Here is a 550,482-nt window from a genome sequence, read left to right on the forward strand (position 1 = left end):
AAGGGAAAGCAGGATTCGATTACGATTGTGGGGGGCCATAATCAGTTAATATTGGTTGCCTTTTACAGTTACACACAATTAATTTTAAACCAGTGATCCCAGATACAACAATAAATTAAAATATGCCACACATTATTAATAAAGGAAGAAAGAACCGTGTAAATAATAGTGTTTTAAATGAGTTACAATTTATCATATCACCATTAAATACAGATACAAATGATAATGTTTTAAAAGCAAGCCACTGTGATCTGGACAGAAGGCCTTACACGCCTGGAATGGCAATAAATTAAGAATTGTTTAAAGTTCACTGCAACTTACAAATTGCAGGTATTGAAATGTTAAAGGCAAATCGCCACAAACACAGAAGACGACATCAGGCGCCAGGAATGGTAGTAAATAAGGTTTTAAAGGCTTACTGTGTAAATACAAATACCAAATTTTAAGGCAACTAACCACAATCACGGCTGAAGGCCTTACACGCCAGAAACGGCAATAATATAAAAAAATTTTGAAAGCTGCTGTAAAACAGCAAAAATCAATAGCAAAAGTTAATTAAAAAAACAAGCAACTGATCCAGACGGTGCTCCAGGAATCGACCTCTGATAAGGTCCGGCAACCAAAGCTTTCGCAAGTGATGAGATAACCAGCCAAGAGTTGTATTCACTTCACAAGATGGTAACTCAGACTAGTGGCAGGCTATCGAATGACTAATGATAATCTTGCTGAAGTTACCTGATCTCCGATAAACCAAATACACCGATGGAACAATATGCCAAAGCCGGAACCAGCGGTCTGCACTATGTCCAGAATACTGTATTTAGAGCGCATGGAACAAGAATGGAATCACTGCCACCAGAGTAGAAGAATCACCAACCGGTCTACAATCAAGAAAGCTGTGAAAATTACACGCCTTACCTGAGAGCAACGGCAAGGCGAGAAAATGTACACTGCCGCTACATACACTAACCCCCAGGGCAGGTAACTGGGGCGTTAGCGGCTACCAGGCAAGAAAAATTACATCTGGTTGAACTTAACAAATTGTAGCAAGTGAACACAGTAAATAGCAATAAGAAGTCGAGGGAAGCTAATCATATCCACCTTCCCCAAGCACTCCACTCGCTGCTCTCCACCTCGGTGACACTATGAGCAGCAACACGACCCCAAGTCACTGGAGAATCACGAGATATCACAATGGTGTAGGTTTCTCTACTTCTATTGAAATGCACTCATCTTAAAGGTTGCTGGATCCGGTTTACGATGAGGTCGTACATTCTCGTGACAACAGCCCTTCCGTGCGGCAGTTCACGCGTACCGCGAGCGGTCCCTGCGTGTTCTCACACTGCACGGACCTGGCTTCTCCTCAGTCCTTAACCGAACTCGCCCACTAACACGACCTGGAAAATCAACGACGTCGCCCCAAAGATAGGGCAACAATTACTACATATCGATAACCACCACTGCTGCCACTAGCGGACAGGCAACGCTTGCAAAACCGAGTGGCGCCAGTAAACACGAGAAGAAAACAAACAACCGCAACCATATCAACTAAACAATACCGTCTGGCCCCAAACAGAGGGCGCAAACCTTCAAACAGCACCAAAGCGAGCCGCAGAACGGCTCACTTTCCTCTACCTTGGAAGTATAGTCATGACTACATGAGGCGCTGAGGAGTACGTCCATAGGCGCATCTGCAAAGCAAATGGTGCGTTTGTACAACTGTACCCTGTCTGGAGGAATAGGGACATCTCAAAGAGGACCAAACTCTGGCTTTTCAATAGCAATGTGAAGGCTGTTCTGTTATATAGTTGCGAAACTCGGAAGGCAACTAACCACATCAAAAACCAGCTCCAAGATTTTATCAACCACCGTCTCTGGCGTATTTTAAATGTGAGATGGCCAGATATAATGACAAATGAAGATCTTTGGAGGGAGACAAATCAGCAACCAATCAATATACAACTCAAGGAAAAAAATGGAACTGGATTGGGCATACATTGAGGAAACCAGATGAGGCTGTTGAAATGGTGGCTTTTTAACTGGAACCCTCAAGGAGTTAGAAAACGTGGTCGTCCCAAACAGACCTGGAAAAGGACGATCGAGAGAGAAGCTGCAGAGGACGGGAGAGAGACTTGCTAGAAATCATACCAGGTGGAAGAATTTCGTCACCACCCTATGTTCCACAGTGAACGACAGGAGCCAAGTCAATTAAGTTACTGTTGTTTTTAAACTGATCCATACCATTGAGAACAAATTTCATTACTCAATAAATGTACTGTGAGGCTGTTGTAAGAATTCGTAACCTTTAACAGATGCCTACAAGATGTGCGACTATGAGCTGCACACATTATTCTAAGCCCTTTCTTTTGAGCAGTGAATACTTTTTGCCTAAGTGTTGAGTTACCCCAAAATATTATTCCGTTCGACATCAGACACTGAAAGTAAGCAAAGTATGTCAGCTTGCTAATTTCTGTATCTTTAAAATTAGCAATAATTCTAACTGCAAAAGTTGCTGAACCTAGTCGCATTAGGAGATCCAAAAAATGATTTTTCCAATTAAGATTTTCATCCATATGTACACCCAAAACTTAGTATGCTCTGCCCTGGCTACTGACTTCTGTTGATGTCTTATATTTATTGAAGGAACTGTACTCCTCGCAGTAGAAAATTAGATGTACTGTGTTTTTTTCCAAAGTTCAGAGCAAGCCCATTCGCAGAAAACCGATCAATAACTTTTCCAAAGACATTATCTGTATAATTTTCTATTGGAGTTTCTTTTACTGAATTGATAATGATGCTTGTATCATCAGCAAACAGTGTCAGTTTAGTTTCTTGTTTCAGATAAGAAGGGAGGCCATTCACGTACACTCCTGGAAATGGAAAAAAGAACACATTGACACCGGTGTGTCAGACCCACCATACTTGCTCCGGACACTGCGAGAGGGCTGTACAAGCAATGATCACATGCACGGCACAGCGGACACACCAGGAACCGCGGCGTTGGCCGTCGAATGGGGCTAGCTGCGCAGCATTTGTGCACCGCCGCCATCAGTGTCAGCCAGTTTGCCGTGGCATACGGAGCTCCATCGCAGTCTTTAACACTGGTAGCATGCCGCGACAGCGTGGACGTGAACCGTATGTGCAGTTGACGGACTTTGAGCGAGGGCGTATAGTGGGCATGCGGGAGGCCGGGTGGACGTACCGCCGAATTGCTCAACACGTGGGGCGTGAGGTCTCCACAGTACATCGATGTTGTCGCCAGTGGTTGGCGGAAGGTGCACGTGCCCGTCGACCTGGGACCGGACCGCAGCGACGCACGGATGCACGCCAAGACCGTAGGATCCTACGCAGTGCCGTAGGGGCCCGCACCGCCACTTCCCAGCAAATTAGGGACACTGTTGCTCCTGGCGTATCGGCGAGGACCATTCGCAACCGCCGTCTCCATGAAGCTGGGCTACGGTCCCGCACACCGTTAGGCCGTCTTCCGCTCACGCCCCAATCGTGCAGCCCGCCTCCAGTGGTGTCGCGACAGGCGTGAATGGAGGGACGAATGGAGACGTGTCGTCTTCAGCGATGAGAGTCGCTTCTGCCTTGGTGCCAATGATGGTCGTATGCGTGTTTGGCGCCGTGCAGGTGAGCGCCACAATCAGGACTGCATACGACCGAGGCACACAGGGCCAACACCCGGCATCATGGTGTGGGGAGCGATCTCCTACACTGGCCGTACACCACTGGTGATCGTCGAGGGGACACTGAATAGTGCACGGTACATCCAAACCGTCATCGAACCCATCGTTCTACCATTCCTAGACCGGCAAGGGAACTTGCTGTTCCAACAGGACAATGCACGTCCGCATGTATCCAGTGCCACCCAACGTGCTCTAGAAGGTGTAAGTCAACTACCCTGGCCAGCAAGATCTCCGCATCTGTCCCCCATTGAGCATGTTTGGGACTGGATGAAGCGTCGTCTCACGCGGTCTGCACGTCCAGCACGAACGCTGGTCCAACTGAGGCGCCAGGTGGAAATGGCATGGCAAGCCGTTCCACAGGACTACATCCAACATCTCTACGATCGTCTCCATGGGAGAATAGCAGCCTGCATTGCTGCGAAAGGTGGATATACACTGTACTAGTGCCGACATTGTGCATGCTCTGTTGCCTGTGTCTATGTGCCTGTGGTTCTGTCAGTGTGATCATGTGATGTATCTGACCCCAGGAATGTGTCAATAAAGTTTCCCCTTCCTGGGACAATGAATTCACGGTGTTCTTATTTCAATTTCCAGGAGTGTATATCAAGAACAGATTGAGTAAAGATTGGTTTGCAGTTGTGGATTTTTGCTTTTAGCTGTTAGAGATTCAGTTACCTGGCTTGGGCCAATAGTGACAGGCTCCTGATTTTGCAAAATACTTGTGTTTTTCCGCCATTTTTATGAGAGCTGTTGCTTGCTGCATATGCTGAACTTTCATCTTTATCACTTATGTTCATTCTGTCTTCCTCAGGCGATTCTGGAGATCAGATTGATAAGTGTTTGTTCAGTTGCCTTCATGCATTGATAGAGTGTTTGTATGCTATTGGCAGAGTCATCAGAATTTTCGTAACAACCATATGCTTAGCTATTTGTTCACCTAGAATCTACAAGTGATGTGCAAGATCTTCAGTTCTAGCAATATGTGTCACTGTATCATCTGTTGGTTTCTTTTGCAAACTATATCACTGCTACAGTAACATGTAAACATTGGTTCCAGATTTTTGTTCATAATTATACACTTACTTGTCTCACATTTGTTGAGATGTGTTACAGTTCGTAATATTCAGCATAGTTTTTTCTTCAACTGATGTGACAATAATTCGTTGAGCTGTTGTGTCCAGTATGTCAAGGCAGCAATCATTTTGTTGTATGCAGCATTATTATATTTCTTCAGGCAGTTAATATGAACCATCAACAACAATACAAGCATTGTTTTATTTCAACACTATGCATTCTTGAAACTTCCAAGAGTTCCAATTTTCGGCACCTTTGAGATTATTTATGTGGACGACCTCATTTTCAATCTTGAGGTTAAATTATATTTCTCTTAAAGCGTGGTCGAAAAACTTATCTCATATCACACAATCGTATTTCTATTATCGTTTCGGGTGTGATACGAACTTTTCACAAAAATATTATTTGTCTTGCGTTCCTGGGCCCATAACCTGTTGGAAATTATTCTTTCTTCATTAACAAGTAATACATTGAAGGTGATTATCTTGGATTTTATTTTCTAACACACACACACACACACACAATACATTGGAAGAAAACTGAATAGCGAATACTTGTTACAGAAGTCCAAAGAAAACACATACAGCAAGGAGTGATGTTAAACAAAGAAAATAAATGTAGCACTCCAGAACATATATAACAAATAAATTTGTCCTTCTTACTCATTTCAACATGTTAGATGGTTTATTTTACACGGTAATGAATATCTGGTCAACTCACAAGACTGATGGTTTTATGATAGGTGTTGATGTTTCTACAGTAATTTGTAAGTTGAAGGTTGAAAGGATGATCAGTAAATGTGTTTTTTGTTTAGATTCCTTTGCAAAGTCTATAGTGAAATCACCATATACACTCCTGGAAATTGAAATAAGAACACCGTGAATTCATTGTCCCAGGAAGGGGAAACTTTATTGACACATTCCTGGGGTCAGATACATCACATGATCACACTGACAGAACCACAGGCACATAGACACAGGCAACAGAGCATGCACAATGTCGGCACTAGTACAGGGTATATCCACCTTTCGCAGCAATGCAGGCTGCTATTCTCCCATGGAGACGATCGTAGAGATGCTGGATGTAGTCCTGTGGAACGGCTTGCCATGCCATTTCCACCTGGCGCCTCAGTTGGACCAGCGTTCGTGCTGGACGGGCAGACCGCGTGAGACGACGCTTCATCCAGTCCCAAACATGCTCAATGGGGGACAGATCCGGAGATCCTGCTGGCCAGGGTAGTTGACTTACACCTTCTAGAGCACGTCGGGTGGCACGGGATACATGCGGACGTGCATTGTCCTGTTGGAACAGCAAGTTCACTTGCCGGTCTAGGAATAGTAGAACGATGGGTTCGATGACGGTTTGGATGTACCGTGCACTATTCAGTGTCCCCTCGACGATCACCAGTGGTGTACGGCCAGTGTAGGAGATCGCTCCCCACACCATGATGCCGGGTGTTGGCCCTGTGTGCCTCGGTCGTATGCAGTCCTGATTGTGGCGCTCACCTGCACGGCGCCAAACACGCATACGACCATCATTGGCACCAAGGCAGAAGCGACTCTCATCGCTGAAGACGACACGTCTCCATTCGTCCCTCCATTCACGCCTGTCGCGACACCACTGGAGGCGGGCTGCACGATGTTGGGGCGTGAGCGGAAGACGGCCTAACGGTGTGCGGGACCGTAGCCCAGCTTCATGGAGACGGTTGCGAATGGTCCTCGCCGATACCCCAGGAGCAACAGTGTCCCTAATTTGCTGGGAAGTGGCGGTGCGGTCCCCTACGGCACTGCGTAGGATCCTACGGTCTTGGCGTGCATCCGTGCGTCGCTGCGGTCCGGTCCCAGGTCGACGGGCACGTGCACCTTCCGCCAACCACTGGCGACAACATCGATGTAGTGTGGAGACCTCACGCCCCACGTGTTGAGCAATTCGGCGGTACGTCCACCCGGCCTCCCGCATGCCCACTATACGCCCTCGCTCAAAGTCCCTCAACTGCACATACGGTTCACGTCCACGCTGTCGCGGCATGCTACCAGTGTTAAAGACTGCGATGGAGCTCCGTATGCCACGGCAAACTGGCTGACACTGACGGCGGCGGTGCACAAATACTGCGCAGCTAGCGCCATTCGACGGCCAACACCGCGGTTCCTGGTGTGTCCGCTGTGCCGTGCGTGTGATCATTGCTTGTACAGCCCTCTCGCAGTGTCCGGAGCAAGTATGGTGGGTCTGACACACCGGTGTCAATGTGTTCTTTTTTCCATTTCCAGGAGTGTAGAATGTCTCTTATATTACAATGCATTAGTTTGTTGAGCAGCCATTCTAAGCTTTTTTGAAAGTTTATAATATCAACAGTTGGTGTCCTGTACAAACAAACTACAACTATTCTTACATCTAATATTTTAACTTATGATATCTCTGCGTCTTTATCTTTAACTATTTCTTTAGGGAAAGGTATTTTTCACAATTAAATAGCCCATGTTTTGCAATGGACGTGCTATGTGGTGTAACATACAAAAACAGCAGCAAAATGATTATCCATAATTACATACAGCGTAATTTTTTGGTTGAATTCAGGCCACATGTCACGAATCCAGTTAGTTAAAAAAAGAATTGTTAGAAAAATATGTACTCCGCTTTCAAGAACATCCTGTCATCCATTATTCAAAGACCTGAAAATATTACCTATCCCTGCATTTTACATCTTTGAGACTATCATCTTTTTACTAACTAATCCTGAAACAACTGAAGAAAACCATTTAAAACAAATGTACAACAGTAGATACCAAGAAAGTTATACACTCCTGGAAATGGAAAAAAGAACACATTGACACCGGTGTGTCAGACCCACCATACTTGCTCCGGACACTGCGAGAGGGCTGTACAAGCAATGATCACACGCACGGCACAGCGGACACACCAGGAACCGCGGTGTTGGCCGTCGAATGGCGCTAGCTGCGCAGCATTTGTGCACCGCCGCCATCAGTGTCAGCCAGTTTGCCATGGCATACAGAGCTCCATCGCAGTCTTTAACACTGGTAGCATGCCGCGACAGCGTGGACGTGAACCGTATGTGCAGTTGACGGACTTTGAGCGAGGGCGTATAGTGGGCACGCGGGAGGCCGGGTGGACGTACCGCCGAATTGCTCAACACGTGGGGCGTGAGGTCTCCACAATACATCAATGTTGTCGCCAATGGTCGGCGGAAGGTGCATGTGCCCGTCGACCTGGGACCGGACCGCAGCGACGCACGGATGCACGCCAAGACCGTAGGATCCTACGCAGTGCCGTAGGGGACCGCACCGCCACTTCCCAGCAAATTAGGGACACTGTTGCTCCTGGGGTATCGGCGAGGATCATTCGCAACCGTCTCCATGAAGCTGGGCTACGGTCCCGCACACCGTTAGGCCGTCTTCCGCTCACGCCCCAACATCGTGCAGCCCGCCTCCAGTGGTGTCGCGACAGGCGTGAATGGAGGGACAAATGGAGACGTGTCGTCTTCAGCGATGAGAGTCGCTTCTGCCTTGGTGCCAATGATGGTCGTATGCGTGCTTGGCGTCGTGCAGGTGAGCGCCACAATCAGGACTGCATACGACCGAGGCACACAGGGCCAACACCCGGCATCATGGTGTGGGGAGCGATCTCCTACACTGGCCGTACACCACTGGTGATCGTCGAGGGGACACTGAATAGTGCACGGTACATCCAAACCGTCATCGAACCCATCGTTCTACCATTCCTAGACCGGCAAGGGAACTTGCTGTTCCAACAGGACAATGCACGTCCGCATGTATCCCGTGCCACCCAACGTGCTCTAGAAGGTGTAAGTCAACTACCCTGGCCAGCAAGATCTCCGGATCTGTCCCCCATTTAGCATGTTTGGGACTGGATGAAGCGTCGTCTCACGCGGTCTGCACGTCCAGCACGAACGCTGGTCCAACTGAGGCGCCAGGTGGAAATGGCATGGCAAGCCATTCCACAGGACTACATCCAGCATCTCTACGATCGTCTCCATGGGAGAATAGCAGCCTGCATTGCTGCGAAAGGTGGATATGCACTGTACTAGTGCCGACATTGTGCATGCTCTGTTGCCTGTGTCTATGTGCCTGTGGTTCTGTCAGTGTGATCATGTGATGTATCTGACCCCAGGAATGTGTCAATAAAGTTTCCCCTTCCTGGAACAATGAATTCACGGTGTTCTTATTTCAATTTCCAGGAGTGTAGTTTCCAACAAATCACTTAAAACTCCATGAAAAGACGCCCTAGTACATAGGATTGATAATATACAATAAACTCAAGGGTAAAGATGTATTGACCATGGAGATAGAATCACACAAATGAAAACTACATGATCTCCTGATGAAAAAAATGCTACTACTCAGTTGAGGAACTTGTGAATAATGTCATGATCATTTGAACAGTGTGACTATTTTATATCATCATGTTGTGTGTAGTACTGTATTTATAAAATATTGTCTGGAAAAATTGAACACTAAGTACTGCTAGACAACAGGAAAAACAATTCAATAATATTATTGTGTTCAACATAGATCCATGCTGGTAAAAGTAATATTAGAGAATTATATAATTATGTATAAGGCAAAAAGTAACATGTCTCCTGTGCAGCACAATCAGATAATCTGCGAAATATATGTTATGAGATGAAAAAGTACTTATACATAACATTAATAACAGCTGATATGATTCAAATGACTTGCAAAACCAAATGAAAAAATTATGAAATTGAAATAATAAATAATTTCAAGCTGCTAGCAATGGGCGAGTTAGGGGCCAGACAAGCCAAAACAAAAATCAAATGCTCATCAACAAGAAGTGTTTCAAAGATTCTAAACAAGACAAAATGCTTGTGAAATGAATCGTTAAATATGAAAAATAAGAAATGTGCATATTTTCCGATAGCCATATGCTTAGCAGGACATACAGCAGTGATGCAAATAAAGTACGAAGTAAATGGCATTACCAAGCCAGGCACCCCTCTATGTGGAGTACTAAAAGACTGTGTATCATTAATAAATATGAGATTCAAAATGTGTTATTATTGGCAGAGGAAATGACATCTACAGGAATGAAAGTAGCCATGCAATCATGGGGCTCAAAGACATTTTAGAAGGAAATCATGTGCTTTTGTCGTAAGCATTTCACAGAGGTATGACCTGACTGAAGCCACATGTGTAAATAAAGAAATTATGAGCACAAACAGAAAATTCAAGAAGATATGTAGCTATTTTCAAAATGTCACATTTATTGAAACTACAAGCTCAGTGGGAGAATATTTTACGAAACGTGGACTGCACAGAAACAATTTTAGAAAAACGTTTATGTGAAGAGAAATACTGGAAATTAGCAACTACTCAAGACAAGAAAAAAGAAGATCAAGTCCACTATCAACAGGAAGGGAAAGAAGAAACATAAGGACCATCCGAGTTAAAATTTCATAGAGTGGCTATAGGTCCGCCATGTTTGAAGCAAATTGAAGTTCTGTCCGCCATGTTTTCTTTAGTTAAGGCATTCGTCTGCTGTGTCCCGCCCCCTTGTAACTGCGTTTGACTTACTTGAAATAGCCCATACTAGCTTTATTGTTTCTAAAACAAGCAATAGACAGAAGTGATTTCAGTGTACACTGACAGCAAAAGGGATGTTTTTGTCGAAATATGCCTAAACTTTTCGATGTAGATAACACTACTAGACAACTCAAATTAGTCTGTCCATCCACTATAGCGTTACTTGTTGCCCATAAATTAATGCAATTAGAGCAGGTACCACCAGAATATTACGGCGAAACTTCTAAACATGCTGTGGTTAACTATTAGAAACAGTAACGGGCGCTATTTCGAAGTAAACAGTCAAAGCCTCAAAAACCAGTACACTGTGAACGAGAATATTATTGAAATATGTGTTACAAGTAGTTAACACAAGCATAGTAATTCAATAATAATCTACAAGAAAAGTAAAATAATTTATTTACATTTAATTTTTACAATGTTTTAACTGACATTCATATTTTTTCAGTCTTTTCACTGACCTTTAAATAAAATAAGCTTCATGTATAGTTGTCTCACAACTTTACCTCTCTGCTCAGATGATTTTGATTTGCATAATCGATTTATTCGACATACATAAAAATGTTTGAGCAGCAGTTTTATCAGTTTAACATAATGAGTTTCTTCACCAAATTCAGTTTCTGTAAAAAGATGTTCATTGTTTATAAATAAGGAGCCTCTCACCAATTGCAACACTTCTGTCTGGAACCTCAACAAAACGTTTTTCTGACATTTCAGGATTATGTCCTCATTATTTCTGAAAACCTTCTCAGCAACATTACAAAGTTTAACAACATCATTAGCTGGATGGATTAAACTGGTTTTCACATCTTTCACTGCAATCAATCCAGTTCTTTTAGCCTCAATACAAGCAAAAATAACTTCTAAGCAGTCAGTACAGTTAATTTTGTTTGTCACCTGTCTCACTATACTTCCAGCTATGTACTCAATGACATATTCTGAGTATATACTCAGTGAGGCATAATCTGGCACATAATCATGGTCTACAGCTGCAGGGCTTACCTTAGCAAAAGGAAGTGATGGAACGGTAGCAGGAGGTAGCATACCAGTATTTGATTCTTGGCAATTGCCATTTTGAGAACCTTCTATCTGTGCAATTACGCATTTCCTGTATGCTGATCTAAACTGCACAGCATTTGGGTTATTTCTGTTTCCTTCTCTACTACGAATGCTGGAGAAAAATAATTCCAAGTTATCTTGACTTGTTCTACGGGTCAAAATATAATTGAGCTCTGCATTTTCTTTCCAAACATACAATTCTGAAATTTGCCTTATGCTCAATAAATTCAGCATAAGTCCATACAACGGCATTTTTCTCTTAGACAGAATAACAGGACTTCCATCAGAAAGCTTTAAAGACTTGAAATACTTAATGTATTCATTGATCCTTTTACAGACTGTGTCTCTGTTCCCTCTGAAAATTGGTGCCTTAGTGCCCTTGCCCATTGTGTGACAAGAATTTAATAACTGAAAGGCACTGTCTAACATTTTGATATATTTAACTGTTGCCTCACACCCATAAAATTCTTTAATGCCTAAATCTTTGCAGAACAACATGGCATTTGCAACAGAATTGCTAAGGGTTTGTGCTGCCAAAGCCACTTTCATTTTTTGAGTATGGTACAGAATGTGCTGCCTCCTAAGTTTGTTTGCAGTATGCAAACCTTCCCTTTCATGCAAGTCCACAAACTTTTTAAAATATTCCCATTTAATTATGTTATCACTGCCTGAAATGGTACCATCTAACAAAAAATTCTTTTCTGCAAGTAAATTACGTGCCAGCTTCAGCATGTGAGCTGTGTCAAACATGCAAAATACCCTCATATCATTATTTAAAGGGTGGGGAAACCAACACTGTGCTTCCTGTTCATCTCATCTGATCCCTAAATTTGCCATTAAAGATCTATTTGTGGCAATACCATCGCAAACCACAGCTACTATAGTAACACCAGTGTCTTCAAGTTTTCAGATATACTGTTGTACCAAATTTACCTTTACAGTAGAAGATAAGGAGTGAACTAAACAATAACCCACAGGAATTTTCCAATTTCTGTTTAGCACTGTGACCATGAACACAAGAGACTCTTTTGCTGCCTCACTATCATCACTTTCTATGCCACCCTTCCCAAAATCAACATAGCCTTGTATTTTTTCCCCATCCCAAATAAGGTCCTTCTTAATAACCATCTCATCAAACATCAATGTTGCAAAAATTTGGGTTGTGCTATTCTCAACTTCAGAGGCAATTTTAGTGAAACCCTCCTCAGTAAAACCTGGATGGCCACCCACTGACATTGCCCAACGGCAAAGCGTTCTTGGGTGGAGTAATTTCACAAATTTTTGTAAGTAGCTGTATGCCTTGGCAGAATAAAAGTGTAGGGTCAGGGCAAATTTCCTTATTTGCTGAGAATAATGGCATACTTTAGCACTGCACTGAAGTTTCAATAGCTCCTTCAACAAACCAACTACATGTTCACTGTTTAACATATCAGAAACTGAACTACATAGCCTTCTTCTCAAACCAGCAACTAAAGTCTGTAACTGCACTATTCTTCTTTTCTGTCGTACACTAAGTTGCTTCATTTGCTTTATCCGCTTCTTTAGTCGCACATTCTCTGCTTGTACTCTGTTATATTGCGTTTTCAACTTCTTAGGGCTTGGTAGACAGTAATTGTCGTCAGCAGAAACAGATGTGGGTCCGACAGGCACTGAAAGAATGCAGTTACATCATAAGGTTATAAGAGTTACACCATAAGATTATAATAGAAAGTAAGTAATTCAAAGTAATAAGAACACCGAGTAAAATTAAATTATTGACTTACTTTGTGCTAATGATGTCACTGTAACAGCACTATCTTGCAAATTGTCGAAAGATCGCTTTCTGGCTTGTGGTCGTAATACTTTATCTTGCTTTTGTAAATATGGTGGAAAGTTAAAAATAGTAGGTACTGCTTTTGACAAAAGTCGCCTCTGGACATTTGTGTGGTACATATATTTCTCTTCAAAATGAGCTGAACAGAGGTAACTGGCTGTAGTAGGAAACCAGTTTCTCGCTTCATATTTATAACCCATCTTTTTGTAATTTCCTTATCTTTTAAAGGAAATCTGTAATCAACGATAAATAAATTACTTTCCTGCATTTGTCTTAAGGATAATTACAGTTACAATGCAAATGACTCTTTAATAAACATTAAAAAACGTGTGTCATATTTCGGTACTAATATACTTATAATATGAAATATTTGTTGTTTTATCGCTGCGATTTGTGCAGTTGAACGCTGAACACACTGAAGGCATGTTGACTTTATATTTTGTAACAAAAAAGTCAACTAGAAAAGTTAAATATTGCAGTAATATCACAACAGCTGACACACTTCGAACACAAACAACAGTAACGCTTTCCTAATGTTTTGACTAAGGAGAACATGGCGGCCGAGTTAGCGTTGGTTGCCGCTAGGAGCGCTGTAACTAGTATCTCAGCCATTCTATTAGTGGTGGGCAGGAAATCGCGTATCTGTTAGAAATCACAGTGATTGAGAAGTCACAGATATCACAATAACAACTTTACAAAATCTAACTGCGATTTCAGTCACAGTTAGCAGTCGCAAGTAGCATTTCACATTCAACGCCATGAGCCATCTGTTGGCCGAATTCCGTACTGCTTTCTGCGATTTCAGTGACAAATCGCGGCTAGAAGTCGCAAGTAGCAACTAAAAAGCGCAGTTAACAGTGCCATCTGTTGGCCAAAGTTCGTACTACGCTCATCTCTGCGACACGCTATCGAGTCTAACTGCGATTTCCGTGACAAGTCACAACTAAGAGTCGCAAGTAGCAACTAAAAAGCGCAGTTTTCCTAGTGCCATCTGTTGACCGACGTACGTACTTCGTTACGAGAGCCTTGTGCCTCACGAGATCGACGTGCTGTGTGTCACAGTGTGCATAATACTGAATATGAAGGGCTTAATTCAATAGTGGTACAAGTCCACTTTTGTTCATTTTGAGATACAGACGCATAAAGTTAAATGAGTGTTGAAAAATCTGCAGTTGAGATACCAGAAATATTCAAGCATATGGCTTCTTGCTAGAGATGAACCTTTATTTATGTTTGTTTGGATCATTAATTTCAGAAGCATTATAGACAAAAAAGTGGAGGTAATGGACTTGTACCACTATTGAAATAAGCCCTTCATATTATATGACGACACGCACATTCAGCATCAGTTATGGTAGGTCAAACACAGCTGTGACTCTGAATGTATTATATTAATAAGAAGCAACATTGCCTTTTTCTCCTGAAAATATCAAGTAACGTAACAAAATGTGTTTGATTCTGCTTCCAATATGACAACTTTGGTTAATACTCCACATGCCTACAGGACTTTGCAATGTTAACACAGCAGAACTCAGACACCTGTATAAGTGAAGTGAAACAAAAACAGTATTATTGTGTCATATGAATGCCTCACTTTTGTTCCGACACAGTTCAAGACTCGGGAGAAAAATTTTACACCTGGTGTTCTACATGGCAACTTCACACAAAACAACTTTTTGCCGACACTACTACCACCTACATAAGTAAGCTTTTCCTGTGTTACTTTCAAGCAATTCACTTAAGCTATTCCTGATTTAACTGTAAGATCTGTACTTCCCACTTTCGTATCAACAGCCTCAAAATGCATATTGTAGACTTTGGGATATGTTACAGGTCAGTGTCACACCAAGATTGTGAAGAAAGAGGTGGGGGGGGGGGGGGCGGCATGTCACTCTCCAACAAGTGTTTACCAATAAATATGTGGCGGAAAATTACGGGTATAGGACGGTTTAACATGTGGAAAATGAGATTTTCATTATTCGCTCACTGTATTTAACATTTATTATTCCTTTAAAATCGCACAACAACTTCAATAAAACACAGTTTAATCACTCATCTGCACACTTATTTCGCAATAATGTCACTTTTGAACTGCAAATCCTCTAAGAGCTCTCTTGAATCTTCATGAGTCTCTCCCAACAGCCTTGACGTGGATAGATACATACAGCAATCAGAACTGTGTCTGCAAAATCACAAGAATTATTAAACAATTTTTGCTGTCACTAATCACAAGCAATATAATTGACAGAGTAGATTGCTAATATTTGCTGTAATGAAAGCCACTCAATGGGGTATATTTCACATTTGCAAGAACGATCTCACTTAAGTAATTAAGTCCATCGAAACACTTAGAAACTAACCTCTCATCTGACGAAAACGGTCTAAAGACGCAGTGGCAATTTCTCCAGATCTGCTGACAATGATATTTTGAGTTATCACTTTACTGAGTGACTGAAATGTAGTACGGGTACCTGAGAACATAACAATATGTTAGAATTCATTTTCTAAACACGAACTATTACGGTACTGTATGGCTACTTACATATTAACTACACTATTAATATTTTCACAGTTGTTTCTTTAACGCAAGATTAAAGCCAACGGAAGAACAAACGTAAAACATACTTACCAATGACAGGTTTGTTGAGATGCAATTTTCTGTGTGGACAGTTGTAGCTTTTTCATACGGTGGTAAGTCGCAGAAATCGCAGGAGTCACAGAAATCGCAGAAGCAGCAGAAGTCACAGAAATCGCAGAAGTAGCAGAAGTCACAGAAATCGCAGAAATAGCAGAAGTCACAGAAGTCGCAGAAATCGCGGAAGTAGCAGAAATCGCAGACATAGCAGTGGCGGAGGGATACGCGACTTAGGTTTCTTAACTGCGACTCTTAACTGCGACAAATCACAGTTAAGAATAACAGATACTGAAAAGTAGCATTCACAGAAATCACTGATATCAGAAAATCGCAGTTTAGTCCAACACTATACTCTAGGAAATTTTAACTCGTTGGGACCATCAGAGGCTCAGCACAGGGAACAAGAAGGAGAAGAAACGTCACTTTCGTCTCCAGAGAAAGAAGCGGCATCGGTCTCGCCTGGAAAACGAAGACTGCTACAAACTTCGGATAAAAGAAAAGAAAAAATACAGCTCTGCCCTTCAGAAGCAGACACATCACTGATCTCACCAGAAGAAGAAGCCTTATCACCAACAGAGAAGCCATGAGTAAAATTGGGGAGAGGAGGAAGAACCAACAAACACAAACTCCAGAAAGACCAGGATTTTTTATACCAGCAGCTGGGGAAAAAGGTGAAATAAAAAATTTAGATTGAAATATAAATGCTTATCTATATGTACATACAGTGTGTATCAAGTAAATTAGTTGAGATAAAAGAACTAGTAGCAGCAGAACATGAAATTAGTTTTTAAAATGTACAAGACTATAAAAAGGTGGCTTAATTCTCGAGATGTCAACGTAGAGGTGGAGGAGTTGAAGTATGTGCACACTATGAAATGGATTGCATTCCATGAACAGTGGACAGCTGTATAGAACTGCTATTTGAACCGGCAGCAATACAGACAACATTCAGAGGAGAAAGTGTTCGATATTATGACATATAGATCACCAAACAGTCAGCTAAATGATTTTCTAAAGGAGCTAAAAGTTTTGTTAGACAAAGCTATTAGGCAGTTCCCATACATCATAGTAGCAGATGATCCAAATATTAATACACTAACTTTTATACAACGATTCAATGATCTAATCCATCTTTATACAATGATTCAATGATCTAATCCACACTTATAATCTACATCTGTAAGTAGTCCCACAAGGTGCAGTAAAGATACAGAGACATTAATAGATCATGTAATTACCAATATACCCTAACACAGACAAAGAGTACATGTCCTAAAACACAGCTACTGCTGACTACTATGTGGTATTAATAGAGGTATCAGATAAGGTAACACTGACAGAAAAAATCTTTAGAGAGTTGCCTCAAACAAAGCAAGGAAACCTACAAAACCTATGAAGACTAATGCATTGAAAAGACTGGAGTGATATATATGTAACAGAGAACTTATGGGAAGGGGGTAATTCAACAAAACATTATCCTGTTACACAGATCTCACATATCCATTGGTATGTTGGAATACAATGATGATTGCAATAAAAATTTAGTCACAGCAGATATAAAAAGGAAGAGGGTGGAGCTATAAGCTATTTATGAACAATCTCAGATAAATCTGAAACAAACAAACTGTGATTCTATAGGGACAAGAAGAAGCCATATGAGAAATTTATAAAAGAAACTAAATCCACAAACAAAATTAAAGCTTCTAATAATATCACAAAGCCAACATGGTCACACATAACGAAATAGAAGGAAGATGATTAATTGAATGTTGCCTGCAGTGGGTGGTGAAACCTCTGACTTTTCTCATAAACTTAGGATAGAAGAAGGAATGTTCCTGACATGTTTAAAAAACAGTAAAGTGATCCCTATTGTCAAGAGAGACAACAAGGAAGATTTAGGAAATTACTGACCAATAACTATTACACCTCTAAAAAATAGAAAGTGTAATTATAGACAGAATCGTAAATTTCACTAGATTAACAAAAGAAAGTTTGTGGTATGTTTCTTAACCTTTCAAAAGCCTTTGATTGTGTATGCTATAAAATATTATTAGAAAAGCTTAAAAGTTGTGATGTAAGAGGGAAAGCAGTCAATATCATAAAAATATTAATGGAAAATAGAGAACAACGTGTAGAAATAAAACAAAATTTGAAAAATACTATTACAAACACCTATTCAAATACTGAATATGCTAAATATGGAGTGCCTCAGATTTCAGTGCTTGGCCACTATTTATTTTCTATGTGTATGATGTGCCCAAAAGTACACTGATTAGCCAAAACATTATGGCGGGCCCAAGTGGCCGTGCGGTTCTAGGTGCTACAGTCTGGAGCCGAGCGACTGCTACGGTCACAGGTTCGAATCCTGCCTCGGGCGTGGATGTGTGTGATGTCCTGAGGTTAGTTAGGTTTAATTAGTTCTAAGTTCTAGGTGACTGATGACCTTAGAAGCTAAATCGCATAGTGCTCAGAGCCATTTGAACCATTTGAACCAAAACATTATGACCTCTGACCTGCCATCAATATAAACCTGTCCAGGCAAGAGCAGTGTCACCGAGCAAGGAGTGATTGCTAGTCAGACACGCATGGTGCATGTAATATCAGTGAGCATGCTGTGTGAGTGTAGAATGGGGAAGGAATGCGATCTGTCTTAGTTTCACCAAGGGCAGATTTTCATGTCCGGGAGGTTTGGCACAAGCATTTTGGAAACTGCATGACTTATGGGACATTCGGGAAATGCCGTGGGGAGTGTATCCAACACTTGGTAAAACAAAGGTGAAACCACGTCCAGACATTGTGCGATTGGGCAGCCACACTTCATTACAGATATCGGACCTCGTAGGTTAGGCAGACTGGTAAAACAGGACAGGTGGTGAACAGTGGCGGAAGTAACATCAGATTTTAATGCTGGGAAGAGCATGAATGTATCTGAACATACAGTTCACCAAATATTGCTAACAATGGGCCTCTGCAACTGACAAACTAGAGACGTGCCAACGTTAAAACGACAACATAGGCAACGAAAGCTGAAATGGCCATGTGACCATTGGCACTGTACATTGGCACAGCAGCAGAGTGTTGCATAGTCTGATGAATCCCAATATCTTCACCATCATGCCAACGAGAGGACGGGGGAGGGGGGGATGAGGAATCCGTCGTTTTCCAGGGGAATACTCCTTGACACTTATACTGCTGGACGTAGACAAGCTGCCGACATCTCTATTATGCTCTGGAAAACATTCACATAGGTATCCATGGGTCCATTGCAAGGCACCATGACCGCTAAGGAGTATCATACCCTAGTTGCAGACTACGTACACCTCTTCATGACAATCATGTTTTCCATTGGCAGCGGCAGGTTTCAACAAGAGAACGCGCCATGTCACAAGGCCAGGAGTGTGATGGAGTGGTTCAAAGAACCCAGTGGCGAGTTCCAACTGACGTGCTGGCCCCCAACTCGCCAGATCTGAACCAAATCAAACACATTTGGGATGTGATTGAATGTAGAGTCAGAGCTCTTCGACCCCTCCCCAGAATTTAGGGGAATTACGTTACTTGTGTGTGTGTGCAGATGTGGTGCCAACTACCTCCAACGACCTACCAAGGCCTCTTTGCTTCTATGCCACGATGCGCTGCTGCTATTATCCATGCCATAGGTAGTCATACTGGTTATTAATGTTCTAGCTGATCAGTGAAGTAGGTGGGAACACTGTTATGCATTCAAAAAAACTTCATTTGCTATAAGTAATATTTCAACAGACGACTTACAAAAGTAAGCTTCTGTAAAGATGGAAAATGGAAAAATTTATTTAAGAGGAAATACTGAAATGTTTTTATAAATGTAAGCAAAACAACATATATGCAAATACATGCAGACAAAACACATGACTTGAACAGTATTACTGTCAGGCTTGGAGAACCTGGATCTAAAAGAGACAGAAACTTACGAATTACTGGGCTTGACAATGGGTAGATACTTAACAAGGAAATTCATATCTACAATATTTGTCGTAAAGTGAGTTCAAGTACATTTCTAATGAGAAAAATGTCTAGGATAATAAGCACAGAAACACTGATAACTATGTACAATGGGCTAGACCATCCAAATATCATATGGCATACTGGTCTGGAAAAGTTCTGCAAATGTGCACATATAAAGAGAACTAAAGCTGCGAAAGAAGGCTATACTGTGGGTAACAAAATTATTTCCTAGAGATCCCTTCAAAAATAAATTTAAGGATCTAAATATATTAACAGTAAAACAACTATGCGAAGTGCTAGGGTGGAGAAGAGTTTGTACCTCTTTAATTCTGGTGAATTTGCATGAGAACTAGACATGCACTTGACACCTCCTTACCTACCACCCAGTTAATTATGTGCACAATGGTAATGAAACGAACTGAATGGACCCTACTAGTTGCTAAAATAAGGAGTGTACACTCACAATAATTTAATAAAAAATCGTAATCTAGACAGTAAAAAAAGTGAATTCTATCATAATAAACGAAAGGAAATCGGATTTTGCATCTATCTGCGAAATGGTATATGGATTAAATATAACTACGAGATTTATTATAAATCAGAACACAAAGGTACTTGATTGTCGATACAAACCATAGGCTAAAGGACAGGGTATACTGAACTATTATGAGAATAAGAATTGGCTCTAGAGCAAGGGGCTCCTACTTTCTGTGATGCAATAAATTGTCAATAACACTGGAGGTACTAATGATCAAATATTACTCCCCCGATTATAATGCAGTATCACGATTAGCAATGAGAGGTGAAATGGGAATATATGGAGAAACAAACAAGGTGGCCTTGTAGAAAAGTGAGCGCACCTGCTTCTGAGGCCTTCAATATAAAAATTATAGGTCCTACAGTGCTGGAGCCGCAAAATACTTTACCAGTCCTGAAACCTGCAGCACGCCATTGGTAGTCACCATTCTGATGGTGTAGGCGCCGACTCCTGCTGTTTCGAGCCACGGCCTTGAATGTTCACCGGGAATTCTAAGTTCTGCTCGTGTGGCCGAAGCACAGAAACTCCTGGTAGCATGACGATGTATCTCCAGGAAGAAATACGGCAAAATCGCTTAAACTCACCCTGTCGGTACAGATGTGAAAATGCAGAGTCGGAATCTGGGTCTTAAGTCGCAGAATGAAACTGCAGTATGGCTGAAGTCATGCTCCACAACGATTCCGAAAACGTGCTACTAAGTAGCAAGACCAGCCGATTCTGACGAAGATCAGACCCCCAATGCCACACGTCCCTGCAACGTTATTCAACTTCCCACTATCCCCCAAAAGCCGCGAATCAGCTTTCACTGCTGATTCCAAAATTCCACCACACTATCTCGAAACATCATTCGCGCCAATAGCGACGGTTCTCTCCAATTTCGTGCGGGGCTTTATGACGTCAACTGGCCTCAGTGTAAGTTGACCAATCATGCCACTGTTATTTAGCTGGGGGCACTGAACTTGCTATCTGACCGATTATGAAAACAGCAACACCACCGGCCATCCGGTGCCAGACAGTCGCACCCAGCAGGGCACCGTATACAAGAATTATCAGAATCGTGAAGACAATACAGTCAGACGGCTCCAGCAGTCTTCGTTTCAGACGCAGCGGAATGATAAACACATGAACTGTGGCGACACTCAGACGGCTCACAGGTCGTTTCGTCCTCAATACAATAGGCGAAACTTGACTGAGTTCGGTCGTCCTGCCAGGCACTTTTTTTGGTAGTGGTTGACTCGCTTGACAATGGTAGTGCATCAATGACCCAAAAAGATTCTCCCTAAACAGGTTTCAAAATATCCAAAAATCTGCCAGATTAAATTGGAAGCTGATGATAAACAGAATGGAGAAATTTTTCTTATGACTTTGCCAACATCTTACTCTCATTGACGAATAAGTTACACGCAACACAGTTTCACCCTCAGGGAACTCACTGTCATTCATGGGCATACTTGCACATGTTGAACACATGCCAGAAGGCGAAGTGCGAAGGTGCAGTAAAATGTTAACCTATTGGCCTTGCAAGCTTCTCATTATGGTAACATTTAAGAATTAACAACTGGTGCCCAACTCAATCACACACGTACTTCTGCATGAAGCCAAAAAAGACAAACAATATTTCTACACTTCATGGTTGAAACATGGCGCTCAAGCCCATAGTGTACGACCCTTTCCATGTTCACGGAAGTGCAGACTCCCCACGAAAACGCAGTGTGTCGCATCCTCTGGTGCTCGCCTTGCAACAAGCCAGACAGGGAAGTAAAGAGAAAACTAAAAGCAAGACCGTGTACAGTTCCCAACAAGTATAGAAATCAAGTGAAAAGTAATTTCGGCTCTCAGTACAAATACTCTCATCAGAATAACCTTATTCGGCCCGTTAACACAGTGAAATGATATTAAAAAAATAGTAAGATTGATGAAAAAGAGAGACGATATGCAAAAAAGGTGTGGAACCTCTCCTCTATAAATACATGATTTAAGTAAAAAGGAAGCTTCCTGCATCATTAAATAGAGGTATCCTTAATTATAAATTCAGGAAATAAGAAGGATTATCACACTGAAGGAAATCAACTCAAATCAACTATAAATACATGATTTAAGTGAAAAGGAAGCTTCCTGCATCATTAAATAGAGGTATCCTTAATTATAAATTCAGGAAATAAGAAGGATTATCACATTGAAGGAAATCAACTCAAATCAACTAACAGATGGCCTGTGAAAGCAGGATGCCTTCTATGCAAAAGTTTTCCAAACTATACAATGATAATGGAGAACATGTATGTTTTCAAAAATAAATTAAAACGCCACTTGATTAAAATTTGTCTGTATGTTGTTGAATAATACCTTGAAGCTAAAAATTAATATTATGTTTCATATGTATCTGTACAAATATGCAAAATATTTCAGAAAGCATAAAGTGACTTTACTCTTTGGTAATTATGTATGTATATCAATGTTTTCTTCCTAGATGCATGCAGGTTAGTTTTGAAGAAATCAGTCATTTTACTAATACGAACAGTTGTATCATTTTGAAACTTGTACTTGTGCAGGTTTTCAAAATTGTTGTAAAACTGATTTGTCCAATACTGTTGTACAGTATGAATAAAAATACATAAATACTAAATATTGGAAACTCAGTAGCACTGTGTAACATTCTGTGTGAATGGTAACTACACTCCTGGAAATTGAAATAAGAACACCATGAATTCATTGTCCCAGGAAGGGGAAACTTTATTGACACATTCCTGGGGTCAGATAATCACATGATCACACTGACAGAACCACAGGCACATAGACACAGGCAACAGAGCATGCACAATGTTGGCACTAGTACAGTGTATATCCACCTTTCGCAGCAATGCAGGCTGCTATTCTCCCATGGAGACGATCGTAGAGATGCTGGATGTAGTCCTGTGGAACGGCTTGCCATGCCATTTCCACCTGGCGCCTCAGTTGGACCAACGTTCGTGCTGGACGTGCAGACCGCGTGAGACGACGCTTCATCCAGTCCCAAACATGCTCAATGGGGGACAGATCCGGAGATCTTGCTGGCCAGGGTAGTTGACTTACACCTTCTAGAGCACGTTGGGTGGCACAGGATACATGCGGACGTGCATTGTCCTGTTGGAACAGCAAGTTCCCTTGCCGGTCTAGGAATGGTAGAACGATGGGTTCGATGACGGTTTGGATGTACCGTGCACTATTCAGCGTCCCCTCGACGATCACCAGTGGTGTATGGCCAGTGTAGGAGATCGCTCCCCACACCATGATGCCGGGTGTTGGCCCTGTGTGCCTCGGTCGTATGCAGTCCTGATTGTGGCGCTCACCTGCACGGCGCGAAACACGCATACGACCATCATTGGCACCAAGGCAGAAGCGACTCTCATCGCTGAAGACGACACGTCTCCATTCGTCCCTCCATTCACGCCTGTCGCGACACCACTGGAGGCGGGCTGCACGATGTTGGGGCGTGAGCGGAAGACGGCCTAACGGTGTGCGGGACCGTAGCCCAGCTTCATGGAGACGGTTGCGAATGGTCCTCGCCAATACCCCAGGAGCAACAGTGTCCCTAATTTGCTGGGAGGTGGCGGTGCGGTCCTCTACGGCACTGCGTAGGATCCTACGGTCTTGGCGTGCATCCGTGCGTCGCTGCGGTCCGGTCCCAGGGCGACGGGCACGTGCACCTTCCGCCGACCACTGGCGACAACATCGATGTACTGTGGAGACCTCACGCCCCACGTGTTGAGCAATTCGGCAGTACGTCCACCCGGCCTCCCGCATGCCCACTATACGCCCTCGCTCAAAGTCCGTCAACTGCACATACGGTTCACGTCCACGCTGTCGCGGCATGCTACCAGTGTTAAAGACTGCGATGGAGCTCCGTATGCCACGGCAAACTGGCTGACACTGACGGCGGCGGTGCACAAATGCTGCGCAGCTAGCGCCATTCGACGGCCAACACCGCGGTTCCTGGTGTGTCCGCTGTGCCGTGCGTGTGATCATTGCTTGTACAGCCCTCTCGCAGTGTCCGGAGCAAGTATGGTGGGTCTGACACATCGGTGTCAATGTGTTCTTTTTTCCATTTCCAGGAGTGTATATTACATTAATACTTGTTCTAGAGATCATGAATACGACATTTCGTAATGATGTGGAAACTGTGGCTTCACTTTTGTTGCAAGTGTGAACTCAACTTCATCCTACCGATTGTGTGTAAGCTGGAACACGTTGTAGTTTGTCCATAAATCGATTTGAAAATTACTGTTGATGCTTGTCGTAGTGGTTCCAAAGCGAAAAATGTGCGAAGTGTTATCCATACGAAATTTGTAATGGCAGGTAAACAATTAATTGAAGAACAGACGTTACAAGGGGACAAAGAAAAAATAACGTCAATGACATGAGGGTGGCAATATAAAGACTGGTTTTACTATAACTAAACTGTTCGATTGTTGCGGTTATAGCATTAACCGGATACTAAATGTGTGCTGTAGAAAAGGCGAAAGTAATGAGAAGATAATAGCGCCCTAAAAATTTTTAAATCAGATGTATGGCAATAATATTTTGCCCCTATTGACATGAGAACCTTTAGATGACCTTGGTGTCAACAGGAGTTGAATGTGCTCAAACCTGGAAGCTGGACTTGAAGATTTGTGTGTGGACACAAGATGGCAACACTGTGACGAGTGAAACTTGACTGAGTCAGCTGTTTACTCAGTCTACTGTTTGTTGTCTACATCTACATGGTGAAATTTAAAATGCTTGATCCACGTCGGTTCTTTAGGGGCACTGTACACTGGGGAATTTATTGAAATATATAGATGTCACATATGTTTTTGGAAAGTTAATACAAAGGATTACAGCAATCGAGAAAAGTAAGCAGCAGCTTATTAGTCTTTAATATAGTGGCAGTTGCCTCTACAACAATCAGAGAAACCGTAATTTTTTTTAAAAAGAGAGTCATTGCGAACTTAAACAAAAATACATCTACTGAATATTGTCCTACAGTATAATCTTTTGCGACAGTGTGGATAAAATAAAAATAAAAGTAGATCAAGTTATTCTACGGAAGTGTGCAGTCACAACAGTGTGTTATGCTGATAAATCAATATCTAGCAGCTGGATCTTTATAGCATAAAATTTCCTGTACTTGTGCTTAAATACATTTACTCCCTAATGCGATATATGGTTCATAATATGTGTGAATTAAAGGTAAATTGTACAGTTCACTCCCACAATATTAAACGTAAAACCTTACAGTAGACTATGAAGCCATACCTGAAATTTAGAGTGGAATTTTAAATTCTGGGGCAAAAGTTTGTAACAGGTTGAGCATAGTCTTCACACATAGGTTTAATAAACCCCATATACTGGTACTCTGAAAGGCAATAAAAGAAACTTCGATGGCCACACCTTTATAGACTTCAATAAACATCTAAAAATGTATAAATTAGGTTTATAATTCATGCAAATCTTATATTATATACTGGTAGTGGACATATTTCACTTGCCTTAATGAAATCGTTCTTCAGGATTGTGTATATAGCTTAGAATGCATCAAGTGTCAGTTCGCTCAGTGATTATTTTACACTAATGTCGAAAAATCTAGATTTTTGTAAATTCTTCCCTATCACCAGGAACTCTTTGTCGCTTTCAGTTGTTCATTTTACTCTCCTAATACTCTTTTATTGCCGTGTAATATGAGGAGCTCCGAGCATCAATAGATATTTATATGCCTCCGTGAACATTCGTGAAACTCTTGCAAATCGTCGCGTTCGCGCTGTAACTCGTGAAGTAAATTAATTTGTGAAATCTGCCGTCGCTTAAGGAGCCACTATCCAGGTCATTTAAACCGATCTCTCCGCCACAGACACTTCGTTAATATTTTTTAAGAATAGTTGTAAACGCAGAATATCTGGTCTCATATTTATTTGTTATATAGCGGCCGGGTAGCCCAGTGATCTCGGGTAGCCACTTGCCGCTGAATGTTCTTCCGTAGGCAGAGAGTAGAGGTGGGCCAAACGGTTATTCTGGAGTAACCGTTATCACAGTTCCAGTTATTCTTTGATAACCGTTATCGTTAACGGTTATTAATAACTGCCAAGTTATTTTTCGCTAGCGAATACCGATAACTCCGACAGTTAAATAACGACATAGTTGGAATCCATCAGTTTAGTTATCAGTATAACTGCGAGTTGTGTGAAATAGCAGGAATGTCGTATGAATCGTGTCATAACCTCAGCTTATTAACTCCGGGTACATTTTAGTTGATGTTAGAACGATTATTAGTGTTTCAGATTATATGTTTGTAGGTTATCGGTCGCTATTAGAAATATTATCTTCGCAGCTGCGACAGAAAGTACGCGGAACTTCGCCAAAGCACTGTTTAAGTAAAATGTTAACAACGTGCGTTTTTAAGTATGAAGTAATATGTAAACTGAGTACTGTAGTATAAATTCGAAGCTTAATTTCTTGTGCTGCTCACATAATAGAATAAAGTGTACAGCCTTGTAATACAACAAAAAATATGCGTAATGTGACAGATTCGTTTACTCTTGTGCTGCAAAAACTAGTCCTATTGGGGAAAGTTTTATGTCAGATTTGGAAACTGCTCGATTTCTCCAGCGACAGCATGTTTTTAACATATGAAGACACGCAGATCGAAAAGGTTGACAGTGTTACATTTCTGGGACTACAACTCGATAATAAATTCAGTTGGGAAGGGCATACCACATTTTTTTAATTCTATTATTTCATAAGGGAGCATATTCTCTGGTAACTTATCAAACATAGCAAAAGTTTTTCGCATGTAAAAGCGTGTAATAAAAATCGTTTGTGATATCAATTCAAGAACATCATGTAGGAACCTGTTCAAGGAACTTTGTATTCTAACTACTGCTTCCTAGTATATTTATTCCTTAATGAAATTTGTTACAAGTATTTCCAACCAATAGCTTAATACATAATATCAGATAATATTCAGATAGTGAAGGGAGACGAAAATTTAATAGTCATGGGTGACTGGAATTCGAGTGTAGGAAAAGGGAGAGAAGGAAACGTAGTAGGTGAATACGGATTGGGGCTAAGAAATGAAACAGGAAGCTGCCTGATAGAATTTTGCACAGAGCACAACTTAATCATAGCTAACACTTGGTTTAAGAATCATGATAGAAGGTTGTATACATGGAAGAACCCTGGAGATACTAAAAGGTATCAGATAGATTACATAATGGTAAGACAGAGATTTAGGAACCAAGTTTTAAATTGTAAGACTTTTCCAGGGGCAGACGTGGACCCTGACCACAATCCATTGGTTATGAACTGTAGATTAAAACTGAAGAAACTGCAAAAAGGTGGGAATTTAAGGAGATGGGACCTGGATAAACTGATTAAACCGGAGGTTGTACAGAGTTTCAGGGAGAGCATAGGGGAACAATTGACAAGAATGAGGGAAAGAAATACAGTAGACAAAGAATGGGTAGCTTTGAGGGATGCAGTAGTGCAGGTAGCAGAGGATCAAATAGGTAAGAAGACAAGGGCTAGTAGAAATCCGTGAGTGACGTAAGAAATATTGAATTTAATTGACAAAAGGAGAAAACATAAAAATGCAGTAAATGAAGCAGGCAAAAAGGAATACAAACGTCTCAAAAATGAGATCGACAGGAAGTGCAAAATGGCTAAGCAGGGATGGCTAGAGGACAAATGTAAGGATGTAGAGGCTTATCTCACTAGGGGTAAGATAGATACTGCCTACAGGAAAATTAAAGAGACCTTTGGAGATAAGAGAACCACATGTATGAACATCAAGAGCTCAGATGGAAACCCAGTTCTAACCAAAGAAGGGAAAGCAGAAAGGTGGAAGGAGTATATAGAGGGTCCATACAAGGGCGATGCACTTGAGGACAATATTATGGAAATGGAAGAGGATGTAGATGAAGATGAAATGGGAGATACGATACTGTGTGAAGAGTTTGACAGAGCACTGAAAGACCTGAGTCGAAACAAGGCCCCTGGAGTAGACAACATTCCATTGGAACTACTGACGGCCTTGGGAGAGCCAGTCCTGACAAAACTCTACCATCTGGTGAGCAAGATGTATGAGACAGGCGAAATACCCTCATACTTCAAGAAGAATATAATAATTCCAATCCCAAAGAAAGCAGGTGTTGACAGATGTGAAAATTACTGAACAATCAGTTTAATAAGCCACAGCTGCAAAGTACTAACACGAATTCTTTACAGACGAATGGAAAAACTAGTAGAAGCCGACCTCGGGGACGATCAGTTTGGATTCCGTAGAAATACTGGAACATGTGAGGCAATACTGACCTTACGACTTATCTTAGAAGAAAGATTAAGGAAAGGCAAACCTACGTTCCTAGCATTTGTAGACTTAGAGAAAGCTTTTGACAATGTTGACTGGAATACTCTCTTTCAAATTCTAAAGGTGGCAGGGGTAAATTACAGGGAGCGAAAGGCTATTTACAACTTGTACAGAAACCAGATGGCAGTTACAAGAGTTGACGGACATGAAAGGGAAGCAGTGGTTGGGAAGGGAGTAAGACACGGTTGTAGCCTCTCCCCGATGTTATTCAATCTCTATATTGAGCAAGCAGTAGAGGAAACAAAAGAAAAATTTGGAGTAGGTATTAAAATCCACGGAGAAGAAATAAAAACTTTGAGGTTAGCCGATGACATTGTAATTCTGTCAGAGACAGCAAAGGACTTGGAAGAGCAGTTGAACGGAATGGACAGTGTCTTGAAGGGAGGATATAAGATGAACATCAACAAAAGCAAAACGAGGATAATGGAATGTAGTCGAATTAAGTCGGGTGATGCTGAGGGTATTAGATTAGGAAATGAGACACTTAAAGTAGTAAAGGAGTTTTGCTATTTGGGGAGCAAAATAACTGATGATGGACGAATTAGAGAGGATATAAAATGTAGACTGGCAATGGCAAGGAAAGCGTTTCTGAAGAAGAGAAATTTGTTAACATCGAGTATAGATTTAAGTGTCAGGAAGTTATTTCTGAAAGTATTTGTATGGAGTGTAGCCATGTATGGAAGTGAAACATGGACGGTAAATAGTTTGGACAAGAAGAGAATAGAAGCTTTCGAAATGTGGTGCTACAGAAGAATGCTGAAGATTGGATGGGTAGATCACATAACTAATGAGGAAGTATTGAATAGGATTGGGGAGAAGAGAAGTTTGTGGCACGACTTGACCAGAAGAAGGGATCGGTTGGTGGGACATGTTCTGAGGCATCAAGGAATCACCAATTTAGTATTGGAGGGCAGCGTGGAGGGAAAAAATCATAGGGGGAGACCAAGAGATGAATACACTAAGCAGATTCAGAAGGATGTAGGTTGCAGTAGGTACTGGGAGATGAAGCAGCTTGCACAGGATAGAGTAGCATGGAGAGCTGCATCAAACCAGTCTCAGGACTGAAGACCACAACAACAACAACAATACCAGTACTAGAAATGGGAACAGCAATCTACATAAAGACCTAAAATCACTTACCTTGGTCCAAAAGGGGTCCAATATTCAGGAACATGCATTTTCAATAAACTGCCAGCAAGTCAGCAACCATTAAAAACTTGGTTTCAGATAAAGCACGGTTTACAGTGTGTTTGAAAGACTATTTTATACAGAAGTGTCTGATTCCACCCGTCATCAATATGCCGGAAATAGCTATTTTAAGTGTGTCTATGACGTTACTACATACACATGGCAACAAACACGAAGATACATATAAATAATACAATAACATTTCCCACCAAAAATACAATCAAACCAACGGGACAACTACCGGAAGTTGGGGATTTTAGAGTGAGGACAAGCTAGTAAAAAAAACACACCATGATCCCAAAACACAAAATGAAGAACAAAAAGAAAAAAAAATACAGCATTCTGCTACACCAACAAAAATCTGCAGGAATCGGACACTTCCCTTGAACAATATAGGTCAACCATAGGTGACCATACCAAAACACCAATACCCACAACGAAAAGTACGAAAATTGGAATCGGACATTTTCCTTGACCTACATAGGTCAACCTCAGATCACGATACTAAAACATCAGCACATACAACTATGAAAATGGGAATCAGTCATTTCCGGTGACCTATATAGGTCCACCACAGCTACTGATGCCAAAAAACCAACACCTACAACTGCGAAAAGTAAAACCACAATCCCAAAAGTCCACAAATCAATCATCCCTACATAAATTAAATCACATTCAATACTTCATAAATACTCAAAACATCACAGCTAGAAAAAAAAAAATAATTACCACCAGCAAATTCCGGCACTGTAACCTAGATTGACACACACAAAAACCAACTCATAAACACCGTGCCGTAATGACATTCACACACCACAACACCTTTACGTTGAAGCAGACGAGTGGAATCAGACGCTTCCATTGACCACTCCCTCTACTCTGTAGATGAATATCGTAACAGAGATTGATAGACCAACTTAGGTAAAAATTCTGCTATATTTCAGTTTTGACAGCACTTGGTTGCAACAGTCAAGATCGGGTATTCTGTGTATTATAAATTTATTGAAAGTGCGTATCTGTGTTTTATTCTGACAGTATCAATTCTGTAAATATTAGCAGTTACTGTGATATATTCACATATTTGGACAATCTCCTGACAAATGATGAGGATAATAATTATTATATTCCACTGTATTATGTTACACGTTCTGACATGTTATTTGTCATTCGCGACGGCCAGCGGCTATTTCCGATGAAGTACATAAATATTTGTTCGCTCCAGTAACTATCGTCTCTGTAATATCACCGGGGTCTAAGACTGGAGTCACTGTATCAGGAACACAGACACACAGTTATTCCGTTACCAACTTCCAGGTTACTTGTAATGGTAGTCCGATAACACAGGCGTCTAAAGCTAGCGAAATGAGGGATGCTCAACTACCGGAACTACCGATAGATGGCTCTAGCGCGTGCCGGCCAAAGTTCATATCATTGAGTGTCCGCCAGAGATCACTGGTGTGCGCCATATCTGAATTTGGCAAGACCAAGTGTCAAAACACGGATGAAAATGTTTTTCGTTCTGCGCCCTCATAAGTCTTTTATATTGGATGTTCTAGATATCTACACATCAACATAATGAAGTGTCTCTAATCTAGCGAGAAAAAACAGTGACAGTTCTGCTATGAAATTTGTTTTGGAAGTTTGACAAGCTGACCTATAAATCGTTTAATATTAATTTTATGAGTGCTTTACTTATTTGCCCGTTTTAAAACACTATTTAAGATTCAATGGAGCTCAACAAATTACCTTACTTGCCAAAGCTTTTAACTACAGGTATAATTCGGAAAATCAAGTGTGGAAAACAGTGAAGACGTCTCTTGAAAAAAAAAAAAGTTGACATCGTTTGCGTTTGCTTAGGGGTATCTTTACTGACAACAGAAATTACAACTGAACTGTTAAAGTATTACTTACGTATAAACGGAAAAATTTATTATTTTTCTTTATCTGAAGTGATGCATTACCGATCTGCACATATGCTGACACTGTAATTGCAACATGCACTTACGAATTTGGCTCTCTCTTTGATCAGAAATTTAAATGCCATGATTTTATTAACGGCTGTATGTGCATGGTGTATTTTAACTGAGTAATAAGGTAGAAGCACCAGTTTTTGACAGTGCTTCAGTCTTTGATACGAGACAAGAGATACATTTAAATGAGACAAACACAAAGGCCAACGTTAAGGCTCCTCTTAAATGCATGACTTGGGTCATTTGGAAGTTAAGTCTAGTACTAATATTATATTGGACTGATCCATGAGGATGTAGGAAGTGAAGGAACTTGCTGAAAATAACATCAATCACAGCAGTTAATTTTATGGTTGGGGTGTCTTAAAACTGTAATTTTCCAGTCTGACACCCAAACAATGACTGGTACCATGATTTTACACTCCTGGAAATGGAAAAAAGAACACATTGACACCGGTGTGTCAGACCCACCATACTTGCTCCGGACACTGCGAGAGGGCTGTACAAGCAATGATCACACGCACGGCACAGCGGACACACCAGGAACCGCGGTGTTGGCCGTCGAATGGCGCTAGCTGCGCAGCATTTGTGCACCGCCGCCGTCAGTGTCAGCCAGTTTGCCGTGGCATACGGAGCTCCATCGCAGTCTTTAACACTGGTAGCATGCCGCGACAGCGTGGACGTGAACCGTATGTGCAGTTGACGGACTTTGAGCGAGGGAGTATAGTGGGCATGCGGGAGGCCGGGTGGACGTACCGCCGAATTGCTCAACACGTGGGGCGTGAGGTCTCCACACTACATCGATGTTGTCGCCAGTGGTCGGCGGAAGGTGCACGTGCCCGTCGACCTGGGACCGGACCGCAGCGACGCACGGATGCACGCCAAGACCGTAGGATCCTACGCAGTGCCTTAGGGGACCGCACCGCCACTTCCCAGCAAATTAGGGACACTGTTGCTCCTGGGGTACCGGCGAGGACCATTCGCAACCGTCTCCATGAAGCTGGGCTATGGTCCCGCACACCGTTAGGCCGTCTTCCGCTCACGCCCCAACATCGTGCAGCCCGCCTCCAGTGGTGTCGCGACAGGCGTGAATGGAGGGACGAATGGAGACGTGTCGTCTTCAGCGATGAGAGTCGCTTCTGCCTTGGTGCCAATGATGGTCGTATGCGTGTTTCGCGCCGTGCAGGTGAGCGCCACAATCAGGACTGCATACGACCGAGGCACACAGGGCCAACACCCGGCATCATGGTGTGGGGAGCGATCTCCTACACTGGCTGTACACCACTGGTGATCGTCGAGGGGACACTGAATAGTGCACAGTACATCCAAACCGTCATCGAACCCATCGTTCTACCATTCCTAGACCGGCAAGGGAACTTGCTGTTCCAACAGGACAATGCACGTCCGCATGTATCCCGTGCCACCCAACGTGCTCTAGAAGGTGTAAGTCAACTACCCTGGCCAGCAAGATCTCCGGATCTGTCCCCCATTGAGCATGTTTGGGACTGGATGAAGCGTCGTCTCACGCGGTCTGCACATCCAGCACGAACGCTGGTCCAACTGAGGCGCCAGGTGGAAATGGCATGGCAAGCCGTTCCACAGGACTACATCCAGCATCTCTACGATCGTCTCCATGGGAGAATAGCAGCCTGCATTGCTGCGAAAGGTGGATATACACTGTACTAGTGCCGATATTGTGCGTGCTCTGTTGCCTGTGTCTATGTGCCTGTGGTTCTGTCAGTGTGATCATGTGATGTATCTGACCCCAGGAATGTGTCAATAAAGTTTCCCCTTCCTGGGACAATGAATTCACGGTGTTCTTATTTCAATTTCCAGGAGTGTATTTTAAAATTGAATTCAAAACATGTCAGTGTGCAAAATTAATTACACTATGAATTATAACCATGGAATTTTATTTCTGTGAGTCTTGGTTCCAGTGTTTGAGATGGTGTCTGTCACTGGAATGACTGGTTGTCAGTATAGGGCCCAAGCAAAAACCAAACCTGATACTGAAAGCTGCAGAAGCTGGCCAGACAGGCACCCCAATGGCTGCTACAATCTGTGTGAGATAAGGGTGTCATTATATTGCAAATTTAGTGTAGAAAGTTCCATATTGTCTGAATTTGTTCTATACTGACAGGACATTCTAGTCCAGCCGAGTTTCTTATCTGCAAAAGTACACTAGCCAATACCAGTGGCACAAAGGTAGTGCCAAATTACAAACTATCCGGTAACAACAGAAGTATTGCTGGACAATGTACAGTAAATAATATGTAATAACCTGAGGAATTCAGAATTGGTTTGAAGAAATAGAACAGTATCTGGAAAGAGGGAAATACAGAAGCGTCCGATCCTACCCGTCGGCTTTGACCCATGACGTCACAAATATGGCGGAAACGACCATAAACGACAATTCCAATATGGCGGATATAAAAACATCGCATACGTATCATAAACACGAAAATACATAGAAAAACAACACACACACAGGTTTCACAAAAAGCCTAATGACTCTAACGGGACAAGCGTGGGAAATTGGGGGTTCTTGGGTGGGGAGAAACTAAATATACACAAATTTAGCCACCGACCGCCATACAAAACCACGCAAAACGACGAAAAAAATCGACATCACAAAACTCACCAAATACCACAAAACAAATTCTTATCCGGAATCAGACACTTCCCTTGACCTATATAGATCTACAGTAGCTCCCGATCCCATAAATTGGGATCGAACACTTCCCTTGACCTATATAGCTCAACAGAATCTCCCGATCCCATCCCCCAATACAAAAATCAAAAAACACCACAAACCATAGCAAACAAACACTTCCCTTAACCTACATACATCTACAGCAGCTCCCGATCCCATAAATTGGGATCGAACACTTCCCTTGACCTATATAGCTCAACAGCATCTCCCGATCCCATCCCCCAATACAAAAATCAAAATACACCGCAAACCATTGCGAACAAACACTTCCCTTCACCTACATATATCTACAGCAGCTCCCGATCCCATAAATTGGGATCGAACACTTCCCTTGACCTATATAGCTCAACAGCAACTCCCGGTCCCATCTCCCATTACAAAAATCAACATACTCCACCAAACATTGAGATTGAACACTTCCCTCCAACTACACTCCTGGAAATTGAAATAAGAACACCGTGAATTCATTTTCCCAGGAAGGGGAAACTTTATTGACACATTCCTGGGGTCAGATACATCACATGATCACACTGACAGAACCACAGGCACATAGACACAGGCAACAGAGCATGCACAATGTCAGCACTAGTACAGTGTATATCCACCTCTCGCAGCAATGCAGGCTGCTATTCTCCCATGGAGACGATCGTAGAGATGCTGGATGTAGTCCTGTGGAACGGCTTGCCATGCCATTTCCATCTGGCGCCTCAGTTGGACCAGCGTTCGTGCTGGACGTGCAGACCGCGTGAGACGACGCTTCATCCAGTCCCAAACATGCTCAATGGGGGACAGATCCGGAGATCTTGCTGGCCAGGGTAGTTGACTTACACCTTCTAGAGCACGTTGGGTGGCACGGGATACATGCGGACGTGCATTGTCCTGTTGGAACAGCAAGTTCCCTTGCCGGTCTAGGAATGGTAGAACGATGGGTTCGATGACGGTTTGGATGTACCGTGCACTATTCAGTGTCCCCTCGACGATCACCAGTGGTGTACGGCCAGTGTAGGAGATCGCTCCCCACACCATGATGCCGGGTGTTGGCCCTGTGTGCCTCGGTCGTATGCAGTCCTGATTGTGGCGCTCACCTGCACGGCGCCAAACACGCATACGACCATCATTGGCACCAAGGCAGAAGCGACTCTCATCGCTGAAGACGACACGTCTCCATTCGTCCCTCCATTCACGCCTGTCGCGACACCACTGGAGGCGGGCTGCACGATATTGGGGCGTGAGCGGAAGACGGCCTAACAGTGTGCGGGACCGTAGCCCAGCTTCATGGAGACGGTTGCGAATGGTCCTCGCCGATACCCCAGGAGCAACAGTGTCCCTAATTTGCTGGGAAGTGGCGGTGCGGTCCCCTACGGCACTGCGTAGGATCCTACGGTCTTGGCGTGCATCCGTGCGTCGCTGCGGTCCGGTCCCAGGTCGACGGGCACGTGCACCTTCCGCCGACCACTGGCGACAACATCGATGTACTGTGGAGACCTCACGCCCCACGTGTTGAGCAATTCGGCGGTACGTCCAGCCGGCCTCCCGCATGCCCACTATACGCCCTCGCTCAAAGTCCGTCAACTGCACATACGGTTCACGTCCACGCTGTCGCGGCATGCTACCAGTGTTAAAGACTTCGATGGAGCTCCGTATGCCACGGCAAACTGGCTGACACTGACGGCGGCGGTGCACAAATGCTGCGCAGCTACCGCCATTCGACGGCCAACACCACGGTTCCTGGTGTGTCCGCTGTGCCGTGCGTGTGATCATTGCTTGTACAGCCCTCTCGCAGTGTCCGGAGCAAGTATGGTGGGTCTGACACACCGGTGTCAATGTGTTCTTTTTTCCATTTCCAGAAGTGTATATAGCTCAACAGCAGCTACCAATCCCATAACTTAGGATCGACCACTACCCATGACCTATGAACTCAAACACATCTCCCAATACGAATACCAATACCAACCTTCACAGCCACAAATCTCAATGAAACACTTCCCTATACCCAATACACAACACATACGCCAAAAACAAAAAAAAAGGAACTTACCACAAAAAAGTTCCAGCCCCACGGCCACCACAATCACAATGTCTCTCTCTCTCACTCACTCACTCACCCTCTCACCCCCCCCCCCTCTCTCTCTCTCTCTCTCTCTCTCTCTCTCTGACACACACACACACACACACACACACACACACACACACACACACACACACACACACACACACACTCCCCCACCTTAACAAACACTATACAACAAAATAAACCACCCACCCCACCCTGAACCACAACCACCCACCCACCTACCCAGCCCACCCTAACTAACCACTTTCGGCCTATACATTTTACCCACAGCCCTTAAAAAACCCGAACAATGCAATAGCCCTCTGGGACACTCTTCCGCCAACAGTACTCATCTAAATGAGACTGAAGGTTGGAAGAGCACCTCTTCCCCCTCCCAAGAACTGACTTAACCGCCCCCCACATCCCCTCTATTGTGTTAGTACAAGCCCCTGTATCATAATTCTTAAACTCTAAACTATGGTTCACTACTAAATGATTAAATACCCTCTCACCCAACCCCCTATAAGAAGAAAAAGCATCAGAAACTACTGTGGACCCCGGCTCTATATATTCCTCAATTAACCCCACTAATTGAGCCTTCGACCTCCCTTCCACAACCCTAAAAACACATTCGGAACCCCCACCCCCCAGAACAACAGCCCCCCACACCCAAAGACCAGCCACAGACTTCCCCCTCCCATACTTCCTTTTCCCAAACTGTGACTCGTCCACCTCCACAACCACCCCATGCCCGCCCAACTTACCCCTGTACTTAATAAATTCCGAACACACTTCACGACAAAAGGAATACCAGTCTAAAACAGTCCTCTCACTCACACCAGTCTCATGCGCGCAAAAACTCTGTGGGGATCTATAACAAAAATAATATGTAACAAGCACAATCTCACGCATGCCCAATCTAGACTTCTCGAACCAGGTACCACGCCGTATGGAACGCCATACGTCATCTTTCCTACAGCGCCACATGTAACCGTACCTGGTCTGAGAGGCCGGAACTTTAACCAATTTCATTTGCTCACGGCACAGACCGCACTTCACGACTTTGGCAATTAAGCCAAATAGCTGAAGAAATTTGATCAGCTCTAAAGGTGTCTCGCCCATCATAGCCCTCAACCGAGCACTATTAATCCGGTATTTCATATCCATTCCTGAACAAAAAACCACAACCGAATACACTTAATAACAAACTCACCCGACGTACAGCAATCATCATTACATTAACCATCACACAAAACCGTTAACTCACTAATACAAATTCCGCTTCAAAACCACGCACGCAGCACTCACCACTGAGCAACAGCAAACTGACCCCAACACACCAAACAAACGAAAACCATGAACACACCACCAGAGGGCACAACAAACAACAACACGACATCTACAAACACGCCACAATCACAAACCAAACTCCGCGCCGTAATGACGTCACACACCACAACACGCTTACGTCACGGGTCAAAGCCGACGTGTGAGATCGGATGTTTCTGTTGACCCGGAAAGAGAGTAACATTCTCTCTCTCCCTCCCTCCCTCCTCCATGTTTAGAGTATTCCTGTAATAAATAGCTAATAGCATACCAAGAACATAAGGGTGTCACAGTGGAGATTTGTTTTCTGGTACAAGACATCTGATACAACTATTCCACAGCAAAACTTACTTTCAATAGGTGTGGTACCAGTGCACTCCCATAGGATAACAGAATATTATGTCCTCCAGGAATCACATTGAATACACCACTTAAAGCATTAACTGTACAGCAACTACAATGTTCTGTGAGCAAGTAATACCAGTCAGTATCTTTAATTTTAACATAACTCTTTACTCCCATAATTACCTGCTTCTACGTGTGCTTGTACTACAGGTTATTGGTAAAGCAAATACTAATTGAATAGGTCTTCACACTTTTAATACTTACCAGAAATTCTGAAAAAGTAAATTGTTTTATTACTGTATCACCTGTATGGTAAATTAAGAGGTGCTGACTGGTTTCTTTGAACATTTAATAGAAGCCTTCTTTTTACCTGCTATTGATAAAGAGCCATTCCAATTCTGTACAGAACAATCTCTCCCATTTTTCATGAGGTTTGTTATTCTGTACACTAATATTGCTTCTTCTAAATGGTAAACAATGCATTCAGACATTGTTGGTATTAAAGGTAATTCATGAAATAAATTATATTTAAACCAGAAAATTAAAGGTTCCACATGGCACTTGAAAAGTACTTTGCTACACACATGTATGTACAGATTCCAAATTGTCTGTGAATTTGAGTTACAAACTTTTATAAATAGAAATATGAAGAGCACAATACTTTGGGCCTGCAACAACTCAAACGTAAAATACTTTAGTTCCCTATGGGTAACTTTGTTCTACACGTGACTCGTGCAACTGCTTTCACTCTTAATGGAAAACTAAATGGTTTATGTTAACGTTAACTAACAAAAAGTGTAACCATTGTTACATAATTTCTGTGAAGTAAGATTCCTTAATGTTAATTCCTTCCTTTATCGTCATAACTTCAGTTCCATGTGGGACATATGAACTAACAAAATTAAATGCTTTTATTACCATGAACAACAAAATATTTTTAACATTTAGTACACAGTTCAAATCAAATCAGCAAAAAGTGCAATCGTATAATTAAGGTAAATGATGAAAATTAGGCATGTAACAAGTACTGAAATGTCCTAAATTGCCAAGTGCAACTGCAAACACTGTATTCTGTACTTTGTAGTGCTAGAAAGATAATTCTATATGATTATTTGCATTCTCTTCCCCTCCCCCCCCCCTCCAACACAGGAAAATATAATAGAAAGACCTCCTCGCAAAATAAAGACAAAATTCAGAGAATTAGGTTTCGCCTGACTCAGGCTCCCTTATTCTAGAATGGTTCTGAAGTAAAAAGAATGCTTACGATCAATTGGAACATTGTGTTCATTCTAGGAAATATTAAAACAAGAATTGACAGAGTAACAATTTTATTGCTCTTATGTTGCAGAGTATCCAGAAACATTACTGTTTTAAACATAGGGCCACTGCATACTCCATTAGATCAAATTCATGTTAACATAGTTATTGAGGGAAATACTTTCTCACACTGAAAGCCATCTGTCAAATAAGTCTCAGAACTTTTTGTTCCATTAATTTCACACAAATCACCTGTTTTTAATGCAAGTGCATATTTTGTAACACCAAACATCTTAAAATAAGCTTATATAATAAACAATTAGAATTTTGTTCCAATATCTACACAGGATGTAAGGAGTTAATTTTACTTCAATGTGATTCATCCTTTGAAGTGCATCATTACACAACAACAAATCTATGGACAAAGTAGTTTTAAAAAAGCTGTCAAAATGTCACACCCATCTGCATGGAATGTTCCATTACATAATCTTTTCCAATTTGAGCACTATACATGATTAAACAATATGAGTTTATTTAACTTCTGTTTTATACTTGATTTGTTGTTTAAAATTTTCTCAGCAGATATTTTTTTTTCCCATATGTTTTTAAGCGTATGCAGGAGTACAGGGATGCAATCTTACAAACAAGTTGAGTCCGATGTAAGTCCTCAATCCCAATTTCATAATGGTAATCATGACCAAGAGCAGGAAATGGGTAATCTACAAAATTATTTTTAACAGAATGCAAAATCTTGGCCTGTATATATTTCCGTCGCATATCCCCAGCAATCACAAACATCTGAACAGTTTATCTGAGTATTCTACAACAGAGTATACGCAGCCACTTGTTTTAACCAGTTCTCCCTGGTTAACAAAATTTACAAATGCATTTTTACTGGCCATATTGGGAAAAGCATAGAGAGCATCACATTCTAATGCAGATTTAACTATTGGTGGCTTCAGTATGTGAAGGCAGTCTTTGCATGTGATCTGCCTTGTGTAACGGAACATATTAAAGGCTTTACTGTACCGAAGTATGCGATACCCTCCAAATTCAACCAGTTTAACGAGTATTTATGATTATAGAAAAGTTATTGTGTATGTTAACAATGATTGCATAACATGTCTGCATAAACAGTCAACCCATTAAATTATACTGAGTAACTGACCCACACAAACATTTATATCACTTGATCATTGATACAGCAAATGTCATCATGTAAAAACACTAAGTTCATCTTAAATAATTAATATGAAGTACGAAAAATAGTGGCCAACTTAGGTATTTTGGATCTCCTTAAATAAAAATCACCCAGTGAAACCTATTTGTTCACTAGGAGCGTTTTCACTCAGTATTCACGAAATCAATCCTATTTTAAACGAAAACCAATGTAATTCTTAATAATTCATGTTATGTACTTATTTATGCAAATTAGAGAAGTCAATTGACAAACTTCTAAAAAACGGCCTTTTTGTAACAAAGAATTATTCTGTCAAGTCAACAAATCTGTCTGTCATTTTAATAACATGTTAAATTATGTCACTCGATGCAAATTAATAACTTTTCTGCACAAATTATGATAACGATGTACATGTGACTTGTAAACTATATCTCTTTTTAGTAGTTCTTTGACAATGTTATAAATACAAGCAGCAAGAACGGTCGAGAAGCAGTCGGAATGTCACTTTGGTAAAGTGTGTTTGTGTGTTATTGTTTGAGGTGGATAAACAATGCAAAGAACATGTAACGGAAGTACTACTTTGTGTTGAGTCATGGTCTTTGGTGGACAGTGGAATTAAGATGGCCACCAGAATAATAAATATTTGAAGTTTACATATTTGTTGGTTTCGTTCGTTCTTTATCATCAAAAGCACATAAAAAACACGGGACCTCATGTTTTTAACCCTAGACAACCAGATGTAGAGCCAGCATCAGCATCGATCCAGCAAGCAGCAGCTATTACTACAACACAATGCATTTTAATGGCGCCAACCTAACATCAAGTGCTAACAAGCTCCGTAAATGGGAGTGAAATAGTGCGATTATAGCAATTACCAATATCTATGACCAGGCGACCATTACACTTGACAACAGCAATGACACATACACTGCAGTATAATAGACTATGTTTTGCTTGTAAAATGAGAACTTAATCTTATCATCAAGAAGTGCACACCACTTCTCTATTTCATTTTCTGCAGCACTTTCATCACTTTCTACTACATGCTTTCTTGCATGAAAATCATAAACAGGTGGCAAACAACACATACTAAAATTTGAGCAATTCTCATTCATTACAGTGACACTGTAACCGAAGAGCAACTTTCTCATGGCGCATTTGAAATGGTATGCATTTGGATTGTTGTTCCAACCACCTCTGGGCTGAATGCAGGAAAAAAAGCCCTAAGTGATCTTGTGACAGTTTATATGTCAGCAAATACTTCAGAGGAGATTCAACACGAAGCATACTTGACAGAGCTATGTGCCTGACTGATTGCATATCGAAAATTATCCCAAAAGCAAAGGTACTTCTTGCATGGAGCAGCAACGGAACACCAATAATTTTTAAGCTTTTGATATAATTTTTAGTGTATGAAAATACCAAGCCAATAAGATTTGTTGTCAAGTCTCAGGGGGCTCTTATACCCTTTACCTAATGGATTTCTGGAGGTCAGAATATCAAAAATCCTATCAATATAATACAAAAATTCTACTATTGCTTCACTTCCTTTAAAATTTAGATCACCAACCCTCCTCAAAAACTCTATACTATCTGCCACACTAGAATTCAAATAATGAAACATTTATTTTTCTATTTACATAACTTATATGTTGTCCTGATAGTTTGTTGGCAAATGTCATACCTTCTTCTTGTTGTACCTTCTTCAATTGCTCAATGAAATGCCATCTAACAGTGCCAGTTGGAGACTCAATAGATACTTCTGCTACAGCATTTATGGCTAACTTAATCATATGACACATGTCAAAGATACATTAAACATTGTATTTTTCCACAGGATGAGGAAAGTGGCTTTTAAAATCACCCTTGGAAAATTTAAAGTACAGCCAAGTGCTTATAGTTACCTTGCAGCCATCACATGTAACACACCAAACCCTAATGCCAGAACTATGCAGCCTCTCAAAGCAGATTTTATCAGTGTGTCCTGATTATTTGCCTGTACACTGTTGATAAAGAAATATGCAATCGGGCATTTAAATTTGCCTTTAATAGAGACAAGCATGAAAGTCAGAGCCTCAGATGCCTCTATTACTTCTTTTGACTGAGAAACTTCCCCACCAAAGTCTAAAAAAAAAAAATACCTGTGTATTGCTTAGTTCCTCGGTCCCAAACTACTTGCTTCCTAATTGCCATACTGTCTACAATTAGACATGAATCGCTGAACTGCTCCCTTACAATTGGGTTCAAATCAATGTACTTAAAAAAATCTTTTAAGAAGCCGAGTTCACAGTCTACACTTGCCACCCATTTGGAAATCAATGATTTATGGGGCAGAGGCATTAATTTTTGCTGGTGAATAAAAGTACACAGTCATCACAAACATTTTCACATTTGTTGTGTATCTATTACCCTTTGACGAGAGAGAGTTGTTCACTAAATTGCACACTAATTCCACTTGTGTTCCTTTCTGATGATTGAGGAAATTATGTAACTTCTTAGGAAGATGCTTCTCCTTCAGTGAACTTATGATGTCATCCATGGAAAATACTTTCTTCGCTCTTCTTCGAAGTTTTTCACAGACGCACTTCAGTTTACGTTTTAATTCGTGCACAATGTCTGATTAAAAATTGCAAGTTTCGGTCGCCTTGTCTTCCACTTCTACTTTCGACTGTATACCACAATCAATTACTGAAGAACCAACTGTACTCTGAAACAAAGAAATAATTTCGTTATATATGATTGAAATAACTCAAGGCCTGATGAAAAAATATTATAAGAAAACTTTGGCCGTGTGAAAACATCCTTATACTAACGTTTTTGACACAATTCGCAGCTTCTGCATTGGATAATTGGGACATGCTTTCCACGAAAGAATTCTCATTGACAACATTCTCCACGCAATCAGTAGGTTCTGCAGCGGGCAAATCGAGCACAGATTCTATGACAGAACGATAAAAACAAAAAAAATGGACCTGTATTACAACATTGCTTAGACCTATGTAGCCCATTTGTGTTCGTACGAAATAAATTCACAAAAGTAAAAAGCACACACATAGCAACGAAATTAATTAGCTACCTCAAATGGAGAAGCATTCGTTGTCACTCAAAATCCTAACAACATGTCATCGTGGCTGTTTATTTGGTGGCATCAAATGAGTCGGAAAGTCAAAAACTGATGGCACTGCTTCGGGTTTGAAACGTTTCTTCCACATTCCAGGGCTCACTTGTCGGAAATGGTTTCCGCAAAGAGAACTGCAAGACGTAGGATTAAAACCTTTCCGCTTCACGGAAGTAATACACTTCTTTAGCATCTCTGGGTGCTTTAGAAGGAACCTGTTCAAAAACATCGAATTAGCAAACGCACTAAGTCTGTATTTTTATCGTATTGTATCGGTAGTCCTATTACATGTTAAATGGTAAGTCACTTTCCTTACTCCATCGCTTCGTACAATTGAAAGCGGAACAAGAAATCACCATTTCGATAATACTTAATTCCTTATACACCGTACAGACCGAGAGAAACTTCTTGCCAAATTCGAATATGGCGGTCAATACAGACGACAGTAATCACTAATCAGCTGGTAGAGCCATCTATCGATAAGTCCGGTAGTTGAGCATCCCTCATTTCGCTAGCTTTAGACGCCTGTTCCGATAACAGCCAGAGAGCGAGAACTGTGAGCCAATAACGATAACTGCCAGAGGAAAATACCTATCTCTGACAGTTATTTCCATAGTCGCTCGAATTCCTTATGGTACCTCTCTTTATACAACCCGTCCAAGCTAAATTGACACATGAGGCGGTGGCTTAAGGGAACGACCGTACTTGTTAATGCCTGTACTGCAGCTCCTATCAGCCACCGCTCGGACATTAATCTTATTTAATTGTTTGTGCTAAAAGTAACGAAGGCGCACGATATAGTACACAGTTCTTATCAACAGATGGCGCGCAGTCTCGCAGTTATTCCCATGGCCTATAGAACGCCTTCCAAATGGTCTATCCTCTCCATAGTTCCTAGGCAGTTCTCCGATGAGTTGACGGGAAAGCGTAGTACGATCTTCGGTCAACAGATGGCGCGAGGCACTGTTGACATTAGACAGTTATTGAAATAACTGCCTGTATCAGAGGAACGGTTATCGCAGTAACCGTTAGTTTTCAGTAACCGGTTATTTCTATCAGTTACGTTATTTTTTGTCACCTCTAGCAGAGAGTCTGTGATATTCTTATTGAGTGTACAATCATTGCTGCGCGGCTTGATACAAACAAGAATCAAATTTTAAGGCTTAATTGTAGATAAGAAGTGGGTTGGTATATGTTGTTTGTGGAGCGTGTTGTGTGTGTAGTATACAAGTCGCAAATTGGTTAAAATATGTTTGAATGGGATTAATGATCGTAAAATACAGGTGGGTACGCGAATTGTAACTTCATTTTGTTTAAAATTTGATTTTTGTTATGGTTGTTTGACTTATTCTTCCGCCGTTGGGAATTACATAGACATCGAATTTTCCCTTTGTTTCTCTTCGTTTATCTCGTTGGAAAGGTGCAGTTGCATTTGTATTTAGTTAATACGCGCCCAACGTTTGTTACAATGCATTTATCTCGCTGAAAATGTGCAATAATTTTTATTTAATGATGATATGTGCAATGCAGGTCACCCATGAAACTACTTCGTGAATCGTAGCAATATTGATGATACGTAGGGTAGGTCATCCCTGGTTTCTGAGCGAAGGCTGTAAGAAATTTCGCTTTTTGGAGCAGTTTTTATAAGAAAACTATTCTCTGATTTACGTATTAACCAATATTCTCGACTATTCCTTTTAAATGAACTTTTACTCACTGAGAGGGTAAAGCTTGCTATAGTGAAACCACTTTGGTAACAAAACTAATTTACCCAGTTGCCGTCCAGCTAATTTGCTTCTAGCAAATATTAATGGAACTAATGTGTAAAAGTATTAGAACACCTCAACAGTTACTAGTTTGATATTTTTTAATAAAAAAGAGGGATGGGTTTGACAGAGCAGGCAATTTTCACTCACAATGTAATTCTAGTATCAGTAAATACCAAAATCTCATATTGGAATCTTCTGTGAAGTTTCAAAGGCGTTTGACTGGATAAATCACACTTGTCAGGAAGACTGGTTATTGTGGAGTGATGATAGCAATGGTGGATGGAGTGTTTTATATCTGCAGAAAGCAGAAAATGGTATCTGTGCCTGTCGATCTATGATAACCAAAATGTGCATAGTATTTCCACTCTCTCTACTTTTCATATGCACCTCATACGATCAAGACTATTTCATTGGTATAAGAACCCCGAACTCGTATAAGATAGATGAGGAAGAGTAATTCATTGATATAATAAACTAGTCAGTGATTGGATTAGCATAAAGCTGGAGTAAAGGTATGTTCAGATATACATGCTGTGAACATCTGTGTGTAATTCTGCCAGAATTTTTTTTTTATTAAGGAACCAGTTTTAGTGCCTGATTGCCATCATGCGCGTCGAATAAACAGAAGTACACGAGGGATTACAGAAGTGTCAGATTCCACCCGTCTGCTTTGGCCTATGGCGGAAATGACTATTCTAAGCGGCTCCAATATTGCGCGTATGACGTCATTACATACACCAAAATTCATATAAGACAATAACATCCCCCTCCAAAAATAAAATCAAATTAACGGGACAACCGCGGGAAATTGGGGGTTTTAGGGTGAGGACAATTCAAATATATTAGTAAAAAACCACCACTATCCCAAAGTATAAAATAATAAAGAAAAACAAAAAATTACAAAACCCAACAAAATCTGCACTTCCCTTGACGTATATAGGTCTACCATAGGTAACGATACCAAAACACCAAAACCTACAAATGAAACTACGCAAATTGGAATCGGACGATTCCCTTGACCTATATAGATCAACCTCAGATGACGATATCAAAACACCAACACGTACAACTACGATAATGGGAATCGGTATTTCTGGTGACCTACAACGGTCAACCACAACTATTGATACCAAAGACCAACATCTGCAACTACGAAAAATAAAATCAAAAATCCACAAATCAAACATCTCTACATAAATTAAAACACATTCAGTACACCGTCAATACATAAAACATCACAACTCGAGAATAATAGACAGAATTACTGACCAACAAATTCTGGTGCTGCAAACTAGGTCGGCCAGCCCTCCCCTCATATGCACAAATTAAACCTTTTACCACACTACAAACAACAAACCAGTGACACCTAATGAAAACGCCAAACACATGAACAAGAAAATTGATAACTCATTGAAAAAACTTCCAAACCTTACGTTTGGAATTAGAATCACTGCCAACAACTTCACACATCCAACACCAAGGCTCAAATGAACCCAATTCAACACATCATACTCGGCGGGTGCGCACCTGCCCCCCCACACATACACACCACCAGAGGGCACCATGAAACACAAGAAGACATCAACAAACACAACCACCTCATAAACACCGTGCCCTAATTACGTCGCACACCACAATACCTTTACGTCACATGTCATAGCAGATGGGTGGAATGGGACGCTTCCATTGTATCTGTTTCAGTATAGCTATATGGTACCTGTTTTATGTGCAACGGTGTTTGGATGTCTCCATTTGTTTTTTTGCATAGGGGATTGAAGATGACAGTTATCAAGTGTTGCAACGGGTTGTTTAAATAATAAAATGTCAGAGCCAGTACCTGGAATAAAATAAAGTACATAGCACTCAGTATTCTACCACCAAACAGGTAAAACAGGTAGTGCATAGGGAAATACGGAAGCGTCCGATCCAACCCGTCGGCTTTGACCCATGACGTCACAAATATGGCGGAAACGACCATAAACGACAATTCCAATATGGCGGATATAAAAACGTTGCATACGTATCACAAAGTCGAAAACATAGAAAAACAACACACACAAAGGTTTCACAAGAACAATCTGCTAACATTGATAGCAAACAAAGATAATAATAAACAAGTGGTACTCAAGGCCAGGCAGGGGGGGGGGGCTGCGCCCCCCCCCCCTGGCCCCCCCCCCCCCCCCCCCCGCCAAAAAAAAACTCCCAACCTAACCTCGTGTTCAGGACTACGCTACAGATCAATGTGTAGGTTAATCAAAAGATAAAAAAAAGAAACAAATAAAAAAAAAAAGTAAAAAACAATATTGATTCATTAGACATAACGAGTAGCGACAAAACATATAGACCACAAAGATTGAACAATCTAATGGCAAACTGATAAAAGCCTCATAGACGACGTTAAAACAAAAAGTACAGTAAAAAGGTAAACTATATATTACAGGCCCTAAAACTCCTACTAAGGTAACGTCAATGAGGCAACATCTACAAACACGCCACACTCACAAACCAAACTCCGCGCCGTAATGACGTCACACACCACAACACCCTTACGTCACGGGTCAAAGCCGACGCGTGAGATCGGATGTTTCTGTTGACCCGTGCATAGAACAGTAATGAATACTTAATACAGTATATCAGTCACTTGGAGATACTTGTACGAAGTCAAATGATACTGTGTTTGCATAATCTTCATATAGAGATAGAGAAATGATAGTGAATGTTACATATCTGCAACAGTAATATATCATTGTGGAGTAAAATGAAGAAAAGTGTTGTAAAATAAGACTTTGTACACTCTTCATCTTGATACAGTAGAGAGCCTGCATCCTGCTTGGCAGTGTGCATGAAACTGAGATACAATAAAAACTAATTTAAATAAGGGAAAGGCAACCACTTACCTACAGTGGGCCAGTGCTTGGGGCATAGTAACACAGAGAAAACAGCATCCACACTAATTTTCGAGCACTAGCTCGTTTTCCAGCAATAGTATGCACTCGCTGTCTCCACAAGTGTGTGCGTTTGGATGTCTGTGTGAATGTATTTGTTAATGTGCATACAGTGGTTGGAAAAAGAGCTAGTGCTCAAAAGCTAGTGTGAGTTCTGTAAGAGTAATAATAAAATTTTATTGTCATTCAGCTCATTACTGCAATGAAGTCGGAAGCATACATTTCTCAGTGTTCTTCAGTTTGCATGAAATGGGTAAAAGTAAAAACCAACAGAAAACAGTACTTTCATCTTCCAAAAATTCATCATCATTCGTCACATCATAGAAGATAGACTATTTAACTGTCTGAATCTCTTCGGATCTTTGAGGAGTTATATGTTCATGTGCGGAAACTAAACATGTCTTTATAAACTCTCCTTCAGTGAAACTGTACTTAGTTGATTGTTCTTCTTGAAAACAAAATATTCATTGTGAAAATGTTGGGGAAAACTTCCATTCAAACATTAGATGCAGAATTCAAGACATAGCATACATTTGATGAAGGATAATGGCTCTTGCAAAACAATAATTGCTGTATTTTCTTTGAATGAGAGCACAAATGTCTCTAATGTTACTTAGCTAGTAATTTACATTGTATGGATCAAGATATATTTTCATTTCATGCACCAACAGGTACATAGTTTTTACTGTTTACTGTTTAACAAAAATATAATTTGTTACAAAATTATTCTAGGACTATTGCTTATTAGATTAGATTTTGTACAATTTTTCTTTTGATACAATAATGGGGTCGACAGAAGCGTCCGATCCCACGCTTCGGCTTTGACCTGTGACGTAAGGGTGTTGTCGTGTGTGACGTCATGACGGCGCGTAGTTTGGTTTGAGTGTGGCTGTCTCCAGTTCTGTTTTATCTTATTTTATTTACTTTTCTGATCTGTTCTAACAGAAAACTTATTACGGTGTTAATGAATTTATGTACACTACAGTTCGAAGCAATTGCAATTGCAATACCATTATTGGCAAATACGGAAACGTCCGATCTCGCCCGTCTGCTTTGACCCATGACGTCACAAATATGGCGGAAACAAAAACAAACACACACACTTTCCACAAGAAGCCTAATGACACTAACGGGACAAACGCGGGAAATGGGGTGTTTTGGGTGGGGGGGGGGGGCAAACTAAATATAAACAAATTTAGACGCCTTGCGTAGCTACAACGTGTAAGTGAAGACAGCCATGCATGAATACCCACCCACCTCCCCAGGGGTCGTAACCCCTGCAACCCATAGAAGATAAAGATGCTTCAATAGCTGATTAGTGTTTTTTGTCTTTTTTTAAAAAAAATCTCACGGGATAGAACATAAAATGTCCTGTTCCACACCATTACAAATGATCCATGTAACATGAAACTAACTAACTTGGAGAAATTAGCTGTCTACTGCACAAAGAGTGTTTCATCTTAAACTCCAGAATGCAGTCATGCATTTCCGAAATTGACGTGTTTTATCCTGCAATGTAAAATTCAAGACATCCACAGAGGAAGGTCAGTTTGCGATTCACCATTAATTTTTTGTTTCTTCTGCTGGTAAACACTCATGGTCGTCATCATCGTCATCATAACACTCATATCATATCCATAAATATGTTAACTTCCCCACGAAATTTAAAAAAATCTCACAAGGACTTTACCTCAACTCAGCCAGCGTATATCACCATAAATGTTTGCCAGGTCCTCCAAAAAGGCTTGGAACTGGTGATGTTTGAGAATGTGACTGTGGATGAAATTTGTTGTTTGAGTCGCCACACTCACCACTTCCTTTATGTTCACACTCTTAGTACTTAAATTTTCTTGGTGGAGAATGCAGTGCGAAAATTTCATATGGAATTAGAGCATCGATTTTAGCAAGTGCCATGAAACCGATATTTTGGCCAATCATAGCCAGTGTGCTGTCTACCAATGAAGTGAGATTCTTCCAATGTAGACCCATATTGTCAATACTCTCCTGCCTAAACATGAGAATATCTGCCCGTGTAGTAGGGTCTCCTGTGATGATGATACCACTACCTACTGCGGGAATGTAAATACTACCCCATAGTAAAATTCCATATGTCATAATGCTTTGGAAGAAAGCAAAATATGCTGATCTGACATAGTTATCCAGAACATATATTTTTAAATTTCTAATTAGACAAATTTATTTATTTTTATTTATTTATTTATCCTTTGGCAAAGTACATTGTATGTATTCAGATGTTTAGTGCTGCTTCCATATGATGAATACTTAATAGAGTCGTGTTGCTTAACAGTGCTTTCTTTAATTCTTGCTCCTCTGCTTCTCTCTATTCATCTTGCAAGTGTCCATAATCATTTGGCCAGAAGATATTGTAATGTCCTTAGTAATTCAATTTTTTCACTGAGTTCAGAGGCTTGAAGCACAAGACACCATTGCATACCATAAACTACAGTGCAATGTCTGGCCCTGATTTAACACTGCTGTGGGCCATGCGAACACAAGAGGTGAGCAGGCCGCTGTTGACTGAAAATGAAATCTCATATGAGTGCAGTACCTGCTGCTAGAATGGGGAGATAGCAATATACTACATGTGGCCTACACCTGTGGTTGTATGGACAAAAAAGAGAACATTCTCTGGGATATTCTCAGAGTTAAAGAAGATTCTCTGAGAAAATTCTCATTTGTGTATGAATAAAAAATTTGAATCATATTCTATGCCAAGGGTTCCTTCTCACTATCTCCCCTCTTTCTTGAGAAGGTTCTCAGTGTGTGTCATCTGCTGAATTTGACACAGGACACATGCATAATCTTAAGTTTCACGCAACTCGGTCAAACAAACATTTAGCCTACAAATGTGGATTTGGCATCAGTATGTTCTTGAAGAGTTGCATGACATTTTAGTTTTATATGCGACAGCAAATTATTGAACTGTATACTGACAGTTTACAAAAATGCGTTTTCTGATGATTTCACCAAATTTTTGACATGCTGGAAACTTTTTTTGTTTTTATTTTTTTTTATTGAAGTTAGATGGACACATGGTGTGAGAGAAGAATACATCACATTTCATCTACTCTAAACCTGACAAGTTTTCTAACATGAAATAAAAGATTGGTTAAATATGACTCCAAATGATCCGCTGCTGGGTCATGTACTTAACAGTCACCTGTGTAGTTTCGTTCCTCCCTCCCTCTCCACCCTTGCCGCCCCACCCATGAACCACGGACCTTGCCGTTGGTGGGGTGGCTTGCGTGTCTCAGCTATACAGATAGCCGTACCGTAGGTGCAACCACAACGGAGAGGTATCTGTTGAGAGGCCAGACAAACATGTGGTTCCTGAAGAGGGGCAGCAGCCTTTTCAGTAGTTGCAGGGGCAACAGTCTGGATGATTGACTGGTCTGACCTTGTAACACTAACCAAAACTGCCTTGCTGTGCTGGTACTGCGAACAGCTGAAAGCAATGGGAAACTATGGCCATAATTTTTCCCGAGGGTATGCAGCTGTACTGTATGGTTAAATGATAATGGCATCCTCTTGGGTAAAATATTCCGGATCTCCGGGCGGGGACTACTCAGGAGAAAAACTGGTATTCTACGGATCGGAGTGTGGAATATCAGATCCCTTTATTGGGCAGGTAAGCTAGAAAATTTAAAAAGGGAAATGGATAGGTTAAAGTTAGATATAGTGGGAATTAGTGAAGTTCGGTGGCAGGAGCAATAAGACTTCTGGTCAGGTGAGTACAGGGTTATAAATACAAAATCAAATAGGGGTAATGCAGGAGTAGGTTTAATAATGAATAGGAAAATAGGAATGCAAGTAGGCTACTACAAACAGCATAGTGAACACATTACTGTGGCCAAGATAGACACGAAGCCCACGCCTACTACAGTAGTAAAAGTTTATATGCCAACTAGCTCCGCAGGTGACGAAGAGATTGATGAAATGTATGAGGAGATAAAAGACATTATTCAGATAGTGAAGGGAGATGAAAATTTAGTAGTCATGGGTGACTGGAACATGATAGTAAGGAAAGGAAGAGAAGGAAACGTAGTGGGTGAATATGGAATGGGAGTAAGGAATGAAAGAGGAAGCCACCCGGTAGAATTTTGCACAGAGCATAACTTAATCATAGCTAGCGCGTGGTTCAAGAATCATGAAAGAAGGTTCTGTACATGGAAGAAGCCTGGAGATACTGGAAAAACTGGTAGAAGCCAACCTCGGGGAGGAGCAGTTTGGATTCCGTAGAAATGTTGGAACACGTGAGGCAATATTGACCCTACGACTTATCTTAGAAAATAGATTAAGGAAAGGCAAATCTAAGTTTCTAGCATTTGTAGACTTAGAGAAAGCTTCTGACAATGTTGACTGGAATACTCTCTTTCAAATTCTGAAGGTGGCAGGGGTAAAATGCAGGGAGCGAAAGGCTATTTACAATTTGTACAGAAACCAGATGGCAGTTGCAAGAGTTGAGGGGCATGAAAGGGAAGCAGTAGTTGGGAAGGGAGTGAGACAGGGTTGTAGCCTCTCCCCGATGTTATTCAATCTGTATATTGAACAAGCAGTAAAGGAAACAAAAGAAAAATTCGGAGTAGGTATTAAAATCCATGGAGAAGAAATAGAAACTTTGAGGTTAGCCGATGACATTGTAATTCTGTGAGAGACAGCAAAGGACCTGGAAGAGCAGCTGAACGGAATGGACAGAGTCTTGAAAGGAGGATATAAGATGAACATCAACAAAAGCAAAACGAGGATAACGGAATGTAGTTGAATTAAATCGGGTGATGCTGCGAGAGTTAGATTAGGAAATGAGACACTTAAAGTAGCAAAGGAGTTTTGCTATTTGGGGAGCAAAACAACTTCTGAAGAAGAGAAATTTGTTAACATCGAGTATAGATTTAAGTGTCAGTAAGTCGTTTCTGAATGTATTTGTATGGAGTGTAGAAGAGAATAGAAGCTTTCAAAATGTGGTGCTATAGAAGAATGCTGAAGATTAGATGGGCAGATCACATAACTAATGAGGAGGTATTGAATAGAATTGGAGAGAGGAGAGATTTGTGGCACAACTTGACTAGAAGAAGGGATCGGTTTGTAGGGCATATTCTGAGGCATCAAGGGATCACCAGTTTAGTATTGGAGGGCAGTGTGGAGGGTAAAAATCGTAGAGGGAGACCAAGATATGAATACACTAAACAGATGCAGAAGGAAGTAGGTTTCTGTAGGTACTGGTAGATGAAGCAGCTTGCACAGGATAGAGCAGCATGGAGAGCTGCATCAAACCAGTCTCTGGACTGAAGACCGCAACAACGTGTGGTTTCGTTGCGAGAAACTGATGGCTGGGTTTGAATAAACGATCACGTACTTCAGATACCATTTGAATAGTAAAAATGGCAGCATTATTAAGCCTTTGAACAAGATCCTGAATGTGGGCTTTGCATGACAGTTTACTATCTATCTGAACACCTAGATATTTGAATAGGTCAGTTTCACTAATCATATGCCCATTCTCTGAATGGGTTTTGTTGGATTCTATGTTACAAACTGTAAAGACCGAGTGTTAATGTGATTTAGCATTAGTTTATTTTCTACAAGCCATGAACTTATGTTGAACTGCACTATTTGAAACAGAGCCAATGTTGCACCAAGCTAGTGTCAGCAGCAGACAGAAATATTTTACAATTACCTGTAATACTAGAGGGCATATCATTTATACAAATAAGGAACAGGAGTGGCCCCAACACTAATACCTGAACCCCCCCCCCCCCCCTTTTTCACCATGCCCCACTCAGACCCACATCAGAGCCATTCTCAACACTGTGAATAATGACCTTTCGCTGTCTGTTGTTAAATTGAGAGGTGAACCAGTTGTGAGTTACTCCCCATATTCCATGATGGTCCAACCTATGGAACAATATTTTGTGATAAATACAAACACGTTGTTGTGGTGGTCTTCAGTCCTGAGACTGGTTTGATGCAGCTCTCCATAGCTGTTCAAAACCTTTTGTTTAATCCATCCAGTACCTCACAGAGAAAAGAGAACATAACATTTTCAGTTGTTAAACCAGTTCTAGGGCCCCCTATGTATTCCACCTGTAGGGATTGTGGAGACGAGCTCAGGCTAATTATAACATGCACAGAGGCATTTAAGCTGTCATTTTTACTGCGTTCTATATGCAGTTGGAACGGGAAGAAACCCATTTTTACTGCGATTTATATGCAGTTGGAACGGGAAGAAACCCTAGTGTGTGGAACCGTGCTAATTGCTGTCTGCTATGCACATAAATGATTCGCAGAATATGTGTGCAGATGTAGATGTAGAAGGAAGGTCAGCTGTGTGTGGTGCTGGCTGCTGTGCATTTACAGAGAAAATATGGAAATCCAAGAGCAGGGTGCAATAGAATTTTGTCTATATCCTTGTAGATGTCAGGGAAGAGGGATGTGACATTGATAGAGAGTAGCTACTGCACTGTGAAGGAATTTCTATCAAACACACACACACACACACACACACACACACACACACACACACACACACTCACCCGAGAGAGAGAGAGAGAGAGAGAGAGAGAGAGAGAGAGATACTAGTTTCAGACAAAAGCAGGCAACTTCAGAACAGATGGAACATTATGGTTAGAATCTCAGATTTGTTTTATCTCATGACAATGTTGGCAGTACATCATTAGAGGACAGGGTATTGACATAGAATGCAGACTTGTCTCAGTCAGCAGTAAACTCCTGTAATGCTGTGTTGAAGTGGGTCTTACAAATTAAAAACAAATCAAAATTGTTTGTGAAGATGTTGTGATTAATTGTACAAATATGTACAAAAGTGCTGTCATAAGTGTAAACCTAGCAGAACAAATGTTCATGGTGAACAAAGAAGTGGGGATATATCGATTGTGACTGACGAGATGGTGAAGATGATCGAAGAAATGATCCGTGGTGACTGTCGATTGACTGTGTATGAGGTGAACACAATGTTTCCAGAAATTTCCATATCTGTTTAGTACGAAAGCATTATTTAAACATGCGGTTTTTGAAAATCGTGAGTTAGGTAGTTCCTTGACTCTGATGTGACTGTCGCACTACACCCCTGAGATGAAGAGACAATCTGTGCAGTGGCCACATGGACCAATCCATACCAAGTGGTTCAACACTGGTCGCTTGACCATCTTGAGGGGGGGGGGGGGGAGATGATATTTGCTGGGTGAATTCCCTCATGTTTGGGGGATTCAAAAATATTTCTTTAATGGTTATCATTTAGAAACAGTGGCCATTTTTGTTCCAGGCTACAAACATTCTTTTGCATTTACAAGCATGTGCAGTTTTTTAAACTATTTGGTAATGGGTTGCCCCATACCTTTCAAGCAAGCAGCATTTAGTTAGCACACACTGAACTACAAATTCAAACCATCATCCTAGCCAAATGTGTGTCTTAATATATTTGTAATGCCTCAAAGTTATTGGTCATAAATTAAATAAACTCAATTTTTGCCCAGTATTCTTTCAAAGAACGAGTAATTTCTTAGCCTTAATATTTTTTGTGCTATTACACTACATAGTATAGTTTTTATAGTATCAATTGGTGAGAAGCTTACATTAGAAAAAGAACACTATTTAAAAAAGAAATTATTCAGATAGTGAAGGGAGACGAAAATTTAATGGTCATGGGTGACTGGAATTCGGTGGTAGGAAAAGGGAGAGAAGGAAACATAGTAGGTGAATATGGATTGGGGCTAGGAAATGAAAGAGGAAGCTGCCTGGTAGAATTTTGCACAGAGCACAACTTAATCATAGCTAACACTTGGTTCAAGAATCAGAAAAGAAGGTTGTATACATGGAAGAAGCCTGGAGATACTAAAAGGTATCAGATAGATTACATAATGGTAAGACAGAGATTTAGGAACCAGGTTTTAAATTGTAAGACATTTCCAGGGGCAGATGTGGACTCTGACCACAATCTATTGGTTATGAACTGTAGATTAAAACTGAAGAAACTGCAAAAAGGTGGTAATTTAAGGAGATGGGACCTGGATAAACTGACTAAACCAGAGGTTATACAGAGTTTCAGGGAGAGCATAAGGGAACAATTGACAGGAATGGGGGAAAGAAATACAGTAGAAGAAGAATGGGTAGCTCTGAGGGATGAAGTATTGAAGGCAGCAGAGGATCAAGTAGGTAAAAAGACGAGGGCTAGTAGAAATCCTTGGGTAGCAGAAGAAATATTGAATTTAATTGATGAAAGGAGAAAATATAAAAATGCAGTAAATGAAGCAGGCAAAAAGGAATACAAATGCCTCAAAAATGAGATCAACAGGAAGGGCAAAATGGCTAAGCAGGGATGGCTAGAGGACAAATGTAAGGATGTAGAGGCTTATCTCACTAGGGGTAAGATAGATACTGCCTACAGGAAAATTAAAGAGACCTTTGGAGAAAAGAGAACCACTTGTATGAATATCAAGAGCTCAGATGGAAACCCAGTTCTAAGCAAAGAAGGGAAAGCAGAAAGGTGGAAGGAGTATATAGAGGGTCTATACAAGGGCAATGTACTTGAGGACAATATTATGGAAATGGAAGAGGATGTAGATGAAGATGAAATGGGAGATATGATACTGCGTGAAGAGTTTGTCAGAGCACTGAAAGACCTGAGTCGAAACAGGGCCCTGGGAGTAGACAACATTCCATTAGAACTACTGACGGCCTTGGGAGAGCCAGTCCTGACAAAAAATTCTACCATCTGGTGACCAAAATGTATGAGACAGGCAAAATACCCTCAGACATCAAGAAGAATATAATAATTCCAATCCCAAAGAAAGCATGTGTTAACAGATGTGAAAATTACCAAACTATCAGTTTAATAAGTCACAGCTGCAAAATACTAACGTGAATTCTTTACAAGATGAATGGAAGAACTGGTAGAAACCGACCTCGGAGAAGATCAGTTCGGATTCCGTGGAAATATTGGAACACGTGAGGCAATACTGACCCTAAGACTTATTTTAGAAGCTAGATTAAGGAAAGGCAAACCTACGTTTCTAGCATTTGTAGACTTAGAGAAAGCTTCTGACAATGTTGACTGGAATACTCTCTTTCGAATTCTGAAGGTGGCAGGGGTAAAATACAGGGAGCGAAAGGCTATTTACAATTTGTACAGAAACCAGATGGCAGTTATACGAGTCGAGGGGCATGAAAGGGAAGCAGTGGTTGGGAAGGGAGTGAGGCAGGGTTGTAGCCTCTCCCCGATGTTATTCAATTTGTATATTGAGCAAGCAGTAAAGGAAATAAAAGAAAAATTCGGAGTAGGTATTAAAATCCATGGAGAAGAAATAGAAACTTTGAGGTTAGCCGATGACATTGTAATTCTGTGAGAGACAGCAAAGGACCTGGAAGAGCAGCTGAACGGAATGGACAGTGTCTTGAAAGGAGGATATGAGATGACCATCAACAAAAGCAAAACGAGGATAATGGACTGTAGTCGAATTAAGTCGGGCGATGCTGAGGGAATTAGATTAGGAAATGAGACGCTTAAAGTAGTAAAGGAGTTTTGCTATTTGGGGTGGAAAATTACTGATGATGGTCGAAGTAGAGAGGATATAAAATGTAGACTGGCAATGGCAAGGAAAGCGTTTCTGAAGAAGAGAAATTTGTTAACATTGAGTATAGATTTAAGTGTCAGGAAGTCTTATCTGAATGTATTTGTATGGAGTGTAGGCATGTATGGAAGTGAAACATGGACGATAAATTGTTTGGACAAGAAGAGAATAGAAGCTTTCGAAATGTGGTGCTACAGAAGAATGCTGAAGATCAGATGGGTAGATCACATAACTAATGAGGAGGTATTGACTAGAATTGAAGAGAAGAGAAATTTTGTGGTACAACTTGATTAGAAGAAGGGATCGGTTGGTAGGACATGTTCTGAGGCATCAAGGGATCACCAATTTGGTATTGGAGGGCAGCACGGAGGGTAAAAATCGTAGAGGGAGACCAAGAGATGAATACAGTAAACAGTTACAGAAGGATGTAGGTTGCAGTAGGTACTGGGAGATGAAGCAGCTTGCACAGGATAGAGTAGCATGGAGAGCTGCATCAAACCAGTCTCAGGACTGGAGACAACAACAACAACATTAAAAAAAAAAAAAAAAGGATGTTTAAATTTTTGTTTCATTCTGTGGCCCTCAATGTCTTTGTTAGTGGACAAAGTAAAAATCTGAAAATTGCGCACTTAATAGACCTTTGTGATACCAATCTTAAGAATAAATTTCAATTTTGAGGTTCAGTGGGAAGTTACAAATAAAACATCAATTTGAGTCAAAAATACATTTCTTAATATGTGCAATATCTGGACTAATGGGTAAAGTATATCAGTTACATATTTTAAATCTAGACCTATCTAAGACAACTTTTTTTAATGAGGCAACTAATTACTTGCCTTAATGAACATTGGCTTACATCTGACAATATTAAAATTCTTGATGAAATTGAAAATTTAGAATTAGCCAACAGTAGGCAAGAGAAGTAATATGGAAGCTCTTGCATACTTACTCATTCTGATATACAATATGAAATATGAAATGATTTTAATCAGTTGAATGCAGAGTGTGTATTTGAGAGCTGCTGTGTCAGGTTGTCTTGAACTGCGCGACCGCTACGGTCGCAGGTTCGAATCCTGCCACGGGCATGGATGTGTGTGATGTCCTTAGGTTAGTTAGGTTTAAGTAGTTCTACGTTCTAGGGGACTGATGACCTCAGATGTTAAGTCCCATAGTGCTCAGAGCTATTTGAACCATTTTTGTGTCAGGGTGAGAGACCTAAATGTTGTTGTGGTTTCTATTTATAGAGTACCTGAGAAAACTACAGTTCAAGCTTTTCTGATGAAATTTCATTGTCTGTTTGAAAAACGTAATAAAGGAAAAAGCTAGTAACAGCTGCTGATTTCAATACTAATATCGTAGTTGAAAACAGTGACATGTCCAAATTCATTGACTTAATAAAAAGCTTTGGCTTCAGAATAAACTTCATGCAACCCACTAGAGTTAATACACAGTCAGCTACCGGTGTTGATAATATCCTTAATATCCTAACAAATTATGTATTTGAAGAGGTTTACAAATTTTGCATGGATTTAGGAATCCAGACCAAACTTATATTATTCATTGAACTACCAAAAATTAAGAAAGAAATTTCGTGTAACAAAAGCCGTATGAAAAGGAACTTCGATGAAAAAATTCGGTTACATGTGGAAATAAGTTCAGAGAGGTTGAATGGCCTTACAACAGCTGTATTTTGAGTAAAAGTAGTTTTAATAATTTTTTTAAATTGCTTTCTTGAAATATTTAATGAAACTTTTCCACTTAGAACCTTATACAACAAAACGACTAATAAACTTAAATAGATAACACAGGGTATAAAAATTTCTAGTCCCAAGAAGAGGAAACTCCACAATGAACTGAAATATAATAAAAGCAGGCGTTTTACTGAGTATGTTTGCCATTATAAAGCTATATTTAAAAAAAGTTGTGAAGGCAGCAAAACAAATGACAAATAAGAAGTTCATTGCGCAACATAAAAGTAAAACAAAACCAATGTGGTCTGTTGTCAAATCAGAATTAGGTGTTGGTGTTAGTACTAATGAAATATCTAGGATTAAAGTAGATGAAAGCTTTATTGTAAGTTCGGCTCAAACATCAGTGTGTTTAAATGAATTCTTCATAAATGTGGCAAAGTCAGATGTTGACGTAACAGAGTATCAGAGTAAAGTAAATCCCTGTGGAATCCAACAAGAAGCTGAGTATCTTACAGATTTAAAAAAAAAAAAAAAAACACAGTAAAGGATGTGGAAAATGTTACATTATCATTAAAAAATGAAAGCTCTGCTGGGTGGGATGGGATACCCACTAAAGTGATTAAAACAATGTGCACATCCCCTAACTAAAATATTCAACCAGCCTTTTGAACAGGGATGCTTTCCTGTTGTTTCGAAGTATGTCGAAGTCATACCTCTGTTCAAGAAAGGGCTGAGGGAAGATATGGGAAACTGTCAGCCTATTTCTATTCTACCAGTTCTGTCAAACGTGTTAGAGAAAATAGCTGCAAATCAGATCAAAAACTTTATTGTAAAAAATATTATTATAAGTAACGAATTTGGACTTCAGCCAAGTAAGGACAATTAGGATGCAGTGAATAACTTTATTGAAAAGATAAGCAAATCATTAGATCATAGGAGTAAAGTTGCAGATATCTTCTGTGACCTCACAAAAGCATTTGACTCCGTGAACCATGACATGCTTATCTACAAATTAGACAAATATGGGGCTAAGGACAGTGCTCTGAATTGCCTAACCTCATGCTTACACAACAGAAAACAAAGGGTAACTTTCACCTCAGATGCAGTAAATTATTATTCTAAGTGGAGTACAGCATCACAGGGTGTACCTCAAGGCTCCATTTTGGGGCCAATCCTATTCCTATTCTACGTGAATGACTTGCCCATAAATATAAATTCCCCATCAGTTCTGTTTAAGAGATGATACTTCTGTTTTAACTGAAGATGACGATGCAGAAAAAATTCAGTTTCATAGCAAGCACACTGTATACCTTGGAAAACTGGTTCCGGTTAAATGGGTTGAAACTGAACATAGCAAAAACCCATATGGTGCATTTCAAAATCAAACATTCAAAGCTTGTGGCACTTATAACAATGAACCTATGAAAGAAGTTGACATGGTCAAATTCCTGGGACTAAATGTGAACAAGAACTTAAGCTGGAATACGCATATTGACTTCCTATCAAATAAACTAAGCAGTTTTGCATTTGCAATGCAAATACTAGCAAATTCCACTAAATGAAGTACACAAAAAATTGCTTATCTTAGTTATTATGAATCTGTCATTAGACATGGGATAATTTTCTGGCAAAGTTTATGTAGTGTATCTCGAATACTTAAACTGCAAAGGAAAATTGTCTGATATGTGTACTGCACAGCAATAAATCTTGTTGTCCATTATTTTGGAAACGACAAATCTTAACTGTTCCCTCCATATATTTAAGAAATTATAATCTTTGTACACAGCAGACAAAAACTATTAGAGGAGAATCATTTTAACCGTACGTATAACACCAGGAATAAAAATAATTCAATGCTACCCATACACCAGTTGAAATTATACTTAAGAGCCAAAGAAATTGTTACACCAGCCTAATATGGTGTAGGACCTCAGTGGGCACGCAGAAGCACCGCAGCACGACGTGGCATGGACTCGACTTATGTCTGAAGTATTGCTGGAGGAAATTGATACTATGAATGCTGTAGGGCTGTCCATAAATCTTACAAGAGTACAAAGGGGTGGGGATTTCTTCTGAACAGTATGTTGCAAGGCATCCCAGATATGCTCAATAATATGTGTGTCTGGGGAATTTGGTGGCCAGCGGAAGTGCTGATACTCAGAAGACTGTTTCTAGAGCCACTCTGTAGCAGCTCTGGACGCGAGGAGTGTCACGTTGTCCTGCTGGAATTGCCCAAGTCCTTCTGAATGCACAATGGACATGAATGGGTGCAGATGATCAGACAGGATGCTTACGTATGTATCACCTGTCAGTGTTGTATCTAGATGTATCAGTGGCCCCATATCACTCCAACTGCACATGCACCACACCATTACAGAGCCTCCACCAGCTTGAACAGTCCCCTATTGACATCCAGGGTCCATGGATTCGTGAGGTTGTGTCCGTACACATACACTTCCATCTGCTCAGTACAATTTGAAACTAGACTCTTCCAACCAGTCAACATGTTTCTAGTCATTGACAGTCCATTGTCAATGCTGACGGGCCGAGGTGAGGTGTAAAGATTTGTGTCATGCAGTCATCAAGGGTACATATGTGGGCCTTCAGCTCTGAAAGCCCATATTGATGATGTTTCTTTGGATGGTTTGCGCTCTGACACTTATTGATGGCCCAGCATTGAAATCTGGAGCAATTTGCGGAAGTGTTGCACTTGCGTCACGTTGGAACAATTCTCTTCATTCATCATTGGTCCCGTTCCTGCAGGATCTTTTTCTGGCTTCAGTGATGTGGGAGATTTGATGTTCCTGATATTCAGGCTGTACTCATGAAATGGTTGTACAGGAAAATCCCCACTTCATTGCTACCTCAGAGATGCTGTGTCACGTCTCTCATGCGTCGATAACGAGGGTGGTTTGAAAAGTTCTTGGAGTCAGGTCAGTGCTAGCCCAATTCATGTGATAGTCATTGGACTGTTACCTGTAAACATGTGCCACGTCAGTGCTCTTGGAAGAGGGCTGTGTTGGTGAGGTAGCTATGTTGTTCCCGCATTGTGATTTGCGTAGATGGAAAAAATCAAGACTTGAGCAGTGATTAAGTACTTTGTAAAGAAAGTTATGAAAGCAAAGAACATTCATGCCTATTTCCAGAATACACTGGGGGAATCTGCTTCTTCATATATTTGCCGAGTGGACAGATGAATTTAAATTTGATTGGGAGAGCTTAGATGAAACTTGGGTGCACTACTATACCCCAGAGACAAAACAACAGTCAAAGCATTGGAAATATGCTGATTCTCCGCCACCAAAGAAAGCTGAGACAATTCCTTTGGCGGGAAAGGTCACGGCATCAGTGTCCCGGGGTGCAAAGGGGATTCTGTTTGTATATTATCTCCCCACTGGGCAAACAGTTACTGGAGAATACTGTGCTAACCTCCTGGACAAATTGCAACAAAAGATACAGTTAAAAGGCCAGTTTTAGGAAGGAAGAAAGTCATCTTCCATCAAGACAATGTGCGCCCGCAAGGTACAAATTGTTGCCACACCTGCCTTATTCACCTGATATGGCTCCGTGAGACATCCATCTCTTCCCAAAACTGAAAATTTTTCTTAGTGCATGAAGATTCACTTCAGACGAAGAATTGGTAGCCGGAATGGACAACTATTTTGCAGGCCTGGAGGAATCTCATTTTCAAGATGGGATCAAGCCACTGGAACATCGTTGGACCAAGTGCATTTATCTACAAGGAGACTACACTGAAAAATAAAAAAAGTTTTAGTGATGTAAATACTTTTTCTCTATTATGTTCCAAGAACTTTAAACACCACCCTCGTATAACACCATGTTCAAACTCACTTAAATCTTGATAACCTGCTGTCATAGCAGTAGTAACTGATCTAACAACTGCGCCAGACACTTGTTGTCGTACATAGGCTTTGCCGACCGCAGTGCCAATATATCTCTGTATTGGAATATGCATGCCTATACTAGTTTGTTTGGTGCTTCATTTTATATGCACGAACTCCACAGTATGTTGGGATGACAATATACTTGAAGTTAATGGCAAAAAAATATTTAATATGAAGTCAGGAATTTTAAAAATGAAGCTACAGCAGATTCTGTGAGAGAAATGCTGCTGTTCAATAGAAGAATTCATAGAGGATGAAATAATTTGAGCAGGGTGTAATTAAGTTTAAGACTTTATTGAATGTGTGTACAACAAAATTGTGTTATTACTATGATGCTTTTTGTTAACATCAGCTGTTCTTTGTTTATGGTGAAATTTTACCACAATTTGACGTCCTGTACCCGAATCAAATGATTCAGATTATGTTTGTTATGAGACAGATAAACCACAAAAAAAAAGTTATCTTGTTCTCCCCTTAATTTTTTTTTACTATGTTGTTCATTGAACAACAGAGACATTTCTTCACTCTGTTTGGGCATTGAATTAAAAGTTTGCCCAGTCACAGTTGTAAATTCCAGGGCAGATACCTTCTTCATTACATCTTAATACCTCTTGACAGGCATCCAGATTTGATTCTTTCCAACTTTTTTGAAGAAGCTCCTTTATCAATTTCGGCAAGCCACCACTGTTTGCCATAAACATAGGCCACTGTGTCCTCATTTTGATGTGTTAGTGGTACAAGTTTTCCATATTGATGTTCACTATCGGGGGATGTGATGAGAACTCATACAAGAATATGTTGCTTGACTGAGATATAAAACAGTGGAAAGATCAGATACCTTTAATTTTTTGACTAGTGTGGAATCTTTTCTGCGACACACTGGTGTACAGTTCTTGTATTTCCTCACATTTTACAAAAACATAGGTAATCCCTTTACCTGTAGTTTAAAGAATTTGAACATTTCCTCAAATGTCAAGGTCTGGTTCTCATAGGTCCGCTGTAGACTAGCATTTGTGACAGCTCATTTTGTTGTGTCCCTGGCGCCATCACACACATCCTTCCCATGGCATAATGCAAAAAAGTGCAATTCTGCATAAAGTCCTTGGTCTTCTTTGCGAAAGCAGATGTTTAGTTTTTTCTGTTTTTATATTGACTTGCAGCACCATCAGAGATGTAGATCAGTTTTTTTATTGAAGGGGTGGTGCTGTTTTATGTAGTTTGTTTGTTAATTGCAGTTAAGAAGCGTGCACTGCTGTAGCATTACGTTGAAGGTAGTCACTTAGGACACAAAAACTATGACTCTTTCATTTATCTTGATCTTTATAATGGAAAGCAAATGGATGGCCTATGGCCTGTTTGTTCACCCAGCGGTGCCCTTGTACTTCATCCTCAACAACAAAGGAATAGTTTTCAGAAAAGTTGGCAGTGACTAAGCATTAATCAAATGCCAATGTTTGCTTTTTGTCTTTCAGAAATTTACCTTTAACTTCGGCATTAAAATGATGCATTTTGAGGTTTTCAAGGTTAGCAGCCAACAATTCAAAACACTCTTCTCGTGGTTTTGTAATTGTGATGGTTTCCGTTCTGTCTTGTGTCACCCATTATTTGTATTCTATGTTGTTAGGCATCAAATCGTCTTCCTCCGATTCTTCAAACGTGTCAAGTAAAGCCTGTTTGCCTGGACAGTCTTGACATCTTCCCATGATCATACAGTTGTAACAGTCAATATTGTAAACCAGAACTTCCAAAAGGTCTTTATATCAGCTGTAAGATTGACCCCATCTATCATCATCTTTACATTCTAGTGATACAAACAAACACAAACATTATGGGTGCTAGATGCCTCTGCAACAACACATAATTTCGGACTGAACTCGCAAAATTTTGACCTTCCAATTTTAATGTCAGGATTTGCATTTTTGAATTCAGTAAATAGTTCATTAAAATTGCACAGTATTAAAGATTTTTGTCTCTGAAACATAGTACCATTTTCATTTACAGAAAATGCTGTTATTGTTATCTTCATAAAACCTAATAATCTTTTTGATTGTTTTTTCATATTTGAAATTAGATGCATTTTTCTTTTGTAGTGTAGGTAATGTTCCCAGCTCTTACTAACTACCTTGCTAATGTAACCAAATTTTCTGACACATTAAATTAATCACAAACTTATGCTTAACTCCAAGAATTTGGTGGTAAACCAATAATTTCAACTTCATCCTCTTTGTTTGAAATATGACATTTAGTGTTTAGCTCTTCCATCAAATTATCATATTCGGTCTGAGAATTTTTAGAACTTCCATCCGGTTTAGTGCAACTTTCCTTTTAAAAGAAGCTTGCAAATTCATTTTGACTGTATTTGCCACCTTTGCAGTTTTTGCACCCAGTGCAAAAGTCTTCCTTCCGTAGAATAACATGTTGGGAACAATGATTTTCCAGGTATTATATTGATAAAAGGACTTTTCTATTTAGAATAATGATCAAACATTATTTATCTGAAACCTTTTGTTATAGTCTTCTTGCGTTTCTTAAAAGGGTCCAAGCATGACTGGCCAAGAAGGTGATGAATTTTTGTAAATATTTAATTCAACACAAACAGCCTTGCTGCAATGGTACACTGATTCCTGTCAGATTACCGAAGTTAAAAAAGTGCTGCCGGGCTTGGCTAGCACTTGGGTGGGTTGATGTCCGGGTCTCTGAAGGGGGAGTGGGTGGGGGGGGGGGATGCTAAAACCTTGTGTGACAAATTGAGAAGCTACTTGATTGAGAAATAGTGGCACCAGTCATGAAAACTACAATGGTCGGAAGAGCGTTGTACTGACTGCATGTCAATGTATCAGTGATGCCTAAGGACTGAGGACGACATGGCAGCGGGTTGATACTGTTGGGCCTTCATGGCCTGTTTGGGGGGTGTTTGTTTGTATTTAATTTTAGAATACTTACAACTTGAGTTAACCTCTGAGCTAACTCATAAGTGAAACAACACTTTTTCTTCTTCACAGTAATCTTCAGTTAAAGTAATGTCTTTCGGAAACCCTCCATACAACAGTTTTATAGCAAGCCTCATTAATAAGAACACTGAGACTCCATTGTTAAAGTGGACCCTTCATGAGCTTGTTGTTAACTGAGTGTGAATGTGCTGAAACTTTCTGCAGGTGATTGTTTTAGCAAATAATCGTTTGTTACTTTAATTTGATGTGTTTTTTGTATGTTTAAATTATATAATTGATATAATTTGTTCCATTATTCCAGATATTGCAGATATTAAGAAACTTGTTTTCGTTCATATTAGTAATTTTTTTTTCATAACTTCCCATTGAATTTCTAAGTTGAGATTTATACTGAAGTTTGATATCATAAAGGTCCATTAAGTGTGTAATTTTTCAGATTTCTGTCTGGTCCTGTAACAAAGATGTTGCAGGCCAAAGAATGAAAAAATTTAAGAAATCAATTTTTTAAAATAGTGTATCTCACCATTGATAATCTATAGAAACAACTATACTGTGTTGTCTAATAGCACAAAAAATATTAAGGCTGAGAAATTATTCCATCTTGGGAAAAATATTGTTCAAAAATTGCATTTATTTTTTTAATTTGCAATCAGTAACTTAAGCCATTAAAAATATATAAAGGGATACATTCAGCTAGACTCATGGTTTTAATTTATAGTCGAGCATGCTTCTTATTTGAAAGGTCTGGGGCAACCCTTATTGAATAATTTAAAAAAACTGCAGATGCTTGTAAATGCGAGAATCTGCTTGCAACCTGAAACAAAGATGGCCACTGTTTGTACATGATAACCAATAAAAAATTCTTAAAAAAATGGCTTTGAGACCACTAAACGTTAGGGAATTCACTCAGCAATTATAAATTTTTTTTTTCAGGTGATCGAGCAACCAATTATTTTTTTCCCAGACTACTTGGTATGGAGTGACCCACATCCTTTCTTATCATCAGTGAAAAAATTCAAAACAGTTGTTTTGGCCTGAAAAATCATGCCTGCTGTCTTTTGTGAATGTAGAGGGCTCTCATCATCACATTTTTGCCCCAGGGGAAAAACTTGATGCTGTGTGGTACTGTGAAACTCCTTAAACTACATAGAACAATACAGAAAAAGGAATGAGGTCAGTATGCTTGCTGATTGACAGTGCACATATTCACACAGCAACAAGGCAACTTTTGGATTGCATACTGGGGATTGACCTCTGATAGGTCTTAAGCCATAAAGTTTTCGGGATCTGGAACACTGAGTGGCACACCTTAAGTATACCAAATAAACTAAACGTTATCAAGGAGACAACAAATTTGTTGAGGTCATCCATGTGAGCCAACCACAGGGCTCCATTTCCTTTGTTGGCTCCGCATTGGCCATACTTGGCTGCCTTATTGTCACCTCCTGCGCTGCCAGAACTTGCCCATCACTGTGGCTCTCGAATAATAACAGTAGCCCACAGTTTGTTGGATTGTCACAATCTAGCCACCCTGAGGCTGTCTTTTTACCTTCCAAACACACTACTTGTGATATCTAGATTTACATTTCATTTGAGAGGGAGGTTTTTGCCACGCCTTCACCCTACCTAAATTTTAACTGTTCCTCGCTCCCTCCTGTGCTGCCTGTTTGGCTTCGTGTTCGTCTTTTTACTGTCTGTGTTTCTCTTTGCCTTCTGCTTTTAGGCTGGAGATTTTAATGTGTTGCAGAGTGGCTGGCTCATCCTTTTTTATCCTTGCTATCGGCCTGCCCAGGTCATCTGCTATATTCTTTTACCACCTTCTGTCACTTTTTCCCTTTCAGTTACTGTTTACACATTTACTCCTCCTTTCGCTTTCTCCTTCTATGTGGTTACGCAGTTCATTTTACAACTTTTGTTTGCTTCCCCAATTTTAAGTAATGTGATTCATTTGGGGTATGGTTTTCGTCTGAGACCTGTGTGTCCTCGGAAAAAGGGAATGATAAACCCAGCACTTCAGTCCCCAAACCGACCAAACCAACTCTTGGATTCATTTGGTTGGGCGTTATCAACTTACTCACTCACTGTCCTGATGTAGCACCATCAGGTTTTCATCTGATAACCTCTTCGGAGGTGTTTATGGGTGGGCCAAGGTTTCCTACTGATGGTGAGGTCCAGACTGCAATCAAACAACAGACCAAAGAAGCAATGGGAGACGTTTTTGAGAAGGTATTAGAAATATAAATTCTCGCTCACCAACCCATTGAGAACAAATGCGACAACTTTGAAAAATAGAGTGTGATGTATATATCTAGCTGTTTAAAGATTGTTGTACGTATATTACCTTCACAATTATGGATGTACTCTAATCGTTCTCATGACAGTAGTCATAATTTGTAAGCAAACGGAGAGTAGGGTTTGACAAACACTATCTCCTCTGTTTATTTATTATTATTTGTATCTTTTTTTCCCTGCCCCATTTCTACTTCTTGTTTACATTGGCATTATGTGATTAACTACTTGCAGCATGTCGTATTTTAAAGCATGACTACTCCATTTGCATGTAGTGTGATATAGCGAATGTCTTGCTGTGCACAGGCCAAACTGCCCCCTCGTGAAGGAGTGCTGCTGTAATAGCATTCTTGAGCCTGCTGTTTCTCTACGGATGTAAACTGCTGCTGCACAGCTGGAATATTGGAAGATACACTAACATCTAAACTGGAGGTACATATCAATTGAAGCTTGTTCTTCAGCTAAAATTTGTAAGCTGCTTGTGGTGTTGGTCAGTATTGTGCTTTTGCCGTAACAGCTTGTAGACACATAAGAATATTTAGGATTTCACATTGGCTGAATAGATATTGTTCTATGTTTCAAAGCATATTCTTAAGACACAGATTTTGAAGCCCTGTGACTAATGTTTCACAAGATGGTTTTACTCACCTCAGTAAGCTTCACACAGTCCACTGCCTGATCTAAGGTGAGACACATAGTTACTCAGCCAAGAAAAACTGAGTACATTGCATGTGTCCTTAAACTGCTTCATATTTGCTTTTAAATAGCTGAAAACTCATAAGTCTTTGGGGTTGGATTCTCAAATACTTGAAACAGGTAAATGATGTATATCCTTAAAAGTAGCAAATCTCAAAACTGCTTCCATGTACTTACTATAAAGGCAGCTGTTGGTCTCTGTAGCTCTGTGCAGTATATTCTATTTAAAAGTTCAGCTGTAATTTCATGTGCAACATTCACAACAATACTCTATAGTTAACTGAATTCAGTACTTCTGCTACTAAATCCCGATATAAACAGCCTGCGTTTTACTCTGTACTCAATATGTTACGTATGCCAAAAATGCCAAATAGTCTTTACTTAGCATATTAGTGACGTCTGTGTTGTAAGCCATAGTTACATCATGTTGTAAAAAAAGCCTTGTTTCATTTCATCAAGATAAAGAACTTACATTAAATTTGCATGTTTTGCAACATTTTATCAAAATTGCAGGAATTACTCCATGGTTAACCTTAAAGCACTGGTATTCCAATTACAATGTCTCGTTGTACCCCATACTGTACATCTCCCAGGTGCAGAATGTGAGAATGCACTCAGATTGGGGAATTTCAATGATGACCAGTGAGAGGTATACCTGTTCTCATATGACTATGAAGATCTCCTAACTGATCGATCAGTCACAATGCTTGAATGGAATTTATGTTAACTGGCAAAATCTTATTTCCAAAATACCAAATGAACTTCATATAACCTTAACTTTACTGGACCTCAAAAGTTCTCCTTTTCCGGTATAATTACCCGCTGTTTTCACAATTTTTCTTTCAATCAATTTGCTTGACTCACAAAATTTACAGCAGCTCAAAACAAAAATTGTTTGCATGTTATTAGAATTGTTGTAGAGTGAATAAAAAGGATATGTGAAGAACAAATATCAGATTTGTGAGCAATTAAGAATGGTTGAACTTTTGACATTATGTCATTTATTCACTCTACAACAGTTATAATAACATGCAAACAATTTTTGTTTTGAGCTGCTGTAAATTTTGTGAGTTAAGGATATTCCTGTAATTTCAAAATTTCAGAGGATACTGACTTGAAATTTATGTGGTAAAATCCTATATTTGTAATACTGAAAGTACAAAGTTTCATTAACGTGGATTAATGAAACTGGACAAAGGGGAGTCACAGTTTGCTGTACAGCTCTTCTTCTTACTACATGTTAGCACGCTGCAGTACTCGAGGTGACGTGTTGCATAGTGTGGGAACGAGCCCTCTGAGGTTCTCTCCCTACAGCATCTGCAGCGGCATAAAATTGCCTCTGAGACTAACTGTACTTTACTGTGCCACAATATGACTGATCGGAGCTGATGTTTCAAGTTAGCATGCGTGTTCTTAAAAATTATTTACTTTTTTAATGCTGGAGTATAGAACTTAGTACTGGACTTTGTACTGCCAGGTGAAGATTTTATCATTCACTCTTTGCATGTACACACATTACATTTCACTAAGTACAATTTCATACTGTGGAAGGAAAAAAAAGAAGTGAATTTATTTTGAGTGGTGGTTCTGTGTGCTCATTACAAATAAGAATTGTCTTCTATTTTCTTCACAACAACAGTCTTCCTGGTTGAATTTTTGACTCGATAGCAGATTGTGATTGTCGCATGTCGACTAGGGCTTTATAGAATATATTGATTTAAGAGAAGATTAAAAAGTCTGCCATTTTTACTGATACATTTGTGTCACATTTGTATCTCACTACTGTGAAACTGAAGTTGCATCAGTTTACTTGTTCTATCATGGAATAAGATTAGTTAATACACCATAGAATGGAAACTCATAACAGTTGTAATTTGTATGCATGCAATTCATTAAATCCAAGAATTTTACTATAAATATTTGTTGCACTGCATTAATATTGTTGTAATAATTTACTATGATCAAACAAAGATGAATATGTAAAATTATTCCACTGAAGAAGATTTTGAAGTCCATTTCCCTGTGTTCCATTTCCTATATTGTATAATAATGTAAGAAGTATTGTATTTGAAATGTACATGACCCTATCCAGAAAAATAGGTTATTTTTTTCCCAATATAATAAATTGTTTGCACTTTAATAGTACTAGATCTACAGTTGATAGAAAAGTGTGAATTTTGTCTATAGTCCGAATTTTATATTTCTAACAAGTAGAATACTTGTCATATTGATCTGTTTGGGATAATGATGATTATGATTTATGTAATTGTCAATACCATTATGAAATTCATATGCATGCTTGTTGGCTAGTAATCATTTGTTACATAACTGAACTTTTCCTAGTTACATTGTGAGTCATTTTTCCACACACTCGTGCAATGAAATTTTATTTTACTTCAACATTTAGTTTTGAAGGTAGTTGAATTAACCCTGTGTTGTTTACAAACTAGGTAAAGTGGCTCAAAAGTACTGCAAAAGGAGGTCAGCAATTTGAAAGGAGGCCTATACCACGGAAAAATATAATTGTGGTAGAAGAGTGCACTCTTCAGGACTACAATGAGCAACATTTTAACTTATTACGTCTTTTCCCTTGCAAGTACATTGCCTTTAGCCGTTAAACTGTGTCACTAAAATAATGTACTCAGTTTTATATAATAGTATGAAAACTACTGGGTTTTGTTCCAACAAAGCTGAACTTTCCTAATCAATGGTTTCATTTAAGTATTGCAGTCAGCATTGTACAGGGGCTTGAAATTGCACAAAGACAGCTAAACAGCATGGATCAGAGCAACAATGTAAATGTAAGGTGGAATAAGCATCAAGCTACTTTGATGTCTCTTTTTGGTGGTCTGTTCGACAGTGAGAGGTTAACAGACTGCACTATTAGTGCTGAGGGGCAGCATTTGAGAGTGCATAAAATAATTCTTTCGGCTTGTAGCCCATACTTAGAGGAACTGTTCACTAAAAACTCTGAGAAACATCCAGTCATTATCCTGCATGATGTAAAATATGATGTGCTTAAGGCTTTGATGGACTTCATGTACTATGGTGAAGTAAATGTACCGCAAAAGGAGTTTAGTGGTGTTCTGAAACTCTCTGAGTCCCTTCAGATAAGGGGCCTGTCTCGCAGTGGATGTATAGATGGTGTCAACATACAGAAAGGGAGTGGAAGAAATGCACTATCAGTACCTCTCGAAACGCTCCCATTTCTGTAGTACCTTCCGCCGCGGAAGTCGAACACGTGTCAGAAACAAATGGATGTGATCAGCCCATAGTGGGCACCGCCTCAGTGGCGGCTATTCCGCACAGCGGCTCTCGTGCAGCGAGGGCGCCACCGCTAAGCCACGTGCAGACAGCGGCTAATAGTCGCTCCCTTCGGTTTCGTATATAGGGACCTGCTCTGCCCTAGTCCAGTCAGTCTGGTACTCACTCTGGATTTCGTTTCTATCTCGGCGGTACTGCGTTCTGGTCGTTGCTCGTTGTTGACATTTGCCTGGCTCTAGTTCCGAGTGGATTTACATTTGGTGTTTGGTGTTGTGGTTTCCACAAGCCTCCGTTGTTTCTCTCTTCCTTGTTGTGTCGCTCATAGTCAGTTGTGGTCGGTTGTTGTCAGTCTGTCGTCCGACTCGTCCCGTGTTCACCCGGTGGTGCGTGCTCCACCGCCGGCAGCTTCCCCACCTGGCGGCTCCGATCCACAGCCCAAGGTGTTCCCGCTGTTGGTTGTGCTTACAACAATTTCAACCTGCATCTGTGTCGTGCTTTACCCCAGCTCAAAATGAAGCAGAAGAAAAGATGCAGCCATATAGTGAATGCTATCAAACTGTGTCGTCCCAGGAAAGAAGTTCTGTGGAAGTAGATTTGGTTCCTAATCCCTTTCGAAAGTACGTAAAAAATATTAATCACTGTGTTTCTGATCAGAGAGCAGGCCGAAATGTGTTCGAAGATGTCGTTACTCGTGACTGTGATAGTAATTGTCGACTTCCGTCTCGTCAGCAAATACTGTCTACATCAAAGAACCCTGCTGGTGGAGCAGCTTTCAGTCCAGTCCCCCATCATTCTGTGCGTAGTCAGTTGCAGATCTCCCGTGAAGAATTGACTTTTGATCTGATTGTTGCAGAAAAGGAACAGTTTTCAATTCCAGAAGCAGTAATAATTCATCAGAAACCAGCAAATTTGAATGCACATCCAGAAGAGATACCATTAGAAACAAAATCTGAGGTGCCTGATAGTCACATGGAAGTAGTGGAAGTACAGGACGACGATGATGATGATGATGATGATGATCAGGGTGATAATGGTGGTGGTGGTGGTGGTGGTGGTGGTGACAGTGCTCATGAAGACATTGTGGAGGGCAGGACAGTGAGTGAAGATGTTTCACATGGGGAGAATTTTCATACTGTAGGAATGAACAGTCTTCAGTCACTATTTGGCAGTGATTATATGCATAATGTGACATTGGCATCATCTCCCACTGCATTACACTGTCGATTTGTTTGTGACAATTGTGGGAAGTCTTATAAATATCATAGAGGCTAAAAAGACACTTGAAACACTATTGTGGCAAAGAACCTCAGTTTCAGTGCCCTCGCTGCAACAAACATTGTGCTAGGAGAGATGAATTAAAGGCACATATGCGTACTAGTCGTTGTCAGATGCAAGGAAAGTATTGCACTCTTTGAAGGCAATGGTTGTTAGCACAGAAAGGGAGTGAGTAATGTTGGGTCAATTGCTGGTCATCATTGAGCACTTTTTGGTGAGTTTTTACTTGATAAATGGCAGCTTTGTGTATAAATTACTTGAAGTGATGAAATCGAGCACAGTGAGAGTGTGAAAATGTCCCTGAAATACGTGAGAGGTGTTGCGGCAGTTGTAAATGTATTTGAAAATGATACAGAGACTTTACAAACTAATGACACTTGCAGATCAATTAATTAAGAAAATTGCTACTTGTTGTTGAACAACTCATGAGTTGTGGAATTGTGTTCACATTGATTATCCTTTTCATTATAATCATTTTTTAGGTAAGGACTTCAATTAATGTAGTGGTCATCCTCTGCTGTTGCTGTGAAAACAATAACAGAATCATGAGAGCTGGTATGTTCCCAGCTTGTTACTGTAGCATAATTTTAAATTCCAGAAATGTGAATGTTTACGCAGAACGTTGACACTTTATACCTTCTCATTGGAGGAAAAACGTTTGGATTACTGCTGTTTGGTTCTCATGTATAAACAAAAATCTCTTCACAGTTTTTGTAGTATTTCTTTCCACATAACAATGTCGGTGCTTTCCGTTTTACTGTATTTTCACATGTCACACCAGAAAGGAAATATGTATTACTACTGGAATTCAAGGAGTTAATAGGAACAGTCTGTTAAGATTTTATTTATGCACTGCTAACAAAAAAATTCTAAATGAGAAATTATCTTACAATGATAAGTCTCTGTTAATAGTTCTCAAATTTCAGTTCCAAAACGTCACTGTCCATACACACATTTGACACAAAAATAAAATAATTGCCTTCGAGGCAATCCAGTCTGGCAAGTCAGTCCACCATTGTACTGATCGGGCATGACTTACAGGATATAAGCACGTGTGTAAGATCCATCTGGTTCAATTTTGTGAAATATTTGACAAGTAATTAAAAACACAGGTAATAATTGTGCTAGACATCCCAAAAAGATTCATTATCAATCAATACATTGTAATGTAAATAAATACTAAGGGCCAGCGAGGTTTGTGATGTTTATATTTCGCCCGACAGATGTACCATGGGGCAGGTTTATGATAATCACATTTGGCCCAAATACTGGACCATGAGTCTGACACACAGTGGGGATTTAGGTTAAGAAAAATATTTTTCATATAATATTTAGCTTTTTTACTATATGTTTTCCTATGTAGACCTCTTAGGTATTCAACTGTCCTTATTTATGATGTTTATGTGTACAATATCTTATTGATATTAGAGTACTCTAATTACACCGTCAGACAGCTGTACGGCTGTCAGAGTATGTACTCAATAGATCCTACTGTCCCCACACCCTCCACCGTACAGTTTCTGCCCGATGTCCTGTCACAACCTCCCTTTTCATGTCCCCCTCCCTCATTGTGTACTGCCTGTCTTTCCTCGTCACTGCTTCTCTCCTCCTCTGGTCTCCATTTTATCTCCCACACCTCATCTCCGAATGCTGCACCTGGCAGTTTTTTCAAGCTGTGGTCTAGTCCCTGCATGCCCCACCAGGCATAACTCCTCTTTCCCCTCGCTCTTACCGTGTTATCCCTTCCCCTCCTCCTTCGTGGCCTACTTCAAATTGCTATACACGTGACAGTCGCGTACCCATCAGAGCAGCTAGTGGAAGCAGTATATATATATATATATATATATATATATATATATATATATGTGTGTGTGTGTGTGTGTGTGTGTGTGTGTGTTTGCTGAAAAAAGTTTTGGTCGAAAGCTATAATGTAACAGTCTTTTTAGTTGTGCCTGTCTGCATCTCATAGGGTCATCTTTGCGGTGAATGGAAGCCTATCCTTTTCCTAACATTGTTGATATTCCAACCTGGAGCTTCCATTGTTTAAATTACATCGGATGTTGCTGAGAAGTATGTGTAACTATTAAGTTTTAAGCATATTTTTATTTTGGATTTTTCCAGTATAATGCTTCAGTATCAACAACAGTAGTTCATTTGAGACCGCCTAACTACAGTTAACTGATTGATCTTTGTATTTGGCACTCTTAACTGAATTGAGACACTGGTACGAGTCTCTTTTTAGGTAAGGAATGTTTGACTCTGATCTGGCAACCAAATCCTAGTTGTTTCCAACAAATTGTTGCTATAGTTGCATTAATAAATAACAAAATGTTGTTTAATTTATGAAGCCAGCAATATGAAATTATTCTTAAGCATAGAAAAACTGGATGTCGGGTTTTTATGTAAAATGATGATAGTTTCACTTTCAATGACTTTGTCTACTTCAATTTTCCTGAAGCTGCAGCAATTTTGTTGGCAGTGTGCGTGGTCTTATCTTTATCTATTGTACCATATTAAACACATTAGGGCTACTATTGAGGAGGCGGCTTATTCCCCATGTTTAACCATGTTCTGCTACAAAATGTTAACTAAACAAAAACCTGTTTTTGATTGTACCAATTTTCTATTTTTCAATCCACTTCCTATTTCTTACAGGCTTCACTCTTACAAAATAAAATCTGGATGTGGTAGCTGGTGAAGCATGAAGTACAATTATACAAATATTTATTCTTAAAATGAATTAACATACAGTTACAAACAACTTGAAAATCAAACTAGTTAATTTTGCGATCACTGTTTACTATTTCATATGTCCCTAGATTTGTTCAGAAGTAATTCTGATTAGATATGTGACCTTAGTAACTCTCCCCCCTTCCCCCCTCTCTACCCCACCCTCCCCCATCCACCTCTCCCCCCTTCCCTTCTCCTCTATCCCCTCCCCCCTCTATCCCTCCCCTCTCTCTCCCTCCCCTCTCTCTCCCTCCCCTCTCTCCCTCCCCTCTCTCTCCCTCCCCCCTCTCCCTCTCCCGCCCCCACTACCATCTTTAGCCCCTCCCCCTCTCTCCCCTTCCCTGCTCCCCCTACCATCATCCCCACACCCTCCCCCCTATCCCCACCCCCACCCCCTATCCCCACCCCCTCCCCCTGTCCCACTCTATCCCCATCCCCTCCCCCTATCCCCACGCCCTCCCCCTATCCCCACGCCCTCCCCCTATCCCCACGCCCTCCCCCTATCCCCACCACCTCCCCCTATCCCCACCACCTCCCCCTATTCCCATCTCCTCCCCCTATCCCCACCTCCTCCCCCTATCCCCACCTCCTCCCCCTATCCCCACCACCTCCCCCTATCCCCACCCACTCCCCCTATCCCACCCACTCCCCCTATTCCCACCCACTCCCCATATCCCCACCTCCTCCCCCTATCCACTCTACCTCCCCCCTATTCCCCTCCCCCTATCCACTACCCCACCCCTCTATCCCCTACCCCTATCCCCACACCCTCCCCCATCCCCACCCCCTCACACCTCGCCACAGCTCCTCCCCCTCCCTCCCCTCCCCCTCCACCCTACCCCTCCCTCTCCTCCTATCCCCACCCCTCCCCTTATCCGCAACCCCTCCCCCTATCTGCACCCCCTCCCCCTATCTGTACCCCCTTCCCCTATCTGCACCCCCTCCCCCTATCTGCACCCCCTCCCCCTATCTGCACCCCCTCCCCCTATCTGCACCCCCTCCCCCTATCTGCACACCCTCCCCCTAACTGCACCCCCTCCCCCTATCTGCACACCCTCCCATCTGCAATCCCTCCCCCTATCTGCACCCCCTCCCCCTATCTGCACCCCCTCCCCCTATCTGCACCCCCTCCCCCTATCTGCACCCCCTCCCCCTATCTGCACCCCCTCCCCCTATCTGCACCCCCTCCCCCTATCTGCACCCCCTCCCCCTATCTGCAACCACTCCACCTATCTGCAACCCCTCCCCCTATCCGCACCCCCTCCCCCTACCCCTACCCCCACCCGCTCCCCCTACCCCCACCCGTTCCCTCTATCCGCAACACCTCCCCCTATCTGCACCCCCACCCGCTCCCCCTACCCCCACCCGCTCCCCCTACCCCCACCCGCTCCCCCTACCCCAACCCGCTCCCCCTACCCCCACCCGCTCCCCCTACCCCCACCCGCTCCCCCTACCCCCACCCGCTCTCCCTACCCCCACCCGCTCCCCCTACCCCCACCCGCTCCCCCTACCCCCACCCGCTCCCCCTACCCCCACCCGCTCCCCCTACCCCCACCCGCTCCCCCTACACCCACCCGCTCCCCCTACACCCACCCGCTCCCCCTACCCCCACCCGCTCCCCCTACCCCCACCCGCTCCCCCTACCCCCACCCGCTCCCCCAACCCCCACCCGCTCCCCCAACCCCACCCGCTCCCCCAACCCCACCCGCTCCCCCTACCCCTATCCCCTCCCCCCATCCCCACCCCCTCCGCCCATCCCCACCCCCTCCGCCCATCCCCACCCCCTCCACCCATTCCCACCCCCTCCACCCATCCCCACCCCCTCCCCTCCCCCTATCCCTCTATCCCCTCCCCCTATCCCCACCCCTCCCCCTATCCCCACCCCTCCCCCTATCCCCACCCCTCCCCCTATCCCCACCCCTCCCCCTATCCCCACCCCTCCCCCTATCCCCACCCCTCCCCCTATCCCAACCCCCTCCCCCTATCCCAACCCCCTCCCCCTAACCCCATGCTCTCCCCCTATCCCAACCCCCTCCCCCTATCCCAACCCCCTCCCCCTAACCCCATGCTCTCGCCCTATCCCCACCCACTCCCCCTATCATCACGCCCTCTCCTTAGCCCCTCCCCTATCCACACCCCCTCCCCCATCCCTCCCCCCATCCCTCCCCCCTCCCCTATCCCTACCCCCTCCCCCTATCCCCACCCCTCCCCACACCCTCCCCCATTCCCCACCCTTCCCCCATTCTGCACCCCATCCACCATTCCCCATTCTGCATCCCATCCCCCATTCCCCACTCCTTCCCCCATCTCCCCAGCCCCTCCCCCATCTCCCCACACCCTACCCCATCTCCCCAACCCTCTCCCCACACCTGCCCCCTCTCCCCACACCTGCCCCATGTCTTTAATCCCTCCTGCTCCGCCCTTGTCCATGCTGTAGTGTATGTAATAGTAATAAGTTTCAGGATTTAGGTATGTATATGACTCAGTGCAATGACTGCAGTAAACAGTACCCAGATCTAGCTGGCAGGAATTTTGAAACTTTGTTTAGGGAGCACACATAATCACAAAACTTCAGCTTGTATCAGGGGTGAGCATGCATCTGATTTATGGCTTATGAAAGACTACACAAAATAAAGTCACTAAACGTAAGCTGTATTCATTTGTAATGGAATGGTAGGCACTATCAAACATTAATTATAATTGGATGTCTTACACGTAGCTCAAAAGGAATGTTGGAACATCTCGAAAGTTAAAGGTACAGAAGACAGGATTCAATTTAATTGCAAATGAGCAGAGTGCATTAAATCACAATACCTGTTTTACCCTTTATGTACACTTACTGCGGTGACAATCATTGCTTACAGATGTCCAAGGTGATAAGAGGGGAGAGAATATGTAGTGGGACAGCTTGAACACGTATGCTGTTCCTGAAATCGGTGAAGACCCCTCATGCATGGTCCTGTGTCCACACTAGTGGTCAGCTAATGACTGTCAGGCTTGTGGCATAATGCCGAAGTGGTGACCACTAGCGAGCGTTTCTTGATGGAGACAGGCCTCTGGCAATGCCATGCACTGTCTGCCATTCAAATTATATATTTTCTTGATGTTTTTATAATGTTTCACTCCAGACAAATCACAGGCTTTAATTAAATGTTTCCAAAAACAGTATTCTCACCAAACAAAAAATATTTTTAATTTAGTTTGTAAATATAATGTTAGTTCATAAGTGACGTTTGTGCCAGATGCAAACTGCTGGTTAGTTTTCCTGCAGGCTATAAAAACCAAAAAAAAAAAAACAAAAAAAAAAAAAAACATCGTGGGTCCTACCAGATCACTGTTTTATCCTGTGATGATGTAGTATGTGAATTTTTCTGGTAAATACTCGGGTTACGCTTCTAAAGGATACAAATCAGATATGTTCTGGTACATAAGATTTTTGACATAGTGTAATAGCAAAGTTGCATAGCATAGTGTGTACTTTTATCTACAGGATCTATGTACAAAAGATCAGAGGAGGTTCACATGATACAAAACTGATGATTTAAAAAGAAAATTAAAGCATTATACGTGGACAATTAAAAGTCTACTTTTCAAAACAAGGCATTGCAGCTCTTATGACGACGTTGGCAGTTTTTGTGTAATTTTATTGACTGATAACATTTGCCTCAAGTGTGATGTTTTTGTTATTGCTTTATATGTCAGTGTAGCATGGGAAAATTTTGTCAATTTAGCCTTGACAGTTTACTAAAAGCTGCAATGTGTTTTACACATTTTTTTAATTACATGAAATAAATTGAAACTCGCATCAGAGGCAAGCATGCCATTGATTTATGGCACATAGAACACCACACAACATTACGTCTCTACACTTCCACTGAGCTTAATTTGTAGTGGAGTGGTTTGGGCTGTCAAAGGTACTTGCACTGCTACAATATTACCCTTAACACAAATTTTATTATATTTAACTTAGGTTGTGACACATATAGGGACAGGCTAAATTCGTATCGGAAATCACAGGAAAATGTACCACATAGTGTTTATTAAATGAAAAGTTCAATAAATTGCCAAGTGATTGTGTGATTAATAAAGCATCTCTATCAATTATGTTTAGCTAAGAACTACAATTTTACAGAATCACAAATGTTGATTCAGTTACCTAATTAGTTAGAATATTAGGATGAACAAAATCAAATGGTTCAAATTAACCTAAGGACATCACACACACCCATGCTTGAGGCAGGATTTGAACCTGCGACCGTAGCGGTCGCGCGGTTCCAGACTGTAGCGCCTAGAACGGTTCGGCCACTCCGGCTGGCTCTAGGATGAACAGTTCAAAGTAATACACCAAAGAGACAGAGAAAATGAGCAATTTAACTCTCTCAAAAAAAAAAAAATGTACTCTGAATACTAGGAAACCAGTTTTCCTATCAAGTATGGACTCCTGACACTGTCGAGTGATTTTTGCTGGAGTGGTAGCGTAGATACGTGCACATTTAGCCATCTTCATGCAACTTTGATCTCTTCAAAATCTGTTTTGGAGGAATAAATGTTGTTACTATTCTTGTTGGCACTCACATGAGTTATGGCACAGATAAGCGTACAGAATGGATGGATTTCCTCAAAATAGTGCGTTGCTGCAAACTGAATATGCATTGTTTAATTAAAAACAATTAGACTAGTAATGAAGATAAAACATCTATAATTTGAGTGTACTATCAGTCAAGTTCATGTGCAGTTTTTTTATACAGTAATTATGAGAATGAACATGAAATTAATGAGTTCTTAAAGCTCAGAATTTGGGAGCTGTTGAAATCTGATGTCTGGTGTACAGTAACAATATTCTGAACCATCAAATATAAGGTCCATTAACTTCCACGTTTCGTTCTTCAATCACTGTGTTTTTCCTCAATACATAAGCATGAGTTTCTGTTCTCTTGATACAGTCCACACTTTCTCAAACTGTTGCAGCCGTGGAAATCACCATTGTATTTTTTAGTATGTCATCGCTAACACAAGAATTGACTAACTGCCCTTGTTAACTTTGCTGTGTGGGGTACTGCAGTGAATACATGAATGCATTTCTCTCTCTCTCTCTCTCTCTCTCTCTCTCTCTCTCTCTCTCTCTCCCTCCCTCCCCCCCTTGCGTGACACACACACACACACACACACACACACACACACACACACACACACACACCCCTGCGGGTCCGGGGTAAGAATAGGCCCGAGGTATTCCTGCCTGTCGTACGAGGCGACTAAAAGGAGTTTCAACCGTTTCGGCCTTCCATGTGATGGTCCCCCTTGGGGTTTGACCTCCATTTTTCTAAATTTCTACAGAAGTACGAGCCTTTTGGGGAAGGACACCTTACGTGGTGTACCACTGGTCCTAAGTGCACTCAGACCTTGGCACTCAGCATTGCACCGGCGTTGTAACCATACCCACTATTACTCAAATTGGGCCTAAACGCCTTTTGGGTTGTCCCAGTTACGCCCATAGTGCGTCTCCATCTGCACCAGCGATCATGATGGACTTTCCATGGCACCAGAAATCCAGCACGGTAGCCAGCCCGTTGTGGTGGGGTCGTCATGTACCCTCTAGGTTGTAGCCCCCTGACAACACAGGGATCGTACTGCCGATACCTGAGCTGCACCCTCCCCACGTCGGCCAAGGAGTAGATGCCCGTCTCCTTGGGGCATCAGGACTCCCGGCAATGGTCATCATGCCAGGTGGCCCTTGCTGCGGCTGGGTGGCGCCCGTGGGGAGAGCCCCTGGTCGGAGTGGGTGGTATCGGGGCGGACGTTTCGTAGATGAAACGTCACCACGTATCGGGTCGCTCTGCAGCCGAGTCTTTCAAAAGAAAAGGTACCGTTTCTAGTTCTGGTTCTCCTGCCCCTTCCCCCTTGGCCACTCCATGGGAGGAGGGACAGGCCCGCCGGCTTGGAGCGAACTACTTCCCCCGCTATTTGGTCTGTTCTCGAACCGATGGGGGGACATTCGCCACCTCCAAGCCCATGTTCTTTGTTCAGCACATTGAGGACATCTTCGGGGAAATCGAGGCTCTCAGCAAGATGCGTTCAGGGTTCGTTCTTATCAAGACCACGTCCGCCACACAGTCGGCGGCGCTCTAGGCGTGCAACCGCCTAGGGGACATCCCAGTCTCCATTGTCCCACATCTGGCACTCAATAGGACGCAGGGGGTTATTTTTCATCGTGACCGCCTGCTACAATCTGATGAGGAGCTCAGGGCCAACCTGGAGCGCCGAGGCGTGCATTTCGTCCGGCGAGTCCAGCGCAGCCCCAAAGACCGTCGCATCGACACTGGGGCCTTTATCCTCGCCTTCGAGGGGGACGTTCTCCCGGAGAAGGTAAAGGTAATGTGCTACCGGTGTGACGTGCGACCCTACGTTCCGCCTCCTATGCGCTGTTTTAGGTGTTTGCGCTTTGGGCACATGTCGTCACGGTGTGAGGCTGAGCCCCTCTGTGGCGATTGTGGACGTCCTCTTCGTGAGGAACATACATGCACCCCACCACCTCGGTGCGTTAATTGTCCTGGCGTCCACTCGCCTAGATCCTCAGACTGCCCCGCATATCAGAAGGAGAAGAAGATACAAGAAATCAAAACTTTGGATCGGCTGTCTTATTCTGAGGCCAGGAAGAAGTACAACCGCCTCCATCCCGTGCCATTGACCACTTCGTTTGCCTCCGTTGTGTCCACTCCTTCCGCGGTATCCTCACCCCTCTCCTGTTCCCCCTCCGCCTCCTCCGCCCATCAGGGGGCTCTGCCTCCGCCTCCCAAATCCCTCCCTTCCAAATCCTCCTCCCCCGTGGTCCCCACCCCCTCTGCCCCAGGGGCCACCCTTCCTCCTCCTTCTCCCCACACGCCACCTGAGAAGCGATCCTCTTCTCAGGCGTCCATCGGGGAAACGTTCCGGACCCCGGCTTCCGAGGTCCGGCGTTCCAAAACGGACCCCGCGCGTGAGGACCTTCTTCGGGTCCAGCCCACCATCCCTGTGCCTCCTCGGCCTTCCAAGAAGGCCTCCAAGAAGAAGTCTCTATCCCCCTCTCCACCCCGGCGCGTTTCGACTGACGCTCCATCCGTGAGTCGCCGCTCCCGGCCGTCCTCAGTTTCGCCGGGACGCTCTGCTGCCAGGCGCTCAGCTGGCCTTTCATCGGCAAATGATGCTGCCCCTCCTACACAACCAGGGACAGCGGCCGCAGCTGGCGACCAGTCGATGGAACCGGATTCGCCTCCCGTCGGTTGTAGCGTTGTTCCCTCGCAACCTGGCCCTCCGCGGCCGTCGAGGTGACCAGCTCTTCCCCCGTCTCGTTCCCCCAACTTTTTGACTAGCGATGGCGTTGTTTCATTGGAACATAAGAGGTATTCGATCTCATTGGGAGGAATTACAACTGCTCCTCCGCCTGCACTGTCCGCTCGTCCTTGGACTCCAGGAAACCAAGTTGCGCCCGACTGACCGTATTGCCTTTACCCACTATACCTCGGAGCGGTATGACCTCACCCCTGTGGACGGTGTCCCAGCTCATGGTGGGGTCATGTTGCTCATTCGGGACGACGTCTATTACCATCCCATCCCATTGACCACCCCACTCCAAGCAATAGCTGTCCGCATTACTCTTTCTGCTTTTACTTTTTCAGTTTGTACCATCTACACTCCACCGTCGTCTGCTGTTAGTCGGGCTGACATGATGCACCTGATCGTTCAGCTTCCCCCGCCGTTTTTATTGTTTGGCGACTTCAATGCCCATCATCCCCTTTGGGGCTCTCCTGCATCCTGTCCAAGAGGCTCACTCTTGGCAGATGTCTTCAACCATCTCAATCTTGTCTGCCTCAATACCAGCGCCCCGACTTTCCTCTCGGACTCCACTCATACCTACTCCCACTTGGACCTCTCGGTATGTTCTACCACTCTTGCCCGTCGGTTCGAGTGGTATGTCCTTTCTGACACCTATTCGAGCGACCACTTTCCCTGTGTCGTTAGTCTCCTGCACCACACCCCATCCCCACGTCCTTCGAGCTGGAACATACTGAAAGCTGACTGGGGACTTTACTCATCCCTGGTGACCTTTCCGGACCACGATTTTCCCAGTTGTGACAGTCAGGTCGAATACCTCACGGCTGTTATCATCCATGCTGCTGAACGTTCCATTCCTCGTACTACTTCTTCACGTCGCGTTTCCGTCCCCTGGTGGAACGAGGCTTGTAGGGACGCTATCCGTGCTCGACGACGTGCTTTACGCACCTTTCACCGCCATCCTACGTTGGCGAATTGTATTGAATACAAACGACTCCGAGCGCAATGCCGTAGAGTCATCAAAGACAGCAAAAAAGCTTGTTGGGCCTCTTTCACCGGCTCCTTTAACAGTTTTACTCCCTCTTCCATCGTTTGGGGTAGCCTGCGCCGGCTGTCGGGCATTAAGGCCCACTCCTCGGTACCTGGCCTGTCCTCAGGTAATGCGGTCCTTCTTGATCCGGTGGCTGTCTCCAACGCCTTTGGCCGCTTTTTCGAGGAGGTTTCAAGCTCCGCCCATTACCATCCTGCCTTCCTTCCCAGGAAAGAGGCAGAAGAGGCTCGGCGACCTTCCTTCCACTCGCTGAATCTGGAAACCTATAATGCCCCCTTTACTATGCGGGAACTCGAATGTGCGCTTGCACTGTCCCGGTCCTCTGCTCCGGGGCCGGATGCCATTCACGTTCAGATGCTGGCACACCTTTCTCCGGCGGGCAAAAGCTTCCTTCTCCGCACCTACAATCGCGTCTGGACCGAAGGTCAAGTCCCCATGCGTTGGCGTGACGCCGTCGTTGTTCCTATACCCAAACCCGGGAAGGATAGACACCTTCCTTCTAGTTACCGCCCCATTTCTCTTACAAGCTGTGTCTGTAAGGTGATGGAGCACATGGTTAATGCTCGGTTAGTCTGGATTCTTGAATCTCGACGGCTACTTACTAATGTCCAATGCGGCTTTCGTCGCCGCCGCTCCGCTGTTGACCACCTCGTGACCTTGTCGACATTCATAATGAACAACTTTTTGCGAAGGCGCCAAACGGTAGCAGTGTTCTTCGACTTGGAGAAGGCTTATGACACCTGTTGGAGAGGAGGTATCCTCCGCACTATGCACAGGTGGGGCCTACGCGGTCGCCTGCCCCTTTTTATTGATTCCTTTTTAACGGATCGAAAGTTTAGGGTACGTGTGGGCTCCGTATTTTCCGACGTCTTCCTCTAGGAGAACGGAGTGCCTCAGGGCTCCGTCTTGAGCGTAGCCCTTTTTGCCATCGCGATCAATCCAATTATGGATTGCATTCCACCTAATGTCTCAGGCTCTCTCTTTGTCGATGACTTCGCGATCTACTGCAGTGCCCAGAGAACATGCCACCTGGAGCGCTGCCTTCAGCGTTGTCTAGACAGCCTCTACTCATGGAGCGTGGCAAATGGCTTCCGGTTCTCTGAAGAAAAGACGGTTTGTATCAACTTTTGGCGATATAAAGCGTTCCTTCCGCCATCCTTACATCTCGGTTCCATTGTTCTCCCATTCGTGGACACAACTAAGTTTCTAGGGCTCACGTTGGACAGGAAACTGTGTTGGTCTCCACATGTCTCTTATTTGGCAGCCCGTTGTACACGTTCCCTTAATGTCCTCAGAGTTCTTAGCGGTTCATCTTGGGGAGCGGATCGCACTGTCCTGCTTTGCTTGTGTCGGTCCATAGTCCGATCGAAGCTGGATTATGGGAGCTTCGTCTACTCGTCCGCTCGGCCGTCCCTCTTACGCCGGCTCAACTCCATCCACCATCGGGGGATACGTCTTGCGACCGGAGCCTTCTACACTAGTCCTGTCGAGAGTCTTTATGCTGAAGCTGCCGAGTTACCGTTGACCTACCGGCGCGACGTACTGCTGTGTCGGTATGCCTGCCGGCTGTCGTCTATGCCCGACCACCCCTCTTACAAGTCCTTCTTCGCCGATTCTCTCGACCGTCAGTACGGGTTGTATGTGTCTGCCCTGCTGCCCCCCGGAGTCCGCTTCCGTCGCCTGCTTCGACAACTGGATTTTGCCCTCCCTACCACCTTCAGAGAGGGTGAGAGCCCGACACCACCTTGGCTCCAGGCTCCGGTTCATATTTATCTCGACCTCAGCTCACTCCCGAAGGATGGTACTCCGGCTGCAATGTATTGCTCACGGTTTGCCGAACTTCGTGCTCGACTTGCCGGTCACACCTTTATTTACACTGATGGCTCCAAAACTGACGATGGTGTCGGCTGTGCCTTTGTCGTCGGGGCCGCCACATTTAAATACCGGCTCCTCGACCAATGTTCCAGCTTTACGGCCGAGCTTTTTGCTCTCCATCAGGCCGTTCAGTATGCCCGCCGCCACCACCATTCATCATATGTACTCTGCTCTGACTCACTCAGTGCTCTTCAGAGCCTTGGAGCTCCCTATCCGGTCCATCCCTTGATTCAACGGATACAGCAGTCCCTCCATTCTTTCGCTGATAACGGTGGTTCTGTCAGCTTTCTGTGGGTTCCCGGACATGTGGGAGTGCCTGGGAATGTGGCTGCGGATGCTGCAGCCAAGGCTGCAGCCCTCCTGCCTCGGCCAGCCTCCCATTGTGTCCCGTCATCCGACGTTCGTGGGGATGTCTGCAAGAGGCTTGTGTCGTTGTGGTGGGATGCTTGGTCATCCCTCCAAGGAAACAAGCTCCGGGCAGTAAAACCGCTACCAACTGCTTGGACAACATCCTCCTGACCATCTCGGCGCGAGGAGGTCCTTCTGACCAGGTTGCGGATTGGGCATTGCCGGTTTAGCCACCGCTACCTGCTCTCCGGTGACCCAGCCCCGCAGTGCCCTTGTGGTCAGGCATTAACAGTGCGCCATGTTTTATTGTCGTGTCCCCGTTTTAGTCAATTTCGTGTTGTCCTGTCCCTGCCATCTACTTTACCGGATGTTTTAGCTGATGACGCTCAAGCAGCTGCTCGTATTCTGCGTTTTATAACTTTAACTGGCTTGTCCAAAGACATTTAATCTTTTTACTTATTTTGTCTGCATCTTTGTCGGGTCCTTCTGGTGTCCCCTCCATCCCCTTGAGTTTTACCAGATTCCATGTGCTCTAACAACAGTGACTGGGCGCTAATGACCTCAGCAGTTGAGCGCCCTTAAACCCAACAAAAAAAAAAAAAAAAAAAACACACACACACACACACACACACACACACACACACACAGTTGCTATATTTAACAGGAGCAACAAGCTGTAATTTCACTGGGCATTTACTTCAGAATAGTGCATATTGTCTTCATATATTTCATTAAATGGCCAAGGGACTTGAAATGGATTGATGTGAAGAAATTGGGAACCTCATAAAATGGCGCAACAGCAACTTTGAAGACTTGGTCCAAAAGCTTCTCCACAGTGGAATACTTGTTTCATGATCCTTCGTAAATTCAAGAGCTTTCTCTTTAATAAAAAAAAAATCATTGTTAATTTTTGATATGTTTTGCTGTGATTTCTGTAACAAAAAAAATTTCCTTTATTAATGTGTGTCATAATGTAATTAATTAAATTACAATGATGTATGCGCCAAAATGTAATATCATAAAAATGTAATTATCGATGCCAATTCCAGTAAGTGGCATTTTTCGTATTGTACGTTCTGCTGTTTCACAAAAGAATGAATAAGTTGAAGTTTATTTCATTTAATTTATTGTAATACTGTAAATTGTCTGGGCAGAACCAATGCAGTTTTGCCAACCAATCTCAATACAACAACAGTGAGTAGGAAGGCTCCTGATCAGCAAGGTTCTGCCAATATGTTTTCCTACACTAAAGATTGTACATATTTGCTAAAAAATTCAACAACTATCATCCTATTTGGGTCACATTTCAACAACATTTATGTAAAATAATTATGCATTCTTCTTCATTTCTCATCATTTCTGGTCAGTTACGTAAATGGACATTGTACCGTACACTCATGCTTTGTAATAATTGTGTAACTTGTTCTTCCTGAAGGTAACTGGATTAACGTAAGATTGTTTACACACTAGGTCAGGCGCTCAGAATTTCTGGAACAACTGTATCTGCAATTTGGAGGAGAATCTTTGCCATGGATTGTCTGTTATTCACGAACGAGTGAAGATTCCGCTCTGCAGAACTTGGAGAAAGATTGCTTCTCTGCATGAAGATGATCAACTTGGAGATAATTCTTTTCCTGTTATTCAAAGGGAACTGAAATTTCCTTGTGTCTCTGAAGTAGTTCATCCAGTTTTATACAAGAGTTTAAAGTCTTGCGAAGACAGCTTGGCAGGATGAATGAAAACAACAATGTTCATTTGAGGTGGAATAAACATCAAGCTACTTTGGTGTCTGTTTTTGATTGTCTGTTGGACAGTGAGAAGTTAACAGACTGCACAATTAGTGCTGAGGGACATCATGTAAGAGCACACAAGATAATTCTTTCTGCATGTAGTCCATATTTTGAGGAACTGTTCTCTGAAAACTATGAGAAGCACCCAATTATTATTCTGCACGACGTAAAATACAATGTGGTGAAGGCTTTGATGGATTTTATGTACCGTGGTGAAGTGAATGTGCCACAAGAGGAGCTTAGTGGTATTCTTAAACTCTCTGAGTCCCTTCAAGTAAGGGGACTGTCTGGTAGTGGATGTGTGGAAGATGTTTACATGCAGAAAGGCAGTGGAAGAAATGCACAATCAGTACCTCCAGAAACACTCTCACCCCAACCTGCTTCTGTGTCATGTTTTACCTCAAATCAGAACAAGCCAGAAGAAAAGGTGCAGTCATTTAGAGAAAGCACTCCATGTGTGTCATCCCAGGAAGGAGGTTATGTGGAAATAGACTCCATTTCGAAATCCTTTCGAAAGTACAGAAAAAGTATTAATCACTCTGGTTCTGATCAGAGAACAGGCCAGAATGAGTTTGAAGAAGTCATTACACCTGATCTTGATAATGTGCATCAACTTCCATCTCAAAGGCAAGCACTGCCCACAATCTGTAACGCATCAGGTGGATCAGTTTTCAGTCAAATTCCACATCAGTCTGCATGTAGTGAGTTGCAGAGCTCCAGTGGGGAAATGACTGTTGCAGAAAATGAGCAGTTTCTAATACCAGAGACAGTATTACCTGACAAAAGGTCAGCAAATCTGAGTACACACCATCAAGAGGTAGCACTCGAAACAAAATCTGAGGTCCTGGAGAGTCACACGGAAATTGTAGAAGACCTTACTCTTGATGATGACGACGAAGATGACGACTACCCTGCTGCTGACGATTATCGTGAAGATTGTAACAGTGCTGAAGTTGGCATTGGGGAAGTTGGCAGAGCGGGTGAAGGTCTTACATACGAAGAATATTTTCGCGCTCGAGGAGTTAACAATCTGCATTCTTCGTTCGGTAGTGATTATTCGAATCACATGACTTCCACGACACCCCAGACGGTATTACATAAACGGTTTTGTTGTCAGTCATGTGGGAAGTCTTACAAGCATCCATCAGGGTTATGCAGACATGTGAAGCCTGAATGTGGTAAAGAACCACAGATTCAGTGTCCCCGCTGCAATTATCGGTGCTTTAGGAGTCATACTCTTAAGAAACATATGACTACTCGCCGATGTCAGATGCGAGAAAAGTGTGCACTTTTTGAAGGAGGGGTGTGACAGTATAAACCCAACAAAAAGAAAAGAAAATTTCCTGATCGTTGGTGAGGATTTTTTTCTTTATCACTGACAATATGTATGTGTAAGATGGATGAAGCACCGATTCTTTGCGCTGTGTGGGTACAAATTCATCTCTGTGTAAATTGTCTGCTGTGAACGTGTTTTAAATTGGTTGAAACTTGGCAGTCTCAATGTTTTTTTAGAGTAATTTTCCTTGAGAGGACTATTACTTTGTATTAAATGAAGTAATTATGTCAGTACAGATGTTGTGTTCTGATCTGTAATATATTCTGTTGTAAACAGAAAAGTAAGTATATCAGTATAAATAAAATAATGTTGAAAACCTTACTGAATTCTGACAGCTGTAATATCCCCTTGAATTTCTAGCTAATAATTATGCCATCTTAACGAATTCATCAGTGATAAACTATTTGTTTGTGTAGTGTCAGAGCGGTATAAGACGAATGGGCTCATAAACTTTTTGTGGGAAAGGCAGTTTCGTGGCTGAGAATTTTTCTGACTTTTTTTTTGTCATTTTTGCCATCAGAATGTAATTCAGCTTTCCTAGAATGAATGTGTAATATAATTGGATAGATAAAAAATTTGCTCACCAGGCAGAGGCAGGAGCGAATACATACAAAGGTTGAGGAAACGGGCAAACTTTCAGAACCAGTGACTTCTTCTGGCAAACTGATTGATGGGGAAGGAAGAGGAATGAAGGAAAAGAACTGGCAAGGTTTAGGAAATCGGCATAAGTACAAAAAATGCAGCCAACACTTTGGGTCAGGGGAGACTTAACTATACGGGATGAGAAGGAAAGACGTTTTCATCCACATTCGAAGTCACTGAGCTCTCCAGACCAGACCGGTTCAGTTTTCACGGCTTCTGTGCTACCAACACAGTACTAGTATGTGGTATCTCATTTCATACTGGTGAGTGTGTCACTTGTGACATCTAATTGTCAGTTCCACATTACATAGTGGTGTCCATCACTTCATATCAGGTAGTGTATATGTTTACAAAGAGACATTAGTGTGTGCCTAATATCCTCATATATTAACATTCTTGGCTAAGACTGACAACACTTTATTATTACGGGAATACTGGCTGGTCACTCTTTGTGTTAATGGATTTGCTGTTATGGTAATAATTGAATAAAGTTATTTTTTGTTGGCGAATGTTGCGTAGACACGTATACGTATAGCATCTCAACAATCTTCCTCAGCACAAACATTTTAGTAACAAATAAAGATTGTTGCAGCAAGGAAAAGTGCTGTTAAATCATACTTCATTGTATTTTGCTACTCAACTAGTCAATTAAAATTCTTTGGGGTGAATATGTTCACATATTCTGAGTTGACTTAGGCTGATTACTGTGCGTTTTTCTTACAAAAAGGAAACTACTTTTTTGAAGCTTTGGTTATGTAGCATATACGACTATAATTTTGATAAGATAGTGAATCACAATGTATCTGACGGTTTCTGTTCCATGTCAAATTAATCATTAAAAACATATTCACAATGAATATAAATCTTAATTTTTAATTTTCTGCAGAGTTAGTTGTTTATCGTTGAGGTGCCTTTTTATTTAGTACAAAATTTTAATTGAACCAAATACTGTTTTTGATTGGAACACTTTTGATTGGAACACTTTTGATTGGAACACTTTTGATTGGAACACTTTTGATTGGAACACTTTTGATTGGAACACTTTGTTCGATTGGAACACTTTTGATTGGAACACTTTTGATTTGCAACTCACATCTTAGTTCTTATGATCTTTGTTATTAAATACAAAATGTAGACCCAGTAATGTGCAGAATGTCCCATACAGTTTTGCAAATATACATTTGTAGCACAATTGGACATACAATTATGAACTCTTCTAAGTAGTAATTTATTTTATAGTCACTATTAACATTTTGTATGTCCTCATGTCTCTCCCCCTCGGTGTACGTGTCATTCAATGATGGCTGTGTACTTTGCAGGGAATTTCAGCACATTCCTGATCTTGTAGCTTTCTGGGAAACACTTCCTATTGTAGCATATTACAACTGATTTGATAATTTTGATATTCATGGTTTCATTCAGTCAATTGAAATATTGATTAGTTTGTCCTTAGTTTTAACGGTGAAGAATTTGGTAAATGTTCAATCACTTCACGGTAACCTTCATATGGTTAGGTAAGTCCAGTCTGTACCTTAAAACTCTGAAAAGACACATTATTTTCGTCTTTAAGAGATTTATAGATTAAAGAATTTTCTTTGACCTTGCGAGAATACTCTATATGTTTTACATGGTTCACCCTTTTCCCCAATACCATGATGTAAGTCAGAAGTCCCATTGTAGTATCAAGTTCATGGAATAAGTCCCCAGGTAACTTCAGTGAAGTACCATACAACATTTCTACTATCATAGTATTGCTTTCATTCTAGAAGGGCAATGAAAGCCAAGTAATATTGTGGGGTATTATATTACTTCATTTAACTGTAGCATAGACCTGTTTGGCACTGTCCTTTGTATATTGAAGCCTTCGAATTTTTCTCTTAACCTGTTCATGGTATGCAGTAGTTCTAATCACTTGGTAGCCACAAATCTTTGCTAAGGCTAAGGATATGTTACATGGAAACTGTGTTCCTTGATCTGTTGACTGTTGTGGTATTCCTAAACTGGTAACCCTGGAATTACTCTCTGTCTGATTCAGTGTTTCAAAGGGTCACCACTTCTGTCCAGCTATTGATTCAAATCAGAAAGTAAGTAAATCAGAGTGAGGTAGAGGACCCACTAGGTCAGTATCCCATCTTCTTTTGCAGCAGTGTCATGAGGACCAACCGTCTTGTGATTTATATAGCTGAATACATGTGCTGGAATTATTGCTTCACAGTATACAGTTTGTGTGGACCTAACCTATGAGGCCTGCAGAAGACTGGAAGGCTACTAGACATGTGGATCTAATGCATACTATCATGTTTTACTACTTTTGGCATGCCACTTGGTTTTCTAGAAAATTTCAGAAAATTTTGTGGAGATATGATAGGAATTAACTGTATCAATTGTTTCAGTACACATTAAATGCCCTTTCAGTTTCAACTGACTGCTGTCATGAGTTTGTTTGCTTTTGACATCGACCAGAAGGTGAGAATGATGAAGAAAATCAATGCTAAATATGCTTTTATGAAATCTCTGCAAAAATAAATGGCCATAGAAAGTTTCTTCTTAATCCAGGGTCAGTATGTAGCAATTGTGAGCAGTGTGTTGAAATTAGAGAACCACGAGTTGCAAACAGTTTATATTCAGCCCCTTTTGTGTTGTCAGTTGTGGGTGCTGGTAGGAAAGAGATGTGGGCTCCACTGTCTACCAGAAACTATCATGTTGAGTTGTAATGTTTGACAAAGGAGTGACATTGTGGCCTGTAGCAAGGTCTGAGGCAGATCATTTGTCCGTGCTGTCTCTGCCACTTCCAATTTCCCCAGTTTCGCCAGTCACAAGGCTGAACACATTTGTCTGGCTGGCGATCTGTGCCGAAACAAAAATGGCAGTAGCAGTACTTCACTTTTTTATATCATCTTGATTGTCTTCTGCTCCTGTTACAAGAATATTGTCATTTTTTAATTCTGTTTTGTTCTCAGCTGACTTCCTATTTTGTTGATTTGCAAGTGCAGTTCATGCAACTGTTATGTAGGATCTACAACTGGTGACAACTTTTGCGATGAACTAGATTAACTTCATTAACTGATAGCATTTCCTTCATTTGGTCTTCTTTGAGAGTCAATTTATGTACATCAACTTCAGAAATAGTTAAAATACATCTGATATTGCTGAGAAGTATGTCTGACTGGAAAGTTTCAAGAATCTTTATCTGTAGGATTGTCCTGCACAGTCTTTCATTTCCAATAATAGTCAGTTGGTTTCATATCGCCTGAGTGTTGTTAACTGACTGGTCTCTTTATTTGGCACTCTTAACTCAAACATGAAACACTGCCAAGTGTCTCTTTAGGTAAGGAATGTGTCTACCATATGCTAGTTGTTTCCAACAAATAGTGGCTACAGTTGCATTAGTAAATAACAAAATTTTGTTTAACTTATTAGCTAATAATATGAAATTGTTCTTGAGCTTAGTATAACCAAATATCAGGTTTTTTAAAATGTAAAATGGTGTTATTTCCGTACTGATTCCAGTGATCTTATCTATTTCAACTTTCCCTGAAGTTGTAGCAGTTTTGTTGGTAGTGCCCATAGTTTTTCCTTTTTATATTGTGCCTTATTGATCACTTCAGGGCTACTACTTGAGGGCAGTTATTCCTTGTGTGTAACCATCTTTTGGTACAAAATTTTGACTAAACAAAAACCTGTTTTTGATTGCAACACCTTCTATTTCTCAATCCACTTCCAGGTTCTTACAGGCTTTGCTCTTATTTAATAAAATGTAGATGCCGTAACATGCAAGGATTGTATGGTGTCTAGGAAGCCTGCATACTCGGTTCACTAGACACCACATCCAAACCAGCCGTATTAATGAGTTTTATTACAAAGAGAAAATTGCAATACTAAACTTTTCCAATTACACAGGTGTGTTGCAAGCAGAATGAGACACATGAAATAATAAATCGTCTTCAGTATAGACAATCGCAAGTCTGTGCTGCATAGCGCGCACAAGTGAAGTTTCTACTGTTGACACTGCTATTGAACTGGGCTGTCTCCAGTTGGTCGTGGCGCTTATGTCCTCTTCGTGTAGGGGCTGCTGCTGTCGCATTGCCATCCTAGAGAGGGGTTGGCCAGCGTGTGATTGGCTGACGTCTTCTCACAGCCATCTCTTCTCTATCGTTCCCGACTGGCGTGCCGGCACTTGACTTTGTGTCATAACAGAATGAAATAACAACTATTGAAATATTTAACCTTGAAACAAATGAACATACAAAACTTCATGGCAGATTAAAACTGTGTGCCAGATCGAGACTCAAACTCGGGACATTTGCCTTTCGCGGGCAAGTGCGAAGTTCCTGAGTTCGTGTCTCGGTCTGGCACACAGTTTTAATCTGCCAGGAAGTTTCATATCAGCATACACTCCACTGCAGAGTGAAAATCTCATTCTGGAAATGAACGTACAGTTGCGAAGTACTTGAAAGGAAAAAGATTAATTTTTAATCACTGCTTACTATTTTATATGTCTCTACAACTGTCCAGTGTCAATTCTGCAATGATATTAGATTTATAACCTTAACATGTGAATAAAATATAATTAAAGATTAGATCAAACAATGGAAAATTGAGGATGGAATAAGAACATTATTATGAAAAGTACTGATTGCTACTCACTCTATAGAGGAGGCACAACAAAAATACTGTTGTACATTTGAGCTTTCGTTCAAAAGGCCTACTTCTAAAGTAGGAAAAACACACACACACACACACACACACACATATATATATTCATGCAAGTACAACTCACAAACTCATGACTTCAGTCTCTGGCCACTGAGGTCAGACTGCTAGCAACTTTCTACATTTCCAGGACAGCCAACAAGCTGTCTGTTCGCATGAGTGGTTACTGACAAACTGTGGCCAGGAAACACCTGGGACACCCATTTGCTGAACATGCTGCCCAATCAACATTTTTGACTTCAGTGACTGTTTCACAGTCTGTGCCAGATGAATCCTACCTACCAACACTAGTTTTTCTGAATTGCACAAATGGGTAGTCTCCCTGCAATATGTCCTACATTTCCTAAACCCCCTTGGCCTTGACCTTCCCAGTCCCTGTCTTTCACACACCAATGTTGTTCCCTACTCCCACTCCAGCACTACACAGCCTTCTATTCCATCAGTGCACCCGCTACTCCCTTTCCCCACCTCCATTTCTCTCCATTCTCCCCCCCCCCCCCTCCCTTCCCCCTCCTCCTGCCCCCAATCAAACCTGCTGATTGCTCCTAGTGGCCCTATCCTGTCCTCTTCGTGCTTCCACAAGCAACAGTACATCCTCCCCCAATCCTACCTTCCTATCCCTCCCTGTGCCAGCCTCCTCCCCACACTCAGCACTCAGATTGCTTCTCCCATCATGTGCAGTTGCTTGCAGTTTCGACTCGTGGCCCAGACACAGTGGTCTCGTGTGTGTGCGAGTTCTACTTGCCTGAATGTGTGTGTTTCCTACTTCAGAAGAAGGCTTTTTGGCCAAAAGCTCAAATTTAAAACAGTATTCTTGTTGTGCCTCTCCGTAATTCGACATCTTCTCTATGTGCTGAGTAGCAATCTATCTTCTTTATAATATTGTAATTAAAGGTCAGCAAATTAATACATACGGACATTACTCAAAGATCTAGTCTCCAATGGATTTACATATATTGTACAGTGAAATTAGATAACAGCATGTCCACGACTATACAACTGCCTCGCATTTACCTTATTCTTGATTTCCCATTTGGCTGTGTGAAAATCTGAGCCAGTGTCCATCCGCAGTGGAAGGAGATGTTGAACTGAAGAAGATGAAATGATTTTAGTATTACCCACGATAAATCTTAAGCGTACAGTTTTACGGTAAAGGTGCATTGTACCGTGGAAGTATTCTGTAGATTGACAGAGGTGTTTTTATTATTTGTGTGTTACTTTTTTTCTTCACCCCAATAATGTGTGAAGTAAATAATCCTTTACTTAAGTACAGTATGTGTTATTTTGAGATGTGTTAGCTGCCTTTTAAAATAGTATTCTCCAGTTTCTTTTTTCAACTTATAATACAGTTTTACTGCTAGGTAGAGAGTATTGTTCTAATTTGCTAGTTATCTTAGACAATCTTCTGTTTCTTATTCTTCACAATATGTAACTTTCTGTTGTACAACTGATGGATGCAACTGATGCTTCATCAGTCCAGTTTCACAGTTCTCAAATAGCATCAGTCACTGCACCTTCACAATATGTAGCATTCTGGTGTAGAACTGATGCCTGTAACTGATGCTTCATCTGTTCAGTTTCACAATTCTCAAATAGCATCAGTCACTGCACCTTAAACTGGATACCCAAGAGCTTTTTGCTGAATCTGCAAGCTTGTCGGTTGGCTGGAGCAGATTTTTGTGTGCTGCACATTGATCATCTCATTACTGTTGATATAGTACGTTTCTGTGAAGGAATAGTGATGAGTGTATAAAATTATTTCACTGAAAAAGCTTTTGAACCAGATCTTTGTGTATTCCATTTATGATGGTAAGGTTGTGATAGATACTCAAACAGTTGAAAATCCAAGGTGGAGTAATAGTACAAATTAGGATAGATTGTTGTACACTGCATAGAGGTGGTGTTGAGCAGTAGACAGGTATATCTGTATTCCCCCATCCCTACCCACTTATCACTATCTATTTCCCTCCCACCCCCCGACCCTCCCCTTCCACACCCACACTTGCACTCTACTCAACCCAGTGAGATCACTGCTCACCCCAGTGTGATCTCAGTGCCTGCTGAAGACGGTAAGCTCTGTGAGTGAGTTGTGCATAAACAAATATGTATGCTGTTTCATACAATGTACAGCCCTTTTCGATAGTTTGTGACAGTTGACTTTTAAATGTGCCTGTCCGTTACTCGTCACTTCTTCTATGCGGTGAGTAGGTGAGAAGGAATCTGTTCTAATAGTGTAGTACAGTATGTAGTTAATGTAACACCACAGCATACAAAACACAGACGTAGAAGTTTGTTACGCTTTGTGGGGTACATTTTGCCACTCACTCACTCACTCACACACACACACACACACACACACACACAAACACACACACACACACACGTAATATATCCCTATATATCTCCAACAGGACCACACAGGAGGGTGTATTCACCTGTTTCAAGTGCAGCACATACTTTTAGCTGCCTCACCATGTAATCTCTCCCCTATTGTCTTGAACATCTGTTGGCGCAGTGGTTAGCACACTGGACTCGCATTCGGGAGGACGACGGTTCAATCCCGCGTCCGGCCATCCTGATTTAGGTTTTCCGTGATTTCCTTAGATCATTTCAGGCAAATGCCGGGATGGTTCCTTTCAAAGGGCACGACCGATTTCCTTCCCCATCCTTCCCTAATCCGAGCTTGTCCTCCGTCTCTAAATGACCTCGTTGTCGACAGGACGTTAAACACCAATCTCCTCCTCCTCCTTCTTGAACATCTGTAAGCAACAATTATCACCTTAGTAGTAATATTGTAATGGAATAGTATACATTAATAACATTGTTGCTCCACCAGCATGAAGTTGGACGGCAGCTGAGCATTTTAAATCAAGTGGTCAATGGCGGTGGGATCCTGATGAAAATGTGTAACAAGATGAAAAAAATACAAATGCAAATAAGTGGAGGTCATATCATAATCAGGAATAAGAATACATGACTATGACGTATGTAAGAGTTCTGACGAAATTGAGAGCCTCTTTCATAAAGCAGAGTTTTTTAAAAAGTATTCAATAGATCATGCTATGAAGTGTGCAATAGTAGGAATAAGTTTAAGGAGTGGGGCATGTATTAGATTAAGTGCAATGACTTAAGTAAACAGAACATAGGGCAAACAAGGAGCTTTTTGAAACTTTACAGGAAGCACACATAACGTCAAAACTTCAGCTTGCATCGGGTGCGGGTATGTATTTGATTTATAGCTCACGGAAGACTAAACAAAATAAAGTCACTACACTCGGTAGGGACTATCAAACATAGATCGTAACAGATCGTTTTACACAGAGCTCAAAAGGAATGTAAGACAACTCGAAATTTAAAGTTATAAAAAACAAAATTCAAATTAGTTGTTAATGTGCAGAGTGAAATAAAACATAATACCTGTTGTACTATTTATGTAGACTTACTGTGATGACGATTGTCGATAACGGATCTCCGAGATGATACAAGGGGAGAGAGTGTGCGGTGGGACACCACGAGCGTGTGTGCTGTGCTCGAAATCTGTGAAGGTCCCGTTGTTCCTGGCCCTCTGTCGATTACTGGGTCAGCAGACGACTGTTCGGCTCGTGGCAGAATGCTAACGCATTGACAACCGAGGGGAGCAATCCGTGATGGACACAGACCTGTGGCAATGCCAAATGCTGTCTACCATTCAGATTAGACACTTTCAAGTGTTTCTGAGAGCAGTATCTTCTAGAAACAAGATTTTATTATTAATTCAGTGTGAAAATGTTACTTTCATTCATATGTGGCAAATGTACCAGACACCACATGCTGGCATTTACCTTGTGGGCACAAATCATCACTTATAACACAATGCTACAACTTAGAATTACATGAAACTGCCAGTAGGTGATACAGAGTCTGTAGCATAACCACATGCAAGTCTCCAGTGATGCAGGATAATTAACAGTTAACAGTATGGCGTTGACTCGAGAGTGGGAATCTCACATCGGTGAAGATACGGATGAGCGTAAGTGTTACTGCCGTCGGTGTCACGACTTTTGAGTCTGTTCGCACTGCTGGTGTTGTAGACTTGTGCTGGAGGCCAACAGTGGAACCTCTGGTGTCAGTCCCCACATCCACAGTTAACCAGCCTTAGCTCAGTGTGTGGAGGAAGGTCTTGGTGTGCCGGCACGACAAGCTGCTCGTGCGATCGGCACAGTGTACTGATCTGGATAGAGGTGGACTGCGAAAGGTAGTGTTAACTGTGGGGTTTACTACAGAAGGCTGTACCGGATCAATATTTTATCTTCTGATGAACGTTTTGGTGATACATTGGAGGTTATCTTTGTAACTGATAGAGGTAACTTTATTCTGGTAAATCTGATTTTTGATATACACTCCTGGAAATTGAAATAAGAACACCGTGAATTCATTGTCCCAGGAAGGGGAAACTTTATTGACACATTCCTGGGGTCAGATACATCACATGATCACACTGACAGAACCACAGGCACATAGACACAAGCAACAGAGCATGCACAATGTCGGCACTAGTACAGTGTATATCCACCTTTCGCAGCAATGCAGGCTGCTATTCTCCCATGGAGACGATCGTAGAGATGCTGGATGTAGTCCTGTGGAACGGCTTGCCATGCCATTTCCACCTGGCGCCTCAGTTGGACCAGCGTTCGTGCTGGACGTGCAGACCGCGTGAGACGACGCTTCATCCAGTCCCAAACATGCTCAATGGGGGACAGATCCGGAGATCTTGCTGGCCAGGGTAGTTGACTTACACCTTCTAGAGCACGTTGGGTGGCACGGGATACATGCGGACGTGCATTGTCCTGTTGGAACAGCAAGTTCCCTTGCCGGTCTAGGAATGGTAGAGCGATGGGTTCGATGACGGTTTGGATGTACCGTGCACTATTCAGTGTCCCCTCGACGATCACCAGTGGTGTACGGCCAGTGTAGGAGATCGCTCCCCACACCATGATGCCGGGTGTTGGCCCTGTGTGCCTCGGTCGTATGCAGTCCTGATTGTGGCGCTCACCTGCACGGCGCGAAACACGCATACGACCATCATTGGCACCAAGGCAGAAGCGACTCTCATCGCTGAAGACGACACGTCTCCATTCGTCCCTCCATTCACGCCTGTCGCGACACCACTGGAGGCGGGCTGCACGATGTTGGGGCATGAGCGGAAGACGGCCTAACGGTGTGCGGGACCGTAGCCCAGCCTCATGGAGACGGTTGCGAATGGTCCTCGCCGATACCCCAGGATCAACAGTGTCCCTAATTTGCTGGGAAGTGGCGGTGCGGTCCCCTACGGTCTTGGCGTGCATCCGTGCGTCGCTGCGGTCCGATCCCAGGTCGACGGGCACGTGCACCTTCCGCCGACCACTGGCGACAACATCGATGTACTGTGGAGACCTCACGCCCCACGTGTTGAGCAATTCGGCGGTACGTCCACCCGGCCTCCCGCATGCCCACTATACGCCCTCGCTCAAAGTCCGTCAACTGCACATACGGTTCACATCCACGCTGTCGCGGCATGCTACCAGTGTTAAAGACTGCGATGGAGCTCCGTATGCCACGGCAAACTGGCTGACACTGACGGCGGCGGTGCACAAATGCTGCACAGCTAGCGCCATTCGACGGCCAACACCGCGGTTCCTGGTGTGTCAGCTGTGCCGTGCGTGTGATCATTGCTTGTACAGCCCTCTCGCAGTGTCCGGAGCAAGTATGGTGGGTCTGACACACCGGTGTCAATGTGTTCTTTTTTCCATTTCCAGGAGTGTAGTATGGTAGCATAGTTACATATCGTAGTCTGTGCTGTTATTTTACTTTCCTCTACATATCTTCAGGATTTTTCATGTGATACCAAAGCTGATCATTGAAAATGAAGCAGTCTGTATGGACTATTAAAAGTCTGTTTTACAAGTTATTGCAGGTCTTCCATGAGGACATTGTCAATTTTTGCTGAATTGTATTGTGTGGTTACATTTTTGTTGTTGCAGAGAGTGCTGGAGTGGTTCTGGAGGGAAATTTTGTTGATTCAGCCCAGACAATTTGCTAGGAGTTACAATGCATTTTGTACTTCTATACACTTTCTTTAATTGAGTGAAATAAATTTTACCTCGCATCAGGGGGTGAGCGTGCATTTGATTTATGGCACATAAAAGACTGCTCAAAATAACATCTCCACACTTGCACTGAATTTAATTTGTGATGGGGACTATGAAGGATAATTGTGGTGTTAAGCTATCACACTTATACAAATATTATATTTAACTTGTGACACCTCAGTCAGAGTAAATTTATAATTCAGAAACCACAAGTAATTGTACCGCATGTTATTACATATTATTTACTCGAGAAAAAGTTCAAGAAATCACAAAGTGTTTGTTTTGTTAAGAAAGCATCCCTATCAATCAGATTTAGCTAAAAAGTAAAATTTCAAATAGTCGTAAAAGCTTCCTCAGTTCTGCTCTGCAGTGGGAATACTTAGAATGAACAGTGCAAAATAGTAGACACAACAGATGAGCAATTTACTTTTTCCCTGAACGTATTCTTGCAGCATGACAAATCCAGTTTTCCTTTCCAAATTGAGCTCGTGACACTTTCGAGCAATGTCTGCCAGAAGGGTCATGTAGATGTGTGCACAATTTGCTACCTTTGTCCAACAGTGATCTCTCTATAATTCACACTGGACCACAAAATTAAAGGATAACTTTTTTGGAGACCCCCTAATTGTCTCCCATCGTGAAGCACAAGTTCAAAATTTGGCTCGAAGTTGCCTACAACTGTCCTCTGGTTCAGCGTAATTCCCTGCTACGTCACCCTTGGCCTTATGGCGAAGCTTCAGAGGGTGTTGATACAAATTGGGAAAAAATGTCCACAGCTCGGAAGTTGATGTGAGGTGTAAGGTGGGTAAACATTGTCACATTGGTGCTAAAGTTCACCATCATTCTGTCCCATGTTGTCATGGATGTCTCACACAACAGGGAGGTTTTCACACTCCCTCTTACCCACATTTCACCCCTTCTTTTGACGCCTCTGCAATGGAGAGTAGAACTGTGACACCCACGTTGAAATCACACGGTTTTTGTATGGGTGGCCGAGGAAAACACTTTGGACACACCGTCATTCAGATTCTACATGACATGGCAGAAAGAGCATCAGTGAAACAACACTTTTCCTTGGGGCATTGATTCCCACACATTTAATAGTTGAAAATGACAGTTCGCTGTGTTATGAGCAAACAGTCCGTAGTCTGGTGAGCAACAGGATGACATTCTTGACAGTGCTGGCAGGCAGCCCCAACTAGGGGCTCTGCATATCAGAACAAAAATTGCGGTCGCACTGTGCTCCAAAGGGGGTCAAATCATGTTCAGTGGCATTGCGGGCACACAGTGCAGTTAGAGTAGGACTGAATCATCAGCATTGTCTAACGTCGTCAGGAATGTCATCCTGTTGCTTATTCCACTGCAAACTGTCATTTTCGACCACGAAATGTGTTAGAATCAGTGTCCAAAGGGAAGGGCTGGTTTCATTGATGACCCTAATGTCAGCTCCTTAGTTCCTTTCATGTTGATGTGTCTGAAATGTTGGCCTCAGCCACACGCGAGAGTACCACGTGATTTCAATGCAGGGTGTCGAAATTCTGCCCTCCATCGCAGAGATGTGAAAAGAAGGGGTGGAATGTGTGTAGGAGAAGGTGTGACAACCTTTCTATCATGTGGCATGTCCACGATGGAGTTGGGAAGAATTGGTGTGACATTTGATGCCATTGTGACATCATTAACTCACCTTACACCTCACATGAACTTCGGACATTGTGGTGACGTTTGATGCCACTGTGACATCATTAACTCACCTTACACCTCGCATGAGCTTCGGAGCTGTGGCCTTTCTTTGACATTTATTTACGCCTTGCTGTCTGAAGCATCGTCGAGCCAGAGAGTGAGGTCAGAGGGCAGCACACTTTTGCACCATTACAAAGAAAGGCTGCAGGCAACTTTGAGCCATATTTCAAATGTGTGCTGACAACCAGGTGAGTGATGGCACTAATAAGATTATAAAATATCTGGGTTTCCTTACAATAAAGACTTACTTCAAACTAAATAGACAATGATAAATTAAAAAATAAAAATCAGCCAAATGCAAGTAGGACCCGTGTCCTGAGGTTCCATACAATCTTAGTTACGTGTATAGATAGTTATTCCGTCCTCATTTTGTGTTTGCGTGAAGTAATATTTTTCTATTATGCTTTTGGCGGATGACGAATGCAATGTATATTGTAATGGCAAAAAGATATTTTCTATGTGATACAATTAAAATTTAACAATTTTCAGATTTTTTTTCTCTTGTACTATGAAACTCTGCTTCTTGTCAAATTCCATGATTGTAGCGCAACGGGAAGTACTCTGTAGGTTTTGATGAGTGAGTTTCCAACTATAAAAATGTGACATAACTGGCAGTATATTTTGATTGATTTAACCTTGAGGTTTAAATTTTTTACACCGCAAATGTACTGTAGACCTCAGAATGTGAGATAAATTTCAACACCATATTTGTAACCATTCATGAGAGAAAGAGTTCTCAACAGTCAGACAGGCAGATGGGTGGACAGACTGCCAACAAAGCAATTTTGTAAATATTTACAAGGTTTTATAAAGGTTTTTACCGATAGAGGTATGCAATCTTTAGAAAATGGACTAGTAAATGAGAGGTTGGCATCTGCAGTTTGGGTAAAATTCATGTGCAGTTTTTTATATAGTTATTATTAGAAAGAAAGTAAAATAAACTATTACTTGAAGTTCAGAATTTGAGAACTGTTGAATTCTTTCCTGTGTTACACTGATCAGCCAGAACATTATGACCGCCGACCTACTGTCGATAGAAACCCATCCAGGCGATAGCTGCATCACCTGGTGAGGAATGATTGCTAGTCAGACATATGCGTGGTGCGTGTAATACCGGCGAGTGTGCTGTCCTTGGGGAAGGTGCACAGTCTATTAGAGTTTGACTGAGGTGAGATTGTGATGGCCCGGAGGCTCAGCACAAGTGTTTCGAAAACTACACGATTTGTCAGATGTTTGAGGATTGCTGTGGTGAATGCCTTCAGTATGTGGCGAAACCAAAGTGAAACCACGACCAGACCCTGTGGGTTTGGATGGCCACCCCTCATTACAGTTGTCGGACATCATAAACTGGGCAGACTGGTAAAACAGGACAGGTGGCGAATTGTGACGGAACTAACAGCTGACTTGAATGTTGGACAAAGTAAAAGTGTGTCTAAACATGCAGTGCACCACACACTCATAACGATGGGCCTCCACAGCCGACGATCTGTGCGTGTGCCAGTGGGCATGTGATCATCGGCACTAGACGTTGACAGAGTGGCAGTGTGTTGCATGGTCTGGTGAATCCCGATACTTTCATCGTGCCGATGGGACGGTACAACTCCGTCATCTTCCAGAACAACTCCTTGACACATGTACTGCGGAATGAAGACAAGCTGGTGGCTGCTCAATTTCGCACAGTGGAACATTTCACATGGGCATCCATGAGTCCAGTGGAGCTCGTGCAGGGCACCGTGATGGACAAGGAGCGTAGTACACTGGTTGCAGACCATGTACACTGCTTCATCACAATCATGTTTCCCTATGGGAGTGGCATTTTTCAACCTGATAATGCACCTTGTCAAGAGGACAGGGGTGTGATGGAATGGTTCAAGGAACACAGTGGTGGACTCCAATTGATGTGCTGGCCCCCAGTTCGCCAGATCTGAACCCAATTGAAAACATCTGGGACGTGTTTGAATTTGGGATCAGAGATCATCGTGACCAACCCCCTTCACCTCACCAGAATTTACAGAAATTAGGTGACTTGTGTGTGCAGATTTGGTGCCAATTAGTTCCAGGGACCTACAGAGGCCTCATTGCTACTACATCATGGTTTGTTGCCCCTGTTATTTATGCTTAAGGTAGACATACCGGTTATTAGGTAGGTGGTCGTAATGTACCGGCTGATCGTTGTATACAGTAAACCTTCGGAAATCAGTTCCATAGATTTCCACAGTTTTGCTTCACTCATTCATTTGTATTGTTCCTCAATATGTAAGCACAAGTTTCTGTCATTCTTTTGATGAAAATTTGCTGTTATTTATATACTGCAATATTTTATCTTATGCAAAATACATACAAAACTGCTGCTGGATGGGAGTGGCATGTCGGGGCCATAAACCACAGAAAATGCCATCTTGTTTCAATAGCACATCACAAAGTCCTATTCTTATTAGGAATTAGCAGCTTTTTAGCTCAACAGATTATCAGCAGGTTTAATTTAAAGTTACTTGTTCACTCCTTGTAGTACATTGCACCAGCGAAAATGCAGCCCCACTGTGAATGCTATTCTCAAACACAGGATGAGTTGGTTGATGTTCATAAGCAGCTGGAAATCACCCTGACTAGTGTCAAGCGATTAGCAGCTACTGCAAATCGGTGTGTTGAAAGAGTTCCCGAGAGTTATGTACCTGAGATACCTGTACCAGAGGTACCTCAGGTACTATCCTTTCTTGTCGATCCTGTTTCCTCTGGAGAAAGTATAGGATTTGTCATTACCTGTCCACTTGACCGCAAGTGGCATGTCAATGTTTGATCTAGGCATCCTGTACATGGTGGACGGGGACCATGGAGGACTCAGGGTGTTGTACTGATCCCCCTAACCAAAAAGTTTGAGCTTCTGTCTTTCACTGAAATGGAAACTGGGCCAGTGGGACTTACTTGACCTGTGTTGTGGAAAACTGTTTTGTCCGGTGTCAGGAGGGGTCTGTTAATCGTTGGCAGTGTAAATATGTGGTGAATGATGATACTCCTTAGGGAAATGGCAGCAAGGGACAGGAAAAGACACTAGGTGAACTTAGTGCGTATGCCTGGAGGCCTCATTCAGCTTGTTGAAGAGGATATTCCTGCAGACATTAAGGAAATGGCACACATTGGAACAAATGATGCCTGTCATTTGGACTCCAATGTCATTCTTGGGTCATTTCAGTGATTGGCAGAGAAGGTTAAGAAAACCAGCCTTACGCATTGAGTTTCAGCAAAGTTCACAATTTACAGCCTTGTCTCCAGAACTGATCGTGGCCCTTTGGTTCTGAGTCGAGTGGAAGGACTGAAACACAGACGTCGAAGGCTCTGTGACAAGTTAGGTTGCGACTTCCTGGACTTTTGCTATAGTGTTGAGAATTTTAGGGTCCCCTAAATACGTCAGGTGTGCACTACACATCAGAGGCTGTTACTCAGGTAGCTGACTGTGTGTGGGATGCACACAAGGTTTTTTTAGATTAGACGACTCTGCATCCAGTCCAGATAATGATACTTTTAGGAAACCAAGAAGTATCAGTGTAAGATCGAAAGAAATACCTCCCACAGGTGAGAGTATTAAAATAAAATGGTAAACTGCCGAAGCATTCACAACAAAATTCCAGAGTTTGAAGCACTTGTGAAAAACAGTGGAGTTCATATAATAGTATATACAGAAAGCAGTCCACCGAGATAGAAATTGAAGATGTATGTGAGATTCTTTAGGCAAGATTCAGTCTTAGGGGTGGGCATAAAATGATAATTGGATCCTTCTATCGCCCAGCGGACTTACCTCCTGATGTAATCAAATACTTTATACAAAACCTCAGTTCACTTGTACGTAAGTTCCCCATTTGCACTGTAATCATTGGTGGAGACTTTAATCATCCAACAATTAATTGGGAAAATTACAGTTTTGTTAGTGGTAGGGCCGTAGATGGGAGATGCCGAATGAAACGCGTTTGGCCGACAAGTGAACAATGCGTGATGCCTTCAGTGATCATTATAGGGAAATATGTTGAAATGATCTTTCACAGAACCAAAAGAAATTCTGGTCATATGTGAAGTTTGGTTGTTAGTGGCTCGAAAGTTAGCGTCCAGTCCCTATCGAATGAAACACGATCTGAAATTGTGAGTAGCAAAGCAAAAGCTGAAAAGCTCAGCTAAGTTTTCAAATGTTGCTTCACAAAAGAAAACCCATGAGAATTGCCCCCCCCCCCTCACATTACTGAAAAGGTGTATGAAATGTCAGTGGTGTTGAGGAAAAGCTAAAATTGTTAAAATTGAACAAAGCTCCAGAGTCCAGTGGAATCCCTGTCAGATTCTACGCTGATTTTGCAGCTGAGTTAGCGCCTCTTCTAACTATAATCTATTGTAAATCCATCAAACAAAAAACCGCACCCAGTTCTTGGGCAAAAGCTCAGTTGTCACCTGTCTATAAGAAGAGTAGTAGAAGTGATCCAAAAACTACCATCCTTGACATCGATTTGTTGTAAATCTTACAGTATATTCTGAGCTCAAACATAATGAAGTATCATGAAGAGAATGACCGCCTCTGTGCCAACCGGCATGGATTTCAAAAACATTGATCGTGTTGAACACAACTTGAACTTTTCTCACAAGACATACTGAAAGTTTGGATCAAGCCAACCATGCAGATGCAGAGTTCCTTGATTTCCAAAAAGCATTTGATTCAGTATTGCCCTTACGCTTATTGTCAAAAATACGGTCGTATGGCATATCAGTAAAATTTGTGACTGGATTGAGGACTTTTTGGTAGGAGGACACAGCATGTTACCGGGTATAGACTCGTCATCAGATGTGAAGTAACTTTGGGTGTGCCTCACGTAAGTGTATTGGGACCCTTGCTGTTCCTGTTGTATATTAATGGCCCTGCAGACAATATTGATCGTAAAATCGGGCATTTGTCAGCTGATGCAGGTATGTATAATGAAGTACTATGTGAGAGAAGCTGCATAAATATCTGGTCAGATCTCGATAAGATTTCAACGTGGTGCAAAGATTGGCAACTTACTGTAAGTGTTCGGAAGTGTGAAATTTTGCACTTCAGAAAACCAAAAAGATGTAGTGTCCAACGATTATTATACCAGTGAGATGGACCAATGACCAAGCAGTTTGGTCCCTTTCCCCCCTTTTAAACAAACCCACCAACCAGTGAGTCACTGTTGGAATTGGCCAACTCATACAAATACCTCGTTGTATCACTTTGTAAGGATATGAAATGAAATGATCACATAGATTGTCATGGGTAAAACAGGTGGTAGAATTCGGTTTATTGGTAGAATGCTGGGTAAGTGCAGTCAGTCTACAAAAGAGATAGCTCACAAATCACTTACGTGACCAGTTCTAGAATATTGCTCAAGTGTGTTGGACCTGTACCAGATTGGGACTAACGGGGGATATTGAATGTTTGCAGAGAATGACAGCACGGAATGGTCACATGTTTATTTAATCTGTGGGAGAGTGTCGCAGAGATAATTAAGGAACTGAACTGACAGACTCCTGAAGACAGACATAAACTATCTCCTGAGAAAGTATATTAACAAAGTTTCAAGAACTGGCTTTAAAATGATTGCTCTAGAAGTATACCACAATCCCTTGTGTATTGCTCACATAGGGATCATGAGGACAAGATTAGACTCTGCATGTACAGACACATTCAGTCATTCTTCCTGCAATCCATACATGAATGGAATAGGAAGAAACCAAAACAACTGGTACAGTGGTATGTACTCTCTGCCATGCACCTCACAGTGGTTTGCAGAGTGTAGATGTAGATGTTGATTCACAACTAAAGTTGCAGAAACACATGTATACCACTCTGTTGACATCTTGTGGCAGCTAACTGGAGCTGCAAAGCAGTGTGACCTGCTGTTTACCGATTAACTATAGAAATTCATTGTAATGGTTGTTCCACACCCCTAAATATTCCTCAATATGTAAGCATGAATTTGTGTGTTCTCGTGAATTCCTACTTTCTCGAGCTATTCCCATCATATTTGTAAGTACAAAATTACTAACAAAACCACCAGAAATGGAGAACTGCTGCTTACATTATGGACAGACTTGTCAGCTTGGCAGTGTGGAGTAATGCAGTGAGTACTCGGATGCATTCCACATGAACAGTTACAAGTTACAGCAGCTTCGGGCTTTAATTTCACTGGGCACCTGTTTCAAAATACTAGATATGGTCGTCATATATTTCATTAACAGAATGTGGAATATAAAATGGGATTTATTCAAAGAACTCAAAAACTTCATAAAAGGCACAAAAATAGAAAAAAGTTGCTGAATTATGGGTTAGAAAGCAGCTTTGAAGACTTCCTCCAAAAGCTTCTCCACAGTGGAATACCTGTTTCATTAACAATATAAATGCTTGGTAAATTCATAGCTTTTCTTTAATTAAAAAATCATTATAAGTGTTTGGTGTGTTTTCCTGTGATTTCCATAAGAAAAAATGCCCATTATTGATATGTGTCATAATGTAATTGATTTAAGTATATTAATATGCATGTTAAAGTTTAATATCTTAATAGTGTCATTATCTGTGTGAGTTCCAATAGGTGGCATTTTTCGTTCTGTGTATTGTGCTGTTCCACAAAATAACGTATAAGCTGGAGAATATGTCACTTAATATAAGACAGGTAAATGTACAAAATGTATTGTAATACTGTAAATTGTCTGGGCTGGCATAACCAGTGGAATTTTGCTACCCAACCTCAATGCCACTGCCATTGACAACAAAACCATCACTGTTACGGCAAATTTAATCCATGATTTGTAGGGACACACCTGATGACGGCAATGTTCTATCAGCACATTTTGCCAAACTAGACATTGATGTTAAAACAGGAACTAAACAAACATATAAGTTCTACAACAATCACGTCTGTGTGGGGTCAGTTTTCAACAACATTTATATGAAATACAGGGGTTGGAACTTAAATAGTGGCAACTATTTATTCACAACCGATACAAAAGAGTTAAATGTTCGCATCTGTTACTGTCCTACAAAGTAGTCACCAGTGTTGTGTAGAACGCGTTGCCAGCAATGAGGAAGACATAGTATACCGTTCGCAGAGCCTGTTCTGTTGATGGTGCGAATGGAGTGGTCTACTGCCTGTGAAATTTCTGGAAGAGTTCTGAACCGAATGCCACAAAGTGGTTACTTCATCTTCGGAATCAAATCAGTCACAAGGACATAAGTCCAGTGAGTATGGTTGATGGTGCAGTACTTCCCAGTCCCATCGACCGAACAGAGCAGCCACAGCTTGCGCTGTATGTGCCCACGCGTTGTCGTGCAAAATGATGGAAAACTTGTCGCAGGTGATGCTCCAAAAAGGAACAGTAATTCTGTGCATTATTGGTCTGCCGTGGAATGCATTAGGATAAAACCATCACAGTCGTACACGAGTATCACCGTAACTTTCACCATACTGCGGCTCTGACGCAGTTTACACTTTCACGGCGACCCATAATGACTCCATTTGTTGGATTGGCATTTCAGTTTTGGCTCGTACAATGTGGCCCATGTCTCATCCATTGTTACAATATGGTGTAAGAAAGCCTCTCCTTTGTGCTCATAGTGCGTCTGAGCAGTGTTGTAACGCATCCATTTCTGCATTCCCGTCAAGTCATGCAGAACCCATCGTGATGCAATTTTTCGCATGTCCAGGCGTTCCTTCAGGATGCGAAGCACAGTCGTATGCTCTAAGCAGTTTTCGTGGGCGAGCTCACGAATCGTATGGCGTCGATCACTGTCTACTAATGCGGCAACAGCATGCAATACCTCTTCAGAGATGCTAGGACGACCTGCCTGATGCATGTCTGCCACAGTTTGCCGACCTTTGTTGAAGGCTTTTATCCATCGTGCCACTGTTCTGTACGGAAATGCTGATTCCCCGCATGCCTCTTGAAGACCTTGATGACACTATTATGCTGTATGACCTCCGGCACATTCAATCTTGATCCAACTCCATTGTTACTGTTTAGTAAACATAGTGATGCAGTTACGTTAGACTGCTCACTCACAAGTGACTGTCTTTCCCACGATTGTGTGCAGGCCAGTGACACGGGACGGGCAAGTCCATTTGCTCAGAGGTAAGGTAGGTTTGTCAACAACATGTGCTATCAGCGACAATAGTAGATTCCATTGCATAGTGTTACCCCAGCAGTATTGCCACTATTTAAGTTCCAACCTACGTAATTGTGCATTCTTCTTAATTTCTCATCATTTCTGGTCAGTTACCTTAATGAATATAGTAGCCTCACTCATGCATTGTACCTAATTGTATAACTTATTCTTCCTGGAGATAATTGAATTAACATAAGATTGTTTACACACTAGGTCAGGAGCTCAAAATTTATGGAACAGCAGCTCTATCTGCAATTTGGAGGAGAATTTATCCTGTGGATTATCTGTTATTTCCAAACAAGTGAAGATCCCACTCTGCAGAACATGGAGGAACATTACTTTACTGCATGAAGATGATCGACTCAGAGATAAATATTTCCCAGTTGTTCCAGGGAAAGTGAACTCTCCTAGTCAACAGTATTACTGAAGTAGCTCGGCCAGTTTTATACAAGAGTGTCAAGTCTTGTGAAAACAGTTAGACAGGATGAATGAGAGCAACAATGTTTATTTGAGGTGGAGTAAGCATCAAGCTACTTTGGTGTCTGTTTTTGATGGTCTGTTGGGCAGTGAGAAGTTAACGGACTGCACAATTAGTGCTGAGGGGCATCATTTAAGAGCACATAAGATAATTCTTTCAGCATGTAGTCCATATTTTGAGGAGCTGTTCTCTGAAAACTATGAGAAGCACCCAATTATTATTCTGCATGATGTAAAATACAATGTGTTTAAGGCTTTGCTGGACTTTATGTACCGTGGTGAACTAAATGTACCGCAAGAGCAGCTTAGTGACGTTCTTAAGCTGTCAGAGTCCCTTCAGGTAAGGGGACTGTCTGGCAGCGGATGTGTGGATGACGCCAACACGCAGAAAGGCAGTGGAAAAAATGTTCGATCAGTATCTCTAGAAACTCTCCCAACCCAGCCTGCTTCTGTGTCATGCTTTACCTCAGACCAGAATGAGCCAGAAGAAAACATGCAGTCAATTAGAGACAGGCATCCGTGTGTGTTGTCTCAGGGAGGAGGTTCTGTGGAAGTAGACCCAATTTCTCGAAAGTCCAGAAAAAATATCAATCACTCTGATTCTGATAAGGGAACAGGTCAGAATGCATTTGAAGTTATTACTCCTGATCTTGATAGTGTGCATCAAAGGCAAGTACTGGCCACAAAACCTAACTCAACTGGTGGACCAGGTGACAGCTCAACTCAGATGCTAAATACCTTGCTGTCTGGTAGCCACACCACTGTATGTTCATTGTCATACACCCCAGTCCTTCATCAGTCTGCATGTAGTGAGTTGCAGAGTGACAGTGCGGAAATGACCATTGTGGAAAATGAACGATTTTTAATACCTGAAGTGGTATTACGTGACAAAAAGTCAGCAAGCCTAAGTGTACACAAGGAAGATGTATCACTAGAAACCGAACCTGAGGTCCTTGAAAATCACATGGAAATTGTAGAAGACCTTACTCTCGATGACGACGACGATTATCCTAGTGCCGATGATTATCGTGATGTTTGTAACAGTGCTGAAATTGACATTAGGGAAGTCAGGAGTATGAGTGAAAGCCTAACATACAAAGAGAATTTTTGCACTCAAGGGGTTAACAATATGCATGCAGCATTTGGCAGTGATTATATGAGAAACATGTCTTTGACAGCACCACAGACAGTATTATGTAAACGGTATAGTTGTCATTCTTGTGGGAAGTCTTACCGGCATCCACAAGGGCTGTGGAGACACATGAAGCATCAGTGTGGTAAAGACCCACAGTTTCAGTGTCCCCGCTGCAATTATCGGTGTGCTAGAAAGGATAATTTAAAAGTGCATATGGCTACTCGCCGTTGTATGATGCAGGAGAAGTGTGCACTTTTTGAAGGGAATGTGTGATGATATGGACCTAACAAAAAACGGATTTAGTGTAGTCAAATGAGTTCTTTATCATTAGTGAGGATTTATTTGTGACCCTTTAGTGGCAATGTATATGTGTAAGTTGATGTGTGGCTCCAAATTCATTCTTGTGTAAATTGTGTTTGCTGTGAGCGTATTTTAAATTTGTGACGAAGCTTGGTAATCTCATTGCATGTGAAGTAATTTCTCTTGAAAGAGAGATTATTTCGTATTAAATGAAGTAATTATGTCAGTAATGGTGTGTTGTGGTCAGTTATACACTTCATTGTAAACAGAATATTTTTCTTGTGGTGAAGACCTTAGGTATATTAGTGCAAATCAAGTAATGTTGAAAACCTTCCGTAAACGTGACAGCTGTAATATCGCCTTGATTACTAGTTGATTATTATGACAGCACCAAGAATTAATCAACCATAAAATATCTGTGTAGTACCAGAGTGATAAAAGGTGAACAGATTCATAAAACTTTCTTTAGGAACAGTAGTTTTGTGACAGATTTTTTCTTAAGTTTTTTTATCATATGTGTGAGCAGAATGTAATTCAGAATTCCCGAAAAGAATGTGTTGTTTTTCACTGTCATTTGGTTATTTGATTGATCCTGTTGGTCTAGTTGCATCCCTCATAGTTTCCATAATTCAGGGTGACCATAAAAGAATGTCCCATTTGTAAAATATAAGAGTACCAACTGTAAGCATTGTAGTGTGTTGATTCAAGGTCACAATACAGTAACTCAAACAGTCTTATGTAAGTTCATGCATTAGTACAGCTTCCATTTGCAGTGCTGCATATTCAAAATGGCGACTTTGGGGTGTAAAGCATTCTACAACTTGCTTAAAGTTAATCTGTAATTTTAATTCAAAGCTCATTTCGTTCAAAGTTTGTGATCCCCCATGTTGCAAAAACATCTGCTGAGGGTATAGTCAGTTCGGAATGGCTGGTTTTGTGTGTGTAAAGGGAAAAGTGTGGGAAGACCAAAAGTGTCTGAAGAGGATGTTGACGGTGTCAGAACATCTTCTCTTCAGTCCTAAGAAATCTGTTTGGAAAGCAAGTCTTGGACTTCCTGTGGCAAAGACAACAGTGTGGAAGGTTTTAAGAATATATTTACACATGTATCCATACCAGTTACAGTTGTTACATGCTTTATGGCCAGATGACTATGGTATGCGTTATAACTTGCAAGTGAACTGTTGCAGCAGGATTAGAACTTCTCTTCTAAGTAGGAAGGTAACTAACCATAATGTTCATATCTGATGATATACATTGTCAAAGAGGTTTCCCAAAATTAAATATTTTCTGCACTGTGTCTCGTTATGAAGAGTATGTTTTTTTCACTGAAGCTACCGTAACTTGGGTTGCATATCTGAATATGTTAAAAGAAAGTCTCTCTCCCTGTTTAGAAGGTGAACCTGAGAACTTCATTTGGCAACAGGATGGAGCCCCTCCCCATTGGAATATCTCTGTATGAGATTGGTTGAATGAATATACCTGACCGTTGGATTGGTCGTAGTTGTCCCACTGGGCTCCATGTTCACCTGACCTCATACCATGCGATTTTTTTTTCTTTGGGGCTATATAAGGCGCAGCCAAATAAAAAGTAGGCACATGGAAAAAGTAAGTAAACTGTTAATAAGTTTATCCCACTGTGAGACAAGACAATCAGTGCCATCATGGAAAAATGTTTGAAGTTGCCTACGGAATTCTTGATTGTTCCCATCATGTTCCAAAATTTTTGAGGTGGTGATTCTAGTGTAGTATCTCACGTTGGCAACAACAGTGCCCTCAGAAAATCATGGTTTGGGTTTCAGAAGAGTTGCTCTATTGAGAATGCGATTTACATGTTTGCTAACCAAATTTTACAAGCATTAAATAATAAAATAGTGCCAGTTGGTATTTTCCTCAACCTGTCTAAAGCATTTGACTGTATGAATCACAGTTTTCTCCTAGATAAATTGAAATTTTATAGGATTGATGGCGTAGCCAACCAATGCATGATATTGTATGTAGCCAGAGCAATACAGAAAGTTATATTGTTATTCTGACTGGGGAGAAATTGCATAGGGTGTTCCCCCAAGGCTCAGTCTTGGGTCGTATGGTGTTCGTCATATATGTAAACGGTCTTCCATCTAATATACAACAGGTGGAATTAGTTCTTTTTGCAGATGGCACTAGTATTGTTATCAGTCCAAGCATATCTTAGGAAACATACAAATGGTAAACAGTGTTTTCAAAAGCATGATTGACTGGTTTTCTGTGAATGGTCTTGCCCTCAATTTTATACACACACAACATATTCAGTTCTGCACAACTAGGGATACCACATCAGTGGTGAGTGTAAAACATTTGAGGAAACAATAAATAGGAATTTCAAAATGCTTAGTTGTCCATATTGATGGGAATTTAAATTGGAAAAAGACCATTTTAGAACCCATGAAGTAAATCAGTTGAGCCATATTTGCACTTCGAATCAGCAAATTTTTGGGAGAGACAAATTAATAAGTTGGCGTATTTTGTCTGTTTTCATTCAACAATGTCATATGGGAAAACATTCTGGGGTAGCAAATCTGTAAGAAAGTAAGCCTTCAAAGCTCAAAACTGGGCTGTAAGAATAGTATGTGGGGCTTACCAACAATCATCTGTTTGAGGAGTCGGGCATTCTGACTATTGCTTCACGGTATGTTTATTCTCTCATGAAGTTTGTTGTAAATAATCGACTACAGTTCAAAGGAACAATAATGTACAAGGGCTGCCCAGAAAGTAATGCACCACATTTTTTTTTTCTCAACCAAAAACTATGCTACGAAAGCGAAACGATATGTATGTATTATTTGAAGTTTCATGAGTGAGCGCGCCAAATTTCTGTCACTTCCGACAGATAGCATACTTGCAAGACAGTTTCAAAATTGTGTTTGTAAGTGATGTACATTACAAACAATGTGCCGTCATTGAATCTCTCATTATAGAGGAAAAAAACTGTGGTGAATATTCACAGATGCTTGTACAAAGTCTACGGAGCATCTGCTGTCGACAGAAGTACAGTTAGTCACTGGGCACGAAGGGTGAGGTCATCAGAAGGCAGTTTGCGGAGCTCCACAATTTACAGCAATCGGTGAGACTGTCCATGGCTGTCACACCTGACATGTCGCAGCGAGCTGATGTTGTCATTTGTGAGGATAGACGCATTATGACTGAGCAGTTGGTGCTGCATCTGTCAACCAGCAAAGGAAGTGTGGATGCAATTATCCACACTCTTGGATATTCAAAAGTGTGTGCAGGATGGGTCGCACTGTGTCTTTAATGTTGGATCACAAAACTCACAGAAAAGACATTTCTCTTGATTTGTTGCAACGTTTTGAAGCTGAGGAGGAGGCCTTCTTGTTCCGGATTGTGACAGGTGATGGGATGGTGCCATTCCTACTCCCCACAGAAGAAAAAATTCGAAGCAACTGCTTCCACTGGTAAGGTCTTGATCACCGTGTGCTGGGACTGTTAAGGTGTGATTTTCATTGATATGATGCCCAAGAGGCAGTACCATTAATTCAGAAGCATATTTCAACATGTTAACAAAACGCAAGACGCGCTTCCGGCGACTTTGGTGTCACAGCAACCCACGGGATATTCTGCTGCAACATGATAAAGCTTGGCCCGACACAAGTCTGAGGACTACTGAACACATCGCAAAACGGGATTGGACAGTGTTACCCCATCCACCTTACAGCCTTGACCCAGCCCCCTCGGACTTCCAATTGTTTGGGCCATTAAAGGATTCCATTTGTGGAAGACATTTTGAGGACAATGAGATGGTGATTCACATAGTGAAGCACTGGCTCCACCACCAGGAAAAGAATTGGTACCGACAGGGCATACATGCCCTTGTTTTGTACTGGAGGAAGGCCACAAAATGTGATGGCGATTACGTGGAAAAGTAGGGTGTGTAGATAAAACACCATTATTTCATGTGTGTAAGTCTTATTATGTTTAATAAAGAATTGTTGAAGAAAAAAAAATGTGGTGCATCACTTTCTGGGTGACCCTCGTTCATAATTACAATAGAAGATGGAAGAGTGACATTCATTACTCCACATTAAGGTTGTCGGCACAGGAAGGGTGCCCAATGCTACAACTAAATTTTCTGGTCACTTAACCACTGATATAGATTGTCATACCAGACAGCAAAACCTCGTGATTGTGGTAAGCTCAGGAATGTGGAATTCTTTTGTTTACCACATTCACGAGATTGCTGTCAATGGCAGTAGGTCATGTGGTATCTGGTAATTCACTATTAACAGTTTCTCTCTTGAGGCTGATTTTTACCATATAGTGATCTGAGTCATAATTGATCCTGTGTAGCTATGTGCCTCTATAGGCACAGTGGAGTGGTGGGCATTTGCTAAAATAAGGTTAATCTGGTTGGCTATTTTACTGACTGCTGACTTCCATGTACCACATAATATGTGGGAAGTATGTACACTCAATTATAATATTATTCCCTGCTGCAAATTGGCATAGTATATTTACATTCTTGTTGTTTTCTTTGTGCAATGAATATTTTCCAGAGAATCTCTGTTCATGTTACACAGATGATAGAGCATAGCAATTGGTCATCCTTTTATGCAGGTTTTATTTTGCAAACCCAGATTTTGGGCACAACGTGGCACCACACAAAACTGGCGCTAAAGCATAGGCACATAGGGAACACACATGACACAGGCCCCTGAGTCCACGGTATTGGTGATAAGTTGAGAAAACCATCCCGAAACACATGTGGTACAAAACCCTACTGTTTCCTGCGCATGTTCCCCAACATCAGTATGGGATAAGATCACCATGCACACGTACACAGGCCGCACAACAGGTTGGCATACTCTGGATCGGGTGGTCGAGCAGCTGCGGGGGTATAGCCTCCCATTCTTGCTTCAGTGCCTGTCGGTGCAACTGAAGTGCTGTAGGGGTTTGGAGACGTTCAGCAATACATCGACCGAGAGCATCCCAGACGTGCACGATGGGGTTTAGGTCTGGAGAACTGGCGGGCCACTCCATTCGCCTGATATCTTCTGTTTCAAGGTACTCCTCTACGATGGCAGCTCGGTGAGGCCGTGCATTGTCATCCATCAGGAGGAAGGTGGGACCCATTGCACCCCTGAAAAGGCAGTCATTCTGGTGCAAAATGACGTCCCGATACACCTGACCTGTTACAGTTCCTCTGTCAAAGACATGCAGTGGTGTACGTGCACCAATCATAATTCCACCCCACACCATCAAACCATGACCTCCATACAGGTCTCTTTCAAGGACATTAAGGGGTTGGTATCTGGTTCCTGGTTCACGCCAGATGAAAACTCGGTGAGAATCACTGTTCAGACTATACCTGGACTCGTCCGTGAACATAATCTGGGACCACTGGTCCAATGACAATGTACTGTGTTCTTGACACCAGGCTTTACGGGCTCTCCTGTGCCCAGGGGTCAGTGGACTGCACCTTGCAGGTCTCTGGGCGAATAAACCGTGTCTGTTCAGTCGTCTGGAGACAACTGTTCCAGTGGCTGCGGTAAGATCCCGAGCAAGACTACTTGCAGTACTTCGTGGCCGTCTGCGGGCACTGATGGGTGAGATATCGGTCTTCTTATTGTGATGTACACTGTGGACGTTCCGTACTGTAGCGCCTGCACACGTTTCCTGTCTGCTGGAATTGTTGCCTTAATCTTGAGATCACACTTAGTGGCACACGCAGGGCCCGTGCTGTGACCTGCTGTGTTTGCCCAGCCTCCAGTTGCCCTAGTATTCTACCCCTCACCATTAGCACATCTGAAAACGTCTGCGCAGTTACTCGCTGCTCCGTACTCTGACATGCACTGTCACACCTCTGCGTATGTGGACTGCTGCCAGTGCCACCGTGCGACGACTGCAGGTCAAATGCACTGCATGGTTACACTCAGAGGTGATTTAACCCACAAACCGCCCACCAGAGCGTTTTTTCACCATGTACAAGACTTAGCCTTAATTTATGAGTATGAGTGTATGTGGCCAGGTGATACTATAAAAACTCGTAGCATAACCTTAATGGCTTATACAATAGATTACATACCACTATTTTCTAGTTTCAATGTATGTCAGTTCCCTGTTGTTCGGGTGTCAGTCACAGTTCTTTGAATACTACTGTTTAATGAAGGTAGACTATGTGGGGAACACACAGTTGGCTGTATGGCGCCCTGTATATGAACTACGTAATATATAACACTTAAGGAAAGCAGTTATGGTCTCCAGTAAAAAAAACTTCAAATTTACCTAGGAATTACATAAAATAAAATATAAGTAAAATTATTTACATTGCTGTCTGACTTATTTCCACATTTTCCAGTAAACACAGAAAATATAAAAAAAAATTACAGGTTAACTCCTTGTGAGTCAGTTGGTTTGTTATTCTTTAAAACACACATGTAACATCAGATAGGTAAAACTTTTTTTAATGTATTTAGAAGACACAAGGAGGCACATGCTGCATGCTGCAACTATTAGAATTGATTTGATTTAAATATTTTAATCTTTCGTACTATTTTCTTCTTTATTTAAACATCATCACGGGTACGATGTTCCTCTCATTCACGGAATAGTTCATAAATGGCGGCAAATATCAGCAAGATGGATAGTTGGTGCGACTTGGCATTCTATTACAGATGTAGAGAGTACTAGTCTCTGTGCCACTTCAGATATTTAATTATAAATGCAATAAAACCAATATTCTGAATTGCTGTTATTAATGATGTACATGCATCTAAACTAACATACCATGGAGAAAGTTCTGTATGTTCAATGTTATAATCATCGTACTCCTACAGTATTATGTTAATGGTTGCTACATATTGGAAAGAAGGTAGGAACCACTTTGTTCCCCTTGAGTCAAACCTTACACCTTTTCCTAGCAATAAGTTTTCAAACTGTTCCCAGAACAGTGCATTTTCCATAATGACCTGATCATTAATCAGGTTGGAGTTGGCATTTATGTTTATACTCGGTCCTTGCAATTTTTATGTTAAAATTTTCTACAACTAACATTAAATCATAATTATGTATGTTCAGTATCTCCGTAGAACTGTTCTTATACTATATCCTCCTCTTCCTCTGTTGATGTATGTGGATTTGCTATTGATACGTTCCTAAATTTCTCTCCTATTCTAAGTCTGCACATTCTTTCATTAATGGATTCAAATTCTAATAAGGTTTCCCTAGCTTCTTTGCTTATTTCAAACGTTGTTCCAAATTGGCCTGTGCATTCCTCTTGCCCACTATGTATTAATGAGTACTTTTGTTCGTCAGTCTGCCCATTTCCTCTCCATCTTATTTCCGGTAGCCCTACATCACTATAATTAAATTTTAAGAGTTCATTGCCTAATTATTTCCTTTTTCCATGCTGAAGTGTTGTCCTCAGATTCCAGTTGCTATTTTCAAGTCCTTTTTTCTTTTTCTTTGTAAGGGTTGTGATATTTACTTTCCATCCAGTATCCAAGGCTTTTGTTGAGTTTTTGCTATTGCCATTTTTTACCGTATGGGGTTATTGAACCAATGACCAGCACCTAGTCTGAAGTACCAGGATTTTTATCAGGTTTACCCTTTTGGGGAAGCTGGTTTCACCTTGCCTCTAGAGCCCTCCTATGTTGTGGGACACAATTTGTCTGGTTCCTCTGTCAAAACCACCCCAGTTTTGGCGACCTTGCCAGTAGCTGTGCTACTGTCGGCCCAGCCACTGACCAAGGGGAGAGATGGTAGATGAACAATTAAATTCTTTCCTGAAAATATCATTGCATCACTCCTTTCCAGATAGGGCTCGTGCACTGTCGAGTGATTTCTGCCAGTTGGGTAATGTAGATATTTGCACACTTCACCACCTTTTGCCCAACTGTGATTGTTTAAAAATTTATTTTGGAGGAATAGATTATGTTGCAAAATGGCAGCTGACAGCCACACAAGTTACGGCACTAACAAGCTTCTGAAATAGCTGGTTTGGTTTTCTTCAGTGTGTCTGCAGTTTGGGTCCACCATTAGTTAAAATCATCTACAGGTTATTTGTACACTGATTTTGAGAATGAAAGTGAAAGAAAATGAAAGCTTAAAGTTCAGAAATTGGAAGCTGTTGAATTCTGCCCTTTGCTATACCGTAACAGTATTGTAAACCATGATACATATAAAATATATTGATTCAAGGAACTCAAATTCTTCATAAAAACGGCACAAAAGTGGAAATAAATTGCTGAATTATGAATTACAAAGCAGCTTTGAAGACTTCATCCAAAAGATTCCCTATAGTGGAATACCTGTTTCATTAACAATATAAATGCTTGGTAAATTCATGAGCCCCCCTTTTTTTGTTTTAATGAAAAAAATCATTATGAATCTCTTGTGTATTTTCCTGTAATTTCTGTAAGAAAAATCCCCTTTATTTACATGTATCATAATGTAAATGATTAAAGTATAGTAATTTGTGTGTTAAAGTGTTATTTTTATGCTAATTCCAGTAAGTGGTATTTTTTGTTTTGTGTATTGCTCTGTTCCAAAAAAGAATGTGTAAGTTGAAGTTTATTTTACTTAGCATAAGATAGATGAATGTACAAAATGTATTGGAGTGCAGTAAATTGTCTGGGCAGAATCAGTGAAAATTTGTTACCCAACTTTGCCACACCCATCGACAGCAAAACCATAGCTGGTTACACCAAATATAATCAAACAAAGTAATCTCTATGTAGTAGGAAGGCACATGTTGGTGGCAATGTTCTGCCAACACATTGTGCCAAACTAAATACTGATGTTAAAATGGAACTTAAACGTATGTGCTAAAAAATTCTACAGCAGTCATCCTGTATCTGTATGTGGGTCAGTTCTCAATAACATTTGCGTGAAATAAATATAAATTCTTCTTAATTTCTCATCATTTCTGGTCAATCGTCTTAATGGACATTGTACCCTACACTCATACTTTGTAAATATTTGTATAACTTGTTCTTCTTGAAGATATTTGGATTAACATAAGATTGTTTACACACTAGGTCAGGCGCTCAGAATTTCTGGAACAACAACTCTGTCTGCAATTTGGAGGAGATTCTTTACCACGGATTATCTGTTACTCAAAAACGAGTGAAGATTCCGCTGTGCAGACCTGGAGAAAGATTACTTCACTGCTTGAAGATGATCAACTTGGAGATAATTATTTCCCGTTTGTTCCAAGGAATCTGAATTTTTTAGTAAATTATATCACTGAAGTAGTTCGACCAGTTTTGTACATGAGTTTGAGGTCTTGTGAAGACAGCTAGGCAGGATGAATGAGAGCAACAATGTTTATTTGAGGTGGAGTAAGCATCAAGCTACTTTGGTGTCTGTTTTTGATGGTCTGTTGGACAGTGAGAAGTTAACAGACTGCACAGTTAGTGCTGAGGGGCATCATTTAAGAGCACACAAGATAATTCTCTCGGCCTGTAGTCCATATTTTGACGAACTGTTCTCTGAAAACTGTGAAAAGCACCCAATTATTATTTTGCATGATGTAAAATACAATGTGCTTAAGGCTTTGCTGGACTTTATGTACCGTGGTGAACTAAATGTACCGCAAGAGCAGCTTAATGATATTCTTAAACTCTCGGATTCCCTTCGGGTAAGGGGACTGTCTGGCAGTGGGTGTGTGAACAACGTCGACATGCAGAAAAGAAGTGAAAGAAATGCACGATCAGTGTCTCCAGGAACACACTCGTCGCAACCTGCATCTGTGTCATGCTTTACCTCGGTTCAGAATGAGCGAGGAGAACACGTGCAGTCATTTAGAGAAAGCCCTCCACGTGTGTCTTCCCAAGAAGGAGGTTCTGTGGAAGTGGACTCCATTTCTAAAGCTGTTCAAAAGTCCAGAAAAAATATCAATCACACTGGTGCTGATGAGGGAACAGCTCAAAATGCATTTGAAGTCATTACGCCTGATGTTGATAGTGTGGATAAACTTCCATCTCAAAAGAAAGTACTGGCCACAACCCATAACTCAACTGTTGGACCAGTTGACAGCTCATCTCAGGTGCTAAAAACCTTGCTGCCTGTAAGCAACACCACTGTATGTTCGTCATCATACACTCTGATTCCTCATCAGTCGTCAAGTAGGGAGTTGCAAAACTCTAGTGGGGAAATGACCATTGCGAAAAATGAACGGTTTTTAATACCGGAAGCAGTATTACCTGATGAAAGGTCAGAAAGTCTTAGTGCACACCAGGTTGAGGTATCTCTAGAAACAAAACCAGAGGCCCTTGAGACTAATGTGGAAATTGTAGAAGACCTTACTCTCGATGACGAAGATGATTATGCTGGTGCCGGTGATTATCGTGATGTTTGTAACAGTGTTGAAGTTGACATTGGGGAAGTCACGAGAGCGAGTGAAGATCTTACATACGAAGAGATTTTTTGCGCTCAGGAAGTTAATAATACGTGTTCACCATTTGGCAGTGTTGATTTGAGTAACGTGTCTCTGTCAGCATCTCAGATAGTATTACGTAATCGGTTTATTTGTCATTCTTGTGGGAAGTCTTACCAGCATCAATCAGGGCTGTGGAGACATGCGAAGTTCCAGTGTGGCAAAGAACCGCAGTTTCAGTGTCCTCGCTGCAATTATCGCTGTGCTAGGAGTGATCATTTAAAAAAACATATGGCTTCTCTTCGTTGCCAGATGCAGAAAAAATATGCTCTTTTTGGAGCGGATGTGTAATAAGAGCCTAACACAAAGAAGGGGCAAATGGTGTCAAGTGACTTCCTGGTCTTTAGTGAGGGCTTTTTGTGAGGGATTTGTGCCATCTGTGGAAGTGTGTAGTGTAAGTTGCATGAAGCATTGATTACTTTGCACTGTGTGGGCAGAAATTAATCCTTGTGTAAATTGTGGTTGCTATGAGTATATTTTAAATTTATGTGGAAACTTGGCAACATCAATGTCATTGAAGTCCTGGTTTGCTTTGCGAAACAGATGACTTGTGATGTAATGTAGTAATTGTGTCAGTGAAGGTCACCTATTGTCATCAGTTAGGTTGTTTGTCATGAACAGAAAATTGTTTGTGCGGTGAAGACCTTAATTATGTGAGTGCACATCAAGAAATGTTGATATGAGTGTATTACAGAATTCTAACAGTTGTAATATCCCCTTGAAGTACCAGCTGATAATTATGCCAACACCTATAATTTCTTGACTTATTCCTCCAGATTAATTCTGACTGTCCATTCTGTTTCTTCTCATTTCCTCCTTAAACTTCTCCAACTTTCCCACTTGTAACTGTGTTTAACACTCGATAGTCATGTTCATAATCCTCCTTTTCTTCCTTGTTTCATTGTGGTCTCTCTCAGCATATCCCTCTTGAATGTCCGAACAGGACTCATCATGCTGTCTATGCATCTATCAGTGTTGTGAAAGATAATGATCTCAGTTTGTATTTGTATGTGTTGCACTGTGTGATTAGCTGTTTTATTACTATTTATTTCACAGTATGTTGACATATGCCTAAATTTCAGTTTTAGAGAACCCTACTGTATTTTAAAGATTTTTACAGAAATAACGTATTGGGAAAACCTTAATGTCGTGGTCATAATACCAAAAATAAAATACAAGTGATATTTTATTTTAACAAGAGTACTGTATTTCAAGTAAACAGATAAACAAATTTTTTATTGTCTGGCTACACTATTGGCGATGAACACTAGGGACAGATATAATGGATACAATCACCTCAGGATGTGTGGAGCAGTTTATAATAGATGTACCACATAAAACTGATTGTGGATTAACGACGAGGGTGGGTGTGCTTGCCAGCCTGGATTTGATTTTAGCCAGTTTCCCTTGTTTTCACGTGGGACAACACTAGAAACAGCCAGATGGGGTCCTCCCATGTAGATAAATGATGTATGCTGGATTAACACATTGAAGATGAAGTGCAAGTGTAGCTGAGGCGAGAATGCTGTGTTCAAAACACCGAACCCTAGTATAGCACAAGCCACAACTTTCACGATGAGTTAGGAACCTGCCGCTCGAAAACTGGACTCGCTTCATAAGAGGGCAGTATACAGACATCTTGCTACCTATTCCTTGGCAGGTGCTGCCTTCTGTCAATTTGTAGAAATATTTAGAAAGAAATATTAGCTAATGTAACATCTGCTCTTGCAAATTTCTGAGCCAAAGTAACGGCAATAACTTAATTTCATGAGGTTTGAATTTCACTGTAATTCTGCTAGAAATATATCACATTTGCTGAATGAACAAGAAATTTTGGAAGCTCAAGAGGATGAAGTTGCTCAAACAATTTGTAATCTATCAAAGAAATAAAGGAAATATGAACAATAAATCTTCAAGTGTGGCAATTTTTAGTATGTATTGGTGTTTAAGGTATATCAATTATGTATGTACTAGTAACACTTTAAATAATGGCATAAGTGACCAGTTTTCCAGGCCTGACATTCTTCTGAGTGGGCCAGTCTCCAAAGTGTTAATGTGTCCTGTTGCATAAAATAAAAGCAGGAGTAATGTGGTATTTTAATAAAATCGAATATTTGCTAAGACTCGTATATACAACTACTTTCGGAATATATATATAAAGTCAACTCATACTACATTACTCATAATTTCATTTTGCAAATGCACTCGAGCAAATTGTCCTGCCAGATTAAACCTGTGTATTGTATCGGATCAGGGCTTGAACTTGAGACCTCTTCCTTTCACTGACACGTGCACTACCGAATAAGCTATCTGAGTACAACTCATGAAATGCTCTCTGCTTCACTTCTATCATTACCTCATTTCTCACCTTCAAGACTTCCCAGATTTATGACAGTTTAATCTGCCATGAAGGTTCAGATCAGCACGCTCCGTGCTGTAGAGTGGAAATTCATTGTGGAACTTTTTCTTCCTGCATTTACAGATGTTTCCTCACAGTCTCAATACTTTCTCAGACTTTCTTGATGTATTTTCTCATGCTCTTCTCACGAACCGTAGAGATTAACCCTCTCAGTTCCCGCCTCCTCTCCATTTACCAATTTTTCGTGGTGTTTCTTAAAGTTCTCCATGTAGTCCAGTACACTCCTTCAGTTTTTCCTTCTGTTTGTGACATCACATTGCCCGCCCCTCTTGTTCACTCTTACAGAAACTTATGCCTTGATGCTGCTACACATATTAGAAATTCGAAAGTACAATTAAATACATGAACATTGACATTATATTATTGGGTGGAGTCAGCACAGGGATTGGTCTTCTGTCTTTTGTTGCCACACTGTTACAATTGCTGTGATCTGATTCTTTTGAAAGGTGGAAGTAGAGGGTTGGGAGCATGAAAAATAGGCTTTGATTTAGTGGTGCGTGTTTTCCTTTGATTAATAAAATAAATTTGTTCGACTTTTGGCTATGTAGCAAACATTACTTCAATTTTTGACCAGTTAACACACCACACTGTATTTTTATTGTGCATAAAATACACCAATAAGGAGTATATTTAATAATGTAAGAACTCTTTGGTTTTCTGGAGAGAGAGTTATTTATTCAACCAATTACAATTTTAAAATTGGATTTGTACATATCAGCTTAATATAACAACAACATAGTATGGTTCGGTAAGGATATGCATTAACTGCCTTTTTAAATACACTGTTTTTAGTTGTCTGTTTAATTTCCTTGCACTGTTCAGTATACAGTTTGATTCCCTGGTAGAAAGTACTTTTATGATTTTTAAAAATCTTATTCCCTCTTCTTTTGTCTTTTCTTAACTGTAGCTGTAGTACATAATAGCAAGATAACGTTCTGGTGAATAATAATTGCCCTATAAATATAGCTTCAAAATTCAAGAATAACATCATTCATTACACATTTATGGAAATCCATGAGGTCTGTGGTGCATCTTCTTGTATGTCAGTTGAACTGAGCAGTTTTCTTGTGTAATTAATGTTGAGTAATGCACTGATAATGTTATAATACTTTTCCGCAAGGGGTTAGCACAAGTGTGTAAAATAAATTCACCGATAATGCACTGCAGATCTACATGTGTTCCATTTGTAGTAATATTCAGCAATGTAATTAATTATACATTTTTTGTGTATGTGCATACTGATATCAAAGTTTCTGAGGTTCATGAAAATATCTGGTTTCCTGAATGATAGTGTCAGATATGCAGTTGATAAAGAAGGGCACTTACCGTTTACAGCATATAACAGATAATTCTATAAACTACAATTTGGGTCAATTAACAGTGACATTTAGGTAAAATGACCCTATGATTGTGTGTGCTTCATAATTTGTGATAATTTCTCATGGAATTTTTCTTTTTATAATTACCCTGCTGTACCCTGCACATGTGTGTTAGAAATATATATTGGTTTTAACTTCTTGAAGATAAAACTGGAGTAATGTAAGATACCAAAATGAATTTTCGCTTTGTAGTGTGCACAGATATGAAACTACCTGGCAAATTAAAAAATTGTGTGCTGGCCAAAGACTCAGACTCAGGACCTTTGCCTTTTGTGGGCAGTTGCTCTCCTGCTAGAGCTACCAAAGCCCGACTCACAACCTGTCCCCACAGCTTTACTTCTGCCAGTACATGACCTCGTGCCTTCCAAATTTCATAGAAGTTCTCCCTGGGGAACGTGTTGGACTAAATCCTGGAGGAAACCATATTGCCAAGACATCACACACTCTGCTTTAGAGTGAAAACTGATCCTGGAAACAGTCCCCCAGGCTGTGGGTAAGCCATTTCTTGAGACCATCATCCTTTCATCCAGGAGTGCTATTCCCACAAGTTTCGTGGGAGAACTTCTGTGAAGTTTGGAAGGTAGGAGACGAGGTACTGGCAGAAGTACAGCTGAGAGACGGGGTCATGAGTCATGCTCAGGTAGCAGTTGGTAGAGCACTTGCCCATCAGTTTCAATCTGTCAAGAAGTGACATAAAATGGTTTAGACACTAAGTCAGGAACAACTGTACCTGCTATTAGGAGGAGAATCGTGCCATGGATTATCTGTTATTCAAACGAGTGAAGATTCCGTTCTGCAGAACTTGGAAAAAGATTAATTCAGTGTGTACAGATGATCAACTTGGAGATAATTATTTCCCTTTTGTTCCAATGAAACTGAACATTCTTAGTCGTTATTGTAATAATGAAGCTAGCTTTATAAAAGAATGTGAAGTCTTGTGAAGGAAGATAGGCAGGATCTATGAGAACAACATTGTTTGTTTGAGGTGGAATAAGCATCGAGCTACTTTGTCTGTTTCTGATGGTCTGTTGGACAGTGAAAAGTTAATGGACAGCACAATAAGTGCTGAGAGGCATCATTTAAGAGCAGATAAAATAAATCTATTAGCCTGAAGTCCACAATTTGAGGATTTGTTCATTGACAACTATGAGAATAATCCAACTATTATTCTGCATATGATATGGTTAAAGCTTTGATGGATTGAATGTATCATTGTGAATTAGATATACCACAAGAGGAGCTTAGCGGTGGCATTACCCGTTGGAGTCTCTTCATATAAGGGAGGTGTCATGCAATAGATGTGTAGATGATATCGACGTGCAGAGCGGTAGTGGGAGCAAGGCGCCATCAGTACCTCCAGAAACTCTGTAATCTGAACCTATTTCTGTGCCCTGCTTTACCTCAGATCAAAATGGCCCTGAAAGAAAGATGAAGTTATTTAGAGGATGCTCTCTAAATGGGTTATCTGAGTAAGTAGGTTCCATGTGATTTTCTTTGGTTCCAAAATCAATTTCAAACCAAAGGAAAACTATTAATCACTCTGATTCTGATCATAGAGTAGGGTAACATGCAGTTGAAGATGTCGTTACTCCTTATACAGTGTTTGTTAACCTCAAAGATCATCAGCAAGTACTACATACATCAAGTAACCAATCTGGTAGATTAGCTTTCAATGTAACCACTCATCAATATGTGTGCAGTCAGTTGCAGATCTCTGGTGCAACATTGTATTTTCACTCAAATGTTGCAGAAAAGGAATGGTTTCCAACTCCAGACACACTATTATCTCATCAGAAGCTGACAAATATGAGTGCATATCTAGAAGGTATACCATTGGTGTTGTACGGGACAGAAATGCACTCATTGATACAACAGTGGGTTCTTTTTGCTTTACTCTGGGAGGAGACCAAGTGGATACTATAACACACAAAATATTAGTTCACTTTACTGTAAAGTAGGTAAGAATTTCTTAACTTTGTACAGTCCAGGTCAACAGGAATGTCATGATTATTTAAAACTGTATCTCAACATTAACTGTCACACAATACAGACATGTAAATATAAGAGCCGTTGCAGTGGCACAGCAAAGAGTTTTTGGGTGTGGCTACACCGGTGTTGCTCATTTGTCGATGTGGCTGGTAACGACTATTGTCTCTTGTGGTTGCATTGTAAAGTACCAACTTTGTTTTGGCACCTTCCTCTTTGGACGACACCACATTCAGCCCCCCCCCCCCTCCCCCACCTTCACACCTTTTTCATGTAGGGTGGGGGACTGAATGCAAATGCCGATGGGGAGAGTAGGAGTGTAGCTGTATTTGATGGCAGTTCCCTGCTCGCACCACGGCCACATTCTCAGATGTGAGTATCTCCCTGACTGCCAATATGGAGCCCTCCTGATGGTGGCCCACTTACTCCTAGACTGCTCTAATTTGGCTCCTTTGAGGTGACATCTTAATCTTCCTGACGTGCTACCTCTGGTGTTATCAGACGACACCAACTCAACTGACTTGGTGTTATGTTTTGCCCACAAAGGTGGTTTCAATTTGTCCCTCTCTCTCTCTCTCTCTCTCTCTCTCTCTCTCACACACACACACACACACTTTTAAATTTCTTGGGTTTAACACCTTGTCTTGATTGGCCTTTTAATGACTTGTCTGTGCTGTCCTCTTTTTCTGCGATTTTATCTCGTTTTTTTGTTTAAGTTACTAAGGCTTTCCGTGATTTGCCTTTCACCTTCTTTGTGTGAATACTACTCCTGGTTTGCCACTTAACAGATGAAGGGACTGATGGTCTTGCAGTTTAGTCCCTTTCACTCCAAACCAACCGAAGAACACATACCCTACTTGCAAGTGATCAGGAGCACAGACTGAAAAAACTATTCATAAGGGGAGCATTTGCATCTAGAGGTACAGACACTGTGGTTGGGCGAACAGCAAGGGCATTGTCCTGTGCAGTGTGATGACCATCCAGGTACTGCACTCGTGAACATTGGTTCAGACTGCTGGACAGATGGCAATGTTGGCGGTGGCGGTGGGGTGACAACCTACGTGGACACCACTGTGGCTGTGAGTGGCAGCGGCAGGGTTGACTGCTGGTGTGGACCTCAGCAGTGTGCTGTGCCTGTGGGCAAGGATTTTGTGGCACAATGTCTGACATAGTCGGAAGCACAGTGCAGCTCGTTCTGATGACAGTGATGCAGCCCAGCGGAACCTTGTATGACATAAGCAGAACATTCAGTGGCTTTTGTAATGACACTGTGCTCCAAACACTGTTTATTGCCAAACAGTTTAAAGGAAACTTAATCCTGTGGCTGAAACTTTGCCCTGGGGGAATGAATTGTTTTCATAGTGGCCACAGAAGATGCAACAGGGTACGGTATTCAGCACAATGTAATAATTCTGCTGGCATCTTCGTGTCCTGTGGCAGGGAGTGCTAGGAGTACAGAAAATTTTTTAAGTTTCTCCCGTGTGTTAGAGGAATGGAGTTTCTCCATATGACTTTTGAACATTTGAATGAACCATTCAGCTTCATCTTTAGACCGAGAGAGAAAAGATACAGTAGTCAAATGGTGTATGCCGTTGGCATCACAAAACTGTTGAAGATGGAATGATGTGAATTGTGGTCCATTGTTAGACACACTAACCTCAGGAGGACCTTGTACACACCAAAATAGAAGCTGAATCCGATACCGTATTCGCAGTAATGGTAGAGGTCATGGAGACAACACAAGGAAATTTAACGAATGCATCAAGCACCAAGAACTATTCTGTGTTCCAGAATGGACCCACAAAATCAACATGGATGGATGCGTTGCCATGGTCCGGATGTGTGTGGCCTTTCAAAAAGGAATTGTAGCGGATTTGATTGATGTTCCACACACACTTCGCAACTAGAGGTCGCTTGCTCAGTCTGGACATCAATGTTCTGTCAAGTACAATGACGACGGGTGAGTTGCTTTATGTGAACAACACCCCACTGACCTTGATGCAATAAAGACACAACTTCCCACTGCAGGGAGTGAGGAATCAGAACACGCACATCATTTCTCTCCTTGTGCAACAGCAGAACACCTGACCACATGGATAGCGCATGGCCATGGGAAAAATAGTGACGCGCCACTGGTTAGGGAATCTCTTTCAAACTGCACGACCACCCATGGCGCATGTATCCGAAAACAACCTGACCCTGCTGGGTCAACAGCATTTGCTGCGACCACATGCTGAAAATTGAGAGGAAAATTTGGACGACGTTCAAATTCCTGAGTAGTAGTAGTAGTAGTAGTAGTAGTAGTAGTAGTTGTTGTTGTTGTTGTTGTTGTTGTTGTTGTTGTTATCTTCAGTCCTGAGACTGGTTTGATGCAGCTCTCCCTGCTACTCTATCCTGTGCAAGCTTCTTCATCTCCCAAAACCTACTGCAGCCTACATCCTTCTAAATCTGCTTAGTGTATTCATCTCTTGGTCTCCCTCTATGATTTTTACCCTCCACGCTTCCCTCCAATACCAAATTGGTGATCCCTTGATGCCTCGGAACATGTCCTACCAATAATCCCTTCTTCTTGTCAAGTTGCGCCACAAACTCCTCCTCAATTCTATTCAATACCTCCTCATTAGTTATGTGATCTACCCATTCCTGACTATCAATTTGAAAACATAATTCCTCAGACGAATCAATTGCGGTGTTGGTACCGACCAATGACTGAGAGACAAGAAGTCGTCATTCAGATTTGGGCATTGGGGCTGTACAAAAAAGCATACTAATAATTAGACAATATTGGAGACCAGTGTTGCAATTTTTCCGCTGTCAGAGCAGCCACGGATCTAAGATTTTTTCGAATCTGGGAAGGAACTCTTTAGAAATACTCAAGAGCTATATGTTTTGTGATTGGTAGAATAAGAACCCTTATACAGATTTGCACTCTTTATTTATCTATTAGCTAATAACTTTCTCCTTTATGTGACATAAAACTATACATAGGAAACACACAGCCAGTAAAGATGACAGACATACAAGACAATACACATTTCTTCAATCCTTGGTCCCAGCATTTTTTTCTCTCTGCTCTTGCTATTTGCTACAGCTTTCCTTTCTGTGCAAGAATCTATTAGCTCATCAAAGTTTGTCTCATAGGCAGGTTTATTTTTGTCTCTCGAAGAATACTAGCCCAAATTGTTAAGTTGAGGATAAATTTAAAATCCGTCTGTGCATTAGTAGACGACAAGCCTCATACTTTGATTCTGCAGCAAGACAGGATTCTTCAGTTTCTTCTAGAGCTTTGACAACTTGTGGTAAATTATGTGATAAAGCTGTGAAATCTAGGTGTTTAGCCAACCACCTTTTTTGACTATTTCCTTTCAATTTTTTGTTTTTTGTTTTTTTACACTTTTGCCCTATTTTTCACCATGTGTTGGATCCAGCTAAGAACCAAAGTTTTGTGCCAGCCAAAATAGACTAACTGCTTCCGGATATTATGATGCTGAATGCACACCCACAAAATTTAGAGTTTGCTAGACATGGTACAGTCATTGCCAGGTCATTCGTTTCCATAACTCCGGATTGGACTCCTCTATACGTGCCGACCATATTAGAACCAATATCGTATGGTTGTCCATGACATTTTTGCCCGTCCAAACTATCAGCATCTAGTTTTTCTTGTATTCACTGTGCGATATATTCTGCTGTCTTTCCGTCAACTTCTGTGAAGTCAAAAAGCTTTCCATTATTTATCATTTCAGCTTCTGTTATTTTTGTATAACAAATCACTTGGCTCATTTATTCTGTGTGAGATAAATCTGGAATGGAGATAGACATGATGGTGAAATAGGTGGTCTCATTGATCTCATTGATAATGGTATTTTGAACTTCGTTTGCCATTATATTGATGATTCCGTACTGTGTTAAACTGTCCTTGTTTTATAGGTCTAACTGGTACTTCAGAGTAGGATTGTATGTATCGAGCATAGTTTAAGAAAATTTCTTTGGCTAGATTGAGGCAGTGGCAGATCATGGGCCTGAATCCTGGGGAAGCCGGAAAACATGGGAAAATCCTCTCTCCTTCCCTTTTAATGTACGCATACCTAGCTTTTCTGACTACTACTACTACTACTACTACTAATGCTAACAATAATAATGACAATCACTTTTGTTTACAAACGAACTATTTGATTGGTTGTTTGAGCATTGTTACTTGTAAAATAAGATAACTCGATGATCCTCCTACTTCCTGAATCTTCTGATGACATCGGCATACCATGTATCTCGGTTTTGAATTATTCGCAGTACTGGTTTTTCAACTTAGGCTCAAGCAAGATTTGATAAGTGAGTCTGGCTTACACTGTTCCTCAATTATGTTTTTACACATTTAAGTCGAGAACAACTCCTTTCAACTGAACACTTGTTGCAGGAATAGCAGTAATGACAAAATAGTTTAACAGCTTGTGGAAAAATTTGGTCCGTTTCATGCGCAATCATTCTTTTGACAGCATCTTGCAAACTGACACAATGAAATGCTTCTTTATGCTGCAAAGAAAACACAGCCCCCAGTTGTATGAGTAATTGAAGGCAGCACTGTAATGAACCCAAAGATTCTGCAGGGAAATTATGAGCATGACTGGCAAACTGAGTAGCATTGCTTGATTTCAAGAGTAGTAGTTTATCATCATGTGAAAAATCTTGTTCTTGCTGTGTTAGTGTTATTTGTTTTTTGACATCGGTGGATTGCCAGTGCATTCATCCATTATTTCAACTCGATTCATGAAAGTTTTAGGTTACGAATTAGTTGGGAATTTCATGGAATTTAAAAAGTCGATCAGTTTATCTTCATTTCTTAAATTTTTCATGTAAGCTATGCAAGAAAAAATCAGCGTAGGAAGCTACTTGAAACCACAGACTTCTCTTTTAGTCATTGTACTGGAGTCTGGGCTATCACTTATTTTATTTAAAACATCGTTTAGCTCCGGACGGTTTTCGTGAATGACAGATATTATTCTGGCATTACAGTTCCATCCTGTTTCACTGCTTGAAGGAATGCGTTTACCAGTAATATTGTTGAGAATTGCTGTGCACTTGAAAGACAGGAATACCCTCGAAGCATGGAGGAAAAAAAATCCTTACCAGTATTGTACAAGAATAGCTCTGCTGCAAAACTAATTTTAAATGCTGTGCAAACCAGTGCGTAAAAGAATTTCTGTTTCGGTCTACTTGGCTCGGTTCATGTAGACCTTTTCCCTTTTGTCTGCTAGAAAGATTTGCTCTAAATGCAACATGGATTCCCCTGGCAGAGACATCACATGCCTTATGCACGTGTTCATAAATCAATTTAGGATATATTCAGAAATCAGCTTCAGGATATGTTCAAAATTCAACTGGGATGCTTTTCAAAATGAAATGAGTAATTGATAGAGCTAGGTGCTTTGTAAAACAAGTTTTTTGCTTCTTCACACACATACATGAATTTGGCACTCCTGAAATTGCTGCCCAGGTTGGCCCCCCACCCCCTAGATCTGGGGCAGCGTATCTAGTGGGACAAGCTTGGAAGGATTGAACAAGGCCTTCAAAGCCTGGTGATCTTTAATCAAAGAGTACTTTCTGCTGTATAAATGTTGGTGGAACTTGGTTACACCGTAGATAATGGGGAGCGCCTCTTTTCCAAACTGACTAATTACGGTGTGCTTTGTTAAGAGTTCGGTCTACCAGAAGAAGCAATTCTGTGGAGGAGCACACCTCCAATACCGTAAACCGAGCGAAGTGGCACACTGGTTAGCACACTGGACTCACATTTGGGATGAAGATGGTTCAAACCTGCGACCAGTCACCCTGATTTATGTTTTCTGGAATTTCTGTAAATCGCTTCAGTCAAATGCTGGGATGGTTCTTTTGAAAGGGCACAGCTGATTTCCTTCCCCATTATTCCCTAAACAAAGCTTGTGCCATGTCTCTAATAACGTCGTTGATGAGACATTAAACACTAATCTCCTCCTCTTCCAATCACGTGCTATCACAACAGACTTAATAATACATCCTGTAATTACTGAAATGAAGTGCGTCCTGACAGTCTTGGAACCACACAAAAGGGACATTTTTCCAGTGTAGTCAATTCATAGCAGCTGCAATTTTCGCAGCTTTCTTAATGAATTCAATATAATAAGTAAGCTTCCCCATGACAGCATAGAGATCCATAACATTACAGGGCACCGGCAGATCTTTTATCGCAGACAAGTGCGAAGTAGCAGGATGAATTCCCTGTGCATTTATGACATGTCCTAAATAGGAATACTTTCCCTTGTTGCACTTCTAAGTCCACCAGAGAAATAGCTTGAAACAAGCAATCTAGATTTCCCAGGTGTATGACTTGCGAGAACAATATCCTCCAAATAATTTGTACAGGAAGAGACTATCACTGTTAATGGTTTCAGGAATCATTAAAAAATAGCAGGAGCTGAAGTCCTACTGAAGGGTAGCCTCTGAAACTGTAACAAGCAAGGGTGAGTCTTTATAACAAAATATTGGTTACCCTCCTTGTTCAGAGGTAACTGTAAGTATGCCTCATATAAATCGATCTTGGTAAAGAATCTTCCCTCTCCCAGTCTATACATTAATTCCTCCGGTTGTGGGAGACGAAAAAACTCACAACGATTTGTGGGTATACTGTTGCCTTAAAGCTAGCAAACAGATGTAAACCACCTGATGGCTTCTTGAGAATTATGAAGGGCAATGTCCATTAGCTTGCAGAAATGGATTGGATAACTAACTTTATTGTCTTTCCATTCTCTGCAGCTCCTGAGCATGGCAGACAGGCCTTCCATGAAAAAATCACAGTTTACTGTTAATTTGCGCTAAATCATTATCCCTTCCTAAACCTGGCAGAAACAGTTCATTGTACTTATTACTGTTTACTGTACTGTTAATTTGCGCTAAATCATTATCCCTTCCTAAACCTGGCAGAAACAGTTCATTGTACTTATTACACAAGTCATAAACATTATAGTCTGATTTAAACTAGTTGTCATCATTTGAAGTTTAAGTTCCAATGTTGCGACATTGTCGCGTGTTGTATTGTCTGCAGGGAGCCTTCACAGTGCACCGCTTTCCACAGCAATGGAAAATCCCTTTAAAGCGTCTATCTTCCACAAAAATCAAGTAAAAAGTCTGAAACTCTCACATGATGTAGACCTCCATAGTGTCTCTCAGCATGTGAAAAATTTGTACTTCATTTTAATTAGGGAAAGAGTTATGATAATTTGTATGGAACATTAAATTTTTCTGTTCCTAAACAGCTTCAAACCTTTCACGTCGTATCTCAAAAACTAGTGTTCTTATGGGAGTACTTTTTTTTTGTCAAGTCCTAAAATATCTCACTTGGCAACAAAGCTTTTAATATGTTCATACTGCATTTTGTTTCCTATATATATGCTTCTGAAAATGACATTTTTATGTAGTTATGCCTGTATTTAACTTGTAGCAAGTATGAAGTTTAAAGTCTCTGTCTTCTTCAAGAATGATGTAAAAGTTTTGAAATTTTGTGTGTAGTATTGTTCTCAGTGGTATCTCTAAGCTTGTCAAAATTTTTTTGTTAATTTTAATTAGGGCTGGTGTTGCATTGGTTATTGAAACAAGAGAAATTTTTGCTCCTGGGAAACTTTCCTTCTTATCATTGCATATCTTGAAAACTATTACACATATGAAATAACGTCTTTGTGTCCACACAAAATGAAAAATATTTAAAATACAGTTTAACTTACCATAAGGACTTGATGAGAAATGGCTGAACAGTATTCCTTAGTCTTACAACAGTAAGAAGAAACTGACCAAAATAAAGTTACAAACACTAGATCAAACGGAAGTAAGATGTTCATTAAAGTACACTATACACTACATACTATTGGGACATGGGAAGACATCGCTTAGTTCATGGGCATAGTCAATGGAACTATCGGTGCTGCTGCTCTTAGTGACAGATACTATCAAAAAAAAGTCTGACACATTGTCGAAACAAACCCTCATTGTTCCATGCTTGCTGTATTACTTCCCTCACATGATTCACTACCTTTGGCAGCCTTCTAGTGTCACTTTCTCAGCTGCCTCCTTAAATAGCTGTCCCACTTTGGTCAATGTAAATTTTTTATTTTCTGTTACAAAATGATGTTTAATCTGAACACACATTAGTTCTTTTGTGTTGAAGTAGGGGCACAATCTGAGCTATTTATGCCCATATTTATTTATTTATTTATTTACTATTTCATCCACAATGTAAACTGGGTTCTTTGACTTGTGTTGCAACACAAGCCCTAATAATTCTGCCCTTGTCAAGTTACTGTCAGAACGTATCTGAATGTACTCTAGCTAGCAAACAATGTCATTTCCCTTCATTGCCTTTGTGGGTGCCTTGTCGTGTATAACCAAATGATATGGAACTGTTATCCTTGACAATTATAGAATTTTTCGTTAAGTTTTGAAGCACAGTGACTTCAAACCATTTCACAAAAGTATTGTGGTTGATCTCTTCATGGTAGTCGGAGGTTTTGATTGAAGTGAATAACAGCAGACAATTAGAAATAAACACCTTAGAATTTCTGGCAAGTTCTACAGTCATTCCTATTCTTTTTTCTCTCCCGATGGGAGCTGCCGTACTACCACTGATGGTATCATATATCCAGTCTCTTTTTAAACTGTGTCCCGCGTTCAACCATGTTTCATCAAGCCAAATGATATTATCAAAATTTGTTCCCTACTAATTCTGTAAGATTGGAGCTTTTCCGGATTGCAATATCTTGGAGTTCCATTAATAACTTGTGGCCAGAAATGGATTTATAGCGGAATCCTAACTTTTCACGACTCTTAACGAGGATCATTTACTACCCTGAAATAGGTCCACTGCTACAGGGATAGAATGTAGCTTTCCAGTTCACGTGGGCACAAAAAGCATCTTTTTCTGGAACTTTTTCTTTGGTGGTTGATATCCATTTCCTGGCACATTTTGATGCCATATCTAGCCAATGCATGTATGACATTTCTTTGCAAATTTCGAATTTTGGCTCTGGACTCCATATTTGGACGCATTAGTTGTAGAGCCAAGTCTTTCAAGAAAAGCCTCCTTTTATGTGATTTTCCATTGTGATATTCATGATATTGTTTTGTGAATAAACAGAAAGCATTTATGGCTGCTACATCCATTACATTAGCCCATAATACAAATGGCTCTCTCCTTGTCTGTCTTTTGCTAGTGTATGTACGTACCTTTTGATCAAGAGAATTGACACCCAATTTTGTTTTGTTATAAAATAAAATCATTTCTGGTTTTTTCTTTTTATGAGTCTCATCAACTGTGGCGCTGCGATGAATTGATGTTGAAGATAAAACCTCTCATGTCATATGTGGTTTCATTTCGAGTGAAATTTGTGGTTTGTTAATGCGAAGAGTGCTGAATGCTGTAATTTTATCCTTCAATAAATCTTGAAACAGGGAAACACTGGTAAAGCAGTTGTCTGTCAAAGAATCACAGAGCCAAAATATCTTTATTCCATGTTTTCTTGGTTTGCTTGGAATAAACTGTATAAATTCACGACGCCCTTTGAAAGAGACTAGCTGTTCATCTATTGTGCAGCTCCCTCCTGGCTGAAACCTTTGCCAGCAGTTGCTTATGAATAGTTCCCACACATGGCGAAAAGATGGCATTTGATCATCTTGGCTCCTAGCGTCTATCGTTAAACCATATACACAGGGTTGCCAGAAGAGTCGTGAAATAATACCCTGATAGGAACAGCCCATCTTCTGTAACTGCCAGCTAATAAGAGAATACCAAAAGAAGCATTCATTTCCTCATCTGTGACCTTACGCCCTGTTTGAGCGTACGCCCTGTTTTGACCTTTTAATAGCTACTGAGCGTCGTCCTTCCAGATTTGTGCAGTGAACTATTTCATCCACAATATTATTTGTGATGAAGTAACTCCAAGCATCTTTTGGTATTTGTGTGCGACTTCCCCTAACAGGACCTGGAGAAATTTCGATTATATTATGCTTAAGCATTCTGCTAGGAGGAGGTGATGTTTTGCTCCACTGAGCCCCATCGCACCATATAAAAAAGTTTGTAGGCTGTTGTGTACTTGCTACATTATTTGAATCTGCTGGTAGCGGTCTGTTATTGGACCAGACTTTCGTTGGTAAGCCAGCTTCATTTACATCAGAATATTTTGTACTACTTTCTTTAGAGTCTGAGCTGTCCAACAAAGGTGTATATGCAGGATCAGTTTCATCTTCGGAAGCATTTGGATCATCTGAATTTACTGCAGAATTACATTCCCTCTTTCGATATGTACTGGATGATTCCATACTGTAAGAAACGAACATTCCTTGATTACTTTGTCAGAGAAAGAGCGAAGAAAGGGGAGAAGAGAGAATAACAAACACAATCACTTACATCAGCTATTAAAGTGACTTCTTTTATGCCTGAGGCCAACTTCTACAATGAGTAGTAAGTTGATTGTTGTTGTTGTTGTTGTTGTTGTTGTTGTTGTTGTTGCCGGATTCTGATCCGTGCAACAATTTCCAGTATAAAAATATACCAGGTACCAACATTCATAAACTGGGAGAAAAGCACTTGCTAAAGCATTAGATTACATCAGGCCTTGAGAGACCCTCTTCATGCATTATCCACATAGCAGTAAGAAAACACTGATTTCATAAAGTCTATGTGACACTGAATACAACTTTATTGTATTTCTTAATTGTAAACGTGTTTTTAAGGATTACATAAAGTAAGGTCCAATTATATGTGATTTTAATATAATTAAGTGCGTGATTAATTCACTCCCTGTCCTGAAAGGCCCCTATCGTGCATCCAAGGGCTAAAAGGTTTTTAGATTTGTGACCCTCACAAATTTCCCTGTGCAAATACTTATCACTGATCGTTCATTGATTTGTAGAGCAACTACTATCTTACACTTCCTGAAAGTTTCCTTGGTCTGCCCCTCTTTTGACTAATTTCATCACACATTGTAAGGCACGTGAAGCTGAAGGTCACCCATATTGCTGGGGAGTGGCTGGCTCAATACTATATGCAAGACACCGCAGAACAGCAGAAGTGGCAACGAAGGAGAAGCCGACAGTGCCAGGTACAACCCGTTATCTGTCAAGTGACAACTAGTTCAAATCAGACTATAGTTTGACACACGGAAACACTAATTTGTAACACACTATCTTGCATGCATAGGTTGAACAAATTAAATTAGCCTAATCCAAATATGTTTGGAATATCCACAATGTCTGGAAAAGGGTTGATTGCTACTCACCGTAAAAATTACCCATTGAGTTGCAGACATGCAAACAAAAAGCTGTTACATATTATAGCTGCAGCCAAACCCTTCTTTGGCACACATGACGACTACCACTGAGAGCTTAGACCAATTCCACTTACGCTAGCTTTAATGGTCCCTCTGATATAGAATGCACTTGCTGGCAGCTTTTTCTGTGGCATCAGCCATTGCTTGAGCCTGGGTTGCCTTGTGTAAACACAGTGTTTGAATATGATGTGGCTTTCCACACTGGAAACATTTTGCATCACAACAAGGACAAGCATTTTGGTCATGATTCGAAAAGCATCCTCCATCAAAGATTCTTGCTCCTTCCATCTGCACTAATACAGAGAAGTTCACTTATCCCTAGCCAAAACCCCCAACCCTGTTCCTGGGTTGCTGCTTGCCTCGTGGAATCCCCTGAAATGGCCTTATCATCAAGTTACTCATCTCTGGCTGCAACTCCTCGTTCCACAGTGACTTCCATCTGTTCAGATTCCTCCCGTCCTTAACCCTCACCAACATAGTCCTGCAAAACCATGTAAATCAGGCAACCCTGAAACACTGAATGTGGCAAAGTGGGCGCCGCAACTGACTATGATATTCTGACCATTCCTCTTCCGTGCTACTGAAAATTTGAAACCTAGTTGCAGCTGCTTGCTGGAAGAGGATGGCGACCATTTGTTGGACACTGAGCACCAGGTGTTCCGTCTGCGGCCTCTGAAACAACTACTTTGTTGAGAGACGTTTTCTGTGGCGGCTCAGGCATGGTTAAACACCTGATACGATACACAGAAAAATAGAATTCAAGACAAAGCAAAAGACAAACCCCAAGCACCTAATGCATGTAAACAACATGCGTACATAGACAGTTCAGAAAGCAGTTGAGGCAAGTCTGTATAATGACCAGCCTTGGCCCCACTCATTGTACCAATGAAACACACCAATTGGTACAACAATGGATTCTTGTTTATTTTGCTGAGGGAGGAGACCGGGTGGGTACTAAAACACACAGAATATTAGTTCGCTTAGTAAACCAGGACTTTAAAAACTAGTGACACTTGAAACTGCATGTGGACTTAGTTTTATCTGATAAAAGTGGTACTTGTTATCTAATGGGCATGTAATTAGTGGTACTGTATCCTCATCGAGTATCCTTTTCTTAAAATTGCAGAAATGTGAATGTTTACACAGAAACATTAAATTTAATATTTGCTCTTGGAGGAAATATGTATGGATTACTATTGTTTTGTTCTCTCATTTAACTATACATGTGCTCCCTCATAGTTTTCATCATATTTCTTTACATGTAAACACATCAGTGCTTCTCATTTTTCCATGCATTACATCTCACACCAGATAGGAAAAAAAAAAAAATATTATTGCAGAAATTCAAAGTGTTACATACAAGTGATTTATTAAGATTTTTTTTAGATATAGTGGTAACTAAAAAAAAATGAATGAGAAGTTAACAAAAAATGGAAAGTTGAGGTAGGAATAACTAACAGTATTATGAGGAGGATAGTTTGCTATCCTCCTCATAGAAGAGGCATTAAGTCGCAGACAGCTAAACATGAAAGATTTTGCACAAAAGGCCTTGTTAGGAAATAGAAAAACACACACACACACACACACACACACACACACACACACACACACACACACACACAGGCACATCTCACACGCACATGGCCACTGACTCTGGCCACTGTGGCTGCAGACTGCAACTGCATTCGATATGAGCAGCAATCTAGAGCGATGGAGGTAAGGATGAGTTGGGCTGTGGGGGAATGATGTAGCAGGATATGTGTGCAGGCAGGTGATGAACTGCCTTTGGAAGTGTGTTGGCACGTGAAGGTGAAAGGATAGAGTTGCAAGGTGCAGAGTGAGGGGGCTGTGGTAGGAGGTGGGAGGGGAGAGGAGAGAAGAAGAAAAGGGGGAAAGATTAGTGGGTGCATTGGTAGAATGGAAGGCATTTGTAATATTGGAGTGGGAGCAGGGAAGGGGATAGGTAGGTGGGGTACAGAGACTAATGGAACTATTATAAGAACAAAGGATATGTGATAGTAGAGTTCCCACTCGCACAGTTCACAAAAGCTGGTGTTGGTAGGAAGTGTCCAGATGGTACAGGCTGTGAAGCAATCATTGAAGTGAAGAACATTGTGTTGGGCAGTGTGATCAGCAACTGGGTGGTCCAGCTGTCTCTTGGCCACAGTTTGGTGGTCACCATTTACGCAGATAGACTGCTTGTTAGTTACCATTCCCATGTAGAAAACGGCACTGTGGTTGCAGGTTAGTTTGTAGATTATATGGGTGACAGTTAGTCCTGGCTTTGATAGGATAGGAGATGCCTGTTACTGGGATGGAGTAGGTGGTGGTGGGAGGATGTATGGGACAGGTCTTACATCTAGGTCCATGGCAGGGATATGAGCCAGGATGAAATGGGTTGGGAGTGAGTGTGTGGTAAGAATGGACAGAGCTATTGCATTAGTTCATAGGGCAGCAGAATACCACTGTGGGAGCACTGGAGAATATTCCTCATTTCAGGGAATGAGAAGTGGTCGAAACCCCGGTCGAGGACGTGACTCAGTTGCTCCAGTCCTGGGTGATACTGAGTCGTGAGAGCAGAGCTCTGTTGTGGCCGGATGGTTGGTGAGTGAGTAGTGGTAGGTTCCTGGAGAGACAGGACATGGGAGAACTGTTTCTGAACAATTGGGAAGAGGGTAATTCGGTCTGTGAAAGCCTCGATAAGGATCTTTGCATGTATGAAAGGGACTGATCTTGACATTTTTTGAGAGGGACTGCTCGTCACTACAAATGCAGTGACCATAGTTGGCTAGGCTTTACGGAAAGGACTTCTTAGTATGGAATGGGTAGCTGCTGTCGAAGTGGAGGTATTGTTGAAAGTTAAGGTTTCATGTGGATCCATGTGATGTAACCACCCTGGAGGTGGAGATCAACATCTAGGTGGAGATCAACATCTAGGAAGGTGGCTTGTTGCATTGAGAAGGACCAGGTGAAGTGAATGGGGGAGAAGATTTGAGTTTCTGGAGGAATGTGAATTGGGTCTCCTCACCCTCGGCTCATATCACAAAGATGTCATCAGTGAATCAGAACCAGGTGAGGGTTTTGGGTTTCTGGGTGATTAGGAAGGGTTTGTCTAGATGTCGTGTGAATAGGTTGGCATAGGATGGTGCCAGGCAGTTGCCCATTATTATACTGTGGGAATGTTTGTAGGTGATGTCTTAAAGGAGAAGTAATCATGTTTGTGGCTATAATTGGCCATATTGACTAGGAAAGTGGTTGTAGGTTTGGAGTCTTGTCAGGCATTGGGAAAGGTGCGTTTAGTAGCATCAAGGTCATGAGCATAGGAGATGTTTGTGTAGAGGGAGATGGCATCAACAGTGACGAGCAGGGCACTGGGTGGTAAAGATACAGTAACGATGGAAAGTCAGTGGAGGAAATGGGTAGTGTCTTTTATATAGAAGGGGAGAGTACAGCTGAAGGTGTTGGTCCATGAGAGCAGAGATTCTCTCAGTGGGGGCACAGTAACCGGCAACACTGGAGTGTCCTTGGTGGTTGAGGTTATGGACTTTAGGAGGTATGTAGAAAGTAGGAGTGTGGGCAGTGGTAAGAGTGAGGAGAGAAATAGACTAAAGGGAGAAGTTCTGGGATTGACCTACGAATTTAAGGAGGGACTGAAGATTTTGATGGGTTTCTGAAATGTCACTGTGACGGGACAGCTGGTGGAGTCCTTCCACTAGGAAATCACTACAGTTCATAACCCCAGTGGTGGAGTCTGTAAGATTGGAATCAGTTTTTACTTGGCAGATTGCAGTTCTTTCTGAGGCTGTAAGGTTGATTTCCATTTACAGGAAATGATGGTGAGGCAAGATTCAAAGTTAGGAAATTCTGGTTAGGAAATTCTGTGAAGTTAACATGGGTAATTTGGGGTTTGTTTGGTTGGATCATAATTTGGTGGAGGAGTGGCATGGTTCAGTATTGGTGTTGTTGAGTTGGATTGGTACAGTTGGTGGTGAAAGTATTTCCACTGTAGGGACCAGTAGGGGGAGAGAGAGCGTTTAACAAGTTGATGGGGATTATCAGTTGATGGAATTTGAGCAGATCGAGGTCATTGTTGTAGTAAGGGGTGCAGCCAGAGATGGATAATTTTATGACGACGCCATTTGGGGAGTATTCCACAAGGTAGGCAACAATGCAGGAGCAGTATGTGAGACTTGGTTCTGGCTAGGGATAGGGAAAGTGTGCCAATACAGAAAGTTTCCCCTATCTCTTTTAAGGAAAATAGCTTTCAAAAAATGTTAAACCTTTTTTTGATCTTCTTTTCTGAATGGATTTCCTGAATGCTCAGATGCTTTTATTTATGATGATTATGTGTGCATTATGTTACCTATTTTGTAGTTGCAAACTATGTCACGCGTCCATTTGGCTGTCCAAATTGATCGACTTAGAAATGCACTGGGCAGCTCAAACAAGATTTACATAATAGGTTCGTTGTGCAAGCTAACTTTGGACTGAGATGAGTCAAGAAGGCACCAACAGACATTGTGATTATTATGTATGTGTTAACAGAAATTGAGTGTGTTATGGTACATATATACTCAGGACAGGCATATGGTGTAGGGATTATACTCAGTAACAACAAACCCTACTTTATTCACTGTGATATTGGAACACTTGACACTGATTTATTGTAAGACTTTTGACTCCAAAACGTACGTATTTTGTATCGTGCATAAATAGGTGGATAGATGCAATTTTCTTTGCCCAAGCTGATGTGGATCAATCACTGGGAACAGTGACAACTATTAAATATTTTGCAGTATGCAGCAGGGTTGATTAAAAGTGGAAAGGCCCCATAAAATTAATTATGGAAATGCATGTTTAATGGAAGATAATTCAATAACTCTGAAATGAGTATGTTAACACAAGAAAGTTTGTAATTTAATACCTCCTTATTGGTTGCAAAATTACTGTATTTCCATCATTTAGTTCTCTGGCCGAATATGTTCCCCAGTTGAGAACCTCATAGTATCTGTTACACTCATTTCTGTGTAAGCATTCGAGTGTACCCTATCTCCTCACACATCCACGGTCACGGCTAAAACTTAACACCTGTTGTTACTATAGAAATACATGAATTTTATTCTTTGTATTATGAATTTTCTGATGTAGTAGTAATCAAAAATATTGTATGAGAACTTCCTTTATGTTGGGAAAAGTTTATTTGAAATAATCAAAAAGCAGCGTAATGATATTATTGAGGACACTCACGTAGGTAACAAATAAATGAATTTCACTGTGTTTTACTGCTGAATTAGGTAGTTATAATTCTTAGGGGCAAAATATGTTGACAATATTCTATAGTGGCACTTAATTTCAAGCAATTGAGTATTTAGCATCGACACAAAATGTGTTGACAGTATTCTATATTGGTGCTTAATTTCAAGCAATTGATTATTTAGCATTGACATTGGTTGGTTGCTGACGGTTTTGTTTATGGACGAAACACCCTTTTTGAGGATTTGGCTATTTAGCAGATACCACTGTAATTTTAATCAGATAGTAAATCATGGTGTATCCAACTGTGATTCTGTGGCATGATAATATTAACAAAGAATATAAATGTTAAAGTCCTTTATTTTCTAACATCTTGAAGTTCTTCAAGACAAATGACACAAATTAGTTGTGAACTGATAAATATTCTGGAGATAATGGAGCTGCCATAGTTACGCCTTCTCATTCATCATTTTCAATGTGTCAGTTATAGGGACACCATATGCATCAACAGAAAATGTTTTTCCTTCAAGTAGCTATCTGAAATATTTTATCATTAAATGAATGTTGAATAGTTCTTGGTCATAAGATGAATAAGAGAGAATTTGAAACGAAACTGACAAGTTTCCAAGTTATATCCTGTTTCTGTTGTAGGGCTGCTCCAGCTGTGAAATTTGCTGCATGCACAAAAAACACAAGTTTGTATTCCGCACTTGGGATAGTTAGCAGTGCAGCTGGGCTAGTTCCATTTTGCACAATAAATCGTCATGATGTGGAACTAGTTATTTTACCTTCATATTGCAAATTTATTTATTTATTTATCGTATCCAAGACATCACCATTTTACAAAAAAAAAAAAAAAAAAATGATATTACAATGCAAGAGAAGCAGTTATAATACAATAATACATGGTTATAAGGTAAATTAACTACAATAATATAGGAAAGTATGTAACATGTAATGATAAGCGCTAAGGATGCGAAACAGAGCGATTTTCATATCCCACGTGAAGCCCAATACACTGCAGCTTGAATAGCCTTGTCACTTGCTTCAAATAGGTCTTGAGTCGAACACGGGTTGTTTAGTTTCCTGCAGACCAGTAGGTGTTGTGGGTCTTGCTGTTCTCCACACTCGCAGGGCTCGTCTGCACTGATGTAGCCCCATTTTTCCAAGTTTGCTCTGCATCTTGATACGCCTGTTTGTAGTCTGTTCAGAGCTTTCCAGGTCGTATATGGGAGTTCAGAGCCAGCTGTGGGTTCTTCCCTGGGGCTATTCCCTGGTCTTCCTGGGTCCACATTGTACCACAGCTCTTCTCGTCGTGCTCTAGGCGATAAAAGAGTTGCTTCAGTTGTTCGTAGGAAACTCTTCCTTGATTTAAGTCGGCGAGGTTGAAGATTGTATCCGAACATTGGATGCCTGGGATCTGTCTCCTGTTTATGTTTCTGGATTTCTGCGGCAGTCCTTCTTCTGATGTCTGGCGGGGCTATGCCCATGATGTGGTACAGCTGCTTTGTGGGAGTTGGGCGGAGGCATCCTGTCACGGTGCGTCCAGTCTCATTCAATGCTATATTTACTTGTTCAGCGTGGGTGGAATTTTGCCAAACGGGTGCCGAGTACTCCGCAGTGGAGAAACATAAAGCTAAAGCTGACGTGCGGAGAACTGTAGGTTGCGCTCCCCATCTGCTATTTGTTAGCTTGCGGATGATGTTGTTCCTGGCACTCACTTTCATCTTTGTGGCCAAACAGTGTTCCTTGTAGGTGAGATCACGGTCAAGTTTAATCCCAAGATATTTTGGTGTGTCGCAGTGAGATAGATGTTGTCCCTTCCATCTTATGTTGAGTTTCCTCCTTGCTTCCTTATTACGTAGGTGAAAAGCACAGACCTGGGTTTTTGCTGGGTTTGGTTTGAGGTGGTTATTATCGTAATAGTCACCCAGCTTTTCAATCGCTAAAGTTAATTTGCTTTCTACCTCTTCAAAGGTTTTTCCCTGGGTGGCAATGACTGTATCGTCTGCATAGATGAAGGAGCGAGCGTCCATACTGATCGGTTGGTCATTGGTATAAATATTATACAGCAATGGGGCGAGGACGCTACCTTGAGGTAGGCCGTTTTTCTGGGTCTGCCATCGGCTCTTCTTCGACTGCAGCGTGACATAATACCGTCTATTCTGCAACAGGCACTGGATGAATTGCGCCAGTCGGTAGTCTTTTGTGGTGTTATATATTTTTGATATTAACTTACTGTGGTTTATGGTGTCATAAGCTGCTGTAAGGTTGATAAAGGCTGCACCTGTAATTTGTTTCCGCTCGTATCCATCTTCTATGTACTGTGTAAGGTTGAGGATTTGTCCACAGCATGACCTTCCTGGGCGGAATCCTGCTTGCTCTTTAATTATATTCTTGTCTACATGTTCTGAGATGCGGTTAAGGATCATTCTTTCTAAGACTTTATAGAGCTGACAGAGCATGGAGATAGGCCGAAAATTTTTAGGGTCTGTGGGGTTTTTTCCAGGTTTTGGTATAGCTACTATATTTGCCTTCCGCCAAGTCTTGGGGATTTTCATTTCAAGAACACATTTGTTCATCATATCTAGTAACCACCATCTGGTAACGGGTCTGAACATTTTTATTTGTTCTGGGCGTAGATCATCTATGCCAGCGGCTTTATTAATTTTCATTATGGAGATGGAATCTTCTAATACTTTCAGAGTAAAGGGGGTGCTTAGGTGGTCTTTTTCTTGAGTGCCTCTCTGTAGTTTCTTTCTTGGGTGCCTCCTGTTGGTTTTACCATTAAGTAGAAGTTGATTTGCTATTTGATTTGGTGTGACCTTATACAAATTTTGTGTGTTAGATGAGGGGTCATTATTGATGTTTTTAAGGAGTTGCCAGGCCTTTCGGCTATTCTGTGTCATGTCTAGGTTTGTGATTAGATTACACCATTTCATTGTTCTTGAGGCTGATATGGCCTGGAGGAGTTCTTCTCCTGCCATAGTTGTTTCCTCCGAAAAAGGGTTTTCCTCGAAGAGCTGTTGGTAATGTTCCAGAAGAACCTTTGAGTTTCCGTCAAGTCCAGGGATATAACTAGTTCTGCAGCCTCGGGGAATATTTCTTCGGGAGACAGTTTCAACTAATTCAATGAAAGTGTCATATTTTTCCGGGCTAGCATCAAGGTTCTGCACCTCTTTGTCAAGTTCTTCAGAGAATTTGTTCCATAGGGCAAGTTTAAAATTAAAACGTCTTTGGAAATGGGTGGTTGCTGGTTTAACAACTGCTTCGACCAGACATAATATAGCTCGGTGCTGTGTATGTGGGAGGGGTTCTCCCACATCCTTCCTGGTTTGATGTGCTACGTTTTCGCTGACAAAGATGTTATCTGGATTGTATCCACGGTTCCACCTGCTGCTGTTGAAAGAATACGGAAGTTTGGGATCGTGTATTAATTTAAGGCCAGTTGAGTCTGCCCAGGTTTCTAGGTCGTCCCCACTTTTGTCTGTGTGCCTGTACCCCCAGGCTGATCCATGACAGTTGAAGTCGCCCATTACTATTTTCGTTGGTTGTGAGTTGAAGTTGGTTGGCTCACTGAATCTGAACTCCCTGCTCGGTGGCTTATATATAGACGTCACAGTGCAGGGCTGTAGTTCTACAGTCAAGATTTCGATGTCTTCTTGAGATGTCATTTCTGCAGATATAATACCTAAGCCCATTTTGGCGAAGATTGCGCTGCCATATTGCTCGTGTGGTCTTTCAATTACTAATTTCATTCCGTGGATCTTTGGTCTTCTATTTGTGGGGCCAATGTGGGTCTCTCGGATTAGTAAGAGATCACAGTTGTGAGTTTTACATGCTACAGCAAGTAGCACTTCTTTCTCGTGAGAGAGCCCTTCAGTGTTTATGGACATTATATTTAGCGCTGGCTTTGATAAAAGCCTTTTTGTGGTGTCTTTGTGTTGAAAGGATTGGCCGTTAGGCACAGGCCTAATGTTGCCCAGGGTACGCCCGATCGTCGTCACGATCTTCGGGGAGGCTCCTTTCGTGTACCCCTATTGCAAATTAATTCGTACATCTATTTGTACACTTAACATCACCATATTTTAGTCTCTCTGGAAAAATGCCTTGAGTTAGTGATACATTACATATTTTGAACAATACCAGACTTATTATATGGGAGCAAATCTTTAGTACTCTATTGGAAACACCATCAAAACCAGAAGAGCTTCTATTCTTGAGAGAATGTATGGCCCTCTTAATTTCAGGAGTAGAAGTTGGTGGTACATTCATATGATGTAATTTATGAGAGATACTTCTTCAACATATTGCTGTGATATTTCTCTTGAACTGTTGCTTCCTATGTTCTCTACTATGTTTAAGAAATGATTATTGAATACAGTTGCTACCTGTGACATGTCATTTGTAACCCTTCCATTCAATTCAATAGTAATGTTACCCTCTTGTGTGGTTGGTTGTCCTGTCTCTTGCTTCACTATATACCGTATTGCCTTAACTCTGTTGTTAGACGTACTGATTTCAGACATTATGTGTGAGTTTCTTGATTTTTTAATATTTTGAGTAGTTTTTGTTGTCACAACTGCTGCAGGGGGTCTCTGCTTGTTCGTGCTAAAAGATACATTTCCCTTTTCCTTTCACAAGATACTTTAATCCTCTTAGTGATCCATGGCTTTTTACATGGCTGTTTAATATTCCTTCTGATTAGCTTATGAGGAAAGCTATTTTCAAATACTGATATGAATTTATCATGGAATAGATCAAATTTTATATTGGCATTTGGTTCTTTATAAATTTCATCCCAGGTTGTTCTTGTAAACTACTTTTAAAAACATTTGCCCTGTAGTCAATAATGATTCTGATTGATGTCTACTGAGGTGTATCCACAATGTAAGGCACTATGTCATGTATCTTGACTAATTGTGCATCATGATCAGAGAGATCATTTATTACTGGGTAAAAAATTATTTTCTGGCTTTGTGCCTTGTCAAAGAAAACATTATCAATTAGGGACCTATTGTCTCTATCCACCCATGTTGGAAAGCTGAAGCCTTCTACGTGAGAATGACCAGCAACAAACTGTCCATTCACGTGAACAGACACAGGCAGACAGTGTTTGTTGGTAATGAGGATCACCCTGTGGCTAAACATGCCTTGGTGCACGGCCAGCACATCTTGGCACAGTGTTACACCGTCCAGGTTATCTGGATACTTCCCACTAACACCAACCTGTCAGAACTCCGGAGATGGGAACTTGCCCTTCAATATAATCTCTCTTCCCATTACCCACCAGGCCTTAACCTCCGCTAATTTCAAGTTGCCGCCGCTCGTACCTCACATGTCATTCAACAACATCTTTGCCTGTGTACTTTCGCCTGACTGACATTTCTGCCCAACCTCTGTGCATTTACACATGTCTCAGTCTGCCTGTGTCTGTATGTGTGCGGATGGCTCCTGGGACTGGAATGACTCCTTACCCTCTCCCTTAAAACCCACATCCTTTGGTCTTTCCCTCTCCTTTCCTCTTTCCTGATGAAGCAACCTTGGGTTGCGAAATCTTGAAATTTGTGTGTGTGTTTGTGTGTTTTTTATTGTCTCTATCAATATACCAATGCTTTCATTTGGTAAGTTATAGCATCTTTGTTTTACACACACTCAATCCTCTAATATTTTGGTGAAGTAAGCCTCCATTGGCTTCTGTCTTGGTACAGATTTTCCCTCTGCACTACATCCCATTTTACTCCTCTTCTCATGAGATCTTCCTTAACCTGGTCTGTCCATCTCTTTCTAGGCTGCCCAATTGGTCTTCTGTCCTGGTACCTCCATCCCCACACTGGTATTTGGAGATGGAGGTACCAGGAAGAAGACCAATTGGGCTTATGTAAACAAAAGACTAGTTCGAAAGTTTCTAAATAAAATTTGATGATACAAATGAAAAAAGAAAAGAAAAATATTTTGTTGCATCTTTCAAATTCTGCTGTTGCTTCTGGAGTCTAGTCTATGTTCCTTTTGTTCAGACAGTCATTTAGTGGAAATTGGTTTTGTGCAGCACATGGTGATGGATGCTGAGTGTGTGGAAAAACACAACTGTTACACGGTTTGCTTGCTTTTCCATTGGCTGTTACTCTCTCCAAGTCTGGATTGGTGCCTTGTAGCATAATGATGCATCCAAAGAAAATTATCTTCCGAGTGCAAAACATAGATTTTCATAGTTTAATCCTAAGACCATAATTATCAAGATGGTAGAAAATGTTGCAAGTTGCATTCTTCTGAACTAGATGGAATCTAAATGTGTTCTATGCAGGCAAACAGAAACCTGATCCTTGCAGTAATTCATTAATAAACTCATTAAAAAAATGGCAGGTGCATTCCTTAATCTAAATGGCATGTATTTAAATTTTTAATGGACTAATGGAGCCATAATTATCATTTTTTTTTGTTTGTCTTCTTCAGGAAATGTGATTTGATAAGAAACTTCTAAGGCATCTAGCTTCAAAAAGTACTTCGTTAGTATGAAGGATTAAGTCAACGTTATCTATTCATGGAAGTGGACAATGAGGATGCAGTCATTTACATGGCTCTAATCTCCACAAACATGCTAGTGGCCATCTGGCTATGTAACCTTGTCTAGAGGAGTGGCCCACAGTTATTTAGACAGTTGAATAATGGTTTGGTTTAACATATACAGAAATTATACACAGCTCGTTTGTGTGTCTAATCTACGAGGTTTGGAGAATACTGGAGGGCCACTGGCCATTGAGATGTTATGCCTAACACTATGTTACACTTATTTCGATATGACACAGGGTTTCGGAACTCAGGAAATCTCTTTAAAATTTCAGAAAATTTACGAGTGATATGAAATAGATTAATTCGTAGTTGCTTAGTTACATGTTACATTTCCTTTCACTTTCAGTTGAGTTTTCTTATCAGGCAATCTTTTGTTTCTGGCATGAACCAGTAGGTGAAAATAATGAAGAAAAGCAATAGCTAATATGCCTTCTGAAGCGACTCCGACAATAAATGGTCATGGTAGCTGTGTCATTATCCATGATCAACATTCAACAATTTTGAGCCGCATATTGAAATTTCAGAATCATTTTCTGCAAACAGTCTATATTCAAGTGCTTTTATTTTGTATTTTTTTTTTTTTGGCGCTAGCAGGACAGGCACAACTGCTCCACTGTCTACCAGTAACAAACATTCTGAGTTGTAATCTGTGACAAAGAAGCAGCATTGGTGGCCTGTAGCAAGATCTGTGCTGAACATTTCTCTGCTACTGCATCTGCCTCTTCTTGTTTCCCTGATATGTGCCACTCATAAGGCTGAACACATTTTTTTGGAACTCAGTTAGTGCCCAAATGAAAATAATAGTACAGTGCTTCCTTAAAAACACTAAACACTTTCTATTCCAGATACGAGACTTTTTTTGTCTTTTATGTGATGGACTTGATTTAACTTCATTAACTGATTGAATTTCCATTATTTGTTCTATCATGAGGGCCAATTTATCTACATCTTCTTCCGAAGTAGTTAAAATATTTTAAATATTGCCAAGAAGTTTGACTAACCATAATATTTTTAAGGATCTTTTCACTCGTGTTTGTTCCTGCACAGTCTTTCATTTTAAACAAAAGTTCAGGTGGTTTTAGATTGCCTGATGACGGTGTACTGACCAATCTTTTCATTTGGCAATCTTTACTCTTCTGAAATACTGTTAAAATTCTCCCTTTAGGTGTTGAGTGTTTGACTCAAAACTGGCAGCCAAATCCCAGATATTCTCAACAAATTGTGGTTCTAGTTGCCTTAATAAATCATTAAGTTTTCTTGTTTAATTTGTTATGCCAAAAATATGAAATTATGCTTCAGCATGTCAGAACTAAATCTTGGTATTCTCAACCCAAAGTGGTGGTAATCTTGCCCTGACGTATCCCAATTTACCTTTTCCTGCACCTGCAGCCTTTTTGTTGACGATGTCTGTGGCTTTTTCTATTATACTTTCTTGATCACATTGGGACTACTACTTGAGGGGAGGGCTTATTTCCCATGTTTAATTATCTTTTGGTACAAAATTTTAACTAAACCAAACACCCTTGTTGATTGCAACTATCTCTCAACTCATTTCTTAGTTCTTAAACACTTTTCTGTTGTAAAATAAAATGTGGATGCAGTAACAGGAAGCGAGTGTCACTATTTTGCAAATATATGTTTGAAAATGGAATGAACATACAGTTATGATGTGCTTCTATAAAGTAAGTTACTTTTTAATCAGTGTACAGTTTTATATGTATTCACAATTTCATATACACTACTGTCCATTAAAATTGCTACACCAAGAAGAAATGCAGATGATAAACGGGTATTCATTGGACAAATATATTATACTAGAACTGACATGTGATTACATTTTCACTCAATTTGGGTGCGTAGATTCTGAGAAATCAGTACCCGGAACAACCAACTCTGGTTGTAATAACGGTCTTGATATGCCTGGGCATTGAGTCAAACAGAGCTTGGATGGCGTGTACAGGTACAGCTGCCCATACAGCTTCAACACGATACTACAGTTGATCAAGAGTAGTGACTGGCGTATTGTGACGAGCCAGTTGCTCGGCCAGCACCGACCAGACGTTTTCAGTTGGTGAGAGATCTGGAGAATGTGCTGGCCAGGGCAGCAGTCGAACGTTTTATGTATCCAGAAAGGCCTGCACAGGACCTGCAACATTCGGTCATACATTATCCTGCTGATATGTAGGGTTTCGCAGGGGTCAAATGAAGGGTAGAGCCACAGGTTGTAACACATCTGAAATGTAATGTCCACTGTTCAAAGTGCTGTCAGTGTGAACAAGAGGTGACAGAGTTGTGTAACCAATGGCACCACATACCATGACGCCGGGTGATACGCCAGTATGGCGATGACAAATACACGCTTCCAATGTGCGTTCAACGCGATGTCGCCAAACACGGATGTGACTATCATGATGCTGTAAACAGAACCTGGATTCATCTGAAAAAATGACTTTTTGCCATTCGTGCACCCAGGTTCGTCGTTGAGTACACCATCGCAGGCGCTCCGGTCTGTGATGCAGCGTCAAAGGTAACTGCAGTCATGGTCTCCAAGCTGATTGTCCATGCTGTTGCAAACGTCGTCGAACTGTTCATGCAGATGGTTGTTGTCTTGCAAATGTCCCCATCTGTTGACTCGGGGATCGAGACATGGCTGCACAATCCGTTACAGCCGTGCGTATAAGGTGCCTGTCATCTCGACTGCTAGTGATAAGAGGCCGTTGGGATCCAGCACTGCGTTCCACATTACCTTCCTGAACCCACCAATTCCATATTCTGCTAACAGTCTTTGGATCTCGACCAACGTGAACAGCAATGTTGCAATACGATGAACCGCAATCGCGATAGGCTACAATCTGACCTTTATCAAAGTTGGAAGTGTTGGAAACATGATGGTACACATTTCTCCTCCTTACACGAGGCACAACAACAACGTTTCACCAGGCAACACTGGTCAACTGCTGTTTGTGTATGAGAAATCGGTTGGAAACTTTCCTCATGTCAGCACGTTGTAGGTGTTGCCACAGGCACCAACCTTGTGTGAATGCTCTGAAAAGCTAATCATTTGCATATCACAGCATCTTCTTCCTGTCAGTTAAATTTCGCGTCTTTAGCATGTCATCTCCATAGTGTAGCAATTTTAATGGCCAGTAGTGTATATGATCTTAGTGGACAGTCAAATATAATTACTTCAAACATACAGGCATCTAATCACTTAATTAAAGAATAATTTACACATCTTGTACAGTGCTCTTTATATAAACTTTCTCTTAAACAAGGTAGTTGTCTCTCTCTCTCTCTCTCTCTCTCTCTCTCTCTCTCTCTCTCTCTCTCTCTCTCAGCTAACAGCACGTCCATGCCTATACCCTTACCTTGCAGTTACCTTCCTCATGATACCTCGTTTGCCTGTCTGAAAATATATTGAACTCAGGATAATTAAAGGAGGTTGGTGTTATTCGTGACGGATCTTAAACATACGATTTCCTGGTAACAAGCACTATACTGTTGAAGAAGTATGTTGTAGAATGACGGAGGTGTTTGTTATAATTTTTTCACTTTACCTTTTTCTCCCAATGACTACTTTGCATAAGATAAATATCCTTCGCTGTGTAGTATGTATTATTAACGAGATAAGCGTTAGCTGCCTTTTTGAATATGTCTCTTAAGTTACCTCTCTTCTTCTTCTTCTTCTTCTTTTTTATTTGTTAGGTACCTTAGCCCACATTTTGTATTTGATTTTTCACAATATGTAATATTCTGGTGTATAATTAATGCTTCATCAGTTTAGATTCACAATTTTAGAAGAGTGCCACTCGTTGCTCTAAAGAGGAGATATCCATGAGATTTGTGCTGCATTTGCTAGCTTGTCAGTTGGCTGGAGCAGATTTGTGTGTGCTTCATGCTAATCATCTCATGAATGCTGATGTAGTACTTTCTGCAGGGGAATAGTGATTGTATACAACATAACTTCACTGGAAAAAATTTTTTGAAGTTGATCATCTTGCGTTTCATTTGCAGTAATGTCATTATGTAATTAATACTCAAACAGCTGAAAATCCAAGGTAGAATAACCATATAAATTAGGATAGATTGCTATTCACCATATAGATGAGGCATTGAGCAATAGCCAGGCACATTTATCTTTCCTCACACCTAACTGCTATCCCTCCCCTCCCGTCCCCTTTCCCACCCCACACTTCTTCAGTGTCCCCGTTACCCACCACAGCTGAGATCGCTACTCACTCAAGTGGAACCTCATTGCCTGGAGATGACCGTAGCGGTTATTTGTGAGTTGTGCGTGTATGAATGCGTGGGTTTGTTCACTTCGTGGAGTGCTTTGTCTGATAAGCTTCCTCAACAGCGTACTTTTAAGTGTGCCTGTCCACTGCTCCACACTCCGTCTGTGCAGTGAGTTGCAATCTATTCTAATTTACATTGTTATGTAATAAATGCTGGATTTTTTGAGAGTATTGAATGTGTAGGTGATAGGGAAGGTCGCATTTCTTTGTAGCATAAAATCCAGATTTCCAGTACTTAGCACGATTTTAATTTTATTCGTGTTATGTGGACCTGGATGAGGTCATCATATGGCACACAAAGAACTCATTTTAGTCTTAACATTTAGTCGGACATGATGTGTTTCAGCTGCAAATATCATCATTACGTGCCCTTCTGTGAATTATATTAATATATTTTGTTACTGTCACATCTAGAGCGCTTCAACGTTTTTGAATGACTGGTTTCAGTTCAGCATTTATCTACGATATGCATTGTTGCTAGTGTACTGTGTCAAAAATCAAATGTACCAGAGGATACCGGATTGAATCAGTTATAAGAATAACCACACAGCTCACTGCAGTATTTATGTGCTAAATCACAGGATAAAATACTGGCAGGGTGGAATCTATGCTCTTCATATAGCCCATTAATCAACTCTCAGCAGATGGTGTATGGTACATTTGTCATGTATGAATGAAAGAATACGTTTCCAAATTCAATTAGAAATAATGTTTTGCTTGTTAAGAATACTGTTCTTGGAAATACTTGGCTAAACCTTATTTGCCAGGGTAAAAAGTGATAAAAAGCCACAAAAAATATGTAATTCAAATGGCTGACTGAAATGTATCTGTAGTGTTGACACAACCATTTCTGTGTCGTGGCATCTCCCTCTCGTGGTCACTGCTTCACTGTTCTGCCGTGAACCGTACAGGTGTCTGCTAATTGTGGCTGAGCGCGCACACGCACGTGCACCCTCCTATTGCCTTGCAAATTTGTAGTAAACAGTCATCACCTAAGTGGGCGTATTTTAATGCAATGTGTAAAGGATATTGAGACTGTCACTCCATTAGCATGAAGTTGAAAGGGAGCTGAACATTTTAAGTGGTCATGACGGGTGCATATAAAGGTGATAAAAGTCAATAATAGGATAAAGAAAAAAGAACAAAAACAAATGAGCAGAGGTCATGTCACAGTCAGGAATAACAACAATAAAAGTAAGTAGCTGTGACCCACTACAGAGAGACTTCTGGCAAAAAGGCGAAATGATTTTGTGAAAATAGGTTTTTGAACAAGTAACATGTTAAAATATGGTCATTGCTGTGGTCTGTAATAGCAGGGATAAGTTTCAGGATTTGCGCATGTATAGGATTAAGCACAACTTCAGTAAACGGATCATGTTGTTGTTGTTGTGGTCTTCAGTCCTGAGACTGGTTTGATGCAGCTCTCCATGCTAATCTATCCTGTGCAAGCTTCTTCATCTCCCAGTATCTACTGCAACCTACATCCTTATGAATCTGCTTAGTGTATTCATCTCTTGGTCTCCCTCGACGATTTTTACCCTCCACACTGCCCTCCAATGCTAAATTTGTGATCCCTTGATGCCTCAAAACATGTCCTACCAACCGATCCCTTCTTCTAGTCAAGTTGTGCCACAAACTTCTCTTCTCCCCAATCCTATTCAATACCTCCTCATTAGTTACGTGATCTACCCACTTTATCTTCAGCATTCTTCTGTAGCACCACATTTCGAAAGCTTCTATTCTCTTCTTGTCCAAACTAGTTATCGTCCATGTTTCACTTCCATACATGGCTACACTCCATACAAATACTTTCAGAAACGACTTCCTGACACTTAAATCTATACTCGATGTTAACAAATTCCTCTTCTTGAGAAACGCTTTCCTTGCCATTGCCAGTCTACATTTTATATCCTCTCTACTTCGACCATCATCGGTTATTTTACTCCCTAAATAGCAAAACTCCTTTACTACTTTAAGTGTCTCATTTCCTAATCTAATTCCCTCAGCATCACCCGACTTAATTTGACTACATTCCATTATCCTAGTTTTGCTTTTGTTGATGTTCATCTTATATCCTACATTCAAGACACTGTCTATTCCGTTCAACTGCTCTTCCAAGTCCTTTGCTGTCTCTGACAGAATTACAATGTCATCGGCGAACCTCAAAGTTTTTATTTCTTCTCCATGAATTTTAATACCTACTCCGAATTTTTCTTTTGTTTCCTTTACTGCTTGCTCAATATACAGATTGAATAACATCGGGGAGAGGCTACAACCCTGTCTTACTCCTTTCCCAAACACTGCTTACCTTTCATGCCCCTCGACTCTTATAACTGCCATCTGGTTTCTGTACAAACTGTAAATAGCCTTTCGCTCGCTGTATTTTACCCCTGCCACCTTCAGAATTTGAAAGAGTATTCCAGTTAACATTGTCAAAAGCTTTCTCTAAGTCTACAAATGCTAGAAACGTAGGTTTGCCTTTCCTTTAATCTTTCTTCTAAGATAAGTCGTAAGGTCAGTATTGCCTCACGTGTTCCAACATTTCTACGGAATCCAAACTGATCTTCCCCGAGGTCGGCTTCTACCAGTTTTTCCATTCGTCTGTAAAGAATTCGCGTTAGTATTTTGCAGCTGTGATTTATTAAACTGATAGTTCGGTAATTTTCACATCTGTCAACACCTGCTTTCTTTGGGATTGGAATTATTATATTCTTCTTGAAGTCTGAGGGTATTTCGCCTGTCTCATACATCGTGCTCACCAGATGGTAGAGTTTTGTCGTGACTGGCTCTCCCGAGGCCATCAGTAGTTCAAATGGAATGTTGTCTACTCCCGGGGCCTTGTTTCGACTCAGGTCTTTCAGTGCTCTGTCAAACTCTTCACGCAGTATCGTATCTCCCATCTCGTCTTCATCTACATCCTCTTCCATTTCCATAATATTGTCCTCAAGTACATCGCCTTTGTATAAACCCTCTATATACTCCTTCCACCTTTCTGCCTTCCCTTCTTTGCTTAGAACTGGGTTGCCATCTGAGCTCTTGATATTCATACAAGTGGTTCTCTTCTCTCCAAAGGTCTCTTTAATTTTCCTGTAGGCAGTATCTATCTTACCCCTAGTGAGACAAGCCTCTACATCCTTACATTTGTCCTGTAGCCATCCCTGCTTAGCCATCTTGCACTTCCTGTCGATATCATTTTTGAGACGTTTGTATTCCTTTTTGCCTGCTTCATTTACTGCATTTTTATATTTTCTCCTTTCATCAATTAAATTCAATATTTCTTCTGTTACCCAAGGATTTCTATTAGCCCTCGTCTTTTTACCTACTTGATCCTCTGCTGCCTTCACTACTTCATCCCTCAGAGCTACCCATTCTTCTTCTACTGTATTTCTTTCCCCCATTCCTGTCAATTGTTCCCTTATGCTCTCCCTGAAACACTCTACAACTTCTGGTTCTTTCAGTTTATCCAGGTCCCATCTCCTTAAATTCCCACCTTTTTGCAGTTTCTTTAGTTTCAATCTGCAGTTCATAACCAATAGATTGTGGTCAGAATCCACATCTGCCCCAGGAAATGTCTTACAATTTAAAACCTGGTTCCTAAATCTCTGTCTTACCATTATATAATCTATCTGATACCTTTTAGTATCTCCAGGATTCTTCCAGGTATACAACCTTCTTTTATGATTCCTGAACCAAGTGTTGGCTATGATTAAGTTATGCTCTGTGCAAAATTCTACAAGGCGGCTTCATCTTTCATTCCTTCCCCCCAATCCATATTCACCTACTATGTTTCCTTCTCTCCCTTTTCCTACTGACGAATTCCAGTCACCCATGACTATTAAATTTTCGTCTCCCTTCACTACCTGAATAATTTCTTTTATCTCGTCATACATTTCATCTATTTCTTCATCATCTGCAGAGGTAGTTGGCATATAAACTTGTACTACTGTAGTAGGCATGGGCTTTGTGTCTATCTTGGCCACAATAATGCGTTCACTATGCTGTTTGTAGTAGCTAACCCACACTCCTATTTTTTTATTCATTATTAAACCTACTCCTGCATTACCCCTATTTGACTTTGTGTTTATAACCCTGTAGTCACCTGACCAGAAGTCTTGTTCCTCCTGCCACCGAACTTCACTAATTCCCACTATATCTAACTTTAACCTATCCATTTCCCTTTTTAAATTTTCTAACCTACCTGTCCGATTAAGGGATCTGACATTCCACGCTCCGATCCGTAGAACGCCAGTTTTCTTTCTCCTGATAACGACATCCTCTTGAGTAGTCCCCGCCCGGAGATCCGAATGGGGGACTATTTTACCTCCGGAATATTTTACCCAAGAGGACGCCATCATCATTTAATCATACAGTAGAGCTGCATGCCCTCGGGAAAAATTACAGCTATAGTTTCCCCTTGCTTTCAGCCGTTCTCAGTACCAGCACAGCAAGGCCGTTTTGGTTAGTGTTACAAGGCCAGATCAGTCAATCATCCAGACTGTTGCCCCTGCAACTACTGAAAAGGCTGCTGCCCCTCTTCAGGAACCACATGTTTGTCTGGCCTCTCAACAGATACCCCTCCGTTGTGGTTGCACCTACGGTACGGCCATCTGTATCGCTGAGGCACGCAAGCCTCCCCACCAACGGCAAGGTCCATGGCTCATGGGGGGGATCATAGGACAATGGAAAGGAGCTTCGAAACTCTGTTCAGGCAGCACACACATTCTCAACGTATTTGGGGCACTATGGCAACTTTAAGGCACTCACCACAAACTTTGATCTATAATTTGGACATCTCGCACAGAACTCAGAAGATGAAATTCCTTAAGATTTTAAAAGAACTTATAATTTACAGTCACAAAAAAAAAAAAAAAAACAAGATTTGAATCTAATTTTTTATGAGCTGAGTGAATTCAATCATAATGCCTATTTTACCATTTATGTAGATGTAATAAGGCTGCAATTGTTGCTGACGGATCTCCAAGGTGATAGTGAGTGAGTGAGAAAAAGAGAGAGAGAGAGAGAGAGAGAGAGAGAGAGAGAGCGTGTGTGTGTGTGTGTGTGTGTGTGTGTGTGTGTGTGTGTGTGTGTGTGTGTGTGTGCAGTGGGGCAACTCTAACGTGTGTTCTGTGTCTGAAATTGGCGAAGGGCCCCTCTTGCACACGTGGTCTCTCCTTGGCAGTGGTCTGCTCATGACGGTTCAGTTTGCAGCATGGCGGTGAAGCAGCGACCACGAGAGGGAGTATGCTGTTACAGAAACAGGCCTGTGGCAATGCCTTCTGCTACCTGCCTTTCAAATTACTTTTTATAGTTTTTGACACAGAAAAATTACAAGATTTAGTCAATAAACAAAAAAAAAATTTTTAATTCAGTTTGAAGATGTATTCGCACTCATATGGGGCAAATGTATCAGATACCATCTACTAACAGTTGCCTTGTGAGCGATATCTGCAATGTGGTCTCATATATGACTGTTTTATTCTGTGATGTGGCATGTAAATTTTGTTCACAAGTTGGATGAGTTATTCTTGTAACAGATATAATGTTTTGCTACATTTGATTTTTGATGTACGATAGGAAAGTTGCATATCAAAGAGTGTGCTGTTATTTAACTTTCATTTACAGGTCTTTTACTTACAGGTCTGAGGATAGTTCATGTGTATCACAACTAATCAGTTAATTAAAAGAAATTAAATAAATGGGCTATACAATAACCTATTTTACAGTAAGTGAGCACAGATCTTCTTTGTGGGCATTGTCAATTTTTGTATAATTTTGTTACCTGATTACATTTGCCTCAAATTTGATTTTTTGTTGTTGTTAGGTGTGTCAGGGTGGTTATGTGGGGAAATTTTGTTGATGCATCCCAGACCATTTTAATACAATTTATGTTTCATACTTTTTTGCATTTTTGTAGTAAGTGAAATAAATTTTATTTCACACTAGGTGTGAATATCCATTTGATTTATGGTGCATAGAACACTATACAAAATTAAAATACTACAATTACAATGAACTTATTTGGTACTTGAGTGATTGAGACGGTTAAAAGATAATTATGCTGTTTAGATGTAACCTTAACACAAATATTATTATATGTATCTTACTAAGACACATTGACGCAGAGCAAATTTGTATTATGGAAATCACAGGAAATTATATTACATGTTAATACACAATATTTACTAAAGTTTAAAAGTTCAAGAAATCACCCAAGTGTTTTTGTTGTTTATAAAGCATCACTATTATTTCCATTTAGCTAAGAAGTACTATTTATCAGAATCATAAATACTGCCTCAGTTACACTGCTGAGTTATATTTTTTAGGATGAACAGTAAAAAGTAGTTTACCAAGGAAACAGAATACATAAGCAATTCTATTCATGATTTAAAAATATTATGTCACCACTTCAGATCCAGTTTTTCTTTCCCAATATGGCTCGTGATATTGTTGAACAATTCCTGCAGGAGAGTAGTGTAGATGTGCAGACTTAGCTGCCATTGTCCAGCTGCCACCTCTTCCAAATTTATTACGGGGAATAGGCTATGTTACCAAATGCCTGTTTGACACTTGCAGGATTTAAGGGAGTGATAAGTTTCTGAAATAGCTGGGTTTCTTCAAGAGTGTAACTTCAAACTGAATAGATGATGTTTCATTAAAACAACTGGAGTAGTAGATGGGATGGAACATTTACAGTTTGGGTCAACCATAAGGTATATTCAGGTGCATTTTTTATACAGTAATTATGAGAATGAACTTGAAAGAAAACAAATGCTTAAAGGTCAGATGGGGGGGACCTGTTGAAATCTGCACTCCAGTATACGTAACAAACTTGTACTCTGCTAGAAATCAGGTGTCTAGATTTACAGATTTACACATGTTATGCTCCAAGCATTTGTTAGTATTGTTATTCAGTATGTAAGCACAAGTTTGTGTCATTCTTGTAATGAATTCCTACTTCCTTCAACTGTCACCATCGTGGAAACTACCATTGTACTTCTGAATACAGAGTCACTGACAAAACTGTCAGAAATGGAGAACTGCCACTTACAGTACACATACCTGCCTGATTGGCAGTGAGGAGTACTACAGGAAATACATCAGCATTTCACACAAACAATTGCTACAAGTCAGCAGCAGTGACCTACTTTAATTTCTCTGGGCACCTGCATCAAAATATTTGATACTGTCTTCACATACTTATGTAAATGGCTAAGGGACATAAAATGGATTGATGCGAAGAACTGAAAATCTTCATAAGTGGTACAAAAAAAGGAAACAAATTGCTGAGTGATGATTTGGAAATCTACAGTGAGGACATTGTCCAAAAACTTCTCCAAAGTGGAATGGCCATTTCAGTAACAACATAAATATTTGGTAAATTCTGGAACATTTTTTCTAATAAAAAAATCCATTATTTACATTTGCAATATTTCCCTTTGATTTCTGGGATCAAAATATTATTAATATACATGTGAATTTAATTGATTGCAGTATAATAACGTATGTATTAATTCAACAGTGAAAAATTTAGGATGGAATGTAGCAATATTATGAAAAGGATAGTTGCTACTTAGCACATTGTAACACAGTCAACTGTATGAGCACAATTAGTGGAATTTCCATACAACCTCATTGCTACTCCCTCGGATAGAAAAACCGTCACTGTTACGGCAAATGTAATCGAGCAAAGTAATATATAATTAGTAAGAAGGCACTTGATGGACATTTTGTCAAACTAAAGAGTGATATTAAGACATGACAGTAGTAATCCAACATCTTTGCTTGAGTCAATTTTCATCATCACTAGTGTTGTTAATTTATAATTGACTTCTGGTTAGGTACCCTAATGGTTATTGTGCCCTACATTCATGCATTATAAATCATTTTATAACCTACTCATCGTGGAGATAATTGGATTAACATAAGATTCTTTGCACACTAGGTCAGGCACTCAAAATTTCTGGAACAGCAACTGTAACTGCAGTTTGAAGGAAGATATCTGACATGGGTTATCTGTAATTCACAAGTGATTGAAGATTTGTCTGTGCAGAACTTTTGAGAATCATTACTTCAGTGGCTGAAGATAGTCAACTTGCAGAAAATTTTTTCCTTGTTGTTCCAAAGAAATCGGACTTCGCTTGTAAGCGATATCACTGTGGTATCTCAGTCAGCATTATACAAGAGTTCGAAGTCTCTTGAGGACAGCTAGATAGGATGGATGAGAGCAATAGGGTTCAGCTGAGATGGAATGAACATCAAGTTACTTTAGTGTCTGTTTTTGATGCCCTGTTGGATACAGAGAAATTAACGGACTGCTCTATTTGTGCTGAGGGGCGACATTTAAGAGCACACAAGATAATTATTTCACCTTGTAGTCCATATTTTGAGCAGCTGTTCATTGAAAACTATGAGAAGCACCCAATTATTATTCTGCATGATGTAAAATACGATGTGCTGAAGGCTTTGATGGATTTTATGTACCGTGGTGAACTAAATGTACCACAAGTGCAGCTTACTGGTGTTTTTAAGCTCTGAGTCCCTTCAAGTGAGGGGACTATCCGCCGTGGACTTGTGGATGATGTCAAAATGCAGAAAGGCTGTGGAAGAAATGCACAGTCAGTACCTGTAGAAACTATCACATCCCATCCTGCTTCTGTGTCACGCTTTACCTCAGGTCAGAACGAGCCAGAAGGGATGGTGGAGAATGCTCTCCACGTGTGTCATCCCAGGAAGGAGGTTCTATGGAAGTAGACTCCATTTCTAAAGCAATTAGAAAGTCGAGAAAAAATATTAATCACTCTGGTTCTGAACAGGGAATGCACCGAAATGCACTTGAAGAAGTCATTACTCCTGATTTTGATAGTGTGCAACTTCCATCTCAAAGGCAAGTACTGCCCACAACCACTAACTCAACTGGTAGACCAGTTGATAGCTCATCTCGGGTGCTAAAAACATTACTGTCTGGTAGCCACACCACTGTATGTTCATCGTCATACACCCCAGTTCTTCATCAGTCTGCATGTAGTTAGTTGCAGAGCTCCAGAGGAGAAATAGCTGTTAAAGAGCAATTTTTAATAGCAGAAGCAGTATTATCTGACAAAAGGTCAGCAAGTCTGAGTTCACAGCAGGAAGTGGTATCACTAGAAACCAAACCTGAGAGCCTTGAGAATAACATGGAAATTGCAGAAGACCTTACTCTTGACGACGACGATGATTATCCTGGTGCCGATGATTATCGTGATGATTGGAACGGTACTGAAGTTTGCATTGGTGAAGTCGGAACAGTTAGTGAAAGTCTTACGTATGAAGAGAATTTTCACACTCGAGGAATTAACATTATGAATTCACCATTTGGTGCTGATATTTTTGGTAAAATGACTCAGGCTGTATTAGATAATCGATTTAGTTGTAATTCTTGTGGAAAATCTTATAAGAATCCATCAGGTCTCCAAAGGCACACGAGGCTACAGTGTGGTAAAGAACCGCATTATCAGTGCCCTTGGTGCGACTATCGGTGCGCTAGGAGTGATAATTTAAAAACACACATGACTATTTACCGTTGTCGGATGCAGAAAAAGTGAGCAATTTTTGAAGGGGATGTGTGATGATATGAACTTAACACAGAGAAAGGGATGAGTGTTGTTGAATGAGTTTCAGATAATCAGTGAGGACTTTTTTGTGACTTTTATTTCATCAGTGGCAGTGTATATGTGTAAATTGCATGAAGCAATGAGTGCTTGTGCTGTGTTGGTATAAATTCATCCCTGTATAAATTTTTCTGCTATGAGTACCTCTCTAATTTATGTGGAAACTGGACAGTCTCATTGCATGTGAAGTAATTTTCCTCAATATCTATGTAACTTGCTACGTAATAAAATAATTATACCTGCATTGATGTTATATCCTCATCAGTTATACATTTTGTTGTAAACATGATATTGTTTTGTGGGGAAGATCTAATTATATTACTTCTGATGTTGTATTGCTGGTGTGAAAACATTATAGAATTTTGACAGCTGTAACATGTTTGTGAATTACTATCTGATAATTATGCCAAAATTAAGAATTTGTCAACCATAAATATATATTGTGTTCTGCCAGAGTGAAATAAGATGAATGGACTCATTAAACTTTTTGTAGGAAAGATAGTTTTGTGGTTTGAGATTTTTTTGCACTTTTTTCATATTTGCTATCAGAAAATAACTATAACTTCATAAAAAAGAATGTGTATTTTTTACTGTCATTTATTCTCTGGTTCTGTTCTCCACTTGAAACCTCCATAGCTCCAATAATGCAAAGGGTGCCTGTAAATTATCTTTTACAATTTAAGAAAGCTATATTACATATTAACAAATGATTTTCAACATGTGATAAGATAATTAATGGTGCTGTTAATGTCTTGTCAGAATTCCATTTCTCTCCATGTTCGATTCAAGATCTCCCTGCTAACATGTTCCATGCATTGGAAATGCATGCCTTCAAACCATTTAGGTCTCTAATCTTGGTTTGGTACACCAGTGATTGACTTCCTTGCTATGTTGGAAAGTTTCATTGCATTTGGGTATTGGACAGATTTGTAAATGTTGAACAAGAAATAATTTTCTGTGGAGGAATGCTGTGTAATAACACTTTAAACAACTGTTTAACAATTGCCCCCAGTATATGTGCATTGCAAAAAAAGTGTTTCAGCAAGAAAAAAAATTGATTTGAGATTTTGTTTGGCTGTGTTGGACAATGTTATTAACAATATCATATTCTTAATTGACAACTTATTATTTAATGTGGCACAATGTTAGATAAATAAAGCATGTTGAGATTAAAGAGCCCAGGTCATTGAATTAAAAGTAGGAGTATTTGGTATTTTAATAAAACCAAATATTTCTTGAAGTGGTACATACAACTTTCAGAATATGTATGAAGTCATGGTGCATTGTTCATGCTTTCAATATACATATGCACCATATTAAACTATTAATTTTTTTAAAATTTCCTGGCAGGTTAAAAGTGTATGCTGGGCTGGGCAGAAAACCTGGTACTTTTGCCTTCCTCTACTGATTGAGCTATCAGAGCACAAGTCACAAGCCACCTTCAAAGTTTTACTTCTATTATTACCTCATCTCCTACCTTCCCAAATTTCCCATATCCACAGTTCACACAGTTTTAATTTGTCAGGAAAGTTCATATCAGCACGCACGTTGCTATAGAGTGGAAATTCATTCCGGGACTTTTTCTTCCTCCATTTCGCAGATGTTTCCTCATAGCTTCTTAGTAATTTCTCAGACTTTCTTGATCTATTTTCTCGTACTCTCCTAGCACTATATCCTAGAGCTTAACTCTGCCCCTCTCCAGTTAACAGTTTTTTCCTGGTGTTTCTTCAAGCCCTCCATGGGGCACAGTACACTTATTTGACTTCACATTGCTCCACATCTCTTATTGGTTCGTTGAGGAATTTACACTTGCATGCTGCTAAACATATCAGGAATTTAGAACCTACACTTATATATGAATTGTAGCCTGATCCTTATTAAAAACCTTTGGAGGCTTTATTATTGTTTGGTGTTGCTGGTTTACAAGGGAAAGCTAGTTCTTTTTAATTTTGTTCCTTTGTGTGCATTTTAGAATTTGTCATTGATCTTGTAGTATGTGGTGAAGGGCGTACAGTGATTGGTATTCCATTTTTTGTGGGTTCGCAGTAATCGGTTACCATCACTGTAATTTGATTCTCTTGAAAGATGGAAGTATGAGTTGGGAGTATGGGGAATAGACTTTGATTTGGTGAGGTGTGATTTCCTTATGAATAAGAAACTACATTTTTGACAATGTACCAAATACTACTTCAGTTTTTGAGGACTGAGTTATCACATTGTATTTTTGTTGCATACAAAATATACCATTACACAATTATTTATGAATGGTTTTCTGGGAAGTTAATTGTTTATTCAACCAGCTCCAATTTTAGAATGGAATTATATATGTTAGCTTGATACAGTCAGAAAATAGTATGATTAATACAGGTGTGCATTAACTACCTTTTTAAATATGTTGTTTTTAGTTACTTCTTCGATTTCCACATACTATTGAATTTGCAGTTTGATTCCCCAATAGTAACAATGGTTATGATTTTTGAAAACTTATTTGTCTTCTGTTATCTTTTCTTAATGATAGTTATGAACTTAACAGCTATATAACATTCTAGTGAGTAAGTGTAGACTGGAATTTTCAAAGGTGTTACATGCCAAAATACTCTCCTCCGTATTTTTGGTCAGAAAATGCTTTAAGCCATGCAGTCATTTTCCTCTCAAAAGCACTATGTTCCTATTCATCATTTTCAAGTCGAGACTGATGGTGATTGATGGTGCTGGTGTCAGTTCTAGCTATCATGGGCTCTTGAAAAGCGTTAAGCACTACATTGATATTATCATTTATGGGATGCAAATTGGCATTGTGAATGTTGGCAGTTCTGAATTCTGTGTGTTTTGTGTTAGTGAAATGTAATCATATACATTACCTTTACCGGTATTTAAAGTGAAAAAGTGATATTTCATTGTTGTAATCATGCCTACCAGTACAAAATCTTAAGAAACCACCTGCACTTCAGGTACGTGAAGTGCATGTTAAAATTAATTATGTGTGATTTAAAACTGAAACCATTATCAAGGTTAGGTATCGGTTGTTAACATGGTAACATACACCTTTATGAGTCATTCTTGCAGAAAACATGTAAATGCAAATTACAATACAGAAAAACCTAGTAAAGATTAAAAAATGGTTGTCTTCATTTAATTCTGGAAGCTAAATTGGATAAACCAGAACAACTTTCTTATGCAACGTTTTTCTGTAGAGATGTCCAGAAACACCGAAAACATAACAACAAGAATGAAAGTACCAGTAGGTGGCAGAGTACTGCACTGTATAATATCCCACACAGCAAAGACGGAAAGGTGCTTTGAAAAACCACATTCATGAACACGTATGACTTGGGCCACAAAGAAATAAAAGTGGTAATTTCTAAAAAGAAACAGGGTGGTATAAGTTACATTGACTATAAGAAACCTAAGGCAGTCTATAAGAATACAGATAATGGTGAGTGCAGTGTGAAAAATCATATTAATTTGTTTTGAAAGGGTGAACGCCATTGCTCTAGGGCTAAATCTAACACCCAATTTGTAAGCCCATATTTGAATATCCAAAGAACATCAGTTGCAATTAATGAAGTATTTCCAAGTGACAAAGTTGGATATAAATACATTAAGGTCTTTAAGAAAAGTTTCTCTGAATGAAATTCTGTTACCCCAGGTAAGATCTGTGACAAACTGCAGTAAGAAATTCAAGGGTAAAATCTACAAAGCAGGGACTATATTTGCAAATGTACAAAGCAGAAAATGCTACCGACAAGGTAAAAGCCACAGTTGTTCTTGCTCAAATGCCAGGAAGTGAAATATCTACTATTTGCATTTAGTATGGATTTGCAGCAAGTACTGTATGTCCATAAACTTAATAATTCTGAGATTTTTTATTGTCGTCAATTGAGCTGTTTAAACTGCGGCATCAACTTAGATGACACCAACAGTTCTTATACATGTTTATGGCATGAAGTTACTGCTATTAGAGGAGGTAACTAAATAGATTTATTTATCTTATGTTTTATCACCTTGGTATTACATAACAAAAGTAACTATATGTGTGTTTAGTAATAATGGTGTAGAACGAATTATAAACAGAGAAATAATATTTTTGCACCTATTTCTAATCTTCCTCTGAGTTTTTGAAGCCATTTAGCAGAAATTTCTTGTCAGCAATCACAGCTATGTAGAATGTGACAGAGATTTTTTTCTTGTTGAGAAGTGTAAAAATGTAGTCATTTGCCCCAGCAGATCTTGAAGGAAAAAAAAAAGTGATTACATCAGCAAAATCAAACAGTGAAAAGCCCAGGTTGAAATATCAACAGTATTATGAAAAGGATAGACTGCTACTCAGTGTACAGATGACGTGTCACACACACCATCACGATCTGCAGCCATTGCGGCCAGAGTGCAACTCAAATGCCTCAAACAGGGACAACAATCTGGAGTGGGTAGGGAAAGGGGGAGCTGTGGAAAGGTACCGATGGGGGAAGAGGAATCAGTGCTGCCTGTTGGGGTGTGCAGGACTAGAGGTGACAGGACAGTTTTGATAGGTGCAATGTCAGGAGGCTGTGGGGGAGGGAAAAACTGGGTGTGGAAAGGAGAGGAACAGAGCAGGGGAAAGGACAGGTGGGTGCACTGGCAGGGAGCAGCACGCAGTTGAGGATGAGGGGAGGTGAATTGTGAGGAAGTGACAGGACAGAGGGAGCAGAGGAAGGTGGGTGGAGAGCGTGGGGACAATTGGTTGTTGTAGTTTGAAGCTTAGATGATTTTGGGAGCGGATAATGTGTTGTGAGAATAACTCCTACCTGTACAGTTTAGGAAAGCTGGTGTCGGAGGCGAGAATCCAGATGTCTCGGGTTGTGAAGCAGCCATTGAAATCGAGCACGTTATGGTTAGCTGCATTTTCTGCCAAAGTTTGCTCTCGACCACAGTTTGGCAGTGTTCATTCACCTGGGTGTACAGTTGATTAATAGTCTTAGCAGTATAAAAATCTGAGCAACAATTGTGGCATAGATGATGTATGACACGGCTGCTTTCACAGGTGGTCTGGCCTCTGATGGGGTACGGTAGGTCTGTGAAGTGGGTGCGTGAATGGAGCAGGTCTGGGGCGGGTGGCACAACACCACTCTCAAGAGGGATGGGAATGATCTCGGGTAGGAAGTCCCTAACTTTCGGGCACGATGAGAGGTAACGAAAGCCCTGACGAAGGATGTGATTCAGTTGTTCCAGTCTGAGGTGGTATTGGGTGACGAAAGGGGTACTCCTTTATAGCCGGTTCTCAGGATCGGTGGGAGGATTTGGCGTGTGTGGGGATATGGCATGGGAAATTGTTTGTGGACCAAGCCTGGGGGAGGGGGGGGGGGTTGTAGCTTTCTGTGAAGGCATTTGTGAGACCTTCATCGTGCTGGGCAGGGGAGCTCCCATCACTGCAGATACGTTGTCCCTGTGGGCCAGGCCTTCCCATACAGCCAGCCAACCTTACGAGCTTCTTCCCAGAAAATTACAGAGCAGTTGCTGATGGACACGGTAAGAGATTTCGTTAATATATTGCTGGCCTAGGGAAGATGTATGCAGGGTAGTGGACTCTTGCTATTTTGGCAGACTATCACTGCGTGGAACTTATAACTGACATTCTAAGAAGAAATGCATAGCCGGTTTATAGTTGAATCAAAAATTCTTCACAATGTAAAGTCAGAACACAGACAATGGAGAAAGTGTTAATGGCACTGAATGGAACATACCATACTGGTACTGAATAGAATGTACTGTATTGGTTGGTACCCACTGTTGTTTTTGTTATCCAATATAAATTAATGGATTACTTGAAGCACAGTGAGAACACGGTCCAGGTAAACAATGTATAACTGTTTTATTGAAAAGTACATGAACCAGAATACTCATTCTTGGGAGAAAAGTTAATCACTGCAAGTTTCCGATAACTCGTGATTAGCACTAGATTTATAAAATTCCAACTTCTGCTGAAGGTCATAATGATGCAGCAGTCAAACTTAATGTTCACGTGGAAGTAGAACAAAATAATGTAATGAAGGTCAACACCCAATACAGAGTTCGTGGGCGCCTCCAATGCAGAGGTTGAATTCCTGTGATGGTGGAAGCAGGTGCTGTCAGCTTCATCGGCCGGCATTGGCCGGTGCTGCACGCCATCATATGTAGCGAAAATTCTGCTCGAGGCTTCGACTGGAGAACTCTGGGTGCAGTCAGCATCCGGCCCAGAGCTCGACGGAAGCTGCCTCCGAGCGGCCCTGCAACTCGCTAAATATTCAGGCTGCGTAGAGGCACGAGAAGAACTATTTGTAATCGTATGGCTCACAGAGGCACCGGGTTCTAGGGGCCGGTGTGCTGCCACTGCTGATGTGCACAGTGTGGGTGGTTGACTTCTGTCATCTGCTGATGTAGTTCCTTCGAGGTTAGGCCACTTGGTGTACCATTGCTGGGAGAAGGGCTGCCAGTCTGTAGGGCATTCACCCACAACCTCCTTTTAATTCTGCGCTCTTTCATTTAATAAGAAATGCTGACATACATTTTTAATACTTTCCCTGGCAGCCTTCTCTTAACCGTGTAACATTTCATCAAACTACCTCACTGCAAAGCTCTCATCTTAATGTGCCAATGGGGTACCTATCCTTATTGACTTTTAATTCATTCAGTTCTTCCTTAAAGTGCTTATATGCCTTGCCTGTGTCATTCATTTTCTTAACGACATCTACACGACACCGCACATTGTGTGTGGAGCATGAACTGTCATCTTTGTGCAGTCAACCAGCAACTCAAGTAAGATATTCTTAGCTGACATGAATTTCTTCTAAGCTAGTGAGTTTTAATATACTGAGACACATGAGCTGTACTGTCTCATTTACAAATTAAACAATGTTGTAGTGTAATCTAATTGCATACTTAGTGGAAGTGCGACAAATTTAAGGTCACCATAAAGCTGCCATGGAATTTCAGTATACAAAACGACTTGAAGCAAACATTTAATATTTGCTTATGACTCATTCATGAGAATAGCATACCTAATTGGCATTGAAGGAAACTTTTTACCAATATGGAGAAGTAAGTATGCTGGCAATATATTTCTCCTCTCTTCCTTTGTGCATGGGAAAGTTTGTAAAACAAAACCCACAGCTGTGTTCATTATTAGCACAATGGAATTGATGAGAATTAGCCACTTTCATGCAGTTTAGAGTTTTGTTGTTGCATAGTGTTTTCTGTTGACAAGAAGTAGCAAGTTGAAGCCTGCACAGCTTTGTTAACAAAATATTCAAAGGGCTTGCCTTACTCAAGTGTGTTATTTCCTCGTGAATGTGCAATATATCACAGTTTACTCAACAGAAAAGTCCCCTCCCCCCCGAGGAAATCATCGTGTGCGAATGTTGAAAAGGAACCCCTCTTCATGTTATGATTGCGGCTCAGATGTCGTGCCAGCATCTGTTTGGACCATATTTTTTTCAGGCTGCATAGAGATACAAGAAGAGGTTCTTATTTGGACATGTTGCAAATGCGGTTAATATCCGAGCTCAAAAACAAGGGAATCGTAGGCAGTGTGTAGCTACATCTGTAGGAACTCCAGCATACTTTGCTATTCAAGCATGCAAGTTCCCTGATAAACAGTTTCAAGAGCATGTTTCAAGGGCAACATCTCCAGTCTTACTGAAATGGCCACCACAGGGTTTGGAACTTAACACAACAGAAAACTTGCGATTGAGGAACAGTAGAGTTCTATGTGGCTCTGCATCAGTGCAAGGCTAATGTAGAATTGTAAAAAAAATGTTAAGGAAGCCTTTCAAAGCAAAACCCCTTAAACTCTCAGAAAGACATTAAAGAGGACATGTAGATGCCTATGTAAGGCACAATGGTGGATTTAAGGTTCACTGGGTGCATAACTTTTGTACAAGTTAGTTCATTAAAATGCAAAGGAATGTTTTGACCAAGGAATACAAGAACTTTTGGACACACTATGCTTCTGAACTGATTAAAATAGGCAGTGTGTGTACCTGTGATCTCTGAGAGAGAATACTGTCAAAGATTATATGAGGGTGAATAAAAGATAAACAGGAGTTTTTTTGAAGTTTATTTAACCATTTCAGACCTGAATTTTTTCTGTATGAATGAAAATATTTTTTATGCTGTAATGCTATTAGATTATTTTTTAATGATTTTAAAGATGAGATTTATACAAAAATATGTACCCTCTTTCAAAACTGAATTTTTTACACTTGGCTTCTTTGTATGGACGATAGTAACTAGCTTTGAAATATTCACTATTTCAATAAATAACTGATAATTCATTAATTATCACCCAAAATAATAATATTCAATTATACAGTGGACTATAATCAACCACTTTCGTGTATTCTGCACAAGCTGCTGTATGCTGCTACGTTGACATTGTTCTTATAGTGATGCCTAACTGCTGGTAGCACTTGTGCATGACAAAAAGATTGAACATTCACAAATTTGTACATGAAGTTTCCACAGTGGAAAAATATTTCTGTTGTGGCTAAGACACAGTATAAGTTAATGTACACAATTGTAGCCAGTGGGTCAGAAAGGGTTAAGATTCAGAAAAAAAAATCATACATGTGAATTAATTTTTCCATCGGGTAAACAGTTTCTTGCTCCCACTTTTGTAAAGTGTACATGGCTGTGACAACAGCCAGTTGCACATGAATGCTTTGACAGTGCCAGTGTCAGCTGATCTGTGTCGTCCTACTGCTTCGTTTAATACAACTACAGTTGGCAGTTGATGGTTGGAGTGCTGACACATTATCTGTGTATCCAGTAATGCTGGCAGCCAATGGGTTATGCGTTGGGATCTTACCAACCTGTGCCACATCAAAGACAGCCTGAAGATGACACAATGAAGCATTGAAAATGGTAGTGACAAAATAAATTAAAATTGTAAGTGTTGTGACTCGCCGATCATTCAAAGTGCCGCCGCACAATTACGCGCGTCCTCTACGTGCGGCGCTGTCTGCCAGCCGTGCAGCAGCTGCGCCACCTAAGCGGCCAGCCGAGCAGCGGCCGCTAGACTGGGACTCAGTGCTCATTCGAATGCTAACGTGTGCACGTCTTACTTGTCAAGTTACTCTGTGACTTATATGTGTTGTTGTGTCGTTCTGAAATATGTGTTAATCTTGAAATTCTAACAATTAGCGACGAGGTAGTGGATTTTTCCTTTTCACCGTTGCATTCGAATGCTAATGTGTACACGTCTTACTTGTCAACTTACTCTGTGACTTAAATGTGTTGTGTCGTTCCGAAATATGTGTTAAACTTGAAGTTCTAACAGTAAGGACTGCTGTAGGTCACGATACTATGCAGCGTTCACAATACAGTGGTTATAGAGAAAAATGATGAGAACAACTACTTTAAAATCAAAGAAGACTATTGCAAGAACCTTCCCCGCAGAGATAAGACTTTTGGCTTTGGCGCGTGCAAATTTGTCCTTTGTGCACTGTTCCATACTGCTATATTTTGATTCCGGGATGTAATGGTGCACACATGCCATCACAATCTGTTGCAAAAAATGTTCCCCTTCAATTTGGTAGCATGTCAGTATCTGTTGGCACACCTCAAGACAATGAAATTTGTGCTCTGCAGTTAGATGAGGCATCCATGTACTGCACGCTTTCTGAAATTCAAGGTTGTCAGTAATGATTTCAGCAAGTGCTATTTGGCAGTCGTCTTCTGTAAGGTGGCTAACAATACCAATGTTCTCCTCGGTTGTGCTGGTTCTTGGTGAGCTCCATTCTCAACTCTTTCTTGGCTTTGGAAAAACTGTTTGTGTCATGCATACACCCGAGTCTTTCTCGGGGTGCTGTCCTTTTCAGAATTTTGGACTGTTTTATGCCCTCTGTTGTGAGAAACTTGATTATAATGCAGTGCACAACTGGTGGCAATATCTCTAGCTCTGACATTGTGATTCTAACTGAGCAGATGGAACAACAATGTTCTAGGTGTGGAGAAGAATCACTGGAAACTAAAGCAACAGTGAGCAGAGATGCCACCACACTCTGTTTGCAAAAATGCGCAAAAATCAAATATACTGGTTTATATTTGATTCACCGTAGTACTTAATCATCAAGCCCCTAATCAAAATCAGTGGCATCATCACATATTAAATGACAAAATTTAATGTGAACTGATTTTAAAGATTTCTGTTTTGACAGGGACGGTATAGGTTTGTGTGATGTCACAACTGTTCTGTTAATTTGTTCTATCTGATATGTGTTTCATTCTCTTTTTGCTTGCAATTTAACTGCTAATGTTCTCTCTTGAAAAAATTGCTTGCTTGTTCTTCTAACATATTTGTGAAGAAAAATTGTGATTGAAATGAAGCTGCAGCTGAATACATTTGTGAAAAGGTCACTGCTTACCAAGTGACGCAAGAACCTTAGCTTTTAGAACTAGAAGTGTCTTAACTTTTCAAGAGGAAAGTGTTAGAGGAAACAAAACTTGAGGATTCAGTAAGGCAGTTGCCCATTATTGACAGTCAAGGAAAAACATCTGGGTGCGTTAAGTAGGTAGTTACAAAAGATTGACCTTCATGGATATTTGCCTGGTTTCTCTCTCTCTCTCTCTCTCTCTCTCTCTCTCTCTCTCTCTCTCTCTCTCTCTCTCCTCCCCCCCCCCCCCTTTTCCCCCTCTCCCTCCGCTTCTCTGTATTGTTTCTCTTATTTGTGGCATTATCCCATTTGGCAATTTTTTGCAATTTTTTCCCATGAAAGTCCTTGCTGAAATGGATGTTTTCCAGTAAAGGAAACATTGTTCTGAGTGTTTTCAGGTTCTATGTTTCTGAAAGGTTGATTAGGAACCATCTCAGTACTTCCGGTGAAATTGCCTGAAAGCTTTCCTCATGCTAGCTTGCATACCAAATCAACAATTGATTAATATTGTACATGTATTCAATGAAAGCCCACTTCATTCCTCTGTGTAGCAAATGGCTGATGTACACTTTTCCTTGTATTAGTAGATTTTTCCTATATTTATTAGTAAACATTATGGGTAGGTATTGTGTCAAAAATATAGTGGTGTAGTTCTAGAGGAATAATCTGAGGAGTCTGTATGCACATAGTAAACAAGCAGATAAACCTTTTTTCTGTGTAGAAAATCTGCACAGATTTAAAGCCAAAAAGGAAATCATCATATAGTTTTGTTACACCGCGAAGAACAATTATTGTTACATTAATCCTTTCAGACCTGAATTTTTCTATACGGAGGAAATTTTTCCTTTATGCCATAATGCTCTTAGGTTATATTTTTATGATTTTAGACTCAAGATTGGCACAAAAATATGTACCCATTTGCAAGATTATACTTTGTGCATTTGTTGTCTTTTTATGGATCACAGTAACTAATTTTTAAATATTCACTGTTGTAATAAATCAACTGATCATTCACTATCTATCACACAAAATATCAATAACAATATCCAATTACGCTAAACAACACATTCTATTTATTCTAGCAGTCACAAGCTGCTGTGCACTGCTACATTGACTTGTTCATATTTTTATAGTGACACCCAAGAGTTGGCAGCACTAGTGCATGATGAAAAGATTGAACATTCGCAAATGTGTGCATGAGGTTTCCATTGGGGGAAAAATATTTCTGTTGCAACTAAGACATACTAAAAGATAATGTACATAATTGTAACCACGGGGTCAACAAAGGTTAAGCCATTGTGTGCAATTTTGTTTTATATTACAACATTTGCTATACAGGATGTCCCAGGAGGAACAGTCAGTATTCAGGGATGATACAGAAGCAACCATTCAAAACAAATAAGTCATGGACTCAAAAATGCATACCTTAGCTCTATGAGTACTTGCCCAGTAGAAGAGATGTTTCACAATAGCAAAGATGAGCAAGTGTTACTAGCTCTTAAGGTGTGCACCTTGGAGCTCATGTTTACTGGATGTTTTCGTTTTGGTCCATACTACCTCCTAGTAAAATATGGAAAGAAAAAAGCTTGCAGTAGAAGAGAGTCGTTTCACAGTATTGAAGATGAAGTGCTCGTAGCTCTTAAGGTATACATTTTAAAGCCCACGTTTACTAGATTTCTTTGCTTTGAATGGTCGCTCCTGTCATCTCCCTGAATATTGACCATTTCTCCAGGGACATCCTGTATATTCATGTAGTTTTTAGAACTGTGTGCTTGCACATGCAAACACTCACATATTACATCAAGAATTCTTAGAGCCTTGTCACAAACAGAAAAAATACTTGTTTTATAAATTATAATTGTGTGGACACTAATGGTTATAGCATTTGTGCATCCTGAAAGCAAACAAGAATTCACCTTGTATGCATTAATGAGTAGTAACCTTATATTAAGAATGGCAGTCATGGTAACATGCCTGGGCGAACTCATCACCACTCCTTTGTTGGTGCTAGAGCTATGCAATTTGACTTCTGTGAAGAATCGAAGAAAGGTTTACAACATCTGTTATAAGAAAGAAAATTAATGCAAGTGTAAAACATTTATCAGTCAAAGCAGAAAATAAATTATCAGTAAAATGAAATTTTGTAGTGGTTGCACTACTTTTCACCTTGGTCAATTAATTCTTCTTCACTCCAATTATGGGAATTTTTATTGGATTTAAGATGTATGTAACTTTTGTAACTGTCAATTCATTTCTTTTGTTTTAAATTTGTTCCTAGTGTGAAAGGGCTCTAGAGAATGTACCGTTTTTTATTCAAAAAGTTTAACAGGACTAAAATTTGGAGTATTGACATTTTTGTGCTGGGCATGTCATGTTGATACTACAGAAAGAAGTTAATGTAAATGGCTCAGCAACGGAGCACATTTTACATGGACTCTTTGTATATGAACAAACTAACATAATGTTGGGCATTCATCATTGTTTGTATATCTGCCTGTAGCTTCTGTATTGTAATTATTTCTTGCAGGCTGACTTTCCAGCTTGAAATGAGGATGTTTGCTCTTTGTAAAATTTCTGTATTTATTATGATAATCTACATCCTTCACAAAACCTGTAAATTCCTCAGTATTGCTAGAGATGTGTGAGGTTGATATTTCATTCGCAACTAGATTTACTGTAGTTTTCCCAAATTGTTTAATCCGAATGCCGAGAAGGTTTCCTTGAAAGACGTCTGACCTTTTTCTTACCCTCTCATTGTCCATTCCGAGGTTATTCTCTGTCACTAATTGTACGTTAAGTGCTCATCTTTCTTCCTGCTACTACATCAGATACACATTACTCAATGATTTCAGATAATAGCTTTTAAACATACTAAATTCCTGAAAGCATTATTAAATTTTGACTCGATAGTCTTGCCACAAATGGTAAACATAGTTGAAACTTCCTGGCAGTTTAAAACTGTGTGCGGACCGAGACTCGAACTTGGGACCTTTGCCTTTCACTGGCAAGTGCTCTACCAACTGAGCTACCCAAGCATGACTCACATTCCGTCCTCACAGCTTTACTCCTGCCAGGAGAGCACTTGCCCGCGAAAGGCAAAGGTCCTGAGTTAGTCTCGGTCCGGCACACAGTTTTAATCTGCCAGGAAGTTTCATATCAGCGCACACTCCGCTGCAGAGTGAAAATCTCATTCTGGGTAAACATAGTTGTTTCATGAATTATAATTGTGTGTTCACTAGTAACCACTGCTTTTGTGCTCCTGCAAGATAAGCTGACACCAAATTTGTATAAAGTATCATAAGAACAAATTGTCACACTCTTTTCCTCATAATTACTGCTGGATGCATTGAAGGTATTGTGGTGAAAAGTATTTCTTTCGTAATCTATTCTCTTCCTCATCACCCTGATCGATGAACTACATGTTTCTGGAATTCTCCCAATAAATTAAAGTTGACTATTTGCCATCCTTACCATTATGTTTACATGCTCATTCCATTTCATGTTGCTTTGCAGCATCTCACCTAGGTTGCTGTTGTTGTGGTCTTCAGTCCTGAGACTGGTTTCATGCAGCTCTCCATGCTACTCTATCCTGTGCAAGCTTCATCATCTCCCAGTACCTACTGCAGCCTACATCCTTCTGAATCTGTTTAGCATATTCATCTCTTGGTCTCCCTCGACGATTTTTACCCTCCACGCTGCCCTCCAGTACTAAATTGGTGATCCCTTGATGCCTCAGAACATGTCCTACCAACCGATCCCTTCTTCTAGTCAAGTTGTGCCACAAACTCCTCTTCTCCCAAATCCTATTCAGTACGTCCTCATTAGTTATGTGATCTACCCATCTAATCTTCAGCATTCTTCTGTAGCACCACATTTCGAAAGCTTCTATTCTCTTCTTGTCTAAGCTATTTATCGTCCATGTTTCACTTCCATACATGGCTACACTCCATACAAATACTTTCAGAAATGACTTCCTGACATTTAAATCAATACTCGATGTCAACAAATTTCTCTTCTTCTGAAACGCTTTCCTTGCCATTGCCAGTTTACATTTTATATCCTCTCTACTTCGACCATCATCAGTTATTTAATCGTATTGACTGTGTCAAGAAGCACACCATTAATATTATATTTTTGAATATTACAGAATTGTTTTTCCTAGCCGTCAGAATTTACTTAAGATTTTCTACATTTGGAGGAAGCCACCATTCATCACGTCAGATAGGGATTCTGTCCAAGTCACCCTGTATCCTCCAACAATCAACCAATGATAGCACTTTTCCTCACATTATAGCGTTATCATCAAACTGTCACAGATTATGCTTACCCAATGTGTCAGACCATTTGTGTATATGGAGAACAAGAGTGGTACTATGACAATCCTGACTACAGCCTCATCTGTGACGAACACTCACTGTCCACAATGTGTACTTCATTCCATTTCATAAGGAATCTTCTAGCCACTCACATACTCGGGAACCTGTTTCACACAGTAGGACTGGGCGGTGCTTACCTTCATGAGGCAAAATGTGTCGTGCTGGCAGGAGTCTCATACAAAAATAAAAGGGAAAACTGCCTAGCACTCTCAACTAGTAATTCCGTCATTGGGGAGGAGAGGCTGATAGGTTAGGCAATGTCAAAATGGAAGGGAGACCCCAGGATGAGAGGGGGCCACTTGTAGTGGGACTGTGGGTCTATCCTCTCAGCCTGGTGTGTGTGTTTGTAACATGACCTTCCTTTTTAATGTTCTCTAACCTGCCTCCCAACACAGGAGTGGTTAGTTCCGAAAGCTAGATAGTGTATCACATTCTCTTTTGCGTGTGCCTGTTAACAATGCTGTGTGTATATATATTACGTTTGTCATAATGTTAAGAAATTTGATTTGGAAAATGGAAACAAAATTTTATGAATGCCAGAAAAAAATTATCACATGTGGTGCAAAAAGAATGATATTTTTAACAGTGAGGTTGCAAGATAATGATGTTTATTATTATTATTTGGTAATGATATATGTAATAACAACAATAATGATAGTAGTAGTAGTAATAATAACAATAATAGTAATAGTAATAACAATAGTAATAACAATACCAACAATATACAAAATATTAACTTCAGTCATTACACAGAAATTAATGACACATACAACACAGAACAAAATTATAAATGAAGAACAAAAAGGCTGCTGCAAAGGAGCACCAGGATGTAGAGAGCAACTGATAATAGATGCAGAGGTGACATATGAAGCTAAAACTAAACAAAGGTCGCTACACTACGCATACATTGATTACCAAAAAGCTTTTGATAGTGTACCCACTCATGGTTACTACAAATATTGGAAATATACAAAGTAGATCCTAAATTGATACAGTTCCTAAACATAGTAATGAAAAATTGGAAAACCACACTTAATATCCAAACTAATTCAAATAATATCACATCACAGCCAATACAGATTAAGCGTGAAATATACCAAGGAGTCTCATTAAGTCCTTTCTGATTCTGCCTTGCTCTGAACCCACTATCCAACGTGCTAAATAATACAAATTATGGATACAATATTACTGGAACATACCCACACAAAATCACACATTTGCTATACATGGATGATCTAAAACCACTGCCAACAACAAATCAACAACTCAATCAATTACTAAAGATAACAGAAGTATTCAGCAATGATATAAATATGGCTTTTGGAACAGACAAATGTAAGAAAAATAGCATAGTCAAGGGAAAACACACTAAACAAGAAGATTACATATTGGATAACCACAGCGACTGCATAGAAGCGATGGAAAAAACAGATGCCTATAAATATCTAGGATACAGACAAAAAATGGGAATAGATAATTCAAATATTAAAGAAGAACTAAAAGAAAAATATAGACAAAGACTGACAAAAATACTGAAAACAGAATTGACAGCAAGAACAAGACAAAAGCTATAAATACTTATGCTATACTAATATTGACCTACTCATTTGGAGTAGTGAAATGGAGTAACACAGACCTAGAAGCACTCAATACACTTACACGATCACAATGCCACAAATATAGAATACATCACATACATTCAGTAACAGAAAGATTCACATTAAGCAGAAAGGAAGGAGGAAGGGGATTTATCGACATAAAAAACCTACATTATGGACAGGTAGACAATTTAAAAAAATTCTTTATAAAACGAGCAGAAACTAGCAAAATACACAAGGCAATCACTCACGTAAATACATCGGCTACACCACAGCAATTTCATAACCACTTCTACAATCCTTTCGATCACATAACATCAACAGATACGAAGAAAGTAAATTGGAAAAAGAAAACACTACATGGCAAGCACTCGTATCATCTAACACAGCCACACATTGATCAAGACGCATCCAACACATGGCTAAGAAAAGGCAATATATACAGTGAGATGGAAGGGTTCATGATTGCAATACAGGATCAAACAATAAACACCAGATATTACAGCAAGCATATTATTAAAGATCCCAATACCACAACAGATAAATGCAGACTTTGCAAACAACAAATAGAAAGAGTAGATCACATCACAAGCGGATGTACAATACTAGCAAATACAGAATACCCCAGAAAACATGACAATGTAGCAAAAATAATACATCAACAACTTGCCATACAACATAAACTTATAAAACAACACATTCCCACATACAAGTATGCACCACAAAATGTACTGGATAATGATGAATTCAAATTATACTGGAACAGAAGCATTATAACAGATAAAACAACACCACATAACAAACCTGACATCATACTCACCAATAAAAAGAAGAAATTAACACAACTAATCGAAATATCCATACCCAATACAACAAATATACAGAAGAAAACAGGAGAAAAAATTGAAAAATACATCCAACTGGCTGAGGAAGTCAAGGACATGTGGCATTAGGATAAAGTCGACATTATACCAATTATACTATCAACTACAGGAGTCATACCGCACAATATCCACCAGTACATCATCGTAATACAGCTTCATCCAAATGTATATATACAACTACAGAAATATGTAATTATATTTAAAAAGAAAGATGATGAGACTTACCCAACAAAAGCGCTGGCAGGTCGATAGACACACAAATAAACACAAACATACACACAAAACTCTAGCTTTCGCAACCAACGGTTGCCTCGTCAGGAAAGAGGGAAGGAAATATGTAATTATTGATACATGTTCAATTACCCGAAAGTTCCTAAATGCAATGTAACATACACCGTACAGTTAAAAGGAAGTCACGTGTGATCAAGGTCCGTGTCACTTTCCATTTTTAACCAGACATAACGTCTGAGAAAGGAAAGGAATAATAATAATGACAGTGAGATTGCAGATACGTAATCTGTGCCAGACTCGAGAAAAGAGTTGGCCTCATTGTTCATGACGACGATGATTTCAATTAGGCTGCTGATGATATTGCCCTGCCAGTTGTGTAAACCAGTTTTCATAAATATGGTACAAAATTTCTGGTAGGATAGAATGTGTGTGCCAGACCAAGACTCAAACTCCAGACCTTTGCCTTTCTGTGCAAATGCTCTACCAGCTGAGCTACCCAAGCACAATTCACGACCTGTCCTCACAGCTTCAATTCCACCAGTACAGTTGTGAGGATGGGTCATGAGTCGTGCTTGCGTAGCTCAGTTTGTAGAGCACAGGTTCCGAATTTGAGTCTCGGTCCGGCACACAGTTTTAATCTGCCAGGAAGTTTCATATCAGTGCACACTGCACTGCAGCTAGTTCTTTTATTTTTCTGAGAAACAGCTCCCTTTATATATATATCCACGACCTGCCAGCACTTTCATTTGGTAAGTCACATCATCTTTGTTTTTATATATATATATATGTCTGCTTGTGTCTGTATATGTGTGGATGGATATGTGTGTGTGTGTGCTAGTGTGTACCCGTCCTTTTTTCCCCCTAAGGTAAGTCTTTCCGCTCCCGGGACTGGAATGACTCCTTACCCTCTCCCTTAAAACCCACATCCTTTCGTCTTTCCCTCTCCTTCCCTCTTTCCTGATGAGGCAACAGTTTGTTGCGAAAGCTTGAATTTTGTGTGTATGTTTGTGTTCGTTTGTGTGTCTGTCGACCTGCCAGCACTTTCATTTGGTAAGTCACATCATCTTTGTTTTTAGGTTTATTTTTCCTTCATGGAATGTTTCCTTCTATTATATATATATATATATATATATATATATATATATATATATATATATATATATATATATATATATATATATATATATATAAAAAAAGAAAGATGATGAGACTTACCCAACAAAAGCGCTGGCAGGTTGATAGACACACAAACATACACACAAAACTCTAGCTTTCGCAACCAACGGTTGCCTCGTCAGGAAAGAGGGAAGGAGAAGGAAAGACAAAAGGATTGGGTTTTAAGGGAGAGGGTAAGGAGTCATTCCAATCCCGGGAGCGGAAAGACTTAGCTTAGGGGGAAAAAGGGACAGGTTTACACTCGCACACACACACATATCCATCCACACATACACAGACACAAGCAGACATTTGTAAAGGCAAAGAGTTTGGCAGAGATGTCAGTCGGGACGGAAGTACAGAGGCAAAGATGATGTTGAAAGACAGGTGAGGTATGAGCGGCGGCAGATTGAAATTAGCGGAGATTGAGGCCTGGCGGATAGCGAGAAGAGAGGATATGCTGAAGGGCAAGTTCCCATCTCCGGAGTTCTGACAGGTTGGTGTTAGTGGGAAGTATCCAGATAACCCGGACGGTGTAACACTGTGCCAAGATGTGCTGGCCGTGCACCAAGGCATGTTTAGCCACAGGGTGATCCTCATTACCAACAAACACTGTCTGCCTGTGTCCATTCATGCGAATGGACAGTTTGTTGCTGGTCATTCCCACATAGAATGCATCACAGTGTAGGCAGGTCAGTTGGTAAATCACGTGGGTGCTTTCACACGTGGCTCTGCCTTTGATCGTGTACACCTTCCGGGTTACAGGACTGGAATAGGTGGTGGTGGGAGGGTGCATGGGACAGGTTTTACACCGGGGGCGGTTACAGGGGTAGGAGCCAGAGGGTAGGGAAGGTGGTTTGGGGATTTCATAGGGATGAACTAAGAGGTTACGAAGGTTAGGTGGACGGCGGAAAGACACTTTTGGTGGAGTGGGGAGGATTTCATGAAGGATGGATCTCATTTCAGGGCAGGATTTGAGGAAGTCGTATCCCTGCTGGAGAGCCACATTCAGAATCTGATCCAGTCCCGGAAAGTATCCTGTCACAAGTGGGGCACTTTTGGGGTTCTTCTGTGGAAGGTTCCGGGTTTGAGGAGATGAGGAAGTGGCTCTGGTTATTTGCTTCTGTACCAGGTCGGGAGGGTAGTTACGGGATGCAAAAGCCCCCACAGAACGCATCTCTGCCTACGTAGATCAACACCTTCAACCCATTACATGCAGTCTCCCATCCTTCATCAAAGACACCAACCACTTTCTCGAACGCCTGGAATCCCTACCCAGTCTGTTACCCCCGGAAACCATCCTTGTAACCATTGATGCCACTTCCTTATACACAAATATCCCGCACGTCCAGGGCCTCGCTGCGATGGAGCACTTCCTTTCACGCCGATCACCTGCCACCCTACCTAAAACCTCTTTCCTCATTACCTTAGCCAGCTTCATCCTGACCCACAACTTCTTCACTTTTGAAGGCCAGACATACCAACAATTAAAGGGAACAGCCATGGGTACCAGGATGGCCCCCTCGTACGCCAACCTATTCATGGGTCGCTTAGAGGAAGCCTTATTGGTTACCCAGGCCTGCCAACCCAAAGTTTGGTACAGATTTATTGATGACATTTTCATGATCTGGACTCACAGTGAAGAAGAACTCCAGAATTTCCTCTCCAACCTCAACTCCTTTGGTTCCATCAGATTCACCTGGTCCTACTCTAAATCCCATGCCACTTTCCTTGACGTTGACCTCCACCTGTCCAATGGCCAGCTTCACACGTCCGTCCACATCAAACCCACCAACAAGCAACAGTACCTCCATTACGACAGCTGCCACCCATTCCACATCAAACGGTCCCTTCCCTACAGCCTAGGTCTTCGTGGCAAACGAATCTGCTCCAGTCCGGAATCCTTGAACCATTACACCAACAACCTGAAAACAGCTTTTGCATCCCGTAACTACCCTCCCGACCTGGTACAGAAGCAAATAAACAGAGCCACTTCCTCATCCTCTCAAACCCAGAACCTCCCACAGAAGAACCACAAAAGTGCCCCACTTGTGACAGGATACTTTCCGGGACTGGATCAGATTCTGAATGTGGCTCTCCAGCAGGGATACGACTTCCTCAAATCCTGCCCTGAAATGAGATCCATCCTTCATGAAATCCTCCCCACTCCACCAAAAGTGTCTTTCCGCCGTCCACCTAACCTTCGTAACCTCTTAGTTCATCCCTATGAAATCCCCAAACCACCTTCCCTACCCTCTGGCTCCTACCCCTGTAACCGCCCCCGGTGTAAAACCTGTCCCATGCACCCTCCCACCACCACCTATTCCAGTCCTGTAACCCGGAAGGTGTACACGATCAAAGGCAGAGCCACGTGTGAAAGCACCCACGTGATTTACCAACTGACCTGCCTACACTGTGAAGCGTTCTATGTGGGAATGACCAGCAACAAACTGTCCATTCGCATGAATGGACACAGGCAGACAGTGTTTGTTGGTAATGAGGATCACCCTGTGGCCAAACATGCCTTGGTGCACGGCCAGCACATCTTGGCACAGTGTTACACCGTCCGGGTTATCTGGATACTTCCCACTAACACCAACCTGTCAGAACTCCGGAGATGGGAACTTGCCCTTCAGCATATCCTCTCCTCTCGCTATCCGCCAGGCCTCAATCTCCGCTAATTTCTAATTTCAATCTGCCGCCGCTCATACCTCACCTGTCTTTCAACATCATCTTTGCCTCTGTACTTCCGTCCCGACTGACATCTCTGCCAGACTCTTTGCCTTTACAAATGTCTGCTTGTGTCTGTGTATGTGTGGATGGATATGTGTGTGTGTGCGAGTGTAAACCTGTCCTTTTTTCCCCCTAAGGTAAGTCTTTCCGCTCCCGGGATTGGAATGACTCCTTACCCTCTCCCTTAAAACCCAATCCTTTTGTCTTTCCTTCTCCTTCCCTCTTTCCTGACGAGGCAACCGTTGGTTGCGAAAGCTAGAGTTTTGTGTGTATGTTTGTGTTTGTTTGTGTGTCTATCGACCTGCCAGCGCTTTTGTTGGGTAAGTCTCATCATCTTTCTTTATATATATATATATATATATATATATATATATATATATATATATATATATATATATATATATATATATATATATATATATATATAATAGAAGGAAACATTCCATGAAGGAAAAATAAACCTAAAAACAAAGATGATGTGACTTACCAAATGAAAGTGCTGGCAGGTCGACAGACACACAAACGAACACAAACATACACACAAAATTCAAGCTTTCGCAACAAACTGTTGCCTCATCAGGAAAGAGGGAAGGAGAGGGAAAGACGAAAGGATGTGGGTTTTAAGGGAGAGGGTAAGGAGTCATTCCAGTCCCGGGAGCGGAAAGACTTACCTTATGGGGGAAAAAGGACGGGTATACACTCGCACACACACACATATCCATCCACACATATACAGACACAAGCAGAAATATTTAAAGACAAAGAGTTTGGGCAGAGATGTCAATCGAGGCAGAAGTGCAGAGGCAAAGATGTTGTTGAATGACAGGTGAGGTATGAGTGGCGGCAACTTGAAATTAGCGGAGATTGAGGCCTGGTGGATAACGGGAAGAGAGGATATATTGAAGAGCAAGTTCCCATCTCCGGAGTTCGGATGGGTTGGTGTTAGTAGGAAGTATCCAGATAACCCGGACGGTGTAACACTGCGCCAAGATGTGCTGGTCGTGCACCAAGGCATGTTTAGCCACAGGGTGATCCTCATTACCAACAAACACTGTCTGCCTGTGTCCATTCATGCGAATGGACAGTTTGTTGCTGGTCATTCCCACATAGAATGCATCACAGTGTAGGCAGGTCAGTTGGTAGATCACGTGGGTGCTTTCACACGTGGCTCTGCCTTTGATTGTGTACACCTTCCGGGTTGCAGGACTGGAGCAGGTGGTGGTGGGAGGGTGCATGGGACAGGTTTTACACCGGGGGCGGTTACAAGGGTAGGAGCCAGAGGGTAGGGAAGGTGGCTTGGGGATTTCATAGGGATGTACTAAGAGGTTACGAAGGTTAGGTGGACGGCGGAAAGACACTCTTGGTGGAGTGGGGAGGATTTCATGAAGGATGGATCTCATTTCAGGGCAGGATTTGAGGAAGTCGTATCCCTGCTGGAGAGCCACATTCAGAATCTGATCCAGTCCCGGAAAGTATCCTGTCACAAGTGGGGCACTTTTGTGGTTCTTCTGTGGGAGGTTCTGGGTTTGAGAGGATGAGGAAGTGGCTCTGTTTATTTGCTTCTGTACCAGGTCAGGAGGGTAGTTGCGGGATGCGAAAGCTGTTGTCAGGTTGTGGGTGTAATGCTTCAGGGATTCCGGACTGGAGCAGATTCGTTTGCCACGGAGACCTAGGCTGTAGGGAAGGGACCGTTTGATGTGGAATGGGTGGCAGCTGTCGTAATGGAGGTACTGTTGCTTGTTGGTGGGTTTGATGTGGACAGACGTGTGAAGCTGGCCATTGGACAGGTGAAGGTCAACATCAAGGAAAGTGGCATGGGATTTGGAGTAGGACCAGGTGAATCTGATGGAACCAAAGGAGTTGAGGTTGGAGAGGAAATTCTGGAGTTCTTCTTCTCTGTGAGTCCAGATCATGAAGATGTCATCAATAAATCTGTACCAAACTTTGGGTTGGCAGGCCTGGGTAACCAAGAAGGCTTCCTCTAAGCGACCCATGAATAGGTTGGCATACGAGGGGGCCATCCTGGTACCCATGGCTGTTCCCTTTAATTGTTGGTATGTCTGGTTTTCAAAAGTGAAGAAGTTGTGGGTCAGGATGAAGCTGGCTAAGGTAATGAGGAAAGAGGTTTTAGGTAGGGTGGCAGGTGATCGGCGTGAAAGGAAGTGCTCCATCGCAGCGAGGCCCTGGACGTGCGGGATATTTGTGTATAAGGAAGTGGCATCAATGGTTACAAGGATGGTTTCTGGGGGTAACGGATTGGGTAAGGATTCCAGGCGTTCGAGAAAGTGGTTGGTGTCTTTGATGAAGGATGGGAGACTGCATGTAATGGGTTGAAGGTGTTGATCTGCGTAGGCAGAGATACGTTCTGTGGGGGCTTGGTAACCAGCTACAATGGGGCGGCCGGGATGATTGGGTTTGTGAATTTTAGGAAGAAGGTAGAAGGTAGGGGTGCGGGGTGTCGGTGGGGTCAGGAGGTTGATGGAGTCAGGTGAAAGGTTTTGTAGGGGGCCTAAGGTTCTGAGGATTCCTTGAAGCTCTGCCTGGACATCAGGAATGGGATTGCCTTGGCAAACTTTGTATGTGGTGTTGTCTGAAAGCTGACGCAGTCCCTCAGCCACATACTTCCGACGATCAAGTACCACGGTCGTGGAACCCTTGTCCGCCGGAAGAATGACGATGGACCGGTCAGCCTTCAGATCACGGATAGCCTGGGCTTCAGCAGTGGTGATGTTGGGAGTAGGATTAAGGTTTTTTAAGAAGGATTGAGAGGCAAGGCTGGAAGTCAGAAATTCCTGGAAGGTTTGGAGAGGGTGATTTTGAGGAATATATATATGTAGTAACACAGGCCTGGAAGCACTCAATACACTTACACGATCACAATGCCACAAATATAGAATACATCACATACATTCAGTAACAGAAAGATTCACATTAAGCAGAAAGGAAGGAGGAAGGGGATTTATCGACATAAAAAACCTACATTATGGACAGGTAGACAATTTAAAAAAATTCTTTATAAAACGAGCAGAAACTAGCAAAATACACAATATATATACTCATCCGTATCACATTTACTGTGTCGATTAAGAGTTGAGAGTGATTCTCTCTAGAGGTTGCAGGGGACTGATAGGTTGAAATTTTTTGTGTTGCAAGGAGAGAGATGCTTCAGTGACTCAGGTGATAACAGTTCTCTGTGAAAAGCAAAGGCCAAGGTTTGAGTCTCCCATCTCACAGTTTTAACTTGACAAAAGGCATCATCCTTCCAAAGACAATGTGAGAATGAATACCAAAACAATAGTTTAATTGCAAGAATAGTGGAAGTGAAGTAATATGTTACAGAAGGAAGGCTAATGTGTTGAAAGCAGAAATAGATTTGATTGCACGATTTTCTACTTTTTATCCAATGACAAAAATACATTTATACATTTATACATTGTGAATTGCAACAAATGGGAATTTACACCATACCCTTCCAAACAAACTGTTTTGGGCTTCTTGGGATGTGTTGAAAAAATGTAAGATAGCATTATTTTTTTATGGAGATCACAGTTAATTTATAATATTCAGACTCCATCCACTCACCTGTTACACCAGTCCCTGACAATTCAGATATTCTGAGCAGTTAACAAGGAAGAAGAGAGCTGGCAGTTATGATATTTACAGTTTCTTGAGTGTCTTAAGAAATTGTGTCACCTTTGAAATAGTGTATATCAGACCTAATGAACTTTTTCCAAGCTTTCTTCCAGTGTTAGATTCTGTTACACCCGTAACTTTACATCTCAACCCCAGTTCCTTGAGAAGGCACGTTGAGTTGTGCATTCTGGGAAATGGCAAATACACTCATGCTCATAAATTAATGATAATTGCAGAATGTGGTGCCACACAATGTAGCACTACACAAAACTGGCACTAATAGCATAGGCACATAGGGAACACACATGACACAGCTCTGTAAGTTCACAGTATTGGTGATAAGTTGAGAAAACCGTCCCAAAACATATGTGCTACAAAACGCCACTGTTTCCTGCGCGTGTACCCCGACGTCAATATGGGATATGATCACCATGCACACGTACACAGGCCGCACAATGGGTTGGCATACTCTGTATTAGATGGTCGAGTGGCTGCTGGGGTAGAGCCTCCCATTCTTGCACCAGTGCCTGTAGGGGCTCCTGAAGTGTCCTAGGGGTTTGAAGACATGCAGCGATACGTCGACCGAGAGCATCCGCAACGTGCTCGTTGGGACTTAGGACTGGAGAACAGGCAGCCCACTCCATTCGCCTGATATCTTCTGTTTTAAGTTACTCCTCCATGACGGCAGCTCAGTGGGGCCGTGCGTTATCATCCATCAGGAGGAAGGTAGGACCCACTGCACCTCTAAAAACGTGGACATACTGGTACAAAATGATGCCCTGATACAGCTGACCTGTTAAAGTTCCTCTGTCAAAGACATGCAGGAGTGTACGTGCACCAATCATAATCCCGCCCCACACCATCAAACCACGACCTCTATATATAGGTCCCTTTCAAGGACATTAAGGGGTTGGTATCTGATTCCTGGTTATGCCAGATGAAAACCCGGCTAGAATCACTGTTCAGACTATACCTGGACTCGTCCGTGAACATGACCTGGGACCACTGTTCCAATGACCATGTACTGTGTTCTTGACACCAGGCTTAACGGGCTCTCCTGTGACCTGGGGTCAGTGGAATGCATCTTGCAGGTCTCCGTACGAATAAACCATGTCTGTTCAGTCGTCTGTAGACTCTGTGTCTGGAGACAACTGTTCCAGTGGCTGCGGTAAGGTTCCGAGCAAGGCTACTTGCAGTACTCCGTGGCCGTGTGCGGGCGCTGATGGTGAGATATCGGTCTTCTCCTGGTGTTGTACACTGTGGACATCCCATACTGTAGCGCCTGGACACGTTTCCTGTCTGCTAGAATTATTGCAATAATCTTGAGATCACACTTTGTGGCACACGGAGGGCCCGTGCTGTGACCTGCTGTTTTTGACCAGCCTCCAGTCGTCCTAGTATTCTATCCCCAAACGTCATCAATATCTGTTCTTTGAGCCATTTTCAATAAAGAGTCTTCATTAGCACATCTTAAAACGTCTGCTCACTTACTCGCTGCACCGTACTCTGACATGCACCAACACACCTCTGCGTAGGTGGACTGCTGCCAGCACCACTGTGCGACGACCGCAGGTCAAATGCACCGCATGGTCATACCCCGAGGTGATTTAAACCTGCAAACCGCCCACCAGAGCATTGTTTCATCATGTATCAGCATTATCCTTAAATTATGAGCATGAGTGTACTTTGAACGCTTCACTTAAATGAACAGTCTCCCACCGAAACATCTATCTGAATGCAGCTAGTTACATACAGCATGGTGAATCTGCCTATAAAGCTTTGAACATTTCTAGATCCCTAACAAAAATTGATAGAAATCTTGTTTAAATTGACTTGCACTCAGTTGTAGAACAGAAAACCAATATTTTGTTCACAAAATTGTAACTTGCTGCTGTAACTCTCTGGTAAATAACTAAATAAATTGTTTTTGCAAGTCCACTTCATAGTAACCTTTGTTAAGTCTATGTATCAAAATAAATTTTCGTTTCACTCGTTACTTTGTCATTATGGGGAGAAACAGGTTATCTGAAACACCCTGAATCTAAATTACCTGGCAGATAGTGTTGGAAGTTCCATGAACCTGTTTGTGCATGTTGAAAAATGATAGAAAATTTTAAATTTTAGCATATATCCTCAGAGAATCGTCACTCGGTACAGGGATTGACAGTTGACCACATCATTACAAGAATAACATATTGCGCATAAATGTGTAGAAAAATCCACTATTTTGTGATTACACAATTACAAAACAGTCACTGAAAGTAGTCACATCTATTAAGTATTTGGTATTGCACATATGGAATCATTTAAAGTGGAAATACCACATAAAACTAATCTCAGGTAAGGCAGATGCTAGACTGAGATAATTTGGAAGAATCCTTTGGAAGTACAGTCCACCTACGATGGACGAAGCCCTCATTTGACCAATACTTGAATGTTGCCTGACAGTCTGTGATGCAGGCCAGGTACGATTGATTGACGAAATAGGGAAGATTAAAACAGCAGCACATTTCGTCATAGGTTGATTTAATCTGTGCACAGAAAGAAAGCAGGCTACCTATGCAGGGGGGCCCAGCTTGGAAAATATCCCCTTGTTGTCTAATGAGGCATCACACAGTGGCAGCCAGCTGGTGGTGCCAGCTGGTGCAGCTCTGCTCCTGCCGGCGTGCCCAGGTAAACGAGACACTCTTTGCCTGCTCTTGGCGCATCGCTTGGTGATGCTCAGTGCTGATGAAATTGAGGTGCACACCCTGCAGTCTTCTTCAAATGATTTTACAGAAAATAAATAGTAAAAAGATTAGATTTCCACATTACATATAGCTTTATGTGTCAGCTTCATGATGAAGTGCCCAGATTTACATAATGGACATACTTATTGTGATATTTTAATTTAAGTAAGACATTGCACGAAAGACAAAAAACATGAGTCTCTGTGATTTTGTATTTGGTGCATATTATACCACACGTTCCTATAAATGAAAATTTGATAAGATATTGAATTTTTATTTAGATTTGGGAGGAAGTATCTTACCTGTCTCCAACCTTGAGAAAATGGTATGTATGTAACCTGTATACTTCAGAGTGCTTGCGTGAGAGAATGAAATATTCGTAACATACCTCTTATCTCATAAACCTTTTGAGATATCGGTATGAGATTTTAGCAAGTGATAGCACATAAATAAAGAGAACAGTATTTTGCTACAAGGTTAACATCAGGACTTTCTTATCTTTGCTGATATAGCGGAAGATAAAGTTTTATTTTATTTTTTGAATCCAGTAATGCAATTTTTAAGAATCTTCGCTTAATTTTTAAAGATCTTTGTTATTGGAAAAAAGAATTTGCTAGTATTATAGCAAACTGACACAATGAGGCTTTCCATAATATGTTGAAAAACCTTGTCACCTGTTGCTTGTATAACAAGACAATCTGTTTCAAGGTTCTGTCGCAATACCTATTGCGAGGTAAGTTTGTGCAATTTTTACTGTTCTTCACAAAAAAGGGGGGGGGGGGCAAAATTAAACATGTCAACAAGAGAAACGTATTCATTACTCATTATTAACAAAGCTTCTTCAAATTGAAAATTGTTAAGAAACCAGACAAAAATAAATCAATTGCCAGTACTATTGAAAATTTGGCTGAATCCTGTAACCCGCTGTAGTCTGAATAGTGAATGACTGGATTGGAAACTTAAGCAAAGGATTTTATCCCTCTTTTTCATGTGAGAAATATGAAAATAAATTGTGGCAAATAGTGTAGCAATTTCTGTTCCTATCACCATTCAGAATGGTGTGGTCAACTTCTTTTAATGTGTTAAAGATAGATTATACATATTTATAATATATTTCAACCTTAATGAGTATTCTCAAATCATTTATAAAGTAATGACTATCATGTTTTTGTAAAATTGTTATCTAAAGATACACAGGCACCAAATTTGTTATTTCAAATACAGCAATGTTGTATTTTTGCTGCAGATTAGAACTGACCCAGTAAACCTCTTTCGTATGTCTGAAGCTGTGAACACACTAGCAACGTGCAAAACCATGCAAACTACATGTCAAAGTCAGTGTCACTGATGAATTTAAAAAAATATTTGCAGTAAGAAGAATCACTCCCTCACTCTACACAGGGAGAGGAAGGCATAGATCATATGGTATTTGCTTTACCTTTTCATGTCAAATATAACTGAGGAGCAGAAAGAAAATCCTTTGGTAAGTTTCAGTCCCAGTTGTTCATTATTAAAGATACACTGCATAACAAGATTCCCCTAAAACTGCAGCATAATTGGGGATTTATTTTCAACTGAGTTAAACTTACCTTTTTTCACCAAAAGTCGCCGTGATGATGCTTTTCAAAAAGAGAGAAGGTTAACAGGTCAGGCCGAAAGAAATCGTTCCTTTTGTTGCTGTTTCAGAGCAATCTTGTAACCTTGTTTCATTTTAATAAGGAACAGGTGAGTGATACTGAAACTTGGCATACGATTTTCTTTCTGCATCTTAAACCTCCTGAAACTGTCGTGTACTAAATGAGGAACTGAGAAAAAAATGAGGACAATCGCTTATCAAGAAGTACATCCTGGACATAGAAATAAACATGTTATTTCAACATTTATGATGTAGATGTTGTAAACACTCACAGCAAATCTCGTTTCAGTGGCCCTTACAAGTTAAATTGTCTCATTACTTCATAAACCATTCCACACTACTCATTGAGGTTAAAATAGATTATAAATGTATATAATCTGTCTTTAACACAATAAAAAACAATTATAAAGGGTACCAGGAAATTTTTGCAATACAATCCAACGATATGTCGCAGGAGGCTTATTGTTGCTGTGTTCTGAGAATATGTAGCTGCTGTGCCAAGTTTTTGTGCACAGTCCTTCGCTAACAGGGTTAGTTTGAAGTGCTTGCTGTGGATGGCATCATCATCATGAAGTGAGATTAGAGCAGTTTCGCTATGCAACACGTAGACCAGTGTTTTGAAGAAACGACACTGGCACTCAGTGATTTGTGTCCACATTGTACAACTATATTCAGGTCGTGCAGAGAATTCCAAAGAGGGAATTTCACTCTGGAGGACACTGAGAGGACTGGAAGGCCACGATCATCAGTTACGGAGCAAAACATTGATGCTATGAGGAAAATGCTAGACGAAGACAGGTGAGTGACATATAAGCAGATAGAGGATACCTTAGGGCTAATGCACCGGCAATTTGTTAGATTCTGCACAATCATTTGCAAGTAAAGAAACTTAGTTGTCTCTGGGTGCCTCATAGACTGATGGAAGAGTAGGTGACACAATGTGTGACTTGGTGCTGGGAGTTGTTAAAGAAGTTTTCTAAGGGACAATCCCAGTGTGTGAAGATCATCATGACAGGTGACGAGACTTGGCTGTACTATTGTGACACACAGGCTAAGACTAAAAACAAAGTTTGGGTCTTTGAAGATGATGACACACCCGAAGACAGCCACAGTTAAGTGTTACCCTGAATAGTGCTTGCCCAATATCATCCAAACTTTAAAGAACGTGCAGCCGAAATCAAGAATGGACACTTGGTTCCTCCATCGCGACAATGCTCCAAGTCACTGCACCAAAGCATGCTCCAAATATTTACGGGTACAGGACTGAAACTTCTTGAGCACCCTCCTTACATTTCAGACGTCACTTCTTGTGACTTTGCACTGTTCCCACATGTGAAAATGACGCTTTTCAAGTGATGAGGACCCGCTGTAGGCCTGGAACAGCGAGTGTGCCCCTTACTCCCTACAGAAACTTGGGAGAACTGGTTTAGGGATTGGTTTCAAAGGATTGAGAGGTGTATTCAATGTGGCAGAAATTACTTCAAAAAAGTTAAATAAATAAAGCTGTATTGCAAAACTGTCATGGTACCCTTTGTATGGTGGAGAAGTTCATCACGTCGCTATGAATGGGGATAGGAACAGAAATATGGTACCTACTTGCTGCAAACTAGTTTCGTATTTATCATATGGACCAAGCAAGGTGGTGCAGGTTAGCACACTGGACTGTCGGGAGGATGACGATTCAAACCCGCTTCCGGCCATCCAGATTTGGGTATTCCGTGATTTCCCTAAATTGCTGCAGGCACTTTCAAAGGGCAGAGCCGATTTGTTTCCCCGTCCTTCTCTAACCTGAGCTTGCACTCCATCTCTAATGACACAATTGTTGACAGAACATTCAACACTAATCTCCTCCTCCTACTTCTCACATGAAAAAAGAGGGTAAACATCCTTTGATAAGCTTCCATTCCAACCATTCATTATTAATAATATGGAGGATTACAGGGTTCTGCCAAAGCTGGAACAGAATTGATGATATATTTTAGTTTTAATTTTTAGTGATTTCTCATTTCAAAAAACTAATGAGAAGCGGCTACATTTCTCTTGTAGACAGGTTTAATATTGCTTTCTTGGTAAAACGTGGTATAATTTGCACAAACTCCCCTTATTATAGCTATTGCGACAGTACCTTGAAACACAGCATCTTATAGGTGACAAAAGTAGTCAATATCTCACGGAAAACCTCATTGTGTCAGTTTACTGTAACACAAAATAAGAAATTTCACATTTATTACCATTTTAGCAAATTGTCTTTTCAATAGCTATAAATGACTTTTTAAAAATTAGCATTCTGGGTTGAAAAAATTTAAATAAATTTGTAGTTTCGGCTATATTGACGTATATTAGAAAGTTCCATATGTTAACCATACGGCAAAATACTCTCTCATTGTGTGCTACCCTTGTGAAAACCTCATTTTGATACCTCGGGACGGTTTTAGAGACACGAGGTATGTTATGAGTATTTCATTCTCATGGGCGTGTGTTCGGAAGTGTACGTGCTAGATAAATTTCAGTTTCTCGACTTTAGGAACTGGCAGAGACGTCCTCCCAAGTCTAAAGGAAAATTTAATATCTTGGCTAAATTTCATTTGCAGGAACACAAAATCATAGCAACCTATATTTTTCATTGCAAACTTTTTCAAATTTCATGTAGTGTGTTACTTAAATGAGAATGACCATTAGCGAGGCATTGCGCGATTCACCATGAAGCTGGCATGTAAAGCTATACCCAACATAAAAATCAAGTGTTTCTGACGAGTGGTTTCTGTAAAGTCGTGTGAGAAAGATTACAGAGTTAACGGAGCACGCATGACAATCACACTGCTACACCTTGGCTAGCAAGGCTAACCAGCAGTCTGTGTGTGCACCCGATGGCTCCTGTATGTACCATTTGGCCACGATAACTGGACGATTTCACTAGTGCTGCCAGAAGCGGAGAAAATTGGCACTATTTGAAAGATATTCATTTGTCTCCCCAAGTGCTGCCAACGTCAAGCTGCCTCTAGACACAAAATATTACGAAAGGCATTTGTCTACTAGGAAGTAACTTCTCTAACCAATTGCTGAGATCTGTACATTAGAACAAAAATTTACTAAAGATTACTTCTTGTTCTTCAAGTCATAGGGACAAGTTTATTTCAGGGACTTGCTGCAAGTTCTTGTTGCAAAGGTTCAGTAATTCTTAAAAACCAGAGCAGTCGTCACTGTTGCATTATGAATGAAAATTGTGACAAAACACAAAAAGAAATAGAAAAATACGTTAGTTGAGTACATGGTGATGTTACCTAGAAATACACCATTCAATTGACTAAAATCAGAGGACTCCACTTGGATTAAAAACTTTGAAGATATCATATGCAAATTTTGAACTTCTCTTGTCTCTTGTGTTATCAAATATTCGATAACAGGAAACAAAAATGTGGCACAGTATCTCACCAAAACACTGCCTTTTAATTACTCTTCGATTTTTGCAAGCAGTATTTACAACTTTTATCACAAATGTAACCCATTTATATATACAGTAACATTAAAAAATCAGCTAAAATTTAAAGATCTTTGTACTGCCATTCTGCTTTCCCTTCTAGTGAAACAAATTGGTTGGTAAACTCATTACGTACTTCCTTGACTGATGGTGCCAATAGTGTTCAGGGGTTCCAACGGTGCATGTGTTTCAGCCCATCTGTCTTTTTTGTCATTCTTCTTTTCAACACTGACATTTTTGCACCGGTACTGAATGCACACAACTCCTGTAAGTCTGAGAAAAACTTCCATGAAATGATAAATTTGGAAAGTACTTAACAGCAAGATGCAAGAAGCTAGGATGAATTTTCAGCCTGCAGTGGAGTGTGTGCTGATTTGATACTTCTCGACAAACTAAAACTGTGTGCTGGATCAGTACTCAAACCTATGCACCAGGCCTGGCATACAGTTTTAATTTGTCAGGAAGTTTTACACAAGAAACTGTTTCCATTATTTTGCTAACTTCTTAAAGTCAACGAAACTAGGGGACGTTTTCAGGGAGGGGGGAGGGGGGGGGCTTGCAGATATGGTGGTTCCTAATATTCCACCCAATTCTGTGATTGTATGGGTATGGCACCATGCCATAGCAGGAACATAGATAGAATGCGTAATAAATATGATTTCAGGATCACAACGTTAGAGTGGTTGCGAGTGAGGTGAAAAGCTGCAACGATTCAATGCCGAAGACTGAAATGTTATCTAAAATAAAGGAAAACAAACCATACATGAAAGTGTGTGTCGTGGATGAAAACACTGAGAGCTGAGGCCACAAAGTATCCATTTACAACTGCAATCTAAATCCAATAGAATTGGCACGAGCCAAAGTAAAACTCCATTTCAAGGAAATAAAGGTCACTGGTGACGTGTCGAGAGAACATTTGTAGAATCTTGTTAATGCTACTTTCTTTCTAATTACTGGTAAGGCTTTTGCACGAAAGTGCAATAACTGGGCAAGAGTATTGGGCATGAGATGGAATAATGGAAATGGCCATTGTTGAAGTTACTGTCAGTGCCACACCCTCAGACGATGACAATGACGATGATCTTGAATCAAGCAAAATAACAGCGATCATTAGTGACCCTTATTCTGACAATTCTTTAAGGCACAATTAATTACACTCTGTAAAAATTACTTCTGTGCTGCGTTTAATAAATGCAGTGAGCAAACAGATTCCAAAAATTAGTCTTTGGCTTTTTATTCGTAGTGTCGTAAGTTGTAATTCATCTACTTTCATTTTTCATTATTTTCAATAAGTAAATAATACATAAGTTGAAGGTAAACCTCTTGTGCATGAAATTATCAACACATTAGGTGATTTTCAATTTGATGGAAGTATCACTTAAACAGGCAATATTTCCGTGAGTGTCGCCCCCATCTTCGAGTTGAGCACAAAACGCAGTAGTGGTGGCAGCACTGGTGCAAGCAGCTGATGCTGCCTTCAGCGGATGCTGCCTTCCCCTCACCTCTTCTTTCCCCTCGGCAGCCAAAATGTGGTGGGCTGTACCATTCCCAACAGCCACCATGCCAATCGTCAACTTATCGTGGACAAACAGTACATCTACTTCCACATCAGTGTGAGGTGCACGGCAGAGGGTACATCGCAATTTTACCAGTTATTAGTCTTTATTCCTGATCCATTCGTATATGTACAGGAAGAATGATTGTTTGAATGCCTCTGTGTGTGCAGCAATTATTCTAATCTTATCTTCACGATCCCTATTTGAGCGATATATAGGGGGTTATAGAATATCCCTAGAGTAATCAGTTAAAGCTGCTTCTTGGAACTTTGTTAACCGACTTTCTCGGGATAGTTTATGTCTGTCTTGAAGAATCGGCCAGTTTAGTTCCTTCAGTACATCTGTGACACTTTAAACAAACCTGTGACAATTCCTACTGCTCTTCCATGTATACATTCGATATCCTATCTGGACAGCACGCTGAGTCGGCATGCAGAAAAAAACGAGGATTTCATTTTGAATATTGTATCATATCCCCTTTCTGATAATAAAACAATTATTTGACAGGTTGTTCGCATAGAGGGGAACTGATGAGTATCCACAACAGCACTGATGTGCTTTTATCTGAGTCAGTTCCATCTGGATAGCTCTCATTCCTTCAGCAGCTGTATGTGTGGTAAATAGTTCAGATTAGTTTACAGTACATTGTGTGCATCTAGCAGTGTGTTTGTGTACATGATCATATTACCATATTACCTCGTAATGGGACATAAGTAGAATATTGTAACTTAAAAACGTGCTTTAACTGAAGCTCTTTATCACGAAGATTATTCTAGTTGGACAACAGTAACAAAAGATGGTGTAGCCCAATTTTCAGTGGTGTATACACTGCAGCGGTTCAAAGCAAATTGGTGCCAGTGCAAGTGTTCCCCGACCTGGAAGACTTGAGTATCATCATACAGGAAGATCAGTTAATGTGTGTACAAAGTAAATGTTGGAGGACTCGTACTGCTCCTGAAATTTGCAAGGAAGTAAATTGTATCCGAGCAGCTGCTATCTGTCTCGATAGAGCGTGCTGTCTTTGTGAACGAGATTTAAAGGGCTGCATAGTGACCAAAAAAACCTTTATTAAGCAGACAGTAAAAGGTGATACACCTGCAAGTGAGCACAGCACCATAAAAGCTGGAGAGTGTGATTTGTCTGTGAATAACACCTTGGATCATTGCCAAAGTTTGAAGTATTGGGAAACCGTCATCAAATGTTTGTTAATCGACTTTGTGGACAAAGTATGAAGAGTAAGTCTGTGGCGCACCAACATTGAAGCACGGTGAAGGGTGGGCCATGGTGTGGGGATGCTTTCTGGGCGATACAGTCAGTGATCTAGTGACAGTTAATGGAACAGCAAAGAAGGAAGGATATCGCAGATAATGATCAACAGTGCAGTTCAGTCTGTCAAGAGATTACTGGTCGTTGGTTTGTTCTGTAGCAACAATGATCCCAAACATGCTACTAAATTGTGCAGAGGATATGTCGGTAGAAAAGAGAAATAAGGCGAACTGAAGAATATGATTTGGTCAAGTCAGCCATCTGACTTAAATCTTGTTGAACTCTAATGGTATGAACTTGACAGGGAGGTCAGAAACTGAGGTCATCTAATGCTGCAGATCTGTAGAGTAATTTACGGATGTGTTGGACTGAAATATCTGTAAAAGCACTTCAGAATCTTATCTACAAAGTGCCAAGAGTTTGTACATCTGTTCTGAAGGCAAAGGGTGCTTACTTTTAAGAGGCTAAAATCTTAATTGTATTGTACGTCATGATACAGAATATTTATTTTGTTGGTCTATTAGTTTGTTCAGTGTGTTTATTCGTTAAAATGGAGTATATAATTTTTATCACGGGTGTTTGAAAACTTTTGACCGGCAGTGTAGGCATTGCATTTGCATATGTTCATTATATAGAAAAAGGATTTTATCACTATTTTCGTCTGTAGAATGGTGCTCTTTCTTGTAAACGTAATGAGAAAAATGTTCATTTACTAACAAAGATATAGATTTAACCAGTGCTTTTTTTTTCTAAAAAAAAAAAGTTGAGGGTACTCTGAAATGGGATGTAATGCAGCGAAAATCAGTTATAACTGAAGCATGGGATACCACCTGTCTGCTTTTTGCCATGATGTCATCAACATGTCGAACTAAAAAAAAAAAAAAAAAAAAGTATCGGGCCCTTCAGTTGACTTTACAGCTCAAATGAAGCAGGCGATGCCGAGAAACACACATACAAGAGAAAGTGGTATCGAACACTTCAGTTTACATCACCTCAAATGAAGCATGCGATTTGAGCGTATGCATATCTGTTTAGTACTACCATCACCCATTATTAGCGGGCGAAGGCACTACATGCTGGTCGAACTGGTTGCCAGCAATTCAGTTGTAGAGAATGATTGCCGCAGCTTCAAAATACTTGAAACAGTCAATGACATCGATTTTCCCCACCAAAAACTTCACTGGTATCGTTCGTATTGCAATTACCAACACGAAAAAATGAAATAAAAAATTTACGTCCGTGAAATAAATCTTTGGCACTCTTCCACGTTCTCAACATTGTAAAAAAATTACTTTTTTGATGAAAAATTTTAGGGGTATGCATCCCCCAGTGTTCCCCCAGAAAAACAGCACTGGATTTAACACTCTCGTTGTCGTGTGCCTGTTGTAAATTTCAGGAACTTATCGTGAGTTCAAACATAATGAGGTGTCTCGAACAGAATATTGCTTCCTTTCCGAGCAGGGCTTCAATAACACATCGATCACGGGAAATGTGATGTGTGGTTTTCTCGTACGATGATCTGAAATCCGAGGACTGAGGAAATCAGGTGGATGCTGTACTTTGTGACTTCCAAAAAGCACTTGACTCAGTGCCACATGAATGTTCAAATTTTTATCAATAAAAATAAGATTATGGTGGTGACTGGATTGAGGCTATCTTTGTAGGAAGGACACAGCAAGTTTCCTTAGATGGAGGGTCAGTGGCTCAGGGACCTCGTTGTTCACATTGTGTATTGATATTCGTTTGTCCCAGAACTGCTGGCCCACCTGAGGCCTTATGGTCTGGGTGCAATAAGCTACCACTCTCATTCACCTGGAGGGGCCACTAACCAGCACTCGGTATGTTAGAATATTGTTGAACCCAGTCTTTGGCATTCTTGCAAAGGTGCTGTGTTGTTCCAACAGGATAATGCTTGCCCACACACTACCTGTAAAACTCAACGTGCATCAACTTCCCTGGCCAGCACGATCTTCAGCCTTGTCTCCAATCGAGCACGTGCAGGATATGTTGGGACAAGAAGCATGACTGGTCAACCAACAACTCGTGCAGAACTAAGTGAACAGGTTGAGCAGATGTGGAATAACCTATCCCAGGACAGTACTCGCCTTGTGTACGATCGACTGGATGTCAGAGTCAGCTCCTGCATTGCTGCCTATGGAGGCAACACCACGTACTGATATGAGTGTTTCAGCATGGGTCGATTTGATACCTGGTACCTCAGAACCATATGTGCTATTAATTTATAAATGTAATCATTTCATGTACTCCATATTCACTGTTAAACAATAAATCTTGAGTGAATTGGAAACCTCTAAAAGGGTGTGCTTTTTTTTGCAGCAGCATATGTCAACTCTGCACTTAAAATGCACACTATATATATATATATATATATATGAATATAATAGAGGGAAACGTTCCACGTGGGAAAAATATATTTAAAAAGAAAGATGATGAGACTTACCAAACAAAAGCGCTGGCAGGTCGATAGACACACAGACAAACACAAACATACACACAAAATCTAGCTTTCGCAACCAATGGTTGCCTCGTCAGGAAAGAGGGAAGGAGAGGGAAAGACAAAAGGATTTGGGTTTTAAGGGAGAGGGTAAGGAGTCATTCCAATCCCGGGAGCGGAAAGACTTACCTTAGGGGGAAAAAAGGACAGGTATACACTCGCACACACACACATATCCATCCTCATATACACAGACACAAGCAGACATTTGTAAAGGCCTTTACAAATGTCTGCTTGTGTCTGTGTATATGAGGATGGATATGTGTGTGTGTGCGAGTGTATACCTGTCCTTTTTTCCCCCTAAGGTAAGTCTTTCCGCTCCCGGGATTGGAATGACTCCTTACCCTCTCCCTTAAAACCCAAATCCTTTTGTCTTTCCCTCTCCTTCCCTCTTTCCTGACGAGGCAACCATTGGTTGCGAAAGCTAGATTTTGTGTGTATGTTTGTGTTTGTCTGTGTGTCTATCGACCTGCCAGCGCTTTTGTTTGGTAAGTCTCATCATCTTTCTTTTTAAATATATATATATATATATATATATATATATATATTTAAAAAGAAAGATGATGAGACTTACCAAACAAAAGCGCTGGCAGGTCGATAGACACACACACAAACACAAACATACACACAAAATCTAGCTTTCGCAACCAATGGTTGCCTCGTCAGGAAAGAGGGAAGGAGAGGGAAAGACAAAAGGATTTGGGTTTTAAGGGAGAGGGTAAGGAGTCACTCCAATCCCGGGAGCGGAAAGACTTACCTTAGGGGGAAAAAAGGACAGGTATACACTCGCACACACACACATATCCATCCTCATATACACAGACACAAGCAGACATTTGTGAAGGCAAAGGTTTTGCCTTCACAAATGTCTGCTTGTGTCTGTGTATATGAGGATGGATATGTGTGTGTGTGCGAGTGTATACCTGTCCTTTTTTCCCCCTAAGGTAAGTCTTTCCGCTCCCGGGATTGGAGTGACTCCTTACCCTCTCCCTTAAAACCCAAATCCTTTTGTCTTTCCCTCTCCTTCCCTCTTTCCTGACGAGGCAACCATTGGTTGCGAAAGCTAGATTTTGTGTGTATGTTTGTGTTTGTGTGTGTGTCTATCGACCTGCCAGCGCTTTTGTTTGGTAAGTCTCATCATCTTTCTTTTTAAATATATTTTTCCCACCTGGAATGTTTCCCTCTATTATATATATATATATATATATATATATATATATATATATATATATATATATATATATATATATAATAGAGGGAAACATTCCACGTGGGAAAATATATTTAAAAAGAAAGATGATGAGACTTACCCAACAAAAGCGCTGGCAGGTCGATAGACACACAAATAAACACAAACATACACACAAAACTCTAGCTTTCGCAACCAATGGTTGCCTCGTCAGGAAAGAGGGAAGGAGAAGGAAAGACAAAAGGATTGGGTTTTAAGGGAGAGGGTAAGGAGTCATTCCAATCCCGGGAGCGGAAAGACTTAGCTTAGGGGGAAAAAAGGACAGGTATACACTCGCGCACACACACACATATCCATCCACACATACACAGACACAAGCAGACATTTGTAAAGGCAAAGAGTTCGGGCAGAGATGTCAGTCGGGACGGAAATACAGAGGCAAAGATGATGTTGAAAGACAGGTGAGGTATGAGCGGCGGCAGATTGAAATTAGCGGAGATTGAGGCCTGGCGGATAGCGAGAAGAGAGGATATGCTGAAGGGCAAGTTCCCATCTCCGGAGTTCTGACAGGTTGGTGTTAGTGGGAAGTATCCAGATAACCCGGACGGTGTAACACTGTGCCAAGATGTGCTGGCCGTGCACCAAGGCATGTTTAGCCACAGGGTGATCCTCATTACCAACAAACACTGTCTGCCTGTGTCCATTCATGCGAATGGACAGTTTGTTGCTGGTCATTCCCACATAGAACGCTTCACAGTGTAGGCAGGTCAGTTGGTAAATCACGTGGGTGCTTTCACATGTGGCTCTGCCTTTGATCGTGTACACCTTCCGGGTTACAGGACTGGAATAGGTGGTGGTGGGAGGGTGCATGGGACAGGTTTTACACCGGGGGCGGTTACAGGGGTAGGAGCCAGAGGGTAGGGAAGGTGGTTTGGGGATTTCATAGGGATGAACTAAGAGGTTACGAAGGTTAGGTGGACGGCGGAAAGACACTCTTGGTGGAGTGGGGAGGATTTCATGAAGGATGGATCTCATTTCAGGGCAGGATTTGAGGAAGTCGTATCCCTGCTGGAGAGCCACATTCAGAATCTGATCCAGTCCCGGAAAGTATCCTGTCACAAGTGGGGCACTTTTGGGGTTCTTCTGTGGAAGGTTCCGGGTTTGAGGAGATGAGGAAGTGGCTCTGGTTATTTGCTTCTGTACCAGGTCGGGAGGGTAGTTACGGGATGCAAAAGCTGTTTTCAGGTTGTTGGTGTAATGGTTCAAGGATTCCGGACTGGAGCAGATTCGTTTGCCACGAAGACCTAGGGTGTAGGGAAGGGACCGTTTGATGTGGAATGGGTGGCAGCTGTCATAATGGAGGTACTGTTGCTTGTTGGTGGGTTTGATGTGGACGGACGTGTGAAGCTGGCCATTGGACAGGTGGAGGTCAACGTCAAGGAAAGTGGCATGGGATTTAGAGTAGGACCAGGTGAATCTGATGGAACCAAAGGAGTTGAGGTTGGAGAGGAAATTCTGGAGTTCTTCTTCACTGTGAGTCCAGATCATGAAAATGTCATCAATAAATCTGTACCAAACTTCGGGTTGGCAGGCCTGGGTAACCAAGAAGGCTTCCTCTAAGCGACCCATGAATAGGTTGGCGTACGAGGGGGCCATCCTGGTACCCATGGCTGTTCCCTTTAATTGTTGGTATGTCTGGCCTTCAAAAGTGAAGAAGTTGTGGGTCAGGATGAAGCTGGCTAAGGTAATGAGGAAAGAGGTTTTAGGTAGGGCGGCAGGTGATCGGCGTGAAAGGAAGTGCTCCATCGCAGCGAGGCCCTGGACATATATATATATATATATATATATATATATATATATATATATATAATAGAAGGAAACATTCCACGAAGGAAAAATATGTGAATCTTTCTGTTACTGAATGTATGTGATGTATTCTATATTTGTGGCATTGTGATCGTGTAAGTGTATTGAGTGCTTCCAGGCCTGTGTTACTACATATATATATATATATACCTAAAAACAAAGATGATGTGACTTACCAAATGAAAGTGCTGGCAGGTCGACAGACACACAAACGAACACAAACATACACACAAAATTCAAGCTTTCGCAACAAACTGTTGCCTCATCAGGAAAGAGGGAAGGAGAGGGAAAGACGAAAGGATGTGGGTTTTAAAGGAGAGGGTAAGGAGTCATTCCAGTCCCGGGAGCGGAAAGACTTACCTTAGGGGGAAAAAAGGACGGGTATACACTCGCACACACACACACACACACATATCCATCCACACATATACAGACACAAGCTGATTTTGTTGCGAAAGCTTGAATTTTGTGTGTATGTTTGTGTTCGTTTGTGTGTCTGTCGACCTGCCAGCACTTTCATTTGGTAAGTCACATCATCTTTGTTTTTAAGTATATTTTTCCTTCGTGGAATGTTTCCTTCTATTATATATATATATATATATATATATATATATATATATATATATATATATATATATATAAACATTCCACGTGGGAAAAATATATTTAAAAAGAAAGATGATGAGACTTACCAAACAAAAGCGCTGGCAGGTCGATAGACACACAAACAAACACAAACATACACACAAAACTCTAGCTTTCGCAACCAAAGGTTGCCTCGTCAGGAAAGAGGGAAGGAGAAGGAAAGACAAAAGGATATGGGTTTTAAGGGAGAGGGTAAGGAGTCATTCCAATCCCGGGAGCGGAAAGACTTACCTTAGGGGGAAAAAAGGACAGGTATACACTCGCACACACACACATATCCATCCGCATATACACAGACACAAGCAGACATTTGTAAAGGCAAAGAGTTTGGGCAGAGATGTCAGTCGGGACGGAAGTACAGAGGCAAAGATGATGTTGAAAGACAGGTGAGGTATGAACGGTGGCAGATTGAAATTAGAAATTAGCGGAGATTGAGGCCTGGCGGATAGCGAGAAGAGAGGATATGCTGAAGGGCAAGTTCCCATCTCCGGAGTTCTGACAGGTTGGTGTTAGTGGGAAGTATCCAGATAACCCGGACGGTGTAACACTGCGCCAAGATGTGCTGGCCGTGCACCAAGGCATGTTTACCCACAGAGTGATCCTCATTACCAACAAACACTGTCTGCCTGTGTCCATTCATGCGAATGGACAGTTTGTTGCTGGCCATTCCCACATAGAACGCTTCACAGTGTAGGCAGGTCAGTTGGCAAAACACGTGGGTGCTTTCACACGTGGCTCTGCCTTTGATCGTGTACACCTTCCGGGTTACAGGACTGGAATAGGTGGTGGTGGGAGGGTGCATGGGACAGGTTTTACACCGGGGGCAGTTACAGGGGTAGGAGCCAGAGGGTAGGGAAGGTGGTTTGGGGATTTCATAGGGATGAACTAAGAGGTTACAGGTGAGGTATGAGCGGCGGCAAATTGAAATTGAAATTAGAAATTAGCAGAGATTGAGGCCTGATGGATAGCGAGAAGAGAGGATATGCTGAAGGGCAAGTTCCCATCTCCGGAGTTATGATAGGTTGGTGTCAGTGGGAAGTATCCAGATAACCCGGACAGTGTAACACTGCGCCAAGATGTTCTGGCCGTGCACCAAGGCATGTTTAGCCACAGGGTGATCCTCATTACCAACAAACTGTCTGCCTGTGTCCGTTCATGCGAATGGACAGTTTGTTGCTGGTCATTCCCACATAGAAGGCTTCACAGTGTTGGCAGGTCAGTTGGTAAATCACGTGGATGCTTTCACACGTGGCTCTGCCTTTGTTCGTGTACATTTCTGAGTTACAGGACTGGAGTAGGTGGTGGTGGTAGGGTGCATGGCACAGGTTTTACACTGGGGGCGGTTACAAGGGTAGGGGCCAGAGGGTAGGGAAGGTGGTTTGGGGATTTTATAGGGATGAACCAAGAGGTTACGAAGGTTAGGTGGACAGCGGAAAGACACTCTTGGTGGAGTGGGGAGGATTTCGGGATTTCGTGAAGGATGGATCTCTCATGCCTTGGTGCACGGCCAGCACATCTTGGCACAGTGTTACACCATCCGGGTTATCTGGATACTTCCCACCGACACCAACCTATCAGAACTCCGAAGATGGGAACTTGCCCTTCAATATATTATCTCTTCCCGTTACCCACCAGGCCTCAACCTCCGCTAATTTCAAGTTGCTGCCCCTCGTACATCACTTGTCATTCAACATCTTTGCCTCTGTACTTCCGCCTCGACTGACATCTCTGCCCAACCTCTTTGCCTTTACATATGTCTTCCTGTATCTGTATATGTGCGGAGTGTGTGTGTGTGTGTGTGTGTGTGTGTGTGTGTGTGTGTGTGTGTGCGCGCGCGCGCGAGTGTGTGTATACCTGCCCCTTTTTTTCCCCCAAGGTAAGTCTTTCTGCTCCCAGGATTGGAATGACTCGTTACCCTCTCCCTTAAAACCCACATCCTTTCGTCTTTCCCTCTCCTTCCCTCTTTCCTGATGAAGCAACCTTGGGTTGCGAAAGCTGAAATTTGTGTGTGTGTGTGTGTGTGTGTGTGTGTGTGTGTGTCTGAGTGTTTTTTATTGTGTCCATTTACCAGCGCTTTCTCATTTGGTAAGTCACAGCATCTTTGTTTTTTTATATATATTTTTCTCACGTGGAATGTTTCTTTCTATATTTCAGTGAAAACAAACAAAAGTGAACTTAAATTGGAGTAAAAATTAATAAGTGTAGTTTGTGAACCACACTCTGCAGTACGTGTATATGAGCCTCACTAATACAATGATTAAACCAATATTACCAAATTACTTTCTGCCACGTGTTATTTCAGCTGGCAGTATCCAAATACTTGACACAATCTTCCTTCAAAAAGCGATGCAGATTCACTTACCGAATCTAACACACGATTTCGAGACTGATTTTTCCCATGTTCTACCATGCTTGTAACATTGTCCTTCATGTTTGGGCTTTGTAAGTTCCCATGCAAGACTAGTTGGGGAAATAGTTCTGTCTTCAGTGCTTTATCTTCATTTTTATTGAATTTATAAAAGCAAAATACGTTTATTGCTGCTTAGTTTAGCAGATTGTAGAACACTACCACAGGCCAGCGCCTTGTATTTTGGACCCCATTATTTTTTTGAGGCAGCTGGTCAACAAAGTCCACTCCAACTTGTGTGGTGTTGCAAAATGTTATGATCTCTAACTTTTTCATATCCACTATATTGCTGTCAATAACATTGTTGAGGTGCATTGTAGAAATTACATGAGCAGTGTCGTTCTCTTTGGGACAGTATGAAGTAATGGTCATTTCCTTTTGAAAGGCAAAAATTAAAAATCTTCTGTCCTTTATTGGTCTCGCGGTAGCGTTCTCACTTCCTGAGCACAGGGTTCCGGGTTCGATTCCCAGCGGGGTCAGGGATTTTCACCTGCTTCGAGATGACTGGGTGTTGTGTCGTTTTCATCATCATCATCATCATCATTATCATTCATTCCCCATTACAGTCGGAAGAAGGCAATGGCAAACCACCTCCAGTAGGACCTTGCCTAGTACAGCAGTGCGGGTCTCCCACATCGTCCCCTACGCTCTGTTACGGAGTTGGGATTTTATCATCATCATGTCCTTTATTTATTTGGAAGAAACTCCAAAACACTTCACTCATGTTATTTCAGCAAAGTGTTTCCACTTGGTGAAATATTGACGTTTAAAGTGGAACTCGAAGCTATACGCATTCATGTCTGTGGACAACCCGTATGGGTGACATCATCTCAAAAAGAAAATTGGGTGACATGTCACGCACGTGACCATTCAAGGGTTAATAAAATAACTTCTTGTTCACACTTTGCACTCTGCAGTGTCCATAGAGTCATAATAGATTAATACTTACTTAATCAGTGCACATGTAGCTCATATTGTCGGTGCACTGAAGGCGCATAAGTAAGTGTTACAGTACTTCAGTTATTTAAAGAATGCTGGTAACGAAAAGAATCTGAAAAGAAAAAAACACACGACAGCTAGCTATTGAGAATCACAATGATAATCACCAGTCAGGTCTGCGGTATTCATATTAAAGAAATGTTAATAAATAAAAGTATGTCTCCACATCACTCCACCTCTCGTGTCATACCTGAGCTAACATTATCCTCCCAAAATGAAGAAGTGTGGATTGGGAGCGACTTCTGTGGCTCCCAGATCAGAAATGCTACAACCCTGCAGATCTCAGGGAGGGGAGAGGGGACAGTGATAGAGCACAGCTATTGCAGTGAAGGGCAGGGACCATTGTGGACAGAAACACTCGCTGCACGTCAACCCCCTGACTGCGCATCTACAAAGAGTAGGTGTACTGAGCCTCTGACACTCAAAGGGATTTTTTTTACTTCTTGCAGACTTGTCAAAGCTGCATTCGAGGAGAAGGTGATGGCAGTAGAACATGTGCTCATTTATCTCAGTCAGCTGAAAACTTGTGTAATCCTGCGCCGAAATAGGTGTGTCTGTTCCGGATCCCACCAGCTGCAAGATGAAGAGCATAATCCAGTTTCTTCTTGCCATCACAGATTTTTAACAAAATCGGAATTGCTCACAAGGGTGATGCGACGAATTGTACAAATGTGTACAAGCGGTGTCTCAAGTTTAAAACTTGTGAACGAATGTTTGTGACGAGCGAGCGAGAGGCGGATAACTCAGATGTGACTGATGAGATGGAGAACGAGATTAAAGAAATGGCCGCTAGTGACTGACGACTGATGTCGAATGAGACGAACACTGTGCTTCCAGAAATTTCCAGTTCTCTCTTGTGTGAAATGAAATAATTGGTTTTCGAAAATTGAGAGTTAGGTGGGTATGAAAACAGCTCACATTACTGACGTGTAGCCGGCAGAATCCATTTTCTCTGGATGTTGTTGCGAGCTCTGACCTGGATGTGTCGGGGTGTGGCGGTGTGTAATACTGGGGTTGCAGGCTGCATCAAAAGTATAACATTTTATTGAAACTTGGGCTACTACATTCGTAAGATCACAGTGCGATGGCCACACTCCCCTTCAGCTCGTGATGAGGCTGGCACGTGGTGCTCGGCAGCTGCTAACTGGCAGTGGAAGGCTGTGACGTCCGCACCCGGGAGTGCCGACACCGGAAGCTCGCTCAGCAGTGCGCGCCCCAGTTGGACAAGGCACAGCTATTGGGGTATTGTGCAGACAGTGTGGAAGACTGCCAGGATATTTGCTGAAAATGACTATCTCTGGTGACAGGTATCACCCCTAAGAGTGACGGTTCGTGACACGGGTGCGCCTGTACTGGTGCGGCAGGTGAGCGGCTGTACGAGTTAGATAGCGATCTGCTGCTTTTTGGGTTAGGGGTCTGCCTGCTGCTGGAGTGAGCCTAGAGGTGGCCCACCCGTGGAGAGTTGCCGAATGCAGGAAGGAGGATTCGACAGTGCGGCAGTGGAGGCCTGCACTATATATTGCCTTTACACTTTGGGGGGGACTGAGTAATCATGCCTCACGATTGTGGATGTACTCTACATACCGTATTTACCCGAATCTAAGCCGCACCTGAAAAATGAGACTCGAAACAAAGGAAAAAAAGATTTCCCGAATCTAAGCCGCACCTGAAATTTGAGACTCGAAATTCAAGGGGAGAGAAAAGTTTTAGGCCGCACCTCCAAATCGAAACAAAGTTGGTCCATTGTAATATGAGACACAATTTAGGTCGAATGAATGACAATACAGCTACAGTAGTTTGGTTCGAGTCGTAAGCTTTACCAGGTAGCCATTGCTATGCGTCAGGCGCTCCGTCCGTATTTATACGGGTACCCTTCCTTTTTCACGTGCTTTGTCTGGTTTGAATCGATTGCTTATTTTGTTTGATCTGATAAGTGCCGTTTTCTCTGTTATAGGTGTTTACGTCACTCTAAGCTGAAAATGCATCACTGTACTGTGTCATGCATTGTTTGTCGCATTCTGATAGTGCGTGTTTACGGCCTGTCGCCGTTAGCGGCATGGCTTGCTTTTGTGCGCGCTACCGCCGCTTACAACTAAAAAGAGGCGAATCGTCTCATTAGCGAAGCAATGTCAAGAGACTGCTATTTGTTGTTACTTACACTGCTGCTTTCTTTGAGAATGATCAACAAGAACCAAATAATAGGCTGCGTATGATAGAACATGTTCTGAATGAGAGTTAGGCGAAAATTTTTCTCCGTTTCAAAATCTATGCGGCCGCTTCTTTAGTACATCAAATTCTGCACAGAAATTAGAGTCATCTTAGATTTAAAAATCTAGTCAGTTGCCGTGGTTCATTTCTGACTGTATCACTACTAGGCTAAGAATAATACGAATATAAACATCACACGATAAGTGTATTCTTCCGCGTTTGCTGTTGTCTCACTCTAGTTTTGTAGTTTATTAGGCAGACAGGATTTAAATGAGGTAGCAACAAACACGGAAGAACACATGGCAAAATGTTTATATTCGTATTATTCTTATTGTGAATGGTGAAGAGAATACTGCTTGTGATTCACATTTCATCAGGTTACTATTAGCAACCATCTCTTCCCACAGGTAGGAAAAAATTCAGAACGTAGAGTTGGCCATATTGAAAAACATCCCAAACAGTCTTGCCAGTCGGATTTTCGTAGTACATTGAAATTCTAATACATTCGAAGATGAACAAAATGGAATTTGTATTTACTTCGTTGGATAATGTATGAAAATGCAGTGGTCGAAACTCGGGGCGGAGAAAAAAAAGCTCGTCTTCCACCTTTTTTTTAATTTATTTACTGACGCAGAGGTTTTGGCGCCAGTATTTATCTTTGTGCCTACAAAGCATGTCTGTGTAGCGCTACATATATTCGACGGCCGAAGTTAGTTGCGGCGGCACCTACCAACATTTTTCAGAACTTCCGCTTGCTTTGCACTCGATTCTAAGCCGCAGGCGTTTTTTTGGATTACAAAAACCGGAAAAAAAGTGCGGCTTAGATTCGGGTAAATACGGTAGTCTTGCGATAATAGTCATCATTTGTAATCATAACAATTGAAAGGAAGCAAATGAAAACAAGGGTTTGACATGCAATCTCTCCTCTGTTCAATTTTTTTTATTTTTATTTTTTTTTTATTTTTATTTTTTTTTTTATTTTTATTTTTATTTTTTTTTTTTTTCTTCGCCATACCTGCTCCTTCTTAACAGTAGTGTTAAGGAATTAATTAGCTTGCAGCATGTCATATTTAAAGTGTGTCTACTCCATTTGCTTGTAGTTTAACATAGTGAATGCTTTGCTCTGCACAGGCTGAACTACCTCCATCTCGAGGGAGTGCTGCTGTAATAGCATTCTTGAGGCTGGTTTTTCTCTACGGATGTAAGCTACTGCTGTCTGATCGGAGTATTGGAAGATAAACCGACATCTGAACTGAAGGTACATTTGAATTTGAAACTTGTGTAGCAAAAACTTGTAGACTGCTTTTGGTATTGGTCAGTATTGTGCTTTTTCTGTAACAAGTTTTAGGCACATAAGAATATATGGTATTTCTTATTGGCTGATTATATCCTGTTTTATGTTTCAAAGCATATTGCTGTGTCACATATTTTGATGTCTCTGGCTGTAATGCTACTTGAGATGGTTTTACTCATCCCAATAAGCTCCATACAGTTTCCATTACCTGGTGTAAGGTGAGCACACTCTTACTCAGGCAAGAAAAATTGTGACTGCAATGTAGGTGTCCCTCGACTGTATCATATTTGCTTTGAAGTAGCTGAAATTTCCTAGTAGTTTTTGGGATTAGGTTCCTGAATACTTGAAATAAGTGCTTTAAAGACTGTTTTAAAGTCCATACTACAATTCCTGAAGCAATGCTCAATTATTTGTGTTTAAAATTCAGCTGTCATTCACACTAACAGTCAGTAGTTACATTGAATGGGCAACATTCTGTTGCCAAATCCTGGTATAGCCAGTTTATGATCAGGCTACATTTTACTCAGTCCGCAGCTCGTGGTCGTGCGGTAGCATTCTCGCTTCCCGCGCACGGGTTCCCGGGTTCAGTTCCCGGCGGGGTCAGGGATTTTCTCTGCCTCGTGATGACTGGGTGTTGTGTGATGTCCTTAGGTTAGTTAGGTTTAAGTAGTTCTAAGTTCTAGGGGACTGATGACCGTAGATGTTAAGTCCCATAGTGCTCAGAGCCATTTGAACTATTTGAACATTTCACTCAATGTTCTATATGTTATAATGAGTTCCAAAATTGGCACACAGTCTGTTACTCGGTATATAAGTGACTTCTGTGTGGTACGCCCAATAGAGTTACGGCTTGTAAGACAGGCCTTTTCACTTCATCAAAATAATTAACAGAACTGCCATTAAAATCAGATGTAATAAATATGTTCACTTTTAACTATCCACAATCTCTTTGTTCTTATCAAAATGCATTTTTTGCAACATTTCATCAAAATTGTCAGAGGTGCTGCACAGACAAGGAAGATTAACATTTAGATGGCAGTCTGAAAATAAACTAGTATTAATACTGTGCAGCAGTAATATTAATTTGTTATTCCTATGAAGTTTCACAGGGGACAATCTTTTAGGCTACACAGCTGATGTCTCCAGTGTCATTAACATGTAAGCCACTGAGAACTTACCAGCTAAACTGTACCTAACTTACCTAATTTATCTTGCAAACTACAATACAAAGCACCTCTACGTGAAACTACCCCAGGGTGGTTTCTTAAAAAGTTTGTCAGACAGCCATTGCACTCACATGTCTTTAATTTCACACGACTGCACTTACAGCTGACAGCATTGCCAAAGGTAAATGCATTTGGCAAACTGAGGGCAGTGTAATAACTGTCCAGTCAGAACATGCTATGCAAAATAACAACTGCGCACAAATCACCACTGTGGCTCAAGAAATGTCTCAGGAAGGAACCCAGAAGTCTGTGAATAATAGGTTTCAGTGTACACTAAATCTCTAATACATGTCACTACTGATAGATAGCACAGATACTTCAGACTTCTAATGACAGCAGTCAACATCTATTATTCAGAATAGATTTCGAGACATTGATCTCACTTAAAGAAAGCAGACTACAAAAACAGTGTAGTACCTTGTGATTTGTAGCCACAGAACACACTACATGCCCCACATTCCTTAAGACAACAGCCTCAGTAAGTACAGGCTTCCACAATTTCTTTTTCCAGCTCGGAATGATATAAATCGTTCAGTCAATATAATAAGACCAAAAGGTCCTTCTTTCCATGTACTGGCGACTCTCATCATCTCCAGTATAAACACTGGTTACTGCTTCGCAAAGTTTGAATTGTCACCCTCAGAACAATACTCTCTCTTTTAAAAATCGACAACCACTGTCTCCAGTTCACATTTCACTGCCCGAGCCTTGCTAGACCCGCATATCCCACCCACATGCTGCACCTATCTGTGGCCTGTTCACTGTAGGGTGTGTACAGAACTAGTGGCAGATTCAGAATGCACGGTCCCCACCTTATGTGTCATTCCTCATTTGACTGTCTGAAAATTTGAGTCAGAATCCATCCATAATTAAAGGAGGTGTTGCCCCTAGGAAAATGGAAGGAGGTTAGTACTACTCATGACACATATTAAGGATATGATTTCCCAACCAGTAATACAATTTGACTCTCAGTAGAAAGTACTGTTTTGATTTGTTATTTATATTAGGCCACAGATAGTGCTGTAATCGGAGGAATCAAAATGGGTACACAGTCATAATTTAATACATGCTACTCAATGGCCCTTGAATATCCAATGGCACGTGGGACCCAACCTCCATACTGCAATAGTATGACAGACCAATATTTCATAACTTATAATTGTAACCTTCCCCCCCCCCCCCCCCCCCCCCCCCCCTTCCCCATGAACCATGGACCTTGCCGTTGGTGGGGAGGCTTGCGTGCCTCAGCGATACAGATGGCCGTACCGTAGGTGCAACCACAACGGACGGGTATCTGTTGAGAGGCCAGACAAATGTGTGGTTCCCGAAGAGGGGCAGCAGCCTTTTCAGTAGTTGCTGGGGCAACAGTCTGGATGATTGCTTGATCTGGCCTTGTAACATTAACCAAAATGGCTTTGCTGTGCTGGTACTGCGAACGGCTGAAAGCAAGGGGAAACTACAGCCATAATTTTTCCCAAGGGCATGCAGCTTTACTGTATGATTATATGATGATGGCATCCTCTTGGGTAAAGTATTCCGGAGGTAAAATAGTCCCCCATTCGGATCTCCGGGTGGGGACTACTCAAGAGGACGTCGTTATCAGGAGAAAGAAAACTGGCGTTCTACGGATTGGAGCATGGAATGTCAGATCCCTTAATCGGGCAGGTAGGTTAGAAAATTTAAAAAGGAAAATGGATAGGTTAAAGTTAGGTATAGTGGGATTTAGTGAAGTTCGGTGGCAGGAAGAACAAGACTTCTGGTCTGGTGAATAGAGGGTTATAAATACAAAATCAAATAGGGGTAATGCAGGAGTAGGTTTAATAATGAATAAAAAAATAGCAGTGCGGGTAAGCTACTATAAACAGCATAGTGAACGCATTATTGTGGCCAAGATAGACACAAAGCCCACTCCCACTACAGTGGTACATATTTATATGCCAACTAGCTCTGCAGATGATGAAGAAATTGATGAAATGTGTGATGACATAAAAGAAATTATTCAGATAGTGAAGGGAGACAAAAATTTAATAGTCATGGGTGACTGGAATTGGGTAGTAGGAAAAGGGAGAGAAGGAAACGTAGTAGGTGAATATGGATTGAGGGTAAGAAATGAAAGAGGAAGCCGCCTGGTGGAAATTTGCACAGAGCACAACTTAATCATAGCTAACACTTGGTTCAAGAATCATAAAAGAAGGTTGTATACATGGAAGAATCCTGGAGATACTAAAGGGTATCAGATTATATAATGGTAAGACAGAGATTTAGGAACCAGGTCTTAAATTGTAAGACATTTCCAGGGGCAGATGTGGACTCTGACCACAATCTATTGGTTATGAACTGTAGATTGAAACTTTAAGGAGATGAGACCTGGATAAACTGATTAAACCGGAGGTTGTACAGAGTTTCAGGGAGAGCGTAAGGGAACAATTGACAGGAATGGGGGAAAGAAATATAGTAGAAGAAGAATGGGTAGCTCTGAGGGATGAAGTAGTGAAGGCAGCAGACGATCAAGTTGGTAAAAAGACGAGGGCTAATAGAAATCCTTGGGTAACAGAAGAAATATTGAATTACATTGATGAAAGGAGAAAATATATAAATGCAGTAAATGAAGCAGGCAAAAAGGAATACAAACGTCTCAAAAACAAGATCGACAGGAAGTGCAAAATGGCTAAGCAGGGATGGCTAGAGGACAAATGTAAGGATGTAAAGGCTTATCTCACTAGGGGTAAGATAGATACTGCCTACAGGAAAATTAAAGAGACCTTTGGAGAGAAGAGAACCACTAGTATGAATATCAAGAGCTCAGATGGAAACCCAGTTCTAAGCAAAGAAGGGAAGGCAGAAAGGTGGAAGGAGTATATAGAGGGTTTATACAAGGGCGATGTACTTGAGGACAATATTATGGAAATGGAAGAGGATGTAGATGAAGACGAAATGGGAGATAAGATACTGCTTGAAGAGTTTGACAGAGCACTGAAAGACCTGAGTCGAAACAAAGCCCTGGGAGTAGACAACATTCCATTAGAACTACTGACAGCTTTGGGAGAGCCAGTCATGACAAAACTCTACCATCTGGTGAGCAAGATGTATGAGACAGGCGAAATACCCACAGACTTCAAGAAGAATATAATAATTACAATCCCAAAGAAAGCAGGTGTTGACAGATGTGAAAATTACCGAACTATCAGTTTAATAAGTCACAGCTGCAAAATACTAATGCGAATTCTTTACAGACGAATGGAAAAACTGGTAGAAGCTGACCTCGGGGAAGATCAGTTTGGATTCCGTAGAAATGTTGGAACACATGAGGCAATACTAACCTTACGACTTGGCTTAGAAGAAAGATTAAGAAGAGGCAAACCTACGTTTCTAGCATTTGTAGACTTAGAGAAAGCTTTTCACAATGTTGACTGGAATACTCTCTTTCAAATTCTGAAGGTGGCAGGGGTAAAATACAGGGAGCGAAAGGCTATTTACAATTTGTACAAAAACCAGATGGCAGTTGTAAGAGTCGAGGGGCATGAAAGGGAAGCAGTGGTTGGGAAGGGAGTGAGACAGGGTTGTAACCCCTCCCCGATGTTATTCAATGTCTATATTGAGCAAGCAGTGAAGGAAACAAAAGAGAAATTCGGAGTAGGTATTAAAATCCATGGAGAAGAAATAAAAACTTTGAGGTTCGCCGATGACATTGTAATTCTGTCAGAGACAGCAAAGGACTTGGAAGAGCAGTTGAACGGAATGGACAGTGTCTTGAAAGGAGGATATAATATGAACATCAACAAAAGCAATACGAGGATAATGGAATGTAGTCAAATTAAATCTGGTGATGCTGAGGGAATTAGATTAGGAAATGAGACACTTAAAGTAGTAAAGGAGTTTTCTATTTAGGGAGTAAAATAACTGATGATGGTCGAAGTAGAGAGGATATAAAATGTAGACTGGCAATGGCAAGGAAAGCGTTTCTGAAGAAGAGAAATTTGTTAACATCGAGTATAGATTTAAGTGTCAGGAAGTCGTTTCTGAAAGTATTTGTATGGAGTGTAGCCATGTATGGAAGTGAAACATGGACGATAAATAATTTGGACAAGAAGAGAATAGAAGCTTTCGAAATGTGGTGCTACAGAAGAATGCTGAAGATTAGATGGGTATATCACGTAACTAATGAGGAGGTATTGAATAGAATAGGGGAGAAGAGGAGTTTGTGGCACAACTTGACAAGAAGATGGAACCGGTTGGTAGGGCATGTTCTGAGGCATCAAGGTATCACAAATTTAGGATTGGAGGGCAGTGTGGAGGGTAAAAATCGTAGAGGGAGACCAACAGATGAATACACTAAACAGATTCAGAAGGATGTAGGTCGCAGTAGGTACTGGGAGATGAAGAAGCTTGCACAGGATAGAGTAGCATGGAGAGCTGCATCAAACCAGTCTCAGGACTGAAGACCACAACAACAACAACAATTTGAAACTCTATTCGCAACATCATATTGCTCTGACATATCAGCCAGGGCGCTACTCTATGCCCTACCATGGCCAAGTAATGAACTACGACTTACTGTAACAGGCGGTACACTGTGACCAGAGGTCATGTATCGTGAAGAGGTAGAAGAGACGGTGGCTCTAAACATTATAACACTTGCACAGTGTTAATTGCCTGCACACCTACCTGTCATTTGGAGAAGAGACTTGCAAGTGGACGATGAATGTTGCAACCATAGAAGAAAAAATTGAATTGATCCTCGTTTACAGAGAATGTAGGAGAAATTGTTGAGGCTGGTGTTGCCTCGTGTGCCGAGCATTTTCCAGAGTAAGCTCATTCTCATTAGGTATTTTACAAGGTTTTGAATGCCTTTATGTCTGATGGCAGTGTCCAAGCTGCAAAAAGAAACAAAGCAAATGAGCATGTGAAATACTGTACTAGTGGCAGTGCATCACAACTCACGGGTAAGCACCCAGCAATTACACCGCGATTCCAGTGTGTCCATCCCTAGTATTGTCATAATAATGCATCATCATAAGTATCATCCATAACACATGTCACTGCATCAGGAACTTCATAGTGCCAATTTCCATAAGTGGATAGCATTTTCTGTATGGGTACATCAACAAATGCAAACAATACCCACATTCTATGCTAGGTACTATTTTGAGATAAGTCTACTTTCACAAACCATGATAGGGTTAACTGGTATAACATGTATTACTGGAGTGTAGACTGCCCCCCATTGGTTACGGCAAGTTGACAATTGACGCATTTGCTCGGTTAATGCATGGTGTGGCATCATGCAGAAGAAACTGATTGGTCTGTATTTTATCAATGGCATGTTGAATGGACACGAATATCGAACGTTTTTGGGTTAGGAACCGGTACTATTGCAGGATGTTGCCCCTGAAATTTGACAATGTATGTGGTTTCAGGATGATGGTTGACCAATGTGTTATGCAATTGAAGCACAAGAGGTGTTAGACGATGTCTGCACCGGTTGATGGATCGACAGAGGTGGTCCTATTAACTGGCCCGCTAGCTTGCTGAATTTGATGCCACCGGATTAGATGTTGATGTATTTCTTTCGATGGGGATATTTAAAAGATAAGGTGTACCAGCGAGTGCCAACAGGCCACGAAGACAAGGTTGATCACATCAGAAATGCCCGTGCTAACATTCCCCCAGATACGCTTCCGTCTTGTGTAGGCTCACATGGAAAATGGATCACTAAGCATATTGAAGATGGCAGCAGTACATTTGAGCACTTACTCTAATTGGAAAAGAAGAGTAGCATTTGCCTTGAGCCATGGTCTCAGTGGCGTGTGGAGTAGTCCTCTGTTCGAGATGTCGGGTGAGTACAATGTTGCGAATCAGTTTCTAATTATAAGTTATAAAATACTGGCCTGTCCGACCCTTGCAACATGGAGGTGGGTCCCACACACCACTGGATACTCGAGGGCCTTTGAGTACCATGTCATTACAGTTGTGTACCCATTTCTATTCCTCCAATTCCATTGATGTCTCTGGCGAAATGAAGGAAATGCTTCAGACAAAATGTATGTAGATTCTGCCATCGAATCATAATCTGCAATAAAAAATGGGTTTCCTATTGAAGATTTCAAATTTGCATGGGATGGGCTGGAGGGTCGAGTGTGTTGTCATTGTATGTCTCCCTCCGACACAAACAAATTGGAATTAAAACTTTTTTTGATCCGGTGGTAATTTTCGAGATACTTCAATGTCTTTAGTTAAAATGAACGCCCTCTATAAATACTAGTGAACGCAACAATACATAGCAATTGCTAAAAATGTATGGGAACTGTTAATATGTCCTCATTGTCTCTCATTACACTCTCTGTCCATCTCACCTTCACCGAGCGAGGTGGTGCAGTGGCTAGCACACTGGACTCAAATTCGGGAGGACGATGGTTCATTCCCGCATCCGGCCATCCTGATTTAGGTTTTCTGTGATTTCCCTAAATCACTCCAGCAAATGCTGGGATGGTTCCTCTGAAAGGGCATAGCCGACTTCCTTCCCGACCCTTCCCTAATCTGATGAGACTGATGACCTCACTGTCTGGTCTCCTCCTTCAAACAACCCAACCCCAACCCATACCCATCTCGCCTTCCTCCTCTGTTTGTCCATCTCATTCTCCCTCTGTCCTCCTCCTCCTCCTCCTCCCATCACTCTCTCTCTTCTCCCCTTCTCCTTCCCTTCCATTACCTCCCCTTCATTTTCCATATCCCCCCCCCGTCTGACCTTGAGCATTGTCTGTTATTATTGTAAACAAAATCTTGATTGGGAATTGTAGTCCTTTAAAATGAATGGCTAAATTGGTTGGGGTCGTTGATAAATGGGTAATGTGAGACCACTCCTGATACTGTATCTGTGAGGATAGTAACTTTAGTGCCAGTGTTACCTACGTGGTGTGTGTTTTTTAGAAAATGCCCAAAAGAACAGACACAACTTCGATACTGCAGTCATTATGATTCGGCAAAGACGAGGAATTAATGACGTTAGCTACCAGTGGACACTGATTTAAATCAATGACGAAAGTTGGAAATCTGTACCGGACTGGAATTTGAGCCTGGGTCTTCTTCTTAGCCGGCAGACACAGTGACCACTGTGCCATCTGGCCACAGTGCTCCTCACAACTGTACTGCCTACCTGGCAGTCCTCCCATCAGACCCAAATTTCCAGCTTATCCACACACTACTGATGTAGTGCCCCTTGCCCATTATCCTCATTACACGTGGCATTTCGCCGATTCCTGTAAGAGTTCCAGCGTGGGGAGCATCTGCACTGAAGTGATAAATTGGTTTTCCTCACCTTAATTATATATGTGGTGGCTGTTCTTTTGGACACATCTGAAAGCACAGACACAATTTCGATCCCACAGCTGTTACGAACAGCGAGTCGGTGACTTCAGTGCAGATACCGTGCTCGAATTCTTAAGTGAACCGTCGAAATGCCTCATGTAATGAGGATAATGGGCAGAGGTCACTACATTAGTAGTGTGTCGATAAGTTGTGGATTTGAGTGTGATGGGAGGCATGCCAGAGTGGACAGTGCAGATGCGTTGACCACTGGGTCCAGGTGGCGCAGTGGTCAGTACATCTGCCTGGTAAGTAGGAGGCCTGGGTTTGAATCTCCGGCTGGGACAAATTATCAACTTTCCTATTAACTTAAATCAGTGCCCACTGGCAGTTAACGTCATTAATTCCTTTGTGTCTTGATTCAATGACAGTATTTCACATAGTTTTAGGGTTGCGTAACAGTATTGTAATAATAAACTGATAAGCCATAAAACCAACTTTCCTGTTTCCTCTTGAAAACAACTGTGAGGGGAAAGGTGAAAGAATTTGTATGGGAGAAACAATTTTTGTAATCGTTTAAATTCCCTGCTGTTGTAGTTAAAACTGCCTGAGAAAGAGAACAAAACCACACATTTTCTCATCAGAGCATAGCATAGCATGTTCTTTCTTGCAGTCTTTTTTAATAGAAAATGTGTACATTGATGTTTAAAAAAAATATTTAGCTCATGTCCATCTGGATGTTTATCAGAGTATCAGATTTGGTAATGACATCAAATGACAACTTACCTTTACAAAGTGGTGCAGATATAGATGGGTGTTTCTCAACCAGATGAAGGGCTTTGTCTGACAATCTACTTTTAGATGTGCATATTAACTGTTTAACAATTGCTCATTGTGTCAAGTAGCTATCTAACGTAATTCATTTTGTTATGCAATAAGTACTAGATTTTTTATGTATTGTCCCTCTTTGAACCACATTTTTCGGGTTATCCGTGGAAGTTTCTCGTTACCTCCTTGAGAGTATCAGATATGCAGATGATAGGCTAGTTGCAATTCTTTGTAGCACAAAATCCAAATTCCCAGCATCTACAATAATTTTAATTTATCCATTTTATATAGAGTTGGGTGAGATCTGCATGTTCCATCCAAGTATTAAAAAACACACATTTCTATGTCAGTCACATTTCAGTTTTATCATTTAGTTGGGCACGATGGCAACAGACTACCATCATCGGGTGACTTTCTGCAAATTATATTGACAATTTTTCTATTGTCCATCTAGATTTCTTTAATCATTTACAATAACTAGTTTCAGTCACAAGAAACATCCTTAGATATGTAGATAAAAATAAAATAATTAATCAACATATGCTGTATGATATGCAATGTTGCTGTTATATCATATAAAAAAATCCAATTTATCAGAACTTATCTGCAAAATATACATGCTACATGGCAGTATAAAATAGTAGTCTGGTAGAATTCCTGTTTTTCATACAGCTCACAAGGCAACTGTTACCAGGTGACATCTCGTACATTGGCCGTGTATTAAAGAAAATTCCATTTCCAAACTGATTTAATAATAATTTTTTGTTTGCTGAGAATAATGTTATTAGAAATACTTGATTAAAACTTGTGATTTGCCTGTGGTATAAACATTGTAAAAGATCACAAAAATATGTAATTTGAATGCAGACGGAGTTGTCACGGGCATCTCTCTGCCGCAGCTTACTCCTGTGTGTGATCACTGCTTCAGTGTCGTGCCATGGGCCATATAGTCATTTTCAGTTGCTGTGCGCAAGGACCATATATGAGAGCCCCTTCACCAGCTCCAGGCACAACATATACAGTTGTTCCACCACACGCTCTCCCCCCTCTTCCATTGGACATCTGTAAACAACAAAGTCACTTTAGTAGTTGTATTTCAATGCACTTGTGTGTTGTTTATTAAGATTGCTATTCTGCCAGCATGAAGTTGAAAGAAAGCTGAGCCTTATAGTGCAAATGGTCATGGTAAGTGTATATAAATATAGGGATGTCATGAAAATTTACAATGGGATAAGGAAGAAAGAACAAAAATAAATAAGCAGAAGCCAAGAAGAAGAAGAACAACAACAACAAATAACAGTATGTGCCTGTGACCTTCTGCAGAAAGATTTGTATGAAACTGACACAGACTTTAATACAGCTTTCCGTCCGAACAGGCCTTGGAAAACCCAAGTGGTACTGACCAACTGCCATGTCACCCTCAGCTGATAGGTGTCACTAGATACGCAGGTATGGAGGGGCATGTGGTCAGCACACCAATCTCCTGGCTGTTGTTAGATTTCATAACTGGAGCTGTTGCTCCTCAATCAAGTGGATCTTCAGTTGACATCACAAGTGCCGAGTACCCGACAATGTACGGGCCGATGGGAACTAATTCTATGACTGCAGCAGGGCCGTTGGTACTTAAATTAAACAAATGTAAAATTAGGTTTTAGTACAAATAATGTGCTAAACTTCTGGCTCTGCCATAAAGTGTGTGGTTGTTGTTGTTGTTGTGGTCTTCAGTCCTGAGACTGGTTTGATGCAGCTCTCCATGCTACTCTATCCTGTGCAAGCTTCTTCATCTGCCAGTACGTACTGCAGCCTACACCCTTCTCAATCTGCTTAGTGTATTCATCTCTTGGTCTCCCTCTATGATTTTTACGCTCCATGCTGCCCTCCAATACTAAATTGGTGATCCCTTGATGCCTCAGAACATGTCCTACCAGCCGATCCCTTCTTCTAGTCAAGTTATGCCACAAACTCCTCTTCTCCCCAACCCCATACAGTACCTCCTCATTAGTTGTGTGATCTACCCATCTAATCTTCAGCATTCTTCTGTAGCACCACATTTCGAAAGCTTCTATTCTCTTCTTGTCCAAACTATTTATCGTCCATGTTTCACTTCCATACATGGCTACACTCCATACAAATACTTTCAGAAACAATATCCTGTGACTTAGATCTATATTTGATGTAAACAAATTTCTCTTCTTCTGAAATGCTTTCCTTGCCATTGCCAGTCTACATTTTATATCCTCTCTACTTCGACCATCATCAGTTATTTTGCTCCCCAAATAGCAAAACTCCTTTACTACTTTAAGTGTGTCATTTCCTAATCTAATTCCCTCAACATCACCCAACTTAATTCTACTACATTCCATTATCCTCATTTTGCTTTTGTTGATGTTCATCTTATATCCTCCTTTCAAGACACTGTCCATTCCGTTCAACTGCTCTTCCAAGTCCTTTGCTGTCTCTGACAGAATTACAATGTCATCGGCGAACCTCAAAGTTTTTATTTCTTCTCCATGGATTTTAATACCTACTCCGAATTTTTCTTTTGTTTCCTTCACTGCTTGCTCAATATAGAGATTGAATAACATCAGGGAGAGGTTACAACCCTGTCTCACTCCCTTCCCAACCACTGCTTCCCTTTCATGCCCCTCGACTGTTAAAACTGCCATCTGGTTTCTGTACAAATTGTAAATAGCCTTTTGCTCCCTGTATTTTACCCCTGCCACGTTCAGAATTTGACAGAGAGTATTCCAGTCAACATTTGTATGGAGTGTAGCCATGTATGGAAGTGAAACATGGATGGTAAATAGTTTGGACAGGAAGAGAATAGAAGCTTTCGAAATGTGATGCTACAGAAGAATGCTGAAGATTAGATGGGTAGATCACATAACTAATGAGGAAGTATTGATTAGGATTGGGTAGAGGAGAAGTTTGTGGCACAACTTGACCAGAAGAAGGGATCGGTTGGTAGGACATGTTCTGAGGCATCAAGGGATCACCAATTTAGTATTGGAGGGCAGCATGGAGGGTAAAAATCGTAGGGGGAGACCAAGAGATGAATACACTAAGCAGATTGAGAAGGATGTAGGTTGCAGTAGGTACTGGGAGATGAAGAAGCTTGCACAGGATAGAGTAGCATGGAGAGCTGCATCAAACCAGTCTCAGGACTGAAGACCACAACACCAACAACAACAAGTCTACAAATGCTAGAAACGTAGATTTGCCTTTTCTTAATCTAGCTTCTAAAATAAGTCGTAGGGTCAGTATTCCCTCACATGTTTCCATATTTCTACAGAATCCAAATTGATCTTCCCCGAGGTCAGCTTCTACCAGTTGTTCCATTCGTCTGTAAAGAATTTGCGTTAGTATTTTGCAGCCGTGACTTATTAAACTGATAGTTCACAAATTTTCACATCTGTCAACGCCTGCTTTCTTTGAGATTGGAATTATTATATTCTTCTTGAAGTCTGAGGGTATTTCGCCTGTCTCATACATTTTGCTCACCAGATGGTAGAGTTTTGTCAGGACTGGCTCTTCCAAGGCTGTCAGTAGTTCTAATAGAATGTTGTCTACTCCCGGGGCCTTGTTTCGAATCAGGTCTTTCAGTGCTCTATCAAACTCTTCATGCAGTATCATATCTCCCATTTCATCTTCATCTACCTCCTCTTCCATTTCTATAACATTGCCCTCAAGTACATCGCCTTTGTATAGACCCTCTATATAGTCCTTCCACCTTTCTGCTTTCCATTCTTTGCCTAGAACTGGGTTTCCATCTGAGCTCTTAAGTCGTTCTCTTTTCTCCAAAGGTCTCTTTAATTTTCCTGTAGGCAGTATCTATCTTACCCCTAGTGAGATAAGCCTCTACATCCGTACATTTGTCCTCTAGTCATGCCGGCTTAGCCATTTTGCACTTCCTGTCAATCTCATTTTTGAGACGTTTGTATTCCTTTTTGCCTGCTTCATTTACTGCATTTTTATGTTTTCTCCTTTTGTCAATTAAATTCAATATTTCTTATGTCACTCACGGATTTCTACTAGCCCTCGTCTTCTTACCTATTTGATCCTCTGCTGCCTGCACTACTGCATCCCTCAAAGCTACCCATTCTTTGTCTACTGTATTTCTTTCCCTCATTCTTGTCAATTGTTCCCCTATGCTCTCCCTGAAACTCTGTACAACCTCCGGTTTAATCAGTTTGTCCAGGTCCCATCTCCTTAAATTCCCACCTTTTTGCAGTTTCTTCAGTTTTAATCTACAGTTCATAATCAATAGATTGTTGTCAGAGTCCACATCTGCCCCTGGAAATCTCTTACACTTTAAAACCTGGTTCTTAAATCTCTGTCTTACCATTATATAATCTATCTGAAACCTGTCAGTATCTCCAGGCTTCTTTCATGTATACAACCTTCTTTTATGGTTCTTGAACCAAGTGTTAGCTATGTTTAAGTTATGCTCTGTGCAATATTCTACCAGACAGGTTCCTCTTTAATTTCTTACCCCCAATCCATATTCACCTACTATGTTTGCTTCTCTTCCTTTTCCTACTACCGAATTCCAGTCACCCATGACTATTAAATTTTCGTCCCCCTTCACAATCTGAATAATTTCTTTTATCTCATCATACATTTCATCAATTTCTTCGTCATCTGCAGAGCTAGTTGGCATATAAACTTGTACTACTGTAGTAGGCATGGGCTTCATGTCTATGTTGGCCACAATAATGCATTCCCTATGCTGTTTGTAGTAGCTTACCCGCACTGCTATTTTTTTATTCATTATTAAACCTACTCCTGCATTACCCCTATTTGATTTTGTATTTATAACCCTGTATTCACCTGACCAGAAGTCTTGTTCCTCTTGCCACCGAACTTCACTAATCCCCACTATATCTAACTTTAACCTATCCATTTCCCTTTTTAAATTTTCTAACCTACCTGCCCTATTAAGGGATCTGACATTCCACGCTCCGATCCGTAGAACACCAGTTTTCTTTCTCCTGATAACGACATCCTCTTGAGTAGTCCCCGTCTGGAGATCCGAATGGGGGACTATTTTACCTCCGGAATATTTTACCCAAGAGGACGCCATCATCATTTAACCATACAGTAAAGCTGCATGCCCTCGGGAAAAATTACGGCTGTAGTTTCCCCTTGCTTTCAGCCGTTCGCAGTACCAGCACAGCAAGGCCGTTTTGGTTAGTGTTACAAGGCCAGATCAGTCAACCCTCCAGACTGTTGCCCCTGCAACTACTGAAAAGGCTGCTGCCCCTCTTCAGGAACCATACGTTTGTCTGGCCTCTCAACAAATACCCCTCTGTTCTGGTTGCACCTACGGTATGGCTATCTGTATCGCTGAGGCTCGCAAGCCTCCCCACCAACGGCAAGGTCTACAGTTCGTGGGGGGGGGGGGGGGTAAGTGTGTAATGGGTGGAATAAGTTTCAGGGTCAGGCGTGTCTAGGATTAAGTACAGTGACTGCAGTAATCAGTACATAGGACAAACCAGGGGAGGGTCAGCCTCAATATTCAGTTCTTGATACATGCATACTCTAAAAACAAAACTGATTTTGCAGCACACACGGGAGCTGTAAAACACTCTGTCATCAACTTTGATCATAATTTGGACATCTCACAAAGAGCTCAAAAGTGGCAGTTCCCTAACAGATTTGAACAACTCAGAATTTATGGTCACAAAATCAAAATTTGAATCTAATTCAGAATGAGCAGAACACATTCAGTCTCAGTGCCTATTATAATATCTACAAAGACCTAGGTACAGTTGTCGCTTATCGATGTCAGTGGCGATAGGATGGGGAGAAAGTATGTGGTGGGACAGCTGGCACACGTGTGCCGTGCGTGAAATCAATGAAAGGGCCCTCATGCTTAGCCTCTGCCCGTGGCGGTTGTCAGCAGGGGATTGTTCGACAGATGGCATAATACTGAAGCAGCGACTATGAGAGCGTGACAGAGACAGGCGTGCTGCAGTGGTACTGGCTGGCTGCCATGCAAATTACATGTTTTCGTAATCTGACTGGCAGTCAGCACACGGCATTGCAGAAGGCATATCTCCAACGACATGTGCTTTCTGTTTAGGTCAGTGTGAAAAAATTATCATTAATTCAGTTTGGAAACATATTGTTTACAAGTGAGTGTCGAATGTACCATATACCACCTGTTGGCAGTTGCCTTGCAAGCCACATGAACAACGTGGATTCTATCAGACCACTATTTTATTGTGTGACGTAGCATGTAAATTTTGCTGTGAAGTTGGACTGGTTACTCGTCTTACTGATACAATCGGGTTAATTATGCTACATCCTATTTTTGATACGGTGTAATAGCTTCATCGCATACTGTAGTGTTTGCTGTTATTTTACTTTCATCTACAGGTCTTTTATCTGAAGCTGTGAGGATGATTCATTTGTATTGAAAGCAACCAATTAAAAAAACATTTAAGCAATCTGGATGGACAGTTAAAAATCTGTTTACCAAGTGGGTGCATATCTTCTCTGAGGAAATTGTTTCAAGTTTTGCATAATCGTATTGTCTGATTGCACTTCTCGTGAGTATGATGTTTTCTTTGTTATTTGATATGGTAATATGGGAAAACTTTGTTGGTTTAGACCAGAGGATTTACTACGAGTTACAATATATTTTGTACTTTTATACATTCATATTATTTAAGTGAAAGAAATTTCTGCTCACATCAGGAGCTAATGTCCATTCGATTTGTGACACATAGAATACTAAATAAAATAGAATCGTTGTGCTTGCACTGAGCTGCATTTATACTAGAGTGGTTGCGACTGTGAAAGATAGCTATGCTATTAACTTACCACAAATATTCGTATATAGGGTGTTTCAAAATCAGTATTGTGGTTTTAAGACTTCGTAGCAATCATTACATTCCACTTCCAATTATAAATAATATGTAAAATGAAAGAGCAACTCAGACAGTTTTTCTTACAAGTATTCAGTGTGAGCACCATTCATTACACACCAAACACTGAGACATTCATTACACACCAAACACTGAGTAGGTAGGCGAGTTCTTCTGAAATGTTGATCAGTGTGTCTATAAATGTTGATCAGTGTGTCTATAGTTATTGTTGCAACAACTGATTCAATCCTGTTTCATTAGTCGGGTAGATCAGTTACTAGTAGAGACACGCACACATCATTCTGTATGAATCTCGAAAGGTAAAAATCACGTGGCGTCAGATTGGATGAATGTGGAGGCCAAGTGAAACAATCTTTTTCATCTGGTGCCTTTGCAGCCAATCCGGCAGTCAGGGATGTTATTTTACCAATCACGTACTGAGTTATGCCAGTGAAGTGGCACACCATCTTGCTGCCATGCGAAGTTCTGTGGATCAGCTTATTCCAAGTGAGGAAATAGCCATAGTTTCAGCTCATCAAGATAAGAAACACTAGTTACAGTTGCTTCACTTAAAAAGAAAGGCTCATAAACTTTCCACTGGTATATAGCACAAAAGAATTCAAAATTAAATTTAGGGGAGTCTTGTTGCAACTCTTCCTTCTGATGGGCACTTGCTGACACCCCCCCCCCCCCCCCCCCTCCCCAATGTACGTGTTGTCTGTGTTCACATTTCCACTTAGATGAAATATCGATTCATCGCTGAGGATGGCACGATCCAGAAAATTTTCGGCTTGCAGCAACATTTCATTCACAGATTTGGAAAGTAAGAGGAAGTCTGTAGGCTTTAGAGCTCACAACAGCTGCTGACAGTCAGGTTGTAGTTGTAAGCATCTCCTTTAAAGTCTAAACACAGATGTCACTGGGATTACTGATTCACAACTAGCCTCCTGAACTCAACACATTCTTCAGTTACTCTTGATCATTCTGTACTCTTCTCTTTGCAAAGACAGTCAGTGTTTTCAAACTGATGATACCATCTATGGATCTTAATCTTCACTTGGAGGATTACTGTGGAACTTAATAAGGAACACATGTTGCACTGTAACAATAGATTCAGTCCTTGAAAACTGTGACATAGAAAGCTTTCCATTCTCTAGTCCCATCTTTGCTACTGGCACTTTTTAATGGAAGACACAGGAAACAGTGCATGCGCATGCACACTGCTATGCAAACAGAACTGCTTGAATTGCTCTTTCAATTGATGTATTACTTATAATTGTAAGCTGAATGTAATAAATGCTACGAAGCCTTAAAACTCTGATATTCGTTACCTTGTATATATAACAGTATAGAGCAAATTTGTGATACAGAAATCACAGAAATTTGTACCACATGTTGATACACAATATATATTAAAGAAATAGTTCAAGTATTCACCCAGTGTTTGTGATGTTAGTAAAGCATCCTGTCAAATTGTCCGTAGCTAAGAAGTAAAATTTCACAGATTCATAAATGCTGAATCAGTTACACTATTCAGTGGGAATGTTCATGATGAGCAGTGCAAAGTAGTTTACCACAGATACAGTAGATGAGAAATTTAATTCTGTCCTAAAAAATCTTGCAACACTATGAATCCAGTTTTCCTTTCCAAATTGGGCTCATTACACTGTCAAGTGATTCTTGCAGTAGGGGTGGAGTAGATACGTGTATACTTAGTCACCTTTGTCCAACCGTGATCTCTACAAAATTTATTTTGGAGGAATACACTTTTGTTACCAAATATATGCTTGGTGCCCATACAAGTTAAGGCAGTGATAAGCTTCTGAAATAGCTGAGTTTCAGCAAATAAAGAGTTAATTTAAACTGAACAGATGAATGCTTCATTGAGAGTGGGAAAAAAAGAAACACTAGTGTATGAGATGGATCATGTACAGTTATGACAATGAGTGCGAAATAAATTGGGTACTTTATGTCTAAAAGTTTGAAGTTGTTGAATTCTGCCATCATGTATACAGTAAAAATATTGTCCAACAGCAGGAATCAGGTCTGTAGATATACATGTTGTGCTTTACTCATTCATTTACATTTTTCCTCGATAGATAAACAGAAGTTTCCCAATTTCTTGTGATGGAATTCGTATTTCATTGAACTGTTTCTATTTCAGAAATCACCATTATGTTTCTGAATTAAGAATCACCAGAAATGGAGAACTGCCACATGCAGAGAGAGGCTCAAGTAGCAAAGACTGAAATCCAGAGAGACTACTGCCTACCGATGTAGTTGTGTGCGAGTATTACTCATTTTCATGCTGTCCCTGCTAACAATGTTCACAAATGTCTAGCATATTACCTTCAACACATTAGTTGCAAAGCTTACCTCACTAACACTGTAGGGCAGCTCCTCTATGTCGGGCACTTACCATCTTGACAGTGCTGTATTGCAGTGAATGGATCAATGCAATTCTCTCAAATAATTAGCACAAATCAGCAGGAGACATCAGATTTAGTTTCACTGGTCACGTACTTAATATATTAGATACTGTCTTCACATAATTTGTTAATGGACGAGGGACATCAAATGGATTTGTGTGAAGGAACCAAAATCCTCATAAATGCCAGGAAAAAAAAAAAAGGAAAAATATTTCTGGACAATGAGTTAGAAAGGAACATTGGGTATTTTGTCCAAAAGCTCCTCCACAGTGGAATACCCATGCAATGTAAATACTTTGTAAATTCGCAAGTTTTTTCTATAATAAAAAAGTCATTGTTAATATCTGGTATATTTACCCGTGATTTCTTTTGGGGAGAAAATGCTCTTTATTACGTATGTCATAACGTAATTTATTAAAGTGTAATAATACATATGTTGCATTATAATACCTCAATAGTGCAATAATCTATGAGAATTCAAGTAAGTGGAACTTTTCATTTTGTGTAGTGCCCTGTTCCAGGAAAGTGTGTGTAAGTTAAAGTTTATTTCGCTTCATAAAAGGCAGTTAAATGTACAAAATGTGTTGTAACAAAGTAAATTCTTTGGTTGGAGCTAGTGAAATTTTGCTACCCATCCTCACTGCCACACCCACTGATGGCAAAACCATCACTGTCGTGGCAAATGTAATGAAACACAGAAATCTATAATTAGGCTGAAGGCACCTGATGATGGTATATACTACTAACACATTGTGCCAAACTAGAGTGACACTAAAACATGATTTAAGCAAACATATGTGCTAATAAAATTTTACAAGAATCATCCTGTATATCTATTTGGACCAATTTTCAACATTTATGTGAAATAATTATGCATTCTTCTTAATTTCTCATCATTTCTGATCATTTGTACTAATGGTCATTGCCCTCTATACTCATGTGCTGTAAAATAATTTTATAACTTATTCTTGCCAGTGATAACTGAATTAACATAAGATTATTTACTAGGTCAGACACTCAAAATTTCTGGAACAGCAGCTGCATTTGCAATTTGTAGTAGAATCTTTGCCCTGAATTATCTGCTATTCACAAATCAGCGAAGATTCCACTCTGCTGAAATCTGAGAAACATCACTTCACTACATGAATATAATCAACTTGGAGACAATTATTTTCATGTTGTTGCAAGAAAACTGAACTTCACTAGTAAATAGTATCACTGAAGTAGTTCAGCCATATTTATACAAGAGTTTGAAATCTCGTGAACACAGATAGACAAAATGGACCAGAGCAACAATGTTCATTTGAGACGGGAAAAAAACTATTTGATGCAGGACCTTAATAATTTTACTGTATGTTACGTGATGCTAATAGAGTCAACTGTACTAAACCTACTTTATCCATTTTATAGTTTTTAAGAAATAACTTTTTTAAATTTATAAACAAAAAACATTAAGTTTTTTCTGCAGAAAATACTTTTCTGTGAACTTCCTAATGGGGGAATTTTAATGAATGTGGTACCAGAGGTGGCTTTTTATGTTATGCAGAGCCTCTGAAAATTTCATTAATTTATCTATGATAGTTTCTGATATAATGGGGCATATGTACTGAAAATTTTAGTTTGTGGGAAATTGACTTTAAAGAAAAAAACTTTTGAAATTTGTTACTTACAGTTAATTAAAACTGTCCTGCTGCAGTTCTGTTGGCCTCTAGCAGGTCTTCCAGCTTCTTTTTCACCTTCCTGGATGTTTGTCTTGTTTTCTTAGCCATATTAGATGCAGATCTGTCTGCATTGGCTATCCTCATTTTATCACAATGTTGCACCCCAATGATCATATTTTCACCAGGATTAATTTCCAGCTCTTTCAGTACCCAACACTTTCCAGTATTATCACAACTGAATGTAATAACAGCATCACAAACTCCTAGTTTCATTGTATGCATGCCTACAAATACAGTTTTAGGAAAGCGGTTCCAAATTATGCTGTTGAAACATTCATTTGGGGTCTGTGTATGCCCATGTAGACATTTCCTTAGAAGGTCAGGATGAGCCAACAGCAGTAGGAAGAGAATGCTGGTGAGAATAAGATTCTCCAGTTGCCTGAGCCCTATTGTATTTGCACCACGAATTTTCTCCTGATGTACACAATCCATGACATGGCTTATCATCGGTAGAGGACTTATAGAAGAATATGGCCCAAATATCTCTCTTTATTGCCTCCAGATTTTCTTTATTTCTCCTAATTGCCTGCCCATAGTATATCTGCAAGTTTTCTATTTCAGTTTTAGTTAACCGACCCTTACAAGTCAACAATTTTCCATTGACTAATGGAAGACAAGGGAGAGCATAAGGGAACAATTGACAGGAATGGGGGAAAGAAATACAGTAGAAGAAGAATGGGTAGCTTTGAGGGATGAAGTAGTGAAGACAGCAGAGGATCAAGTAGGTAAAAAGACGAGGGCTAGTAGAAATCCTTGGGTAACAGAAGAAATATTGAATTTAATTGATGAAAGGAGAAAATATAAAAATGCAGTAAATGAAGCAGGCAAAAAGGAATACAAACGTCTCAAAAATGAGATCGACAGGAAGTGCAAAATGGCTAAGCAGGGATGGCTAGAGGACAAATGTAAGGATGTAGAGGTGTATCTCACTAGGGGTAAGATAGATACTGCCTACAGGAATATTAAAGAGACTTTTGGAGATAAGAGAACCACTTGTATGAACATCAAGAGCTCAGACGGAAACCCAGTTCTAAGCAAAGAAGGGAAAGTAGAAAGGTGGAAGGAGTATATAGAGGGTCTATACAAGGGCGATGCACTTGAGGACAATATTATGGAAATGGAAGAGGATGTAGATGAAGATGAAATGGGAGATACGATACTGCGTGAAGAGTTTGACAGGGCACTGAAAGCCCTGGGTCGAAACAAGGCCCCCGGAGTAGACAACATTCCATTGGAACTACTGACGGCCTTGGGAGAGCCAGTCCTGACAAAACTCTACCATCTGGTGAGCAAGATGTATGAAACAGGCGAAATACCCACAGACTTCAAGAAGAATATAATAATTCCAATCCCAAAGAAAGCAGGTGTTGACAGATGTGAAGTATTTACTCGAATCTAAGCTGCACTTTTTTTCCGGTTTTTGTAATCCAAAAAGCCACCTGCGGCTTAGAATCGAGTGCAAAGAAAGTGGAAGTTCTGAAAAATGTTGGTAGGTGCCGCCACAACTAACTTCTGCCGTCGAATATATGTAAAGGTACACAGGCATGCTTTGCAGGCACAAAGATAAATACTGGCGCCAAAACCTCCGCGTCAGTAAATAAATTACAAAAAAAAAAAAAAGGTGGACGACGAGCTTTTTTTTTCTCCGCCTCGAATTTCGACCACTGCATTTTCATACATTATCTAAAGAAGTAAATACAAATTCCGTATTGTTCATCTTCGAATGTAGCACAATTTCAATGTACTGCGAAAATCCGACATGCAAGACTGTTTGGGATGTTTGTCAATATGGCCAACTCTACTTTCTGAATTTTTTCCTACCTGTGAGAAGAGATGGTTGCTAATAGGAACCTGATGAAATGTGAATCACATGCTGTATTCTCTTCACCATAGGAATAATATGAATATCAACATTTTGTCGTGTATTCTTTCGTGTTTGCTGCTATCTCATTTAAATCCTGCCTGCCTAATAAACTACGAAACTAGAGTGCGACAACAGCAAACGCGGAAGAATATACGTATCGTGTCATGTTTATATTCGTATTATTCTTATGCCTAATAGTGATACAGTCGGAAATGAAGCACGGCAACTGACTAGATTTTTAATTCTAAGATGACTCTAATTTCTGTGCAGAATTTGATGTACTAAAGAAGCGGCCGCAAAGATTTTCAAACGGAGAAACATTTTCGCCTAACTCTCGTTCAGAACATGTTCTATCAGACGCAGTCTATTATTTGGTTCTTCTTGATCATTATCAAAGAAAGCAGCAGTGTAAATAACAACAAATAGCAGTCTCTTGCCATTGTTTCGCTAATGAGACGATTACTTTCTCTTTTTTTTTTTTTTTATCGTAAGCGGCGGTAGCGCGCACAAAAGCAAGCCATGCCGCGAGCGGCGACAGGCCGTAAACACACACTATCAGAATGCGACAAACAATGCGTGACACAGTACAGTAATGCATTTTCAGCTTAGAGTGACGCAAACACCTATAACAAAGAAAACAGCACTTATCAGATCAAAGCAAAATAAGCAATCGATTCAAACCAGAAGCAGCACGTGAAAAAGGAAGGGTACCCGTATAAATACGGACGGAGCGCCTGACGCATAGCAATGGCTACCTGGTAAAGCTTAACTGCTAAGCTTACGACTCGAACCAAACTACTGTAGCTGTATCGTATTCATTCGACCTAAATTGTGTCTCATATTACAATGGACCAACTTTGTTTCGATTTGGAGGTGCGGCCTAAAACTTTACTCTCCCCTTGAATTTCGAGTCTCAAATTTCCGGTGCGGCTTAGATTTGGGAATTTTTTTTTCCCCTTTATTTCGAGTCTCATTTTTCGGGTGCGGCTTAGATTCGAGTGCGGCTTAGATTCGAGTAAATATGGTACTGACGGCCTTGGGAGAGCCAGTCCTGACAAAACTCTACCATCTGGTGAGCAAGATGTATGAAACAGGCGAAATACCCACAGACTTCAAGAAGAATATAATAATTCCAATCCCAAAGAAAGCAGGTGTTGACAGATGTGAAAATTACCGAACAATCAGTTTAATAAGCCAAAGCTGCAAAATACTAACACGAATTCTTTACAGACGAATAGAAAAACTAGTAGAAGCCGACCTCGGGGAAGATCAGTTTGGATTCCATAGAAATACTGGAACACATGAGGCAATACTGACCTTACGACTTATCTTAGAACAAAGATTAAGGAAAGGCAAACCTACGTTTCTAGCATTTGTAGACTTAGAGAAAGCTTTTGACAATGTTGACTGGAATACTCTCTTTCAAATTCTAAAGGTGGCAGGGGTAAAATACAGGGAGCGAAAGGCTATTTACAATTTGTACAGAAACCAGATGGCAGTTATAAGAGTCGAGGGACATGAAAGGGAAGCAGTGGTTGGGAAGGGAGTAAGACAGGGTTGTAGCCTCTCCCCGATGTTATTCAATCTGTATATTGAGCAAGCAGTAAAGGAAACAAAAGAAAAATTCGGGGTAGGTATTAAAATCCATGGAGAAGAAATAAAAACTTTGAGGTTCGCCGATGACATTGTAATTCTGTTAGAGACAGCAAAGGACTTGGAAGAGCAGTTGAACGGAATGGATGGTGTCTTGAAGGGAGGATATAAGATAAACATCAACAAAAACAAAACGAGAATAATGGAATGTAGTCAAATTAAGTCGGGTGATGGTGAGAGTATTAGATTAGGAAATGAGACACTTAAAGTAGTAAAGGAGTTTTGCTATTTGGGGAGCAAAATAACTGATGATGGTCGAAGTAGAGAGGATATAAAATGTAGACTGGCAATGGCAAGGAAAGCATTTCTGAAGAAGAGAAATTTGTTTACATCAAATATAGATCTAAGTCACAGGAAGTTGTTTCTGAAAGTATTTGTATGGAGTGTAGCCATGTATGGAAGTGAAACATGGACGATAAATAGTTTGGACAAGAAGAGAATAGAAGCTATCGAAATGTGGTGCTACAGAAGAATGCTGAAGATTAGATGGGTAGATCACACAACTAATGAGGAGGTACTGTATGGGGTTGGGGAGAAGAGGAGTTTGTGGCACAACTTGACTAGAAGAAGGGATCGGTTGGTGGGACATGTTCTGAGGCATCAAGGGATCACCAATTTAGTATTGGAGGGCAGCATGGAGGGTAAAAATCGTAGGGGGAGACCAAGAGATGAATACACTAAGCAGATTGAGAAGGATGTAGGTTGCAGTAGGTACTGGGAGATGAAGAAGCTTGCACAGGATAGAGTAGCATGGAGAGCTGCATCAAACCAGTCTCAGGACTGAAGACCACAACAACAACAACAATTTTTATTCCTCTCATATCAACAGTTAGTTTTCTCAGCCTTGTTCCCAAACGTTTTTGAACATGGCCTACACATTCTATTTTGCTAATAATGGCATCGCCATGGTACAGTAAAGAAAGCGAGCTTTGAAATCTTTTGGACTGTGTTTCACTGCTCAGTCAGTCAGTTTATAATTTGTGTGGACCTAATATGTTGACTGTATCCTATACTCAATTTAAAGCAGTGGGGTATTCAGAATTGTCTTTGGATGGTTGCTGCTTCTTTTCCTTATGAATAAGAAACCGTTTTTTTTTTTTTTTTTTTTTTTTTTTTTTTTTTTTTTTGTTGCCTATGTAACAAATATCACTATAATTTTGATGAGTTAGTAACAGTGTTTCTGTTGCAGTTACCATTTAAAGAATTTATTTACAAAGATATCATTGCGAAATATCTTCATTTTCTAAAGCGTTAGTAATTTACTTTTGATAGCAACACTCATTATTTCCAATTCACTACTTAGTTCTTACAATCTTTGCTCTTAATAAACAATATGTAGATTCAATAATGGCAGAGTGTTCCATTCATTTGTAATAACAGAAATGGACACACAATTATTCATAACTTGAAAAAAATAATTTACTTTTCAGTCATTGTTAACTCTTTACGTGTCACCATATCTTTCTCCCCTCATTGTGGGTGTCACTCAATGATGCCCCCAAACAGCTGGTGGACGTCGGTTCTCTGGTTAGCTTTATGTGGGTTCCTGGCCATGTTGGTATCCCTGGGAACGAAGCTGCAGATGCAGCGGCCAAGGCTGCAGTCCTCCAGCCTCAGACAGCTTCTTGTTGTGTCCCTTCGTCAGATTGTAGCAGGGTCATTTGTCGGCACATTTTATCGCTGTGGCAGGCCGATTGGGCTGCACTTACAGACAACGAGCTTCGGGCCTTGAAACCTCTTCCCTTGGCTTGGACGTCCTCCTCCCGCCCTTCTCGGCGGGAGGAGGTCCGTTTTGGCCCGGTTACAAATTGGACACTGCCGGTTCAGCCATCGCCATCTGCTGACGGCTGCGCCGGGGCCGTTCTGCCCATGTGGGCAATTGCTGACGGTCCGCCACATTTTAACGTCCTGCCTGGATTTTAACACACTGCGTCTTGATCTTGGCCTGCCCTGTAGTCTAGATGCCATTTTAGCGGATGACCCACGAGCAGCTGCTCGCGTTCTTCATTTTATCAACTTGACCAACCTCTCTAAGGACCTTTGATTGTGCTGTTTTTTTTTTTAATCCTATGCCTGTCAGTCTGTCTTTTATTGTGTTTTCCCTTTTAGTTGCTGTTTTAAACTTGTGCCTGGCGGTGCATTCCTAACGTAGTCTGGGCGCTAATGACCATTGAAGTTTTGCGCCCTAAAACCACAAAAAAAAAAAAAAAAAAATTGTCTGGGAATTTCAGCACACATTCTGATCTTCTAACTTTTTGCACATGTATATGCGATAACAGTGTTGATAACAAGAGCATCAGTTGTAGATAAAACTTTATTCACTAAGAGTGGGATGGGGGGGGGGGGGGGGGGGGGGGGGGGGGGGGGGGGGGGGGGGGGGGGGGGGGGGGGGGGGGGGGGGGGGGGGAAGCAAGCAAGCACAGAGTCTGCAAGTCCACAGTGCTTACAAAGTATGTAGTTGATTATTATGGATGGCATATGTTGGAATGACTTAGGGTGACGATTTAGGGTTTCCAGATCAGCAAATCTGGGAAACCCCTCACTTCTCATTTGTACTGTCAAAGCAAGTATTGTTCCAAGTCTTCACTGCCTGGCATACTAACATATGCCATCCATAATAATGAACCACATACTTTGTAAGCACATACTCTTAGACAGACAAGGTAAGACTGGTGCTGTTGTTCCCAACAGTGTTATCTTTGACACAATTGTGTTTACTCCATAATATTGTTTAAAGTTATTTAAAAATCTTGCAAGCTATCCAGCTCGGAAATGGCTGTCAGGTTGTCCGCCGAAGTATCGGAGCGAGAAATAATAATATCTCGGATGCACGCCCAAAGATGGTGGAATATACTTCCTGTGCTGCTAGTCTGGCAACCAGTTTGATGGTTATGGATGCTCAGGGCTTCAATCAGTAGAAATGTTGATTCGTTTATATTTAATCTTAACAGTGAAGAACTTGAGTAAACATTTAATTAAGTCATGTTGACCATCATAGGAATACATGAGTGCTGTCTGTATTGTAGAAATTGTATCGAAACACATCCTTGTAGATGAAATTCATCCTTTTGTCTTGAAAGAATATACAGTAGGTTTCACATGATTCACCCTTTTCTTCAACTCGATGATGGAAGTTGGAAGGTCAACGTCTGTTGTGACACGAAGTTTGTGGTAGAAGTCCCCAGGTAACTTCAGTGTAGTGCCTTGTACTTCTGGTATTGTAGAATATTTTTCATTTTAGGAGAAGCAACAGAAGCTGAGCAGAATTGTTGGTAATATGTTATCCTATTTAGCTGTAGCATAGGCTCATTTGGCACTGTTCAGAGTATGGTGAAACCTTTCAGTTTTTCCACAAGCCTGCAGTTGGTATTGTTCTAGTCACTTTACAGCCACAAATCTTTGCTAAAGCTTGGAATATATGTTAGATGGAACTTGTATTCTCTGATCTGTTACCTGTCATGGTGTTCCTAATATGGTAATGCTGGAATTAAAAGAATGCTTCGCTACTTTGTTGGTTGTAATGTTTCAGAGTGTCACTACTCACTCAAGCTGGTGAATCTATCAATACAACTTAAACAGTATGTAAATTCATCAGCGGGAGGTAGAGGACCCATTATATCGTTATGTACCAAGTGAAAATATTCATCAACAATGAGGAGTTTTCCAATAGGTGATTTGGTACACCTTGTAATTTTGCTCTTCTAGTAGGCTGCATATAACTTAGTCCAGTGTTGCACATTCTTCTTCAAATGTGGCCACACAAATCTGGAAGATACAAGCTTTACTGAAGATCTCACTCATTGGTGAGCCATGTTGCGTAATGCTTAAAAACTGCTTATCTAAACTTTGGACAAATACTTTCAGTTGATAAATCACTAGTAATTGTAAACTGTGTAAATGTCAATGACTGCTGCACAGAATGATAAATGCTGACTTAGTTACACTGCTCAGTGGGAGTCTGTAGGATGAACAGTGCAGAGCAGTTTACTGGCAGTGCAGAGCAGTTTACCGGACACAGTAGATGATCAGTTTCACTCTTTCTTAAAAATATTCTAACAACACTACCAAACCAGTGTTCCTTTTCAAATTGGGCTTGTGAAGCTGTCAAGTGATTCCTGCCGCGAGAGTATGGTAGGTATGTGCACAACTTTGTCCAGCTGCAACCTCTTAAAAATTTATTTTGGAGGAGTAGTTTGTGGTACAAAATTCCTGCTGCCACCCTCATGACTTATAGCACTGATAACTGGATTTCCCCAAAGTCACTCTAAAGTGCATAGATGACACTACATTGGAGGGGGAGGGAGGTGGAGAGTAGTAAATGAGATGGAGCATCTGCAGTTTGGGTCAACCATTAGTTAAATTCATATGCAGTTTTTATGCGGTAATTATGAGGTTGAACATAAAAGACAATGAGTGTTTAAAGGTTCTGAAGTTAGGAGCTGTTGAATTCTGCCCTCTGTTGTGTGTCACTCATTGGTATTTTTCCTCTGTATGTAAGCATTAGTTTCTTTATTATGATGGATTTCCTATTTATCAAACTGTTGCCATCTCGGAAGTCGCTCTTGTATTTCTGATCACGGAATTGCTAATGAAACCACAAAAAATGAAGAACTGCCACTTAAAAAACAGATTGACTCAAGTAGTAATGACTGAAATCCACAGGTGCAATGGCCTGCCAATCCGGTTGTGCACAAGAATTATTCATTTCTTTTGATGTCCATGCAGGCGCTGTTTGGAAAAGCATTGCAGGTTATCTTCAACACAATAGTCGAGGAGTGTACACCCCCCCCTTTTCCTGAACACTTTAGGGTGACTCCTTTACTTTGGGCATTTGCCAGCTAGACAGTATGGGGCTCTGCACACAAACAGTTATTACGTGTGAGCAGCAGCCACAATCTCTCAGTTTGTTTTGCATCTGCTTTATAACATTAGATATTGTTTTCACATATTTTCTTAAATGGACAATGGATATCAAATGGATTTGTGCAAAGAATTCAAAATCTTTGTAGATGACATAAAAATGGAATGAAATTGCTGAATGATTAGTTAGAAAGCAACAGTGAGGACTTCATTAAGAAGCTTCTCCACAATGGAATGACCATTCTAGCAACAACATAAGTATATGCTAAATCTTTGAGCTGTTTCTTTAAAAAGGATAATTGTCAATATTGGGTACATTTTCGTGTTATTTCTGTGAGTAAAGTATGCTCTTTATTAATATGTGTCACAATGTAATTGATTAAAATATAATAATATATGTATTCAAGTATAATATCTAATAGTATGATTATCTATGAAAATGTCAGTAAGTAGCATTTTTTGTTTTTGTATAGTGCTGTGTTCCAGAAAAGAATGTACAATTTAAAGTTTATTCCACTTAATATATGACAGGTAAATATACGAAATGTATTCTAACTCAGGAAATTGGTTGGGCAGACCCAGTTAAATTTCCAACTGAACGTTACTACTTCATCCAGTGACAGAAAAACCACCACTCTTATGACAGATATAATCAAACAAATTAAACTGTAATTAGTAGGAAGATGCCTGGTGATGGCAACATTCTGCCAACACCTTGTTCCAAACTAAAGACTGATAATAAAACATGATTTCATCAAACATGCAGATTGTGGACAAAAATATGAACACACCACGAGAAATGCATGGTCGAACTTATTTGTGGACGATAGCCTAGTTTAGAGATTGAACTGTTGTATTTCCGTAACTTTGTTAGCCAAAGTGCTTGGTGATTCGAGAGGCACTGTGTCGAAGAGTTGTACTGCTTACGGGGAAATCAGAGAAACGTCACCCACTAAGTCGCGATGTGGACAAAATTGTGTATTTAGTGATTATGACAGATGACTATTGAAGAGGATATAATGAAAAATAAGAGGAGGCCAGCTGCAAAAGTCACTGCAGATCTGAATGTTGCACTCACAAAACTGGTCAGCAGCAAAAGAACAGGGGAGGCAAGGGAGGGGGCCTCCATGAGCAGGAAATAGCAGGGCAAGCTAAAATCAAAAAACTGCACATTAGTGATGCTGTTGCCCATCACAGAAAATGTGGTGTTTGTGGTGCTGATACTATGAATCCTAGACTGTGTGGCACTGGTAGGATGTTGTTTGGTCGGATGAGTTTTGCTTCATACTCTTTCCAAATTCTGGCCGAATTTACGTCCAAAAAGTGAAACGTGGTGGGGTTTCGTCATAATGTGCAACCATATCATGGTATTCTGTGAGCACTGTGGATATTCTTCAAGATCACATTACTCTTGTTGATTGTGTGACCATTTTGGCAGATAAGTTACCTCCTGTGGTCAGTGTTTCTTTCCCAATAGTGTTGCCGTGTTCCGAGGTGCCACACGGTTTGCATTGCCCGGGACTGGTTTTGTGAGTATGAGGATGAGTTGCCACATCTCCACTAGCCACCACATTCGCCAGATCTCAATGTTGTTGAGCATTTCTTGTCTCCCTTGGGGAGAAGGGTACGTGACTGCTGCCCATTTCAATCATCGTTACCTGAAAATGCCACTGTTTTACAGGGAGAATGAAAACCATACACAAACTGCATGTATCCATTCTAAGACGACTGGAAGCTGTCTCGAATGCCAAGAGTTTTCCTATGCCCATTGGGCATGCTTATGTGTTGTCTTTTTGGTGTTTTCGTGTTTTTGCCCTCCACACCTGTGTGTCATTAGTAAAATTGTACAACAAACATCCATTATCTCTGTTAGGATGAATTTTCAACAAAATTTATGTGAATTAATTTTCCATTCTTTTTAATTTATAATCATTTCTGGTCATTTACCCTTATGGTCATTGTACCCTACACTCATTGTAAATAATTTTATAACTAACTCTTCCTGAAGATAATTGGATTAACATAAGATTTTTACACACTAGGTCAGGCGCTCAAAATTTCTGGAACGGCAACTGTATCTGCAATTTGAAGGAAGATCTTTGCCACAGATTATCTGTTATTCACAAAAGATTGAAGATTCCACTCTGCCAAACTCTTAAAACATTACTCCTTTCTCTGAAGATGAACTTGCAGAAAATTATTTCACTGTTCTTCCGAGGAAACTGAACTTTTCTAATAAATGGTATCACTGTAGTGGTTCAGTTACCGTTATACAGGAATTGAAGTCTCGTGGAAACAGCTGTAAAGGATGGATGTTCATTTGAGGTGGAATAAGCATCAAGCTACTTTGATGTCTGTGTTTGATGCTCTGTTGGAAAATGAGAAATTAACAGATTGCACAATTAGTGCTGAGGGGCATCATTTAAGAGCACATAAGATAATTCTTTCAGCCTGTAGTCCATATTTTGAGGAACTGTTCTCTGAAAACTATGAGAAGCATCCAATTATTATTCTGCACGATGTAAAATACGCCGCCATAAAGGCTCTGTTGGATTTTATGTACCGTGGCAAAGTAAATGTACGGCAGGAGGAGCTCAGTGGTGTTCTGAAGCTCTCAGAGTCTCTTCAGGTAAGAGGACTCTCTGGTAGTGGGTGTGTGGATGACGTCGACATGCAAAAAGGTAGTGAAAGAAATGAACTTCCTGAAAATAACCCATCGCAACCTGTTTCTGTATTGTGCTCTTCCTCGAGTCAAAATGAACGAGAAAGAAATGTGCAGTCATTTAGAAGGTGCTGTCCATCTGGGTCATCACAGGATGGAGGTTTTGAATCCATTCAAAAGCATAGAAAAATTATTAAACACTCCAGTTTTGATCAGGGAATGGACCAAAATGCATTCAAAGAAGTTATTACTCCTGATTTTGATAGCGTACATCAACTTCCCTCTCAAAGGGAAGTAATGGCCACAGCAAATAACTCATCTGGTGGATCAGTTTACAGTCCAGTTCAAGTGCGAAAGACATTGTCTTCATCTGCCCACATCACGGTATCATCATCATCATCATATAGTCAAATGCCTTATCAGTCTGACTGCAGTGAGTTGCAGAGCTCCAGAGGGGAAATGGCTGTTGCAGAAAATGAACAGTTTTTATTTCCGGAAGCAGTATTACCGGAAAAAAAGTCAGCAAATCTGAGTGCATACCAACAAGAGGTATCACTAGAACTAAAATCTGAGGTGCTTGAGAGTCACATGGAAATTGTAGAAGACCTTACTCTTGATAATGATGACGATTATCACAGTGCCAATGATTATCATGATGATTGTAACAGTGCTGAAGTTGGCAATGGAGAAGTCAGGAGATCGAATGAAAATCTTACATATGAAGAAAATTTTTGCACTCAAGAAATGAAAAATCTGCATTCACCATCCGGCAGTGATTATCTGAATAATGTGACTTTGACAACATCCCAGACAGCATCACGTAAACAGTTTAGTTGCCATACTTGTAGCAAGTCTTATCGGTATCCGCAAGGGCTACATAGACACCTGAAGTTTGAATGTGGTAAAGAACCACAGGTTCAGTGTCCTCGCTGCAGTTATCGGTGTTTTAGGAGTGATACTTTAAAAAAACATATGACTACTCGCCGTTGTCTGAGGCAAGAAAATTATGCAATTTTTGTAGGAGATGAATGATAATATGAACCTGACATAAAGAAATGGGTGAATGCTGTAGTGTGTGTTCCTGATCATTAGTGAAGACTTTTTGTGACAGTTTTATTTCATTTGTGGCAGTTTATATATGTAAGTTGCTTGAAGCAATGATTCCTTGTGTTGTGTGAGTACAATTCATTCTTATGTAAATTTTTTCAGTTATGAGTATATTTTAAAATTGTGTGAAAAATTGTCATTTTCAATGCATGTGAAGTAATATTCCTTGAGAGCTGTATTACTTGCTACTTAATAATTATGCCAATAATGGCATTGTGCTATCATCAGGTGTATATTTTGTTGTATACAGAATATTGTCCTTATGGTGAAGACCCTAATTATGTGAGTGCAAGTCAAGTAGTGCTGATAAGAAAACATTACATAATTTTGAAAACTATAATATCCCCTTGAATTACTTGCTGATAATTGTGACAATACCAAGAATTGACTTACATATTTCTCCAGAATACCTCTAGGTGTTCACTCTGTTTCTTCTCATCTCCTTGTGCAACTTTTCCAATTGTAATAGTGTGTTAATATTCCATATTCCCATTCATCATCGTCTTTCCTTTCTTGTTGCAATGTGGGCTTCCACAGGATTTCCTGCTTGAATGTCTGAAAGGGGAGACATTTTATGTCTGGAATTAATTGGATGGCATTATATTGTTACTCATGCCATTTTGTGCATTATGAAATATAAATGGCTCACAGTTTCTGTTTGTATGTGTTGCACTGTGTGAATTATCACTTTATCACCATTTTGATCAAAGCATGTTGAGATATATCTATATTTAAGTTTAGAGAAGCTTCCTGTATTTTGAAATTTTTTTTACTGAAATAACATGTGATGAGAAAACCATGGAGCAAACAAACATGTGAACATGCATGCTGTCCTTCTCCTGTATACATTCAACCCCCCACCCGGTTAGTCCTATTGGTACGGGTCCCACACACTTGAGCAATAGCTTAGAATGGGTTGTGCAACTGATTTGTAAGCAATCTTCTTTGTAGACTGATTGCACTTCCCAATAAACCCAAGTCTACCACTTGCTTTACCCACAACTGAACCTATCTGATCATTTGATTTCATATCCCTGCAAAGTGTTACAACACTTGTATGAGTTGACCAATTACAACAGTGACTCATTAATATTATAGACATAGGATACTTTGTGTGTGTGTGTGTGTGTGTGTGTGTGTGTGTGTGTGTGTGTGAAGTGCACAATTTTACATTAATGAAAATTTAGAGCAAGTTGTCAATTTCTGCACCATGTTGAAATCTTATCAAGATCTGAGAGAATATTTATGCCGGTCCTCTTAGATAGTACTCCATTATAGGTAACTTTATCATAAAGCCTGATTTTACTATTAATATTGTCTGCAAGGTCATTAATATAAAACATGAACAACATGAACAGAAAGGGTCCCAATACACTTCCCTGGGGCACACCCAAAGTTACTTCTACATCTGACTATGACTCTCCATCAAAGCTGTGTCCTCCCTACCAAAAAGCCCTCAATACAGTCACAAATTTCACTTGATACCCCATATGATCGTATTTATGACAGTAAGAGTAGTTGTAGTACTGAGTAAAATGCTTTTCAGAAATCAAGAAACACTGCATCTGCCAGGTTGCCTTGATTCAAAGCTTTGAGTGTGTCACATGATCAGTGTTTTCGAAATCTGTGCTGGTTGGCATTGAGCAGGTCATGCTATTCAAGATACATCATTATGTTTGAGCTCGGAATATATTCTACGATTCTACAAAAAATCGATGTGGAGAATATTGGACGGCAGTTTTGTGAATCACTTCTAGTACCCTCCTTGTAGACAGGTGTGATCTGTCCCTTTTTCCAAGAATTGAGCACAGTTTTCTGTAACCAACAGCAGTCACCTTTATGCAGTGGTATAAATTATTAAGATAGCCTCTCTGCCAGTGTGAAATTGAAAGAGCATCAAACATTTTTAGAAAAGTGATCGTGATGAATTGATAGAAAGATAGGGATGTGGTGCAAATTTATAGCAAGGTATGGAGGTAAGAACAGAAGAATACTTCTGATGAAGTAAGAGATGCTTTACTAAAACAAATGCAAAACTAGGTGTTCAAACAAATAACTTGCCTAAATTCTGGCTCTGCTAGAAAGTCTACTATAGTAGGAATAAGTTTCACAATTCAGATATCTATAGGATTAAGTACAGTGACCACTTAAACAGTTCATAGGGCACATGGAGGGGAGCTTCAAAGCTCGACTCGGGAAGCTCATGTATGCCCTCCAGACACTACCGTGTTTGAGGCACATATGGCAAATTAAAATTTGGCCATGAACGTTGATAATGCAAGGGGTATTTGGCAAGTAAGTTCTGATCATCTGCAAAATGGAAACCACTGCAAAAATAAAAAATGTGTTATTTGCAACAGCTAGCTCCATCTTCCAGCTACTTATCTACATGTGAGTCTCCAATTTCTCCAGGCGTATTTTATGATGAAATAAATCTCGGGTGAACAGCCTGGTACGAGTGTGCATAGGACACAATATTTCGGCAATCGACCACGTTGCCATCGTCAGGTGCGCCCATGTACTGACTGGCGGTGGGCCAGCGCCAGGTATATACAGGACAATCTCCCTCCTCCCTCAGGCACTTCCTACGAGTCGGTGCGGTCCGTGCCCCGCGCACAGTGCAGGCACAGCGTCCATTCTCCTGCCGTCTGGGCGCTGCATCCTAAGTCTTCTCGTTTAGGAGGGTCCACCGGCACCGCTCTCGTTATTCTTGTCTCCTCCCCCGAAGTCAGTACACCCTGGGAAATATCCTTTTTCTTCTTAATCTGGGTGATTGCGGGTTCCCACGCCTTGCTAAGGTCGTAACTGCTGTCACAATTTAGTTGTGGCTCCCTTACTCTAATCTCTATGGCTTCTTTGATGACGCAGTCCCAGTATTTGGAAGTCTGTGTCAGGACTTTGGTTTGGTCATAATCCATGCTGTGGAGTTCTGACAGGCAATGATTGGCGATTGCCGATTTACTGGGTTGTCGCAGTCTAGTGTGCCGTCGATGTTCTCTGCATCGGTCCTCAGTGGTACGAATGGTCTGACCTATGTATACTCTCCCACATTGACAAGGTATCTGATAAACCCCTGATTTACATAGCCCGAGGTTGTCCTTGACACTACTGAGAAGGCCCTCGGTTATGCTTGGAGGACGGAAGAAGGTTTTCACTTGGTGTTTACGTAAAATGCGTCCAATTTTTTCCAGATAAGGCCCCACAAAACAGAATAATAGTCAAGGCCACCTCCTCCTGAGGTTCATCCTCAGTTTCCGCCAGTGCTGCAGATGTGGGATGTAGAGCCTTCCGAATTTGCCCTTCCTCGTAACCGTTCCTCTGAAACGACGGTCTTCAGACGGTCCAATTCTTGTCGGAGACTGTCCCTGTCGGAGATGGTGTGAGCTGTGTGTACAAGAGTTTTGAGCACGCCATTCTTTTGTGCCGTGTGGTGGCAGCTATCTGCATGTAGGTACAAATCGGTGTGCATCTTTTTCGTATACAAGCTGTGACCCAAAGTGCCGTCAGCTCGTCTTCTAATCAAAACATCTAGGAAAGGGAGCATCCCATCCGTTTCGATCTCCGTGGTGAACTTAATATTCTCGCGTCTGGAGTTGAGATGTGTGAGGAAGTCTGCCAGTTTATCTCTTCCGTGTGGCCAGATAACGAAGGTATCATCCACATATCTAAAGTAACAGGTGGGTTTTAGATGTGCTGATTCAAGAGCTTCCTCCTCGAAATGTTCCGTGTACATATTTGCGACAACGGGTGAGAGTGGACTCCCCGTGGCTACTCCTTCTGTCTGCTCGTAGTATTCACCGTCAAATAAGAAGTAAGTTGATGCCAGAACATGTCTGAAAATGTTGGTGGTCTCTTCGTCAAATTTCTGGCTGATGAGTTCCAAGGATTCTTGTAATGGAACTTTAGTGACTAGAGATAGCACGTCGAAGCTCACCAGTATGTCAGATTTCTTAAGTGTAAGGTTGTTGATGTGTCCAGGAAATCCATGGAGTTACAGATATGGTGTTTACATCTCCCAATGTAAGGGCTAAGCAGTTGTTCGAGTTGCTTGGCGAGAAGATATGTTGGGGCACCAAAATTGCTGACAGTGGGACATAATGGAATCGATTCCTTGTGCACCTTGGGCAGTCTGTAAAGTCTAGGAGAAACAGCAGCCCTCGGGCATAGCTTCTTGGCAATCTTGTCAGGGAAGCCGGAATCCTTGAGAAGCGCCAGAGTCTTCCAGACATAGTAATATTGAAACTTCCTGGCAGATTAAAACTGTGTGCCCGACCGAGACTCGAACTCGGGACCTTTGCCTTTCGCGGGCAAGTGCGGGCAAGTAATATTACCTGCAGACAAGGGCAACGCAACAATGATCCTATCCCGACAGGATTATGCTGAGAATATGCGGGTCCTACTTGGTGACAGTGCATACCGCAAGATTGACACCGATCCTACCAAGAGGGTCGAGAGAAAGACTCTGGTGCTTCTGTGCCAAAATGTTGTCTTCATAGCCAGCCGTTCATGTGAGCAGAGATGAAACTCAGAGGGAGGCAATTACGGGCTGTATTTTCGATGATCAAAAACTTCCAATTGGAAACACGGCAGGAGCATCTCCATTGCCCCTGCAGAATGTGGCTGCGAACTGTCTTGAAGAAGGAAACACGTGACAGTTATGTTATGTGGGCTGCATATCTTCAGGCAAAATTTCTCACTGGGCCCTCATACTTGGCGGAAGATACTATTTTCTAGGCACCTTTTCATGCTCACTGTGCACTCAGAATTGAAAGGAGCGACATGCTGTGATCGATGGACATAGTAGAGACACTGCCCAACACGTTTGTGCAAAGCTTCAACGGATTTTCACAGTGGTTTCCATTTCGCGGCTGATCGGACCTTACATTCTGAATAGCACTCGTAATTTGAACATTTTACGCAGGGCTGAAAATGAATGAGTCCTTAACATCTTAGAACAACTCAAGATCTACAACCACAAAACCAAGAATTGAATCTAATTTTGGTTGATACAAGTGACTACAACAACGATAAAACAGTATTCTCAACAAACAAACAATTATTATTAATTCAGTTTGGAAATGTAATTCTTGTTCATATCTACAAATGTACGAGGCATCAGGTGCAGGCAGTTACCTTGCGGGCTGTACAAATAACACAGATTCTATCAGACCACTGTTTTATCCTGTAACGTAGCATGTAAATTTTGCTGGTAAGTTGGACAGGTAACCAATAGTCAGGTACATTGTGGCATATTTGATGTTTGACATGGTTTAACAGCATTGTTGCACATCATAGTCTGTGCTGTTATTTTATTTTTGTCTAGATTTGATTATGGTTCTTGTGAACTGAAACCAATCATTTAAAACAACTAAAACAATTAATTGTCCATTTGAACATCTGTTCTACAACAAGTGATTCTCTGAGGACATTATATCAGCTGTTGCATAACAAAATTTATTATTGCATTTGCTTCAAGAATGATGTTCTTGTTGTTGTTTGGTTGTTCAAGCAAGACTGTTAAAGGAAATTTTATTGTTTCAAACCAGACAATTTATTACAAGTTACAATACATTTTGTACTTTCATACATTTTTTATTAAGTTAAATAAATTTCATCTTCTATGGAAAATCTAGGATGGCATGTAACAATATTGTGAAAAAGAAAATTGCCACTCACCATATAGCAGAGATGCTGAGTCGCAGATAGGCGTGACAAAAAGACTGTCACAAATACAGCTTTAGGCTAATAAGGCCTTAATGGCTGAAAGCTATGTTTGTGACAGTCTTTTTGTTGTGCCTGTCTGTGACTCACAGTCACCGATATATGGTGAGTGGTAATTTTCACAATATTGTTTCAACCTCTATCATGAATAAGTAGGCATTTGGTTTATTGCACACAGAACACTACACAAAATACAGCCAGTGCATTTGCACTGATCTTAATTTATAGAGTGGCTGAAACTGTTAAACATAATAATGCTGTTTAGATTTACACTTAACACAGACATTGCTACACATGTCGGTACAGAGCAAATTTGTATTACAGAAATTTCAGGAAATTATACCATACATTGATATATAATAAATTAATTAATTATTTAAAAGAAAAGATCAAGAAGTCTCCAAGTGTGTATTTTGTTAACAAAGCATCCCCGTCAACCTGGTTAAGCTAAGAAGCACAGTTTAACAGGAACATAAATACTGTCTCAGTTAAACTATTCAGTGAGAATTTTTAAGATAAAGAGTGCAGAATTTAATTCTTTCCTAAAAATCTTCTTGCAACACAATGAATCCACTCTTCCTTTCCAAACTGGCCTTGTAACACCGTCTAGTGAGTTCTGCCTGAGCAGTAGGCTAGATATGTGCACAGTTAGGCACCATTGTCCAACTGTCCAAAATTTGTTTTGGAAGAATAGGTTTTGTTGCAAAAAGTTTGCTTGATATCCAAACAAGTTAGGCAGTGATAAGTTTCTGAAGTAGGTGGGTTTCCTCAAAATAAACACTTACTTTAAACTGAATGTATGTTTATTTGAAAAAATAAATAAAGGAAGGTTTGATTAGTAAATTAGTTGGATCATTTACAGTTTGGATAAACATCAGATAAATTCATGTGCTTTTTTTTTCACTAATAATAGTTACACTAATAAAAGTTAGGAACTGTGAAATCAGACCATATACTGTAACAATATTGTACACATTCAGAAACTAGGTCTATAGATACCTGCATGTTGTGCTTCACTCCCATATTTGTCTTTTTGCTTGATATATAACCACAAGTTTCTGTCTTTATCATGACGGAATACCCACTTTCTCGAACAGTTGCCATCTGGGAAACTGCCATTGTATTTCTGAGTACAGAATTGCTAACGAAACCACCACAAATGACGAATTACCGCGTGAAATATGGACAGAGACTCAAATAGTAATGAAATACACAGATTACATTCAACTCATTAGTCAAAGAGCATATCTCGCGAACAGTGTAGGCCAGGTTCTCTACCTTGGGCACTTGCCAGCTTGACAGTGCAGTACTACAGGGAATATATTGACGTGTTTCACACAGAAAATTACTACAAACCAGTTGCATGTAAAATGGTTTCATGTGAAGAATTCAAAATCTTCATAAATGGCACAAAAAATGGAAACCAGTTACTGAGTGATGATATGAAAAGCAACAATGAGGACGTGATACAAAAGCTTCTCCACAGTGGAATGCCCACTTCAGTAAAACATAAATATTAAGTAAATTGTGAAACATTATTTGTAATAAAAAAAATAATTGTTTACATTTGGTATATTTTCATGTAATTTCTGGGGAAGAACATACTCTTTATTAACATGTCTCATAATGTAATTGATTAAAGTATAACAACATATCTGTTAATTATATTATGAAGATATTATATTTTATCTATCAGAATACCAGTATCTGGAATTTTTAAGTTCTTACGTTGCTCTGTTTCACAAAAGTGTGCGTTAAGTTAGAGCTTATTTAACTTAATTTAAGACAGTTAAATGTACCTGATGCATTGCAGCACAGTAAACCAGAACCAGTGAAGTTCCCATACAATCTCACTCCTGTAGCCACTGACAGAAAGCTAAAATTTCACTAGGTACCTGCTTCAAAATATTAGATATTGTTTTCACATATTCCTTAAATGAACAACGGAAATCAAGTGGATTTATGTGATCAATTCAAAGTAATCAAACAAGGTGATCTATACTTACTAAGAAGGCACCTGATGATGCCAAAATTCTGCCAACACATTGTACCAAGCTGAAGACTGCTGTTAGAACAAGACTTAGATATATGTTGTACAACCAACATCCTGTATATCTGTTGGGGGGAAGGGAGGGAGGGGGAGGGGGTGCTGCAAGAGTGTTTTCAGTAAAGTTAATGTGAAATAATTATGCATTGTTCTTAATTTATAATCGTTTCTCATCAGTTACCCTAATGGTCATTATCTCCAGCATTCATGCACTGTAAATAATTTTATAACTTATTCTTCCTGTAGATAGTTGGATTAACATAAGATTGTTTACACACTAACTGAGGCACTCAAAAGTTTTGGAACAGCAGCTGTATGTAGTGTTTGAAGGACAATCTTTGCCACAGATTATCTGTCATTCATAAACAATTGAAGATTCCACTCTGCCAAACTCAGAGAAACAGTGGTTACCTGCCTGAGTATGATCAACTTGCAGAAAAATATTTTCTGATGTTCCAAGAACATTGAAATTTTCCAGTAAATGATATTGCTGTAGTTGTTCAGTCAACATTGTACAAGAATTGAAGTCTTGTGGAGACAAATATACAGTGCGGATCAAAGCATCAACATTCATTTGAGGTGGAGTAAACATTTGTTGCTGATGCTCTGTTACACAGTGAGAAGTTAATGGACTGCACAATTAGTGCTGAGGACCATCATTTAAGAGCGCATAAGATAATTCTCTCAGTCTGTAGTCCATTTTCTTGAGGAACTGTGCTCTGAAAACTATGAGAAACACCAAATTATTATTCTGCATTATGTAAAATATGCCATGGTTGAGGCTGTGATGCATTTTGTGTATCATGGTGAAGTAAATGTACGGCAAGAGGAGCTTAGTGGTGGTCTGAAGCTCTCAGAATCCTTTCAGGAAAGGAGCTGTCTGGCGTTGGGTCTGTGGACAATGTCAATGTGCCGAAAGCCAGTGGAAGAAATGTTCCATCAATATCTTCAGAAAATATCCCATCACAATCTGCTTCTGTGCTCGTCATGCTCTACCTTAGGTCAGAAAGAAACTGAAGAAAAAGTGCAGTTACTTAGAGGATGTTCTCCACCTGTGTCATCTCAGGAATGAGGTTCTATGGAAGTAGACTCCATTTCTATATCTTTTCAAAAGTGTAGAAAAACTATTAATCTGTCTGGTTCTGATCAGGGAACTGGCCAAAATGCATTTAAAGAAATTGTTACTTCTGATCTTCAAAGTGTGCATCAGTTTCCATTTCAAAGACAAGTAGTGCACAGAAAGTATGAATCATCTGGTGGACAAGTTTACAGTCAAATTTGGGCACTAAAGACCTGGCTGTCATTTGCTCACACTGCCATATCATCATCATCATCATCATCCAGTCAAATTCCTTTTCAATCTGTTTGTGGTGAATTTAAGAGCTCCAGTGGGAAAATAACTGTTTCAGAAAGTGAACAGATTTTAACAAACACCAGAAGCAGTATTACCTGACAAAAGGTCATCAATTTTGAGTGAACTCCAACTGAAAGTATCACTAGAAACAAAATCTGAGGTCTTTGAGAATCACATGAAAGCTGTAGAAGACCTTACTCATGATGATGATGATGATGATGATGATGATGATGACAGTTCTCCTGGTGAAGATGGTTTTAGCAATAATTGTAACAGTGCTGAAGTTGATATTGGGGAAATCAGGAGAATGAATGGAGGTCTTACATGTGAAGAGAATTTTCACATAGAAGAATAACATGACTTTGAGAAAATCCCGGACAGTGTTACATGAACGCCGGCCGGTGTGGCCAAGCGGTTCTAGGCGCTTCAGTCTGGAACCGCGCGACCGCTACGGCATGCCTCGGGCATGGAAGTGTGTGATGTCCTTAGGTTAGTTAGGTTTAAGTAGTTCTAAGTTCTAGGGGACTGATGACCTCAGATGTTAAGTCCCATAGTGCTCAGAGCCATTTGAGCCAGTGTTACATAAACAGTTTGATTGTCATTATCGTGGGAAGTCTTATGAGTATCTTCAAGGCCTACAGAGACACACGTAGTTTGAGTGTGGTAAAGACCAAAATTTCAGTGTTCTTGCTGCAGTTATCAGTGTACTCATGGATACTTGCTGCTGTCACATGCAAAAAAAAAAAAAAAAAAAAATATCCTATTTTTGAAGAAGATGTGCGATAAAATGAACCTAACAAAAAGAAAGGTTTGAGTGTTGTCAAGTGACTTTCTTGATCATTAGAGTGTTTTTTTGTGTGACTGTTATTTTGTCAGTCTCTCTCTCTCTCTCTCTCTAAATTGTGTCAGTTTCTAACAGTTTCTTGGACGACAAGAGGCAATGCGGTGTTGGGTTGCACGACTCAAACGTCTCTTTCAGTTGACTCACAAATTCTGCATGCAGCCGATCCTCTTCTTTGGGTTATCAGCTAAGTTGCTCTCACTGTGTAATTCATCTCTGAAGACTGTATCATGTTAAGGGGAATATTGTTAACCAGCTCTATATTCTTGAAATAAATTATGTACTCATAGGCTCCTGTCAGTTCAACAACAATATATTTTTGACTCTCGTCCGAAAGTAGCAGTTGTTCTGTACAAACTCCACCAATCCAACTGGTTCCAAGGTAAATGTCAGAATCTACTAAACATTCATACAGTTACTTATGTTCTGCCTCATGCAGAGCCAAGACATAAAGTAAAAGTCTCTACATAACATATGCCTCATCTGACTCTGTAACAATCCTCATGACACCACATGCCGTGGAACATTATCCAAATATTCTTTGACATTTTGATATAACTTCTAGGGCGTTGCTTGTAACCACTTATCGGGGCCGCTTGTCTGACACAGCTCCTAGCTCCTCATGATGGCTGTCCTTCCTGCGAACCTTCTGTAAAGTTTGGAAGGTAGGAGACGAGGTACTGGCAGAAGTAAAGCTGTGAGGACGGGGCGTGAGTCATGCTTGGGTAGCTCAGTTGGTAGCGCACTTGCCCGCAAAAGGCAAAGGTCCCGAGTTCGAGTGTCGGTCCGCCAGAATGTTTCAAGGGAAATATTATTAACCAGCTCTATATTCTTGAAATAAATTATGTATTTGTAGGCTCTTGTCAGTTTAGCAACAATATATGACACCACACACCATGGAACATTATCCAAATGTTCTTTGACTTTTTGATATAACTTCTAGGGTGTTCCTTGTAACCACTTGCAGGGCCGCTCGTCTGACACAGCTCCTGGCTCCTTGTGACAGCTGTCCTTCCTGCGCACACAGACATGTGGTGCAGTAAACAGACTCTCTCACCCTTGTCATTAAAATATCGGATGTTCGAGACGGTGGAGAGCCAAGTGTTTATGGAATTTATCCCCGAAATTCTCGCAGCACTACAAGTTATGGGTATACTTTAAAAGTATGTAAAAACTTGGCAGTTTCAACGCATGGGAAGTTGTTATACTTGAGAGAGACAGAGAGACAACAGTGTTGTATTGTCATTCATACACTCTCTTACGAGTATGGTAAAGACCTTAATTATATGAGTGCAAATCAAACAGTATTGATAACAGTATTGATATGAAAATATTACAGAATTACTCTGATTGTTCAACATCTCCAATTGTAATAAATTCTTTACATTCCATATTCCTACTATAATCTCCTTTCCTTCCTTGTTTCAATTTGACCTTCCTCAACATCTCCCACTGGGACGCTCAAATGGGGAGATATTTTATGCACAATTAATTGGAAGGACTCACATGCGTTTTATGCAGTTGTAACTATTTTGGTCAAAGCATGTTACCATATATCTATGTTTACTTTTGATTACCAGTGGTTTCCGCCTGAAACCACAAATTTTTAAAAAAAGTATGTGACCTCAGCTTGAAACCACCAAATCTGTTGCAAGACATTTAGTGGTACACAGAGGATTTCTATGAATGTAATACATTGTGGCATGCTCTTATAGTGTTTAAAGCAGCAGCTGGCACTGAGATTATACTACATTGTAGGTGACTGTGACAAGTGTACACACATCATATTGTGGAGATTGTTGACTTGAAAGTAAGTATATCTAAAGTTATTTTAGTAAAGGTTGAGTCTGTGTTACTGCTTTTATAAGTGGTGTCGAAACCACTGGGGCAGTTTGTAGTTTTGTTGCAAAATTTATTAAATTTTAGCCCCATTTTTGCTTGTGTATCTAGGACTGTAATTTGTTTTAATCATTATGAGTCCACGGAAGTTTTGACATGTGGGATTGTGTCTAGGAAAATTATGAATTTGCTTTGGATGGATGGTTGAAAACTTCATGTCCTAGTGATTTCAAAGTGAGACTACCTCCTTAAATTAATTGAGGATTTACTTTTTGCTAGTTTTGTATTCATTGCTTTCTATGATGATGATGATGATGATGATGATGATGATGATGACGATGAAGGTCATTTGTGTGAAAAATTTTAAAATTATATACTGCCAATAGTTCATACAGATAGTGATTTCTGTCCTAGGATATGTTATACCTTGCCTGCTCGACCAGTTCACATAGTTAGTTAGAGTTATTGATTGATGGGTCACACTTCTTATCCCATCATATCCCACATGTGCCCAACTGGAGACAAGTCAAGAGATCATGCTGGCCAGGAAAGTTGCTGCATGTCTTTCAGAGCAAGTTGAATTTCATGGGCAGTGTGTGGGTGAGCATTATTCCCCTGGAAAAACACATCACCTACCTGTTGCAGGAATGGCAAAAGAATGGGACTAACAACATTCTGTACATACCAAGTGCCGGCTAGTGTCCCGGCCAGAAAAACCAAAGGTGATAAGTCCCAGGATGGGGTCAGTGTGTCTTGGACGAATGCACTCTACAAGACAGTGCTCACCAGCTCTACAGCATATGCACAAACGACTATCGTATGTGTGCGGACAGAATGTTCTTTTGTCACTGAAGACCACAGTGTGCCATTGCATCTGCCAAGTGATCCTCTGATGGTACCAGTTGAGCCATACACATTGATGCTGTGGCTTGAGAGGAACACAGGGCAGAGTTGTGTGTGCCTGTAGTCACACTGTTAATAATTGGTTCACAAAAGTTTGTGTTGATATTTCTGGGGGTCACAAGCCTTCTTATCTGTGCTATGGGAACTGTACGGTCTGCCACTGCTACCCTTACAATATTATGATCCTGGTGAGCACCTCTGCTGCATGGATATCCAGAAATTTTCATACAGGCGTGAGAATGTTCACACAACCACTGATACCAGCAGTGTTGCGCAACTGATGCAGCACATCCATCTTGTGTGGCAGTTCTCCAAAAGGATCATCCCACCACTTGGAAGGCTATAATTTGACCTCTTTCAAACTCATTCATTTGACTGTGGGAAGCATGAGAGTATTTCTGGGACAGGTTCATATGCTTGCTTCACACGTTTGAATCGCAGTGAGACCTCTGACTGTGAGCATTAATAAACCATTATCAGTACATGTCCTAACTCTGAGGCAGCATATGCCATCATCAGATCAAAATTGACTTTTTCTTTTCAGGTGTACTGTTGTTGTTGTTTATTTTTATTTTCCCTGGAAATATATTTCTTTACATGTTTTTGAGACTCAAAGGGTTAAGCCTATTTTATTTTGAAATTTTTTGCAGAAATAACATGTGGCAAAGAAAACATGAACATCCTGGTCCTCATAGCAAAACTGAAGTAGGAGTGACATTTTAACAAGAGTATTTTATTTCAAGTAAACAGATGGACAAATCCTTTATTGTGTGCCTACAATATAGACAGTTAATAGTGGAGACAGATGTTTTGGACACAGCTGTAAATTACATTGGAACCTATGCCTGAAGGAATTTAGGATGGAGAGACCACATAAAGCTGGTTGTTGCGAAGGCTGTTGGTAGACAGATCTGATAGAATGACAAAAATGGAGTAGGAAACAGCGCATAAACATGAGTCACAATTTCTCACACACACACACACACACACACACACACACACACACACACACACACAAATACATGCGTACATAGTTACAGAGACTACATGTAATGTACATCTAGACATACTGTGTGCCAGCGTGACTCTTACAGGAGGTGTAAGTGCCTGAGTTCAAACCCGTCCAATGGATCAATAGCATTGACAGGTGTGCTTGCCAGTCTGGAGGAGATATTAAGATGGTTTCCCACATCCGATTACATGAATACTATGATAGTACCCACATTTTGTCTCGGTTAATGTGAATCACAAACAGTCAGAAAACTTTTGATCACTTTCACAAGAGATATGTCACTATGCACAGATAGTTTGGGTACACAAATTCTGTCCTGCATTTTAGATGGGAGGATAGGGGTGGGAGTGGGGAGGGGGTTCAGGGAGGGGGTTCAGGGAGGGGGGGGGAATATTGGTTGTGACTCTAGGGCAACTGACCATTGCCGAATCCAATGATTATTTATTTATTTATTTATGCATTTATTTTACCTGGCAAGATTAGGGCCTTCAGGCCCTCTCTTACACCTAACCAGGCATACTCAGATTCAAAAAATTTCAGTTTCTACAGAACATTAAGGACATATAACATGTTATACAGTATTAATGTTACAGAAAAAAATTAGAGATTATAAAAGTAGTACAATGATAATTATAACAATCAAAAAATAATTATAATAATCAAGAATAATAATAATAGTAATGACTATGTATAGGAAAGTAAACATATTTTTTCTTTTATGAATGTCAGTCCTATTGCTAGTTGGGAATTTTCTCATTATATTCTTGCAGCTTGTGAGTTATTCTCTTCAAGCAGAGACATAAGACGATAGAATGGGTTGAAAGAGATATAGAAGAGGTAGATAGGTTAGAGGAAGAGAAATAGAATGGTAAAATTCGAAGCTATGATGGAGAGGAGAAAGAACATGCCGAACCTGTGACGATACAATATTAAGACCAGGAAGAAGAAGAAGAAGAAGAAGGTGATGATACAGAGATATATGGTGAAATGAATATACAGAGGAATGAATCCTATTTCATTGAGTGCCTTGTGGACACACTTTACATGATTTTTCCAAGACTCGGACACTGAAATAAATACTATATATTGCACATAAATATGCAGAGAGGTCCAGTTTTTCTGGGTAAATGATTGGCTATCAACCACTGGAAACGGTATCGACCAGTAAATAATTTTTGTGCTGCCAGAGTGATGTAAAGGTGAATAGCTTCCTGAAATGTCCAGTAGGAAAGGCACTTGTATGACTGACAGTTTTTCCTTACATGTTTTGTCGTATTTGTTATCGGAACATAATAAAAAATTCCTAAAAAGAATGTGTGCATTTTTAATGTCATTTGGTCCTCTGATTCATTCTGCCCTCCAATTGAATCCCTCATAGGTCCCATAATGTATTTTTCTGTTTTTAGAAGATCTGTGCACACGCTATTTTGCCACGTTTGCACAGTCTCACAAGGTTGGAAACACTTTAATAGATAGGAAAATACCATTATGAGAATTTGTTTTAGGGAATTGTTGATGCAGTAGTAATTGGAAGTTGTGAATGCGAAATTATTTTATGTAGACAAATTTTTCATACACTACTTGAAACGACATCTTAACACTCTCTTTGAGTATACAGGCATTGGGAAAAAGTGTTGCAGCAAGAAAAAAAAATTGCCAGCTTTTGTTTGGCTATGTTGCTTGCACTACATTGCAGGAAACGTGTTCATAATGTCCTAGACTTAGTAGCAAACATATAATTGGATATGGAAGTATGATAGACAAATGATGTATACTGAGATTGTGTCCTGATCACTAAAATAAAAGCATGAATAATGTGGTATTTAACCAAATCAAATATTTTTTGAATTGGTTCATAACAACTACTTTCAGAATATGTGTAAAGTCAATTCATGCTGCACCCTTCTCACTTTCAATATATGTATGCACTCTACCAGAGTATCTATGTTTTGTGTGAAACATTTCCAATTTCTTCATGTGAATTTATTCTGTTGTAGGTGAGACTTTCTTCTTCTATATCTCTGTCGTCTGTGTGTTTTTGCTATGTGTAATGCATGTAGGGTTTCTTTCCTTCCATGTAGCAGTCGTGGTTGAACCATTGTTTCACTTGTCTCCTTCTTTTGATTTTCGTGGCTCTGTTTAATACTTCTGTGTATATTTTACACTCTTCGTTCAGTTTGCCTCATCTATTAGTGTCCTCGATCCATCAATGTTATCTTTTTTTTGCTCCCTTATTTTCTTGTTGTATTTTGTGGTAGTAGATGTTTGCTAAAGAAGCTTCTTCTCTCGGTTGTGGTCTGTTGATGTGGAAGCTTTTATGCATTCCCTATTGCCTCATGTATTCAGTCCTGACCAACACTGAAAACAATTAGTATTAGAATACAGAAAGGAAATTCTTTGTGTTTTGGATTTGCTTATATACTAGTAATTTAAAGTATTGAATGGAAAATGGTTTCATGTTGACAAACATTGCTTACAAACAATCATACAACAGCTTTAGTTATGTTCCTGAGTGCACCCATATTGGCAACAAGTAATGATTGTTACAATAAAGAAATCATGCTTGACTGTGTTTTACAGCTCAACCAGTCAGTTTATAGTTCATTTGGGCAAAGTAGGTTGACAATATCATATATTTGATTGGAAGTAGGTGGGTATTTGGGGTTGGCTTTGGCTGGTAGCTGTATGTTTTTCTTATAAACAGGAAATTACTTTTTTGAGGCTTGGCTAAATGGCAAATAACTATAATTTGGGCAAGACAGCAAATCACAATGCATCTACTGTTGCATGTCAAATTGCTCATTAGAAAATATATTCACAAAGAATATTGAAGTTATTTTCTACAGAGTTAGTTTCTTTTTATTAATGAGGAGCTTTGTTATTGATGTTTAACTCCTTTAATACAGAATTTTAATAAAACCAAAAACCATTTTTGATTACAACATGTTCTGTTTCCGACTCACATCTTAGTTCTTACAACCAAGTTCTTACAACCAAGAAACAAATTCTAGGTGCAGTGAAAGGCAAAGTGTTCCATACATTGGTAAGACAAATGAATGTACAGTTATGAATAGCTTGAAAAAGTAATTTACTTTTCAGTCACTGTTAATATTTTATGTCTCCACATCTCTACCCCTCCATTTTGTTGTCATTTAGTGACTTGCCAGGGAATTTCATGACACTTCCTGATCTTGTAATTTTCGGGGACACTTGAAAACTACTTTCCTGACCATCTGGCTACTGAGCTAATAATTCTGGATGCTCATGGCTTCAGTCGATCAATAGAAATGTTGAATACTTTATCTTTAAAGTTAACAGTAAAAAACTTTGGCAAATGTTGAATCACTTCATAAGGGCCTTCGAATGGATATGAGAGTTCAGTTTGCATGTTATAAATTCTAACACATACATAATTTCTACTTTAAGATACTTGTGGATGAAAAGCATTCATTGCTCTTGTAGCACTACTGTGTAAGTTTCATGGGAGTCATTCATTTCTTCAGGAAACAGTTTTCGATGTTGCTGGGCAACAGTCCTACAATAAGTATTAAATAAACACACCACCATTTGACTATTGTTGTTTATTCACAGTCAAATGGTGGTGCATTTATTAAAAAGAAAACCCCTTTTCTTCAGTTTGATGACTGAAGTTGGAAGGTTAACGTTTATTGTAATGCTAATTTCAAGTCTCAGGTAACTTCAGTGTAGTACTGTACAACAATTATGTTACTGTAGAATTGCTTTCAATGTAGAAGGAGCAATGGAGGAAAAATAATATTGTGGGGTAATATGTTACTTAATTTGGTTGTAGCATTGGCTTGTTTGGCATATGTAGTCTAAGGTGAAGTCTCCCAATTTTTCCATTGGGCTGTGGGTGATGTGCATTAGTTGTAGCCTCTTTACAGCCTCAGATTTTTTCTAAGGCTTGGATTATGTTAGATGGAAATTGTGTTCCTTAACTGTTGTGGTGTTTCGAATCTGATATTCCATGAATTAAAAGAATGCTGTTACTACTCTGTCTGCTTCACTATTTAAAAAGATCACCACTTCTGTCCAACTTGTGAAGGAATCGATACAAATTAAATGGTAAGCACATACATCAGAGGGTGATGGCATACCCAGTAGATCAGTATGTACCAAATGAAAACATTCATCAATAAAGGGGAGTTTTCCACTATATGATGTAATATGCCTTGTAATTTTACTCTTATATCAGGTTGTACATGCCTTCGTCCATTCTTGCACATCCTCCTTCAACTTTGGCCAGACACATTTGGATGATATGAGATTAACTGAAGATCCCACCCTTTGGTGAGCCATGTTGCAGTAATACTTAAAAGCTGTGTTCCTTAATTGTTTGGGGATGTATAGAGGAATGACCTCTGCGACATAGCAAACCACAGGAGTAAACTACGTAAATGTCAGTGACTGCTGCATTCAACTTGGCTTGATATGAAATTCTAATTTCTCTCTCTTGTGAGATAGCTGTTTCATTGTAATCCAACTGTAGTTCTTCCGGCCTATACATATCATCAGCCACTACATTTTTATGCCAGACACAACACAGATTAGTTGCGAACTTAGAACTAAACTGGAGATAAACAAGATGGAATGGCGAAGTTAATGAGGCATGATCTGCATGGACAAAAATGGTAGCAGCAGCATTTCCCATTTTTATATTGCTACTGAGAGATTCCATCATTTTAGTTCATAAGGACCTGTTTACAAACACCTTCTTTGTTTGAATATGGCAGGCAAGTTTGACTAGCCATAAAATTTTAAGGATTGTTTCACTCACATTGTCTTCCTGCATGACCTTTCATTTTCAACAACAATTAAGTTGTTTTTAGATCACCTAACTGCAGTTTACTGACTAATCTTTTTATTTATCACTCTTCACTCACAGATGTTTTCAACAAATTGTACCTCTAGTTGCATTAACAGGTAATTAAAAGTTGTTACTTAACTTGTTGTACCAGCAATATGAAACTGTGGTTCTGCTGGTAGAACAAAATTTCAGGGTTTTCTACCAAAAAGGGTGGTAATTTCACAATGACCTAGTCCACTTCAACTTTTCTTGGAACTGCAGCATTTTTGTTGGCTGTGTTCACAGTCTTCTGTTTTTCTGCTGTACCTTCTTGATCATGTCAGGGCTACCATTTCAGGGGCCAATTTTCATTGCAACAATTTTTATTTCACTTCTCACCTCCTATAGACTTGCTTCTTATAAAATAAAATGTAGATGCAGTAACAGGAAGAGCATGTCATACAGTTTTACAGATATGTATTTGTAAAACAAATGAATATACAGTTGTGAGCTGTTGTTGTTGTGGTCTTCAGTCGAAAGACTGGCTCGATGCAGCTCTTCGTGCTACTCTATCTTGTGCAATCTTCTTCATCTATAAGTACCTACTGCAACCTACATGCTTCTGAATCTGCTTAGTGTATTCATCTTTTCCTCTCCCTCTACAAGTTTTGCCCTCCATCCTGCTCTCCAGTACTAAATTGGTGACCCCTCAATGCCTCAGAATATGTCCTTCCAACTGATGCCTTCTTCTAGTCAGGTTGTGCTATAAATCTCTCTCCTCACCCATTCTGTTCAGGACCTCTTCATTGGTTACATGGAGTACCTATCTTATCTTCAGCATTCTTCTATAACACTACATTTCAAAGCTTCTATTCTCTTCTTCTCTAAACAGTTTATCGTCCATGTTTCTCTTCCATACATGGCTACACTCTATACAAATACTTTCGGAAAGGACTTCATGATGCCTAAATCTATACTCGATGTTAACAAATTTCTCTTCTTCAGAAATGCTTTTCTCACCATTACGAGTCTACATTTTATATCCTCCCTACTGCGGCCATCATCAGTTATTTTACTTCCCAAATAGCAAAACTCCTTTACTACTTTAAGGGTCTCATTTTCCAATATAATTCCCTCAGCATCATCTAATTTAATTTGACTGCATTCCATTATCCACGTCTTGCTTTCATTGATGTTCATCTTATATCCTCCTTTCAAGACACTGTCCATTCTGTTCAACTTCTCTTCCAAATCCTTTTCTGTCTCTGACAGGATCACAATGTCATTGGCAAACCTCAAAGTTTTTATTTCTTCCCCATGGATTTTAATTCCTACTCCTTTTCTTTTGTTTCCATTACTACTTGCTCAGTACACAGATTGAATAACATTGGGGATAGGCAACAAGCCTGTCTCACTCACTTCTCAACCACTGCTTCCCTTTTGTGCCCCTTGGGTCTTATAACTGCCATCTGGTTTCTGTACAAATTGTAAATAGCCTTTTGCTCCCTGTATTTTACACCTGCTACCTTTACAATGTGAAAGAAAGTATTCTAGTCAAATTTGCCAATAGCTTCCTCTAAGTCTACAAATGCTAGAAATATAGGTTTGCCTGTTCTTAACCTGCCTTCTACGAAAAGTTTAGGGTCAGTATTGCCTCACGTGTTCTGACATTTCTGCCAAATCCAAGCTGATCTTCCACGAGGTCGGCTTCTACCAGTTTTTCCATTTGTCTGTGAAGAATTTGTGTTAGTATTTTGCATGACTTATTAAAATTACAGTTCGGTAATTTTCACATCTGTCAGCAACTGCTTTCTTTGGAATTGGAACTTTTATATTCTTCTAGAATCTGCAGCTGCTCCATCGGACAGATGGCCATTGGTATGTGCAGTGTGAAACATCTGAAAGCAAACACCCTGCAATAATCGTCGGGAGGATCCAGGCCATAGGAGGGGGTATTATGTTCTGGGGAATGTTGTTATAACATTCCTTGGGTGAGCTCATCTTTCTGCAAGGCACAGTGGATCAACACAAGTATGCATCTATCCGTGGGGACCATATCCCTGCATGCTGTTGTGTCCCCCTCCCCCTCCCCTAACCCCCCCGCACCCCGTCCCAGAGGCATGTACTAACAGGACAGTGCTATGTGTCAGAAAGCTCGCTGTGTGCACGTGTGGTTTGAAGAGTACGATGATGAGTTTAGTGCATTCCTGTGGCTAGCACACTCCCTGGATTTAAGCCCAATTAAGAATCTGTGGGATCACCTCGATTGGGCTGTTTGCACCAAGCATCCTCAGCCGAGAAACCTTGTGCAGTTTGCCATGGCTCCACATCCCTGTTGGTAGCTTCCAAAACATCATTGCCACTCTTTGTTCATGTGTTGCAATGGTCTGCACTGGAAGATGGGGTTGTTCAGGCTTTTGGCAGGTGGTCACATTAATGTGATTGGATAGTGAATATTGGGGGAATAATAGAGCTGATTTTGTTATTTGTTTGTCACTTTATCCCCAAACCCTACTTTGGATAACATAAATAATCCCTTACTATATAGTACATGTGATTTAAGAGGTACATTGTGGTGTAAAGCTGAGCAGTTTAGTTTCACAGTTCTAGAATAGCATCACTCATTGCACCATGAGTGGATACCCATGAGATTTGTGCTGCATTTGTGAACTTGTCATTTGGCTGAAGCACATTTATTTATCATCTCATTAATGTTGATTTAGTATGTTTCTGTAAGGGAATTGCGATGGGTGTATAAAATAATTTGACCAAAAATGCCTTTGAAATTCATCTTCTTGTTGTCATTTTTATCTGTTTTCTGTCTTCTTGTGTTCCATTTGCATTAATTATGTAATAATTTCTCAAACAATGAAAAAGCCTAGATGGAATAATGTTATGAATTAGAACAGATTACTATTCACCACATAGGGAGGTGTTAGTTACGAAACAGGCACATTTATCTTCTGCCACCCCCCCTCCTCCCCCTCCTTCCGCACCATGCATCCCTCCATCTCTCTCTCTCCCCCTCCACACCTGTATCTGATTTGTACTCTCTCTATACACCCCAACTGAGATGGCTACTCATCCGAGTGGGACTTTGGTATTTGGGAATGACCATAACCATTGTTTGTGAGTTATGTAAATATGAATATAAGTCTTTTTATCTGAGGTAGGGCTTGTCCAATACCTTTTCGGCAATCTACTTTTAAATGTGCCTGGTAGTTGCTCAATACTTCCTCTGTATGGTGACTAGCAATCTGATCTAATTCATATTTTTATATTAGAAATACTGGATTTTTTATGACAGAGTCCTGATATATCAAAGTTTTCAGGTTATTCATGGATATTTATATTTTTCTCTTTGAGAGTATCAAATATGCAGATGATTGGGAAGGTTGCATTTTTTGTAGCACTAAATCTAAATTTCCTGCACCTGCAGTATTTTAATTTATCCATGTTTTATGGAGCTGGATGTAACCTGCACTGTCATACAAATGTTTTAAACACACACATTTCTATTTCAGTCACACTGTAATCTTACTTTTTAGTTGGACATGATGTGTTTTGGTAGCAGACTGATATCTTCAGGTGCTTTTTAACTAGTTATATTGACAGATTTTTGATTATCCATCTACATTGCTTCAATTTGGTTAGAGGAATGGCTTAGGTTCACATCGTGCATCCTCAGATATGTAGATAAAAGTAATACCAACATATACTCCACTATAAGCATTGCTGTTAGTATACCATATCAAAAGTTAAATGTACCTGAATGAACCTGACTGTATTAGATTCAAGAGTAATATGTCCAGCTTACCAGCAAAATTTCCTTGCTATATTACAGAATAAAATAGTGGTGTGATAGGTAGGTATATTCGTAGGTAGTAGGTAGTAGGTGTTCTTCGTATAGCCCACAAGGCAACTACCAGCGGGTGGCATCATGTATGAATGAAAAATTAATCCTTTTTGTTTGTCGAGAATACTGTCTGTGAAAATTATTGATATTTGTGGTCTGTCAGGGGCAAAAACATAATAAAAAGTCACAAAAATATGTAATTCGAATGGCAGACTGTATCCGTATCTGTGACATTGCCGTAGGCATGCCACCATTGCAGCACGCTCCCTTTTGTGGCCACCACTTTGGTGCTGTGCCGCAAGGTGAACTATTGTCTGCTGTCACCGTGGGCAGAGGGCTGGGCAGGAGGCCTTCTTCAAGTTCAACATGTGTTCCACTTGTCCCAACACTCTCTCTCTCTACCCTGTCGCCTTGAAAATCTGTAAGCATGAATCACTACCTTGGTGGGTGTATTTTAGTGCAATGTGTATAGATGATTAATATTGCCACTCCACCAACTTGAAGTTGAAAGAGGGCTGAACATTTTAAAACAATGCTCACGGTGAATCGATATAAAAGCAGGGAAATAATGTAAGTTTTATAAGTAGGTAAAGAAGAAATAACAAAAACAAATAAGCATAGGTCACATTACAGTCAGGAATAATTAAAGCAGATTCAAGAAATATGTATTTGCCAACTAACGTGGAAAAAGTACATCAAACTTAAATTTAGTCTCTTTCACAAAGCCTGTAATAGTAGGAATCAGTTTCAGGATTCGGTAGTGTGTAGGAATAAGTGCAATTACTGTGGTAAACAGTACATAGCGTAATCAGGGAGAAGATTCAAAACTCTGTTCACGGAGCACACGTACTCTGAAAACAAAAATCTATTTTGGAGCCCTTGTGGCGACTTTAAAGCTCTCTGTAACAGATATTGATCATAATTTGGAAATCTCGTGCAGAGCTCAAAAGGAGTGATTCCTTAAATCTTAGAACAATTCAAAATTTACAGTCACAAGAAGCAGGATTTAAACTTAATTTTGAATGAGCATAGCCAATTCACCCACAACTACAATGTCTATTTTAACATTTATGGAGACTGCGGTGATGGTTGTTATTTACAGATGTACAAGGCAATAGGTGAGCGAAAGTGTGTGGTGGGGCAGCTTGAACGCGTAGTATGCTGTGTCTGAAATTGCTGAAGTGACCTTCCTACGCGGCCCCTTCGTCCACAGTGGCGGTCTGACTGTTTTACTCACAGCATAATGCCAAAACAGTGACCGTGAGAAAGATGCTGTATCAGCTAGAAGCTTGTGGCAACATCACCTGCTGTACCACATAAATTACATATCTTCATGCCTAAAAAGATTTTATCCAATCAAATCACAGGATTCAAGCAAGTATTTCTGACAACTATTCTTAACAAACAAAAAATTAAGTTTGGAAATGCAATTTTCATTCATACATGACAAATGTACCAGACGCTACCTTTAGCAGTTGCCGTGTGGGCTATATGAACAGTGTGGGCTGTTCAAGGTCACTATTATATCCTGTGATGTAACATGTAAAGTTTACTAATAAGAGGGCTGTGTTACTCTCATATCCAATACAGGCAGTTATGTTCTGGTAAATTTGATTTTTGATTTGGTATAATAGCGAGGTCGCATATCGTAAAATGTGCTGTTCACTTTTATCTACAGACCTTTTATCTGTAGAATGAGGGTATTTCACATGAACCCAACGTCAATCATCCGAAAAAATTAAATCAGTCTAGATGGACAATTAAAACCTGTTATATAAAAAGTGATTACAGTTCATCTCTGAGAAAGTGATATCAAATTTTTCGTGATTGTATTTTGTGATTACATTTGGCTCATGATGTTTTTGTTATTATGTGTGACAGTGTGCTTATTAGCCGGTCCCAATATTACTACACCTGCGACTGAGGATGTTCACCCCTGTGCTTGGCTGTGCGCTTGAAGCCCATCAGAATGTGCTGTGCTGTTCTAATGACCAGGCAGTTTGCTCATGAAGGTAGTGTCACTGTAATGTCACATTGTGTTTTCAATGAGAGGCCAAGCGCAATAATATCATGGTTGGGTAGTATGTGGGGAAATTTTGTTAATTCACACTAGAAAATTTATTGTGACTAACAAAACATTTGGTATTTTCATACATTTTTTTATTAAGTGAAATAAATCTCAGCTCATATCAGGGATGAGCATGCATTGATTTATGGCATATAGAAGACTGTACAAAATATAGATACTACACTTGCACTCAGTATGTGGGAACAATTAGAAAGTGATTTTAAAGTCAAAAAACACAGAACTTTATTTGCTCAGAACTCAAATATTGTAAGAGCTACACAACATCTTTCATTACAAAGCAGAGATAGAGTCCACACAGCATACGATGGCCCATGTGTAGTGACCAATTTTCATCCAAAGTGCTGGGTGAGTTCATTCGTTTATTCAGAAGGGCAGGCATATACTGTCTGCCACCTTTTGGCTGGCCGGCAGTGACAGAATCAAGGCACACGTGCTGCCATCAGTTTTGGACAATTTTACAGAAACTACTTTGTAAAACGTTTCATTTTTGCTTTACTTGTAGCATTGTATTTGAGGTTCATTAAGCTGTGCCCATTATTTACTTAGTTGTCATAGTTATTGTGATATTTACATGGAAGTAAGACACTGCACGAAATTAAAAAAAGTTGGTAATGAAAAACTGGTCGTTATGATTTTGCGTTTGGTGCATATTAGATAATATGTTGCTGCATATGAAATGTTGCTAACGTATTGAATTTTTCTTTAGTATTGGGTGGAGGTCTCGATCTGTCACCAGTCTCGAGAAAATTGATCTGATGTAGCACACTCATTTGCAATCGCGCCACACCAGTGATAAAACCGTAGTGAAATATCCCTAACATTCCTCATATTTCTGCATAAATGGTTTGAGATATCGAAATGAGATTTTGGCAAATGATAGCTTGCTAAGAGGAGAAAATTTTGCCATACACTTATTATACAAAACTTCATTATCTACCGTGGTATTCCACTAAGTACATACTTTTTCGACGAAGGAGTGTAATTTTTAGGTGCCATCAATAGCTGGTGAAACGAGAAATGCTATGGTTTTTGGAACAATGTAAGTGAAGACATTACACATTTATTCTGTACTGAGGATGTGTTTTTTCATAAGATGCTGACCTTACTTTTCCTCAGTCGATAAACTTAAAAAAACAACCGTTTCAGAATTATCTCGCAATCATGTCCGCACGGGTTATTGAGATGAGACTGTGTAAACCCTGCCGTGTTGTATCAAAAGAAGCCAATTTTAACATGGTAACAGAGAAATGTTTCGGTTTTACTCAAAATTCGCCATTTATGACACTTCTCTGAAAGTTACAAATGATTGACATGCCAAGCAAAAATTAATCACTGCATTTTCAGTGGAATTCTTCTTAGATACTAAACAAAGCAGAAGTGACAGATCTTTTTGAATGGTCACTGTGCAAGTTGGGCTTGCAGGGGCCCTGTTTAATATTTACAAACAATGTGAGTGTAGGCTTCAGTTTGTAACAACACTTCCCTTCCAGCCCTTGGCATTTCCCCTACGGCACCTGCCTGCAGCCCACACCACTACTGCTGTCGTGTCCTACCGTATGTGCATCTACCAGCTACAGTATTATGTGTGTATGTATAGTGCAACACAACAGACACTATTAATAATTCCTCACATCTTCCCCACACTGGTCTATCTTACGAGGTTGGATCAGATGGAGTTGCCTGGTGATGTGTCTTCCACTGTTAGTAGCAAGGGTGGCTGTGTGTGGAATTTCTTCTCTGCCTTCTTTCAGCTCTTGCGTGCTTGCCTTTTCCCACAAGTTCCGTGGGAGATCTACTTCTTGCTGAAGGACAAAACCACTGACTTGGATCCTGACTGATATTCCGTTTTGGCATTTGACTTGTGCAAATGCATTAGACACTCCTTACTCCAGCACTTTCAGAAATCTTTTGCTGTTTCTTAAGGAGTCTGAACACACTTGTCTAGTCTGTTAGGGCTGGTGGCTTGGGTGTCATTGGCAGTTCTGTGAGGCTCTCCCTCTTGAGGAAGTCTGCAGCTGAGATATTTGCTTAGAGTTCAAATCAGTTTAAATATTCACAAGCACAATTGGTAGCCCTACTTCATCCATACTGGGGCATCTGAGTACTTTTCAGAAACATCATTTAGTTGATCGTACCATTTGCTCCCTCCATTCTCTCCATCAATCTGCACATGGAGTTTTAAATGTTATGCCTTGTTGAATGATGTATTGGTGGGTCTTAACAGCAGAGATGTTTTTCTCTTTCTTGATCACGCGAGGACTGTGTGTTTGCGCTGCTGTCATCGTCATTCTGAAAAGTGGTGAGAATGGACATCGACAAAATTGAAAATTTGTATGGGCATTGATAACCGTGCGGTTGAGAACCCCACAAACCAAATATGGTCGTCATCGTCATCGTCATCGTCATCGTCATCGTCATCGTCATCGTCATCATCATCATCTTTGTTGGATCTGTGGTACATTTGGCCATTGTCATTGTAGATGGTGTCATTGTCAGTGTAGATGATGTGCAGAATGCCATGCAAACCAATAAATCTTTGTAATGCCTACAAGAATTGATCTGTTGATACATTGTGAACTAGCTCCAGGAGAACGACTATAGTCACGGAAGGTAAACTGTACATTACAGCATTTTGTTTTGATACTTATTTTAAGAGACAGTTGAATGAAAATGAAACAGATGGAAAAAAGTAAACAAACTGTTTATTTCAAAAGTAATTTCCATAACTGTTAATATATTTATCTCACTGTGAGACAAGACATCAATACTTTCAATAAAAATCTTGGCAGTTGCCTAAGGTGCCATGAGTGTAACCAGGTGAACACCTCTTTGTCCAAAGCAAATCAGTGGCCACAAACTTCTACCTTCAGGGCTCCAAAAATATGGAAACTGCTCGATGAGAGATCAGAATTGTGCGGAGGATGTGTAGGGGCTTCCCAGCAAAACTTCTGGAGCGTAATTGAAACAACTTGGCAATATGTGGGCACACCTCATCACAGTTTGATGAGGCAAATAAAAGTTGTCAGCCAATTCAGCATGTCAGTTTTGGATGTAATTTAAAATCTGTCTCTCGTATGCAGTGCTGACAATGTCATTTCTGTCCAAACGCCCCTGTAAAGTGAGGAAGCATCATTACAAAGGTTAGTTGTAAGAATGGCTGCCGATTCGCATAGAGGATGGACCAGTCTTTGCTGATCCTTTGACAGAATAGGAAATTTCTCTAGAAGTTCTGAATGCTTTGCACTCATTGATTGACCATTGCATATTACTATTTTCTCAAAATCCCAGAAGTTTTGGACTGCATTCTCAAATGCTTGATTGAACAGCAGGTTGATGAGGTTAATGATGGCTTGATTTACAGAAATCCCTGGACAGTTTCTGCTGAGGATCCATCTGGATTTCAGAGTCAGTAAAGCCAGTGATGGGGATACGCATGCAAGTGTGGTAGTGATCCACTCCAATAAGTTCCTCAGTGGGAAGATCATAGTATCCATCTGTGCAGTCGGCCAGTTGTAAATTACTAATGTGTTGGCATTTAAACTCTTGAAAAGAATTAATTCTATCAAAAAGAGGAACTATAATGCGAGCATTGTTCTACGGGACTCCTCAGCCTCAGAACCAAATGGCAAGTGTGTGATGTCGTGAGTGAAGACTCAAGTATTGACTGCTAGTGGGTGATTTGTAATGACTTCCAGTTTTAAATAGTTGGTCAATGATCTGCTAATGAAGCTGGATTGGCTGCTGCCATCGGAAATGCACTGTGTAAGTCAAGTTACACCTGTGGTCCCCATTACATATACATAGGATATATGGAGATGAATGAATTCTAAACATCTGGTGTTCACATTGATCACTGAACTGTGTTCAGCAGGAGTAATGGATGAAGTAAAATGTTCTAAATCGCTGCAGACTGATTTTTGATGGCTTTTCTTGCAGAAGAGTCATAATGATTTTCCTTACTGTTTGCAGTCTCTTACTGTTACTGCCTGGTTGAGGCAAAGAATGCACCTATTGCTGGAACTCAAAATCTTGAGGCAGTTATAAAAATCCTTCACCTTCTCACAATCTTGTGCCCAATGACTACCCTGTTCATAAAACACACAGTAGGCTTCTACCTTCCGTAAGTGCTCATGTGCTGTAACTCCTGACATAGATTGAATATTGAGGGCTGATGTAGTCAGTCCGGTGTTAGTTAATACGCAAGTTGCCCTACAGATCTTTTGCACTGTTGTTGCCCTGTCTGCCTCTTCTGACAAGTATTCCATCAATTTCAGGATGTTCTATCCCGAGCATTGTACTCTCTTTGTATGAATTATCCAGCTTTGACGTATATCTTCTTGGAAACTGCGAAGTACCTGTGCAACTAAAACTCGAGCGTAAGCTTCTATGTTGTACCGTAGTGTCTCAAGAGCTTGAATGCAATTATTGCATTCAGTAAATGGAGATCCTCTTGGATGTGGAACATGTCTTTTTTTAAGCTGAAATATCAATTCTAATAGTATGAATATATACAATACATCATTTGTTTCTATTAAAAAATTCATCAATGGAGTAGAAACAGTTGGCCAATAGTAAGTCTTTCAGGCTCCTTTTAAACTGATCTTTATTTGTAACTAAATTTTTTATGTTTGCTGGCAAATTATTGAAGATGAGTGTTCCTGAGTAGTGGACCCCTTTTTGAACTAAAGTAAGTGCTTTTAAGTCCTTGTGCAGATCAGTTTTGTTCCTGGTATTGTATGTATGAACTGAGCTGTTTGTTGGAAAAAGAGATATATTATTTAGGACAAATTTGATTAAGGAGTAAATACACCGAGAGGCAGTAGTTAGTATACCCAGTTCTTTGAAGAGGTTTCTACAGGACGTCCATGAATTTACTCCACAAATAATACGTATTACACACTTTTGGACTCTGAAAACTTTTGTTTGACTTGAAGAGTTACCCCAAAATATTATACCATATGACATTATGGAATGAAAGTAGGCAAAGTATGTGAGCTTTTTCATTTTTATGTCGCCTATGTCTGCTAACACTTGAATTGCAAATACAGATTTGTTAAGGCGTTTCTGCAGTTCTGTGGTGTACTCCTCCCAACTGAATTTATTATCAAGTTGTAATCCCAGGAATTTAAGACTGTCAACCTCTTCTATCTGCCCTTCTTCATACTTTATGCATATGCTGGGTGGAAACCTCTTACAGGTTCTGAATTGCATATAATGAGCCTTTTCGAAGTTCAATGTCAGTGAGTTGGCTTTAAACCATTATCCATGAAAATATTGTTAGCAGATCTTTCTAGAACTACACTCGACATACTATTTATTGCAATACTTGTGTCATCTGCAAACAAAACGAACTCTGCTTCTGGCAGTGTAACTGATGAGAGATCTTTAATGTACACAAGAAAAAGCAATGACCCTAAGATGGATCCTTGTGGGACAACACATGTGATTTCTTCCCATTCTGATGATGACTGATGACTTAATTCACTAGTCCCTTGCACTGACGCCCTTCGTTTCCTGTTAGTGAGGTATGACTTGAACCATTTTGCAGCACTGCCCGTGCCACCATAGAATTCTAATTTATTTAAAAGGATGTTGTGGTTCACACAATCAAATGCCTTTGACAAATCACAGAAAATACCTGCTGCTTGTAACTTGTTATTTAATGAATTAAGTACATTTTCACTGTAGTTGTAAATAGCCTTCTCGATATCAGAACACTTCAGAAATCCAAACTGTGTTCTTGATAATATGTTATTTGTGGTCAGATGGTTGAGAAGCTGCCTGTACATGTTAGGTTACAGGTATAATGTCTTCCAGGTAGTCAAGATCTGCCTGGATAATTGTACAGGGTGTACATAAAGTGCGGGAATACTTTCAATTATTTATTGCACAAGAACTAAACATTGTACAGATGTCATACATATTGCATTTTGGAGAGAAACTCTGAAAGTTTTTCTTTACAAACATTTGATACGCAAACCATGAGTGATCAGGCAGACATCAACATGGTAATCGAATTATTGCCGTACCCATCCCAGCATGGGAACTTCTGCACTAGCTCCAATTTGAATGGGTTCATGGACATTTTCTGTCCCAGGACTTTCCATACTGTCATTGGAGCCATTTGAAATTTGCGGGATGCATGATGCACCAATTTCTTTGGACACCTTATGAATGTCTCTCATATGTGTTGCACATTCACTTCACTCACACTGGGATGTCCGTTTCTCTTTGCCAGGCACAAGCAACCTGTCGTAACAAATTTGTTGTGTCAGTGGTAAATGGCCTTCCTTGTTGGTGGCTTCTTACTGTATTTGGTTCAAAACATCCATTAAAAAGCTGTAGCATACTTGTTTTTGTTGAACTCCAACACACAGAAAGCTCACTCTGCACCTGAACTCACAATGTTTGCCACTAGCGCTGACTGTCGGCAGATTACCAAACTATGCTGTGGTGGTATACATAAAAAAAAAACTACTTTTAGGGTTTCTCTTCAAAATGATATATGTTTGGGATCTGTACAGTGTTTGGTTCTTGTACAATAAATAATTGAAAGTGTTCCCGTAATTTTGTTCATAAGCAACTGCAGTTCCAGCAGTGCCATGTACCCTCTGTGAAATACAATTTTGTTGGCAGTTGACAAGTTTTGGTCGGCATCAACAGGGAATTTGAACTGTTCCCAGAAATGAGCCCAATGCTCAGTGTTATCAGAAAATGGCTGTAACTTGTTTGGTGGTAGTTGATCATAGTATGTGCATGAATGTGTAGAAATCCCACATGTCAACCTGTCAGCTGTTGCTCCATACTGTATTTTGCATTCAGGGTCACATGCCACACAGATTTTGTATAGTCTTCACATACTAAGAGATGGCTTTCGTATTCCATGTCATCAAGTAAGTCTTTTGGATAATGTTGTAAAAGGTCATTAATGTAGCCAAAGAGTCCTGCAATCAAGTGCTAATGTATTCAGTCTCATTTTTGTACATGGAGTTGTCAATGAATACATTTGATTAATGAACTGTGTAACGCTGGAACTGTACATTCCCCATTTATGTTTTACTTTTCTGTCTGAATATAATAGAAGGAAACATTCCACGTGGGAAAAATATGTCTAAAAACAAAGATGGTGTACCTTATCAAATGAAAGTGTTCGTATGTTGATAGAGACACTAACAAACACAAACACACACACAAAATTCAAGCTTTCGCAACCCACAGTTGCTTCATCAGGAAAGAGGGAAGGAGAGGGAAAGACGAAAGGATATGGGTTTTAAGGGAGAGGGTAAGTCTTTCCGCTCCCAGGATTGGAATGACTCCTTACCCTCTCCCTTAAAACCCACATCCTTTCGCCTTTCCCTCTCCTTCCCTCTTTCCTGATGAAGCAACCGTGGGTTGCGAAAGCTTGAATTTTGTGTGTGTGTTTGTGTTTGTTAGTGTCTCTAACAACGTACCAACACTTTTGTTTGGTAAGTTACATCATCTTTGTTTCTAGATATATTTACTTTTCTGTCTGTTGTTTGAAAATTTTGCTCATGTTTAGTCATAATTGTAACATCCGTAACAGATGGCAACATGTGACAAGCATTAATAAGAAACTTTCTTGCCAGAAATTAGCTGTCGCTTGTTATGTAATAAGATTATTCTTTTATGCTCTACTCAAATATACTCCAACAACTAGTATACGGGCAATAAGGTGATGCTGATACATAACAGTAATGAATGCAAGTAAGCTGTAGGTACCAATGCATAGATGATTTAACAGGGAGCATGTGTTATATGTTATACGTGTAGAAATTCGCCTGTGTAGTCACTGAGAATCAATGTTTAAATTATCTTGAAGTATCACAAACGTCCCAGAGATTCCAAAAGTTCCTATCCGTGTTACTTTTTTCTGGGTTTTGGCACCAGGAAATGAGTTGGTACAATTACGACTGGATTTTTAACATCAGCCAACATAAATCTCTGATACAACTTTATTTGTACAGAACTTACATGTCACAGAAGTTACACAATATCTTTCATTACAAATCAGAGATACCACACAACTCTTCATTTCTGCTGGGTGCGTTACTCTTTTTTTTCACACAACTCAGGGACATCATTTAGTGATTCCCACACAGATGTGTAATAATTTATACTGGAGTGGTTGGACTGTCAAAGATAATTATGCTGTTAAGATACTGCATTTAACACAAGTCAAACAATGGAAAGTCCAGATGGAATATAAAGATGATACATTGATCTACGGACAGGCACAACGAAAAGACTGTTACACATTGAGCTTTTTCTGGCTGGAGAGGCTAGATATAGTGGTCATGCATATGTGACGTATGCTTGCTTGTGTGAACGTTTGTGCATTTTCCTTTCTGAAGAAAGCTTTAGCTGGAAGCTCAGTGTGTAACAGTCTTTTTGTTGTGCCTGTCTGCAACTTGATGTGCGATCGTTACGGTGTGTAGTAGTCTTCACTTAACACAAATTTTGCTTATATTACTACATATATCAGTACAGAGCAGATTTGCATTGCAAATTATTACATTTTGATTACATTACTATATGTGCCAGTACAGAACAGATTTTTATAGCAGAAATCACAGGAAATTGTACCACATGTAAATATATACTATTTATTAAATAAAAAGTTCAAGGAAGTGCCTAGTGTTTGTGTTATTAATAAAGTGTCCTTTTCAACAGTTTCACAGAATCATAAATGCTGACTCAGTTAAACTAATCAGTGAGAATTTTTAGGACGAACAGTGGAAAGCGGTTTACAGAGGAGAGACAGTAGATGAACAATTCACTTCTTTACTAAAAATCTTCTAGCAGCACTACAAATCCAGTTTTCCTTTCCAAAATAGGCTTATGACACTGTTGAGCGATCCCTGCCTTAGGTGTAGGGTAGGCACATGTGCACTTCACTCTCTCTATCCAACTGCAGTTCTTTCAAAATTTGTTTTGTAGGAATAGGCTTTGTCAGGAAATATTTGCTGACGCCCACATGAGCTATAGTACTGATAAGCTTATGACACAGTAAGGTTTCCACAAAGTAAAGAGTCACTTTACTCTGAATAGATTATGTTCAAACAAATTTCGGACTTGCAGCTGGTCACTGTTTAATTATATATTGTGTTTATTTGGAAAAAATGAGCATTTATGGTTTAGGTCAACCATCAGTTACATCTATGTGTAGTTTTTTTGTACAATAGTTATGAAAATGAATGTGAAACAAAATGGGTGTTTGGATTTCAGAAGTTGGGAGCTGTTGAATTTTGCCATCCCGTATACTGTATCAATATTGAGAATGGTCAGAAATCATGTATGTATTTTTCCACATCTTTTGGTTCACTCAGTTGTCTGTACTTCTCCTCAACACATAAGCACTAGTTTCTGTATTCCTCTTGACGGGATTCCTGCCATCTCAGGAATTGTCACTGTATTTCTGAGTACAGAATCGCTAACGCACCCAGCAGAAATGTAGAGCTACCACTTAAAATACAGAGACTCAGTTAGTAATTAAATCCACAGGGGTGACTGCCCACTGATCCAGTTGCACCCAAGAATTACTCTTTTTTTGCGTTGTCCGCTCGTGCAGCATTCACAAACGCATGGTAAGTTACATTCAACACAGTAGTTAAGGAACATACCTTTCAAACAGTATAGGTTGACTCCTCTATGTTGGTCACTTGGCAGCTTGTCAATACGATAAGGCAGTGAATACACTGATGTGTTTCACACGAATGGATACTACAAGTCAGTAGCAGCCACAAGCTAAAATTTCACCTGACACCCATTCACATATTTCGTTAAATGGATTATGAATATCAAATGGATTTATGCAAAGAACTCAACATCTTCATAAATGGCACAGAAAATGGAAGCATACTGCTGAATACTGAGTGTTAAAGGAACAATTAGGACTTCATCCAAAAACTTCTCCAGAGTCGAACACTCACTTTGGTAACATCGTAAGTACTTACAAAATTCTTGAGCTATTTCTTTAATTAAAAAAAAAATATTGTTAGGATTTGTTATATTTTCCTGTGGTTTCTGTAAATAAAGTATACTTTGCTTGTGTCTGTATATGTGTGGATGGATGTGTGTGTGTGTGCGAGTGTATACCCGTCCTTTTTTCCCCCTAAGGTAAGTCTTTCCGCTCCCGGGACTGGAATGACTCCTTACCCTCTCCCTTAAAACCCACATCCTTTCGTCTTTCCCTCTCCTTCCCTCTTTCCTGATGAGGCAACAGTTTGTTGCGAAAGCTTGGATTTTGTGTGTATGTTTGTGTTCGTTTGTGTGTCTGTCGACCTGCCAGCACTTTCATTTGGTAAGTCACATCATCTTTGTTTTTAGGTATATTTTTCCTTCGTGGAATGTTTCCTTCTATTATAACTAAAGTATACTTTTTATTGATATGTGTCATAACATAGTTGATTAAACTTTAATACTATAGGTGTTCAAGTATATCATCTTAATAGTATAATTATCTGTGAGAATTTGAGTGACATTTTTTATTTTGTCTAGTGCTCTGTTCAAGGAAAGAATGTGAAAGTCAAAGTTTATTTCACTTAATATATGGCAGATAAATGTACAAAATGTAACTCAAGGAATTGGTTGGACAGATCTAGTTATGTAAATTTCTACTCAGACTCACTGCCATGCCCACTGACAGCAAAACTATCACTGTTACAGCAAATGTAGTCAAACAAAGTAATGTATAATTAGTAGGAAGATACCTGATGATGGCAACATTGTGCCAACATATTGTATGAAACTGACGAGTGATGTTAAAACATGACTTAAACAAACATGTGTTGTGATATAATTCTGCGACAATCATCTGATACCTCTGTTTGGGTCAATTTCAGTAACATTTGTGTGAAATAATTATGAATTCTTCCTAATTTCTCATCATTTCTGGTGACTTACCTTAACAGACATTGTACCCTACACTCATGCATTGTAAATAATTTTATAGCTTATTTTTCCTGGAGACAATTTGATTAACATAAGATTGTTTGCACACTAGGTCAGGCGCTCAAAATTTCTGGAACAGCAACTGTATCTGCAATTTGAAAGAAGATCATTGCCATGGATATTGTTCATAAACGATTGAAGATTGCACTCGGCAGACCTCTGAGAAACATTACTTCACTGCCTGAAGATGATCAACTTGGAGATAATTATATCCTTATTGTTCCAAGGAAACTGAACATTTGTAGTAAATGATATCACTGTAATAGTTAGTCAATATTAAAGAAGTGATTGAAGTCCCTTGAAGACAGCTAGACAGAATGGATCAGATCAGTAACATTCATTTAAGGTGGAACAAGCATCAAGCTACTTTGATGTCAGTTTTTGATGCTCTGTTGGACAATGAGAAATTAACAGACTGCACAATTAGTGCTGAGGGCCACCATTTAAGAGCACATAAGATAATTCTTTCAGCCTGTAGTCCATATTTTGAGGAACTGTTCACCGAAAACAATGAGAAGCACCCAATTATTATTCTGCACGAAGTAAAATACGATGTGGTTAAAGCTTTGCTGGACTTCATGTATCGTGGTGAAGTAAATATACCACAAAAGGAGCTTAGTGGTGTTCTTAAGCTCTCGGAGTCCCTTCAGGTTAGGGGACTGTCTGGCAGTGGATGTATTGACAGTGTCAACGTGCAGAAAGGCAGTGGAAGAGATGTGCCACCAGTACTTTCGGAAACACTCTCGGCCCAACCTGCTTCTGTGCCGTGCTTCACCTCAGGTCGGAATGAGCCAGAAGATAAGCTGGAATCATTTAGAGGATACTCTCCAACTGTGTCATCCCAGGAAGGAGGTTCCAGGGAAGTAAACTCGGTTCTTATTTCCACTCAGAAGTGCATAAAAAGTGTTAGTCACTCTGATTCTCTTCAGCTGACAGGCCAAAATCCATTTAAAGAAGTCATTACTCCCGATCTTGAAAGTGTGCATCATCTTCTATCTCAAAGACAAGTATTGCCCACAACACATAACTCAACTGGTGGACCAGTGTACAATCCGGTGCCTCTTCAGTCGGTGTGCAGTGAGTTGCAGAGCTCCAATGGGAAAACAGTTGTTGCGGAAAATGAACGTTTTTCGATACCAGAAGTTGTATTACGTGACAAAAACTTGTCGAATTCAAGTGCACGAAAACAGGAGGTAAAGCAAGAAACAAAATCTGAGAGCCCTGAGAGTCACATGGAAATTATTGCAGACGTAACTCTCGATGACGGTGACAATTTTCGTGATGGCAGTGTCAGCATTCTGGGAGTTAGTGGAAGAAGTGCACCTCCAGAAATCCTGCCATCTCGACCTACTTCTATGCCATGCTGTACCTCAGGTCAGAATGAACCAGAACATAAGATGGAGTCATTTAGAGGATGCTCTCCAGCTGTATCATCCCAGGAAGAAGTTTCTGGGGAAAGATACTCCATATCTAAATCCATTCAAATGCAAAGAAAAGACATTAATCGTGCCTGTTCTGATCGAGCAGGCAAGAATACATTTGAAGATATCATTATTCCTGATGTTGATAGTGTGCATCAACTTTCATCAGAGAGACAAGTAATGGCCACAATGCATAATTCAAATGGCGGACCAGCTTACAGTCCAATTCGGGCGCTAAAGACTTTGGTATCATGTGCCCACACTACCATATGTTCATCGTCTTACAGTCCAATTCCTCAGCAGTCTGTATACAGTGAGTTGCAGAGCTTCGGCACGTTAATGACTGTTGCAGAAAATGAACAGTTTTTAATGCCAGGATCAGTATTACCTGATAAAAAGTCAGCAAAAGTAAGTGCACACCAACAGGAAGTATCTTTAGTAATAAAATCTGAGGTTCCTGAGAATCATGTGGAAGTTGTTGAAGACCTTACTCTCGATGACGATGAGGACTATCTTTGTGCCAGTGATTATCGTGATGATTGTAGCAGTGGAGAAGTTGACATTGAGGAAGTCAGGAGAGTGAGTGCAGGTCTTACATATAAAGAGAATTTTCGCACTCAAGGAATTAATAATCTGCATTCCTTATTTGGCAGTGTTGATTTGAGTAACATGACATTGACAACATCCCAGACAGTATTGCATAATCAGTTTACTTGTAAGTCTTGTGGGAAGTCTTATCAGCATCCCCAAGGGCTGCAGAGACATGTAAATCTACAATGTGGTAAAGAACGTCGTTATCAGTGCCCTCGCTGCAATTATCGATGTGCTAGGAGTGATAATTTAAAAACACACATGGCTTCTCGCCGTTGTCAGATGCACAAAAAATAAGCACTTCCTGAACGTGTTATGTAATAATGTGAACATAACACCAAGAAAGGAACGATTAGTGTTGAGTGGGTACTTTTTTGTGTGACTTTTATTTCAACAGTGCAGTGTGTATTTATGAGTTGCTTGCTGAAGTGATTTCTTGTGCTGTGTTGGTACAAATTTATCCCTGTGTAAATTATATCTGCTATGAGTATATTTTAAAATTTATGTGGAAATCTGAAAACCTCGGAGCATGTGAAATCATTTTCTTTGAAGAAATAATTATGCCAGTAATGGTGTTGTGTTCTCATCATTCATACATTTTGTTGTAAACAGAATATTGCTTTTGTGGGGAAGATCTTAACTAGGTGAGTGCAGATGAAGTAGTGCTGATACGATAATTCTGACAGCTGTAGTATCCGATTGGATTAGTAGCTGATAATAATGATAACACCAAGAATTGGTTTACCTATTTGTCCAGAATAACTTGAATGTCCACTTTGTTTGTTCTCTATTCCTGTTTCCAATTGTCCAACTTCTCGGCGTGCGATAGTGTCTTAACACTTCATATTCTTATGTATATTCTTTTCTTTCTTGTTTCTTCCTCAGTACCTCACACTTGGATATCTTAATGGAGAGACATTTTACATCCAGAATTAATTGGAAGGGCTCATCATCATGCTGTTTGTGTACTTATGAGAATTATTAAGAAAAATGGCTCTCAGTTAGTGTTTGTATGTGTTGCACTGTTTGATGAACAATTTGTAACCATTTTGAGCGAAGCAATTTAAGTTTTGGAGAAGCGCATTGTATTTTAATTTTTTTACAGATATAACATATAGTGAGAAACTTAAATATCCTGCTTCTTATATCAACAATAAAATGGAATTGATATTTCAAAAAGAGTAATGTATTTCAAGCTAACAGATTGATAAATCCTCTATTGTTTGCCTACGCTGTTGGCTATTCAAACAGCTGTAAATTATGTTGGAATCTATACCTAAATCAATTTAAGATGGACTGCCATATAAAACTGGTTTACTAGGAAGGATGCTTCCCAAATGGATTTAATGGAAGTACAAGAATGGGGACTTGAGTAGGGAACAGGACATTAACATGACTCAATATTTCATACAAACATATTTACAGAACATACATAATGTATATATAGTGTTGTGTGAGAAACTGATGTGTATGGGAATGAACGATGAAGGTTATTTTCTGGACTGCGATGTGGGAACATTTTAGATCCTTGTTTCAAGACTCAGACACTCTACAATGTAGAGTCTGCATTAAAGATACCATAGTTACCCTGCGTAAATAGACAGAAAGATCCAGGTTTGTTCATTTCATTATAGGCTGTCAATTACTGGAAACAATATTGACCATTAAATAACTGTTTGTGTGCTGCTGGAGTGATATGAGTGGCTTCATAAAACTTTTTGTAGGAAAAGCAGTTGCATAACTCAGATTTTTCCTTACCTTATTTGGCACATTTGTCATCAGAACATAATTCGAAGTTCCTAAAAAGAATATGTACTTACCAAACAGCAGCACAATACACACATAAGAGGAGGTTATAATTAGGCAAGCTATCGAAGCCAGTGTTTCATTCTTCAGGAAGAAAAGTTGAAGGGGAAGGAGGAGAGGTGAAGGAAAAGAACTGGAGAGGTCTAGGAAAAGGGGTAGATATCGGAAAAGTTACCCAGAACTGCTGGTCACATGAGACTTACCACAAAGGATGAGAGGGAAAGACTGATTTTCATCCCATCTGGTAAGTCTCCCTTGACCCTCAGTTCTGAGTAACTTTTCTGAAATCTACCCCTTTTCCTAGACCTCTCCAATCCTTTTCCTTCACCTCTCTTCCTTCCCCTTCAACTCTTCTGCCTGAAGAAGGAGCCACTGGCTCCAAAATCTTGTCTAATTATAACCTTCTTTTATGTGTGTGTTCTGCCACTGCTTGGTGAGTAGAGTTTTTTATCTTTACAATTACATTATATTGTAAAAGTTGATTGTTTTCATTTTTATAAAAAGATTATGTGATTTTTTTCCTGTCGTTTCATTCTCTGACTAATTGTATTCTCCAATTGATAGCCCCATAGCTCCCATAATATATTTTTCTATTTGAAGATTTGTGTGTGCCGTGTTTTAACATGCTCTCACATTCTCAGCCAAGACTGAAAACACTTTGTCTGTGTAGGAAAGATACTGTTGTGATAATTTATTTCATGGAATATAATTTGATATGTTGAATGAGAAATTGTTTTCTTTAGACAAATGTTGCAAAACACCACATGAAACAACAGCTTAATGACATTTTTGAGTATACATGAATGGGAAAAAAAGTGTTGCAGAATTAAAAGACATAGCTGTGAGATTTTGTTTGACTGTGTTGCTTGCACTACATTGCACAGAACATGTTCACAATATATTATACTTAAGGGAGGGGGAGAGGAGGGGGGTAGGACGTCAAAAGGGCTGACTTGGAACAGGAGAGGCACCTCAGGACATTTTAATTTCCACTGTCTATACTTTTACAGGTAAATTCATAAAAGTTCGCCAGCATGACCAGGAAGGATTCAGGATTCACAGCCATAGCAGTGGAAGTTAAAAAACATAACAAAATAATTTTTTTATATGTGAAATTTCATCATTTTTTCACTTTATATTGGCTGAATTTGTTGCTATATGTACAATTTTCTTCATAAGTAAGAGAGACTCTTCAATGAATTTTGTACAGCATACAAACCACACTTACAGGTGTAGAAAACTCTAGAATTTATTTAATTTATGAAAAACTGAATGAGCTGTTACATTTTAAACTTCATGTTTAGAAAAAACTCAAATTTTATAGTTACTTATCTCAATTTTACCACAGTTTTTAATAGATTTGGAAAATTCTAGAGTTTTGCATTAAGGAGTTCATGTTTAATAAGCAGTGCAAAATTCATTGAAGAATCTCTCGTACTTATGAAGAAATATGTGCATATAGCAACAAATGCAGCCAATAGTAAGTGAAAAAAATGATGAAATTACACATGTAAAAAAGTTATTTTGTTAATGTTTTTGAGCTTCCACTACTGTGAGTGTGAATCCTGAATCCTTCCTGGTCATGCTGACAAAGTTTTAAAAATTTATTTGTTAAAGTGTAAACAGTGGAAATTAAAATGTCTTGCAGTGCCTCTCCTGCTCCAAGTCGGCCTGTTTGACATCCTACACCCTTCAATTGCAAACTTATTATTGGATGTTGAAGAATGTTAGATAACTGATGTATGCTGAGATTAATGGATCTGTGTCTGTGAAGTACAAGCATGAGGACTGTGGTATTTAACAAAATCAGATATTTCTTAAAGTGGCACATACAACTACTTTCAGAATATGTGTAAAGTCAACACAAGCTGCACTCCTCCCACTTTCTATATGCCTACACACTCCATCAAATTATCTAGATTTGTATTTGATGATGAACTACAGTCAAATATTGAAATTTATTCCTGAAATTCAGCTCGAGTGTAACAGGTATAGGTACTCTACCTAAAGCAACATACGAAAATTGGTGCTGGACTGGAACTTGAACCTGGATTTTCCTCTTACCGGGGACAGTCACCTTACCACTTACACTTACAAACTTCCGTATGTCATACCTATCTACACTGTGTGATCAAAAATATGTGGACACCACCCAAAAATATACGTTTTTCATATTAAGTGCATTGTGCTGCCACCTACTGCCAGGTACTCCATATCAGTGACCTCAGTAGTCATTAGACATTGTGAGAGAGCAGAATGGGGCACTCCGCAGAACTCACGGACTTCAGGCATGGACAGGTGATTGGATGTGACTTGCGTCATACGTCTGTACGCGAGATTTCCGCGCTCCTAAACCTCCTTAGGTCCACTGTTTCCGAAGTGGAAATGTGAAGGGACACGTACAGCACAAAAGCATACAGGCTGACCTCGTCTGTTAACTGACAGAGATCGCCGACAGTTGAAGAGGGTCGTAATGTGTAATAGGTAGATATCTATCCAGACCATCACACAGGAATTCCAAACTGCATCAGGATCCACTGCAAGTACTATGACAGTTAGGCCGGAGGTGAGAAAAATGGGATTTCACGGTCGAGTGGCCGTTCATAAGCCACACATCGTACCGGCAAATGCCAAACGACGCCTCGCTTGGTGTAAGGAGTGTAAACAGTGGACAATTGAACAGTGGAGAAACTTGTGTGGAGCGATGAATCATGATACACAATGTGGCAATCCGATGGCAGGGTGTTGGTATGGCAAATGCCTGGTGAACTTCCATCTGCCAGCTTGTGTAGTGCCAACAGTAAAATTCGGATGCAGCGGTGTTATGGTGTGGTAGTGTTTTTCATGGAGGGGGCTTGCACACCTTCTTGTTTTGTGTGGCACTATTACAGCACAGACCTACTTTCCTTCTCTGATGTTTTAAGCACCTTCTTGCTTCCCACTGTTGGAGAGCAATTTGGGGATGGCAATTGAATCTTTCAACACAATTGAGCACCTGTTCATAATGCACGGCCTGCGGCGGAGTGGTTACTCAACAATAACATCCCTGTAATGGACTGCACAGAGTCCAGACCTTAATCCTATAGGACACCTCTGGGATGTTTTGGAATGCTGACTTCGTGCCAGGCCTCACTGAACAATATATATTGATACCTCTTGTCAGTGCAGCACTCCATGAAGAATGGGCTGCTATTCCCCAGGAAACATTCCAGCACCTGATTGACCATATGCCTGCAAGAGTGGAAGCTGGTATCAAGGCTAAGGGTGGGCGAACACCATATTGAATTCCAGCATTACTGATGGAGGGCGCCACGAACTTGTAAGTCATTTTCAGCCAGTTGCCCAGATACTTTTGATCACATAGTGTATGTCTGCTTATAAATTATTTATTCATTTACGCATATTTGCACATCTTTTGATCTCATATTTGAAACTGAAGTTTCATCTCATATATATGGAGCGAAGATGGGCCTGTGACGAAAATGACAACAATAGTCTATGATTTCTCATTGTTCTGAGTGTAAAACCTGCTTGTGAATCAAGAGATGTGTGAGTGTGGGTGAATGAATCAATAATGTATCAGAATAAGTAGATATATATATGTGATATACAGGAGTCTGCGAATCATGTTTGGATAGACAAGTGGTAAGGTGACCACTCACAGTAAGTGGGAAATCAGGGTGCGAGTACCAGTTTGGCACAACTTTTCATCTGTTGCTTTAGATAGTATACTATACCTATTACAGTGAAGCTGAATTTCAGATATGATCTATGTTTTGTGTGAAATGTCATACCAGATTAAGACTACGTGCCTGATAAGTGCTCAAACCTGAGACCTTTGCCTTTTGCGGCCATCTTTGCCACCACTTGACCTGTCTGAGCATGACTCAAGACCCACACTCGGAGCTTTACTTCTGTCAGTACATCCACTACATGCCGTACTTCCAAGATTCAAATGTCAGCCTGGCGCACAGTTTTCGTCTGCTGGAAGGTTCAAATCAGTGCACACTCAGCTATAGTTCAATAACTCATTGTAGTGATTTCTGGTTGTTCCATTCACAAATACTTCTTTACAGTAGTTTCTAAATCTCTCATGATGTATCTTCTCATCCTCTCCCAGCATAGCCTAGAGCTTAACCCCATCCTTTCTCCAGTTATCATTTTTTTCTTGTATTTGGCTTTTCCTTTTGTCTATGATTTCACATAATCTCACATCTCGTGTTGGCACTTTAGGGATTTTACACCTGCATCTTGCTGCACATAGTAGAAATTTGAAGGTACACCTACATAAACAAACCTTGGCATTATGTATGAATTGTGGCCTGCTCTATATTGAAAAATTTGTAGATTGCATTTGGTGTATGTCAGTATTCTGCATCTACTGTAAGAAGTTACAGTACTGTAGTGTATTTGTGTTTTGATAAGGCCTGGTGAATTGTGAATGGGATATTGCTTTATTTTGAATGCATATGGTTGATCAGCATTGCTGCAGCATAAAGGAAAGCAAGTTCTTTAAAGTTTTATTCTTTTATGTAGATTTTACAATTTGTCATTGACTTCTTCAGTATGGGATGAAGGCTCTACAGGTATTGGTCTTTCAACTTTTATGGGTACAGAGTACTACATTACAGTGACTGTAATGTGATTCTCACATGAGATGGAAGTAGGGAATTGTGGACATGCAGAATAGGCTTTGATTTAGTGATGTGTGTTTTCCTTGTGATTAAGAAACTACCTTTTAAGACTTTTGGTTATGTATCAAACACTACCACAATTTTTGACAAGTTAGCACAGCATGCAGTATTTTTGTTACATGTAAAATATGCCATTGAGTCCCAACAATATGAAAATAAATATAATTTTAAAATTTTTTGCAAAATTAACCTTTATTATCATAGTCAACAGTGAGTACAGGGGCATGCTGAAAATGCCTCCAAATTTTTGGTGTGACAACTAGTAAAGCTTTTTAAGTAAAATAAACATTATTAACATTCTACATATTTGTTCAAACAGATTTCGGGCTTGCAGCTGGTCATCATTCAATACTTCGCACGATATTTCAACTGGGCACCTGCCACTCATCTTCAGGTGAGCCGTCGCAGACTGGCGATAACGTCCTCCGCTCCGCAATATATAGCGTACTGTAACTATTCTGCGCATGCATCGAAAACTTGACAGTTAAACAAAGACTGCCCGCCGGCAGCACCCTCGCTGGTGGAATAACGGAACTCAGTCGCCCTCTGCGTTGCTGTTTGCCACGGCCATCAACACACTCTGTCGTCTTCGATTTGAGCAAATCATGGAGATGATGGGATTCCATACACTGTCCAGCTGGTAGCCGCTGTCACGGTTTAACAGATTTTCCACCAGTCGTATTTCTACGGATTCTTTAATAATGGAGTCCCAGAAAGACGTTGCTGTGGACAAAATCATTGTTTTCTCATACTCCATGGAGTTGTTTTCTCATACTCAATGGAGTATGAGAAAACAATGATTTTGTCCACAGCAACGTCTTTCTGGGACTCCATTATTAAAGAATCCGTAGAAATACGACTGGTGGAAAATCTGTTAAACCGTGACAGCGGCTACCAGCTGGACAGTGTATGGAATCCCATCATCTCCACAATTTGCTCAAATCGAAGACGACAGAGTGCGTCGACGGCCGTGGCAAACAGCAACGCAGAGGGCGACTGAGTTCCACTATTCCACCAGCGAGGGCGCTGCCGGCGGGCAGTGTTGGTTCAACTATCAAGTTTTCGATGCATGCGCAGAATAGTTACAGTACGCTATATATTGCGGAGCGGAGGACGTTATCGCCAGTCTGCGACGGCTCACCTGAAGATGAGTGGCAGGTGCCCAGTTGAAATATCGTGCGAAGTATTGAATGATGACCGGCTGCAAGCCCGAAATTTGTTTGAACAGTCAATTCGCTGGGAAAATTTTAAAATTCACATTCTACATATTTGTTCAGTGTGTCTACATATTTATTTCTTGATATAGTCACCCTAGGAACGGACATATTTCTCCCAAACAATTGTTTTATTTTAAAAGTTTTAAGAGCCTTCACATTAAAAAATTTGGTGACACTACATTTCAGCACATCCTTGTGCAAGAGGAAACTGGTAAAAGTTGGAAACTGGTAACGTTGTTTTAAGCAGGTGGTTTCACTTTGGAACCACTAGGACATGCAGTTTTCAACCAACCATCATCTCAAGTGTTATATTTGAAACCAAAATCACTTTTTCGTAGACGCATTCCCACATCTTAAAACTGCTGTGAACTCATAATGCCTAAAACAAATTATAGTTCTAAATAACAAACGAAAAGAGACCTAACATTTTATATCAAAGCTACATATTGCACAGTGCTTTCATTCTGAAACCACTCCCAAAAGCTGTGGTACAAACACAAATTTACATTACAGTAACTTTAGATGTACTGGCTTTCACTGTCAATGATCTTCTCAACATGGCTACAATATGTATTGCATAAAAAAGATGCACATCACAGTCTGTGTGCGGATTGTTGCTTTGAATGCTAAAGTGACTGCTACATTGAAATACAGTTGTAGAAGTACGTCATTGTCTGTGTCTTGCAACAGTATTGTGAATTCATGCTAAAAGCTCTGATACTTAAAAAAATTAATAAAATGTTAGTTTCTGGCAGAAGCCACTGATGATACTTAAGAGGGCTGAAGAATGTATTTACAAATGTTAGAAGTCCGTGGTTTTATTAATAGTTAGTTGTTTTTGGAATCCACCCAACTAGTGAATCACATTTCAGTGCAATCCCTCGTCAGTCCGTGTGCAGTCAGTTAGAGATCTCTGGTGGAGAACTGACTTTTGATCTGATTGTTGCTGGGAAGAAACACATTCCAACTCCAGAAACAGCATTTACTCACCAAAAGCAGGCAAATATGAGTGCACATTTAGAAGAGATAACGTTAGAAACAAAGTCTATGGTCCTTGAGAGTCAAATAGAAATAGTGCTTGTAGATGACAGTGGTGATCATCTTGATGGTGGTGGTGGTGGTGCTGGAGAATATGATGATAATGATAATAGTGCTCAAGATGACATTGGGGAGGGCACGAGATTGAGTGATGATGTTGGATCTGGGGAGAAATTTCATACTGTAGCAATGAACAGTCTGCAGCCACCTTGCAACAGTGATTGCCTTAATAGCATGACACTGACATTACCTCCCTCTGTATCATGTAACAACTTATTTGTCACAACCATGGGAAAACTGGACAATATCATAGAATGCTAAAAAGAGACTCGAAACACTGTTGCAACAGACATTTTGTTAGGAGTGATGTTTTAAAAGAACATATAGCTACTTGGTGTGGGAGATGTAAGAAAAGTATTGCACCCTTGCTCGGGACTGGGTGATGACAGGAAAAAAGGGTGAGTAACATTAAGTGAATTTCTGGTCATTAGTGAGGGCTTTTAAGTGTGAGTTTGAGTAAATGACTGGCAGTGTTTGTGCTTAAATCACTTAAAGTGATGAAATCAAGCACTGTGTGTGTGTGTGTGTGTGTGTGTGTGTGTGTGTGTGTGTGTGTGTGTGATATACAGAATGTACATAAAGTCCCAGAACACTTTCAGTTATTTATTGCACAGGAACCAAACATTGTACAGATATCATGCATATGTCATTTTGAAGAGAAACCCTGAAAGTTTTTTTCATGTATACCGCCACAGTGTAGTTTGGTAATTTGCCGATAGTCAGTGCTAGTCGCAAACATAGTGAGTTCAGGTGCAGAGCGAGCTTCCTGTGTGTTGGAGTTCAACAAAAACAAGTGTGCTGCAGCTGTTCAATGGATGTTTAGAAGCCACAAACAAGGAAGGCCATTTACCACTGGCACAACAAATTTGCTACATCGGGTTGCCTGTGCCCGGCAAAGAGAAGCGGATGTCCCAGTGCGAGTGAAGCCGAGAGCACTGTCACTGGATATTCCTACTTGGACGTATTGCAGCAATGGCTGATGCCTCAAATGCAATCAGACTCTCGATTCATCTTTCAGCAGGATGGGTCTCCACCCCATCATCATCATGAAGTTCGTGGGTACCTGAACACGGAGCTGCCGCATCAATGGATCAGCTGTACTACAGAAAGGGACACCTGTTTCATGAAATAGCCTCCCTGCTAGCCAGATCTCACTCCGTGTGCCTTTTTGTCCGTGCAGACACACTAAAGATCTGGTGTATTTACTGCCTGTACCACGTGATGCAGCAGAGCTCCGGGAGAGAATGCGGGAAATGACCACCTCTGTCGACGATGCCATGCTGGGACAGGTATGGCAAGAACTTGATTACCATATTGACATCTGCCTGGTCACTCATGGTTGGCATATCAAATGTTTGTAAAAAAGACTTTCAGAGTTTGTCTTCAAAATGCAATATGTATGACATCTGTACAATGTTTAGTTCTTGTGCTATAAATAATTGAAAGTGTTCCTGGACTTTATGTACGTCCTGTATGTATTTTTGAAGTTATTGAGAGATATTGTGGCAGTTGTAAGTGTATTTTAAAATAATAAAGATACTTTATAAACTAGTGGCACTTGCAAATCCACATGGACATAGCCTTAATTGAGAAAGTTGGTGCTCATTATCTAATGATACATTTAAGTAGTGATATTGTGTTTTCATTAATTATTCTCGTTTTTGTAATTATTGGCAGAAGCATGAGAACCGAATTGTTCTCAGCGGTAACCACTGATAATTCCTTAGTCTGTAGGATTTGTTGCTGTAACAATTAACTCCAGAGAGACAGATATAACAGAAAAACTTGGAGTTCAGTTACACTCATTGGATGCATTATATCTGGGTTGCTATTTAATTCACTCATTTCATTATACAGTGGAACTTCAATTTTAGTTTCTCCTATTTTACATTTTTGCTGACACTATACCATAATTTCTTGGCACCTGTGAGAAACCCATAAGACCAATGCTAAAAATTCCCTGATGTCATATTTTTTCCTAGTAAGTTTTATCTTGATTCTAAGTTCTTGCTCGACATCTTGCTTGACTTCATCCCATTTTCTTCCTTTTGACATTTGATGTGACTGAACATGTTATAAATGGCTCACAGTACAGTAGGTTCACCGAGCGAGGTGGCGCAGTGGTTAGACACTGGACTCGCATTCGGGAGGACGACGGTTCAATCCCACATCCGGCCATCCTAATTTAGGTTTTCCGTGATTTCCCTAAATCGCTCCAGGCAAATGCTGGGATGGTTCCTTTGAAAGGGCACGGCTGACTTCCTTCCGCGTCCTTCCCTAACCCGATGAGACCAATGACCGCGCTTTCTGGTCTCCTACCCCAAAACAACCCCCCCCCCCCCCCCCCTCCCCTGCCCCCACAGATGGTTTGCATCAAGAGTTGTGGCGGCAGAATTAAGGGAATATTTTAGGCTGTTGTGGAGAGGGGAGATGTGAGAAAGGAAATGGTGACATAATCCACAATTGGTGTTGCCAACACAACTTGCAACATTTATCTTCAGCGTGCAATTATGATAAAACTACTGCTAGATTGCAGCGTTAATGGAAAAACAAGACAATCAATGCAAAGTGCTCCACACTTAGCCAATACTTGATGAAGGGACTCACCCACCACTTTTTCTTGTGCTTCTTATCACTCAGTCCCATCTTTTTGCATGTATTTCCGAGGTACTGTCTTCAGCAACAATGTCAATTCTCAACCTTTTAAATTCAAACACTGAGTCTCAAAGAATATGCTTGGTCATAATGGAGCAGTTGTGAACCACTAAGGGCTACAGCAGAACAAAGTCTCTCCATTGTTTTCAAGGTTCCCGGTTTAATACACAATACAAGCAAGGTAGTGCGGTTGTTAGCACATTAAACTTGCATTCAGGAGGACAATGGTTAAAACCTACGTCCAGCCATCAAGGTTTAGGTTTTCCATGATTTCCCCAAATTGCTCAAGGCCTATGGCAAGATGGTGCCTTTGAAAGGGCACAGCTGATTTCCTTTCCTTTCCTTGACACAATCTGAGTTTGTGCTCCATCTCTAATGACCTCGATGTTGAGAGGATGTTAAACCTATTCTTCCTTCCTGCTTTCAAATGCCAATTCAATATGGAGTGCACAACATTCATGCCTCAAGATAACATTCCTGCCATGTGCTTCTTTCATTGAAAAAGTAATATGAAAGTGAAAATATTCCGTTATTTAGTGTTGTTCTCTGAAAGTTATTTGTAATTCCCACAAACCAATATGCTATAAGAAACCGGGCCAGGTTGCTAGTTGTACATAAATAGGTGCAAAAATGCATTATTCTTTATGTATTTGGGATCGGTTGCTGGAAACAGTAACAACTGTTAAATACCTTTGAAGTATACAATAGGAATAATTTCATGTGGAAAGGCTCCATAAAATTAATTTATGGGCATCTCTCTTTCTTTGTTCTGTAATATTTGTTACTGGAAAGTTAATTCAGTAGCTCTGAAAAATGTTAATGCAGAAATTTGTAACTTAATACCAACTTATTGACTGAAAATTACTGTATTTGTGTCATTTAATTCTCTGGTTGCCCCTATTGAGACCTTTATAGTTTCCATTATATTTGTTACTGTTGAGTCATTTCTGCATAGCTTAGTTCCTCATGTATTCAGTCTCATCTAACGTGAGCCTGAAAACACTCTCTTGCTACAGAAATACAAGAAGGTAACTCTTTTTGTTATGGGTTTGATGATAACATTGTAACTGAAAATACTGAATGAGAAACTATTTTATGTTGGAAAATGTTGCTTACCAGTACTTGTACATTAACTTAGTGATGTTCCTGAGGGCACCCACATTGGCAACAAGTAAAGATTGTTAGCAGTAAAAAAAAATCTTTGAAATCATATTTCATTGTGTTTTACTGCTCAACTAGGCAGTCTATAATTATTGTGGGAAGAATATGTTGATAATATCCTACACTTAATGTGAAACGTGGGTATTCCGTATTCTCTGTTCCTGGTTGCTGCATTTTTTTTTTTATGAATAGGAAACTATTTTTTGAGGCTTAGGCTAAGTAGAAACTACCACTATAATTTTGGCAAGATAGCAAATCATAGTGTATCACACTGTGTTTGTGTTGCATGTCAAATTATTCTTTAAAAAATATATTCTCAAAGAAGACATTCGTTTTCTAGAGTGAGTCTTTTATTATTTTGTTTATTCATTCATTCATTCATCAAGGGTGACCTCGCAATGATACAGGATTTGTCAAGGTAATACAATGCCAATCAGTGAGCCAATATATAACAAACAGCATCCAAAACATGCTTTAAGAGGATGGGACAAGTAGCCTGTGGGGATAGAACAGGTGGTCGGCTGTGGTCTTGATTAAGGAACCACCCGGCATTTACCCTAGACATCCTGAAAAGTACAGGAAACCCAAATGAGAATGGCCAGACTGAGCAGCAGTCAAAGCAAGCAATGTTTTTGATAGGAGCTCTTATTATTTCCATCTCCTTTTTTAGTTCTTACAATATTTGCTCTTGAAATGAAATGTAGATGCAGTAATTGATGTGTCGGCAGAAGTGCCAACACTGTTTTGTTTGAGGAGACCGAAATGCACGCTATAAGCTCACGCCGGCTGGCGTGAGGTCTGAAACAGGATACGTAATGAATGCTATAAAGAAAAGTACGTAGCTTCTGGAATACTGAACTTTAATCCACATTTGTAGAACATCTCTCGTTACTGTACAGGCCTTATAATCACAATATCAATTGGTAATGGCGCCTTGCTAGGTCGTAGCAAAAGTAGCTGAAGGCTATGCTAACTATCTTCTCATCAAATGAGAGCGTAATTCTCAGTGAACCATGGCTAGCAACGTCGGCTGTACAACTGGGGCGAGTGCTAGTACGTCTCTCTAGACCTGCCGTGTGGTGGCGCTCGGTCTGCAATTACTAACAGTGGCGACACGCGGGTCCGACGTATACTAGCGGATCGCAGCCGATTTAAAAGCTACCACCTAGCAAGTGTGGTGTCTGGTGGTGACACCACATTCCTCCCCCGCAAATCGGCGAACGGTTGTGTTATAAGGCTTCCGCCCGCCATGGGGAGGACCCCATGTTGACGTATGCGACGAGGTGGGGAGCCTAACAACAGGCGAGTCTGTGCCACCCGCACCCGGCCATTCGGTCCGAGGGGAGCTAGGAAACGCCGGGAAACCTAGTCCAGGGTGCACGCCAACATGAGGTGTATGCGCCCGTAGATAGTCAGGAGGGGCCGGAGGGTCGACCTCCATCGAGTCGGAGCACCCAACTGGCAAAGATGACAGATGGTCCGGAGTGGGCAAGAGTTCCTTGGCGGAGGACAGCTGGTCACGGGAAGCGATCGGCAGCGCATGACCCATTGAGGCGCCCGGCGGTTGCAGCGACGCGTCCACTGCGGGCGGCGCCGGCGGCAGATGCGGCGGCGGCGCGACTCCATGGGGCAAAATGGAAGGCATCGTCGGTAAAACCTGGGGATGAGGTGAGCCAGTAGATGGGTCCCCAGGGTGCTGACCGGACGGCACCGTCACTGAAAGCAGACGGGGAGCGGCAGAACCCGTGCGACGACAGAGGCACAGCTGATTGAGATGCCGACGCAGCTCACCAGAGTCCCCCAAAACCAGATACATCGCGCGGCCGAGGCAGCGAAGAAATCGCCCTGCGAGCCAACGCCGTGAACCGCGATAGTTGCGATAATATACAACGTCGCCAGGAGCAAAAGCAGGCGTCTGCCGCTGCGCAGGAACCTGATGCGGCGGATGTAGCAAAGACATCAAGGTTCGATGAGGGCGACCATGAAGCAACTCAGCCGGCGAGCGACCATCTCGGGGCTGAGAGCGATACGAAGACAAAAAGAGCAATAATGCGTCCTCCCGAGAATGCGACTCTTTCAATTTCAACATCTGTGACTTGAAAGTCTGGACCAAACGTTCAGCGGCACCGTTTGACTGAGGCGAAAACGGCGCGGATGTCAGATGTTGAATACCATTGGCCGTGCAGAATGACTGAAATTCTGCGGACATGAATTGTGGGCCATTGTCGGAAACAATAGTCCGTGGTAGACCTTCAATGCAAAAGATAGCGGACAATGCTTGGATGGTGGCAGAAGATGTCGTGGAAGACATCCGGACAACAAAAGGAAAATTACTGAATGAATCGACAACAACCAACCATCGAGCATTCCAGAATGGACCAGCAAAATCGATGTGTAAGCTTTGCCAAGGGGAAGTGGCTTTTGGCCATGCAAAGAATTTCCGCGGTGGTGCGGATTGTTGTTCGGCACACGCCATGCAAGAAGAGCACATATTCGTAATCGCAGCATCGATTCCGAACCAAGTACAGTGCTGACAAGCAAGTTGTTTCGTTTGCACTATACCCCAATGTCCTTGGTGGAGAAGCTTTAAGATAGAGGACTGTAACGAACGTGGGACCATGACCCTGGACTGATCATTATCAGAACGCAACAGCAAAACACCACGTCGTACAAAAAGTCTCTCCTTGTGAGCAAAAAATCGGCGAACCAACGGATCCTCGATCCGTGACTTTGACTAGGGCCATTGCGTAGCAACAAAACGCAAAATGGTAGCAAGGACAGGGTCAGCAGCTGTGGCTGTAGCTACAAGACGAAAATCAATCAAAAACGATTCGACCACGTCATCGGTTTCCGCATCAATGAACATGCAAGCAAGGTCAGAAGAATCGAATGCTCTATCCTCAGCAACAGGCAAACAGGACAACGCATCGGCGTTTCCGTGCTTAGCAGTGGACCGATACAAGATCTCGTAGCGGTACTGCGAGAGGAAAATAGCCCAGCGAATGAATTTCTGCGCTGTACGTGGAGGTACAGGCTTGGTCGGATGAAAAAGCAATGTCAAAGGTTTGTGGTCTGTGATGATGGTAAAGTGACGACCATACAAGAAGTCATGAAACTTTGTAACACCAAACACGAGAGCCAAAGCTTCTTTCTCTATCGGTGAATAAATTCTTTGCGCTGACGAGAGCAATTTGGACGCAAAGGCAATAGGGCGATCATGCGAGCCATCTTTGTGCGCAAGCACAGCACCGATCCCGAAATCCAATGCATCTACCATCAACAAAAGGGGTTTCTGGGGATCGAAAGGCGTAAGGCAAGTATTAGAAAGCAACGCCGATTTCAGCTGGCGAAAGGCGCGGTCGCATTCCGTCGACAAGACGAACGGAACACCTTTACGGCGATGAAGCGGTGCTGAAATGGAAGAGGCATGGGGGATATAGCGATGGTAATAATTTATTTTACCCAGTACACTCTGTAGCTGCTTCAAATTCTGCAGCGAAGGTAAGTCTTGTATGGCACGAAGGTGCTCTGGACTGGGATGTATGCCTTGGGCATTGAGTACATGTCCCAGATATGGCAAGTCACGAGCAAAAAACACACATTTGTCCTTCCGCAAGCGAAGACCATTTTGTCGCAAGACCTGAAATAATGTTCGGAGATTAGCTAAATGTTCGTCTGCCGTCTTTCCGGAGATCACAATATCGTCCAGATAGTTTGCTGCAGTAGGGACCGACGCACAAACAGTTGGTACATATTGCTGAAACAATGCAGAGGTGGATGCACACCCGATTGGCAGTCTTTTGAATCTGTACAAACCAAGATGCGTGTTAACCACCAGTTCAGTTCATTGATGGAAGTTGGAAGGTCAGCACCTACTGTAGTATGAAGTTCATGGAAGAAATCTCCAGGTAACTATCATACAACATTTTTATTTTACAGTTGCTTTCATTCCAGAAGGAGCAATGGAAGCCACATAAAGTGGTTAATATATTACTCCATTTAGTTGTAGCTTATGTTCGTTTCACACTCTTCAGTGTATGGGGAAACCTTTCAGTTTTTCCATTACCTTGTATGCTCAAGCTCAGAACATGTTAGATGGAAGCTCTATTCATTGATCTGTAGTGACCTGATATGGTGTGTCAACTCTGATAATACAAGAATAAAAAAAATAATAAATTAAAAAAAAAGGTGTTGCAAGTGTCTGCTTCAGTGGTGCAAAGGGTACCATTTTGTTCAGCTGGTGAATCTATTGGTACTAGGTAAACAGTAAGGAAATCCATCAGAGGTTGATTGAAGACACACTAGCTTAATATGTATCACCTGAAAATCTTAATAGACAAGTGGGAATTCTCCAGGAAGTGATACAGTATACCTTGCTCTTAGAGCAGGCTGCACATACCTTAGTCCATTGTTAAACATCTGTTTTCCAGTGTGGCCAATATTTGGTGATACAAGCTTTGCTGGAGGTCTCACTTTTGGTGAGCCATGTTGTGATGATACTTGAAAACTGTGATGCTAAATTATTTGGTGATATATGTTTGGATGATTTCAGTTGACATTGTGAGGGTGCTTACCTGTGTCGTACATCTAGCCCTCAGGGGATTATGACCAAAGTCTTGTAGAATAACTGTCACTTGATTTCCAGGAATTGTGAAAATGATGCACACTACACAGATTTCCAGGTGCCATGGCCTTTTATTACCACCAAAAATAGACAGCACGATGACCAGTTTCATTTCCACATAAAATTATGCAAGCAAACACATTTACTCGCCTATGACAGAGTATCACAGTGGTAGGTACAGTCACAGTTTGAAGGTACAGTGCTTTTTAGATGCAGTATTTGCAGAACACAGCAGATTAAATCATATAAACAGTGCATGTGCCCAAGTTTCAGCATGATTCAGTATGAAGTACATAGCATGATACCAGTCTGAAGTAAACCACAATCACTGATTTAAAAGATGTAACACAATTAATGCTTGATTAAAATACATTGGATAATTCACCCACCCTTATTGGTTTTATATACAACATACAATGGTTTTCATAGAAATTTTAAAATATGAATGTAACGAATACTGAATAGTTGTAAGAGTACCACCACATTATCACGACACTGTAGAGATAGAATGCAAATACCAAAATAGACTTTAAACACTACTTAGGCTACCCGCAGTTTCTCAAAATCTCCCATAGGTGTTGCATGACTTCTAGTAGATCTCAGAATCTACTGACATAGGTGTTGCTCATTTACTTGCTTGACTGTGATTCACTGTTTAGGGGTAGTGTTGGCCTTATAAAGACTTGTGTAGGAACATATTGGGATTTTAGAAAATACATATATTTGATGAATGGGTAGGTTAGATTTTACTACTCAAGATGGACTGTAATAACAGTATGTTAATTTTGTTTATGAAACATTTGGTGTCTAGGAAATTAGAAAAGTGTGTGAAACCATTTTTGCATCTGCGCTGAGAAAACCCCATTTACAAGTACAAGCACCATATTGTAAAGCGGGCAAAAATTGCAAAAATCTTTATTAATGGCATAATCAATTAGTGAAATATGTCATCTTGTGCATAAAATACAGGCCAACAAGTGTATAATGGCAAAGGTCAGAATCTGACAAGCACAGAGAAAAAATCTGCACTGGAAAATGTAGCTGGTCACAACTTTCAGGTTAATTATTTCATAAGGTAATTAGTTTCACAGATATTGAAACACATTACTGAAAATTTTGAATGCCAGTGCATCAGTTGGGTCACTAAGTCAATAAATATGTACCAGCTCTCGCAAAATTTGTGAGCTTGCACTGTAGTAAAAAGTTCAGTTAGTCATTGTATGATTATATGATAGCGGAACAAACACTGGTAGCAGTTACTTCTGTAAAATATCTGGGAGTATGCGTGCGGAACGATTTGAAGTGGAATGATCATATAAAATTAATTGTTGGCAAGGCGGGTACCAGGTTGAGATTCATTGGGAGAGTCCTTAGAAAATGTAGTCCATCAACAAAGGAGGTGGCTTACAAAACACTCGTTCGACCTATACTTGAGTATTGCTCATCAGTGTGGGATCCGTACCAGGTTGGGTTGACGGAGGAGATAGAGAAGGTCCAAAGAAGAGCGGCGCGTTTCGTCACAGGTTTATTTGGTAACCGTGATAGCGTTACGGAGATGTTTAGCAAACTCAAGTGGTAGACTCTGCAAGACAGGCGCTCTGCATCGCGATGTAGCTTGCTCGCCAGGTTTCGAGAGGGTGTGTTTCTGGATGAGGTATCGAATATATTGCTTCCCCCTACTTATACCTCCCGAGGAGATCACGAATGTAAAATTAGAGAGATTAGAGCGCGCACGGAGGCTTTCAGACAGTCGTTCTTCCAGAGAACCATACGCGACTGGAACAGGAAAGGGAGGTAATGACAGTGGCACGTAAAGTGCCCTCCGCCACACACCGTTGGGTGGCTTGCGGAGTATAAATGTAGATGTAGATGTAGATCTCATTTGATTAACAGATTTTCCAGTAAAACTGGATGCTTCAGAACAAAATCCATTCATCAGCTGCAAATATTTTTATTTTGCTTTACCGGTTTCGACAAATTAATTTGTCATCTTCAGAAGCATACAAAATTAAGGATTTTATAAATCCTTTGACCTTTGCTATACATTTATCTAAAGTAGAATAAGCATATTACAGATATATACTTGGTAATGATTCAGTAGATGTCAATATCTTCTTCACAGAAACATGTTGATGTTGCTGTTGTTGTTGTTGTTGTTGTTGTTGTTGTTGTGGTCTTCAGTCCTGAGACTGGTTTGATGCAGCTCTCCATGCAACCCTATCCTGTGCAAGTTTCTTCATCTCCCAGTACCTACTGCAACCTACATCCTTCTGAATCTGCTTAGTGTATTCATCTCTTGGTCTCTCTCTACGATTTTTACCCTCCACGCTGCCCTCCAATGCTAAATTTGTGATCCCTTGATGCCTCAGAATATGTCCTACCAACCGGTTCCTTCTTCTAGTCAAGTTCTGCCACAAACTCCTATTCTCCCCACTTCTATTCAATACCTCCTCACTAGTTATGTGATCTACCCATCTAATCTTCAGCATTCTTCTGTAGCACCACATTTCGAAAGCTTCTCTCCTCCTGTCCAAACTATTTAATGTCCATGTTTCACTTCCATACATGGCAACACTCCATACAAATACTTTCAGAAATGACTTCCTGACACTTAAATCTATACTCGATGTTAACAAATTTCTCTTCTTCAGAAACGCTTTCCTTGCCATTGCAAGTCTACATTTTATATCTTCTCTACTTCGACCATCATCAATTATTTTGCTACCCAAATGGCAAAACTCTTTTACTACTTTAAGTGTCTCATTTCCTAATCTAATTCCCTCAGCATCACCTGACTTTGTTCGACTACATTCCATTATCCTCATTTTGCTTTTGTTGATGTTCATCTTATAGCCTCCTTTCAAGACACTGTCCATTCCATTCAACTGCTCTTCCAAGTCTTTTGCTGTCTTTGACAGAATTTCAATGTCTTTGGCGAAGCTAAAAAGTTTTTATTTCTTCTCCATGGATTTTAATACCTACTCCGAATTTTTGTTTTGTTTCCTTTACTGCTTGCTCAATATACAGATTGAATAACATTGGGGAGAGGCTACAACCCTATCTCACTCCCTTCCCAACCACTGCTTTCCTTTCATGCCCCTCGACTGTTAAAACTGCCATCTGGTTTCTGTACAAATTGTAAATAGCCTTCCGCTCCCAGTATTTTACCCCTGCCACCTTCAGAATTTGAAAGAGAGTATTCCAGTCAACATTGTCAAAAGCTTTCTCTAAGTCTACAAATGCTAGAAACATAGGTTTGCCTTTTCTTAATCTTTCTTCTAAGGTAAGTCGTAGGGTCAGTATTGCCTCCAGTGTTCCAATATTTCTACGGAATCCAAACTGATCTTCCCCAAGGTCAGCTTCTACCAGTTGTTCCATTCGTCTGTAAAGAATTTGCGTTAGTATTTTGCAGCCGTGACTTATTAAACTGATAGTTCGGTAATTTTAACATCTGTCAACACCTGATTTCTTTGAGATTGTAATTATTATATTCTTCTTGAAGTCTGAGTGTATTTCGCCTGTCTCAAATATCTTGCTCACCAGATGGTAGAGTTTTGTCAGGACTGGCTCTCCCAAGGCCGTCAGTAGTTCTAATGGGATGTTGTTTACTCCCGGGGCCTTGTTTCGGCTCAGGTCTTTCAGTGCTCTGTCAAACTCTTCACGTAATATCATATCCCCCATTTCATCTTCATCTACATTCTCTTCCATTTCTATAATATTGTCCTCAAGTACATCGCCCTTATATAGACCCTCTATATACTCATTCCACCTTTCTGCTTTCCCTTCCTTGGTTACGACTGGGTTTCCATCTGAGCTCTTGATATTCATACAAGTGGTTCTCTTTTCCCCAAAGGTCTCTTTAATTTTCCTGTAGGCAGTATCTATCTTACCCCTAGTGAGATAAGCCTCTACATCCATACATTTGTCCTCTAGACATCCCTGCTTAGCCATTTTGCACTTCCTGTCGATCTCATTTTTGAGACGTTTGTATTCCTTTTTCCCTGCTTCACACTTACTGCATTTTTGTATTTTCTCCTTTCATCAATTAAATTCAGTATCTCTTCCATTACCCAAGGATTTCTGCTAGCCCTCGTCTTTTTACCTACTTGATCCTCTGCTGCCTTCACTATTTCATTCATCAAAGCTGCCCATTCTTCTTCTACTGTATTTCTTTCCCCCATTCGTGTTAATTGTATGCTCTCCCTGAAACTCTGCACAACCTCTGGTTTAGTCAGTTTATCCAGGTCCCATCTCCTTAAATTCTCACCCACAGAAACATAATATTCCTAATTTTGTAGGCTTCTGAAGATAACAAATTAATTTGTTGAAACCAGTAAAGCAGAAATAAAAATCTGCAATCTGTACTGCAGTTACTGAAGATTGCAGCTATGAATAAAATAATACAACTAGATGTATCGTGGCAATTAGCATGTTGAAAATAATATCTTGAATAATGAATGTAAGTAGGGGAAATACTTTGTTAAAGTTTTAACACTTTATGAGAAGGAAATTTGCTACTAACCATATAGCGGTGATACGGAGTCTCTGATAGGCGCAACAAAAAGACTACAATTATAGTTTTCGACCATTAAGGCCTTCGTCAACAATAGACAGACATTCACACAGGTACACACACTCACGCAAACGAAACTCACAAACACGACTGGAGTCTTAGGCAACTGAAACCACACTGCCAGTTGCCTGAGACTGCAGTCGTGTGTGTGTGTGTGTGTGTGTGTGTGTGTGTGTGTGTGTTCGTGTGTGTGTGTTGTTGACGAAGGCTTTAATGGCCAAAAGCTATAGTTGTGAATCTTTTTGTTGTGCCTATCAGCGACTCAGCATCACCACTATATGGTGAGTAGCAACTTCACTTCTCATAATATTGTTACATTCCAGCCTGGATTTTCCTTTGTTAAAGTTTTGAAATGTTTGAGTGTGACCACATGTATACTATTTAGAAAATATATGAAAATTGAAAAATGAGTATAAAAATAATTACTAGTAGAGGTACAATCACAACCAATGGAAGAGTCAAGCTTGCTTTCTTTCATCACACCATCCTCCTCCCCCAATCAAGTTATGAAGGTACATAATGAGAAATACTGACTGAATAATTCATTCATATGTAAGTGATTATTAACTATTTCTCCATAATCATAATAATTAATGACAGTTCATGTATCTGACACCCAAAACATTACAAACACACATGCTATATGGCAATTCTGTAGTTTTGGTTGAAAAATTTGCACAATTGTATGTGAAGTATTAATAAGAAAATAAAGCCCAAAAGCTACATTTTTTTGGTATAGGTATACCTAAATGTGAAAACTAAAGAGGAATAATCCTTATGAGTCATACAGCCAAGATTTTTGAAAGAATTTTACTAAATCAAATAAGTGAAAAGATAGGAAAGGAGCTGAGTGAAGAAGAGCATGGGTTTAGGAAAGGAAGAAGCATGATTGACCTGATATTTTCTATCCGTCGACTGATGGAAAAAAGTTGGGAGTGTAACAAAAGGGTGATAATAGTTTTTATACACATAGAAAAGGCATATGACTCAGGTAACAGGGAAAGACTCTGGGAAGAAATGAAGAAGAGAGATATATAAGATGGATACATTAATGTAATAAAGACAGTGTACAGAGGACACGATTGTAGAATTAGAATACCATTGGGGAACTATGAATACTTCGAAATAAGACAAGGACTTAAGCAAGGAAGCACTCTATCTCCTGCACTTTTTAATGTTGTGATGGAGGGAATGAATAGGGCAGTTAAAGATATAGTAAAAGAAAAAGACAAAAGATGATTTTTGCAGATGATATGGTAATATGGGGTAATAAAGAGGTAGATGTACAGTTACAACTTGATGCGTGAAAGGAAATAATGAAAAGGTATGGATTAAAAATAAATAAAGATAAGACTGAAGTAATGGTATTCGGAAGAGAGAAAGGGATCAACAGAAATATTACCTTGAATGGAGAACCCCTCAAAGTGGTAGAAAGTTTCACTTATTTAGGGAGTGAAATATCTAGGGATGGAAGAATAACCAACGAAATTAATAGGAGGTTACAGAAGGGAGGCAAGTTCTATAGTTTGGGAACACCTGATTGGGAATAAGGAAGTTTCAGAAAAAGCAAAACTCCTTATGTGTAAGAATTATTGCTTCCCTATTGTCACCTACGGTGGAGAAACATGACAGGGAGGGACTAGAGCAGACTGCAAGCAGGGGAAATGAAATTTCTCAGAGCAGTTAAGGGAAAAACAAGAATGGACAGAGTGAGAAATGTAGAGATTAGAAAGGACCTTAAATGAGAAAGTATGAGAGGAGAAATTGAAAAAAAGATATTAAGATGGTATCGGCATGTTAAGGGGATGCATGGGCAGAGACTTCCCAAAATTACGGAAGAACTAAAGATGGGTGGAAAAAGACCTAGAGGAAAATGGGAGTGAGAATATCTGTGGAAAGGAGAGGTGTGACCTGGCAGCAAGTGGAGGAAGGAAAGTGGTGGGAGGACCGAGCCAAATGGAGAGGACTCGTCAGCACCCAGACCCGACAGAAGCTGGAGTGGGATTCGGATATAGATAGATACTTAAATGTGAGCAACATACAGCTAAGATTTGATGAAACAAGCTTATCTAGGTCACTAAAAAGCAGGTGGTAGACTTTAGTATATTGGTAGAATACTGAGGAAATGCAATCCGTCTACAAAGGAGATTGCTTACAAATCACTTGTGTGACCAGTTCTAGAATATTCCTCAAGTGTGTGTTACATGTACCAAATAGGACTAACAGGGGATATTGAACATATACAAAGAAGTGCTGCACGAATTGTCAGAGATTTGTTTAATCCGTGGGAGAATGTCACAGAGATGCAGAAGGAACTGAACTGGAAGGCTTTTGAAGATAGACGTAAACTATCACAAGAATGTCTATTGCCAAAGTTTCAAGAACCAGCTTTAAATGATGACTCTAGAAATGTACTACAATATTGTACGTATTGCTCACATAGGGATCGTCAGGATAAGATTGGAATAATTACTGTATGCATAGAGGCATTCAAACAATCATTCTTCCTGTGCTCTATACATGACTGGAACAGGAAAAAACCCTAATTGCTGCAATGAGACATACCCTCCGCCATGCTACTCACAATGTTTTGCAGATTATAGATGTAGATGTAGACTTTAAAAAAATAAAAAGGTAATGTTACTGACTAAAAAATCTAGATAATGCACATGTATTTGAATGTCTTTTAATATCTGTGGGATTCTTCAATACAAGTAGAAATTTGGGATATTTATATAAAGTACAAGGACCATATTGTATGAAAATAAGGCATCAAATAAATTAACCATAATTAAATGTTATGGATGCAACGTTTTAGTGTTACAGATAATACACATCCATTTACATTACTGTGAATGACTGAAATTATGTACCTAACAATGCCAAAATCATTGTGCAGTGATAAATTTATGAATGAATGAGGAGCATTCAGATAACAGGAAACGAATTTATTTTAAAAGGTTTAATTTCACTTCAACAAAAGTTAACTTTTCATGAGAATCTGTGATAGGCTCTTGTGAAGTATGTACCACTTGGCAAGTTTCACTAGTATGATCTTCTCCTGGCTGTACAGAATTATTCCCTACTCTCTTATGAAATAATTTTTTTCTCCTCCTCATTCGCACTGACAAATTGTCCAACAAATTTATGCAAATGTCCTCACTCAGATTTTAATTTGACAGTGATCCACTGACGAAAAGACAATGAAAAGTAAAACATTGCAATTGATAGTGAAGGAATTTGAGTGTTTCTTCGTGATCACTCTGATCTGCAAAAGGTTTAAATGACTGTGCTATCTTCCTCGGCCAACACAGCTACCTGAACGGTAAATCTTCCTATGGCGCAGACACTGTGGACCTGAAGAATGAGTGGAAGAGGTCTGATATCACTCCACTGCTGCTGTAAGTGGTCAGGATGGCTTTTTACCTCCTCTGCTGGAACTTCTGTTATATTAACTTTTATCAGTACAAAAATTGTGCAATCAGGAACGATAGCTTGTCTAGCTTTCACATGCTGTCACACTTGATTCTTTAACATTCCTTCAACATCATCAGCAGCTCCCTTTTCCCTCAGATGTACAAAAGACACAAGACCACAGTATTCTTTACTGAAAGTTAAATTGGCTAATATGTACAGTTGTTTGAAATGTTGACTAGTGGCCCTAGAAAATATTTCCACCACTTTAAGATTAGGAAATTTGTTTTTTAGGTTCTTAAGTATTTTTGAATTAGAAACGTGTACAGATAGCTTATCATGCTGCAGTTAATCAGGTGCGGTAGCTTATGAAACTAGTTATTTGTTCCTTACTGCAGTGTGAACTCTTCATCACATCCCGATGAGCAATAATGAAGTTCTCCCTGGTAGCTGTCTGGATTTGATAAAACAGTGGATGAAAAACTTTGGTAATTTGCTCTCTAATTTTGTAAATGCCATCTATAGAACATTCCTACACCACTTTAACTACTCTTTCTGTCTTATCATTTTTCCATTGATACCAATTGATGATCCCATCGGAGCAAGGTGTCAGTGAGTTGAGGAATTCTTCATACTTCTTTAAGTTTCCACATTCCTTGGATGTGTCAAATGTATGAGGCTTTTTCCATGTGCCACGTATAATAGACTCAACAAGTTACCTACTTGTACTTGGAAAACTTTTGATACTCTTGACTGTGCTGTACAGTAGAAAACTGAGGTTACCATAATAAGTGCAGATGAAAACATTTGCCGGAATGTCAGAAGAAAGAAGTGCATATTGTGATATAAGAGCTGCAAAGAATGAGGAACCAATGTTCACGTCTAGATGTTCCCTTTTAAATAATTCATACACTTCAGAAATTATATAGATATTTCTTTTGTTGTTTCTCCTTACAAAGAGCTGTTCTACTGTGGTATGTCATGACATTCATAGAAACTTTTTACCATATCCTTCATTATTTCAATGGATTTCCATGATTGCTTTGTACTTAACTTTCTATTTTTGTAGGACTTCTGGGAATGATCTTTGAACCTAAGCAAGTGCTTGTCTAAAGCTTGTGGAGCATTGCGTGATTTACTTGGAGATACAGCAAGTGAACACACATTTTTGTGTAAAACAGACACCTCCTTCAGTATTTTTTGCATTTTTTAACTCACCAGCTGCCATGTAGGAGACATTTTTGATCGAGCTTTCTTTTTCCTTAACCAACTTTGTTCCTTAGCTGCAGCCTATCTTTTTGCAACTGAGAAATTTTCTGTACGTTTATGTGCGTGAGCCTTAACAGGAGCCATAATTCCTAAAATGGATTCTATGTAACCTTATTATATTAAAATTAAATTGAAAAAAGTATGCTGTGGCAATTTTCTTATTTGAATTAAAGAGCAAACTGTTTTTTATAACAATTTGCTCAAAATAATGGTAAATTGTGAGTAGAAACAAACAGTGACTCACTTTTTTACAATAGCCCATAAAGACACTTCATTCACTTGATACAAAATTGCCTCCTAAACAAATGAACAGACTAGAACAAATTAGCAGGCTCCAGTGTGGGCAGGATTTCAGCATAACATTTCTCAACTTAAACATCCTAACTGTCTTTTTAGGAAAAGTTTTGGAATTCCTTGTTTGGAGAAAAAGCAAGTCTTACATATGAACATCATTTCCGGCCTCTGTGATGTGTTGTAAAATATTTTTTCGCAAGCATTTTCTCTCTGTTAGCTAATTATAATAGCATATGAATTTTTGAGTCATTAAATGTGAAATTTTGTTTGGAGCAAACTTTTCTCTTCCATTTGTAATGGTTGTAATAGTAAATGAACTTCCTAAACTATTTTATTCTTTTAATGATTTTTGATAACAGGTTTGGAATAACATCTAAATTCAAATATAATGAAAAAATAATCGGTCTTGGTTGCAAAATAGATGATAATTTATAAGTGGTGAATGGCTTAAATCTATACAGCTCATCTTCAGACTATAAGGCATCGCTTAAAATTTATAACATTAATTTTTTTTAGACTGAGATCGTGAACTATTAAACACGGTAACATAATGCAGAAAAGACAACATAAATTATGATAAAATGCAAAATATTTATACCCGTCAGTGATTTATAGAGGTGCTGAGCGGTGCCGAACTGTATGCCAGAAGGCCCATTCATCAACCGCTGATAGAGTAAAAGCACTATGAGCTACAAAGGTGAAGCTTCGCTCATTGGTTGCAAAAGGCACCGTGACAAAAAATTTGATGGTAACATGTAATTAAATTGAAAAATGACATTGATTAATCAGAAAGTTGAAAAATGTAATAAGTAAGATGAAATACATCAGTATTAATTGTCAAATAAATTTTAAATAATGTAATGAATGAAAAGGACAACCAATAGGAAATGGTTATGCTAACCATAACTGCCACTTGGTGCAATTCATTAAAATAATACATCATAAACAGTTCATCTTAGATGTATGAAAGTAGAAGTCAGTGCAGAGATGCATCCAGCTGATGCCACCAGTTGCTATGGGGATGAGTGGCCTGGAGTTCACCTATGAAATGTAACTCCATGATGGCAGACGCTATTTTGGCCTGTGTTGATGCTTTTGTCTCCGTGACTATTGACAGTGTCTTTGTGGGTGTGTCTTTGAATGGACATGTGCCCTGCCACGCAAATTCATGGACACGAGGCCACTTGTATTCTTGGTGACAGGCCATGTCATTTGGATGTAGCTTTCCATTGATTCCTAGTTTCATACATTCTTTAATGAAGCCTCTCTGGTCTATTACTTTCATGTATTGCTCACAATTGGCAGTTCTATTCACTGTAACCATTTTCTATTGGTTGTCGTTTTCATTTGTTATGTCATATTATTTAAAATGTTTTTAATGTGTTTGATAATTAGTTTTAATGTGTTTCATCATACTTATTTAAGTTTTTCAATTTTTTAATTTACTCATCATTAGTTCTATCTGTAATTGTATATATGACCATCAAATTTTCTTCTTATGGCTCTGAGCCTTCAGTAATTGTGTACTAGACGATGGCCGGCCGTAGTGGCCACGCGGTTCTGGCGCTGCAGTCTGGAACCGCGAGACCACTACGGTCGCAGGTTCGAATCCTGCCTCGGGCATGGATGTGTGTGATGTCCTTAGGTTAGTTAGGTTTAACTAGTTCTAAGTTCTAGGGGACTAATGACCTCAGCAGGTTGAGTCCCATGGTGCTCAGAGCCATATGAACCATTTTGCTAGACGATGGGAGAGCTTCATCTTTATAATTGAAAGCACTTTTGTGCTATTCAGCATTTGAGTAAGATGCCTTCTGGATTACAGTTCTGCACTGCTCAGGGCCTTTGTAGATCATTGTTACATGTTTTCATAGTTTGTAATCTACGTCTAAGAAAATTAATGTTAAATTTTGAGAAATGTCATATAGTCCAGTCAAACTGTCAGAAAAAAAGCCTGTACCTTCCAAAAGGTGGGGTAGAAGATTTTATTTTTTTAACTTGTTCATATTGTTGGAAAGGTTAGAAAACCAAGTTTTGCCAACAAAATTTCTCTTGGCAAAACTTTCTGCAGTCAAAAAACTTCGAAAATTTCGGAATTTTTTCAGTTTTTTCAAAATATCTCAGTTTCATTTGCTCCTATCGTTTTGACGTCTATTTTATTTTTTAAAGAGCACAAAATTCTCTACAAATTTGATTGTTACCATTTTTTTCTACTCCCAGTATCGAAGGCGCTACAGTGCGTCAAAAAATACCAATTTTTCAAATTTCGAGCAAAGTGGCAAATTATCTAATTTTGAACACTGTTATTTCAGTTTCTATTTGTGTAGTATAAACATATTACTCATTATGTTATTGTATTTGATGGGTATCCATGTGAGGGAGACAAATGCAGCACAAAGAGTGCTGAGATGATTCGTAGGTCCAAAAAACATTCTTCGGTTGACGTTGTGGTTGAATCAGAGATGGTAAACCAAGTCCCTCAGGACAAGTTCTTGTGCAATGAACGAAACAAGATGTGTTTGATCACACTTCTTAAAAATGAATTTCTGGAGTGTAGCATTGAAGTGCACCAGGCACAAGAAGATGCTGACGTTATGATTGTAACATCTACCATTTCAAAAACCAAAGATTTTGGAAGTGTTGTCATTGTAGGAGAAGATGTTGACCTGCTTGTGCTCATGACCAGTTTGGGGCAAGGCATCTTATTTTTCTTAAAGCCAGGAAGAGGAAATGCAGAAGACAAGTGGTTTTCCACTGCATCCTACTAGTTTGACAGTGAACATATTCTGTTCACTCACGCCTTAAGCGAATGTGATACAGCATCCGCTTTTTTTGGTCAAGGAAAAATTAAGTGCTGCAATATTGTTGCGAAAAATGAACACCTAACCTCAGCGCTTTACACGTTCAATAAACCACATGCTACCCGTGAAGAAATAATAACAGCAGGAGAACAGGTTACTATCGCATTGTATAGTGGAGGTGTCAGCAGTTCCCACACACTAGACCATTTGTGGTACCAGCTATTCGCCAAGTCTGCCACAAAAAGCAAATTGAAGTTTGCACGGTTGCCACCTACACAAGATGCTACACAACATCACTTGTTGCGGACTAACCAACAAGTCCAAAGTTGGATGGGAAACTGGAAACTTCCTGATAAATGGGGCTGGAATCACAGTGACCACGGTCCAATACCCGTTATAATGAGCGAAGATCCAGCACCTGAAGCACTTCTTCACATTGTTTCATGCTCATGCAAGCTGAACTGTAGCAGAGTGTGCTCCTGCAGAAAAGCGGGTTTGAAACGTTCTTCAATTTGCAAGAAATGTATTGGGGTCAACTGTGAAAATGTGCCAAAATGTTTATATGAAGACAGTAAAGAAGATGTTATGGAGGATGTTGAGGAAACCGCTGACGAAATCAACGAACTTGCCGAGGCTGCTTCGCTGTCTAAAGAAGAGGTCAATCTGGGATCAACTCTATGTACAGACCCTGAATACGTAACTCAAGGTATTTCTGGTGACACTGAGGAACCTGGCCCATCAAAACGTTGGAAGTGATGCTCATATCTGTCTCAAGTGCGCTAAAGTGTGATATTACAAGTATTACACACCCAGAATTGTCAACATTTTTTAGTAACTGACAGTGCACTTTATTTGTAATAAAGCTACTTATTTTTAATGTCAACTGTGTGGCTTTTATACACAAGAATAATTACCTACCTAATTAGGTTGCCTATTGTAGCTAATAATAGTGCAGTTTCCTGAGACAATTTATTTTGTGTGTGTGTGTGTGTGTGTGTGTGTGTGTGTGTGTGTGTGTCTGTTAATGATGTATTTTTATATTTATAGTTTTACAAATACCAGGGCTGAGGTGGCCCATAATGAACTTCAGGTAGTGATGTAACAATCACAATAGTAGGGTGCCCAGCAATCCTCATGTTGCATACAGAGAAATTGAATACCTGAAAGTGAGGTGGTAAATTCCAACTTATAACATGATGTATAATGTATTTATACTACACAAACAGAAACTGAAAAAAAAACAGTGTTCAAAAATAAGGTATCTTGCCACTATGCTCAGAATTTGAAAAATGGTATTTTTTGAGGTGCTGGAGCGCCTTAGATATTGGGAGTAGAAAAAAATGGCAAGAATCAAATTTGTAGAGAATTTTGTGCTCTTTAAAAAATAAAATAGATGTTAAAGTGATGGGAGCAAATGAAACTGAGATATTTTGGAAAAACTGGAAAAAGGCCGAAATTTGCAAGTTTTTTGACTGCAGAAAGTTTTCCCAAGCGAAATTTTGTTGGCAAAACTCCGTTTTCTAATCTTTCCAACCATATGAACGAGTTGAAAAAATAAACTCTTCTACCCCACCTTTTGCAAGGTATATCTGCTATTTGACTGGACTAATATGGCCTGAAGATAATCTGTATAGATTCGAAGCTGGTCACCACTAATAAATTATATTGTATTATGTGATCAAGAGTGATTTTTTCAAATTTCATTCTTTTGTTTCTAAAATGTAAAAAACTGTTTCCAAATATTATTTGAAATTGTTTGGATTTGTGTAAATGATGTATTGAAGAACAATGATATAACATAGAGATGTATTTTGTATCAAAGCATAATGTACAAACAGTCATGAATTCTTCTCCACTTTATTTGAATAAATGTTATCAGTTCTTTTACAGTTAAACTATACTCATTTCATCATTATGGTGTGAAGCATGGTACAGTTTTAGAAATTATACATTCTGACTTATGATTTGATGTACAGGGTGACAAAATCTATTACATTACAAAATTTTCCATTTTAATTTCACTTTTCATAGTCACCGTCATAATATGGAAAATTACACAAATAAACAATTGACATTCTTTTGTAACAGTTTTTACATTCTTTCTGAAAAAACTTGTATTTCATGTTTTGTTGGAAACACTCCACATATATACTCTGTTGTGGCTCTGTTTCCCAAGCATCTCTTCAGTTTCCTTGGTTTCACTCTTCCTCAGCACTCAGATGCAAGCAGAAATACATAAAAATCGTATATTAGTAAAGCAATACAACTTATTTCTAAACCTGGAACAAAATTATTTGAATCTTGTTACATACAAAAGTTTTTTTCTTTTCAACAAAATAATTCAGTAATTTATTTTAAGGGGATGGAAGCTGTTCTTTAAACCTATACTTCATCTGAAATGAAAATAAAAATTACTGGATTAACCAAACTTACACTCTATTTTCATAAATTATGGTTTTATTATAATTTTTTCCTGTCAGAATGCCACATATTTGTTCATTTACTGACACTGGTTAATTAATAGTGTCTCATTCTTAGTGCAGAATTACTTGAAATCGTTAGCAAAGACATAAATAACATTTTTAATAACACAAATAATTTTTTTTGATATCAATCTATTGAAATAATATTTCATTCAGTTTCTTCTTTAAAATAACAAATGCTACCTTCGTTCACATACATGTTGTATCATAACAAAATCATATTCACCTTCACATAGTTGGAATTTAATATCTGCTTGTACTTTCGTTATAAACCTTGTTAACTGAAGGAGTACATTTGCAGAACAAACTAATACAAAGACAATGCATTGCTACATCACACAATACCTCATTCTTCTCATTGTTATTTCAAATGTTTTTTTTTACATTTTGTCACTTTATTACTACATCATCACATAATCATTAGCCATGAAAATTCCTGCTCTGTCCTCTTTTACAGAATGACTGTACAAAATTTCACTCTGTATATGCAGCAGACAAGAGTTTGTTCATTACATTTCAGTTCACTAGGTTCAGGAGGTTGTGGGAATGAAGAATATGTTGTAGGTAGAGTTCCTCTGAGCACAGTGATGAAAAGCTGGCATCGGTTGGAAGGATTTGGTTGGCACAGGCTGTGTAGCAGTCGCGGACGTAAAGCACATCATGTCCGGCAACATGATCAGCAACTGAGTGGTCCAGCTGTCTCTCGGCCACAGTTTGGCAGCAGTCATTGATATGGACAGACAGCTTGTTAGTTGCCATGCCCACGTAGAAAGCAACACAGTGCCTGCAGCATAGTTTCTGTATCACATGGAAGCTTCCACAGGTAGACCACACTTGATGGGGTAGGAGGTACCTGTGACAAGATTGGAGTAGATGGTGGTGGGAGGACATATGGGACAGGTCTTGCATTTAGGTCTATCCACAGCTATGAGCCATGAAGCAAGGGATTGGTAGCAGGGGTTGAGTAGGGACAGACAAGGATATTGGGTAGGTTCAGTGGGGATCGGAACACATCTGTGTGAAGATGGGGAGGATGTTCCTCATTGTCCGGCATTATTAGAGGCAGTTGAAACCTTGACACAGGATGTGATTCAGTTCGTCTAGTGTCGGGTGATACTGAGTTAGGAGAGCAGTCTCCTTTGTGGCCAGATACTGGGTGTGTGGGCAGTGGTAAAGGACTGGAGAGACAAGGCACAAGAGATCTGTTTCTATACAAGGTTGGGTGAGTGATTTTGGTCTGTGAAGACGTTAGGGCAAGCGTTGTGATATTTGAAGAGTACAGTTCGTCACTGCAGATACGATGACCACAGATGGTTTGGCTGTACTGAAGGGACTTCTTGGTGTGGAATGGGTGAAGCTGTCAAAGTCGAGATATTGTTGGTGTTTGGTGGGTTTGATGTGGACTGAAGTGCTGATTTAGCCATTCTTGACTTGGAAGTCAACATTGAGGAAGGTGGCTTGTTCAGTTGAGGAGAACCAGGTAAAGTGAATGTGGGAGATATTGAGGTTCTGGAGGAATTTTTACAGGGTGTCCCCATCCTCAGTTCAGATCATGAATACATCATCAATGAATTTGAACCAGGTGATGATTGAGATTCTGGTTGATTAGGAAGGATTCCTCTAGAAGGCCCATGAATAGGTTGGCCTGTGAGTGCCTGTTGCTTCACCGTGGGTGACGCCTTCAAAGTGGAAGTAATTCTGGATGAGAATATAGCTGGTCATAGTGACCAGGTAGGAGATTGTACTGCTGGAGTCAGTTGGGCGTGGGGTACCATAGTGTTCTATAGCAACAAGGGCCTGGGCATTGGGGATATTAATGTAGAGGGAGATAGCTTAAACATTAACATGCAGGGCGCTGAGTGGTAAAGGAACAGGAACTGTGGAGTCTCAGTACAGGAAATGATTGGTGTCTTTTATATGGAAGAGTAGTGTGCAACTGATGTTGGCCCATGAGAGCAGAGAGTGTCACTATTGGGGCACAATAGTCAGCCACAGTGGGGCATCCTGGGTGGTTGGGTTTATGGACTTTTGAAAGCATGTAGAAGGTATGAGTGCTGGGAGTCTATTTCTATTTCTCCCCTATTCTATTTCTCCCCTCACCCCTACACTCCCTGTTTTCCTACCTTCTACATGCTTCCTTCAGCCCATAACACCAACCAGCCAGTATGCCCTATTTTTGCCGGTTACCCTGATCTCGTGGACTGATACCTTCAGCCAATTACCCATATCCTACTCTCCTATATTAAAGATACCAACCATTTGCTCTACTGACTCTCCCCAGTTCCCGTTCACCAAAATAGTGCTAATTTTGCATTGACCTTGTTCACTTCAACTCTGTGGAACTGAAGCATATTCCTTGGTGGTGTCCATGGTCCTTTATTTTTATATTGTGCTTTCTTAATCCCATCTGGACTATCTCTTGAAGGGCTTATTTCTTAGTTTAACTATTTTTTCTCTTGAAATTTTAACTAAACCAAATACAATTTTTGATCACAACTCTCTTTATTTCACAGCTCATTTCTTGGAACTTCCTGGCAGATTAAAACTGTGTGCCGGACCGAGACTCGAACTCGGGACCTTTGCCTTTTGTGGGCAAGTGCTCTACCAACTGAGCTACCAAAGCACGACTCACGCCCCGTCCTCACAGCTTTACTTCTGCCAGTACCTCGTCTCCTACCTTCCAAACTTTACGGAAGCTCTCCTGCGAACCTTGCAGAACTAGCACTCCTGAAAGAAAGGATATTGTGGAGACATGGCTTAGCCACAGCCTGGGGGATGTTTCTAGAATGAAATTTTCGCTCTACAGCGGAGTGTGCACTTGCCCGCGAAAGGCAAAGGTCGCGAGTTCGAGTCTCGGTCCGGCACACAGTTTTAATCTGCCTGGAAGTTTCATATCAGCGCACACTCCGCTGTAGAGTGAAAATTTCATTCTATAAACTCATTTCTTAGTTCTTACAGGTTTCCTTGAAATAAGGCATAGATGCAATAATGACAGAGTGTGTCATATGATTTTGAAAACTTATGTTTTCATAAAACAAATGAATGTACAGTTATGAACTGTTTAAGAAAAGAGAGAAAAATGCTACATTTTTATACACACCCACCATTATCTGGAGATCATTCTACAATGGTATTAAATGTGTGACCTTAATACAACAATAAAATATTATTTACAGTTAGCTAATTCTCTCTCTCTCTCTCTCTCTCTCTCTCTCTCTCTCTCTCTCTCTCTCTCTCTCTCTCTCGCTCTCTCTATGTTTCATCTAATAGCAAAGCCATGACTGTACTTTTGCCTTGGAATTACATTACACATGATCCCCCATTTGGCAATCTGTAGATCTGAGTCAGCATACCTCCATAATGAAAGGAGGTGTTGAGTTCAGGAAGATTAAAGTAAATTAGTATCATACGCAATGAATCGTAAGCTTATGACTTTCTGGTAACATGCTTTATACAGCTGAAGTCTATTATATGCGGTCCAGTCACTTTAATGAGACCACCATCTATTTTTGACTTCAGCATGCAATAACCACTCACAGATGGCAGTAGCTGGTAATTGTCATAATGCGGAAGTGGAGCAATGTATGTGACATCCAAAAGGGCACGATCATTGGGTTTTTGGCCAAGGGTGGAAGCATTTCCAAAATGGCTAAGTTTGTATACCAACTGTAGTGCACTGCAGGCCATAGATAACAGGGGTGAATGACAGGGATGGAGGTGTGTATGGGCAAATAGACATGGTACTATTGAGCAACTGATTGCCCAGATGAATCAATGGGCTACCATCAGTCTCTCATCAATGATCTTTCATTGAACATTGCTGCATATGGGCCTCTGCAGCATGCAGCCATGCTGACTGCTGTTAATCGGCACTGAGGGCTGGAATTTCCATGCCAATACTGCAACTGAGTGGTGACAGGTGGCGTTTTCAGGTGAATCACATTTTTGCTCCAACAGACAGATGGCCGTCACTGTGTACAGTGTGAAACTCCTGAAAGCAAACAGCCTGGAACAATCATTGGAAGTGTGCAGGCTGGAGCATTACGGTCTGGGGGGAATGTTTTCATGGGATTCCTTGTCTATCTCGTCATTCTGGAAGTGAAGTGGATGAACGCAAGTATGCATCTATTCTTGGGGACCATGTCTGACCCTACATACGTATATTTAGCTTGGCAGTACGGAATCTACCAGTAGGACACTGCAAAATGTTACACATCCCCCCAGTGTACATGCATGCTTTGAAGAGGAGGAGGATAACTTCACCATTCTTCCCTGGCCACCAAACTCTCTAGATTTAAACCCACTTGAGAAACTGTAGGGCCATCTCAATTGAACCGTTTGTACCACTTATCTTCGTCCGAGAATCCTGCAGCAGGCCGTGACACTGAAATTGGCATGGCTCGACGTCCCTGTTGGTACCTTCCAGAGCCATATTAACTCGCTTCCTGCATGTCTCATTGTGGTCCACATTGCAAAAGATGGTTATTCTAGCTTTTGACAGGTTGTCACATTAATTTGACTGGACAGTGAAGAATGACTGATGTATTTTATTGTATGAGTGTGTTACTTTTTTTCCCCAAACTGTACCTTAAGTAAGGTAAACAACCCAACTATATAAAATATATTTATGAGGTATGTGTTAGCTGCCTTTTTGAATATTCTGATTTTAGTTGTCTCTTTAATTTCTTTTCTCAGTTCGTAATTCAGCTTATCTCCTAGGTTGCAAGCATTGTTTTGATTTGTTAATTATCTTAGGCCATCTTCTCTTTTTAATTCTTTACAGTGCCTATATAACATACTGGTGTATAACAGATACTTCATCAATTTAGTTTCAGAGTCGGAGAAAAGAATGATTTGTTGTGTCTTAGAGTGGGTACCCATGTGATTTTTGCTGCATCTGCAAGTTTGTCAGTTGGCTAGAGCAAATTTGTGTGTGCTCCTAATTCATCATTTCATTTTTACATACATCTATTTTCTCCAAATATAAAATCATTTCACTGAAAAAGCTTTTGAGATAGCTCTTTATCTCTTCCATTTTCAGTAATCAAACAATGGAAAATCCAGGATGAAATGTAACAATACCAGAGAAGGAAAGTTGCTACTTACCATACAGCGGAGATGCTGATTCGCGATAGGCACAACAAAAAGATTCACACAATTATAGCTTTCGGCCATTAAGGTCTTTGTCAGCAGTAGACACACACACACACACACACACACACACACACACACACACGCAAATGCAACTTGCACACACATCTACAATCTCAGAGAGATGAAACCACACCATTAAGGCCTTTATCAGCAGTAGACACACACACACACACACACACACACACACACACACACACACACACACTCCGCAAACGCAATGTGCAAAAAGATCTGCAGTCTCAGAGAGTTGAAACTACACTTGGTTTCAGTTCTCTGAGACTGCAGACGTGTGTGCAAGTTGCGTTTGTGTGTGTGTGTGTGTGTGTGTGTGTGTGTGTGTGTGTGTGTGTCTACTGCTGACAAAGACCTTAATGGCCAAAAGCTATAATTGTGTGAATCTTTTTGTTGTGCCTATCATGACTCAGCATCTCCATTTTCAGTAATGTAATTATGTAATAAATGGTAATTAATAGCTAGTAAACAGTGACAAATCCAATATGATATAACAGTGCAAGTTAAGACAGACAGCTGTACACCACATAGGGGAGACATTGAGCAACAGTCAGTCACATTTGTCTTGCCCCACCTCTACTCTGCTATCCTCACTCTCAACCTCTCCCTCCACTCCCGCACCTGCTTTGTACTCCCTCTGCTACCCCAGCTGAGATTGCTACTCACCTCAATGGAACTTCAGTGCCTGGGAATGACTGCAGCTGTGGTTTGTGAGTTGTGCATGTTTGAATGAGTGTGCATCTTCATCTGAGAAAGTGCTTTGTCAGATAACTTATTTGATAGCTGACTTTTAAATGTGTCTGTCTGCTGCTCAATGAGTAGTATTCTATACGAATTTGTATTGTTACGTAATAAATACCAGACTTCTCTTGTATGAGCCTTCCTCTCTCTTCTGTTTCAGTGAAAGTGTAATCTTAAAATTGAGGTAGGCGCAGTGTTTTTACAACAGGCTACCATCATCAGGTGACTTCTACTAATTGATTGTCAGTTTTTTTAGTGGCCTTCTATACTGCTTTGATTTTTTTTATATATAACTGGTTTCAGTTCACATTAACCATAATCAGATAGAGCAAATCAACATACTCTCTGTGGTGTCACCGCCAGACACCACACTTGCTAGGTGGTAGCCTTTAAATCGGCCGCGGTCCGTTAGTATACGTCGGACCCGCATGTCGCCACTATCAGCGATTGCAGACCGAGCGCCGCCACACGGCAGGTCTAGAGAGACTTCCCAGCACTCGCCCCAGTTGTACAGCCGACTTTGGTAGCGATGGTTCACTGACAAAATACGCTCTCATTTGCCGAGACGATAGTTAGCATAGCCTTCAGCTACGTCTTTTGCTACGACCTAGCAAGGCGCCATTACCAGTTACTATTGATGCTGTAAAACATGTACCGTCAAGAGCGATGTTCACCTATTATGGATTAAAGTTAAGTATTCTACCAGTTACCTCCTTTTTTTACTAGTCTCAATTCCTTTAACTGTTCCAGACCTCACGCCAGCCTGCGTGAGCTTAAACGCGTGCCTTTCGGCTCCCTCCTAGTGGATTGGCTGTCTTGCCAGTCCACAACACACTCTATGACATGTAAAATTGCTATTATACTGTATCAAAATTCAAATGTACCAGAATGTGGTTTTATCAGTTACAAGAGTAACTTATCCAACATCGCAGCAAAATTTATATGCTACGTAGTGTCTGTGAGAAACCATGTTATTCTTATGGCTCACAAGACAACTACTAGCTTGTAGCATCTGGTACATTTGTCACATGTGAATGAAAAGTGTATTTATGTGCACAAACTACAATGTAGGAAAAGGCAGATTGCTACTTACTGTTAAGATTACATGTTAGGTTGCAGACAGCGACAATTAAAAAACACTTACCCACAAATTTTCAGCCACAGTCTTTGTCAGAAAAAGATAAACCACAGTACTTATCCACACAGGACTGCATCCTCACACACATGACCACTAGCTCTGGCCACTCAGGCCAGACTGTGACTATCACATGGGATGGAAGCAGCAGTCTGTATAGGTAGCGGAAGGGGAAGAGATAGTAGTGTATGGGTGGGAGGAGAGAGGAGTGTTGTCTGGCATAATGTGCAAGGACCAGAATTCCAACAGGCACAGCATCAGAAGGTTTTGAGGTGTAGAAGTGGGGGAAACAGAGTGAAAAAGGAGAGGAGTGGGGAAAGACGAGCAGGTGCATTGGCAGAGGGTGGCAAACAAAGAAGGTGGGAGATGAGAATGGGGAGGATGTGATAGGGCTGACAGGGTGGAAACTGGTGGGTGGAGGGTGTGGGGACATTATGTTACCATAGGTTGAGGCCGGGATAATTATGGGAGCAGAGAATGTGTTATAAAGATAACTCCCAACTGCGCAGCTCAGAAAAACGTGGTAGAGGGGAGGGTCCAGGCGGCTTAATCAGTAAAGCAGTCATAGAAATCAAGTGTGTTATGTTCAGCTGCATATTGTGCCACAACGTGGTCTATTTTGATCTTGGGCACAGTTTGACAGTGGCCACTAACCCTGGTGGACAGCTGGTTGGTAGTTATACCAATATAAAAAGCTGTACAGTGATTGCAGCAGATATGATACACGATGTGGCTGCTTTCACAGGTAGCGCAGCCCCTGATTGGGTAGGATAAACCCGTGACAGTCTGGAAGAGGAAGTGCTGGTCAGGTGGAGTGGGTAGGTCTTGCACCTGTGTCTTCCACGGGGATATGATCCTCGGAGCAAGAGATCGGAATTGGGATTGGCATTGGGATGGACTAGGATGTGGTGGAGGTTGAGCGGGTGATGGAACACCATTTTAGGAGGGATGGGAAGCATCTCAGATGTACGGTGGGACTCGATGGCAAAGCATGTGGTTCAGTCGTTCCAGTCTGGGGTGGTACCGAGTGATGAGGTGGGCACTCCTTAGTGTCTGGTTCTTGAGGCTGGTGGTAGCATTAGGGATGTGAGGGGAAATGGTACGGGACACGTGTTTGTGGACTAGGTCTGGGGGCTAGTGTCTGTCTGTGAAGGCCTTAGTGAGACCCTCAGCAGGGAGTCCCTGTCACTGCTGTATGGAAGGGATTTTATGATGTGAAAGGGATGACAGTTGTGGAAATGTGGCTACTGTTGGTGGTTGGGGGGTTTAATACGGACAGAGGTGTAGGTGGAGTCATTGGAGGGAAGGAGGACAACATGAAGGAAGGTGGCACACTGGGTTGAGGCAGACCAGGTGAAGCAGTTTGGAGAGAAGGTGACGAGGTTGTGAAGGAATGAAGAAAGGGTGTCTCGGCCCAGAGTCCAGAGCTTGGAGATGTCATCAGTGCACCTGTACCAGAAGTGCAGTTTGGCATTTTGGGAGGATAGGAAAGTCTCCTCTAGGCGACCCATATAAAGGTGGCAAAGGAGGGTGCCATCCGGATGCCCACGGCTGTGTCGCAGATTTGTACACCATTTGCCATTCGAGTTACATATTTTTGTGACATTTTATAATGCTTTGCCCCAGGCAAACCACAACTTTTAATCAAGTATTTCCAAGAACGGTATTCTCAATAAACAAAAAAAATTATTTTTAATTCAGTTTTGAAATGTATTTTTCATTCATATGTGGCAAATGTACCAGAGGCCGCCTGCTGGCAGTTGCCTTGTGGGCTATGTATATAAAATGGTTTCTACCAGACCACTATTCTGTTCTCACTACTCTTATAAGTAATACAGTCAGATTTAATTTTTAATTTGTGAAATAACTTCATTGCATATTGTTGTATTAGGTGCTATTTTATTTTTATCTACAGGTCTTTTATTTATACAGCTGAGGATGTATCATGTGTACCGAAACCAATCGATTAAAAATATTAAAGCAGTCTAGATGGACAATAGAAAATCTGTTTACCGAGTGAGAGCAGATTTTCTGAGGAGACACTGTCAGGTTTTGTGTTATTATATTGACTGATTACATGTACCTTGAGTGAAATGTTTTTGTTTTTGTTGGGGGCAGTTGTTGGGGACAAATTTTGTTGGGTCAGCAAAGGCAATTTACTGTGAGTTACAATTATTTTGTACTTTTATACATTTTTTATTAAGTGAAATAAATTTCATCTCACATCAAGGCTGAGCATGCATTTGATTTAAGGCATGTAGAAGACTACACAAAATAGAGACACTACACTTACACTGAGCTTAAATTACACTAGAGGGGTTATGCTTTTAAGGTAGTACACTAGATATAAATAGCATTATATTTAACTTACATTATTACCCGTCAGTAGAAGGCAAATTTGTGTAACAGAAGTTACAGGAAACTGTACCACTTGTTAATACATACTATTTATTAAAGAACAAGTTCAAAACTACACTGAGTGTTTGTATTATTAATAAAGCATCGCTATCAGTTGGGTTTAGCTGAGAAGCATGATTTCACACAATCATAAATGCTGACTCGGTTAAACTGTTCAGTGAGATTAAAGGTGAAGAGTATAAAGAAGTTTGCCAGACACAGTAGATGAGTTGTTGTTGTTGTTGTTGTTGTTGTGGTCTTCAGTCCTGAGACTGGTTTGATGCAGCTCTCCATGCTACTCTATCCTGTGCAAGCTTCTTCATTTCCCAGTACTTACTGCAACCTACATCCTTCTGAATCTGCTTAGTGTATTCATCTCTTGGTCTCCCTCTACGATTTTTACCCTCCACGCTGCCCTCCAATGCTAAATTTGTGATCCCTTGATGCCTAAGAACATGTCCTACCAACCGTTCCCTTCTTCTTGTCAAGTTGTGCCACAAACTCCTCTTCTCCCCAATTCTATTCAATACCTCCTCATTAGTTATGTGATCTACCCATCTAATCTTCAGCATTCTTCTGTAGCACCACATTTCGAAAGCTTCTATTCTCTTCTTGTCCAAACTATTTACCGTCCCATGTTTCACTTCCATACATGGCTACACTCCATACAAATACTTTCAGAAACGACTTCCTGTGACTTAAACCTATACACGATGTTAACAAATTTCTCTTCTTCAGAAACACTTTCGTTGCCATTGCCAGTCTACATTTTATATCCTCTCTGCTTCGACTATCATCAGTTATTTGGCTCCCCAAATAGCAAAAATCCTTTACTACTTTAAGTGTCTCATTTCCTAATCTAATTCCCTCAGCATCAACTGACTAAATTCGACTACATTCCATTATACTCGTTTTGCTTTTGTTGTTGATCATCTAAAATCCTCCTTTCAAGACACTGTCCATTCCGTTCAACTGCTCTTCCAAGTCCTTTGTTGTCTCTGACAGAATTACAATGTCATCGGCAAATGTCAAAGTTATTATTTCTTCTCCATAGATTTTAATACCTACTCTGAATTTTTCTTTTGTTTACTTTACTGCTTGCTCAATATACAGATTGAATAACATCAGTGAGAGGCTACAACCCTGTCTCACTCCCTTCCCTACCACTACTTCCCTTTCATGCCCCTTGACTCTTACAACTGCCATCTGGTTTCTGTACAAATTATAAATAGCCTTTTGCTCCCTGTATTTTACCCCTGCCACATTCAGAATTTGAAAGAGAGTATCCCAGTCAACATTGTCAAAAGCTTTCTCTAAGTCTACAAATGCTAGAAACGTAGGTTTGCCATTCCTTAATCTATTTTCTAAGATAAGTCGTAGGGTCAGTATTGCCTCACATGTTCCAACATTTCTACGGAATCGAAACTGATCTTCTCCGAGGTCGGCTTCTACCAGTTTTTCCATTCGTCTGTAAAGAATTCATGTTAGTATTTTGCAGCTGTGACTTATAATTTTCACATCTGTCAGCACCTGCTTTCTTTGGGATTGGAATTATTCTATTCTTCTTGAAGTCTGAGAGTATTTTGCCTGTCTCATACATCTTGCTCACCAGATGGTAGAGTTTTGTCATGACTGGCTCTCCCAAGGCCGTCAGTAGTTCTAATGGAAAGTTGTCTACTCCTGGGGTCTTGTTTCGACTCAGGTCTTTCAGTGCTCTGTCAAACTCTTCACGCAGTATCGTATCTCCCATTTCATCTTTATCTACATCCTCTTCCATTTCCATAATATTGTCCTCAAGTACATCGCCCTTGTATAGACCTTCTATATACTCCTTCCACCTTTCTGCTTTTCCTTCTTTGCTTAGAACTGGGTTTCCACCTGAGATCTTGATATTCATACAAGTGGTTCTCTTTTTTCCAAAGGTCTCTCTAATTTTCCTTTAGGCAGTATCTATCTTACCCCTAGTGAGATAAGCCTCTACATCCTTACATTTGTGCTTTATCCATGCCTGCTTAGCCATTTTGCACTTCCTGTCAATCTCATTTTTGAGGCGTTTTGCCTGCAATTCATCCCTCAGAGCTACCCATTTTTCTCCTACTGTATTTCTTTCCCTTATTAAATTCTTCCCTTATGCTCTCCCTGAAACTCTGTACAACCTCTGGTTTAGTCAGTTTATCCAGGTCCCATCCCCCTAAATCCCCACCTTTTTGCAGTTTCTTCAGTTTTAATCTATAGTTCATAACCAATAGATTGTGGTCAGCGTCCACATCTGCCCCTGGAAATGTCTTAGAATTTAAAACCTGGTTCCTAAATCTCTGTCTTAACATTATATAATCTATCTGAAACCTGTCAGTATCTCCAGGCTTCTTCCATGTATACAACCTTCTTTTATGATTATCGAACCAAGTGTTAGCTATGATTAAGTTATGCTCTGTGCAAAATTCTACCAGATGGCTTCGTCTTTCATTTCTCTCCCCCAATCCATATTCACCCACTATGTTTCCTTCTCTTCCTTTTTCTACTCTCGAATTCCAATCACCCGTGACTATTAAATTTTTGTCTCCCTTCAATACCTGAATAATTTCTTTTATCTCATCATACATTTCATCAATTTCTTCATCATCTGCAGAGTTAGTTGGCATATAAACTTGTACTACTGTAGTAGGTGTGGGCTTCGTGTCTATCTTGGCCGCAATAATGCATTCACTATGCTGTTTGTAGTAGCTTACCCGCACTCCTATTTTTTTATTCACTATTAAACCTACCCCTGCATTACCCCTATTTGATTTTGTATTTATAACCCTGTATTCAACTGACCAAAATTCTTGTTCCCCCTGCTGCCGAACTTCACTAATTCCCATTATATCTAACTTTAACCTGTCCATTTCCCTTTTTAAATTTTCTTACCTACCTGCCCGATTAATGGATCTGACATTCCACACTCCGATCCGTAGAATGCCAGTTTTCTTTCTCCTGATAACGACGTCCTCTTGAGTAGTCCCCGCCCGGAGATCCAAATGGGGGACTATTTTACCTCTGGAATATTTTACCCAAGAGGATGCCATCATCATTTAACCATACAATAAAGCTGCGTGCCCTCGGGAAAAATTACGGCTGTAGTTTCCCCTTGCTTTCAGCCATTCGCAGTACCAGCACAGCAAGGCCGTTTTGGTTAGTGTTACAAGGACAGATCAGTCAGTCATCCAGACTGTTGCCCCTGCAACTACTGAAAAGGCTGCTTCCCCACTTTAGGAACCACACGTTTGTCTGGCCTCTCAACAGATACCCCTCCGTTGTGGTTGCACCTACAGTACAGCCATCTGTATCGCTGAGACACGCAAGCCTCCCGACCAACGGCAAGGTCCATGGTTCCTGGGATGGAGTTGATGAGTGATTTCATTATTTCCTAAAAATATTCTTACAACATAAAACCCAGTTTTCCTTTCCAAATTGGGCTTATTACACTGTTGGAGGGGTCTGACTTTGACACCTTTGTCCAACCATGATCTCTTCAAGAATTTTTTTTGAAGGAATGAGTTTTGTTACAGAATGTCTCAGACACCCACACAAGTTGTGGTACAAATAAGTTTCTGAAATAGCTGGGTTTCCACAAAATAAAAAGTTGCTTCATTCTAAATAGATAATGTGTACTTGAGAAAAAAACTAGTTAATGAGATGCAGCATTTACAGCTTACTATCAGTTAAATCCTTGTGTAGGTTCTTTATACATTAATTATGAAAATGAATGTGAAAGTAAGTGAGTGTTTAAATTTCAGAAGTTGAGAGCTGTTCAATTATGGTCTTTGCTATTCTGTAGCAGTATTGTAATTACCACATTTTGTGCTTCACTCACCCTTTTGTTTTTCCTCAGTATGTAAGCTTGAGTTTCTGCCGTTCTTGTGAAAGAATCCATAAATTTTTGAGTACAGCATCACTAATGATACTACAGGAAATAGAGAACAGCTGCTTACATTACAGACAGACTTGCCATCTTCGCAGTGTGGTGTACTGAATTGTGTACATTAATGCATTTCACACAGGCGGGTACTACAAGAGGGCAGTAGCCATCCACTTTAATTTCAGGAGGCACTGCTTCAAAATATTTGACCTTGTCTCCTCATATTTCACTAAATGGGTAAGGGGCAGAAAATGGATTTAAGTGAAGAACTCCAAATCGTTAAAAATGGCGAAGAATATGCATCGAATTGTTAAATGGTGGGTTAAAAAGTTACAGTGAGGACTTCATCCAAATGTTTCTCCACAACTGAACGCCCGTTTCATTAATAACATGTATATTTCATAAATTCTCAAGCTTTTCCTTTAAGAAAGCAAATAAATCAGTGTTAAGATTAATCTGTTTTTCTGTGATTTCTGAATGAAAAACATATACACTATCAATGTGTCAATGTAACTGATCAAAGTCTTGTCACCACCCAGCTATAACTGCTAAGGATAGAAACTTGAGGGTGTTGATCCTTATAATGTAGGCATTATTTAAGAGATTTTTCAAAATTCTACTGCTAAAGGTTTAGATAGGGGTTGAAAGATGTTTGAAAAATGTCGCAATTAAGGCAGTTTTGAAGCTAGACCCACAAAAACTGGTATTTGGTTTCTTGATGGGAAATAAAGAAATACATGTTTCAGCAGTTTAGGAACTTTAATTCCTATGGAGGTGAAATAGTTGGTGAAATTTTTTTAAACATATCATTATTAAAGAACTACTAAAGTATTTTTAAAACCACAGCTATGAAAATTTGTATTTGATATCTTAATTACAAATAAAAAAATTAGTTTTTTAGCATTCTTGGAAAGTCAACTTCTGAGGGGGTGAATATGTTACTATTATGGCAATTTTGAAGCTAGGACTATGAAAACTGATTTAGAAATGAAAAAAATACATATTTCAGCATTTTTGGAAAATCAATGACTAAGGGGGTAAAATAGCTGGTGAATGATTTTTTTTACCAAGAAATCATTATTAAAGAAACTACTAAAGCATTTTCAAAGCTACACTTATGAAATTTGGTGTTTGACTTCTTGGTTAGAAATAAAAAAATACATGTTTCATTGTTTTCAGAAATTTAATGCCCAAAGGGAGTGAAATACAGAATGAAAAGTCAGCATTTTCAAAGCTAAATGTACAAAAATTTGTTTGGCTTCTCTGTTAGAAATAAAAATACAATTTTCACTGTTTTTGGAAATTCAATCCCTAAGGTGTTGGAATAAGGTATGAAAGTTTTAAGAAAATATATTGTTGTATTAAAAAAAAATTTTTAACTAAATCAATGAAAATTGGTGTTTTCTTCTGAGTTACATATTGAGAAATATATGTTATGGTTTGAAAGTTTCTGTGAAATATCACCAGAAGAACCTAAAATGCATGATTAACAAAAACCTTAGACTCCAGCTGACAGAATCGCATTTTGGTCAGCAGTGCATTCAGAAAAGATTGTGCTTCTATGGCTTAGTGTGAAAAGTTTAGGTGGTGTTGCAATTTGTGAACAATATAAAAATTTGATAAAAAAAAAAGAAATGTGCACACCATACTGTATATGCAGGCAAAGCAACACTCAGCTAGTATTTTCATAATAAAATTGTATGTGAAAATTTCAGTAACTGATATTTTTCGTTTTTGGATATGGCTCTGTTCCAGAGAAGAGTTTGTAAGTTGAAGTTTATTTCATGTAACATAATACAAATAAATGTACAAAACGTATTTCTACACAGAGTAAATTGTCTGGGCAGAACAAGTGAAACTTTTCCACCCAATGTCACAGCAAAACCACCTTTGTTTGGCTGAATTTTCAACAATATTAATGTGAAACTATTGTGCATCATCTTAATTTGTAATCACTTCTGGTCAGTTACCCGAATAGTCCATGTGCCCTAAAATAGCGCACTGTAAATAATTTCATAACTTATTCTTCCTGGAGATTTGTAACCATTTCTAGTTAGTTACCCTAATGGTCTTTGTATCCTACAATTATGCAGTGTAAATAATTTTATAACTTAATCTTCCTGGAGATAATTGGATTAACATAAGATTGTTTCCACACTAGGTCAGGCGCTCAAAATTTCTGGAACAGCAACTGTATCTACGATTTGGAAGAGAATCTGTACCACGGATTATCTGTTATTCTCAAATGATTGAAGATTCCACACTGCTGAAATCTGAGAAACATTACTTCACTGCATGAAGATTACCTATTTGGAGATAATTATTTTTGTGTTGTTGCAAGAAAACTAAACTTTACTAGTAAATGGTATCACTGTAGTAGTTCAGGCATATTTATACAACAGTTTGAGGTCTCGTGAACACAGCTAGAGAAAATGGACCAGAGCAACAATGTTCATTTGAGGTGGAATAAGCACCAGTCTACTTTGGTGTCTGTTTTTGATGCTCTGTTGGACAATGAGAAATTAACAGACTGCACAATTAGTGCGCAGGGGCAGCATTTAAGAGCACATAAAATAATTCTTTCAGCATGTAGTCCATATTTTGAGGAACTGTTCACTAAAAACTATGAGAAGCATCCTATTATCATACTGCACGATGTAAAGTATGCCGTGGTGAAGGCATTGATGGATTTTATGTACCGTGGCGAAGTAAATATACCACACGAGGAGCTTAGTTGTGTTCTGAAGCTCTCGGAGTCCCTTCAGGTAAGGGGGCTGTGTGGCAGTGGATGCGTGGATGACGCAAACGTACAGAAAGGCAGAGGAAGCAATGCACCGTCATTACCTCCAGAAACTCAGCAATCTGAACCTGCTTCTGTATCACACTTTACATCAGATCAGACAGAGCTAGATGATAAGGTACAGTCATTTAGAAGATGCTCTCCAGTTGTGTCCTCGCAGGACTTAGGTACAAGGGAATTAGATTCTGATTGTAAATCCATCGAAAAGTACGGAACAAGTATTAATCATTTTGGTTCTGATAGGAGTAAAGGCCAAAATGTGCTACAAGAGGTCATCACTCCTGACCTTGATAGTGTGCATCAGCTTCCATCTCAAAGACAAGTACTGCCCATAATGAGTAACTCAGCTTCTGAACCACTTTTCAGTCCAATTCCTTCTCAGTCTGTGTGCAATGAGTTGCAAAGTCCCAGTGGTGAAATGGCTGTTACAGAAAATGAACAGTTCATAATGCCAGAAGCAGTATTAGCAGACAATAGCTCAGCAGATATGACAACACACCAACTGGAGGAGGTACCAATAGAAATAAAATCTGAGATCCTTGAGACTCATATGGAAATTGTGGAAGATCTTACTGCCGATGACAATGATTATCCTGGCGACGATGATTATCGTGATGATTGTGACGGTGCTGAAGTTGACAATGCAGAAGTCAGGAGAGTAAGTGAAGGTCTTAAATATGAAGAGAATTTTTGTACTCGAGGAATTAACCATATACATTCGATATTTGGCAGTGCTGATTTGAATAGCATGACTTCGACAACATCCCAGACGGTATCGCGTAAACGGTTTAGTTGTCATTCTTGTGGGAAGTCTTATCAGCATCCACAAGGGCTATGGAGACACATGAAGCTTCAGTGTGGTAAAGAACCCCAGTTTCAGTGCTCTCACTGTGACTATCGGTTTACTAGGGGTGATAATTTAAAGAGACATATGGCTGCTCGCCATTATCACTTGCAGAAAAAGTAAGTTCTTTTTGAAGGAGATACATGTTAATTTGAACTTAACACCAAGAGAGAGGTGAGTTTTGTCAAGCGAGTTCCTGATCGTTAGTGTGGGTGGTTTTGCGTGTGATTTATTTCATCAGTGGCAGCGTGTGTGTATAACCTGCTTGAAGTAGTGATTCCCTGTGCTGTATGGATAGAGATTCATCCTTCTGTATCTTGTGTCTGTTATGAGTGTATTTTATGTTTATGTGGAAACTTGGCAGGTCCAAAGTGTGTGAAGTAATTGTCCATGAGAGAGATATTACTACCTATTTAATGCAGTGATTATGCTAGTAATGGTATTGTATTCTCATCAGTTATATATTTTGTTGTAAACAAAAGACCTTAAATATATGAGTGCAAATCAAGTAGTATTTTATATTAAAAAATTACAGAATTCTGTCAGTTGTAAAATCTGACTGAATTACTAGCTGATAATTATGACACATCAAGAACTGAGTTATGTATCCCTTCAGAATAACTTTGATTTTCCACTCTGTTTCTTTTAATTTCCTCCTTCAAATTGTACAACTTTTCCACTTGTAATTTTGTCTTAACATTCTATATTCCCTAATCATAATCTTCTTCTCTTTCTTATTTAATGTTGCCTCCCTCAGCATCTTCCATTCGAGCATCCGAATGGGGAGGTATTTTATGTCCGGAATTAACCGACAAAGAAAAATGGCTCTCAGTTTGTCAGTACATGTTGTATTGTGCGATTAGGCAGTTTGTAACTATTTAGATCTAAGTGTGTTGGAATATTCCTAAATGTAACTTTAGAGAAGCCTACTGTATCTTGAAATTTTTTACAGAACTGACATACTGTAAGAAAACTTGAATGTCCAGATTCTTGTATAAAAAAATAAAATACAAATTGATATCTGAACAAGAGTAGTGTATTTCAAGTATATAGAAAGATAAAGCCCTTATTGTCTGTCTACACTGTTGGCTATTAACACCGGAGACAGACATAATTGACACACCTGTACAGTATCTTGGAGTCTAGTTCTGAAGCAGCTTTTGATAGACTGCCATATACAATGGTTTGCTGGGAAAATGGTTGCCACAAAAATTTAAGTGAAGTATAACAATGGGGACTTGAGTAGGGAACAGAAAAATAAAATGAGTCACCATTTCGTGCATCCATATGTAGGGAAAATATGTAGTGTATATATAGAGAGATGTGGAAAATGGATCTACTGAAGAATGAATCCTATTTCATTGACTGTGGTGGGGCACATTAAATTTTTGTTCCAAGGCTGAAACTGTTAAGTGTTGTGCATAAATAGCCAGGAAAATTTAGGTTTGTTGGTTACATGAAGGCAGTTAATCACTGCAAACAGTATCAGCCATTAGATATCTGTTGATGTTCTGGCAGAGTCATTTAAAAATGAGTATCCTCATAAATTTTTTTTTTTTTTGTAGGAAAGGCTTTTATTTTATTTGTTATTGGAAAATAATACAAAATTCCTGTAAATAATGTGTGGCTTTCTTTATGATTTGTTGAGGTTCTAATAACTAACCATGGTGGTCTATATGATGCGTTATTGTTAATCGAGGTTTGTTCTTACCATTAATTGTAACAGGTCTGCCCAGAGCTATATGTTTCAGTATGTATGAAATCTGTTTTCGATGACTCCGGTCAAGTTCCTCAAGTAATTTAATCTTAAACAATTTACTATTATTTTCACCAAAAGGACTGACTCTGTTATGAAACTTCCTGGCAGATTGAAACTGTGTGCCAGACTGAGACTCAGACTCAGGACCTTTGCCCTTCGCGGGCAAGTGCTCTACCACTGAGCTACCCAGGCACGACTAACAACTTGTTCTCACAATTTTAATTCTGCCATATCTCGTCTCCCACCTTCCAAGCAAGGACATTGTGGAGACACGGCTTAGCCTCAGGTTGGGGAATGTTTCCAGAATAAAATTTTCACTCTGTAGTGGAGTGTGCATTGATATGGAACTTCCTGGCAGATCAAAAGGAAAAGTCCCAAGTTCGAGTCTCAGTCACACAGTTTTAATCTGCCAGGAAGTATCATATCAGCGCACACTCTGCTGCAGAGTGAAAATTTCATTCTGTAAACATCCCCCAGGCTGTGGCTAAGCCGTGTCTCCACAATATCCTTTCTTCGAGGAGTGCTAGTTCTGTAAGGTTCGGAGGAGAGCTCGCGTTTCGAAGGTAGGACGAGATATTGGCAGAATTAAAGTTGTGATGATAGGTCTCAAGTCTTGCTCGGGTAGCTCAGTGGTAGAGCACTTGTCCGCAAAGGACAGAGGTCCTGACTTCGAGTCTCGGTCCGGCGCGCAGTTTTAATCTGACGCGAAGTTTCATATCAATGTACAGTCTGCTGCAGAGTGAAAATTTTGTTCTGGACTGATCCTGTTCTTCATCTGAAACCCTCATAGTTCCCATAATATATTTTCCTGTTTGACAATTTGTACACACCCTATGTTGCCTTGCTTTCACAGTCTGGAAAAACTGTTTTAGCTTAGGAAAGATACAGTTGCAACAATTTATTGTACAGAGTTTGCTGATTTAATAGTAACTGGAAATGGCAAATGAGAAATTTTCAAATGAGCTCAAGCTTTGCTGTAGAGTGAGAATCTTTCTGAGACTTTTTATATGTTCTGTTTACAAATGTTTACTCACAGTTTCACTGTATCATCTCAAGCTCTCTTGATGTGCTTTTTCTGTTCTCCTCACATATCTTAGAACTACCATCTCCTCCCTCTGATTTCCATGTTTCCCAGCTGTTTCTTCCTGCCCTCTGGCTTTTCCTTGTGTCTATGGCTTCACAATGTCTGCAGACCTCTTCACTTTCAGGATTCCTGCATGCTGTTACAATATTGAAAATACAAAGGTACACTTACATAAACACACATTAGCATTATATATGAATTGTAGCATGATTTTTATTGAAAGTTTGCCACCCACTTTTGACCAGTATTCTGCATCTGCTATGAGAACTAACAATATTATACAGTATTTTCTTCTTATAAGACCTAGTGAAATCCTGTTGAGATATTGCGTTATTTTGGAAGCATGTGAATTATCAGTGTAGTTGGTGCACATGGGAAAACAAGTTCTTTTCATACTGTATTTCTTTGTGTGACTTTTAGGATTTGCCATTGATCTGGTAGTATGGGGTGAAGGCTGCGCAGGGATTGGTCTTCAATTTTTTGTTGGTACACAATATTACATTACTGTCACTGTTACCTTATTTTCTATCAGTATGGAAGCGGGGAATTGGGAGCAAGCAGAATAAGCTTTGACTTGATGTGTGTTTTCCCTATAATAAAGAAACTACATTTTTGCTTTTGTGGCTATATAGCAAACACTACTTCGACTTTTGACAACTCAGCACACCACACTTTATTTTTATGGCACAGAAAATGTGACATTAAGCAATATATTTACAACTGTCAGAAGCCCTTGGTTTTCTGAAGAGTTAGTTGTTTATTCAACCAGCTGCAATTTTAGAATGGATTTATGCATGTGAGCTTAATACAGCCCAACATAGTATGATTAATTGCCTTTTTAAATATTTTTGTTGGTTATCTCTTTAATTCCCTTTTGCTATTTAATTTACAGTTTCATTCCCTGGTAGGAAGTGCTGTTGTTATTTTTTCTATCTTATTTTCTGTTATCTTTTCTTAATAATAGCTGCGTAACATAAAAACTATGTAACAGTCCTAGTGAATAACTGTTGCCATGTCAGTAAGGAATAGAAACACTTACATATGCTACATTGGAAATGGGTACATCTACGTGCATGTCAGTTAATAATACAAGCACTCTCATGTATAAATTGTGTTACACTTCAGTTTGAGTCGATTCTCAGCATCATTTATGTGCAATGATCATGTGTGCTTCTTGATTTGCAATCATTTCTGATTGTTTCCTTTTTTGTAATTACTGTAGTAGTCATTGTACCCTACACTCATGTGTTACAAATATTATTATATAACAATGAAACAATCAATTGTTGACAAAATAATTTAATTGGATACTTAAAAAATCTACTCACAAAGCCCGACAGAACACATACATAAAAGATTGTTGTTGTAATTGGCAAGCTTTCGGAGCCAGTGACTCCTTCTTCAGGCAGATGGGTTGAAGGGGAAGTAAGAGGGATGAAGGAAAAGGATTGGAGAGGTCTAGGAAAAGAGATAGATCTTGGGAAAATCACGTAGAATTGTGGGTCAGGGGATACTTACTGCATTGGATGAGAAGAAAAGACTGATTATTTTGGGACTGCATCTGGCAAGATTTGAGTTTGAAGACAGAGTAATATGCAGACAGAGCACTGGCTCTGAAAGCTTGCCAATTACAACCATCTTTCATGTGTGTGTTTTGCTACCATGTGGTGAGTAGATTATTTATCTATCCAATTAAAATGTTGTTATATGTTTAAAAAATACTTTTTATTTGGAAATAGTTGGATTAACATAAGATTATGTTTACAGACTAAGTCACGATGCTCAGTTTCTGAACAACAGAGGTATCTGCAATTTGTAGGACATCTGAAGTCGGGGATTAGCTGTTGTCCACAGCCAATTGACAATTCTGCTTTACAGTATTCTGAGAAACACTATTTCTCTGTAGAAGATGATCAACTTGTAGCTAATTACTGAATGTGTGTAGTAAACAATATCACTGAGCTAATTTAGTGAGCTTTATACAAGAGTTTGAAGTCGTGATGACAGGTTCTGCAGGATGGACCAGAGCAACAATTTTCATCTGAAGTGGAATAAGCACCAAGCTACTTTGGAGTCTTTTTTTATGCTCTGCTGGGCAGTGAGACATTAATGGACTGCACAACTAGTGCTCAGTGTGGTATTTAAGAGCACATGAAATAATGCTTTCAGCCTGTAGTCCATATTTTGAGGCACTGTTTTCTGAAAACTATGAGAAGCATCTAGTTATTATCCTGCACAATGTAAAATATGAAATGGTTAAGGCTTTGATGGACTTTATGTACTGTGGCAAAGTAAATGTATCACAAGAAAGCTTAGAGCTGTTTTTAAGCTCTTGGAGTCCCTTCAAGTAAGGGGCTGTCTGGCATTGGATGTGTAGATGCAGTTAATATGAGCAAAGACAGTGGAAGATTTTCCATCAGTAACTCCAGAAACTATGCAGTGTGAACCTTCTTCTGTGTCATGATTTATTTTGGGTCAGAATGAGCCAGAAGAATACAGTCATTTAGAGGGTTCTCTCCAACTGTGTCATCCCAGACAGGAAGTCCAAAGGGAGTTGACTCTGTTTCTAAATTGAAATCAAAGAACAGAGTGAGTATTAATCACTCTGGCTCTGGTCAGAGTGTAGGCCAATATGAATTTGAAGATATCATTACTCCTGACCTGGATAGCATGCCCCAACTTCTATCTCATCCGCAAGTACTGTCTAAGTTAAATAACCCAACTGGTGAATCAGGTTTTATTGCCACTTCTCATAAGTCTGTATGCAGTCAGGTGCAGATATTTAGTGAAGAAGGGTTTTTGGAGCCAGCTATTGCAGAAAAGGAATGGTTTGAAACACCAGGATCAGTATTAACACATCAAAAACCAACAAATCTGAGGACACTTCAAGAAGAGATAACATTAAAAACAACATCTGAGGTCCTCGACAGTCACATGGAAATAGTAGAAGTAAATGACAATGATGGTTATCATAATAATGGTGATTTTTGTAATGATTGGGGGGGGGGGCAGGAAAATAAGTGAAGATCTTCCATGTTAGGAGAATTTTCATACTCTAAAAATGAACAGTTTGCTGTCACCATTTGGCAATACTCATTTAAATAACCTAACATTGAAAACATCTCTGACATTGTTATGCAATCTATTTAGTTATCATTCTTGCTGGCAGTCTTCTCAGTGTAAGCGAGGGCTGAGGAGACACGTGAAGTTCGAATGTGGTAAAGAACCCCAATTTTAGTGCCCAAGCTGCAAGAAACAGTGTGCTAGTATCGACGAATTAAGAGCACATATGGCTACTCGTTGTCAGATGCAAAAATGTGTTGCAATGTTTGAAGGGGCTGTGTGATAGTACAACCCTAACATAAATGAGGGATGAGCACTGTTGAGTGAGTTTCTGATCTTTATAGAGGGCTTTTTTGTACGAGTTTTACTTCACGAGTGGTAGTGTGTGAGTGTAAGTTGTTTGTAGCAGTGATTCGTGGTGCAGTGTGGGCACAAATTCATCCATGTGCGACTTGTATCTGCTATGGGTACAGTTTAAATTTTTTGGGAAACTTTCCAGTCACAATGCATACAAAGTAATTTCGTTGAGATATGTACTATTTGCTATTTAATGAGGTAATTATATCAGTATTATATTGTGTTGTCATATAAACTATACCTTTTGTCGTAAACAGAATGTTGTTTTTGAAGACCTTACATAAACGAGTGCAAGTCAGGTATTGTTGATACGAAAACGTTGACAAATTGAGATTCCTGTAATTTACGCTCAATTACAAAATGATGATTTTTTGTTGTCATTGAACAGTTTATTGCTATACTTTGGTTCTCTCATTTAATTGTCAAATATTTTTTCTGTGTAGGCATGTTGGTGCATCCTAGTCTGATCTTTATATCTCACCTCTGTTATGTTGAGGATTTAACTGTGCACTGACATACCTGTGCAGTGGCATATTAGGAATATGTCAGTATAGCACTAACAAAAAAATATGGTATGTGAGAATGTCTTCTTCTGATAATTTTCAGTTAGGACAGACCAACAATGCTTTCAGAATAGCCCACAGTATATGTAAATTTGTCAAAAGAAAAAAATAAATAAATAAAATAAATTTGGTGGTGGCGGTATATTGTGCTTATTAGCCAGGTTGATCACTGCTAGTTGTGCCCTCTCCATTTCTGCTAGTTTATCCTCATCCTTTTTGCAGCTGTCAGTAGTCTGGTGTCGTCCTCTTCCTGTGGTCTTCTTCCCAGTCAGCATTCCTTCTAATCTGTCCTTTACTGTCCAGTCTTTTCATCCTGTGTCCTAGCCAATTTTTTCCTCCTCTTAATTGTTTCCAAGATTTGTCTTTTCTTTCTTACCCTATGTTAATGCTACCTCCTTCCTTATTTCCCAGATTCTGTTCTTCTCCAGATCCACATTTTTAAAAAGCCTGTAAGCATGTCTCTCCTCTGTGTCAGTGTGTCCATGCTTCAGCACCATAGAGGACAACACTGCTTGCACACTACTTCACTAATCTTTGCCTGAAATTATTATTTTACTACACAGCTGAAAATACAACACTTTCTGTAAAACATTTGTTCTGTGCAATATTGTTTTTATTTCTTGATTACATAGCATGTTGCTGCTTGTTTTGCATATTCAATCTCCGCACCTGGTGTTCGGTTCTTTTAAGATATTGTTTATTGCTTATTCATTTTCAGTCAGTAATACTATGTCATCAGCAAATGTTGAAAATTTTATTATCTTCCCTTCTCTTGACACACAACTCTTTCTGTTGGAATCTGTTTTTAAATGGACTGCTTAAATAGATATTAAACAGAGTGCGTGAAACACATCAGCCTTATCTGACACCTCCCCCAGTTTTATTTACTTGTATCATCTCTTGTAATTAGTTTTACTTTTGAAGGTAACAACTCACCAAGTAGTAGATATGCTGAGTCATCAAAAGGTACATAAAAGAGACTGAGGACTCTGCTAGCTTTAGGAAAAATCCTTTCTCAAAGCTTTGAAGAGCTCGTGCATCCAACCTCTCACTCCCCCTCCTCTCTCCCCCCCCTCTCCCTCACACACACACACACACACACACACACACACACCTCCGTATAAATACATTGTAACAGCTATGTTCTGCAGGGACTTTCCAAATTACCGTACTCACTTCTGTTGTTGTGTCATATAAAGATGGTTAGCCTCTGTTATTACCACTTGAATCCAGTCTGCTCTAGGATAACTTAAAATTTAGTCCAGGAAACTATATCGTAGTCTTTTTCCTAAGTAAGAGGAATGCAAAACCTTCCATATATCTTTCTAGCTATATTTCCTCGGCTATTTATAATATAGTCCAGTTATATTTCTCATATCTAAGCCATATCTGAAGCCAAACTGTTCTTAATCCATTTCTCTTCACTTTACATTACAATTGAGATATTCTCTGGAACCACAGTTTAACAAAAATACATTGAGATCGAGATACAGAGAATCGTACCGTGTATTTATTTATTTACAGCTCTTGTACATGGACTAAATGGACTGGATGACTTGGATTTCAGTTCCGTCATTGTTCCAGAGAGTGCCTTGATTGTTTATTTGTTATTGTTATTAGAATTTCTGCTGAATGAGATATCAGACTTGTTGTTGTTCTCATCATTGTCATTGTCGTCTTTAGTCAAAAGACAGGTTCGATTGAGCTCTCCACGTTAGTCTATCCTACAAGCTTTTTCACCTCTGCATAACTATTGCAGCCTACATCCATTTGAACCTGGTTATTGAGTCCGAGCCTTGGTCTCCCTCTACAATTTTCACCTTCCACACTTCTTTTCACAATGAAATCAACACTACCTTGATGCCTTAGGATGTGTAATAACATTTGATCACTTCTTTTAGTTGAATTGTGCAATAAATTTCTTTTTACCATTATCCAATTCCGTTGCTACTTGAGCTCCATATCTAATCTGCAGAATTCTTCCATTGCATCACATTTAAAAAGCTTCTATTCTCTTCTTGCCTGAACTACTTGTGGTTCACATTTCACATCCATGAGGTTGCACTCCAGATTAGTACCTTTTAGAAGAGAGTTCTTAATGTCTAAATTTATATTAGATGTTGACAAATTATTCTTTTTCATATATGCTTTTCTTGCTATAGCCAGTCTGCATTTTATATCCCTTTCTCTTCTGCCATTATCAGTTATTGGAATTATTGTCATTTATTCATGAGAGTAATTTTCTGTCTTTCCTTTTTTTAACTTCTGAAGCATCCGGTTGGAATCTCCACTAGCTGTTTCCTTGCATTTAATTTCCTTAACTGCTATTTAACTTATACCATAACATTTTGACATTCTAAATCCTTAGTGCTCTTTGAGTTATTATTTCTTGTCCTTCATATCCACAGCATCTGGATGACATCTTGCTTCATACAGTTCTACTAACTGCCTCTGTCATTAATTCATGGTGCCTTGCTTTCTGCAGTTTCATTACCATTCTAATCTTTTATCACCCACATTATGTTCCCCTCCCCCTTTCTGAAGGCCATGTAAATATTTCCCCAGTACATCAAATCACAACTCTCTTCCTTTCTAGTTACTCAGTTTGTTTACTTTTCTTTGTAGATATTCTGCTCTAGATTTATCAGTTTCATTTCTAAGTTGACCATGTAGTGCCTATATCTTTTTCACCCTCTTATGTGCTGGAGTTTTTATGTCCTCTTCTTTCTTGAATCTTCTCCAAACAATTTTGTGTTAGTTACAGTTTCTTAGTGATATTATTCTCTTTAAAATCAACTGTTTCTTCGACAGCTTCCTGTGTACAGTTTTTAAGGTGAATCTAATTTTTGCAGCTACTGTCTAATGGGCTGTGTGTTTGGGTTCTTTTATCCTGGAATTATTCTTCAAAAAGTTTCCTTGCTTCTTCCCATTTTTACTTCTGCCACATAACATGTGCTTTTCCTTTTTTCTATTTTCTATCTTTTGCATCAAATAATTATGTCTCCTATCAGGATGACATAATCTCAGTTGATATCCTTGATATCACTTCTGGTAATATCATGGTATTTCTCAAACACTTCGTAAATTGTTCATGTACCAAAATGTAGAATAAATTTGTTGTGTGTGGAAGTAAGTTGGACTAACCCAAGCATATATTCTGTGTTGTTTTTGCATTATATTTTCAATAATTATGGGGTTTCTTTTGCAGAAGTCCACCCCGAGTCTTCCTCATCCATTACTTTCTCAAAACCTGCATTTTCTCACTGTTCTTCAATCTCGGTCTTCAACTGCTACCCCATTACACTCACACTTTCCTATTAAGTATGCACCCTTCTTTACTTTCTCTTTTACATCCTAAGTCTTGTCACAGTTTTCAATCACTTCCTCATGAGGTTGTCTTCTGTGTAGCATTTATTTGTGTAATGTTGTAGAAATTTCTTCTCTCTTTGTATTTACACTGCTATCAGCTTTTCAAACACGTATCTCACTAATATCACTTAATCCTTCACCTTCGGTCCTAATATTATCCCAATGCTAAGAATTTCTTTAAATTTTCCTCAAGAATAAAATACTCCAAATTTGCTTCTGACATACATGTTGAGTCGCAAACAGGCACAGCGAGAAAGAATGCTAGAAATGCACAGTTTTCGGACTATGCCCTCCATCTGAAGGAGAAATCACATACGAGTCATATACACTTCTGCTGTCGTCTTGAAGCAATACGATCCTACTGTAATGATTCAGGTCTCAGTGCCCAAAGATGGCAGTGGCCATACATGCATGAATGTGTGTGCGTTTTCTACTTGTGATGAAGGACATAGTCCAAAAACTGAACATTTTTAGCTTTCATCAGTAAACACTTCCGGGCTAAATTGCTGTGGTCGATCTGTAGAACTTCTTCTCCCTGATGTTTCGTTCTCAGTGTGGCAGTAGTTGTGGCAGGGTTTACATAGGAACTACAAAAAGAAGCATCAATACACGTTTGACGGAGCACAAAAGAAACTGTCGCTTGGGACATATCGACAAATCGGCAGTAGCGGAACATGTTTCTAAGGATGGAGATCACGAAATAAAATTTGGTGAGACAAGCGTGCTAGTGAGGACGTCGCATTATTATACACGTATGTATAGAGAGGCAATTGAAATCCACAAACATCAATATAATTTTAATCATAAAGGAGGAGGATTAAAATTGGACAAGATATGGCGGTCGACGTTGCATCAGTCACGTGACAATCGATTGCCTGCAATCGAGAGAACAGACGATAGCCAGAGATAGCTACACATCGACGCCACGTGACGTGCGGTGGCACCCTCTACGATCTCCATATAAGCGGCGGCCCCAGCTCCTAGCAGCCAGTCGTCGACTCACCTCGGAAGATGTTCTTCGTAGTTGAGAACAAAATGTCAGGGAGAAGAAGTTTTACAGATCAACCACGGCAATTTAGCCCAGAAGTGTTTACTGGTGAAGACGCCGGCCGTGAAAGCCTACATGGGATGATTTTTAGCTTTCTTTTCCATCGTGCTTGTCTGCAATTCGACACCTCTATCCTTACCGTATTGTTGTTGTTCTTTTCTGTACTTTCCATTATTTGATACTCTGAATTTGTCATTTATAAATTCTGTTTTCTGTTTACATATCATTTCAGATATTCCCACTGTGTTTCTTTTCATTTCCTCCTGCAACTTCTCCTCTTCTAACAGGATCTTAACATTCTGTGTTCCTATTCATAATGTTCTCTACTTGCTCGTTTTAACATGACGTGCTTCACCGTTGCCCACTTGAACATTTGAATGGAGAGATATTTTAGGTCCAGAATTATTTTTTTCTGTGGAAGGATTCATTTTGCTACTTTTACTGTTATAACATATATGAAGGAAGATAGCCGTCACATTGTGTTTATATTGTTGCACTGTGTGTTTAGCCAATTTGTAACTGTTTTGATGAAAGCAGTATGAGATATGTACCCACCACCCACCACTGACAGAAGACACTGAATCACATACAGGCACAATGAGAAACAATACTAGAAATACTTAAACTTAGAACAGAGTCCTTCCTCAGTATAAAACACTCACACACGTACACAACAGCTACTCTGTCACGCACCATTAATGTCACCAGGCAGTAACCCCAACACAAACAGCAATTTCCTGCGGTTGGTGAGGGTCTTGATTAGGAGGGTAGCTCTGGGAGAAGATGCTAGTGTTGGCTGTGGGAGCATAAAGGGACATGGTGGTGACAGGATAGCAGGATAGGGCAGCTAGGTGCAGCATTGGAAGGCTGTGTAGGTGGGGAATGAGGGGGGGGGGGGGGGTAGAGAAGTGGGCAGGACTTGTAGGTGCAGTGGCAGAAGGCAGATGACAGGGACTAGCAGAGGTTGAGGCCAGGGAGGTATGGGAACAAAGGATATGTTGTAACGGTGTTCCCAGCTGCGCAGTTCAGAAAATCATGTGTTGGCACAGGCTGTGAAGCATTCATTAAAGAGCAGCACATTGTTTTGGGTGGCATGTTCAGCAAATGAGTGATCCAGCTATCTCTTTCCCACAGTTTGGCAGAGACAGTGCATGTGGACAAACGGCTTGTTAGTAGTTACACCCGTGCAGTATGTGACACGGTGGTTGCAGCTAAGTTTGTAGATTGCGAGAGATGCTTTCACATTCATAAAAATTTCCTTCTTGTCACTGTATATCTTGGGAACTATTGCACTCATTGAAATAACATCTTAGTGTCTATACAAAATGAAATGTATTTAAAACACAGAGTAACTTACTGTGGATAGGATGGCATATGGCAGAACAGTATACATTTGTCTCACAGCAGGAAAGAGAAATTGATCAAAATATATTCACAAACACAATATTTAATGAAAGTAAGAGGTTTATTAGGATACACTATATACTAGTCAGACAATCGGAAAACACCATTTAATTCAGTACCAGAGTCCAGGTCAGTGGAACTATTGGTATTGTTGCCCTTAGTGACAGATATTAGAAGTATTTGTCCCACTGTTGTAATATACATTCATTACTGCATGCTTTCTGTATTACTCATTTCTTGCCAGTCTTCTGGTGGTCCTTTTTCAGTTGCCTTGTTCAAAAATTTTCTAATCGAATTAATGTAATATTTTTATTCTCTTTAGCAATATTTCATTTGACCTGAGTCCAGTTGTGTTCTGTCGCATTGAAATAGCAGTAGCAATGGTAGGTGGCAGTCTGAGAACTTTAAGGCTGTACTTTTTTTTACCATTTTATCCACGAGATAAACTGGATACTTTAGCTTGTGTTGTGGCCCGAGTTCTAATGATTCTACCCTTTTCAAGCTACTATTAACTGGTATGTTACATTTCTCTTCTTTCCTTGTTGCCTTTGTGGGGACCTTATCTTATACAACAGAATAATGGGGCATTGTCCATAAAAATTGTTTAGATTTTTGTTTCGAAGCACCGAGTGAAACCATTTCACAGAAGTATTGTTGTTTATCTCTTCATGGTAGATGGGACATCTTATTTGAACTAAATAACATAAGACAATTAGGATTGAGAACTTATGAATTTCTGGCAAGTGCTAAATTGTTCTCTTCCCTCTGCCCATTTGAGTAGCTATACTGCTGCTGACAGTATTGTCTGTCCAGTCCATTTATTTTTTTAAATTTTTTTTTTAACTGTGTCCCACATTCATCCAGATATCGTCAAGATTTGTTGCTACTAATTCCCCAAGAAATCAGCAGCAGCAGGCTGTCAAATCTGTGTGATCTATTAATAATTAGTGGCCACAAATAGATTTATAGTGGAACCCTATTGTTTCTTAACTTTTAGTGAGGGCGATTCACTACTATGACATGCTGTCCACTGCTTTTCAAGTGTCTGATGCCGTCTTCTTGAAAAATGTGTGTATTTCACAGAGAATCGCATCTTTTTGTAAAGACTCAAATTTTGTGACTCTTGTCCTGAAGTGCCTCTTGTCCTGAAGTGCCTCTTGTCCTGAAGTGCCTCTTGTCCTGAAGTGCCTCTTGTCCTGAAGTGCCTCTTGTCCTGAAGTGCCTCTTGTCCTGAAGTGCCTCTTGTCCTGAAGTGCCTCTTGTCCTGAAGTGCCTCTTGTCCTGAAGTGCCTCTTGTCCTGAAGTGCCTCTTGTCCTGAAGTGCCTCTTGTCCTGAAGTGCCTCTTGTCCTGAAGTGCCTCTTCTTCTAGCAGGACAGTAGTAGCAACACAGTGGGAGCTGTGATGCCAGTGCAGCTCCCTCTGGTGTATTGTTGGTGGGAGCAGTCCAGTCTGCTACCTGTCAAATCTCAGCTAGATTAAGTCAAACTATAGGGTATAACTATTGCCTGGTCAGTATCGTTTCACAATGCTAGGATAGCATCATTCATTTCTTTGTGCAGGAAAAATCCACAAGGTTTGTGCTGCATCTAAATCCATGTCAGCTGACTCGCTTTTATGGTCATCAATTCACTTATGCCATTGTAATACATTTCCACAAGGAGATACTGATGAATATATAAAATTAATTCACTGAAAAAGTTTTGCAGGTGTTTGTTTTCCATTTGAAGTAATATACTTAAGTAATTAATACTGCATGTTTTGTTCGTGTGCCTTTCCATAACAAAAGTTTCTTAAGTTCATGGAACTTGCTGATTTTGTCATTAAGAGTGCCAGAAGTGCAGTTAAAAGAAAGCGACACATTTTCTGTTGCACAAAAAGTAAAATTACAAAATCTGACAATTTAGTTTTGTGTGATTTTGTAATAACGTTTATGTGAAATGTTTGTGTGTATTTATTAATTTGTGGTTATTTTTGATGCAGTTGTCCTGTGTATAGTTGCAGCACATGCCTTTGTACCTCACACTCATGCGTTATGCATATATATATTTTTTTAAACTTCTACTTCTTGGAAATAATTTGATTAACATAAGATTTTTGCACACTAGGTCAGGAGGCTCAGAATTTCTGGAACAACAATGGTATCTGCAATTTGAAGGCAGTTTTGTGCCCTGGATTAGCTGTTGTTCACAAAAGGTTGAAGATTCCACTCTGCAGAACCCTGAGAAACACTGTTTTACTGTATGAAGACGTTCAACGTGGATCTAAATATTTCTTTGATGTTCGTAGGAAATTGAGTGTGTGTATTTAATGATTTCACTGAAGTAGTTCAGCCAGCTTTATACAAGTTGTTGAAGTCTCATGCAAACGGCTAAACAGTATGGATCAGAACAACAATGTTCATTTGAAATGGAATAAACATCAAGCTACTTTGGTGTCTATTTTTGATACTCTATTGGACAATGAGAAATTAACAGACTGCACAATTAGTGCTGAGGGGCAGTATTTAAGAGTACATAAAATAATTCTTTCAGCTTGTAGTCCATATTTTGAGGAACTGTTCACCAAAAACTATGAGAAGCACCCAATTATTATTCTGCACGGTGTAAAGTATGACACGGTTAAGGCTTTGGCGGACTTCATGTACCGTGGTGAAGTAAATGTACCACAAGAGGAGCTTAGTGGTGTTCTTAAGCTATCAGACTCCCTTCAGGTAAGGGGACTGTCTGGCAGTGGATGTGTGGATGATGTCAATATGCAGAAAGGCAGTGGAAGAGATGTGCCACCAGTATTTCCAGAAACTCTTCCATCCCAACCTGCTGCTTCTGCGTCACGCTTCACTTCAGGTGAGAATGAATCGGAAGGAAAGTCGCAGTCAATTAGAGGAAACTCACCAGTTGCGTCTTCCCAGGACGGATGTCCTGTGGGAGCAGACGCCATTCCTAAATCCACTCGGAAGTACAGAAAAAATATTAATCACAGTGAATCTGATCAGAGACCAGATCAAAATGTGTTTGGGGATTTCATTACTCCTGATCTTGATAGTATGCATCAACTTCCAAGTCAAAGGCAAGTAATGCCCACAACGTCTAGCTCAGCTGGTGAACGAGGTTTCAGCCCAGTTCATTGTCAGTCCATGTGCAGGGAGTTGAAGAGCTCCAGTGGGGAAATAGATATCACAGAAAATGAACAGTTTTTAATGCCGGAAGCAGAATTAGCTGACAAAAGGTCGAAAAATCGGAGTACATGCCAACAGGAGATATCACTAGAAACAAAATCTGAGGCCCTTGAGAGTCAGATGGAAATTGTGGAAGATCTTACTCTCAATGATGATGATGAGGATAATGATAATGATTATCATGATGATGATTATCTCGATGAAGGTAACAGTGCTGAAGATAACACTGGGGAAGGCAGGAGAATGAGTGAATGTCTTACATATGAAGGGAATTTTCGTCCTCAAGGTATTAATGATCTACATCCACCACTAGGCAGTGATTATTTAAGGAACTCAATTTTGTCGACACCATCCACAGTGTTATCTAATCGATTTGACTGTCCCACTTGCGGAAAATCATACCTGTACCGCAGTGGCTTACTCAGACATGTGAAGCACGAATGTGGCAAAGAACCTCAGTTTCAGTGTCCCCGTTGCAACAAACGGTGTGCTCGGAGTGATCAGTTGAGGTCACATATGTCAAGTCGTCGTTGTCGGATGCTGGACAGTGTAGCGTATTTTGAAGGGAACAGGTAATGTTATGAACTAACACAAAAAATGATGAATGTTACTGAATGAATTTGTGGCCATTAGTGAGGACTTTTTCTTGTGTGTTTAACCTGATGAATGTTAATGTTTATGTTGCTTTAAACAATGAATCATTGTGTGTGGCTGCAAGTTTATCCCAATGATGTGTGATTTGTGCCTGGTGTAATTGTATTTAAAAATCATTTGGAATCTTTGTAGTCTGAAATACAAGGGCTATCCACAAAGTGCATTACGTTTTGGAATTAAAAATAAATAAAGTATTGGAAATTTTTTTTATTATATACAGATGAAAGCCACACTTAAATACTACTTTTCTACATAGTTACCATTTAAATTAAGGCACTTATCGTAGCGATGGATGAGCTTGGAAATTCCTTCGTTGTAAAATTCGGCCGCCTGTGCCTTCAACCACATAACGACTGTCTTTTGGGACAGAAAAGGTGTGATTTTTGTGGATTTACTGGAAAGAGGCACTACAATAAACTCTCAAAGGTATTGCCAAACTCTGCACAACCTCTGAAGAGCAATAAAAAACAAGCGCAGGGGAAAGTTGGGCTCAAAGATCTTGCTGATTCACGACAATGCCCGGGCCCACACGGCAATTGCCACTCGTGAAGTTCTCGAATCTTTTAAGTGGGAGTTGTTTCCTCATCCGCCGTACAGTCTCGACCTGGCACCGAGCGACTTCCACTTATTCCCAGCAATGAAGAAGTGGTTGGCTATGCAGCATTTTGATGACGACGCACAGCTTCAAGAAGAGGTAACCATGTGGTTGAAGGCGCAGGCGGCCGAATTTTACGACGAAAGAATTTCCAAGCTCGTCCATCGCTACGATAAGTGCCTTAATTTAAATGGCAACTATGTAGAAAAGTAGTATTTAAGTGTGGCTTTCATCTGTATATAATAAAAAAAATTTCCAATACTTTATTTATTTTTAATTCCAAAACGTAATGTACTTTGTGGATAGCCCTCGTAACTAATGGACCCACACGGTCTATCTTTACATTTAGAAAAATATCTCTTGTTACCTGACTAGATATTTCAGTAATGATATTGTGTTCTCATTAATTACATCATTTGTTCTAAATAAAATAATTTTTATGATCTGAGCCATAATTATCCTAGATCTCACCTGATAGAGTTTTCTAAATATGTTAATGGCAATTTTATAGTCTCGTTGAAAAACGGCTAATAATTTATTTATTCTGTACAAGTTTTACTTGAACATAATGGAATTTGTCACCAAGAAGCGGAAATTTGAAATTTATTGTATGGGAGAGATGTATGTTGGTAAGTTCTTGTTGGAAAAGTGAAACATCAATTTCAAAACATTCATCAGTATGCATACATTTGTCATAAAAGTAGAAGGTATGAGCTATAATGGCAAAAATAGCTTTCAGGTCACATTTCTTTGTCCTGTAAAGCTTTGTTTTCTCATGACCCTATTCAATATAATATCTGAAATATGCCTGCTGCACATGGGAGATCATTACAAAAATAAGTTATTATGATAACAGCACGAAAATCATTAGACTGAAAATAAAATGGAAATCTTATTTTAACAACACTGGTGTATTGTGCATAAACAGTTGGACAAATGCTTTATTGTTTGCCTACAAAAATGGTGTTGATCACTAGAACTATGTATAACTGACACAGCTGTAAATTATATAGTAGCATATGTCTGAGACAGTTTAATTTAAATAACCTCATAAGACGTGCACAAAAGGTGTGTACCAAGCTACCACTACCAGCTAGTATTGGCTAAAAAGATCAAAAGATGAACACCACATCATCACGGGTACCTTAGCCAGCGAATTAACTTCTTGTATATTACTATCCAACTTCAAGAGTACTATTAGAAATGAGACTTTGTGTGCCCTGGTGGGCCTTATGCTACAATTTGGGGAGTAAGTACTGACCTCTCAAACCTCCCAAATGATGATGACAGTAAAATCTGAGGAATTCTATTGTATATGGAAGCTTATCTACAGTGGTGAATCAAATGGAGAATGGGAGAGGGAGGGCTTGTAATGGGATGTGATGTACGTGAAGATACATACCGTACTTTATAATTTTGTAGGGAAGTTCTGGCAGAGTGTAAATACTTTAAAGTAAAGAAGACCACTCACCAAAAAGCAGAAGCACCAGGCACACTTAAAAAAAGAAAGAAAACTTTCTAGCTTTCGGAGTAGGCCCTTTCTGAGCTAGAGTACACACAAGCATGCCTATGCTCCTACACGGTGCTGGCAGGATACGCAGTGCCTGTGTTGCATTTCAACAGGTGGACTAGACTGGGGTGAGGGTTGTGTCTGATGGGTTGAGTGGAGGGGGAAAGAGGTGGGAGGTAGGGAGAGGGGTTGGGGTTGGGTGGCTAGCATCTTGGAGGGAGGCTGCCAGTTTGCCAGTTAGGAATTTGGAAGGTTGGGGTGCATATGCACAGACTATGCATGACACACAGTTGTCAGAGATGATAGGCAGTGGCACACACTGAAGGTGATGTGTGGACATAAATTGGGAGGCGTGACACGACAGAGGAGGGAAGGTGTGGATGGGAGGAGAGTGTGGTGACAGTGAGTTACTGGAGAATGAGACCAGGATGATTATGGGTGTGAAGGATGTGTTGCAAAGATTACTCCCATCTGCACATTTCAGAGAAGGTGGTGGTGGAAGGAAGGGTTCAGATGGTCTGGGCTGTGAAGGAGCCATTGAAATTGGGCATGTTATGCTCAGCTGCATGTTTTGCCACTGGGTGATCAACTTTGTTATTGGCAACAGTTTGGTGGTGGCCATTCATCTTGGTGAGTAACTGGCTGCTGGTCATATCAACGTAAAAAGCTGTGCAGTGTTTGGAGCAGAGTTTATGTATTATAGTATGATATGGCTGCTTTCGTAGGTGGCTTTGATAGGACAAGATAAGCGTGTACCAGGACTCGCATAGGAAATACTGGATGAGTGGTCTCCCACAGAATGTGATCACTGTGGTGAGAGGTTGGGAGTGACAGTGGCATAGGAATGGACAAAGATGGTGTGTTGTTTCAGTGGGTGGTGGAACGCCACTTTAGGAAGAGTGGGAAAGATCTTGGGTAGAAGCCCCTCATTTCAGGGCTTGACAAGAGATAATAAAAGCCCTGACTGAGGAACAACTGAATGATATCCTTCATCAGAGCTTTAATTGTCTCTTATCATGCCCTGAATTGAGGGGCATCATACTCAGAATACTTCCCACCCCTCCTAAAGTGGTGTTCTACCGCCCACCCAACCTACACGACAATCTAGCCCATCTCTGTGCTGCTCCCACCCCCAACACCTTGCTACAGGGATCATACCTCCATGGAAGACCAAGGTGCAAGACCTGTCCCAACCACCCACCCAGCACCTCCACTCTAGTCTTGTCACAATCTAATCCTACCCCATCAGCGCCCAGGCCACCTGTGAAAGCAGCCATGTAATATATCAACTCTGTTGTGAACAATGCACAGCTGTCCACCGAGATACATAGCCACTGCCAAACTGTTGCCAATAACGAAGTTGACCACCAGGTGGAACAACATACAGCTGAGCATACTGCTTCACAACCCAGACCATCTGGACCATTCCCTCCACTACCATGTTCTCTGGACTATGCTGGTGGGAGTTACCCTTGCAACACATCTTTCACTCCCATAATTGTTCTGGCCTCAATCACCAGTAACCCATTGTCCCCACACTCTTTAGCCGACAGTTCCCCCTTCCTTCATCCTGTCACCTCTTCCCAATCCACATATGCTTGTGAACTTTAGTGTGCTCTGCCCTCCCACCTGCTCTGACAACCGTGCGTCGTGAGCCTAGTCTGTGCACCTGCCACCCCACCCTCTGCATTCCTGGCCACCAAACTGGCAGCCTCCTTCTGAGCCACTAGCCTGCTGCCTCCATCCCTTCTTCCTGTCTCCTGCCTCTCTCCCCCCCACCTGCCCATACCACCAGACACAACCCCAACCCCAGCCTAGTCCACTTGCCAAAATGCAGCACAGGCATTGTGTGTCCAGTCAGCTCCGTGTAGGGGCAGAGGCATAGGCAGGCATGCATGCCTGTGTGTGCATGCTTTAGCTCAAAAAATAATTACTCTGAAAGCTAACAAGTTTTCTTGTGTGCGCATGTTGATGACTGAATGCGTCTGCTTTTTGTTGAAAGTGGTATCCTTTACACCAAAATATTTAACCCAGAGTACATGCTGTAAAGTGAGTTATGAAGCACAATAGTAAAAATAAATGTATAAAATTGTATGTAGAGAATAAATAAATGATTTAAAAGAAGGTGCTTTCCCAGTCTATGTGAAACTTTTCTGTACATTAGTGGAACTGTAACTAACTTGTATAGACCTTCCCCCCCCCCTCCCCCCCTCCTTACAAATTATCGTTTGGGTGCCCCTTGATCAGAAATGTACAGTATTCCAACCTAAACTCCATCTTCTGCCACTCAAATGTTAGCCAATATAACATTTATCTGACAGCCAATACAACATTTATCTGACACACAAGCAGTCTCATATGAAAATTCCTTTTCTCAAAATGTTCCCTTCATGTCACATAATAGGACCCAGCCCAGTTCACACCATCAAAGAGAATAAAAAGAAATATCAAAAAAATGAAAACAAGGTGTAGCCTCCCTTGCTTCACTAATCTGTTGCCAGCCAGTATCTTCATTGCATAGTTGTTCATAGTCATACCCTCTTCTTTTTTCATGTTTTCTAAGTGTCTCATCTTGAACATATTGTTGAGTGGACCATTATTCAGTGTATCTTCTCGAGTTTCTCTCAAGCTTCCTTTACTTGTTTTGAGAGTACCAACGTCTATAGATAGCAGTTTTCGGCCAGTATTACAGTGATGGACAAGGCCATCTCATTTTTATTCCTTTTCTCTGCATCCATTTGATTATAATGTGTTCCAAAGACAGGTTCTATGGCATCCCATGCCTCCACAGTGCTGTATATGTGAACGAACATGGATCTACCATGTGAAATAGTTATTGCTGTGCAGGTGATCAATTTTCATAGGTGGTCTCATCATTCTGAATTGTTTTCTTTGTCGTCGGTGTTGTAGAGCATCAGATATGTCACCTTCGGCGGTTCTGGCAGTTAGTATTCTTTTCATTGTTAAACCCAAACATCCTTATTACTTTTTATGCACTTGGCAAGTGCCCCAGCTGATAGTAAATCTGTAAGGTGATACACAATATTATTAGATGGAGCAGCAATCAGCTGGAAGAGTAAAAAAGCAATCCACTGTAATGACCTCCACAGTAGAAGCTGAATACAGTGCCCTGTTTGAAACATCAATGGAGGTGGAACGGTTTGTCGATTTTCTAAATGATATGAAGTATTCTGAATTTCGTAGACTGCCTCCACATCAGTACTGACAACCCAGGTGCTCATGTATCAGAAAAGACCAAAGATTTCAGGGTGTGCTATCATAAAGAAAAAACCAAACATTTCAGGGTGTGCAATCATAAAGTCATGCAGACTGCCTTGCGTGGCCCTCATAAACTTACGTGTCATCTAATGACAATGTGTCACACATTAAAGAAAAGATCTGAGCAGTATTAAAACTGCGAGATTCTGAGACACGTTAGGATTAAAATAGATATTATTTCCAGCTGTACTACGCCAGTTAAGTTTTGTCGCATGTATGTTCTTATGTTTAACACTGAATTTAGCACACTATTCAGTTGTTCTCTTAACGATGCCCACAGAGAGGAAGTGTTGTAATTCTGTTTAGTTAATGCGGTGACCATCGTTTGAATCAGCAGCGCCCTTACCAGGGCACTCGGGAAACCACGGGATTTCCAGCTGAGTTCTTTTCTCTGTGGGCTCTTTGTGGCAGCTGAGTAGTTAGCGGAAAAAAAACCTCAATGTAAAGATGGTAATATGACGGTAACACCATTCTGTACATTGTAAATTGTAAGTGTGTGTTTATCTGCAATACCATTATCAACAGTTCCGATGTGTTTATTATAATTCAACCAGCTCTCGTCATTCACGTCTCCGTACGCGTCGCGCACTTAAAGATTGCAGCAATTAGCGACTATAACAGTTGAGGTCGCGGAATCGAGGGCCGCTTGGATCTGGATTTTAACATCAGATGTTACTGAGTAGTGAGAACAAACCTATATCCTTGTAAAAATATATCTACGGATGAATAAAGTTACTACTACTACTACTACTACTACTACTTTGTATCGATCACAGTGCTTATATCGACCATCAGGTATCAATCAGGTGTGTTGGTACATGGGAACCATAATTCGTTCGTGATAAGAATAAACAGGATTTAAACATACGCAAATGCGATGATTGGTCATAAGCCTTAACACACATACACTGGTGGTGGTACGCTGTTGGAAGTAGGTCTAACTTATGTATTGGATATCGTATTACTCAGTTACGTTAAATGAAACTGTAAGATATTCAAATGTATTAACAGCCATCAACGTGTTTCTTAATCACGCTTTAGCTACTTAGTTTTTATTTCAAAAATCGTGCACAGTCACAGCCTGTGCAGCTTTGTGCTCCAATTGTCGCTCTGTTAATGCACAGAATAAAAATGGTTGAAGCTGCTTTCTGTTCCGTAGTGAAACAAGCGCGTGGAACATGGTTAAAAAGTTCCGGGAAATAGGCTGCTCTTAATGTTTTTCATAAATTTATGGAGATAATCGGCTTTTAATTTTTACCAGAGCTGTATAAGATGCATGTGATTCTATGAAACGTGTAGTGCAGTTGGTATCGTAATGGGATGTGAACCAAATGCCGTCCATTGGTTCAAATCTTCCCACAACTATTTTTTTCTCGTTCAATTTGAAATACCCACACCTCGTTATTATAAAACTCCTAATCATTTTTTATGAATAACGCACGTCTTCTTGTTTCTAATTACATATTGGGCGCGAAATTCCTGTTACAATTTCAAATATAAATTCTTAATTATCGGTGTTTTATGAAAGGCTTTTCATAAAAAGTTATTGAAATTAAGAAAACATAACAATTTAATTTTAGAAGCAAAAATGAAAAACCAAATCGTCTCTCTTTGGATTATGTCCATCGTTTTATACCTCAGAGGTAAGTAAGTATCGAAGAAACATGAAAAACCATCATTTTCACAGCATCGAGCACATCATACAAATGCTGCATTTTTACATTTGCTAATGTACCATTACAATATGAACGCAGCAGAACGTGCCTAGAGCCAAGCTGCTGGATTTGACCTGTGAAGTGACAAGACTGTTAAGCTGCCAGACGTACTGAAACTAATGCACACGGCGTTTTAACACGTCAGTGCCGAACGCTGGCGGGATATGGAACGGCTCGTCATAAAAGAAGAAGAGAAAATGCTGCTCCTGGATTTTGTTGTCGAATAGGCTCGTTATCAACGTAGCAGGTGACTCTTCCAGAACTGAAATGTATTTCTCGGATTCGAATAAGGAGCTAAGAGATTACCAGACGATTGACTGTAAGGAATACCTTAAATGGCTGCAATATTTAACTATACGGTGAAATCCTTCAATACTCTCTTACGTTACATACAGCTTATGCAGAAAAACTACCCTGTGGTTAAGTCGAGAATTTTCGTCATTCTTGTTTTTAATTACATTAGTACGTTAGCTAAAACCGATAACGTGTTGCGTTTTCCGTCTAGTCGTCTAAGGAGCGTGTTGTGGGAGATTTGCAGTGTATTATTTCATTCTGCTTAAACATTGAATGACATTCGAAGCTGTATTACTCATCAGCTCTTCTCTTTTTACGTGTGAACTGCAGCTCGCCACGTCACTGAAGGCTAGCTGTACCAGCTGACCGGCCAGTGCTGTCCAAGTTAAATGCGCTGGTAAAGCTGTTCTCCCGTATTATGGGCGCGTACCCTTATTATCGTACTTGACAGTACTCAAGACAGCCGCGTGAAACGGAAATCCAGTGGGGTTCCAGCAAACGCGGAAGAACACACAGTGCAATGTTTACATCAGGTTTATTCTTACGATGAACGGATTATAGTTCTGAAGCGTGGAGCGATCACTTGCCAGCAGTTTCTGTTGGCGTTTGTACCACACGATTTTTTAACGTCGTTATCGCAGTGCTTCTTCATAGCTTCATGAAGGCTGTTGTTTTCGTCTACAGCCCCTTGCGTTTCGCAGCTGCCAAAAGCGCTGCCAGGTGTCAGGGATTCCGTTAGGTTGAATCGACTGTGAGCCAGACTTAGTAGTGAAGCTCTTGAACCATGTATCATAACAGTTATACATTACCTTCAGCATCACGTGCGGATGGTGTCTCCAAAATATGTTGCAAATAAAGTTAGTATCAAACAAGTAATAAATTTGAACGTCATGCATGATGCGTCATTTTCTCACGCATCTCATTGTTTATGACGTCACATCTCCTTAACTGTGGTAGGTTGGTAGTTCTTAACCTCATAGCGAGTGTCGCCTGGCAGGGACGTCATACCTCCTCAACTATAGTAGATTTGTGGTTGTTAACCCCATAGCTAGAGGTACCTGTTTGTGGTGAAAATTTTTGCCCGATTTCGTCATATTTAAAAAGTTATTTCGGTATACTTTTCGCTAGTTTTTTTCCATTTCGGCAATAATTTCGCTAAATTTTATTTCCACTTTTCAGCAGTAAAAGGCAAAGGAAATACATTTATGGCACATTTGCAGTGAAAAATCTTTTATTTTACATAAATTAAAAAAGCATAAAAATTATAAATCTTATTAAAACACAAATACCAAATCATGAAAGTTAGGAAAACATTCATCCTGCCCTAGTCTATGCACACAACACACAAGTCGGTCTGAGAAAGACAAGGATACCATGACTTCCATATTACTTCGAGTCACAGCTGTTCTCCAGCAATATCTAGAATCTGAAGTTATAGAAACTACATTTCTGTACTGAATTTCAAGTTTCTGTATTACACTCATAATTGCTTGCACACATTCTGTAGCATTTACAATAACTTTCACTCCCCCGACAAATAATTTCTGAACTGCACCATCGCCACAACTAACTACTTTTATCAGAACCACGAACACACACTGTCCTTTTCTGCCTGTCGTTTCATCTCAAAGAATTGAAACTCTTTCGTCTTTCACGGCTCCTTTTAATCTTTCCTCTTCTTCTTTGATGATTCGAGGTATGTAATCTTCCCGTAGTCTTCCAGCTGGAGGTAAGTCTCCAGCAACTTAAAAATATCAATAGAACTGCTATTAGAGTACTATGTAACGAAGTAAATTACCACATTACCTAGTTATAAGACTTTTTGAGGGTGCTCGAGGAAAAATTATTTTTAATATAGGCCTATTCTGACCAACAAAAATTATTGGCTATCGAGATTACCTTATCTTTGCTGCGATTAGCAGACGGTAAATTAATTATTACACAAACCTGGTATGTATTTGTTCATCCATTCTCTCAGCTTTGGATGATCAACTTTTTCCATCGGAATAGCCTCAATGAAAGTTCGAGTAGTCGATAATGAATTCTTCTTTATCATTATTCACTCGTTTTGCCGCTGAAGTGACTTCCGTGAGCGTAGCTTGTCTTCAGTTGTTAGCGCCTTCTCCTTGTTCTTCTTATGGGAAGAACTGTTATTAATGTGTTTCAGGCACGTATCCTTCCTCTGCCACTCAATACGCACATTGCAGTATTTGCACACAAGTGTCTTCCTACTTTTGTCGAAAACATAAAATCCTTCTGACGAAAATTCCTTTTCTCGGTCGAAAATTGTCACTACCATATTAATCATCTGTAGCACGAAAACAAAACACAAAATACCACACTCAATGCACAGCCGATCCACAACGATTTCCAACACGCAATACTGAATAACCGCCAGAATATTGTAGAATAACTTTGGAATACTGGATATATTATATATATCGAAATGGTGTACAATCGATATCCGGATTCTATTACCATGACTCCAATCGAATTTCCCCAGTTAAGTTTAAATGACGAGATTTTGCAAAGTTTCGTTAATTATTGCGCGATTTGGCTTAAAAGTAAATAGTTTCGCGTTTTCAGCAAACGCTTTGCGAAAAACATGTGCCTCTGCCCATAGCGAATGTCGCCTGACAGGGATTTATGTACCAAGTTCGGCTGAAATCGGCCCAGTGGTTTAGGAGTAGATCTGGAACACACGCATATCCATTTTTATAGATGTATGGATTTTGTCAAGTAAGCCTCTGTGAAAGATTTATGTTTATTCACGTTTCAGTAATAATATGTTACCTAATGTATGTACCTTATCTACACTCCGCACATGTTAGTGCAGCTTATCCTCGTTGTCTCGTGTTCTATGCTGTCGCTAACCCCCCCCCCCCCCCCCAACTCTCTCACCACACACACACACACACACCACCCGTCTCTCTCTCTCTCTCTCTCTCTCACACACACACACACACACACACACACACACAAAACACACGCGCGCGCGAACACCGGCGATTTTTCTTTTTTTTTTGCGAATGTTTTTTCTTTATTCGTACCGGTCTAAAGGGGGCATAATAGTAATAACGCGTAGCATATGATACTTAATTATCCAAAGATGAGCAGATTTAAATGAATATATGGATGTATGGGTATATTTCTGCAAATTTCTTGGAGCAGTATTAACTGAACTGGTTACTGTTTGAACAAAAATACAGTAAAACTTCCTCAAATCGGCACGTGTACAATTCGGAAATCTGCCCAAACCGTAAAAGTATTTCACTCCTGAGACATTCAGTGCACTTCTATATGCTGATTTTTTTTGTGTAAAGCGGAACGTGCCTAACGCGGAAACGGAAAGCAAATTATAACATACGTAATAATTCATTGTATAATGCGGAAAAGAGCCTATACAGTACTACTGTATTACAGTTCATTAGTTATTCACGACTCTACAAGGACGTTACTTTCAACACCTAACCAAGAAAAAGAGGTCCAGCGCAGCGCCGCGCTGCTGGTGTGGACCTAAAACCGCGCCGCTCTGTGCAACAACGTCAGCGTTGTGCCCGTCGGCTTTCATGTTTTCCTCATTATTGACGCACACTGGCGCATGCAGTGTGTAAACTTTTAGATGGCAGACCTCACCCTAGTCCTGAATCGGTAGAAGTCGGTAAACGTCGGGAGGCTTCGGTAGGCACGCAGTTTCGACTGCTGCCAACATTACGTAGCTGACCGTGTTGTACAAGGTAGCCATTGTCGTCTGCTTCGTTATTGTTTTGCGCTGTACTGTTCTGCGTGTTTTTATTGTGCAGTTGTGCTAAACATTATCAAAATGAGTGAAGAGGCAGTTGCTGGCCCATCTCGGGAGTCTCCAACAACCGTTACAGGTAGGCCTACGGTTAGAAGGAAACCAGTATTACGTAGCGATGCTCTCAAATTATATTGCGTGTGATTGAATGCTGCGAAAGGGAGCAGAAAAAAACATACATACATACATTCATTTTTATATATATAGATTTCAATGTACATGACGATTCGAGTTTCGTTTACGAACAACATTTAAAGCGAGTTTTACTTCCAAGCCTTTCGTCTGCTTTCGTGTAAGAACGACGCACAATTTTTAGTGCCAGCACTGCAACTGGTGGGTGTGCCTTGTCCCCCCCCCCCCCCCAAAAGGATCCACTCCCCTCCCCTCGCCAGCCAATGCTTGCTTCCTCCTCTCCCCGCACTCCCCTCACAACGCAGCCATCTTACAGTTAACACACTGTACACGAACATTGTTTCGCATCTAGCAAAACTCCGCTGCAGTGTGCGCAGTGAAAGAGGTATTGTTCTGTCAAACATTGGTTTTACCCGGCAAGGTCATTACTTTCTACCAGTTTCAGTTGACAAGTAGCACTTTACAGATATGCAGTAACATGCACTTAACGAAATCGAGGCGAGTGAGAAAGACAAACTCTCTGTGCACAAAATTATGTTGCGTTTCAAATGCAGTAAAACACAAATTTATGAGACTTTAAGAAACAAGGATAAGAATTCGGACGAGTGTATGAAAGGAAACGGGCAGCTGAAAAGAAAGGCGAAGAAGAACGGAAATGAAGAAATTAACGAAATAGTGTGGGAATGGTTCGTAAGTGCGCGGGCAAAAAACTTACCTTTATCTGGACCCATGCTGCAGGGTGAGGCTTTGAAAGTCGCAAAAGAGCTTGGAATTACGGAGATTAAGGCATCCCCAGGACGGCTGGGCAGTTTCAAACCTAGGCACAACATCGTGTGGAATGAAGTGTGTGGGGAAGGTACGGATGTACAGATCAGCATGGAAGACAATACTGTCCAAATTAATTGTGAATTATGATCTAAAAGACGTGTTCAGTGCCGATGAAACGTGAATCTTCTTTTTTCATCTTTTTTTAATATATATATATATATATATATATATATATATATATCGCGCGCTGCCTTCAAAATCGTTAGCAGTTCGAGGTGAAAAGTGCGTCGGTGGAAAAATGTCCAAGGAAAGACTGACTCTGCTGCTGTGTGGAAACATGTTAGGTGAATTGGAGATGCCGCTGGTGATTGGAAAGGCGGCAAAACCGCGTTGTTTCAAAAACGTAAGAGGCCATTAAGCTTCCAGTCACATAGCGAAGCAATAAAAAGGCGTGGATGGCGAGTGTTCTTTTGGAAGAATGGTTGGGCTGTTTCAATGCCAAGAAAAAAAGAAATTGCCAAGTTCTCCTTTTCCTAGACAATGCAACCCGCCATCAGAAAATGACGTTATCAAACGGGAAATTGGCTTGGTTCCCTCCAATATCAACCAGCCTCACATAACCCATGGACCAGTGGGTGCTTCACACATTCAAATGTCATTATAGGTGATGCCTGATGCAGTCTCTTATTCGTAGTGTTGAAGAAGCAGGAAGTGCTTTTGCTCTTGCACGATGAGTTTCTGTCCTCGATGCAGTAGTTTGGATCGGCTTGGCAGTAAAAGAAATAAAACCCGAAACTGTCGCTAAGTGCTTCAACAAAGCTGGGTTTGGGGGTCAAGAACATGAAGCTTCTACAGCCATCGATGTTCAAGAAAATGCAGCAGCGATTGCTGAATTAATGAAAATGTGAAACGTTTCATGTAGTGTAGATGATTACATTTGAAGTGATGACTTCCTGTCAGCTCACTCTACTTTCACGTCAGCATCATATTTAATACAAATCCGCAATACAGATGATGATGAAGAAATAAAGGAAAAAGAAATGATGTCGCTAGAAAAATTAATACGCCTGATGAAGTCGTTGCATGCATAAACGATGTTATGCAATTTGCAGCACACAAATTCTCCCAACTTGTTGGAATTATTGGCTCCTAGCACTATGGGACTTAACTTCTGAGGTCATCAGACCCCTAGAACTTAGAACTACTTAAACCTAACTAACCTAAGGACATTACACACATCCATGCCCGAGGCAGGATTCGAACCTGCTACCGTAGCGGTCGCGCGGTTCCAGACTGTAGCGCCTAGAACCGCTGGGCCGGCTGTTGGAATTGTTGTATGGTGCAAAAAATTGCTTAGATATAATTTGAACAGGAAATTAAAACAAGTTTCTCACCTTGATACGTGGCGAAAAAAGTGAAGTGTAAAGCAAATAAACATGGGAATAATATGTATGTGCATACAATAATAAACTGATTTAAAGTTCTAGTAAACATACAGAAATGCCGTGTTATTTATCAATTAGTGTCATAGTCCAGTGCTCTCTTGTTCAGTATACAGCAAATGAATATCTACTGTGCTGGAGTGAAGATACGTAAATACGGTACTGTATATGCGTAATTAAAAGCATTTACTGTACTTTTGTGCATCGTACCTGATGTATAATGTCCAAATTGAAAAATTATTTTAGTCGTAGGCTGTCCGATAATCGTAGGCTGTCCGATAATACTTACTTGTTGACAGGGAGAGGGTGACTGCAGGAAAGGGCTTATATGTACTGATCGAAAACAACCCATATTAGTGTCATATCCTTAATTGTGATGTGTCAGAGTCGATTGGTAACGCGCCATAGTTTAGTCGAATTGAATATTTTGAAAGTATTTGGAAACGAACTGATTTCTGTAGAATTTTATATAAAGGACTTCAATTGAAGACCTTTTTTACTCTATTATGTTCTGAAACTTCATTCTTCTTCCTATTACATAGGATCCATGGGCGTACGCAGCGAGGAGTAGGGGAGGGGGGGCAGCTGCCCCCCCCCCTCTCTTAGAAGATATTCGAACTCGTTCGCGCAGATCCGGGAGTAATTTTTTCGTCTTCGGCACGTTACTGTCGGCAGGGAAGTTTATAGAAATAATAAATTTAGCGATAAGCAATCCGCTCTGCTATTCGCAGGCATGTTACGTTGCCAAGGAACAGCGCATTCACTTGTAGGCAGTAAGGGATCATGACTATGTGAAGTTTCTAACGAACAACATCGTTTCTCGTACCATATTTAAATGTAAAATGCTTTTCTGCTCCTAAACTATTAATTTTTTAGTTACAGCTGACGATAACTGTAGATTAATAGTAGTTGACGTGCAGGTTATGACAAGCAGTAGATGGCGAGACATTTAGTGCAAGTGATTTATAAAATAATTTTTAGAACGTTCCACAAAACTGGCCATCACCGAAAAAACTACCGTGCACTTCAGTAAAAGCCTCATTAGGACTGCCGACGTTCGCTGGTATGCCATAAATCGATTCATTCATGTCATCATTAAATATACGATTTTCACCAGATAATACACCAGCTTTTGCTTTAAATAAGCTACATCCCTTGAATATGAGCAATTCTAGTGTAACAGACTTCCTTAAAAGTGCAGAATTGTTTAAAACATTTTATGGATTGGATGATATTGCCGGAGAACTGGAACTATGGTACAATTTGTGGAGGAAAAAGAATATAACTAAAGCTAAATTAAAGGATATGGAAGTCGTTGAGCTGTTTAACGAGACCAATATTTTTTTCCCTAGCATGAAAAACGCACTAAAAATTTTGAGCACCATTCCATGCACAACAGCGACTGTGGAGCGATCCTTCAGCACACTTCGAAGAGCACAATGGGAGAAGAAAGGATCACAGGATTGTGGCTGATGAGCGTACACCGCAATTGTGTAAAAGAAAACTGCGAGATGTTAGAGAAGAAAGTAATTGAGAAATTTGCGGCAAATCCTAGAAGATTATTACTGAATTAAAAAGTTGTATTTTTAAACAAGTGCATTCTTATATTCAAAATGTTTATTGAAAGCAGTTTTTCACTAGTTTACTGTTTTATTTAACAAGAAATGCTCGGATTGTACAAGTGCATTCTTGTATTTAAAATGTTAATTAAAAGCAGCTTTTCACTGGTTTACTGTTTTACTTAATAAGAAGTGCTGTATGTTGTCTCGAGTCCTTGTTTCCTGAGATTAGTATGACCTGCCCCCCTCCCAGTTCAGATTCTGGATACGCCCTTGATAGGATCCCTTTATTAACTAGAGACGACTTCTATACTAGTTTCTCAGATATTATCTTCAACATGTGTAGGGATACTTTACGTGTTACCTTCAGTATGTCGAGTGAGAGTATTACAGAAAATTAACAGCAATTGACTGCATACAAATGCGTGTAATCGCAGTGCACAGTGCAGGAACAGCCCCTCGGACGTATAGTATTGAAGTACATAAAGGGGCGCGAGTGGATCCAGTCCTTAGATGCGTATTCCTTTGGTTATCGAGAAATGAGTTCTCGATTTCCTAAATTTGTTGACTCTATCCGTGTCGTCGACCTCTCGATAGCTACCAGCGAATCGCTGTAGATCGTCGTCTGGTGCTGCCCCTCAGTGACAAAAACGGTAGTCGACTAAGCGCGTCTTATAAATGCAGTTTTCGGTTCAATCTCTGACAATGGAGACTGTTTGTGCTGTATCAGAAGTAACACAAAACCAACTTGAATCCATCTTTATCGAATTCACAGTGTTATTAAAGAAACCGTTCTAGTGTGAGTATCAACAAGAAGTTTCTCTTCTTGGCATTTTATGCAGAATGTTTTCATTATGTTCTTCATTATATTTGTTTTTAAGTCGCAAAGATCTAGTCATTATACAAACACAGATATTTCGAAGCTACTGTCAAGGAAACGTAGGTGGCATCGTTATTTGATTTTTAAATAAAAATCCAAACATAGATCTGTTTTACGTATCGACATAATCCCCAGAAATTTGTACATACTCCTATATAAGGCTTCTGAATTAAACCTTCAGTTTTCGGTTCAAATGGCTCTGAGCACTATGGGACATAACATCTATGGTCATCAGTCCCCTAGAACTTAGAACTACTTAAACCTAACTAACCTAAGGACAGCACACAACACCCTCAGTTTTCGGTTTTATGACTGATGGTGTGTTTAAATTATGGGAAATACGCACAATCTGTGTGTTACTATAGTAGACTTTTTATTTAATGGTCAAAATAATGATGCCACCCACACTTTCTTGACTATAGCTTCGAATATCTCGATTAGTATAATGACCAGACTTTTATACCAATGCTCTGTTTTTAAGCACTTGACAATACCTACATGTCGAAACTGCGTGAGTGTATTGAAAAAATAAAATATTAGTCAACAGCGGAAAGAAAATGTAAAATCAAATACTTTATATATTTATATCCATGTGCTTTAAATGTCAGACATTTGAAGGTCATTAATTTTGTACTGTGCATCAACAAAAATAAAGTTTTAAATCCCGGCTAAAATCATTTATTCTGCACAACTCCTTTTGTTTAATTGACAAGTTAATATTTAAAAACCTGTAACTTGACGGAAAAAACTAGTTTTTAAATGTGATTAATTGAATAGGAGAAATATGTTCATTGAAGTTAAAACTATTTGTGTACACAAATCTTGTAAACTGACTTATTTCATATCTTTTTGATGAAAAAATTCCTGCAAATGACCTGACAAACACACAACTTGAGTGCATGAGTAAGCCGTGTTATGCAGTTTTGTTGTCCGGGATCACTATCTCTGCATGATTTGCTTACATATAACTTGTTAGTTTGATTTAGCCCCAGTACATTTGCTGCCTGTCATTTACTAGTGCACTTTCATGTTTGTATATTTGATAAATAAATAAATAAAATAAATAAATAAATAAACAAATAAATAAATAAATAAATAAACATAAATGAAGTGATGTTCCACTGGAAATCCTGATACAGTATTTTTTCAAGTGAATATCTCCTTATCTGATTAATTGTTCTTGTCTCTCCTAAATCAAACTGTTGCTTGCTTCATAAGGTTTCCTCTCACAATCACCTGGTGTTGTATAACAGCATGAAATGCTGAACTTGACCAATAGCACACACATTTGTGTCCGTTTCTTTTTGAGCAACAATGCTGGGAAGTGTTTTGTTGCCTATATTTTCGATTTCTACCTATCATGACAGGTAATTAACAATCCTCACCGATTGAAGAGAAGGTTGAATGGGTACGCTGCATGCCACAGTGCTGGCAAATTTGATTTCTTGAGGACATTTATTTTATCAAATAGCTGCTATGACTTTGCATTTTCATTGTAAGTAGTTGATGCTGGTTAATCTGGATTCCTCCATCCTTTCAAGGCATGCAGGAGACAGCAAGCATTTAACAGTGTCCAGTAATTGTACTTGTTAAAAATGTTACCTTGCTAGATCCGTGTTATGTCTCCTTTTACAATTCTTCAACATACTGCATCTCTCAGGCTTTTCTTTTACCTCTTTTTCCAGTGACAGTTTTGTTTCTTTTGCTGAGGGAGTTTCTGTTATGCAGTGAACATAGTTTAATTGCTTTGTTATAATGTCCATTTTATAGGGTTTATTTTGGCAAATCTTGTGATGTAAGCTGTGTGCTTCACCCAACTTCATGATACTTTTGCTTTCTAGTCTGTTGGTGTTTAGATCTTGATAGATCCTTTCTTGATCTCTTCAATTTTTTGAATTTTGTTTTTAGGTGACTGGTCTTGTGTTTTGGTTACCTGTTTTGTCATGAAGGTAACTAAAATCCAGTGTCACCATAGATGACATAAATTGTTATGGGGAAAACCAGGTACTGTACTGATACTTAAAGCAGTTTTTATACGTAGTTTGTTTTTCAGTCCAGTTGCAGTTTCTTTTATTTTATTCTAAAGTAAAACTACTTCCTATCTCCTTGGACCACCTTCAGACCTAAAGATAAACTAAAATTAAGTATGTACCATGTATTATTTTACAAAATGTAGAAAAGTTTTGTACGTAGCAGTTGAATTTATCTATGTAAGTAAGACATCATCATTTGATCAAGAGCGTCTGACATCGAAGTGCTCTGTTGGAACCATTGATTTGCAGTTGGAAGTGCTGCACAATGAACCTTCCTGACAATCTTGGAAGAAACTGAGATTTTTACATACCACTTACAAGAGCCTGGTAATACATAAACAGTAAAATGATCTTATTAACAGTGCATTTTTTAGACCTTTGGAGGCCTAGTCATCCACCTCAACACAACACACGTAAGAGCAGCAGCCCCACTCACCAAGAAGAAATGACAGATGTGCATAAGCTCACATACTGTACTAGCAGCAAGCAAGTGTGAAGGGTGGTTTTCGTACACACTGTAGAACTTGCATGCCATATTAGAACACCAAGCAGAAGCAAGTGCAATTAACTGTAACTGTTACACCCTGTTCCCTGTAATTTCACTTGTCTCACATAGTTTTATATCTTGGTGGTTTTCTACTTCCAGTGCTTTACAATTTTAATATTTCAAGACACTTAATTCCCTTTAGTTACTTCACATAATTCCATTTGTATAATTTTATGGTTTTATACCTTTCACAGTTTACACGTCCATTGTTGTACACATGCAATATTTGAATAAATTTTTTTTACATAATTTTACTTTCTATAATTTTAGTATTTGTTTTTAGAGGAGCTACTTTTAAAGCTTTGCCAAATGTAAATCAATTTTGCACACAGTGTCCCTTCCACTCACCCTACCTGCCTTTCTTCCCCTCTCCCAATCCCCTTCATTCACTTTTCCCTCTCTCCTCCCTACACCAGAGTACCTGCTTAAAAAGCTGGATCACAATATTATGTGTAGTTCCGATACAGACATGGCACGTTGCTGACCCAGCTACGTAGGTAAATTCAAAAGTTGTTTCAATACTATTCTGTATTTTGTAAAATAATAGCCAGTAAATATTTAGTATTGCTTTATATATATATATATATATATATATATATATATATATATATATATATATATATAATAGAAGGAAACATTCCACGAAGGAAAAATATATATATATATATATATATATATGTGTGTGTGTGCGAGTGTATACCTGTCCTTTTTTCCCTCCTTTTTTCCCCCTAAGGTAAGTCTTTCCGCTCCCGGGATTGGAATGACTCCTTACCCTCTCCCTTAAAACCCAAATCCTTTTGTCTTTCCCTCTCCTTCCCTCTTTCCTGACGAGGCAACCATTGGTTGCGAAAGCTAGAATTTTGTGTGTATGTTTGTGTTCATTTGTGTGTCTGTCGACCTGCCAGCACTTTCATTTGGTAAGTCACATCATCTTTGTCTTTAGATATATATATATATATATATATATATATATCTGAAGACAATCCAAGGAGATTGAAACTGGTCATACTGTATAATTTAAAAAAATATGCAATTGGGACTGAAAAATAAATGATGTATTAAGATTGTTTTGAAAAAAAAAAAAAAAAAAAAAAAAGTCTTTCTGTTGTGTGCTGGGAGAGAAAAGGTTAAACCTTAATTGCCTCTTAGTGTACAAGTTGACATGTTGTGATTTTGGGTACTGCTGTTTTGTAGATTCTCTCAGAACAGTTATTCTGTTTGTGAAAGACGAACAGTATACCTTGGTATTCATTTTCATTTATGTTTGTTGAATCTCAGGACTTTATCTGGTTTTCAGATTCAAATCTTCCAGCCTGACTCCAGGTTTAATATCTAAAGATTTTGACCTTTTTCTTCTACATTTATTTTAAGTAGCCTTTAGTTGCAGTAGTATTTATTTGGACCTCTTTATGAGCAAGGCCCAGTTTTTCCACAGTGTGTGGCAATGGTATGGTGTCATAGATCTAACAAAAATCAACAGATTATACAATTATACGTAAATGCTGTAGTGGTTCCTGGGCCATTCCGTGCCAAGTGGTCTAATATCGAGAAATGTCCCCACATGACCATAATGGATTTTGATGAAATTTTTTATGAACATTCACACATGTTCTCAATGAACACTGGAAAAGTTTCAGATTCAGAAATTCAATACTTTCGGAGACACAGTCACTTGTTTAAGACCATAGCACAGCTTTCTATAGTGCGTCCTTGAATTTTCAGCAACTTTGAGATGAGATATCTCAGTAAGTATTTGCATGAAAGAAACAAAACTTGGCCATCTTATACAACTTTTAGAGCTCTTTAAAGTAAAATATTAAGAAAAGGATTTTTGAGCAATTTTCATATACATACTTTGAAGCAAAGTTGGGCAAAAACATAAATGTTAAAAAAAATGTGAACTTTACTTTTTTATATCTCCAAAAGTAATCGTGGGATGTACATGAAACTTTGCACACCATAACTCACCAACACAAGGTCTTAGAATATAAAATTTCATTCTGCTATTGCTTTCCATTATTTCACAAATCTAGGGTAAAGTTGAAGATTTTTCAAAAAGTGCTAAAAATGGTATTTTTAGTCAAATTTTTCAAGAAAGTGTTTTCTCCAAACTCTTCTAAACTACGGTAATTAGAAAGAGCATATTCTAAACTATCTAGAAAAGTGGATTTGGTTTTGCAATGCAAGCATATAAGGCCCTAAAAAGTAGCATCATCAAAGAGGCGTACTGGAAGTTTGAACACATTTTTCTGGCACTCAAATTATACCTGAAACCTTTTATTATGCCTAATAAATGTTTATTAGTGCCTTGAATAATTGAAATAAAAAGATCTGGTAAATAGGCAATGAGACTGTCAGAAAAACTTGAAAACTATGAGAAGTAGGCCTTCTGCTATTATCGTAAGTGTTCATCTGCATACAACTCTTCTCATTTGTATATATAAAAAAAAAAAACATAAAGAATTCAACGAATAATAGCTTCATATTTTTTGTACTTCTCAAAATTGTAAATATTTACAAGTGGAAAATGAAGACCTAATTTTTTGATTCAATTGTATAAAACATTTTTCCAAAAAAGAATCAATATTGCAGAGATTTTAGTACCTAGGTGTTGTAACCTGTGAATTTTTGTCTTAAAGTTATCAGGGAAACATGTGAAATTGGTTGGTTAAACATCTAAGAGTTTTTATTTAGTATTTAATCACACTTAAATGTAGCCTACTACCTTGGTAAATACGTAACCACTAGTTTCACAGAGAAAATTCACAAGATTCACTGTTTATAGAAAATATAATGGCAACATTTACTTTAACAGTCAGATTGTTTCATTATTGTTAGCCTTGTTTGAACAATCAGTATTTCAGTGGTGTGTTTGCAGCATAGTGAGTGGGTTCTCTTGACTGAGTGTGGCTTGTTAAGTGATTCGTAAGACCATCAAAGTTTGTAATCTAATTTACAAAAAATTGTTTTGATTGTGTCTTTTATAGCATATATCTCCTATTAGAATTTTTCATTGGTATATTGTGTATAATTTCATTCAGTAGCAATTTGTCTGAAATTTAAGCAGATTATAATTTGCACTTAGAGGCCAAATACATTATTTAGTTACTGATAAGAGAGGGATGCAGAAGGGAACGGCATACATCCCTGTTCAATTGGGCAAGGAGATAGTGGAACAAAGTGTCATGTCACTTTCTTTGTCAAAAAAGCTGCTTTCAGGTGGTTTGCAGATTTTAGTGATGAGGAAAAAGAGTTGTTAGTCTGATGTTCTGAAGCAAAGCAGGACAATACCTCTCAAGTTTGCCTACACCATGAAGCCCTGTTATTGACACAATATGCGAGGTTACAAAAAAAAAAAAAATGCTTCAAACTCTGTGGGAAGGTGAATCATAATGTTAAGGCAGGAATTCGCACTCTTGATACTGAAACAGCTAATAAGGCTTCTGATATGTTGAAGAAGCAGCTTGTTACTAATATAAAGCCAGGTCAGAAAATTTGTCCGGCTTGCAGGACTACCTTAAATAAACACTTGGACGAAGCTTTATCAGCCTCATGATCACATTATGATGTGGACTTTACACCAAAAGAATAATTAAATAGTAGCTTATTGTCTATCGGTATTTCAACTATGAAGAGAACAGTAAGCTACAGAGATAAGCCCCAATATGTGAAGAAGAAAATTCAAAAGGCTCAAAATGCGATTAAAAACAGAATTGTAAATGCAATGGGAGTAAACCGACAAATTGAAGATGCTAGTGGAATTAAGGAATGTGGAAACTGTGCCGACTATGCACATTTGCTGACTGAACTGAAAGCCAAGATGCAGAATGCAATTCATAAAGAACAGGTGCAAATTTTAACCTTGGCACCTGTAAGTTGGACAGTCGGACAAACAGCAGGTCAGTTCGGCATGTCCGAAAGAATGGTGAAGAATGCTCGGAAGCTTATGGCATTCTGGCACTTCCCGAAAATAGGCAAAGCAGGAAATTACCAGCGTAAGTTGCTAGTAGAGTGCGAAACTTTTTTGAAGATGATGGGTATAGTGGGGTGTGCCCTGGAAAAAAAGATAGTATTTGAGTTAGACTTTTAGATAGAAAGACATACATTCAGAAAAGATTGTTACTTTGCAATTTACGGAAAATGTGTGTTATCTATAAGAATATAAATGGTCCAGAAATAGGATTCTCAAAGTTTTGTGAACTTAGACCCAAATGGTGTGTAACAGTAGGATCAGCCGGAATGCATGCAGTTTGCGTCTGTGCAATTCACCAAAATGTTAAGCTTATGCTTAGCAGAGCTGGTATACGTGAAAATTATAAGGAGATTCTCAGCAAGGCAGTTTGCAGTTTGAACTCTAAACAGTGCATGCTACATCACTGTGAAAGGTGCCCGGGCCCGAAGCTATAGCATCTGAAATTGCCAGCTATTTCCTAGATCATGAGCCACAGGAAGTTATTGTGTTTAAGCAATGGATACATACCGATCAGCCACACTGGACACGAAGCAAATGGTAGTGGATGAATTTATTGAAGATGTAAAAAATAAAATATGGAGTCTGTCATGCCATCATTACATTGCCAAGCATGAAAGCTTGCATCTTAAAGGCTTTAAATGTCATCTGAAAGACGAAGAGCTTGTTGTCCTAATGGATTTTGCAGAAAATTATTCTTTTATCATTCATGATGCTGTGCAAGGCTTCCACTGGGACAATAGTCAAGCAACAATTCATCCATTTGTTATCTACTTTCGTCAAAATGAGAAAGTAGAATCTTTTAAGTTTTTTGCATTATCAGTGATTGTTTGCGGCATTACACTATTACAGTTCACATTTTTATCTAGGAGCTCATCAAATATATAAAAGCACGGTTTGCACAGATATCCCACATTCATTATTTCAGTGGTGGCTCCAGTGCTCAATATAAAAATTTCAAGAATTTCCTAAATTTGTGCTATCATAAGAGTGATTTTGGAATGACAGCCGAATGGAATTTTTTTGCTACTAGTCACGGGAAATCACCTTGTGATGGGATTGGAGGTACAACAAAGTGGTTAGCAGCAAGAGCAAGCTTGCAACGACCACTTAATGGACAAATTCTTACTCCCCTAGATCTGTTTCACTTCTGCTCTGAAAACATTAATGGAATTAAATTTGTTTTCGTTGGTAAAGATGAAATTGAAAAAAATATTGTGTCACAAGAAGAGAGGTTTAAACTTGGACAAACTAGCAGGCACTAGAGAAAATCATCACTTTTTACCTATTCGTGAAACAACAATTCAGGTCAGCAGAGTTTCAAATGATTGTTCATCTTTTCTAGCTAAAATGTGTCACAGTAATGAAGGAGGCATATTAATGTCTGCTCTCGAACCAGGACAATATGTTGCATGCCTCTATGAAAACGTGTGGTGGATTGGGAATACCTGTGAGACCTCCACAGAGCAAAGGGATGCATTAATAAACTTTATGCATCCACATGGTCCAGCAAATTCATTTTATTGGCCATCAAGAAGTGACAAGTGCTGGATTCCGGAACTCCACATCATTGCAGTTATTCCAGCTCCATCAGTAAATTCATCTGGCCGGCAATACACCATTCCTCTTTATATTCATCAGAAAATTAATGTAGCATATCAAAAATTGAAATAGGTTAGAGGAAACAATCTATGGAAGCCAAGAGTGCCTTCTAATTTTACACAGGGCACTTAAATAATTTTACTATCAGGCTTGGGAACCTGCGTAAAGAAACCCTTATCAGGCATGGGATCCTGTGGTAAAGAAACCCACCCGTGTTGTTGCTAAGCTATCGGGCGTGGCCCCTATGGCAACGGGAATGCTGGTTTTCTCAGATGAAATGAAACTAGCAATGTTTAAGCCACCATGGACAATAGCAACTCATTTATACACTTCTTTTCCATCAGTAAGCTGGTGTTGTTCATTAAACAGGTAACTAATAAATAGATGATTATGCAAATAAATTCTATGATTTACATTCATTCTTAATAATAATTTTTTTTGTGTGTGTGTGTGTGTGTGTGTGTGTGTGTGTGTGTGTGAGAGAGAGAGAGAGAGAGAGAGAGAGAGAGAGAGAGAGAGAGAGAGAGAGAGAGAGAGGGGGGGGGGGAGGTGACAATTAAGAAATAACATTGTTTCTATTTTTATTCTTTTGCTATTCGGACTTAAGCTAGGCCCTATTCATCAGGACTTCTTATTTCACTTATCCCAGACATTAATAAACATGTATAAAGCAAAATAAAAGATTTCAGGTATAATTTGAGTGCCAGAAAAATGTGTTCAAACTTCCAGTGCGCCTCTTTGATGATGCTACTTTTTAGGGCCTTATATGCTTGCATTGCAAAACCAAATCCACTTTTCTAGATAGTTTAGAATATGCTCTTTCTATTGACCATAGTGTAGAAGAGTTTGGAGAAAACTCTTTTTTGAAAAATTTGACTAAAATACCCATTTTTAGCACTTTTTTAAAAATCTTCAACTTTACCCTAGATTTGTGAAATAATGGAAAAGCAATAGCAGAATGAAATTTTATATTCTAAGTCCTTGTGCTGGTGAGTTATGGTGTGCAAAGTTTCATGTACATCCCACAATTAGTTTTGGAGATATAAAAAACTAAAGTTCACATTTTTTTTAAACAGCTATGTTTTTGCCCAACTTTGCTTCAAATTATGTATATGAAAATTGCTCAGAAATCCTTTTCTTAATATTTTACTTTAAAGAGCTCTAAAAGTTGTATAAAATGGTAAAGTTTTGTTTCTTTCATGCAAATACTTAGAGATATCTCATCTCAAAGTTGCTGAAAATTCAAGGACGCGCTATAGAAAGCTGTGCTATGGTCTTAAACAAGTGACTGTATCTCTGAAAGTATTGAATTTCTGGATCTGAAACTTTACCAGTGTTCATTGAGAACATGTGTGAATGTTCATACAAAATTTCATCAAAATCCATGAGGGTCATGTGGGAGCCTCTAGACCACTTGGCATGGAATGACCCTCCTTCACATAATGACTGGCTTGAAATTGTGATTTTGTTTTATAAACAATCAACCGTTCCAAAAAGTGACTCACACTTGTTACTTGTTTGTATGATACAGTTTTTTGTTTTCTGTATTACATGTTACCTAAATACTTACTTATTATTAAAATATTAATAGCCGTTTAGATTTCTACAAGTGTTACAATCATTTTAATTTATTTTAACAAAGTGCTGATTAATGTCGCTGTATTTACTGCATGCTCAAAAACAAGTCAACTGTGCACAGTTGTTGTGTACAGAAAAGTAAGGGCATATTACTTTTATGATCTTTTTTCTAGTAAACGTTTTGCACTACTACTCCTGAAGATGATAATTTTTCATTAATTAAGTATTGTTTACATGCTAGGTCAACAGACACAAAACCAAAGGAATGACTGCAATATCTGGAATCTCAAGAAGTTTGCATGTCACAGAATATCTGTTATGGAAAGCTGATATTCTGTGTAATCTACAGGGCTCCAAGGACCTTTCCCAGATTTAATTACACGAGTGTGCGTCTCTTTTACTGGATAATCACACCTTAATACTAGTAAATATAGCTGATTAAATTCAGTACTTTGCAAATTTTTATCCACTTTGGCAGAATGGAGCCAAGCACTGACTTTCATTTTACCTGGGACAACCACCAGGCAACTTTATTGACAGTTTTTGATACTCTCTTGGCTAATGAGAAACTAGCTGATTGCACAGTCAGTGTTGAAGGAAAGTCCATTAAGGCACACAAAGTAATTCTTGCAGCCTGTAGTCCATATTTTGAACGGGTATTTACTGAGAATCATGAGAAGCACCCCATAATTATACTGCCAGACGTAAAGTTTCGGGTAATGAAAGCTTTACTGGACTTCATGTATCATGGGGAACTGAACATACAACAAGATGACCTCGGAAGTGTGCTGAGGCTCTCAGAGTCCTTCCAGTTGAGGGGGCTATCAGGTAATGTGTACATTAGTGACGTGCACACCCAGAGAGAAGATGGAGGAAGCCAGTTGCTTATCTCTGCTGAGAATCAGTCTTCGCAACCTACTATTTTGTCAGTGTTTACACTATGTTCTCAGGAAATTAGTGAAATGGAAATGATGAATTCATTTGAGGAGGATCCCCGCCCTCATTCCTCGCAGAAAAATAGCTGTGTGGAAACAGGTTCAGTTATAAGAGCGAGTTGCAATCACAAGAAGTTGGCTGTATATCGTAGTTCCGATCGAGGTACAGGGTCGGCCTCATTAAATGAAGAAAATAATATTGGTGTCGAAACATTTCAGATTTCTGATACAGAAGAAACATTACCTTTACTTGCCACTGAGACTGACGAATCTGACTGTTGTGCAATTTCTGCCCATCCTACAAATAGCCAGTTGCAAGGGTCTGTTAAGAGAGCTAGAAATACTGAGAGAGTCACAAAAGAAGATTCTCTGGTGACTCTTAACTCTGCACTAACTCCGGGAGTAGCGTTTGATCAGGTTACATGCAGTGAAGGAACTATAGGTCAAGTGGCCCATGAAACAAAATTTGCAGACCAAGTTGGTAAACACTTAAGAATAACAAGAGGTGTTACACTCAGTGGTGATGCTGATGGTAATGGCAGTGCTAATCATAGTGATGTACCTATGACAGTCGACCGCACAGTTAAAGATGTTTCTGCCAGAAGAGGAAGAGCAGTAAAGCATCAGCCAGTACAGTCGCAGAAAAAATGTAAGGGAAAGCGATACACAAAATTTAAGTGTTATTCGTGTGGGAAGTCATATGTAAATCGTGGTGGTCTGGTGAGGCATTTCTTGTACGAATGTGGAAAAGACCCTCAGTTTGAGTGTCCACGCTGCAAGCTGCGGTTTTTCAGAAGAGATCATTTGAGGAGACACATGTTAACTCGCCGTTGTCGAAGCTATCTGCAGGTTGAAGATAAACATGAATGAAAGTAAATGTCGATCAATGTACAGGTAAAAAAAAAAAAAAAAAAAAAAAAAAAAAACGTATGTTACAGTCACTATAGCCCATGACCTAATGTCAATTAATAATGACAGCTAGACTGTAGTCTCAAATATTATTTGTTGAGGTAATGATGTTATATTCAAAGCATATTAGTGATGTGTGGGGTAAGTTGTGACCAGTACAAGAAATTCAGAAAATTGATAGCTCTCACAAACATGATATTTGGTCAAGTAACTCTCGTATTCCCATTGTGTTGTTTAGGTAATGTGCATCGCCATTTTAAGGGTATTGTGCAGGTTAGGCTAACTTAGGGTACAGATAGCGCACATCCAGTACACTACCGTGACAAGAAGGCAACTGCTCAGCTAACATCATGTAGTTGTTACAGTATAACACAAGGCATGTTAGTGTATGCACTTTTTCGGAACAGTTCGCAATGGACACATTCTTGTGATGTGCTGGAAAATTGTCATTTCCAGAGACTGATGTATCAGGAAAGAGACTGATGCTGCAGATTTATGTACTTTTCAAGTGAGTTCAGTTATCGGTTGTCACTTCCGAAGCATGGTCGATTCAAGTCTGGACATGTCCACAGTTGTTCTTTTCACTTCTCATGTGTGCTATTTTTGACCACTGGGAGCTCTGCCATATCCAAATTCTGGTGGAGTGTGGAGACTTATATGTAATAGATTACTCGTCCCCTGCCAGTGAGTTGATGGATATTGATGAAAGGGCACAGTCAGACTGAAAAATCAATCTCATTTCTTTTGTGTTGAGGTGCTACTTCAAACATGTTTGATTGCTTACACTGATCTTGTCTGCTTACAGAAAATCATTGAGATATTATTCAAAACAGCCACATAATATACTAAAATAGCAAAAAGTTTGTCAGTGCCATGCACAGTCATCTTACAAACTGAACTATAGAGTCATGACTCGCAAAGGTACTTCAAGATTTAATTTGCCACTATCTCTTCCTAGTCTCTAAAGTTTACAGTAGCTTTCCTATGCACTCTGCAACAGTGGTTCTATACCCAAGAAAGGTGTGCATGAGGGCTCTGTGGATTTTAGAATGAAAGGGAGAGGTACCAGTATACTTAGTTTGTGCGGCTCATTGAGATAGATCAGTCAGCAAAAGCATTGCCTGTAAAAGGCAAAGGTCCGAATTGCATCCTGGCATTGCCTACAGTGTTTATGTATTGGGAAGTTTTGTGTCCATAATTTATTGTCGAGTTGCAGAAGAGAAGACAAGTGTCAGGCGAGATGGGAAATGATATGCATATTCATCCATGAAATATCTTTGCCGTCAGTTTGCAGAAGGTATTAATAGTGTCTGCCTTGAACCAATATATTCTTTATGCCAATATATTGCTGTTTATCAGACACTTTTGAAGTTTTGAATCAAAAGGACAGTTCATTTGAGAAAACTGTAAAATTAGGACAACATAGAATGACTGACCGGACAACATAGAATGACTGACCAGAACTCATCCTCCTGTGCCAGAATTCCAAGTACTGGTGGTAGACTTCTTTAGAAGTAGGAAACACTGTTCCCAGCTTTTTGGAACTGCCAGTTACTTCCTCAGTGAGGAAAGAGTGGTAGCTCTTGGGGAGGTTAGAAAGGAGGGGGCGGATTTCTCAGACTCCAGATTGAGAGGGCAAAGGGAAAAAAAAGGTCATAGGTGAGCTGGCAGAAAGTAGGAGTTCGAGGATGGTATACTGGTGAGCACAGTGCCAACTTCAGTCCTGAGATGATGGAAGGAAGAATGAGAAATAAAGATGGATTAAGAGCAAGAGAAATGTGTAGTGAATAGGAAGTTACAAACTAGGTACCAGGCCATCTTTCCTACGGTCTGAGTGAGATGCTCTCAATTTTGAAACTTCCTCAACCTATTCTCCTTTCTCCTTGGACAAGGAATAGACAGTTCCAAATGGTAAGAATAGTTTTTGCTACTATTAAGTGTGTCTGTCAGTAGTACTTGGAATTTTCCTTTTTAAACAATTTTGTAGCTTTTGAAACTTTGAAGAGTGTGTTGAATTTGTTCAGTAGCAGAAAACCTACAGATCTTCTCTGGTGATAGTGATGTGACATAAATGTCAGCTCACAAAAAACGAAATAGAGCAGTGGCAAGTCAGATGATTGCTATGGTTATACACTTTGTTCTGTATTCACCTGTTTCCTGTTTCAAGTATGCATTTCCCGATTGCTGGTTGGATGGTGGTGAATAAATGTCACCATCCACTTCATTAATAACATAAACTGATTCAAAATATGCTTGTTATGCCCCATCAAATAAATACATCTACATGATCAATTAAGAATAATTTAAAAAATGCCTTCTAAAGTACAGGGTGTTTGATAGAAAATGATCATTTCTGTAAGACATGTTCATAAAATGTTTGTAGGCAGTGAACTGACTCAGCTTGTAAAGTATGTGCCTGGGAACTAGCAGGTGCAAGGATCTTAATTACAACCAAAATCTTTGAAGTTCATTTGTTTAAAGTATTATTGTAGTTCCTTTGTTTAAAGTATAAAATAAGTTCCTGTTTTAACATTGGAGATTGTATGTCAAATGTGTGTCACTGAATATCTTGTGTGTTGCAAATATGCCATTTAAGTTCTTGTCTTAAGAGTGTGTCATTGAAGTTCCTGTGTGGTATAGCTCGTGAACAGGTCATTGAAGTTCCTATATAACATTGTAGTTGGTATAATTGTGTGTTTGTTGTGTGTTAAGTGACATAAAAATAAGAGGCACCAGTGAGGACGTATTGTAAAAGTGTAGAAAAATTGGGATTCCTTTTTCCTGCTCTTCACTTAATGTCAATTCCCAGCAACAGCTTCACCATGTCAATATTGGTGCTCTGAAATCATTATATGACTTGATAGCTATTAAAATAAATATCAATTTTGTTTTGTTTGTTTGTACCATTTGGTACTGAATGTAATTAAAATTTGTATTTCTGAGGAATTTTGCTTGTTTTTTGTGTACTTGCTTTCATCCTTACTTTTTCCTTCTCCTTAAAGTCCTTTGCTTTTGTCATATTGTATGTACAAGCATATTTACAACCTTTTCATCATGTTCACAAGTAAAGCCCCCCCCCCACTCACACACACTGTTTTAGACCACTGTCTTATTTTTTATTTATTTTGTGGCTCATGCATAATTTTTTTCAAGAACCGTATTTGAACTTAAATATCAGGGCCAGTATAGCTTTCAAGACTGTGTGCTCTAAATGTGTTTTGGGTCTTTTCAGAATGTTGTTGATACGATGGTAATGAGGAACATAGAAAGGAAGACAGTTTATGGAACAGATTTCTTGGATAAGGGCTAGTAATATTTTTATTAAGATTAAATCAGAGCTTGATTGCATACTGTTGTTCGAATATTGATGCCATTGCCTGTCGCGACATGTGAACTATCAGCAAGTTAACAGAAACAGCAATTGTGACATGCCCAGAGCTCCATGGTGCACTGAGCTAGCCGGTGCTGAAATGTTAAGTGTCTTGCCCCACTTCCCCATACAACTTGGCTTCCTTGGGCATGATTGTTCCAACAGAAGTACTGTAGATAAAATAATATCAACAGTTCGGGAAAGGATAGCTTGCTACTTATCATAAAGATGACATGTTGAATGGCAGGCAGGCAGGCACAATGAAAAGACTGTTACACACTGAGCTTTCAGATAAAGCCTTCTTGAGAAAAGAAAGGAAATCACACACACACACACACACACACACACACACACACACACACACACACACACACGTCTCACCCCCATGTGGTAGCTGTCTCTGGTCCCTCTGACCAGGCTGTAACTATTTTGTTGAACTAAAGCAACAATGGTGTGGGACATGGAAGAGGGAGGGATAGCATAGTACGGGTGTCGAGAGGGAAGAGCACTGTCTGTTAGAGCATGCAGGGACTGGAAGGCAGCAGGACTAGGTTGCCCCAGGTGCAGTGTTGGGAGGTTGGGGGGACACATGGGGGGAGGGGCCAAGGCTGCCAACTGCAGTGTTGGGAGGAGGCTGTGGGGGACATGTGGGGGGGGGGGGGGCTAGGAAAAGATGAGCAGAAATAGGAAAAGACTGGCGGGTGCATTGGCAGAGACTGGTGCACAATGAGGGTGAGAAAAGTGAATTGGCTGGAGGTAATAGGACTGTGGAGAGAGAGGGGGGGGGGGGGAGTTGGTGGGATGTTGTTGAGTGAAGTGAGTGGGAGCAGTAGGTTATCTTAGATTGAGGCCAGGATAATTTCAAGTCGAGAATGTTTTGTAAGGATAACTCCCATCTCTGCAATTCAGATAGGCTGGTGGCGGAGGGGAGGATCCAGATGTCCTGGGTTGTAAAGGAGCCATTGAAATTAAGCTCGCTGCGTTCAGCTGCCCATTGCGCCAGAGGGTGGTCCATTTTGCCACTGTTTGATGATGGCCATTCATCCTGGTGGACAGCTGGTTGGTAATCATAACAATATCAAAAGCTGTGCAATAACTGCAGCAAAGCTGGTAAGTGACATAGCTGCTTTCACAGGTGATCTGGTGTCTGAGGGGCTAGGGTAAGCCTGTGACAGGATTGGAGTGGGAAGTGTTGGGTGGGTCTTGCATGTGGGTCTTCCACAGGAATATGATGATGTTCTTCAAGGTAGTTGGAGGATTATAGCAGTGTTAGGATATGGCACGGGAAATCTGTTTGCGTACTAGGTCTGGGGTATTGTGCCTGTCAGTGAAGGCCTTTGTGAGACCTTCAGCATACTGGGAAAGGGAATTGTTGTCACTGCAGATATGCTGTCCTGGGTAGCCAGGCCATATGGGAGGGATTTTTTGTTGTGGAAGGGATGGCAGCTGTCAAAATGTAGGTACTGTTGGTGGATGTTGGGTTTAATGTGGACGGAGTGATCGGAGAGAAGGTGATCGGTGTCCTGGAAGGTCGCATACTGGGTCGATTGGGACCTGGGGAAGTGAATGGGAGAGAAGGTGTTGAGATTGTAAAGCAGTGAGGATGGATAAGGAAATAAACATTACTCTCTGGACATGCTTTTGTGTGTGTTATGCAGCCAGTGTGAAGCTTATAAATCTCAGTTATTGAAGCAGCTTAGCACTTCATTTAGTCCTTGATTGTTTGATTGAATCTATTGTGCATCAATCTGCTTCTGTCTGCCTGCTGTGAATGGTTACACTGTCTGTTCCAGTGTCTTGCTTATCACTTGTCTGTGTTACATTTCTTGTTGTACAAGTGTGTGTGTGTGTGTGTGTGTGTGTGTGTGTGTGTTGTGTGTGTGTGAGAGAGAGAGAGAGAGAGAGAGAGAGAGAGAGAGAGAGAAAGAGAGAGAGAGAGAGAATTGAAAAGGGGGAAAACAGAAGTATGGACATTGTTTGAGACAATTTGGTGAGTATTTGTGCTGATACTATTCTCTTAACTCAGTGCTACCTTAATAATGAAACATGCAGACAAAAACAGTATTATGCCACTAGAAAGATTGGTGAAATTCAGATGCAATTTTTTGCACATAAGCGTCAGCATCAAGCTTGTAAATGTTTAGTGTTTCTGTGATCTGAGAGGTTAGAAAAGCCACTAGAATGTGGCCTGACAGGGTGTACACTGTGTCTGAAAGTCAGCATTGCAGAGGACCACAGAAAAAGCCACATGCTCGCATGAGGCTAGCAGCACGTCCGAAGAATTTGAAAGGGATGTTATTGTGGGTCTGCATATGATCAAATCATCTAACAGCCAGGTTCATTTAGCATCTGGACATGACAGTGACCCGACTTTGGACTGAATGAGACCACAGGTATTTTAAAGGTTCTGGTTGATCAAATCTTACCATGTGTGCTGACAACTTTGTAACTCCTTCATATGCGCCCATTGTCTGGGCATAAGTAATGAACTCACTATTATCTTGTACCGTACTTCACAGTTGGTCTCAACTAGCTGAGGTCAGGCTATTTTGGACACAGCAACACTGATAGTTGTCCTTTGAATGGTACCGTGTCTGAAGGACACAGTCTGCAGATGAGTCATCAGATAATTTCCAGCAACTTGTCTCAGTCCTGCACTACCGCAGATATATTTCGTCTGCAATTATAGGACTGACGAAGGTAGCTAAAACGTCGTATAATGGTTTGGAGAGACACACGGATATTATCACCAGTATTGTGATGTGGGAAGCCTGTGGGTACAATTTCAGGTCAACTCTGATAGCAGTTCAATGAACTCAGATCGCACAGCAGTATGTCACAGACATTCTGTATCCACATGTTTCCCCTTTCATAAGACAGTGTCCTGCTGCCGTCTTTCAGTAGTAAAAGTAGTAGTAGTAGTAGTAGTAGTAGTAGTAGTAGTTTTACCTATATGGATACTGGACAGGTCACGGTATTGCAGTTCGAAAACAGAAAATATAATTCATACATGAAGCATCTATTGAAGGGAGTAAGTCATGAAGTGATATTCTCATATGAGAGACCAGGTTGGACATTAGCTTTATTCCAGTTCCACTGTCTAGGCTGTGAAATGCCATTTTCACCAGTTAAGGGCCAACTTTCCTCAGCTGGAGATACAGTGGCTGTACGACACACTTACCAACTGAATTAGTACATACATTGCAGCCCTTGGGGGTGCAACATCCTATCATCCTATTATAAAGGGGCCACTTAGTTTGTCTTGTCATTTTGTTATTGATTTAATATTGTCACCTTGCAACAATGCACACCAGTTGCTGCCGGTGATAGCTAAAGTCACATACTTTAGGTAATCTGTACTCAATCTGAAGGTGGCCTAATTTGATTGAAACTGGTCATAACACTTAATAAAGTGTGATCTGGACTGTTTTGTGCATTAAATAATAAATCTACATAACATCTCAACAGGTAAATTTTCATTTTACTTCATCCATTATCCATTGCTTCTAGGTGCTGAATCTGTGGTCCCTGTATGAAGTTACTAGTTGCTGCTTAATTTGGGGAAGTGAGGAATATATATATAGTCTCAAAATCAGAAATCAGATTAGGGGAAATAATAGAGTGCAGTTGATGTATGGGGATCTGTGGAAGAAGAACATTTGTGAAGTGATGATATCTGAATTGCTTCAAAAAGCCACAACGATTTTCCCGTCTGACTGAATCGCGTTAGCTCGCACAGTGGTAAGTGTGTTGGTCCCTGTGAGGTTACCTACCTGCAAATCCTTACTCTGCCTTCAGTGTCTCGTTGAAGAAAGTTTGTAGAATTGCTGTAAAACGAATGTTATGGGAAATATTCCAATAAAGTACATCAGTCAGCCTTTAATTAATAATCTTTTCCCACATTTACTGTCACCGTAGACAGTCTGATGACCAATTACAGCTCTTATGCAGACAAGCAGCTGTGCCGTACTGCCTCACCGATATGGCAGTGTTAGTATTCAGTCGCAATCAAATTCCACCATTCCAAACACCTTACAATAGTGGCATTAGATTATGTAAGTGATGTCTCTTTGTCGATGACACAAATAGACGAGTGTCCGTGTCAACGTAATACTGTACATAGCTGGAGTCAGAGTTATTCACACTTTGTCCAAAAGAAAATTTCATAGAAGTTAATGCCAGTCACTAGTTGAATTGGATATATTAAGCATGTCACACAGATATACAGAGTTTGTGAATAGCGGCTACAGATACATACTCATTACTGAGATCTTATATGATCTGCAGTGCTGGCTAGGCACGGGCTGCACTGTGTGAACTTTTTGTGTGATGCTGCCATTAAGATTTCAGAGCGCAGACTGCAGTTTCTGGCCTATTACAAAGACTGCCATATGATCATATTGGTATTTTGGAAACTGTATATTTGTTTGAAAAATCCTACATTACATTTTTCTAATTGTACTGAATTATATGTTCTAGAAATAATTTGTTTTATATAATAAACGGTTTGTTGCTAATGCACAAAACGTTGCAGAACTATTTTGTGTGTCTACACTGGAAATTACCTGTTTGCAAGCGATGTTACCATATTGCCAGTTGTAGTTAATTATGCAAAATCTTAATCAGTGACTTTCTTCATTAATTAATTAAGTAATGAAGAGAGTCTTTCGATCCTGGATAATTAGAGCAACAAAAATATAGTGATGGAAACTGGAATTCAAGATGTCCTATGGCTAAATCTACAATAGAAATTTTGGGTGTGTTGGAACTTTAATTTTAATTGCTCATGAACTTAAAGTGTCAGTGGAAAATTGAAATATATTACTGTAAAGTCTGGATGCTGCTCTCAGTAAAGAATAGTATCAATATTTCTAAGACTAGCTACTATCTCACTCCAAATAGCATTACCCACTGTAGTAATACTTTAAGTTCACCAGTTAATTTTAATTAGCTCGGTATGCAGTAAAACTAAATGCACTTTTTAGCATCTGCATACCGAAAACTATAGTCTGAATAGCAAATCTACATGAAGCACTGTTTTGATAGATTCTGGTACTTGGTATGTTACATTACAGTAAACCCCCAGTTGAGTTACACAGACATATATTGAGAAACTCCTGATGGTTAATTCAATGCCAGAGAAATGATTACAAATCAGTTTTCAGAAACATTAGAAAAATTAAGCAAAAGTCAGTCATTTTTATTTTTAAATATTATTAACAAACATACTATTGGAACATTCACTGATCATCACTTTTGTATTATAACAGTTTGAAAATACGAAATCACATAGTAATGCAAAACATTTCGAAATTGTGTATTCTTTCAGTAAATTAAACAATTTTTTCTTTAAATATGAGATCTTTAGATGTGTCACACATTTAGTAGTTTTGTTTTTCACTTCTATAAGAATTCACATAAACCAAAGTTAAAGTAATCAAACAATGGAAAATCCAGGATGGAATGTAAAACTATTGTGAAAAGGTAAATTGCTACTCACCATATAACAGAGATGCTGAGTTGCAGATAGGCACAACGAAAAGACTGTCACAAATATAGCTTTCAGCCAGTAAGGCCTTTGTCAAAATTAGATGACAGTCGCAGTCATACACACACACACACACACACACACACACACACACAAACGCTGCGCCCAGCATCAACTGTGCATGATGGGAATGGTGACTTGGTGGGGGTAAGGAGGAGGCTGGGGCGTTGAGGAAGAGAAATGGTAGGGTGTAGGGTTGGTGGACAGTGACACACTGTTGGGGAGCATGCAGGGACAAGGTGGAAAGAGCTGTGTGCAGTCGGGAGGGTAGCGGAGAGGTGAGAAAGGGGGGGGGGGGGGTAGCGGAAAAGAAGAGAAATAAAAAGACTGGGTGAGGTGGTGGAATGAGGGCTGTTAGAGAAAAGTTGGATATATTGCAGTGAAAGTTCCCACCTGCGCAGTACAGAAAAGCTGGTGTTGGTGGGAAGGATCCATATGACACAGACTTTGCAGCAGTCATTGAAATGAAGGATGTTATGTCTGGCAGCGTGCTCAGCAACAGGGTGGTCCACTTGTTTCTTGGCCATAGTTTGTTGGTGGCCATTCATGCAGACAGACAGCTTTTTGGTTGTTATGCCCACATAGACTGCACTACAGTGGTAGCAGCTTAGCTTGTAGACCCCATGACTGGTTTCTTCACAGCCTGTGCCAAATGGACCCTTCCCACCAACACCAACTTCCCAGAATTGTGCAGGTGGGAACTTTCCTTGCAGTATTTCATACGTTCCCGTAACCCTCTTGGTCTCAGCCTTCGTTAGTCATTGTCCTCTCCCATCCAGCACCTTCTCTGTTCCATTGCTAAAGTAGTTCAATTTATCATTTAGTTGTGAGAAAAAGAACAGTTTCTCACTGTGCACCTCATATGGAGTCCACAACAGTGGTAGTATCCAGCAATCGTTTCTCAACATCCTTTGCCACTGTACAAGTCCTCGGAGACCATTTTGTTTCACAGAAACATAACATGGAAAAGAAACAAATAACTTAACAGTAATATATATATATATGATGTGACTTACCAAACGAAAGTGCTGGCAGGTCGATAGACACACAAACATACACACAAAATTCAAGCTTTCGCAACCAACGGTTGCTTCATCAGGAAAGAGGGAAGGAGAGGGAAAGACGAAAGGATGTGGGTTTTAAGTGAGAGGGTAAGGAGTCATTCCAATCCCGGGAGCGGAAAGACTTACCTTAGGGGGAAAAAAAGGACAGGTATACACTGGCGCGCCCACACACACACACACACACACACACACACACACACACACAAGCTTGTGTCTGTGTATGTGCGGATGGATATGTGTGTGTGTGCGCGAGTGTATATCTGTCCTTTTTTCCCTCCCTAAGGTAAGTCTTTCCACTCCCGGGATTGGAATGACTCCTTACCCTCTCCCTTAAAACCCACATCCTTTCGTCTTTCCCTCTCCTTCCCTCTTTCCTGATGAAGCAACCGTTGGTTGCGAAAGCTTGAATTTTGTGTGTATGTTTGTGTGTCTATCGACCTGCCAGCGCTTTCGTTTGGTAAGTCACATCATCTTTGTTTTTAGATATATTTTTCCCACGTGGAATGTTTCCCTCTATTGTCATTATACACATGGAATCCTTTTTATATTTTTTAATTCAGTAAGACAAATTTTAACATTAGTGAGTGGGGGATGTATTGCAGACTCAAGTGGCCTCTTGCTCAAATAAAATTACTTGACTTTATGGAAATAAAATGAGTTAATGAAATTCTCAATCTTTTATTTATCGGTTTTAAAATGTATGACTGTTGTTGTTTATGCCTGTCAGCATGCTACACATTCAGTACATTTATTGAGACTGGTTAATTATCGATATTTTTTTCTGGAAGCTTGACACTACGTAAAGAGAAACAAATATGTCTCAGTTTTGTTTCTGGATCAGCTAAGCATCATATTATTCTGAATATAAAACACAAGTAAACCAGTGATTTTTTAAAGAATAAAACATTTAATCACCCAAGATAGCAATAGTTTCAATTATCAGTTACTTTTAATTAACATGGCTTCTGTCAAAACTAAATACACTATTGGGATCTGACTATTGAAAACTGTAGTCTGAATAAAAAACCTACCTGAAGCACAGTCTGGTTAATGTTTTGAAAGATCTGGCACATACTATAAAGGGCATACTAGGAGGTATGGTCAACATTCAGGGATATGGTAGAAATACTCATTTCAAGTAAAGTACATCATATGGACGTACATGCTATCCAAATGGTTTCCAAGGTAGAACACATTTGTTCTCGGGCTAGTGGTGCACATATATGTATCTCACCCATTCTTCCTCTTTCACATTTTATTCTACCCCAACCGACATTGTTGCTTTCAGTGTCCCTGCTCGGCATGTCTGTCTGCCATTAGACTAGCCCATTGAACGTGCAGTTAACTGTGTGTATACGTGTGCTGCCTAAAATGCCACACATCTACACTAATGAAGAATATGCAGATATAATGTGTGTTTATGCCATTTGCAATGGTAGTGCTCCTGGTGCAGTCAAAGAATACCACTGGTGCTTTCCAACACCTCAAATTCAACACAGGCCATGAAACAGTTATTGTTCCAAGTTTCGATTTTTTTTGTGGACATGTTGCTCAACAGCCTATCCAGGAACAGCAACACATTGTTGAAATAGTGCAGCATAGTCCTACCACCAGCACACAGCAGCTTTCTGCAGGTGGTGGTGTCACACAAACACTTGTATAGTGAAAGTTACGTGCAGAAAACTTTTACCCATTTCAAATACAGCGCAACCACAATTTTCACATTGGCGACAGCCCCACATGATTTGAATTTTGTCACTGGGTAAATGATAATCTTCATTTGCTTCCATTAACACTAGTTTCTGATGAAACCATGTTTATACGGAATGGAATCGACAACACGTGTAATTATCATCGGCGGTCGCAGGTGACTCCACACATTACTGTGAAAACTAATTTCCAGGTTTGTTTTTCAATCAGAATTTGGTGTGGCACAGTTGGTAATGTGATGATAGATTTAGTAATTTTAGAGGAGTGGATGATGGGACAGAGTAACACGCATGTTCTGGAAAATTTGTCTGTTGAACACCTTGAGTATGTTCCTTTGCTCACATGCACTGCGATGGACCCTCTCTAGCGTGGCAGAACAATTCCACATTTTACATCTCGACCACAGGTACCCTAATCACTAGATTTGTCATGGTAGTACAATTATCTGGCCACCTAGATACCAGACCTAATGCCATTAGATTTCTGTTTAGGATGTTGAATGAAGTCTGAGGTGTACAAACAAAAGGTGAATACACAAGATGAACTGTGTAGTCATATTGTGGAAGCTGCTGCCCTCATTGGGGAATATGCAAAAGGCACTCCGACAAGCAACACATGTTCTCTCAAGAGTGCACAAATTCACTGAAGTTGATGATGGGATAGTCGAACATTTGTTGTCAGCTGTACAAAAAATGTAATGTGACATGTACGCTAATGCTTAGAGGTGAATAAGTTAAAAATACATATTTTTCAATTGATGCTTTGTAAAATGCGTGTTGTGATCAGAATGAATTTTTCACTGTGCAGTGGAGTGTGCGCTGATATGAAACTTCCTGCAGACTAAACCGGATGTCTGACCAATATTCAAACTTGGGACTTTGCATTTCACGAGCAGGTGCTCTACTGTCTCGGGTACCCAAGCGCAATTCATCACATATTGTCACAGTTGTACTTCATACAGAACCTCATCTCATACCTTCCCCACTTCACAGATGATCTCCTACAAAACTTACAGGACTGGCACTCCTGGAAGAAAGGACGCTGCGGAAACATGGCTTAGCCACAGCCTGGGGGATGTTTGTCGGAAGTGTCATATCGGCACACATTCTGCTGCAGAGTGAAAAATTCATTCTGGGAATATCCCCCAGGCTGCAGCAAAACCATGTCTCGCTATATCCTTTCTTCCAGGAGTGAAAAATTCATTCAGTAAACATCGCCTGGCTGTGGCTAAGCCCCATCTCTGCAGTATCCTTTCTTCCAGGAGTGCTGACCTGCAAGTTTTGTAGAACTTCTGTGACATTTTGAAGGTAGAAGGTAGGTACTGGCAGAGGTAAAGCTGTGAGGACAGGTTATGAGTTGTGCTTGGGTAGTTTAATCGGTGGAACACTAGATCACGAAAGGTAATATTCCCGAGTTCGAGTCTCGGTTCCTGCACACAGTTTTAATACGCATGTTGCAATATTTACTAACTGTTGTACATGTGCAAACTTAATAATGTATTGAATAATACAAGAAATTAATAACACTTTACATTAAATGTGTTCAACCTAGGAAGCCATCCAGAATGGAGCATGTGTCGATATGGAGTTTTTTGCTACAAATAATCGTTCCTGTCATATTCCTCAATATTCCTCCTCAGACACCTTGTACATGCACAACTAGATGAAAGTTGAAAAATTAGTAGAAAAAGAATTGATTATTAACAAGAGTGTAATCATTGCAGGTGGGGTAGTTCTAGCATGCTATGTTATAACCCTCACTTGGGAGTAATGTGATTTGCCCCCCCCCCTCCTCAATTTATACTGTATGCAATTTCCATACATTAATTCAAGAGAATGTTGGGATGAGTCCTTTGGAAAGGACAATTTTGTTCCTCATTTCAGCACCATTTGAACATGTACTCGGTCGCTAATGACCTTATCTTCAAGCCATAACATTGTTTTCTGCCTCTCTCCTTCCCTTCTTTCCTTGTCCACCTGAACAATACTCTGTATCTATGAATAATATCTCGACAAACAACACAGTTGTGTCCTTCAGGTGCTGTGAGTTGTGCTGTTCTGTGTACTTACTGCCTGGACTCTGAACAGTCTGTTTGGAATCCAGGTTGCAAGTAAACAGGACAGCACAAGTTGCAGCACGTGAAGAAGATGGCTGGATTAGTCAATGAAATAGTGTGCATGAAATGAAAACATCAACAGGGCTCGAACCCCGAAACACACAGTTGCATTGGCTTCATCCAGTGTTATGCTACGACAATCTTCGCATTGTTTTTGTTGCATGATACGTTGTACAACACATTGTAGTGTTCCTAAGCACACATTACTGGTTGGCAAAAGTTAGAAAGTCCTTCAAGGGGGTAGGCTGTTCGACAATTTTGTAAATTGACTGGCTGATTTTCCAGATTTATCAAATTCCTGTCCAGTTTTTTTCATGTCGCGTGCTAACTGTTTAAATTTTTTTTAAAAATTCTGTGTGTAGATCATGCTCACCACTCAGTATCTGAAAATTAGGCTGTGGCAGCCTTTTTAAATACTAGCTCACTGAGCAAAGTGGTCTTAGAATATAGTATTTGATACACTACTTTTGACATACCATACGCACACTACTGTGTTAGTGTTAAAGGGTTACATATATTACACTAATATTGGCAGCCAATCACCCGCCATGGACTGTGCATGAAGCACAGAAACACATATCAGGAGACAGTACTCACAGAAGCATTCCAAGCTCTTGTTCTTTTTCCACCAAAATCAATCTCTCTCTCTCTCTCTCTCTCTCTCTCTCTCTCTCTCTCTCTCTCACACACACACACACACACCCGTGGCCGTGTAATTTTTTTCTAGAGAAAGAGCAAGAACTCGAAACCTAGTGTGAATGCTATTTCTTGTTATGTGTTTCTGTGCTCCATATGTCGATCCGCTGTATAGCTGCATGGTTACCTTTCCCTTATTTTACATACCGTTCAAGGCAGGAATATGCATTATTTTTTTACACTAACATTGTAAATAATTAATACTTCTAAAACATATTTATATATTTATTTGTGCTAGTTTAGTGAAATTTGTTAACATTTGTCTGCACAATAGGTCAGCAAAATGAGAACCTCAGAAAGGAGCAGTTGTCCTGCAACCAGAAGGACTTTTTGCTCATTGTTGTAATTGTAACGAAGCAGCTGAATTCTGGAGTAAAATAAACTTGACTGCTCACAACATTAGTCAGTACATGGAGTAAATTGTGAACAGAAGCTGAACTTTGTGTAAAGAGTGCACCCACACCATCTGCAGCTACGTACAAATACTGTATTGGAAAGAAGAAAAGATCAAATTGAGTATATTGACTTTTTACTGCACATTAAAGTCTGTTTTTGACACCCTTTTAGACACTGAAATTTTCGCTGATTGCACAATTGGTACTGGGAGCCAGTATTTAAAAGCACACAAGCTAATGCTTTCAGCTTGTAGTCACTATTTTGAGGTGTTATTCAGTCATCACTGTAGAAAACATCCCATTATCATACTACTTGGTGTAAACTTCCATATCTTGAAGGCACTGATGGAATTCATGTATTGTGGTGAAGTACTTGTGCCACAGGATGAAATTGATGCTTTACTGCAGCCAGCTGATTCCTTGCAAGTGAAAGGATTATCATATGATGGCAACACAGTATCAGAAAATAAACAGGCACACAAAAGGAGAAACAAATCTTCCACATATTCTGAACACTCACCTCAGCGTTGTGTGTCACCTGTGAGCTACAAACAGTGCGTCTCTTCAGAATTGTTTGAAGTATCTGGGAGCAGCTCTCATTCAGGCTGTTTGCAGAAACACCTTTGTGCAAAAGTGACTCCCATTTCAACGCTTGCTCGCAAACGCGAAAAAATCATTTGGAATTCCTCAAGGGAAGAGTCACCACCCCAACAAGATTTGATACTGCCGTCTTACACTGTGGACCGTAATTTTCCACTTCCGAGATCAGAGCTGCCAGATAAAAGTAACTTGGCTCATATTATGTTTTCAGATCCAGAACCTGGGGCATCTCAGACCAGCCAGTTGCCTGTTTTCAGAGAAGGAACTTTCAGTGAAATGACTGTATCAGGTCAAGAATTGATTTCAGCAAAACCTTTGAATTCAGTGGTGAGAATAACAGCATATTCAACACTGAATGGAGAAAATAGTATTTTAGAAGCATTTACAGAACAAAAGAAAGAGAAATCCAATGGTTTTAATAAATATGGTATGAAATATGTCATCTTAGACTGTGATGATACCCAGTGTCAGAATACCAGTGATGATAACGGTATTGCCATGAGAGTTCTTTCTGAGACGGAGAATCTTTTACTGAAAAAATGCAGTTTCCTCGTGCAGAAGGGACTGACACAGCCCCTAGAGAACAAACTTCAGTGTCAATTAATTGATTGTCCCTCACAGGTCAGACTTGGACAAAAAAACAGTTGCTTCGAGTGCGTGGCTTGTGATAGGTCATACCGGCATCACAAGGATTTGCAAAGACATTTGAAATGTGAATGTAGGACAGAATCACAGTTTCAGTGTCCTCATTGTTTAGTTCAATTTAGGCGTAAACATAGATTAAAAGAACACATGTTTAGACATAATGGATAACAATAAGATCAGTTGCAATGTGCCGAGTGGGTCAAGTTGAGTGTGTCAGCTACTGCTGCAACGATGAATTGGCAGATTGAACAATGTAAGACCTGAAGGGGTTGGCAGAAGAAATGGGTAACTCTTAAAAACATATTGTAAGGTATTGCATGTTATAGGTTTGATGAACTTCAAAATCAAGAACATAAATACAACGAAACAAAGCAATTGACATATCATACAGTATATTTTAGCAGTACAGAAATATTGCTTTGTACCAGAATGTTCAGAAGCACAACAGATTATGTGACCACACCAATACTTACTAAACCAAGGCTATGCACCTTCTTCCATTGACCCCTTCAGTTATTTCCTTAATTAGCTGATTGCCTGGTTCTTTAATGACACCAAGCTGTTATTGGGCAGGATAAGTAATCAAAACTGTGTTTGTATAAATGTGAAGTAATTTTATTTTATTACTCTTAAAAGTATTAGGATAATATGGAAATTATGATGTACACTCCATGCCATTTCTTTCAATCCCCTCCAAATTGCATCTATGTATGTGGGTGTATGTACAGAGGACAATTAATGATTTGTCAGCATAAAGACATGGGAAAGTGGTGTCCTGCTCCTTATGTTTCTTCAAGAAAAACTGGACATAAATCTGTTTCTAAAATTCTATCTATTGCTACTGGTGTCTGTTTTATACACTCAAGCTTGGCCTTTAATTTTATTGGGACTATCAGCAATCAGTGAAAAAGTGCTAAATTTCAGTTTTGTACTAAAATGTTCAGTAATTTCAACACAGTTCTATTCTAGTGATTAAAATTCTTCTGGGTATTATGCTGCGTCATTGCTAAAAACTAACAACAATAATGAACTAAAACCAACTAAAAATGAGCTACAACGCATGTTTTGTGCCAACGGCTATGATGACAACATCATAAGAAAGGTAGCTAAAACCAAAGGGAGCAGAACACAAGAAGAAGGCAAAGAAGAGAAGCTTCCACTAGTACACTTACCGTATGTAAAAGGTGTCAGTGAACGGCTAGGCAACGTCCTCCGCCGACGAGGTTTCAAACCGATTTTTCGAAGCAGTCACAGGATCCACGAAATAATAGGTTCCACCAAGGATGTAGTCAACAATCTTAACACTGCAGGTGTTTACGAACTATGTTTGAGTGCAGAGCTACCTACATAGAAGAAACAGGGAGACCTACCAGCTTACGAGTAGCAGAACATGAACGCTATGTACGATTACAACAACATAGTAAAATGGCGATAGCGGAGCACCACCGTGACAGTGGACAACCTATCAGGTTCCAGGAAGCCCGAGTACTGGCGAAAGAATCGTGGATGCTAGAATGCAAAATACGCTAGGCGATCAAAATTATTAAGTAGCCTGACAACATCAATAGAGAAGATGGCTACAAGCTCCTGGTGTCCTGGCTGCCGGCCATCTCATTCCCAACGGGCTGCGAGCGGTCGCAGGGCAGAAGCTACATGGGACACGGACGTATCTGCATAAACAGCTGTAGAGCAACTGTCAGTTCACTTCTGCGCACACCAGGAGGAAAACTTGCCGACCAGAAGCCAAACACTGATTGGCGCACAGCTACCAATCGTTGACGACATTGACATCTACGAGTAGCCTCTTTCCTTCCATCTTCCCTTATGTCATGACTAGCCAATCATATTAGAGGGCCAATTAAAAGTTTTACAACAGTGACGTCAGACATCGGTAGTCTGTAATAAATAGAAGCACCTATCTCCATGCAAAACCAGTTGTGCCCTGAGGAAGGCCGTTGCAATTCGGCCAAAACGCCGGTTTTAGTTTATTATTGTTGTTAGTTTTTAGCAATGACGTGGCATAATACCCAGAAGAGCTTTAATCACTATGACACCGGTTGCGAAAGTCTACATTCTTATAACAGTTCTATTCTGTTGTAAGTTCAGACTTAAATTTTATTAGGACTATCAGCAATCATTGAAGAGAACTGCTAAACTAATGATTTGCTGCAAATGCTGCTCATCTTTTTAATTTTTTTTATACTGCTCAGCTAGCTCTTCCTGTAGTACTTAACCTCCATGAAAGTTTCTCAATCTAGCATTAATCCATAGAAAGTGGTATATATAATATACAGTGGGACTGGTTATTCCTTCCCTCTCAATACTGCAAAAGCTGAGTTCTACATTTACATACATATTCTGCAAGCCGACGGACGGTGCGTGGCAGAGGGTACATTGTACAACTGCAGGTCATTTCCTTTCCTGTTCTATTCCTAAATAGAGCAAGTGAAAAATGGCTGTCTATTTGCCTCCACACAAGCCCTAATTTGTCTTATTTTTCATGTGTAGTCCTTCTGCAAAATGTATGTTGGCAGCAGTAGGATCATTCTGCACTCAGCTCCAAATGCCGTTTCTTTAAATTTTCTCAGTAGCATTCCTCGAAAAGAATGTTGCATTGCTTCCAGGGATTCACATTTTAGTTCCTGTAGGCTCTCCATGAGACTTGCTTATTGATCAAATCTGTATATAACAAATTTAGCAGTCACCTCTGAATTGCTTATGTCGTCTTCTAATTCGACCTGGTGGAGATCCTGAACACTCGAGCAGTATTTGAGAATGGGTCACACCAGTGTTCTATATGCAGTGTCCTCTACAAATGAACCATACTTTCCTAAAATTCTACCAATAAAGTAAATCAGCCAAATTCATATAAGTGCACACTCCGCCGCAGAGTGAAAATCTCGTTCTGGAAACACCCCCAGGCTGTGGCTAAGCTATGTCTCCGCAATATCCTTTCTTCCAGGAGTGATAGTTCTGCTAGGTTTGCAGGAGAGCTTCTGTAAAGTTCAGAAGGTAGGAGACGAGACGGACTGGCAGAAGTGAGGCTATGAGGACGGGGCGTGAGTCGTGCTCGGATAGCTCAGGTGGTAGAGCACTTGCCTGGGAAAGGCAAAGGTCCCCCGAGTTCGAGTCTCGGTCCGGCACACTGTTTTAATCTGCCAGGAAGTTTCAATAAACCAAAGTTGACCATTCACCTTCCCCACTACAATAGTTACATGCACATTCCATTTCATATTGCTTTGCAGCCTGGCTGTGTCAAGTGGCACACTGCTAATCCTGTGTTCATACATTATGGAATTGTGTCTGCATTTACTTATATTTTTATACATTTAGAGCTAGCTGCCATTTATCACACTAACTAGAAATTTTGTCTAAGCCATCTTGTATTCTCCTGTAGTCACTCAATGCTGACACCTTCCTCTACACCACAGCGTTTTCAGCAAACAACTGCATATGGCTGCTCACCCTGCCCGTCAGATCGTTTATGTGTATCAGCTTATGTGGGTCAACTTAATGAATCAATTATTGGCACACCTGCCCACCTGTTCTGTGTAGTTTTCTTGTTGATGTAATCCTTTGAAGCATTTCTTGTAGAAATTGGATTCTTTCAGAGATGCAAATAGTCTCCCTTTGTGGCCATGAAGGGATATGTGGGTATTTAAATAAATTTTGGAATGCCATTAAGGTGCATTTATTGACAAAACACTTTAAAGCAATCAACAATCACTACTTTAGACACAAATAACTTCAAAATACTGAAACTTGAGAGCATAGCCTGCACAGAGATCAGGTCTGGTTTAGATCCTAATGCCAACTGACTAGCTTCGCACACAAAAGAAATCTTTAGTTCACTTCATATAATTTCAGTGCTATTTGTACATGGTAGGAAGAAAATTATCATTATTTGTTTAGTTACATAAATTGTTTACTGTGTATTGGCACTTTGATGACATTTAGGCTCCCTGTAGCATTTAATATGGTCAAGGTGGCATTTAATAATTAATACGTGAAAAAGAAAATGTCCTAGTTTGATGCCTAACTGTTGGTGGGTCCCCGTCATTTAGAATCACCGAATATGATTCACTCTCATGAGTTGCTCATTGTCCCTCACACTATTGTTGTACCTCAGTGTCATATGGCACGTCCATTATCACTGCAAGCATTCTGAGCTTGGGAAAGTCTTTCTACTTATCATTATAACATTTTACATTGCTGCTTAGGAAAGTGAGTTATGCTGTTAACTGCAGCATTCCAATATAACAATAAAATTAGCAGAAAAAGTGGTAAAGAAAAAGGGTGTCACATATCCTCTTCAATGCTTGCTTTTCAAACTTGTGGTTTCCGTGAAACAAAATTGCAATTTTGAAAATAAGTAGTGTCATGGTATATCATATTACATAGGAGTAGCCTTTACATTTTGTCATTTTTTTCTCTATGCAGTAAACTTATACATTTTTAAAGCTTCAAGAACAATTTTATTTAAGGATTTTGATTTCTTATTTGACTTCAGTATTGCATTTTCGTTACAAACATTCCTAAAGAGAAACTATTCATTAAAAAGAGTTCTTTGCAGTCTTATTACAAAATAAACATTTTTTACAGAATTACAGGAATACATAAAATTCATACTAACATTCTTTTCCTTCAGATTGTTGTAAGATACAGATACAGATACTATTTGTCATCTTGCCACAACATTAATATTCTTTCCCATTTTTAGTTTAATAAACACCAAATAGAATGAGCTTAACATCTAGTATGATATTCAATATTTTATATCAGTTTATTTATTTGATAGTACCAAAATGATCTGCTTTTTCCTCGCAGAAAATCTGTATAATTATTGAAAATAAATCATTATTCAAATACGAGCCTCACATAAAATTGTGGTTAATCTAGGTAAACAAAGTTTTGAGGATAATTATTATACAAATCTCAGTTTTCTTTCACGCTACTATGTACATACAAAGAAAGCCATTATACTTACATTATTCTGTAGCCTGGTTATCATCTGATAGTAATCCATATGGGCACTCTTTATCATTCTGTCATTACACAGGTACAAAATATGATTTGTGATTCCTTTAGATTTCAACTCATCTTCATTCACGACCTTTATACACAGGGTAGTTATAATTAAACTTTTGCTACTTGAGCCAGTGTGGATGGAAAACTATTTACCAAATGAGTACCCAACTTTATAAGAATGACATTCATATTGTACGTTGCAATATTTTCATTGTTAGTAGTGTTAATGTGATGCCTTGCTGTTAGGTGCCAGAACTGGTACGGTGCCATAGGAGGAACTCGGACCGTAGAGATGAAATGTGAATGGCACACGTTATTGTGATTTTCACCAACATGTCATCCTTGTTCTATATGAGATGAGAGAGGTGCTTTAGACTCAGTTGTTTTGATGCATGTCAGAGGTTTACCTCACAGTGCTTGTGAGGTCACTCCATTACTCTGTAATACATTTAGGGAAAACTGAATCATTGGCCAGTTGTTCCAAGCTGGATAGCCACAAAGTTAACCATATTTGAACCCTTGTGATTTCTGGCTGTGGAATTACATGAAGGTCAGGATTTATCAGTGGGACACTAACGCATGTCAGATGTCGAAGATGAGCGTAGTGACGTAGGCAGCCGACTTCCCACTTGATATGTTTGTGGCAGCAGTAGAGCTGTCTCCAGTGTAGTTCCAGGGTGTTGTGGATACAAATGGCCGTCACATTGAGCAATGTTTGTAGCCTGGAAAGTAAACATGATACGCAAATAACAAATGTTACCTCCTCGTGTGGAAATAAGAATTTGCTTCTTTCAGTGGTTTATTCATTATTTCTTTTCCATGTGTCCTTACAGATGTATCCACAATGTTTCGATGCCAGTCATTTTTAATTATAACCATCCTGTACACCAGTGGTAGTCAACCCGGTCCCTACCACCCACTGGTGGGCATTCCAGCTTTCACAGTGGGCAGTAGGTGTTACAGGATTTAAAAAACATTTTCATTAGGTTTTCATAAAATTTTAACTTAAAGTATCTGGTTACCATTCATTATTATATTCTTTAACTTGCTGAAACTCTGCTTTATAAGTTTGATAAAGTAAATCTACTTCTCTACTTTATAAACCACCATTACTGTGAAACAGGTGGGTGGTTAGAATATGTGGGTGGCAGGTAACGAATGTTGACTATCCCTGCTGTTCACTGTACACGGGATATTCAATCTTTTTCCACTTAATTATGGCTCAATGACGTCCAACACAGTGCTTCCTTTAAACATTTATAACTGTACAAATGTTATAAAATAAACATGTGCCTCTGGCAATTTTTCTTTGAAACCAGTTTTCACTCACTCGTTGAATGTGGGGATAATTGGTACTGTGGTTCTATCATGACCCCGTTTTGGCTGTTGTCATTTGATATTTAGCTTTGGTCATCCTGTTAATTTGGCTGCAACTTTTTGTGCTATTCCAGGTACCATTGATTACATTAGGATTATATGTACCAAGAGAAACCCATTCTGCTTGGAATTTAATTCACTGAGAGTTAGTTCCTTGATATAAGCTGTATTGGGTATAAATGTGCTATCCAAAGAGAATTTTGAAAATTAATGCCAGGCTAGGACTCGGACCTGGATTTCCTGATTATCATAAGCATTCATCTTAATCATTTCTGCTGTCTGTGCATGTGCCTTGGACTGACCCAAACTTACAAAAAAAATTTTTTGTCACTATTGAGTAGCAGATCCATATGGAATATAGCTGATGTCAAAGAATTTGCAGCCGGCAAATTAAGTTAAAAGTATTTTGTGCAGCAGTGGATTGTCAGCAATGTCTGTTGTTCGAGACATGTGTACAGGCCCATTTTAGATGAAGTGTACAATTTTTTTTACATCTTCCATAATTTTCATAATTTATGTTTAACTTTTCTTGCCAAGGTGATCTAAAAATATTATTAAAATCCTCAAATAATTAGCTATGGAATTTGCATCCTTTAGATGTACAAAAATATTCTGTAGTTAATTTATTTGACATGGAGATCAACCCATCCCATGGTAAATACGCCCTCAGGCAAAAGGATAAACCACAAAGGAATTATCTGAATGGGATGGAAATTGGTAGATGGGATGACAAACAAATGATTACAATTGCCCAAAAATTGGATGATTTATTACAGAAAAAGAGCTTCACAGATTGAGCAAATCAATAACGTGTTGGTCCATGCTTGGCCCTTTATGCAAGTAGTTATTCAGCTTGGCATTTTCGATAGAGTTCTTTATGTCCTACTTAGGGATACTGTCCCAAATTCTGTCCAGTTGGTGTGTATGTCGTCAAAATCCTGAGGTAGTTTGAGGACCATGACCATAATGCTCAAAACCTTCTCGATTGGGGAGAGGTATGGCGACCTTGCGGGCCATGTTAGAGTGTGATGAGCATGAAGATAAGAAATAGAAATTCTCTCCACATTTGGCTGTGCATTATCATGCTGAAATGTAAGCCCAGGATGGTTTGCCATGAAGGACAACATAACAGGGTGTAGAATACTGTCGATATACTGCTGTGCTGTAGGGTGCCACAGATGGCAACCAAAGAGGTCCTACTATGAAATCAAATGGTACTGTAGACCATCACTCCGGGTTGTTGGCCCATATGGTGAGTGACATTCAATTTGGTATACTGCTGCTGAGCAGGGTGTCTCCAGACAATTCTTTACCAGTCAATGAGATTCCAGGCTGAATGTGCTCAAAACCATTTTGAATGGGCGTGTTGGTGTAGAGAGGTCAATGGTAGTCAGTGCAAGTTGCATCTTAAGGTCAGCCACCAGTTGCACCAGTATGTATGATGTGACTCCCCTCTTCACATAAAATTATTTTTGATAGTTATCAAAAGTAAACAGTACAATAAATTCCCATGCATAATCTGTGTTTATTTATAATCCAAAAGATCACACATGTGATATAGTATGTGTCATTAGAATGTTTACATGTAAAACATGATAACAATGCATAACATAATAAACAAGCAAAGTAAAAATTACATACCTACAGTATGTAAACAGAGAACAAACACTTAGTACACAAATACACATACTCGTGAAAAACATAATGTATGACATAGAATTTCGATAATTATTTCATAATTTGAAAATAAATTTAGATTGTTTAAATTATTGAAAGCAAGTATATACTTCAATTTATTGTCCTAGACAGATATTTATTGACACTGCAGAAATATTTATCCGTCAGGTATTTTTTTTACTTCATTCTTGAATCTTCTTTTGTCTTCCACATTATTAATTTAGGATGGAAGTGCATTTGAAAGCTTTATTCGTAAGTGCCTCGCATCATTCTGACTCCTGGTATTCACGATATGGAGAATGTGGAAGTCTTTACAATGCCTTGTATTGTAATTATGGTAGCCAGAGTTGGCTCGTATACTACAGTGATTATTACTGATCATTTCCAGACATTTTAAAATATACACTCCTGGAAATGGAAAAAAGAACACATTGACACCGGTGTGTCAGACCCACCATACCTGCTCCGGACACTGTGAGAGGGCTGTACAAGCAATGATCACACGCACGGCACAGCGGACACACCAGGAACCGCGGTGTTGGCCGTCGAATGGCGCTAGCTGTGCAGCATTTGTGCACCGCCGCCGTCAGTGTCAGCCAGTTTGCCGTGGCATACGGAGCTCCGTTGCAGTCTTTAACACTGGTAGCATGCCGCGACAGCGTGGACGTGAACCGTATGTGCAGTTGACGGACTTTGAGCGAGGGCGTATAGTGGGCATGCGGGAGGCCGGGTGGACGTACCGCCGAATTGCTCAACACGTGGGGCGTGAGGTCTCCACAGTACATCGACGTTGTCGCCAGTGGTCGGCGGGAGGTGCACGTGCCCGTCGACTTGGGACCGGACCGCAGCGACGCACGGATGCACGCCAAGACCGTAGGATCCTACGCAGTGCCGTAGGGCACCGCACCGCCACTTCCCAGCAAATTAGGGACACTGTTGCTCCTGGGGTATCGGCGAGGACCATTCGCAACCGTCTCCATGAAGCTGGGCTACGGTCCCGCACACCGTTAGGCCGTCTTCCGCTTACGCCCCAACATCGTGCAGCCCGCCTCCAGTGGTGTCGCGACAGGCGTGAATGGAGGGACGAATGGAGACGTGTCGTCTTCAGCGATGAGAGTCGCTTCTGCCTTGGTGCCAATGATGGTCGTATGCGTGTTTGGCGCCGTGCAGGTGAGCGCCACAATCAGGACTGCATACGACCGAGGCACACAGGGCCAACACCCGGCATCATGGTGTGGGGAGCGATCTCCTACACTGGCCGTACACACTGAATAGTGCACGGTACATCCAAACCGTCATCGAACCCATCGTTCTACCATTCCTAGACCGGCAAGGGAACTTGCTGTTCCAACAGGACAATGCAGGTCCGCATGTATCCCGTGCCACCCAACGTGCTCTAGAAGGTGTAAGTCAACTACCCTGGCCAGCAAGATCTCCGGATCTGTCCCCCATTGAGTATGTTTGGGACTGGATGAAGCGTCGTCTCACGCGGTCTGCACGTCCAGCACGAACGCTGGTCCAACTGAGGCGCCAGGTGGAAATGGCATGGCAAGCCGTTCCACAGGACTACATCCAGCATCTCTACGATCGTCTCCATGGGAGAATAGCAGCCTGCATTGCTGCGAAAGGTGGATATACACTGTACTAGTGCCGACATTGTGCATGCTCTGTTGCCTGTGTCTATGTGCCTGTGGTTCTGTCAGTGTGATCATGTGATGTATCTGACCCCAGGAATGTGTCAATAAAGTTTCCCCTTCCTGGGACAATGAATTCACGTTGTTCTTATTTCAATTTCCAGGAGTGTATGTAGATGGTTCTGTTGGTATCTTTAGCAGTTTAAATAAGGGTCTGCAGTGTATGTGTGGTGCACTGTGAGTCATGATGTGAGTAGCTCTTCTTTTTATAATAAAAATTTCTTTTAATTTTGACTTGGTTTTGCCCCAAAAACTTAAATTTAAGATAAGAACTGAGGCTGAATCATTAAGTACTGTAAAGGTTTTTGAAGCAGTAGCTGTCCAGTTGTATAGTTTAAAAAAGAAAATAACTATTGCAGCAGTTTACAGATCACCATCTGGGGACACTGAAGTCTTTCTTAAGAAACTGTATGTATTGCTCAACATTTTCTCTAATGAGAACCCTACCATAATTCTTTGTGGTGACTTAAATATTAATCTCTTGGTCCAAAGTTCAATAAAAAAACAAGTTTCTAGGCATATTAAAAAGCTTCAACATATTTCCCCACATGTGAGATCGCACTAGAACAATACACTCCAGTGAAAGTTTAATAGATAACATCTTTTCCAATGTGGTCACAAGTGATGTGGCAGTAACAAATGCAAATACAGAATTATCAAACCATAACTTATTAATCGTTAATATCACTGCAATTCGTAAGAAGCAAAATAAAGTATATAATGAGTACAAATGATTTTTCTCTACTGAAAATTGTAACCAGTTCAGAAGTATCTTAAGAAATGATGTTTGATCAGGGGTCTTGGCACAAAAAAAACACAAATGATGCTTACTATTCATTTGCTTCCACTTTTATGACAAACTTTGAAATGGGTTTACCAAAAAGATTGTGAGTTACAGATCATCTGGATCCAAACTGTCAAATTCTTAGATTATACCACAAACTAAAAAGTCAAGTGAAACCATGAAAACACTAGGTTTAAAGCTATAAACATGTCACAATCTGGAGTTTGTTGAGTATGTGAAGATCTACAGAAAGACTGATCGCAAAGTAATAGCAAAATTACTGTTCAATGTTAGATTAATAAGGCAGACTAATAACAATTCCAAAATGATGTGGGGAAATTATTAAAGAAAGAAAAAAATAATGAAAATATCTCCAAACAATTACTTTGTATATATTCCCCATACTTAAAGTAGCAACTTTACACAACAACCAACAGTAATGGCTCCAATGGTAAATATTAGCATGATGGCAATCTCAAAAGATTAAAAGCTTGAAATCCAAAATGTCATCTGGAATGGATGTACCAGTAATTAAGAAAACTGCACCATGTATTGATAAACCTATCATGCACAGAGCAAACTTGTCTTTCAGTGAAGGGATATTTCCTGATATGCTTAAAATCCCTAAAGTTGTACCACTACGCAGAAATGGTGACATACACAAAATAGAAAATGATTGACTTATACCATTCCTCCTAACTTCTTCTAAAATATTTGAGGCATTGATGAAAATCAGGGTCAGAAAATTTCTAGGAATAGCATACACTAATAAATAACAGGCAACATTGGTTTTGAGCAGGGTACAGTACAGAAACAGCCATCTTATACTTCACAACAGAAACAGTGAGAAATTTGGAGTTAAATAAACATGCTGTCAGAATAAATTTAGATTTGTCCAAAGCTGCTATGAAATACTACTATGGAATTCTTAAGAAATAGGCATTAGGGGTACTTCAAAAAATGGTTTGAATCCTACCTGCAAAACAGGTCATGAGTTGTGGAGTTGAGGTCATCTCACAATTTTCATAGTTTTAAGCTGGTATCAGAACCAAAACAAACTGAATGGGTGTTCCACAGAGCAGCATCCTGTTTCTAATTTATATCAATGATATACACATTCCAGACAGCTCATCCAAAATTCTGTTTTTTTTTATTTTTTTTTTTTATTTTTCCGCAGATGACACAAGTGTCACTTTAATTAGTGACATAGAGAATCACTGTCTATTACAGCAGGAAAAGTGCTCTCATATTTACAGTCATGGTTTTATTCAAATAAGTTGACTTTAAATACAAAAAAAAAACTAACTTTATACGATATGTAAGTAAGGATCAAGAGGAAAATATGAGCATGATCCTGGAAAACAAACAGAAAAGGTGTGTACTACAAAGTTTGTGAGAATGCAGATTGACCAACACCTAATTTGGAATGAACATGTTGTGTATCTCACTCAGAAACTCAGTTCTGCATGTTTTGCCTTAAGAATAACATCCAATTTATGTTACCCAGAATGTAGTATAGCTGTGTATTTTGGTTATTTCCAGTCAGCTGCAAGGTAAATACAGACACCACCACCTTCGTTATTTTGCTTATGGTACTGACTGGCAAGTATACATTGGGTTAAACTTACACTGTTTAATTCACTGTCTCTACAGCAGTGTTTCATAACACATAAACAATTGATATTGTCACTATTAGCTAATACCTCCCATTCAAGGTACATATTTTTAAGACACCGATGATTTGAACGACCTATCTGTCCTATGTTTGTACTGTCTGTTCATACGTCTCTTTTACCCCATTTAAAGTTCTCATACCTTGTAGATTCCTCTGCTTGCGAACATTTAACTGTTTCCCAGTTATATGGTGTTCAAAGACAACACAGCAAAATACAACAAAATTAGAAACATGAGCTCTCAGTTGCTACCTGTTGTTCCAAACTAAGTGTGTATTGCAATTTCCTATCAAAATAATGCTGTAAAAGACTGTTAATTAACAAAAGTGTAATAACATTATTGAAAATATTTCATGACAGTGGATGTTTTGACCTACTGTCCCTAAGTTTTCCATTACAGCTAAGGTTTTTATCCGTCAGTAGTTGTTTCTGCATTACCTTCACGTGATCTCTCACACACACACACACACACACAAAATTCATATCCAATATAAATTTTAACAACACTTCTGCTTTATCAAAAGAGTGATCATTATCTGTTGAATTTATAATTATAACAGGTAATAAATGAAAAGCATCAGTTTGCTTTTGTTCTACAGTTTTAATTTTTTTGTGTTAACTGGTTTTCGGCTTACAAGGCCAAGTTACAGTGCATCTTCTTTGGTAACAATACTCAGTAAATGTCTTCTTTGGTAACAATACTCAGTAAATGTCTGAAGATGGCCTTGTAAGCCGAAAACCAGTTAACACAATAAAAATTAATACTGTAGAACAAAAGCAAGCTGGTGCTCTTCATTTATTGTAATGTTGCTCTACCTAGAACTGGTGGAAGATTCTGTTAACATGAATTATAACAGAATTTAAGATAAAGTATTTTACATTAATTGCAATTTCTTCACACACAGAAAAACAGTTATGTAAATATAGTCCAAAAGTTTCTTAAAAAAAACCAGAAATATTCGTTATCACTCGATGAAAAACACTATCACATTGCAAAATATTTATTTCTCAGCTAGAAATGTGTTATGCAAAATATTTATTCATCTCACACTAATGTTGTGAGTAAGTAATTAATAATACTGAAATGTGTTATGCAAAATATTTATTCATCTCACACTAATGTTGTGAGTAAGTAATTAATAATACTGAAACATATTTATGTATTTGAAGTGTGCTGGTTCAGGGGAGTTGATTAACCTTTGGTTGTTTGCACACTAGGTCAATAAAATGAGAATCTCAGGAAGGAGCAATGGGCCTGCAACATGAAGAACTTTTTGCATATTGTTGTAACTGTTACGAATCAGCAAAATTCTGGAATAAAAAACTAGACTGTAGATAACATTAATCAATACTTGAAGTAATGTGTGAATAGAAGCTGAGCTTTGGGTCAAGAAGTCATGCGTTGAATTGGAGAAAGGAAAGAATAAAGTTAAAAATATTGTAATCTTCTTGAGTCAGAGAAACCTGCTAGAATCTAATTGTCTTGAAAAATAATGGAACAGGACAGTAATGTTAATCTGAAGTGGAATACTCATCAGGCCACATTGAAATTGGTTTTTGGCATCCTTCTAGATACTGATAGTTTAGCTGACTGTACAGTTGGTACTTAGGGTCAACATTTAAAAGCACACAAAGTAATGCTTTCAGCTTGTAGTCGATATTTTGAGGTATTATTCAGACATCATTATGGAAAATATCATCATCATCATCATCATCATCATACTATCTGCAGTACAATTTCATATCTTAAGGGGCTCCGGAACGCCCTATACTTGCAATGTTAAAATAACGCTTATAAATAACATCTTTCCTCACAAATTATTTGAGGTAGGGAGTTGGGCTACAACTTAACACAGGGATTTTACAAAATGTTAGTTCAGTTATTAAAGATGATTTTTTTTTCAATTGTAATGAAAATTCACAACATTTTTTTGCAATTTTTTATTTATATATTCAAAAATATACAGTTTTTTGGAAAAAGGCTGTGTTAAATTATGCAGAAGGTACTGTGTAACATTTACTGAAAGTTTGAGAGAAATATGTTTGGAAGATCCTTAGAAAACATATAATTAGTATGAGAAAATAAAAGTTTTGGGAATCGAGCGACAAAGATTGGATTAACTTTTTAGTGCATTCCAGGTCCATAGGATGGATTATCTTCATCCTCTGCAAACTCCTCCTCCAGCTTCCTCTTGTTCCTCCTCCTGTTAACTCTTGCTTGTATTTCTAGACTCTTTACAGCCCTGTCTGCAGCCCGAAGGCGTTCCTTGTCTAAAGCAAGCATCGCTCGTACCATGTTAGAACCTATCTTCATTCCCATATTTCTAAATACCTTGCACCTTACAATGTTGCCATCATTGAAAGTCGCAACAGCAACTTTACTTTTACTCATTATTATACTTCAACAAAACAGAGACTCAAGAAACAGAATTAATTACGAATATTTTCGAGATAACGAAGGAGTAAATAAACATGAAACAATCGACAATCACACCAGCGATATATATTGAACCATCACAGGTTAGCCACAACACGTACTTTATCTCACATCACTAAAATGTACCTGATGAACACGGACGTTAATAATAACACCATTTGACAGCAGTTTAACAGCGCCACAGTGGGTCACGCCCATGTAGAACACATTGCAAAAAAAATTTAAAAATAGTTGTAGTCTTCAGAATTGAATAAATTATATATCTATTAAAAGGTAATAGTCTGCAGGTTCAGAAAACGCAAAAAAGTAAAAATTGAACTTTTCATGATTTTGAGCCTTTCCGGAGCCCCTTAAAGGCACTTGTTGAATTCATGTACTGTGGTGAAGTACTTGTGCCACAGGACAGACTTGATGCTTTACTGCAGCTAGCTGATTTCTTGCAAGTGAAAGGATTATCATGTGGTGACAGTACATTGTCAGAGAAAAAACAGGCATTAGAAAATGAAAAACAAATCATTCGCATACTCTGAACACGCATCTTCTCAGAGTCGTGTCTCTCCTGAGAGCTACAAACAGTGTGCCTCTCCAGAATTCTTAAGAGTACCTGGCAGCAGCTACCATTCAGAATGTTTGCAGAAACAAAAGTCACTCCCATTTCAACATCTGCCTGGAAGTGCAAGAAAAGCAGTTGGTATCCATTGAGGGAAAAACCACCACACCAACAAGATCTGGTACCTTCGTCACACACTGCATCCCATAATTTTCCACTTCAGAGATCAGAGCTAACAGATAAAAGTAACTCAGCTTATGGTACATTTTCAGACACAGTATCCAAGCCATTTCTGAGAAGCCAGTTGCCTGTTGTAAATGAAGGAAACGTCAGTACATTGCACCTATCAAAAGAGGAATTGATTTTAGCAAAACCATTGAATTCAGTGATTAAGTCCAAAACATTTTAGAAGCATTTGCAGAACTGAAGCAAGAGAATTATGAATCAAATGAAGGCTGTGTAGATGATGTCATCCTAGACAGTGATGATACCGAACATAAGAATATCAGTGATGATATCAGTGAGGTAACTGTGAGTTCATTCTGTGATGAAGAATCCTCTACTCAGCAAGTGGAGTTTCAACAGACAGAATGGACTGATACAGCCACCACTGAACAAGCTTCTATCTCAAACAGTGGACTCAAGTGCCAGTTTTGTAATAGGTCTTATCGACATCACAGAGATTTGATAAGAGATTTGAAATATGAATGTGGGAAAGTACCACAGTTTCAGTGTCTCCATTGTTTATTTTGATTTAGGCATATACATCAATTAAAAGTGCGTATGGTGACATACATTCATTAACAGCAGGGCAATTTGCAGAACTAAGGGATGAGTCCAGTGATACGTGTTTTATTATTGTAGCAATGAGTAATTGTCAAATATAAGCATGTAAGAATTGTTTTGTTTAGCAGATGATTGCCTAGTTAATTATTTACCCAAAGCTTTTATTGGACTGGTAAAATAATCAAATCTGTCTTTTGTGTAAACTGGGTTTAATTTTTTTGCTTGTGGTTGAAAGTATAAGGGCAATATAGAAATTGTAACATTCATCCCACACCATTTTGCCCAACACTTTTACATTTAACATATACAAGAGTGTGTGAGTCCTTAGACCAAACAGGCTTGGGAAAATGGGATATTTAATTTCTTCTTTTCAGTTGGTTTCTACAATTTTCCAGCAATGGCTACAGAGCTATGTGATATTCAGTTAACCTGGACATCAGTTTTATTGTGACTGTCACTTTATCGTGATTGTTACCACTTAGCATAGAGAGAGTGAAATCTATGGGTTTGCCACAAATATGATTAATTTTTTATTATTTTTACATCAACCTATTCCCACCAGCTAATAATAATAATAATAATAATAATAATAATAATAATAATAATAATTTTATTGTCTTTAAGCCATTACAACAATAGACAAAGTCATACATATAATACAATAGAGTACAGTACATGCTATAGAAGGAAAGAATTGTTAAGAACTTTACAGTTTAATATCACAGGTCATGAAATCCTTTACATTGTAGAATGGGTTTACAACTAACCAGTCATAAAGTGTTTGTTTGTATTGTTGCTCTGGTAAATTTTGTATACCTTGTTGAAGTTTGTTAAATAATTTGTGGCCCATAAGTTCATAACTGTTAACTGACTTTGACAGTCTGTGGTAGGGCGTATAGATAGAGCTGTTTGTCCTAGTGCTGTAACAATGTATATTTGCCCTGCGTTTTACTTTAGGTAAGTTCTTTTTTGTGTAGATTAAAACATAATAAATATATAGGTTTATTACTGTCATGATTTTTTGTTGAGTAAACAAAGGTTTACAATGAGCCTTGTATGGTGAGCCTGTAATTATCCTAATAACTTTCTTTTGCAGCAATAGTATATCATGCACACAAGTGGAGTTTCCCCATAAAATAATGTCATAGAATATGATGCTTTGGAAAAATGAGTAGTAAGATACTCTAACATAATTTTTAGGTACACAGTGCATTAATCGCCTTAACAAATAGATTACCCTAGACAATTTACCGCTAATATACTTAATATGTGGATTCCAAGAAAGTTTATCATCCAAATAGACCCCCAAAAATTTAACACAACTAGGATCATCTGATGGAAACTTATCTTTTAAACTAAATACCATCTGCTGGGTTTTGCTTTCATTAAGCAAGAACCCATTTGCTTTAAACCAGAGTGAAGCTTGCTCAATTGTCTCTGTAACACATGTTTTAAGGCTATTAAGATCATTACTGCTGTTCAGAAATGTTGTATCATCAGCATAGAGTACTGTTCTGGATTTGATAAATGATGGCAGGTCATTTATCATTATTAGGAAAAGGAAAGGGCCCAGCACGGATCCCTGCGGAACACCTACCTCAACTTGTTCTATACTGGACATTTCTTTCCCAACACAGACGGCTTGCTGACGGTTTTGTAAATATGATCTTAATAGCTTAAGGCTGTTACCTTTAACACCGTAAAAGTCAATTTTTTCGAGTAGTAGTGTATGTTCTACACAGTCAAAGGCTTTGCTTAGGTCACAAAAAGTCACTTGGGCAAAGCATTTATCTTCAAATACTTGATGGATGTATTTAACAACATTGTCTATGGCATCAATGGTTGACAGGCTTTTCCTAAAGCCATACTGTGATCCACTTATTAATCCTATGTTATCAAAGTAAACAGATAATTGTTGGTAAATTATGCATTCTAGAACTTTTGAGAAAACTGGGACTATGGATATTGGCCTGTAACTTGAGACAGAATTTTTATCTCCTTTTTTATGTACTGGAACTACCCTAGACAGTTTAAGCTCATGAGGGAAAAAACCCTCCAGTATACACTTGTTTATACAATATGTTAGGGAGTACACTATACAGTCTATTACTTTCTTAAGCATGTTACAAGACAGGTCATATATGTCTACACTGTCTGATGATTTTAACTGCTTCCCTATTCTTAACACAAAACCAGGTGAGACCTCAGAAAAATTGAAGGTACTTGTGTTTGTTGATGACCTAGCAATATTTTTTGACAGTAACTGTGATGAGCTGATTTCAGGTTTAATTATAGCACTTCCTACTTCCTCAACTGATTTAATAAAAAAGTCATTAAATTTCTGGGGAGAGATACTAATTTTGTCACTTCTTTTATCTTTGGTGACACTATTTATTAGAGTCCATGCTGCTTTGCACTCATTGGTGGATTTCTCAATACTTCTGAGATTGTGTGCTTGTTTGGCTTCCACAATATCTTTTTTGTACTCATTCCTAGATCTAACATAGGCTAGTTTAGCATGGTCGGTTTTCAGATTTTTATAAATATTGTACAACAACATAACTTGATTTTTCATAGTGGACAGCTGTTTTGTATACCATGTATTTTGTCTATTTGGAACTTTTGCTTTTAGGACTCTGTTAGGTACTTTGCATTTCTTTATTGGTATGCAGTCATTAAAGTGTCCCAAAAATGCTTTGAGAAACCTATCAAATAGTACCTTTGCTGGCAGATAATTGCTTAGAGTATAATGTGTCTCATCATAACACAGGCCAAACCAATCTCTGTTAGAAAGGGACGTACGAAACCTGTCAATTTTCTCATCTGTGACTGGTCTAGTGACCACAACTTCTGGGACAAGCTTATTTACATAACTCTTATCAAGAGGGAACCTACTTGTATAATTTAAAGATACTGAATCATGATCAGAATATGGAAATACTGTCACAAAACATGATTCTTCTGTTGTTTTAAAATTTACAAAAATATTGTCAAGACATGCATGTTCTCTTGTAGGTTTGTTATTGACTGAATGTAAGTTGCACTGTCTTAGTAGGTTTTGGAGTTCAGTGACAGTACGTTTTTGTGTTGTGACATCGAATTCAGCATTCACATCTCCACCTATCACAATATCATAATGTATCCATCTAGTATCTGTAAGTACATGTAACAGCAGGTCCAGTTTTTCTAAAAATACATTGGTGATACCCTTAGGTGACCTTTACAGGGAAATTACAACTAACTTAAAACTGTCTATTACTTGTCTATTACTATACCAGCAGCTTCAAAGTTCTGTTCATCACACAGAAAATCTAGATCTAATCTATTGAATGTACCGCTAAGTGACTTGTTAACATATATTGCCACACCACCTCTTAAATGCAATTTTCTGCAGTAGCTACTGGCTAGAATATAATTATCAAATTTAATAAATGTAAGTTCACTCTCTCTAGTCCAGTGTTCACTTAAACAAAAGATGTCAAACTTATTTTCTAATCCAAAGTCATTGACAAGAAATTCTTTATCCCTTACTCCTTCAATGTTAAGATAACAGATTATAAAATCAAACCTGTCTTTCTTTACAGATGCACTATTTTGCTGAGAGGCTATTAAATCTCTGGCACTATTTATCTTATGGGCTTCTTCCCCTTGCTGCCTTCTACTAAAAAATCATTTAGACGTAATGGAGGTACAGTTTTCCGTTTGCCCGCTACACTTGATACTGCTTCTACTCTTGGAGGTCTCTTCGCGTCTTTTTGTTCATGGCATGATCTAAGTGGATGGGTTCCCACTGTAGGTAGTTCAAATGTTGCTGCAGAATGGACAGCTGGATCACCTGTTGGTACACTTGGTGCTGAATATGCTGCCACTTTTGCTGTTTCTGTTATCTTAGTTCCTGAATGAGGTGTTCTACCTGTTGTAACTGTAGTTACAGCTTCCTCTCTCCCAGCTCTCTTACCCTCAACAATGAAACTCCTTCAGGAATGTAACCAGTACTTAAGCAGGCCTGGAACAGTGTATCCAACACCAGTATGGTACATTTAATTTTAATATACCACTTACAGTCCTATACTACACTGAAAGTATCTTTTTGTGAGTTTTGACACAAGAGCATAGTGGATAACTGCCAGACTGAATCCAGAGGTCAGATTTTTCTTCCACCTGTTGCTTCTTTCACTTCTGCCAGTTATTGTTATGTAAAAGAATGCTTTGTTGCCCCCTGGTTCAGAATCCACGTTGAACTACATGTCCCCTTACAACTAGCTGTAAATAGGTACAGAGATTGCAGGAACGCAAAGGTATACTACCTCTAATAGCACTGTGACTGGTAAAGTATTGATGTGTTCATGAGTGTACAGTCATGTGTATCAATTGAGGCTGAAATTACTCAAGACATTCCAGAGTTCTGATCTGTAAACCCACCATAGGGCTGCGAGTAGTATTAAGGTGAAGGCATTCCACAGGTATGTCAGAATGCACATCCATCCATCCATTTGGGTGGCAGTTTGAGAATCGTTTGGACCTTCTTAATAAATTCCTATTTAGATCTTGTTTCATAAAGACTCTGTTCAAATTATACTGCATAGTAACTGCAATTTAATTATGGGATATAGAATTAATATTTTGTAATAACAGAAACTCATTTTGGCCTTGTTTTATGAAGAAAATCTGACTTCATTGTCTGTTACATCTCTTGATACTAGTGAGGCCTCACCTGTCTTTCAACAACATCTTTGCCTCTTTACTTCCGCCTCGACTGACATCTCTGCCCAAACTCTTTGCCTTTACAAATGTCTGCTTGTGTCTGTGTATGTGCGGATGGATATGTGTGTGTGTGTGCGAGTATATACCTGTCCTTTTTTCCCCCTGAGGTAAGTCTTTCCGCTCCCAGGATTGGAATGACTCCTTACCCTCTCCCTTAAAACCCACATCCTTTCGTCTTTCCCTCTCCTTCCCTCTTTCCTGACGAAGCAGCCATTGGTTGCGAAAGCTAGAATTTTGTGTGTATGTTTGTGTGTCTATCGACTTGCCAGCGATTTTGTTTGGTAAGTCTCAAAATCTTTGTTTTATATATATATATATATATATATATATATATATATATATATATATATATATATATATATATATATATATATAAAATTAAAAAGAAAGATGATGAGACTTACCAAACAAAAGCGCTGGCAGGTCGATAGACACACAAACAAACACAAACATACACACAAAAATCTAGCTTTCGCAACCAATGGTTGCCTCGTCAGGAAGGAGGGAAGGAGAAGGGAAGACAAAAGGATATGGGTTTTAAGGGAGAGGGTAAGGAGTCATTCCAATCCCGGGAGCGGAAAGACTTACCTTAGGGGGAAAAAAGGACAGGTATACACTCGCACACACACACATATCCATCCGCATATACACAGACACAAGCAGACATTTGTAAAGGCAAATATACCTAAAAACAAAGATGATGTGACTTACCAAATGAAAGTGCTGGCAGGTCGACAGACACACATACGAACACAAACATACACACAAACGAACACTTTGTATTCACCTTCCCTTTTTACCGTAATCTACTATACAATTTTATCCCGCCTATATATGCTCAACAATACGTAACCCACTTCCAAACCATTATTGTCGCCTATCCTCCCCTCTCCACCAAGAGTGTCTTTCCGCCGTCCACCTAACCTTCGTAACCTCTTAGTTCATCCCTATGAAATCCCCAAACCACCTTCCCTACCCTCTGGCTCCTACCCTTGTAACCGCCCCCCGTGTAAAACCTGTCCCATGCACCCTCCCACCACCACCTACTCCAGTCCTGTAACCCGGAAGGTGTACACAATCAAAGGCAGAGCCACGTGTGAAAGCACCCACGTGATCTACCAACTGACCTGCCTACACTGTGATGCATTCTATGTGGGAATGACCAGCAACAAACTGTCCATTCGCATGAATGGACACAGGCAGACAGTGTTTGTTGGTAATGAGGATCACCCTGTGGCTAAACATGCCTTGGTGCACGACCAGCACATCTTGGCGCAGTGTTACACCGTACGGGTTATCTGGATACTTCCTACTAACACCAACCTATCCGAACTCCGGAGATGGGAACTTGCTCTTCAATATATCCTCTCTTCCCGTTATCCACCAGGCCTCAATCTCCGCTAATTTCAAGTTGCCGCCACTCATACCTCACCTGTCATTCAACAACATCTTTGCCTCTGCACTTCTGCCTCGACTGACATCTCTGCCCAAACTCTTTGTCTTTAAATATGTCTGCTTGTGTCTGTATATGTGTGGATGGATATGTGTGTGTGTGCGAGTGTGTACCCGTCCTTTTTTCCCCCTAAGGTAAGTCTTTCCGCTCCCAGGACTGGAATGACTCCTTACCCTCTCCCTTAAAACCCACATCCTTTCGTCTTTCCCTCTCCTTCCCTCTTTCCTGATGAGGCAACAGTTTGTTGCGAAAGCTTGAATTTTGTGTGTATGTTTGTGTTCGTTTGTGTGTCTGTCGACCTGCCAGCACTTTCATTTGGTAAGTCACATCATCTTTGTTTTTAGATATATTTTTCCTTCGTGGAATGTTTCCTTCTATTATAACTATATATATGTATATATATATACGTGGGAAAAATATATCTAAATACAAAGGTGATGTGAAAATAAAATATGGGAGCGAAAATTTTCTCAGGCTTGTCTGACATTTGGCATTATCCCCAAAGGCCTCACACTTAAAGTTCCCATCTCTGGCTGCAACCCTTCTTTCCATCAGTCCCTATACCAGTTCCAAACTGAATAATCCATTGCCCTCACCCACCTAATCCTTCACCTACACATCAACTCAGCCAATGAACACACCTGCCAACTCCTATCCTTAATAAAAAGTCTTCAATCTTTCCTCTCCCACATCCACACCGGCTGTTCAGAGCATCCTCCTACAGGCCAACCACAAATTAGAACAGCACGCCACCCTCCACCTCAAAAAACTATCCAATCTCCTGGTTTCCCACCTCTGGAAAGGCAACTCACTCACCCTTCACAACCTTTCCAGCAAACCTCAACCTCCTCTCATTGCACACAAACCCAGTCTCTCCCATCTACTCAATCTCCCACTTCCAGCTCCACTCCCTCCAAAACCTCAAAATTCCAATCAACACAATCTGGAACCACAACACCCTAATTCAGAAGTTAACCTTTCCTCCAAACCTCTCTCCCAATCCGAAACCTCAGTCCTATCCAAAGGCCTCACCTTCAGCCCCACTCCCAGATTCAACCAAACAGCCCTCGTCAAAGATTTACTGTCCTACACTCATACTCTCTGCTGGAAATATCACTTTGCCACGAAGAAAAATGATCCTAATCCTGCTCCTAATGATCCAACTTCCGAAGACACTATCCAAATTGAATCCTGCCTGGAACATTTCCGTCCTCCGTCACAGCGGCACCCACCAACTCTTCCTCAAAATCACTCTCTCCAAACCTTCCAGGAATTTCTGACTTCCAGCCTTGCCTCTCAATCCTTCTTAAAAAACCTTAATCCTACTCCCAACATCACCACTGCTGAAGCCCAGGCTATCCGTGATCTGAGGGCTGACCGATCCATCGTCATTCTTCCGGCGGACAAGGATTCCACGACTGTGATACTTGATCATCGGGAGTATGTGGCTGAGGGACTGCGTCAGCTTTCAGACAACACCACATACAAAGTTTGACAACGTAATCCCATTCCTGATGTCCAAGCGGAGCTTCAAAGAATCCTCAGAACCTTAGGCCCCCTACAAAACCTTTCACCTGACTCCATCAACCTCCTGATCCCACCGACACCCCGCACCCCTACCTTCTACCTTCTTCCTAAAATTCACAAACCCAATCATCCCGGCTGCCCCATTGTAGCTGGTTACCAAGCCCCCACAGAACGTATCTCTGCCTACGTAGATCAACACCTTCAACCCATTACATGCAGTCTCCCATCCTTCATCAAAGACACCAACCACTTTCTCGAACGCCTGGAATCCTTACCCAATCTGTTACCCCTGGAAACCATCCTTGTAACCATTGATGCCACTTCCTTATACACAAATATTCCACACGTCCAGGGCCTCGCTGCGATGGAGCACTTCCTTTCACGCCGATCACCTGCCACCCTACCTAAAACCTCTTTCCTCATTACCTTAGCCAGCTTCATCCTGACCCACAACTTCTTCACTTTTGAAGGCCAGACATACCAACAATTAAAGGGAACAGCCATGGGTACCAGGATGGCCCCCTCGTACTCCAACGTATTCATGGGTCGCTTAGAGGAAGCCTTCTTGGTTACCCAGGCCTGCCAACCCAAAGTTTGGTAGAGATTTATTGATGACATATTCATGATCTGGACTCACAGTGAAGAAGAACTCCAGAATTTTCTCTCCAACCTCAACTCCTTTGGTTGCATCAGATTCACCTGGTCCTACTCCAAATCTCATGCCACTTTCCTTGATGTTGACCTCCACCTGTCCAATGGCCAGCTTCACACGGCCATCCACATCAAACCCACCAACAAGCAACAGTACCTCCATTATGACAGCTGCCACCCATTCCACATCAAACGGTCCCTTCCCTACAGCCTAGGTCTTCATGGCAAACGAATCTGCTCCAGTCCGGAATACCTGAACCATTACACCAACAACCTGAAAACAGCTTTCGCATCCCGCAACTACCCTCCCGACCTGGTACAGAAGCAAATAACCAGAGCCACTTCCTCACCCCCTCAAACCCAGAACCTCCCACAGAAGAACCACAAAAGTGCCCCACTTGTGACAGGATACTTTCCGGGACTGGATCCGACTCTGAATGTGGCTCTCCAGCAGGGATACGACTTCCTCAAATCCTGCCCTAAAATGAGATCCATCCTTCATGAAATCCTCCCCACTCCACCAAGAGTGTCTTTCCGCCGTCCACCTAACCTTCGTAACCTCTTAGTTCATCCCTATGAAATCCCCAAACCACCTTCCCTACCCTATGGCTCCTACCCTTGTAACCGCCCCCGGTGTAAAACCTGTCCCATGCACCCTCCCACGACCACCAACACCTACAGAGGCCTCTGTATATGTCTGCTTGTGTCTGTATATGTGTGGATGGATATGTATGTGTGCGAGTGTATACCTGTCCTTTTTTCCCCCTAAGGTAAGTCTTTCCGCTCCCGGGATTGGAATGATTCCTTACCCTCTCCCTTAAAACCCATATCCTTTCGTCTTTCCCTCTCCTTCCCTCTTTCCTGATGAGGCAACAGTTTGTTGCGAAAGCTTGAATTTTGTGTGTATGTTTGTGTTTGTTTGTGTGTCTGTCAACCTGCCAGCACTTTCATTTGGTAAGTCACATCATCTTTGTTTTTAGGTATATTTTTCCTACGTGGAATGTTTCCTTCTATTATAACCATATATATAAAAAATAGAACAGGGTGTATACGACCCGGGACAACCGGGAAATCCGGGAAAAACCCGGGAATTTTTTCATCTGGGAGAAAACCGGGAAAAACCTGGGAATTTTTCGGAATTCCGGGAATTTCTCATTGTTTTAGCTTTCAGTTAAATGTTTGTGATTTTGACTGCAGAATAGATTCTCTAGCAAAGAATGTTATTATATCCTGCTACTGGAGAATGATACTGCAACAATAAAATATAAACGAGAGGAAAAAAAAAATAAAACTTTAGTGGCAAAGGAAATGTGCAATTTACAACAACAAAAAACCGTGCACGAACAAGCGTCTGCAAATAGCAAAAATATGTCAAATGCCGTAGGGCGCAGACTGTAATTCTTCGTAACAATAAACTGCTTGCTATGAGCATGACGTCACAACTGTTCACATTAGGTTCGTTTGACCAATTGCCAGCGGTCTGTTGCGCATGCGCATTTGACTCGAGTATTAAGCAGTACCTTCTCCCGCTACTTGAAGTTTGGCTGTTAGCTGTATTGGTAGTAGCAGTAAGCAGCCAAATGCAAACAAGAAAAATTTTTCCATGCGCCCTAGCTGCCAGATTCACGCTGAGTTGTAGTGGGGAGGGGGTTAACCTCCACGTTAGCCGTGTTAACATTAAGTGATTTCGCTGCGCCGGCCGGTGTGGCCGTGCGGTTCTAGGCGCTTCAGTCTGGAACCGCGTGACCGCTACGGTCGCAGGTTCGAATCCTGCCCCGGGCATGGATGTGTGTGATGTCGTTAGGTTAGTTAGGCTTAAGTAGTTCTAAGTTCTAGGGGACTGATGACCACAGATGTTAAGTCCCATAGAGCTCAGAGCCATTTGAACCATTTTTGATTTCGCTGCTTCTCTTCGTGTACAGCTACCATGTCAAATGAAAACAAAACGGATTTCTGTGGCCGGGAGCTATCAAGCGAATTAAAATACATTCACATAATTACGGAGGGCAAAAATATATTATTAATTTCAGCTTTCTGATTTTATTTTGTTTCCAAGGTAGTAGCAGTCAAGCATTTGCAGAACAGTAAAATTATTTTTGCAAGTTTGCTAAAGAAATTTGGCTTTATTAATCTTTCCTTTGAGGCAATCATTTTATTTGAAACGAAGTGTTTCAGTCTACAGTATTGGCTAGTTCCAACTGTTCGCTGAATTTCAAGTGCACGTTATCATCTTCTGTCATACATGGCATTATGTCGTAATAAAGAACCAAAAATGAGATCGTAGAGTAGTGGTACTCCAAGAAAATTTACATCTCAAAAACCACACTGGAAAGCTTAATATCAGATGGGACCTACTTCATTGTGAATCTGGAAAAAGCCAATTTGCACTTCAAGCCGAATTATGCATTTTAGTATGGTTTACGAATTTCCGATGCTCTTTGGAGTATCCTCTGATGAACTGTTTCTTTTATGGTGTAATGTAAGCTCTCTTAGTGCACATACGGGCTTCCTACACCACTGCAGTTGCACACGCACAATAATGCCTGTTTTCTGGCGCTCTCTGGCAACTGGTAAATCGAACCTATTTCTAACAGTCTCCGGATAGTATTACGAACGGTGGTTAGAAAAGCGTTACTTTCAAAGTAAATTTCTTTTTACGCAAGATGAATTGTGTTACGTGTGAGAAAGTGGGATGGATATCTAAATCACAGAGTGTTCGAAACTGAACAGTTTGAGGACCAGCCACTTACAAGAATTTGGAGCCGAGACATTTATGTCATAATTTTAAATTTTTCTGGCACATTTGTGTGATGTGTCTTAAAGTATAACACGCGCAAAAAAAAAAAATCAATATTACATGTGAAAGCTTAGGTTCTGTTGTAGCGTGTTAATCTTAGAGACTAACATTATATGTGAAAGCTTAGCTTTTCTTGTAGATATACCGTACTGTGTACATTAATGTTTAGATTAGATTAGATTAGATTTACTTTCATTCCAATTGATCCGTAGTGAGGAGGTCCTCCAGGATGTGGAACATGTCAGAAAAACAACAATACATGACAAATATTTACAACTAAAACAAATAAGCTAATGTACCATTCCACAGGTCCCAAGTGGAATGATCGTCATTTTTTAATGAACACTAAGAGTCATTTTACAAATACTAATGCACTGAATTTAAAATAAAAAAGTTTTTTAATTATTTATAAGGTAATAAACATGTAATACAACTACTGTAATACTTATTTACAATGAACACATTACTGCACTGAAATGGTGTAGAAGTTAGATTATACTTACACACACACACACACACACACAGACACACAAATTTTCAGTGAACACATTACTGCACTGAAATTGTGCAGAAGTTATGTTGTACTTATATACAAATCAGTTGGTTTTACTAAGAAATTCATCAATGGAGTAGAAGGAGTTGGCCACCAATAAATCCTTTAGGCTTCTCTTAAACTGAATTTCATTGGTTGTTAAGATTTTTATGGCTGCTGGCAAGTTATTGAAAATGTGTGCTCCTGAATAATACACACCTTTTTGTACAAGACTAAGTGACTTTAAATCCTTGTGAAGATTATTCTTATTTCTAGTATTGATTCCATGAATTGAGCTGTTGGTTTGAAAAAGTGATATATTTTTAATGACAAATTTCATTAAGGAATAAATATATTGGGAAGCTGTAGTTAGTATCCCTAGTTCCTTAAACAGGCTTCTGCAGGATGTTCTTGAGTTCACACCACATATAATTCTTACTGCACGTTTTTGTGCCCGGAAAACTTTAGCTTGGCTTGATGAATTACCCCAAAAAATAATCCCATAAGACATTATGGAATGAAAGTAAGCATAGTATGCCAGCTTTTTCATTTTTATATCCCCTATGTCTGACAAAATTCGCATTGCAAACAGAGATTTGTTAAGACGCTTCAGCAGTTCTGTGGTGTGCTCCTCCCAGTTGAATTTATTATAAAGCTGTAATCCCAAGAATTTAACACTGTCCACTTCTTCTATCTTCTTGTCATCGTATGTTAGGCATATACTCTTGGGACACCCCTTACAAGTTCTGAACTGCATGTAGTGTGTTTTTTCAAAGTTTAGTGACAAAGAATTGGCTAGGAACCAGTGATTAATGTCCACAAATATTTTATTGGCTGATCTTTCTAAGACTACACTTGATTTGCTATTTATTGCAATGTTTGTATCATCGGCAAACAAAACAAACTTGGCATCTGGTAATGTTACTGATGAAAGGTCATTGATATACACAAGGAAAAATAAGGGCCCCAAAATGGAACCTTGTGGGACCCCACATGTAATTAGTTCCCAGTTGGATGATGCCTGATAGCTTGATACATGTCTCTTTCCTAATAACACCCTTTGTTTCCTGCCAGAGATATAAGATTTGAACCATTTTGCAGCATTTCCTGTTACACTATAATATTCTAGTTTACTTAAAAGGATATTGTGATTTACACAGTCAAATGCCTTTGACAGATCACAAAATATACCAGTTGCCTGCAATTTTTTGTCTAATGAATTAAGCACATTTTCACTGTAAGTGAAGATAGCCTTCTCAATATCAGAACCTTTTAGAAATCCAAACTGTGACTTTGACAGTATGTTATTTGAGATAAGATGGTTATAAAGACGACTGTACATTACTTTTTCGAAAATTTTTGAGAATGCTGGCAACAGTGAAATTGGACAGAAATTTGATGCTATTTCTTTATCTCCCTTCTTAAACAGTGGCTTAACTTCAGCATATTTCAGCCATTCAGGAAATATTCCACTGATAAACGACTGGTTACACAGATAGCTTAATATGTTACTTAGCTCAGAATCACATTCTTTAATTAACTTTGTTGATATTTCATCATACCCACTAGATGTTTTTGATTTTAAAGATTTTATGATGGACATTATTTCTGTTGGGGTAGTGAGGGTCAAATTCATATTATGGAAGTTACTTGAAATGTCTGGTCTAAGGTAATCCATAGCAGCATCTACCGAACCTGACAACCCCATCTTTTCAGTAACAGTTATAAAATGTTTGTTAAAAAGTTCTGCAACACTATACACATCTGTCACCAATGTATCATTTACTCTTAATGCTATTTGTTCCTCTTCATGTCTGGTTCTACCGGTCTCCTCCTTCACTATATCCCATATTGTCTTTATTTTGTTATCTGATATGACTATCTTTTCCTTGTAATATATTTGCTTTGACATCCGTATTACAGTCTTTAATATTTTGCAGTATTTCTTATAATGCGCTATAGCATCAACATTGGAAATGTTTCGGATTGACAGATACAGTTTTCTTTTTGTTTTACAAGATACCCCTATTCCTCGAGTAATCCATGGCTTCTTTGTAGACTTTGCTCTAACCTTGGTAAGTTTTGGGGGAAAGCAGTGTTCAAATAAGGTAAGCACTTTATTAGCAAAAATGTTATGTTTTTCATTCATCCCATGAGCACTGTAAACATCAGTCCAGTGAATGTCTCTGAGGAGTGTCCTAAAATAATCAATTTTTGGCTTACTGATTACCCTCTTGAGCTCAGATTTAACAGATTTTATATCCTGTTCAGTATTAACATTTAACAGAAGGAACTGCATGTCATGGTCTGAGAGGCCATTGACTATTGGTTTTGTAATATAATTTTGTTCATTGGACTTTTCTATAAAGATATTATCAATGGCTGTTTGTGAGCAAGTGGCTATTCTAGTGGGGAACTTTACTGTGGGAATTAAGTTGAATGATAGTGTTACTAACTCAAATAAGTTCTTATTGGGAGAGTCTTTAAGGAAATCTACATTGAAATCACCAGCAACCACTATTTCCTTGTAAATGTAAACCGTTAACTTTGCCTCTTGCGTGTTCGCGCTATGTAACTAGTGATCTTGCTGTTGGTTGACTATAACACGTGTCATATGCTCTGAATAACTGCTGTCATCGGCTGACGAGATCTTGTGGCTTGAGATATGACTCGCTTACAAAAGAACACCGCAACCTCAGTTTCAACGCTCCGGAAACTAACGCCCTGTGTTTGGTGCAATTCGCATTTATACTTTCGTAATACGAAAATATGGAACGTATATTTTGCTGCAAATCAAAGGTCTTTCCAAAACTTCACTTCTTTTTTTTTTTTATTAAAAGTCTCTCCAAAACTTCTTTGCCCCGTCTTTTCTTTTTTTTCCGGCAAGTTCCATGCTATTGTATAAAACGTTAACCATTCAAAGGATTGATAAGTTTTACAGTTCTGAGGGAAAATCTACGGAAAACCTACTGTCACTTAGAACAGAAAAAGTGTATTTTCGCCCGGGAAAAAGCATATTTTTTAAACGGGATATCCGGGAGAAATCCGGGAATTTTTTTTCCTTGTCCCCGTATACACCCTGTAGAAAGAAACATTCCACATGGGAAAATATATTAAAAACAAAGATTCCATGCCTTACCAAATGGGAAAGCGCTGGTAGATAGACACACACACACAAAATTTCAAGCTTTCGCAACCACGCAACCAATGGTTGCTTCGTCAGGAAAGAGGGAAGGAGAGGGAAAGACGAAAGGATGTGGGTTTTAAGGGAGTGGGTAAGGAGTCATTCCAATCCTGGGAGCGGAAAGACTTACCTTAGGGGGGAAAAAAGGACAGGTATACACTCGCACACACCCACATATCCATCCACACATATACAGACACAAGCAGACAACATCGCTTGTGTTCTGTCAGAACTCCGGAGATGGGAACTTGCCCTTCAGTATATCCTCTCTTCTCGTTATCCGCCAGGCCTCAACCTCCGCTAATTTCAAGTTGCCGCCGCTCATATCTCACCTGTCTTTCAACAACATCTTTGCCTCTGTACCTGCGCCTCGACTGACATCTCTGTCCAAACTCTTTGCCTTTACAAATGTCTGCTTTGTTTTTATACACCAGGGAAGCCTTTTACTATGTCATCCATACATGAGTATGTGTGATGGTCAAATGACAACATTTTTGTACAATTCTCGTGCGGGAACAATTTCTTAAATATGAAATTTAAATCTTTGGCTATCATCTACCTCCGCACTGGATTCCTCAATGAGTGACTGGAGGGAAGCCTTAAAACCATTTAGCAAGTTTACATAGGATAAGAGTGTTCGTGGGTTTCTGGCCAGATTTTTTGCCAAGGTATTAAGCTTAGCACATAGAGGTGTAGATCTATTCAGTCTTCTTTGTCTTTAGTAATTTTTGTGGTTAGCTATAATGATGCAGTTAGACTTTCCACTTCTTGCTTTCATTTGTGTTGTTATAAGTTTTCTTCTCCAGAAAGAAGATGGATATTGGCAGATACAGTCTTCTCTTCTGTGTGCAATATGAAAATAAACAGTTCCACACACTGATTATTGTTTGAACAAACACACCAGGCACATAATTTGTTATATGTATAACTTCTCTTTTCCATTATTATAACAAGTAATCATAGGGAGAGGCTTTCCATTTAGTGTAAACATATTGAATTTAGGTTTTCTCTCCAGTTTTCCTGAAGCATATTGATTGCAAGTTGGCAAGGTTCTGGACAAATAGACTTGTCACTTACCAGAGCTTAAAGGTTTATAATGGGACACTGGAACTCTTGCCTGGCTAAAGCAGGTGTGGTTATTACTCTGTGATCAGAAACATTAGTGTTGTGATACAATAGTGTCTTATTCTAACTTATTGACTCATTTTAGAAAGTGTGCAATGTTAAATTATTACTGAGAGTTATGTTCACTTCACCACTGTCTAAATTGAGTGAGATGACAGTAGTTAAACAACTGGAGTCACATCAAGGCAATTCAAATTACCACATGACAATCCAGATTAATATTTTCTATGATTTCTTTCAGTAAATGCCTGGAGGTTCCTCTGGAAAGGACATCTCCAGTTTTCTTTCACAATCCGAGCTTTTGCTCCAGTTCTAATGACCTTGTTATCGGAAGCACATTAAGCTCTAATCTCCTTCTTTCCATTGGCCAAAACTAATGGTACAAGAACAACCCAAGGAAATGACTGTCACACTACCTGCTCCAAATTCCACTTTGCGCTGTATCTGAAATATGCCTGTCCGAGTGATGCATAGTGTGCCACAACTCGCCACTCCATAAAACATTCTTTCAGTCTGAAATTTTCCCCTCTGCAGTGGAGTGTGTGCTGATATGAAACGTCCAGGAAGATTAAAACTGTGTGCCAGACCAGGACTCAAACCCAGGACATCTGCCTTTTGCAGGCAGGTGCTCAACTGAATGAGCTACCTGAGCTTCTCTCATGCTCCGTCCCCAAAGCTTTACTTCCTCCTGTTCCTTATCTCCTGCTTCCCTAATGTCACACATCTTCTCCTGTGCAGCTTGCAGGACTGACTCTGCTGGAAGAAAGGCTAATGCTGAGACGTGGCGTAACCACAGTCCGGGGGTATTTCTGGAATGAAATTTTACACTCTGCAGTTGATTGTGAATGGATTGTGCGGAGTGTCTGAAAGGTAGGAGTGATGAAGTAAAGCTGTGAGGAAAGGTTGTGAGTCAACTTTGTCACATCACTGCTGATCAAGCCTACGAGAGTGATGACTCAGTTTGGTGCTTCGTCAGTGTTCCCACATAGCCAACAGTGGACTAGACCTTGATGCATGTAACTTGTGTGAAATTTCCAAGGTGGATTGGGCAAACCTGTGGGTTTCTTCATTCATTCATGATTTGAATTTGCTGTTGTCTCTGTCACCTCATTCTGACAGAGTATATCTTGTAATGTACTTTATATTGGAAGTTATTTATGCCAAACAACTCTCTCCTTAGTCAAAAGGATTTTTATTTAGAGCATGGCACATTCTGACACTGACTACTCGGGGGCATTCGGACTTAAAGAAATTCTGCTGTAAATGAAAACCAAATTTGTGACTGAAGTTTGCAGCGCTTTCCTTTGTATTTTAGAAAGCTAAACCCCTCACAGCTCTTGCAATAACCACTGTGGATAAAATTAAAGCTTTCTCCCTTCTTTTGTTTTATTTGGGATATGGGAATCATGTACTTACCTTCAGAAAACAATTGGAGAGAATGGGCAACAGCCACAGGAATCAAAAGAGAGAGTGATTTTTTAGCTTGCACATCTTATAAAGAAAGTTAATCTATGTCGATTAATGGTAATCTAAGAAACACAAAAAATAAAAGGTTGGAAGTAAGTGGGCAGAACTGCATAAAAAAAAACATTCCAATTTCTATGTCAGAAGAAAGACTATATAAGGTGGGTTTGGTTTAATTGTTAAATTTTCATGTAACTCTAGTTTTCTACTGTGCGTTTTTACTTATATCCTCAGTTTACTTATTTACTTAGAGAAATCATAAATATAAATAAATAAACCTGGTCATGTAACTGTTCTTTGAAAGGTTGTTTATTTCACTTTCCCCACTTGAAAATTAAAATTCTGTCAAAAGCAGGAAATATATTGATGATGACCAGTACATCACTGAATTTGTCTCTTTAATGCAAATACATGTACCGTATTTACTCGAATCTAAGCCGCACTTTTTTTCCGGTTTTCGTAATCCAAAAAACCGCCTGCGGCTTAGAATCGAGTGCAAAGCAAGCGGAAGTTATGAAAAATGTTGGTACGTGCCACCACAACTAACTTCTGCCGTCGAATATATGTAGCGCCACGCGGGCATGCTTTGTAGGCACAAAGATAAATACTGGCGCCAAAACCTCTGCGTCAGTAAATAATTTTTTTTAAAAAAAAGTGGAAGACGAGCTTTTTTTTCTCCGCTGCGAGTTTCGACCACTGCATTTTCATACATTATCCAACGAAGTAAATACAAATTCCGTGTTGTTCATCTTCGAATGTAGCACAATTTCAGTGTACTACGAAAATCTGACTGGCAAGACTGTTTGGGATGTTTGTCAATATGGCCAACTCTATGTTCTGAATTTTTTCCTATCTGTGAGAAGAGATGGTTGCTAGTAGGAACCTGATAAAATTTGAATCACATACAATATTCTCTTCACCATAAGAATAATACGAATTAAACATTTCGCCATGTATTCTTTCGTGTTTGCTGCTATCTCATTTAAATCCTTCTGCCTAATAAACTACGAAACTAGAGTGAGACAACAGCAAACGCGGAAGAATATACGTATCGTGTCATGTTTATATTCGTATTATTCTTATGCCTAATAGTGATACAGTCAGAAATGAAGCACGGCAAGTGACTAGATTTTTAAATCTAAGATGACTCAAATTTCTGTGCAGAATTTGATGTAATAAAGAAGCGGCCGGAAAGATTTTCAAACGGAGAAAATTTTCGCCAAACTCTCGTTCAGAACATGTTCCATCATACGCAGTCTATTATTTGATTCTTGTTGATCATTATCAAAGAAAGCAGCAGTGTAAGTAACGTCTCTTGCCATTGTTTCACTAATGAGACGATTCCTCTCTCTCTCTCTCTCTCTCTCTCTCTCTCTCTTTTGTACGCGGCGGTAGCGCGCGCAAAAGCAAGCCATGCCGCGAGCCGCGACAGGCCGTAAGCACGCACTATCAGAATGCGACAAACAATGCATGACACAGTGCAGTAATGCATTTTCAGCTTAAGAGTGACGCAAACACCTATAACAAAGAAAACGGCACTTATCAAATCAAAGCAAAATAAACAATCGATTCAAACCAGCCGAAGCACATGAAAAAGGAGGGGTACCCGTATAAATACGGACGGAGCGCCTGACGCATAGCAATGGCTACCTGGTAAAGCTTAACTGCTAAGCTTACGACTCGAACCAAACTACTGTAGCTGTATCGTCATTCATTCGACCTAAATTGTGTCTCATATTACAATGGACCAACTTTGTTTCGATTTGGAGGTGCGGCCTAAAACTTTTCTCTCCCCTTGAATTTCGAGTCTCAAATTTCAGGTGCGGCTTAGTTTCGGGATTTTTTTTTCCCCTTTATTTCGAGTCTCATTTTTCAGGTGCGGCTTAGATTCGAGTGCGGCTTAGATTCGAGTAAATACGGTATGATTAACAATAGTATAACAAGATAGTACAGATTGTACTATCCCGTGAACCATACGTGACTGGATAAGGAAAGGGAGGTAATGCAGTGGCACGTAAAGTGCCCTCCGCCACACACTGTTGGGTGGCTTGCAGAGTATAAATGTAGATGTAGATGTAGACGTAGATTGTTTAAAAGGAACTTTCCTTTTTTAATTATTTTATGAAGACAGAGTTATTTGATGTTAACACCTCAGCCTGTCTGTTGTAAAATTGAACAGATTCTACGAAGATAATTATTTCCTAAACTAATAACAAGAATGTTGCAGTTATAGTACAGAAATGTATAGATTATTTACAGAGATGGCTATTGAAGAGTGTTCTGTTTCATTTTGTATTCCTTTGAATTCGTGATTTTCTACCTTGTGCCTACATGCAATTTGTCAGCGGCTTTTGCTCCAGAATACATAACTCCCCATGAATCCTAGACAGTGATACATGGAGTAAGTGAATATTCTCGTAAAATATTTTTTAGTAATTATATGCTTCTCTACTTTCCTTCAAATCGATTATTATTAGTTGTTAATGCCATCAAAAAGTAGGTAGAAAGGACTGTCATTGTAAAAATAGTCATCTCCTGAGAAGTAGCACCATTGCAGTGCTGCAGTTCTGACTATCCAAAGTAATCTTGTTCATAATTTCTGTAATCATGATCTCTCCATTAGTTGCATGGATTGCACTAGCATAAAACTTCAAATTATGGGTAAAAATACCACATTTCTTTCTAAATTAGGTCACGTATTCTTAAATGCAAGTATTCTTCTTGGTTTTGCCGTCAGATCGTATTGTACAAATCCCACAGTGTTTCATCATTACAACTGTTTCACATCTTCAGGTGGTGGTAGCTGCTGTTATCACTGCTATAAGATGCACCTTGTAGCTGTGCAAACAGCAGCTACCACCACTTGAAGATGTCAAACAGTTGTATCAATGAAATATTGTGGGATTTGTACAGTATGATCTAATGGCAAACCTGAGAACAATATTTGCAACGGATCCATTGAGAAAGCTTGAACAGTCACATACTCTTTAACTATTGGTAGCTTAAGAAAAAGTACTGTCATTTCTTGTTTGGGCATGTTCTTACTTATTGTGGCACTATGTAATAACATTGACACTGATACAGAACATGACAGAAAGATATCAAATTGAATACATTTGATGACGTTATGTATGCACGACTTTCTGGTGTGTGATGTCATTACAGTGGACAATGGCTCCAAACTGGAAACTGCAAAAGTGAACATAATAAACATAATTATAGTCAGATGGCAAAAGGTTCTCATGAAGAAAAGCACTTCTGTTGGTGAATTGTCAGTTGAATTTTGAGCCTTGTTGATCTCTGCAGGATTTGCAGTGGATGACTAAGAAAACTGATTAAGCTTCATGACACATTCACATTTGTCCCTGTCATTTGGGCACAAGAAATGAACCCACTATGATATCCCATGTCACCCTCCATCATACCTTCCCTCCTAACCTCTCTCTTCTCCCATACCCACTCTAGCACTTCCATTTGTCCCCCAACCCTCCCTCTCTACCCCCCACACCCTCCCTCCTGACCCTTGCCTCCATCTGTCATATCATTCCTGATACTTACTCTGTCAAACCCATGTCTGCCTTTGAGCGCTCTCTCTCTCTCTCTCTCTCTCTCTCTCTCTCTCTCTCTCTCTCTCTCCAACACACTGGCGCATTAGTTAGCACACTGCACTCACATTCAGGATCTGCATTCAGTAGGATGATTGTTCCAGGCAAATTCCTTTGGAAGGACGCAGATGGTTTCTTTCCCCATCTTTCATACAATCAGAGCTTGTGCTCTGTCTCTAATGATCTTGTTATCGACTTCCCTTCCCTTCTCTCCAATGCCCGCCCTCTTTCCATAACCCTCCCATGTTCCATCACCATCTCTCCCCCCCCTACCCCCCGCTCTCTCTCTCTCTCTCTCTCTCTCTCTCTCTCTCTCTCTCTCCAACACACTGGCGCATTAGTTAGCACACTGCACTCACATTCAGGATCTGCATTCAGTAGGATGATTGTTCCAGGCAAATTCCTTTGGAAGGACGCAGATGGTTTCTTTCCCCATCTTTCATACAATCAGAGCTTGTGCTCTGTCTCTAATGATCTTGTTATCGACTTCCCTTCCCTTCTCTCCAATGCCCGCCCTCTTTCCATAACCCTCCCATGTTCCATCACCATCTCTCCCCCCCCCTTCCCCCCGCTCTCTCTCTCTCTCTCTCTCTCTCTCTCTCTCTCTCTCTCTCTCTCTCTCTCTCTCTCTGTGTGTGTGTGTGTGTGTGTGTGTGTGTGTGTGTGTGTGTGTGTGTGTGTTTCTTTTCTTGTCCAGATGAGCAGTAATCTGTCCCTAATGGCTATACTGATATCAAGACATTCAACTCCACTCTTCTTTTTCTCTGCAGTGTATATATTTTTCAACATGAAAAAGTTTTGTCGTTCCCACTACTCATTATTCAGTGGTTTGCGTTAGATGACAGCATGATTTCCTTCATAAGCCAACATCAAGCAGTTCCCCAAATAAAAATTGGGCCAAATGAAGTCTTTGTTATGATACAGTAATATTTAAATACTTTCTATTGGACGTGTGTGATGTAGAACATAGTTACTGAGATACTGCATATTGCTAACCAGACATAGCAATTAGCCTTCATACATGTTAGAAGCCTGAAAGATAGGGTTGTGAAACACACATTTTCAGGCGAATCATATTTCTAATAAGTATTACCTCACTAAGCAAACAGGTCATAGTGTGCACTATTTGATGGACTACTTTTGACATACCAGATAAAGTTTGGTGTTAGTATTAACACACCATTTATCATACACTAACATTGATTGTAAGTGATTAATAATTCTAAAATATATTCATGTATTTGATTTGTGCTAGTTTAGGGCAGTTGGTTAACATTTGATTGTTTGCACACTAGGTCAGCAAAATGACAGCCTCAGGATGGACCAGTTGCCCTGCAACCTGATGGACTATTGTACATTGTAACTGTTATGAAGCTGCAGAATTCTGGAGTAAAAAATTGGGCTGAACACAACATTAATCAGTACTTGAAGCAAATTGTGAGCAGATTTAAGCTTTGTGTAAAGTATGGACGTGTTAAATTACACAGAGGAGAGAACTAAATTAAAAATATTGTAATTTTGTTGAGTAACGGACACCTGCTTGGACCTAATTTTCTTATAAAAAGAATGGAGCAGGACTGTAATGTTAACCTGAAGTGGGACGCCCACCAGACCACATTAAAATCTGTTTTTGACAACCTTTTAGACACTGAGAGTTTAGCTGACTGTACTGTTGGTGCTGAGGGCCAGCACTTAAAAGCACACAAAATAATGCTTTCAGCTTGTAGTCGATATTTTGAGGTGTTATTCAGTCAGCACTATGGACAGCACACTGTTATCTTATTACCTGGGGTGCAATTCCATATCTTAAAGGCACTGGTTGAATTCATGTACCGTGGTGAAGTACTCGTACCACAAGACGAAATTGATGCTTTACTACAGCTAGCCAATTTCTTGCAAGTGAAAGGATTATCGTATGGCGACAATACAGTGTCGGAGAAGAAACAGGATTACAGGAGGAGGAACACATCAGCCACGTACTCTGAATGCACACCTTCTCATGAACACACACCTTCTCAGTGTCATGTCTCCCCTGAGAGCTACAAACAGTGTACCTCTCCAGAATTATTAGAAGTATCTGGCAGCAGCTCTCAGTCAGAATGTTTGCAGAAACAGAATTATACAAAAGTGACTCCCATTTCAACACCTGTTCGGATGCGCAAGAAAAGCAATTGGAATTCATCGAGGGAAGAACCACCGGCCCATCAAGATCTGGTACCTCCGTCGCACACTGCGTCCCATGATTTTCCACTTCGGAGATCAGAGCTATCAGATAAAAGTAACTCAGCTCGTAGTATGTTTCCAGATACAGTAGCCAGCCCATCTCTGACAAGCCAGTTGCCTGTTCTAAGTGAAGGAAACTTCAGTGAATTGATGCTATCAAAAAAAGAATTGACTTCAGCGAAACCTTCGAATTCAGTGACAAGAACACCATTATGTCCAACAGTGAGTGAAGACAATAGCATTTTAGAAGCATTTGCAGAACCAAAGCAAGAGAATTGTGATTCAAATGAAAACTGTGGGGATGATGTCATTCTAGACAGTGATGATACCCAGCATCAGAATATCAGTGATGATGTCAGTGGGGTAACTGAGAGTTCTTTCTGTGATGAAGATTCCTTTCCTCAGCAAATGTGGTTTCAACAGATGGAAAGGACTGACAAGGCACCCACAGAACATACTCCTGCCTCAAACAATCGATTCAAGTGCCAGTCCTGTAATAGGTCTTATCGACATCACAGAGATTTGGTAAGACATTTGAAATATGAATGTGGGAAAGAACCTCAGTTTCAGTGCCCTCATTGCTTAGTTCGATTTACACACAAACACACATTAAAAGTGCACATGGTTAGACATCAATATTAACTGAAGGGCAGTTTGCAGACTTATCTGTTGAGTTCTGTGATGTGTGCCAGGTATTGCTGCAGGGATGAATCAACAATTGGAAGAACGTAAGAATTCTTATCTTTCGAATTTACTGGACTGGAAAAATAATCAAATCTGTCTTGTGTGTAAATGAGCATAATTTTTTGTATTTGTTTTTAATAATTCAAGGACAGTTTAGAAACTAGTAACTCATTTCCCTTGCCCCTTATGATTTCCGTATGTGGGATTATGGGTGTAACATGATTAATGACTTCTCAGTACAAAAAATCGTATGAAAATGATTGCACAAATCTTTAGTTTTTTTCAAGAAAGTGCTGTATTTAAGTTTGTTTCTAATACTTCCAGAATTTCTACAGAGTTATTTTGTATTTGCATATATGAGTACTATGACTTCAGTTTAATTGAGACTATCACCTATTAGTATAAGGAACTGAAAACATTGGTTTTTCTGCAAATACCATTAATTGTTTGTTATGTTTACATCATCTTCTTCCTATCCTTACCCTTATACCAACAGTCAAATATCATCAGGATATTGTAATCAGTCACCCAACAACCCCAAAGCTATGCGTTCAACACTAATATTGGACATGCAGTTTTTACAAGCCATCCTCACTACGAGTACTCTGTGTGTGTGTGTGTGTGTGTGTGTGTGTGTGTGTTGTGTGTGTGTGTGTGTGTGTGCGCGCGCGCATATGTGTCGGCACGTGCACGCACGCACACCCGTCAGTCACCACTGCAGTATTTTTTTCTCAAAATTACGACTCAGTGGTTTAATGGGCTAATCGATAAGTGCCAGACTATGAATCCGAAAGTCAGGGATTTGATCCTCAATTGGACCAAGGATGTTTGTCATCTATTGCTTATTTCACCTGTGTGAGTGCTACATTCTATGTCTGTGTGATTACTCTGCTATTCACAGTAAAGTGCCTGGCAGAGGGTTCAGTGAACCACCTTCAAGCTATCTCTCTACCGTTCCACTCTCAAACGGTGCGTGGGAAAAATGAGCACTTAAATTTTTCTGTGGGAGCCCTGATATCTCTTATTTTATCATGATGATCATTTCTCCATATGTAGGTGGTTGCCCACAGAATGATTTTGCAATCGGAGAAGAAAACTGGTGATTGAAATTTTATGAGAAGATCCCGTTGCACCGAAAAATGCCTTTGTTGTAATAATTGCCACACCAATTCAGGTATCATGTCTGTGGAACTATCTCCCCTATTTTGCGATAGTACAAAGTGAGCCACCCTTCTCTGAACTTTTTCGATGTCATCCGTCAGTCCCACCTGATGCGGATCCCACACCACACAGCAATACTCCAGAATAGGGCGCAGAAGCCTGGTGTAAGCAGTCTCTTTGGTAGAGCTGCTGCACCTTGTAAGTGTTCTGCCAATGAATTGCAATCTTTGGTTTGCTCTACCCACAACATTATCTATGTGATTGTTCCAATGTACATTATTTGTAATTGTAATCCCTAGTTGAATTTACAGCCTTCGGATTTGTGTGACTTATCACATAACCAAAATTTAGCGGATTTCTTTTAGTAGTCATGTGAATAACTTCACACCTTTCTTCATTCAGGGTCAATTGCCACTTTTTGCACTATACAGATATCTTATCTAAATCATTTTGCAATTTGTTTTGGTCATCAATGACTTTACAAGAGACCAAATGACAGCATTATGTGCAAAAAGTCTGAGAGGGCTACTCAGATTGTCTCCTATGTTGTTAATATAGATCAGGAACAATAGAGGGCCTGTAACACTTCCTTGGCGAATGCCGGATATTACTTCTGATTTACTTGATGACTTTCCATCTATTACTACGAACTGACAGGAAATCACGAATCCAGTCGCACAACTGAGGCGATATTCCATAGGCACACAATTTGTTTAAAAGACACTTGTGAGGAATGATGTTGAAAACCTTCTTGAAATCTAAAACTATGGAATCAATTTGACATCCCCTGTTGATAGAACTCATTACTTCATGAATATAAATTGAGCTAGTTGTGTTTCACAAGAACAACTGAACGCATGCTCACTATATGTCACTAAATCATTTTCTTCGAGGTAATTCACAATTTTGAACACAGTATATGTTCCAAAATCCTACTGCAAATCAACGTTAGTGATGTGGGCCTGTAATTCAGCAGATTACTGCTGTTTCTCTTTTTGGGTATTGGTGTGACTTGTGCAGTTTTCCAGTCTTTTGGCACAGAACGTTCTGTGTGCGAGTGGTTTTATATAATTGCTAAATATGGAGGTATTGTATCAGCATACTCTGAAAGGAACCTGACTGGTATACAATGTGGACCAGAGAACTGGACTTTATTAAGTGATTTAAGCTGCTTTGCTACACCGAGGATATGTACTTCGCATCTTGACAGTTGTTCTTGCAGTTGTTCTTGATTGGAATTCAGGAATGTTTACTTCGTTTTCTTTGGTGACAAAGCTTCAGAAAACCGTGTTTAATAACTCTGCTTTAGAGGCACTGTCATCAGTGACTTCACTGTTGTTATCGTGGAGTGAAGGTACTGATTGCGTCTTGCCACTGGTGTGCTTCTTGTATGTCCAGAATCTCTTTGGATTTTCTGCCAGATTCTGAGACAGAGTTTTGTTGTGGAAATTATTAAAAGCATCTTGCATTGAAGTACGTGCTGTATTTCAAACTTCTTCAAAACTTTGCCAATCTTGGGGATATTGGGTTCTTTTAAATTTGGCATGCTTTGTTCATTATTTCTGCAACAGTGATCTGACACATTTTGTATAACGTGGCATATCAGTACTATAACTTATTAATTTATGTGGTATATCTCTCTCAATTGCTGTTGATACTATCTCTGTGAAATCATTCCACATCTTTTCTACACTTTTGTGATCAGATCGGAAGGAGTGGAGACTGTCTCTTAAAAAGGTGTTAATAACAATTTAACAGTTTTTTAAATAAATATATTCTGTGTTTCTATTTAATGATATGAATATAATAGAGGGAAACATTCCACGCGGGAAAAATATATCTAAAAAGAAAGATGATGAGACTTACCAAACAAAAGCGCTGGCAGGTCGATAGACACACAAACAAACACAAACATACACACAAAATTCTAGCTTTCGCAACCAACGGTTGCCTCGTCAGGAAAGAAGGAAGGAGAGGGAAATACAAAAGGATTTGGGTTTTAAGGGAGAGGGTAAGGAGTCGTTCCAATCCCGGGAGCGGAAAGACTTACCTTAGGGGGGAAAAAGGACAGGTATACACTCGCGCACACACACACATATCCATCCGCATATACACAGACACAAGCAGACATTTGCCTGCTTGTGTCTGTGTATATGCGGATGGATATGTGTGTGTGTGCGAGTGTATACCTGTCCTTTTTCCCCCCTAAGGTAAGTCTTTCCGCTCCCGGGATTGGAATGACTCCTTACCTTCTCCCCTAAAACCCAAATCCTTTTGTCTTTCCCTCTCCTTCCTTCTTTCCTGACGAGGCAACCGTTGGTTGCGAAAGCTAGAATTTTGTGTGTATGTTTGTGTTTGTTTGTGTGTCTATCGACCTGCCAGCGCTTTTGTTTGGTAAGTCTCATCATCTTTCTTTTTAGATATATTCTGTGTTTCTTTTTGATGATTGTAGGTGTTATGATACACAGCCTAGCAGCAACTGCCTTCTTGTGAAAAATGCACACACACACACACACACACACACACACACACACACACACACACACACACACACAAAAAAGCTCTGCTGATGGTATCAACAGGATACAGTGTTTTGGGGGGGTGGAGGGGGGGAACCCAAAATGACATAATGAGGCAGAGAACATGCCTTTCCAGGCCTCCTAGCAAGGAAAAATACCTGGCTGTATCAGTGGTAGATCGTGGGTCCCCTGCAGAGCCGTCAGATGTGCTGCTCATTCTGCTACAGAGACAGGAACTTTAGATGTGTCTGGCACTTTGGGAACTATTTTGCTGTTCTAAATGACCTCAACTGCAACATTTTGCAGAAAATCCATACACATTTTTCTGTATAATGACAGGTTTGCAATTTAGTAATGGCATACAGAATAGACTTTCTTTATCTTTTTTGTGCAATAGCAGCTACAGATTTGGTCCTGTGGCATGAAGAATATGGGAATTTGGTTTTTGTTACTTCCACTTAAAATGAATAATTTTTAGCCCCCTTTGTTACTCTGAAATCAGCATTATAATAACTGTGAATATTTATTTATTTTCTAGTCATTATCTGAAATACATCATTGAATCATTTAGGTAATGTTATAGTACTACTCACCATATAGTGGAGATGCTGAGTCACAATAGGCACAACAAAAAGATCCACACAACTAAAGTTTTCGGCCATTAAGGCCTTTGTCAGCAGTACACACACACACACACACACACACACACACACACACACACACACACACACGCGCGCGCGCACAATCACGTAAACGCAACTTGCACACATGTCTGCACTCTCAGAGAGCTGAAACCACACTGCGAACAGCAGTACAGTGCATGATGGGAGTGGCGAATGGGTGGGGGTAAGGAGGAGGTTGGGGGGGGGGGAGGGGGAGGGATAGTATGGTGGAAGTGGTGGACACTGAAGTGTTGCAGTTTAGACGGAGGGCAGGAGAGAAAGTGCAGAGGCAAGAGGGGGTAAGTAGCAGAAAGGAGAGAAATAAAAAGTAGTTAAAAGATCGGGTGTGGTAGTGAAATGGTGGCTGTGTAGTGCTGGAATGGGAACAGGGAGGGAGCTGGATGGGTGAGGACAGTGACTAACAAAGGTTGAGGCCAGGAGGGTTACAGGAATGTAGGATGTACTGTAATGAAAGTTCCCACTGCGCAATTCAGAAAAACTGGTGTTGGTGGGAAGGATCCATATGGCACAGGCTGTAAAGCAGTCATTGAGATGAGGAATATCATGTTTGGCAGCGTGTTCAGTAACAGGGTGGTCCACTTGTTTTTTGGCCACAGTTTTTCAGTGGCTGTTCACATGGATAGACAGCTTGTTGGTTGTCATTCCTACATAGAATGCAGCACAGAGATTGCAGCTTAGCTTGTAAATCACATGAATAGTTTTACAGGTAGCCCCGCCTTTCACGGGATAGGTGATGTTAGCGACTGGACTGGAGTAGGTGGTGGTAGCTGGATGTATGGGACAGGTATTGCATCTAGGTCTGTTACAGGGGTATGAGCCATGAGGTAAGGAATTGGGAGCAGGGGTTGTGTAAGGATGGACGAGTATATTGTGTAGATTCGATGGACGGCGGAATACCATGGTGGGAGGGGTGGAGGGGTGGGAAGGACAGTGGGCAGGTCATTTCTCATTACAGGGCACAACGAGAGGTATCTAAACCCTGGCAAATAATGTAATTCAGTTGCTCCAGTTCCACATGGTACTGAGTTACGAGGGGAATGCTCCTCTGTGGCCGGACTGTGGGACTTTGTGAGGTGGTGGGAGACTGGAAAGATAAGGCACAGGGGATTTGTTTTTGTACAAGGATGGGAGGATAATTACAGTCAGTGAAGGCTTCAGTGAGACCCTCGGTATATTTTGAGAGGGACTGCTCGTCACTGCAGATGCGACGACCTTGGTTGGCTAGGCTGTATGGAAGGGACTTCTTGGTATGGAATGGGTGGCAGCTGTCGAAGTGGAGGTATTGCTGGTGGTTAGTAGGTTTGATATGGATGGAGGTACTGATGTAGCCATTTCTGAGGTGAGGTCAACATCTAGGAAGGTGGCTTGTTGGGTTGAGTAGGACCAGGTGAAGCAAATGGGGGAGAAGTAGTTGAGGTTCTGGAGGAATGTGAATCCAGATAGCAAAGATGTCATCAATGAATCTGAACCAGGTGAGGGGTTTAGGATTCTGGGTTTTTAGGAAGGATTCCTCTAGATGGCCCATGATTAGGTTAGCATAGGATGGTCCCATGTGGGTGCCCATAGCCGTACTGTGGATTTGTTTGTAGGTAATGCCTTCAAAGGAGAAGTAATTGTGGGTGAGGATATAGTTGGTCATGGAGACTAGGAAGGAGGCTGTTGGTTTGGAATCCATAGGGCATCTGTAAAGGTAGTGTTTGATAGCAGTAAGGCCAAGGGCATTAGGAATGTTAACGTACAGGGAGGTGGCATCAATAGTGATGGGCAGGGCACCATGTGGTAAAGGGACAGGAACTGTGGAGAGACCAGCCGTTGTGGCTGAGCGGTTCTAGGCGCTTTAGTCTGGAACTGTGCGGCTGCTACGGTCGCAGGTTCGAAACCTGCCTTGGGCGTGGGTGTGTTTGATGTCCTTAGGTTATTTAGATTTAAGTAGTTCTATGTTCTAGGGGACTGATGACCTCAGATGTTAAGTCCCATAGTGCTCAGAGCCATTTTTTTTTTTAACTGTGGAGAGTCAGTCGAGGAAATGGTTGGTATCTTTTATATAGGAGGATAGGTTCCGGGTAATAGGTTGAAGGTGTTGGTCTACGAGAGCAGAGATTCTCCCAGTAGGGGCACAGTAACTGGCCACAGTGGGGTGTCCTGGGTGGTTGGGTTTATGGACTTTAGGAAGCATGTGATTTACAAGCTAAGCTGCAGCCTCTGTGCTGCATTCTATGTAGGCATGACAACCAACAAGCTGTCTGTCCGTGTGAATGGCCACCGACAAACTGTGGCTGAACTGTTGCTGAACACGCTGTCAAGCATGATATCCCTGACTGCCTCACAGTATGTGCCATATGGATCCTTCCACCAACACCAGCTTTTCTGAATTGCGCAGGTGGGAACTTTCCCTGCAATACATCGTATGTTCCCATAACCGTCCTGGCCTCAACCTTCATCAGTCACTGTCCTCACCCATCCAGCTCCCTCCCTGTTCCCATTCCAGCACTACACAGCCGCCATTTCACCACGGCACCCAGTCTTTTAACTTCTTTTTATTTCTCTCCTTTCTGCTACTTACCCCCTCTTGCCTCTGCACTTTCTCTCCTGCCCTCCACCTAAACTGCAACACTTCACTGTCCACCACTTCCACCATACTATCCCCCCCCCCCCCCCCCCCCCCCCCCCCCAAGCCTCCTCCTTACCCCCTCCCATTCGCCACTCCCATCAGCTCTCTGAGACTGCAGACGTGTGTGCAAGTTGCGTTTATGTGATTTTGTGTGTGTGTGTGTGTGTGTGTGTGTGTGTGTGTGTGTGTGTGTCTACTGCTGACAAAGGCCTTAATGGCCGAAAGCTTTAATTTTGTGAATCTTTTTGTTGTGCCTATCGCGACTTAGCATCTCCGCTATATGGTGAGAAGCAATTTTCCTTCTCTGGTATTGTTACATTCCTTCCTGGATTTTCCATTGTTAGGTAATGTTATGTTTTTTATGATAAAGGAAATAAAAATTTATAAGTATTAGTACTAGTTATACTTCTTGTTCCACTTAGTAAATATGTGCAGATCTATTCTTTCTTCCTTATCTTTTGTAGTATTTTTGACAATAGTCCATGACACATTAAGGCCTCTCTCTATCTCTCTCTCTCTCTCTCTCTCTTTCCTTTTTTTTCCCTCCTTCAGTTAGCCTGCATTATCATCTCCAGAAAGTCGATAAATGGGGTAGATGGATTCTTCTCTTCTATGTGCATATTGTGAACAAAAATCAACTTACATCAATTTCTACGTCTACATATATACTCCGCTTGCCACCAAGCGTTGTGTGGCGGAGGGTACAATTTGTGCCAAAGTGATATTTCCCCTCTTCTGCTCCACTAGTAAATCGTGCGAGGGAAAAACAACTGTCTGAACGCCTCAGTACGAGCTCTTATTTCCCTTATCTTTGAATGGTGATCATGGCGCGATTTGAAAGTTGGTGGTAATAATATATGCTCTACATCCTTGGTGAAGATCGGATTTTGGAATTTAGTGAGCAGCCCCTTCTGTTTAGCGTGCCACCTATCTGCAAATGTGCCCCACTTCAAACTTTCTGTGAGATTTGTAACTCTATCGCGATGGCTAAATGTACCAGTCACGAATGTTGCCGCTTTTCCTTGGACCTTCTCAATATCTTGAATCAGACCCAACTGGTAAGGGTCTCACATAGATGAACAATACTCCAAGACTGGATGAACTAATGTACTGTAAGCTATTTCCTTTGTTGAAGGACTGCATTGCTTCAGGCTTCTACCAGTAAACCGCAATCTAGAGTTTGCTTTACCTGTTACTTTGTGTAATCTGATCATTCCATATGAGATCATTTCAAATAGCCATACCCAGATACTTGACGGACATTACCACTTCCAAAGACTGGGCATTTATTTTGTACTTGTACATTAATGGGGATTTTTGCCTTGTTATACGCAGTAGGTTACACTTACTAATATTGAGAGATAACTGCCAGTCATTACACCATTCATTTATTTTCTGCAAATCCTCATTGATTTGTTCACAACTTTAGTGTGATACTACTTTCCTGTAGACTACAGCATCATCGGCAAACAATCTAAGGTTACTGTCAATACCATCAACCAGATCACTTATGTAAATCGTAAAAAGCAGAGGACCTATTATGCTGCCCTGGGGCACACCTGAAGTTACGCTTGTTTCTATTGAAGTCGCCCCATTCAGGACGACGTACTGCTCCCTGTCTGTTAGAAAACTTTCTATCCAACCACATATGTCATCGGATAGACCGTAAGCGCGCACTTTTTGTAGCAAGCAACAGTGCAGAACTGATGCGAACGCCTTTCGAAAGTCGAGAAATATGGCATCAACCTTGGAGCCGGTATCTAGAGCCTGTTGTATATCAGGCACAAAGAGGTCCAGCTGTGTCTCGCATGACCACTGTTTCCTAAATCCGTGCTGGTTTCTGCAGATGAGCTTCTCAGAGTCTAGAAAGGTCATTATGTCTGAACACAAAATATGTTCCATGATTCTACAACAAATCAATGTCAGTGAAATTGTCCGGTAATTGTGTGCATCCGATTTTCTACTCTTTTTATAGATTGCTATGACCTGGGCCTTCTTCCAGTCCCGTGGAACTTTCCGCTGTTCCAATGATCTCTGATAGATAATGGATAACAATAGTGTAATATTTGTAGCATAGTCAACATATAATCTTACAGGGATACTGTATGGGCCAGATGCCTTTCTGGCGTCCAAGAATCTTAACTGTTTTACAATCCCAGATAAACTAAACACTATGTCAGCAGTCCTTTACCGTAAACGATTTTTTGAAAGCTAGGTTTAGTATTTTGGCCTTCTGTTTATCATCATCAGTTACATTTCCCGTACTGTCAGCAAGAGAAGGTATTGAATTATTTGTAGTGGTCATAGATTTTATGCATGACCAAAATTTTTTGGGGTTATTTTTAGAATCTGCAGATAATATATTGCTTTCAAATTCATTAAAAGAATCTCTCATTGTCCTTCTGACAGCTGCTTTCATTTCGTATAATTTCTGTCTGTCAGCCGGGCAGTGACTACGTTTAAAACAACTGTGCAAAATTCTCTGCTTTCTCAGCAACTTCCCAATATGTTTGTTACACCAAGGTGGATCCTTTCCCTCCCCTATACTTTTGCTAGGCACATACTTCTCTAGCACATGGTGGACAACACCTTTACATTCTGACCAAAGGTGCTCAATATCTTTGTGTCCCACATTGAATGCTTGGAGCTGACTATGAAGATATTCATTAATGACACTTTTGTTTGCTTTCCCAAACAAGAAAACTCAGTGCTGTTTTTTTTGCACCTTCCACTGACATAAGCCACAATGACATTATGGTTGTTAATACCTTCTTCTAGATTAACTTCCTCAAAAAGATCAGGTCTGTTTGTCGCCAAGATATCTAATATGTTCCCATCTTGAGTTGGTTTTCTAACCAATTGCTCAAGGTTGTATGTTGAGAGTGCTCCTAGAGTAACTTCACACGAATCTTTGCTTCTGCCCCTTGTGATAAATGTGTTATTTTCCCAGTCAATGGATGCTAGATTAAAGTCTCCACCTATAACTAATGCGTAATTTGGATATTTACTTCCTATGTATTTCTATTTGGCACAAAGGCAGGTTTTATTTTCCACTTTTCTTTGAAGCATGTTTGCTAGTTGCTAGGTAGACTGATTTATCAAATACCAGAGCATAATGATGCATAGTAGGACACAGTTTGATTCTGACCAGGAACACAATAAATATTCATGATTTTTACTTTTAATCATGATGCAGTGGTCATTGCTTTGTGGACAAGAGCACTGTTGTGTTGATACACAAAACATCTCATTTAAAACTGTAGCCTTAATCTGGAAAAAATGTCTGTGTGAATAATATTATTATGATAAGATACTACACATTGTTACAGAGAGCTTTGTTAAAATTTCTCTTGGTGCAAATGGAATGATACCTTCAGTAGTTCTGGAAACACTCAAGTTAACCTCATAGGCAGCACAGCATTTATATTGAATAAATTATACCCATTATTAATGTGAGGCAATGAAGAATATTTATAGTGATGGATCTCAAAACATATTATGTATTTATTGTTGTATTCTTTGGATTACTAATTTTATGTCTTGTGCCTGCATTCAGTTTGTTGATGGCTCATTTTCTTCTGTGTGGATCTCATGGCCTCTCTAAATTTAAAGAAGGATATTATTCCACCAGGCTGTGTTTAAAATATTGTTATTGCAATGTTAGTTTCAGGCATTACTTATGCTCAAGTGCATCTAAAAAAATGACAACACACCATAGAAAAGAGGAGAGAGCTAAAACTTGAAAATCATGCTACTACATAGGATGTGGCATTAAAAAAATGAAGTAGTTACCTACAATAACACGTCGATACATTGTCATCGTTACATTGCAAAGTCACGTGCCAAGCATTTTTGTGCACAACATGCTCGTCAACAACGATGACTCTTGCTCCAGAATGTACAGCCCCAAACTGACTCATAGACAGTAGTACCATGAGTTAGTGATTTTTGACAGTGTAAAGTAACTGGATAGATAGAAAATCTACTCACCAAATGGCAGCAGGAGAACATACATGTATAAAGAAAGGTTTTAGCTATGCAAGCTTTCAGGCCAGTGGCTCCTCCTCCGAGCAGATGGGTTTAAGGGTAAGGGAGAGGGGCGAAGGGAAAGGATTGGAGAGGGTTAGGAAAAGGGGCAGAGTTTGGAAAAGCCACCCAGAAACTTGAGTCAGGAGACACTTACTGGATGGGATGAGAAGGAATCAGTCTGTTTACCTGCAAAAGTATGTCCTGTACATGCAAAAAGATTTTATTTGATTCATTTGTTCATCCAGGGATCATCTCACAGTGGTAGAAGCTTTATCATCATAATGCAATGAAAAAATAGCTCAAAATATACATAAACACAGCATATATTAGTTTACTTTTATGAGGGCAGGACAGATGGTTGGCAGTGACCTGGATGAAGGAAAGATCGTAGGATTTCTCTGAAATGGAGAAGCACAGGAGACTTAAATTGGGATACACAGACAGGGCAAATTCCATCCTCCTGAATGTGAGGTCAATCTCTTAACCACTGCAGTGCCTCATTTGGTTGGTCACTATTGTACAATATTCTTTGATTTACACACAAGTTGTTCCAGATAACTTGTAATATAAAGCACAACTTTGCACTTCATCACTGCACACACTAAGGACACTTGCTGATAACTTCTGGACTACAGACATGCTGCTATGCCCACTGCACTAACTGCATACTCCCCATAAACATGCAACTGTACACCCCCCCCCCCACCCCCCCTCCACCCCCCCGTGCATGTCTTCGTATTCACCCCTTTTTCCATGTGAAAAACTGATTCAGCACTCCTCACAATGAGTGACATGTTGAGCTGAGGAGAATGATGAGACATTAAATGAGATCTGGATACATGATTTTCATATAATCACATTACATTGTTATAGTTTAATGTGACAGTGTTCTGTAGTTATCCTGTAACATTACTACCCCCTACACAAAGTAATTTGTAATTGTGTAGTGTGCCTTACTTGTGAAGAATGTTTTAGCTGCATTTTTGAACGTAACTACTGTACTAATCCTTTTCATCTCTCTAGGCAATTTATTATAAAAATTTATCCCCCGACAGAAAACGATGTATTGAATTTTTTTATTTGTTTTTTGTTGACAAATGGCTCTTATTATATGATTATATACAGAACATTTGTGAAATACTTATTAATGTTTTCCCTGATTTGCACAACAGATTGGTAGATGTATAGATGTACTCACTTGGTGCAATAAGGGTACTGAGATTTTTTTAAAATACACTCCTGGAAATTGAAATAAGAACACCGTGAATTCATTGTCCCAGGAAGGGAAACTTTATTGACACATTCCTGGGGTCAGATACATCACATGATCACACTGACAGAACCACAGGCACATAGACACAGGCAACAGAGCATGCACAATGTCGGCACTAGTACAGTGTATATCCACCTTTCGCAGCAATGCAGGCTGCTATTCTCCCATGGAGACGATCGTAGAGATGCTGGATGTAGTCCTGTGGAACGGCTTGCCATGCCATTTCCACCTGGCGCCTCAGTTGGACCAGCGTTCGTGCTGGACGTGCAGACCGCGTGAGACGACGCTTCATCCAGTCCCAAACATGCTCAATGGGGGACAGATCCGGAGATCTTGCTGGCCAGGGTAGTTGACTTCCACCTTCTAGAGCACGTTGAGTGGCACGGGATACATGCGGACGTGCATTGTCCTGTTGGAACAGCAAGTTCCCTTTTCGGTCTAGGAATGGTAGAACGATGGGTTCGATGACGGTTTGGATGTACCGTGCACTATTCAGTGTCCCCTCGACGATCACCAGTGGTGTACGGCCAGTGTAGGAGATCGCTCCCCACACCATGATGCCGGGTGTCGGCCCTGTGTGCCTCGGTCGTATGCAGTCCTGATTGTGGCGCTCACCTGCACGGCGCCAAACACGCATACGACCATCATTGGCACCAAGGCAGAAGCGACTCTCATCGCTGAAGACGACACGTCTCCATTCGTCCCTCCATTCACGCCTGTCGTGACACCACTGGAGGCGGGCTGCACGATGTTGGGGCGTGAGCGGAAGACGGCCTAACGGTGTGCGGGACCGTAGCCCAGCTTCATGGAGACGGTTGCGATTGGTCCTCGCCGATACCCCAGGAGCAACAGTGTCCCTAATTTGCTGGGAAGTGGCGGTGCGGTCCGCTACGGCACTGCATAGGATCCTACGGTCTTGGCGTGCATCTGTGCGTCGCTGCGGTCCGGTCCCAGGTCGACGGGCACGTGCACCTTCCGCCGACCACTGGCGACAACATCGATGTACTGTGGAGAACTCACGCCCCACGTGTTGAGCAATTCGGCGGTACGTCCACCCGGCCTCCCGCATGCCCACTATACACCCTCGCTCAAAGTCCGTCAACTGCACATACGGTTCACGTCCACGCTGTCGCGGCATGCTACCAGTGTTAAAGACTGCGATGGAGCTCCGTATGCCACGGCAAACTGGCTGACACTGACGGCGGCGGTGCACAAATGCTGCGCAGCTAGCGCCATTCGACGGCCAACACTGCGGTTCCTGGTGTGTCCGCTGTGCCGTGCGTGTGATCATTGCTTGTACAGCCCTCTCGCAGTGTCCGGAGCAAGTATGGTGGGTCTGACACACCGGTGTCAATGTGTTCTTTTTTCCATTTCCAGGAGTGTAGTTCTTTACACTGAACCCAACTTTTACCTCTAGTTACTATTCTATGGCCATTTTTTTGTAGTTAAAATGTTGTGTTCATGTTTTGCACCTTCGATCCCCAGAAAAGAATACTGTAGCTAGGAACTGAGTGTGTGTAGGAATAGTACACCACTACCAAGACTTTGGCTGTTACAAACTAATGATAGAACAATTACAGCATACCATGCTGATGCCATTCTTTTCACCAATATCTTTGTGTTTTCATTTCATGTTAATTGGAAATCAATACTTTTTCCTAAAAATGCTCCTCTGAACGATTTGTGTTCAGTGTTACTTTATTACATATTGCCCAAATGTAAAGTATGAAACTTCCTGGTAGATTAAAACTGTGTGCCAGACTGAGACTCAAACTCGAGACCTTCACCTTTCATGAGCAAGAGCTCTGCTATTCTGGATCCTTAAGGATTTCATTTGCTTTCTGTACTAGGAGTTCTGGTATTTTATCAATGACTGTTTTGTTGCTGTCATCACATTTTTTTCTATTTCTTATTCTGTCTGGAAAGTCATTGACATTTATTGGGAACAGAATCAGACCCATTGCACTACCCCAGGAGAGAACTATGGTTATACAGTCCTAGTCTGATAATTGTCTAATCTACATCCCATTATTTAATTGGAAACCTGTTATTAAGGAGAAGAATGTGTATGGATTTTCTGCAAAGTGAGGTGTCAGTTGAGCACTTTTAGAACATCAAAATAGTTTGCAAAGTACCAATCAGGTATAATGTGCCTGCTCCGTAGCCACGTGATCAGCAAGTCCGTCTGCTGTATGGAGGACATAGGTTAAATTTCTGGCACTGCCAGGAATGTGTGAGGACTGGTAGAAAGTCCACTTTGCCTCATGATGCCAATTGAGTAGCTACTTGGATAAAAAGTAGTCACTCCAAAATCTTGAAAGCTGACAACAGCTGGGAAAATGATGTGCCTTATACTGAACACACCTCCTCTTCCTCCTCTCTTCCTCCCTCTGTCTGTCCACCTCATCCTCTCACCTGTAGCTGTCTCTTCCTCCTCCCCACTTTTTCTGTCTTCTGGTCTCCTCTTCCCTCTCTTTGCTCATTTCCTCCATCTCCTCTCTCTTATCATAATTTCCTCCCCCTACCTCTGGCCATGTCCTCCTCCCCTCTCTCTTTCCTTCTCCACTTCCCTTCTTCCTTTTCCACCAGCCCACTACCCCTATACTTTCCACCTGCCTCATGCATCTTCCCCTCCTCCCCTCTTTTTGTCCATTTCCTCCTCCTCCTTGCTCTATCCATCTCTTTCTGTATTCATCTCAAGCTGTCCCCAACCATGCTAATCAGCATTCTTAGTCTCTTCATTACTGTTTAATGGAGCAGATCAATACTACTCTCACTGTCTGAAATGCAGGATAGGCTACATGTCAGGACCAGAAGAACCATTTCTTGCTCCTCAAATGTAGGTTGCCCTGCAAAGCAGTTTCATTTGGCTGGCTGGTACTGTTCCCACACAACGTGTTTCTTCTGCAGGGCAGCCTGTATGCCAGTGCCTGAAAAAAATATTTTTGGGTGTATCTCTGCTCTTATTGGAGCTAGGAGAATATAAACCCCACAGTGCTGATATTCATGTTGCCTGCTGTTTCCGTACCTAATTTGGTTGAAACTGATCCAGTGGTTTGGGAAAGGACCCTGGCCATACACACGTACACTCTGCTTTATGTATGTAACAGACGATTATTAGAATAGAGCTACTTGAAAGTTGAGGAACATACATGACAATTCCACTATGGGTGACCTTGTGTTTCTCAAGCACTGATATTACTTAGCATTCTTGTTTGCTTCGGCTGTGTGATTGTTTTGTCTTTTGTTGATTGTTCTTTGCTTATTTGTCTGTGCTGACAGCTTCATTGAAGTGTGGTGGAGAAAGTTATAGTGGAGAAAGTTGTAGCAGGCAGTGTTTGGCCTGTTCATTTACTTTCAGTTCCAACAATGTATAAATATTTTTAAAACATTTACTTGCTTCTGCTTTATGTTTATGTTCCCCTTGCATTATGGCAGCATGATTAACATGTGATTGTTTACACAATAGGTTGGCAAAATGAGAATTCCATCGTCAAGCTTCTAACTCTGCAGTCTCAAGAAGCTTGTCTGCCTTAGATTAACTGCTAATTCACAGTGTGTGACAAATTGCTGGACTCCAAAATGCCTGCCTAGTTAGTCTCAAGACAACTCTTCAGTGCTGCACTCTTCTGTTCAGAGGTGATTAAATGTTGCTGCACAAAAATCTTTTGACTTAAAGCATTTGTTTCCACTGAATTGAATTGTTGCACCAGATTTTTTACAGCATTACACTCTCTAGTATGGAACAAGACACAGATGTCAACCTGAGGTGGAATGACCACCAGACTACACTACTATCCATGTTCAGCTCTTTTCTAGGTAATGGGAATCTGGTAGATTGCACAGTGAGTGCTGAAGGTCAGTATTTTAAAGCACATAGAGTGATTCTCTCGGCTTGCAGTCCATATTTTGAATTAATATTCAGTCAGCATTATGAAAAGCATCCTATTGTTATACTGCCAGATGTAAAATTTCAAATTTTGAAGGCACTGATGAAATTTATGTACTCTGGAGAAGCGAATGTACCGCAGAATAAGCTCTGTACTTTCCTCGAGATTGCTGAGACTCTACAGATTAAGGGCCTCTCATTTGCTGGTGATAGTGGATCGAAGAATGAACTCGCATTCAGGAGAACGAATGAATCTGGCTCTCATCGTGGACAACAAGATTTCAGAAAAAATCTGTGTGAACCCAGACATGGTTCTCAAGTAGAGCAGAAAGAAAGTGGTTGCTCACAACACACCTTAGAGGAGGCATGTTCTAAAGACATTGATTCCCATCTGCTGGCTGCTCAGAAATGTGACAGTGATAGTTCCAATTATGTCTCCCATGAGAAGCCAGGGGGAGAGATAGCTATGTCCCAAGACATTTTTGATACTGAGCACTTCAACGTGTTCCAGTGTTCATCTCTCCCAAAAACACATACTAAATCAGATACCTCTGTGTCTGGAATAGTATTAAACTCAGTACACAACACTTTAGGTTCCAGACAGTTGCCAGGATGTTCCAAAGAAAATATTGGAGAGCAGGGACTGTTAAGTGACAATGTGCTTTCAAATTGCTCATTTGATAAAGAACTGAGAACATCGAAACCTCGAGATATGTTTGGTGAAAGTGCTGTCGCGTGCCTTCTACCGAGAATAAAGCAGGAGGACTTCAGTGCTGACAGTATAGAAGAGATAATCCTAGATGATGAAGGTGACGATGACAATTGTGATAGTGGCGATGACAACAGAACCGTTGGAGGATTAGCGAGAGTAACACCAGAAGAATCCTTTAATGTCCAAGGATTCTGCAGTCTAGAACAATACAGGGACACATACATTGTAGAACAGTCATCAATCTTACCTAAACGATTTAGATGTGATGCTTGCAGAAGGTCTTATCGGTACCAGAAAGGTTTGTCGAGGCACTTGAAATATGAGTGTGGGAAAGAACCACAGTTTAAGTGTCCTCAGTGTCCTGGGAGATACACTCATAAGCATAATTTAAAACTGCACATGCTAAGAAATCATTAACTTTGCTAGGGTTAAACAGTTGTTAACAGAAAACTTGTGTGAATCCCTTTATGTAATCCACATGAGTAAATAGTTATTTGATATTTTTTAATTTGTTGGAGCAAACGAGTTCCACTGAATTAGTGTTGCTAATTTCCATGGTAGCTCTAATTCATGTGATGTGACTCTATGCTTTTCATCAATTTTGTATTTTGTTAACTTGGGGTTTAGGTGAGTTGTGTGTACCGTAAGCTCCACATAATTTAGCCATCGGTCCATTGGAGGTTCTATTAAGATGAACTTCTTGGTATTTATTTCAAAGGTTTATCAGTGTTTAAGCTCATTAAATGATTTTAGTATTCAACTTATCTCAAAATTGTATATATTTGCAGTTTCAGAAAAATTCTGCACAAATGAACAAATGACAGAAAGATTTTACTGTTTTTAGCTAGTGTGCTGTAAATTCAAGATTACATGTACACACGGTTCCCAGGATAAGCAGGAAGCATGTATGTGTAAAATTAAGAAGATAGAGAGTTTATAACAGGCGGCCTGTTGTGCGAATAGGCACAGGTGACATGGGTGGAGAAAAGATGAGTTTGGTAGCTATTATTGCAAATGTTAAAGGCAGTATCTGTTGAGGTTGTTCTAAGTAACTGTTGATTCAGCGTGAAGCATTGAAAAGACAGAACCAAAATAGTATCATTCACTGGTCCAACTTCTCTGTTGTGCCACTCAAGTATTGCCCCTTGTAATCTTACCCTCCCACACATCACTATTAAAATTCTCTGTATTTGCACAAATTTTTAAAGCTTTGAGAGGTGTAAGATATATGAAAGAAAAACTGTTTACTTATCTTCATTATCTTGTTGTTGTTGTTGTTGTTGTTGGCTCCAAGTCTTGTTGTGTGTGTGGTACATTCTTGTGGCTGTAATTATGATTTAATGGGTTCCTGAAGATGAAATAACTGATGAAGATTTGCCTGTTGCTATGAATATCTTTTTATTTTATCCCATTCTTCTAAATCAGACCAACTATACAATCTTTACTTCTATCACATCGAAAATTACATTGTTGTTGACAAGTTTAGCAAAATACATGCATTTACATCAGAGGCATGCCCACCACTACTTACATTCTCTGGTACTCACAATGTTTCAAAGAGTTTACAAAGCAAAAGAGTTTACACACTTTCTTGACACAAAAGAATATTTACTAATTTATATCATTATTTTGTAAATGAATCCAGAATTAAATTTAATAATTAATGTTAGATTGTGCAATTAATAATTTGAATTTTAAGTATACCAGAAATTTTGTAATTTCAAAATATTTTCAAAAGAAGAGTAAATTTAACTGCACGTACAGAGTACTAACAAATTGATTTCTTCCTAAAACATAACACATTGTATACAAAATCATATGAAGTTTATTCAGTTAGAAAGCTGATATAATGTTCACCTACACAAGAATCGATAGTATATGTGGTATTGGTTGTTTCTGTAAAAAAAAAATGTAATGTTAAGAGGACGGTGACCATAGTACCTTGTAGCAGTGGCACAATGCTGCTTTCAGTGTAGAGAAGCCTTTCAACTGAATTACAGAGAAGGACGAATTACCAAGTGAAGTGCAATTTTGCAAGTGGTGCATCTAGAATCACAAAATTAATTGTGGGTATGAAATTGGATCTTGTGGTTTTGTAGCCCTGTTCTGGATAGCTATGCTGCTCATTCATGTTCTGTCTTGTGAAACGACAGTATGGATGTTATACTGTCATATAGACAGTGTACAGTGCCAGATATGCACCTGGTGGCCAAAATTGGGACTAGCTTTTTCCATTGTAAATCAGTTCCACATTAACACAATAGTATATCTGCCTAATTTCTCTGCCATATAATAATTACAGCCTGTTTTCAATCTCTGTGAGTTGCTGCATTTTAAGTACCACCCGGTACTTGTTGCTTGGATACATTTCAAATATTGCCATATATTGTCAGCATTTCACAGGTCATATTTTTAGAAAACTCATCCTGAATTTTTATTTAAAATTTGCAATTATATACTAAGCTGTCAGACTTTCTAAATAATGTATAGGGTTATTACTAATGATTGAAGCGATTTCACAGCCCTACAATAACTTTATTATTTGAGATATTTTCACAATGCTTTGCACACACATACAGAAACTCAAAAAGTTTTTTTAGGCATTCACAAATGTTTGATATGTGCCCCTTTAGTGATTCGGCAGACATCAAGCCAATAATCAAGTTCCTCCCACACACGGCGCAGCATGTCCCCATCAATGAGTTCGAAAGCATCGTTGATGCGAGCTCGCAATTCTGGCACGTTTATTGGTAGAGGAGGTTTAAACACTGAATCTTTCACATAACCCCACAGAAAGAAATCGCACGGGGTTAAGTCGGGAGAGCATGGAGGCCATGACATGAATTGCTGATCATGATTTCCACCACGACCGATCCATCGGTTTTCCAATCTCCTGTTTAAGAAATGCGGAACATCATGATGGAAGTGCGGTCGAGCACCATCCTGTTGAAAGATGAAGTCGGCGCTGTCGGTCTCCAGTTGTGGCGTGAGCCAATTTTCCAGCATGTCCAGATACACGTGTTCAACCGTTTCTTCGCTCACTGCAGGCCGACCCGTTGATTTCCCCTTACAGAGGCACCCAGAAGCTTTAAACTGCGCATACAATCGCCAAATGGAGTTAGCAGTTGGTGGATCTTTGTTGAAATTCGTCCTGAAGTGTCGTTGCACTGTTATGACTGACTGATGTGAGTGCATTTCAAGCACGACATACGCTTTCTCGGCTCCTGTCGCCATTTTGTCTCACTGCGCTCTCGAGGCAGAAACCTGAAGTGCGGCTTCAGCCGAACAAAACTTTATGAGTTTTTCCACGTATCTGTTGTGTCGTGACCGTATGTCAATGAATGGAGCTACAGTGAATTTATGAAATCGCTACAATCATTTGTAATAGCCCTGTATTAATGCTAGCTGCAACAAATAAGAGCTTACATTTAGCAACAGCACCCTTCTACGTGCTTTGTGCTTTACTACACTCAGTTTTTCTATAATTGTCACATTTGCATTATATATGAGAACAAAAATGCTAACAAGAATACGCAAAAACATAATACAACAGACTTGGAGTTGTAAATGTGTTGTGGCTTGCATGGTGGAACTCTGTAATTGCCAGTTGGCTCATCGGAATGCCTGCTGAGAGCAGAATCATTAACTGTCTCTGAGGTAGGAATTTAATGTGCTTGAGGCACGAATACCCTGGCTGCATGGAGCAGTAAACTTTTCACTGCCTGCTTGATAGAACTTGGCTGTGGTGCTTGTGAGGGGTAGTGATTGCTGCATGCTTTCCTAAGGAATGAAATGTACTAATGAGCATTAGTACCCTGGCTGTACAGAATTGTCTATGTGTAACTGGTCATCAGACTGACTTCTGAGGCTGCCTGTTGCAATGACAAGGGCAAAATGTTCCTGACTTGTTCAAATTAAAAGAATAAAAGCATAGCAATAAAAATGGAATTTTGAAGGTAGAAGGGAGATACTTGCTGAAGTAAAGCTGTGAGGATAGGTTGTGAGTTATCCCCAGATACCCCCAACTTAGAGTCCTGATGTGACACACATTTTTGATCTGCCACGAAATTTCAAATAGGCACACATTCTGCTACACAGTGAAAATATGTTCTGGAAAAATAGGACAGATGTAATCACCTGAAGGTTGGAGGTGATATAAACTTGTCTTCCACTTATCTCTGACCTGATTTAAATCTAGTTAGTTTGAGACTGTGCTGTACTGCAACTCAGTGTTCCTCATATTAACAAGTAATTGACAATGTGATGAAGTAAGTGAGTTGTGAAAGAAAAAAAATTTAGAAGGGCTGGTGATTAGGCCCTTGGCTTTTATATTTGTAGGCTGTTGCGTTTTCTTTGTGAAACTCACCCTAGTAAAATGTAACAAGACTCAACATGGTACCGTAATTTACGTTAATGAAGCAATGCCGTTACAGGATTATTTGAATAGCTACTTTCCATGTTACCCATCCCTAATATAGAGCAAGATAATCATCATTCTCCAGTTTCAGTTCACCGCATCTCTTCCTGTTGCCACACACGTTTTCCTTGTGGATTTCCTTTCGTGTCAGGCTGGCTGCACCCACAGCACGATTTTAATGTCATTGTCCATAACTATTTCCAAGTTTCTGTCTGTCTCTCATATGGTTTTCTAGTTCACAATTGAGGTGAAATTCCTTTCTGCCCATTTACTTTACTCTCTTTCTAGAAACAGTATGATGCCAAGAATAAGTGCAGTCATTGTCAGTAATGAACAGAAAAGTTGTAAACAAGCACAAACCTTTGCACATAGGAAGTTGTACCAATCATTTTTACTAATTTTGTGGGGCTGATGACAATATATGAGTAGAGAATTCAGTTATCCCAATGTATGCAAAAATAAAACGATATTTTCTGATGAAAGTTCATATTGTTAAACATTTTTTAATAAACCCAGCAAGAACTGTTTAGTGAAATTCCAGTTCTGGGTTCTTCAGCTGCCATTAATCATAGAAACACTTCAGGTGTTAAAAAACTATTTTCATTACCCAGCTTGCCTGTCTCCTTAGTTTTAATTGTTTTTATTCTATTGGACTACTATGTCTATGACACTTTATTGTGGAATGTCACTTTGTACTCATTGTTTCAAAGAAACCACCATAAATATTAGTGAAATAGGGACTAGCCAGTCTCACAGTTCTCTATACACTGTAGAAAATCACAGGCCAGCACACTTATCAGAATTTTACACATGTTAACATTCTCTTGCTTTTAATTGACAGTGTAACTACAGCATCCAACAACTCCAAAAACATGATAAGTATTCTAAAATGCATCAAGTTGATTATTGTTCTGTTTGTCATTTGAAAGTTAACTGATTTTTTAACATTAGACACTATAACTTCTCTTGCACATTCTAAGGTTTTTTATTGCTTTTCAAGGAGATGTCATTAAATCCTCAAATCTTTTTTCCTCACATTTGTCTCTGAAGAGTGAAATTAGTAATCCCTAATGTGATTAACTGCTCTGTACACTTTAGTGTAACTTGAACATTTCAATCTAAATTTGATTCCAGAGTTTTGTGAATGGAATTTTTGGTAAGATCATTCCACCACTGAACCACAGAATATTGTTTCCTAGCAGTTAACAGTCCTTTCTATCTTTACTGACACTTGCATTCTCTCTTTGACTGCTGCTGAGTTCATCTCATCCAATTCTAAACTTCACAGCAAATAAATCGGGTTTGTTTGGCGCCAGATGTGACCTGAGCACCAGAGTTTCATTAAAACTCATTATACTTCTCAAATCCATCAGTGTTCGGTCCTCTCACAATTAGCCTATCTCAGTTGAATACTTAGTTTGTATATAAATTGCTCAAGGGCCGACAATGTGCTGTGTCACTGGCTCTTCCACAACACAAGCCTGTGACTGTGAGCCATGGTTATGACCCTGTAAATTTCCTAAATTCCCTACTTCAGAATGAGCTCTAAACCCTGTCACAGTCATGTTTCCATTGATAAGAATATCTCAACAATGCCATCCAAATGTTCCAGTGGAAGCAATGGTGCTCTTTCCTCCATAACAGACACTGGTGTTATCTCAGGCCGAATGATGCCACAGTGATGTAGGCCTACCTTTAATAGACCATTTATTGCTTGTAAAAAGCTGTCACAGCATCGATCATGACACTCAGATACTTCTGACAAAAGCTGTGGATTAGATCATTGAAAGCTTAAGTTTTTCTCTAGTTTGATATGACAAGGGGACTGAGAAGATTTTGTGCTGCTTTATTAATGCACAATTGAACAACAGAAAACCTACACTGCTACACCACGTGCAGACAGCGGCCAATAGCCACTCCCTCTGGTTTTGTATATAGGGACCCGCTCTGCCCTAGTCCAGTCAGTCTGGTACTCGCTCTGGATTGTGTCTCTATCTCGGTGGTACTGCGGTCTGGTTGTTGCTCGTTGTTGACATTTGCCTGGCTCTGGTTCCGAGTGGATTTACTGTTGGTGTTTGGTGTTGTGGTTTCTATAAGCCTCCGTTGTTTATCTCTTCCTTGTTGTGTTGGTCATAGTCGGTCGTTGTTGATTGTTGTCGGTTGTCGTTGGTCTGTCGTCTGACTTGTCCTTGTGTTTACCCGGTGGTGCGTGCTCCACCGCCGGCGGCTTCCCTGCCTGGCGGCTCCGATCCCGCAGCCCAAGGCGTTCCTGTGGTTGGTTTTGGTTACTATATATAGCACACAGGTAAGTGTGCCACACTTTAGTTGACTGTGTTTTATATTCAAGCTAGAGGTTAATTTACCCAAATATTGTCTCCTTTCTTGTTGGACAGTGACACAAATGGGAAACAGCTGTTAATATTCTGTGACTGTCTGATTTGCTGCCTAAAATACTTGGCAGGGGCTTTTAATTTGTTGTGGGAGTGTATCTTTCTTCTTGTATTATCCATATATTTTACCTACATTTGACTAAATTTACAGTTTTACAGGTAACATGATAGTGTGAATGTACAAGTGGATGTGACTGAGTTTGATAGATAGATAGATAGATAGATAGATAGAGAGAGAGAGAGAGAGAGAGAGAGAGAGACAGAGAACTTAAAACTTAAAAATCAAAATAATGTTTACTTTGCTAGAAAACAGGGGTGCAGACTACAAAATATTTTGAAATCTGAAAGTGGACATAGAATCAAAGTTCATTCTGCTCATAATGAATACTTAGCTTTCATAATTAATGTCATTTCATGCTATATGACTTTGGTGTAACTTGACACCTTCATAGACTGGAGTAGAGGCATTTGTAAGTACACAGTAAGTCAGTGCTTCACACCTCATTTGCCAGCTCACATTGACCTCAGCGTCATTAATTTTCATTAAGTTTGAACAATATAGCCAGTGATTACTGTTGCATTGTGCATTGTTATGTCTCATTTTGATGCCTATGGTGCCTATCAATTCATCCAATTTCATTATGCAGATTTTCATCTGTAATTTTTTTTTTAAAAATATGGTGAATTCCAGGATTGTTCTAAGTTCAAATTAAACACTGATAGCAAAGTTGTGGTTGCTAACGAGAAGCTACACTATTATATAGGGAACTTCAAGTAGTGCCTTAGTGATTTGAATTGAGGTCGTTGTTGTTGTTGTTGTGGTCTTCAGTCCTGAGACTGGTTTGATGCAGCTCTCCATGCTACTCTATCCTGTGCAAGATTCTTCATCTCCCAGTACCTACTGCAACCTACATCTTTCTGAATCTGCTTAGTGTATTCATCTCTTGGTCTCCCCCTACGATTTTTACCCTCCACGCTGCCCTCCAATACTAAATTGGTGATCCCTTGATGCCTCAGAACATGTCCTACCAACCGATCCCTTCTTCTGGTCAAGTTGTGCCACAAACTTCTCTTCTCCCCAATCCTATTCAATACTTCCTCATTAGTTATGTGATCTACCCATCTAATCTTCAGCATTCTTCTGTAGCACCACATTTCGAAAGCCTCTATTCTCTTCTTGTCCAAACTATTTACCGTCCATGTTTCGCTTCCATACATGGCTACACTCCATACAAATACTTTCAGAAATGACTTCCTGACACTTAAATCTATACTTGATGTTAACAAATTTCTCTTCTTCAGAAACGCTTTCCTTGCCATTGCCAGTCTACATTTTATATCCTCTCTACTTCGACCATCATCAGTTATTTTGCTCCCCAAATAGCAAAACTCCTTTACTACTTTAAGTGTCTCATTTCCTAATCTAATACCCTTAACATCACCCGATTTGATTCGACTACATTCCATTATCCTCGTTTTGCTTTTGTTGATGTTCATCTTATATCCTCCCTTCAAGACACTATCCATTCCGTTCAACTGCTCTTCCAAGTCCTTTGCTGTCTCTGACAGAATTACAATGTCATCGGCTAACCTCAACGTTTTTATTTGTTCTCCATGGATTTTAATACCTACTCCGAATTTTTCTTTTGTTTCCTTTACTGCTTGCTCAATATACAGATTGAATAGCATCGGGGAGAGGCTACAACCCTGTCTCACTCCCTTCCCAACCACTGCTTCTCTTTCATGCCCCTCGACTCTTATAACTGCCATCTGGTTTCTATACAAATTGTAAATAGCCTTTCGCTCCCTGTATTTTACCCCTGCCACCTTTAGAATTTGAAAGAGAGTATTCCAGTCAACATTGTCAAAAGCTTTCTCTAAGTCTACAAATGCCAGGAACGTAGGTTTGCCTTTCCTTAATCTTTCTTCTAAGATAAGTCTTAAGGTCAGTATTGCCTCACGTGTTCCAGTATTTCTACCTAATCCAAACTGATCTTCCCCGAGGTCGGCTTCTACTAGTTTTTCCATTCGTCTGTAAAGAATTCGTGTTAGTATTTTGCAGCTGTGGCTTATTAAACTGATTGTTCGGTAATTTTCACATCTGTCCACACCTGCTTTCTTTGGGATTGGTATTATTATATTCTTCTTGAAGTCTGAGGGTATTTCGCCTGTTTCATACATCTTGCTCACCAGATGGTAGAGTTTTGTCAGGACTGGCTCTCCCAAGGCCGTCAGTAGTTCCAATGGAATGTTGTCTACTCCGGGGGCCTTGTTTTGACTCAGGTCTTTCAGTGCTCTGTCAAACTCTTCACTCAGTATCGTATCTCCCATTTCATCTTCATCTACATCCTCTTCCATTTCCATAATATTGTCCTCAAGTGCATCGCCCTTGTATAGACCCTCTATATACTCCTTCCACCTTTCTGCTTTCCCTTCTTTGCTTAGAACTGGGTTTCCATCTGAGCTCTTGATGTTCATACAAGTGGTTCTCTTATCCCCAAAGGTCTCTCTAATTTTCCTGTAGGCAGTATCTATCTTACCCCTGGTGAGATAAGCCTCCACATCCTTACATTTGTCCTCTAGCCATGCCTGCTTAGCCATTTTGCACTTCCTGTCGATCTCATTTTTGAGACGTTTGTATTCCTTTTTGCCTGCTTCACTTACTGCATTTTTATATTTTCTCCTTTCATCAATTAAATTCAATATTTCTTCTGTTACCCAAGGATTTCTAATAGCCCTCTTCTTTTTACCTACTTGATCCTCTGCTGCCTTCACTACTTCATCCCTCAAAGCTACCCATTCTTCTTCTACTGTATTTCTTTCCCCCATTCCTGTCAATTGTTCCCTTATGCTCTCCCTGAAACTCTCTACAACCTCTGGATCTTTCAGTTTATCCAGGTCCCATCTCCTTAAATTCCCACCTTTTTGCAGTTTCTTCAGTTTTAATCTACAGGTCATAACCAATAAATTGTGGTCAGAGTCCACATCTGCCCCTGGAAATGTCTTACAATTTAAAACCTGGTTCCTAAATCTCTGTCTTACCATTATATAATCTATCTGATACCTTTTAGTATCTCCAGGGTTCTTCCATGTATACAACCTTCTATCATGATTCTTAACCAAGTGTTAGCTATGATTAAGTTGTGCTCTGTGCAAAATTCTATCAAGCGGCTTCCTCTTTCATTTCTTAGCCCCAATCCATATTCACCTACTACGTTTCCTTCTCTCCCTTTTCCTACACTCGAATTCCAGTCACCCATGACTATTAAATTTTCGTCTCCCTTCACTATCTGAATAATTTCTTTTATTTCATCATACATTTCTTCAATTTCTTCGTCATCTGCAGAGCTAGTTGGCATATAAACTTGTACTACTGTAGTAGGTGTGGGCTTCGTATCTATCTTGGCCACAATAATGCGTTCACTATGCTGTTTGTAGTAGCTTACCCGCATTCCTATTTTCCTATTCATTATTAAACCTACTCCTGCATTACCCCTATTTGACTTTGTGTTTATAACCCTGTAGTCACCTGACCAGAAGTCTTGTTCCTCCTGCCACCGAACTTCACTAATTCCCACTATATCTAACTTTAACCTATCCATTTCCCTTTTTAAATTTTCTAACCTACCTGCCCGATTAAGGGATCTGACATTCCACGCTCCGATCCGTAGAACGCCAGTTTTCTTTTTCCTGATAATGACGTCCTCCTGAGTAGTCCCCGCCCGGAGATCCGAATGGGGGACTATTTTACCTCCGGAATATTTTACCCAAGAGGACGCCATCATCATTTAATCATACAGTAAAGCTGCATGCCCTCGGGAAAAATTACGGCCGTAGTTTCCCCTTGCTTTCAGCCGTTCGCAGTACCAGCACAGCAAGGCCGTTTTGGTTATTGTTACAAGGCCAGATCAGTCAATCATCCAGACTGTTGCCCTTGCAACTACTGAAAAGGCTGCTGCCCCTCTTCAGGAACCACACGTTTGTCTGGCCTCTCAACAGATACCCCTCCGTTGTGGTTGTACCTACGGTACGGCTATCTGTATCGCTGAGGCACACAAGCCGCCCCACCAACGGCAAGGTCCATGGTTCATGGGGGGGGAATTGAGGTCACCTTCTTGTAATTTTCAAGACATAACCGTGTGCTCTTTGTATAATAAGAAGTGTGTGTCGGGGTACTTAATAACTGATTTAACTCTTTTCCTTGTTTATGATCCATCCCATGTGAAATTTTGAAAGTGTATGTGAACTTGCTACATTTTTGTGTTGTCAGGGGAATAATAATTGCTGTTTTTCTGCGTACTGCTAATTGCTCTTTAGATGAATAAGGCATATTGTAACACGCTGGTATCAAAAACATTTTATGAATATGTCTCATTCCCACAGTGGGTACTTTTTTTTCGTGTACAATGAAACTATTTGTCTGTTGCAATTCTTTTTTTAGTCCCTCTCAAGACAGCACACTTTTTTTTTCTGTCAAAAATTGTTCGTACAGTGCAGTAATGTAGAATTTTTTCTTTTATTGTGAAAATATTTTAACAACTATTTTTTGTAAGAACTGAAATGTTGAGGCTGAAGAATGCACCATAATACATTTCCATACCTCACATAGTGTGCACGTTAACCATGGTGTATGTTTATGTACGATTAAGCAGCAAAGTGCAATGTTTAAGTTGAAGCTGTGAATTTTTGTTGGCCTAAAAAGTTTAGTAATAATCTTATGACTATTCAGGCACAATGCAGCTTTTATTTGAGGCTAAATATTCATCATGTACTTTCCATTCTGCTTGTGATGACATTGTAGATGAGGGATATGTATATGGCTGCATACATTCTCCTCAATAGTTTTACCTGTAAAATGTAATAATTAAAAAAAATCTGAGGTTTTCCTTATTGAACTGATAGAAAGAATAGTTTTAAGCATCCATCCATGTTGGACATTCCATTTTCAAGCACAACATTCCAATGAGTGACTCAATGATCTTTATTGGGTGTGCAAGTTGCGCTTGCATGTGTGTGTGTGTGTGTGTGTGTGTGTGTGTGTGTGTGTGTGTGTGTGTGTGTCTACTGCTGACAAAGGCCTTAATGGCTGAAAGCTATGATTGTGTGAGTCTTTTTATTGTGCCTGTCGCGACTCAGCATCTCCGCTGTATGGTGAGCAGCATCTTTCATTCTCTTGTATTGTTACATTCCATCTTGGATTTTTCAGTAAAACGAATGTTGGACTGGACTAATATGGTAGTGCTGTCTCAAATATGTGTGTAAAATCCACAAATTAAATTAATTTTGTTTGTGATGGGGAATGACTCAATGGTTTTGGTTGACACAGGGCATCACTCTAAGACCCTGATGAGTGCTATTTGTTTGGCCTAACTCCAGCTACACAATGCAAAAATGAAATTGCAAATATCTGCTGAAACCCCAGAGAAAATGTGCCTGATGACTCTTGAGAGATACATGCTGTATAAGTATACCACAATTCCAAAGTAGGATAATTATATATGTAAAAATTTGTAATAATACAAGAATTGTGTAGATCAAACTTCATTTACCCACATTGTCTAGAAACTGTGAGTTCTGACAGACTTTCAGCATGATATGGTGTGGCTAAAAAAAGTGTTATCCGGGCAGTTCTTTCATTGTAGACTATATGATGTGCAATTGTGGCGTATATACGTGTCATCTTGGCGGTAAAATGGAGGCTGGGTGCTGGATGTAATTGTATCTTGTACACAAATTGTTGGTGTGGGTTTGATATCTTGTGTCACTTTGGATGTCGTGCAGTGCCACTGATACTTACTGGAGTGATGATGCACAGAAACTGTTTGCTTCTTAATTACATTGCATGGTTACATTGCAGGAAAGAAGTGATGAAATTGCAAATGTACTGACTGCACGATAAATATTTACCGGTATTTTTGTAATTATGAATAAAAAAATCAAGGAAGTAAATGCAGTGATAACTGATTGGTACTATGTTTTGTGCCATTTTGCTTTTGCAGCTGAAACATAATTATTTTACCTCAGTAAGACAATTCCATAATTAACTGATTACAACACATTCATGACATTGTAACATTTCTTATAAATGTTACCAAAGAAGTGTTCTTTCCCTTCACAGATACTCATTTCCCTTTACAAAGACTGAGAAGTTACCATAAGGATACTGTCCATAACCTGAAGTTAATAGAATGTTTTTGAATGTTATTGAGAATTTCATGTAATGTGTATGTAAATGTTGATGTAAATGCAATTCGTTTGTGGAAATAAATATTCTGATGCAAGACTCTTTGTAACATTATGTTCCTTTCTTAATGAGTCCCAAGTTTAAGTAACTTATCATGTCCACAAATCAGAACTATCACAAGTATTTTCCATAAAATGTAGGTTTTCAGCTGTGGAAAGATCAATCTTTCACCTTCGAAGCTTACACAAAGTTAGAGTCGAAGTTTAGCTGCGTATAAGCCCTATGCTACCTGCAGCTGTCAACTTTGGTGGTTGTAATTATGTAAGCTTACAAGTAAGTCTTGTTGGCATCTGCAGTAATAATAATCTGGGAAACATTTAACAGATTTCTCATATACATTACTGGCAAGAGTGAAGCACCAAGGAGGGGAGATGGAAACAAAATGAAAATTCACAAGTTGAGAGGGAGTACGATGTCATTTCTGTGATCACAAAATCGAGTCACATTTAAAAAGAATTTGGCAGTATGAGGCCACTTACGTGTTACATTACACATCTCCTGGCCTGGACACATGCACTGATGCAGTTCCATTCTATCCTCTCCTGTGGTGAGCTGGCTCGCAACTGTTGTAACTATTCCTTGATACTGCATACTGACTCTGGGGCGGAGTCGAATCCGAGACGGTCCCGTACACGCTCTATCGGTGATGGATCTGGAGGCCTCGTCGGCCACATAAGTACGACATTGCACAGATCGTTTGTAGAGACGTGTCCCACGTGTGGTTGAGCATTATTCTGTTCAAAAATTGCAGCACAGCACTTACACGTGAGACGTAACATGTGAAGACGCAGGATTTCTGTGACGTACTGTTGTACTATCAAAATTACCTCAATCACCACCAGCCGTGACACCGAGTCACACCCGATGGCACGATACTAGTAGCAACATTGCTGTTCTTTTCCAAAATATTGGAATAATAGGACATCTTCCCCAGGTCACCACCGTACTCATTGACAGTGGTCATCTGGGATAATGGAGAGCCGTGATTCGTTGCCAAACATTATGCGACACCCTCAGTCGGCAGTCCTCGCTTCATATTCGCGGCACTACTTCGAACGCAGCTACTTGTGGTGTAGTGTTAAGAGCGGGCTGTGCGTGGGACTGTAATTCCCTAGTCGAGCTGCTGCTAGTACCCGACCAATAGTGCAGGGGTTGACGCAGAATGTTCCGGGGAGACCATTACTCGTTCTCGGATGACAGGTGCAGAGGTGAAGAGTTTACGATGTGCTCGTTGCGTGATACGGTAATATTCCCTTGTGGATATTGTATGTTTGACTTGAACGTTGATAGTGGTCACTCAACATCTAGTGCTGTTTACGTCCCTTATACCACCTACCGGGCTCGGTAACAACAGTGAACACAAATAACACTAAAGCAGTCTGACGACCGATCTACCTGTCACAGAAAATTGCCGCTCTGACCAGTTAGGCCTACATGTCTGCCAATAGAGATCATATGCCTGAAGTTACTTTGACATCTGACAGTGTGTTTTGAGTGCTTCAATTTTTTTATCAGGTAGTGTACAGCAACTCTATTTAGGGTAACAAATAAAATTGTGAAGACAGCCATCTAAGTATTTCTGCACAAGTCTTTTACTACCAGAAAATTCATATTAATGGATATCCTCCATTGTACAAAAATTTCATATTTCAGGTTGCAAAGGAAATAAACTGTTTGTGTTCCACTAATACGTGTTTATTACAAACCAACTTTCAGCTTATTCTATTATCTAATGATGACGTAATAAAATTAAAACTAGTTTGTACTAAACATACATTAGGGCAACAAAATAGCTTGTTTACTTTTTAACCTTAAATACCAAAAATATATCTGCCAAACAAAGTTCAGTCCATAAAAGTGTATGCTTTCATTTTCTAATTAAACAGATCTGTCGATGTCACAAAAATTTAACACTGTACTGCACTTTGTGCCATTATTTTCTAGTAATAATTCCTAATTATTTTCAAGTAAGACATATGGCTGAGACCTGGGGCAGAAATGAAATAGTATTGTTACTTTTGTGATATTATTTCATTTACATGCCACTGCAGCTAAATCTTGTGAAAAGCTGAAATATTTTTGTATTGTTTGAAGACACACAGTAGATGTTAGAGTGAAGACACAATAAAATATCTTCAGGGCTAAGTGGCACATTGATGAGACAAAAGTTTGTGGACATATAATGAAATGCATTTGCAGCGTATCTGCAAATTTGCATATTTGAATAATATTTTGAAATTGTTTTTACAATATTTCCTCTCCACATATGAAAGGAGGAAGAGGATAGCTTCTAGAATAAACCATGCTACCAAAAAGAGAGAGAGAGAAAAACAGTAACTTGAAATAGTTTACTCAGCTTCAGTTGAACATTGAACACCCCCCCCCTGCCTCCCCTCCCCTCTGTCCCCCCCCCCCACCGCCCCCCCCCCTCTCTCTCTCTCTCTCTCTCTCTCTCTCTCTCTCTCTCTCTCTCTCTCTCTCTCTCTCTCTCTCTCTCTCTCACACACACACACACACACACACACACACACACACACACACACACACTCTCTCTCTCTCTCTACTCGTTCCTCAGACAATAAATACTACCACTTAGCAAAGCATGTAGTATTTGACAACAGTATATCAAATTATAAATAAATGTAATGAGGGGAAAATGATGAAAATCATGAAAATTTTCAATATCTTCCAGTGGTTTGGAATCTATCAAAAATCTGAGACAATTGCTTGGGAGTGCAGGTAGTCTGGTTAATATTATGTTATGTTAACCGGGGACCTAGAAACGACGGCCAGGCTCTGTCCCCACCGCAGCTGCAGTGGTCCGCAACCCCACGACGACTACCGCAGTCCACTGCAGCCCTCCGCCGCCCCACACCGAACTCAGGGTTATTGTGTGGTTCGGCCCCTGGTGGACCATCCCCCCCCTCCCCCCTCCCTCCCCAGGGAACATCTCACACCAGACGAGTGTAACCACTATGTTTCCGTGGTAGAGTAATGGTGGTGTACCCGTGCGTGGAGAACTTGTTTGCGCAGCAATTGTCGACATGGTGTAGCTGATGCGGAACAGGGGGAACCAGCCTGCATTCGCTGAGGCAGATGGAAAACTGCCTAAAAACTATCCACAGACTGGCCAGTTCACCAGACCTTGACACAAATCCACCGGGCGGGGGACCGACGCTCCTTCCCGTCCAGAAAGCCGTGCATTAGACCGCACAGCCAATCGGGCGGGCTAGTCTGGTTAATACTGTGTTGATATTAAATCTGGTTCATAAGCAATGAGATGAGCTACAGTCACAACCAGAGAAGCAGTTGTGATTACAAAATTCTTCAGTCTTCACCACTATTGTTGCAGATTCGTAACCTGCTTGGTCTGATTTAGCTTGAAGGCATTGGCAGTGTTTTGAAATGATACAAAAGCAAGCAGTACACTAGCAGTTCAGCAGCCTGAAGACATTAGTCTGTCACGTAATGTTTCATGGCTTTTAGAACAGTAGGACACTGTAACAAGGGAACCAGGCTCATAAGTAATAAAATAACTACATTTGCTTCTTACTCATCATCTGCTCCACTGTGACATATGCTCATTATCATCTTTGAAACATAGGACATGTTGTTTTAACATTTGCCGCATGGATTTGTATGAGTATAGGGTCAACTGAACCTACAGTAGTAAAAATTTGAAGTTGTTTACTCCTGAATACTTGTGCAGTGTTATGGGAAAAGAGTTGTTAGTTCAAATTTGTTTCTTGAACCTTGTGGCTGTCATCGTCCAGGACTGCTCAGTCTCTCTTACCCATGTTTTATTTTTTCAAACCCCCCCTTCCCTGGGATGACATTTTCAAAAATGGTTGGGACTGGAGTATCCTTTACATTGTATGTGCAGGCTCCTGTTGTGCTCTTATGGTCTTATAGCTCAGTTCTGGCTTATTGTACAGGAAAATGAAAAATTAGCCTTTAATGGGCTGCTGGTAACACGGTTATTTGAGACTGGTATGAGATGGAGTTAAGTCAGCACTGGATCAAACATGTATACAATATTAATCACAGTCGATGTGTTACTGACCAGTCTGAATGTGGCTTTTTTGTAGTTCTCCACATTTTTATGGGAAAATGATGGCACAACACATAAACTTTTAAAATAGGTAGACTGATAGAAGAAAGTTCACAGACATATGCTATACACTGCATTGAAACTTCCTGACAGATTAAAGTTGTGTGGTGGACAGCACTTGAACGTGGAAGCTTGCCTTTCACATGCAACATTTTTATCAGCTGAGCTATCTAGACACCATTCATAACCAGCTCCCACAGCTTCACTACTGCCAGTAAATCTCCCGTACTTTCCAAACTCTGACAGAAGTTCTCTTACCTTTCTGCACCTCCAGAAATAATAATGACAACAAAGTGTATTGTATGTATGTATTGAACTGGGGACCTAGAAATGACAGAGAGGTTTCATCCCCACCGTAGCCCTCAGTGGTACACAACCCCACAACAGGCTACAGCAGTCTACTCACCCCACCGCCGACCTGTACTGAACACAGGGTTATTGTGTGGTTCGGCCCCCAGTGGAACCCCCCCCCCCCTTCCCCTCCCTCCCTCCCCTCAGGAATGTCTCATTCCAAATGAGTGTAACCCCAATGTGTGCGTGGTAGAGTAATTATAGTGTATGCATATGTGGAGACAGTGTTTGCGCAGCAATCACCGACACAGTGTAACTGAGACAGAATAAGGGGAACCAACTCGCATTTGCCGAGGCAGATGGAAGATCACCTTAAAAACCATCCACAGGCTGGCTGGCACACTGGACCTTGTCACTAATCCAATGGGCGGATTCGTGCCAGGGACCAGCACGCCTTCCAACTCGGGAAGCAGTGCATTAGACCGCACAGCTATCTGGGCAGGCTACGAAGTGTATTAGATGGGGAAGGATTAGGAGGTAAAACGAGAGCTTTGCTGGTTAAATAATGTTAAACTGGTTGTGAGATACAGTGATTGGATGGGTAGCTAGAAAATGTGTTGCAGTTAAAGTGTCTGCAACCAGAATCACAAAGTACCACAAAAGTTCAGCACAACAGTGTAAAATTTTAACCGTGCTGCTCTATGTAAGCCACCTGAATATTTGAGATTGAGCATTTTATGGACTATGAGGCAAAATGAACTTACTGTGATACCTGAATTACACAGACAAAACTAGGGCAGTGGAGAAGTAGAGCATGTAGAAACTCTGTACTGAGTGTAGTCCATACAGCCTGCCAACTTGAGCATGGAACTGTAAGACTGATGACTTATGAAGCTACTGGGAACTTGCCCATCTTAATGACACTGACTGTTTGTTGGCAGCAGGCAAGTTTCCAATGACCGCATTGACTGTATTGCTACCCAATGTATTTCAGTAGTGACAGAGTTGCTGCAGTGCCCTTTGCTGAAATCTGCATCAATGATACGCCAGTGGCAACCAAAACCTCCTTTGGTGAAGTCACTTTTGCTCTCCTGACTGATGCCGTCTGTATGCTACCAAAAAGGAAAAGATGTTTGTATCAGTGTGTACTTTCTAGATAAGCTTCATGTTTTCAATTTACTCTTCAGAAATGTTTGATGTGTGGTATGCTAGACATAGGATATGTAGTTTTTTATATATATATCCACTTTGGCTGAGTGAATCTTTAAATGATATTTTCAAATCCATTTTTCACAGACATGTAAAACAGTCAAACATCATCATAAACTTATGTAGGAATCATTGTATTGGAGTTATCATAATGATTCCAGTCAAATGGTATTCGAAACAGCCATTTTCATAACAGAATTGTGGAAGATCTTTTCTCAGGAGTTTTATATTTTTTTTGGGTTGCCGAATCCAAATTTCATGTCTGCTGTTTTGTAGCATCTCGGAATCACAAAGCAATTTGCAAAAAGTCTCAAAATTTTTGTACTTTTTTCAGTTTTACATTTGTATCTCCAAAACAATGATTTTTTCAAAAATTAAAATCTGATACAAAATTAAAGTAGACAGAATTTGCCACAAAAGTCACTAGTCAGGTTTGATTTTCTGATGAGTGGTATTGGTGCTAGAGCACACTGAAAAGCAGCGACTTTGTGACCATTCTCTGGAAAGACAAAAACGCCCGGTCCCAACCCCAACAACATGAAAAATATGCATGTTATCAACAAAAACACCTACACTGCACAAAAATACATTAAATTTTCTATGAGAGACATCTGTAACATTCAATTGTCTCATGAGGACATAAGGGGGGAGGGAGCAAAGTGAAAAGTACAAAAAATGCTGTTTGTGTCCTCCCCCATGGCTACCTCTCATCAGTGTTACACTTTTGGTGTATTACACTTGAAAGTGCTTGTTTTGAATGAATTGATGGGGAAATATGTTTGCTGAAAACATTAACAAATTATATTTGCAACATATTAGGTACATGACACTGAACAGAAAGCTGAATGTGAAATCTGTCTCCAGTAATGTACATGTATCATGAAATTAGTGAGCGCCAAGCCCACAATTGGAACATTCCTTTGAGTAGGTTCTCCAACTGGAGAATAAAGAAGGCATACAAAATACAGAGAAGTGAACTATCGATTTATGAAGAAATACCTGTATGGAAGTCTTGTGCACAAGTTTTAATTCATCTCTGTTCGGCTACTGAGGGCCCTGACAATGTTTCTTGGGGAGTAGAAAGTCCAGGTGAAGGTTCTTTGGGAATGGAAGGTCCAGCAAAGTATTAGGGACTGTGGAAGGTCCACGCTGAATAATGAGCTGTTGCTGTTTTTCAACAGAATAAATTGTTATTGAATGATTAATCATATGATGTAGGAAAACTGATTAGTAAAGACACATAATACTGGAAGATAATACTTCAATTAACACTTTCTGATGCCTCAGCTGCTTCAGACAGTAGTAATGAAAGAGGCTCTTCCAGGTTGTCTTTTCTTCTACATAAAAATTGAAGTTGATGTTGGAGCACAACCCTTCACATTATTGACAGAGTTTTGTGCAGAACAGTCCTGCTTGCCTATACCCTCCCCGGACTTGGAAATCTATCATCATGGTGCTCAAGAAACATTACCTGGTCCCACAACAGCCAACCAGATGTGAATAAAAATTCTGTGCACCAGACATCAGTATAGGTATTTCTTCATACATCAAAAGTTCACTATACAGGTTCTCTGTCATTCAAATCCTTATTCCATCACTAAATGCCTTCTTTCTTTTCCAGATGGAGAACATACTCAAAAGGATATTCCAATCCTGGATGTGAAATTCACTCATTTCATGACACATAACTACATTAAGATTTCACATTCAGCTTTCTGTTCAGTGTCATGTACCTAATGTGTTGCAAGTATAATTTGTTATTTTTTTCAGCAAACATAATTTCCCATCAAGTTACTCAAAACAAGTTCTTTGGAACATAATACCTGAAAAGTGTGGCTCTGATGAGAGAGAGACATGTGGGAGGGTGCAGAAGGCATTTCTCATAATTTTCGCTTTGCCCCCTTCCCCCTTACACTCTTATGAGAAAATTTTTACACCCTTATGAGAAAATTGATTGTTACAAACTGTCTCTTGTAGGAATTTAATAATCTTTCACATGGTGTAAGGGTTTTTGAAGATAACATGCATTTTTTTTTTTTTTGAGTAGATGGGGTTGGGATTGAGTGTTTTTGTCATTTTCGCAGAATGATCAGAAAATCACTGCTATTCAGTGCGCTGAAGTGCCAATCTACTCATCAGAAAATCGGACCTGACTAGTGTATTTTGTAGGAAGTTTTGTCAATTTTAATTTTGTAGTGAACGTTTATTTTAGAAAAAATCATAGTTTTTGAGATATAAGCAAAGAACTGAAAAAAGTGTGAAACTTTTGAAGCTTTTTTGCATCTTTCTGTTGTGAAGAAATTTGGATTCAACAAAAAAGAAATGTACATATAGGACTGCTGAGGAAAAATATCTGCAATTTTGTTATGGGGAAACCACCATTAGACTGGGCTGAGTATGTATTGCTCTGCATTATGTTGTAAAGAGGTGTTAGATGTGTAACTCAGGGGGTTGCATATGGGTGGTGGAGTGCATTATAGACGTAGAAGTAAAAAAGGAGCGGCTGGGGGGGGGGGGGGGGGGGGGACAACAACAAACATAAATATCCAAGGATGAATCAGTTAATGTGTTTATGTGTCTACTCTCTCTCTCTCTCTCTCTCTCTCTCTCTCTCTCTCTCTCTCTCTCACACACACACACACACACACACACACACACACACACACACACATATAATGTGTGAGAGAGAGAGAGCTAATTTTTGACCCCAATGTACTAATCAAAGAGTTGGGGAGGTTTTCCTTGATTATCAGGTAACAATTTTAACCATACACTCTACTAATTCCCAACCACCCCATCTACCTTCCTGAGGAAGGATCTCATACAGCCTCGAACATCATTGATGTATAGTAGGAACAAAATTGGGCCTAGTACACTACCCTGAGGGACATCTATGTTTATATGGTTCTTATCTGACAATTGTCTATTCTATATGCAATTATTTAATTGCAAACCTGCCATTATGTAGAAGGATGTATATGGATTTTCTGCAAAATTAGGTGTTAATTGAGGCCTTTTAGAACATCAAAATAGTTTGCAAATTGTCAGTCACATATAATGTGCCCGTGTCTGCAGCCAGCTAGTCAGCACATCTGACTGCTGTGCGGAGGACATAGGTTTGCTTGCTGGTACTGTCAGGGATTTTTGCTTGGTAGGAAGGCTGGTCCACTCTGGCTCCTGGTGCCAGCTGAGCAGCTACTTGAATGAAAAGTGGTGACTCCAAGGTCTGTAAAACTGATGATGGTTGGAAGAGAGGTGTGCTCACCCTGTGTGCCTCTGTACCACATCCGAATGATGTGATATTGCAGAGGTAACACAGTTCACAGTCCACTCGGCCTGATCGCGGAGTTAGTTTTTTTAATTATTTTATTATTATAATAATTAGACTAAAGCTACCTGGAAGCTGAGAAACTTACATGCCATCTCCTTATGGATGACGTTATTTAGCATTCATGTCTGCTTCTTCTGATTGTGTGATTGGTATGTCTTTTGTTGACTGTTCTTTGCTTATCTGTCTGTGCTGACAGCTTCATTGAAATGTGGTGCAAAAAATTGTGCTATGCCATGTTTAGCCTGTTTAAGGACTTCCTCTTCTATAAAATGAATTAAAATTTTTAAAACATTTACTTGCTTCTGATTTATTTTTATGTTTCCTTTGCATTATGGCAGTATGATTAACATATGATTGTTTGCACAATAGGTTGGCAAAATGAGAATTCCACCACCAAGCAACTGATTCTGCAGTCTCAAGAAGCTTGTCAGCCTTAGATTAAGTGTTAATGCAAGTGACATTGCGTGAAAAATTGCTGGGCTGCAAAATGTCTGCCTAGTTAATCTACAGACAATTCACCAGTGTTGCATTCTTTTGTTCAGAGGTGATTAAATGTTGTTGAAGAGAAATGATGAACTTTGACATTTGCTTTCACTGATTTGAGTTGTTGCACCATATCCTTGATTGTAATACACACACAGTATGGAACAAGACATGGATGTCCACCTGAGATGGAATAACCATCAGACTACACTATTATCTGTCTTCAGCTCTCTTCTAGATAATGGGGATCTGGTAGATTGCACAATAAGTGCTGAAGGTCAATATTTCAAAGCACACAGGGTGATTCTCTCAGCCTGCAGTCCATACTTTGAATTAATATTCAGCCAACATCATGAGAAGCATCCCGTTGTTATACTGCCAGATGTAAAGTTTCAAATTTTGAAGGCTCTGATGGAGTATATGTACTCTGGAGAAGTGAAGGTTCCACAGAATAAGCTCTGTACCGTCCTTAAACTTGCTGAGACTCTACAGATTAAGGGCCTGTCATTTGCTGGTGATGGAGAAATGAAAAACAAACTTGGGCATAGGAGAAGGAATGAGTCTACCATTCTCCATGAACAACACGTTTTTGGTAAACATCTGTGTGAACCCAGACATGGTTCTCAAGTCGAGCAGAAAGGAGATGTTTCCTCACCACACACCTTAGAAAAGGAATGCTCTGAAGACATTGATTCCCATCTGCCGGCTGCTCAGGAAAGTGAGACTGATAGTTCCACTTATGTCTCCCACGAAAAACCAGTTGATGAGCCATCAATGTCCGAAGACGTTAGTGATACTGAGGCGTTCAATGTGTTTGAGTGTTCATCTCTCACAAAAATACTCACTAAATCAAACACCTGTGTGTCTGGGATATTATTAAACCCAGTTTCCAGTATTTTAGATTCCAGTGAATTGCCAGGAACATCCAGAGAGAATATTGGAGAACAGCGAATATTAAGTGAAAATGTGCTTCCAACACACACAACTGGTAAAGAACTGAGAATGTCAGAACCTCTAGGTATGTTTGTTGAAAGACCAGTTGTGGACCTTCTACCAGAAATAAAGCAGGAGGATCCAGATGGTGACAGTATAGAGGAGATAATCCTAGATGATGACATCAGTGAAAGTGACGATCACAGTCACGATGGTGGTGACGACAACCACAGTACTGTCAGAGAATTACTGAGAGAGATACCAGAAGACTCCTTTAGTGATCAAGGTTTCTGCAGTCTAGAACAACACAGGGACACATGCTTTGTAGAGCCAGCATCAATCTTACCTATTCGATTTAGATGTGATGTGTGCGGGAGGTCATATCGGTATCACAGAGGTTTGTCGAGGCACTTGAAGTACGAGTGTGGGAAAGAACCACAGTTCAGGTGTCCTCATTGTCCTGCGAGATATACTCAGAAGCACCATTTAAGAACACACATGGTGAGGAATCATTTATCTTACTAGGTTTAAACTGTTATGAATAGAAAACTTGCACAAATCCCTTTAGGTAATCAAAAGGTGCATTAGTCATTGAGCTGTATTACTCTTGTTTGATATTACAGATGGTGTTCAAGCAGTGGGCTGAGTGTAAAGTCACTGAATGAAAGTAACTAGTTTCCACAGTAGATCTACTTCATTTTACATTAATATAGTCATGAGTTTTGTATGTTGTTAGCTTGGGCTTAATGTGAGTTGTGTGTAAGTCATTAGTCTATTGGAGGTTCATTTAATCTGCACTGGTTGGTAGCTATTTCAGAGGAGCTTCAGTCTTAAAGCTTATTCATTGATTTAACTTATCTCAACACCATCTACACTTGCAGTTGCAGACAAATTCTGCACAAATTGCAGAAAGCTAGTTTTACTTTTTTTTTCAGCCAGTGTGCTGTAAACTCAATATTACATCTATAAATGGTCTGAGAATAAGCAGAAAGGATTTACTTGGAAAATTTAGAAGGTGGAGAGTTTAAAAACTAGCAGTCTGTTGTGTGATTTGGCACATGTGAGGAAAGAAGAAATTTTAAAGGCAGTATCTGTTGATATGGTTCCAAGTAGCTGCTGATTCAGGGTGAAGCATTGCTGAGATAGTATCATCCACTGGCATTGACTTGTCTGCTCTGCCACTTGGTTATTGGCCTTCTAGTGATGGCATAATGCTGCCTTCAGTCCTGAGTAGCCTTCCAACCAACTTGCAAATGAAGATGAGCGACAAAGCAAATTACAAGTTTGCAAGTGGTGCATCTATAATCACAAAATTAATTTGAGATGTGAAATTTGTTTTTGTGGTCTTGTAACTATTTGAAATGGTATAGGTTGGTACACAATTATACGGTGTATCTGTATAATATTTGTCAACACTTGTGATGGTAGCATGGAGCAACAACTGATTGTCAGAATATAGTATGTAGTACACAGTATTACATGCTCAGTAACATTCATTGCTAACTGAAACTTGAAAATTGGTGCTTGACATTCCAAACTTGTCATTTAATAAATTTTATGTACAGTAACTGTTGCTTGGATGCAGTTTGTGAGTATTAGCATCTGTCATCAGTATTTCTCAGGTCAAATGCTTTATGTACTTAGAAAAATTATTCTGAATTTTGATTTATGATTCACAGTTGTATATTAACCTGTCAGACTTTCTAAATAATGTATTAATGCTGCCTGTAACAAATAAGAACTCATATTTAGGAATGACATTTTTTCAGCATGTTACATGCTTTACTATACTCAGTTTTACTGCAGTTGTCATGTTTGCATAATCTGCAAGAACAGGACTGCTCACAAGAATAGATAAACACAATACAACAGATTTGGAGCTGTAAATGCGTTGTAACTCAATGGAATGGCTGCTGAATCTCTGTCAGTTCCCCCTGTGTTGGAGTCCAATATGCTTCAAGCATAAATACCCTGGCTGCATAGACAATAAACCTTTCACTGCTTGCTGGGCAGACCTCTGGCTGTGGTGCTTGTGAGGGGCATCATTAGTACTCTGGCTGCACAGAATTGTCCATGTGTAACAGGTTGTAAGACTGAGCTCTGAGGCTGCCTGTTGCAATGATGAGGAGATAATGTGATCAACCTGTTTAAATTAAAATGGCAAGGGTAAAAGCACTCCAATAAAATTGGAGTGGTGGGGTGTGAGTTATGCCCAGATAGCTCAGGTGGTGCAGACTTATCCGCAAATGACAAATGTCCGAAGTTTGAGTCCCAGTATGGTACACAGTTTGGATCTGCCAGGAAGTTTCAAATTGCCACCTGATCTGCTGCAGAGTAAAAATACTTTCTGGAAAAATGGGACAGGTGTCATCATCTTGAAGTTTGTTTTAATAATGGCAGTGCTCCTGTTCCTGTTGGAGATAGTATGAACTTGCCTTCCACTTGTTTTTGAACTGACTAAAACCTTGTTAGTTTGAGGGAACCTACAGTTTAATGTAGACTCTGAACCACAGTGTAACTCAGTGTTTTTAACATTACCAAATAATTGCCAGAGGTGAAAGAACCGAGATTTGACAGAATAAAAGCTAGTGTAACAATGAAAACAATCAATTATTGACAAAATTATTTAATTGGATAGATGAAAAATCTACTCACCAAGTGGCAGCAAAACATGCACATAAAAGACGGTCGTAATTGTCGATTACAATCGTCTTTTATGTGTGTGTTCTGCCGCCGCTTGTTAAGTAAATTTTTTATCTATCCAATTAAGGACTGCTCATGGAAACCTGTACTCTTTGTGTTTATAAGTCTTTTTTTATTTTTATTTTCATCTCATACTACTAAAATTTAACAGTGTTCACCATGGTACTATAATTTACATTAAAAATACAACTTTGTAACAGATTTATTTGAATAGCTACATTCCATGTCATCCATCCCTGATATAGCACAAAATCATCACCATTTTCCAGTTACAGTTCACCACATGAGAATTACAAGTGCTGTGCATCTCATCCTGTTGCCACACACTATTCCTCATGGATTTCCTTTCAGATCAGGCTGACTGCATCCACAGCACAATTTCAATGTCGTTGTCCTTAACAGCTTACCAGTTTCTGTCTATGGCTCATGTGGTCTTCTAGTTTTACAGTTGAGGTTAAATTTCTTTCCACATGTTCACTTTTCTCTCTTTCTAGCAAAAGTATGATGCCTAAAACAAGTGCAGTCAGTGTCAGTAATGAACAGAAAAGTTGTAAACATGCACAAGATTTTGCACATGGGAAGCTGTACCACATATTAAACGTAATTTTGGAGGGCTGGTGACATTATGTGACGAGAAATATCTCAATGTATGGTTGAATAAAACATACAACTAAGGTTTATGGCAGAAGTACATGTTGTTAAACATTTGTCAATAAGTGGAACATGAACTGTTCAATGAAATGTCAGTACTGGGTTTCACAGAAACACTTCAGTCATTAACAAACAATTTTTATTATTCAAACACCAGTTTCTCTCTGTAGCAAAAATTAAAATTGGGCCATCTGTTATCATGAACTCCACATAATTCTGACACATAGTTCACCTTAATTATGATTACCCTGAGTTACCTTTATCTGTGCATTTTTTTTTTTTGGACCACTACATCCATGACACTCAGTCATGGGTCATCATGTACTCATTATTTCAAACAAAATGGCATAAATATTAATGAAACAAGGGCTATCTGTCATGTTCTGTCAACCTCACAGTTGCTATATTCACCACAGAAAATCCCATTCCAACATGCTTATTAGAATTTTACATTTGTTCACACTCTCCAGCTTTAACTGACAGTAGAACTACACTATCCGAGAATCCCAGGAACTCAACAAGTGAATTCTGTATTCTAAAATCCATCAAGTTGTTCATTCTTCTGACTGTGCAGATCCATTAGTTGGCTGATTTTTTAATGTTTGACATTTTAACCATTCTTGCACAATTTAGGGGTATTCATTGCTTCTTCAGGAGATGACATTAAATTCCTGAGTCTTTCTTCCTCAGATTTGCTTTGAAAGAGTGACAATAGCAGTCCCTGAATACAATGTAATGGTCTGGTCACACAAGCTTAAATTGAAGATATCAATATAATTTTCATTCAAGTGCTTTGTGAATAGAATTTTTTTTGGCAAAGTCATTCCGTCACTAAAGCAGTGAATGTTGCTTCCTAATAATTCACAGCATTTTCTGTTTTCATTAGAATTCACATCCCCTCTTTGAAACTCAGAAAATGTACGTGGAAGTGACACTTTCCATCATAATGATTTCATATAAACTGTTCTCAGTATTCTTTCCACATCGCATTATGGGAAAATCCTGAGAATTTGACAGTGCTCTCCATTACTTTCATCATTACCAATTTTAATTTCTGTAGCTGCTGCTGTGGTGGCTTTGTATAACAACATTCAGCTTGTGATTGGTCAGCTTACATAATTGTTACACCACATTATTATAGATTGTGTCAGTGTCTGCAATGGAGAGACACAAAGGCGTCATTTCACCTACTGGAAAATAACAAAGAGTTGTTTATGTTCCAATGAGAGCAATGGTGCTCCTAGAGCTTTTCTGTCATAGACATCAACATGATCTCTGGCCAAATGACACCACAGTGACATAGGCCTAACAGTCAGTGGCCATTTATTGCTTGTAAAAAGATACCGCAGTAGCATTTGTGGCAGTCAGTGAATCATGACAAAAATGATGGAGGGAACTGAAAGCTTGATTTTTTTCCCTAATTTTATGTGACAAGGAAACTTACAAGATTTTGTGCAGCAACATAAATGCACAATAGAACAACAGAAAATTTATTACAGAAAGTAAACAAAATTAAAATAACAAAAAATATTAAGCATGTCCAATTTAATGACTGCTTGATTAGGGAATCACAAGATCTATCATATTATCATAGGAAGCAAATTACCATAAGCAATGTGACAAGGGCAACTGAAGAAAACATTTATAGAGTGCTACAGATAGATTGAAGTACCAGTAACTAAATGCTTTTCCTAGAGACACTGACAAAGGCAACACCGTAGTAGCTATAAAAGTAAAAGAATACACTGAAAAATTAAAACAACAGAATTCCTGCAATATGACAGAGGGTAAAGCAAAAACTAACAATTGTATCTTGCATAAAATGGAATCTTAAAAACCCAAGCTTATAAGAAATACACACTACAAAGACTTTCTTGATGATGTCCCACTTCATCTTGGAGTCAATGTAAAGATGATTATCTGCATCTTGTCACTGAAGGCAAATTAATGGCCTCCCAGCTGTACTTTAAGTTGGCCAAGCAAAGATAAAATTAGAAGACGTGTGTCATGGAGTCAACCAAAAGGAAAATGTTGTTGATTAACTTTCCACACCTCTCTTCTTCACAGCTGAGTGCAAAGCCCACAGTGTTTTGCTGTAATAGTTGTCATTTAATGAACAGCTGTTTGATATAAACTTGATATTGGCCATGAAATTAAGTTGTCCTCATGCAGGTTGTGGACACTAGCATGGATGTAATAAGAATGGGTTTTTGACATCACAACATAAAATTTCACATTACAAAGCATTCCTGCAGATGGGAAGAATGTATTAACTCCTGTCAGATTTTGGGAACATTTTACCAAATGTGAACCAGTACAGTGTGAGATCATCTACAATGTCAGAGACTTTAAGCTTACTAAAGGTAAAACGTCATGTAGGTTATAAGAAAAAGGGGGTTTTGGTAGAATTTGTTATAATAAAACATCAAAAATAGCATGTCGGTGGTGAACACTGTTACAACATTTATGAGAGCAAAGGTATAGGATGTATATAAACCTCAACCAACATCTGTGTGCATTTCTGTTGATCATTTAAAAGTTACAACTTACTTTTGAAACCATTTACAAATCCAAAGTTTAGTAACATATGTGTTACCTCAGTATGTAGCAATCTGGCAGCATACTCCTTTCTCTGTGTGGTGAACTATGTTGAATGCTCAATTAGACATTAAATTTAAATGTGTCACAAGTGTTCAAAACTTACTTGTTCAAAGAAATCATCATTAATGTTGTGTATAGCAGGAAATTGAATATTTTTACAGCTCTGTTTTTGTGCTAAGCATCTGTGAATCCATTAAGACCTCTGTGAGATTCATCTGGATTTTAAGAATCGCTAATTAAGTTAAAACATCAATCTTTCACATGTCTATTTTTGGAAGCATTTATGTGATTTTTCTTTAAGTGATAGCAAGGGCATTTCATAATAAAGTCAGATCCCAGGATACAAAGAAATAAGCACATTTATTGGTACACATGTAAATGAACAGTTCTCAGATCTGACATCAATTAGGAATATAATAGCACTTTTGATGTCTACATCAACATCAAAACTCCACGGGCCAGCCAACAGTGTGTGTGGAGGGCATTTCTGGCACCACTAACAGATTCCTGCTCCCCTATTCCATTTGCAAATGGTGTATGGGAAGAATAATTGTTGGTAAGCCTCTGTGCCGACTCAAATTTCTAAAATTTTCTCATCACGGCTATTTCACAAGATGTATGTGGAAGGTAGTAATATGTTTCCGACTCTGCCCAGAAAGTACTCTCAAAAAGTTTCAGTAGTAAACCTCTCCCTGCTGGACAGTGCCTCTCTTATGGTATATGGCACTGGAGTTTGCTGAGCATTCCTATAGTGCTCTCAAACTGACCAAACGATCCTGTGACAAAATGCACCGGTCTTTTTGGATCTTTTCTGTCTCTTCTACTTACCTGGTAAGGGCCCCAGAATGATGAACAATACTCAAGAATCAGTCAAACAAGTGCCTTGTAAGCCATTTCTTTCATAGATGAGTTCTTCTTCTTACGAATTTCAGTCTGGCATCTGCTCTTCCTACTATTTGTTTTATGTGGTCATTCCACTTAAAGTGGCTCCGGATGGTTACTCCTAAACTTAGAAATCAACAGAATGTTCATCTTGTCGGGAAACATGTTTGTTAATTACATTATGAAGCACAGCCAGTTTATGTGAGAAGGATTTGGAATTTCTGGTATATGCCGGACCTGAAATTTTGATCTTCTCAAATTAAGTGAACACCTGAGCAACACTTGAGAAACTTAAGGAAAAGCCTATTTCAATGACATCTTAATATGTTTCACAAATCAGACTCTTGTCCATTTTAAGAAGTTAGTATTAATGTTAAAATGGTTTGATATTTCTTCTTAGAAACTACAAAATATACTGAAGTCTGAAAATGGATATGGAAGCAAAAATTCATTTCTGTAGGTGCTTAACTTTCATAATTAATGCCATTTCATGCTAAATGACTATTTATGAGACTTGAAGTCTTGCTTGGGTTAGCACTGGAGTAGAGGCGTCTATAAGTGTACAGTAAGTCTGTGTTGCATATCTCATTTGCCAGCTGGTATTGACCTCAAAGGCAATGTTTTCAGTGGGTCAGAACAGTACCGATCTTTGAGCACTGTTATGTCTTATTTTCGAGAGGTAACCATAGGCTCTTTGTCTAATAAGTACAGGATGTGATGCTTAACTCCAGACAAATTTTAATTTGAATTTTCCGTAGTTCTGATGGAGGTCATGACTGGTATTCTTGAAAGCCGTAGGCATCTAGTTAGCAGTCACAACCTCAAAATGCCTGAGGTGTTACTGACAAGTGTAGAGAACAGTCAAAGAGCACTGGGCATTCGCCCACTGAAATAGTTCGATTCTTAGGGTACCCGAACTCAGCTGTGTATGTCTGGCTAAGTATAATACTGTAGAAAAGTCTGGGGAAGGTTACAGTAACCCAGTGAGGAAACCTCATTCTAGAAAATGAATTTCACGAACTGCAGCAGTCATCAGAAAGGCTCAAGTGCTGATTTCAGAGGACCCGGCAAAATTACTGAGGAAACTGGCGTCGGTACTGAATGTCAGTGAGCGAAAAAAATGTCGAATGGCAGAGGAGGACCTCATATTTATTTATTTATTTATTTATTGTTCCGTGGGACCAAATTAAGGAAAAGTCTCCATGGTCATGGAACAAGTCAATTCATGAAATTATATCACAATAGTAGAAACAGATAAAATGAAATACAAGAAACGTATTCAGATGACAATTCATAAGTTTAAATAAAGAAAATCAACAATGTAACACTGGGATTTGCTTAATTTTTCAGCTCTTTCAGGAGCTCATCGACAGAGTAGAAGGAGTGAGCCATGAGGAAACTCTTCAGTTTAGATTTAAAAGCGTTTGGGCTACTGTTAAGATTTTTGAGTTCTTGTGGTAGCTTATTGAAAATTGATGCAGCAGAATAGGGCACTCCTTTCTGCACAAGAGTCAAGGAAGTGCATTCCACATGCAGATTTGATTTCTGCCTAGTATTAACTGAGTGAAAGCTGCTAACTCTTGGGAATAAGCTAATATTGCTAACAACAAACGACATTAAAGAAAATATATACTGTGAGGGTAATGTCAGAATTCCCAGACTATTGGATAGGGGTCAACAAGAGATTCTCGAACTTACACCACATATAGCTCGAACAGCCCGTTTTTGAGCCAAAAATACCCTTTTTGAATCAGAAGAATTACCCCAAAAAATAATACCATATGACATAAGCATATGAAAATATGCAGAGTAGACTACTTTTTGTGTTGAACTGTCACTTATTTAAGATGCTGTTGTAATGGTAAATAAAGCAGCATTTAGTTTCTGAACAAGATCCTGAATGTGGGCTTTCCACAACAGCTTGCTATCTATCCAAATGCCTAGGAACTTTAACTGTTCCATCTCGCTTATAATATGCCCATACTGTCTGATCCAAATATCAAGTTCTTGTTGAATTGTGAGTTAGAAACTGTAAAAACTGAGTCTTACTGTGATTTATCATCAAATTATTTTCCACAAGCCATGAACTTATTTCATGAACTACATTATTTAATAATGTTTCAATATTTTTATTTATCGAGATAATTCTTCACACAAGATCCTTCACTACCAAGCTGGTGTCATCAGCAAACAGAAATATTTTTGAATCACCTGATAATATTAGAAGGCATATCATTTATATGAATAAGAAACAGCAGCAGCCCCAGCACCGACCCTTGGGGAACGCCCCACTTAACAGTGCCCCATTGGGACTGAACATCACTACCACTCTCAATATTGGGGAGAATTACCTTCTGCTTTCTGTTCTTAAAGTAAGAGGCGAACCAATTGTAAGCTACTCCCCTTACTCCATAATGGTCCAACTTCTGCAATAATATTTTGTGGTCAACACAGTCAAAAGCTTTCGTTAAATCAAAGAAAACACCTAGCGTTCGCAACCTTTTATTCAATCCATCCGAAACCTCACAGAGAAAAGAGAATATAGCATTTTCAGTTGTTAAACCATTTCTAAAACCAAACTGTACATTTGACAGCAAATTATGTGAATTTAAATGCTCCAGTAACCTTGTTATACAACCTTCTCGATAAGTTTAGCAAACACCGATGGCATAGAAATAGGTCTAAAATTGTCAAGATTATCCCTGTCTCCATTTTTATAAAGTGGCTTCACTACCGAGTACTTTAATCGGTCAGGAAACCGACCACTCGTAAAGGAAAAGTTACATATATGGCTAAGTACTGGGCTAACATACATAGAACAATACTTCAACATTCTGCTAGATACCCCATCATATCCATGAGAGTTTTTGGTCTTTAGTTATTTAATTATTAACTCAATCTCCCTCTTGTCAGGTCATGGAGGAGCATTTCAGGTAACAGTCTCAGAACACTTTTTTCTACGAGTGCTATATGATTCCCTGTTGGGACTAGGTTTCTATTTAGTTCACCTGCTATATTCAGAAAGTGATTATTAACTACTGTACATATATGCCACTTATCAGTAACATGGACATTCCCACTGTGCACTGATTCTATATCCTCGACCTGTCTCTGCAGACCAGCCACTTCCTTTACGACTGACTATATGGTTTTAATTTTATCCTGAGACTTAGATATTCTATCTTCATACCACATACTTTTTGCCTACCTAATAACTTTTTTAAGCATCTTACAATACTGTTTGTAATGGGCTGCTGCATTTAGATTTTGACTGTTTCTAACGTTTTGATATAATTGCCACTTTGTTCTACAGGATATTCTTATCCCTCTAGTCAGCCACCCAGGCTGCCTGTTTGTGCTAGTACCCTGTTTTGAATGTTCTAATGGAAACCAACTTTCAAAGAGCACGAGAAAAGTTTTGAGGAAAGCATTATATTTATCGTCTACTGTACCAGCACTATAAACATCTTGCCACTCTTGTTCCTTGATAAGGTTTACAAAGGTCTGTACAGCAACTGGATCAGCTTTCCTAAAAAGTTGATAACTGTATTTAACATGTGTTGCAGCACAAAAATCTTTTAGAGTTAAAAATTGTGCATCGTGATCTGAAAGGCCATTCACTTTTTTGCTAACAGAATGCCCTTCTAGTAATGAGGAATGAACAAAAATGTTGTGTATGGTTGTTCTACTGTTCCCTTGCACTCTCGTTGGAAAGAATATGGTTTGCATAAGATTATATGAATTAAGGAGGTCTACCAGCATCCTTTTCCTTGCACAATCACTTGTACAATTAATATTGAAGTCACCACATATAACTAACTTTTTGTATTTCCTATAAAGTGAACCAAGAACCTCCTCTGGCTTTAGCAAAAATGTTGTGAAATTGGAGTCTGGGGTTCTATAAATAACAACAGTTAGAAGTTTAACTCCACTAAATTTAACCACACCTGCACTACATTCAAACACCTTTTCAGTGCAGTACTTTGAAACATCAATTGACTCAAATGGGATACTGTTTTTCACATACATGGCTACTCCCCCACACCGCAAAGAGCTCCTAGAAAAGCTGCCAGCCAACCTGTATCCTGGTAAAGGAATCCTCTGAATTATCTCCTTATTTAAGAAGTGTTCAGATATACCAATAGTTTCAGAGTCAACGTCTATAAGCAGTTCAATAACTTTATCCCTAATACCTTGTATATTTTTATACTACAGCTACTAACTCCCTCAGTACTCAGATACCTAAGCTTTGTCGAAAGTGGTTTCTTTGTTAGAGAGACTTCCCTTAAGCAGGAATACCTATCAGCTGACTTGAATCTAAAAAAGGTGCAGCTCTAACACCCACTAGTACAGGAATTTTCCCATGAGTGATCCCACCACCCCCACCTATAAGCTTTGCCAACCTCCCCTTTCCATACCTGTTGAGGTGCAGGTCATTGTCTAGTGAAACCCATCCTGCTGATAGACTCCACCGACACCCCAAGTCTCATGTTATTACGCTTGATGGCTGTAGTAAGATGAGGCCGATTGTGACGCTGAAACAGTTCCACGAAATGCACATTAGTGTTGCCAGTCTGAATGGCTGTCTTTTCCAGGTCACCATTTATGTCATACTCCCCATCCCTATCAATACTATTACCTGCCCCACCCACAATCACTACATGATCGTCTTTAGTAAAATCCCTACATAACCCCCCTATGTTTACAGTCACCTGAGCCAATCCTGCATTAGGCTTCACAATGCTGGTGACCTGGTAGGCTGAAACTGGCTCTCAGATAACATTGATATGTTCTGGTCGAAGGAGTTCTGCCCCTGAATAGCCTGGATTTGAAACTCCTCAACTACTTTGTTTGGAGCATAGTCAAAAGAACTACCAATAAGATTAGGCACCCTAATGTTACATGTCTACACACCATTGTCAAAGCAAGATTCCTGAATATGGACAGTGCTGTATTAAAGAGTGCATGGCATTGCTTCAGAACAAGATTGGAGGCAGTCATTGTGGCTGAAGGGGGTAACATCAAGTAATGTTACTCTTGAAAGGTACCACTATTTATATGTAAAAGAACTATCATTTGCATTTTGTTGTAATAAATTTGCTTTCTTTAAAAAAATCATTTGTCCACATTTAAGCACTGTGCTCTGTAGTGTGTTTCAATGTACTTAATGACAGTTTTGACTCTTTTTCCTTGTTTGAAGTCCATCAGTGCAGTTTGGAAAGTGTATGTGAACCGGGTACAATTTTGTGTTGTTAGGTGAATAATAATGGCAGTTTCCCTACATGCTGCTAGTTGTGGTTTAGATGAATAAGGCAGAAAACACACACACACACACACACACACACACACACACACACACACACACACACACACACACACACACACTCTGTTATCACAAACACTGTATGAACATCACTTATTCCCACAGTGTGTGCTTTCTCCTGTACAGTCCAACCATTTGTATGTAGCAATTATTTTTCTAGTGCCTTGCAAAACAAGCCCACTTCTTTTGTTAAAAAATATTATATGTACAGTACAGTATTGCAGACTTTTGTTTTCATTGTGAAAATGTTGTAACAAATGTTTTTCTTAAGAACTGAAGTAGTGATGCCTGGTGCCTGAAGAATGCACCATAACACATTGCCATATGCTGTACAGTGAGTGTTAGCAGTGCTGTATGTTTATATAGGATCAAGCAGGAAAGGGCAATGCCTAAGTGGAATCTGTGAATTTTTAGTGGTCTAATACGTTTAGTAATAATCTTATGAGCATTTTAGCAGCATCTGTGTGAGGCTAAATATTCATCATGTGTTTTCCACTCTGCTTAAGAAATGTGTTTTTTTTTTTTTTTTCATCTTGTAACATGCAATTTTCAAATCATGTCAAGGAGACATTTCGTATTTAAAATAAGAAACATTTTTAAGAGAAATATAATAATTTACATTATTTTATATATATTCTTGAGATACTGCTACACAAATGCATTTGCAGTTTCCAGTAAACAAAAATAAAAAGTGTAATTACTGTGTTCAAACTATGAAACTGACCTCAGCGAAGTCTTTTGTAGTATAGCCAGAGGAGTAAAGAGAAATCTTTTTAATGAACCAAGCTCCATGTTAAGTATATTACTGTCTTTTATTTTATTGTAAATTTAAACCCCATTCACACTGCTAGGTATTTGGACATTGCATATTAAGCAGTGTGTCAGGACTTTAAAATTTTCTCTGTGGCAAATGCTGTAGTTGTGGTCAATGTTTATTTAAGGATAACAACACCTCATGCACATAAAGGGAGAAAATAGCTAGTGTTTTTAATCTTTTAACAGTGATTGACAGGATACCTTTTGTTTCACAACACATTTGTTCCTTATTATTTGTTGAAGATGACATTGAGGTGATAGATATTCCATATGGCTGTGTTCATTAGTTTTATCTGTAATTTTGTCTGCCCCTGGTAGCTGAGTGCTCAGCACGACGGAATGTCATACATAATGGCCTGGATTCGATTCCCGGCTGGGTCGGAGATTTTCTGCACTCAGGGATTGGGTGTTGTGTCGTCCTTATCATTGTCATTTTATCCCCATGACACACAAGTCGCTGAAGTGGCATTAACTCAAAAGACCTGCACCAGGCGAACCATCTACCCGATGGAAGACCCTAGCCGCACGGGGTTTCCATTACCTGTAATTTTAACAATTCAGAAATCTGAGGTTTTGTTTATGTAAATGATAGGAGGAATAGTTTTGAGTGGCCATCCATTATGGAAGTTCCATTTTCAGGTACAGCATTCCAAAGACTGGCTTAATTGCCTTATTGGATGCTGGAGTAAAGTTTTAGCTTTGCTTATATCAACTGATGAACATTACTCATTCAGTCACCAAACTATAGAACATAAAAGTGGAATCAGGAAACTGGTTGAATACCCAGAAATACATAATATATTTTTTTTAGATGTACATCACCATCTGTGCGATCTACAGTGTGCAATTGTTTATTACCTCAAGGTTTGTTAAAATGTGACTGGTTCATTGTATTTTAGTAAGCTAGGCCTAAAACTGTTTTTACAATGTAGAGAAAATGCTTGTAGTTCTCTTTTAAACGTGTAATTTATGCCTGTGATATTTTTGTGTCAAACTCAGAAATAATGCATGTTTCACACATTTGTAGGAATTAGGGATAAAAAAGTATTTTCACGTATATCATTAACCTAGTTTGGAATGGTGGTATACTTATATATTGAAAGAAATGTATTGTTCACAATTTATTTAACCACATCAGCTAGAACTGTGTGTTTTGACAGACCTTCAGCATCAGATCATGTGGTTAAACAAAGTATTGTTATCTGGACAGTTCCTTCATTGCATGAGTACACAGTGATCACTGGCCTCTTTCTACATCTATACCCTGTGAACCACCATGAGGTGCATGGCATCTATACTCTTTCAAGAGTTTCTGTCCTCTATAGACTATATGATGTACATGTACAACTGTGGTATGCGTCCATGTCATCTTGGAGGTACAGTTCAGAGTAGGCATTTGATATGATTTCCTGTCATACACAAATTGTTGGTGTTGGTGTGATGTCTTCTCCTCTCATTTTTCTGTGTTGTTTTAGAAATCATATGGTGCCACCAGTATTTATCAAACTGTTGATGTACGAAAATGTGTTTGCTACAAATAATTACTGGTACTGTTGTAATTATGAATAAAAATGAAGGAAGTGGTCTAGTGAAAATAAATTGGTACAATGTTTTGTGCAGTTTTGTTTTCCAGCCAAAACTTAATTATTTCACACCAGTAAGACAATTTCATAATAACCTAATGACCACATGTTTGTAAGGTTGTAAATTTTGTGCCAGAGAAATATTCTGTCCTCCCTCTGAAACTCGTCTGCTTTTACAAAGAATGGGCAGTTACGATAAGGTTACCATACACAGTCTTAAGTTATATAATGTTTTTAATGTTACTATGTTATATAATATGCTTGTAAATATTGATGTAAACAGAATTTGTTTCTGTAAATAAATATTCTGATTAAGAATGTTTGTACTGTTATTGTCTTAATGAGGCCCAAGTTCAAATAACTTACTATGTGTGCAAATTATAACTGTCACAAGTATTTTCAATACGAGTAAGTTTTTCAACTGTGGGGTGTTTTGAGGTTTTACCTTTGAAGCTTACATGAAGATACAGATAAATTTTAGATGTGTATAGGCCCTATACTGCCTCAAACTGTCAACTTTGGTGGCTGTAATTGTAAGAGCTTTCTGGCAGATCTCTTCATCAGTGCAGTAGTAACAATATGATAAATTTTTAATGGATTTTCCATGTACATCACCTGACAAAAAAAGTGAAGAACCAAGAAAAGGAGGAGGAACCAAAAGGGAACAGGATGTTGATAGGGCATGTAATGTTATTTCAGTGCTTACAATATTGAGTCACATCTACAAAGAACTTGGCAGCCTACATATCTGTAGGAAATTACACCCCCTCTGGCCTGGATACATGCACAGATTCACTTGGGAATGATGTCAAAGATGTCATATCCTCTCTCGAGTCAAGACGGCCTACAACTGTCGCAACTGGCCCAGGGGTGGTGTCAATGTTCGAGCTGGTCCCCCACATTCTCGTGTCACATGCACGGCATACCATATATCGCCTATCTGCAGACCCACAGCGAGTTGGTCCATCGCATGCTGCTACAGCATCTTCTCACCAATCTGCTCCCGTGTCGAGCATTCCACCACCTACTGTTGTTTTCTCACCGCTGCGGACGAATCTACAAGACGCATCTGCATGCTTTGCTCCTGTATTGCGTCTTCCATTGCCGACTTGTTGATGCCTCACCTACGCCGCCCCGGTTCACTGAGTTCAGTGAACCAATGTTACCCCCAGATAGCTTCTTGACCCCTATTTCCGACCTGCCTACGAGAATATCAGCCATCAGTAATGGCACTTATAGGATTTGCACTACCGACGGCCCACCTGTTCATTATAATGCCAGGCACCTTAATGCTTCTAAACTTCTGTGCGTGAAGGAGACCATTCAGGATGTGTCGGCTTTGGGCATCCTCCACTCTTTTGATAGCAACTGGTCTTCACCTATTCACCTTGTTCCCAAAAAGGACAGCACCTTACGCATGTGCAGGGACTAGAGGTCCCTCAATGCACACACCATTATCAATAACTACTGCATCCCATATATCCAGGATTTCAGCAATTACTCCATGGTTCTAACTTTTTCTCTGTTTTAGATTGTTCCAGGGCATATCATCAGATCCTCATGCATCGACCAGATATTCTGAAGACAGCCACCGTCACACCATATTTGAATACTGTTACATGCCTTATGTATTGAAAAATGCTGCGCAGGTGTGGCAGCGGTTCATTGATTCTATTTTGCTCCCTCTGCCATTTCCTTATGCTTACTTAGATGATATACTGATCTTTTCCACCTCCACCGAGGAGCATCAAGTTCACCTCGATGCAGTCCATTCAGCCCTCGCTGCCAATGGCGTGGTGATCAGCCACGATAAATCTCAACTGTGTTAAACATCAGTTACCTTCCTAGGCCATACTGTCTCTTCCGATGGCCTCCAACCGACGAGTTCTCATGTGGAAACCATACTTGATGTTCCTCTCCCTGAGGATTATGCTCAGATCCGTCATTCTCTGGGTATGGCAAACTTTACCACCGCCATATTCCTCAAACTGTCTCCATCCAAATGGCTCTCACCGACACACTCTCTGGCAAAAACACCACTGGGAATGGGAGTTGGAGTGGACCAAACTCATGCTCGACACTTTTGGTAACCTTAAAACCGCCCTTGCCAAAGCCATCACACTTGACCATCCTGACGCTGAGGCCCTTGTCTTGATCATGACTAATGACAGTGACTCAGCTGTGGGTGCTGTTTTACAACAGCACACTCCCATCTCCAAGCGGTTGGCTTTTGACCGTGAGCTTCTCAATCTGTACAAGGCGATTAAACATTTCAGTATTGACCTCGAGGGATGACCTTTCACGATCTATACAGATCACAAGCCACTCATGGAAGTTTTTCGTAATACGGCTAAGGACTTTCTGCCGAGGCATTTCCGCCGTATGGACTACATCTGTCATCACTCTTCTGACGCTTGCTATATCCGTGGCACGGAGAACATTGTGGCAACTACCTTTCCCACATCTGCGTGCTAACCGCACTACAGAATCTCGAGGAGCTCGCCCGACTACAAGCCTCTGACAATGATATACAGTGAATAACATCAGACAATGAATCATTGCTCTCAGTCCAGCTCCGTATACTACATGAGTTGATGATCCCTGTCCTTTGTGACACCTCTACGGGCACACTATGTCCCCAGGTCCCTGCCACCCTTCATAATAGGGTCTTTACTGCCTCACACGGCGTAGCCCGTCCTGGGACATGAGCCACGACAGGGGTGGTAACGGAGTGCTTCATCTGGCCTGGCACGAAGCACGACTGTCACACTTGGAGCCGTACTTGCATCCCGTGCCGCTGCAGCCAGGTCGGCAGGCACACTCAATCTCCATTGGGCAAGTTTGACATTTCAACGGGGCATTTTTGGCATGTCCATATCGACATCATTGGTCCCCTCCCCCATTCTGAGGGTTACAGATACATCTTATTGATCATCGACTGTGTGTCCCGCTGGGTCGAGGTGGTCCCACTTATTGACATCATGGCGAGACCGTCGTCTGTTCTTGCATCTCGGTGTGGGTTGCTCGCTGCAGTTGTCTCATCTCTCACAACCGACCAGGGATGCCAGTTTGAATCTGCTCTCTCTGTGTGACTCTGCGAACTCTGTAGCATAGCCAAATTTGACACCTGACACGACCTGGTAGAGTCTCGCACTGCACACTCGAGGCCGCGCTAATGTGCCACCGTGGCCTATGGTCGGAGGCCCTCCCGTGGCTCCTGCTGGGTATTCGCTCACCCAAAAAGAAGATTTGAACGCCTTGCTCGCTGAGATTTTATATGGTCAACACCCCCCCCCCCCCTTCCCGCCGAGTTCGGCGAGGATTCACCGTCAGCTGCAACCGAGGATCTTCCCGCCCTGGTCGAGTCGGTTCATACACTCATCACACGCTTCTGCACCCCCTCCCCCCATTTTGCTTTGTGTGACTTTGTGATGCTGTGGAATGTCACTATGTGAGCAGCCCTGCAGGCACTTTATTTGGGTCGTCACCGTGTGCTACGTCGGGGTACAAATAGGTTCGTCATCCACCTACATGGATGGCCACAGACAATGTCTGTCAATCAACTGAAACAGGTGTGGTCACTCACCGATCTGCCTCCTACCGCTGCTTTTGGCTGATGTGTCTCTGCCTGGAACCACGGGGCTCCTGCAACTCCGGCACTGACGCCCCCACTTCCTGTGCCAGCTGCCACCTACACCTGCCACACTGGCACCAAGACTACAAATTAGTGTAATGAAGCTTCCCTCCACCATGCTCCACACTATCAGGAGGGAGAGGGGGGGGGGGGGGGAGAGCGTTCTGTGGCATCTCTGGTGCAGAGCACCCTAGCTTTGTGACTTGCTTCTTTGGACAGCTTTGTTATATTCTGCAATTTTTGGCACATAACTTGTTCTGCCACCATGTTCGTTACTTATCAGTGATTAATAAATGCATATTCAGTACTTAGTGTATGTCACCTCCAACTGATCCTAAGTGATAAACACTTAAAACTTGGTTGCCTTCTGTGAGAAATTGAGCGTGCCATCTTTTGCACGCAGTAATGGGACAAATGAGAAAGACAGTAACAACAAAAATGTACAACAGTGCAAACACAAAAGTAGTGTATTATTTTTAACGGGCAGTCACAGCAAAAACATGACAAAACTTTTCAAAGAAAACAAAAAATATGACGGAACAGGTATTGTGAAGCCAGGACTTGGTGTCGATAACATATCGGGGAAAAATGACCATGTCTTGTGTATAGCAGGTGCAAATGATATTGCAAAAAAGAAGCAAATAATTGCCTGATGGACCTAAAACAATTCCTGGAATGCGATAAACAGCAAAATACAATAGTTGCAACTTTACCACACAGGTATGATCCAATGTATCACTCATGGGTCAACAAATAAATTCGAAAAACTAACATCAAAATAAAACAAATGCATTCTTTGTTTGGAAAATGTAGTGTCTTTGATATAGGCAAATTAGACAGATGCCACCATACCAAACATGGGATCCATGTAAATTACAAAGGGAAAATCTTCGTGTGTAAAATCATAAATGACACCATTGCGAACAGAGAGAGAGAGAGAGAGATAGAGAGAGAGAGAGAGAGAGCAAACAGCAAAATTCCGTGTACCGGTATGGGACCAGTCTCAACAGCAGAAGAAGCAGCATCATCAAAAGCAGCAGAATCATCAGGGACAGGACCAACAGGGGAAACATCAACACATGCAGCAGAAACTGTTGCCCAGCCTACACGTAACAGAAAGCAAACCCACAATTTTTTATAGTAACACGAGAGAAAAGGATTTCAGGTTTCATGAAACATTTCTCTCATATGTCCAATATGAGACTTCCACACCTCAAGCAATACTATCAACCAGTGTACTGGAAAAAGCCACTCTTAGCAAAAATCATGCAAATGCAGGGAAGAGCAAAAATCAAACATTGTATTTATTCCACCAAAATCAAGAATCAAGAATTTTATTCACCATAGATCATTTTACAATGATATTGGCTTCGTCATACAAGATGTACTAGTACATACAGAATAATAAAATAAACTTCTGTCAATACATTATAGAATACATTTGAAGCATGGCAGTGTAGCAAATTACAAAGGATAGCTTTTAAAAGTTAACGCAACAAGCTATCTTATAATCTAATATAATATGGTATTTTATTGTTTATAGTATAAAATTTGTAATTACACACGATTAACCACAGCACAAAATAATATGTTTAACTACAGACAACTTTTAAATGCTTATATTCTCCTCAGGCATCTCAAAGAATTCTTTAATGTCATAGAAAGGATGATCTGACAGCCAGCTGTACCACTTAATTTTAAAAGAATTTGTATCCATAGACTGAACATGAACTGGCGGTTTATTGAACATTTTGAGTGGGTTAACTTTGTGGGAATTTCCTGTTCTCGCTACTCTGGCGCGGTATGTCTAAATTACCGTTAGCCCTGGTGTTGTGTTTATGTATTTCCCTTCTGCCAATAAATTCTGAAATATTATTTTTAATATAGAGTACAGACACATAGATGTATAAATTTATAATTGTAAGTATTCTGAGTCTGGAGAAAAGAGGACGACAGTGCTCCCTATGACCTCTTTTACATATTATACGTATGACTTTTTTTTTGTAATTTCAATACGTTTTTGATGTGAAGGGAGTGCCCCCATATAATCAGACCATATGAAATATGGCCCAGAGTACGTCACCCTGAGGTACTCCAAGCTCACTACCTCCCTTAGTTTCAAGAGAAGGTCTGCCACCCGAGATATTTTTTCACATACATGATTGACATGTTCCTCCCAATATAGTTTTGAATCAATGTGAATACCTAAGAGTTTTACCGACTTATTGCCTACTTCATTTGATGTTCCCATTAAAAGTGGTTGCTTTTGACAGGGTTGCATAGGAGCTTATTGGCTGCAAACCAGTCCAGGGCCTTATCTAGCATTTCTTTTGTTAGGTTATTCAGATCTGAAATGTTCTGATGTGTGGTAAGTAGTGTTGTATCGTCAGCATAACACGCAACAGGGTGAGCTATATTTTTAGGTAAATCATTAATAGCGACAATGTAGAAGAAGGGTCCAAGGATAGACCCTTGTGGTACACCTGTGCTGATTTCCATGACGGAAGAACTTAAATTTCTGACTGAAATGAATTGTTTTCGGTTACTTAAATAAGAATTTATCACAGATAAAGTGCTCCCTCCCATCCCATAAAACTCTAGTTTCCCGAGTAGTATGTCAACAGGAATGCAATCGAAAGCTTTGCTTAGGTCACATAATACAAGTGATACCATGTTATTATTTTCAAAAGCTGTTAAGGTTTGGTCAATGATTTCCAAGATGGCCCCTGTTGTGTTCTTCCCCTTTCGAAAGCCAAACTGATAGATAGGATATTGTGTTTTTCAAAGAAGTTGCTTATTTGTGTGTGTATCAGCACCTCAAATACCTCTGAGAATATTGGAACAATGGAGACTGGTCTGTAGCTTTGGGGGAGATGTTTCTCCCCTTTTTAAAAAACTGGGACAACTTTTGATACCTTGAGTGCATCCGGAAAAACTCCAAATTCTACACATTTATTAAAAATATAAGCTAATGGTTTGGCGATTGCGTGTATTGTCTTTTTAATTATGTTATTTGATAACCAATAACAATCCATACTTTTACAACCTGAAAATTTGGATACAGCTTTTATAACATCAGCAGGTGTGACAGTCCTCCATTGAAATGCCAGGTTAACAGGCAGTGGTGTTCCAACAAGGTTCATTGCAGATGAATTTGTTGCTTTGATACTGTTACTTATTTCTTTAACTGAGTTTAAAAAGTACTCATTTAATTCTTCAGGATCAAGCAGAGCTGTTTCTTTGCGTTTTTTTGTATTCTCTTGTTTTATTATTTGCCAGGCTGCCTTGCATTTATTGGGAGCTCTTTCTATATAGTTCTCCACGGCTTGCTTTTTTGCCAGAAGTAGTTTAGCTTTATAGTATTTTTTGCATTTCAGATATGACCTATGAATGTTCACACTCTGTTCTGCCCCTTGGTCAGAGGCTTGTTTATGCATCTGGTACAGCATATGCAAGTTTCCTCTAATTTCTACTAGCTCTTGTGTGAACCAGTTCAGACTTTTCTTTTTCATTTCATTTGGATATCTATTTTCTTTACTGGTGACCAAGAATACCATAAATCTGTGTACTTTTTAAAGAAGTTACCAAAGCTAATTTCAGCTTCCCTTTTGCCAGATTGACAATTATATATAAAGTTCCAATCTGCACTTCCTAATCTATCAACAAACATATTTATGTACTCTTCCTTCTGTCTTCGTACCACTACTGCTTTAGATTCTTCAGTTTTATCTGGCTGCCTCTTACAGAGTGTAAGGAGTAGTGGCTCATGATCTGCAAGTCCACTTCCTGCAAGTCTAACTGTAAAATCCTCCCTATGGAAATTCACAATAATATTGTCTATACAGGCATTCTTACGTGTGGCACAGTTATTTGTACAATAGAGGTCTAATGATCTTAGCATATTCAAAAATGTCCTAGCAACTGGTCTCTGTGTGTTTACCATTTCTATGTTGAAATCACCACATATAGCAATTCTCGTTTTACTCTTCAATATTTTTATAATTATTAATTCACATTTTTCAATAAACCTATATAGACTAACTACCACTATATTTTCATTCATTAGTTTTACACAACTAATCTCCCCATCTAGTTCTGAGGAGTATGTAGATACATCAATTCTGGAAAACATTATTCCTTCTTTGACAAAAATTCCCGCCCCACCATTCTTTCTCTGTTTTCTACATATCATGTCTCCCACAACATACCCTTGGGGAATGAACATATTTACTTGTTCTTGTGTTAACCAGTGCTCAGATACACATATAACATCTACATGCTCAGTGTTACATAAATGTTCTAGGGCTAATTCTAAAATTTTATTTCTAATACAACGTATGTTAACTTGTAGAAAAGTAAGTAGTTTGTCTCTGTCTGTATTCCTCTGAGAGCAATTTGACTTTATATTTGAAGTTGTAGGTTCTGTTAATGTCTTTAATCTTGATGCACTGTGATCATATGTGTTATGATAGTTACATACCTGTTCATCCACTTGATAACTCACTTTGTTAACTGCTTTTGTCTGTGAAACCACTGCTGATCCCACCAAAAATCCTGGTCCCTCGGTTGTGGTTTCTTTTTTCGGGTTGACTGCCGTACTCCACGTGTTGGTATTCTCATCCCTTGAGCTTGATTTGCTGTTCTTCTTTTTACAAGTAGGTCTCTCTTCTTATATGGTGCCTTCTTTCCTGCCACCTCATTTGCTGCTTCTTCAAACTTTTGCACTGTCCTCTTGGGTAAGTTTATTGCTTGAGTAATTGTCCTCTCCACACAAACAGAGTTCACTTTTAAGGATTCTGTTGTTATTTGTGCTGGAGTTGTGTCAGTAACAATTCTCACTGATTCTTTATCTGAGACTTCAGTATCCTTCCATTTAAGTTCTATTGCTGTTTTGTACACTTTCGTGTTTGTTTCCACTGATTCATAAATCCTTGTGGCAATTAGGTCTTTACCAGTTGCATTAAGGTGTTGTCCATGTGCTGTATAAAGCTCCTTGTTACTAGGAGTATCAATAAAACAAGTGTTATGGAAGCCTTTCACTATTTTTTTAGTTTTCTGTTTGCAGATTGAATTTCTTGGTTTACACAAGACCATTCAGGCGGGTCATGTGTATGTAGCACACCAACTACAATCACCTTTGTATTTGTATTTTGTAATGCTGACAAGCCTTTATGTAGTGAACGAATTGCCAACTTGGTTTCATTCTTTGCTACATCATTAGCCCCTGCCCAGATAACTGCAAACTCTTCACTTGTCAACTTATGGAGGTCATTGCATTTTTTTAGTATTACACTAGTGGGGGCACCTGGTATCACCTTCTCTTCAACGTCATATTTATTTGAAGCTAAGTTTAAAATGTTTCTTCCACAGTCTCTGCCATGGCTAACACAGTCTCTGCCATGGCTATCTGAGGCAACGAATATTTTGGGTCTCCTATTCACTGACTGACTCTCAGGAGCAAAGGTTTGCATTTTCATTGCTGCACCCATAGATTGATTTCCTTTTTGAACTGCGTTCTATGTTGTGGTATGCAGACTGTGTTGTGAATCGTGATTTATGTTGGGTGCATCAAATCTGTAGTTTTTGCACATTTCTATCTTGCCTGATTCTCGCTTCTGTAGTTTGTTTGTTAGCAAACATATAATTGTTTTCGAATACTTAAGTTCCTTTCTTACTATTCTGAGTTCATTCTGTAACTTTTCGCACACACACGTTTTTAACGGGTCTGTTTGATTTCGTCCATATCGTCACCATCAGTACGAAAAAAATCACTGCATTTCCAGCTTTTCACTCTATTCGTTGAATTTACACACAAGTAATGGAATTTCCTGTTACACTTTACACAACACACGCCTTTTCTTGCTGTTTTGTTACAGGAACACGGTTTATTCCACACTTCCTCACTTATTTCGTAAATAGTATTCAAATTTTCCGAACTGGTCGCGGCCATTGTGCACTAGTTAGTTTCAAAGCACAATATGTCCCTTTTCTTTCAACAGATCGCCGTATTTTTAGTTACTCACCAAGAACAATTACTAATCCACATATACACATATATATTTAACTTAAGCTCGTTAAACGATCAAAGTAACTTATTTTGTTCACATATATATCAGTACACATTATACAGCCATACCAAAGAACATGTCAAATTGTCAAATAATGCAAATGAGTGAAGAACAATTCTGAAACATGGAACAATTAATGTTTATATATATAGTCTCAAGAATAAAATAGACCAATTGCTAACAAATTTAAAAGACAAGTGAGAAAGTGAGCCTGATATACTGTGTTTCTCAGAACATCATGTTCTGTGTGGGATCCACATGCTACAAATTGAGAACTTCAGTTTAGCTGCACATTACTGTAGATCTATTATGAGAAAAGGTGGATTTTCAGTATTTGTAAAAAAAATGTAGTGTATAAATCTCTAGATTTAAGCAGATGCTGTGATGAATAGCATTTTGAGGTGCGTGGCATCGAGTTAACAGCAGACAGTGCAACAGTTATTGTACTGGCTATTTACAGGGCACCTGCTGGAAATCTGAATATATTTCTGAGACAAATAGAATCACTTATGTCCCACCTATGTAGGAAAACTAAATCAACCATTGTTATGGGTAACTTCAATGTGGCCTTTTTAACAGAAAACAGAAGCAAAACAGACTTTTAATGCCTGATGTACTGTTACAACATAGAGCCGGTTCTAACACTTTAACAGATAATGTATTTGTAGATAAGGATATTTACAATAATTTAATTGTGTAAAATATTATAAATGGCCCCTCTGATCATGAAGGGCAATTCTTTACTCTAAACCAAATAAATGTACAAAGGAAAGAAAATTTCATTTGGAAAAACTTTAGGATTGTAATCGAACACACCACTGAAAGCTGTAATCAGGAATTACAACTAGTGGAATGGTCTCCTGTGTATGCTGCAATTGATGTAAACTCAAAATTTAATATATTTATCAATGAAATTACAAATCTTTTTGAAGAAACCTTTCCAAAAAAGTCAGTGAGAGAAAACGTGTTAAAATCAACAAACAAGCCTTGGATTACTAAAGGCTTCAAAATTTCTTGTAAAACCAGAAGAGAACGATGTGCAGCAGCCAAGTAGGAGTAGGCACTACAAACTCTACAATAAAGTTCTGAATAATACCACAAAAGCAGCAAAGAACATGTGCTTGAAAGCAGAAATTGATTACTTGAGCAATAAAGTAAAAACTATTTGGAATTTTGTAATGAAGGAAACAAGGAAAAATACAGTTTGTAGTGAATATATCCAAATAAAAAGTGAGAGTCATCTTGTTAGCAATCCAAAAATAGTTTCAGACACATTAAACAAACATTTTAACGTAACAAAAAAAATCGGTTTACAAAGCTCCATTACTCAAGCCATCAATCTTTTGAAAGCCAGAGTACCTACCTCAGTACAACACGTGTAGGTAACAACAGTCACTGCTCAAGAAATTGAAAGAGTTATTAAATCCATGAAAAGTAAAAACTCTGTGGAACTGACACTATTTCTAACACATTATTAAAATACTGCTGCAGACATGTAAGAAAAGTCCTCTGCCACATTTCTGATGCATCACTTAAGCAAGGAATAGTTCCTGAGAGGCTATACACAGCTGTAAAATCGTTGTATAAGAAGGGATGATGATGATTAGTGTTTTAGGGTGCACAACAGTGAGGTTATCAGCGCCCGATAAGAAGGGAGATAAGATGGATGCTGTTATAGTCCAGTATCACTACTGACAAGTTTTTCAGTGGTTTTAGAGAAACTAATGCATTACGGGATAGTTAAGCGTACATATCTGGGATCAAAATATTCTCAGCAAAAGTCAGTTTTGATTTCAGAAAGGTTTGTCAACAGAAGATGCAATAATTGCATTTGCTGACAGTATTGGAATCTATCGACAAAAACCTGAAGGTGGCTGGGATTTTTTGTGACCTAACAAAAGTGTTTGTGTCAGTCACCAGACTCTTTTACAAAAAGCTGCACATCTCGGTATAAGTGGTTCATCAGGTAATCCCATTGTCTTTAGAATGGGGTACCATCACATGTGGAGTGCCCCAAGGCTCAGTTATGGGCCCCCTACTTTTTATTATATTTATAAATGATATGCCTCTCTGTATGAAATATTGTAGGTTCACCATTTTTGCTGGTAACACTACACTACTTATTGATAATTCAGTAGATGAGGAAATGGCAAATAAGGCTTTAAGTGAAAGAGTGAACTGGTTTAACATTAATGGCCCTCTTTGAATTACACTAAAGCAAACTATGTTCAGTCCCACACAATGTTCAAAGCTGAAGAAATAGTAATAAAAATAGGTGAGCAGGTGATAACCAGGGTGTATACCTCAAAATACCTAGGCTTGCTTACTGACAGCAAGCTGAACTGGTCAAACCACATCCAGGATCTATGCAAAAGATTGAGTTCAGCAAATTACGCATTGTTTCTTCTTATAGAAGTATGGAAATCATGATGTGAGTCTATTATGGTTATTTTCATGCCATTATGGCATACCAGTATGGAATTGTATTTTGGGGAAATCAGTCATTGGCTAAAAAAGTACTGTGTGCACAAAAAAGAGCCATAAGGGTCATGTGTGGAGTCTGTCCTAAAGTCACATGCAGGAATCTTTTTAAGAAACTTGGAATCCTTACATCCACTGCACAATATATATTCTCTTTGATGTGCTTCATAAGGAAAGAAAAATCCATTTTTAAAGTGAATAGTGTGTATCATAGTCATGAGACGAGAAGAAAACATGATATCCACCGTGAACAGACAAATCTAAGTATGGTACAGAAAGGAGTCCATTTCATTGGCTGTAAGATTTTTAATGCCCTCCCTTCAAGAATTAAGTGTTTGCTAAAAGATGAGCTCTTGTTTAAAAAAAAACTTTAAGGCAGTTCCTATTGCAAGGATCATATTATATGATAGAATAGTTCCTAAACTACAGTGTTCAGCATTTCTTGTGTTGTTAACTGCTAATATATGCCCAAATCTACATTTATAATCCTGACTATTCTTATTGTAAACATTATTTTGCAATATTTATTTTCTGTAACACTTATTATTTTGTAATATTTATTATAGTTCAATTCTTTTATCTTGGCGGCTCGCGCATGCCCGCCCAGACGCAGGAGAGTGCTGCGTTGCCAGTTGCAAACGATGCACGCGCCAAGAGAAGCAGCGCCATAGTATAGTATAGTTCGCAAACTTACGTTTAGGGGGGAGCGCGCAGATTATGAAGTAAAGCCACCACGGTCGCATTAACCCTTTTGCTGTTACAGAGACGTGCTCCCCGCATTCCGCGCTGTGAGCGATTTTGTCATCACTGCACTGCTTGCCTGTGCAGACACATGGTGTTCCGACTGCTTTGACACACTTATCATTCGATTTCATAAAAACTATTTGGCCCAAAATTTGATTTTTACACATCTTCTTGACTGATACCTTCCCCCCATAAATGACTTAATTTTGTTTCGATGTTCAACGCAGTTATTGTGCAGCATTAAATGTAGTAAACCATTGCACGAAATTTTGCAGAGTTTGCAGAGGTAAAAGTCCATAGCGTATACTTTCCGTATGGGAGATTTCAGTTGCCACAGTGTTGAGAATGAAATGTGAACAAGATACCTAAATTTCATATAAAATTTACTGTATAACAATATCTCATTTAATTTAAGTATCAGATAGGTGCCGTATATAATATTGAGAAATAATCCGTCTTTCGCGACTGTAATAAAAGTTTTATTTACACCGGGCGCGTTTGTCTTTATTTTAAAGCACTTCAGTCAATCAAAAGGAAGTAGACAAAATACATTAAATAAAACTGTGGGACATCCAATGATACTAAATCCGACGAATTTGTGGTCAAATTTGTTATAATTGGATGTCCCCTTCCGAGAGGAACTAATTTTCATTAGGATTTCTTTTGGCTGTGTGTGTCGTTTTCAAGAGATTTCAGTCTCCCCAGTTAAAATGAACACCCTTTATAACATAAACAGTGTTTATAAATTGGGAAATATTCCATCTTTAGCGACTGTAATAAAACTTTTATTTATACCAGAGTCATTTTTTTTTTTTTTTTTTTTTTTTTTTTTTTTTTTTTTTTTTTTTTTTTTTTTTTTTTTCCCTAAAACGTTCTGATTAAAACCAAGTTCGCTGGCGAAGTACACAAAACTGAATTGTGGACGTAATAAAACAAAGAAACTAAAATATATTGTCAGTGTGGCGCAGTGCACAAACAATTTGTGTTTGTCACAACGGACAGCAAATACACTCCTGGAAATGGAAAAAAGAACACATTGACACCGGTGTGTCAGACCCACCATACTTGCTCCGGACACTGCGAGAGGGCTGTACAAGCAATGATCACACGCACGGCACAGCGGACACACCAGGAACCACGGTGTTGGCCGTCGAATGGCGCTAGCTGCGCAGCATTTGTGCACCACCGCCGTCAGTGTCAGCCAGTTTGCCGTGGCATACGGAGCTCCATCGCAGTCTTTAACACTGGTAGCATGCTGCGACAGCGTGGACGTGAACCATATGTGCAGTTGACGGACTTTGAGCGAGGGCATATAGTGGGCATGCGGGAGGCCGGGTGGACGTACCGCCGAATTGCTCAACACGTGGGGCGTGAGGTCTCCACAGTACATGGATGTTGTCGCCAGTGGTCGGCGGAAAGTGCACGTGCCCGTCGACCTGGGACCGGACCGCAGCGACACATGGATGCACGCCAAGACCGTAGGATCCTACGCAGTGCCGTAGGGGACCGCACCGCCACTTCCCAGCAAATTAGGGACACTGTTGCTCCTGGGGTATCAGCGAGGACCATTCGCAACCGTCTCCATGAAGCTGGGCTACGGTCCCGCACACCGTTAGGCCGTCTTCCGCTCACGCCCCAACATCGTGCAGCCCGCCTCCAGTGGTGTCGCGACAGGCGTGAATGGAGGGACGAATGGAGACGTGTCGTCTTCAGCGATGAGAGTCGCTTCTGCCTTGGTGCCAATGATGGTCGTATGCGTGTTTGGCGCCGTGCAGGTGAGTGCCACAATCAGGACTGCATACGACCGAGGCACACAGGGCCAACACCCGGCATCATGGTGTGGGGAGCGATCTCCTACACTGGCCGTACACCACTGGTGATCGTCGAGGGGACACTGAATAGTGCACGGTACATCCAAACCATCATCGAACCCATCGTTCTACCATTCCTAGACCGGCAAGGGAACTTGCTGTTCCAACAGGACAACGCACGTCCGCATGTATCCCGTGCCACCCAACGTGCTCTAGAAGGTGTAAGTCAACTACCCTGGCCAGCAAGATCTCCGGATCTGTCCCCCATTGAGCATGTTTGGGACTGGATGAAGCGTCGTCTCACGCGGTCTGCACGTCCAGCACGAACGCTGGTCCAACTGAGGCGCCAGGTGGAAATGGCATGGCAAGCCGTTCCACAGGACTACATCCAGCATCTCTACAATCATCTCCATGGGAGAATAGCAGCCTGCATTGCTGCGAAAGGTGGATATACACTGTACTAGTGCCGACATTGTGCATGCTCTGTTGCCTGTGTCTATGTGCCTGTGGTTCTGTCAGTGTGATCATGTGATGTATCTGACCCCAGGAATGTGTCAATAAAGTTTCCCCTTCCTGGGACAATGAATTCACGGTGTTCTTATTTCAATTTCCAGGAGTGTACTTGCCAAAACATAGCTCAGTCAACGAAAACATCGAATACGATGTTGCCAATGCAGCGAAGCAAAGAATTGCGTCAGACAATGAAGTAGCTCGGCAACGTATGAGCCGAATTTCTGCTCTAAATAATACTTTTAATACTCTCGCAAAAGAATATATCTCAATATGAATAGTAAAACAGCGACTGCGGAAGAGAAGATATAAAAACAAAACAGATAACATGAATACTCCCGAATGAGATGCCAGGAAGTTTCCAACATGAATATTGTATGTGTGCCTTTTCATTGTTTTTAATTGCTGTGAAAAGAAATATTAGAGGACAAAATTAGAAAAACCGAAAACTTATTATGATTATAATGAAGAAACAAAGCACCAGAAATTTAAAAAAATCACATTCAAACGAATAAAATTCATGAAGTAAGACACTTCGATATTGTTTTTAAATAAACATTATATTCCAACACCTTCACCATTACGCTAACGCAACTCGTCTTTCAATTGATTTCCTGGAGGTGTCTCAAATGTCACGCAAAATACCGACAAACATTGTTGGTATGACTATGAATTACTCACGCTTCGTCGAAGTACAATAGGATATAAACAATTACCGCCGTTCATTATTGCGAAAAAGCGGTTCGTGAGAATGATAAAAACACCTTTCCTTGCTATGGCCTGAATTATGAGGCTTATTGCTTGTTTGGTTTAATTAATTAGTAGAATATGAAGCAATTGGTATAAAGAATGCTTTTTCCAAACTTTCTATAAAAGAAAGTCTGCTATCAAGACACTGCTTTTGTTCTATTACTTTATTTATGACCGAACGTTTCTAAAACTGAAGACATTCGTCCATGCTCTGCACTGCAATCGAGCTCTGGCAACGTCGTTCTCTGTTCATTGGCTGACTGTGTTTTGTGACGTCAGATGCGCAGAACAAACCTAAACTCAGCCGCTGTCATAAATGACACGCACTTTAGTCTCTCATAACTGATTTTCTGTAGTAGAACCTATGTTACTGTTTACTGTAATGTGAAATCATTTTGTTTTGTTTTTATGTTCTACCATAGATTTCTGACATGTTCCATATCCTTTGATGTTGTCACATGAATCACCAGGACAAAAAATAAACAAATAAATAAATAAAATAATGAAATAGCAACCATACTCAGGACCATAACAGCACAAAATTACTTGATGTCCAACAAAGAATTTTATTCCCAACATGGAGGGCTGCCAGTAGGCTCACCAGCTAGTAACCTCCTAGCCAACACATTCATGAACAACTTAGAGAACAGGATCTTCACACACACATAATACAACCAAAAAATACAAAAAAAAATATGTACTGGTATCATTATGCTGATGACACAATATGCCTGACTGATGAATCACATACACACATAGAAAAGATATACAATCAAATAAACAACTTACACCCAAAAATTCACTTCACATTTGAAACAAAAACAGACGACATGCTAAATTTTCTGGATCTCGCCATACAAAAAATAACCAACACCCATGACTTCACAATATTCAGGAAACTGACAGCCACAAGGATCATCATTCACAATCTGTGAAACAACTTGGTGGCACATAAGCAAGCAAGCAAGCAAGCTTCAGATTCATGCTCCACAGATTGACTAGAACACCCATAAGCAAACAGGATTACACAGGAACTAGACAAAATAAAACAGATATCCAAGGAATATGGTTACAAGCCTCACATGATAGGGAAATTTAAACCAATTTATTTGTAAACGGAAAAGGAATGAATGCACTACACACACAAAAAACCTTAGCCCTATGCAACACAGATCAACATAACACACTAACAATGACCACATGCAAGACACAACAGCGTGACAACACACACACACACACACACACACACACACACACACACACACACAAAACAAAATGGCACAAACTGACCTACAACACAAAAATGCCTACAGAATGGGCAACATCCTGAAGAAACAGGGACGTCAAATAGGATACAGCCACACAACACAACATAGAAAAACTCAGAACACAGAAGACACTCACAGATAACTTCAACAGATCATAAACATTTGAGCTCTTGAGAAACACTTGGCAATTGGTATACATAGGACAAATGTGCAAGAGCTTTAAAACAAGATACTCAGAACATCACAGAGCCCTAAAAAGTAACAGCTGTAAAAAGTAACTGCCTAATAGCCCATGAGCACCACTCAAGTACTATAGCTACAGATTTAAAAATGCTGGAATCTCTCCCAGCCCCCTCTACCCCTTCAAACACAAACACACACACACACACACACACACACACACACACACACACACACACACAGAGAGAGAGAGAGAGAGAGAGAGAGAGAGAGAGAGAAAGTAAACAAAATTAAAATTTGGCGCCAAATTCTCTGGAGATTGGAGGGATGCTGCCCACAGGCGTTTCAAGGCAGATCCGAAACCCGAGCGTTTCGAAGAATACAGAAAGCTACGGAACAGAGTGAAACAATGCATTCGCAATGCTAAAATCAGGCACGCTCGCTCCCTTGTATGCAGCGATCTGACGCCCACGACTCTATGGAAGAATCTCCGTAGCTTGGGGGTCGGAAAGGCAAAATCGGAAACTACTTTTCATGTGTCAGCTAACGAATTAAATGAATTCTTCTCTGCACCTCTGAATACCAGCACGGCTGATAATTACCGTCCACAAGAATCCCCAAACATGATAACTAAAAACGATACCTTCCATTTAAAACATGTAACAACAAATACGGTAAGAAAAGCAATAATGAGAATCTCTTCTGATGCAATAGGCAACGACAGTATCGGTATAACCATGATTAAGAATGTTGCCGATATCTTAGTACCTGTCTTAACTGACATATTTAATTTTTCCCTCGTGAACGGAATATACCCCACTGCATGGAAAAGAAGCATAATTCGACCCATCCCTAAGATCGAAAACCCGCAACTGCCTAGTGATTACCGACCAATTAGCATACTGCCTGCTGTTTCCAAAGCACTTGAATATATTGTTCATGACCAAATCACTGAACACTTGCATGAATTCAGCCTATATGACAAATTTCAATCCGGTTTCCGTAAACATCACAGCACAAACACTGCTCTAATTAAAGTAACTGATGACCTGAAACGTGCCATCGACAATCGAAAGGCAACAGTATTGACGCTACTGGACTTCAGCAAAGCTTTTGACACTGTTAACTTTGACATATTGCTCAGAAAAATGCAACAGCTTAATTTCTCTGATAGTGCAATGAGATGGTTTGAAAGCTACTTAAAAGACAGACAGCAATGTGTTGTCTGCCTAAATGAAAAATCTTCCTGGAAACATGTTTCCTCGGGAGTGCCACAAGGATCAGTCTTAGGACCACTTTTGTTTTCTTTATATGTCAACGATATTTCGTCGGTTCTGTCCTCCTGTAAATATCATTTCTATGCCGACGACCTCCAACTCTACCTAAGCGTCAGACCTGAAGACGTAAACACTGCAATCACTCAGATGAATGATGATCTGTCTTCAGTAGTGACATGGGCGAAAAACCTGGGACTTAAACTAAATGCAAAAAAGACGCAAGTAATCTTAATAGCCCATCAGAAACTAATAAGTTCAGATTTCCGCGAACGGCTACCTCCTATTCTGCTCGACGGTACTCCAATACCATATCAGAAAACAGTGAATAACTTGGGTGTAACTTTGGATGAGCATCTCAACTGGGCGGAGAATACAGTCGCAGTCTGCCGAAAGATGTCTGCTTGTCTCTATGCTCTCAAAAAGTTTCGGAACATATTTCCACAGGATTTGAAACGCCAGCTCGTGCAAGCACTCGTTCTACCGAACCTCCACTATTGTGATGTGATTCAGCAAGGCACGAGTAGTGAAAACAAAAGACGGCTAGAGCTAACCATGAATGCCTGTGTGCGTTACACCTGCAACATTCGCCGATATGATCATGTTAGTGCTTCATACTCCGAGCTAGGGTGGCTGCGGCCGGACAAATTGCGTGACTACCACACTCTATGTCTACTTCACAGACTCCTCGTCGCGCAAGCACCCCAATACCTTGCTTCAGAGATTAAAAACCTGTCATGCCATCATAATCGAAACACGAGGTCACTCTTATTTGGTATCCTAACTGTGCCCACTCACAAAACAAAAACTTTTGCAAACTCCTTCTCAGTTGCCGCTGTCCGCCTCTGGAACAAACTGCCCCTTACCTTGCGCAAAATTCAATCTCCTGCTGCTTTTAAGAAGAAGTTGAAGCATTTCCTACTATCATCTTCATAAAGTTCTCCACAAAATTAATGTACCAGGCCAATCCTCTGATCTGTCAAATAGCAAAGCTAGCGTTTCCTATCCTGCTCCTGAGATGCCTTCCTCTTCATCTATCTCTATTAGCCACGCAATCTTCTTTTCCTTTATATTTCCCTAATTATGTTTCATCATGTCTCTCTATTCTTCTCCTCCCTTCACCATGAGTCTCCCTCATACTCCCTGCTGCCAGCACTCCTATCTAAAATTTGTCTGTTCAATAATGTCTAATTATAACAGTACTTATGATCTACGAATATAAACTCTATATGTATGTATTTCTAATTGTTTATTTCACTTTTTGTACTAGATGTAGTTTAACATGCCTACTAAAACGTATGAATGTAAAATAAGTAGAATGCCTGGTTAGATGTAAGAGAGGGCCTGATGGCCCTAATCTTGCCAGGTTAAATAAATCAATAAATAAATAAATAAATAAATAAATAAATAAACAAATGAGCAAAGACGGGGTTGGGATAAACAACAACATAATGTTCACCGCGTTTTGCGAAGTGAGAGAGGAGTTTGTAAAAACGAAGTAACAGAAACTACAGTAATATGTGTATGTTGTGCCCTCAGAACGCACAATAAGGATTATCAGTCACAACAAAATGTGAGTAATAATGAAATTATGTATGAGAAAAACATTTTGCCACATCAAAATCAGGTTTTTTTTTTAAAAATCGCCTATGAAATTCACATTTACATCATTAAAGATGACAAGCCATCAGTGCAGGACACAATGCCAATGGTCCAGCAAAACCATATAATGTAAAGTCATGGTAGGAAGAAAAACGACGAAAAACTTTCATTAGGTCTCAAGTTGTTAAATTAGTTACAACCTAAAACATGTTCAGTTTTTACAATTTTCAGTAAACAAAGCCCATTGATGATGGCACAGAGGTGCCGCAACGTGTTTGGTGACATGAAAAAACAGTATTTTTGCATAAAAGGTGGAATCTATATCCAATAATTTAACTGAAAACACGTAAACAAAGACGAGTTGCATATCCAAGAGATGAATAGTGACACATGTGCACGAAATTACACAAACATCTAATAATATCATCGTGGTGCTTCACCTTTTTCATCAGGCTGTGTGCAACAACTGAATTTAGGTAGCAAACAAAATTACAACTTCAACCATGTCATTATTTCTGCACATTGCTTGGTGCAATGTGATTTGGTACCAAAAACCTCATATTAATGGAATCCCTTCTGGATAGAATAATTTTGTATTTAAAGTTACGAAGAAAATAAGGCATGTCTTTTCCAATAATATTTGTTAATTAAAAATCAATTTTCAGTGAATTGGATTAGCCTAATATAATGAAAACTGGTTTATATTAAGTATACATTCGCGGAGCAAAATACAGTTACTTTGCTTTTTAAGCTTAAGTGCAAGGAACATATCCGTTAAGCATATATGTGTTTTTTGACTGTATAATTAAATAGATCTGTCATACACATGAAAACATTGCATTGTACTGAACTTTGCATCATTATTTTGCAAATAATAGTTCCTACCGTGTGGCTGCGACTTTTATTTGTCAGACATGTGCAAACTGGAATATAAAAAAATACTACTGTTCTTTGGTGTACTAATATTTAATTTATGTGCAACATTTTGCAAACAGCTGAAAAATAATGTATAGCTTCTGAATGCAAACAGCAAATGTGAAAAAATGCAGATTACAATAAAATATATTCAGGGTTACCTGACACATTGATTAGACAAGAGTTTGTGGACATGCAATGAAACACACTTACAGTATATATACGAATTTGCATATCATTAATGCTATTTAAAATCAGTGTCACAGTATTCCCCATTCATAAGAAGATGATAGGTTACAAAATAAATCATGTTATATAAAAAAAAGGACAAACAGTAACTTTTACTGAATTTGCATTGAATATTAAATTGTTAAGGTTGAATTCATTATGCAATATCCTAATCTCTCTCTCTCTCTCTCTCTCTCTCTCTCTCTCTTACACACACACACACACACACACACACACACACACACACACACACACACACACAGAGAGAGAGAGAGAGAGAGAGAGAGAGAGAGAGAGAGAGACAGACATTACACATTCTACTTGTTCCTCATACACTAAATACTACCACTTGACAACATATCTAGCAAATAAATCTGATTCATAGGTAATGAGATGAGCTACAGTCACAACCAGAGCAACAGTAACGATTACAATAATTCTTCAGTCTTCACCACTACTGTTGCAGATTCATAACCTGCTTGTATCTGTTTTAGCCTGAAGGCATTGGCAGTGTTTTAAAATGTGACACTAATGTAAATGTCATACACACAAGATACAAAAGAATAAATGATGCAAAAACAAGCAGTAAACTGGGAGTTAAAGAGCCTGAAGATAGTACCCTCTTGCACAATGTTTCATTGTTTTTGGAACAGTCCCACACTTTAAAAAGATAACCAAGCTCAGTAAAATAACTACCTTTTTTTGTTATGCATTATCTGCTCCAGTATGACATATGCTCATTATCATCTTTGAAACATAGGTAAGTTGTTTTAACATTTGTCTCATGGAATTGTTGGCTTTTATAGCATAAAAGAAGATTGATGGAGTCACCCTCCCAAGGAAATTGCGGACAACTTTGAACAACATCAGGATGATTGTTGGTAGATGTAAGCAGCTAATGATCAGATCGGGCCTATCAGACAGTTCTAAATGTATGGGGAAATCCAAATGGTGGGTCATTTACTTGTATTTGAAATGCTTGGCTGTGAAGGTGGTCTGATGGACACACACAGACTCTCACAGAGTGGCTCAAGAATATTTGTAATATTGTACAGAATTATAAGAACATATGTACAGAATCTTGTAACTCAGTGCAGAGCTATCAGAATATTCTAATAAATCCACTGTCTGATGAATTCCTTTGTAAATGCTAAACAAATAAATTAAAAATGGAACTGTAGGGTCAATTGAACCTACTGACACTGCTCATCATTCGTCCTGTGAAGTAATGATATTTTCACTTGTGCAGTCATACGGTTATAAATAGGAAGCGAAGAGGGAGTAGATCACTTGCAGTACTTTTTTTCTGTATTATTTTTTGGAATGTTGGTTGTGCTGACAGATTGATTAGTAACACAACCTCAGGAGTAGGTTAGGATGAAAGGTGACAATTTGGTTGAGAGCTGCTAAAGCAAACAAATTTGAGAATGACTTCATAGTTGTGGTGAAATATGGCTCAGTGGTCTTGTGGTAAGATTTGTGGCTGGATAATGGAAGGTAGTGGATCAAACTCCAGTTGGACCAAGGATATTTTAGAGTCTGCCTTTGACCTAGCCTTCACACCTCAATGATGTTAAGATTTCTAGGAATGGCACATATTTGATATTTCATATTAAACTGTAGGTCCATTTTTTGTGGTAGGATTACTCAGGTAGTTAAGGAACACACAAGTTAAAAGCACCCACTGTATCACCTGCAAACAGATAAAGGAGACGAATTGTAAAGTGCCTATATGAAGCAGACAGATTGGAAGTCTACAAGTTACAATGGTCAGCAGTTGCAGGTTCGGATGCAGCTTTTGAAATAACTGGCTACATACAGTCACAAACTGATTACACACTAGGTGGATATAAGGCTGAGGTTCACAGTGTTTTGGAAAGTAGGATCAAAGCCCTGGCAGATGGAAGTTACGAACACAGCTCGAGAGTCATACTTCAATAGCTCAACTGTGAAAATCGAGGATCTGTGTTTGATCCTGGTTTAGTACACCACTGTGATTTGTCAGTAAGTTTCCAAATAGGACATTCTCCAGTCCAGTCTGCAAACACTCACTAGGCTGTGGCTAAGCCATTTTTCCTTGCAAGAAAAAAAGTTTGAATTTATAGAACAAATATTTATGTATCTTCTGAGCAAAATGGCAATAGCAGCAAACTAACTGCTGTTTATTTTGGAATGTATGCTGGAGATCTACTGTGTAGTATGGAATGGAGGGGAGAGAGGTACTGGATGCTTGAAGCTATGAAGGCTGGTATTGAATCATTGAGCCACTGTCCTCATGTGACTTTGGGTTTCAGAGAAAAATGTGCAAAATGTAAATCAGAATGGCAGGAGTTTAGTTCCTTTACTCCTGAGTACTTATGCAGTGTCACAAGAACAGAATTGATAGCTCAAATTTCTTTCTTGAAACCTGTTGCTCTAATCGTCTAGAAAAGCTTACCCTCCCTTTCACCTGTTTCCTGTCTTCAGTTCCCCCCTCTCCCCACTGACCCCCACCCTCTGTACCTGTCATGCCCACATTGGCATGTTTTGGCACTAGGCGAATAAGTGGTTGGATGCATTTATTTCGTTTCAGTAATTTTTTTTTTTTTTTTTTTTTTTTTTTTTTTGTATTCAACTGTTACACTTTTCAGTTTTATTTATACTTGTAGGAACTGACCTACTCTTATAGCTTAATACTCGCAAATGGTACAGCAAAATGAAAAATTGGGATTTAATTGTCTATTGGTAACTGGATCATTAGAGAGGTATGATGTGGAGTTGAGTCAACCCTGGATCAAATCTGTATATGATATTGTCACTCTAGGTATGCCACACCAACGAGTCTGAGTGTAGTTTTTTGTCAATTCTTGACATTTGTCAGGACAATTTATAAGACAGCACACAAGCATTTAAAAAATAAAGACCACTAGAACAAAGTTTGAGGACAGATGGCACATACATCATGTTGAAAATTCCTTGCACATTAAAACTGTGTGCCGGACCGACACTCGAACCTGGAAACGTGCACTGTTTTTACCAAATGAGCTGTCTAATACACCACTCTTAACCAGCTCTCACACCTTCGCTTCTTCCTGTAAATTTCTCCTTGTTTTGAGACTTTGACAGGAGTTCTATTATCTTGCTGTGCCTGCAATCCTGGAAGAAAGGAGACATCCTGGTATATGTGGTGAAATAATAATGGGAACAAAAAGTGTAAGAATTCGGGAAAGCTTAGAAGACAAAGTGAAGTGAGTTGATAGTTAAATAATGTTAAACTGAGGTCCAGTGGTTGGATGAGTAGCTGGAAAACCTGCTGCAGTCAAAGTGGTTGTATCCAGAACCACAGAGTACCACAGGTACAGAGCTCAGCACAGCTGTATAATATTTTATCCTCATTGCTTTATGTAAGCCACCTGAATATTTGAGATAAACATTTTAGATACTATGATACAGAATGAATGTACTAAGATAACTAAATTACATATGTATATGTGTGTGGTTAGGCTGGGAAGAGACAGATGCAAAACTATGGTGAAAGAGAAGTAATTTGTGTAGGAACTCTATGCAACATACAGCTCATACAACCTACCAACTTGAGCACTGAATTTTTTTTTATGAAGATGTGCCCTTTGTCAGATGTGTATCTAAAATGCTAGGTGGATGGTGGAGGTGGAAAAGTAAAGGGGGGAGGGGGGAGGGAAGAACCAACAAACATAATTTAAATATTGAAGGATGGAGTGGTTGATGTGTGTGTGTGCGCGCGCGGGTTGTCAATAGTTCTCAGAATTTCTCCTCCTGAAAGAAACCATTCTGTCTCCTTGTAACTTTCCAGTTTCTGGAGTCAGTTGTCCTTTTATATATAAAATTATCATATATTCTAATGACACTGCACCTCTAATAAGTGACATTTGTGATGCAGTCGTCTTTTAAATTGCATGCGCTAATACAAGCAAAAGAATATGTACAGCACATCAGTGACTTCTACACAAATGACAGACAATAATGCTGTACAATGTTCTCTGATTCACACACAAGTTGCCCTAAATCACTTAGAAAATAAAACATATTTCTGTGCTTCGCTACTGTGCACAATAAGGATAGCTAGTGGTGACTCCTGGACCACAAACATGCTGCATGCCCCTTGCAGTAACTCCACTCTCTTCATAAAAGTGTCTGCAACTATGCCCCATGCTTGTCTTCATGTTCTCCCCTCAGTCTCTCTGAAAAACTGAGCCAGCATTCCTCCCAAGATAAGTGAGATGTTGAGCTCAGGACAATGACATTACTATCATGGGCTATAGATTTTGATACAAGGTTTTCTTGTAAAAACATTACATTGTGATCATATATAGATTATTAACTACTACTCTGAGTCATCTAAGTAATATTTAATTATGTTGTGGGCACTACTTAAGAAGAGTGTTTTAACTGACTTTTTAAACAGATGTATTTTTCATATCCCTGGGCAATTTATTAAACATTCTTTTCCCTGAAAGAAAATGCTGTCTTGCATTCTTTTATTTGTTTCTCGTTGACAAATTGTATGTCAAAACTGGCTCTTGTTCCATAGGTATGTATAGAACTATTATTGAAATATTTCGTAATGTTTTCCCTGATTTGCGCAACAGATTGTTAGATGTATTCACTTGGTGCAGTAAGGATACTTGTTTAAATAGCTTTCTACAATGAGCCTAGTTATTATTTATAAGGCTCTTTTTTCAGTTCAAAACTTATGTCTGAGTTTTAGACCCTCAATCCCTACAAATAATATTATGCTACAAGGCACTGGCTGTTATAAACTGATGACAGAACCCTAAGAGCATAACATGCTGATTACATTATTTTCCCCAGTATCTTTGTGCATTCATTCCATGTTAACTGCTGGCCCCTGTGGCCGAGCGGTTCTAGGTGCTTCAGTCCAGAACCGTGCTGCTGCTACAATCACAGGTTCGAATCCTGCCTTGGGCACGGTCGTGTGTGATGTCTTTAGGTTAGTTAGGTTTAAGTAGTTCTAAGTCTAGGGGACTGATGACCTCAGATGTTAAGTCCCATAGTGCTTGTAGCCATTTGAACCATGTTAACTGACAATCAATATTCATTCCTAAAAACAGTGTATTTGTTAAACAGTCATCTATGCTTAATGAAACAGAGGTGTTTGCCCTCTTCATACAGAAGGGTATACTGTTTTTTTTTTTTCTTCAATGTTAATTTATTGCATAGTGCCCAACCACGAACCTACTATGCTGTCATAGTAGGAGGAGAGGTGATACTCCTACGTGGCGCGTCCCAGGTGGCGGATAGGGAAGTCCTCACCGGTTTACTGGCGGACTTGAGTGAAATAAAATAGCTCTCGCGGACCAAACATACCTTCTGCGGTTAACAACCGGAGTTGTAAATCGGAGCTTGCTCCAACTAAGGTTGACAACCTTTGACAGTCAAAAATGGAAAGGTCTTTTAGGAAAAAAATTCCACCGTCCTGCTCAAAAAGGCAGGAAAAGGCTACATCGGATTCGGTGGGTAGTCAACTAGAAGATAGCAACGAATCGGAGCGTTTGCAACCATCCAAATGCACACTAAAACACAAAAAGAAGATTAAACATGAGCAAATAAATTATATAGCAACACACAACATAAACTCACTACTTCAGACCGGAAAACTCAAGGAGCTCACAGATGAACTAACTAAACAAAACATTTTAATAACAGGGATCCAAGAAATGAGAAACACCACAGAGGACCCGTTCGAATCACAAGGATACAGAATTTATAATGGGAAACCAGGACCGAGGGCAATGAAACAATGTCCCCAGTTTGGAACAGGGTTTTTAGTAAACATAAAAATAATAGATTCAGTAACGGATTTCCAAGCAGTATCACCAAGAATTGCGACTCTAAGCTTTAAAACAATGAATAAAACCTATACAATAATAAATGCTCATGCCCCAACAAATGAAAAAAATTGTCTAACAAAAACAAAGGAAGAGGTAGATAAATTTTGGGACCTTCTAGAACAAACTGTGAACAGAGTAAATAAAAAGAATGTAAAAATCTTATTGGGAGATTTCAATGCTCAGTTGGGAAAAGAAAGGAAATATAAAGATATAATTGGAAAATGGAGTCCACATAAATTTACAAACAAAAACGGTCAAAGACTTGTAGAACTCTGCAGAGAACACAACCTTATATCTAAATCAACATACTTTAAGAGGAAGCCAAGTAAACTTAAAACATGGAAACATCCAGACTGGAGGAAGGGCGAGTGGCAGCTAGACCATGTCTGTATGGACAAAAATTTTCATAAGGAGATCCACAATGTTAAAGTACTGAGAGGAGTAGACACAGGCTCAGACCATTATATGGTTAAAATTAAAATCAAATTCACACCGTTAAAGAAGAGGACCGGAAAAACTAATAAAATAAAAAGGAGGTTTGACCCACATCAGCTAATTAAAAATAATAAGTACCAACAAATAACACAAACCATCAAATTAACAGATGATCTAGAACAACTAGTGCCTAATCTTAAAAAAGAAGCAGAGAATCTAGCTCCCTTGAACCCAAGAAGGAAACACACATGGTGGACATCAGAATGTGACAAACTCCATGAAGATAGACACCAAGCATGGTTAAAGTTTCAAACACATAAAACTGAAGAAAATGCCATCAACCTAAAAAATGAAAGAAGAAAATTCACTCAAAATATTAGAAGAATCAAGAGAGGATTTCATAAAGATATTATAAAGTCTATAGAAGGTAATTATCATAAAACCAACTCCAGGAACTACTACAAAATCTTTGGGAAACAACTACAACAATATGAGGCCCCTATACTAATACTGAAAGATGAAGATGGAAGAATGACACACAGTAACAAGGAAAATGCAGAAATCATGGCAAAAGCATTTTACGAACTTCTGAATTGCGAGGAACCCAAAGAACCCTTACAAATCAACATAAATACCCCAATAAAAACCAAACCTAACAAACTAGACCCTCCAACTTTCCAAGAAGTAGAAGAAATTCTTAAAGAACAAAAAAATTATAAGGCATGTGGAGAAGATCAGGTTTTTGTTGAAATGTGGAAATATGCAAGTGACACAGTCAAGACTTCCTTACACATGGCTCTAACAAAAATTTGGGTAACAGAAAACTTTCCCGAACATTGGACCACAGCTATCATCCACCCACTACACAAAAAGGGAGATAAGAGCAACCCAGATAACTACAGAGGAATCTCTCTCCTAGATTGCACATATAAAATTCTATCCAAGATCCTATATGAAAGAATCAAGGAGCAATTAGAACAGGAGTTAGGGGAATATCAGGGAGGTTTCAGACCATGGAGAAGCTGTGCAGAGCAGATAATTAGCTTAAAATTGATTATGGCATACTACAAGAAACGGAACAAACCTCTGGCAATAACATTTGTAGATTTTAAGAAGGCATATGACTGTCTCCACAGACCTTCAGTATTAAAAATTTTAAGAAACCTAGGACTCCATCCAAAATTAATTAAAATAATACAACTCACTCTAACCAACACCAAATCAAAAGTGAAGTTTAGAGGAGAAATTTCGGAACCATTCCTCATAAAAACAGGCTTAAGACAAGGTGACTGCCTATCACCGTTACTTTTCAACTGTGCACTGGAATACATAATGAGAGAATGGTACAAGGACAATCCAAAGAGGATAAGAATTGGAAGTGCAAAAGATGATATTAGCTTAAACTGCTTGGGATTCGCTGATGATCTTGCTCTCCTAGCCAACACCGTTCAAGAAGCCAGGCAACAAGTGAAATCACTACAAGAAATAGCAGAGAAAGTAGGCCTTAGAATATCATTAAAAAAAACGGAGATTATGCTAACTGAGCCACCACTTGCAAACAAAATTACAATAGGAGAACAGGAAATCAAAATTGTTGATAAATTTAAGTATTTAGGCGAAATAATAACATACAATCTAAATGAGAAGCCATCATGGCAAGATAGAATAAAAAAAGTGAACTATGCAAATTACATTACCAAAACTACATACAACAAAAAAAGCCTATCTATAGATGAAAAATTAAAACACTATAAAACAGTTACACAACCAAAAGTAACGTATGCAGCTGAAACTATCTTCAAAACAACTAATACAGCAGAAATTGACAGAATACTAAAAATAGAAAGAAGAATAATTAGGACATGCATAAATAAACAGTATAAAATAAATGGACATTGGAGAATAGCATCAAATGAAACAGTATATAAGAAAATAGAGCCAGTCATGAGCACAATCAGGAAGAAACGCATCTCATTCTTTGGACATCTGATGAGAACTCCAGAAAACAGAATTAGTAAAAAAATAATACAAAAATTGTGGAATAGCAAGAGCGACATTAAATGGATCACAGAAATTAAGGAAGATATAAAAGAACTTCAAATGACAGTAGAAGACCTAAAAAACAAGACAGAGAAAACCAGAATACTGCAAGACCCGCAAACCAGACTACAAATGAAAATCAATAAAAGGAGTACAGGAAGAGTTGTCTCAGATGAAGAAAGAAAGAAAATATCTAAAAGAATGAAGAAATATTGGGCAGACAGAAGAGCAAAACACCTTTCATATAAGAATAGCCTCTAATAATTATATTACCTAAATATATTAAGTTATTGTCGAACCAAATTGTATCCATTTGTAACAACTTGTTTAGAACTTTGTATTTTTGACTACAGTGGTCCAATGAAGGCCATAAAATAAATAATAATAAAAAAATAATAATAAAGCATAGTGCCCAATCATAAACGTCCTTGAGGGTGTCATCCGCTTTCTCTACTAGGAGTTATGGTGTTGGAGTTGTGGTGTTATAAAATGACTGTGATGTTGTAGTAATCAGCAGAGAGAACTTTTTATCCATGACTTAAACTGTCTGGAGAGTCATTGATGTATATTAGGTACAAAATTCATCTCAATACATTATCCTGAGGGACAGCTGTGTTTATATGGTTCTTGTCTAACAATTGCCTACTGTACATCTATTATTTTACATTATTGTACCTATCATTGTACAGAAGAATGTAAATAGATTTTTACAAAATAAGGTTACAATGAGGCCATTTAGAGCATCAAAATAGTTCCTAAAGTCCCAGGCATATATAATGGGCCCACCTCTAGCTAAGTGGTCAGCCTGTCTTATTGCTATACAGAGGTCTCATGGTTATTTCTTGTCACCAGGATTTTTTCTTTGGTGGGAGGACTGGAATGGGATTCACTCTGCCGTGTGATGCCTATCGAGGCGCTAAACGAGCTTCTCACCAGGCTTCGAAGGCCCGAGGGATGTCTCCTGGCCACTGTGTCATCCTCTGCCTTGAGACATCATAACAATGCCGTATGGATGGGCATGTGGTCAACTCACCACTCTCCAGGTCATTTTTCAGACTTTCCAGACCATGGAGCTGCTACTGCTCAATAAGGTAGCTCAATGGAGAAGCCACCTGAATGAAAAGCAGTGATTACCAGGTCTGCAGAACTGACAATGCATAGGAGTGTGGTGTGCTGACTCCATACCCATCCACTCCACATCCATTTGATGCCACGCGGCTGAGGATGGCACAGTGGCCAATTGGCATTGGATGGTCCTCTTGGCCTCATCATGGAGTTAGTTTATTATTATTATTATTATTATTATTATTATTATTGGGACAGAGTTATCTGGAAGTGGAGGAACATACGTGACAATATCGGTAGGCAGAACCGTGTAGTCCTACAAGCACTTTTATTACTCAGCATTCATGACTGCTTCTGCTGGCTGTGTGATTATTTTGTCTCTTGTTGACTGTCCTTTGCATGTTTGTCTGTGCTGACAGCTTCATTGGAATGCTGTGTAGAAATTTATACTAGGAATGTTTAGCCTGGTTAAGGATTTTCAGTTCCAACAAATGAATAAATATTTTAAAAAACGTTTATTTGCTTCTGCTTTATTTTTACACTCTCCTTGCATTATGGTGGCATGAATAACATGTGATTGTTTGCACAATAGGTTGGCAAAATGAGAATTCCGTGACCAACTAGCTGATTCTGCAGTCTCAAGAAGATTGTCAACCTTAGTTTAACCGATGATACAAGTGACGATGTGTAAAAAATGTGGCTGGACTCCAGAATGTCTGCTTAGTTAGTCACACGGAAACTGACCAGTGCTGTGTTCTTCTGTTCAGAGGTGATTAAGCGTTGTTGCAGAGAAATGATTGACTTGAAGCATTTGCTTGCACTGATTTGAGTTGTTGCACCAGACCCTTAACTGTATTACACTGTTCAGTATGGAACGAGACACGGATGCCCACCTGAGATGGAATAACCACCAGACTACTCTATTATCTATCTTCAGCTCTCTTCTAGATAATGGGAGTCTAGCAGACTGCACAATAAGTGCTGAAGGTCAGTATTTCAAAGCACATAGAGTGATTCTCTCAGCCTGCAGTCCATATTTTGAATTACTATTTAGTCAGCATTGTGAAAAGCACCAATTGTTATACTGGCAGATGTAAAATTTCAAATCTTGAAGGCACTTATGGAATTTATATACTCTGGAGAAGTGAAGGTACCACAGAATAAGCTCTGTACCTTCCTTGAGATTGCTAAGACTCTACAGATTAAGGGCCTCTCATTTGCTGGTGATAGCAGTATGAAGAATGAACTCAGACTTAGGAGAATGGATGAATCTGCCAAATGTTTTCACAAAACATTTATTTGAACCCATGTACGGTTCTCAAATGGAGCGGAAAAAAGATGTTTCCTCATCACACGACTTAGAGCTAGAATGTTTTGAAGACAGTGATTCTCATTTGCTGGCTGCTCAGAAATGTGACAGTGATAGTTCCAATTATGTCTCCCGGGAAAAACCAGTTGATGAGCCAGCTCTGCTTCAAGATATTAGTGATCCTGAGGCCTTCAATGTGTTCGAGTGTCCAGCTGTTACGAAAACACACACTAAATCAAACACACGTGTGTCTGGAACATTGTTTAACTCTGTTTCCAACACTTTAGATTCCAATGAATTGCCAGGATCTTCCAATGATAATACTGGAGAACAGGGAATGTTAAGTGAAAATGTGCTTTCAATGTGCTCATTTGGCAAAGAGCTGAGAACATTGGAATCTCTAGGGACATGTGGTGAAAGATGTGGGACAGACCTTCTACCAGAAATGAAGCAGGAGGATGCAGGTGATTTCAATGGCAACAGTATAGAGGAGATTGTCCTAGATGATGACATGGATGAAGGTGATAATCGTGATCGTGGTAGTGGCGGTGACAACTGTAATACTTTTGGAGAATTGGTGAGAGAGATACCAAAAGTTTCATTCAGTGGTCAAGGTTTCTGCAGTCTTGAAGAAAATGGGAACTCATACTTCGTAGAAGCAATGTCAGTATTACCAAATCGATTTAGGTGTGATGCTTGTGGAAGGTCTTATCGTTATCGCAGATGTTTGTCGAGGCACTTGAAGTATGAGTGTGGGAAAGAACCACAGTTCAGGTGTCCTCATTGTCCTGTGAGATATACTCAGAGGCATCATTTAACAGCACACGTGGTAAGGAGTCATTCATCTTAGTAAGTTTAAACCCGTGTAAACTGAGAAATCACATGAATCCTTTTAGGTAATTGGCATATGTGATAGTTATTGAGTTATATTACTCTTGCTTGTCATTTGAAAAAAATCACAGATGGTGTTGAAGCAGTGGGTGTTGTCAGGCATTCAACTTACCTCAATGTCATATAAACTCGCAGCTGCGGAAAAATTCTGCACGTATGACAGAATGCAGGTAGGAAAGAAGAATGTAGTAACTAATATTTCAAATGTTAAAGGCAGTATCTGTTGAGATGGTTCTAAGTAATTGCTGAGACAGTATAATCCCCTTATCTCAACTTGTCTATTGCACCACTTGAGTATTGCCCCTCTAGTAATGACATAATGCTGCTTTCAGCCGTGAGGAGCCTTCCAAATGACTCACACACAAAAGCGAGCTACAAAATGAAGTAGGATTTTGCAAATGGCTCATCTAGAGCCACAAAATCAATTGTTGCTCTGGTATTGTAACGATTTGAAATGTAGTACATTGGCACACAGTTCTATTGTGCATCAGTAGGATATTTGTTAACTTTTGCCATGACACTATGGAGCAGCAGCGAGTAATTGGAATATAATATTTAGTTCACAGTCTCACTTGTTCAATGTAATTTATTGAGTGATGGCTTCATTGCTAACTGAAACTTTAAATTTGGTGCTTGATATTCCAAACTGGTTATGTAATAAATTTTACTGTTTACTACATACTATGGTAATCGATGCTCGGATGCAATTTAGCGTGAGCATTAGCATCTGTTGTCAGCATTTCTCAAGTCAAAGACTGTGTTCATAGGAAACTCATTCTGAATTTTGATTTAAGATTTGCAATTATATACTAAACTGTCAAACTTTCTAAATAATATATTAATGCCACCAGGAAACAAATAATAAGAGCTAATATTTTGGAACGAGATCTTTCTATGTGCTTCATGCTGTACTACAATCAGTTTTATTATAGTTGTCATCTTTACATAATATGTGAAAACAAAAATGGTCACAAAAATACATAAACGTAACTCAACAGACTTGGAGCTGTAAATGTATTGTGGCTTGCATGGCAGAACTCTGTAACTGTCAATTTGTGCAGCAGAATGACTGCTGACTGTAGAACCAGTGTAAGTTCCCTGTGTAAGAGTTTAATATTCTTCAGGCACGAATACCCTGGCTGCATAGAGCAGTAAACTTTTAATTGCTTGCTTGATAGAATTCTGGCTGTGGTGCTTGTGAGGGGCAGTAATTATCGTGTGATTTTGTAAGAAATACACTCCTGGAAATTGAAATAAGAACACCGTGAATTCATTGTCCCAGGAAGGGGAAACTTTATTGACACATTCCTGGGGTCAGATACATCACATGATCACACTGACAGAACCACAGGCACATAGACACAGGCAACAGAGCATGCACAATGTCGGCACTAGTACAGTGTATATCCACCTTTCGCAGCAATGCAGGCTGCTATTCTCCCATGGAGACGATCGTAGAGATGCTGGATGTAGTCCTGTGGAACGGCTTGCCATGCCATTTCCACCTGGCGCCTCAGTTGGACCAGCGTTCGTGCTGGACGTGCAGACCGCGTGAGACGACGCTTCATCCAGTCCCAAACATGCTCAATGGGGGACAGATCCGGAGATCTTGCTGGCCAGGGTAGTTGACTTACACCTTCTAGAGCACGTTGGGTGGCACGGGATACATGCGGATGTGCATTGTCCTGTTGGAACAGCAAGTTTCCTTGCCGGTCTAGGAATGGTAGAACGATGGGTTCGATGACGGTTTGGATGTACCGTGCACTATTCAGTGTCCCCTCGACGATCACCAGTGGTGTACGGCCAGTGTAGGAGATCGCTCCCCACACCATGATGCCGGGTGTTGGCCCTGTGTGCCTCGGTCGTATGCAGTCCTGATTGTGGCGCTCACCTGCACGGCGCCAAACACGCATACGACCATCATTGGCACCAAGGCAGAAGCGACTCTCATCGCTGAAGACGACACGTCTCCATTCGTCCCTCCATTCACGCCTGTCGCGACACCACTGGAGGCGGGCTGCACGATGTTGGGGCGTGGGCGGAGGACGGCCTAACGGTGTGCGGGACCGTAGCCCAGCTTCATGGAGACGGTTGCAAATGGTCCTCGCCGATACCCCAGGAGCAACAGTGTCCCTAATTTGCTGGGAAGTGGCGGTGCGGTCCCCTACGGCACTGTGTAGGATCCTACGGTCTTGGCGTGCATCCGTGCGTCGCTGCGGTCCGGTCCCAGGTCGACGGGCACGTGCACCTTCCGCCGACCACTGGTGACAACATCGATGTACTGTGGAGACCTCACGCCTCACGTGTTGAGCAATTCGGCGGTACGTCCACCCGGCCTCCCGCATGCCCACTATACGCATTCGCTCAAAGTCCGTCCACTGCACATACGGTTCACGTCCACGCTGTCGCGGCATGCTACCAGTGTTAAAGACTGCGATGGAGCTCCGTATGCCACGGCAAACTGGCTGACACTGACGGCGGCGGTGCACAAATGCTGCGCAGCTAGCGCCATTCGACGGCCAACACCGCGGTTCCTGGTGTGTCCGCTGTGCCATGCGTGTGATCATTGCTTGTACAGCCCTCTCGCAGTGTCCGGAGCAAGTATGGTGGGTCTGACACACCGGTGTCAATGTGTTCTTTTTTCCATTTCCAGGAGTGTAAAATATACTAACAAGCATTAGTACAGTGGCTGCACAGGATTGTCCATGTGTAACAGGTCATAAGACTGACATCTGAGGCTGCTTGTTGCAATGACAGGGACGTGTGCTCCAGTAGTTTAGTTGGTAGAACACTTTTCTGCAAATGGCAAAGGTCCAATTTCAAGTCCCGATATGGCACATAGTTTGCATCTGTCAGGAAGTTTCAAGTCTGCAAATACTCTGCTGCAGAGTGAAAGTACATTCTGAAAAAACAGGATAGGTGTCCTCCTCCCAAAGTTTAGTTTAATAACAAAAACTGGATAAGTGTCCTCCTCCCAAAATTTGGTTTAATGACGACAGTGGCTTTCTGGGTATGGTCCCGGGGGAGGCAGTACAAACTGGCCTTCCATTTATGTTTGAGCTGACTTAAACCCAGTCAGTTAGAGGAAATCCACAATTTAATGTGGACTCTGAACTACAGTGCAGCTCAGTGTTTTGTCCATTAACAAATAATTGAAAGAGGTGAAAGAAGTGAAGCGTGATAGAAAAAAATCAAGCATGCACAGCTGATCCAACCCTGGGCCCATTGAGTCACACTAACCAGCTGCAAACAAGGCAAGTGTGAAAAACATGATTTTTTTCTAATCTCACCCTTTTAAGGTTTAACAATGTTCAACAACTTACTATGGTTCACATTAACATTGCAACTCCATAGCAGGATTATTTGAATAGTTACATTACATATCACCAATCATTCGTATAAATCAAGATCATCATCATTTTCCAGTTTTAATTCACCATGTGAGGATTACAATATCTGTGTATGACTTCTTATTGCCACACAACTATTACTCATGGATTTCCTTTCATGTCAGGCTGCTTGCTTCCACCACAGTATTTTAATGTCATTGTCCTTAACATGGGCATCTGCCGAAATTTATACAAGAGGGGGCACATTTCAAAATTGCCTTTTTTATTATAACTGATTTAGTTTAAGAAATAAATTTGACAGAAAGTATACTAAATGTACCTATGTCAAACTATTGAGTGTTTCAACTCAATACTTTTTGAAGGCAGATTACTTTGATACCTGAAGAGTAAGCATACTTCATTAAAATATCCAAAGTGCATCTTTTTTGTTATCAATATGAACTCATGTTCAGAAAAAAACAGAACACTTTGAATGACTAGAAATAGGACATTCACATTCGCAAGACATGTGTATTAGTATTTTCTGCAGAAATGATTAGTATTTCAATCACCTCAGTTTAGCATGTGTCCTGTTGCCTAATAGGCACAAGGTCTGCCCTGGGCCCTAATAACTTGTTACATGCATGATGGCATCGACACATATAAGGAATGAATAGTGTCCTGTGGCATAGCGATCCATGCTGCATTCATCTGGTTCCAAATTTCATCTACGGTGGTTGGCATTGGGTCACTGTGCGGCACCTTTCATTTCACTATATTCCACACATTTTTGATTGGCAACAAACCTGGTGATCTGGCAGGTCATGGTAAAAGGCTGATGTCATGTGACACCAAGCAGACATTTTTGTGCAGCAACACTGGTCACACATTGTCATGCTGAAAAATGGTGCCTTGGGTGTTGTACAGAAAGGACATGGCTATGAGTTGCAGGATGTCATTCACATAGGTCACACAGGTCACAGTGTCATGAACGCAAACCTCATGGGATTTGTGGTTGTACCCAGTAGGACCCCACACCATAAGGCCTCAAGTTGGCACTGTATGTCTTGTGTGAATGCAGTCACTTCCCTGCTGCTCCCAAAATGCGGCCATCACTTTCAAACAAGCAGAACCTGGAGTTGTTTGAAAACAGTATCTGATACCATTCCTGTCCCCAATCGCGTCCTTCCATTCACCATTGCTGTCAATCATATTTCTGTACATTTGTCAAAGGTAGATGGTGAAATGGACGATGCTCACGTAACTCGTGCCATAGTAAATAGCGATGGATTATCACCTCAGATAGTGTATGTATGATATGTTACACTGTTTCATTGTTGTGCCAGAGCTGAGGAGGACACAGATCTGTCCTGCAGTGCCATTTGCATGAGGTGTCAATCTTCTCAGGGGGTGGGTCTGGGTGGTGTGACCTGACCTATCTTGTTGTGTTGTACTGCCTGTCGTGAACCATTCTACATGCACCCGTTGCACTGCTGAAACACTTCATCCCACATGAGCAGCAATTTCCCAGATGGATGCATTACGTTCTGTCTCGCCAATAATGTGCTCACTTTTGAACCCACTGATTTGACAGTACATTCGCACATATGTCTGCAAGGGGTCTTGTATGTCTGCTCAAGTCACACTGTTCCATTACTTTCAGTTTATAGTGAGAATGAGAGCTGCAGGCACATAGGCACATTTTACTGGTAGGTGGCATTGTGCAGCAATATCAATGTTGACCTTGAGCCTGCGGGCTAACAAGGTTCAAATGCTAATCATTTCTGCAGAAGATACTAATGTACATGTCCTGTGAATATGAACAGTCTATCTTTAGTCGTTCACGGTGTTTTTTTCTCCCTGAACATGGGTGTAGAACTACCTTTTCGATTTAACAGTGTGAAATTATATCTCACACAGGACAGAAATCCAGCATATCCAACAAATTAGAAAATAAAGGTACAAACATTCACAAAACATATTTGTATTCATATACCTATAATGTTAGTATGACTCTGAAAATTAAAAATATGAAATCTGAAAAAAGTCGAAAAACTTGAGAAAGTCCTATAGGTTATTAACAAAAACAACCACAAGAAATGTCTCTGAGTAGTGCTCTCCAGAAGGGAGAAACAGAATATAAACTATAAAAATGGTTATTCGACTTTATTGCTTTCTATAACATTTCCTTTACTTACAAAACTTCACATCATGATAATGCATTCATTGACTTATTTTTATGCCTTCTATTTTTCAGAGTTGCATGGCACAATTTAAGTTTAATAAATTAAGTTTTTGGGTTGATCTTCATGTTTTCATGGCATAAAGGCTGTTCCATAAAATTTCGGGTGTGGAGCTGCATAAATTTAGCTTCTTCTTCTAATATTTTTGCTGAATACCATCCAGCCATCTTCAGAGTGAGCCGAGGTGACTAACGCTGCAGCACTTGTTCTGTTTGAGGACCGAACCACTGTGTATGCGACCAAAGATATACAAGGTGCCAGATATGTTGATAGGTGGCAAAGTGGTGTAACATATGCATGGAAATTATACCTATGGCTGCACAGTCAATCCACACCGTGATGCCGATGTGTCATGGAGAGCTGCACCATTGCAACATCTTTGCTATTTGATTACAGAAATTGCCGGATTCCATGATTTGTCCAAGCTGAAGCCGCTGTCTCTATTAATTAAATTTGTCACCACCTGAATTTCAATTGGTTCTTTCACTACTGAGTCCCAGAAAGATGAAGTTAAGGCTAAAATTTCAACATTATCATACACTATAGAGTGCCCAGTGTCAATACAGTGCTCTGCCACCTCAGATTTATTTGGTTGTAAGAGATGGGTGTACCTGTGGCATTCTGTGCATCTCTCCTGGACTGTACATGTCGTCTACCCCATGTATGAATGGCTGCACTCACAGGGGATGAGACCAATGGGTGCATTTACAGAGAACAGCACACAGTCTGTAGAGGTATTTAATGTCTTTGTCTTGTTATAGACAACCCTCAGTCCCACCTTTCTGGCTGCCTTACTTAAGTTATCAAGTTGCGTCTTTGGGCCTTCTTCCATCTCACTTACTATTGTCTGCAAAGGCTAGGCAGTCCATTAAAGCCCTGTTGTCCTTTTTGTCTCCCACATTCCCATTTCCTTGTTTATTGCTCTCCACTGCCTGATCACTTCGTCCAGTGTTATATTGAACAACAATGGTGACAATCCATCTCACTGTGAATTTTAAAATTTTCCCGGCGAATTGACTGTTCAAACAAATTTCGGGCTTGCAGCCGGTCGTCATTCAATACTTCGCACGATATTTCAACTGGGCACCTGTCAGTCATCTTCAGATGAGCTGTTGCAGACTGGTGATAACGTCCTCCGCTCCGCAATATATAGTGTATTGTAACTATTCTGCGCATGCGTCAAAAACTTGATAGTTGAACCAACACTGCCCGCCGGCAGCGCCCTCGCTGGTGGAATAGCGGAACTCAGTCACCCTCTGCATTGCTGTTTGCCACGGCCATCGACGCACTCTGTCATCTTCGATTTGAGCAAATCGTGGAGATGATGGGATTCCATGCACTGTCCAGCTGGTAGCCGCTGTCACGGTTTAACAGATTTTCTGCCAGTCGTATTTCTACGGATTCTTTAATAATGGAGTCCCAGAAAGACATTGCTGTGGACAAAATCATTGTTTTCTCATACTCCATTGAATGTTCAGTAGAAATACAATGTTCAGCAATAGTGGACTTGCTTGGCTGCAAAAGGCGGGTGTAACGTTGATGTTCAGTGCAGCGTTCTTTCATGGTGCGTGTGGTTTGACCTATGTAAGCCATACCACATTGGCACGGTATGTTGTATCTGCACTGAACATCAACGTTACACCTGCCTTTTGCAGCCAAGCAAGTCCGCTATTGCTGAACATTGTATTTCTACTGGACATTGTATTTATACTGCACATTCAATGGAGTATGAGAAAACAATGATTTTGTCCACAGCAACGTCTTTCTGGGACTCCATTATTAAAGAATCCATAGAAATCCAATTGGCGGAAAATCTGTTAAACCTTGACAGCGGCTGCCAGCTGGACAGTGCATGGAATCCCATCATCTCCATGATTTGCTCAAATCGAAGATGACAGAGTGTGTCAATGGCCGTGGCAAACAGCAACGCAGAGGGCGACTGAGTTCCGCTATTCCACCAGCGAGGGCGCCGCCGGCGGGCAGTGTTGGTTCAACTATCAAGTTTTCGATGCATGCGCAGAATAGTTACAGTACGCTATATATTGCGGAGCAGAGGACGTTATTGCCAGTCTGCGACGGCTCACCTGAAGATGACTGGCTGGTGCCCAGTTGAAATATCGTGCGAAGTATTGAACGATGACCGGCTGCAAGCCCGAAATTTGTTTGAACAGTCAATTTGCCGGGAAAATTTTAAAATTCACATCAGATGCCTTTACGGGGAGGAGATGGCCTCACATATCAGAAGTTTCGAGAAGCTACGTGGTAAAAGAGCAAAGCTTTTAAGTTCATTAACCTTTTTACTGAGATGTCGGGACCATGGCATAATACCAAAATTTGCTAGAGTGACTCATTTAATTAAGACCGCTACTGCACGGAAGATTACTGAGAAGGCTAGTCATGCTATTGTCAAGGAGAGGATTTTCTATACAAGATGAAGGTTAGATGCTATTTCAGCAGAACTTTACCAGTTACATCTGAAGGTTGCAAGGTATCTTTCTCCTGTATCATGGGACTGGGTTGGTGGAGTGACTTCGGCCAAGTTCAAGTGGATCTACAATGATGCTAATTGTCGGCAGATATCAAAATTTGATCGACTGTTGCCATAGAAGCCGTCGCCAGAAGGGATAATGGTACGATGTTCCGTTGTCAATCTCATGGAGAAGAATTTGGACGACGCTACACTGTCTGTATTAAGCAAGGGACTCAATTTTGCAGCTACACCTACAGCACCGCCATTAATAAGTATTTTGAGTGGTGTTGAAGAAGCTATATGATGTCTTCCTTTGGATGCCGCAGACGAAATAAGAAGGGAAACTTGCCGTGCTCTGTTGAAGGCTCCTACTCAACGCAGTAATTTAGCCTCTGCAGAAAGGGCTGCATTACGAAATCTGAGAGAGGAGCCTGACGTAGTGGTATTGAAAGCTGAAAAAGGTAATGCAACTGTTTTGTTACCTCGTGGTGTGTATAAAGATAAGATGTATGGTCTGCTAAGTGACTCTACCTATAGGAGGATTGATTACGATCCTACAGGACGTGTGCAACGAAAAACTTCAGCACTATTAAATTCCTCCTCCTTACCGCAAGAGACCATCAAGAGGTTAAAACCACATGGTTGTGTACCTCCAAGACTGTATGGCCTTCCAAAGATTCATAAAGAGGGTCTTCCTCTGTGTCCAATAGTGAGCAACATTGGAGCTCCTACATATGATTTAGCTAAACATCTCGCCTCCTTACTGAGACCTTTCGTAGACAAGTGCTCATATCACATACAAAACTCAGCTGATTTTATCAATAGACTGGGGGCTCTTCGTCTTAGCAGTGTAGACCTTCTAGTAAGTTTTGATGTGGTCTCACTTTTTACAAAAGTTCCTCTTGCAGATTCTTTGACACTGATTGGTAACATGTTTCCTGTTGATATCACTGCTTTGTTCAGGCACGCACTTTCCTCAACTTATTTTATGTTTAATCAAGAATATTTTGAACAGACTGACGGTGTCGCCATGGGTAGCCCCCTGTCTCCTTTGGTTGCCAACATTTTTATGGAGGATTTTGAAGAGAGAGCGCTTGAATCAGCTGCCCTGAAGCCAACAGTTTTTTGGCGGTATGTGGATGACACTTTCATAGTGTGGCCTCATGGAGAAGATAAATTAATGGAGTTTCTACATCACCTCAACTCCATTCATAGCAACATCCTGTTCACCATGGAAATAGAGAAAGATGGTTGTTTGCCTTTCTTGGATGTCCTGGTTCGAAGGAAGAATGATGGTTCTCTAGGGCATTCAGTTTACCAGAAACCCACTCATACTGATTTGTACCTGCAAGCATCGAGTTGCCATCATCCATCGCAAACCATGAGTTTGCTTAAAACACTTGTTCATAGAGCTCATACTGTCTCAGATCTATCTCAAGAACTCGCCCATTTAAAGACAGTATTCAGCGAAAATGGGTATTCCATCCCGCAGATTAACAGGGCACTAACAGTTAAAAATGCCCGCATCTCGTGGTCGTGCGGTAGCGTTCTCGCTTCCCACGCCCGGGTTCCCGGGTTCGATTCCCGGCGGGGTCAGGGATTTTCTCTGCCTCGTGATGGCTGGGTGTTGTGTGCTGTCCTTAGGTTAGTTAGGTTTAAGTAGTTCTAAGTTCTAGGGGACTTATGACCACAGCAGTTGAGTCCCATAGTGCTCAGAGCCAACAGTTAAAACTAAGAAGCAGGAAGTGAATAAAGAGGAGAACATGCTGGAACAATCTTTAGCTTTTCTTCCTTTCGTTGGCAACACTTCGTTTAAAATAGCAAGAATCCTCCGAAAATTTCAAGTAAAAGTGGTTTTCCGCCCACCATCGAAGATTGCGGACCTTGTGGGATCAGTTAAGGACAATCTGTTACTACAAAAGGCCAGAATTTACAAGATACCGTGCCAATGTGGTATGGCTTACATAGGTCAAACCACACGCACCGTGAAAGAACGCTGCACTGAACATCAACGTTACACCCGCCTTTTGCAGCCGAGTAAGTCCGCTATTGCTGAACATTATATTTCTACTGGACATTGTATTTCTACTGCACATTCAATGGAGTATGAGAAAACAATGATTTTGTCCACAGTAACGTCTTGCTGGGACTCCATTATTAAAGAATCCGTAGAAATACGACTGGCGGAAAATCTGTTAAACCGTGACAGCGGCTACCAGCTGGACAGTGCACGGAATTCCATCATCTCCACAATTTGCTCAAATTGAAGATGACAGAGTGCGTCGACGGCTGTGGCAAACAGCAACGCAGAGGGTGACTGAGTTCCGCTATTCCACCAGCGAGGGCGCTGCCGGCGGGCAGTGTTGGTTCAACTATCAAGTTTTCGACACATGCGCAGAATAGTTAAAGTACACTATATATTGCGGAGCGGAGGACGTTATCGCCAGTCTGCGACGGCTCACCTGAAGATGACTGGCAGGTGCCCAGTTGAAATATCGTGCGAAGTATTGAACGACGACCAGCTGCAAGCCCGAAATTTGTTTGAACAATCCATCTCACTGTTTAACACCAGTCTTGATCTCAAATTCTTCTGACAGGGCTCATCTGAATCTCACCCTTGCTTGCTTTTGTGTCTGTCAGAATTTCTTTTATGAGTTTTTGTGTAGTTCCATCTAGTCCTCTGTTCTTCAGGATCCTAACAAGAGTCTGTCTGTCGATGGAGTCATATGCCTTTGTGAAGTCCACAAAGGTTAATACTGTCTTTTTGTTTTTTAAGGCCCTGTGTTCTATCAGTTGCTTCAGGATAAATATCTGTTCTATACATCCTCTTCCCTTCTCGAATCCTGCTCGGTAGTCGCCAGCTGTACTTTCTACCTGTTCCTCTACTTGCTAGAGCAAGAGTTTTGACAGAACTTTGTATCCGACCTGTAGTAGCGATATTCCTCTGTAGTTGTTTGCATTTCTCTTGTCCCTCTTCTTATTTTTTGGTACTACAATTGCATTCTTCCATCCTTCTCACAACTTCTTTGTTCTCTAAATCTGGTGGATTATGTTGGTCATGTTGTCTATTGGTCTGCTGCCTCTCCCCTTTATCATCACCTCGGCTGCTATACCATCTTCTCCAGTTAGATGTGTTACATGTGTACTTAGACTATCTGGTAGCATACTGCTTTCTCAATTTGGAGAACTATTTTGAATTCTTAATTAGTCATTAAATTTTAACTTGCCACAAGTGTTCAAAACTTCGCTTCATCAAATATGTCATCAGTCGTATTTCATATAGCAACGAGTGAAATATTTCGAAATTTCTGGTTTCATATTGAGCATATTTCAATCCGTTGACTCCTCTATAAAGTTTTTTAGGCTTTTGAGAAATGATGATTATATTAACAAAGCTATTACACAGTTGTCCATTTTTGGAAACAAAATCTGTGCCTTTGATGTACCAAATGTAGCCAACAAATGCCACTGGAGACTTGTGATCACAAATATGTTAATTTGTAGGTCCCAAGTAGTCACCTACCTTTTCCATATTAGAGGTCATGTCCTGTGTGAGGACAGCTTTACCTACAAATAGATATAATACAGGAGAGCTTTTACTACTGCATATGTTTTAATGCAGTGTTTTGTGAAATTTTAAATGAACACCACAGCTGTGTAACTCTATTCACAGTTTGTTGTAAGCAAGAGAACTGATTTGGGTGTTATCTAGTATTCACTATCAGCCCTCAGAATTCAGCTACCTAAAGAATTTTGTGTATGCGATGAAGAATTACATGCAATCTTGAGGATTGTGGAGCAGATGAGGTGTGTCATGACAGCAAAATTCCTTCTTTTCTATGATCTCTGTGTGCCCTTCAGTCTCTGCAATGCTTGTACCCAGCAGATATCCGGCATGCTCTTATCAGCTTGCTAAAACTGGACAGAAGGTATTATTTTGCTGGCTACCAGGGCACATGGGAACTGCAGGAAATCAGTTAGTGGGTATGGCACCTAAGGACACATTTAGTAATGATCAGATAATTCAGTGTGCATCTCCCTACATGCTATCATGTTGTTGCTGAGGTACAGAATCATGCATGGATGGGAAGAAGAGTGGCTTGAAGTGACAGACAGACAGTAAGCTGCAGCTACTGGAGTTAACAGCACAGGTTTGCCATACCTCCTTCCAGCCATACAGGTGAGGTGAGCATCACTGAACACTGGTCTATGTATAGGTCAAGCCCTATGATGCATGGCTTCTTCTTCCAGTGAGAGGTCACTCCACTGTGTGGTGCATGTGGTGTACAGTTAATAATGTGCCACATTTGAGCTGATTGTGTTTTATATTCAGACAAGATGGTAGCAGGTAATTTTCCCATGTGTCTTCCTCCTTTTTGTTGGACAGTGACACAAATGTGTAACAATTTTTAATACTCTGTGAATGTATAACCTTCATTGCAACAGGATGTGCAGCTTCAATGTATAAAAAGTGATTTCATGATGCCTTCAGCTGACATTTTCTTTATTTGATGTACAATTGTACGATTTCGGCTTTAGGCCATTTTCAAGCATCTGAGATGGAAACATTATATACTGGATGCACTAGTATCACTTGTGAATTTAACATAGGAGCAATTCACATGTCCAGATATACTTTAAGGATTATAACTTACTTTACAGAGGATTCGTTAATTGTATATTACACCGTGTATGTCTTTGGCCCTGCGTATATTCTCTGTTCCATCGGAACAGGCCTCATGAGGCCCAACAGCACTGACTGACTGCCATTTCATCCTCAGCAGACATGAATCACTGGATGCAGATATGGAGGGGCATGTGGTCAGCACATTGCTCTCCCGGCTGTTGTCAGTTTTCGTGACAATCAATCTCAATCAAGTAGCTCCTCAGTTGGGCTTAATTATTGTAAAATAAATTGAAAATAGTTTTTCATTATTTTAGGAGCATGTTACTTTTGACTAGTTGTTGCAGTGTTCTTATTTATAAGGACGATGTTTTTAATGTATGTACACTAGGATGATTATACTTATTTTACAGAATTTCTTTAATTAAAGTATATCGGTTTTTGTTGTTAAGCATATACAACTATCACCATCATTGGTGTAAATATGAATGTATGTTGTTTCCATGAAAGAACTTGAAAGTATTTGTTCTGTTGTTGTGAGAGTCATTTTTGAATGGTTGTTACAACAATGTTACATAAAAAGTCAATCACAGCAATCTAATGAAACAGTACAGAAAACCACTAAAATCAAATAAAACCGTTCATGATCTGCTTTATGGTTGTGTGATCTTAAACATCACAGTCATATTCATTAACAAGTATAGAAATAATTATGCATTCTATGGTTCTATAAGATTTCACCATAGAGCTGATAAAAAGTTGTTTAGGAATTTTCCATTTTGCATGCCTGTTTGTTCATTTAAAACACCCACTGACTGGTCTTTCAGATGAATGTAAATTTGAATTTTTCCCATCACATCCGTGACCTTACCTTTCTGTAACTTATGTAATATTTGTAGTGATTTATTAATATTATGTATTCTGTGGTTGGTGTCTTTGAACTGTGCAGAGAAGGTGGATGGGCTACTGTCACTTGTTGTTATGTGTTCCTGAAATATACTTAAGAACAAAGACCTATATAGCTTAAATAATGAAATTCCATAAAATAATTAAACTCTTCATAGTGTTTGTATATTAAAAATATCGTCCTTGTATATAATAACTTTTCAACAACTCCTCAAAATTAACATGCTCCTAAAATAACAAAAAACTATTTCCAGTTTATTTTATGATAGCTATATGCAGTCATAGGAGCAGAGATGAATGTGGTATAATACACCATTAACAAGTCCTCTATAAAGTAAGTTATAATCTTGGTCTATCTTGGCATATGACTTGTTCCTGTGTTAAATTCATACGTTATACTAATGCAAACAATGTATAATGCTTCCAGTCTAGATACTAAAAAATTGTGTAAGACTGAAATCGTACAATCAAACATTGTATAAAGAAAATCTCAGCCGAGGGGCCGGCCGGGATGGCCGAGTGGTTCTAGGCGCTACAGTCTGGAACTGCGTGACCTCTACGGTCGCAGGTTCGATTCCTGCCTCGGGCACGGATGTGTGTGATGTCCTTAGGTTAGTTAGTTCTAAGTACTAGGGGACTGATGACCTCAGCAGTTAAGTCCCATAGTGCTCAGAGCCATTAGCTGAAGGCATCACAAAATCATTTAAAAAATACTGCGAATGTCTGACTTGCTCCCTAAAACAGTGAGGAGGAGCTTTTAATGTATTATGGTGGTGTTTGGTTAATCAGTGTTTTTTGTCAGTGAGCAGCCAACTGAAGATCCCTGTGCCATAATTTAATCTTTCTTCTCAAATTATCCACAGGTCTTTCACATATTTTATCAAATTTACAGTGACTACACATACTGATGAGTGTACAGCTGAGAACTTGCAGAAAGTGAGGAAAAACCTTTTTGAATTCCATCTTAATACATCTGACAAATTAGTGCTCTTGCCCATTTCAAGTAGTTTGTTATACTGCTAAAAGAGATTGGTGTTCGTGCCAATAGACCACAGAATTTTCTGACATCTGAAAATGGACATGGAAGCAAGAGTTTATTTCTGTTGATCCAAGAGTGCTCAGCTTTCAGAATTATTGCTATTTCATGCTGCTAAAAAGACTATTTGGTGAGACTTGATGCATTAAGTATTGTTGCCTGCCTTTGGGTTAGCACTGAGGTAGAGGCATGTGGAAGCCTGTGCTTCACGTCTCATTTAGGAGCTGATGATGACTCAAAGGCACTAGTCTTTAGTTGGTTAGTACAATATGGCCAGTACTTACTGGGTTTTGAGCAGTGTCATGTTTAATTATGATGGCCATTTTGCCTATTCATTCATCCAACTTTATTGCCCAGATTTCATCTGATATTAATTACTCTTCCAATAAGGTGAATTCCAGGACTATTCAAAGTTCAGATTAACCATTATTAACAGAGTTGTGGCTGCTGACATAAAGGTACACAATTATATATGGAAACTTATAGAAATGCCTTCTTGATATGAAAAGAGGTCATCATCTTGTTATTTCAGGATGTAGCCATGTGCTTTTTGTGTTATCATTTTCTTCTTGTTTACAATCCATCACATGTGCAGTTTGGAAAGTGTATGTGAACTGGGTGCAATTTTGTGTTCTCAACTGAATAATAGTGATACTTTCTCTACATGCAACTAATCAATCTTTCAATGAATAAGGCAGAATGCAAACCCACAGGTATCACAAACATTTTATGAGTATGTCTTATTCCCACAGTATGTGCTTTTTTCTGTGCCGCCAAACCATTTGTCTGTAGAAATTCTTTTTAGATTTTCTTCATCAACAAAAATTATATGTACGGTACATTATAATAAGATTTTGTATTCATTCTGAAAATGTTTTAACAAGTACTTTTCTTAAGAACTTAAGTATAGGAGACTGTCATACCACACATAGTGGGAGTGCTAACAGCGGTTTATGTTTATGTAAGATCTACATCTACATCAATACAGTACAAATCACACTTACGTGCCTGGCAGAGGGATCATCGAACCACCTTCACAATAATTCTCTGTTATTCCACTCTCAAACAGCATGTAGAAAAAATGAACAGCTATATGTTTCCGTACAAGCTCTGATTTCCCTTATTTTATTGTGATGATCATTTCTAGCTACATAGGTTGGCATCAAGAAAATATTTTCACATTTGGAGGAGGAAGTTGCTGACTGAAATTTCATGAGAAGATCCCACCACAGTGTGAAACACCTTTGTTTTAATGATGTGCATCCCAAATCATGTATTGTGTCCATGGCATTCACTCCCCTATTTCTCGATAACACAAAATGTGCTGCCCTTCTTTGAACTTTCTCAACGTATTCTGTTAATCCTGTCCGGTAAGGATCCCTCACTGTGCAACTTTACTCCAAAAGTGGATAGACAAGCATAGTGTAGGCAGTCTCTTTAGTAGATCTGTTGTAGCTTCAAAGATTCTGCCAATAAAACAGTCTTTGGTTTACCCTCCCCACGGTATTTTCTGCATGTTCCTTCCAATTTAAAGCATTTGTAATTGTAATTAGTAGGTATTTAATTGAATTTATGGCCTTTATATGTGATTGACTTGTCATGTAACTGAAGTTTAACAGATTCCTTTTAGCATTCACGTGGATCGCATCACACTTTTCATTGCTTAGAGTCAATGTCCAGTTTTCATGCCATACAGGTATCTTTTCTAAATCATTTTCGAATTTATTTTGATCTTATGATGTCTCTACTAGATGATATATGAAAGCATCAGCTGCAAATAACCTAAGGCAGATGCTCAGATTGTCTCCTAAATCATTTATATAGATAAGGAACAGCAGGGAGCCTATAACACTGCCTTGAGGAATGCCAGATATTACTTCTATTTTATTCAATGACTTTCCATCAGTTTCTATGAGCTGTGACTCCCCTGACAGGAAATCACAAATCCAGTCACATAACTGAGATGATATTCCATAAGTACACAATTTGATTACAAGCTGCTTGTGAGGTGCTATGTCAAAAGCATAAAGGGCTCACTTGAAGCTTGAATTGAGTTTTCAGCCATGTAAAAAGTTTTGTGATAGTCTTTAAGAGAACTGTAGCACAACACAGCATCTCTTTGAGGCTAAATATTAATCATGCATTTCCCATTCTGTTTGTGATAACACTTTAGATGAAGGATATCTATGTGGCTGCTTACACAGTGATCAATAGTTGTACTTGTAAATTGTAATAATTTTAAAAAAGTCTGAGGTTTTCCTTGTGTAACTTATGGAAGAAATAGTTCTAAGTGTCCATCCATGTTACTGGGTGCTTGAACAAAGTCTTAGATCTGTTTGCAGCACCCGATGACTCATCCAGTCTTAAAACTATTGTGCATAAAAGTGGAATTGTAAACTTGGTTGGATACCTAGAAATGTAAAATTATTTTCTTTGATACATATACCTGTGCTACAAACAGTGTTTATTTATTGGTCCAAGAATCAGTTTCATACATTGTTTGTACATGTGATATAGGACAGTGGTAAACCTAATTAGTTTACTATATAGTAGTCATTTTGACTACATTGTTGACATAATAAAAATGCATAATAATGTAGTTTGGTGTACTACATTGCTTCCACAAGTGATAATAGCAGTTATTAAGTGAGATGACATGATAAGCACAATGTGAACTATATTATGAATTGACAGTTAGCGAAATTTGGTAAATGAGGTTTACTTACTATGATGTTCCATAAACTTAGACAAAGAATAGAAGCAATAGTCAAGAAAGAACTGTTTTAACTATATTTTAAATGCATTTAATGTTGGTATGCATATTAGGTAAGAAGGCTTATGGTTATATAACATAGCTCCAGAATGATACACTCCCCTTTTGCATAAGTTTGTATTTACTGTGTTCCTGTGTGGGTTCATCTTCTGTCTAGTTTCATATGTGTGTATATCATAGTTGTGTTTGAAGAGATTTTCCTTTTTTTTTTAAGATGCTCCCTTTTGTGAAAATTAGTATTTCATATATATATATTTCGTTTGGTAAGTCACATCATCTTTGTTCTTATATATACACTCCTGGAAATTGAAATAAGAACACCGTGAATTCATTGTCCCAGGAAGGGGAAACTTTATTGACACATTCCTGGGGTCAGATACATCACATGATCACACTGACAGAACCACAGGCACATAGACACAGGCAACAGAGCATGCACAATGTCGGCACTAGTACAGTGTATATCCACCTTTCGCAGCAATGCAGGCTGCTATTCTCCCATAGAGATGATCGTAGAGATGCTGGATGTAGTCCTGTGGAACGGCTTGCCATGCCATTTCCACCTGGTGCATCAGTTGGACCAGCGTTCGTGCTGGACGTGCAGACTGTGTGAGACGACGCTTCATCCAGTCCCAAACATGCTCAATGGGGGACAGATCCGGAGATCTTGCTGGCCAGGGTAGTTGACTTACACCTTCTAGAGCACGTTGGGTGGCACGGGATACATGCGGACGTGCATTGTCCTGTTGGAACAGCTAGTTCCCTTGCCGGTCTAGGAATGGTAGAACGATGGGTTCGATGACGGTTTGGATGTACCGTGCACTATTCAGTGTCCCCTCGACGATCACCAGTGGTGTACGGCCAGTGTAGGAGATCGCTCCCCACACCATGATGCCAGGTGTCGGCCCTGTGTGCCTCGGTTGTATGCAGTCCTGATTGTGGCGCTCACCTGCACGGCGCCAAACATGCATACGACCATCATTGGCACCAAGGCAGAAGCGCTCTCATCGCTGAAGACGACACGTCTCCATTCGTCCCTCCATTCACGCCTGTCGCGACACCACTGGAGGCGGGCTGCACGATGTTGGGGCGTGAGCGGAAGACGGCCTAACGGTGTGCGGGACCGTAGCCCAGCTTCATGGAGACGGTTGCGAATGGTCCTCGCCGATACCCCAGGAGCAACAGTGTCCCTAATTTGCTGGGAAGTGGCGGTGCGGTCCCCTACGGCACTGCGTAGGATCCTACGGTCTTGGCGTGCATCCGTGCGTCGCTGCGGTCCGGTCCCAGGTCGACGGGCACGTGCACCTTCTGCCGACCACTGCCGACAACATCGATGTACTGTGGAGACCTCATCCCCCACGTGTTGAGCAAATCGGCGGTACGTACACCCGGCCTCCCGCATGCCCACTATACGCCCTCGCTCAATGTCCGTCAACTGCACATACGGTTCACGTCCACGCTGTCGCGGCATGCTACCAGTGTTAAAGACTGCGAGGAGCTCCATATGCCACGGCAAACTGGCTGACACTGACGGCGGCGGTGCACAAATGCTGCGCAGCTAGCGCCATTCGACAGCCAACACCACGGTTCCTGGTGTGTCCGCTGTGCCGTGCGTGTGATCATTGCTTGTACAGCCCTCTCGCAGTGTCCGGAGCAAGTATGGTGGGTCTGACACACCGGTGTCAATGTGTTCTTTTTTCCATTTCCAGGAGTGTGTATATATATACACTCCTGGAAATGGAAAAAAGTCTTTAAATATGTCTGCTTGTGTCTGTATATGTGTGGATGGATATGTGTGTGTGTGCGAGTGTATACCCGTCCCTTTTTCCCCCTAAGGTAAGTCTTTTCACTCCCGGGACTGGAATGACTCCTTTCCCTCTCCCTTAAAACCCACATCCTTTCGTCTTTCCCTCGCCTTCCCTCTTTCCTGACGAGGCAACCGTTGGTTGCGAAAGCTGGAATTTTGTGTGTATGTTTGTGTTTGTTTGTGTGTCTATCGACCTGCCAGCGCTTCTGTTTGGTAAGTCTCATCATCTTTCTTTTTAGATATATAAATATATATATATAGTTATAATAGAAGGAAACATTCCACGTAGGAAATATATACCTAAAAACAAAGATGATATGACTTACCAAATGAAAGTGCTGGCAGGTCGACAGACACACAAACGAACACAAACAAACACACAAAATTCAAGCTTTCGCAACAAACTGTTGCCTCATCAGGAAAGAGGGAAGGAGAGGGAAAGACGAAAGGATGTGGGTTTTAAGGGAGAGGGTAAGGAGTCATTCCAGTCCCGGGTGCGGAAAGACTTACCTTGGGGGGAAAAAGGGACGGGTATACACTCGCACACACACACACACACATATCCAGACACAAGCAGACATATTTAAAGACAAAGAGTTTGAGCAGAGATGTCAGTCGAGGCAGAAGTGCAGAAGCAAAGATGTTGTTGAATGACAGGTGAGGTATGAGTGGCGGCAACTTGAAATTAGCGGAGATTGAGGCCTGGTGGATAACAGGAAGAGAGGATATATTGAAGAGCAAGTTCCCATCTCCGGAGTTCGGATAGGTTGGTGTTGGTGGGAAGTATCCAGATAACCCGGACGGTGTAACACTGTGCCAAGATGTGCTGGCCGTGCACCAAGGCATGTTTAGCCACAGGGTGATCCTCATTACCAACAAACACTGTCTGCCTGTGTCCATTCATGCGAATGGACAGTTTGTTGCTGGTCATTCCCACATAGAATGCATCACAGTGTAGGCAGGTCAGTTGGTAGATCACGTGGGTGCTTTCACATGTGGCTCTGCCTTTGATTGTGTACACCTTCCGGGTTACAGGACTGGAGTAGGTGGTGGTGGAAGAGTGCATGGGACAGGTTTTACACCGGGGGCGGTTACAAGGGTAGGAGCCAGAGGGTAGGGAAGGTGGTTTGGGGATTTCATAGGGATGAACTAAGAGGTTACGGAGGTTAGGTGGATGGCGGAAAGACACTCTTGGTGGAGTGGGGAGGATTTCATGAAAGATGGATCTCATTTCTGTACCAGGTCGGGAGGGTAGTTGCGGGATGCAAAAGCTGTTGTCAGGTTGTTGGTGTAATGCTTCAGGCATTCCGGACTGGAGCAGATTCGTTTGCCACGAAGACCTAGGCCATCCATTCCACATCAAACAGTCCCTTCCCTACAGCCTAGGTACAGAAGCAAATAACCAGAGCCACTTCCTCATCTCCTCAAACCCGGAACCTTCCACAGAAGAACCCCAAAAGTGCCCCACTTGTGACTGGATACTTTCTGGGACTGGATCAGATTCTGAATGTGGCTCTCCAGCAGGGATACGACTTCCTCAAATCCTGCCCTGAAATGAGATCCATCCTTCATGAAATCCTCCCCACTCCACCTAGAGTGTCTTTCCGCCGTCCACCTAACCTTCGTAACCTCTTAGTTCATCCCTATGAAATCCCCAAACCACCTTCCCTACCCTCTGGCTCCTACCCTTGTAACCGCCCCCGGTGTAAAACCTGTCCCATGCACCCTCCCACCACCACCTACTCCAGTGCTGTAACCCGGAAGGTGTACACGATCAAAGACATAGCCACGTGTGAAAGCACCCACGTGATTTACCAACTGACCTGCCTACACTGTGAAGCGTTCTATGTGGGAATGACCAGCAACAAACTGTCCATTCGCATGAATGGACACAGGCCAACAGTGTTTGTTGGTAATGAGGATCACCCTGTGGCTAAACATGCCTTGGTGCACGGCCAGCACATCTTGGCACAGTGTTACACTGTCCGGGTTATCTGGATACTTCCCACTAACACCAACCTGTCAGAACTCCGGAGATGGGAACTTGCCCTGCAGCATATCCTCTCTTCTCGCTATCCGCCAGGCCTCAATCTCCGCTAATTTCTAATTTCAATCTGCCGCCGCTCATACCTCACCTGTCTTTCAACATCATCTTTGCCTCTGTACTTCCGCCTCGACTGACATCTCTGCCCAAACTCTTTGCCTTTACAAATGTCTGCTTGTGTCTGTACCAGGTCGGGAGGGTAGTTACGGGATGCAAAAGCTGTTTTCAGGTTGTTGGTGTAATGGTTCAAGGATTCCGGACTGGAGCAGATTCGTTTGCCACGAAGACCTAGGCTGTAGGGAAGGGACCGTTTGATGTGGAATGGGTGGCAGCTGTCATAATGGAGGTACTGTTGCTTGTTGGTGGGTTTGATGTGGACGGACGTGTGAAGCTGGCCATTGGACAGGTGGAGGTCAACGTCAAGGAAAGTGGCATGGGATTTAGAGTAGGACCAGGTGAATCCGATGGAACCAAAGGAGTTGAGGTTGGAGAGGAAATTCTGGAGTTCTTCTTCACTGTGAGTCCAGATCATGAAAATGTCATCAATAAATCTGTACCAAACTTTGGGTTGGCAGGCCTGGGTAACCAAGAAGGCTTCCTCTAAGCGACCCATGAATAGGTTGGCGTACGAGGGGGCCATCCTGGTACCCATGGCTGTTCCCTTTAATTGTTGGTATGTCTGGCCTTCAAAAGTGAAGAAGTTGTGGGTCAGGATGAAGCTGGCTAAGGTAATGAGGAAAGAGGTTTTAGGTAGGACGGCAGGTGATCGGCGTGAAAGGAAGTGCTCCATCGCAGCGAGGCCCTGGACATGCGGAATATTTGTGTATAAGGAAGTGGCATCAATGGTTACAAGGATGGTTTCCGGGGGTAACAGACTGGGTAGGGATTCCAGGCGTTCGAGAAAGTGGTTGGTGTCTTTGATGAAGGATGGGAGACTGCATGTAATGGGTTGAAGGTGTTGATCTACGTAGGCAGAGGTGCATTCTGTGGGGGCTTGGTAACCAGCTACAATGGGACGGCCGGGATGATTGGATTTGTGAATTTTGGGAAGAAGGTAGAAGGTAGGGGTGCGGGGTGTTGGTGGGGTCAGGAGGTTGATGGAGTCAGGTGAAAGGTTTTGTAGGGGGCCTAAGGTTCTGAGGATTCCTTGAAGCTCCGCCTGGACATCAGGAATGGGATTACCATGGCAAACTTTGTAAGTAGTGTTGTCTGAAAGCTGACGCAGTCCCTCAGCCACATACTCCCAACGATCAAGTACCACAGTCGTGGAACCCTTGTCCGCCGGAAGAATGACGATGGATTGGTCAGCCTTCAGATCACGGATAGCCTGGGCGTCAGCAGTGGTGATGTTGGGAGTAGGATTAAGGTTTTTTAAGAAGGATTGAGAGGCAAGGCTGGAAGTCAGAAATTCCTGGAAGGTTAGGAGAGGGTGATTTTGAGGAAGAGGAGGTGGGTCCCGCTGTGACGGAGGACGGAACTGTTCCAGGCATGGTTCAATTTGGACAGTATCTTGGGGAGTTGGATCATTAGGAGTAGGATTAGGATCATTTTTCTTCGTGGCAAAGTGATATTTCCAGCAGAGAGTACGGGTGTAGGACAGTAAATCTTTGACAAGGGCTGTTTGGTTAAATCTGGGAGTGGGACTGAAGGTGAGGCCTTTGGATAGGACAGAGGTTTCGGATTGGGAGAGAGGTTTGGAGGAGAGGTTAACTACTCCTCTCTTCTCGCTATCTGCCAGGCCTCAATCTCCGCTAATTTCTAATTTCAATCTGCCGCCGCTCATACCTCACCTGTCTTTCAACATCATCTTTGCCTCTGTACTTCCGTCCCGACTGACATCTCTGCCCAAACTCTTTGCCTTTACAAATGTCTGCTTGTGTCTGTGTATGTGTGGATGCATATGTGTGTGTGTGCGCGAGTGTATACCTGTCCTTTTTTCCCCCTAAGGTAAGTCTTTCCGCTCCTGGGATTGGAATGACTCCTTACCCTCTCCCTTAAAACCCATATCCTTTTGTCTTTCCTTGTCCTTCCCTCTTTCCTGACGAGGCAATCGTTGGTTGCGAAAGCTAGAATTTTGTGTGTATGTTTGTGTTTGTTTGTGTGTCTATCGACCTGCCAGCGCTTTTGTTTGGTAAGTCTCATCATCTGTCTTTTTAAATATATATATATATATATATATATATATATATAATATTGTTATAATAGAAGGAAACATTCCACGAAGGAAAAATATACCTAAAAACAAAGATGATGTGACTTACCAAATGAAAGTGCTGGCAGGTCGACAGACACACAAAAGAACACAAACATACACACAAAATTCAAGCTTTCGCAACAAACTGTTGCCTCATCAGGAAAGAGGGAAGGAGAGGGAAAGACGAAAGGATGCGGGTTTTAAGGGAGAGGGTAAGGAGTCATTCCAGTCCCGGGAGCAGAAAGACTTACCTTATGGGGAAAAAAGGACGGGTATACACTTGCACACACACACATATCCATCCACACATATACAGACTCTTTCCTGATGAGGCAACAGTTTGTTGCGAAAGCTTGAATTTTGTGTGTATGTTTGTGTTCTTTTGTGTGTCTGTCGACCTGCCAGCACTTTCATTTGGTAAGTCACATCATCTTTGTTTTTAGGTATATATATATATATATATATATATATATATATATCACACTGATAATTTATTCCTGTATTTTATGTTTTTGTAGTATTTGTGGAATTCCCCCTCAAAATTATTCCGTACATAAATAGTGACTCCCCCCCACTCCCCCCCCCCCCCCCCCCCCCCCTCCCCTCCCCCCCCCCATGAACCGTAGACCTTGCCGTTGGTGGGGAGGCTTGCGTGCCTCAGCAATACAGATAGCCGTACCGTAGGTGCAACTACAACGGAGGGGTATCTGTTGAGAGGCCAGACAAACGTGTGGTTCCAGAAGAGAGGGGCAGCAGCCTTTTCAGTAGTTGCAGGGGCAACAGTCTGGATGATCTGGCCTCATAACACTAGCCAAAATGGCCTTGCTGTGCTGGTACTGTGAACGGCTGAAAGCAAGGGGAAACTACGGCCGTAATTTTTCCTTTGGGCATGCAGCTTTACTGTGTGGTTAAATGATGCTGGCGCCCTCTTGGGTAAAACATTCCATAGGTAAAATAGTCCCCCATTCAGATCTCCGGGTGGGGACTACTCAAGAGGCCATCGTTATCAGGAGAAAGACAATTGGCATTCTACGGATCGGAGTGTGGAATGTCAGATCCCTTAATCGGACAGGTAGGTTAGAAAATTTAAAAAGGGAAATGGATAGGTTAAAGTTAGATATAGTAGGAATTAGCGAAGATCACTGGCAGGGGGAACAAGACTTCTGGTCAGGTGAATACAGGGTTATAAATACAAAATCAAATAGTGGTAATGCAGGAGTAGGTTTAATAATGAATAAAAAAAATAGCAGTGCAGGTAAGATACTACAAACAGCATAGTGAACGCCTTATTGTGGCCAAGATAGACATGAAGCCCACACCCACTACAGTAGTACAAGTTTATATGCCAAGTAGCTCTGCAGATGGCGAAGAAATTGAAGAAATGTATGATGAGATAAAAGAAATTATTCAGGTAGTGAAGGGAGACAAAAATTTAATAGTCATGGGTGACTGGAATTCGAGAGTAGGAAAAGGAAGAGAAGAAAATGTAGTAGGTGAATATGGATTGTGGGTAAGAAATGAAAGAGGAAGCTGCTTGGTAGAATTTTTCACAGAGCATAACTTAATCATAGCTAACACTTGGTTCAAGAATCATAAACGAAGGTTGTATATGGCTCTGAGCACTATGGGACTTACATCTGTGGTCATCAGCCCCCTAGAACTTAGAACTACTTAAACCTAACTAACCTAAGGACATCACACACATCCATGCCCGAGGCAGGATTCGAACCTGTGACCGTAGCAGTCGCGCGGTTCCAGACTGAGCGCCTAGAACTGCTACGTTTCTAACATTTGTAGACTTTGAGAAAGCTTTTGACAATGTTGACTGGAATACTCTCTTTCAAATTCTGAAGGTAGCAGGGGTAAAATACAGGGAGCGAAAGGCTATTTACAATTTGTACAGTAACCAGATGGCAGTTATAAGAAGGGTCAAGGGGCATGTAAGGAGCTTTTGCTCATGTGCAGCTGGCATGGCGTAATTGTCTTATGGGCCAAATACGTGTGGATTTGATAAACAATGTGCACGCTTCATGACATGCACAGCTAGCCCTTACCACTTAACTACAAGTTTGCATGAATGCCAGCAGGTGGTAGCACACTGCAGCAGACTTTTATCCCTGTTCGCTTGGCATAGATCCCACTAGCTGGCAACAAACTCCTCAGATATGCCAGTTCACTCATTATATAGTAATATTACATGGGATGTCTCTATATTTTATAGTTAAACTGTCAGAAAAACCTACTTTGTGGCTTTCTGAATGAGTTATAGTATATTAAGTTTTGAATTTTATCATAAGGAAATGCATTTGAGGTGCTGAGAACCATCACATCATTGTCGATTCTGAGATTATAGCATTTATTCATGCTTCTGAAATCTGTTGATCTTGTGGTGAGTCAGGTTTACCTGTGCTGTCGGCCCGTAGTGTGTATAAACATTCACGAAAAGCTGTCTCCCTGGTCTGTGTGATATTCGTTTAAATGTGGGGTCGCCGACAGTCCTTACGGTTCTCAGCACCTCGTTTGTATTCTAGCTAACTGACCTTGCTGGTAGACATTACTTTTATTTTGGTCATCAGTCTTTTGACTGGTTTAATGCAGCCTGCCACGAATTCCTCTCCTGTGCCAACCTCTTCATGTCAGAGTAGCAGTTGCAACCTACGTCCTCAGTTATTTGCTGGATGTATTCCATCCCTGTCGCCCTCTACAGCTTTTGCCTTCTACAGCTCCCTCTAGTACCGTGGAAGTCATTCCCTCGTGTCTTAGCAGATGTCCTATCATCCTGTCCCTTCTCCTTATCAGTGTTTTCCACATATTCCTTTCCTCTCCAATTCTGCCCAGAACCTCCTCTTTCCTTACCTTATCTGTCAACCTAATTTTCAACATTCGTCTATAGCACCACATCTCAAATGCTTTCGATTCTCTTCTGTTCCGGTTTTCCCACAGTCCATGTTTCACTACCATACAATGCTGTACTCCAGACGTACATCCTCAGAAATTTCTTTCTCAAATGAAGCCCGACATTTGATATTAGTAGACTTCTCTTGGCCAGGAATGCCATTTTTGCCATTGCTGGTCTGCTTTTGATATCCTCCTTGCTCCATCCGTCATTGGTTATATTGTTGCCTAGGTAGCGGAATTCCTTAACTTCATCTACTTCGTAACCATCAATCCTGATGTTAAGTTTCTCACTGTCCTCATTTGTACCACTTCTCATTACCTTCGTCTTTCTTTGATTTACTCTCAGTCCATACTCTGTACTCATTAGACTGTTCATTCCATTCTGCAAATCATGTAATTCTTCTTCACTTTCACTCAGGATAGCAATGTCATCAGTGAATCGTATCATTGATATCCTTTCACCTTGAATTTTAATTCCACTCCTGAACCTTTCTTTTATTTCCATCATTGCTTCCTCGATGTACAGATTGAACAGTAGGGGCAAAAGGCTACATCGTTGTCTTACACCCTTTTTAATATGAGCACTTCGTTGTTGGCCGTCCACTCTTATTATTTCCTCTTGGCTGTTGTACTTATTGTATATGACCCGTCTCTCCTTATAGCTTACCTCTACTTTTTTCAGAATTTCGTACATGTTGCACCATTTTACATTCTTGAACGCTTTTTCCAGGTCGACAAATCCTATGAAAGTGTCTTGATCTTTCTTTAGTCTTGCCTACATTATTAACCGCAATGTCAGAATTGCCTCTCTTGTGCCTTTACCTTTCCTAAAGCCAAACTGATCGTCATCTAGTGCATCCTTAAGTTTCTTTTCCATTCTTCTGTATATTATTCTTATAAGCAACTT

At 40.2% G+C, this 550,482-nt stretch overlaps 3 protein-coding genes across 25 annotated transcripts; all 3 read left to right on the forward strand.

The window, feature by feature from the left end:
* Positions 1-44,997: 44,997 nt before the first annotated feature.
* LOC126106877 (longitudinals lacking protein, isoforms N/O/W/X/Y-like) lies at positions 44,998-366,740 on the forward strand. Of its 17 annotated transcripts, XM_049913277.1 has the most exons (6): positions 44,998-45,175; positions 69,354-69,479; positions 215,942-216,068; positions 231,842-232,014; positions 272,890-273,020; positions 284,121-287,226. In XM_049913277.1, exon 6 carries the CDS (start codon positions 284,386-284,388, stop codon positions 286,375-286,377), a length of 1,992 nt encoding a protein of 663 aa, XP_049769234.1. In that variant the 5' UTR covers positions 44,998-45,175; positions 69,354-69,479; positions 215,942-216,068; positions 231,842-232,014; positions 272,890-273,020; positions 284,121-284,385; the 3' UTR covers positions 286,378-287,226. The 17 variants fall into 17 exon arrangements, 12 of the variants coding, with proteins under 12 accessions (XP_049769234.1, XP_049769235.1, XP_049769237.1 ...); XR_007523405.1 differs by lacking the exons at positions 272,890-273,020; positions 284,121-287,226 and adding an exon at positions 234,497-235,500; XM_049913278.1 differs by lacking the exon at positions 272,890-273,020.
* Positions 366,741-367,310: 570 nt separating this feature from the next.
* Positions 367,311-474,742, forward strand: LOC126106879 (longitudinals lacking protein, isoforms N/O/W/X/Y-like). 7 transcript variants are annotated; one of them, XR_007523410.1, is made up of 4 exons: positions 367,311-367,517; positions 369,507-369,547; positions 451,077-451,246; positions 474,571-474,742. XR_007523410.1 is itself a non-coding variant. In XM_049913290.1 (3 exons), the coding sequence occupies exon 3, from the start codon at positions 377,808-377,810 to the stop codon at positions 379,131-379,133; it is 1,326 nt and encodes a 441-aa protein (XP_049769247.1). In that variant the 5' UTR covers positions 367,311-367,517; positions 369,507-369,602; positions 377,570-377,807; the 3' UTR covers positions 379,134-379,224. The 7 variants fall into 7 exon arrangements, 4 of the variants coding, with proteins under 4 accessions (XP_049769247.1, XP_049769250.1, XP_049769251.1 ...); XR_007523409.1 differs by lacking the exon at positions 369,507-369,547; XM_049913290.1 differs by lacking the exons at positions 451,077-451,246; positions 474,571-474,742 and adding an exon at positions 377,570-379,224 and having other exon boundaries at positions 369,507-369,602.
* A 113-nt stretch (positions 474,743-474,855) lies between these two features.
* On the forward strand, positions 474,856-476,142 carry LOC126106288 (longitudinals lacking protein, isoforms N/O/W/X/Y-like). Its single transcript, XM_049912508.1, has one exon. The coding sequence runs from the start codon at positions 474,856-474,858 to the stop codon at positions 476,140-476,142; it is 1,287 nt and encodes a 428-aa protein (XP_049768465.1).
* Positions 476,143-550,482: the final 74,340 nt, after the last annotated feature.

This window comes from Schistocerca cancellata, chromosome 10 (genome assembly GCF_023864275.1).
Source record: "Schistocerca cancellata isolate TAMUIC-IGC-003103 chromosome 10, iqSchCanc2.1, whole genome shotgun sequence".
NCBI classification, from domain to species: Eukaryota; Metazoa; Arthropoda; class Insecta; order Orthoptera; family Acrididae; genus Schistocerca; species Schistocerca cancellata.

Excerpts from the sequence above, each read along its gene's own strand:
- LOC126106877 (XM_049913277.1), top strand. The coding sequence starts at position 284,386 with ATGGATCAGATCAGTAACATTCATTTAAGGTGGAACAAGCATCAAGCT.
- LOC126106879 (XM_049913290.1), top strand. The coding sequence starts at position 377,808 with ATGGAGCCAAGCACTGACTTTCATTTTACCTGGGACAACCACCAGGCA.
- LOC126106288 (XM_049912508.1), top strand. The coding sequence starts at position 474,856 with ATGGATGTCCACCTGAGATGGAATAACCATCAGACTACACTATTATCT.